The 568,772-nt window shown below is 38.2% G+C and overlaps 3 protein-coding genes, 1 non-coding gene and 2 pseudogenes across 4 annotated transcripts; 2 read left to right on the forward strand and 4 right to left on the reverse strand.

The window, feature by feature from the left end:
• The first annotated feature begins 129,960 nt into the window (after positions 1-129,960).
• On the forward strand, positions 129,961-145,475 carry HPGDS (hematopoietic prostaglandin D synthase). The gene is made up of 5 exons (XM_068975739.1): positions 129,961-130,093; positions 134,884-134,976; positions 136,378-136,487; positions 141,299-141,397; positions 145,311-145,475. Exons 1-5 carry the CDS (start codon positions 129,961-129,963, stop codon positions 145,473-145,475), a joined length of 600 nt encoding a protein of 199 aa, XP_068831840.1.
• A 5,771-nt stretch (positions 145,476-151,246) lies between these two features.
• Positions 151,247-240,714, reverse strand: SMARCAD1 (SNF2 related chromatin remodeling ATPase with DExD box 1). The gene is made up of 23 exons (XM_068975028.1): positions 240,525-240,714; positions 218,369-218,546; positions 203,799-203,970; positions 200,540-200,606; positions 193,288-193,388; positions 183,574-183,675; positions 182,505-182,586; positions 180,814-181,205; positions 172,010-172,209; positions 166,079-166,169; positions 163,064-163,163; positions 162,306-162,365; positions 162,121-162,196; positions 160,289-160,424; positions 159,665-159,802; positions 158,405-158,500; positions 158,192-158,309; positions 157,859-157,980; positions 156,990-157,178; positions 156,289-156,407; positions 155,077-155,259; positions 153,873-153,982; positions 151,247-152,509 (listed from the first exon to the last, which is right to left on the reverse strand). The coding sequence occupies exons 1-23, from the start codon at positions 240,712-240,714 to the stop codon at positions 152,448-152,450; spliced, it is 3,084 nt and encodes a 1,027-aa protein (XP_068831129.1). The 3' UTR covers positions 151,247-152,447.
• Positions 240,715-241,359: 645 nt separating this feature from the next.
• On the reverse strand, positions 241,360-415,004 carry LOC138081789 (small ribosomal subunit protein uS9m-like; annotated as a pseudogene).
• An 18,398-nt stretch (positions 415,005-433,402) lies between these two features.
• On the reverse strand, positions 433,403-441,692 carry LOC138082448 (protein MAK16 homolog; annotated as a pseudogene).
• Positions 441,693-535,228: 93,536 nt separating this feature from the next.
• TRNAW-CCA (transfer RNA tryptophan (anticodon CCA)) lies at positions 535,229-535,300 on the forward strand. Its single transcript has one exon. It is a non-coding gene; the product is annotated as a tRNA-Trp (tRNA).
• Positions 535,301-541,353: 6,053 nt separating this feature from the next.
• ATOH1 (atonal bHLH transcription factor 1) lies at positions 541,354-542,412 on the reverse strand. The gene has a single exon (XM_068974800.1). The coding sequence runs from the start codon at positions 542,410-542,412 to the stop codon at positions 541,354-541,356; it is 1,059 nt and encodes a 352-aa protein (XP_068830901.1).
• Between the last annotated feature and the right edge of the window lie 26,360 nt (positions 542,413-568,772).

The following is a 568,772-nucleotide window of genomic DNA, read 5'->3' on the forward strand; positions in this document are numbered from 1 at the left end:
CATTTCCTTCTCCAGGAGATCTTCCCGACCCAGGGATTGAACCCAGGTCTCCTGCATTGTAGGTAGACGCTTTACCGTCTGAGCCACCAAGGAAGTCCCTAATGTATGATGGGACCAGAGCAATGGATTAAATTGTTATTAATACATATTCTGGGGGAGCAAATTGGGGGTGCTTTGACTCTCATATCTTATTTGTTTAAACTGAGAGAATAGTGGTTCAAATTTGTCTTTCTTAGCTGTGTTTTGTATTCTTATAGATATAAATACATGAAAACCATATATTAACAAGATTATTCAAAGCTGGGGAAGATCATCACCTCCATCATAAAGAACATGTACTCTTAGAGAACACAGTTCTACTCTGAAATTTTTAAAAGGCCTTTGAAGGGACTTCCCTGGTGGTCCAGTTGGCTGAGACTCTGTGCTCCCAGGGCAGGGGGCCTAGGTTTGATCCCTGGTCAGGGAACTAGATCCTACATGCCAAAACTAAGAGTTTGCATGCCACTACTAAGAGATACTGCATGCCGCAACTAGTACCTGGTGCAGCCAAATAAATAATTAATTTAAAAGGCCTCTGAAGATATCCCTCATGTTGGCAGTATTCCAGAATCAGCTGGATCAGAGTGATACAGCTTAATATAGAACACTGCAACCCTGAAGACTTGTGAAAGCCAAAATATTGTCTACAGCAAATGAATGTATGATTAATGCTGATGGATCCAGTCTTTACTGGGTGACATCTGTTGAGATTTCCTGAGGAATGAGATGTAGTTCTACAAGAAAAGATCGAATAACTAGTCTCTGAAATACACAAATATTAACACTATTTCTGAATTTTTTCTTTACCTGGAAGCAAAGATTCTAAAGATGTAACTAATCTCCAGTCTAATGTGTTTGATTATTGATCATATATTAAAAAAAAAAAAAAAGCCAGCAAAGGACTTGATTCATTTTTTTTTTTTAGTTAGCGCTTTTTTTTTTTTTTTTTTTTTGCCTTTCAGATAGAAAAAAAAATACGACAGATACTTTGAATTGATCTGTGCTTGGTGATCACAGTAATGACTATAGATTAATGAAGCAGGAAGCACCTCATAAAACTATATACATAGCTAAAATGCTGAGGGTTCATTCATTCATTCAAAAAAATTTATTGTTTGTTCTATGACAGACACCATTCTCTGGAGGGATGTAACTATTATAAAAAATAAACTAAGGGGTGGTCCTAAGATGGCGGAGGAATAGGACAGGGAGACCACTTTCTCCCCCCACAAATTCATCAAAAGAACCTTTAAACGCTGAGTAAATTCTACAAAACAACTTCTGAATGCCGGCAGAGGACATCAGGCACCTAGAAAAGCAGCCCATTGTCTTCGAAAGGAGGTAGAAAAACAACAAAAGACAAAAAAAGAGACAAAAAAGGTAGGGACGGAGCTCCATCCTGGGAAGAGAGTCTTAAAAAGAGAGAAGTTTCCAAACACCAGAAAACACTCTCACTGCCGAGTCTGTGGCGAGCCTTGGAAGCACAGAGGGCAACATAACAGGGAGGAAAAATAAATAAATAATTAAACCCACAGATTACAGGCACAATGGTAACTCCCCCAGTGGAGAAGCAGCGCAGACGCCTGCGTCCGCCACTACCAAGCGGGGGCTGGGCAGGGAGGCACGGGCTGCATTGCTTTTTAAGGATGGGCCCAAATGCCCTGAGAAACCAGAGCAAACTAACTTGGGCTAGCAAACCAGACTGTTGGATAGCTACCACGGGAAAAGCTCTAACATAAGACACCACCAGGACCACGCACAGAACAAAGGACGGAACAGAATTAGCCGGCTGCAGACCATCCCCCTCTGGTGACAGGCAGCCAGAGCCGGAAGTGCTGGAAGGGAGCAATCACAGCCCCAGAGAGACATTATCTACCAAACTGCAAGCAGGCTTCTTTGCTAACTAAGACTTCTTGGGGTTCTGGAGAGTCATCATCCGCCTGAGAAGGTGTGCCAGTTGTATACCCAGAAAACTGAGCAGCAGGGACGGGAGAGGCGATAAGTCACAGTGACTGTGCTAACCAAACAATGAGCTACTCGAACCTGGGAAGGGCACAAAACACAGGCCCAGCCAAGTCTGCGCCTCTGAGGGCTACCTGAGTGCCTGAACCTGAGTGGGTTAGACCTGGGAGGTGCATGCAGCCCAGGGCCGGCCTTAGATGGTTCCCGGAGGAGCAACCTAGAGCCTGAGCGGTGTGCACCGTGAGCGGGGGCAGGCCCAGTGTGGCTGAGACACTGCGAGCACATGCCACTGTTATTTGTTTGCAGCATCCCTCCCTCCCCACAGCGCGACTGAACAAGTAAGCTTAAAAAAGTGCCCACCACCCCCCCTCCCTTGTTTCAGGGTGGAAATCAGACACTGAAGAGACCAGCAAACAGAAGAAGCTAAACAGAGGGAACTGCCTTGTAAGTGACAAGTGCAATAGATTAAAACCCTGTAGTTAGTACCGACTACATAGGAAGGGGCCTATAGATCTTGAGAAATATAAGCTGGACCAAGGAACTAGCCAAAAATGAACTGACCCTACACTGCCCACAACAACACCAGAGAAAGTCCTAGATATATCTTTACTATTTTACGATCATTCTTTTTTTTAACTTAAAAAAAATTTTAAGTCCTGTATTACTCCTTTAACTTTCATTTTTATAACCTACTATTACTTTTCAAAAAAAAAGACCCTATTTTTAAAGCAAACTTCATATATATATATTTTTAAATAATTTTTGTGACTTTGTTTTTTCTTCTTCTTCTTCTTTTCTTTAACATTGTATTTTTGAAAATCCAACCTCTACTCTAGATTTTTTATCTTTGCTTTTTGGTATTTGTTATCAATTTTGTACCTTTAAAAACCCAATCTTCAGTACCCATTTTTACTTGAGCAAGAATACTGGCTTGACTGCTCTCTCCTCCTTTGGACTCTCCTTTTTCTCCACTGGGTCGCCTCTATCTCCTCCCTCCTCCTTCTCTTCTCTACCCAACTCTGTGAATTTCTGCATGTTCCAGACGGTGGAGAACAGTTAGGGAACTGATTACTGGCTGGATCTGTCTCTCTCCTTTTCATTCCCCCCTTTTATCCTCCTGGCCACCTCTGTCTCCTTTCTCCGTCTTCTTTTCTCTGTATAACTCTGTGAACATCTCTGAGCGGTCCAGACTGTGGAGCTCACATAAGGAAGTGATTACTGGCTAGCTTGCTCCCTCCTCTTTTGATTCCACCTCATCTCATTCAGGTCACCTCTAACTCCCTCCTCCCTCTTCTCTTCTCCATGAAACTCTGGGAACCTCTCCGGGTGTCCCTCACTGTGGAGAAACTTTTCATCTTTATGTTTCATCAACGGTACTGTATAGAAGGAGAAGTCTTGAGACTACTGTAAAAATAAGACTGAAAACCAGAAGCAGGAGGCTTAAGTCCAAATCCTGAGAACATCAGAGAATGCCTGACTCCAGTGACCATTAATTGATAGGAGCTCATCAAAAGCCTCCATACCTACACTGAAACTAAGCACCACCAAGGGCCAACAAGTTTCAGAGCAAGACATACCATGCAAATTCTCCAGCAACACAGGAACACAGCCCTGAGCTTCAATATACAGGCTGCCCAAAGTTACTCCAAAACCACTGAAATCTCATAACTCATTACTGGACACTTCATTGCACTCCAGAGAGAAGAAATCCGGCTCCACCCACCAGAACACCGACACAAGCTTCCCTAACCAAGAAACCTTGACAAGGCACTGATACAACCTCATCCACAGCGAGGAAACTCCACAATAAAGAGAACTCCACAAACTGCCAGAATACAGAAAGACCACCCAAAGTGCAGCAATATAAACAAGATAAAGAGACAGAGGAATACTCAGCAGGTAAAGGAACAGGATAAATACCCACCAAACCAAAAAAAAAAAAAAAAAGAGGAAGAGATAGGGAATCTACCTGATAAAGAATTCCAAATAATGATAGTGAAAATGATTCAAAATCTTGAAATAAAAATGGAATCACAGATAAATAGCCTGGAGACAAGGATTGAGAAGATGCAAGAAAGGTTTAACAAGGACCTAGAAGAAATTAAAAAGGGTTAATGAATAATGAATAATCCAATAAATGAGATCAAAATCACTCTGGAGGCAATGAATAGTAGAATAACAGAGGCAGAAGATAGGATTAGTGAAGTAGAAGATAGAATGGTAGAAATAATTGAATCAGAGAGGAAAAATGAAAAATGAATTAAAAGAAATGAGGACAATCTCAGAGACCTCCAGGACAATATTAAACACTCCAACATTCGAATCATAGGAGTCCCAGAAGAAGAAGACAAAAAGAAAGACCATGAGAAAATACTTGAAGAGATAATAGTTGAAAACTTCCCTAAAATGGGGAAGGAAATAATCACCCAAGTCCAAGAAACCCAGAGAGTCCCAAACAGGATAAACCCAAGGCGAAACACTCCAAGACACATATTAATCAAATTAACAAAGATCAAACTCAAAGAACAAATATTAAAAGCAGCAAGGGAAAAACAACAAATAACACACGAGGGGTTTCCCATAAGGATAACAGCTGATTTTTCAATAGAAACTCTTTAGGCCAGGAGGGAATGGCAAGACATACTTAAAGTGATGAAAGAAAATAACCTACAGCCCAGATTACTGTACCCAGCAAGGATCCCATTCAAATATGAAAGAGAAATCAAAAGTTTTATAGACAAGCAAAAGCTGACAGAATTCAGCACCACCAAACCAGCTCTCCAACAAATGCTAAAGGATATTCTCTAGACAGGGAACATAAAAAGGGTGTATAAACCCAAACCCCAAACAGTAAAGTAAATGGCAACAGGATCATAATTATCAATAATTACCTTAAACATAAATGGGTTGAATGCCCCAACCAAAAGACAAAGACTGGCTGAATGAATACAAAAACAAGACCCCTATATATGTTGTCTACAAGAGACCCACCTCAAAACAAGGGACACATACAGACTGAAAGTGAAGGGCTGGAAAAAGATATTCCAAGCAAACAGAGATCAAAAGAAAGCTGGAGTAGCTATATTCATATCAGATAAAAAAGACTTTAAAACAAAGGCTGTGAAAAGAGACAAAGAAGGACACTACATAATGATCAAAGGATCAATCCAAGAAGAAGATATAACAATTATAAATATAGATGCACCAACATAGGAACACTGCAATATGTAAGGCAAATGCTAACAAGTATGAAAGGGGAAATCAACAATAACACAATAATAGTGGGAGACTTTAATACCCCATTCACACCTATGGATAAATCAACTAAACAGAAAATTAACAAAGAAACACAAACTTTAAATGATACAATAGACCAGTTAGATCTAATTGATATCTATAGGACATTTCACCCCAAAACAATTAATTTCACCTTTTTCTCAAGTGCACACAGAACCTTCTCCAGGATAGATCACATCCTGGGCCATAAATCTAGCCTTGGTAAATTCAAAAAAACTGAAATCATTCCAAGCATCTTTTCTGACCATAATGCAGTAAGATTAGATCTCAATCATAGGAGAAAAACTATTAAAAATTCCAACATATGGAGGCTGAACAACACGCTTCTGAATAACCAACAAATCACAGAAGAAATCAAAAAGGAAATCAAAATATGCATAGAAATGAATGAAAATGAAAACACAACAACCCAAAACCTGTGGGACACTGTAAAAGCAGTGCTAAGGGGAAAGTTCATAGCAATACAGGCATAGCTCAAGAAAAAAGAAAAATGTCAAATAAATAACCTAACTCTACACCTAAAGCAACTAGAAAAGGAAGAAATGGAGAACCCCATGGTTAGTAGAAGGAAAGAAATCTTAAAAATTAGGGCAGAAATAAATGCAAAAGAAACAAAAGAGACCATTGCAATAATCAACAAAGCCAAAAGCTGGTTCTTTGAAAGGATAAATAAAATTGACAAACCATTAACCAGACTCATCAAGAAACAAAAGGAGAAAAATCAAATCAATAAAATTAGAAATGAAAATGGAGAGATCACAACAGACAACACAGAAATACAAAGGATCATAAGAGACTACTATCAACAATTATATGCCAATTAAATGGACAACGTGGAAGAAATGGACAAATTCTTAGAAAAGTACAACGTCCCAAAACTGAACTAGGAAGAAATAGAAAATCTCAACAGATCCATCACAAGCACGGAAATTGAAACTGTAATCAGAAATCTTCCAGCAAACAAAAGCCCAGGTCCAGACGGCTTCACAGCTAAATTCTACCAAAAATTTAGAGAAGAGCTAACACCTATCCTACTCAAACTCTTCCAGAAAATTGCAGAGGAAGGTAAACTTCCAAACTCATTCTATGAGGCCAACATCACCCTAATACCAAAACCTGACAAAGATGCCACAAAAAAAAAAAAAAAAAAGAAAACTACAGGCCAATATCACTGATGAACATAGATGCAAAAATCCTTAACAAAATTCTAGCAATCAGAATCCAACAACACTTTAAAAAGATCATACACCATGACCAAGTGGGCTTTATCCCAGGGATGCAAGGATTCTTCAATATCTGCAAATCAATCAATGTAATTCACCTAATTAACAAATTGAAAAATAAAAGCCATATGATTATCTCAATAGATGCAGAGAAGGCCTTTGACAAAATTCAACATCCATTTATGATAAAAACTCTCCAGAAAGCAGGAATAGAAGGAACATACCTCAGCATAATAAAAGCTATATATGACAAACCCACAGCAAACATTATCCTCAATGGCGAAAAATTGAAAGCATTTCCCCTAACGTCAGGAACAAGACAAGGGTGCCCATTTTCACCACTACTATTCAACATAGTTCTGGAAGTTTGGCCACAGCAGTCAGAGCAGAAAAAGAAATAAAAGGAATCCAAATTGGAAAAGAAGAAGTAAAACTCTCACAGTTTGCAGATGACATGATCCTTTACATAGAAAACCCTTAAGACTCCACCAGAAAATTACTAGAGCTAATCAATGAATATAGTAAGTTTCCAGGATATAAAATCAACACACAGAAATCCGTTGCATTCCTATACACTAATAATGAGAAAATAGAGAAATTAAGGAAACAATTCCATTCACCATTGCAATGAAAAGAATAAAATACTTAGGGATATATATACCTAAAGAAACTAAAGACCTATATATAGAAAACTATAAAACACTGGTGAAAGAAATCAAAGAAGACCCAAATAGATGGAGAAATATACCATGTTCATGGATCAGCAGAATCAATATAGTGAAAATTAGTATACTACCCAAGGCAATCTACAGATTCAATGCAATCCCTATCAAGCTACCAGCGGTATTTTTCACAGAGCTAGAACAAATAATTTCACAATTTGTATGGAAATACAAAACACCTCGAATAGCCAAAGCAATCTTGAGAAAGAAGAATGGAACTGGAGGAATCAACCTGCCTGACTTCAGGCTCTACTACAAAGCCACAGTCATCAAGACAGTATGGTACTGGCACAAAGACAGACATATAAACCAATGGAACAGAATAGAAAGCCCAGAGATAAATCCATGCACCTATGGACACCTTATCTTTGACAAAGGAGGCAAGAATATACAATGGAGAAAAGACAATCTCTTTAACAAGTGGTGCTGGGAAAACTGGTCAACTACTTGTAAAAGAATGAAACTAGAACACTTTCTAACACCATACACAAAAATAAACTCAAAATGGATTGAGGATCTAAACGTAAGACCAGAAACTATAAAACTCTTAGAGGAGAACATAGGCAAAACACTCTCCGACATAAATCACAGCAGGATCCTCTGTGACCCACCTCCCAGAATTCTGGAAATAAAAGCAAAAATAAACAAATGGGACCTAATTAAAATTAAAAGCTTTTCCACAGCAAAGGAAACTATAAGCAAGGTGAAAAGACAGCCTTTGGAATGGGAGAAAATAATAGCAAATGAAGCAACTGACAAACAACTAATCTCAAAAATATACAAGCAACTCCTGCAGCTCAATTCCAGAAAAATAAACTACCCAGTCAAAAAATGGGCCAAAGAACCGAACAGACATTTCTCCAAAGAAGACATACAGATGGCTAACGAACATGAAAAGATGCTCAACATCACTCATTATCAGAGAAATGCAAATCAAGACCACAATGAGGCACCATCTCACACCAGTCAGAATTGCTGTGATCCAAAAGTCTACAAGCAATACATGCTGGAGAGGGTGTGGAGAAAAGGGAACCCTCTTACACTGTTGGTGGGAATGCAAACTAGTACATCCATGATGGAGACCAGTGTGGAGATTCCTTAAAAAACTGGAAATTGAACTGCCTTATGACCCAGCAATCCCACTGCTGGGCTTACACACCGAGGAAACCAGAACTGAAAGAGACACATGTACCCCAATGTTCATCGCAGCACTGTTTATAACAGCCAGACATGGAAGCAACCTACATGTCCATCAGCAGATGAATGGATAAGAAAGCTGTGGTACATATACACAATGGAGTATTACTCAGCCATTAAAAAGAATACATGTGAATCAGTTCTAATGAGGTGGATGAAACTGGAGCCTATTATACAGAGTGAAGTGAGCCAGAAAGTAAAACACCAATACAGTGTACTAATGCATATATATGGAATTTAGAAAGATGGTAATGATAACCCTGTATGAGAGACAGCAAAAGAGACACAGATGTATAGCACAGTCTTTTGGACTCTGTGGGAGAGGGAGAGGGTGGAATGATTTGGGAGAATGGCATTGAAACATGTATAATATCATATAAGAAATGAATCACCAGTCTAGGTTCGATGCCGGATACAGGATGCTTGGGGCTGGTGCACTGGGATGACCCAGAGAGATGGTATGGGGAGGGAAGTGGGAGCGGAGTTCAGGATTGGGAACACGTGTACACCTGTGGCAGATTCATGTTGTTGTATGGCAAAACCAATACCATATTGAAAAGTAAAAAAATAAAATAAAATCTGAAAAAAAAACTATGTCCGTTTCCCTCTAGAGTTAATATTTTAGTGTGTCTGAAAGGCAATAAAATAGTCACATATGATATTTCAAGGTGATAAAAGCCAGAAAGATTGATAAAGCAGGTGAGGATAATTGAGTAATGACATGATGGAATGGGATGTTGTTTCAGGATAAGAGCTTTTGAAGGAAGTGATATTTAAGCAGAATGTTGAATGAGCCACAAAAATATATGAGGAAGAGCATTTCAGGTAAAATTAAAGGCAGAAAACAAACAAAAAGATCTTGAGAACAAAATGCATTGAATTTGTTTTCAAATCAGTAAGGAAGCAGGTTTTACGGGAGTGAAGTGTACTAGAGGGAGACAGGTGAGATCAGGGAAGGAGCCAAAGGCAAGTTGGCAGGCTTTGTAGCCCACGAAGTCTAGATTTCATTCCAGTGTCCAGAATGTCATTGGAGGGTTTCTAATAGGGTAGGACATAATTCCATAAATCGCCCAGAATTTAAAAGGTAAAAGTAGACTCAGGGAAACTAGTTAGGAGAGGATGATGGCTTGAATCTAGATGTGGTAAGATGTAGTAAGAAGTTGTGAAAGACTGCAATAACTTAGAAGTGGATATGAAGATATTTGCTAGTGGCTTAAATATGTAATGTGATTTTTTATTTAGGCCATATTTTTCAGTATGCCGAATTTTAGTTCCCTGACAGGGATCAACCCACTCCATTACTCTTGCATAAAACCTATGCCCTCTGCATTGTTAAGCATGAAGTCTTAACCACTGAACCGCCAGGGAAGTACCTGGAGTGTAATGTTTAAGATAAAAAGGAATAAAGAGGAATCTTATATTTTTGCCTTGAATGAGGAGACTGTTAACTGAGGTGTAGAGTCAGATCAAGGTAAATGGAAGATCAAAGGTTTTCAAGGGAAAATCAGAGTTAGATTGATGATATAAATATGTATAAGTATTAGAAAAAAAGAAATCTCAAACTCTTAAGTGCCACAGCATAAAGATCAGATTTACACAAAAATTAGGAGATTTTAACATTACTTATGTTTCTAGAAGGGAATAGACTTGGGTATTGGGAAGAGATGCTTCCATTAAAAAAAAAAAATACATTTCTATGCTTGTTCAAGGCTTTAAAAAAAATCTTGTTCATGTATTACTTTTATTTTAAAAGTTTGACTATATCAGTAAGAATTAAGTAGTTAAAAGAGAGATTATATAGTAAACAGAATGAAAAATCAATAGCATTTAGCTGCTTAGAGAGATTTTAAAACTATCCAACCTCCAAAATCTTTAATGAGCCTTAGAAGCAGACAGGTGCATCTTTGGCCCTCTCCTCTAATGTGACATTTGGCATCAACATCAACTTGCTCTTAGTTTAAAGTTTGCTTTCTTTCCCCAGCTATGCCTTATGCTGCTCCACTTGTAGCATGATATGCCCTGCCTCCGGCTCTAAAATGGCTTATACGCATCTATCTCAAAAGCATTTGTCATCTGTCCTAATCCAGTGCCTGCTTAAGACCAAAACCAGTTGGCCTCGATTAGTCAAATGAAGCCTGTTTGTTTGTTCTTTGAAGCTAGGTAGCAAATACAAGAGTTTTCCAACTTGCCATATTACCTGATGCTTCTGACATGAAATCAGTTAGAATAGTAGCTGTCATGAAGTCATTCTTTCTGTTTAGATAAGAAAGTAGCCAAAGCTCTCAGGTTGATTTTAACAGACTCCTATAGAGAAAGGATTAGAGTCTCTATTAATACACTCAGTCCCAAGATTCCTGGAATATGGGCTATTCTACTGATCTTCACCCCTCACATTCTTCCAATGAATTATCCTTCTCTCCACAGTGGGGTCTTATTTCAAGGGCATTCACTAGCTCACTTATAATGTCAACTTGCTATTTTTAAAATGAGATCATCAAATCATTAATTCACTTTAATGTCAGCTTTATTGAGGGACAATTTTGAAAGTACAATTCAACAAGTCTTGACAAATGTACACAGTTGTGAAATCTTCATCACAGTCAAGCTGTAATCAACTCCAGCACTGTCCAAAAGGTTCACCCTTTTGCGGTCATTCCTCTTCCTGACCTTCCAGCTTCTGGCAACCACTAGTCTGCTTTCTGTTACTATATTTTTGCCTTTTCTAGAACTTCATATAAATGGAATCATACAGTGTATAGTGTTTTTGTGGATGACTTCTTTCTCTTAGCATAATATATTAAGATTCATCCATGTCTTTGCATGATTTAAATCATTTGCTCCTTTTTATTGCTGTATCTCGTTATATGGATATACTATGTTCTATTCATTCATTCACAAGTTCATGAGTATTTGAGTTGTTTAGCTTATATAAACTTATAAAAAGGTGCTTACAAATTTTTGTGTGCACATATCTTTTATTTCATTTGGGTAGATACCAAAATGTAGGGTTGCTCAGAGTTGGATTTAAATCTACTATTACTAATCTACACCTTACTATTTATTTTTTATTTTGCCCATGTGTTTCCAGCTATTTCACCCCATTCTCTGTCCTTATTCTGAATCCTTTTAGAGTAATTATTTTTAGCATTCGATTTTGTCCTGACTACTGGTTTGATAACTCCATGAACAGTATGAAAAGGCAAAAAGATAGAACACTGAAAGATGAACTTCCCAGGTCAGTGGGTGCCCAATATGCTACTGGAGATCAATGGAGAAATAACTCCAGAAAGAATGGAGAGATGGAACCAAAACAGAAACAACAACCAGTTGTGGATGTAACTGGTGATGGAAGCAAGGTCCGATGCTGTACGGAGCAATATTGCATAGGAACCTGGAATGTTAGGTCCATGAATCAAGGCAAACTGGGAGTGGTCAAACAGGAGATGGCAAGAGTTAACGTCAACATTTTAGGAATCAGTGAACTAAAATGGACTGGAATGGGTGAATTTAACTCACATGACCATTATATCTACTACTGTGGGCAAGAATCCCTTAGAAGAAATGGAGTAGCCATCATAGTCAACAAAAGAGTCTGAAATGCAGTACTTGGATGCAATCTCAAAAATGACAGAATGATCTCTGTTCATTTCCAAGGCAAAGCATTCAATGTCACAGTAATCCAAGTCTATGCCCAGACCAGCAATGCTGAAGAAGCTGAAGCTGAACAGTTCTATGAAGACCTACAAGGCCTTCTAGGACTAACACCCCAAAAAAGATGTCTTTTTTTATTATAGGGGACTAGAATGCAAAAGTAGGAAGTCAAGAAACATCTGGAGTAACAGGCAAATTTGGTCCTGGAGTACAGAATGAAGGAAAGCAAAGGCTAATAGAGTTTTGCCAAGAAAATACACTGCTCAGAGCAAACACCCTCTTCCAACAACACAAGAGAAAACTCGCACGTGGACATCACCAGATGGTCAACACCAGAATCAGATTGATTATATTCTTTGTAGCCAAAGATGGAGAAGCTCTATACAGTCAGCAAAAACAAGACCAGGAGCTGACTGTGGCTCAGATCATGAACTCCTTATTGCTAAATGTGGCCTTAAATTAAAGAAAGTAGGGAAAACCACTAGGCTGTTCAGGTATGACCTAAATCAAATCCCTTATGACTATACAGTGGAAGTGAGAAATAGATTTAAGGGACTATATATGATAAAGAGAGTGCCTGATGAACTATCAACAGAGGTTCATGACATTGTACAGGAGACAGGGAGCAAGACCATCCCCAAGAAAAAGAAATGCAAAAAAGCAAACTGGCTGTCTGGGAAGGCCTTATAAATAGCTGTGAAAAGAAGAGAAGCAAAAAGCAAAGGAGAAAAGGAAAGATATACCCATTTGAATGCAGAGTTCCAAAGAATAGCAAGGAAAGATAAGAAAGCCTTCCTCAGCAATCAGTGCAAAGAAATAAAGGGAAACAATAGAGTGGGAAAGACTAGAGATCTCTTCAAGAAAATTAGAGATTCCAAGGGAACATTTCATGCAAAGATGGGCACAATACAGGACAGAAATAATATGGACCTAACAGAAGCAGAAGATATTAAGAGGAGGTGGCAAAAATACACAGAAGAACTGTACAAAAAAGATCTTCACAACCAAGATAACCACGATGGTGTGATCACTAACCTAGAGCCAGACATCCTGGAATGTGATGCCTCAAGTGGGCCTTAGGAAGCATTATTACGAACAAAGCTAGTGGAGGTGATGGAATTCCAGTTATTTCAAATCCTAAAAGATGATGCTGTGAAAGTGCTGAACTCAATAAGCCAGCAAATTTGGAAAACTCAGCAGTGGCCACGGGACTGGAAAAAGTCAGTTTTCATTCCAATACCAAAGAATGCCAAAGAATGCTCAAACTACCACACAATTGCACTCATGTCACACGAAAGCAAAGTAATGCTCAAAATTCACCAAGCCAGGCTTCAACAATACGTGAACTATGAACTTCCAGATGTTTTAAGCTGGTTTTAGAAAAGGCAGAGGAACCAGAGATCAAATTGCCAACATCCTCTGGATCATTGAAAAAGCAAGAGAGTTCCAGAAAAGCATCTATTTCTGCTTTATTGACTATGCCAAAGCCTTTGACTGCGTGGATCACAATAACTGTGGAAAATTCTGAAAGAGTTGAGAATACCAGACCACCTGACCTGCCTCTTGAGAAACCTATATGCAGGTCAGGAAGCAACAGTCAGAACTGGACATGGAACAACAGACTGGTTTCAAATAGGAAAAGGAGCATGTCAAGGCTGTATATTGTCACCCTGCTTATTTAACTTATATGCAGAGAACATCATGAGAAGCAGTGGGCTGGATGAAGCATAAGCTGGAATCAAGTTTGCCGAGAGAAATATCAATAACCTCAGATAATGCAGATGACACCACCCTTATGGCAGAAAGGGAAGAAGAACTAAAGACCCTCTTGATGAAAGTGAAAGAGGAGAGTGAAAAACTTGGTTTAAAGCTCAACATTCAGAAAACAAAGATCATGGCACCCAGTCCCATCACTTCATGGCAAGTAGATGGAGAAACAGTGGAAACAGAGGCAGACTTTATTTGGTTTGGGGGGCTCCAAAATCACTGCAGATGGTGACTGCAGCCATGAAATTAAAAGACGCTTACTCCTTGGAAGGAAAGTTATGATCAACCTAGACAGCATATTAAAAAGCAGAGACATTACTTCGCCAACAAAGGTCCATCTAGTCAAGGGTATGGTTTTTCCAGTAGTCACATACGGATGTGAGAGTTGGACTGTGAAGAAAGCTGAGCACCGAAGAATTGATGCTTTTGAACTGTGGTGTTGGAGAAGACTCTTGAGAGTCCCCTGGACTGCAAGGAGATCCAACCAGTCCATCCTAAAGGCGATCAGTCCTGGGTGTTCACTGGAAGCACTGATGTTGAAGTTGAAACTCCAATACTTTGGTCACCTCTTGTGAAGAGCTGACTTATTTGAAAGGACCAGATGCTGGGAGGGATTGGGGGCAGGAGGAGAAGGGGACGACAGAGGATGAGATGGTTGGATGTTATCACCTACTCAATGGGCATGAGTATGAGTAAACTCTGGGAGTTGGTGAAGGACAGGGAGGCCTGGCGTGCCGCAGTCTATGAGGTCTCAAAGAGTCAGACACGACTGAGCAAATAACTGTACTGATCTACTGGTTTATTAGCCTAAGCTTTCTGCTTTATTTCCTCATGGCTTCTCAAAGTATCTATAATATGCATATTTTAAAACTTATCACAGTGCTCATTCCAATAATAATATATCCTTCACACATAAGTAATTAATAATATTCTTCCATTTCCCCTCCCCTTTTGTGCTATTTTTGTCATATACCTTACTTTTATATATATTATACACTCTAGAATGCACTATTATTATTTTTTGCTTTAAACAGTCAATAGTCTTCAAAAGGGATTTTAAAATATAAGAAAAATATTTTTTTTCATAATTTCACATTTTTTGCCCATGTCTGAGTATCTTTATTTTTTGTGTGGGTCCACATTTCCATCTGGTATTATTTTCCCTTTGTTCTGTAACATTTTTTTTTTGTAGAGTAGGTCTACTGATAATGAATTTTAAGTTTTTATTTGTCTGCATTTCACCTTTATTTTTGAAAGAGGCTTTCACTGAGTATCAATCCCAGGTTGGCAGGGTTTTGTTTTTTCCTTTTTCAGTATTTTAAAGATGTTGTTCCATGTCCTCTGGTTTGCATAGTTTCTGACAATAAGTTTCTGTAGTCCTTTTTTTGTCATCCTGAATTTTCTTTTTTTCCCTCCTGTCTCTCAGGCTGCCTTTAAGATTTTTATCTTCATCAGTCTTGTCATCTAGGCATTTATGATGTGTTTTGGAGTGGTTTTCTTCATGTTTATTTTACTTGGGCTTTGTTTATATCCTTCAATCCATGCGCTTATATTTTAATGAACTTTGGAAATTTCTCAGCCCTTGCTCCTTCAGTTTTTTGTGCTTCTCTACCCACTCTGGCACTCCACATACATGTATGTCAGAACACTTGATACTGTCCTTCCTGTCATGTTGCTCTGTTCATTATTTTCTGATCTTTTTTCCCTCTGTGTTTGTCATTTTGGGTAATTTCTATTGCTGCGTCTTCAAGTTCGCAAATTTTTCCCTGCAGGGTCTAATTTCCTTTTAATCACATCTAGTATAATTTCTACTCATATATTATATATTTCGCCTCTAAAAATTTTATGTGGATCTTTAAAAATTTCCCACACTTCTCTCTGCATCATGTTCATGTTTTCTTTTACCTCCTTGAACATATAGAAAATATATTTTAATTTTCTTATCTCCTAATTCCATCATCTCTCTTATTTCTGGCCTGTTTCTATTGACTGAATCTTCTCCTGGTTATAGGTCTGGTTATAGGTCCTTTTTCCTGCCTCTTTGCATGCCTAGTAATTTTTTATTGAATTCTGAACACTAAGAATTTTACATTGATGGGAGGTAAATGTAGTTGAATTCTTTTAAATAGTAATTTGCTCTGAGACTCGGTTAAATTACTGGAAATTAATTTAATCCCTTCTAGCTTGCTTTAAAACCTTGTTAGGGTGTGTCTAGAGCAGCTTTTAGTGTGTGTTCTAAGTTATCTCACGCCTAAGGTGATATGTTTCCAATCACTCTCTCCAGTGTCTATATATTAAAAGGTTTTTCTGCTCTGGCTGGTGGGAACACAAACTGTACCCAACTCTGTCTAAATCACAGGAATTATTTAGTTTGCTGCCTCCTGATGGTTCTGTCCCAAGCTATGAGTAAGTGGTATCTCTCACACATGTGCAGATCAGTACCCAGCCAAAAAGTTCAGGAAAGCTTTCTGCATATCTTTGGAGCTTTCTCTTCCTCTGTGCAGCTGACTTCTGTCTTGTAAATTTAACTGCCTTGACCTCCCAGAACTCTAATCCCTGTCTCTTCAATGAATTGAGAACTCTGAGCTCTCCTTGGGTTTCATTCCCTGTGCTATGGTTTGGAAAATTCTTTCAGACCTTAGTCTGAGGCAGTTATAGAGCTCTCTTTTTTTGTTTTCCACTGTCAAAGATGACAATGTTACTCTGCCAGTTGTCCAATGTTGAAAGACATTGTTTCATATAGAGTGTTCATTTCTTAGTTAAGATGGAAAGTAAATTTGGTCCCTGTTACTCCATCATATTAAGAAGCCTAAATCCCATGCATCCTTTTATGGCTATAAAATAAAACCTACACAGATAAAATACAAAACAGGTCTTTATACTCTTTGCGAAACTCTGAAAAGCTCAAATATATAAGCCTGCACACATATGCATGGTCCTTGTGCATTTCATTATTTTGAAATTAGTATGTGGTTCCCTCTTAGTGTTTAAAAAGCAAAAATTAAGTGCTGCAAAAGATAAGAGCATTAACAAGAATAAGTAAAGAGAATCAAAGATAATGGTGATTTATGGTTACAGGAGGGAAAGGGGAGAGAGGGATAAGCTGGGAGACTGGGATTGATATATACCTGCTGCTATATAACAGAAAACAGATAACTGATAAGGACCTACTGTACAGCACAGGGAACTCTTCTCAATACTCTGTAATGGTCTACATGGGAAAATAATCTGATTCACTTTTCTATACGGTAGAAACTAACAGAAGACTTTAAATCAACTATACTCCAATAAAAATTTTTAAGAAGAGGATAATGGTGACTTAACCGTGCAAGTGGTTAATAGTTTTTCACTACCGAATAGCTGTTTACATTTCTATAGTGCTCATCTCCAGAATACCAAGCCATAGCACCAAACCTGGTCTTTTCTCTTTTTTCTGATCACATGGTTAGACTATTTCTCAGCCTCCTTCAAGTTACATGTGACTGTTTACCAGTAGAAAATGAGAGGAAGAGGTAAGTACCACTACTAGGCCCAGGTCATGCAAAGCTCCCATACACAACCCGCTGTGTTTTTCCATCTATTGGGGTGTCCCTGAAAGTCACATATGGAAGATGGCAAAGCCACAGGAAGGAAGGAACCGAATTAGCACTTGCAGTAAAGTTATTCACCTCAGAAATTCCTGTTTTGACTTTATGTGAGCAAGAAAATAAAAACAAAACCCCTCATGTTAGATACTGGCTTTGGGGAGAATTTATCTTGCTTAAAAAGCGATCTATTATACCTCAGACATGCCATCACTTGAGTAATTGTGGGCTTCCCAGGTGGCGCTCATGGTAAAGAACCCACTTGCCAATGCAGGAGATGTAAGAGACACAAATTCGATCCCTGGGTGGGGAAGATCCGCTCCAGTATTCTTGCCTGGAGAATCCCATGGACAGAGGTGCCTGGTGGGCTACAGTCCATGGGGTCCCAAAGAGTCAGGCACATCTACAATGACTTAGCACATACAAAGAGCAATTGTAGTTTAAAATGTTTTTATTAATCATTACTTACTGAAGATATACAAGAATATTTTCTACACAAATTATAACAGGGTTAATTTTAGATGAATCATTAATAATGTAAAGAAATAAAATCCTCCTTTCCATAGAAACCCCTAGGTATTATCAATTTTAAAATAAACAGGGAAATTCATATATATTCATAATCCTGTGGTTTGCAATCTGACTTGTGGTTCAAGGCAGAGGATAATTTAAGTCCCCAAAGGCCCTCCTAATCTTGTCAGAGAAGAGATAACCAGAGAGAAAAGTGTTTTTTTCTGTGCCTCCCCCTTTAAGTTACATTACTACTAATGTGTCTTATCTTACAAATGGTATGCCAATGCACCTCGTGTTTAAGATTAAAATCCTATGGGATGTTTGAAAACTCCAAATTAGAGTTAAGCGGTCCTAATATTTTTCTAAACTCTCTCACCAATTGAGCTTTGTGTCTAGGCCTCTGGTCCCACATTTAAAAACTGCTTTTGTAATATCAAGCATCTGTGTGTTTCTCTTAATTACATAGTAAAAGGCTCATTTCATTTTCAATATTGGATCCATTCCTCAGTAACTAGAAGAGACATCAAGTTCTAAGCTAATGAACTAGAGTAATTATGTAAGCCACATTCTTACTCATACTGAACACCACAGAAGACAACTTAGAAGAAAAATTACAGCCTTATACTTGGCACACACATAATGCACATAAGTGCTTTTAAATGTTGTTATAAGTTTTTATCTAACTATTCCTTGGGACTTGCAAGTGAAAAACAACTTAGTTACATAGGTTATAAAGTAAACATATCACACCAGAAGGAAAACACAGTTTTGAAAAGATATGCTTTGTAGATAAGGTTAAGTTCAGGATGTGACTTTTTTCTTTTCAGGGGTTGGGAGGAAAGAGGTTGGAGGGAGAAAATGAGAGAATATGAATAAATTATAAAGGAATCACATGGATATATATTACAGAAATATATTTATTATATATATTACATATATAATATATACAAATATATACATTTTGTCATATATATATATGTTACAGAAGTATATTACAGAAAGAAAGAAAGAGCACACTGAAAATTATATCCTAGATATTGAACTCAAATTTTCTGCAACTCCCATATGGAGAGACTGAAATGCTAAATTAATCAACTAGTAACAATAGAAAATTATATAATTTGGATTCCTTTGTAGTACATGATAATTAGTAAGGCTGAATAAGATATCCCTTCCCCAAATAACTGTGAACTCATTCATATAAATTAGCAATTAAGTAGATTTTTAAAATTTTAATAATTATATTTTTATTGAAATAGAGCTTATCTATTTTCAACTATCAATTAAACAGTTGTATATGTTTATAATTTTATAAGGTAGTTCAGACAAGTGAGTATAAGATTAAAAAAACTCACCAGTCCAAGATGGGATCAACCATCCTGGATGTTACTATTTAGCAGCATAGAAACAAGATTTTATTTCTTTCTACATTTTTAGGCATTAAAGAAATTAAAATAATTCTATTGACTGAGTCTAATTGTTTTAACCTCTACTTTATACTGTCAAGAAATTCTTTCACTTTGAATACCTTCTGTTATGAGAGGAGGAGATCTAAACTTTTTAAAATCTATTTTATTTCATTTAAAAAACACAAAAATGAGAGTAAACAAAGCTAATGAGTTTCCCTATTTATGAGTATTATTGTTTTTAGTTCAGTTCAGTCTTTCAGTCATGTTCATGTCTTTGAGACCCCATGGATTGCAGGACACCAGGCTTCCCTGTCCATCACCAACTCTCGGAGCTTGCTCAAACTCATGTCTATTGAGTCAGTGGCGCCATCCAACCATCTCATCCTCTGTCACCCCCTTTTCCTCCTGCCTCAATCTTTCCCAGCATCAGGGTCTTTTCCAATGAGTCAGTTCTTCGCATCAGGTGGCCAAAGTATTTGAGTTTCAGCTTCAGCATCAGTCTTTCCAATGAATATTCAGGACTGGTTTCCTTTAGGATTGACTGGTTTGATATCCTTGCAGTCCAAGGGACTCTCCAGAGTCTTCTCCAGCACCACAGTTCAAAAGATCCATTCAATTGTTGTTTTAGAGATCGACCAAATCAACTATTATTTTAGAGAAATAAAAACTTTAGGAAACCATAAATATATTATCTTAAAATCTTGAAGAGTTCCATTTTTAAATTTTTTGGTTGGGGTTTATCTAGTCATTATGTTCCAAACAGCAATCTTTAATGGGCCATAATGTAAAGGAAATAACATGTCTTTTATTTAATTTGGACTTCAGAATGCTCACCATGGAAGAGCAAATTCCATGTCAAAGCTTCCTTATCAGTAGAAGCTGATTACCTTGAAATAACTACAAAAAGAAATGAATCGTAGGTTGTTGAAATTGGAGATGCTATTTCCACTTGTATTGTATTGATCAATTACCAGTACAATTGCATTTTTGAGATTGTATTTTTGATTAAGTATCTGCATGAATGCACAACTCCCAAGTAAAAGATATCTAATTTGAAAAATTAACTACAAATATCATGTGGCAATCAAGCCTGGAAATAAAAACTGCAAAGTGGGTGGGAATAGTTGAGACTTGCACAAGAAGGAAAAAACTGAGCACAATATTTCCATTTGGGACGAGGAGCAAACTCAAAATACAGACAAATAGATGAACCATTTTAGAGGAAGGACATAGTGAATGAAAAGAGAACTTTTCCTTTTAAAATGGACTGTGTATATTGGCAGCTAAAGACACTATATTATTTCTTTATTTTAGTAGATTTAGGTCACAACATATAAGTACTAAAATTGGGTTTCCAGAGTGTACATTATGTGACTAAATTGAAACATGAATATCCATTGCTCAACTGCTAAGTATTGAGGTTGACAACTTGAAAACTGAAGTTCAAAGACATTGTTTCTGTGAACATCTAAGACCTTTCATCTCAAGCATTAAGTTATATCATAAAGGTAATGTAAATAATGTCTTTACATTTTAAAGGAATAATTATGAAATAGTTTCCTCATGAGAAAACCCAAGGATCTCAAAAAAGAACCTCAGATCTTCACAGAAACACATAGATGCAGTATTGTGTTAATCAGGGTTCCTCAGACAAACAACTATTAAGGTGTGTGTGTGGGTGTGTTTATCAAAAAGGAATGGTTCACGTGATTATGGTCCCATGGAAAGTTATAACATGGTCTAAGTGTCAAAGTGCCTGTGTCAGAATCCTGTCTCCAAACTTATTCCCTGGGTGACCCTGGACAATCCAATGCTAAGTGCTTCTGATTTTTGATGAGCAAATTAGGGATAATAACTTAAGTCCTTACTTGTACTGTTTTTATTGTTGTAAAGATTAAATGAAATGAGATTTCACATGTAAAATACCTAGAAGAATAATTAGCACATAGTAGGAGCTCACCAATAATACACTATATTACACAAAATTCACTGAAACAAAATTCTTAAAAATCATTGCTTTGCATATTTTTCCTTTTCTACTTGATTTTTTTCAGTTTCATACACAAACCCATAGTTTTCACTTGCTTCACCCATTTTTCTAAGTGTTCAGTGGCACATATAATAAAACTTATGTTAAAAGGTTTTAACACAATCATAATATGAATATATCTTATACATATATTGATTAACCAGCATGGAGTAGTTATTAACTGCCATCAAGAGAACACAAAGAAAAGTAAGAAGAGTAAATTATGTTCATTTTTTCAAATAATATTATCCCAATTGAAATAAGTTAATAAATGTGACTTAATAAATTAATAAAGAGATAGAAAATAATCCTAGACATTATTATAGTACAGTGGGGACAAGAATTCCTCATGGTATTAGAGGGGAACAAGGATTCCCACCCTTCTCTCCTCCTCTCCATCTCAGAAGAGCTAACCTGTTGGCAAAACTGAATTTTGGGTTTGTTTATGTACGGTAAGGAGAATGAGTAAAGCCAACAGAAAGTTGAAAAAAAAAAAAAGGCAGACAAGTGGGTAGATCAGCATAATAAAGAGGAGGGAGGGGGGGAAAGAAAGAGGTGGGGAGAAGAACAAAATTCCTTGGGGTAAGTATCCTGGGTAAGTGGGCGGTAGTGACCCAAAGTCTAGCATTGCTATAAAGTGCAGGATATTAATATGGGTAGCTGGCTGTTCTTTTAAACTTCATCCCATCTTTTTCTGCTTTTGGTTCACCCCTTGTTTCATCCTACTGTTTGATTTCACTGGAGCCTGAGCTCAAGTTTTGAGACCTTACTCTGATTGCATCTGTCCCCTCGTTTCTTTGAGCAGGCTCCTGGTGATGCTCCCTCCTGTCCCAGCACTGTCACTGATCCGTGCTATTGATTCATGCTATTGAGTGAACCACCTCTGGCGTGACCCCAGAGACCATTTTCCTCCTATGGCTCCTTCTCTGGGATGAGCAGCCTGGGATGAAACAGAAGTGCTCAGACCTTACCAGCCAACCCCTGGCCCCTGGTGTTTGAGTGTCAGAGAGTAAGAACAAAGGGAACCAAGGTTAGCTGATGCTAATTACTTAATATATGAAATTGTTTTCTTACATATTACTATGAGACAAGTAGCATCCAGGGTAATTAAAGGGGAGAGAAGCCGAGGGTCAAGAGATTGTAATAGTTAAGTGGTGAATTACAAAGGCTTGTAAAAGTAACTGCTCCCAGTCAAAGAGATGCCTATAAAGAGAACCAACAGACTGTGGCAACCACAAAGGTAAGAGAGGCAAAATCCAATTGGGACAGTTACTTTGAGGTCTCGTTATGGAATAACATCAGGACAGTCATGGAACTATCAAATATGATGATGGAGTATTCGATTGGGTGGGTACTGACACTAACACAACCAAGTGTGTGTTTGCCAAGGTCAGCTTGCTTCAGAGATGGTAATATCTTGCTGTACTGGAGTTAAGCTGGATATGGAGAACAAGACAAGTTATTTGAGTCTCTCTAAATGTTTGCTGAAACCACAGGATGAAGACTGCTTCCTCCGTAGAGAGAAAATGAAAACAATCATATCAATGCCTCTAAAGAAACAGCCAAACCAGTCCTGATTTATGAAGACCTACATGATGGTTTTTAAACGGTATAATGGTTTCTAAAATTTCCACAAAGGGAAGAAAGTAAAATTAACTCTAAATTGACTCTTTTTCAGGTACTATCACATAAAGATATTTCTGGACTTCTTAGTTGAAGGCAGTTCTTTTTTTTTTTTTTTAATAAAGGAAATGATTGACAACTACTTTGTGAGTGAATAGTTACTTTTTATAAACTCCTGCTCATGCCTAATAATGTCTCCTAGGGAGTTCAGTAATCCAGACTGGGGGAGGATCAATTCCACAAACTAAGTCAAAGGTTCTGACGAATCAGGACCAATTTTTCTGAAGTGCTGGTAGTGCTTCAGTGTAACCTAGGATTCAGTAACCTGTGTGTTAGTTAAGGTAAAATCTTCAAGAGTTTAAATCTTACACTCGAGTTCCAGATCTCTGAGATTAGCAATTTCATCATGGAGAGTCAGTTGCTGGGTTTAGCTTTGAGTTATTTCTTTCCATGATCTATGACATTCATAAAAGAATATCCATTCCAAAAGATTTTCAAAATGACATTTATTATGTGTCCCTATGTGCAAAGCTCTGTTGGGTTGTTTTGCTAAGGCGTGTTTTTTTTAAAATACCATTCTTCCACAGTGTAAACAGGAAAGATTTGGAGTGGGTGGATTAGTCAGAGGATGGAACCAGGGAAAGCATTTGGGGATGGAGACTTATTATGGAAGCATAAAGTGAGAGAAGTGACATTTCTTGGCTCAGTTCCCAGTATTGTTTGCCAGGCGTGTTTTGCGTGTGAAACAAGCTGCATTCACAACCGACAGTACCATTTTCTAATCAACTGGTAGTACCTTTAAGGGCAATTAAAATTCCAAAGGATTAGTTAAAATTAACCTTTGATATACTTGCCAAAGGCAAACATAAAGAACAGAAGCAACACTGAGGAGCCTCACTAGTTTCACTTCTGTCATCTGTAATAAATGATTAAGCTTTGCCAAAAGCAAACCAGTTACTTGTCCTTACTGTGTTTTAAAGATTCACATAACTCACTCTAAGATAGCAACTGTGTCCCAAAACAACTGGCAGTGAGTCGTGAAATGGTCTTCTTCAACCGAGTTTCAGTCATTTGAGCAGTGCTGCCAAATCATAAGGCTCATTTTCCATGTCCCTAAACCTCAATCCTGTTAAGTTAGGCTACAGGGGAAAAAAAAAAAAAAAAGGAAAATAAATTAAATCCAGCTGTGATCATTCTGCATCCCTCTACATAAGCCTAGAGATGTTTATGCGACTCCAAGGTTTCAAGGAACATGTTATGAAAATCCCTGCAAACTCTTTGTTGTTTACACTGAAATTCCCAGGAAGAATTAGAAACATCGATAACTGTGAGGAAAACAGGAAAAGGGGCCTTTGGTCAACACTTAACCTCTATTGTAGCTTTCAGTGGTAGAGCATCAGAAGAAACGATACCAGTTATTTGTAGGAAGAATTTGGAGAAGGGTGTTTTTACATTAAAATTTAACGTATTCCCTAAAATTGTTAGCTAAGTAACTAGGAAAGAAATGTGAGGGTGGAGGCACACCTCCTCCCGGAGAAATGTAAGCGAGAAGCTGCAAGTTTAATATGTTAAAGATTGTGTTAGTGAGGACAAGAATGTACAGTTTTAGACATGGGGAAATACTGTCTGTGTCTAAAGAAAATCCATATGAAGTGGCTTTTAAAAATCAAAAAGCCTAGGAAGCTGGTTCAGGTGAAGCCTGATCCTGATTCTGAGCTTCCACTCCGTTCTTTTGTCTGTTGTTTCATTTGCAAGCCCAGGCATTAATGCAGGGTTAATAAAGTGATTCTTCTAAATTCATCACAGGAAGGAGCTGAAACACCTAAGATTTTGATTGAAGAAACTTTCTGATTTGTAAGTTTATAGCCAGGCAGGTAACTGTTCAATTAAATGGTTCTTTTGTGGATATAAATGTTTCTCATTTTTAGTAAGTTTAGAAGTCACCATGAATCAGACTGTCTTTCAGAAATGTTGTCAGAAATGTCTGAGATGTTTCCTTCTAGCTTTTTCTCAAACTGACGTGAGAGAAGGCTCTCAGAGAGAGGTTCCAAAGCCTCTCCCTCGCTCCCATGGTTGCTACTGAATTAGGAGGAGCTGCCGTAACCAAGGACCGCATTCCTTATATGGACTTAAGTAGCGTGCTCTTCAGTGATCTGTGCTTGCCTGTATTGTGCCAGCTCAACATTGGCTGTTCTCAAGGGAAAAAATTGTGAAACTTCACAAACCTGAGTTAGAATAGAGATCATAGCAGCCAAGTCATAGTTCATGGTCAAATGCCAAAAGTTTTGACACTCAGAGGAGTCAGGATGAAGGGTATCTTATTGATATGGATTGCCAGTGTCAGAAAGGTGAAGTTCTGCCTCCTAAACCACCACACCCCTTTAAGAGTTTTTCCTTAAAAAGAAATTGACTGCCAGTGAAGATTTGAAATGCAGAAGGGAAAGTTGGTGGCATAAGGTTAAAAAAAAAATCTATACTTTGGAACAGAAAAGAAATAAAGCAACTAATTCAGAACTGAATGAAAATAGAATTTGGGATGAAGAAAATCATATGATGTGAAAATGGGGGGAAAATGGAAAAATTAGAAAAATACAACGTAACAGACCAGGTAATGCCGCAAACTTAAAAACTACAATAATTCAGTTTCTTACTACGTTTGCCTTTTAAGTATTAACTAAATTTGAAATATTTCTAATGATGGTCAATTTAATACTTTCGTTGGCAACTTAAGTTCTTGGCTGAACTTCCTAGTGCTATTTATGGACATTTTCCCTTGCCTGCCTGTAAAAATACATCACTGAAATATTTTTAACAGCAAACTCTGTATGAGATAGTTTACTTTCATGACCTGTCAGATACTTGTGGTTGCTCCTAAGTAGCCTCATTTGTAAACACTTGTTTGTGGATTATTTCCCCTCAAATTGGTGTCATCTAAAAAAATAGTAGTAATAGCGTATTCATTAGGAATGCACTATATATGGCTAAAACTTCACTTTATATGATTTCACACCACTGCAAGCATTTTGGTTACCTCCAGGAATAATTTTTAGATCTCAGTGGCCCTGAAGAAGGATCTGCTTTCTCTTTAATATAAATCAAAGCTGCTGCCATGGTATTTTTCTTTAATCTTCAGCACTGTAAGTCACAAGAACTGGAGAGCATAAACAAAACAAACAAACAAAAGAATTTATTTTAAAATAAACTATAAGGGGAGAGGGGTTCAGAATTGGGAACTCATGTATACCCATGGCAGATTCATGTCAATGTATGGCAAAACCAATACAGTATTGTAAAGTAAAATAAAATAAAAAATACAATGAGCTATAGGGGTGGGGGTTTTAGACAAGTATAAAATACCATTCTCTACCAGGAATATACTCACATTATATAGCTCAGAAATGGCAACTAAGTTTCCTTGCCTGTGTTTATCATGGCCATTGATCACTTGCTATGGAGAATCACATTAAGAAGGGTTTAGAGGTCTAGTTCAGCCTCAACAAGAGAAAGTGTTCTGATTTGGAATTTTTCAAGAATTTTCTCAAAAATGTTAAGTTTAGAGGAATTATGGTTATATTTGGCAAGAAGAAATGTTCTAGCCAGTACACAGCACAGAGGTGTTTATCTCTACCCACTACTACTATTAGAATACTGGAAATGGCAACCCACTCCAGTGTTCTTGCCTAGAGAATCCCAGGGACGGGGGAGCCTGTTGGGCTGCCGTCTATGGGGTCTGAGTCGGACACGACTGAAGCGACTTAGCAGCAGCAGCAGCAGCAGCAGCAGCAAGACATTTAGAAGAGCTGTTATAGTAGTTGTTCATAGTTTGGTAGTAATTAATTAAATAATCTAACCCCTAGGTGAGATCAGTTGAGCCATGGGAGTGAAATGGGAATTGATTATGGGAGAAGAGAAGTAACAATTTGTGCGCAGGAGACACTAGAAGGCTTCCTAACATGTAAAATTCTTTTGAGAGATTTTGGCTGTCTGGATTGCCAATGTCTTATCTAGGTCACTGATGAAAATATCAAATGGAACAAGGCTTTGGTTTGACACCTGCTAAATATTATTTATGTCTTAAGGCCGACATCAAACCATTTGTAACCATTCTATTTATAAGTTTCCTGAGCACCCTTCTGAGTTTCCAGATATAAACTATAGTAGTGCTCTTGGCTGGTAGATTTGCCTGAAAATACAGATCTCTGAATTACCATAGGAATCTTCTTTCATAACTTTACTTTCCTCTGTAGCTCCAGGATGGTGGAAATTGCATGAGACAAAGATAGAAAGATTTGTATTTTAGCTCTATAGCTCTAGCTTTAGTTAATTGTGTCATTTTGTACAAATTGGTTAATCTCTGGACCTCAGAAATGAAGGTCATCCGGGATCAGTATTTCCCAACCTATCGGCCTCAAATTCCAGAATGTCTTATCTATTGCCAAGGGCCCACAAATGCATGTGCACCCCAGAATTGTCTGACTAAGTACACTACCACATGTGAAAGATTGTGGTTACTGTCTCCAAAGAGGACTTTTGAAAATGGAGGAAAACACTGTCATAGTTTTGAACAAGCTTCTTTCTCTCTTAGATTTTAACACATAGACCCCTTCCTCTATATTTGACAACAGTAAGAATATTTGACAAGAGTAAGAATAATCACTTCTGTTTTACAGAAAAATAACCTTGAGGCATAGAAAAGTATAATTAAGCTCTCCTATATTATACTCCGTGGTGGCTCAGATGGTAAAGCGTCTGCCTGCAATGCGGGAGACCCGAATTCGATTCCTGGGTCAGGAAGATCCCCTGGAGAAGGAAATGGCAATCCACTCCAGCACTCTTGCCTGGAAAATCCCATGGACAGAGGAGCCTGATAGGCTACAGTCCATGGGGTCGCAAAGAGTCAGACACGACTGAGCGACTTCACATATATTATATGATGGCTTCATCATTGTAGTAGGAATTGACTGCTACTGTTTGAGTAAGTTTGTTTTCTTTAATTGAGTACCATATATGATCTTTATTATACTTGGCTCCTTTCCCTGATGATAATTAAACAAACATAAATGTGTGATTACATAATTGATTTGATTAAAATGTCCTTTGAGTAAGAGATTTCAGTGAGAAACAGGAGCAGTGTTCAGTGAGCTACTTTTATAAAAGATGTAATTTGACTTTTGCCAGAAATGACTGGTGGAGTTTCACTGCCAGCTAACATGAGCTGGAGAACCTTGGCAGTCTGCAGGGCTAGCCACGTGGTGCCAGATACTCTTTTCACACTGCCAGGAGATACCTCATCTATGATGTCAAAACTCACAAGACAGTTGAGCTCAGAATGCAGGCTATGTACTCAGTAGGACACCAAAAAATGTTGCTTGGGTCATACAAACAAACTGTATTTGGAACTGACGTCTTTGAGAGATCAAAATGCCATTGATATTTTAAAAACTTTAATCCTAACAAGTCTTCACAGGGAGAACACATGTAGGGAGCTACAGACACACTTATGTCAGGTGTCTTAACTGATGAATGCCAGGAATTGTGGAATTTCTTAATTGTATAGAGGAAGATGCACATTGTCCATTTCCAAGAGTTGATAAGGTTAAAAAAATTCTAACCAGAAAATAGGATATTCCAGCTTAAAAGTGGAGGTTTGGCAGGATAACACATAAATTCAATGATTCTTTTCTTTCAGACCTACAGACTTTATGCTGTAGGTAAGGGATACACTGTGAATTTCCTTCGAGAGGTTCATGAACTTGTTTAGGCAAAGAGTCTTAGCCGTTGGCTGATTAAATAATATGTTTTATGTATTTGTACTGCTATCTGTTAAATGTACTATTAGCCACTATTGTGGCTAATATAATCTTAATTTGTCAAAAGGTATCAACAATATTAGTGGCTAAGAGGTAAAAAAACCACCTGCCAATGCAGGAGACATGGTTCGATGCTTGGGTCAGGAAGATCCCCTGGAGAAGGAAATGGCAGCCCACTCCAGTATTCATGCCTGGGAAATGCCTTGCACAGAGGAGCCCGGTGGGCTACCATCCAGGAGGTCACAACAGCAATGGACATGACTTAGCAACCAAACACCAACAACAACATATGTATATATTTGTTTAGTCTACTGATCTTAAGAGTTTAAGAAGTATCACATAGAGGTCAATGAAATTTTGCTTGTAAAGGACCTTCACTGTGAAAAGGTTAGGATCCAGTCTTAATGGATTTCAGGTAGACAGGCTGGTGGAGAGATATTTTTGGCAAAGGAGGTTTCTTGCTGCAGCTGCCTGTAAGATAAAAAAAAGAGCAAAGCATACCTTGAGAAAAAGCAACCTTAACCAGCATTCTACACGCCACAGACTAAATTATACTTGTAAGAATAAAGCTTAGTGTGAGAAGTGATTTCTCTCCCAAATCCAAGATGCCACCTTATTTCTAAGTTATTGGACCAAATAATAACAAAAACAACAGATTCCAGGTATTATATACCTCTAAATCACTGGTACTTTAAAGTTAGTGAAACTAGATAACACCTATTTGCTGTAAGAGGTAAAAAATGATAAAGTACTAGCTAGAAGCAATATTAAACTGCTATAGGTATAAGAGTTGGGGTTTTCTAGGTGGCACAATGGTAAAGCATCCGCCTGCCAAAGCAGGAGACGTAGGAGACGCAGGAGACGCAGGAGACGCAGGTTCAATCTCTGGGTCAGGAAGATCCCCTGGAGAAGGAAATGGCAACCCACTCCAGTATTCTTGCCTAAAAAATTCCATAGACAGAGGAGCCTAGGCTATAGTCCATAGGGTTGCAGAGAGTCAAACATAACTGAGCCACTGGGCACACACACCACACACAGCTTTAAGAGGCTCCAGTGAAGCTAGTTATGGCAAGCGAGATGGCTACCGCCCTCTAGTGGTTAGTGGTTCTCGCTCTCTCTCACCTCAAGTACCCTAGACACTTTGCTAAGAAGTTTCCAGTTTCCTCTTATTCAAAGCACCTCAAAAAAAAAAAAAAAAAACAAAAAAACCACGGAAAGATAGAAAACAGAAGTTCGCAATCTATTACCATTCTCATCTTCAAATCCTAAGAGATTTTATCTCCCCAGGTTAAAGGCACACGCATATATTCATATACATATAGTGGGGTTTTGCTGTTGCTGTCATAAATTTTTGCATTTAACAAAAAACATTTCTTGAATATCTACTACAAAACCATTTACACACAAAAAAATTATTCATAAAAAAGTATGAGGTAATCCTTACCCTGAAGAAACGTTTAATATAGAAGAGGATATAACAAACACATAGAAAGAAAGCTGAGTGCCATAAAGAAAGCTGAGCGCTGAAGAATAGATGCCTTTGAATTGTGGTGTTGGAGAAGACTCTTGAGAGTCCTTTGGACTGCAAGGAGATCCAACCAGTCAATCCTAAAGGAAATCATATCCTAAATATTCATTGGAAGGACTGATGCTGAAGCTGAAGCTCCAATACTTTGGCCACCTGATGCAAAGAACTGACACATTAGAAATGACCCTGATGCTGGGAAAGATTGAAGGCAGGAGGAGAAGGGGGCAAGAGAGGATGAGATGGTTGGATGGCATCACCAACTCGATGGATGTGAGTTTGAGCAACCTCCAGGAGTTGGTGATGGACAGGGAAGCCTGGGTTGCTGCAGTCCGTGGGGTCGCAAAGAGTCAAACACTGAGTGACTGAACTGATACTGATGTACAAACATGAATTTTTTTTTTTTTACAATAAAGCCAAAGAGTAATAATGTTTTATTTACTAGAAAAGCAATTCTGTGATCTTACATACTTGACTCACTGGTCACTGAGAAGATTTTCAACTTTTAGCAAAATTTTTTAAAAGAAAGTTATAATGGAGAGGATGCCAGTGTTACAAAAATTGACACAGGTTTATGTGTGATGGGGGAGAATGAGGACACAGTCCTAGCTGTGTCTCTATTTAAACATGTTCTTAAACCGTTATATTAAATTCTTGCTTTGCTTGTAAGAAGACAAAAGGCTGGTAAGCCATTGTCAATAGTTTTCACTCCTTTTCCAGGTCAATAAAAGGACATTATAGGACTAATTGTCACCCTAATGCCATACTTAGTAGTGAGCACATTGTCTTGTGCATGAGTATCCAGAAAACATACAACCTCCTAGTACATTTATACTTGATGATTTCAGATTCCTTGCTCTCTAGGGATAAAGTTGTTAAGAACAGAAATGGAGGTCTTATTGTTGTTGCTGTTCAGTCACTAAGTCATGCCCGACTGTTTGCGACCCCGTGGACTGCAGCAGGCCAGGATCTTCTGTCTTCCTCTATCTCCTGGGGCGAGCTCAAATTCATGCCCATTGAGTTGGTTATGCTGTCTAACCATCTCATCTTGTCATCCCCTTCTCCTTCTGCCTTCAATCTTTCCCAGCATCAGGGTCTTTTCCAGTGAGTCAGTTCTTCATGGCAGGTGGCCAAAGTATTGGAGCTTCAGCTTTAGCATCAGTCCTTCCAATGAATATTCAGGACTGATTTCCTTTCGGACTGGTTTGATCTCTTTGCTGTCCAAAAGACTCTCAAGGGTCCTCCCCAGCACCACAATTTTAAAGCATCAATTCTTCAGCCTTCTTTAAGATCCAACTCTCACATTCCATATATGACTACTGGAAAACCATAGCTTTGACTATACAGATCTTTGTCAGCAAGTGATGTGACTGCTTTTTAATATGTTGCCTAGGTTCGTCATAGCTTTTCTTCCAAGGAGCAAGCATCTTTTAACTTCATGAATGCAGTGATTTTGGAGCCCAGGAAAATAAAATCTGTCACTGCTTCCACATTTTCCCTTTCTATTTGCCATGAAGTGATGGGAATGGATGCCATGATCTTCGTTTTTTGAATGTTGAGTTTTAAGCCAGTTTTTATACTCTCCTCTTTCACCATCATCAAGAGGCTTTTTAGTTCCTCTTCACTTAACAAATGTTTCTATAACCATGTTCAGTAAATTCCTATCACATAAGTAAAAGGATATAATTTATACTCAGCATTGCATTTGATTGTGGACCTACATGTTACAGCACTATGTAAAGGCAGTCAGATAATACTGATGAAAGGTACTCTTATAGTTTAAAATTATTCCCAAGGATTTTTTAAAGTTTGTCAATGTGTAGAATGAGTCTCTTTTAAATTGTAATAGGCATAAAAATTTTTTTAATTAAGACTATTTTTTAGCATACATGTAAAAATATTGATTTAGAAGATAACATGACTTTGAATGTTCTCATATAAAATTTCTGAAGAACTTTGTTGATTTTATAAGTATGAACAGATCATATGATATCACAGGAAAAATAATCAATGAAGACATTAATTGCATTAATATAAAGTTTGATATTCATATCAATATTGTTCTCTGTCCTGGGCAGGTATATATGAGATATTGTGCTCTTTTCTGGATATCAAAGTTTAATGACGTCAACTTAATCACAGAGTTGTCAGCAGGAAACTTTGGAAGTTGTACTGAGAACAGCTGGACAAAGTGGCACAAAATATTAAAGATGATATTTTAGCTCATTTTTAAATATATGTAAGACTACAGTATAGAAGAAAGGGGAATGGGAAAGGAAAGAGATATTGAATCTAAACCTAAGCTTAAAAATCCCACTGTTTTCTATATGAAATATGTCTCAAATTCATACCTTTCTTTCTTCTCATTTAACAAGTCTCCGAGATTTGTCCCAGTCTTTTTATTCTCAATGTCATTACTTTAATTTGGATTATTTTTATAATTCATTTTCTTTGGGCATTGCTAGGTCCTTGTTGCCTGGTGGGCCTTTCTGAAGTTGCGGTGTGTAGGCCTCTCCTCGTGGGGGCCTCCCTTCTTGTGGTGCACAGGCTCTCGGGCATGTGGGCTCCAGTAGCTGTGGCACAGGCTCAGCAGTTGCAGCTTGCGGGCTCAAGGGCATAGGCTCAATAGCTGTGGTTCAGGGGCTTAGCTGCTCTGCAGTATGTGGGATCTTCCTGGATCAGGAATCCGATCTGTGTCTCCTACACTGGCAGGTGGAGTCTTTACCACTGAGCCACCAGGGAAGCCTCTAATTTGGATTATTATAATAAAAGTGTATCTCATTTTTATAGCACACCCTGACCTCACCCATCTTAATTTGTTACTAAACGTTTCTTCTTAAAATATTATTGATGTTATGGAACTACAACAATTCTAAATTATGGCTTTCAATGCTCCCATTCATAGTATATGCTGAATTCACCTAGGCTTTATTTTCTATTTTTTCTGATGGGCCATCTACTCAAGTTTGTTCCTTCACTATCTGACAAATATGTCATGTTCTTTGTAAGTTCTACAGCTTTGTTATATTTCTCATTTACCCACTCCAAACCCTTTGTCCATAAATTTCTCCCTATGTATCGAATTCTTATCCATTCTTTGAAAGACATTACAAGTCATTCTATCCTTGACATCTTCTTAAACTATTCTAACCATAATAATTTTGTATCATAATTCCTATGGTACATTTTGACTGACATTTAGTACATTTAAAATAATAAGGCAATTACAAAATAACACTTATTCCATAATATTGTTCATCAGTTCAGTTCAGTTCAGTTCAGTTCAGTCGCTCAGTTGTGTCCGACTCTTTGCGACCCCATGAATCGCAGCATGTCTGGCCTCCCAGTCCATCACCAACTTCCGGAGTTCACTCAGACTCACGTCCATCGAGTCAGTGATGCCATCCAGCCATCTCATCCTCTGGCATCCCCTTCTCCTCCTGCCCAAACGCTGGACTGGAAGAAACACAAGCTGGATTCAAGATTGCCAGGAGAAATATCAATAACCTCAGATATGCAGATGACACCACCCTTATGGCAGAAAATGAAAAGGAACTAAAAAGCCTCTTGATGAAAGTGAAAGTGGAGAGTGAAAAAGTTGGCTTAAAGCTCAACTTTCAGAAAACAAAGATCATGGCATCTGGTCCCATCACTTCATGGGAAGTAGATGGGGAAACAGTGGAAACAGTGTCAGACTTTATTTTTTGGGCTCCAAAATCACTGCAGATGGTGACTGCAGCCATGAAATTAAAAGACGCTTACTCCTTGGAAGAAAAGTGATGACCAACCTAGATAGCATATTCAAAAGCAGAGGCATTACTTTGCCGACTAAGGTCCGTCTAGTCAAGGCTATGGTTTTTCCAGTAGTCATGCATGGATGTGAGAGTTGGACTGTGAAGAAGGCTGAGTGCCGAAGAATTGATGCTTTTGAACTGTGGTGTTGGAGAAGACTCTTGTGAGTCCCTTGGACTGCAAGGAGATCCAACTATTGTTCACCAGTTTCACTCTAATCAAATTTTATACTTTTGGGATAGATTTTGCAGGGATGACCCTGATTTATCCATGCCTCTTTGTATCCATGGCCTTGGAGAGACTGTCATATAATAACCCTGGACTTAGTCATTTGACATAATTTGGCCAAAGAGGCAGTAAGCAAGGGCAATGAAAGAAAAGATTTGAAAAATGTTGTGCATTGGGGCTTGCCTTCTCTTGGTGCTCTTTGGAATCCCAAGACCAACCATGTGAGTGAGTTTAAGCTATCTTGGTGGAGACATGTGGCCCCAGTCATCCTTGCTCCCTGTTTCAGGGTCAATACCAACCAAAAGCCAGTATCAACTGCCAGACATATGAGTGTGACAGCCCTAGAGCCACCAGCCCCTAACCAACCCAACCAACCTGTTGCAGCTGCGTGATTGAACCCAAGCGAAACCAACAGAAGAACTGGCCAATAGGCACTGCCAACTCACGGAACTGCTAGTTAAAAAAAAAATGATTGTTGTCCTAAATCATTACTTTTAAGGGTAGCTTGTGTTGAAGCAAAAGCTGCTGGATACAATAGTTCTTTATCAGTCAATTTTTAATTGAGTATTAGATCTGTTTCAGCATCTATACTGTGAATGATTTGAGAGCAAGAACCATGAAGTCTTTTCTGAAATCTTCAGTATTTTAGCTAATTGATATTGCATAGAAAATTTGATTAAAATTTTCCCTTAATAATTTTAATATTGTTTTGTTGGTACCATAAGGATGAAATTACTAATCCTTACAAACAACATCACTTGCATTTTCTAATTTTAGGTAGGATAAATGTTTTAAAATACAAAATTCATGAGACGTGTAATCTTGGATTGGAACTTAGATTTTTAAAAAATTTCTATAAAGAATGTTACTTAGACAATTGGCAAAATCTCAATATGGATTACGTATTTGATGATAGCAGTTTATCAAGGCAAAATGTCCTCAATTTTATAATTACATTATGGTTATATAAGAGAATAATTCAGTAAAAATACTGGTACTAAATTTACCAGTACTAAACAAGTATATATGTAGAGAGGGGCAAGAAGGGGATGAGACAGAGAGACAGAGAAAACAGAGTATGGCAAATTGCCAAGAATCTACTGAGTCTTAGGTGAAGGGTAAAATCGGATTCATTATACTATTCTTATACCTTTTTATATGTTTGGAATTTTTATTCAAAATAAAAAGTAAGAAAAAAAGAGGTAAGAGCTACTGCTCACCAAGTAAACATCTTTACCTATAAAAGATGTAAGTCACTATTGTTTAAAATGGAAGGTCTGTTGGACACTAAGAATAAGCTGACAGTCACTCTATCAACTCTGCTGTCATCATTCATTATCCTAAGGAATTTGTTCTTTAGTATGTGATGAAGGATTGGAGAAGAAACAGCAGGCCATGCTCAGTGAATGCTGTAGACTGAGTGGCCAGAAATAAACTTGGGGATTTTAAGGCTTACCAGATCTTGTAACAAATACAAAATTTACCAGTAGATTCCAAAAACAAGTGCTTTCCAATATTATTCCTAGAAGTAGTGTAGAGATATTCCTACCATTCCACTCTAAGAGTATGTCTCACTGCAGTGAAGAGCTGTTTGCAATTACTAAATGATAAAAGAGGAGAGATTATACTAAATTTTTTTTTCCTTTGGGTAGGTGATCCGGAACTGAAACTCAAACCATTTACTGATTTCCTAAATGTTCAGAGTCTTTTTCTCTGCAGACTAAACTATGGAATCCCTAGGAATTTAACACAATGACCCCAGTTAAAATTTATCTGAAATTCTTTGACTTCTTTACTCTTGTGTACATGTACAAATAAGAAAAACCTTCATTTTCTGGAAAACTTCTGGAATGCTGCAGACTTATTTGATATATTTATTATTTAAGGGAAATTTTTAAAAGAGGAACTTTAATCTTTATTTACAAATTGTTAAAGATACTGTTTTATTGAAATATAAATGAAAACAAGCAAAACAATCTGAAATTAAACTCCAAATGCCTAGTTCCAAATGCTTTAAGAGGGTGAATATTTTCTTTAGGCATTTTAGGCAATGATTTAAATATTTTTTTTCAAATTATTGATTTTAGTAAGAAGTATAGCTTAAAAGTCAAACTCATTTTATGCTGCTTCTGGATTGGACTTAGTTAAAAATAGTGGCCTTTTCCCTAGATATTCTTAAATAGAAGCATTGAATTAAAACATAGGAATGTTGAGCTTTGCTGCAATTGACAGTTTTGGGAATAAGAGATAAACACATTGGCCATTAACCAAAGCATTGGTTAAGTAAGAATCAAAGAGGGAAAACTCTGGTTGAAATAGAATTTTTTTTGAAAGTATGCTCTAACTTTTCATTACTGATGGAAGATAAGTCCACAGCCAAGATAAAATCTCCTTGTTCATTCTCCATCTACACAGTATGCTTAAGTGCAAAGGTAAATGACCCTAAAAGTACTGGAATCATTACTGAGTATCTGTTAACAAAATCATGATCAAGACCTACTGACATGAGAATTTCTTTATCATAGACAAATCCAATGCATGTAAAGAATAAATCAGATCATTAAACAAAGAGTAAAGCTCTCTTAAGAAAAAAAAATAGTTTCTCATTTTTATTTTAAAAATATTTATCCTATAACTTGAATTGCAGTAGAGGAGAAAAACAACTTATCTTGAAATGCTCAAAAATCCAGCTTCTTATATGGTTTTGTGATTTGTTCCCCTTTTATAAATGAGATAATTGGGTCATAATGCTCATTATTTAAAAATACATTTTACCTTTTCTGACTGAGCCCAGATACCACATACTTAACTACCCCTGGTTTAGCTCCATTGCTTAGCACTCCATCCTGTCACTGGTTAGAAATGATGAGGTATGTCCTAGTTTCTTCCTATTTATAGAACAGAACAGAGACAACGACCAGAAATGACAGATGGGGCTTATGTTAGTTAGGGTTTAAGTGAAAGTCTTAAGTTCCAGGCTTGTATATAAACTTAATGAATGAGGAGTGGGCTCTTCACTAACTTCTCTTCTCCTTGCTTATCACTTTCAACTAACCAATCATATATATACTTAGAAACTGGCAAAGGCAAATTATCTTCTCTTACTTACTAAATAGAAACTTCTAAATAATTGCAAACCTCTAAATAAATGAAAATTGGGTCTTCCCTGTTGGCTCAGTGGTAAAGAATCCGCTTGCCAATGCAGGAGACGTGGATTGATCCCTGAGTCAGGAAGACCCCCTGGAGCGGGAAACAGCAACCCACTCCAGTACTCTTCCTGGGAAATCCCACGGACAGAGGAGACTGGCAGGTTACAGTCCATGAGGTTGCAAAAGAGTCAGACATGACTTAGCGACTAAACAACAACAAAAATGAAAATTAGCACATCCTTGTATCTGTTATTCAGGGAATTTTTTTCCCCCTTGCAGCCTGAATCATTAATTGTTCAGTTTTAATATTTTATATTACTTAAGAAGAAAAAGGTTATCTATTATCCTCTTTAAATCTGTTTACATTCTTCAGGGCTTAGAATGCCATCCTATAAATTAAAGAATATGTGTTCTATTCATCTCAATTATATAAATCTTTAAAAGGTCAAGTTGGTCTCTGGATTATGTTTTTCATTCATTCATATAACAAATATTTCTTGAATATGTCATAGACAAGCATGTACTGGCAAGTAAAGAATACATATTGCCCACTCCTATGGGTTTGATATCTTATGCAGGATAAAGCCAATTATATTCTAGTGATACATAATTTCCACTTTTTGAAATGTAAATATGTGGAAAATAATAAATTACTTTCCCTAAAGAGAAGCAAGAAATAAAATTTCCAATCACTTTAGCATAATGAAGCAAATGTGCAGCCTTTCTAGTTTCTTATTTATGCTCATCTAATTCTATACAAAGTACTCACTAAGTAGAGTCTGTATCATCTTATTGCTATTTTAATAAATCTTTTCAAAATTTTTACTGCCACTTCTTTTTGATTAGATTTTCTGCAAAAGCTTTATATTTTGAGGGACAAGCCAAGCCATTAATAGGGATAATTAGAAAAATATATTAGTTCAATTTACATGTAAAGTTTTATTTAATTCTATTTTATAGAAATGCAACACTTGTTTTGAAAGTATAAGGCATACTCATGATTTTATTTAGTAGAAAATGCCCAAAAGAGAAATATAATCAGTGTCTTGAAAAAATAACTCTTCTTAAAGGCATATTTAAAACAACTGTATCTTCTTTGGTTCCAAGAGAATGATAGATTAGATGCAGAATATCCTTATGAGAGCTTCCGTGGTGGCTCAGTGGTAAAGAATCTGCCTGCAATGCAGGAGACCTGGGTTCGATCCCTGGGTCAGGAAGATCCTCTGGAGGAGGGCATGGTGACCCACTCCAGTATTCTTGCCTAGAGAATCCCATGGAAAGAGGAGCCTGGCTGGCTGCAGTCCATAGGGTTGCACAGAGTTGGACATGACTGAAGTGTCTAAGCAGCAGCAGCAACGTTCCTTATAAAGGCTCTGATGTAATCAAAAGAATAATTGTGTCCATTGCCAACATTAAACTAGAAGACTGGGAAGGGTCACCAAAACTGTAAGACAAATAGCAAGATGTAGACCAGAGACAGCTAAGTCAGCACATCTCCTGATCAAGCGTGTCTTTTAGGAGCAAGAAAAGCGAAGTTGCTCAGTCATGTCTGACTCTTTGCGATCCCATGGACTGTAGCTCACCAGGCTCCTACATCCATGGAATTTTCCAGGCAAGAGTACTGGAGTGGGTGTTCATTAAAGGGAAAAGTTAGTGCCTGGAATATAAGAAAATGTTATTTTTATGTCTTCTATCTGAAATGTTACATGTAATATTGGGTATACCAGGTAAGGATCAGCAGATGCTAGCTCCATCTTTATGGTCATAGAAAACATAGCTGCTTGAATATTTTCATAACAGATTTTGTTTCAAATGACAGAGAAATACAAATTAAACTTTATATCTATTTTTATATTCAGTAGAAGTGTATTTAGTCAAAACCATTCAGCTATTTTGTTACTGTGGAATATGAAAATGTGAATGCCGTTGACTAGAACTCTATTACTTATATATATGTGTGTGTGTATGTATATAAATGATGGATCATTGAGATTATTTAAACAATAAAAATAATACTAGGTTTATGAAAATAGAGTATAATATGCCCAAAGTTAGACTTATATGTTTCATGTTTTTCCAGTAATATGATATAACTAAACCTCAATCCTGAATATTCATTGGATGGACTGATGGTGAAGTTGAAGCTCCAATATTTTGGCCACCCAATACAAAGAGCTTACTCATTGGAAAAGACCCTGATTATGGAAAAGATTGAGGGCAGGAGAAGGGGGTGACAATGGATAAGATGGTTGGATGGCATCACTGACTCAATGAATATGTTTGAGCAAACTCCAGGAGATAGTGAAGTACAGGGAAGCCTGACATGGTGCAGTTCATGGAGTCACAAAGAGTCAGATATGACTTAGCAACTGAATAACTATAGCAAAACCTCAATGATTTTCTATTTTATAGTTTCTTTTCTCCAAATGTAGCTTAAACCCAAAAGGGAAGCTGTAGGTTTTACATGGTAATGCCAATCTCCTTACTGTTTTTAATACCAAAAATCTTTCTTCGAAGCATGAACCTATATAACATTTTGGAAAAGAGAATAAATTTATTATCCATTGTTATTCAAAATAAAATCGCTGTTTTCCAGACTAAATCTTAGCTAACATACAGATAATACTTGGATATTCAGACATCAGAAAGGAATTTTTAAACTTAAGTTTAAGAATGGAAGACTTTCATAAACCTTTATAATAAATATAACTGGAACTCATAACACTGAAGAAATGCCAAGTGATGCTAACTATAAGGATCACAACATGATCCAAAAGCTGTAAATTCAGGAGTCTGATATTGATTCATACTTCTCTTGTTACTAACCACAAACTACAGGCGTGAAAAGCTAATGTAATGCATTGAAGAAAGGCATTTGTTGGTTTTATGAAGATTAAGCTTTGGACCTCATGCAGCCACATGGTTGTAATATGTTTCTTTAACTATGTCTCTGTAAAACTTTTGTTTGTAGGTATGAGGGGCAAACTTCAAACTACCAATCCCTGGAGTTTCAAATAGTAACTATTCCATAAATATTTGTTGAGTGAATGTAAGTCCTAAGTAGCTAGACAGATATTATAAATGGATAGAGAATTGAAACAATTTCTAGTATTTAAATCTGTTTATATTTTCTTGATTTCTTCGTTCTATTTTGTAACTAATTACAATGAATTTGTTTCATCTTTTTTCTACTAGTGAAGTAAATTTTAATGTCCTAAAGACAAGTGCTTTAGAAAATGCATTATTAGCACTGCTTTTCCTTATGCCTTTTATTTAGGCTTCATAACATAACTTGCAAATTATTTTTGTGTTTTGATTTTAACAACAATTCTATTGACAAAAGTAATCAGCATAAGTTCTATTTTATAGATAAGTAGACAGATTCAGAAATATTAAGATAAACTTTCATTAGAACCCAAATCTTCTGATTCTCAAATAAGTTTTTTTCCTAGTAACGATCTAAGGCAGCATTTCTATCAATCAATTGTAATATTTCTATATATGCCTCTAAGATTTTCTGGTTAGCCATAAGTGAGTACAGTTAGGTGAAGATTAGTAGATTTTCATACACAATAATTTTCTGTGTAATTAGAAAACAGCAAAGATATTTATGTAGGTGTTTTCCTAAACCAGGAATAAAATGTCTTCAACCACTTCCATTTCTTTAAAGATTAAAATTCAATTATTTACTATATTGAACTCCTCCTTCCTATGAGCTAGACAGCTACAGTGTAGACACATGCACACACAATACACAACACACACAGGAATGTACCATACAATTTCCCTGCTCTCTTACTTCAGAAGCTGGTCTTTTACTACATCAGGAAGAGGCAGATTAGTGTGTGCTGAACGGAGCATCAGAGGAACCTGATTAAGTAAATGGTACTGGGAAAAGAGATCTAATATTGTAAGCAAGCCAGTTCTGGGGTGTTAAAATTTCTGTTCAGGTTAACAGTCTGCAAAATGTGCAGGAAAGCAGAGACAGAGAATCAACAGCAGGTAATATTTGTGGGATCCCTATAGGCATTCACTAGTGGGGACTAAACAAGATTATATATGTAATGCAATTTCAGAAGGATACTTCCTAGTTTTAAATAATAATGAGTTTTTTGAAAAGTTTAAATCCCATATGAGAGATTGTTTAACTGTGTTGTAGCCTTCTCACTCCTTCAATCTACCTCCTCAATTCTTTTATACATATTTCTTTCCTTCTCAAAGTTAAAAATCTATTTTTATAAAAAAGCTAAAAATCACTTCCTCATAACTGAGAAAAGCTAATCTAAAGGCTTGAGTTCCATAACAAAGTATTTCTCTTTATATTGTGGGAGCAACTTAATTTCTAGTAATCAATTCTTATGTGACGGTAACATCATATACAAAGTTTTCCTGTCATGGCATCGATTGATAGGATATTGTTTAAAGTTCTAACTACATGAATATTCTGTTTAAGAAGATCTTGTGAGAGACAGTTTAATCCCCAGTGCTAGGAAAAGTTTTACTTGACCTAATCAACCAGAATATTCAAATTTCATGGACACTGAATTTTGAATTCATCATATTTACTTCTAGAAAATCAAGGAATTTTGTAGATGAACTCCAGCATTTGAGTAAGAACTTAAGATTTCCAGTAATTAGCTTCATCCTTGCCTTCATCTCACTATCCTACTTTTTCTTGCCTTGAGTTTTTTCATTTTATATTCTTTTTATGCATTATTTTTGCAAAATGTTAATTGATTTTGCAAAGTGAAAGAGGAGAGTGAAAAAGCTGGCTTTCAAAATTTAAAAAACTAAGATCATGGCATCCAGTCACCTCATTTCATGGCAAATAGAAGGGGAAAAGGTAGAAGCAGTGACAAGAGTTTCTTTTCTTGGGCTCCAAAATTAGTGCAAATGGTGACTGCAGTCATGAAATTAGAAGACGCTTCCTGGAAGGAAAGCTATGACAAACCCAGATAGCATACTGAAAAGCAAAGATATCACTTTGCCAACAGAGGTCTTTACAGTCAAAGATGTAGTTTTCCAGTGGTCATGTATGGATGGGAGAATTGGACCATGAAGAAGGCTGAGGGCCAACTAAATAGACATTTCCCCAAAGAAGACATACGGATGGCTAACAAACACATGAAAAGATGCTCAACATCACTCATTATCAGAGAAATGCAAATCAAGATCACAATGAGGTACCATTTCACACCAGTCAGAATGGCTGAGATCCAAAAGTCTACAAGCAATAAATGCTGGAGAGGGTGTGGAGAAAAGGGAACCCTCTTACACTGTTGGTGGGAATGCAAACTAGTACAGCCACGATGGAGACCAGTGTGGAGATTCCTTAAAAACTGGAAATAGAACTGTCTTATGACCCAGCAATCCCACTGCTGGGCATACACACCGAGGAAACCAGAATTGAAAGAGACACATGTACCCCAATGTTCATTGCAGCACTGTTTATAATAGCCAGGACATGGAAACAACCTAGATGTCCATCAGCAGATGAATGGATAAGAAAGCAGTGGTACATATACACAATGGAGTATTACTCAGCCATTAAAAAGAATACCTTTGAATCAGTTCTAATGAGGTGGATGAAACTGGAGCCGATTATACAGAGTGAAGTAAGCCAGAAAGAAAAACACCAATACAGTATACTAACACATATATATGGAATTTAGAAAGACGGTAATGATAACCCTGTATGCAAGACAGCAAAAGAGACACAGATATAAAGAACAGACTTTTGGACTCTGAGGGAGAGGGAGAGGGTGGGATGATTTGGGAGAATGGCATTGAAACATGTATACTATCATGTAAGAAACGAATCGCTAGTCTAGGTTCGATACAGGAGATACAGGATACAGGATGCTTGGGGCTGGTGCACTGGCATGACCCAGAGGGATGATATGGGGAGGAAGGTGGGAGGGGGGTTCAGGGTTGGGAACTCATGTACACCTGTGGTGGATTCATGTCAATGTATGGCAAAACCAATACAGTATGAAAATTTTAAAAAAAAAGAAGAAGAAGAAGGCTGAGGGCCAAAGAATTGAGGCTTTCGAACTGTGGTGCTGGAGAAGACTCTTGAGAGTCCCTTGAACTGCAAGGAGATCCAACCAGTCCATCCTAAAGGAAATCAATCCTGAATATTCATTGGAAGGACTGAGGCTGAGGCTGAATCCAATACTTTGGCCACCTGATGTGAAGAGCTGACTCACTGGAAAAGACCTTGATGCTGGGAAAGGTTGAAGGCAAAAGGAGAAGGGGACAGAGGATGAGATGGTTGACTAGCATCACCAAATCAGTGGACATGAGCTTGAGCTAACTCCAGAAGGTAGTGTAGTACAGGAAAGCCTGGCATGCTGCTGTCCATGGGGTCACAAAGAATCAGACACCACTTAGCAACTGAACAATTATTTTTAACGATGCTATATTTGTGGGTATGTATGGTGGTGGTGGTTGAGTTACTAAGTCATGTCTGATTCTTGTGACTCCATTGACTGTAGCCCAGGCTCTTCTGTCCATGGATTTCCTAGGAACAATACTGGAGCAGGTTGCCATTTCCTTCTCCAGGGGATCCTCCCAACCCAGGGATCAAACCTGCATCTCCTTCATTGCAAGTGGTCTCTTTACACACTGAGCCACCAAGGAAGGCATTATATTCTGTTATGTGATGACTAATCTGTAATCTCCATTTTACAAATAAGGAAACTGTAGTCTAAACTTGCTGGACTTCTGTGTTTCATATGAACTAACTAGTGTCTAGAGAGCAATACATTCTTATTTCAGTAACAGTAAATGTTTAATAGAAACAGTCTCAATTTAATTCTACAATCTGAGAAACTCCTTCAGGAAAGATGAGAACTCTAAGCAGACGATTGACAGTAAGTTATTTGCCCTTCATTCCATCGTCATCTCCTACCTCTGCTATTATGCAGCCCTGAAACTGCTGTTCTGTCATTAGCACAGATCCTTTTTCTCCAAGCATTGTCTCCACCTGACTTATTGCAACTCCAGTGTTCCCTAGCAGCCCAGTGGAGCAGCGGGTGTGATTCTTCCAGTCCTTATAAACTTTACTGAGGTAAGATTTGAGTCCTGTCTTCTCATTACATCTTCAAGATCATTATCCACCCTCTGTCTCACAGTAACCTTACTCCTTTGAGGCATACACACTTAGCCTTTATGACCTGATTGTTTTGTCACTGTTATCTGTCTCTTGACCATTCTCCATTGTTCATCAGACACTTTGGCATCAGACTCACATTCTTTTCTCGGTTCCAGTTCCTGCCATCATTGTAGGTGGCTTTAATATTCAGTGTTCTTTCAATACTCTGGCCTTTCATTTCCTTACCCTCCTCATCTCTATGGCCTTTTCTACTCCACCTCAAGTACCTCTTCCCACGGTCACACTGAATCTTTTAATCAACAAAATCATTGATATTCCAAATCAATGACTTAGATTTTGAGCAACCACAACCCCATCTCCCATATTTCTGACTTGCTTCTTAAATTACTTCCACCTTGGCAATTCCTTGATGTCTGAACTCTCCAATAAGAGACCAGTCCCTCTAGGCTTCATTTTCTTCCCATTCAGTTTACTTTCCATGGTTGATAATTTTAAGAATTATCAATTTTGCCAATGCCATAAACTGTCTTATCTCTTCTGCCTGGCAAAAAATCCTTCTGGTGTGATCCAACTTTTTACTTTTTCCATATATTTATCTGTAAAACAGAACAATTGTGTGTGTGTGTGGGGGGGGAATAGTACCACCAGAAATTTATGATCACCAACTTCAACTGGGCTCTCAGAATGGCCCAGAAATCCTAGCGTGTTTCTTTAAGCAACTTGCTTTCATGTTCGCTTAACTATTTCACATTTCTCAGTCTCCTAAATGCCTATTATCCCATCTTCCCTTTCACCTCCTGGTATGAAAACAGTCAACTCCCTGTTACTGCACAACTCTTGCCCCTCTCCCTGTCTGCATTTTTCCTGGTGCATCTGAGGAGACTTTTTTTCTCTCCTCTTGGTCATTTTCCCATCTGTGTCCAAGAATCTGTCTTTTCTTGCCTTTCAAACACCTTACAGGGACTCTCCTGGTTGTACAGTGGATAGGAATGCAGGTGACATGGGTTTGATCCCTGGTTTGGGAAGATTCCACATGGTGTTGAGAGAGACAATTCCTAGGCAGGTTGATAAGAAGTCCAGGGGTCCCCAAGGAGAGAGGGGTCTGGAATTCTCAAGGAGGAAGAAAGGACAAACATTTTTTCCCTCTACATTCCTTAGGGTTATATAACGATAATGTATCCTGCTTGAGGACAGTCTTTGGAAAAAACCTTCTGGCTAGTCCTGTTATCTTAAAATGTAAATTATGGGACTAGGTCTAGTGAGGTCTTTACAACCTCCAGACATCCTTTTGATTCACTGTAATAGGGTGGCTCAGAGGTTAAAGTGTCTGCCTGCAATGCGGGAGACCTGGGTTCGATCCCTGGGTCGGGAAGATCCCCTGGAGAAGGAAATGGCAACCCACTCCAGTATTCTTGCCTGGAGAATCCCATGGATTGAGGAGTCTGGTGGGCTACAGTCCACTGGGTCGCAAAGAGTTGGACATGACTGAGCGACTTCAAAGAAAAGAAAGAAGGATAACTAATCAGAGAGTATATAACTCCATGGCTAACACTAGCAGAGGGGCACTCTTTCTGCCCCCTTCTGATGCCTATGTCAGAAGCTTTCTCTGTCTCCTTTATACTTTAATAAAACTTTGTTACACAAAAGCTCTGAGCGATCAAGCCTCGTCTCTGGCCCCGAATTGAATTCTTCTCTCCTAGAGGCCAAGAATCCCAGCGTCTTTTTGTGGTTCAGCAACAACCTTTCACTGTGGTGCAACTAAACCCCTGTGCCACAACTACTGAATCCTATGCGCTTAGAGCCTGTGCTCCATAGCAAGGGAAGCCCCTGCAATGAGAAGCCTGAGCACCACAGCTAGAGTAGCCCCTGCTGTCCGCAACTAGAGAAAGGCTGCAGCCGCAAAGACCCAGTGCAGCCAAAATAAAAAATAATTTTTTAAATAAAAGAACCTTACAGAACGGATTCTCCCTCTTCACCTGTGTCTTCAACCACTACTCTTAATGAGGTTTTCTCATCAACATTTCAATTTGATCTCATCTTTCTCAGCTTAAAAAAATACCCTTTCCTCAAATACATGGCACGTTTTAATATTACCAATTTCAGTATCATTAATATTGGTACAATTTATAGAACTGTTTGAGGTAAAGCCTCACCAACTTTCCTTTTCCTGCACGCTGGAATCCAAGTGCATTATCTAGTTCAGGGTTAACTAGCACCCTACCGCCAGCAGGTGGCTCTGTGTCAAAAAAAGGAAAAAGGAAACAAAAATACGAACTGTGAGAGGACAATCTAGGATTTGGACCCAAGTTCCTGTCATCACTACTTATTCTATTTATATTTTAATGGTCACCCCAAGATAGCTTCCTGTCATTTCTACTTATTTTGTGTATACATTAATAGTTATCATCTGAAAGCTGTTTACTACCTGGTGAAGAAGTTACCCATGCAGGGACAAACAAGTGAAACACTGAAATAGATCAACAGTTCTTTCAAGGAGATAACAAATGTGCTCCAGATCTATATTGAGAAGTTGGCTTGGACTTGTTGCTTAAAAAAAAAAAAATTATGTATTTATTGGCTGCATTGGGTTTTTGTTGCCGCTAGTGGGCTTTTTCTAGTTGTGGAGAGTGGGGGCTGCTCTCTCCACAACTGGTGTGCAGGCTTATTGCGGTGGTTTCTCTTGTTATGGAGCACAGGCTCTAGGTGTGTGGACCTCAGTAGTTACAGCCTGGTGGGCTCAGTAGTGGCAGCCTGTGGGCTCCAGGGCTTGGTCTCAGTAGTTGTGGAACATGGGCTCAGCGGCTCTGTGGCAGGCAGGATCTTCCTGTACCAGGGATCAAACCAATGTTCCTTGCATTGAAAGGCAGATTCTTAACCACTGGGCCACCAGGGAAGCCCCTGTATTATTTTTAAGTTTAATTTTATGTATTTATTAATGTAGTCAAAGAGAGAAGAGGGGAAGAAAATGGCAAGAACATTAAAAGAAGCTATTGGTTTACCTTGATTTTCTGTAGCTAGGGGCAGAAAGAAAGGCTTTGAATATTACTCACGTGTCCAACAGATACATATACTATAAAATTAATATCTATGCATGCCACCTATCCCACCAAATAGAACATTATCTGGCTCGTGAAGCTTATGTGAAGGTTCCATTTTGCCAAATGTAATGACATTCTGATTTGCATGTTTATAATTTTTGTCATTTCCTTTCTTGTCACTAGAGTTTTGCTTCATATACACTACCCCTAAAATATTTTTTTAACCTTTTATTTTGTATTGGGGTATAGTCAATTAACAATGTTGTGACAGTTTCAGGTGAACAGCAAGGGGACTCAGCCATACCGTATACATGTATGTATTCTCCCCCAAACTCGCCTGCCATCCAGGCTACCACATAACGCTGAGCAGAGTTCTATGTGCTGTACAGTAGTAAAAATATAATGCTTAGTTTGGTATAAATGATACCATACTATATTCATTCTTCTGTGACTTCCTTTATTATTAACATTTATATCTGTGAGTTTCATGAATTTTGAGGCATGTATTCCATTGTATAAATAGACCACAATATATTATTGAGTCATCACATTTGATTAATAAAGAACTTAGACCAACTGAGTGCAACCAAGGGAAAGAAGAATGTAAAATGAATATTGGGAAAAAACTTATAAGTTTTGTCCATTGGTCAGTTGCAGAAATGAGAAGTTGTAGTAGTCATCCATATTTCGTCTTGTCTTATCATGTTTATATTGTGTGTATACATAACCAATTACATTTTTCCCTTTCTTCCTCCCCTCTGTTGTTTTGTGTGGCATGGTTGATAGTGGTTAACAACAAATCAGCTTATACAGGTGCAGAGGAGGTTAAAAAGCTGCAAAGGGTATGAGATTTTCCCTACTTTGCAAGTTAACCTAACAGTTTCATGCTGTTAGAAGACACAGATGCTGGATCAGAGATGAAGGACAGTTTATTGTTCACGTCTGTAACAGTAGCCAGAGAATTAGCAGGTTTTGTGCTGGTCCCCAAGCCTCAATTTTTCAGGACTAGTCAAAGAGGGTCAGATGACACCTGCGTATGCAATGGGTTGTGTTTCAGGAAAACAACCTGAATCTTTTTTAATGAGCAGAAAACATGCCTTCTTCTTTGCTCCAGAAGAAACCCTACTTCTATCTCCCAAGGCCATTAACTATATAAACTTTCATGAAAAGAATAGATATTATACACATTGTATTAAATTCTGACTCCCACTTGTGACATATAACAGAGGCATTTAGATATCTCTGAGGAAATATAATTGAGCACTAGTGGTATATCTATATTCACAAAGAACTTCTTTCCCCCTTCAGATATCTAAACACTTTAACTTAATAATGTCATTAATAGCAAAACATGCAGCCCAGAATCGTACATTATATTGGTTGTTGTATCTCTCTAGTTTCTTTCAATCTGGGGACTTCCCTGCTGGTCTAGTGGTTAAGAATCCACTTGCCAATGCAAGAGACATGGGTTCAATCCCTGGGTCTGGGAAGATTCCACTCACCTCAGGGCAACTAAACCTGTTAGGTACAGATAGTAAGCCTGTATTTTAGAGCCCACGAGCCGCAACTAGCAAAAACCTGTGCACAACAATGAAGACCCAGCACAGCCAAATAAATAATACAATTTAATCTGGAGCCACCCCTGATTTTTCCTCGACTTTCACGGCATGGGCACTTTTGAATATTAAGTTATGTTGTAAAAATCCTGTTATGTTGTAAACATATCCTGCATATAAAAAGTCTTTCCTAGCAATTAAACTCGGGTATCTTTGGCGGGATTATGACAGAATTGATACTATGGTTTTCTGATTGGAAAGAGAGGCAAGGAAAAGGAGGGAAGAGGAAGAAAGAAGTAGCGTAAGTTTTGTAAAATTTAATGGGTAGAGAATATATTCTCTGAGACAAGGAGTTCCAGGTAAATTCAGAGTTTCTGAGATGTAGTTCTGACTTCTCCAATTACCAACCATGTGACTTTGGGTGATTTATTTGACTTACTTGGAATACACTTAATAAAATAGGAACTTACTAGGTTCTCAAAGACATTAATAAGGTAATAGGTATGGAAAGTTCTAATAGCCAATATTAAACATGAGATTTTTACAGAGGCAAAAATTGTCTGTCATTAATGGCATGCTGCTGCTGCTGCTGCTAAGTCGCTTCAGTCGTGTCCGACTCTGTGCGACCCCATAGACGGCAGCCCACCAGGCTCCTCCGTCCCTGGGATTCTCCAGGCAAGAACACTGGAGTGGGTTGCCATTTCCTTCTCCAATGCATGAAAGTGAAAAGTGAAAGTGAAGTCGCTCAGTCGTGTCCAACTCTTCACGACCCCATGAATTTATTACAGCCTGCCAGGCATAAATTATATAAAAACTCATTTGTAAAAACAGTGACAACTATAGCCAATGTATATTGTCTCATTAGGAAATTTGGAATTGGACATTACATGTTTAATTTTCTCTGTGTACACATACATGAACAATAAGGCTCATGCTTACATTGTCTGATTTACTCATATAAGAGCAGATGGTCAGAGCTAAGTTCTTATGCCAGGGACATAAAACCGTTTTTATTTTTTCTTTTGAATGAAAAATAAAGGCTTAAACACATGCAAAATGAAGATAAAACACCATTGTTCTTAGAATACTGTGGTCACTTTCAATCCTGTTTGGTTGGCAGTTGAAATATTGGATTAGCCAAAAAGTTCATTTGGGATTTTCAACTTTTTTTGCCAAACCAATAGATTTACTATCTGAAAATAAACTGATTTAGGGTCTCCTTGAAATAGTGCTCTGGCTATAGGGTGATAAAAATATTGGGGTAAAAACTGTCAGATCTTATAATATCTCCTTTTGAGTGATGAATAAGGCAGTATTTAATTGTCTAGAAGGTCTTAAAAGGCTGAATTGTTTTTTGACATCAGTGAAAAGGAGCCGCATATATTTTAAATGAAGTAGAGGGAAACAAGAAAAATGTACTGGTGTGAGTAAAATTCTCAACTACTAAGACATTACTTCTCAAAAAGCAAAACAAAACAAAAATAAAAACTTCCCCCTGCAACAAAAACACATGGATATCTGCTTGGGTGGAAACGTACATCTAATTGTATTAACTCATAAAGGATTTTGAGTTCTCTAACATTCTCTGCAGACTCTCACTGCACTCACTGCAGGAAGATGGCAAAACACTTCACATTCTTAAGAGATATCCAAGGAAGGAGACTCTGTAATGCCTCTCAGGAATTTGTTCAGTACTTTACAGCCTTTGCAGTCAGGAAACTATTCTTCATGTTTAACCTAAATCCCACAAGCCAAAATTTAGACCCATTTCCTCTGATTCAGCCCTCAGTGAGATGGGTAACAGCTGCTCACCATCTGCATAATATTCCTTTATAAATTAGAGGGCTGAGGTCATTCCACAGTCTTCCCTTCTACTGCATAATGATTCCATTCATTTAATCTGTCCTCATATCACCTGTTGGCAGATCTTCAATCATTTTAATTCATGTCTGTGAATTCAAAGTTTTTCATGTGTACAAGACACTTTAATATATGTGCCAGAGGTTGGGAGCAATGTCTTTTCTCTGTTACAACTAAGCCCTTAAAATCCTGTATTGTATCCACTTAAAAATAATATGCAATTCTAATACATCATTAGTCACTGTGTTCTCTATGATTACTATCTTCTTTTTAGCTATGCCATACATTCTTAAATATAGTGTATTTTTTCTTCTTCTGTATTTGGGTCACTTTATGAATATGAATCTTTAAATGGAATTCCATTTTTTCTGGTTAGGACAAAATATCTTATTTTCATGGCAAATATCTTATTATTATTATTGAAATTATTAATGATTTTAAATATATGCTCTATATTTCATTAAAAAGGTGATCATCAAATAAAATATGAAAAAACAACAACTAGATTTGACATAAATACTATAAAATATCTAGCTTCTAGGTTAGTGGTACCTTTGAGAACTATTCTTATTTTCCCTAGGAAAATATTTCCATCAGACAAAAATAATAGTTAGGCAATCTTCGGGAGCAACACATGCACACATTCCGTTTAGGGGGTTATCTGCATCACAGCTGCACTGAGTTTGCTCCTCAAGCATGATTTTCTTTGCCTTCTGTAGACAGATCTGAAATGGCCCACTGTGAGCTTTAGCCATTTGGCTTTGGTGATGCTGGCCTGTCGTGCAGGGTTTTGTTGGAGCATCTCACTCCTGCTGTGTGCCACCAAACCGCGGCTACAAGCTGTTGTCAACAAAATTCTTACCATAACCACGAAAAGCAGTACGTGCAGAAAACACATTTATAATCTGACTAGAAAAATCACTGAAAGGAGTTGACATTCATGCCAGATTGTATTTTTCTGGGGTCATAATTTCCATTCCCTCAGTGATCCTATTCAAGTCAAGATAAATTATACCTGTTCTAACTAGTTCTGTCATCCTTGTCTGCAAAAGAGTTAGACTGGTCCCGCAGGCTATTTTTTTCACAAAATCATGCTGCTTATTATTCTTTTGTTCCTAAGGTGTTTGCCAATTGATTTTTTAATGATTAGATTTAGCTCGTTGGAGGGAAGGAATGTTGAACTTTTTAAACTTACAGTTTCTAAGAAGCATTTGGAAAGAAGAGGCAAAAATCTCTTAACTTTATAATTTCTAAAGAGCCTCTTTCTTTTTTAGAAAGACAGGCGCTGCATTGGCTCTTATTGACAGAATTTACAATTAATAAAAAAATACTACAGACAGGTATTTTAAAATCAAGGCAATAAATCAATTCTTGATTTTGTCTTTAAAAAACATGTTACCACAGAATATGAGACTTTCCATGGAAGTTCTCTGTTCTATTCCAAAGGCAGACTTACAGAGAATGTTCTGTTTTAAGGTGATCATGAATTAGGTAACAGTTTCTCATTGCTCTGAGTTGAAAAATGGTCTGTGTCTCTTAGTTCATTCAGACCTACATTTCACAAAATGACTTAAAACAGTTTTCAAACTTAACACTGTTGACTTATTAAAACATGAAATCATAATTTGAGGTTACAAGATTCTCATTCAGACATGTCTCATTTGAACTTATAGCTCTAGTATGAAATAGAAAATCATTCATAGCAATGGTTTTAAAAGTTGTTTGCTTGCACATCCCCTAAAGGATTTCTATTTATTTATTCAACAAATATTTTTTGAGTAGGTTCTATAGACAGGTGTTCTATGTTTTTACAATCCATCAGTAAACAAGAACCCAAGATCCTGCCTTCAAAGGAGCTGATAGTTTAGAAACAGACAGTAAACAAAACAACAAAATTAACTAGTGCATATGAAGGTGATGTGTGTTATGCAAAAAACAGAAAAATGGAGGCCAGGAACTCAAAAGTAAAGGAAAACATTAGGAAGCTGGTAATATTAATAAGATTTGAACAATGAACTAAAAGAGGGGAAAATCATTCTAGACAAAGGAAACAGCTTATGCATAGACCCTAATATAGGAGCTTGCTGGGCAGGTTCAAGGGTGCCAGTGTTTCTGGAATATGGTAAGGAGTGAGAGCAAAGATAGTAGTAGAGGAATTCAAGCAATTGGAGGCCAGATCCTGAAGAGACTTTGCAGCCTTTATAAGGACTTTGGTTTTAGCTCTGGGTTAAGATGAAGGGAGAGGGCAGTAGAGGATTTTAAGACAGGAATAACATGACCTAAACTACAGTGTTTCTTCCTATTTTACTGAGATACAATTGACATACAGCTCTGTATATATTTAAGGTGTACTACATAATAATTTGACTTACATACATCATGAAGTAGTTATCACAGTAAATTTAGAGAACACCCATCATCTCATTAAGATACAAAAATTTTTAAAGGATCACGTGTTGATGTGTGGCGGTGGCCACCACAGTGTCGTGAAGTGATTGTCCTCCAATTAAAGTAAATAAATAAATTTTAAAAAATTTTAAAGGATCATTCTGGTTACTTTGTTGAGAATAGACTAACAGCAAAGGTAGAAGTGGGGAGACTTCTAAGAAGGCTATTGAACAACTGAAGTGGCAAATGATGGTGTCTCAGAAAAGGCTACTGAGAAGTGATCTGATCATGCACTTGTTAGAAGGCAGTCACGAGATCGCTAGAGGCATTGAATGTGCAACAGGAGAGAAAGGAAGGAGTAGAGGATGGCTTAGAGTTCGATATAAATAAATATGTACAACATAAAATTTGTAGGCATGTCTGGAGTTCAGGAGAGAATGGCAATGGACAGTCAAGAGTCCTTGGTAATATGATGGACTATGTTATTTAAGGCCATGAAGTTGAATGAGATCACAAAGGGTGTGTATTGAGAACAGCTGAAGATCAGAGACTGGACCACATGACAGACCAGCATTTAGAGGTTGGAGTGAAGGAAGAAGAGAAAACAAAGGAGACTGGAAAAGAGAGAGCAGTGAGAGAGAGAACAACAAGACTGTATTTAGCCAAGATGAAAACTTATATTAAGGAAGAAAGATTAACCAACTACTATTTTAAATCCTGCTGATAGATCAAGGAAAATGAAGCAGAACTGATCACTAGATTTAGTAACTGTGAAAGCCATTAATGAGCTTTATAATAAGCTTTTGGTATAATGTTGAGTGACACCTAACTTTGTGGCACTTCATAGGTTAAGGAGAGAATTGGAGAAGAGGAATCAGGGGAAGCGAGTATAAGCAATTTTTGAGGAGTTTTATTAGAAACAAGAGCAAAAAAAAAAAAGAATAATGGTTTTCAGAGCAAGTGAAGTTATAAGTATATATTTTGAAGAAAGGAAAAAAGCCTTAATCTGTTTGGATAATGATTAGATTTTTTGTGGAGTGTGAAAAATTGATGATGTGGAAAGGGGTGGAATTGCTATTAACAGTTTCAGGTCTTGAGTAGGGAGACAGAAGATAGGAGCTATGTCCACGTGGAAGAATTGGTTTTCCACAATAGCATGATAGCCATCAGTACTATCAGATGAGAAAGCAGGGTATCTGTTTACATTTACTGGAGACTGTGGAGACACTGCAGTTACTGGAAATGACAAGGTCTAGTCTATGATCCTGAAAGTTAATGGCTAAAGTAGGCTGAAGCACAAGATCATTGGAGGAGAAAAGTTTTTTTTTTAAAAAAGAAAAAAAATGAATTCACTGGCTGGATGAAATAAGGTGCTGTCACCTTTGGTATGCATTACTGCTACTCTTTTTTTATTTTCTCACTGTACTGCTCCTCCAAGGAAATATACTTTTGTTGCCTATAACTAGGGGAGAGAAAAGGAATTATCATTAAACAAAAAAGTCACCTACTCCTACTCTACAATATATATAAATTCAGAACATTCCAACATGGGCCAAACCACGGGTTCTAACACCATGCATAGAAATATGTATAAAACCAGGATATATAAATTTCTACTATGGATTTATGGTGCTTTGCTCAAATGAGGCTTCATTGACAGCAATATTTTGGGCCTTTCCTGTATTTGGCACTGTCAGAGATTTTTACACCCTGGCACAATGTACATAGCAAAATTCAGTATGGCTGAACTGTTCACCTCACTTTTACACTGTGAAAGGGAAAGTGGGAGAGGAAAATTGGCATGGTTCCTTGAGGCAGATCACTTTTAAGGAAAAATACATATGAAAGTTGAGAATAAGGAAATTGATGCCCTTAAAACTTGCTTAGTTCAATTCAAGCAGAGGACAAATGAAACAGAAGACAAACTGGAGCTCTCCAGAAAGGAAAGGACCTTCTTTTTCTAAGTGGATAACTATATTACCCTTTAGATAACATTTTCATTGGATGTTTATTCTTGAACTTTTATGACACTGTATGGCACTTGCTTGGCTGGACATTAAATCAAGGATGGCAATAAACCCATCTGTCAGAGCAGGACAGATTCAAAGAAACTTGCCCCAGGAGTAATGGCTGACAACACAGATTTACTCTTCCAGGAAAGCCTGTAGGCTTCAATAGTCCTCAAATACAGTTCAAGTAAACATCAACATAGGCATTAGTACAAACTGAAGTGCTTGGGTATCCCAACAGGTTGTTAGAGCTTACGACACAGACTAAAGCAAGGCCATTTAGAATTTAAGTGATATAGATAATCACCATCAGGGAAGCTTATCCATGGGTAGAGCTGAACCACCAATCTATAACTTGACTGAGAACTCAACTTCTGCAGCTACTTCCAAGGTAATGTTGCTTGGTAGAAGGAAAGGATGACAACTGTCACTGATAAATGGAGAATATCTAGTAGAGACTATTTGCTTCAACTGAAACAGAGACTTCTGGGTGTGCCAGGACATCTCTATCCTCACCCAAAACAATTCCTCCTCTAGGAGGGTCTGGTAAGGGTCTAAATGCACATTTCACTTCAAAGTAACTGATGGGGGCAGATAATGGCAAGAATCACCATGAGTTCAGCAACACTAGGACATTTTACTACTTTTAAGAGCATCTACACAAATCTGAGAATTGTTAATATATATGTTTGCAAGACATTTTATTCTCAATAAAGTTTGAGTTTGATAGACTCCTTACTTAATTTCAAAACCTCCTATGGTCTGTCATGTGGGTTAGAAATTGAATGTCATTGTTCTAATCTAACTCTTGCCCACCTTCTATTACCTTGCTTCAAGGAAGCCTCATTCTCCAATGGGCAGTCTTGAAGTACATCATCTATATTCATAATTCTAAAACCAAGAATTCTGAAAGATTTATAAAGAAATCTCTCTATATCCTAAAATGTGGTGGTGAGCACATGGGCTCCTAGTAAACTTGATCTGAAGTTCTCAGTTCAGAAAAAGACAGTATGAAATTTGTGAAAACACAATTCTATGACATATTTAAAGATCTTTGTATTATAATGTGTTTTATTTTCAATCCCCAGCATCTCTTACCATTAAAAAAAAAAAAAGTGTTTTGTCAAGAGTCCCCAGGAAAATTATAAAGATTACTTTGATACTAAGAGCACCTAAGAGTATGAAATGGCAAAATGATAGGATACTGAAAGAGGAACTTCCCCAGGTCAGTAGGTACCTAACACACTACTGGAGATCAGTGGAGAAATAACTCCAGAAAGAATGAAGGGATGGAGCCAAAGCAAAAACAATACCCAGCTGTGGATGTGACTGGTGATAGAAGCAAGGTCCAACGCTGTAAAGAGCAATATTGCATGGGAACCTGGAATGTCAGTTCCAGGAATCAAGGCAAATTAGAAGTAGTCAAACAAAAGATGGCAAGAGTGAACGTCGACATTCTAGGAATCAGTGAACTAAAATGGACTGGATTGGGTGAATTTAACTCAGATGACCATTATATCTACTACTGCAGGCAGGAATCCCTCAGAAGAAATGGAGTAGCCATAATGGTCAGCAAAAGAGTCCGAAATGCAGTACTTGGATGCAATCTCAAAAACGACAGAATGATCTCCGTTCGTTTCCAAGGCACACCATTCAATATCACAGTAATCCAAGTCTATGCCCCAACCAGTAATGCTGAAGAAGCTGAAGTTGAACAGTTCTATGAAGACCTACAAGACCTTTTAGAACTAACACCCAAAAAAGATGTCCTTTTCATTGTAGGGAACTGGAATGCAAAAGTAGGAAGTCAAGAAACACCTGGAGTAACAGGCAAATTTGGCCTTGGAATGCGGAATGAAGCAGGGCAAAGACTAACAGAATTTTGCCAAGAAAATGCACTGGTCATAGCAAACACCCTCTTCCAACAAGACAAGAGAAGACTCTACACATGGACATCACCAGATGGTCAACACCGAAATCAGATTGATTATATTCTTTGCAGCCAAAGATGGAGAAGCTCTATACAGTCAGCAAAAACAAGACCAGGAGCTGACTGTGGCTCAGATCATGAGCTCCTTATTACCAAACTCAGACTTAAATTGAAGAAAGTAGGGAAAACCACTAGACCATTCAGGTATGACCTAAATCAAATCCCTTATGATTATACAGTGGAAGTGAGAAATAGATTTAAGGGCCTAGATCTGATAGATAGAGTGCCTGATGAACTATGGAATGAGGTTCATGACATTGTAAAGGAGACAGAGATCAAGACCATTCCCATGGAAAAGAAACGCAAAAAAAGCAAGATGGCTGTCTGGGGAGGCCTTACAAATAGCTGTGAAAAGAAGAGAGGTGGAAAACCAAGGAGAAAAGAAAAGATAAAAGCATCTGAATGCAGAGTTCCAAAGAATAGCAAGAAGAGATAAGAAAGCCTTTTTCAGAGATCAATGCAAACAAATAGAAGAAAAGAACAGAATGGGAAAGACTAGAGATCTCTTCAAGAAAATTAGAGATACCAAGGGAATATTTCAGGCAAAGATGGGCTTGATAAAGGACAAAAATGGTATGGACCTAACAGAAGCAGAAGATATTAAGAAGAGGTAGCAAGACTACACAGAAGAACTGTACAAAAAAGAGCTTCATGACCCAGATAATCACGATAGTGTGACTACTCATCTAGAGCCAGACATCCTGGAATGTGAAGTCAAGTGGGCCTTAGAGAGCATCACTATGAACAAAGCTAATGGAGGTGATGGAATTCGAGTTGAGCTATTTCAAATCCTGAAAGATGATGCTGCACTCAATATGCCAGCAAATTTGGAAAACTCAGCAGTGGCCACAGGACTGGAACAGGTCAGTTTTCATTCCAATCCCAAAGAAAGGCAATGCCAAAGAATGCTCAAACTACTGCACAGTTGCACTCATCTCACATGCTAGTAAAGTAATCCTCAAAATTTTCCAAGCCAGGCTTCAGCAATACATGAACCGTGAACTTCCTGATGTTCAAGCTGATTTTAGAAAAGGCAGAGGAACCAGAGATCAAATTGCCAACATCCGCTGGATCATGGAAAAAGCAAGAGAGTTCCAGAAAAACATCTATTTCTGCTTTGTTGACTATGCCAAAGCCTTTGACTGTGTGGATCACAATAAACTGTGGAAAATTCTGAGAGAGATGGGAATACCAGACCACATGACCTGCTTCTTGAGAAACCTGTATGCAGGTCAGGAAGCAACAGTTAGAACTGGACATGGATCAACAGACTGGTTCCAAATAGGAAAAGAGTATGTCAAGGCTGTATATTGTCATCCTGCTTATTTAACTTCTATGCAGAGTACATCATGAGAAGCGCTGGACTGGAAGAAACACAAGCTGGATTCAAGATTGCCAGGAGAAATATCAATAACCTCAGATATGCAGATGACACCACCCTTATGGCAGAAAGTGAAGAGAAACTAAAAAGCCTCTTGATGAAAGTGAAAGAGGAGAGTGAAAAAGTTGGCTTAAAGCTCTACATTCAGAAAATGGAGATCATGGCATCAGGTCCCATCACTTCATGGGAAATAGATGGGGAAACAGTGGAAACAATGTCAGACTTTATTTTTTGGGGCTCTAAAATCATTGCAGATGGTGATTGCAGCTGTGAAATTAAAAGACGCTTACTCCTTGGAAGAAAAGTGATGACCAACCTAAATAGCATATTCAAAAGCAGAGACATTACTTTGCTGACTAAGGTCCGTCTAGTCAAGGCTATGGTTTTTCCAGTGGTGATGTATGGATGTGAGAGTTGGACTGTGAAGAGGGCTGAGTGCCAAAGAATTGATGCTTTTGAACTGTGGTGAACTGTGGAGAAGACTCTTGAGAGTCCCTGGGACTGCAAGGAGATCCAACCAGTCCATTCTGAAGGAGATCAGCCCTGGGATTTCTTTGGAAGGAATGATGCTAAAGCTGAAACTCCAGTACTTTGGCCACCTCATGAGAAGAGTTGACTCATTGGAAAAGACTCTGATGCTGGGAGGGATTGGGGGCAGGAGGAGAAGGGGACAACAGAGGATGAGATGGCTGGATGGCATCACGGACTCGACGGGCGTGAGTCTGAGTGAACTCCAGGAGTTGGTGATGGACAGGGAGGCCTGGCGTGCTGCGATTCATGGGGTCACAAAGAGTCGGACACAACTGAGCGACTAAACTGAATTGAACTGAGCTGAAGAGCATTAAAAATCAGAACGTAGGTTTATTTGAATAGTGTGATATATAAGAAAAGATATTTCTTCAGTAAAAAGCTACCGTCTCATAAAAATGTTTTCCTTTATAGAAAAGAGTAAAGGTTATAAATAAAGTGCTGAGGAGAAAAATAATTTTAAGCATTTTCTTGTCTTAAAGCACCACCAGAGAGCTATAAAAATTTCTTTTGTATTTTCCCAAGCATTGGCAAAAATATTTGTGATTGGAAAAATACTCTTATGTATTTGTTTTGCCATATGTTTAAAACTAGGTTTCTAACTGTCTCCCTGGATAAACCCATGTGCTTACAACAGTGCTTATTTTCAAAGGAATCTTGGAGAAACTAAGAAAAATAACAATAAATGAATACATGGTTTTCTAATGTAAACAGATTTAATATAAATTGAAGGGCTTGGTTTATTTTCCCTTTCTTAAAACCTTCAAAAAATTTAACTGTAAAAATTAAATTTAAAACATCTAATCATATGTATTAGCATTAAAACATGTACAGCAGGTCCTCAAAGTATTTAAGCTTAACTTAAAAATAGTGGTTTGTATAGGACAACCTGCCTTAAAATGCTGAGAGATATTCTCGTTTCCTTCCAGCTGTTGATCTTTGGACCTTTTCCTGCTCTCTCTCGACCCTCCCACCTGCATTTCCTTGAGGCCAGGTTCTTCCTGCCTATTCTCCCAGCACCACTCCCCTACAAAGTCTATGGCAAGAGATCGGTGAGGGCTAAGCAAGAAAGGAAGCCACTCTCCCATAGTCTGACTTGTCCTTCTCCCTGTTCCACTATCAGGCTCATCTGGCTGCAGGGTGTCCATTGCCAAGTCTAAGATCTCTGGCATCATATAGGGCCTCCATCCTATTCTGCCAAATAGCTTTTATTCTAATTCCAATGGTGAAACGCCAAAAGGAGATGTCTGAGGAACACTTTCAAATGTTCCACTGAAATATACGCCATCTTACTTCACTCCATTTTGAACAGTCCCTGAATGGCCAACATATTATTACTAAGTGGTCTTGTATTTCCTTAGACTATGAGTAAAATAAATAAGAGGCAGAAAAAAGTCTCTTTAAGCCCAAAAAAGAGCATAACTAGTAAAATTAAGAGTTGTAGATGGATTAGAATAATCACTTCAGATAAAATAAGAAATGGTTAAGTTATCTTGTATATTATTTCTTTTCTTACTTCCTTCATTGTCTTAACAAATATTTATACAGACCTATATATACCAGGCACTGTTCTCTATTCTAAGCTTATTTCTCTCTGTCTCTCTTTAAAATTTTTTATTGGAGTATAGTTGCATCACAATGTTGTGTTAGTTTCTACTGTACAGCAAAGTGAATCAGCTACAAGTGTACATATATCCCCTCTCTTTTGAATTTCCTTCCCATTTGGGTTATCACAGAGCACTTACTAGAGTTCTCTGTGCTATAAAATAGGTTCTTTTAAAAAAGTTTTTAAAATAACACTTCTTCATGGCAAATAGATGGAGGAAAAGTGGAAACAGTGATAGATTTTATTTTGGGGGCTCCAAAAATCACTGTAGACAGTGACTACAGCCATGAAATTAAAAGACGCTTGCTCCTTGGAAGAAAAATCAATGACAAACCTAGACAGCATATTAAAAAGCAGAGACATCACTTTGACTACAAAGGTCTGTATAGGCAGCGCTATGGTTTTCCCAGTAGTCATGTACGGATGTGAGTGTTGGACCATAAAGAAGGCTGAGCACCAAAGAATTGATGCTTTCAAACTGTGGTGCTTGAAAGATTCTTGAGAGTCCCTTGGACAGCAAGGAGATCAAACCAGTCAATCCTAAAGGAAATCAACCCTGAATATTCATTGGAAGGACTGATGCTGAAGCTTCAATACTTTGGCCACCTGATGTGAAGAGCCAACTCATTGGAAAAGACCCTGATGCTGGGAAAGATTGAGGGCAAGAGAAGGGGGTGAAAGAGTATGAGATGGTTGATGGCATTGTTGACTCAATGGGCATTGAGTCAATGGGCAGTGACTCTCTGAGCTTGCTCAGAGAGACGGTGAAGGACAGGGAAGCCTGGCATGTGGCAGTTCATGGGATTGCAAGGAGTTGGACAGGACTTAGTGACTGAACAACAACAAAATATCATTTATTTCTTAATATGTGCACAATAGGAAACCAAAAAACAGAAGAAGTAAGAAACAAAGTCACCATAATCACAAGCAGGATACCATTTGTTGCGTCCTCCTAGCTCTCATGTGTATTTATACAGCTATACATCCATTTTTAAGTCATTAAGATCATACAGCTATGTATCATGCCTTTTCAACATCATGAATATTTACCATTTCAAAGTCCCAAAGCTCTGAGAAGCAAGAATTTTGAAAAGCTAGAATATACTATACCAACTCTATCTGGAAGGAAAAAAAATGTAATCCTGCCTTTCTTGGCAACAAAAGTTTCAGAAAAGACATAAATAGCAACAAGTCTCTAGATAAAGATATTGGCATCATTATGATTAAAATGTTATGTGTCCTTAATGTTCAATTAAAAAATGAGACATGAAGCAATAGAATACACAAAGTATAATGCTTCTCGGGGGATTCATTATCTGATCTAAACTATTAAAGTATTAGCAAGGAGGTATGGTTTCACGGAATTACTTAAAAATGTATTCCTATAGTATAGCTGAGAGATGCATACACGTCAATGGTTATCCTCAAAATATAAATATGAATATATCCACATATATCCCAACTTTCATACTTCCTTCTCCCTCTCTGCTGTCAACCTAATGAATAAGTTCTGACGTACATTTGTCAGACACAATTTGAAAATTCCAGGTCCAAGACGCTGCTTTTTCTTTTTTTTAGAAATTATAACAAAAATATTTACAAATTGGTTAATTCACTAGCTCTATTTTTTCTCACACAGTTTCACCTCAGGACATTTAGAAAGCTTAGATCCTGCAAAATAAAGAATGAACTTTGTCCACAAAAAATATAGGTACTTTACTAAAACACACATACAGAACTATGGTTATGGCCTAAAACTGTCTTCTAGATATGGAGATATTAGCTAAGAGCCCTCTTCTCCAGCATTTCAGCAACTAAGTTAATTTCTAGCTCCAAGATGTACAGATACTTCAAGACACAGCCTTTCCTAAAAACCAACAAAACGACACTAAGGGATTATTTTACTATCTCTACTCTAAATATACTTTGGGCATTAGGACTTGCTCATTCTTTACTACACAACAATTTTAACTAAAACACACCAGTAGAAAAATGGTTAGAAAATCTGAACTTGTCTAAAAACTGATGGACACAGAGCCCTTCTTTTTTCACTTTCTTTCCTGTTCCCTTCTCCTCCCCCACCACCAGGTGACCAGCCAACTTACTCTCCAAGACTCAAATTTAACAATTCAGTTTCTCAAATAAAATCATTCCTATGAATTATTAGAAAAAACACTTAGAAGTTGTTAGTTTAACTCTCTACTTTCAACATAGTTTGTGTACTTTTACATATCTAGAAAGGCTAGATGTTTCAAATAAGGATTTAAGTTTGTATACTATATATGCACCTAGTAACACTGAATAAACAGCACACAAGAGCTGTAAACTCAGAGTGTCTTCTAAACAGGAGCACTCTGGCGAGAACACTTTCCCTTCTCTGTCATCAACCCAGTGGACAAACGTAATATGCATCTATAACACTTGGAGGGGGACTTAATCAATTTCATTTCCTCCAGTTTTCATAAGTCTTTCCTATGAATTTTAATACAGAGTGTACACAATGTATTTGTTTGCTATTTTTGTCACACACTGGCACAATCTCTTTCACATCTAGAAAGACTAGATGCTGTAAATTTGTAAATTTGGATGGTTGTCCTTTTTGTACACTATGTACACAGCTAACGGAGAAGGCAATGGCAACCCACTCCAGTACTCTTGCCTGGAAAATCCCATGGACTGAGGAGCCTGGTAGGCTGCAAGTCCCTGAGGTCGCGAAGAATCGGACACAACTTCACTTTCACTTTTCACTTTCATGCACTGGAGAAGGAAATGGCAACCCACTCCAGTACTCTTGCCTGGAGAATCCCAGGGATGGGGGAGCCTGGTGGGCTGCCATTTATGGGGTCACACAGGACATGACTGAAGTAACTTCGCAGCAGCAGCACACACAGCTAAGTAAAACAAAATGCAGCGATATACGGGACAATGGTTAATTTTGCCAACTACAAACATACTGGAATAAAGCCCTTTGTACTTTCTCCTTTCTCCCTGAACCAGCACAAATAAAATAATGAGTACTGCTCAGAGATGTGGTTTGATCATTTTGATCATTCTATTTTTAAAAGACTATTTCCTGTCTTTTAGAATTTTAAAAGGATTTATCGAAGATGATGAAGGAGTAGGACAGGGAGACCACTTTCTCCCCCACAAATTCATCGAAAGATCATTTGAACACTGAGCAAATTCCACAAAACAACTTCTGAATGCTGGCAGAGGACACCAGGCACCCAGAAAGGCAGCCCATTCTCTTCGAAAGGAGGTAGGACAAAATATAAAAGATAAAAAGAAAGAGAAAAGAGTTAGGGACAGAGACCCATCCTGGGGAGGGAGTCGTGAAGGAGGAGAAGTTTCCAAACACCAGGAAACCCTCTCACTGGCAGGTCGGTGGGGAGTTTTGGAATCTCAGAGGGCAACATAACCGGGAGCGGAAAAAAACCCCAATAGATTACACATCTAATTGCAACTCCCAACGGAGAAGTAGCCCAGACGCTCGGGTCCACCAGCAGCAAGCGGGGGCTTGAACAGGGAGGCTCGAGCTGCGTGCTTAGGGTAGGGACCAGGCCTGAATGCCCTGAGGACAATCTGAGGGAGCTTAGAGGACAATCTGAGGACAGTGTGAGATTGCAACCCAAACTGGGATAGTCAGAGGAAAAAAAAAGAGAGAGAGAGAAATTTCCCTTGAAAAGCTCTAAGGGACAACCTGACCCACTCACAGAACAAAGGACTGAGCGAATACCAGAGGAGAGCTAGCCGGCTGTGGACTGGCCCCTCCCCCCACCGGAGGCAGAGAGGCAGGCGGATAACAGCCAGAGCCGGAAGGCAAGGGGCAATCTTGGCACCAGAGACTGCATCCTCCACCAAACTGCAAGCAGGCTCCCACTTGCTAACCAAGTATTTCTGGGATCCTGGACGGTTAACATCTGCCAGGAGGGTCACAGCCAGAGATCAGCTCCCCAGAGGAGACACGTGGCACACCTGAGATGGTGCTCTCGCAGCGCACCAAGGAAACCAAGCGGCTGGGACAGGGGAGGTGATAAGACGCCCTGCCTACCTGGGGAGAGTGTGCTCACCAAGCACCTGGTCGCCTGAACTGCTCGGACCTGGGAAGGGCACAAAACGAGGGCCAACCAAGTCTATGCCTTTATGGGGTACTCCAGAACCTGAACCTGAGTGGATTAGACCTGGGAAGTGCACACAACCCAGGGCCTGCTTTAGAAAGTTCCCCTGCAGAGAAACCTGGAGCCTGAGCAATGCAGACCGGGAAAGCACACACGCCATGAGCTGGGGCAAACCCAGTGTGGCCCAGACATTGCGAGCACTCCCCACACACGCCAATGATATTTGTTTGCAGTGTTCCTCCCTCGCACAGCACAATTGAACAAGTGAGCCTAAATAAGTGACCACCTTTCGCCCCCTTGTGTTAGGGCAGAAATTAGACACTGAAGAGACTTGCAAACAGAGGAAGCCAAGATAAACAAAGAAGAGGGAACCACTTTGGAAGTGACAGGGGCACCAGATTAAAACCCTGTAGTTAGCACTGACTATATTGGAAGGGGCCTATAGCCCTTGAGAAGGAGTATAAGCTGAAACAAGGAACTATCTGAAACTGAAATGACCCTACACTGCCTTCAACAGCTCCAGAGAAATTCCTAGATATATTTTACTACTATCATTTAAAAATTTTTTTAATATTTCTTTTTTTGCCTTTAATTTTCATTTTTAAGACCTACTATTACCTTGGAAAAAAAGACCCTATTTTAAAAGCAAATTTCATATATATATATTTTATAATTTTTTCAATTTTGTTTTATTTTTTTAATATTGTATTTTTGAGAGTCTAACCACTACTCTAGATTTTTAATCTTTGCTTTTTGGTATTTATTATCAATTTTGTACCTTAAGAATCCAATCATCAGTACCCATTTTTACCTAGGAGTGTGATTACTGGCTTGATTTTTCTCTCCCCTTTTGACTCTCCTTTTTCTCCCCCAGGTCACCTCTATCTCCTCTCACCTCCTTCTCTTCTCTACTTAACTCTGTGAATCTCTTTGGGTGTTCTGGGCTGTGGAGAACACTTAGGGAACTGATTACTGGCTAGATTGGTCTCTTTCCCATTGACTCCCCCTCCTCTCCTCCTGGTCACCTCTATCTCCTCTCTCTCTCTTCTCTATGTAACGCCATGAACCTCTCTGAGTGTTACAGACTGTGGAGAGCACATAGGAAATTGATTACTGGCTAGATTGCGCTCTCCCCTTTTGATTCCCCCACTTCTCCTTCTGGTCACCTCTATCTCCCTCTTCCCTCTTCTCTTCTCCATGTAACTCTGTGAACCTCTCTGAGTGTCCCTCACTGTGAAGAATCTTTTCACCATTAACCTAGATGTTTTATCATCAGTGCTGTATGGATGGAGAAGTCTTGAAGCTACTGTAAGAATAAGACTGAAAGCCAGAGGCAGGAGGCTTAAATCCAAAACTTGAAGGACACCAGAAAACTCCTGACTTCAAGGAACATTAATTGACAAGAGTTCATCCAAAAGCCTGCATATCTACACTGAAACCAAGCTCCACCCAAGAGCCAACAAGTTTCAGAGCAAGACATACCAAGCTAATTCTCCAACAACGCAGGAACATAACACTGAGCATTAAAACACAGGCAGCCAAAAGTCACACCAAACCCACGGACACCTCAAAACTCACTACTGGACACTTCATTGCACTCCAAAGAGAAGCAATCCAGCTCCACCCACCAGAACACTAACACAAGCTTCCCTAACCAGGAAACTTTGACAAGCCACTTGTCCAACCCCACCCACAGGGAGGAATCTCCACAATAAAGAGGAATCACAAACTGTCAGAATACAGAAAGGCCACTCCAAGCACAACAATATAAACAAGATGAAAAGGCAGAAAAATAGTCAGCAGGTAAAGGAACAGGATAAATGCCCACCAAACCAAACAAAAGAGGAGGAGATAGGGAGTCTACCTGAAAGAGAATTCAGAATAATGATAGTAAAAATGATCCAAAATCTTGAAAACAAACTGGAGTTACAGATAAATAGTCTGGAGACAAGGATTGAGAAGATGCAAGAAAAGTTTAACAAGGACCTAGAAGAAATTAAAAAGGGTTAATGAATAAAGCAATAACTGAGATCAAAAGCACTCTGGAGGGAACCAACAGTAGAATGACTGAGGCAGAAGATAGGATAAGTGAGGTAGAAGATAGAATGGTGGAAATAAATGCAGAGAGGAAAAAATAATTAAAAGAAATGAGGACAACCTCAGAGACCTCTGGGACAATGTCAAACACCCCAACATTCGAATCATAGGAGTCCCAGAAGAAGAAGACAAAAAGAAAGGCCATAAGAAAATACTTGAGGAGATAATAGTTGAAAACTTCCCTAAAACGGGGAAGGAAATAGCCACCCAAGTCCAAGAAACCTTGAGAGTCCCAAACAGGATAAATCCAAGGTGAAACACCCCAAGACACATATTAATCAAATTAACAAAGATCAAACACAAAGAACAAATATTAAAAGCAGCAAGGGAAAAACATCAAATAAGACACAGGGGGATTCCCATAAAGATAACAGCTGATCTTTCAATAGAAACTCCTGAGACCAGAAGGGAATGGCAGGACATACTTAAAGTGATGAAAGAGAAAAACCTACAACCCAGATTACTGTACCCAGCAAGGATTCATTCAAATATGAAGGAGAAATCAAAAGCTTTACGGACAAGCAAAAGCTGAGAGAATTCAGCACCACCAAACCAGATCTTCAACAAATGCTACAGGATCTTCTCTAGACAGGAAACACAGAAAACGTTTATAAACTCGAACCCAAAACATCAAAGTAAATGGCAATGGGACCATACTTATCAATAATTACCTTAAATGTAAATGGGTTGAATGGCCCAACCAAATGACAAAGACTGACTGAATGGATACAAAAACAAGACCCCTATATATGTTCTCTACAAGAGACCCATCTCAAAACAAGGGACACATACTGACTGAAAATGAAGGGCTGGAAAAGTATATTTCACACAAATGGAGACCAAAAGAAAGCAAGAGTAGCAATACTCATATCAGGTAAAATAGACTTTGAAATAAAGGCCAAGAAAAGAGACAAAGAAGGACACTACATAATAATCAAAGGATCAATCCAAGAAGAAGATATAACAATTATAGATATATATGCACCCAACGTAGGAGCACTGTAATATGTAAGGCAAATACTAACAAGTAAGAAAGGGGAAATTAACAACAACACAAGAATAGTGGGAGACTTTAATACCCCACTCACACCTATGGATAGATCAACTACACAGAAAATTAGCAAAGAAGCACAAGTTCTAAATGATACAATGAACCAGTTAGACCTAATTGATATCTATAAAACATTTCATTCCAAAACAATTAATTTCACCTTTTTCTCAAGTGCACACGGAACCTTCTCCAGGATAGATCACATCCTGGGCCATAATCTAGCCTGGTAAATTCAAAAAACTGAAATCATCTCAAGCATCTTTTCTGATCACAGTGTGGTAAGATTAGATGTCAACTACAGGAAAAAAATTATTAAAAATACAAACATATGGAGGCTAAACAACATACTTCTGAATAACCAAAAATCACAGAAGAAATTTAAAAATAAATCAAAATGTGCATAGAAATGAATGAAAGTGAAAACACAACAACCCAAAACCTATGGGGTTCAGTAAAAGCAGTTCTAAGGGGAAGGATCATAGCAATACAAGCTTACCTCAAAAAACAAGAGAAAAATCAAATAAATAACCTAACTCTACACCTAAAGCAACTAGAAAAAGAAGAAATGAAGAACCCCAGGGTTAGCAGAAGGAAAGAAATCACAAGAATTAGGGCAGAAATAAATGCAAAAGAAACACAGGAGACCATAGCCAAAATCAATAAAGCTAAAAGCTGGTTCTTTGAGAAGATAAATAAAATCATTAGCCAGATTCATCAACAAAATTAGAAATGAAAATGGAGAAATCACAACAGACAGCACAGAAATACAAAGGATCATAAGAGACTACTATCAGCAACGATATGCCAATAAAATGGACAACTTGGAAGAAATGGACAAATTCTTAGAAAAATATAACTTTCCAAAACTGAACCAGGATGAAATATAAAATCTTAACAGACCCATCACAAGCATGGAAATTTCTGTGATCAGAAATCTTCCAGCAAACAAAAGCCCAGGACAGAACTCACAGCTGAATTCTACCAAAAATTTCGAGAAGAGCTAACACCTATCCTACTCAAACTCTTCCAGAAAATTGCAGAGGAAGGTAAACTTCCAAACTCATTCTATGAGGCCAGCATCACCCTAATACCAAAACCTGGCAAAGATGCCACAAAAAAAGAAAACTACAGGCCAATATCACTGATGAACATAGATGCAAAATTCCTTAACCAAATTCTAGCAAACAGAATCCAAAAACATATTAAAAAGGTCATATACCATGACCAAGTGGGCTTTATCCCAGGGATGCAAGGATTCTTCAATATTCACAAATCAATCAATGTGATACACCACATTAACAAATTGAAAGATAAAAACCATATGATTATCTCAACAGATGCAAACGAAGCCTCTGGCAAAATTCAACATCCATTTACGATAAAGTGAAGTGAAAGTCACTCAGTCGTGTCTGACTCTTTGTGACCCCATGGACTATACAGTGCATGGAATTCTCCAGGCCAGAATACTGGAGTGGGTACCCTTTCCCTTCTCCAGGGGATCTTCCCAACTCAGGGATCGAACCCTGGTCTCCCACCTTGCAGGCGGCTACTTTACCAGCTGAGCTACAAGAGAAGCCCCATTTATGATAAAAACCCTCCAGAAAGCAGGCATAGAAGGGACATACCTCAACATAATAAAAGCCATATATGACAAACCCACAGCAAACATTATTGTCAATGGTGAAAAATTCCCCTTAAGTCAGGAACAAGACAAGGGTGCCCACTCTCACCACTACTATTCAACATAGTTCTGGAAGTTTTAGCCATAGCAATCAGAAAAGAAAAAGAAATAAAAGGAATCCAGATTGGAAAAGAAGAAGTAAAACACTCACTGTTTGCAGATGACATGATCCTCTACATAGAAAACCCTAAAGACTTCACCAGAAAATTAATAGAGCTAATCAATGAATATAGTAAAGTTGCAGGATATAAAATTAACACAGAAATCCCTTGCATTCCTATATACTAACAATGAGAAAACAGAAAGAGAAATTAAGGAAACAATTCCGTTCACCACTGCAACGAAAAGAATAAAATACTCAGGAGTAAATCTACCTAAAGAAACAAAACCTATATATAGGAAACTATAAAACACTGATGAAAGAAATCAAAGATGATACAAATAGATGGAGAAATATACCATGTTCATGGATCAGCAGAATCAATATAGTGAAAATTAGTATACTACCCAAAGCAATCTATAGATTCAATGCAATCCCTATCAAGCTACCAATGGTATTTTTCACAGAACTAGTACAAAGAATGTCACAATTTGTACAGAAATACAAAAAACCTCGAATAGCCAAAGCAATCTTGAGAAAGAAGAATGGAACTGGAGGAATCAACCTGCCTGACTTCAGACTATACTACAAAGCTACAGTCATCAAGACAGTGTGGTACTGGCACAAAACAGAAATATAGGTCAACGGAACAAAATAGAAAGCCCAGAGATAAATCCATGCACCTATGGACACCTTATCTTTGACAAAGGAGGCAAGAGTATACAATGGAGAAAAGACAATCTCTTTAACAAGTGGTGCTGGGAAAACTGGTCAACTACTTGTAAAAGAATGAAACTAGAACACTTTCTAACACCATACACAAAAATAAACTCAAAATGGATTAAAGATCTAAATGTAAGGACAGAAACTATAAAACTCCTAAAAGAAAACATAGGCAAAACGCTTCCCATCATAAATCACAGCAGAATCCTCTATGACCCACCTCCCAGAGTAAAGGAAATAAAAGCAAAAATAAACAAAAGGGACCTAATTAAACTTAAAAGCTTTTGTGCAATGAAGGAAACTATAAACAAGGTGAAAAGACAGCCTTCAGAATGGGAAAAAATAATAGCAAATGAAGCAACTGACAAAGAATTAATCTCTAAAATATACAAGCAGCTCCTGAAGCTCTATTCCAGAAAAATAAACACTACAATAAAAAAATGGCCAAAGAACTAAACAGACATTTCTCCAAAGAAGACATACGGATGGCTAACAAACACATGAAAAGATGCTCAACATCACTCATTATCAGAGAAATGCAAGTCAAAACCACAATGAGGTACCAACTCACGTCATTCAGAATGGCTGCTATGAAAAAGTCTACAAACAACAAATGCTGGAGAGGGTGTGGAGAAAAGGGAACCCTCTTACACTGTTGGTGGGAATGCAAACTAGTACAGCCACGATGGAGAACAGTGTGGAGATTCCTTAAAAAACTGGCAATAGAACTGTCTTATGACCCAGCAATCCCACTGCTGGGCATACACAGCGAGGAAACCAGAACTGAAAGAGACACGTGTACCCCAATGTTCATCACAGCACTGTTTACAATAGCCAGGACATGGAAGCAACCTAGATATCCATCGGCAGACAAGTGGATAAGAAAGCAGTGGTACATATACACAATGGAGTATTACTCAGCTATTAAAAAGAATGCATTTGAATCAGTTCTAATGAGGTAGATGAAACTGTAGCCTATTATGCAGAGTGAAGTAAGTCAGAAAGAAAAACACCAATACAGTATATTAACACATATATATGGAATTTAGAAAGATGGCAATGATGACCCTATGTGTGAGACAGCAAAAGAGATACAGATGTAAAGAACAGACTTTTGGACTCAGTGGGAGAAGGCTAGGGTGGGATGATTTGAGAGAATAGCATTGAAACATGTATATTATCATATGTGAAACAGATCGCCAGTCCAGGTTCAATAGATGAGACAGGGTTCTCAGGGCTGGTGCATTGAGATGACCCTGAGGGATGGGATGGGGAGGGAGGTGAGAGGGGGGTTCAGGATGGAGAACACATGTACACCCATGGCTGATTCATGTGCATGTATGGCAAAAACCACCACAATATTGTAAAGTAATTAGCCTCCAATTAAAATTAATTAATTTTTTTAAAAAGAAAAGGATTTATCTAGAAAACATGTTATTTCACCACCTCTACTTTTAACATATTTTGTGTATTTGTAAACATCTAGAAAGACTAGAAGTTTCAAATAAGGACTTGTTTGTCCACTATATATAGAGTAGTTGAATAAACTGCATACATGTAACAATGGTTATATCTGAAAGTGTCTTCTACAAAGGAATATTCTAGTTTATAACCCTTCATTTTTCCCAGTTCCTCCTCTTTGCTATCCATCCAACAGTGGGCAAGTACAGGTACATGTGTCACTTAGATATGATTTACAATTTCACTTCCAAATGTCCTTTTTAGGAGATGGCCTTTCATTGAATTTTAACACAAAGTATACAAAATGTGTTAGCTTGCCAATTACTTTTGTCATACACTGGCAACCTCTTTAATATCTAGAGACTAAATATTATGAAATCAGGACCTATTTGTCCAATATATACATAACATATACAGTAAAGTTAAAGGAAATATATGCAACATATAGACTAATGGATTAGCTGAAATGTTCTAGTTCACACTAGTAAAATCTCTTTTGCAATCTTCCCTCCCACCTCCCTCAGCCCAATGAACAAGTACAGAGTATATTGTTCAGAGAGGAGGTTTAATTATTCCATTTCCAAAGACAATATTTCTCAACTTGTTTTTTCTCTTTCTGGCCACACAGCATATGGGGTCTTGGTCCCCCAACCAGAAATCAAACCTGCAATCCCTGTACTGTAAGCACAGAGTCTTAACCACTGGACCACAAGGGATGTCCCTCTCATTCATTTTAAAAAGCTATTTACAAGAAGCATTATTTTGCTACTTCTACTTTTAAATACATCAAGCACTTTTAAATATCTAGAAAGGCTAGATATTTCACAAGAACTTACTTGTCCAATATGTACAAAACACTGTTAAATAAATTTGCACACATGTAACAATGTTATGGGTGTCCTTGGTGGCTCAGCATTAAAGAATCTGCCTGTGATGCAGGAGACACAGGTTTGATCTCTGGGTTGGGAAGATTCCCTGGAGAAGGAAATAGTAACTCACTCCAGTATTCTTTCCTGGAGAATCCTATGGACAGAGGACCCTGGTGGGCTACAGTTCCTGGACTTGCAAAGAATCAGACATGACGTAGTAAGGAAATAACAACAATGGTTGAAATCTGAGGTATCTACTAAATATGACCATTTTGGCCTGAACTACTTCCCTCACTTGTTTCTCTCTACAATAGACAGAATAGGCATGTGTAATGCTTAGAGGCCATTGAACAAATTCACATCCAAAAGTCATTTACAGAAGACAAACTTTCCTATGAATTTCAACACAATGTGTACAAAATGTGCTAATTTTACCACTTTTTCATACCCTAACAGTCTCTTTAACATCTAGAGACTAGATGTTGCAAAGTTTGGACTCATTTGTCCATTATGTACACTATGCTGCTGCTGCGAAGTCGCTTCAGTCATATCTGACTCTGTGTGACCCCATAGACGGCAGCCCACCAGGCTCCCCTGTCCCTGGGAGTCTCCAGGCAAGAACACTGGAGTGGGTTGCCATTTCCTTCTTCAATGCATGAAAGTGAAAAGTGAAAGTGAAGTCGCTCAGTCGTGTCCAACTCTTAGCGACCCCATGGACTGCAGCCTACCAGTCTCCTCCGTCAATGGGATTTTCCAGGCAAGAGTACTGGAGTGGAGTGCCAGTGCCTTCTCTGTATGTACACTATATACACAGCAAAATACAATGCACGTAACATACAAAAAATGGTTTTGTCTGAAAATGTCCAGGTACGAGCATGTTAGCATATTACCTTTTGTAATTCTTTCCCTCCCACCTCCTTCAAACCACTGAACAAGTACTTGACAATAGTACACTGTTCACAGAGGTGGTTTTGTTATTGAAACTCAAGTCCATGTGCCCAATGCACAGTGAGGCCAAAGAGTATCAAAATATCAGCTTGGAACCGAGAAAGGTTTATTACAGGGTCCTGCAAGGAGATGCCTTAAAAACCCCAAACTCTCCGAAAGCTTTCAGCAAAGCCCTTTGCTAGGAAAGGTGAGGGAGGGGTGTGCGGAGTTGTTGCACTTTCTGGTGTCAGATACTTTGTTTTCGAGGTCGGGTATAGGGTCGCACAGAGTCGGACACGACTGAAGCGACTTAGCAGCAGCAGCAGCAGCATGGTCAGATAACAATGCTCCTGTACCTCTCTACCAAATGAAGGTTACTCTCTGAAGGTTACTCTTCTGAAAAGAAATGGAAGGGTCCCAAGGCACAATCTTTCCCCTCAGAGGTCCCGGGTCAGGGGTAAGAGGAAGCAGATCTCAGCTAGTGGATCCCTCAGGGCCAGGTTCCCAGACCTGCCCAGCTGTCATCACTGAGGGAGCAAGAAGCCCAACCCAACTGGCCCTCAGGCTCCTCAAACCACCCAAACAATGGAGTGGTGGGTGGCTAGGTCCTGCAGACTGCTACCCAGGCGACTGACAGCTGCTATTAGGTCACAGAGACAAGGATGGGGGAGAGGTTCACTCCTGCCTCAAGGCAGGGGCCCAGCCAGTGGGTGGCTTCCATAAGGGTTCTGGAGCCCTGAGGGACACAGCCCCCAGCCTGTTCCCTGGGTCCTCCAGCTCACCTGCTGACACAAGGCCAGGTGAGCTGGAGGGCCTCAGGGGAGAAGGCCAAGATTCACCTCTTACCTGACTCTCCACTTGAGGACCACCATTCTGCACTCCACTGATACTTGACTGAAAATCAACCACTAATGGTCACTCATTGCCAGTGGGTCGCTTGGGGGAGGGGCCATGGTGGCATGGACCAATGGCTGAGCACTAATTGCCTTTTGGTAATTGCTGCCTGTTAAGGCTGTGGGGGATAACGGAACACAGCCACAGCCCGGTGATAAGGGCTGTGCTTGGCTGCACCCTGTTACATTTTAACACACAACATTCCCCAAGACAGTACTTCCTATGAATTTGAACAAAAAGATATTTACAAAGTGATATTTTACTACCTCTACATTTAACATATTTGTTGTTGTTTATTCACTGGCTCGATAAAGGACAGAAACGGTATGGACCTAACAGAAGCAGAAGATATTAAGAAGAGGTGGCAAGAATACACAGAAGAACTGTACAAAAATGATCTTCATGACCCTGATAATCACGATGGTGTGATCACTCACCTAGAGCCAGACATCCTGGAAAGTGAAGTCAAGTGGGCCTTAGAAAGCATCACTACAAACAAAGCTAGTGGAGGTGATGGCATTCCAGTTGAGCTATTTCAAATCCTGAAAGATGATGCTGTGAAAGTGCTGCACTCAATATGCCAGCAAATTTGGAAAACTCAGCAGTGGCCACAGGACTGGAAAAGGTCAGTTTTCATTCCAATCCCAAAGAAAGGCAATGCCAAAGAATGCTCAAACTACTGCACAATTGCACTCATCTCACATGCTAGTAAAGTAATGCTCAAAATTTTCCAAACCAGGCTTCAGCAATATGTGAACCATGAACTCCCTGATGTTCAAGCTAGTTTTAGAAAAGGCAGAGGAATAAGAGATCAAATTGCCAACATCCGCTGGATCATGGAAAAAGCAAGAGAGTTCCAGAAAAACATCTATTTCTGCTTTATTGATGATGCCAAAGCCTTTGACTGTGTGGATCACAATAAACTATGGAAAATTCTGAAAGAGATGGGAATGCCAGACCACCTGACCTGCCTCTTGAGAAACCTGTATGCAGGTCAGGAAGCCACAGTTAGAACTGGACATGGAACAACAGACTGGTTCCAAATAGGAAAAGGAGTACATCAAGGCTGTATCTTGTCACCCTGCTTATTTAACTTATATGCAGAGTACATCATGAGAAATGCTGGACTGGAAGAAACACAAGCTGGAATCAAGATTGCTGGGAGAAATATCAATAACCTCAGATATGCAGATGACACCACCCTTATGCAGAAAGTGAAGAGGAACTAAAAAGCCTCTTGATGAAAGTGAAAGAGGAGAGCGAAAATGTTGGCTTAAAGCTCAACATTTAGAAAACAAAGATCATGGCATCTGGTCCCATCACTTCATGGGAAATAGATGGGGAAACAATGGAAACAGTGTCAGACTTTATTTTTTGGGCTCCAAAATCACTGCAGATGGTGATTGCAGCCATGAAATTAAAAGACGCTTACTCCTTGGAAGAGAATTTATGACCAACCTAGATAGCATATTCAAAAGCAGAGACATTACTTTGCCGACTAAGGTCTGTTTGGTCAAGGCTATGGTTTTTCCAGTGGTCATGTATGGATGTGAGAGTTGGACTGTGAAGAAAGCTGAGTGCTGAAGAATTGATGCTTTTGAAGTGTGGTGTTGGAGAAGACTCTTGAGAGTCCCTTGGACTGCAAGGAGATCCAACCAGTCCATTCTGAAGGAGATCAACCCTGGGATTTCTTTGGAAGGAATGATATGATGCTAAAGCTGAAACTCCAGTACTTTGGCCACCTCATGTGAAGAGTTGACTCATTGGAAAAGACTCTGATGCTGGGAGGGATTGGGGGCAGAAGGAGAAGGGGATGACAGAGGATGAGATGGCTGGATGGCATCACGGACTTGATGGATGTGAATCTGAGTGAACTCCGGGAGTTGGTGATGGACAGGGAGGCCTGGCGTGCTGCAATTCTTGGGGTCACAAAGAGTCAGACACAACTGAGCAACTGAACTGAACTGAGTCACTAATTTGTGTCTGACTCTTTCAGACCCCTAGGCTCTAGCCTGACAGGTTCCTCTGTCCTTGGAGTTTTCTAGGCAAGAATACTGGAGCCGGTTACCATGTTCTTCTCCAGGGGATCTCCCCCAACCCAGGGATCTAACATGGGTCTCCTGCATTGGCAGGCAGACTCTTTACCACTAAGCCACAGGGAAGACTATTAGCAGAAACCGCCTGCCAATGCAGGAGACACAGGAGACTCCGGTTTGATCCCAGGGTGGGGAAGTTCCCCTGGAGAAGGAAATGTTAACCTAATTCTTTATTATTGCCTGGAGAATGCCATTGAGAGAGGAGACTGGTGGACTACTGTCTAGGGGGTTGCAAAGAGTTGGACACAACTGAAGCAACTTAGCAGTCAGTCCTTGCCACACAGGGAATTTGCAGTGATATGTAATGATGCATGCATGGGTGCTAAGTCACTTCAATCCACAACCAACTCTTTGCGACCCCATGGACTGTAGCCTGCCAGGCTCCTCTGTCCACGGGATTCTCCAGGCAAGAATGGAGTAGGTTACCATGCCCTCCTCCAGGGGCGTTCCCATCCAGGGATCAAACTCTTGTCACAGCATCTACCTCCATTGGCAGCGGGTTCTTTACCACTAGTGCCACCTGAGAAGCCCAATATATAATCATAAGACAATACATAGATTAGTTCTAGTCTCCTAAGTATTGCTTTCTGTAACTATTTGTTGGGTGAATAAGTGAATTCAAAGAGGAGCCAGAACATAGGATTTTGGAAGGTGAGATGAAGAAAATAATGGGGCTAGTGTTAAGAAGAAGTTGGATTGGTTTCCAGTGTTTTTCAATGGAGGACTTTCTTAGAAATTTGGGTCAGACAGTTCTTCATTGTCTTAATTCCCTTTTGCATTACAGGATATTAGCTCCAGGGTGCTACAATAGTTATACTTCCATTGCACTTACTATGTGCCAAGCTTTGTTATGAAGTGGTTTCTATACATTTAACACACACAATCGTCACAATAATCTGATGAGATAAATAGTCTCAATCCAAAATAACAAGAAAATTGAGGCACAAGACAAGTAACTTGCCAGTCACACTTCAGTGATTATGACAAATTTTCAAATGCTGCATAAGGACAGACTATTAACTTAGTTGAAAAGAGCCAAATATAACTTCACTGTCATCTGGCTTCCATTATTGTAGCTGAGGACTCAGAGGATCTGTATGTTAAGATATTCTGGTTATTTTTAAGAGCTTGCCTTTGGTATTCTGAAATTTCACTACCATGCTTTCAGGGAGTGTATTTCTTTTTATTAATATGTATTCTTCATTGGATTCATTGACCTTCTGAATCCTGAGGATTGATATCTTATATAATTTCTGGAAAATTTTTCAGCCATCATCTCTAAGATCCCTCTATTCTCTCTATATTTTTTGTGTGTGGAACCTTCATTAAATGTGTTTAGGGTTTTCTCTATCTTCCACATTCCTGATCTTTTTCCTTTATATTGATGTGTCTCTAGTTTACATTTTTGAAATTTTTTTAGCACTACCATCTCCCAGTTTACTCATTTTATTTCAGCCATTTCCAGTCTGCCATGTACCCAAAACATTGAGTTTCTAATGTCAATCATGTATTTTTCATTTTTTGAAATTTATTTTGATACTTTTCACAAATTTGCTTAGTCAACTTTGGTAATCATGTGTTCTTTCACCAAACTTGGATTATTTTATATCTTGAAACACACTTATTTTAATTCTCCTTTATTATCAATTCTAATATCTGTAGCTTTTAAGAAGTAAGTACAGTGGTTTGTTGTTTCTTTGACTCTCATTCATAGTACCTTGTTTTCATGTGTATTTACTATTTGTTTTATTGTGAGCCGATTTTCCTTGGAGTTTTACATGTGAGATTTCTTTGACAACTAAGTTTAATTTCCTTTCCTTCAGAGAGCACAACTATCTGGAATTGCTTTAAAGCAACATTTTTTGAGAGTGTGTTGGGGGTACAAAGATGAGTGTAGGCTAAAGATTAAGAATTGTTAGAACTGAATGTGCCAGGTACATCTCTCTGTGACTATGGCTAATTTTTCCTATGTCACCTAATTAGAATATTGTCTTTTAAGGGTCCAGATTTCATGCCAAGTTCTCAGATCTAAATATCTACCCTGTCAGGACCCCAGTTTTGTCTCTTTACCTCATGAGTCCATTAAAACCCAGGGCTCACTTTCCACCTTCTTGTTTTTGGCCTCTGAAGAGTACTTAATTCCTCTGACGGCATTAATCAGTAGTCCTTTTTGAAAAATATTTTATACAATATTGTGAGGTTTGTCCTACCAAGAAGGGTTTCTCTGAGCCTAACACTGCCATATTTCCAGAAATAAAAGTCAAGGTTGGCTATTTTACCTCAGAGACCAGATCTTAGAGTTTTTGCATGCTGTACATTGTATGCATGTTTATGTAAACTGATGGATTATATACTTTAGACTATTCTAAATTAAAAGATTCTCCTAAAAGGAACTATAAATTAAAAAAAAAATATTAAAATGCAAGAGCGGGCAGACAAAAAGGAAGTTACAAAGTTGGCTCTTCTCCTGCCCTTCTTTGACAACTATGTTAGGGAGTAAAAAGCAAACAATAATCTAACTGGATATGAGAGGAAGAGGTAGTCTAATAAAATTAGTCAAACAATCAGTAAGCATATTTGAGACATGAATTTAAGCTATTATGATTAGCCATAAACTGCATGCTAAGAGATAATTATATTTTAAGATATTAGATAATTATATTTAGGTAGTTTTATATGGAGGAAATACATATTTACATGCTTAATTCTCTTTAGGCCTGTGTGCGTGGGTGTTAAGTTGCTTCAGTCATGTCCAACTCTTTGCCACCCTATGGACTGTAGCCCACCAGGCTCCTCTGTCCCTGGGATTCTCCAGGCAAGACTACTGGAGTGGGTTGCCATGCCCTCCTCTAGGGGATCTCCCCAACCCAGGGATTGAACCCTCAGCCCTTACATCTATATTTTGCATAGAGAGGCAGGTTCTTTACCAGTAGCACCACCTGCGAAGCCCCTCTTTAGGCAATGTTAATTGTGAAAAAATCTTGGAGATCACTGCTATAGTAAATTGTTTTACCTTTTTGTAGACAATAAAGAACTCCTAAAGGTTTTGAGCCAAAGAGTAACGTGATTATATTACTATTTATAAAGATTAATTGTAAAATTTACAATGAATCTGAAGGAGCAATACTGGAGGCAGGAAGACTGGTTTCTAATGAGCTAACTTAATGCTCAGCACAGCTTTCTCTGTGTCTTCAAATGTAGCTTGATGGTAATTCTAACAAACCTAAAAAGTCTGATTGGCAGTTGGAATTATCACCAGTTCAGTCAGTTCAGTTCAGTTGCTCAGTTGTGTCTGACTCTTTGCAACCCCACGGACTGCGTGCCAGGATTCCCGGTCCATCACCAACTCCAGAGCTTACTCAAACTCATGTCCATCAAGTTGATGATGCCATCCAAACATCTCATCCTCTGTTGTCCCCTTCTCTTCCCACTGTTAGGACCAAACTGAAGCCAGGACAGGCTCTAAGGGGCAGGCTAGGCCTGAGGTTTAGTCTCTAGGAAACCTGAGGCACTGGGAACTCCCACAGACATTGTACCTTGACCAATCAGAAAAAAATCCCCGTAGCCCCCCACCCGCGCCAGACCTGAGCCAATCCGGATAGGGATGCGAGGTTTAAAAGTCCCACACGCGCGTACGGTTTAACCAATCAGCTATGCTGTCACAGGAACAAAGAACCGTCTGTATAAAAGTAGATGTGATTCAGAGCTCGGGGCTCTTGTCAAGACTCCACTGCGCTGGATGAGACTTGAGCCCTAGGTCGAGCTAGCAATAAACCCCTTTATGCTTTTGCATTGCTGTGGATGTCTTATTCTCTCAGTTTTGGGGACTCGGACACTGGGCATAACATTTGGGGGCTCGTCTGGGATCCCGTTAACTGGGAAGAATAACACTCTCCCAGCAGAAGGGGTTTTCTCACTAGGAGGAGAGATATCTAAACACCGGTGTTAGTTCTGGTTAAGACCAGCATAAGGCCAAGGCCTGGCATCATGCTGGGGAGGCGGCTGGCTCTGTTCTCTGGTTAAGACCAGCGTAAGGCCGAGGCCTGGCATCGTGCTGGGGAGGCGGCTGGCTCTGTGGATGCCTTGTTGGTAAGATTACCTTGAGGGAAAAAAGTTTCAGGGGGGCCCAGGTAGACCTAGTGCTGTGTTCTCGGCCGATGTGTATTTGTTATCTGTTTGTCATGTCTGTGTGAGTGCCGGCATTGTCTCTGCTCTTTGTGTGTTCATTTTGTCTCCTGTGTTCTTCTGTGTAATCATGGGGCAAGTGACTTCTACTCCTTTGTCCCTTATGACTGACCATTTTTCTGATTTCAAATCTAGGGTGCAAAATCTATCATTACTGGTGAAAAAGCTGAGACTGACATCCTGACCACTCGGGGTACTCAGGGGCCAGCTTGCCTGCCAATGGACCAGACCCAGTGGTCGCAACTGGGACCCTTTTGTCCCTGGTCTCCTCCTGACTCGGACAACTGGCCAGAGTGCCCTGACTGGTAAGGAACAAGAGACTTTATTGACCTCTCTCCCCTCCCGTCTCTCTTTCCTCTCCTTAACCCTTCCTATCCTTCCCTGTTTTTCTAGTCCCTCCCCTGGTCCTGGACGCAAGAATCTGGTCAAAGGGCCCTCAGCCTGAGCTGAGGATTGGAGACTGATCACCTCCTCTTGGCAAAAAACTTGAATTCTGGTTCTGATTTCTGGTAGGGCCGAGTTCCAGTCCTCCCTTCTCTGGAGGCCCAGGGAAAAGTCCCGTAAGGCCTGGGCATCTGTAGGTGGCAGGAGACGTCTGTAAGTCCACCCCTTTGGCCCCCCTCTCCCGCCTCCTCCCCCTTCTTCTTTCAACCTGGCTTCCTTTCCTCCCTTGAAATCTTTGATGTTAGTACTTAGATCTGAAGTTCTGTGTATCTAGAGGAGGGTTCCTGAGAGACTATATTTTTGCATTTAAGGGCTTACGTGGTGGAGCCAAGGTTAAAGCATCTACGTGCAATATGGGAGACCTGGGTTCGATCCCTGGGTCAAGAAGATCCCCTGGAGAAAGAAATTTTGCTTTGTCTGGCCACCATGTGGTTTAGACCTGCCGCCATTTTGTTAGAACTTGATTTTCTTTCCCTGTACCTTGAGACCAGGGCTCTCAGGAACACTTATCTAGACCATCTCTAACTCCTGACACTGAGGAAAAAGGAAAAAAAAAAAAAGACTTAAAGCTAGATCTTGTACTGTGTCTGTCTAAATATGTCTTGGTAATATTTTTGTGGTTAATATGTATATGAGCTCTATTTATTTGGCTTAAAAAAAGGGGATAAGCGCTTACAAATCAACTAATTCTAAATTAAACAATAAATTCCAGGTTCATGTGAACTGGGAAATATTCAATGTTAAATACCTGATATTAATGTTTGTTTGTTGACCTATCTAATATAGACATGTCTTAAAATAATTAACGTTAAGTAAAATATTTTCATTGTACCTAAGATTAATATAAGTTAAATATTATATCTGTTACAAGTTTGTCAACAAGGAAATTACCTCAAGTGAAGAAACTTCTAAAAATATAAATGAGATATGAGCTTTTATATCTCCAGCTAACTTTGGGGTGCTTCAGAGGGCCCCTGGAACATCCCAAGGAGAGATATTAAACTGTGTTTATTTGGTTGGTTAAATTACATGGGAAAGATTATCAAATGAGTAATAAATCTGCTCATGTTATAATGTATGGTAAATTAACTAATACAGATATCCTAAAAATTATATGGAGTTTTTAACATTCTGATATATCCTGGTACTTTAATGAAAAACCTGATGACTTCACAAAAGTTAGCAAAAGGACTAAATAAACCAGTAAATATGCTTATAACTTTTATGGTTTCTATCTGAAAAATTATGGGTTTAAATCTTATGTTTTCAGGGAGTAGAAAAAATCTTCCTCTCAAACTAATTATGACAATACTTTGGTAAAATTAAACATTATAAACAAAACAATTATATTTTCTGACTCCTCTAAAAATTAGAAGTTCTTAGGTTTCCAGTAAGTTCATCAAATGAGTTAGGAAGGTTATCTAACGGATACAAAAATCTCAAAAAATTTTTGAGACCTTAAAAAGGGAAAAATTCACCTAGATTTGTTAGGCAAAAATCTGTGATAAGCCTTTGGTGTGAGTTTCCCAGCCCTGTTTTATTGTAAAAGTTCAGTCTGAGACTCTATAAATATTTCAGCAAAATAAAAAGCCTATAATCAGTTATGGTTATAAAAATAATCAGACCAAAATCAGTAAAAACAGACCTATTTTGCAAATAAACTAGCCTTAATTTGGTTATATTTAATAAAAATAAGGGTAACTATAAGGAGAAAAAGATATTCCAAAATGTTAAATCCCAGTTTGTTAATGGAGGTCTGCATCTAGTAAGACTCATCTCTTAGATAGTTCTTTGCTGTTATGTGATATTGATGTAAAATTTAATTAAATTCTTGAAAAACACCCAAAGTTTGTTTCTAAAGCTTATCTCAGTAATCTATCTTTAGATAAAGATCAGATGCCTCATGACCTGCAACCAAGACTAGAAAAAGACATAATTTAAGAGACTGTCTCCAACATCGATAGAAAGACTTTTTTTATCAGAAAAAACTACATTACACCAGGATGAGAAGACGACGACATCAGAGGTAGACAGCTTCCCCGAGATGCTGGACCTGATTCGTATGATCATTTATGTTTTCTTGACTTCTTAGACCTTTGCATATAAGTCAAATGCTTTTCTATCATAGGCCTGATCCTATACTAGTTTTAAAAATCAATCCAATTGTTGGGTTTGTGGCCAATTACCTGTGTCTAGTTCTGGGTTATCTTGGTAAATTTCTCTACTACCAGACTCTAACTGGTTGGCCCTGAGAAAATTTGCTCAAAAATTATAGTCATATTCAGGTCACTATGGTATTACTAGATAAGATCCCCTCACCGGGCCAATTAATAATGCCTGCTCTGACTCAGGCTATAAATTTTAGCTTTTTTCTACTACCCAAGCTCAATCAGAACAAGAAAAGTTTCCACAAAGAAGGGGAAAATCTCCCACAATTATGGGATAGATTTATATAGATAATACCAGGCTACAATAATTTAGATTTAAAGTCTCCTCTGTAAAAAAAAAAAAATAAGTAAATTATACTAACGATAATCAGTCTAGTAACACTAGAAAACTGGGCTATGTGCCTTATAGATGGTGCCAATATATAATTTCCCTGGAAGATAAAGATTCTACAGGACAGACTAAGTCAGATGACCTGAAGATATACTGGGCTACATCTAATGGAAGTTCTTAACATAAGTCTTACTTGTGACTTTACTAATACTGCTGGCTATGTTATTTGTATTTTCCCTGTCTTACAAAATTGCTGTTTCTTACACTGTCATATGTGTGTATGAGGCCTCTAATAGAATAATATATAGTCCCATATAAGATCGATAATGGTAACAGTGTAACTCTAGATATGGCAAAAAACAACAAGAGGAAATATTTTCCTGGACCAAAAAGCTAATAAGACAAGTGGTCCAGAGAATTTTAGATACTGTTTTATGGCCTAATCCAGTAACAGCACATTGAGTAGCCTGTCAACAAAATCTTTGCCAAACCTGAGAATGGACATTCTCAGCACCATGGGATAAAATGGTCATGAAGTGCCCCCCCCCATAATCATGGTCAAGTTTCTGAGCAAAAAGGGGCTCTGCCAACTGAAGACTGACACTCGCTATCTGCATCTACAAAAATTAAATCATGGCTGCTGCAACTGCTGACTTTCAACCCCCCTGAAAAAAGTTCAGAGTAAAAATCAGGAATGAGACACTCTGTGCTCTGGGAAAAACTGGCAGAACAGGCCATCAGATAGTTAGATCTTTTCAGGAAAAGATTTTATGAGTCCCAATTCTTGCATCTTCTCATATCTAGAGAAACACTGATGTCATTAATGGTAAAATCTGCTTTGGCTATTAAAAAAATTTACAATTAAAAGTCAAAATAGAGTAGCAACGGATCAGATATCCTGAAAAATAACTAGGTGATGCTATGGGTGTACTTCCAGATTAGAGCTTGTATTGCTCCAAGCTGGGGCAGTCCTATGCCCCATTTTGACAGAAAGTTATCATAGTCATTGTTGCCTACTTCGCTAAAATTAAAACTGAGCAGGACTCTGTTGGGCTCTGGAGTACAGATCTGCTCTGTGTTCTCCATTTCTTATCTGTAGGATATAGACTTTGTTCAGCCTCCTTGGCCTTCCCTGAATTCCAAAGCATGGATTCAAACAATTGCTAATCAGGGAAGGGAGGGGATACAAAAACAGAAACTATCAAAGGTTGGTACAGCCTCCAGACAGAGTCCTGGTTCCTACTCAAAGAAATAGGCATAACAATGTCTTTGAGCCCCCACCCAGGTAGAAGATGGTAACTTCAGACTAAACACAAGATTCTTGGAGCACTGCTCTGTTGCCGCACCACCAACCAATCAAAAGGGGTCACAAACCCTGTAACCCTCACCCCAAATGTTGCCTTCTGTTTCCGGGGACCAGAGATGACCATCCTGTTAGGTCTCTTGTTTGGCCTTTGTCTATTTCATCTCTGAGAGGGGCCAACTAAATTGCTGCAACTACAAGGGTAAAAGCTGGTTTCAGATGTGAAAAACCCCAACTTAGATCAGGTAGAGAGATTTCTGCTCTGCTAGGCAGGCCTACGCCCATGCACAGCAGGAAGAAGTTACAGAAAAAAGAGACCTCCGCCCCAATTCCCAAAAAGTATCTTGAGTATGAAGTCTCTCAGGGGGCCTCTGTGCTGTGTTAGGAGAAGAACGTTGTTTTTATGTGAATCACTCAGGGGTAATCAGGGAGTCCCTGGCCAAGATAAGAGAAGGGCTAAATCAAAAAGAAAAAAATGTCTCAAAATTGATTTGAGTCCTGGTTCCAACAGTCCCTGTGGTTAACAATGCTAATTTCCACCCTGGTGGGCCCTCTAATAGTGCTACTATTAATACTTACTTTTGGTCCCTGCATAATAACTAAGCTTGTTGCCTTTGTAAAAGACCGCGTCAATACCGTCCAACTGATAGTACTGAGGCAACAGTATCAGGTCCTGCCCCAAAATTAAAAAAAGATTCCTCTATGTAGCTGAAGACAGGGGAAAATGTTAGGACCAAACTGAAGCCAGGACAAGTTCTAAGGGCAGGCTAGGCCTGAGGTTTAGTCTCTAGGAAAGCTGAGGCACTGGGAACTCCCACAGGCATTGTAGCTCGACCAATCAGAAAAAAATCCCTGTAGCCCCCCCCCGAGCCAGACCTGAGCCAATCCGGATAGGGATGCGAGGTTTAAAAGTCCCGCGCATGTGTACGGTTTAACCAATCAGCTATGCTGTTATAGGAACAAAAAACCGTCTATATAAAAGTAGATGTGATTCAGAGCTCGGGGCTCCGTCAAGACTCCACTGTGCTGGATGAGACTTGAGCCCTAGGTCGAGCTAGCAATAAACCCCTTTATGCTTTTGCATTGCTGTGGATGTCTTATTCTCTCAGTTTTGGGGACTCAGACACTGGGCATAACACCACCTTCAATCTTTCCTGGCATCAGGGTCTTTTCTATCAGTTATGTTAATGAAGTAACTTCTTTAACTGTGTTTGAAAAATCATGACCCCCAAATAATTTATGTTGAAAAATTAATTGCACTTCACAGTCATGGCCAAAAACAGTTGACCAGCTTGTTCAAACAGAACTTAAAGAAATTGATTGTCAGCAAGTCTGGAACAGAGTAAATTAATTGAATATTAATTTCACTTTCATATTATAATTGCTTTTGCCAGTGTACTGTGGTCCAGACTAAGAGAATGAAACTCCTTACAGAAAATTTAGTAATTTTTTTTTTGTTTCTATGTACTATGTTTCACATTCATTTATAAGATTTCCTATTACTGTTCCTTTTGAGGTAATTTAAGTCTGGAGATTCTCAATTTTTTCTCCTCTGAGGAAATGCAGAGATCTTAAACTGCCTGGCACTATTTAGTCAGACAGAAGCAGTAACCTGTCATTCATATAGTTCTTGCAAGCCAGAAAGTAAGGCCTTTGCAGCTAATAGTGGCCAGTGCTAATTTACAGAGTATTTACCTTATGCCAGGCACTGACTTATGTGCTTTTACTTGCATCATCTAATCCTCACAACTCTAGAAAGCAGGGTCTAGTTAGTGCCTTTCTCATCTCACAGGTACAGAAACTGAGGTCAAGAGGTTTAGCATCAAGAGATGATTTAAGTCTGAGGGCGTCTCTTGAGTCACACTTTTACAGTGGGACTTTGACTTCTGTCTTACTAGTTCTTAGAAGTCTAGACATGCCTTTCACAGGATCATACACAGTTCTGGTTTGTTGGTACCAGTTATTTATGAGCAGGGCATAGCTCTCACGTGTAGTAGAGCTGCATTGCCAGGACCAGGGGCTGTTATGGTTGTGCCATCTCACAGGTGGTGCTGGGAAGAGAAAACAAAGGGTAAATGCATTTGTCTTCCATGCCCTCCTCTTTTTAACTCACAGTTACCTCCACCTCTGAAAATATCAACACATAGGCGTTTTAAAGATGTTAACTTCAAGAAAGGTGAAGGTGGAATATTTTGTGAACCAGTTAGGACTTCCCTGGTGGCTCAGACGGTAAAAGCGTCTGTCTACAGTGTGGGAGACCCGGGTTCAATCCCTGGGTCGGGAAGATCCTCTGGAGAAGGAAATGGCAACCCACTCCAGTACTCTTGCCTGGAAAATCCCATGGACGGAGGAGCCTGGTGGGCTGCAGTCCATGGGGTCACAAAGAGTCGGACATGACTGAGTGACTTCACTTTCACTTTAGGATTTTATAGTTTTTATAAATTATTTTCTGTCTTTGGGGAGTTAAGTTATGTAAATATTATTCAGTTTATAGTTCCCAGAAGAAAGATATCAAAATACAATAAAACTGCCACACTAAGTGCTCATTGAGTCACACGGTCAATTATGAACCTAAGACATATAAAAAGATTACTGCAAGAACAAAATGATGTACTTTGTTTAACCTACAGGATGGTGAAGTTAGGTTTCCCTCATAGCTTAGCTGGTAAAGAATCTTCCTGCAAAGCAGGAGACCTGGGTTCGATTCTTGGGCCAGGAAGATCCTCTGGCAAAGGAAATGGCAACTGACTCCAGTATTCTTGCCTGGAGAATTCCGTGGACACAGGAGCTGGCAGGCTACAGTCCATGGGATCGCAGAGTCAGTCATGACTTAGTGATTAAACCACCACAAGTCAGGAGATCAAGGAGAAGTTTACCATATTTGTCCTCACAGAATCACAGTAAGGTAAATAAATACATGTTCAGCATCACAGTGTTGGTCCCCCTTCCACATTATGATGCTCCTTTCCCCAGGAGAGATGGAAGGTTGCTTTGCTTTTATTGCCATGGTGCTCAGAGATCATGTGTGTTGCTAAGGATCTCTGTCTTTTCTCTGGGTAGAAGAGTTCGAGGTGGAGAGATAAGAGAAAATAAAGATACTAAAAGGAAATGCCTCTAAAATTGATTTCTTTAAAAAAGATAAAAGAAAAAGGGGCCAGTGAAAGAGGTCTTGGCTTGAGTAAACATGTTTAATAGGGTAACGATGAGGGTGGTCACATTCTTGGTTAGTCATTAAGGATTTTGAAGGGCTAAGAGTGGACAAAAGCAAGCACAACCAAGGAAATTAAGAAGATAATTTACTTTCCAGAATGCACACACACACAATGGCAACGATTCTCAATCAATTAAGTACACTCAAACATGTAGGTGCAGGGTCTAAAAGCTAAGGGTGTTATACAAAAGACTGAAGCTATAAAGGTTTCTGAACTACCCAGAAAATCAATGATAAAGAATTTAAAAAGCTTTTAAGGATCTAATAATGGCCCTTATTTTGGAAATAAAATGAAGTGATCGTTGTATGTATTAGCTAAGTAATGTAAGTATGATTTTTTCCCCATATTTCACCATTTAAGGATTATGCTCTCTGTGTGTTCTGTGAGTGGGTTTTCTTTATTGGGATCCAGAGGTGAATGGTTTAATCATTATTTCCTTCTAGCATGTGGACAGATCATATTTTGTTTGTGTTCTTATCTCTCGAGCCTAGCACAGTACTTACCCAGGAGGAAGTGCTCAATGATATTTCTTTAATGAATGAGAACTTTTTCATTATATTTTTTCTCAGCCAGAATGTTCTAAGGAAGTGTATTTCTTTTTATATATTCTTCATTGGATTCACTGGTCTTCTGAATCCAGAGGTTGATATCTTTTAACCAATTCTTCATAAAAAGTTGATTATCTTTGTAAACGGTCTTTCTTGTTAGAGAGATCCTATAAGTTCTCCATGCAGACATGAGGACTTAAGGACTTTACCAAATTCTGGCAGTCCACATGAATAAAAGGAGGGGGTATGGTGTGCTTATCCAGCCAAAACCATAATAACCATCTGCAAAAAAAATTAATCCCATAATAATTTTTTAAAGAGGAAAGTAATAAAAGTGAACATTAAGACATAATGATAGAAAAGCATTTTGTTATCTATTCTAAAGCCACTTATTTTTTATTTTTTAAAAACCTTTTTATTTTGCATTGGGGTATAGCCAATTAACAAACAATGTTGTGATAGTTTCGGGCAAATAGTGAAGGGACTCAGTCATACATATATTTGTATCCATTCTCCCCCAAACCCTCCTCCCATCCAGGCTGCCACATAACATTGAGCAGTTTCATGTACTATTCAGGAGGTCCTTATTGGTTATCTATTTAGAATATAGCCGTGTGTACATGCTTATCCCAAACTCTCTAGCTATCCCTTCCCTCGTTCTCTCTCCCTTCCTTGCTGGCAACCATAAGCCTGTTCTCAAAGTCAGTGAGTCTGTTTTGCAAGTAAATTCATTTGTATCATTTCTTTTTAGATCCCACATATAAGGGATGCCATGTAATATTTCTCCTTCTTTGTCTGACTGACTTCACTCAGTATGACACTCCCTAGGTCCATCCATGTTGCTAAAGCCACTTATTTCTCCTATAAGCAGCCACAGAATCTGCATGCCTGAATTCTGGATCAGTCATTTTCTAATCGGTAACCTTGGGCAAGTGACTTTTTCTGTGCTTTGATTCTGTCATGTGTAAACTAACTTTCTGGGGTCATTGGGAGGATTAACTGAGAAAATACATTTGAAATACCGAGACAATTGGATTGTTTCACTTATGCAGTAGATAGTCAATACTGTTATTATTCCTGAAACAGTAGTTTGGATAAGTGAAGTCACTCAGTCGTGTCCGACTCTTTGCGACCCCATGAACGGAGGAGACTTCCAGGCTCCTCTGTCCGTGGGATTTTCCAGGCAAGAATACTGCAGTGGGTTGCCATTTCCTTCTCCAGTAGTTTGGATAAACTCACCATGAATTTATCCAAACCCAAAATGAGCATTACTCATTGCCAAAGAAAGCTTCTGAGCAAGTTAGTGCTTTGCCATCTATGCACATTCTTTTTTTAAGGACTGAGAAAGGCTTCACAGTTCAGTTCAGTCGCTCAGTCAAGTCTGACTCTCTGTGACCCCATGGAATGCAGCATGCCAGGCCTCCCTGTCCATCGCCAACTCCCAGAGTTTACTCAAACTTATGTCCATTGAGTCAGTGATGCCATCCAACTATTCCATCCTCTGTCGTACCCTTCTCCTCCTGCCTTCAATCTTTCCCAGCATCAGGGTCTTTTCAAATGAGTCAGTTCTTCGCATCAGGTGGCCAAAGCATTGGCGTTTCAGCTTCAGTATCAGTCCTTTCAATGAATATTCAGAATTGATTTCCTTTAGGATGGACTGGTTGGATCTCCTTGCTGTCCAAGAGACTCTCCAGCATCTTTTCCAACACCACAATTCAAAAGCATCAATTCTTCAGCGCTCAGCTTCCTTTACAGTCCAACTCTCACATCTATACATGACTACTGGAAAAACCATAGCTTTGACTAGATGGACCTTTGTTGGCAAAGTAATGTCTCAGCTTTTTAATATGCTGTCTAGGTTGGTTATAACTTTTCTTCCAAGGAGTAAGTGCCTTTTAATTTCATGGCTGCAGTCACCATCTGCAGTGATTTTGGAGCCCCCAAAATAAAGTCTGAAACTGTTTCCACTGTTACCCCATCTATTTGTCATAAAGCGATGGGATCAGATGCCATGATCTTAGTTTTCTGAATGTTTAAGCCAATCTTTTCACTCTTCTCATTCACTTTTATCGAGGCTCTTTAGTTCTTTGTTTTGTTGCCATAAGGATAGTGTCATCTGCATATCTGAGGTTATTGATATTTCTCCCAGCAATCTTGATTCCAGCTTGTGCTTCTTCCAGCCCAGTGTTTCTCATGATATACTCTGTATATAAGTTAAATAAGCAGAGTGACAATATACAGCTTTGACGTACTCCTTTCCCTGTTTGGGACCAGTCTGTTGTTCCATGTCCAGTTCTAACTGTTGCTTCCTGACCTGCATACAGATTTCTCAGGATGCAGATCAGGTGGTCTGGTATTCCCATCTCTCTCAGAATTTTCCAGAGCTTGTTGTGATCCACACAGTCAAAGGCTTTGGCTTTTTTTTTTTTTTCCTGGAACTCTAGCTTTTTCAATGATCCAGTGGATATTGGCAATTTGGTCTCTGGTTTCTCTGCCTTTTCTAAAACCAGTTTGAACATCTGGAAGTTCATGGTTCATGTATTGCTGAAGCCTGGTTTGGAGAATTTTGAGCATTACTTTACTAGTGTGTGGAATGAGTGCAACTGTGTGGTAGTTTGAGCATTCTTTGGCATTGCCTTTCTTTGGGATTGGAATGAAAACTGACCTTTTCCAGTCCTGTAGCCACTGCTGAGTTTTCCAAATTTGCTGGCATATTGAGTGCAGCATTATCTTTTAGGATTTGAAACAGCTCAACTGGAATTCCATCACCTCCACTAGTTTTGTTTGTAGTGGTGCTTCCTAAGGCCCACTTGACTTCACATTCCAGGATGTCTGGCTAGATGAGTGATCACACCATCATGACTATCTGGGTCATGAAGATCTTTTTTGTACAGTTCTTCTGTGTATTCTTGCCACCTCTTCTTAATATCTTCTGCTTCTGTTAGGTCCATACCATTTCCGTCCTTTATTGTGCCCATCTTTGCATGAAATGTTCCCTTGGTGTCTCTAATCTTCTTGAAGAGATCTCTAGTCTTTTCCATTCTATTATTTTCCTCTATTTCTTTGCATTGATCACTGAGGAAGGCTTTCTTATCTCTCCTTGCTATTCTTTGGAATTCTGCATTCAAATGGGTATATCTTTCCTTTTCTCCTTTGCCTTTTAGCTGAACTGCATGGGAGCGGGAGCAGGAGTGGCAGCGACTGTGAGGAAATATCCCACATCCAAGACCAAAGGAGAAACCCCAGCAAGATGGTAGGAGGGGCAAAATCGCATTTAGAATCAAACCCCATACCCGTCAGAAAGGTTCAGAGGGCTCAAACTAACCTTATGCACACCAGGACCCAGAGACCACACAGACACTGAGACAGAACTGTGTTTGAATGCCTCCTGTGGAGGTACGGGTCAGCAATGGACTGCCTCAGGGGCACGGGCTCTGGGTGCAGCAGACCTGGGTATGGCATAAGCCTTCTTGGAGGAGATCAGCATTAAGCCCACCATAGAGCCGCCAGAACTTACTCAGGACTGGGAAACAGACTATTGGCAGGCACAAACAGAATCTCGTGCACTCCAGGACCCAGGAGAAAGGAGCAGTGATCCCACGAGAGACTGCCCCAGATTTGCCTATTAGTGTCCAGGTGTCTCTGGTTGCAGGGCTGGGGGCACTGAGTGCAGCAGTGAGTGCATGGGACCTTTTGAAGGAAGTCACCATTATCTTCATTTCTTCCACCATAGTTGGCCCCAGGTAAATAACAGGGAGAGAATACAGCCCCCCCATCAACAGAAAATTGGGTTAAAGATTCACTGAACATGGCCCCATCCATCAGAATAAGACCCAATTTCCCCCTCAGTCAGTCTCTCCCATCAGGAAGCTTCCATAAGCCTCTTATCCTTCTCCATCAGAGGGCAGACAGAATGAGAACCACAATCACAGAAAACTAACTGATCTGATCACATGGACCACAGCCTTGTCTAACTCAATGAAACTGTGAGCCATGCCATGCAGGGCCACCCAAGACAGATGGGTCATGGTGGAGAGTTCTGACAAAACGTGGTCTCCTGAAGAAGGGAATGGCAAACGACTTCAGTATTCTTGCCTTGAGAACCCCATGAACAGTATGAAAAGGCAAAAAGATAGGGCACTGACAGATGAACTCCCCAGGTCGGTAGGTGCCCAAAAGGCTACTGGAGATCAGTGGATAAATAACTCCAGAAGGAATGGAGAGATGGAACCAAAGCAAAAACAACACCCAGTTGTGGGTGTAACTGGTGATGGAAGTAAAGTCCAATGCTGTAAAGTGCAATATTGCATAGGAACCTGGAATGTTAGGTCCATGAATCAAGGCAAATTGGAAGTGGTCAAACAGGAGATGGCAAGAGTGAACACTGACATTTTAGGAATCAGCAAATTAAAATGGACTGGAATAGGTGAATTTAACTCAGATGACCATTATATCTACTACTGTGGGCAAGAATCCCTTAGAAGAAATGGAGTAGCCATCATAGTCAACAAAAGAGTCCGAAATGCAGTACTTGGATGCAATCTCAAAAATGACAGGAATGATCTCTGTTTGTTTCCTAGGCAAAGCATTCAATATCACAGTAATCCAAGTGTATGCCCTGACCAGCAATGCTGAAGAAGCTGAAGTTGAACAGTTCTATGAAGACCTGAAAGACCTTCTAGAACTAACACCCAAAAAAGATGTCCTTTTCATTATAGGGGAATGGAATGCAAAAGTAGGAAGTCAAGAAATACCTGGAGTAACAGGCAAATTTGGCCTTGTAATACAGAAGGAAGCAGGGCAAAGGCTAATAGAGTTTTGCCAAGAAAATGCACTGGTCATAGCAAACACCCTCTTCTAACAACACAAGAGAAGACTCTACACATGAACATCACCAGATGGTCAATACCAGAATCAGATTGATTATATTCTTTGCAGCCAAAGATGGAGAAGTTCTATACAGTCAGCAAAAACAAGACTGGGAGCTGACTGTGGCTCTAATCATGAACTCCTTATTGCCAACTTCAGACTTAAATTGAAGGAAGTAGGGAAAACCACTAGACCATTCAGGTATGACCTACATTAAATCCCTTACGATTATATAATGGAAGTGACAAATAGATTCAAGGGAATACATCTGATAGATAGAGTGCCTGAAGAACTTGGATGGAAGTTCGTGACATTGTCCAGAAGGCAGGGATCAAGACCATCCCCAAGGAAAAGAAATGCAAAAAGGGAAAATGGCTGTCTGAGGAGGCCTTACAAATAGCTGTGAATAGAAGAGAAGTGAGAGGCAAAAGAGAAAAGGAAACATAGCTTCACAACACTACACCAAATCAACTTTTCCTAGAGAGAACTGACTACTATGCTCTGGACACAATGACATCATTCTTTCCTTCCCTGAACTCCTCTCAAGTCCCTCGTCTTCTCCATAAACAAAATACATGGGAGATGAAGATGGGCTTGATTTAAAACCCCTCTGAATTCCAGAGCCTATCACAGTATCTGGCATTTGTAAAGGCTCACTAGACATTTAATGAATGGATGATTGGACATCATCACAATTTAGCTCTCTTTTGACCTCTGAGCCCCAGGGACAAAGGGCCATATATCAACTACATGTCTCTACTCAGATGTTCCAGCCAAGTCACCTCTCCAAGGCAACCCTCCTAGGGTGTTCCTCATTCTGCATTTTTGACTTGGTGTCATACAACAGACACATATGGCATGCGTTTTTGAAAGTACCACTATTTTCTCACCATTGTCTCTGGAATTTGCTTTTCTCTCTCTATTGCATCACAAGGTTCCTCTTGTCTCTTTGCATACTGCCAATAGTCTTTAGAGTCTTTTCTCCCCACTCCCAAGTCAATTACATGTTCCTGCCAGGGTATTCTTTCTAAAATGCAAATCTAATCATAACACTTCTTTGTATAAAATCCTTCAATGCCATCCCCAAAAGTTTGGCTAGGAAGTTAATTCTTTAGTATGGCATCGTGGACACTTACCTTCTCTTCTTTCTTTAACTAGCCTCCTCTTTCCCCCACTTTAGCTTACCCAGACATCTCTGAACAAGTCCTCCACTTTCACAGACCTGAAAGTGAAAGTCGCTCAGTCATGTCTGACTCTTTGCAACCCCATGGACTATGCAGTCCATGGAATTCTTCAGGCCAGAATACTGGAGTGGGTGGCCTCTCCCTTCCCCAGGGGATCTTCCCAACCCAGGGATCAAACCCAGGTCTCCTGCATTGCAGGTGGATTCTTTACCAGCTGAGCCACAAAGGAAGCCCAAGAATACTGGAGTGGGTAGACTATCCCTTCTCCAGAAGATCTTCCTGACCCTGGAATTGAACCGGGGTCTCCTGCATTATAGGTGGATTCTTTACCAACTGAGCTATCAGGGAAGCCACACCTGATATTTTTATATATCACTGTTGTCACTGCAGAACATTCCCTCTTCCCTTTGCCAGGTCAACTCTAAAGTTCTATATCATTTCCTTTGGGAAACATTTTCGAGTCTCTCCATTTGGATTCCAGTTTCCATGTGCTCACCTCTAACACATTCCCCATCTTGTAACTTTCTTTTTACTTTCCTGTACCCACAGTTAGACTGAATTCTTGTGGTCAGAATGAAAAGAGCACTAAATGGGAAGTCAGAAGTAGTAGCCTCTACTCTCAGCCTTGCTATCAACTCTCACCTCACCATTGACAAATTATGAATGATGCTGGACGCCAGCTTTTATTGTCTTTATTAAGGTGTTCATCTAGGTTTTATTTACATGGGGTCACAATAATTCCACAGAGAATCCTTTAAAAATCCATTTGTGATATCTTTTATCTTATTCATTTCTGAAAAAGTCGATTTTCACATTACAAAGCCACTTGGGCAATCCTTATTGATTGCCAGTCACGATCGATAAGACCAAGACCCAGCAACTCAAAGCAAAACAGTGGAATCAAGGACACTCTTCTGCCCTTTGCAAACAATTTTCACTAACTAAAATAAGTATTGTAAAGGCCAAAATGAAACCAAAAAAAAACCAACCATGACTCTTATAATATATGAGCATAAGGTACAAAGAGGTAAAGTTAAGAAAGGAAGCTAGATGCAGGCAGGAAATTTAACAGGATGTGCTTATGTTATAATTTAGGGATTAAAAGCAATGCTTTTAAAGACAGGCTTCCTGGATTCAAATTCTGACTCTTTCAACTATTAGCTGTAAGAATATGGAGAAGTTCTGAGCTTCATTTTCTTTACTTATCAAATAGGTATAATAATAATAAAACATACTCATAGTGATATTGTGAGGATTAAATAAATTAATTCATACGAAGTGCTTATAAAATTCTTGGTGCCAATCATTTGTGTAACCTATAGTTATTTGTTGTTTCAGTCACTAAGTCATGTCCGATTCTTTTGAGACCCCATGGACAGTAGCCTGCCAGGATCCTCTGTCCATGGAATTCTCCAGGCAAGAATACTGGAGTGGGTTGCCATTTCCTGGTCCAGGGCATCTTCCTAAACCAGAGATCGAAACTGCGTGTCCTGCATCTTCTGCATTGGTGTGTGAATTCTTTATCACTGAGCCACCTGGGAAGCCCAAGCTATAGATGTTAAGAAGAAATAAAGGACAGTAACTTAAACCACAAAATACAGACTCTGCATTTCAAAACAAAAAGCCGAACTTGGTATTCTGAAGAATTAATCTATTTAATAGGAGATCATTAGGTAGTACTGGGATTTTCCTGGTGGCTCAGCAGTAAAGAATCCACCTGCCAGGGCAGGAGATGCAGGAGACACAGGTTCATTCTGATTGAAATATTGACCACAATCATCATTAGTAGTGGCATTCTGCATAGCATGCCACAAGTTGTATGTTTGCCATAAGCTACACTAGAGAAGAGTATAACTGGAAAAAAAGGGGACCCTTCCGATTAGTATTACTGACGGGGAATTGAAACATTACTTCTGCAACAAGCTTTCCAAATTTAGTTGGAAGTAATCAGTTTATTATAATAAGAATTAAACATACACTTACATTAATAAAAATATCTATAACCAACTAGAATTGTATTAAATTGTTCATAACATGTTCCCCATCCTGAACCCCTGTCCCTCTTCCCTCCCTGTACCATCCCTCTGGGTCATCCCAGTGCACCAGCCCCAAGCATCCTGTATCATGCATCAAATCTGGACTGGTGATTCATTTCATATATGATATTATACGTTTCAGCACCCATGGTGGATTCATATTGATATATGGCAAAACCAATACAATATTTTAATTAGCCTCCAATTAAAATAAATAAATTTATATGAAAAAAATTGTTCATAACAAAATTATTCAAATAAGAACAAAGTCAAACCAAAAACTTTCAGCAATATATTAACCTAGACTCTCTGTAGAATACCTTATGGCCTACCATGAAAAAATCTTAGAAAACAACATTCTGGAGACAGATAAAGATTGGAGTCAGTCAGTTTTATATTAAAAACATATAGCTAGTTGGTTTAAGAATTATGCACTATGTATTTGACAATAATCTCCTGGTTCATAGGACCATCAACTCTGTGTTGAGCATTGATCCCAATGAACTAGAACTGAAAATCATTTGAGCTATGTACATACCTTGGCCTGAATATGGATATTGAATCGTTAAACAGTTTTCCATACAAATATATTTATGTAAGATTTGGACACCAGATAAAGAGCTCCAACATGTTTCAATTAAAAGTAGTCACATGGTATCTCTGGAGAAATTGTTTGGCAAATATAAACGTAAGGATTGAATACATATGCTAGAAAGGCAATAGGCATTTTCTTGGAGCTAAGGCTATAACTTTAAACTCAAAACTGAGCTCAATTTGGACAATGTATTTATTCATTTATTTTAATTAATCAGTAAGGACATGAGTTATATTTTATGTAGCCAATAAATGTTATCCTTCAAAACCAAGCCAAAGACACACAGAAAGACTTTGGCAGGAACCTAAGAACTCCGGGTATAGTAGTCACTCAAGAGTCAAACCAAATAACATGTGATGAAAGTTCAGACTCAATTTGGAGAATATTTTCAACTTTGGTTTTATTCAGGAGAAATTTTTAAAGTATTTCTTATTACATTAAAGTATATATACATAAAATTTACCATTTTAGCAGTATTTAAGTGTACAGTTCTGTGGCTTAAGTACATTCACATTGTTGAGCAACCTCAACACCATCCATCTTCAGAAAGTTTTCATCATTTTAAAGGATGAGTAGCTTTAGAATACATACAGGTATGGCTTTTACAAATGGATTCCCTAAAATTTTTTTAAAAGAAACTTTTGATTACTTCATAGTTCCTTAAAAGAATGTGCATATGAGTTTACATACAAGTTCAATTTGTTCATTTGCTAATTCTGGTCTTTAGTTTTCTAATCCTTGAAACAGCCCTACTGGGGATAAATGTAAAGCTGTCCTGATGAGCAGAATGTTACCTTGGATTATATTTTCATCCAACATCAAGCAGTGTAAGAATTCCATTGTGTAAAAATAGTTATCTCAATTATGCACATGAGTGCTCACTACTCCACTTTATTGAATAATTTTTAGACCTGCTATCATAGTGGTCCTATTTTTTAAAGCTACATCTGAAAAAACTGAGAAAAAGAGAAACCAATGGCTTAATGTGAAGAATTCAGTCTCCATCTCTATTACCAAGCTAGATAATCACATCTTTCATTTCATGATGATAGCCAGTCACTATGTATTATGTATAGAGTTCAGTTCAGTTTAATTCAGTTGCTCAGTCATATCCAACTCTTTGCAACCCCATGAACTGCAGCACTCCAGGCCTCCCTGTCCATCACCAACTCCCGGAGTTCACCCAAACTCATGTCCATTGAGTCGGTAATACCATCCAATCGTCTCATCTTCTGTCGTCCCCTTCTCCTCCTCCCCTCAATGTTTCCCAGCATCAGGGTCTTTTCAAATGAGTCAGCTCTTTGCATCAGGTGGCCAAAGTATTGGAGTTTCAGCTATAACATCAGTTCTTCCAATGGACACCCAGGACTGATCTCCTTTAGAATGCACTGGTTGGATCTCCTTGCTGCCCAAGGGACTCTCAAGAGTCTTCTCCAACACCACAGTTCAAAAGCATCAAATCTTCAGTACTCAGCTTTTTTAGTAGTTCAACTCTCACATCCATACATACTGGAAAAACCATAGCCTTGATCGACCTTTGTTGACAAAGTAATGTCTCTGTTTTTTAATATGCTGTCTAGGTTGGTCATAACTTTTCCTTCCTTTCACTTGCTCCTTCCAAGGAGCAAGCGTCTTTTAATTTCATGGCTGCAATCACCATCTGCACTGATTTTGGAGCCCAGAAAATTAAAGTCAGCCACTGTTTCCACTGTTTCCCCATCTATTTGTCATGAAGTGATGGGACCAGACCCCATGATCTTCATTTTTTGAATGTTGAGCTTTAAGCCAACTTTTTCACTCTCCTCTTTCACTTTCATCAAGAGGCTCTTTAGTTCTTCTTTGCTTTCTGCCTTAAGAGTGGTATCATCTGCATATCTGAGGTTATTGATATTTCTCCTGGCAATCTTGATTCCAGCCTGTGCTTCCTCCAGCCCAGTGCTTCTCATGATGTATTCTGCATATAAGTTAAATAAGCAGGGTGTCAATATACAGCCTTGACGTACTCCTTTTCCTATTTGCAACCAGTCTGTTTTTCCATGTCCAGTTCCAACTGTTGCTTCCTAACCTGCATACAGTAGAGTTAATAAAGTTAATATAAGACTCCTTGAGTTGGAGAAAAGCTTTGTGCTTTGAGCTTAGCTTGGGACAAGCATTATAATATCACTGAATTGGTTGTAGATTTGGTGAGAGTATCTTGACTCTGAATCTAATTTGGGGACAAGTTCATAGAGATTGAAAATTCTTAGATAACATGAACTCTAACATCTACAGAGCTTAAGTGTATCAGGAAATTGACATTCCAGGCCACTGCTGTATGAGAGGGTCCCTTAGGTCTGTAATTCTTGAGGGATGGGGTCTTATTGATCTTGTTCATTCCTGTACCACTGATTTCTGGAAGAGTGCTGGTCACACAGAAGGCACTCAAGAAATATTTCTAGAATGGAAGAATAAATCCTCCCCCTGCCAACACACATCTCTTGATTCCACCAGCATAAGGGTACAAATGAGTCACATAAACATTAATTATGAAAATGTAAGATGCTCAGTGCATCGTCTGTCTGACCATTTTGTTAGTCTCCCTCTCCATGTATCTCCTGCAGTTTTTTGCAGATGTCCTTAAAATGTGTCTCATTTGTGTATAAGAAAAAATCCACTCCAGGTCTTCTGAGCTAGCTTTCGTGTTGCTGCTGTCTGTGGCATAAGCAACTTGAGATAGTGTCTCTTTATTCTCATTGCTGTGGTTAACAATGGGAGAATGCAGGCATGGTGGTGCCCTTGACAAAAGAGCTTGTCCTCATGCTTCTGTGTTTGAAAAATCTTGGGTCTGGCCAATGGCATAGTGTATATTTCAGTTTTCTGAGCACTAGAGCCATGTGACATCCCACAAACAAATAGGGAGGGTCCTTCTTTCATACAAGCTTAATGTTACTATTGGCACTAGGAATCCACAAAGCCTATTTCATTTTCTTTTAGAGTCCACTAGTACAAACATGTCTTACTTGTATAAAAAGATTCTTAGTTACTGCTATTAGGTCCTCTTCCTTGCCACTGCACAAGTAAGTATAAGTACACTGCATTTTAGCCAGACGAGTTTCCTTCCTGATGTTTTATTTAGGTTTTTCCCTCTTAGCTAAATTTTTTGTTTTCATCTTCCTCCATATTAATGTTCTCAAACATAACTTTCACTACCAATCTGCGGTTTACAATTAACAAAGCTTGTTTTTTCTTTCTTATTTTTTCAGAATAAAAAATACAAATAGATTTCTTTCCATTTCCTAATGGATTGTCTTATGCATCTTCCTGGATGCATCTACCCCACTTTGGAGGTCACAGCCATTAGGAACTCTGTGCCCTGTTATTAAGCTAATGTCTTCCAGCCACAAATCTACCCTTCTTTACTAGGCTGGAAGTGGACTGGTGTTGGTTGAATCACCTTTCTCCTTGGCTTGCTAGTGGTCTATTTGGCTCTGCCAAGAGAGGGTGCTAGAGGGAGACCTCAGCTGGAAAAGGAAGGAGAGACTTTTTCTTTCCTGTTTCTTCTTGTTGGCTGTATCTCTGAGTGTCCTGTAGCAACACTTCACCCTCAAAGTGGAAGTACATTCCAGTAGTAGCCCTTGATTCCAGGCCCCAGTTTTTTTTTTTAACACTCACAGCCCCAACCTCACTGTGCCCCCTCAAGAACACTAACCCTAGTGCTAACCCCTGGTATCCCCCTCCCCTATCCCCTCACTTAGAGATCTGGTATATTTCAGCTCTGTGAGTTTAAGGGTCTGAGTTTCAGCAACATGGGCATTTGCTTCAAGCTTCTATGTTTAAATAACCTCTTTCCCTTTATTCTTCCAGGCCAGAAGTGGTAACTACTTCCTGCATATGCTAACTCCATGGTATTTTAAGGTAATATTTTTGCCTTTTCAGTTCCTCAACCACTAACAAATATTTTTGTTAAGTTCTCTCTGTTAAAATAACTGGTGTGAGGCCTCCTGATTGGACTCTGACTGGCTCTGTCTCTTTTCTGGATGACTTCAGTGTACTTGTATCTGACTAGTCTTGCTGTTTACCCTGGTTACACTGGATTCATGTTGATCTCAAAATGCCAAGTTTAGCTGTATGGTCAATATTAATCTCAAAATGACTGTAATGGTTAATTTTATGTGTCAGTTTAACTGGGCCACAGGATGCCTAGATATTTGGATAAACATTATTCTGGGTTTCTGTGAAGCTGAGAGGTTTTGGATGAGATTAACATTTATGTTGGTAAACTTTAAGTAGTTTGCCTTACATAGTATGTTGGGTTCATTCAATCAGTGGAAAGTCTAATAAAAAAAAGACCAGCTTTCTTGAGCAAAAGAGAATTCTCCAGCAGGTGGCCTTTGGACTTCATGTGCAGCACTGGCTCTTCCTGGTTCTCCAACAGGTGGCCTCTGAACTGGAATTGCAGCATCAGCTCTCCTGGGTCTCTAGCCTGCCAGCCCACCCTGAAGATCTTGGACTTTGCAGACATGTATAATCGCATGAGCCAACTGCTTCTAATAAATCTCTTTAAATACATACATACATATATATATATGAATCCTATTGGTTCTGTTTCTTGATAGACCCTAATATAGTAACTATTAGATATTTCTTGAAGAAATATTAATTATTCTGACTTTACCTCTTGTGCACTCTGCTTCATTGGCTGGTTTATTGGAAGCTGTTATTTCTCTTGCCAACCTTGGCAACTATTTATGGGCAAAATGCTCCTGGAATACGTTTATTGAAAAAAAGCAGTCTATTTTCTACATGTTATTTTATTTTAAAATTTCTCCCCCTCTTGTAATTTGCAGACAGGATCACATTGATATTTAGAGAAAAACCTCACAGCACTGTATTAGTCAGCTAGTGCTGCCATAATGCTGCATAACAAATTCTCAGAGGCTTAAAACAGCATTTTAGGATCCTCATTCACAAGTGTACAGGGCAGCTGGAGTAGCTCTGCTTTAGGCTTTCTGTGTTTTCACTCTGGGACCACTGGCTATGCAGGGCATGATCTTATGGCAGAGCACAGGAGCACAAGTTTAGCAAATATCAAAAGCTTTATTTTCTTTTGTACTTAACAGCTACATTCATATGCGTTCATATGTGGAAGAGCACAGGAGCAGAGGAACACAAAAATCTTCTGCACATCAAAGAAAACCATCAACAAAACCAAAAGACAAATCACCAAAAAAGAGAAGATATTTGCAAGTTACATTTCCAATAAGGGGTTAATATCCGAAATATATAAAGAACTCATAAACTCAATAGCAACAGAAGAAACTTTAATTGGGCAGGAAGACATATAGGTGGCCAACAGGCACGTGAAAGATGTTCAATATTGCTAATCATTAGGGAAATGCAAACCAAAACCACAGTGAGATATCACCTCATGCCTATTGGCTATTATAAAAAAGCAAGGAATAACAAATTTGGAGAGGATGGAGAAAAAGTGAGACCCTGAAACACTGTTGGTGGGAGTATGAGCTGGTGTAGCCACAGTGGAAAACATTATGGAGATTCTTAAAAAATTAAAAATTCAAACTACTGTATGAACCATCTATTCTACTTCTGAGTGTTTATCTGAAGAAAATAAAAACATCAGTTTGAAAAGCTATAAGCACCTCTATGTTCATTATAGAATTCTTTACAATAGTCCAAGATATGGAAACAATCTAAGTGTCAATCAATTGATGAAAAGAGTGAAGAAAATGTGGTACATATATACAGTGGAATTCTACTCAGTCATAAAAAAGATGAAATTTTGCCATTTTTAGCAACATGAATGGATCTTGATTATTATGTCAAGTGAAGTAAATCAGATGAAGAAAGACAAATACCGTATGATGCCACTTATATGTGTAGTATAAATGAATAAGGCAAACAAAACACAAACATCTGGATACAGAGAATAGAGTAGTATTTACCAGTGGAAAAGGCGTTGAGAGGAGGGAAAAATAGGTAAATGGGATCAACTGTATGGTAATGGGTGGAAACTAAATTTTTGATGGTGAGCATGCTGCGGTGTATACAGGTAGAAATATAATATTGCCCGCATGAAACCTATATAATGTTATAAACCAACTATTTTAATAAAACATAAATAAAATAAAATTGAAACAAAAAAAGTCAATTTTTTAAAATGGGCAAGGCTACATGATAGTTCTTAGACATGCCTCATTGGATAATAAAGCCACAAACATAAGCAAAGATGGATTAGTTTAAAAAGTAAGGATAGTGGTTACTTTTGAAGGGAATGAGTACATTGAGGGGGAATTTCAGGAGATGACTGATAAAGTTCTATTACTTGATGTGTACTTAGTACTTAGGATCAGTTCAGTTCAGTCCAGTCACTCAGTGGTGTCCAACTGTTTGCAATCCCATGGACTGCAGCATGCCAGACTTCCCTTGTCCATCACCAACTCCCAGAGCTTATTAAACTCATGTCAATAGAGTTGGTGATGCCACCCAACCATCCCGTCCTCTGTCATCCCCTTCTCCTCCTGCCTTCAATCATGCTCAGCATCATGGTCTTTTCAAATGAGTCAGGGGAGTTGGCGTGGGGGCGCCAGATCTGACAAAAGCACCCTTGGATCATGTGTCTGGACATAGGAGACGGTGGAGTAGAAAGACATGCACTCATCTTCTCCTGCAAGAACTCCAAAATTACAATTCACTGCTGAACAACTGTCGACAGGAGAATTTTGGATACCACCAATAAAAGATACCCACATCCAAGGGCAAAGGAGAAGCCCCAGCAAGATGGTAGGAGGGGAGAAATTCTGTTTAGAATCAAACCCCATCCTCGCCAGAGACGCTCACAGGGCTCTAACAAACCTTGTGCCCCCCCCACCCCCCGCCCCCAGGGCTCAGAGACCCCATAGAGACTGAGACAGAACTGTGTGTGAGTGTCTCCTGTGGAGGTACAGGTCAGCGGTGGACTGTGCAGGGACAGGGGCTCTGGGTGCAGCAGACCTGGGTGTGGCATAAGCCCTCTTGGAGGAGGTCGCCTTAACCCCACCACAGAACTTACATAGGACTGGGGAAACAGACTCTTGGAGGGCACAAACAAAACCTTGTATGCACCAGGACCCAGGAGAAAGGAGCAGTGACCCCACAAGAGACTGACCCAGACTTGCCCGTGAGTGTCCAGTAGTCTCTGGCAGAGGTGTGGGTCGGCAGTAGCCTGTTGCAGGGTTGGGGGCACTGAGTGCAGCGGTGCCTGCATGGGACCTTTTTTTTTTTCTAATTTATTTTTTATTGAAGGATAATTGCTTTACAGAATTTTGCTGTTTCCTGTCAAACCTCAACATGAATCAGCCATAGGTATATATATATATTCCCTCCCTTTTGAAACTTCCTCCCATCTCCCTCCCCATCCCACCCCTCTAGGTTGATACAGAGCCCCTGTTTGAGTTTATACAGCAAATTCCCATTGGCTATCTATTTTACATATGGTAATGTAAGTTTCCATGTTACTCTTTCCATACATGTCACCCTCTCCTCCCCTTTCCCCATGTTCATAAGTCTATTCTCTACATCTGTTTCTCCCTTGTTGCCCTATAAGTAAATTCTTCAGTACCATTTTTCTAGACTCCATATATATGTGTTAGAATATAGTATTTATCTTTCTCTTTCTGACTCACTTCACTCTGTATAATAGGTTCTAGGTTCATCCACCTCATTAGAACTGACTCAAATGTGTTCCTTTTTATGGTTGAGTAGTATTCCATTGTGTATTTATACCACAACTTCTTTATCCATTCATCTGTCGATGGACATCTAGGTTGCTTCCATGGTCTAGCTATTGTAAATAGTGCTGCAATGAACAATGGGATACATGTTTCTCTTTCAATTTTTCTTTCCTCGGGGTATATGCCTAGGAGTGGGATTGCTGGGTCTTATGGTGGTTTTATTCCTAGTTTTTTAAGGAATCTCCAAACTATCTTCCACAATGGCTGTATCAATTTACATTCCCACCCACAGTGCAAGAGTGTTCCCTTTTCTCCACACCCTTTCCAGTATTTTTTTTTGTAGACTTTTTGATGAGGGCCATTCTGACTGGTGTGAGATGATATCTCATTGTAGTTTTGATTTGCGTTTCTCTAATAATGAGCAATGTCGAGCATCTTTTCATGTTTGTTAGCCATCTATTATGACTTCTTTGAAGAAATGTCTGTCTAGGTATTTTTTTGGCACTTTTTGATTGGGCTATTTGTTTTTCTGGTATTGAGTTGTACGAGCTGCTTGTATATTCGGGGAATTAATCCTTTGTCAGTTGTTTCATTTGCTATTATTTTCTCCCATTCTGAGGGTTTGTCTTTTCACCTTCCTTATAGTATCCGTTGCTTTTGCATGGGACTTATTGAAGTGCCCGCATGGGACCTTTTGAAAGAGGTCACCATTATCTTCATTATCTCCACCATAGTTTGGCCTCAAGTCAAACAACAGGGAGGGAATATAGCCCTGCCCCTAAATAGAAAGCTGGATTAAAGATTTACTGAACATGGCCCTACCCATCAGCATAAGACCCAGTTTCCCCCTCAGTCAGTCTCTCCCATCAGGGAGCTTCCATAAGCCTCTTACTCTTCTCTATCAGAGGGCAGACAGAATGAAAATGACAGCCACAGAAAACTAACCAATCTGATCACATGGCCTTGTGAGAAACTGTGAGCCATTTTGTGTAGGGCCACCCAAGATGGACGGGTCAGAGTGGAGAGTTATGACAAAATGTGGTCCACTGGAGAAGGGAATGGCAAACCACTTCAGTATTCTTGCCTTAAGAACCCCATGAACAGTAGGAAAAGGTTAGGATCACATTTACCTTATAAAAGGCCTCCTAGATGGCTCAGTGGTAAAGAATTCACCTGCCCATCCTGGAGAAGCAGGAGTCATGGCTTGATCCCTGGGTCAGGAAGATCTCCTAGAGGAGGAAATGGCAACACAGTCCAGTGTCCTTGCCTGGAAAATCCCACGGACAGAAGAGCCTTGCATGCTATGGGGTGTCCGTGGGGTTGCAAAGAGTTGAACATGACTGAGCAACTGAATGTGCACGCATTACCTTATAATAATGCACTCAGATGCCCATATTTTTCTGTGTGGTTTTCTGTACATGTGTTTCATTTTACAAAAAGAAAAAGATTTAAAAGCGAAAAACAAAACAATAATAGCTATGAGATGTTTTTACTCATAAGAGTGAAAAAGAATAAAATAATTAGCATTAAGTCCTATTAACTGGAGAATTAGTTTGTGCAACTTTTCTAGATATCAGTCTACAATTGGTATTATCACTTAAAATGCACATAACCAGTTACTCAACAATTTCTCTACTGAAAATTAACAAAGAGATGATGCAAAAAATTATGTACAAAATATTTACTACTGGGGCAAAGAAAAATAGCCAAACAAATTGAAGAAAAATTTTTGGTCTCTTCCTTTTGCCTGAAAATATTATCACTGATACATGGCAGAGTAGCTAAATTGATCATTTCATCCATGGCATAAAACCACAAATTTTGTACAGTGACAGAGTATATTAAATTTACCAATAAAGTAACAAATTTCCACCACCAACATGAATTTGTTTTACGCACCAAAATGTGCTTTTATTGTGAAACATTAAAAAAAAAACTCTACAGGAAGGAAAAAGTGAGATTAAAAATACAGTTAAAGCAGAAAAAAATGTAAAGAGAAAGGTTATCAGGCAATTCATTTTAACAAGCTTTTGGTGTTTCATTTGTAGGTCTTTGAAAAGGTTGACTTTTACAGCCTTTTACCCAGAGCTTGCAAACCTTAGTACTTAAAGATATACTTTATCAGAAGTCTGTTTAGCAGACATTATGAAACTGGAGTGGAAGGAAAAGATGTCTGGTGTAATTGATGGTTGAGCATTGTCCTGAAGTTTCCAGTACAAAATGACCTGAGGTAATCCAACCAGGCTCATAATTTTGAGGTCTTCCCAGTTGGGCAAGCATGCAGTGGGTTGGTGGAGGAACAGCTTCCCTGTTGCTGTGAACAAGCTAAGGAGGGTGGAACAAGGTCAAGGGCCTCAGCCCATCTGTAACCTCACCTGGCTTATGCCAGGTAGGCAGCACTGCACTGCACTGCCTCTCCTCCATTTGCATATGATCTTCACAAAGCATTTTGCCACGCAGATTTCCCCCATGTTTACTATTATTCTGGATAGACTTTTCATTTTATTCAGCCTGCCTAAAAATGCTGGATGAAGCAGATGGACAAAAGATATGCTGTAAAGATTTTCCTTCCAGATCAGCCCACAAATCCACGTTTTCACCTACTCTACTCAATTCTCCATACCCCACCTCAGCTCAGCTCTCCTGGAGGATGGTCTGCCCAGCTCTTCCTGTGCAGAATCAATATGTGAACATGCAAATTGATATGTGAGCAACCTGACAGAGGTTGGTAGAGAATGCAAAAAAAAAAAAATATTAAGCTAATATTTAAATGGGTATAAATCACATTAGGTACTTTGGTCTCAACTGTTCACCACAAGGAAAATTTCCATCAGAGGATGAGTTTAGAACTTACTAGGCAGAGAGGAAAACAAGCGTCAGAGGAAATGACTAACAGAAAAAAAGATAAGAAACTCTGGGTAGGATTGACTCAACGTTGTTCAGTTTAATTTTCATTTCTAAATTTCATTTTGTTTATTTGCTGCTTCAGAGAAAACATAATACTTAAAAGTATTTATACCAGTCTTAACCTGGTGGCGCAGAGGTTAAAGCGTCTGCCTCCAATGCGGGAGACCCGGGTTCAATCCATTGGTCGGGAAGATCCCCTGGAGAAGGAAATGGTAACCCACTCCAATATTCTTGCCTGGAGAATCCCATGGATGGAGAAGCTTGGAGAAGTCCATGGGGTCGCAAGAGTTGGACACGACTGAGTGACTTCACCACCTTCATCTAACATTTCAAGTTCATCAATCTAATTAAACAACAAAGCAATTAGAAGTTCTAAATTTACAGGAGGGCTTCCCTGGTGGCAAATTTGGAACTTCTAATTACTTAGTGACTAAACAGCATCAACAACAAAATTTATAGGGGACAATCCACTAAATTTATTTTCTTATCCCAAACAGTCTTCCCTTTGTTCAGAATGATTGTAAATCAAAATTTTTCAAAGAATTTAGGGATAGCAGTATGAGCATAAGGGTTATAATCAACAGCACTGAGTCTGAGTACTATGACCACTACCTAATAGCTGTTTGACCTTGGATAAATTGCTTACTTAATTCCTGTAAGGCTTAATTTTCTTATCTCCATAATAGGTCTAATAAGATCTCCATTACAGGTCTGCCATGTGCCTTAAACAGCCCTACAACTATTGCTATCATGAAAGAAACATACTAAATACTCCAGTTGATTGCAATATTCTCACTTTAATATTTTGGAAATTATTTTCCAAAGTTATATATAAGAAAATAATTCAATACTCAGAATACTTGATTTTATATCTCGTACCTTGCATAGTATCTGTTTCCCCACATTTTTTCCCCTCCTTTTTTTTTTTTTTTAAAGATAGAAGGGTTGGTGATGGGCACTGGTGGTTGAGAAAGAATAAGGCAACTAGCAATCTAATGCTTTCCCTGCTGACTTTTGACCAATCTCCTGTTTTTCTGCCCTGAATCTCAAGTACACTTCTGTGGGTTCTGTGTTCCTAGTGCCTTACGGGTTCTTCAGTTTTATTGGGATGATGTCTTTTCAGTATATGTCCTCCTCCCCACCCTTAGGAAACTTGGTTCGTAACTATGACTGGTGGTGGTGGTTTAGTCACTAAGTTGTGTCTGACTCTTGCAACCCCATAAAATGTAGCTCACCAAGCTCCTCTGTCCATGGGATTTTCCAGGCAAGAATACTGGAGTGGGTTGCCATTTTCTTCTCCAGGGGATCTTCCCGACCCAGCATTGAACCCATGTCTCCTGCATTGCAGGCTGATTCTTTACTGACTGAGCTATGAAATGGATTTAATCAAGTGCCACTCCTCCAACTTACTTTTTGTCTGCCAAAATCTTTTTTGAAATGTTTTCTGTATGCTTGACTCCCTTCATCTCTTTGTCCTTTCTGAATACACCTTTTGTATACTTACACCATCATTTAGTGTGGTATGGGGATACAAATATATGTTGCTATTATGTCATGCTTAACCAGCTGCTTGAAAGAACAAGTAAGGAAATTGAAACATAGGATTCAAACTAAAGATGTGAAACCAAGTAAACTCAAAAGATTATTTTAAGGAATAATAAATACTTTGAGGAAAATTAAAAAAAAAAAAAAACAAAACAAACTAAAGATGTGAATAATGAAAAAGAGAAAACAACTTTTAAAACTCCAAGTAAAGGATGTATAAGAATTGTGATTTTTCAGTTCCTGAAAAGATCAATCCATACATTTAACTTGAGCCTATCCATTATACAACTTTCAAGATAATGCACAAAAAAGCTTCAACACTTTTTAAAAAAGTATTTTCTTTCTTATACGATGGTAGTGGAACACTTATTGTGTTTTTTTTTTTTTAAAGCACATTTTTAGGAGTTTTTCTATCCTTATTCTTTGAATTTATAAATAGGGCTTAATGCATAGGATACAGAGTAAGAACTAAAATTTAACATTCAACTGGCTTTAAGTTCAAACTTCACTTTGAGAAATTCATAGGGTGTTAAAAGTTGCTGTTGACTTCAGTAAAAGATAAAAGATGACTTTGATTTTTCTTTTTTAAAAAAGACTATAATACTTGGTGTTTTCTAAAACTGAAAGAATGAACCATGAACAGCGACTTAATCTTGGTAGCTGATATTCATCTGAGCCCCATTTTGCTTGAGCTGTGTAACTAAAGAGACTTTGCTGTGGTCGGAGCACTTATTTCTTATCTGCTCTTTTAAATTGGAAAACAAGGAGAACGTTAAAATTGAGGTATAAGCACCACTACATTCAAAGAAATAAAAGACAAAGATTTGATTCTGAACACTTACGAAAACATAGCAGCCTACTGAAGTTTAAGTCAATATAACAAATAGTTTCATATGAATTTCTATTTATTTATAGAAAAGAAAGCTTCTCTATTCAAACTGAGCCTTACCAAACGCCTGCAATTAGCAAGTTTCCATTAACCTAAAATCTGCTCCTTAGTCCGGTCTTTTGGGAAATGGAATTAGGTCACTCAATATTTCATGAACCACTAAAAAACAAAATATAAATTTATTAGAGCATACTGAAAATACTACTTGCCAAACAAATCACAAAATTATTATCAGTTGTTTGGCAAATCCTCTTTCCAAGTGTTGCATCAGTTATAGAAAACTGGGTCCTTTTAACAAATAGCATAAGCAGTAGGGGGATAAATTTGCATGGCAAAGAGAATATTTGCACCTGTCTATCAAAGCATCTTTTTTATCTAAGATAGTGATGAAAAACTGAAAATTGTCTTACGAAGTTTTTTCTTTTACAATGTTTATGAGACACCCAAAAGCACATGTTATAAAAAATTATCTTTCTAAGAGAAATCTCATGGTGCTGGTACTAGTGTTCAATATATGTTGGTTGCACGCATGCATGCTCAGTCACTTCAGTCGTGTCCGACTCTCTGCGACCCCATGGACCATGGCCTGGCAGGCTCCTCTGTCCATGAGATTCTCCAGGCAAGAATACTGGAGTGGATTGCCATTTCCTTCTCCAGTGATAAAGTATGAAGTGAAGTGAGTGAAGTGAAGTCGCTCAGTTGTGTCTGACTCTTTGCAGCCCCATGGACTGTAGCCTACCAGGCTCCTGTCCACAGGATTTTCCAGGTAAGAGTACTGGAGTGGGTTGTCATTTCCTTCTCCAACATTTTGGTTGTGTAAATGTTAACTGGATGATAATCTCATGTTAATTACTCATTTCTTTATGCTTTTAATTTCTTGATTAAACAGAAGTGTTTGATTGAGGCCTGCCCTCTTTGAAAGGAATAGAAATTTGAGAGGAAAACAGATGGATTTTGAGGAAGGAAGTGAATAGCCAAATGGTCAAAACCAGTCCCACAAGCAATTAGACAAAAACATTGTGATCACAAGTATAGTGGTGTCTGACATTCTTACATGGGCCATAGGGACCGTTTAATATTTAGGAAGAATTCAATTCTTCTCAGAATTACACTTTTCTATCTTCTTTTGGTTGCGACACCAATCTACAGATGTTCTTTTTTTTTTTTTTTTTTTTTTTTTACCATTTATATTGTTATTTAGTCGCTAAGTTGTGTCTGACTCTTTGTGACTCCAAGGACAGCAGCCCAACAGGCTCCTCTGTCCTGTGATTTCCCAGACAAGAATACTGGAGTGGATTACCATGTCCTTCTCCAGGGGATCTTCCTGACCCAGGACTGAACCCACATCTTTTGCTTGGCAGGCGGATTCTTTACCACTGAGCTACCTGGGAAGCCCTTTATAAAAATTCTTACAAACCCCAGGCTTTAGAGACAATTCGGGATCTTTTCCTCTAGACTACAGTGGTTCATGCTAATTGAAGCCTGTAACTTGCTACGAGCTATTGAAACTGTTTATATTAACAAGACGTACATACTGCCAGGAAACATACCATTTCCAGCCTTCGTGGGCTGCTGCTGCTGCTGCTAAGTCACTTCAGTCGTGTCCAACTCTATGCAACCCCATAGACGGCAGCCCACCAGGATTCCCCGTCCCTGGGATTCTCCATGCAAGAACACTGGAGTGGGTTGTCATTTCCTTCTCCAATGCATGAAAGTGAAAAGTGAAAGTGAAGTCACTCAATCATGTCTGACTCTTGGCGACCCCATGGACTACAGCCTACAGGTTCCTCCATCCATGGGATTTTCCAGGCAAGAGTACTGGAGTGGGTTGCCATTGCCTTCTCTGCTTCATGGGCTAGGTCTCAGCATTTAGCAACTTGATGAAAACAATGATGTTTTCTCTCCATATGGCTCCAGCTCATGAAGGACTGAAGTACTTATGTGGCAAAACTATTTTGGAGGCCAGAAAAATAATTTTTAGCATAACTTTATTCATTGTTTTCTGGATCTGTTAATTTGCTGTAGATGAAAACCATTGTTCCTTTGCTTATAGCAATGGTGTTTATTTTCATATTCTTGTATAAGTCTGTGTTCCAAGAATTGAAGCTTCATCTAATTTCTGTAGTCATCACTTAGAATTCTCCTTTCACTGGAGAATTCTGTTTCCTTTGTAGACATAGGACAGCAGATGTTAGTTGTGTCAGCAAAACCAAGATTTCCTTTGTTCTAAGCAATTTCCTACTTGCAATGCAAGCCAATCTGAAAGATTCTGCTAGAAATCCTACACACTTGATACAAAGGCATGCAAAATCAGTTTCTAGAATGAAATGGTAAAAAAAAAATGCTTAGGAGAAAGAATTTAGATTAGAAATTTGTTTGATATGTATGGCCAGGTTAATGTATAGTTAAATAATCCTAAGAAACAGTGTCAGCAAATGACAGAAGCCTGGTAGAGTAAGAAATATAAATAACAAACAAACCATAAATAACAAACAAATGCATAAGTAAGATACACATAAATATTTATAGAATTTATTTAATTAATATAAATATAAATATATTAGAAACATAGATTTATATTTATATTAAATAATAATATAGAAATATATTTATCATATAGTTTTATTATTTAATTCAGCCTAGTGATATATTTATGAGGCCATCTATTGCAGTGATTAATAACAAAGACTCTGAAGGTACATTAACTAAAATGTGCTAAAATATTGGCTCTGTTGCTTTGAGAATTTGACAAATTAAAACATTAGTACTAGGTAACTGATTAGCACAAATACCAGCATTTGCTATTATTAGTCAGTTTGTTACAGAGTCCTGGAAATTTTTGGATACATTCTTTTCCAAAATTTCATTTTGCTAAATTTCATGGGAAAAACACACTTCTTTGCATTAATATGTTTTCAAAATGTATTTTAAAAATTCAAATATACAAATCATTTTAATAGATACAGCTTGGGTTGCTTGCTGCATACTAACTTCTAGAAAAGGGTTTACTCTCACCGAAACATTCTTTCTAAATTACACTCCTGTGAGTATTACTTCAGTGCCTCTAAAGAGGCAGTCCCTCCCATCCTGTGACCTGGGATTATCAGAGAGGGTGACCTTCCTTTGATCTGAGTATCTTGTCTGTGTTGCTAAATTTGAGGACAAATAGCTTGTGCCATTGTAATCTACAGTCCATGAACTTTGTCCCTTTGGACTTGCTGTTTATGCAAGACAGAGGAAATGTCTTCAGGGAAAATTGTGTCATTGAATAATAGAGCAGAAAGTGAATTTGGAGGTCACATGGCTAACTCTTCTTTTCCTAGGACTGACATTCTTAGAGGAGATGGTAACAGGACAGGGTGAAGGCAGAGGTGGGGTTTAATGCATGGCCCTTCCTCCTATAGTGTATGTTGTGATGATACAGAGGGGACAGTAATTGAATCTGGAAAATTCTTGAAAAACAAGTTAACTTACTCTGTTTTGATGCCTATTTTCCTCATTCTGGATAGAAAAGTAAACATGAAACCTCATGAATAAGATTCAAATATTTAAGGAATTTTACATCTAGAAATGCTTTCATGACAAGCCTTTGTCAGTAATGTAACCACACTCAAGTTATGTAATTATTTATGATGTCACTTTGTGGGCATTAAATGAGACAATACACGGCAAGCCCTTTGTTCAATGCCTGGCCCACAGGAAGGAATCAACAAATATTATCTATTTATATTATTTTCTTATATCTGGGAATCCTCTTTCAGCCAAAAGTCTAGGTAGAAAAACATTTACTCACATTCTTGGTGATAACTACTGTATTATTCTTCACAGTAACTGAAGCATCAGGTAAGAAAAATAGTGCTGTCCCTGTTGAAATCTGGGAAAACACAGACACTAAAAATTTGCAAGCACATTTCAATTACCCAAATAGGTTAGGAGCAGAAAAAGAAACATATTCTTCATTTCCTGCTTTCTTAATCCTAGGTTTAAATACTTCAGTTTTAGATGTTTTCAGATTCTCAAATAACTGACTATGAAAAGGAAATTGTTTGATTAAGTGAAATATACCAGAAAGCTTTAGAAGTAGAGAAGGAAGCTCTGTGGGTTCTCCTGGAGACTTCCTTCTTTTTCCATCAACAGTGCAGCTAGAGAAGTAGACATGGGTTTGATTGACCACTTCCCCTTTACCAAAATAAAAAAAATAAGAAGGAACTAACATGTGAGCTATTTTTATAATATTATATTTATTTTTCCATTATTGAAGAAATATGTAATAATCACTCAAACTTACCAACCAGTAACCACTCGCTAAGCAATGCAGAGTTACTTGAATATATTAACCTGTTTAATCTTTTCTACTCTTATAAGAATGATTTTTTATCATCACCATTTGTTTTACAGAAGAGGAAACACGTTGAGAGAGGGTGAGGATCCGCTTAAGATTCCAGAGCTGGAAAGCAGGTGAGCTGAAATTCCAACACCAGGGCTCCAGACCAGAAGTCTCCTCAGTGCCTTGAAAGACCACACTACTGTGCAGGCTGGGGGATGAGGAAAACAAGGAAAAATTGGACTCTGAGTTAATACTGGGTTTTGAACAGCAGTTAGGAACTTGATAATTTTGTCAGTTGGCTTCCAACTTGGGAGTAATAGAGGAAAGGAAGATACAGTCAAATTATAATAGTCCTTCCAATGACTGTGTGGACAAAGTGTAACAAATTGCCACAGTTATTCACAGTTACTCATGCAGTCCAATCTAGATGCTCAGGGTGTCCATAACGGGCACCTGGCATGAAGAAATAATCACCCCGCTGGGGGCAGGGAGCTGTGCGATCGTGATCCACACAGGGTTTTCATCTTGCGTTTCTCACATTTCCCTTCCCTCTATTCAGACAGAGAGTTGACTTTGTGTTCATTCTCCTCAGGAGAGGATGAAGCAACATGAAAAATAAAAGTTGCCCTGCAACTGCTTTTCTATCCTGGCTCTTAGTTCCAAAACCTAACTACAGAGAATGCAAGAATTCATCAGCATAGACTCTTGAAGGAAAGTGATCCCCTCTTCAGACTCTTGCTAATGATATTAACAACTGCTAATACTCACAGATCTCTAACTATACATCAGGCACTTTTGGAAGCACTATATACTCATTAAATGCTTTCAAAACCCTGTGAGGGAGTTACTACTACTATCATAAGAATGCTCTGCAAGGGTGATGATTTTTGTCTTCTTTTGTTTACCGCTTTATCTCTTATTACCCAGAGGAGCACTTGGCAGAGATTAAGTACTCAATAAATATTTGTTGGAGTGAATTTTCATCTAAAGACAAAGGGGTTGAGGCACGGACAGGTTAATAACTTGCCCAAATCCTACAGTTGGTAGTAGGAGATTTTGCAGTATTCACACTTGGGTTGGGGACAGAAGAGAGGGGGGGAAACCTGTGGTTCCTGAGCAGAAGGGCACTAGGGTCCTGTTGTGCTGCCCAGGAGGTGGTAAGACCACATTGAAGGGATAGTTGTGTTGGTTGGTGGGCAGCCTGAACCTCAGGCGGCATTGTAAGTGACTAAACTGTCACATTTGGGCAGAATGAGGATAAGGAGGCAGAGAAGCAGCAGGGAGCCGCTAGTATGAATGCTACACACACAAAGGCAGCGGGCCACCTCTAGGACAGCCTGTGTTGATCAGCGACCAAGGAGCAAACGGCTACCCCTCCCCTGACTGATGATTTGTTCTCTGCCAGCCAAGCCAGCCAAGCAGAATGGGTTGTAAAGCAAAAAAATCATTCCAGAAAATTAGCAAAGTGTTATCATTTTTGCATGTTTAATTTTTTTTTTCTACTGAAGCATTATGTAGGGAAAGAATATTAAATGTGTCATCAGAAGGCCTAGGCTTTCATTCTAGCTTGTCCCATTCCAAATTCCTGGCCAATTTATCTAATCCACCTGCATCTCTGTTTCTTCATCTCTGAAATGGGGATTAAAAATAATCAAGGTGAGGACAAAAAGATTTTTTAAAAATGTAAGCTAAAACTCAGTGAAAGGTAATTAATGCAATGTGTTGATTTTGGACTGCTTCCATTCCATTTGCACTTGATTTTGAGTGACATATATCATTTTGGCAGTAACGGGCTGTACTTGCGTGTGTGTGTGTTTTTTTTTTTGGTCGGGGGGGGGCTGCACTGGGTCTTTGCCTGCTATGCATGGGCTCTTCATTTGTGGCATGTGGCTTCTTCTCTAGGTATGGTGCACAGGCTTAGCTGCCCTGAAGCATGTGAGATCTTAGTTACCCAACAAGGGATCAAACTGGCAACCCCTGCATGGAAATGAGGATCCTTAACCCCTGGACCACCAGAGAAGTCCTGTACTTGTGTCTTCTTAATTAGACTTTTTGTAGGTTAATATATATTGGCAGGTCACAGTCCATGAGTTCACAAATTGTTGGACATGACTAAGCATGCATGCACATATATATATATATATATTTTTTTCATTTCTATGTTTATAATAAATGGATATTAAAACACTTTTCAAAGTTTAAAGCAGTTAGAAATAGGAAATGTTAAATGATTGATAGGTTGCTATTGTTGCCTTCTGGAAGTTAAAAACTAGACTGTCATTAATATGTTTCATGGATAATCTTCAGGTTCAATAATATCCTGACAGGTATTTATTTCACTGTACCTTTTCACTGAGCTGTTCTAATATTGTAGCTGGAATTAATTTCTGAGCTAAAGACTGAAAAAATAAATTTCTAAAACATTTAGGCATTTGTTACTAATCTGTTTAAGATTCATCAACAAGACATAGGTGGGGACTTAAAAAAAATGTATATGTGAGAGTTGTGAGTGAAGTTTTATTTGGGGCAAAATGAGGATTATAACCTGGGAGACACAGATAGCTCTAGGAAATTACTCCAAAGAGGTAGAGGGGGGAGGTCATCATATGTGTGATTTTGATGAAGGGAGAGTCCATGTGATCAAGCACATATTTTTTGCAGAAACTTTCTGCTAGTCTTGTGAATGTTACTGCTATTCACAAGGAGTAGTCACTGCCAAGAAGGATGTTACTGCTTTTCCAGATATGAGGAGATAAAAAGAATCTATCTGAAGACCTGTTTTTCCAGTATTCCCAGAGAAGAAAGTGCCTTGTTTCTGCTCTCCAGCTTGAGTTCCTTTCAGGGGAGAGTTGAAAGTCACCTCCAGCAGCAGCACATGACTTAATCCCTGTAGCTGTAGATGGCAATTGCCAATTTGTAGTTACCATAGGGAAATCTTTCCCTCCAGTTTTACTTTAAACAAAATGATCCTGAAACCAAGCGAAGGGCTCATGTACACACAGCATGGAAAGCCAAACTCTGACAGTGGGAGTTTGCAGGAAAGGAAGGCTTTATTGCAGGACATCAAGCAAGGGAGTGGGAGGCAAGCCTCAGATCTACTCCAGCTTGGTCTTTCGTTAGGCTTTTATTTTTTAGGGGAAAGAACCAAAAAGCTGGGATTAATTATTGGTTTGTGACACTCCTGTGATGTTTCTTAATTGAAGTTTTGGGAGTCACAGGATGTCTCTGGCCAAGTGGTCCATGCTTGGGTGTCTGTTAGCTTATCTTGCCCTTGAGAAACAACCTGGATTTGTGGATTAATTATGATAGCTTATTTAACTTATATTCAGAGTACATCATGAGAAATGATGGATTGGATGCAGCACAAGGTGGAATCAAGATTGCTGGGAGAAATATCAATAACCTCAGATACGAAGATGACACCACACTTATGGCAGAGCGCGAAGAACTAAAGAGTCTCTTGATGAAAGTGAAAGAGGAGAGTGAAAAAGTTGGCTTAAAAATCAACATTCAGAAAACTAAAATCATGGCATCCAGTCCCATCATTTCATGGCAAATAGATGGGGAAACAGTGCAAACAGTGACAGACTTTACTTTTGGGGGCTCCAAAATTGCTGCAGATGGTGACCGAAGCCATGAAATTAAAAGATGTTTGCTCCTTGGAAGAAAAGTTATGACCAACCTAGACAGCATATTAAAAAGCTGAGACATTACTTTGCCAACAAAGTTTTGTCTAGTCAAAGCTATGGTTTTTCCAGTGGTCATGTATGGATGTGAGAGTTGGACTATAAAGAAAGTTGAGCACTGAAGAATTGATGCTTTTGAACTGTGTTGTGGAGAAGACTCTTGAGAGTCCCCTGGAGAGGAAGGAGATCCAGTCAGTCCATCCTAATATTCAGGAAATCAGTCTTGGATATTCATTGGAAGGACTGGTGCTGAAGCTGAAACTCCAATACTTTGGCCACCTGATGCAAAGAACTGACTCATTTGAAAACACCCTGATGCTGGGAAAGATTGAAGGTGGGAGAAAAGGACGACAGAGGATGAGATGGCTGGATGGCATCACCGACTCAATGGACAAGAGTTTGAGTAAGCTCTGGGAGTTGGTGATGGACAGGGAGACCTGGCATGCTGCAGTCCATGGCGATGCAGAGTCAGACACGACTGAGCGACTGAACTGAACTGAACTATGATAGTGATAACAGCCATCTTGGTATATTAAAAATATTATCAACAACAGCAATCTTAGTCATCTGACTCTGGTTGGTGAGCGTTCTGTTAGGACAATATTGAGGTCAGAGGGGACAAGAAGGGGAATACAGTTTTAAACCAAGAGATTAATTACAAACTCAGTCAAGGACCTTGGTTAGGGGGATTTAGTTTCAGCCCTTATAACAGTGCAAGTGAAATATACTATGAGCAATGAGAATTTAGAGAGCCTCTTTAAACAAATGACTTGAAAAAAATAAAAAAAATAAAAAAATGACTTGTGGGGAAATATACACTGGGACATTCATCCATCAAATACACATCAGTGCTTACGGTGTGCACTCCTGTGGATACTGAGGACACAACAGTAAACTAAAACAATGACATGCTGCTCATGGAGCTTACGTAGCACTGGGGGAGGATGAATACAAACAGATTAAATACACTGTGTTGTCAGACACTGTGATGAGTAGGTAAAGGATGAGGTTGTTTGAGGAGGGTTCTGGGGAGGAGGTGGTCAGCCAAGGACTAGTGGAGGACTCACCAAGGAGAGCTAGTGAGGTAAGGAGCAAGTTGTGTATACATCTGTAAAGAGGGTTTACTCACTCTCAAATTTTCTTTTTCTCTTGGGACCTATGATTCTTTTTCTTTTGTTATTTAAAAAAAAAGACTTAAAAATAAATGAACATGTAGCAGTAGACACCTATAACTTTGACTTTACTAACTGTATGCAAATAACTCGGGCTATTTATACAAGAGATCCTATAAAATGCCAAGAATAACTGGAAGTCTTTATATTTTTAGGCGGGCACATTTCATCTAACAAATGAAGGAAGAGACTTAGACGGAAGTAAGTCACTTCTCTCATTGGCTTGTGACCGACGATCTTGATCACTGTGGCTTGATCTTACTCATCATATAAACCCAAATGCAATCATACAAGAGCACAGAAGATACTACAAACTCCACAGAGACACAGCCCAAGTAAGTGATATGACTGAACTGTACAGAGATTAGAAATGCTATAATCTTCACTCTCCATTTTAGGCTTATTTTAATTACTGTCATACTCTATATGTGTCTGTCTTATGCCCTGTTTTTGATTGAACTGTAAAACTGTTAATTCTTTATTTGTAAGTGACAATCCATCAAAATTACTCTCCAAATTCTATCCCATTTTCAAATAATCTGTATAAATCTTTAAAGTGCTTAACAGAATATTTGAATCTTAGCCTCCTTTGCCAGAGAGTTGAATTTGGATGTTGTCATTTTTCTAGCAGAGACATTAGAATTTTTGAGACTCTGTTTTACTGTACTCTTACAGCAATATACAGATTAGAATAAAGACTTAGTTAAAATTAAATGGGTTTATAAAGATAGTTTGTATTTTCAATGACTGCATGAAAATTGCTTCTGGGATTAAACATTTCTGTTATTTTGTTGTCATTCAGCTGAAATGTATCAGTGTTACATAAAGTAAAAAAGCTACAAACCTAGCAGAAAGAAAGGAAATACCCAGTGTAGAATTTTTCAAAAGCACTACTATTTTCTATGTAAAGTATTTAATTTCTAAACAAGTTTAGCAAATATCAAAAGCTGTATTTTCTTTGCACTTAATGGCTACATTCATATGAGTTTTTATGTGGGTAACTAATACCTATCCAGGGTATTAGTTAGTCATCCACCCCTGTGTTCTTTAAGAATCTTTATATCTTATTTTTAGAAAAGAAGCTGAAGTAAGCTTTTTGTCTATCTGCTGAATCAGGAACTTCTCATGACTTGGTGCAGAGTGGGAGAAAAGTAGCAGTTAGTTTCTAGGTGTACAGGAGACCCTTAAGGATGATCAAACGTTTTCCTTCTTGTTTCTAAATCATTTCAGGAAATAAATGCAGCTTCCCCTAACACAGAATGACTATGACAGGGCTCAGAGATGAAGCTAACAGGAAATAAGTGACCAGCATGACACTGGAATTTGCACAGGCCCATTAAATAATATTCACATCTATAATACACCTGGGTGTTATTTCTATGTATCATGTGAAGTCAGGGGCTAATTATGTGTACCTTTCCTCTTTTGTCTCCCAAACATTTTAGCCTACTCCTGTTATGAAGCCCACTGTAATATCTTGTCTGCCATATATCTGAGGTTCTGTCTCCAGACTCTATGCATCTCCCTATATCTAGTCCTGAACAAACATCACATTACCGTAATTACACGGCTTTTTATATGTCTTGCTATCTGGTAGCTCAAGTTCTCTCCTCTATTCTCTTAAATTTTGGGGGACTATTTTAGTCCTTTGCATTTCCATTTGAAGTTTAGGATCAGGTTTACCTCTAGAGTCTCTTGGATTTTGAATATGGGTAATCATTTGATTGCAAAGAAGGACAATTTTGTCTCTTTCTTTCCACTCCTTACCTATGTTTCAAGCAGGTTCCTCCAACCTCCCATCCTGTGTAGAGGATTTTATTCCCTTTTATTCTGAAAAATATCCTGGGGGCTTTCCCAGTGGTAAATGGTAAAGAATCTGCCTGCAATGCAGGAGACCTGGGTTCAATCCCTTGAGGGGAAGATCCCCTGGAGGAGGGCATGGCAATCCACTCCAGTATTCTTGCCTGGAGAATTCCATGGATAGAGGAGTCTGGCTGGCTACAGTCCATGGGGTCACAAAGACTTGGACACAACTGAATGACTAATCATTCACTTTTTCTTTCTGAAAAAAGCTAAGGTCTAGGCTGCCCAGTGCTGCCAGCAGAATTCCAGATCCTGCTCACTGCATTTCATTTCTGTTCATTTGGTCTAGGCAAAGTTTCTCTCACTCTTGATTCTAACTTTGTATCTTCTTTTTATATAACTTTCACTTTTTATGTCCCTGTAGCAGAATAGGTTTTACCAAAGAACACAATCTCGAGGATTTGAGGCCAGTTGAATCACACAAAGCCGGACTCTTCCCCACTGCTAGGGGGAACCATCCCTCTCTCTTAACTATTCTCACCCTCCTCCTTTTTCTTTTTTTTTTTTTCAGTAAATACCATGCACTGAGCACTGTATTGGTGGTACTTTTATTGTTCAGTAACCAAGTCACGTCCAACTCTTTGCAATCCCATGTAGCACACCTGGCACACCTGGCTTCCCTGTCCCTCACCATCTCCCAGAGTTTGCCCAAGTTCTTGTCCATGGAATCGGTGACACCATCCAACCATCTCATTCTCTGTCACCCTCTTCTTCTCCTGCCCTCAATCTTTCCCAGCATCAGGGTCTTTCTCAATAAGTTAGCTGTTCACAGCAGGTGGCCAAACAAAGTGTTGGAGTTCAACTTCAGCATCAATAATTCCAATGAGTATTCAGGGGTGATTTAAGATTAACTGGTTTGATCTCGTTGGTACTTTACACACAGTATTTTCATCACCATCTTACAGGTAAGGAAAGTAAAGCCAGAAACACTAACTTGCCTAAGGGCATTCAGATAGTAAGTGGTTGGCTCACTAAACAACCATTCACTCCCTTCCATCACCTTCTCTACCCTGAACTTGATCCTCACTGCATCCCTTGGTGGGGGTGGGGGGAGGGATGTGTTTTAAGTTCATCCTTTTAGTTCATTATCCTTATGAAATAAAGGCTTTAGCAAAGTGAGATTATTGTTACGGTTCAGTTCAGTTCAGTCGCTCAGTCATGTCCGACTCTTTGCGACCCCATAATCACAGCATGCCAGGCCTCCATGTCCATCACCAACACCCAGAGTTCACTCAGACTTACGACCATCGAGTCAGTGATGCCATCCAGCTATCTCATCCTTGGTCGTCCCCTTCTCCTCCTGCCCCCAATCCCTGTCAGCATCAGAGTCTTTCCCAATGAGTCAACTCTTCACATCAGGTGTCCAAAGTATTGGAGTTTCAGCTTTAGCATCATTCCTTCCAAAGAACACCCAGGGCTGATCTCCTTCAGAATGGACTGCTTGGATCTCCTTGAAGTCCAAGGGACTCTCAAGAGTCTTCTCCAACACCACAGTTCAAAAGCATCAATTCTTCAGTGCTCAGCTTTCTTCACAGTCCAACTCTCACATCCATACATGACCACTGGAAAAACCATAGCCTTGACTAGACAGACCTTTGTTGGCAAAGTAATGTCTCTGCTTCTCAATATGCTATCTAGGTTGGTCATAACTTTTCTTCCAAGGAGTAAGCGTCTTTTAATTTCATGGCTGCAATCACCATCTGCAGTGATTTTGGAGCCCAAAAAAATAAAGTTTGACACTGGTTCCACTGTTTCCCCATCTATTTCCCATGAAGTGATGGGACTGGATGCCATGATCTTGGTTTTCTGAATGTTGAGCTTTAAGCCAACTTTTTCACTCTCCTCTTTCACTTTCATCAAGAGGCTTTTTAGCTCCTATTCACTTTCTGCCATAAGGGTGGTGTCATCTGCATATCTGAGGTTATTGATATTTCTCCCAGCAATCTTGATTCCAGCTTGTGGTTCTTGCAGCCCAGCGTTTCTCATGATGTACTCTGCATAGAAGTTAAATAAGCAGGGTGACAATATACAGCCTTGATGTACTCCTTTTCCTATTTGGAACCAGTCTATTGTTCCATGTCCAGTTCGAACTGTTGCTTCCTGACCTGCATACAGGTTTCTCAAGAGGCAGGTCAGGTGGTCTGGTATTCCCATCTCTTTCAGAATCTTCCACGGTTTCTTGTGATCCACACAGTCAAAGGCTTTGGCATAGTCAATAAAGCAGAAATAGATGTTTTTCTGGAACTCTCTTGTTTTTGATGATCCAGTGGTTGTTGGCAATTTGATCTCTGGTTCCTCTGCCTTTTCTAAAACCAGCTTGAACATCTGGAAGTTCATGGTTCTTGTATTGCTGAAGCCTGGCTTGGAGAATTCTGAGCATTACTTTACTAGCATGTGAGATGAGTGCAACTGTGCAGTAGTTTGAGCATTCTTTGGCATTGCCTTTCTTTGGGATTGGAATGAAAACTGACCTTTTCCAGTCCTGTGCCACTGCTGAGTTTTCCAAATTGGCTGGCATATTGAGTGCAGCACTTTCACAGCATCATCTTTCAGGATTTGAAACAGCTCCACTGGAATTCCATCACCTCCACTAGCTTTGTTCGTAGTGATGCTTTCTAAGGCCCACTTGACTTCACATTCCAGGATGTCTGGCACTAGGTGAGTGATCATACCATCGTGATTATCTTGGTCGTGAAGATCTTTTTTGTACAGTTCTTCTGTGTATTCTTGCCACCTCTTCTTAATATCTTCGGCTTCTGTTAGGTCCAGACCATTTCTGTCGTTTATCGAGCCCATCTTTGCATGAAATGTTCCCTTGGTATCTCTAATTTTCTTGAAGGGATCTCTAGTCTTTCTCATTCTGTTCTTTTCCACTATTTCTTTGCATTGATCACTGAGGAAGGCTTTCTTATCTCTTCTTGCTATTCTTTGGAACTCTGCATTCAGATGCTTATATCTTTCCTTTTCTCCTTTGCTTTTCGCCTCTCTTCTTTTCACAGCTATTTGTAAGGCCTCTCCAGACAGCCATTTTGCTTTTTTGCATTTCTTTCCTTGGGGATGGTCTTGATCCCTGTCTCCTGTACAATGTCATGAACCTCATTCCATAGTTCATCAGGCACTCTATCTATCAGATCTAGGCCCTTAAATCTATTTCTCACTTTCACAATATAATTATAAGGGATTTGATTTAGGTCATATCTGAATGGTCTAGCAGTTTTTCCTACTTTCTTCAATTTCAGTCTGATTTTGGTAATAAGGAGTTCATGATCTGAGCCACAGTCAGCTCCTGGTCTTGTTTTTGCTGACTGTATAGAGCTTCTCCATCTTTGGCTGCAAAGAATATAATCAATCTGATTTCGGTGTTGACCATCTGGTGATGTCCATGTGTAGAGTCTTCTCTTGTGTTGTTGGAAGAGGGTGTTTGCTATGACCAGTGCATTTTCTTGGCAAAACTCTATTAGTCTTTGCCCTGCTTCATTCCGCATTCCAAGTGTTATTCCAGGTGTTTCTTGACTTCCTACTTTTGCATTCCATTCCCCTATAATGAAAAGGACATCTTTTTTGGGTGTTAGTTCTAAAAGGTCTTGTAGGTCTTCATAGAACTGTTCAACTTCAGCTTCTTCAGTGTTACTGGTTGGGGCATAGACTTGGATTACTGTGATATTGAATGGTGTGCCTTGGAAACGAACAGAGATCATTCTATCAGTTTTTAGATTGCATTCAAGTACTGCATTTCGGACTCTTTTGTTGACCATGATGGCTACTCCATTTCTTCTAAGGGATTCTTGCCCACAGTAGTAGATATAATAGTATCTGAGTTAAATTCACCCATTCCAGTCTATTTTAGTTCGCTGAATCCTCGAATGTCAACGTTCACTCTTGCCATCTCTTGTTTGACCACTTCCGATTTGCCTTGATTCATGGACCTGACATTCCAGGTTCCTATGTAATACTGCTCTTTACAGCATCGGATCTTGCTTCTATCACCAGTCATATCCACAACTGGGTATTGTTTTTGCTTTGGCTCCATCCCTTCATTCTTTCTGGAGTTATTTCTCCACTGATCTCCAGTAGTATATTGGGCACTTACTGACCTGGGGAGTTCCTCTTTCAGTATCCTACCATTTGCCTTTTCTTACTGTTCATGGGGTTCTCAAGGCAAGAATACTGAAGTGGTTTGCCATTCCCTTCTCCAGTGGACCACATTCTATCAGACCTCTCCACCATGACCCGCCTGTCTTAGGTGGCCCCACAGGCATGGCTTAGCTTCACTGAGTTAGACAAGGCTGTGGTCCTAGTGTGATTAATTTGACTAGTTTTCTCTGAGTATGGTTTCAGTGTGTCTGCCCTCTGATGCCCTCTTGCAACACCTACTGTCTCACTTGGGTTTCTCTTACCTTAGACGTGGGTTATCTCTTCACGGCTGCTCCAGCAAAGCACAGCCACTGCTCCTTACCTTGGGCGATGGGTATCTCCTCATTGCCACCCCTCCTGACCTTGAACGTGGAGTAGCTCCTTTAGGCCCTTCCATGCCCGCGCAGCCACCACTCCTTGGACGTGGGGTTGCTCCTCTCGGCCCCCGCCCCTGACCTCGGGCGTGGGGTAGCTCCTCCCGGCCGCCGCCCTGGCCTTGGACACGGGGTATCTCTTCTCGCATATCAACAGTATATTGTTACAGATATACTGCTAAATGCTATCAGGGAAAAAATATGTTCTTCTATTTTAGATTTTATTGTAAATTTCCTTATGTTTTCATTGGCCATGAAAACATTTACTTGGAATTCCTTTTGATAGTTTTTCTGCAAAAACTTATAAGATATAGAAAGGATTTTTAGAGTCAGTGTATGCTTCCAACAGTTTTTATCTTTAGTACTTACTGGTTTTCTGTTGTAAAATGTGCACATATATCTTAAAAAATAAAAGTCTTCAAGTTTGGAGTTTTATAACTGTAAAAATTAAGAAACCAGACTTTTGCTTGGTAGAAAATATAACTATGCAAGTAACTACAGAAATGTGATGTTAAAGTAAAGCTTCATTAATGAGTTATGACTGTTGAAAGCATGTTCTTGAAAGCAAGATAAGCATTTGTCAGATGTCCATGGGCCTGTGCCAAATTTTAGATGTAAAGATATATTTGCAGAGAAATATAGACAGCTACCAATTCATGCTAGGAATTTTTAAATGTCTTCTTTACTTGAATTAAATACAATGTAAAATAGTTTGATTTTGCAGAATTAACAACCTCCTCATTTTCATGTAGAATTATGTGGTATTTGACCAAATGAGTAAAGATTATATTTAATTTAAAATGTTGATCCTATGGACAAATATGAATCTATATACACAGATAATGTTTATAAGAAGTTCATAATTTCCTCAGGAGCACTGACCAATAGCATAAAAATCAATTAAACAGCAGGAAATCATCAGAGAATGTTTAATGTTTAGGATTCCTGTGTGCTGTTTCCTATCTCGCTTGAGCCCTCTGTTCCTTATCAGTTCCTGTCAGGAGGAGAGAAGTGGCAAGCCACTCCCAGGACTGAGATCATACTGGATGCTTGCATAGGATTTCCTAAATTAGCCTTTCCATATGGAGAAAGGGATTATTTATGAGCCTCTTTTGATATGGATTGCCTTTTGGCCTTATGGCCTCTATTGCTCCTTGTTTCCTTGGTAACTTGTAAAACCTGGTCTTTTGATCTTTATCTGAAGAAGCTACCTTGTAATACAGTATATATACTCACACAGAATTCAATAAAGCACCCTTGTTCCACCAGAGACTTGGGTCCCCATGTCCTTCTCTCTATTTCTGGCTGATTCCCTGGAGGGCAGAAGCTGGCTGCGTAACCCAGGGAATATTAGCCTCTTTCCTTCTTTCACTTTCTTATCGTTGACTCTGGATCACCAGCTTCTGGTCCAATTAAAGGACCCCAACAAGAAATGCTTTTCAAATAAAACCTCCAATTAAGAACAACACTTCCACTCTAAAAGCTATTTTTGTTTTTTTGAGATTTTAAACAAATAGACCGAGGAATCCTAACAATTACATTTTGTATCCTGCATAAAAGTGGACCCTTTATTTTAATTATGTAAAATTTTTTTCAGAAGGATATGTATTACTTCACATTTTTATCCACTATTTTTTTTTGTTCTCATATATTTTCCACTATTTCTGAGCTCAATATTTCCAAGAAACTTGGAAAACAACCTCACTGTTCTGATGGGCACTTCATTTAGTGCCCCAAATGTGGATATCCTATATGCATATTTCATCCCAAAGGAATCTGGGGCTGTAAACCTTGGAATTTTCATTAGTTTACTCTAGTGAATTCTTTAGGGAACATTCCCTCACATGCTGATGTGTGGTATGTGCCACATTTCACCTGGGTGGGGACTCGACTGGCTAATGGAGGCGGACAGGACACGGACTGTTAGGGTGACTCTGTCTCTTACAAGGAGTGCCACCTCCACAGCACCAAGGTATGAAAAAACCTGGGCCTAGAGAAATAGATATGCTAGGAACTGCCATCACTGTTTCCTGGATCCAGAGGGCGTCTAGATAAACAATCAGACAGTTGTTCCCCATCAGCATCCCCACAGACAGACACTTGAGATCACAAGTACTCAAGACATGAGCTAGACAATCTAGATTTTCATGATTTATGTTTTATCTTTTATGTGAAGTGATTTCAGATGGAACTTTGCATTCCAAATTCAGCCAACTTTTTATCTAATATTCCATTCATATCTCTGAAAGACTTCCTTAGTAGGGAATAAACTCTTTAAGCTCGGTACTTTAAATAAATAAATGCTATTTATTATTTTTACTTAATTAAATTTTTGTGTGCTGTAATCATGGTGTTTATTCTTGAGTGGAATGAATTCAAAGCTATTAACAGCTAAAACTTCAGTGTCTAGCTTTGTGCTAAACGCTTTACATGTGTTACTGCATTAAATCTCCAAATCTATATTAGTATCTCTATTTATAAAAAGTGGACTTTGAAATTTGGAGATACTACTATGTTAACTCACCCAAAGGCACACAGAAAATAAGTGGAAGAATGGAACTTCAAATGAAAATGTGTTTCAGTTACCTAATCATTATAAGATTGCAATACATTCTACTATTAGAGGTTAAAATTACTAAATGTTTATAGATAATAGAAATGAAATTGCACAAATCACAAAAAACTCACAAAATTACGACGACCTCCATCTAACCAATATAGCCTGTTTTAGCAAACTTCCTGAAATGCAAGAAACATTTGTGTCTTTCTTCTTAGCTCCCCTGCAGAGGGAATAAAGAAATATGCTCACCATCATCCCATCCCAACAGAGGCCCCCAACATGGGGTCTGTTTGTATGTCGAAGCAACACAATAGAACTCAGCAGCATGGATGCAGTAAGAGAAGTGAGCAGTGTTTCCCCTAGTCTTCCCTTCCTTCAGGAAAAAGCAACGGGCGGGGGTGGGGGTGGGGTGGAATCACAGCATGGCAAATTGACATGCTGGTTTACATGCCTCTTGCGCGTACCCTGCCCTTGCAATCCTTACCCAGCTGTCCCCACAAACTCAGCTGTGTCACCAAAGCAAACAACAAAGCAGATGTCAAACACCATTCATTACAAGTGTCTAAAGGCAGAAGAAAAAAAAAATCCTAAAATGCAGTTTTAAACTCCATTCTCCAAAGTTTGATGTATAGGTACTCTGATATCTTTTTATAAATAAAACCTGGATTTGGTTATTTCACTGAAATGTTCCAGCTAGTTCTTAAAGAGTCAGGATCTTATTTCTATCAAATCTTCCCCATATGTTATTAAGATAATGATTTATAATTCTGGTTTTGAAATATCCTCTAATGTCTCTGGTTATCTCAGACAATGCCATAAATTTTTCAAAAAGTCCTTAAAGAAAAATGTTGAAACATCTCTAGAGCTGTTAAAATAATTCCTCTATTTCACTCTTTCCAGAATCACACCATGCCAAACTACAAACTCATTTATTTTAATATGAGGGGGAGAGCAGAAATTATTCGTTATATATTTGCCTATTTGGACATAAAATATGAAGACCACAGAATAGACCAAGCTGATTGGCCTGAAATCAAGTCAAGTAAGTAGCATAAACATTGTTGATGGAAATGTATGAAGAGGAAATGTTTCTAGAACCTTTTGTCTCTTCTCGGGGAAAAAGAAAGTATAAAGGTTTTTAGAGCTTATGTAGCTTTACATTAAGAAACAGCAGTTCAGGCAAGTTAAATAAATGCTATGTGACCCAGAAATTTCCTACTTGCGGTAAAAAAACACACTTGACAGAGGGAGCAATTCAAAATAACTGAACATAAAGCTCTATCAGAAGAGCTGAAATGGAGGAATACAGAAGTTAAATTTTTGACCATTGGAATTGACTGGGCTTGCTCAGCTATCAATTGCATTTGGACAATGGATCAGATAAGCTGCTTTAACAGAAAACCAAATGGCTTAAATAACAACGACATAAATTGTATCATATAACTGAAAATCCAGAAGGCCAGGTTTCCAAGGATGGCTTTATTCAGTTTTCCCCCTCACTGTGTTGGCTGAATCAAGAAGCTGGTAGCAATGTATTTGCTGAAATTCCAGCCTGGCAGTGTTGAGCAGCAATTTTGAGAGGTTATAGGAGAAAACTTAACACTGCTCCCTTAAGTGTTCCCAGAAGGAAGAAAAGCTTTCCCAGGAGACCTCAGCAAACCTCTTATGTCTCACTGGCTCAGGCTGGACCATGTGCCTATTTCTGAACCAATCACTGGCAAAGGGGGTAGGAAGAACCTTAGAACTATCGAGTCCATCTCTGAAGTAGGGGATGGAAACCGTTTTCATCTCTGAAGATGTCAAGATAGTGTAGAAAGAAAACAACTTAAAAAAATATACCATCCTCAGAGAAAAGAGAAGATACTCTATACAATCTAAAAGGAGTGCTCAGAGACAAAATTTTCTTCAGCTAATGTCGATACAAACAGACAAATAAAATGATGAAAAATAAGTAAATCCTCCAGAAAACAAAATAGGGAAAAAATGAAAAATAAGAGAAAAAAGATAAGGACAGTCAAGAATCAGTCAGTTCAAGAGGTGCAACATTTCCATGAAATTCTGGGAAGGAAGAACAGAAAGTAGAGGGGAGGAAAACTTTTAAAATAAACTTCCTTATACAAAACTGAAATTATCTCCATATGGCTTTCACATATTGGTCTTGGAATTACCATTTTAATAAGGGAAGAACAAATTTTTTTTTTCTCTCACATCCAATTATCTGAAGAAATTTAGAATCTTTAAAATATCATAGAGAAAAAGCCATTGCTGTGTAGTCAATGAAAATGCTCTGAAGATAAAGACAGTCTTTGGCTGAATCCAGAACTGAGTCCCTAGGTAACTCATGCACGTGTATCTCTATTTAGATATCGACTTTTTGGAACTTCCTTGATTGTTTCTCTGATCATTGTGAAATTAAGTCTAACCTTCCCTGCCTTGACTTTAGACACTGATTCCTATAGACTGAGATATGCAATCACATGTAGGTTCAAGGGACAGTTGTCTCCTCTTCCTGAAGAGGAGATTTATTTATTTATTTCCCCTGGCTTAGGTTTCCTCAACACCCAAGTAGAACAGGCCTCTGCTAGACTCTGCTATTTTACGTGTGGCACCTATGGGGAAACACAATGTTCCAGGCATAAGAACAGCACACAGTAGACTGGGATCATCACTCCTGGCACAAGTTGAGACATTTTTCTAAGACATTTTACCAAGATCACAGTAGCTATTTTGGCAGCTATAGCATACTGAGGCTTTACGTTCAGCATCACTAAATCTCTTAAAGCTTTTTGACAGGTGTTCCTGTTAAGTTACAACTCCAACACTCTGAAATTATTTTTTTCTGGAACCAAATAAAGGACTTCGTATTTGTCTTCTTAAATTTCTTCTTGTTAGATGCAGCCCTGTATTCCAACTGTTGGCAATCATCCCAAGCTTGGCTCAAAGGCTTCCAGTAGCTGAATGCTTACCATCTCATAAGAAAACACATTCCACTGTTAACAGTTCCAACGGTAAAATAATTATGCTTGATCTTGAGTTAAAAATCTGCCCTTTAAAAATTTCTTTTTGGAAAAACAATTTTTTTTTTTGGTTCTGGTTTTGCATTTTAGAGATGGTTAGAATAAGTAAGATTTTTCTTTCCATTTGATAGTTGTGCCATATTGGAGATGGCTTTTATGTTCCACTTAGTTTGTTCTGCCTCCTTCAGTGAACAGTGTGAAGTTCTTCAGCCAATCTTCATATAATGTGATTTTCAGACTCCTTTCTAACTTGGATACTATCCTCTGGGTTTGCTCTGAGTTTTAATATCTTTCTCAAAACATGGCTCTTAGAACTAAAAACAGCTGAGCAAGAGTTCCAACTGACCTCAGTTTGGATCTCACCTTTACCAGGTGTGTGATCTGGGCTTTTTATATAACTTTTCCTCATTTATAAAATGAGATGGTAGTTAATACCGACTTCATAGAGCTGTTGTAAGTACCTGAAGACCTAATGGGCATGTTCAATATTTAGTACAATGACTAGCACAAGGGAAGCAACCCCCAAAATGCTAGGCATGTTATTTACTCTTCATCACACAGTATGCTTCACTAAGGCATCACAATTTGTGTCAGCTTTATTTGGGACTTTGTTTTGCTCACCGAGTCTCTCAAACACCTAGAACAGTAAGAGGCATGCTTAATTAGGTGAGTATTCAAAGAGGTTTTTATTCTTGGTGTGAACTATAGTTCATCTTGCACTATTCAGTGCATATGAAAGACACTTGAAGGCTGATGCTAGCAGTTGAATTAGGGTCATGGGATTATAAGTGGCACTTTATTCTTTTCCCTCATTCCAAAATAATTTTATGTCCAAACCTAAGGTGGCTCAGTGGTAAACAATCCAGCTGCAATACAGGAGATGATGGTTCAATCCCTGGGTCGAGAAGATCCCCTGCAGGAGGAAATGGCATCCCCCTGCCTGTATTCTTGCCATGGACAGAGGAACCTGGCAGGCTACAGTCCTTAGGGTTGTAGAATCAGACATGACTGAAGCAACTGAGCAAGCAAGGCACAGGTAGGGAAAATCGTGATTAATTCATATGGCAGAGTGCATGCTGTTCAAAAGATGGTGTTTTATTGATTTAGAAAGGCAGTCCAGTGGTTAAGACTTGGCGCTTCCGTGGCAGGGGATACAGGTGTGATCCCTGGTTGGTGAACTAAGATTCCCCCAGGCTGCACGGTGCAGACAAGCAGGGAAAAACAGAAGTAAAAACAAGAAAAAAGGAAAGGTATCATCAAATTTTAAAAAAAAGTGGTCTACAAACATTATATACATTATGATTCTATATTTATATGTATGCATGTGTGCTTAGCTGCTCAGTCATTTCTGACTCTGCAACACACTAACTGCAGCCTGCCAGTCTCCTCTGTCCATGGAATTTTCCAGGCAAGAATACTGGAGTGGGTTGCCATTTCCTACTCCAATTTACATGTATATGGGAAAGCAATTAAAATATCAAAATGGTTATAATTATGTGGTAGAATTTGTATTTATCTTCAACTTAGAATGTTTCTGTAATAAAGAATAAAAATTACTTTCTGACAAAAATATAATAGGTTTTGATAAGAAAACAAAGTAGGATTTACAGAGAAATATTAATACACCTTCTCTGAGTCTGTTGTATATTTGTACAAATATGCTTGTTGCCTTACTATATACTTCAAAGTCCCTCATCAGAATCAGCGTTTGGCTAAATTCCTTACCATAACTCAATTATCAAAACTCCATATTCCTCAGACTATGGTTTTAAAGAATAATTTAATCTCAGAAGACTGAAAAATTAATGAGACTTTAAAAGAGAAGTTTTTAAAACACAGTAAGTATGTGAGATAGTATATCTGAGCACTGATGTAAACCTGGATTTTAGACCCAGTTCTGTCACTAATTCTGTAGCAGTTCTTCTAACAACTCATTTTCCCCCTTCTAAAAAAAATTTGAAGTACAGCTGCCATACAATATAAGTTGCAGATGTACAATATAGTGATTCGCAATTTTTAAATGTTATAGTCCATTTACGGTTGTTATAAAATATTGGCTATATTCCCCACGTTGTACAATATTTCCTTGTAGCTCATCTCACACATAATACTTAGTCCTTGTTACTTCTCCACCCCTATATTGCCTGTCCCCTTTCCTTTCTCCACTGGTGACCACTTGTTTGTCCTCTGTATCTGTGAGCCAGCTTCTTTTTCTAACAAGTTTTTTTTTTTTTTTTTTTTAACTTGTGAAATGTAAAGATTCAACTAGAGCAGCAGCCCCCAACCAGGGACTAGATTTTGGCACCAGGGACTAGATTTGGAAAGATAATTTTTCTATAGACCAAGGTGGGGGTGGTGATGGTTTTGGGGTGCTTCGAGTGCATTACATTTATTGTGCACTTTACTTCTGTTATTATTACATCAGCTCAGGTCGCCAGGATTAGATCCCAGAGGCTGGGGACCTCTGCACTAGATAGGCTCCCTGGTAGCTCAGAGGGTAAGGAATTTGCCTGCAATGTAGGAGACCTGGGTTTGATCCCTGGGTTGGGACAATCCCGTGGAGAAGGAAATGCAACCCACTCTAGTATTCTTGCCTAGAGAATTCCATGGACAGAGGAGCCTGGCACCAGGCTCAGTCCATGGGGTCCCAAAGAGTAGGGCATGACTGAGTAACTGACAATATCCCTTACAGAATAAATATTCATGAATTCTGCAATGTTACTCTCATGCTTTGTTTCCACAATTATCAGTAAAACAAAAGTATTATGACTTGATTTTGTTCTGGAAGTTGATTATTTGCTTATTTTATTTTAAGCTCTTCCATTTGGCAAAATCCCCATTTTGGAAGTTGACGGACTTAACCTTCACCAGAGTCTAGCAATAGCAAGATACTTGACCAGAAACACAGGTAATATATTCTTTATGTTTAAGGTTCTTGATAACTGAAAAAATGCATGGCATATATTTACTATTCATTTAGCAGCTCTATTACTGAATGAGATTAAACTATACAGTGCAAGGGATAACGGGATTAAATGCCAAGTTAGTATAAATATATCATCTCTATCAGTTTAATTTTCCCTGAGTTCCCTAGACAATTAATTTTATCTTATATTGCCCAGTCTCTCCTGCCCCACACCTCTTTGTTCTCAATCCCTTCTTGGAATATAGCTGAAAAATTAGACAGATGTATCTGAACCCAAACTTTTGCTAGCGTGCATATCATAATGACCACACCTATTTCTACCAACAGTGTAGGAGGGTTCCCTTTTCTCCATATCCTTGCCAACATTTGTTATTTATGTTCTTTTTGATGACAGTCATCCTAACAGGAGTGACGTGATACCTCATCATGGTTTTGATTTGCATTTCCCTGATGCTTAGTGACGCTGAGCATCTTCTCATGTGCCTGTTGGTCATCTGCATTTCATCTTTGGAAAAATGTCTATTCAGTTCTTCTGCCCATTCTTTAATTGCATTGCCTTTTTGATGTTGAATTGTATGAACTGTTTATATATGTTGGGTACTTAACCCCTTATAGATCATATCATTTGAAAATATTTTCTCCCATTCAGTGGGTTCTTTTCATTTTGTTAATGTTTCCTTTGCAGAAATGCAACCAATTCAGCATGCTTCTACACAGAAGCATTTTAAATTGACACCAATGAGAATATATTTAGGAAAACCAATGATTCCTTAGCAAAATGTTGATCAAATGGCAGGAAAAAAAAAAAAACTATCTCTATTATTTTAAACTTGCAGTTTCTAGAAAGCAAACACATGCTCTTGACAAAAAACTATCTGTACAAGCAGCAGTAATTCTTTCTACAAGATAAATGATAATATATGTATAGGTTGTTTATTGCAGTATTGCTTGTACTAGCAAAAGACTGGAAACAAACCTAATCAGTTGAGCCTAGTTAAGTAAATAGTGGCACTTCCACGTAAAGGAATCCTCTGTGCCTGAAAAAAGGGCAAGGATGCCCTTAAAGAACTTGTAGGAAAAACTAGGATATATGGGGAGAGGTGCATGTTGAGTGGGATACGTATTCTTATTTTCATTAAGAAACAACAGAAAAATATAAGATAAATGAATGAAAATGGTTACCATTATGATAGGTAGGTAGGGAACAAAATGAAGTGAATGGGAGCAGAGGTGGAAGTTACTTTTCACTGGATACTGTTTTACTGTATATTGTTCAGTATTTTTGAACCATATGAATATGCTGCCTTTTACAAAAAAGCTTTACAATGGTAAATTAAATTGAGTATATTCTTGGGCATAAAATGTCCTCTCTCTATTCCATAGATTTGGCTGGAAAAACAGAACTTGAACAATGTCAAGTGGATGCAATTGTGGACACACTGGATGATTTCATGTCTCGTTTTCCTTGGGCAGAGAAGAGACAAGATATAAAAGTAATGTGATCAGTTTGCTATTAATCATATCCATCTGCCAAATGTTATTTTAGGTGCTTTTAAAAGTTCCTTTTTATCAAAGTAAAACATACCTCTAGTTTTAAAATATCAAGTTATAGTAAAAAGTTTAAAACAAAGTACTACAGTGATTCCCGCCCTACCTCTTTGTATTAACCCTTCCTCAGGTGCAGCCCTCGTTTTAACACTTTTAGCTCTTTCTTTAGGATTTAGACATCTCCATATAGGATATGTAAATATGGCTTTCTCTGAGTCACAAATTTTAGATAGTTTTGTTATACTTATGAGACTAATGACCATCTATCTCCTACACAGTCATTCTGATTCCCTTCTCCCAAACTCCTAATATTAAAATTTTGTGGTGAAATCGAGTCATTACATTAGAATGCCTATGAAATTAGTGTGCAGAACTGTGCACTGTGGTATACTTTGATTATATTTCCTTTCTCACTTTCCTCAAAGGAGTAATTGCCTTTTTTTCATTTGCTTCTTTTTCACTTTTATTGCTGAACTTTCCCACACTACCCAATAGCCTGCCAATAATGTATTCCACAAAGTCAATGATATCAGATAATCTGTTGTTTCCATTATTTCCTTGGAGATATCCAGCCAGAGATTGCCATTCTCCTTTGTAGAGCTGTCTAGGTTTTTGCACAGCTTTTACCATTGGACTTCCCTTCACTGCCATCCCAGGAATGTCTTTCTCTTGAGCTGGAGTTGTTTCCTGGATGCTTTCCTCTATTTTCACTTATTCCTTTGTTTACTTGAGGCACATCCCCAGTATTCATATCTTTTATCATTTTAAATATTGGAAACTGTTATCCTCATTTTCCAGATGAAGAAATGGAGGTTCAAGTAGAAGTGTAAATAACTTGCCTAAGGTTATTTAGCTGTTAAGTGGTACATGTAGAATTCAAATCCCAGACACTGTGGCTCAGACTCCACATTCTTAACCACTGAGTGTAATGTCACAGGGCCAGCAGTCATTCAAATCAGCTGTGCAGGAGTATTTATTATGTATATGTTATAGCTTAAGTGAAGTAAAAGGGTTAGCTGCTCAGCTGTGACCATTTGTGACCCCATGGACTGTAGCCCGCCAGGCTCCTCTGTCCATGGAATTCTCCAGGCAAGGATACTGGAGTGGGTAGCCATTCCCTTCTCCAGGGGATCTTCCCCACCCAGGGATAAAACCCATGTCTCCTGCAATGCAGGCAGATTCTTTACCATCTGAGCCACCAAAGAAAAGCTACAGCACAGAACAAATGGCAGTCATATCAGTTTACTTAAGCATATTTACTTGGAGAAGGAAATGGCAACCCACTCCAGTATTCTTGCCTGGACAATCCCATGGACAGAGGAGCCTGGTGGGCTACAATCCATGGGGTCACAACAGTCGGACACGACTTGGCAACTAAACCACCACCACCATCATTTATTCTAAATACCATTTGTTTGATTAGGACCCTCTGATTTAAACAGAGATATTTGGAACATAAAAGTATTCACATTTACTGGTTCCTCGATATAAATATAAGGCGTGTGGGGAGACACCCACACATGTATATATGTACACACATACTTGATTAACCAGAGCAAAGTCTTAAATAAAGGCTCAGCTTTGATGATAGAAACACATTTGGGCTCTGGAGTCAGACTGCCAGGCTTGAACCCTGATTCTCTTTTCACCAGCTGTCACTTAACTCCCTATAAATTTTCATAGTCAACGTCTATAAAGTAGGGATAGCATACAATCTACTTTAAAGTATTAGTTGCTCAGTCATGTCTGACTCTTTGCAACCCTGTGAACTGTAGCCCACCAGACTCCTCCATCCATGGGATTCTCCAGGCAAGAATACTGGAGTGGGTTGCCATTTCCTTCTCCAGGGGATCTTCCAAACCCAGAGACTGCCCACATTGCAGGCAGACGCTTTACCCTTTGAGACACCAGGGAAGCCCACTTGAAGTATGTTGGGAGGATTAAATAGTAGAATAAGTATCCATGGCTAGGTGGAAAGTGTTTACTAAATATTAGTTATTAATAGTAGTATTATACACTTCAGTGCTCATCATTTTTCCTTTTATTTGTCAGACATGACATCTACATTTCACATATCCTTATAAATGTAGAAACAAGCAGATATATAGTCCTCATTTCAGAAAAAAAAAGTATTTAAAGATTTTTGTCCCATGTTGGCTTGCTTTTCTCTATTTTTCTACTTTGTACCTTTCTGTGATTGAGGCTCCAAACAGAAGCAATCTCCCAAAGGAAAATGTCTTTGAACATTTATGATGAGAGTAACTTTACCTTTGTGTTAGAATAACAATGCTTTTACATACTACCTACCACAAAACAAAATAAAACCCAACATTCACAGGATATAATCCAAGTTTATGAATAAATCATATGAAGGGACATTTGTGTTGCAGAATTATTGCAAATAGCCAGGCTATCGGATTATCTGATTAGAAAGTAGGACCTACCAGAATACAATGAAAAACAACACAGTTCTTTCGTATCTTGTCACTTAGTCTCTCTGTAGTGGTTGCATTGCTGCCACCTTGTGGTCAGGTAAAATTTTCAAAGATGAAAAACAGTCAAGATAGTGAAAATAGTCCTCTTACTATATGTGCTTAAAACAAAATCTATCAAATTTATTTAATTATCAATGTATCAGTGATAAAAATTCCATTTCTAATTTAAGAAAGTTAAACTTACAGGCAAAATTTGTCTCTGAGCATTGGTCACATTGAAAATCCTTGAATATATCAACTAGAATTTCTGTGCTTATACAATGCATTTGTTTCAGTTTTCTCATCTGAAGAACAAGGCAGGGGTTTGTGGGTGGGGCATGAAGGGTAAGCAGGACTGAAGAAACATCAGTGGCCCATTTCCAATACTAAATGATTTTGGTTAAGTGTGGATTTTAAAATGGTTCTTTGGAGAAATATACAAACCTCCTTAAATCCTGTAAAGGTTGTTTGATAGAAAACTATTGCAATAACTTTTCAGTGTGCACAAATCTACTGCCTTATAACTCCGGAGAAGGAGGTAGGAAATTTCTGAATCCGTGAAGTATAAGAATGGCTATCGAGGGTTTATCAGAAAATGTATTTTAAAAAGGATGTATAATAATATTTTGGGGCTTCCCTGGTGGCTCAGATGGTAAAGAAGCTGCCTGCAATGTGGGAGACCTGGGTTTGATCCCTGGGTGGTGAAGATCCCCTGAAGGAGGGCATGGCAACCCACCCCAGGTATTCTTGCCTGGAGGATCCCCATGGACAGAGGTGCCTGGTGGGCTATAGTCCATGGGCTCACAAAGAGTTGGATACGACTGCATGACTAAGCACAGCACATAAAAACACTTTATCTTCTTTAGGTTATTCTGGTGAATATTTAAAATGACTCAAAACACAAATGGTTATGCTGTTTAGCAATCTACATTTCATTAGACTGAGATGATTCTCACCAGACAATAAGAGAACCTAGCCTAAAGGAGAAGTCAAGAGTGAAGAGATAAGATTTTCATCTGGCACTGCATATGCAAAGCACTGGTGCCTCTTACACTGTGGAAATGCACAGCAGGAAAAGTAGAATTACCCAAGTGAGCACACAGGTGTTTTTGGAAAGCTGTACAGCATCTACATCCTGTTCCATTGAACTCCCTCCTGTTTCCAGCTATTCTAGGACAGCCAAGCTGGCTATTGCCTCCCCAACTGATGCTGAGCTAAGTTGTGGGAAACGTCAAGTTTCTGGGCCTATTGCCTCTCAGCTCACAAATTTTGTATAAGGGGCTAAAGGACTCCCACTATTTTTAGAACCATGAATATATTTACCATAAAGAGAGAACCATATATACAAAGGTGGTACAGAGCCGCAGAAAGCATATAAAATCAAATAATAATGACAAGCTTCCCAACCTTCTGTTTGTGATATGTGACAAACATATGTAAAGGTGTAATGAAGCTTTTATAAACTGTATTCCTCAATATAAGGCATTATATTATAGTAATCTGTACTACCTAGCTAAGTCATAATAGTAACTCAGTGAATCGATGAAGGAGTTATCCACTATCTGACATTAATAAAGGCTGAATTTTATTATGGTCATTTATGAATATTGATGATATATGCATATTTTATAGTATTTTTGAGTTTAGTTTATATTTCATATCCACAATACAAACCAGCCCAGCTTTCATAAACAAACAATTCTTACCAAGAAAGACACCATGAATAAATTATTTGTTCTTCAGAGATTTAAGTAAAAACAAAGATAATTATTTAAATGGGTATATTTGTTCATTTTTTCCCCCAAGGATATTTGCTTTGTAATAATATCTTACATATTATATCAAAAGGGGACACATTAATGATGGATTTTATAGATAATATTCAAGGCAGAGGATCTCACTCTAAGGTACAATGTTAAGTCAAAGAGAGGAAATTCATAAAGGCCCCAAAGCATACTACTTCTGTTAAGTATAAGACTGCCAAACTGGAGGAATCTAGCCCAAGAAAATAAAGTTAATTTCTTTACCTTTAGTTACACTAGTTAACTTTAAAGGGAGTGAGCCCAAAAAGGTGGGGGGATTTTAGAAATGTAAAAACATAATGGAATAATTTTCACTAACAAAAATCAGGATTAAAAACTACGAAAAGATTTTACTGATGAATGATTTAGTCATGATAAATGAAAAAAACTATAAGAACTGATGACAAAAATGTGATCTATTTCCTCTTCAGCTCTTTTTCTTCCTATTATCCTTAGAGTGATCTTTCCTCTCTCCCCTAGAATCAGATATTTAAGGAGCTACTTACCTGTGATGCACCTCCTCTTCTGCAAAGTTTGGACACATACTTAGGAGAAAACGAGTGGTTTATTGGTGACTCTGTGAGTATGTTTTACATCTTAAAAAATGCATGTACCTATACATGGATAAATCAAAAACTATAAAAATGTATTGAAAAAAGTGTTACCCATAGGGAAGAAGTAGGTTAGAGAAGTAGGAAGTAGGTTAGAGGGACAAAAGCTAGACTTCTTTGAATAAACCTTTCTTGGTGATGTTAACTTTGGGAGAACATACTAAAGTATATAACAATTAAGAAAAACATTTTAAAAAGCTATCACTGACCAACTAGAGCAAAGTGAAACAAATGAACTTGTGTCAAATTGGTGAATAGAGTATGTGGAGAAATACCTCTGTACTCTTATCAGTAAAAAACTATTTCAAGAAACATCATTAGTGGTAAAGCACAGTGATTTGACTATACACATCTCATTAGGAATATTTTCTCAGGGCAAACAATATTAATCATACAACAGTTTCAGTTCACAATGTACTTTATTTCAGGGTAAAGAAAAAACCATGGTGTGTCTTTTTCTTGAAAAAATGACCAACTTACTTGTCCTGGGTAACCCTAGGACCCAGATCCTTGTCTCCAAATTCTAAAAGTAACTAGTTTCTTGGAGAAACAGCTCATTCTCAGTTTGGGACAGGAAATGTAAAACATGACCTGGGAATACTTTGTTATACCAGAACCAAATTAATTATTAAAAAAAAAAAAAAACCCAAATTGGAGTTGTGTCAAGGACCTAGCAGTCAACTTGTAGACACTCTCACTGGCCAAAGATGAGCAAAACTGTCAAACACAAAACCTTTATAATAAAGTGCTGAATGTCTCATGTAAGTATTGAACACTGTAGTAAAAGTGAAAAACAGAATGGTTGTTAAGTAAATCAGTTGTTTACCCTCCTGATCACATGGTTCACTGCCATGGCCCAGCATCACAGGAGAGTTCTAGGCAGCCTATCACTAGCCTGGGAAAAGATCAAAATTCAAAGTGTGGTTTCTAAAGAAACCATTTTTGCACCATGGTATAGTCAAAAAATTGTAAAGCTGAACCACTGTTAAGCCAGAGACAGACTGTCTATATTTAGAAAACTGAAAACCAAAAAGTGTGTGTGTGTGTTGGGGGGGGGTGTTGAATAAAGCATTTATCTGGCCATTCTTATGCCATTCTTATGCCAATTAAACCTCAAGATAAAAAAAAAAAGATAGGACGAAGTTTGTCTTCATAAATGCTTTTAGTTAATAAGTAAGGAGAGATTAAAATAAACCACCGCTATCTTCCAGCCCATGATGAATGAATGGATCTAAGCACTGATTATCAACAACTGTTAATATCACAAAAGGGAGAGAACCAGGTATTATGGGCCACCGTATAATAGAGGAGCACACCGTCACCTATGAAGTAGTCTTGCCAAGAAAAAGTCCAAATCTAAACCTGACTGAGAAGCTGTGTTAAATTGGGGCGGCTGCCTTCAATGAGACACCATTCTAGGAGAGAAGATACTGCTTTCTGCCACACTTTGGGACTTACTCTCATTACTACCTGCTGAGTCGAGGAGACAGAGAAGCAAACTTGCCATGTCTTTTGTTCCTTTCTCTGCCCTATTGACTGAACAATTTCGAATGGCTTAAAATATTTTTTCTTCTGCTTTTTATTAAAATTTCTTCGTAATCTATCTCCTGACCTCCTGACTCCATCTCTCAGCATTTTATCCCTTCCTCCCTTCCTCTGGTGTTTTGCTTTTCCCTTAGATACAAGTCATACTCCTGCCTGAAAGCCTTTATACTCACTCTTCCTTCTGCCTGAAATGTTTAATTCCCAAATCACTGCACGTCTGGGTCTTTTTATCATTCAAGCCTTAGCTTAAACATCGCCTCTTAAAGGACTTCTCTCTGTATCTGCCTGAGAACCTCTCTCATCACTCTGTCTTCATTACCCTTATCACTTCACGTGGATTTTGTTTTCTGTTTCTTAACTGAAGTACAGTTGATGTGCAACATTATATGTTACTGGTATATAACATAGTGATTCACAATTTAAAACTTACACTCTATTTATAATTATTACATAATATCGGTTATATTCCCTGTGTTGTACACTATTTCTTTATAGTTTATTTTATACATAATGGTCTGTATGTCTTAATACCCTCTCCAATATGTAGGAATAGGAGTAGGGAACACTTTCTACCAGTGTCCATGTGGTAGAAAGCTCCCATATATGGCTGCTGCCAGCTTCTCTGTTTCTAGCATGAACATAGAGAACAAGCATGAGCCACAACTTCCCTCTTGCCTCTCTGGAAGACTTTTCAAGACCGGTAGATAGATCTGGCCCAGGCGCCTATCAATGTGCTGATTTTGCCCTGGATCCTGGTGTGAGATCTTGTGTGCCCCCTTAAGAGTAAAGTTGCTATTTCCCCCAGTTGTTTGAAAACTTCCAAAATCAAACCCTGCTGGTCTTCAAAGCCAAATACTCTGGGGTCTTGTCTTCCTGCTGCAGGACCCCTGGGCTAGGGGCCCTGACTTGGGGCTCAGAAGTCACTCCAGCGGGAGAGCCTCTGCAGCATGTTTATTCTGTAATTTGTCAACTGTCCCCAGCAGGATAAGGGACTGGACTAATTATATTATGAATCTGCCCCTCTTACCTGTCCCACTGTAGTTCCTTCTCTATGTGTTTAGCTGTAGATCTTTTCTGGTAGATTCTGGTCTTTTTCGTCGATGGTTGTTCTGCAGACACTTGTGATTTTTGGTGTGCTTGTAAGGGAAGGTGAGATGAGGGAGGCGAGCTTTCTACTCCACAATCTTGGCCGATCCCCTGCACCACACTTTCCATGTTTGATTGTCTTCCTGCTTCTAAAGTGAGAACTTCATCAGAGAAGGGCCTTGCATCACATCTTGCTCTCTAATCAATCCCAGCACTTAACCTGTACAGGGCACATAGTAGGTACTTCATAAATATTTGCTGACTGAATTCTGAATCCTCTAAGCAACAAACTGTCCTATTAATGTTGACAGATGTTTATTGAGCAAGTTTATAAAACACTAGCAATCTGCATTATTAAATCCCACACAAAAGCAAAACTAAGAACAGTCTATATTTAAACTTCGCTCTTTGACTGGCATTTATATGGCGCCAAAGTAACATCATCCAGATTAGTTTCTAGTCATAAAGGAACAAAACAAGTGTACAAATTAAAAACAAAGCAAACAAACAAAAAAGGTATACAAGAGTAGGACTAGGCTGTCATTATCCTGTTGTACAGTGGCCAGGTATAGTAGTGGTCACACATATGTCTTCTGATGTGATCCAATATAATGTTATGTTAGCCATTTAAGGTATTTAATTTAAAGTGTTTAATTTAAAGCCATGTACTCTCTAAAGATAACTTGTACTCTATTCCTTTTTACTCTGCCATATAAAGGAACAAGGTAAAGATGAAATAATTACAAAAATCCTGAAGGCAGGACATTGCGCAGAACTAGTGTGGAATCTTCAATAATTCAATGATATGGAATAAAAAACGGGAGGTACTGCTCTGAATTGAGAGTTAAAGGATATTACCAAGTGAAACGCATGGTCCCAGAATGGATACTGGTTTGTCCTATAAAAGACATTTGAGAAACAAATGGAAAAACATTGATAGGGTATTAGATAACATAAAAATGTATTGTCACAGAAAGGTGGAGATTGAATCAAGTTACAAAAGAGTATGTACTGTAATATCTCATTTTAGTAAAAATACACACATATGCATAGAAAAACAACCTTATACCAAAGTATTAATATGAGTAACCTCTGGGCTTGGGAGTATGGTGTTATCTATAATTTTCTATCATATACACATTCTGCTTTTGTAATAACAGACTATTCTAAATTTAAAAAAACAATGTTTTTTTTACATTAAGAAATTAGGCCTTTTATATTCCAATGAAAATTTGTTTCCTTTGAACTAGGTAACTTGGGCAGACTTCTACTGGGAAATTTGCAGTACCACACTTTTGGTCTTTAAACCCGATTTGTTGGACATCCACCCCAGGCTGGTGACATTACGGAAGAAAGTCCAAAGCATTCCTGCCATCGCTGACTGGATACTGCGAAGGCCCCAGACCAAACTCTAGGTAATGCCGGCCGCCTCCAACCTTTACTCTTCTTCACAGCATCACTCTCACCAGATAAGAAGTTACATCGACACGCTGCATCATGTGCATACACCATCCCCTCAGCTCCGCCAACACTGTCACTTCTGCCATATCCTGCTTATTAAAAGAAACAAGAGGAGGAAAGGGGATTAAAAAAAAAAAAAGACTTTTTTCCAGTATCTTTTTTTCTCCAGAGGAGCTTCACATTACCTATATAACCAGGTAAAATAGTCTACAATGCAGGCAGGCCATGCTTTGCACTAGTTCTGACATGCATGAATTTCAGTCACAGTGGTTTAGTCACGTATTTTCCAAAAGAAGAAATGGTCTGGATTTCAGTTTCCATGCTGTATTCCTGAGTAACTGTATAAAGCACACATTTTGCTGCTCGCGCTTCAGTCCACAAGTCACTATGTAAATAACAGACGAGCAATCGTGCCACTTTTTTCACAGTCTGTTGGTGACTGGCCACTGCACACCTGTCATTTATGCACAGACAGCAAAGCGTGTAGTTGTGCTGCCTGCTTGTTTCTCAGTGATAAACCCACTTGACATTTTACAAAAATGGATAATTGAAAAAAGGAACTCACCCACAGCAAAGGAAACCATTAACAAAATGAAAAGACAACCCTCAGGAGAAAATACTTACAAATGAAGTGACAGATAAAGGATTAAATCTTCAAAATATACAAAAAGGTCATGCAACTCTGTCAAAAAAACTGACAACTTAATCAAAAAATGGGCAAAATATCTAAAGAAACATTTCTCCAAAGAAAACATGAAATGGCCAAAAAACACATGAAAAGATGCTCACTGTCACTAATTATCAGAGAAATGCAAATCAAAGCTGTTGCTTCAATGAGGTATCACCTGACAGTAGTCAAAATGGCCATCACCAAAAAGCAAGTCTATAAATAATAAATACTGGAAAGGGTATGGAGAAAAGAGAACCCTCTTACACTGTTGGTGGGGATGTAAACTGTTATAATCACTATGGAGGACAGTGTGCAAGTTCCTTAAAAAACTACAACTAGAACTATCATATGATCCAGCAATCATGTACCTGGGCATATTTCCAGAGGAAACAATAATCTGAAAAGACACATACACCCTGATGTTCATCACAGCACTATTTACAATAGCCAGGGCATTGAAGCAACCTAAATGCCCGTCAACAGAAGAGGGCTAAGAGGTGAAACATATACATAATAGAATACTATTCAGCCGTAACAGAATGAAATAATGCCATTTGCAGCAACATGGATGGACCTAGACATTATCACACTACGTTAAGTAAGCCAGAAAAATATCCTATCACTTGTATGTGGGATCTAAAAAAGATACAAATGGATTTATTTACAAAACAGAAACAGACTTAGAGAAATTGAAAACAAATTCATGGTTACCAAAGGTTAAAGTGTGTGTAGTGGGGAATAAACTAGGAGTTTGGGATGAACATACATATACTACTATATATGACAGATAACCAACAAGGACCCCCTATGGTATAGCACAGGGAACTCGATTCAGTACTGTAATTACTTATATGACCAAGGAATCTATGTATAACTGAATCACCTAGATGTACAGCTGAAACAACACTGTAAGTCAATTCTACTCCAATAAAATTAAAAGTATTAAAAAAAAAAAGAAAAAGAGAACTCACCAACAAAGATGAAAGTGCAGTAAAGAAAAGTGGTAATGCTGGAGTGAAACTCAAACTGAACATCAACAGAAAGACGGTCTTCACACGCAGTCTGAAGAACTTGGTGAAGGCAAACTTAATGACATAAATGAGGAAAGTGGCTGTGACAAAGATGAAGATGCCCTGGAGGAAGTGAGACTGGTGAAAAATCCTTCACATTAAAAGAACAGAGGATGAAAAGAATGAGAAGCCAAGCCACAGACAGGAACAAAATACCTGCAAAAGGACTTTATCCAAAATACATAAAGAACTCTTAAACGATAAAATAAGCAACCTGATTACAACATGGATGAAAACATCTGGATATACACCTCATCAAAGTCACACAGATGGCAAATAAGCATACGAAAAGATGCTCAACATTATATGTTACTAGGGAACTGTAAACAATAAGATTCTATTACATACCTATTATAAAGGTAAAAATTCAAAATACAACACCAATTGCTGGCAAGGATGTGGGGCCACAGGAACTTTTATTCATTTCTGATATAAATGCAAAATAGTACATATACCTTGGAAGAGAGTTTGGCAATTTGTTACAAAATTAAACATACTCTTACCATATAATTCAGCAATCACACTCTTTGGTATTTGCCCAAGGGAGTTGAAAACAGGTCCACAAGAAAACCAGCATACTGATGTTGTTGGTAGCTTCATCAATAATTGCCAAAACTTGGAAACAACCAAAATATCCATTAGTAGGTTAATGGATAAGAAAACTGTGGTATACCCAATAAGAGAACATTTTTCATTGCTAAAAAGAAATGAGCTATCAAGCCATGAAAAGACATGGAGGACTTAATGGATTTTTAAAGCAGTAAGACTCTTCTGCAAGATACTGTAATAGGTTCATTTGTCAAACCCATAGACTGTACAACATCAAGAGTGAACCTTAGTGGAATCCGTGGACTTTTGGTGATTATGATGTCTCAATGTAGGTTCACTGATTGTAACAAATGTATCATTTTGGTGAAAGATGTTCATAGGGAGGTAAGTTGTGTTGTGTGGGGACAAGGGTACATGGGAACCCTCTGTACTTCCTGCTTAATTTGCTATGAACCTAAATCTCCTCTACTAAAGTCTACTTAAAAAGAAAAAACAACGGGTGTGAGGGGCATTATTTCATAACACTGAAAAAGCAATGAAATGTTGGAAGCTGACTGAAATCTAGGATTATGACTACTTGCCAAGGTTAAAAAATAAAATTCTTGCCTCCAAGTTTTACAGGAAGGTAATGTTCAAATTACTTTGATAAATTTTTTACAAAAATTAAATTTTCTCAACATTTCTAATATTTTACAGTGCACTAAATATTAGTTTTCCTATTTCATTCATTTCCTTATACATTTATTTTATGCTGACAAAATTTTTAAAGGTCATGGAACAATCATTTTTCCTGAGGATTATTTTACACTTTCAACTTGAATCATTTTATAGTTCTATATGACTGTATAAGAACTACCCATATAAACAAGCCATTTACATAGAAATCTTTCAATTAACTGTATATTTGGATTATCACAATCTATTTTAAACCATAATTATATTGAAAAATAACATTTTAGTTCAATATACATGTTAATATTATTGAGTTGTCTAATCTTAGTATGTCATATCAGGAAACAGATTAACAAAACAGATAGCCTTATCCATGAAATGAATGGCAGAGCAAAGAAAATATAGTTGAGAAGCAAAAAGTGGGGACAGGGTGTGGGAAAAGAAGAAAGAAAAGGCAAGTTCATCTAATTGTGATCTTGTTTAAGGTGCTTCTTTCTTTGTAACAATGTTCTATGAAATCTGAGGAAAAAAATTACTGTACACATTATTAAGAATTACACTGAGTCAGAAAGATAAATATCCTATTCTAACACATATATACGGAATCTAGGAAAATGGGACTGAAGTATTTATTTATAGGGCAACAATCCAGAAGCAGACATAGACTTATAGACATGGGGAGAGGGGAGGAGAGGGTGAGATGTATGGAAAGAGTAACATGGAAACTTATTAAATAAAAAAATAAAATAGTAAATGGGAAAATAGATAGTAAAACAGATAGCCAACGGGAATTTGCTGTATGGCTCAGGAAACTCAAAACAGGGCTCTGTATCAGCCTAGAGGGATGGGATGGGAGGGAGATAGGAGGGAAGTTCAAAAGGGAGAGGATTATATGTATACCTATGGCTGATTACGTTGAAATTTGACAGAAAACAACAAAATTCTGTAAAGCTATTATCCTTCAATAAAAAATTAAAAACAAACAATTACACTGAAAAACAAAGTGTATTTCTCAAGTACCTTGCTTCTTCAGATTACTTTTCTTACTGTTAGTAGCTGTTAAGAAATGATAATAGGTTGTAAGCAACTTTTCATTGCAAAGTCCTCATATATGTCATCAGGGCAGTCTAGAGGGAAAAAAAATTGTCCTTCACAGAAGAAATTCAAATAATACTCTAGATAATAAAGGTAGAAACTTTTCTTCCCTCTTATGTATATTGATTTTCCTCCACATAATTACATTCTAACAAGCTTTAATGAAAATAGAACTTAGTGATAAATATATTTATATAAATTATGAAAACTCTATAATATAGAGTCCCACTGTTAACACATATCATGATTCAACATAAAATGCAACCACAGCAGATTTTATAAGCAAATATTTCAATCATAGCATCATCATAACCTTTAGGTAGTCTTCACTGAAAAGAACAACATATTCCATTATCCCATGCTGTATTTAAACATATCCTCACTGAGCAAGTAAGCAAGGGTTAAAGTACATGAATTAATCACAGCAGAAATGAATTGCATGTTGTATTTATAATTAGTAAGAAACCATACCTTTTGGGAAGTTAAAACAAACAATTCCTTATAGACCATTTAAATATCTTAAGGTCATACAAATGGAAACCAAATCTCCTGATAGTCTTATCTAATCATCATTATACAATAACACCAACAATGAGGAACAATATTAATATTTCAACATACATTATCTATTGGTATAAAGTTACAAGACTGTGGGGTCAGGACTAAGAGTTATGAAAACACATTATGTCTTTTAAGGCTTCCCTGGTGGCTCAGATGGTAAAGCGTCTGCCTGCAATGCAGGAGACCTGGGTTCAATTCCTGGGTCGGGAAGGTCCCCTGGAGAAGGAAATGGCAATCCACTCCAGCACTCTTGCCTGCAAAATCCCATGGACAGAGGAACCTGATAGACTACAGTCCATGGGGTCGCAAAGAGTCGGACATGACTGAGCGACTTCACTTTATGTCTTTTATCCCTGTGTGACCTGTATTAAAAACACATACGGTGCTTCAGTTGAATAAACATTACTCCAACAACTGCGGCTTCACATGCTCTTTACTGATGATGGATTTCGAATTTTATTGCTATTAGTTCAATAAAAGGACTAATGAGAATACATCCAAAGTAATGATTCCAGTTTACTGAGAAAGAGACAATATTAAGCACATAATACCATTTGTGCTCAATACAGAAACTACTACAAAATGTATGATAATACAACTTATGATCATAATTATTTTTATTAAGCCAAAAACATAACAGAGCTTTACAAGGAGAACCCAACTACATTTAATTAAACATAAAAATATGGATTAAACAACAACAAAAGAAACAGCCTATCACTGAAGACACATTAATACAAGAAAGTTACAAGGAACCCATTTAAGATTTTTAGAAGGTAACATTCTCAACAATATAAGTGATTTGGGTACCATGATGTAGAAGGAGGTAGTAATACTATTTGCAGAGTCCTTTCAATCTTTCACTTTCAAGACTGGATAAGTCTACTGAGTCATGAGTTTTCAGGGTCTATAATATCTGAAGAATCACTATAAGAGCTTCATTAGCCTTCAACTGAAGAGTTCTATTACTCTAGAAACTTAGAAAGTCAGGATGTCGTTAAAGTATAATCTTCAATAATGAACAAATCTTTGATTTATAAATAAGTTTATTTATAATGATATTTACATAATAAAACAAAACACATGAAACTCACAAGTTATACAAAGAAACTGATGCATAATAAAAACAGCAATATAGACCAACAGGCAAAAATTTAAAGAAAGATTTAATAAAGACTTAAATATCAAGTAGACAACTTTACTTCTAAATTTCACTTTGTCACCCACACTGAATTGGAATTGAAGAATGGCTCTCTCTTCAGGAGGTCCTGTACTGGAAATTCTGCAAAGTGGTAAATTATATTTTGATAAGAATTCAAACTTAATGACCTATTTCCATGCAGTACCTAATGCTGCCTTAAAATGAAGTCACATTCAGTCTGCTTTGAAGTGAATCAGATTAGTTCTGCCAGACTAGAAAAATGTCACCAACATTTTGCTGACATGTGGAGATGTGGCAGGAATAAACTACTACTTAGAGTAAAGAGAAGTGGAGCAGAAATGACTGGGCAACAGTTTCAATAGAAGCAAAAGCCAGGAGAGGGAAAATAATGAAAACATGCACAAGAAAAGGTAGAATAGTAAGCACAGTTAGTGCAGTTGGAAATTGAACAGGAGGATTTACTTCGTGGAGTAAGATAAAGGGTTCTTCAGTTACTATTCACTGGAAAACAACTTAGTGCCTAGCCAAACAAATTTGTGTTAACAGAAGTACTTGGGAGGACCTGGGCTGGGGGTTAGTATATGGAATGCCACCTTTAAATTCAGGTTGAGTTCTTGTTGACAGTGGTGAACATCTGTTTCAAATAGCAATAAAATGAAAGCTATATAATCTATACAGCTGCATTCTTTAACATAATAAAAAAAGAACCTTCAAATGAGACGAGCAAAAACAAGACATAAGCATTGTCAAATAAGGCACATGTAAAAATCTACACACATTATCCAGTGAAAGACAATATATATATATATTTGGAGGTAGAAATAATTACAAAAATACTGACATTTCTAAAGCATTAGCGTATTTGTTACAAACAATCACCAACTAATCCCCATTCAGAAAACTGCTTTGTAAAATGATTATTTAACATCTTCAAGACTACATATTCGTGGCTTTTTTTGAAATTTCACATGTGAGCATCTGGAGAATTCAGTTAGTGGCAAAAAAGTTGTCCATACTATGAGAAATGTAATATGGAAATTATAAAAAGTTATAAATGTTCATAAACCCCATGGTCATCATAATGTAAATGTCCTTGAGTGCACCAAGTTGATACTTCCTCATCAGTTAGGAATGAACAATTCTTATTTCACAGGCCCATTGATGTTTTTAGTAACGTGGCTATATCTGCTGGCATACTTCCTTCGTCACCTGCAGGTCAGAAACTGGTGTTACAAGTTTGATAAAAATATTTTATGAAGCATACTTCTTTCCAATTTTCTCTACTTTTGGTGAATTCTTAATCACCTTTCAAAGCCCAGTTTGATTCAGTGTTACTCCCTGTTAAAAATCTTCTCAAATTCCTACAAATAATATTAGGGCTACTTCCCCTGTGCTCATGTTCACATTGCCAGCAGAGCAGTCTACAGCTTCTCTTTCTGATTTGATAAAGATATAAAGAGACAGATATGATCCAGATAGCCTGGATCATATCCTATTTATAGACCACATAGTATTTACTCCTCAGGTTCACTAAATAAAAGCATCTATATAACAATCTGAATGTGAAAATAAAGACAAAACTCACAAATCCAAACAGAAATAATTTCCTCTAAACTTATTTTCCATCCAAAGATATCATCATTGACTTAAAGAAAATTTCAATTAAACAAGACCCCACTTATCCAGGTGTCTCTCTTTCTCTGTCACTCATACAGACCCCAGCTATAGTCTAAACAAAACTTTTACCTACTCTTCTCCTTTCAGTAAAAAAATGCATAAGATGACAAACCACTGTATAAACTCTCAGGAAATTCACTGACATGCTTGCCTCTGAACTTGTCGAAAGACTTGAAAACAGTCCATGAAATCCAAATTTAACATCACATAAAAAAGTAAGATGCAGAAATAACTGGTCATACAATAAAAAATAAACTTTATGAGGAAGCTGGGTGATAGGGTGGGAAGGAGGCTTTTATTTGCCTTTTTATATCTTAGGAATCTTGAACTATGTGGCCTTATTTACCTTTTTAATAAAAAATTAAAACTTTAAAAATCATTCTCTTCAAAAAGATGGAGGAAATGGAGACAGTTCTATTTGATGACTGTTTCTAATATCCAATTGCTCTTTAATTTAAAATTATTCAATTTTTTAATAAGTGCATTGTGTTGTACTCTAGAGTAATGAGTATTTTGCTAGTCAAAATGAAATTAATATAAATGTTAGAGTTCTTAAGAACTTAATATTGTGCCATGTGCTCTGGATTCATAAATATTTCTAATATAGTAAGTAAATTATAAAACTGCAGATAAAATTATGGACCCAATTTTATTTCTGGGATATTTTTGTGTCAGAGACTGAGAATGGAAGAGACAGGATTTTTCAAAATCAAAGTGGTTTTATCAGTTCTGGCAAAATGATCTTAGTTATTGCAGTACTTTTGACACAAGTATGCTTATCTTCTCCTGTGCTATCCATAATCTGCATACCAATCAAGGACTCAGACCATCTTTGTTACTCCCTGCTACTGCTAAATTGATGCCCTTCCATATTTTATGCTGACAAAAAACTTACCTTCATCTACTGTGGTCATATCTTGTTCTAGTTTCAATTTCTGTTGATTAATTTTTAGCATGGATTCTTCAATTGTCCCTTGGCCTATTAATTTTATAACTAGTACTTCTCTAAAGAAAACACAAGATATGTCCACTGGTTACTTAATATAAAATTATTTGATATATATAAACTATGAAATACATAAATCACTTAAGAATGCCTTAAGAATAATTAGAAAATTGTTTTAATGAATACATCCATAAATTTAAGTTCTTTTATTCACACTACTTAAGACTGACATTTTCTGAGCATGTCACTTATTGATTCAAGAGACAAGAAAAAGGTATCTATAAAAATTGCTGGTGTAACTGAATTACAACAAACAATTCTGGGTTCAGGTAGGTATTTCATTTTAACAAAGAACATGCTTTGCTTATCAGGTTCCAAGAGATATAATCTGGTACAAAAAGCATGGAAGTGTTGTAAAGTATGAAGATTACATAGGAGGTTTTAGTTCTACAATAAGTACTAATAAATATTTGGTTCATAAATGAACTTATCAATGTCTTTTGGAAATACAGTAAAATACCCCACAAAGACTGATTATTTGCTGTTTACATTGAGAACAGAGCTGAATTATAGGTATTTTCACCTCTTTATGTCCTGTGAGCAATGTCTAATTTAACTTTCACCTAAAATACCTACAGCTCACATAACCTACTTCCTATGAGGTAAGAAGGTAGCAACTGTATCTCATTATCAAATCTGTCTGGCTCTTACATGGCTTAACAAGAAGTTATTTCAATTACTAATCTTTTTCAAAGGGGCTGGGCCATTGGCAGGACTTCGTTTTCATTAGTTGCAGACTGATATGGACTGAGGGTGGGAGGTTATTCTGTTTTATTTTTAAGGCTACACCATGTAGCTTGCGGGATCCTAGTTTCCCAACCAGGGATTGAACCCGCTCTCCTGGCAGTGAAAGTGCTTAGTCCTAACCGCTGGACCTCCAGGGAATTCCCTGCTTTAATTACTAGAATATGAATAGGTTATATAGTGGAGTTCATATCCAACACTGTTGGTATAAAATACCACAGGAGCCTTGCTTTGCTGAAAATACAAAAACAAAAAGCTAAGAGAGGACATCTGACAGATCATATTCTAATATTCTATAGAAATTAAACTGCCATTTAATTAAAAATAAGTTTCAACTGCAAACACTCACTTTGTCTGGCCTACTCTATGACATCTATCTTCTGCTTGTTTGTCATTGTAAGGATTACAGTCAATATCATGAAGGATGACAACATTTGCTGAAGTCAGGTTTATTCCTAAGCCACCAGCTTTTGTTGACAGCAGAAAGACGAAGATATCCATATCGGTATTAAACTCATCAATTAGATGAATCCTAGAAGATAAATATATTAGGTTAAATCTCACAAAAAGGTTTATAGTGAAAACTGAAAGCAATCACATCACATGGAAAATAAACTTCAAGATGTAAATATATGCTCTTGGCACTCTAGTTATTTTCCTTTTCTATACCATTTATCTCCCTGCTGCTACTGCTAAGTCACTTCAGTCATGTCCGACTCTGTGCAACCCCAGACGGCAGCCCACCAGGCTACCTGTCCCTGGGAAGAACACTGGAGTGGGTTGCCATTTCCTTCTCCAATGCATGAAAGTGGAAAGTGAAAGTGAAGTCACTCAGTCGTGTCTGACTCTTCGCGACCCCATGGACTGCAGCCTACCAGGCTCCTCTGTCCATGGGATTTTCCAGGCAAGAGTACTGGAGTGGGGTGCCACAACTATGCAGATTTGATTAATTCCTAATTAATTTTGTCTTTTGTTAAAAGACTCTTGGCTTTTCTAAATTTTGATATGGCTTTGTGATCGTTAACCTTCTTAGAGTCAGTCAGCTATGACTCACAGACAATATCCCTGATGAACTATGCATTTCAAGATTAAACTATAATGTTCATTCTCTTTGGCATTACTTCTCTTCCTATTCAACGCAGGAAAAAAAAACTTACTCTAGCTGATAAAAAAATAAACCAAAGATATAACGCAGTTTAAACACACTAGAAAAAGCACTGCTTTTAAGACAACCAAAACCCCAAACTTACTCAACTACCCTCAAAATAAGAAAAGTCCAAGATTTTAAGGTAATCTTGGTTTAGGGATAATGTGCTTTAGGCTCGGAATGATTTTCAAAGAGAAAAGCACTGACATACATATAACTCTACTAGCTGTTTCAAAATATATCTGAATATGATTCAGAACAAAAATTAAATTTTCCTCGTCTTAGGGTAATGAACAAACATAAGATTCAAAGCAATATACAATTCCATGAAAAGCTCTAGACATTTAAAATTCTAACATTTACTCTTATTTGAGAGTAAGGTAGAGATATTTTCTGAAACCAAAGTATACCAACCTTTCAGAAATCTGAGTCTTCCCATCTAATCTGAGGTACCTATGCTGATGATGCTTTAAGAGAACCTCTAAAATATCCAGCATCATGGTAAATTGGCTAAATAATACAACTCTATCACCCTGTGGAAATACATATATTAGTTAGATACATAAAAAATAAAATGATAAGTATCTAATGAAAAACTGCCTCTTTAATAATAATAATCAAGTAATCATAGCGAAGATAAATTTCTTATTTTAGATTATATATAAATTATCTAAACTTTGGACCTAAAATTGATTTTTAAGACTAATAGGAATAGCTACAAAAAATACTAATTAGATTGTGATCTTACAAATCTATTTCACATGTAAACATTATGCATTAATTTATGTTAATGCTCACATATAAGGATTAATTTATGTTACCATTGTTATCTTCAAAATACTAATTTTGAAGTAATTATATAGAATGCCACCTATGAAATACTGACAATTAAGATTATTTTAAAAATATATATTCTATTAACTTCTATTAGATGGAGGAAAAGTAATCAGGAAAACATGCCCAAATATATCCAAAAAATGCTCAAAACATTAATTTCTAGAAGACTGTAGAACACAGGCTAAAACTTCAAGAAAGTCAAATCATGCCAGAACTACTTTTAAAGTAGCTGAACTAATTGGGAAAACATATAAGGGAGAAATATTATTCTTTAGTACCTTCTGCTTCAATTCAGACAAGATGCATCCTAAAACTCGAAATTTTCCAGAATCTAAAATCAAGTCCATGTCTAACTGGAAGTTATTAATATGTCGATACTGTTTACAAAGTACATGTAATTCAAAATCTGTCATAACTTCCATATCTTCAAAGATCAGGTCAGGGTTAGCCTCACAATGTGTAGGTTCCTCAAAATAAAACAAAACAATATACACCTCAAAATGAAGATAATTTATAATATGATTAGAACAATCTAATAAAATTGTTCAGATCTTTCAGTGCAACAGATTTGGCAAAGGAAATTAATAATTTTTTGGCTGTAATACAGATAAGAAGTTCTTACTGTTTTAGAGATAACATACTGATATATTTACAGTTGAAATAATGTCTAGAATTTGGTTCAAAATAATCCTGGGGAAGATTCTAGGTGAAACAAGAGATAGCAGTCTCATTCCAGATGATAACTGTAGAATATGGGCGAAGGTTACACAGGTAGAAGCTTTCATTGTACAATTCTCTCCACTTTTACATGTCTAAAATTTCCCATGAGTTTAATATAAAACAGTTACAGAAAACACGGAAACAAAAGCATATGGCTGTGTTAGAACAAAACTTTATTTGTAAACTTAGCTACTGTCATATTTGGCCTCACGGTCACAGTTGGCTGACTCTTGATGTAGACTGTCAGTCCTTCTTGGCTCTTATGTCTCCTAATTGTTTTCAACTTTGTCTTAAAAATGTTTTTCTTAAGTATTTGGTTAAACGGTTAATATCTTTATTAGGTTCAGTGGTCTGACTTTTAGACTAACAATGAATCTCAAGCTTAATAGTGCTAATAAAGCTTATTGTTAGCATAGAATATCCTTACCTTTAGCATAAGCTGAGACATTTCCTTGAGTTTTTCAGCTGTGTAATACTGGCGATGTAATAAAGGATGATTGGCCATTTTTCTCAATTGCATCATGACATTGCACATTTCTGTATTTTTCTCTGTGATCCAAAAAGTACACATTAAAAAAAAAAAAGTTGATGGCCACTTGCTGAAATACATCTCAATGCAAACAAATGGTTTTAAAACTACTTCTTCAAATTCCAACTTAAAAAAAAAAAAAAAGCAAATCCCACTATCATACGATTAAACAAAAAAGTAGTCCCAGTACAGGATTATTCTTTACATAAAATTGTGAAAATAAGGTTATACCCAGGTTATTGATAGACTTTTTCAATCTGTTGAAGAGATTCATATACAGTTGTTCCTGCTTCTCTGACATTGCACATAACTCAATTCGATCTTTTTTGGGGGGTAGCTGCTTGAGAACCTGTGAAAGGAAAACAGTTTAAGCAGATCATTCAAATAAAGAGTAAAAAAGATTTTAAAACCAATCATAATAAAAATACACAGTAAAAGAGTTACCTCTTCTTTTACTCTTCTGAGAATAAATGGTTTTATAATTTGTTTTGCATGTGCTATTCTCTCCTTTTCATATATACTTTGCTCATCTGCTGATTTCTAAGTAAAGTAAGAACATGACATTTTAATGTTATTACACAACATGAAACTCTTCCTCACTACATTTTGAGTTGTTTCCCATAGAAATGCAGTTCATTCTAGATAGAACTTGAATTCTGGGCTGACATATAGTTCTTAAGACTCCACATGTACTTTCAGGTTTTGTGACAAATCATGTACTCTCCGGAGGTAACGAAATTGAACTGCGCTAGGATACTGTTCAGAAGTAACTAACTGATGAGTCATTACTGATTACACAGATAACTCTCTTAAAAAGCTATGTGTGTATTTAAGGGAGTTTGGGTGGAGGTAAAGAGAGAGAGAAGTAGAAACTTGTATCTGTTTGTGGAAAATGGCCCCCAAAGAAAGCTAGTGCAGGTGATGCAAATCATTAGTCTACAGAAATAGGGTAGTTCCTAGCCAAAACCTGTTAATTTTGGAGAAGAGGAATTTTATTCTAAGATTTTAAAGGAATCCTCCATATCCTCTGATCTGCTAAGGCCACCAAGTGGGAGGGAATATATTAGTGAAATTAGAAAGGCAGCTGGCAGTAGAAGATTATCAGAAAATTCTCACAAAATACATGTGATTTGGGAGAGTGTCAAGAACCTATATAAACATTGTTGTGCTGGAAAATCAGAGTTCCTGAAAACTACACTCTCACTTTTTCTAAGTAACAGGGAAAAAATTAACCATATTTTCTTCTAAATAAGATTTCTTTATTGTGACTTTTAATTTATGGAGTGTTAATGCAAAACATATCTCCCAGTCTATGAATTTTTGGGATATTCTATCTTTGCCTGGCTTTATAGTTTACCTATTAAAAAAACGCTCATTTATCTAATTTTAAAAAAGAAAATGATATGATCAAACTTTCTCCACATATTAAATATCTGAGCTATCCATTGATTTGAAACGATGATTCAGAAAATCAGGATATTAAAAACCAAAACTTTCACACAATGATTATAAAAGCCTCCAGTTTATTTCCCGTTGTATTTTGGCTGACTTCCCAACTCATCCAAATACAGGGATATCAACCACTCAAATTTATTTCATAAGGACACAAGTCCGATGAAAACAAGAAAAAAGAGAAAATTAAAAAATGATCCAGGTAAAACACAAAGTAAGACATTTGAGAAAAAAATATGAATTTATGCTTACTGTCTTAGAAGAAAACATTCTTCGTATTTCACTGGTGCTACTACTGAACATATGCGGCATAACAAAATTCAACAGTGACATGAGTTCTAACAGGTTATTTTGCACAGGTGTGCCTGTGAGCAGCAGACGGTTATTTGCCTATGAACAAAGATAAAAGTTTAGCTTAGTGTTGCCTTAAAAGAAAAAAATATCTATATACTTTTTGGTTATCTCCCTCAGTGGAGGAGAAAAAAATTAAAATCATTATTAGTAATAAAATATTGAATGTATAAAATAGTCAGTTTATAAGTGGGTAACTCATGTTCCCACATTACTTTTCTCTGAAGCAATGAAAGAAGATAGATTACCTCTGATATCCATAAAGTTTATCCTATAGTACAAAGGTTGGCAAACTGAAGCTCATGAGCTAAGAATGGTTTCTACATTATTAAAGGGTTTAAAAAAAAGAAAAAGCAAAAAACAAGTGATAGTACCTATCTATGGCTCATGGAGCATGAAAAGTTACTTATCTGATCCTATACAGAAAAAGTTTACTGGTGCCTAATATAAGATACCATACACACACACACACACACAATCTGAAATTTTATCATACTTGGCAAAATTCAGAGAACATTCTCTTACATTAATTGTCATAAGGTGCTGGTAGCGGATGGAGCCCATATTCTTCAGCATATGGCCCTCATCAAAAATTGCATAATTCAGTTTCAGCCGACGAAACAAACTACGATCATCAGAACTGCTGATGGCACAGTTATACCTGTCACCAAAATAAAAAATCAGTCTCTAAGAATAAACCTTTAAAAGCGTGGACTCGTGAGATTAATGTTTTAAAACATTATTTTTATTTATATATTTTTAATAGCTAGTACCTAACACAGCTGGTACTCAAATAAGTACTGATGCAGTTATATCCAATAATTACTGATGTACATGTAAGTGTATATGTGTTAGTCACTCAGTTGTGTCTGACTCTTTGCAATCTAATGGACTATAGCCTGCCAGACTCCTCTGTCCATGGAATTCTCCAAGCAAGAATACTAGAGTGGGTAGCTATTCCCTTTTCCAGTGGATCTTCTTGATTTAGGGATCCAGTCCAGGTACCCTGCACTGCAGGTGGATACTTTACCATCTGAGCTACCAGGAGGAGGATGTGCATGTAACCAAGTTACAAAAGCTGCAATATAAAAGACAATTTATGTGCTGCAATTAGACAACCTCTACACATCTAGGAAGAGGCCAATTTGGGTACAATTTATGTGATCTGCAATTATCACATACTTTGCTTTATGAACTATTATATTTTAAGAAGCAGTAAGGAAAAAAAAAAACATGAAGCTAAGACATTTCTGTTAAGAATATAATGTGCTGTGCTTAGTTGTTCATTGTATTAAACTGGCAGAGTGAATCCAAGAAATAAAAGTTAACAGCAGCTAGCAGTACAAGACTATATATGAAAATGGAGTCTCTAATAAAATTTATTAAGAAAAGATGAATTCTGGATGAATTCTTTTAATCGTGGTCTCCTACAGAATTAATTAAAAAGCGTTATTATGGTTCAGTTCAGTTGCTCAGTTGTGTCCGACTCTTTGCGACCCCATGAATCGCAGCACGCCAGGCCTCCCTGTTCATCACCAACTCCCGGAGTTCACTCAGACTCATGTCCATCGAGTCAGTGATGCCATCCAGCCATCTCATCCTCTGTCATCCCCTTCTCCTCCTGCCCCCAATCCCTCCCAGCATCAGAGTCTTTTCCAGTGAGTCAACTCTTCGCATGAGGTGGCCAAAGTACTGGAGCTTCAGCTTTAGCATCATTCCTTCCAAAGAAATCCCAGGGTTGATCTCCTTCAGAATGGACTGGTTGGATCTCCTTGCAGTCCAAGGGACTCTCAAGAGTCTTCTTCAACACTACAGTTCAAAAGCATCAATTCTTCAGCACTCAGCCTTCTTCACAGTCCAACTCTCACATCCATACATGACCACAGGAAAAACCATAGCCTTGACTAGACGGACCTTAATTGGTAAAGTAATGTCTCTGCTTTTGAATATGCTGTCTAGGTTGGTCATAACTTTTCTTCCAAGGAGTTAAGCGTCTTTAACTTCATGGCTGCAGTCACCATCTGCAGTGATTTTGGAGCCCCCCAAAATAAAGTCTGACACTGTTTCCACTGTTTCCCCATCTATTTCCCATGAAGTGATGGGACCAGATGCCATGATCTTCGTTTTCTGAATGTTGAGCTTTAAGCCAACTTTCTCACTCTCTTTTATGGTACTATCCACCAAACTGAAAAATGCGCAAATCTTCAACATAACTCACTCTATTACTTTTGTTGCACAGTCCTTAGCATAAATTTTATTTCATTTTACTACTACTATTTTTAAAACATTTTTTAAAAAAGATTTGGTGGCTGTAAAACAATTTTTTCTCTTCCAATTTTTTTTCTCTCAATACTTACGTGGTCACGATTACATTGTATTCTTCATATCTACTATGAATGTTGTATCTAATCTGTTTACGTTCTTCTTGAGAACCTAGAATTTAAAGATGAAACATACAAATTGATTGTATTTATTGTACTTAACTGTATGTTAAGATTTTAAAGACGCTTCCAAAGCTAAGAGAATAATGACAAATTCTTACCATAGTAACAGAGCACCTTTAAAGTGGGGCACCATAAATTAACTTCTCTTAACCAGTTATCTATGGGACAAAAGAGATATTACTTGTAGCATCTGTTACAAAGGATATATGTGTGCAATGAAATGAACGCTAAAGTCTAACAAGTTCTACCAGGAAATTCTTCTTTTAAAAAGTTAACAGAAGATGATTTTGAAAAATCACAGACTTCACAATGCTATCCCTGAGATTTTCAGGTGGCACCAAAATAAAGAGCGGAAGGCCAATCATTATATTTACAGATGATTATTAATTTCTAATTTTGACGTTTCTTTTTTTTAGGGGTGGTGTTACGTTCATACATATATTCTGTGACTCCAGTCTACAATCAGTTGAAAAAGAATGAAACAGTAATTTGAATTGGGATGAACTGCATATTTCTCACTTAATAAATGTTTAGTTATAAGTTTAAATCACCTAGCTTCCCTTAAATTAGTTACTCATGAAACAATTTAAAAGTATTACAAAAACAAATAATCTTTTCAAATGATACTTGATCTGTAATAATTTATAAGATGAATAACTTACTTATACTGGAGTTATTTTCTTTAAAAAAGACTTCCAGTATAATAACACACATACGCAAGGGGAGAAAAGTTATGAGGAAATCACAAAAATGAACATCCACCTCCACAAACTAAGAAATCACACACACACACTTTTTCTTCCCTTCATATAAAACACTATTTAGTCGAGTAAAATTGTCCACAGTAATAACAAACCTATAGTTGATGCTGGAACAACAATCAAATGAGGACCTTTATTACCCTCCTGATAGAGGTACGCCAGAAATGCAATGGCTTGAATAGTTTTTCCCAGGCCCTAAAATAAGTTTAAAAGAAAACATATTAAATATAAAAACAAACCAAAGACCCAAATAAATATGGGAAAAGGAAAGAAAAAAGAATATTTCTGGTTTTATTTATTTATGATTCCCCACAATGCAACTCTACTAAATTCTTAGTTCTCAATAACCATAAAACAGATCATAATCTCCAAGTGATACTACAACGTAAAGAGTGGAATGTATTTTAACTGCTAGTTAGTATGTGATACACACTAAAATGAAAGACCTCTGCTTGCATATAAAGGATATAATTTTGGTAATTGTTAATATAAAGCAACCATTTAATACATTTTGGATTGATAGACAACAGCGTTCCATTGACTAACTGGAGTTGAATATATACCCATCCTATTACTCAGCAATTTTACTCCTAAGAATATATTCAAGAGATATGACAGCATATGTCCATGAAAAATCTTGGGTAAGAATATTGATGCACTTTTATTATAATAACCACACACTGGAAATAATCTAAACTGTCATCAATAATCTAAACTGCCAGGAAAGTGGATAAAAAGCAACCACCACCACCAACCACTGATACATGGAAGAGCATGGATTAATCTTAGTAATTTTATTATGTACCAAATGAACCAGAAACTATTTAAACAGTATATATTGTATGGATCTATTCATATCAAGTTCAGAAATCAGGAAAAAAAATTATTGTACTGTGATAGGTGTCAGAATAGTGGTGATGTTTATGACTGAAAAGGAGCATAAGGCAATTTTCTGGGATGATGGAAATGTTGACTGAGAGGCAGTCACATGGGTGTGCATACATGTAAAAAGTCACTAAGCTGGAAATTTGTATGCACATCAATAAAGTATTATATTAAAAAAAGGCTGCTGCTGCTGCTAAGTTGCTTTAGTTGTGTCTGACTCTGTGTGACCCCACAGATGGCAGCCCACCAGGCTCCCCTGTCCCTGGGATTCTCCAGGCAAGAACACTGGAGTGGGTTGCCATTTCCTTCTCTGATGCATGAAAGTGAAAAGTGAAGTGAAGTTGCTCAGTTGTGTCCAACTCTTCATGACCCCATGGACTGTAGCCTACCAGGCTCATCCGGTTGTGGGATTTTCCAGGCAAGAGTACTGGAGTCGGTTGCCATTTCCTTCTTCAAAAAAGGCTAGAGAGGAAGAATAGCTCCCCAGGAGAGCTAAACATTGCCAACTGTTAGGAACTGAATTGCTCTCAATCTCAAATTTACATGTTGAAGTCCTAACTCCAAATGTTAAGATTTTTTGGAGAAAAAGCTTTTAAAGAGATAAGTTAAATATAGAGTCGTAAGGGTAAGGGCCCAACCCTTATCTTTAAGAAGAAAGACTGAATGTGCCCACAGGAAAAGCCATGTGAGGACACAGCAATGTGTCTATCTACAAACCAGACAGGAGCCTCTGGTGAAACCAAACCTGCCAATACTTCGATTTTAGACTTCCAGTCTCCAGAACTAACAGAAATTTCTGTTGTTTAAGTCTCCCTGTCTTTAATATTTTGTTAGGGAAGCCCTAACAGACACTACCTTATCATAAATATTGTACTTTACAGGATACAAAAACAGTTCCACATAACATATCTCGTTGATACCAAATATGATACAGGAATTACCTATGCTTTATTAACTTTAGCCTTGAGAGATTAGGTCATTTGGTAAAGGTTAGGCGGCCCATGAAAGACAAATGTAGACCCAGAACCCAGATTTGATTTCCAAGTCCAGTTTCCACAATTATACTATTCTATATTCTATATATAACTTCTAATTATTTTTAAATCCCACATATATTATTCACTTTTCTAAATCACTTGTATGTTTTAACAAAAGTATGAGGTACATGTAGGAATTGTCTTAAAATACTGACGATTATTTTACTAGAAGTGAAACAGAGAACAAGGATTATTATGTTGACTTGTCAATTTTTACTTTGAAACTCTATACAGTGTAAAAGAGCTGACTCACAGGAAAAGACCCTGATGCTAGGAAAGACTGAAGACAGAGGATCAGATGGTTGGACGACAGCATCGTTGACTCAACAGACATGAGTTTGAGCAAATTCCAGGAAACAGTGAAGGACAGGGAAGCCTGCATGCTGCAGTCCATGGTGTCACAAACAGTCGGACATGATTTAAGAGAGTAAGCACCACCCCCACCACAACCTAATACATATATATTCAATAAACATTTTCTCCACTGAACATGATTCATTTTTAATAAACACTTTTTAAAAAGTATAGCTGGTGGAAGGAAGGTACAAGTTAGATTAAAGGTCAAGTTTCTACATGACAATACTTGGACTATTGGGTGTAATGAACTTCCTAAGGTTACTTTCAAGTAAAATGTGATTGGGAAAAGAACAGAAACTCAGAGATCTCTAATAAAAGCAAAATGGCTGAGATGACGGTGATGGTAAATGTGTAGATTTACTTACTGACAAGGACAAGTATCTATGATCAGTTTTAAAGGCAGCTATAGAAAAGCACATGCAGTAACACCTCTTTTAGTATAATATATATGTAAGTACATGTGTATATTATGTATGGTGCGTTCAAACACATCTGCAGAATAATCTGGAAAGATACAGCAAAATAAATACTTATTTTAAGGTGACAGGATTATGTGTGATATTGTTTTTTTCCCTACGTATTTTTATGTAACACCTAATTTTAAAAATATATATTTATTAATTTGATGAGAAAGACAAAAAAAACTATTTCCATTTCTGAGAGGAAGTAAGGAGGCTAAAACTCACATAAGCAATAGAAAACTGAGAAGGGTAAGAGGGCTTATACTTTGGTAAGAGCAGTAAACTCACAGGGTCAAGGGAAATTTTCACTTTTTAAATGACAGCAAGGATGCCTACCAATAATATATCCTAGAAATGGAGTACTACTTACCATTTCGTCTGCCAAAATGCCATTAAGTCCATGTTTATGTACCAATGCCAGCCAATTCAAACCAACCTTCTGATAGGGCTTGAGTGACAAACTGGTAAAGAGAAAGTTACCGAATGTTACAGATTTATAATTCTATTAACTTTCTCTACTAGTTTTCTGAGACGCAGTTTAGGTTTACAATGCACACAAAAAGGAAAGTATCTAGATGTGGTCTTACCTTTTAACTTATTGTTATTAATAAAAGCTATTTACACTTAAGAAAATGAACCCAAAACATAACACGTTTTAAAAAGTCTCTCAAATTGCATTCTGTATTTGTTGATTTACTTCTTCTGGCAATAAGAATTACAAAAGGTATTATCATATTCAGTTAAAATGTAATGCTATGAAATTAATTACATAAACAATTAGACTATTAACTATGGTAACATATTACAAAGCTAACATTTATATTAGAAAAATGCATTCATATGAATGAGTATTAGCATACTGAGGAACTTAAAAGTATCAGAACAAAAACATAAGCATAAGTTGCTACTTTGCCAGGCTGATTTAATAAACACTTTCTGAATGAATGCCAATCACCTTTAATGTCACTGGTATATATAATTACAGAGCAGGTATGCATTGTGTATTTATGTTTGAACTATGTATAAATGTAAACTTGCTAGGCGTCAATAAATACCAATGAATAGAAAACAGCAGGCAAGTGTTAGAATGTGATTTAATTTGTGAACACATAACAGATTAATCCCTGGGATTAACTTTCTTGAAAGGTAAAATGGAAGCGTTACAGTGGACGAAAACAATAGCTTTTTTCTGAAAGTTCAAGTTGTTAAAAACTAGTATTTAGTGAACATCTATTACATACACAGATACACAAAAATATCATTTTCAGGTATTACCTCATTCAGTCTTTTAGTATTCCATAGAGTTAGGCTATTATCATTTTAACAGATGAAAAAACCTGAGGCTCAGCAAATTGCCTGAGGCTGCATAACTACAAAGCAAAATCTTATGGATAAAATTTTAACTCAGAAAGTCTCTCTCACTCAAAAGCATATTCTTATACTCGCTGCTGCTGCTGCTAAGTAGCTTCAGTCGTGTCTGACTCTGTGCAACCCCATAGACGGCCGCCCACCAGGCTCCCCTGTCTCTGGGATTCTCCAGGTAAGAACACTGGAGTTGGGTGAGTGGGTTGCCATTTCCTTCTCCAATGCATGAAAGTGAGAAGTGAAAGTGAAGTCGCTCAGTTGTGTCCGACTCCTAGCGACCCCATGGACTGCAGCCCACCAGGCTCCTCTGTCCATGGGATTTGCCAGGCAAGAGTACTGGAGTGGGGTGCCATTGCCTTAAACCCCACATTAACATGAAAACTTAAGACAAGGCCATGCTCCTCATTCTACAGCTTTTATTCTGTTCCTTTACTTTCTGCTACACATATCCTATCTGCACATAGGGAATGTGTCTAGACACAGCCATGGGTATGATAAATGGTTAATGGGTCAAATTCTGAAGTCGAGACACTTTAACTAGAACAGTGGCCAAACAGGTAAGGTAGAAAGGTATCCATCTTAAATCAAAACCTATTCTTCAACTGTGGGGTGTGCAATCTGCAAAACATCTCTCATCTGAAAAAATTAGAAGTAGAGGTAGAAAAAAGACAGCAGTGTTGCTGAAGCCTTTACAGTTCATTTCTTAAAATGTCTTTGGTCTTCTTGGACAGTACTATTTTTATGCCATTAGAAAAGCAATAATAAGTAGAATATACTATCGAAGGTATTTCAATTTTTCAGATCCAAATAAATTCTACTATACTGGTAGTCAAAATAAATGCTGATAACTGGACTCAAGACACTCTACTATGGGCTTTACATGCATTATTACTTTATTTAACCTACATTATAAAGTAGGTACTATTACTATAATCATCTCCATTTATAGATGAGAAATCCTCCCTGGAATTCAAAGAAATTAAGTAACTTGCCTAAGGTCACAGTTATCCAAATCTGTGCCTACAGTGGTAGAGTAGAGCTGGCATTCAATCCAGGTCTGTTCCAGAGCTCTGCCTTCAATCACTAAACAGCAAACATGCAAGTTTTCTCTCTCTGACCCACCTACTCTACAGTCACGACTTTCTATTTTTAAATTGAACTTTCTATTATTTTTCTGAGTCATTCCTAACGTCTTAGTCATCCCCTACAGATCAAGGTTCACATTCCGTGAAAATGATGAAAAACTCGATAAGGTAGGCACATTACATCACTTATAAACATATGCCAAGAGCCAATATGCTATCTCAATGTAAACTAATCACAAATAAGCAAAAAATATTTTAACAAACAAAAATGACTGAATCTATGCATCACTAACACATGTTAAGAAATGAGTCTATTAAAATATTCTTAACTATACATAAAATTTTACAAAGTGATGAGATTTTGAGAACCACCTTCTACATTGAATTTTCTATTCAAATACAATTGTTTCATTCACATTCATAAAGCAGCTATAGTAGTTGTTCTGATCAGGACATTAAATACCTTTACTGAGTACATGTATGTGTTTATTTGCTCTTCTGCTTGATTTATCTAAATTACAAGTAACTAAATTATCTAAATTATAAGCAACTGTCTGTTGCAGCACTGGTGCCCATAACACAAATCTTTTCAGAAAGCAGAAGGATCACTGAAAATGCAGTTTTGGCAAACATTTTCCCAATTCACTTGTTAAGACAAGTTTTAAAACAGGGCAGCTATAGTCTTTGTCAGTCACTAGTATTTAGTTGCTATACAATTACACCTCCCATTAATTTTGACATTTCAACATTTTCTAAAAACTTTTGACTGCATATGAACCCCAACCGTAAGTTTACAGGTAAGAATATAAACTGCTCAGGGTTATCCGAATGGTATGAAGTATAGCCAGGACCTTGTGAGGTGGGTAAGTGATCTCTTCTCAGTAAGGGACCATAACTATCTGACATTGTAGATTTTCTTACCTCCCAATGAGGAAAAGAGTGATTTTAAGATTTTCTGAGGTCATGAAAGAAAATAAGGCAGCATGTTTAAAGTTACTTGTTTTGTAAGGGGGAAAAATCCTTTCAGATATAAGTTACTCTGATTTCTTTTCAGAGGGAAATTAAATTGGGCTTAAATTTCCTGTCAGAGAACACTAGCTTCAAAATTATTTTGAAAGGTGAGAAAGGCCTGAAATAGAAAACTGGAGTATATACAACGTGCTAAATTTAAGTGTAAAATGCAGAAGTAGAGGGCTAAACTTTTTGCAGTAGTTCATATGAAACAGATTAGGGATGCTAGTTGATCAAAAACTTATATCCCTTAAGTATAACATGAATGCTGAAAATACTACTACAATAATAGTTTCTACTAATAGCAGTATCCAAGCTACTAAAATATTTATATCATAGGACTCTGAGTTAGTTGGATTACGTCTGCTGTATAGCTCTGCATTTGATGTCACTGTCAAATGGTTTCACAGCAACTGTTTAGGAACAAGGATATGGAATCATCCTGTCAAGCTGAGGTTGAACAAGATCAGAAGAACCTTAGTAGATTTAGTGCAGAAAAAGACAGGACACACATAAATAGGTATTATTTTACACTGAACACGTGAGCTATCTTTTCAGTTAGAACAGTATAAACCTGATAAAATGCTGATTAAAGCTAAAGCTTGAGAGATGGCTACATTTATGATAGAAATAAAATAGGAGTAATGCTGAGGTTTGTTTTTTTAACTTTTCCCTCACTGTATTATTATATTTTAACTTAAGGCAATTTTAATTCTGATGTTTTAAAATAATGATTATGAATGTTAATGGTTTTGAGATACATATGAGAATTTTTTCTTTTGCCAGGACTTTAACAGGTTACACAGTTAAAAATATGTCATAGTTACACTATGTCTGTATTTTCTTTTATCTCTAAAAGGTTATTTTTCTGTTAGAATTCTTATAAATTCATAATAGGAAAATCGTTAACAAAATTTTGCTTCAAAATAAACTTTACTACAAAGAATTCATTCTGTTAAGTAAAAGCATAACAGGTTATTCATCAGGATTGCATAATATTTTCTTCAGTACTAACAAACCCTTTCCCAAGGCAAGGAAAGTACTTTAAATGTCTCTACTGGCCATTATGCTTGGCCAGTATACCAAGTGAAAATCTGCAAGTTGCTTGTGCAACTTACACTGGCTAAAACAAAAGCCAAGACAACAAATTTCACCCCCTAAAAGTATATCTAAATAAACTCTAGACTATCTGTATAGGGCTTCAGAAGCTGTACTTTGGACAAGATCCAATAAGCACCTAAAAAAAAAAAAAAACACCTATTTTTCTCATCTGTTCAATATTTCATAAAAAAGTCTTCAGTCTAATGGAAAGGATACCTTTATTACCTGATCATACTATTTACAAGTGACAGGACTTTGTGGATGTGGGTTTAAGAGAGAAATTTTTTAAGTGATGCAATAAAGCACTTGATTTTTTAAAATCCAAATCACGATAAAGTAGACTCAACTGGGTAAGCCTTGTAGAGTGAAGAACTCCCCATATCCAATGCTGTAGAACAAGAAGGAGCAGCTCCAACTACACTTTTAGGAGATGAATTTGCTGACATGGTCATAGTTCTTTCTATGCAACAGAGAAAAGAGCTTCTTTGTGGGAACTGCATCACGTTTCCCTACACCATCCCATAGCACCCTAGAAGGGCACAGAAAAGATTGTAGCTTACTATTAAAGGCCAGTAACCATATCCTGATTTTTTTTTTAAATCTTGATTTTTTAAATTAACCAATGATCAGCAAATATGCTTTGATCATTAACTTAGTAAAATATCAGAAGTATAAAAAAATCACCAATGAAGGTAATTAATTTTAATGAGGCCCTGGTGCTAATCTTATTATATACCTACCAGAAATATTCTGAACAGAAATAATTCATTTAAAAAATTACATAACACTGCAGAGTATGGATATACCGTAAGTAATTCTAATGAGGCTCTGATCTTAGAAACCTCAATTGTTTCCATGTTTCTGCCTGTATGTACTATCACAGTAAACAATTTTATACCTTTTTTAAAATGGAAGCATTCTGAACAGTTCTAGGTTTCCAGACAACTTAAAAAAAAACTTTTAAAAGAAGTTCAAAACAACCGTCTGCCCACCATATCCCAACATCATGCAAAGTAGGGATGTTCACAATCACAAAATGCTGTGTTAGTTATGTTCTGGTTGTTGGACAATTTTTTTTTTTTAGTGAAAATACGTTAGTGCTTATTTTTTGCAAGAATTCTGACAAGGTATTTTACTGACAGCAACAGGTGGGGGAATATACTTCATGTGTTTTTTTAAGAAAATCAATTTTCCTTACATCATCTATTTAATAGAAGTGTCCTTTTCACTTTTTATGTGTTTTTACCTCAAAAAGATTTAAAAATTTGGGCTTCTGAAAGCATTTAAAACATTTAATCACATATATAGGATATTCATGATTAAAAAGAAATTGAACTGAGACAAATTCTTACATTGATACAATTGAGCAGCTGACTCTTTGAAGCCCTAAATTAAGTAAAGAGGTAGCTAAAACCACCTTTTCAGGTTCTGTGACTGTATAAGAAATTATCTGTCATCACAAGGAAAACGTAGGTTATGTAAGACCATAATATTTTTTCCCTCTAACTTACAATGTGATAATGGAGGAAAATATCCTGACTGAGGAGAAGGGGAGAGGAGATCAATGGAAAAGAATTCACACACCACTTATGGACCACTTTAGGAAATCCTGGTTTTCCCTTTTGACATTAGTTTTCCTATCATTTCCATGGTTAAGTTTCCAAGGCACAATATAGAAATAAAAAAAAAAACCTTACACAACTGAGATAAAACAATAAATAGGTGCATACAAGTGTTACCTTTGGTTTAGAATGGAGGGTTGCTCTGTGTTCCATCCACCTCCATTTCCAGTGAGCATGGTAACTTGTTTTGTCAGTTTATTTGAAATGTCTTCACATTTGTTCATAAGCCTTATAACTACATCCCTTTCTTGAATCAGTGTTTTACAGTGCCATATCAAATCTTCTGATAAGCCATTCGTTTTGGACATCTTTGTGAACTATGGCATGAAAAGAAAAATAATTTAACAGTTCAGATCTAGAGTCAAACGGAGAGTCAATCTCAATTTCTTTCTTTGTGATGGAAAAAAGTTTCTTAAACTTTTATTAATGACCTTCCTTAATCAAGTGCAAAGACAACCGGCATTTTCATTATCATATTTCTTTTTGATAAATCTCACTGCCATCTTAAACTCATCATGTTGAAATAAAATACATCTTTCTCTTCAAAATACACAATCTCAAGCTTGTTACTTTGATTCTAGTAGCTGTTCTCTTATGGGAGAAACTCTAATGTAATTGTTAATGTCTCCTATCAGTCATTTTTTTGCCTTTAAAACTCAATTCATGTCTATCACCAAAGGTAACAATGCCAAATGTAATAACTGGAGACCATATCTCTTATTTTTGTCACATCCTATAAATATGACATACAGTCATATGACTATAAGATTAATTTTTCGGAAACATACTTTTCCCTATCTAGCATCAAAGTACAACCCCTCAAGCTTTCAAAACTCCAAGTATTGATATTGTCCCTTGATATTTTACCCTAACCTGAGACTAATACTTGGAAAGATACTGCCTGAATCAAAAGTTAACTGTGACCAATTTGATAGTTTGATTAAACTTAAAAATAATATCAATTTCAATACAAGACTTGGATAAATGGTTTTGTGTGAAAACTCAGAATTTCTTTCAAAATATATTCGTATTTATTTTTCTAAAGGAGATATTGACTACTTCACAATGTAGAAGTTTTAACAGAATTAGAATTTGTCCACAGAACTGAAAAATAATATACCCTGAAATACTGTACAAAAAATATTTTTTGTGTAAACGATTAGAAAGAATCCCAGTAGCTATCTGAAAGCTGTTTGTTGGACAAAAAGAAAAATAAACAAAATTCAGAACAGAATAAAGCTAACTAAACTAAAACCATCTTATCAAGATAAAAACCACACGATTTTGACTCATGACATCTTACTTGGCATATTTTTTCAAGTTGTAACAAGAATCTCATTAACAACTCTAAATAATCCCTGTTATCACAATATTTCTAAGTTCACAGAAAAGCTCAAGCACTAGAAATTTAGTAGCGGATATACTGAGAAAATTTCATTAAAAAAATAGTTTATATTAATACTTTTTTTATCTCTAACAGAGTAAGTTGGTAAGAAACGAAATTTTTAATCTGTCCCAAAGCCATATTATTACTGCACTGCAGGAATAAAAAACGTAACAAAACAAAGCTGCAGCATGCCAAAAAATGGCACTATGAAATACGAAGTTATTTGCACACTACTTTATATTTTCACAAGGACAACATACATTCATAATCACAATGTAACCTTCCATTTGGTACTTTCAGGGAAAAGATTTACAGATAAAGAAGGGGATATGTAGGAATCAGTGCCTTGAAGATTTTAAGGAGGTTCTACTAGAACTTTAATTACAATATTTTTATTTTTAAATGGAACCCCCCAAAATAATCTCATGTCTATTATGGGGTATGTGTTTGTGATATGTATGTGTGAGAGAGAACCAACAAGAATAGCCAGGAAAAAAAAAAGGAACATACAGTGTGCGCTTTGTCTGTGCCAGAGACTGCTAGGTAAGACTCATTAAGTCCCCACAACTGCAAGATCAGCCCACCAGTTCCGGAAGAATAATCAAGGCTCAACTCCCAAGGTTACAAAGCAGGATAAAAAGACTCCAGTCAATGCTCTTTTCACTAAAAACTAGTAACTCCCCAAATAAAACAAAATAAAACTGTGAAAGTTAAAAAGCAAAACCCCCTTTTTTCTGCAAATAACTGCCATTTATTGTGTGTTTTATTTTTAAATAAAATAACAATTTTATTTATCACTACCCTGGCTGGTAAACATACCTGGTATACAGACATATTCCCTGTTCTCATGTGGTTTACAGTCACTGGGAAAGACACACAACATACAATTTTAAGTGTTAACAACTGGTATTACAAGTTGTTGTTCAGTTGCTAAGTCATGTCTGACTCTCACAAGGAAAAAAAAAAACAGAAGTGCATGTGTATAATATAATCGAGGGAGTCCTTTCAGAGTAATAAGGCCAGAAATCGCAAAGAACAATTTTGACTCAAAAATGATCAATTTAAAATGTCAGAACTTAGAGAAGTAGGATATAAACATACATTAAACAAACAACTAACCAAACATTACCACTTCCTGATGAAAGAACACATCACCAACCATTTAACAGTACTGGTGGGAACATCTAATTCCAATTTTGTTACTTCTAATTCCACAGAAAATATAACCTGAAAAGCCCAAACTGGGAAGCTATAGAACAAACGATCAGTTTCTTCACTAAAGATTATAGGAAGGGTTGGGGCAGGAGGGAGGGAGAGAGGCAGAGAAAGGTGGGGGGAGACAGGGAATGGAGGAGTAGCGGGGAGGACAGATGAAACAAGATTCAAGCGGGTAACTGAAGCTGGTGATGAGTACACAAAGGTTTGCTGCTGCTGCTAGGTCGCTTCAGTTGTGTCCAACTTTGTGCAACCCCACAGAAGGCAGCCCACCAGGCTCCCCCATCTCTGGGATTCTCCAGGCAAGAATACTGGAGTGGGTTGCCATTTCCTTCTCCAGTGTATAAGGTGAAAAGTCAACGTGAAGTCGCTCAGTTGTGTCCGACTCTCAGCGACCTCATGGACTGCAGCCTACCAGGCTCGTCCATCCATGGGATTTTCCAGGCAAGAGTACTGGAGTGGGGTGCCATTGCTACATTATTCTAATTTTTCTGTCTAATATTCTTGTAGGGGCAACGATGGGGTGTGCAAAACACAACTCATTTCACAATGCTGTAACAGTCTGACTGAGACTTAGTGAACTTGACATTTTGGATATTTTTGAAGTCAAAGTTTCAAAACTTAACTCCCTGAGCGTCTCACACTCTTTACCCCTCTTTCCATACAAGACAGCCAACATTAGAGATGATCCAAATTATTGCTGTTAGTTTAGAATTTAGATCTAAGTAGTGATACACTGTCAATGAATGTACTAAGTAGTGATACATTGTCAATGAATGTAAGACATCAGTTTCATTTCTCATCAGAAAGAGAAAAAAGTTTCACTGTTTGATAAATTTGCTAATATTAGCTTTAGTAGTAAGTAATAGTAAATGCAAAACATCTCTCTCATGTAATGAAGACTCTAGGGAGCAGTTCAGAACTGGTAGAGTGGTTCCAAAAACCAAAACTTCTACTTTGTTGCTTCAATATCCTTGCATGTGGTTACCAACATCACACCTAACAGGAAGAAGAGATCCTTTAAGGACTCTTCCAAAAATCACAGTATACTTCTGTTATATCTCACTGGACAGGAATTTGTCAAATTACCAAAGGCAGGCTAAAAAAAGGGGTCTTAAACATACTGTGGGTAATGTCACCTGTCATAAACCTGTTTTAAAGCACTGAGTGGGTTAAACAGACAGAAAAACGATTTGATCCAAAAAAGTTTGACTCAGTATGTCTAGAAATGACACTGATGAATGAGTAGAAAACTACAATGGTTTCTTAACATTTCACTAATAATATATTGTGGGTATCTGCAGCTAACATTTTTCAAGAGACAGACAACTAACAGGCACTTACTTTCCAATCCTTAGACAGGTCAGTACCATAATTACAGCCCATTTACAGATGAAGAAATAGAGGAACAGAGAGAGAACTTGCTTAAGGTCATGTAAGTTGCTAGAAAATGTCAGAACTGGGATTTAAAACGAGGCCATTTTGCTCCACTCTATTATTCAATCACTTCCTAGTAGGTATTTATGAAACCAAGGGACTAAATAAAGAGGCACGAAACACAAAGAGAGAAAAACAAGGTTCCTCAGGATGTCAGGGAAATCAGACCCCAATGTCACAACTGATCATTTGACCTATGAACAACCAGTCCAAACCAGAGCAGGTCTTAAGACTCCAGAAGACTTTTTCAAGAAGATGAAACTGATAAAATATCTGAAGTGTTTAATAACTGAGGGGAAATTCAGACAACTAGGGAAGAGTCTAGAATTGAAGTAACAAGTATATATACAAAAACTAAGACAAGAGAAGAATCAAGACAGCTAGTAATTAGGGAAAACAAAATGCTGAGCAAGGGGAAAAAAGCAATCATGTTGCATATTACAAGGTTCAGTTATGAAAGGTATTTGCATAGTCTAACAAAGTAGATACTAAAAAATAGATTTTCAAAATTATCACATTATTAACATATTGCTAGGCCTGGGAAATGGGCACGTGAGACAGACAGTGAGAAGAGAGCTAATCCTACCCCAATGCTATAATGTCTTGTGTCATGTCAACAAATAAGCCCTGCAACTGATGGAAAAGCATTATGTTTATATTACCTAGAGATATAAAAGCAATAAGAATCAGACAAGATATGGAAGCAATTATTTGCAGTTCAAGAAATGGGCTAGGAAGCGGATGGATTCCTATGAATTTTCAGGGAGAACAAGACTGTAGAATTATTTAACCTTTTTATCTAAATATATGCATAAATAATAAACATTAAAAAATCCAACATTTAACTTCAAAATACTTTCATCAAGTGTGTGTGGAGGCAGGGGAAATGGGCATCTCCCCCTTAAGAAAAGGTGTAAGAAAACTACTGTTATGTCACTGCTCTGAAGACAAAAAGCATTTAACAATCCTGTAAGTTACTTAGCTTCACTAAAACAAGACTTAAGAAATACAAAGTACTCTGTAAAAGCGGAATCTACCAAGAAATCTAAAGTTATTGATGAGCATAAAAATATGACCCTAATTACATAATGTGAAATATACAAACATACACATAAACAGATGGATGCTCAATAAATCTTAAGTGGTAACTATCCTTGGTAGAATTTTGGCTAAACTTGACTTTCTTTTTCCTTCTTACATGTACTGTTTCAACTTTAGACAAAACAAATTCTTTAAAAAAATGATAAAGCTATTTCTTTCAGAGGGAAAGAAAAAGTAATTGGTAGTAACTGGATAATTTCATGAAAAAAAGAACATCAACATGGCCCTGATTACCATCTCTTTGATTAAAAAGTATTAATGTTTTTAAAACAGTCACAAACTGAAGTACCTATCTCCTGCCACCATGTGTCGCTCTTACAGCACAAGTAACTGAATTTCTACAGGAAGGGGAAAATTGTTTAAAAGCAGACTTAATTCCCCACCTAAATAAAAAGTGGCACAGCAGCTTACAAAGTACTCAAATGCATATGTGATTTCAAAATAAATATTTATCAAACTTACAAAAGTGAAAACAAAGCCTGAATACAGCAATCTTCTTCATTTTATTGAAGCCACCCTATCAGGAAGTAGTACACATCACAATGCATCAAGTAACAAATTCACAGACATTTTACAATAACCACCAGGAAAACAAAGCGAAAGAAAACTTGCAGTATAAGTTACTAGAGGATGGGAGCAGCACAACAAGGCGCTTAGTGTTTCCATGTGAGCTAAACCTTGTTTGCTTGGTTAATAGTCAAAGAAAACTGCATTTATACTGATCTAAATGTTATGGAAGTAAATGCATACATGAAAACATTTTAGGTTGAGTTATTTACAAAGAGTTAGCTACTCATGAATCTTCAATTGATCAGTATACACTACTGTTCTGATTTAAGTATAAAGGTGCAACATATAAGATCACAGACATAATAGTATCTCCACCTTACTTTGCACAAAGCTAAATAAAAATTCAGTAAGCGGTGGATGAACTGGTGCCATCAAATGTGTGAAATCTGGCAATAAAAACGTCAATACCACATTAACAGTACATGTTTTTAAACTAATAACATTTTGGCTGGCTATATTTCCAAAGTACATGATTTAACAATGTGGCTTCTCACCATAAGCACATACTTTACTGCTATTAAGCAGAAAAATAAGAGAAATGGAAAAATTATGAGGAAAATTGGACAATCTTTAGATTTTCATTTTTAAAAAAGATATAAAGCTGTAAAAAAATACCCTCACATAATGCACTTATTTTGTTAAAAAAAACATAATTTTCCTCATGTAAAATAAAGGTGACAAGAATATCTCAGAGTATTTTTTAAAAATGTACTTCTCTGACAAAGTCATAATAATATTGTTCAACTTAACTTTTGTTTAAAAGACACTAAGATAATTTTCACATTCAAATTAATTTATAATAAAATAAGACAATGAAATACTAATGATTACATTTAACCCATCAATGTCATGGAGACTGTCATCTGGGCAAAAATCATAATTAAAATAGATGTGTTTACTTGATTTATTGGCTCAGTTTGCACTGTAATGAAATATCTAATGAGTTTTTAAAGCTCTGCCAAATTTTCCAATCCTTAAGACTAAAATAAGCTTCAATAATAATATCTAGTTTACTAGACATTGGTACACTGCTCTTAATATGCCTTGTAATTTTCACTTGAGTATGACTGAGGGATGTAATTAAAATTTCAACTAATTCTCATAGGAATTTCTAAAAATAGTAGTTATGAAAACAAAGGTAAATGCTATTTGTTTCTGTTTGAAGTAGCTCACAGGTGTGTTAGCAAGCCTCTCTGATTAATAGGGAAGAAGTAAACTATAACATGCAAAATGTACATAATATTGACTTTCCTTTAGTAACTTTTAAGACGTTAAATTGCTCTTTAAACTAGTCTTATTCAAAATTCTAAAGTAACTGAAAGGAGAAGTTTAAAGTCCTAAACAAATTAAAAGGTAAAGCTCATACACACTGACCTGCTAATTTTAACTGTTCATTTTCCAAAAGTTACATTTACTAACTTTTACTAACATTTACTAATTTTCCCAAAAGTTACATTTACTTTTTTACTAAAGCACTGTATATGCTAAACTCAAGTGGCCAAGTTTGCTTTTTAACTGCTATATAAAATAATCAACATAATATGAATGGCTAGTGAAAACAGTCTCTGTATTCAACTTTAAGAAAGGGGGCAAGATGCTTTAGGAAGTTTAAGTAGATAATCTCTAAATTCATGTCAAGACTAATTTAAACTATGCCAATTAATTAGTAGGGGAAATATGCTTTCTACATGCTAAGTTGTTGAATATTTTTCAAAGCATCTGGGACATATCACTCTGGTATAATTTACTTTTACTGTAAGATATGTGGGCAAGTGGTTACAGTGACTAAACACACTGGCGCAGATAACTGCATTCCTTATTAAATAAATCAGAATCTCAACAAGCCTGAGCAACCCAACTCTGCAACAACATAGGAGACCATTCAAGATTAAAAGAAAGAAGAAAAGGAAGAAAATAAGAACAAGAAAGCCCTTCAGCAAATACTTTAACAAATAAATCACTTAGGCAAAGCCAAACAAGTTTTGAAAGGGCCTGCTTTGACAGATGTTCTCTGTAAAAGCAAAAGCTTTAGGCAAAATGAATGTCTTTATTTATTTATTTTCAAACCCACAGAATATCAGTAATGCTGTTTCTTTATTTTCCAAATATTTTAATTTTTAAAAAATTGCTATTTACAAGCCATTGTTCAGGGACCTTCCCCCACTGCCACTTCAAGATACTCATCAAGGGAACTTAGGTTCACACAGATTTGACAAAGTACAAAATTAATCACAAAGCAACTTTACTCCTTAAGTTAGAGAATAAAACTTAAAACTTTATAAAGCATCAAGAGTTACTTCATATTCTAAAGCTATAAAAAATCATCTATATTGCTTTCACAGCAGGGCTTGTTTAGAATTCATGCTCGAAAAGCCCACATTTTCATAAAAGATAAAGCAAAATTTAAAAGACAAGAGTTCTTATTTTTTTCTCTATGAATAAGATTTACTGACTGTTGACATTTATAAAACTCAAAATACAGGTATTTTAGATAAAACTTGTTCACAGGAAATGAAATTCCAGAGAATGATCATGCAAAGTGTACTTACCAATGCTTATGCCTTCCCTTCACCTAACGCTTGAATTCTAGGCTTCCACACACTTTTCTATCTTTCCACTTAAAAACGCTGCAGCCTGCTACACTCCATAAAATGGCCGCGTTGTTTAACCAAGAAAAGCATGTTAGAGATTGAGCTGTCACTTTCAAAAAGAAAAAGAAAATAAACAACTACTTCTTTTGTGGTGAAGCATAAAACACTTAGGCTGGCATTTTGAATCATGGAGCTCCCCTGGATGTTGCTATTGCTCTTCAAGTAGTTGTTGTAAAATTTCTGCCACATTCTTGCTTTCTGCATGGTGTCTCAGCAGTAACAGATCAGAACAGGCTAGCAAACAACTCCTTCCTTAATGGTAAGCTCTAATTTCTTCTTCTGCAGTGAAATGAACCAAGTTTCTATGCAAAAAAATGAGTGACAGTATGCCCAGCCAATCAGCTTAGGGTTTTTCAGGAAAATCACCCCCTAATTCATTCAAAATTAGGTCATATGACACTGTTTGAAATACTATTGGCTTAGAATGGTAAGTAATGTTTGACTCTACACAGGATAAGGCCACCCATCTATGCTTCCCTAGGCTGAAGACACCTTGACTATGAACGGTACAGTGAAAACACACACACACTCACAGAGGGGGAAAAAAAATGTAGCCTTACCAGAGCTTCCCAACTATTAAAGGGCCGGAGTTCTGTTATCTTCTGAGCCTTTTTCTGAGAACACTGAGGAATCAAAGTAAGTTCACCAATTGAAGCATCTTGAAGGAAGTGGAGGATTTTACCTTTATAGCCATCCTCCATCACTTCTTCACCACTACTATAGTCCTCGTCTAGCGAACTACCGACATCAGAACCTGAATCATATTCAGAGTCTTCAATAACTCTTTTAGGATTAAATACATTTTTTTTACGTTTCTTGTTAAAACCATTTTGTGGTTTCATGGAACATTTCTGTTTCAGTTTTGTTTTAGTTGCATTTTTAGGATAATTTTGACTTCTTGAAGAAACCTCTTTTCCATTTGGAAACTCACTCGGTGAAGCATATTGCATATCTGAGTACAAAGAAAGACAAAAATAACTATATTAGAAAGATATAAATTAAATATTAAGATATAAGACTTCATATAAGATATAAGATTTCATATAAGAAAAATATTTAAAACAGTACTCATGTGTTTTTCAATGCAGAATTCAATTACAATTTATTGTTACATCTTGATTTGCCTTAAAGAGAAATACTGAAGTAGAGTATGAAATTATACAATGAATTATTAGTTTCAAAAACAGGTGATAACTTCTTTCTTAAAATGAATTAAATATAAATCCTCATCTTCTATCAAAGATCCTGAGAATGTAAATGGCAGCTGCATATACATAAGACACCCACGATGGTATTTAGCAGCTCCATCCCCAGGCTAAAACTGATGGTTGTTAGAAAAACAATGCTCATCATAAATTAAAACTATCCATTTTATAATTAATTTTCCCATTACCTATCTCCACTATTCATCTTTACTAAAGATGGTTCTTTACTAAAGATAGGTTTAAAAGCACCACTACTTTATCACTGATTAATCTGTTATATTCCATGGATTTCTAAGATGTCTGTGATTGAAGGTACATTTATTTTACATACTAGTAAGAAATATGAACAATTAATCTATAATCATTATTTTATTATCTAGAATGCTTTACTTATTCAAAGAGCTTTGAGACTTGCACATTTTCATACATTCATTTTTGTACATGTATTAAAAAATAAGAAAAATAAATTGAATTTCTTTACATTCGTAATCCTTCTCTTCTGAATCTTATTTCAGACTCAGAACTGATGATATTGGTGGCTTTCTTTTCTCCACACAATACCATTCTCTGTGCCATCAAGAGCACTTGTTGTACAGCATTACCTAAAATAATTCATTAATAAAAACAACAAAAAACCTACAGCTATTGTGTTGGGATTTTAAAAAACTGGCTTTGTAATTAAGAAGAGCTAGTCTACTTGATTCCTACTTAAGAATGTTACTAAACATGTGTTGTTCAACTTCTCCCCACTATTTCTCTACCCTTATGTTCCTAAAGTTAAAAATATTCCACTATGGGATCAGTGAGTTTCTTCCATGCCAGCGACACTCACCTTATACTGATACTGATGCTTTTGATATGCATATAGTGTAGGTGAGGACATCTATCTTACAATGATTACAAGGAATACAGGGAACTGGTTTCTAATATCTCTTGCAATCCCATTCTCTGGTTATTAACTAATAGGTTTACTATTTTCTTACATACTACAATATAATATATTGGGAAGTATGAATTTTCTATAATAATATAGAACAGATAATTACCTTGGTCTTCTGCAAATACTTTTAAAGATTCTAAAGCCTCTGTGTACATCCATTCATGTTCCTTGAGTACTTCCCTTAATTCCTAGAAATAAGTCATTGATCTTTTTATTAAAAATCTAGAATTAATGACTTGTTGAAAAGAAAAGTTTTATACTTTAAAAAGTAAATTACTTAAAAACTTAAAAGAATTCATATCTGATGATTTCACACTTGCTTTTATGTTGCTCTTTACAAATGCTTTCTGTATATACAATTTCACTTCCATAAATATACAACAGTCTTTCTTCAAAGGGCAGGAAGCTTGACAGTTTTTGCATTTCTACTCTTGCTGTGGAGTACTCTGAACACCAGAATATCAAAAAATGTTTGCTCAGTTTAACTTCAACATGCAGTTAAGCTTTTTCATAAACTGATAACTTCAAAATGTAATTTGAACATATGTAAAGAACCAGTATAGCAACAAGACTTTGCCTTTAGCTCATCAGAATTCAGCAGATGTGTGTATACCTGAATAAATCAATACTGGTATAAATGTATTCCCAATGTGAAACAAATAATGTGTTTCCAAGCACAATATGATAAAACAGAGGCTCTTTTAGTAATGGCATACTCGCCATGGGTCTTTACTGACTCTGAAAGTATTTCTACTACCTAGCAAATAAACTAAAGATTATGGAATATCAAGGCACTAAAGTGGATATTACACTTTAAAATTCTTTACAAAAAAATCAAAGGTTGAGAATATGAAGAAAACTAAAAGAAGTTACTTGGGATTATAGATGACTTTGCATTTATATATGAGTTGACAACTATTACTACAACTATATTTATTAAGCTTACATGATGTTATCATTATAATGTTGATATTATAGTATCAACTAAGGCAAATAAACATGGGAAACAAGTTATACAAATATGTTTTATAATATTGATAAACAAGAGTTGAGTTAAATATAATTAGAAAAATACAAAAATCACTCTAAGCTTTTCATGCAGTTGACCTCAAAGACTATCTATTTTGTAATACAAACAGCACACACTGATTAAATACCTATATATGAGTACTCACCTCTTTATCAAAATTGGGAAATTCCTTTTGTAATTTCAATACAATACTTTCCTGCTTTTCCCAGTTAGTGCTAGACTCTGCAGATTCACTTGACTCTTCTCCCTAATGGGGACAAAAGAAAAGAGAACCAATTTAAGAGATCATCAGGAAAAACAGTCTTAAGACAGTCACATTTATATTTTGACTTGATTTGAAAGCTTTCACATTCCATTAAGAATTCAAAAATGCTTTTTTTTGGTTCATGTGAAAGTTGACAAATTTACATCTTAAGAATAAAAATATAACTGGTTTAAGATCACTCAAAGACCCTGACTACATATCCAGTAACTCATACTTCACTCATATTGATACAATGCTCAAAATGAGAGATATTTGGTAAAACAACTAGAATGATACTAAAACTAACTTGAAATAATTCAGGTATAAATATTAACTGCTGAGTCACAACATAAAAGCGACACAGTTAACAAAGAAACTTGTATGTAACTAAATAATATATAAATTAAACATTAATTTGGGAGTAACTGGCTACTCATACACTATCTCTTTCCTCTGTCACTTAACTTCATTTGAAGAAACTGGTTCCACATTTAAATGAAAAACAAACAAACACACACACAAGATCTCTTGGGTTCACATATAGGAGAAATCTTGTATTTTGGTCAATCTAAAAGCATCATTTACGTTGCTAAGAACTGTACCACATGCTCTACACACAAAAGAGAAAAAAGTAGTTTCACACTTTCTCTTCTACCTCCTTTCTTGTCCAACAACAGTGCTATTTTTTCTTTCATTACCTAACAGAGAAATATCTAAATTGTGAGCAATACCTCCCTCACAAACAGGAATAAGAGGAAGTTCCACTAGCTAGAGATATAAATTGCTAAGGAAGTTAGGAGTAGGAAGAAGAAAACTGGACATGTTTTTTGTAATAGTAATTGGCCTGTTTGGGCTGGAGCACAGAGACTACGGAAAGGCTATAAGGTTGAAAAATTAAACCAGAGCTCATACTGCTTAAGGCCTAGAATGCCAAACTGAGGTCAGTCTTCATTCAGAAAGCAATGAGATTTTTGAGAAGGGGAATAATGAGACACCAATATTTGGAGAAAGCACTGAAAAGCTATCAAAAATTCATTCTGCCATCCTTGCTTTACAGATGAAGACACTGAAACTCCAAGAACAATCCTTTTAAAGGTCACAGATGGACAATGACCAGCTGGGGTACAAACAGAAACTTAGGTATTTAGATCAGTGTTTTTCCATTACCTAAGTGTTTCCTAAACTTTAGTTATTCCCACAGAACATTCATGATTTTAAGTCAAATGTCATCAAAGGATGAAGGATAAACAAATCGTAATATGCATATAAAATAGAATATAACTCTGTCCTAAAAAAAGGGAGGGGGGAAATGAAGTACTTATACATGCTACAACATAGATGAACCTCAAAAATATTAACCTAAGTAAAAGAAGCCAGACACAAAAGGTCACATATGATTACATTTATATGAAATCCTAAGACAAAAAGCCAACTGGTGGTTGCCAGAGGCTAGGGGGAGAAGAGAATGGGGAGAAATTGCTTAAGATATATAGCATGATATTACTGGGTGATAAAATATTTTGGAACTAGATAGAACTTATATTTGCAAAACATGGGGAATGTACTAAATGCCACTGAACTCTTAAAGGTTAATTTTATGCTATGTGAATCTCATCTAAAGAAAAAAGTTATTTGGAAAATAGTAACCAGTCAATCCTAGAGGAAATCAGTCCTGAATATTCATTGGAAGGACTGATGCTGAAGCTGAAACTCCCAATACTTTGGCCACCTGATGCAAAGAACTGACTCATCTGAAAAGACCCTGATGCTGGGAATGATTGAAGGCGGGAGGAGAAGGGGACGACAGAGGATGAGATGGTGGATGGCATCACCGACTCAATGAACATGAGTTTCAAATAAGCTCCGGGACTTGGTGATGGACAGGGAAGCCTGGCATACAGCAGTCCATGGGGTGGCAAAGAGTCGGACACGACTGAGCGACTGAACTAAACTATCTTTTGGGAATTAAATATATTAAAGCACGTATTAAACATTCAGCAGGTTGTCTGTCTATCACTTGCTCTTTGATCTTGGACCCCACACTTCTGCCAGCTCTGCTAATCCCTGATGACTGAAAATACCTATGCAGTTCAGTGGTTATTCTGGAACTTCACAGAAGCCAGGTGATACATGAACTCTGGGCTCAAATCGTATCAGTGGGCCCAAGAGTTATGAACCAATCCTGCAGTTACACTTCTAGTTTCAGAATGCAGAGTCGGAACTGACATATTTGGCACTGGCAGAAATTCCACATCAGCTCCTTGACCCATGGAGTAAAGGCCATAGCTGTAGAAAATACCAAATCTAAGGCCCTAGAACTGTCCCTCTGACAAAGTAGCCACACCATATCACTGAAGGAATTGCAGAGATTGGCACCACCATCCCAGATCCCAATGTAATGTGCCTCCTTGGCCTATACCAAAGCAAAATGGGTCTTAGAGAATTATTTTAGATTATCATACGCAAACAACAGATGATGACCCCACATGCAGCTCCTATACCAGATGTATTTTTACTGGAGAAAATCAATGTTACTACACAATTATTAGTCTAGCAGTAATTAAGGAAGACAAGAAGAAGCTATTTTCACCTGGGCAGGGTTAAGTGATGAAGGTGCAGGGTAAGTGATGAATACACCTTCATGATTTCAGGGCTGTAAGTCTCAACTCTCTTTCAAAAACTATTACCTAAGGACTTTGATAGTTTTGCAGAGTCCACAGTGTATCACTTTGGTCCTCTACACTGGAGACATCACGTAAGCTGGACTTAACAAGGGGGAAGCAGTGGTGGCTTTTACATGGCCTTAGTAAGATATACGCATGCTAGAGCGGCAAATATGCTGAATGCTCCGTCTCTCAGTTATGTCTGACTCTTTGCAACTCCATAGACTACAGCCGGTCCAGGCTCCTCTGAATTTTTCAGGCAAGAATACTGAGCAGGTTGTCAAGTCCTACTCCAGGGGATCTTCCCAACCCAGGTACTGAACCCATGTCTCTTGCATCTCCCAGAACTGCTAGGTGGATTTGTTACCATTGCGCCACCTGGGAAGCCTACCACCCTCAAATTCTGGGGTCCACCACTTTCATGAATTATATGGAGGTCCAACGTGAAGCATGCTGCAAATTTTACTCTGAAAAGAAAAAACAAAAGACAAATGGCTGGACATTGCTGCCTCTGAGAGAGAGGTACAACACTTTAGTTGACCTCTTGGGATGCTGGAGGCAAGGTATACTTCAGTTCAGTGTATGCTACTCTTATCTGTTGATGAAGAATCCGTAAGACTGTTAGGAATGGGGCCTAGATCAAGAGAAGGCTTTGGAGTAGGTCCAGGATGCAATGCAAGTGCTCTGCCACTTAGGTTTTGTGACCAGCGAGTAGACGCAGTGCTTATCAAAGAATCTGTGGCTCATGAGGACGCGGCATAAAGTCTCTGGAAATCCCCAAAAGGGAAATCACAGCAGAGACCCATGTGGCTTCAAAGAAAGGTCATGTCCTCTTCTGCTGACAACTACAGTCTGTTCCACTATAACATGACACATCCATTTCCAAAAATTATTGCACCATGCAAAATCATGAAAATAAAAAGCCACTGGGCTGAGGAAAATTGTGTTAGAGGTATCACGTTCAAGAACTTCATTAGTTCAGTTCAGTTGCTCAGTCGTGTCCAACTCTTTGGGACCCCATGAATCGCAGCACGCCAGGCCTCCCTGTCCATCACCATCTCCCGGAGCTCACTCAGACTCACGTCCATCGAGTCAGTGATGCCATCCAGCCATCTCATCCTCTGTCGTCCCCTTCTCCTCCTGCCCCCAATCCCTCCCAGCATCAGAGTCTTTTCCAATGAGTCAACTCTTTGCATGAGGTGGCCAAAGTACTGGAGTTTCAGCTTCAGCATCATTCCTTCCAAAGAACACCCAGGGCTGATCTCCTTCAGAATGGACTGGTTGGATCTCCTTGCAGTCCAAGGGACTCTCAAGAGTCTTCTCCAACATTATAGTTCAAAAGCATAAATTCTTCAGCGCTCAGCCTTCTTCACAGTCCAACTCTCACATCCATACATGACCACTGGAAAAACCAAAGCCTTGACTAGACGGACCTTAGTCGGCAAAGTAATGTCTCTGCTTTTGCATATGCTATCTAGGTTGGTCTTAACTTTTCTTCCACGGAGTAAGCGTCTTTTAATCTCATGACTGCAGTCACCATCTGCAGTGATTTTGGAGCCCCAAAAAATAAAGTCTGACACTGTTTCCCCATCTATTTCCCATGAAGTGATGGGACCGGATGCCATGATCTTCATTTTCTGAATGTTGAGCTTTAAGCTAACTTCTTCACTCTCCACTTTCACTTTCATCATAAGGCTTTTCAGTTCCTCTTCACTTTCTGCCATAAGGGTGGTGTCATCTGGATATCTAAGGTTATTGATATTTCTCCCAGCAATCTTGATTCCAGCTTGTGTTTCTTCCAGTCCAGTGTTTCTCATGATGTACTCTGCATATAAGTTAAATAAGCAGGGTGACAATATACAGCCTTGACGTACTCCTTTTCCTATTTGAAACCAGTCTGTTGTTCCATGTCCAGTTCTAACTGTTGCTTCCTGATCTGCATACAGATTTCTCAAGAGGCAGGTCAGGTGGTCTGGTATTAGTGACCCATTAAAAAAACAGAAGGAAATCTTAAAAGAAGGATAGTGCATTTTTACACATTAAATGATTAAGAAATGCATAAATACTCCAATAAATATGAACTCAAGTCTGCTTGGAATGTGAGCATTGGAACGGCTATAGCTTATGAGTTACTATGAAATAGTAAATGAAGAGTTATATGAAAATGAGCAGCAATGGAAAGATATGCGTCACTGTCCTTGTGTCATCTCTAGTGTATGGCTGAAAATATAAACATTATGTTAAAAATAAGCAAATAAATAAAATCAATAAATGTCAGCTACTTTACTAGCCTCCTGTTCTCATATTAAAAGTGCCTGGAAGGTTGAAGATTCAATTGCATGCCATGTACAACTCTCCTATTATGTTCAGCATTAAAACCAAATTTGTATCTTCACATCAGTACAATTATTTTCAGTGACATTTAAAATGCCAGTTAACACTGCTAATCTGTCACGATATAGCTTGTTGAATTTCACTGTCACTGTCCTCAACATCATCTATATCCACATGGCATCAGCAGGTTTTTGGTGAGATAAAAAGGTTGGGACCCTAGCTCCTCAATATCCTCATTTTCTATCTCCTCAAATCCAATCTGTTTTCCTAAACTAACACTTGTGAATTTAAAACATTTCTCTGAGGGTTCAAGTTCTTCAAAATCACAAGTCACTGTGAAGAAAAATTTTCCACAATACATAATGCAAACACTCTTTTGTCATCAGTCTAGGCTTCTAAAAATGGTGGCAATGACTACTCCAAAGTTAAGCTTCTCAAACTTCTAAAACCATATTTGCATCCTCACCTTCAATTACAGTAATTAGAACCTTAAATGCTCACTTTAAATAGTAAGTCATAAATGCTGCTAACACATTTTTACTGAAAGACTGTATCAGAGAATGGTTTTTGGAGGCAAATGAAAAAAAACTGGGCTTGAGTTCAGCTTCTGTAGAGGGACAGGCTTGATGAATTATAAAAATTTTAAAAGCTAAGTGTTTTCATTTGGGTCCTATTTTTGCAATAATTCTCTATAGCAGAGAAGAATTAAGTAAATATATCAATGCAGATTTGGCTGGTCCATCCATTTTTGCTGCAGCTAGTCCATGGGCCTTTAAGAGTTGGATACAACTGAGCAACTTCATTTTCACTTTTCACTTCCATGCACTGGAGAAGGAAATGGCAATCCACTCCAGTGTTCTTGCCTGGAGAATCCCAGAGACAGGGGAGCCTGGTGGGCTGCCATCTATGGGGTCACACAGAGTCAGACACAACTGAAGTGACTTAGCAGCAGCATAGTGAACTCCAAGACTGACTTGAACAGTTCTCTTAAGAGGTTCTGTTTGTTAAGTGATAAACTACCCTGGCTTCCCTGGTGGCTCAGTGGTAAAGAATCTGCCTGCCAACGCAAGAGACCTGGGTTAGATCCCTCGGTTGGGACGATTCCCTGGAGAAGGACCTGGCAACCCAGTCTACTATTCTTGCCTGGGAAATCCTATGGACAGAAGAGCCTGGTGGGCTCCAGTCCACAGGGTTGCAAAAGAGTTGACAAAACTGGCAGCTAAACACCAATAACAAAACTGCCACTGTCTTCAGCTCAAAATCTCTACCTGGAGTTGGTGCTGAACATTACAATACTGGTACTTTCAAAGCTTTAAATTCTAGAGTACATTTTCTATCTTTCAGATTTGAGTCTTTTGATGCATGTGTTCATTAACAGATACCCGTTTCATCAAAATTAAGAATTTAATTCAATATACAGCTGCCTTGCCAGTTTACTGCTGCACCACTGTTATAAAATTATTTTGTAGTTTCCTCATCTGCATTCATCACTTGCTGTGACAGCTGATGGCCTCAGAATTTGTAACATCATTTAAAAATACTACAGCAACCACTACTGACACTAAGAGAAGGCAGCATATGGTGATTTCCTATTTAAGATCTTTATATGCACATATAAAGGTACACATGAAAATGGCTGTTTTGGATTTTTTCATCCCTTGGTTTTTAATCCAGATGTTGAATCATTTTCCCTTTCATTTCTTCATGCTTCTTTTTACTGACTTCATAGCATTTTAAGGTGGCCCAGCCACATAACTTTCATAATTTGTGGCACTCTGATGGTCCACAATGTGGATTCCTTTATGCCTGTATCTACCACATGTTCTCATTTCTTTCCAAACATTTGTTTCAAGCCTCTCCTCAATACCTTCCCTTTTCTTATACATTGCCTGGTATTTATTTCTCTTTTTTTGGGCCATATCCCACAGCATGTGGGATCTTAGTTTCCTGATCAGGGAATGGACCTGTGTCCCCTGACTTGGGGAGTGTGCAGTCTTAACCACTGGACAACCAGGGAAGTCCCTGCTTGGTATTTCAGAACCACAATGTTTAAATATGTTTGAGATGTTGAATGAGTGCTTTCTTCAAATAGAATACTTCACAAATGTGAAAGAAGAGAAAAACACAAACTTGTAAACTGATCTTTGTGAAACAATTCTTGGCTTGAAAGGGGGGGGTCTTGACAAGACCAAATTGCTGACATGGAGTATCAAGTGACCATGAGATGGGAGCTGTTATGTGACCTGTTGTGTGATCTACCAAGACTGTATCTGAGCATGAGCAGCAGCAGCCCACCCTCAAGCAGAAAAGGTGATGGTGTATTTGAGACTGTACTTAAGCAGGTTCAGGAAGCACAAATAAGCTGCATGTACAGGTGTCTTAGTCTCCCATGGGACTGAATTCTGCTTTACTGTTGCCCCTCCATCAACAACATCTATTGCACTATGGGAAATTCTTGATGTTCAGATAAAGTGGGAGAAAAATCTTGAAATTATTTTACAAAGAGTTTACATAACTCTTAGTTAGAACCAGCTGAAAGTGAACAATATAACAAAATTCTACTTACGACAGCAGTGCTGTACACAACTTTGGGTAGTAAAACTTACTGTCCACTTTATATAGAAAGAGATGGCCAGAGTACAGATAAATGGATATATCATGGACAGTAGCTCAGCAGAAGAACGAGAGTGGAAGATCAGTGACCAGAAGTCTGGGGAGGAGGTGCACTATAGAAGTTTTTCTGAGAACAAAATATAAGGATAAGAGCATCCCATATGAATGCTCAGCAAAGGATGTCTAATGCATAGGAAGGAGCTTTTAATAATCATGGGGACAAGATGCTTCATCCTGGGAACCAAAATAAGATCCCAGCCACTTGGACGCATGCTCAATGTGCCTATACACAAGCGACCACGGCAACATGGACTGAGTCTGCGCAGGCACATCAACAAGACTTTCTCAAACCAAGATTTACCCGGCTATGGCTACTGCTGAGTATTTGACCTGCCAAGAGCAGAGGCCATCAATGAATTCCCATGACAGTGAGACCCATTCCTTGAGAGATTCAGTCAACTGTCTGGTGGCAAGTTGATGACATTTAATCCCTTTCATCATGAAAGGGACACTAATAAGAAATTTACTGTGAGTATGGATTAGCCTTTCCTACCCACCTGGATTTGGCAATAGCAGTTATGGATTGAACTATGTCCCTCCAAAGTCTTCTGCTGAATAATCCCCAGTCCTTCAGAATATGACCTCAACTGAAGACTGGCTCTAAGTAATTATTACTGAGGTAATCAAGCTAAAATGAGGTCATTAGGGTGGGCCCTAATCCAATGAAGAAGAAGAAATGTGGAGACAGACAAGCACACGGGGAGCATACACTGTAAAGATAAGGCAGAGGTCTATAGGTCAAGGAACACCAAAGACTGCCAGCAAACCACCAGAAGCTAGTCACAGAGGGATGTAACTGCCTTTAGAAGGAAGCAACCCTTCTGATATCTTGATCTTGGACTTCTAATTTCCAGAACTGTGAGATAATATATTTCTGTTGTTTAAGCCACTCAGTTTGTGGTCCTTTGTTACAGTGCCCCTAGGAACCCAAAGGCATCACATACAGATATATAAAAAGCTTAATTGATTGCTGTGACACAGCAATCAACGTTTCTGACCAGGGGAGCCAATTTCACTGCAAGAAAAGTACATCAAGGGATTCATACCCAATGGAATTCACTGATCTTACCATGTGTCTCAATGCCTAGATGCAGCTGGCTTACAGAGCAGTGGTATCACTTAATGAAAATTTAGAATGTGCATTTGTTGATAACACCCCACAAAGCTAACATGCTATTCAACAGACGTAAAAGCAAAGTGAATGCTTTGAATCAGCCATCAGTAAATACTATGCTATTTCTTCCATGGCTATTATACACAGGTTTATAAACTAAAATGTGGGCCTACTCTCTTATACTAGTGGTTATTCAAACCTAAAACTCAGAATTTTTACTTCCTACCAAGGGAAGAATAATTCTACGGAGGGATACAACAGCTGTCCCATTAAACTAGGGTGGAGACTAAATCAGGCAAAGAAAGGGATTACTGTGCTAACTGGGGTGACTGACTTTGATCACCAAAAGAAACTGTGCTGTCATGAATGCAGACATGGAAGACTATGTCTAGACTCACTGGGATGGCTCTTAGTAGATCTATTTCAAAGTTAACAGAAAACCACAATAACCCAGTCAAAGCATAACTAATATTATTTTTAGAGAAGCAGTTAAATATCAAAGGTGTCATCTATAGGAATTATAAGTAGTTGTCACTGAGGAGTTTGAAATGGTGCTGATGGTAGTAACAGCTGTTTGATGTAAACGTTGTACAACTATATGTATATACATATACAGTTCACAAGATAAAATTTAAAGTATATTTTCCCCAAAAGTCACTTTACTACACCACTGGATTATTTTTTAAATCAGTTTTATAATTCAGAGATAAGCAGTTAATACTGCTGTGTGAGAGAAGACTGATTCATTGAGGTGTATTTTTATAAATTCCGATTCAACACAGTCTGTGCTTAAGTAGCTAATTTTGACGCTGCAATTCAAATGTAACTCACATGATCCAATCTCTTCTTTTTCATAGATTGATCATCATTAAATTCATCTTCCTCGAATGGCTCTGAAGAAGAAGATAATTTTCTTTTCCTGGGTCCACCACCTTCTAAAACAGACAAGGACATGCAAAGTTCACACTGATACAGTGTAAGAATCATTAATGTAAAAAAAAAAGGGCAAACTACACTTAACAGACAGTTCTCTTGATATCAGGACAATATTATTTCTTCTACATATGACTACATTCAATAAATGTTAACAGCATTGAAGGAAAAATAGAGAGAGATCCTTTTCAGACTTTCAAAAGTAGAAATCACTGTGACTATACATATTTATAAACTATCACATTATTTAATGCTAACAATGTATATCTTTGAATTGACAAGTAATTCTATAGTAGAAAGAAGAGGTTCTCCTCAATGACTGAATGTTCAGTAGTGAAAAAAATTGAGCCCATCAGCTTATCTGAATAGCATCAAATAACTGTCAATAATTAAGTACCTACTATGTACCAGGCAGTGCAGTGGGCTTTTATAAACTGCTGTTTCATTTACTTTCCACAACAAATCTACCAAGTAAATATATACTCATTTTACCAATTAGGAGGAACTGAGAAACAGAGAAATCAAGAGATGAATGCTTTTAACCTAAAAACAAGAGAGCACAACACAAGAGAGTGCTGTATGACAGTAATAGGAAATGTGCACATTCTGTCACATAGATAGAAAAACTCAATCTACATGACTTGGAAAAGCTATGTTACTTATGTTTTACTTTGTATACATTCATATACTTCTTCAGCACCTTCATTTTCAGAGAGCAAATTCCAGAGACATACTTCAGTGCTTGTAAGAAAGTATTTGCTGAAAGCTTACAAAGGTTTAAGTTTTCAGTATTAACTGTATCAGTACCCTAACTATGCAGTTAAAAATAAAAGTTGTAGGAATATTCAAAATATGTACAGACACAACAGCTTTTAAGCTGTAAGCATGAAAATGTCATAATACGGCTATAACCAAATTGAATGCAATCAACATTTCAATGTATAATAATTACATGCTTTAAGTATGCATGCTTAAAATTTCCCCCCTTTATTTCATAAAGTAAATGTGCATTCTGCATACACCAACTAATTGCTGGCATCCACTCTATCATCACCCACATATTTGCTGGGGTTAAGTGACTACCATTCAATTCAGTTTGGTAGCTCAGTCATGTCCAGTAATTAGGCATATTACTAATAACTACCATTAGTAATATTCTAATACTCAAAGTCTGAAAAGACTTTCAAACTAGGTGATTACACCATGTCACCTAGATATGTTTAATCCTTTCTTAAAATAAAGAAAAGCATATTTAAAACATAAAAAGTAAAACATGAAACTGCAAAAAAGAAAATATGCACAAAGAACAGTAAGGGAAAAAGAAAGAGAAAAGATGATCAACATCATTAATATCTAAAGACAGGGAAAACACAGTACCATTCTGTCCATCCTAAGATTAAAAGGAGTAGTAAAAGGAAGTCATGGCATACTGTGGGCAGTCACGTTAAAACATTATAAATTGTTATAGCCTATCTGGAAGGCAATCTAAATAATACACCTCACAATTTTAGATGTGTGTGTCTTTCAGTTCAACAATTCTTTTTCCAGGAATTTACTTAAAAAAAACTGAGGGAGAATGATTCCTTAGGCATACATAAAAATTTTACCTAAGCATTTAAGTGCCTGTCAATAAGCTATTAGACAAGTCAGAATACACCGTTATAAAGAACTGAGTAGACTTTTAGAAATAAACATGGTTACAAAACAGCAAAAAAAAAATAAAAACACAAAAACCAGAATCACAGTCACATAAAAATGTTTTTACCTACTCTTATACTGACACATATATAGAGAACTAGGGATTCCCTAGTAGCTCAGATGGTAAAGAATCTGGGGTTGGGAAAATACACTGGAGAAGGGAATGGCAACCTATTTCAGTGTTCTTGCCTGGGAAAATCCGATGGACAGAGGAGCCCAGGGAGCCCCAGTCCACGGGGTTGCAAAGAGTTGGACACGACTGAGCGACTAAGCACAAACATACAGAGGTGGAAGAACCAGCTAGATTCCGGACGACATCAGTAAATTCATATTTTTACCATTTAAAGTAGGGTAAAAACTTTGGATACCTATTTTTGTCTTTATAACTTAGTATTCATAAATGAAAACATTCAGAAGGCAATGTAAAAAACATACCTTTATTGTTTAAAATGCAGGATGATACTGCATATAAAAGACTGTCATTTGTGGTAAAACCAATGTCCAACATCAGAATTTGGAGACTCTTTGAGAACTGTCCAAGGCATTTGAAAAGACCCTCTGTTAGTGAGACAAAGCTGTCACTCTATACATTACCTCAAGTGTACTATACTGAAGATGATTGATATGACTATACTATCCATTCTAAGAAGAAGCATGGAAGTTTACTTAAAAAAACCTTAAGAAAACCTTAATTTCTCCTTTCCTTATAATTTGCCATTTGACAATATCGTCCAAAAAAGGAAATAAAATCAAAGTTTAGTACAACAATGACAAGTAAAAAACTCTGCTGAAGTTCAACTTTAGTAAGTACTGTAAACTACATGCGGGCAGAGGTTCTGTCCATTTTGTTCCAGCACGTACTCTCCGTGCCTAAAATAGCATCTGGCATCCAGCAGTAGATACATAGTAAGTATTTGTGTAATAAATAAAGCTGAATAATACAAATTGCTCAAGACAAAAAAGACGCATTGCTGTGGAATAGTTATTTAACAAAGTTTTCATTGGAAAGATTCTGAAATATGAGATATTATGAGGACAAGAAAGAATATATAAAATTTCCCCAACCCATTTAGCAACTCAACATGTTAACAGGGCCTACAATGTTTCAGAATTTTTACAGTAGGATACAGTAATGATGGCACAACACTCTCTTGTACCATTTTTAGTATCAGACGGCCCTTAAGCACAGAAATGTTAATATGGACTACGTACTTACTATCCACCGCTCACTATAATAAGAAATCTGCAGTAACTATCATCGTTTCAGAACAACCTAAGAATTTCCCACTATTATTATACTATTTTACTACAGAAAGAGAAAACTTAGGCAACACTGCCCAAGGTTACACAGCCAGTAAGCAAAAGAAAAGGAAGAATCTTAATATTCACTGTGGGTAGCAGCCACACACCACACAATATCCTTCCCTTGCTCAAACTGGTGAAAAAGAGAGATTTAAAATATTTCATGTGGAAAACAGAGTACTACTCTGCCATAAAGGAACGCCTTTGAGTTATTTCTAATGAGGTGGATGAACCTAGAACCGATTATACAGAATGAAGTAAGGCAGAAAGAGAAAGGTAAGTATCGTATTCTAACACATATATATATGCAATCTAGAAAAATGGTACTGAAGAATTTACTTATAGGGCAGGAATGGAGAAACAGACAGAGAACAGACTTATGGACATGGGGAAAGGGAAGGAGAGGGTGAGATGTATGGAAAGAGTAACATGGAAACTTACATTACCATATGTAAAACAGATAGCCAACGAGAATTTGCTGTATGGCTAAGAAACTCAAACAGGGGCTCTGTACCAATGGGGGTGGGATGGGAAGGAAGTTCAAAAGGGAGGGGATATACGTATACCTACGGCAGATTCATGTTGTGGTTTGGCAGAAAACAACAAAATTCTGTAAAGCAATCATCCTTCAATAAAAGAAAAAAAAATTTCATGTCGATAAAGTAATATCATCTATGGAATCCAAGCAGGGGGTTAAGCTGAGGTAGATAATTGCAGAAGAAAGATAACAGACCCATGAAAACACATTATGGTATTTTCTATTTTTGTATATAATTTTTAAAAAATCCACTTAGGAATATGGGTACATATTCACACTGCTAATGAAATCATAAATTGGCATAACCTTTAAAATTAACACTGAATTACATATTACATTTCAAAACGTGCATACCCTTTGACTCAGCATCCTGGTTTGAAGTTTAGGCTACAGAAATAAAACCATAAAGGTTTAATTGTAAAGCTACTTTCTTTTGTATTGTCGTAATGAAATAATGTAAACATCAATGCTAATTAATAGTCAGATCAGTCACTCAGTCATGTCCAACTCTTTGCAACCACATGGACTGCAGTACGCCAGGCCTCCCTGTCCATCATCAACTCACAGAGCTTGCTCAAACTCATGTACATCAAGTCAGTGATGCCACTCAACCATCTCATCCTCTGTCGTTCCCTTCTCCTTCTGCCTTCAATCTTTCCCAGCATCAGGGTCTTTCTAGTGAGTCACTTCTTTGCATCAGGTGGCCAAAGTATTGGAGCTTCAGCATCATTCTTAGCAATGAATATTCAGGACTGATTTCCTTTAGGATGGACTGGTTGGATCTCCTTGCAGTCCAAGGGACTCTCAAGAGTCTTCTCCAACACCACAGTTCAAAAGCATCAATTCTTTGGTGCTCAGCTTTATGATCTAACTCTCACATCTTTACATGACTAATGGAAAAATCATAGCTTTAATTAGATGGATCTTTGTTGACAAAAGTAACATCTCTGCTTTTTAATATGCTATCTAGGTTGGTTATAGCTTTTCTTCCAAGGAGCAAGCGTCTTTTAATTTCATGGCTGCAGTCACCATCTGCAGTGATTTTGGAGCCCAGGAAAATAAAAGTCTTACTGTTTCCACTGTTTCCCCATCTATTTGCCAAGAAGTGATGGGACGGAATGCCATGATTTTAGTTTTCTGAATGCTGAGTTTTAAGCCAGCATTTTCGCTCTACTCTTTCACTTTCATCAAGAGGCTCCTTAGTTCCTCTATACCTTCTGCCATAAGGGTGGTGTCATCTGCATATCTGAGGTTATTGATATTCCCCACAATCTTGATTTCAGCTTGTGCTTCATCCAGCCCAGCATTTTGCATGATACACTCTGCATATAAGCTAAATAAGCAGGATGACAATATACAGCCCTGACATACTCCTTCCCCAATGCAGAACCAGTCTGTTGTTCCATATCCGGTTTTAACTGTTGCTTCTTGACCTGCACACAGACTTCTCAGGAGGCAGGTAAGGGGGTTTGGGATTCCCATCTCTTTAAGAATTTTCCAGTTTGTTGTGATCTACACAGTCAAAGGCTTTAGCGTAGTCAATAAAACAGAAGTATATATTTACTGGAATTCTTTTGCTTTCTCTACGATCCAACAGATGTTGGCAATTTGGTCTCTGAATCCTCTGCCTTTTCTAAATCCAGCTTGAGCATCTGGAAGTTCTTGGCTCGTGTACTGTTGAAGCCTTGCTTGGAGAATTTTGAGCATTACCTTGCTATCATGTGAGGTGAATCCAACTGTGAAGCAGTTTGAACAATCTTTGGCATTGCCATTCTTTGGTATTGAAATGAAAACTGACCTTTTCCAGTTCTGTGGCCTCTGATAAGTTCTCCAATTTTGCTACCATATTGAGTGTGGCACTTTCACATCATCTTTTAGGATTTGAAATAGCTCAGCTGGAATTCCATCACTTCCACTAGCTACCTAAAGCTCACTTGACTTTGGACTCCAGGATATCTGGCTCTAGGTGAGTGATCACATCATCTTGATTATCTGGGTAGTGAAGATCTTTTTTGTACAGTTCTTCTGTGCATTCTTGCCACCTTTTCTTAATATCTTCTACTTCTGTTAGGTCCATATCGTTTCTATCCTTTATTGTGCCCATCTCTGCATAACATGCCCCCTTGGTAATCTCTATTTTCTTGAAGAGATCTCTAGTTTTTTCCATTCTATTCTTTTCCTCTATTTCTTTGCACTGATCAGTTAGGAAAGCTTTCTTATCTTTCCCTGCTATTCTTTGGAACTCCACATTCAGATGGGTTTAGCTTTCCTTTCCTCCTTTGCTTCTCTTCTTTTCTCAGCTATTTGTAAGTCCTCCTCAGACAACTATTCTGCCTTTCGCATTTCTTTTTCTTGGGGATGGTTTTGATCACTGCCTCCTGTACAATGTCACGAACCTCCAATCCATAGTTCTTTAGGCACTCTATCAGATCTAATCCCTTGAAACTATTTGTCACTTCCACTGTATAATTGTAAGGGATTTGATTTAGATCATACCTGAATGGGCCAGTGGTTTTCCCTAGTTTATTTAAGTCTGAATTTGGCATTAGGAAGTTCATGATCTGAGCCACAGTCAGCTCCCGGTCTTGTTTTTGCTGACTGTGTAGAGTTTCTCCACCTTTGGCTGAAAAGAATATAATCAATCTGACTTTGGTGTTGACCATCTGGTGACGTTTATGTGTAGAGAAACAATAAATTAATCCTATTGGTGTCACAGAGGAATATTATGGAGGTATTTTGTAATTAGATAAATTTTGATTGTAATGGCAAGTTATCCAAGATCAAATGATCAAATGACTTTTCTTATAAATGCAAACCAATACTATATGTTGTACTCAAATGATTATATATAATATTTAGGCTTGCTTTCATTTCTTAAGTAGTTTATTTAGTAGTGGGATTATAGGTTAGTTTTACTTGCTTGGTACATACAAAAAAAATTCTAGGCAGCATTTACTGAAAAAAATTGGAGGTGCTTATATAAAAGCATATATTTGGTACTCTAAAACTGGACTATAGCATAGTACACGAAGGAATGCTGATTACAAGCTAGGATTTCCTTAAGTTCCTAACTCTCATTTAGAGAAGTAAAACTACAATGAATTAGAAAGGACACTTATTAAAGAACATGTATCTCCCAAAACTTCACTGTTAAGATATTTGATCTGTAGAGGACGAGCAAAATTACCAATGAAACTGTCCCCTCCCCTTTTTTGGGAGAGGGTAAAGAAAATGGAACCTAGAAAGTTCAGTTTCCAGGTAAGTAAGACCTCAGGTAAATTAGTCAGTTAACTTTCTTATTTTTTTAAACCTTCTTAATCTTCACTGTTTTCATCTAAAACCCCTGAAGCTATTAATACTTCCTAAGGTTCCTGTAAGAACTCATGCAGGATACAGCATGCTTGGGGCTGGTGCATGGGGATGACCCACAGAGATGTTATGGGGAGGGAGGTGGGAGGGGGGTTCATGTTTGGGAACACATGTAAGAATTAAAGATTTTAAAATTAAATAAAAAAAAAAAAAAAGAACTCATGAAGAAGCTTGGTAAACTGATGAGCAATAAAAATGAGAAGATATTATCTTCAACATGGCTTGAAACTAAGTCAGGCATACCTGCATCACCGAACATCAGCAAGGCAGCAGCAATTGCTCCATCCATAGTGCTTGTTGAGTCAATCAACTAATAAAATGAGAAAAGATTGTTTTAAAAATAATACTTTAAGAATTATTTTACAAACTTACCAAATATTTAAATATATAAACCAATATATTAAATAGACAACAAGTGGAGAAATAGCTACATAATAGCTTAAGTTCAGTAAGTCAGATGATAAATTTTTGGAATATCTGGTTTGTCTAAAAAGTCTAAATTTGTCTATCTGAAAATGTATTTAATAGATTTACTTATCACCATTATAAAAGAAAAAATAGAACACTATACTCAAGGTTTGTGTTATTTTAATTGTAAGACTGGGCCCTAAAGTCTCAAAAACTTCCTATCTATGAGTGAGTCCAGGTATTGGGTGGGTGGGGGTGTGTGTGTGTGTGTGAGAGAGAGAGAGAGAAAGGGAGGGAAAGGAAGAGAGGGAGAGGGGAAGGAAAGACAGGCTCTGATAGGCATTTAAAATAAACTCTGGAATTATTTTTTAAATCTAGTACTTCTCGAGTGGGATAAAGGACTCTTGAAATATGCTCTATTTCTAAATTGCTAAAAATTAAATTGCTTGAATTTACTCAAGAACATATTAATATATGGCTTACATAATTCACACTTGCAGATTTCAGAACTCCCATACTTTTCTCTTGCCATAGTTTCCTGTACTTCCAATGGGTTATTTGTTTTGAAAAGATCTTAATTTTTAAAATAAGCTATTTTTGTATTAAATTAAAAGCCTCAAAACAAAAAAATAATGCTCTTTTCTATACTAGTTTTCTTCCTCTTGGAGCCTCTGGTATCTTGTAAGCCTTTCCTCATTTTCAAAATAGACAAAGCATATTCTTATCAAGTGTAGGACTAAGTTTATATTTCATAGCTCCTTGAATTATTTTATATGGGTCTAAAAGCCTCTGAAGAGTAATTTATAAATGTTATCTTTAAATCTTTTAAAATGATGGGAGATCACTTGAAATCCAGACTACTTCCAGGGAGTGCTTTGCTTTGGAGCAAGTGTTATGCTAAATTCCCCAAATTTCAAATACTAGTGAAACAGACACACAAAGTTCATGTAGCAATTCAACTTTACCACTGTAATTATAAAATTAGAGATAAATGCTTCTATAGGGAATAAACCCCCTTGAACTACATGAAAAATTGGCACTCAAGCTGAAGTATTTTTAAACTGCGATTTATGTTGACTCTTTTAATACTCCACCATGTTTATTCAGTTGAAAGTTCTTTCCAATACTTTCAGTGTTGCTACTAGTGGCTACATTCTTTCCTTCTTTTCCTATGGGGAAAAAAACCATCAGGAAGCAAGTAACACTACTTGCAGGGGAAAAGTAGACTCGATACCATTCAAGTTTCATTTAGCTAACAATAGGAAGGTTATCAGAATGATTTGGGAAAAAAGAAAGATTCATATTAAATATATCAGAGAACAAAGGAAATAATATAAACTTAAAAGAGTTCAAACTAGCAGGCCTAGATCACTTCTGTTTCAGACATGTTTCATTTGACTTGAATGGTATTTTTGGTTTTGTCTTTCTTTAAATTAGTTACTATAAAAAGGAATGAAATATGATACAACATGAATGAGCTTTAAAGCTGTATACTAAGTGCAGGAAGTCAGTTATAAAAGATCACATTGGGATTTTCCTGGTGGTCCAGGGGTTAAGACTGTGCTTCCATTGCAGGAGGCACTGGTTCAATCTCTCCTTGGGGAAACAAAGGTCCTAAATGCTGTACAATCAAATAAGAAAAAAACACATACGGGGTATGTTCCCACTGACATGAAATGTCCAGAATAGGCCAATCTATAGAGACAGAGATTAGTGGTTGGCTAGGGAACAGAGATGGGGAGTGACTGGTAATAGGTACAAGGTTTCTTTCTGGAATGATTAAAATGTTTTAAAATTAGATTATGGTGATGGTTGTACACGAAGAAGGCAATGGCACCCCACTCCAGTACTCTTGCCTGGAAAATCCCATGGACAGACGAGCCTGGTAGGCTGCAGTCCATGGGGTTGCAAAGAGTCAGACACGACTGAGGGACTTCACTTTCATGCATTGGAGAAGGAAATGGCAACCCACTCCAGTACTCTTGCCTGGAGAATCCCAGGGACGGGGGAGCCTGGTGGGCTGCCATCTATGGGGTTGCACAGAGTCGGACACGACTGAAGTGACTTAGCAAATGATTGTACAACTCTGTAAATATGCTAAAATCCAAAAAATCAGGTGATCTTTACAGATTTAAACTGTATCTCAATAAAGCTCTTAAGCTGATGATCAACACCAAATAAAAATTCAGCCTTTTATTTGAAAATCTGAATTATCTGATAAAAATAGGCTGTCACTGATTTCACATGGTCATATCTTATCAAAGAAGCAGCAGCTACCTCTCTTAAAAAGGGTATGTGCCAATATCCACCACTTCAAAGTTACCTGCCTAGACCACAGAGATATGGTGCCGTCCATGCCTTAGCTGGGGAGAGTGATGCTAGGGATGGTGATGATAAAAAACAAAGGTGAAAAACCTATGAACCTGTAATTAAATGATTCCCCGAGGCTCATTCAAATACTAAGTGGAAGAGCTAGGGATAAACTATTTACTAATCTTCAGAGGTTTATTCTCTACCTACAACTTAATTGAACAGTAAGTTTTTATTTCCTCTTATAAAAAGAGAGCTAGATAACTGTAACAGTAAAACTACAGCCACTTGTTTTGTTTCTATCGTTCAGTCAATATTTCTCAGCAAGGGTGCCACTGGCAGGACTCCTCTTCTGTTACACTAGAGTGTTCTCGGTATTGTAGTATGTTTAGCATCCCTGGCCACATGGCACTAAATGCGAAAAGCAACTCCTTGTCATTATGGGCAAACTAAGAAAAAAAACCTCTGGACATTTCTATGTTTCTAGTGAGAAGAGGGTTATCCCCATTTCAGAACCATTCAAACTCAAAAAACTTCACAACCCACATGAGATACAGAGAAGATACAGATACGCTCAAGTTATTATATTACTTATAGGTGAATAAACCTCACCTACTGTAAGATTCAACAAGTAAATCTCTGGCATCTGCCTTTATTATTAAATTAATTTTCTTCAAATATAAGATATTTTTAGAAAAATGACTACTGAATACAGCACTGGATACAGGAGACATTTTAAGCATCATTACAACTGTAATAACCAATTACTAGAAAGGGGTATAACCTTAAGTAAATCACTGTCACTTCTTTGTGGAAAAAGCTCCTTCAGGGTCTGAAGTTTAGCATCTTTAAGGTCCTCCAATTCCGAAAGGTCTTCCAGTTCTGAAATATCATTGTTGTTTCTAGTGGCCATGGTAGGAAGGCCTTGGGACTCTTCATCTTCAGATGGCTCAGAACTAAAAGTATTTTCAGAGGGAAAAAAACAGCATTTTAATGTATTACTAATGTTATCTCATTATAGTTGTACATAACTGTACATATATAATACATTTGCAGTTCTTTTCAATAATAAATGTAATCTGTATCTGTCAAAGATTAAAACAAGTTGTTTTTGTTTTTTTCTATTTCAGTACACTGTGCATATAAATCTACATTCTGAAAGTCAGCATACTTTGAACATATTTCAAATTCTCTGGGCTAGGATAGAAAAGAGCGGCAAAAACTTGAACCATTTCGTTAATATACTCATCCATTGCATACCTGCCTTCTCTTTCCTACTTTTTTCACCTGTGCCCTGAATAAAAGATGGGTGTTGTCATGTTGTTCCTGAGAAATTATCATGCATACACTAATAAAAATATCAAAGGATTTTCACAGTCTACCTAGGTGATCAGAATCAGAGTGTTAAAATCAAAATGGTCCATTCAATATTAGACTGTCTACCAAGAACAAAATGTTTCTTTAGCAGACAGGGAGCATTTGTTTTACACAAGGCTTCATCCAACAGCGACTAACTTTAATCTCATTACATTTCAGTTCATATGTTTATCTTAAATAAAAGACACTGTGAGCCAAATCTCATTCGTGTTTCTCCCAAACAATATAATTCATTTTGAAATTTTGATTTTCTACCACAGTAAGCATTCTGAAGATCAGAAAGCAGAAGTATAACAAATGGGTAGAAGTTACAGAGATCAGAGAAAGAAATATAGTCAAGTATATTCCTAGTGCCAGAGAATGCAGACTTTGCTATGCAACTAATTTTGTTTTTTGGACAGCTCTTTTAGACACATATCCAGGACCTGTATTTTAGTAACTTTCTCTTTACTTAGTTCAGCTGCACCTGGTGGGGTACCAGTTATGCCTAAGAATCTCCTGAAACATATAAACTGGACTGTGAAGGACCAGAAGTATATATTTTAACAAACTTCTGGGTTGACTTCTTGAATCTTGCTCTGAAAAACTGCTCTAAAGCAACAGGGTTAAATAAATCTCTTCCTTTAATGAAGACAATTACACAGATCTCCCTTTCCATTACACCCAGATTTCTCATTCCTTACACATTCAACTCTAAATTTTCACCCTGACTTACTACATTCACACTTCCTAACCTGGAAGTGTGGTTTTTGCCTCTGAGTTCACTGAGAAAATGAAGCTTTCACGTTGGAATCCTTTTACAATTTTCACACTGCATAACCACTTTAAATGTCCTTACTCTTCTGACCATCACACCCTTAAATTAGTGATCAGATTCATCACCATTCTGTGGGACAAACATGTATCTCTTGATGTAGGAAGTTTTCATGCTGACAGTGAATCTTACTAAGCCTTCGATTTAACGTCCAATTTATAGGAGATAGAAAAGATAGAGGAATAAATTCAATACAATCATGAAGAAGCAACCAGAAAAGTCTATTTTGTCTAGAAGACTTGATTTCTTCAGTAAGTTAAAATGCTTTAAAAAGACAGGAGGGGAGTGTACTATTTTAAGATCAAAGGATACTTAATTAAGAGTCATGACACTCAAATGTTTCTTATTTGGATTCTGGTTTGAAAGACTAGCTACAAAACACAAGAAACCTAAATATAAACTGGGAATTACACGATTTAGAGAACTGCTCACTGATAGTAGTATTTATGTAAGTGGGATATAGAACAAGTACTAAGGGGATGAGTGTTAGGTTATCTATTATTCACTGTAAAATACTTCAGCTAATAATAATAATAAAATAATGCAACAGGAAAATAGTAACAACTGTTAAATGTAGGTGGCATATATATGTTCATTATCTATTATTTTCCAATATGACTAAAGCTTTAAAAAAAAAGAAAAAATCTACAAGAACAAGAATGACCACTTTGTGTTCTTTTATCTGGTCTCAAATCAAGTTATTTATTCCCTTCCATTTCCACACACACTCAGGACTAAGGGATTCCAGGCCTAATGCCTACAGGAATTAACTGTCTACTATCTTCTCCCCTGAATCTCTCTCTTTAACTGCTTCCCTCCAAGTCTATGTGTTCAAGATTGCATTTTTATTTCTTCGTATCTTTCATGGTTCTCAACTTACTGTTATATATCTTCTGCCCCATCGCCTCAGGGTAATTGTTCTAAGGGCAATAATATCCTCTACAAAGTCAAATGTGATTTAAAACAACAACAAAACCCCCAAATCTTTCATTAGTTATCTGTTCTTCTGTGGTCTCAAACACTGTTGTTCTTTGAAAATGCAGCCCACCCCCAACCCTCACCCATGGGTTCTGCAGTATCATTACTTCTGATTTTCCCTTTACCTCTTAGCCTGTCCTTAATCTGGGCTTCCCTGGTGGCTCAGAGGTTAAAGCGTCTGCCTCCAATGCGGGAGACCCGGGTTCGATCCCGTCGGGAAGACCCCCTGGAGAAGGAAATGGCAATCCACTCCAGTATTCTTGCCTGGAGAATCCCATGGATGGAGAAGCCTAGTAGGTTACAGTCCACAGGGTCGCAAAGAGTCGGACACGACTGAGCGACTTCACCTTCACCTTCAATCTGTATAGAAGGCTTTCTTTTTTTACCTTTTTGAATTCCAGTATTATCTAGGATTCCAAGGTGGAATCAAGAGAGTAGGGAGAAATGTCAACAACCTCAGATATGCAGATGACACCACCCTTATGGCAGAAAGTGAATAAGAACTAAAGAGCCTCTTGAAGAAAGTGAATGAGGAGAGTGAAAAAGTTGGCTTAAAGCTCAACATTCAGAAAACTAAGATCATGACATCTAGTCTCATCACTTCATGGCAAATAAATGGGGAAACAGTGGAAACAGCATCTGAGTTTATTTTTTCAGGCTCCAAAGTCACTGCAGATGGTGACTGCAGCCATGAAATTAAAAGACGCTTACTCCTTGGAAAAGAAGTTATGACCAACCTAGACAGCATATTAAAAAGTAGAGACATTACTCTGTCAACAAAGGTGTGTCCAGTCAAAGCTATGGTTTTTCCAGTAGTCATGTATGATGTGAGAATTGGACTATGAAGAAAGTTGAGTGCCGAAGAATTGTTTCTTTTGAACTGTGGTGTTGGAGAAAACTCTTGAGAGTCCCTTGGACTGCAAGGAGATCCAACCAGTCCATCCTAAAGGAGATCAGTCCTGAGTGATCATTGGAAGGACTAATGTTGAAGCTGAAATTCCAACACTTTGGCCACCTGATGCAAAGAGCTAACTCATTAGAAAAGACCCTGATGCTGGGAAAGATTGAGGGCATTGAGAAGAAGGGGACAACAGAGGATGAGATGGTGGGATGGCACCACCAACTCAATGGACTTGGGTTTGGGTAGACTCCAGCAGTTGGTGATGGACAGGGAGGCCTGGCGTGCTGCACTTCATGGGGTCACAAAGATCCGACTGAGAGACGGAACTGACTGATTACCTAGGATTCTACCTTCAGCTCCTTATTATCTATTGATGTTTCCTGAGAGACTTCCACCAACTGTCAGAGTTTCTACTATCTCTATCAGTTCAGTTCAGTTTCTCAGTCGTATCCAGCTCTTTGCGGCCCCATGAACCACAGCACGCCTGGCATCCCTGTCCATCAACAACTCCCGGAGTTTACGCAAACATATGTCCATTGATTGGTGATCCCATCCAGTCATCTCATGCTCTGTCGTCCCCTTCTCCCTCCTTAAATCTTTCCCAGCGTCAGGCTCTTTTCAAATAGGTCAGCTCTTTGCATCAGGTGGCCAAAGTATTGAAGTTTCAGCTTCAACATCAGTCCTTCCAAAGAATATTCAGGACTGATTTCCTTTAGGACAGACTGGTTGGATCTCCTTGCATTGCAAGAAAATCTCAGAGAGTCTTCTTCAATATCATAATTCAAAAGCATCAATTCTTTGGAACTCAGCATTCTTTATATTCCAACTCTCACATCCATATATGACTACTGGAAAAACCACAGCCTTGACTAGATGGACTTTTGTTGGCAAAGTAATGTCTCAGCCTTTTAGTATGCTGTCTAGGTTGGTCTTAACTTTTCTTCCAAGGAGTAAGAGTCTTTTAATTTCATGGCTGCAGTCATCATCTGCAGTAATTTTGGAGCCCTCTATAATAAAGTCTGCCACTGTTTCCCCATCTAATTGCCATGAAGTTTTGGGACTGGATGCCATGATCTTAGTTTTTTGAATGTTGAGCTTTAAGCAAACGTTTTTACTCTCCTCTTTCACTTTTATCAAAAGGCTCTTTAGTTCTTTGCTTTCTGCCATAAGGGTGGTGTCATCTGCATACCTGAGGTTACTGATATTTCTCCTGGCAATCTTGATTCCAGCTTGTGCTTCATCCAGCCTAGTGTTTCTCATTACGTACTCTGAATATAATTTAAATAAGCAGGGTGACAATATACAGCCTTGACGTACTTTTTTCCCAATTTGGAACCAATCCATTGTTCCATATTCAGTTTTAACTGTTGCTTCTTGATCTGCATACAGATTTCTCAAGAGGCAGGTTAGGTGGTCTGGTATTCCCATCTCTTTCAGAATTTTCCAGTTTATTGTGATTCACACAGTCAAAGGCTTTGGCATAGTTATTAAAGCAGAAATAGATGTTTCTTGGAACTCTCTTGTGTTTTTGATGATCCAGCAGATGTTGGCAATTTGATCTCTGGTTCCTCTGTATTTTCTAAAACCAACTTGAACATCTGGAATTTCACAGTTCATGTATTTCTGAAGCCTGGCTTGGAGAATTTTGAGCATTACGTCACTAGCATGTGAGATGAGTACAACTGTGCAGTAGTTTGAGCATTCTTTGGCATTGCCTTTCTTTGGGATTGGAATGAAAACTGACCTTTTCCAGTCCTGTGGCCACTGCTGAGTTTTCCAAATTTGCTAGCATATTGAGTGCAGCACTCTCACAGCATCATCTTTTAGGATATGAAATAGCTCAACTGGAATTCCATCACTGCCACTAGTTTTGTTCATAGTGATGCTTCCTAAGGCCCACTTGACTTCAAATTCCAGGATGTCTGGCTCTAGGTGAGTGATCACACCATCGTCATTATCTGGGTTGTGAAGATCTTTTTTTGTACACGTCTTTTGTGTATTCTTGCCACCTCTTCTTAATATCTTCTGCTTCTGTTAGGTCCATACCATTTCTGTCCTTTATCGAGCCCATCTTTGCATGAAATTTTCCCTTGGTATCTCTAATTTTCTTGAAGAGATCTCTAGTCTTTCCCATTCTGTTGTTCCTTTATTTCTTTGCACTGATCACCAAGGAAGGCTTTCTTATCTCTCCTTGCTATTCTTTGGAACTCTGCATTCAAATGGGTATATCTTTCCTTTCCTCTTTGCTTTTCGCTTCTCTTCCTTTATAGCTCTTCTTTTACAGGCCTCCTCAGACAGCCATTTTACTTTTTTGCATTTGTTTTTCTTGGGGATGGTGTTGAACCCAGTCTCCTGTACGATGTAAGGAACCTCCGTCTGTAGTTCATCAGGCACTCTGTCTATCATATCTAGTCCCTTAAATCCCATAGGTCCACCCATGAACAGAAAATTGCATTAAAGATTTACAGAACATGGTCCCACCCATCAGAAAAAGACCCATTTTCCTCCTCAGTCAGTCTCCCCCATCAGGAAGCTTCCATAAGCCTCTTATCCTTCTCCAGAAGAAGGCAGAAAGACTGAAAACCACAATCACAGAAAACTAACCAATCTAATCACATCTAATCCTTGTCTAACTCAATGAAACTATGAGCCATGCCACCCAAGACGGACAGGTCATGGTGGAAAGTTCTAATAAAATGTGGTCCACAGGACAAGGGAATGGCAAACCACTTCAGTATTCTTGCCTTGAGAACCCCATGAACAGGGGGTTCTCAAAAAGGTAGGACACTGAAAGATGAACTTCCCAGGTCAGTAGGTGCCCAACATGCTGCTAGATATCAGTGAAGAAATAACTCCAGAACGAATGAAGAAACAGAGCCAAAGCAAAAACAATACCCAGTTGTGGATGTAACTGGTGATGGAAGCAAGGTCCCATGCTGTAAAGAGCAATACTGCATAGGAACCTAGAATGTTAGGTTCATGAATCACGGCAAATTGGAAGTGGTCAAACAGGAGATAACAAGAGTGAATACTGACATTTTAGGAATCAGCAAACTAAAATGGACTGGAATGGGTAAATTTAACTCATGACCATTATATCTACTACTGTGGGCAAGAATCCCTTAAAAGAAATGGTGTAGCCATCACAGTCAATGAATCTGAAACGCAGTACTTGGATGCAATCTCAAAAACAACAGAATGAGCTCTGTTCGTTTCCAAGGCAAACCATTCAGTATCACAGCAATCCAAGTCTATGCCCTGACCAGTAATGCTGAAGAAGCTAAAGTTGAATGGTTGTATGAAGACCTTCAAGACCTTCTAGAACTAACATCCCCAAAACATGTCCTTTTCATTATGCAAAAGTAGGAAGTCAAGAAATACCTGGAGTAACACCAGGCAAATTTGGCCTTGGAGTACAGACTGAAGCAGGTCAAAGGCTAATAGAGTTTTGCCGAGAATGCACTAGTCATAGCAAACACCCTCTTCCAACAACACAAGACAAGACTCTACACATGGACATCACCAGATGGTCAACACTGAAATCAGGTTGATTATACTCTTTGCAGCCAAAGATGGAGAAGCTCTACACAGTTAGCAAAGCAAGACCGGGAGCTGACTATTGCTCAGATCATGAACTCCTTATTGCCAAATGAGACTTAAATTGAATAAACTAGGGAAAACCACTAGACCATTCAGATATAACCTAAATCACATCCCTTATGATTACACAGAGGAAGTGAGAAATAGATTTAAGGGACTAGATCTGATAGAATGCCTGATGAACTATGGACAGAGGTTAGCAACACTGTACAGGAGACAGGGAGCAAGACCATTTCCAAGAAATAAAATTATCTCTATCTGAGGTTCTCAAAAGGGAGGCAATTTTGCCCTTAGAGGACATGTGGCAGTGGCTGGAGACATTTTTGACTGTCTGCCTAGGGAGGTGCTACTGGCATTTAACTGGTTCAGTTCAGTTCAGTTCAGTTCAGTCGCTCAGTCATGTCCGACTCTTTGCGACCCCATGAATCGCAGCACGCCAGGCCTCCCTGTCCATCACCATCTCCTGGAGTTCACTCAGACTCACATCCATCGAGTCCGTGATGCCATCTAGCCATCTCATCCTCTGTTGTCCCCTTCTCCTCCTGCCCCCAATCTCTCCCAGCATCACAGTCTTTTCCAATGAGTCAACTCTTCACATGAGGTGGCCAAAGTACTGGAATTTCAGCTTCAGCATCATTCCTTCCAAAGAAATCCCAGGGTTGATCTCCTTCAGAATGGACTGGTTGGATCTCCTTGCAGTCCAAGGGACCCTCAAGAGTCTTCTCCAACACCACAGTTCAAAAGCATCAATTCTTCGGCACTCAGCCTTCTTCACAGTCCAACTCTCACATCCATACATGACCACAGGAAAAACCATAGCCTTGAATAGACGGACCTTAGTCAGCAAAGTAATGTCTCTGCCTTTGAATATACTATCTAGGTTGGTCATAACTTTTCTTCCAAGGAGTAAGCGTCTTTTAATTTCATGGCTGCAATCACCATCTGCAGTGATTTTGGAGCCCCCCAAAATAAGGTCTGACACTGTTTCCACTGTTTCCCCATCTATTTCCCATGAAGTGATGGGACCGGATGCCATGATCTTCCATTTCTGAATGTTGAACTTTAAGCCAATTTTTTCGCTCTCCTCTTTCACTTTCATCAAGAGGCTTTTTAGCTCCTCTTCACTTTCTGCCATAAGGGTGGTGTCATCTGCATATCTGAGGTTATTGAGATTTCTCCCGGCAATCTTGATTCCAGCTTGTGTTTCTTCCAGTCCAGCATTTCTCATGATGTACTCTGCATAGAAGTTAAATAAGCAGCGTGACAATATACAGCCTTGACGTACTCCTTTTCTATTTGGAACCAGTCTGTTGTTCCATGTCCAGCTCTAACTGTTGCTTCTTGAAGTGCATACAGATTTCTCAGGAGGCGGGTCAGACGGTTTTGTATTCCCATCTCTTTCAGAATTTTCCAGTTTATTGTGATCCACACAGTCAAAGGCTTTGGCATAGTCAATAAAGCAGAAACAGATGTTTTTCTGGAACTCTCTTGCTTTTTTGATGATCCAGCGGATGTTGGCAATTTCTTCTCTGGTTCCTCTGCCTTTTCTAAAACCAGCTTGAACATCAGGAAGTTCACGGTTCACATATTGCTGAAGCCTGGCTTGGAGAATTTTGAGCATTACTTTTCTAGCATGTGAGATGAGTGCAATTGTGCAGTAGTTTGAGCATTCTTTGGCATTGCCTTTCTTTGGGATTGGAATGAAAACTGACCTTTTCCAGTCCTGTGGCCACTGCTGAGTTTTCCAAATACTGGTAGAGGTCAGGGATTCTGTTAAACATTATACAACATACAGAGAAGCTGCTCATAACAAAGAACTACCTGGCCCAAAATGTCAGCAGTGTCAAGGTTAAGAAACCCTAATAATTAAAAAGGCCCATGCGTTGATTGTAACTGATTGTAACTATGGAAAACAGTGTTGTGAAAACAATAGGGATTTTTATGAGCTGACATGATTTCCAGGATATATATACATACTGCTAAGTTAATAAATCTCATCTATAACAGAGGATGGGATGGTTGGATGGCATCACCGACTCAATGGACATGAGTTTGAGCAAGGTCCAGGAGTTGGTGGACAGAGAAGCCTGGCGTGCTGCAGTCCATGGGATCACAGTCAAACATGACTGAGAGACTGAACTGAAATTAATAAAACAAAGAATAAATGTACACATACATCTATGAAATGAAAGAAAGAAATGAAGTGGCTCAGTCGTGCCTGACTCTTTGCGACCCCATGGACAGTAGCCTGCACCAAGCTCCTCCATCCATGGGATTTTCTAGGCAAGAGTACTGGAGTGGGTTGCCGTTTCCTTCTCCAGGGAATCTTCCCGATCCAGGGATTGAACCCAGGTCTCCCGCATTGCAGACAGACGCTTTACCGTCTGAACCACCAGGGGAAGTCCCATACATACACATTATTTATTCATACACAGCACAAGATATAGAGTGCTAACTTCTGTGCAGCAAAGAAAAAAAAGACACATGAAAGAAAAACAAAGTATGACAAAAAACTACCTGGTTAGTTCTGAGGTGGGAGGAGGAAGAGGCTGGTAGGAGAAGGGACAGGAAGTTACTACTTCTCTGTGCTTAGACACTCAGTCAAGTCCAACTTTTTGCAAACCCACAGACTGCAGCCTGCCAGGCTCCTCTGTCCGTGGGATTTTCCAGGCAAGAATACTGGAGTGGGTTGCCATTTCCTACTTCAATTATTCTCTAAGCACATTCTATATAGAGTTTTGACCCATGTCAATATTTTAAATATTTGAAGGTAAAAATTTTTTTTAAAAGGGACAAGGGAAAAAAACCCTAAAAGGAATACAAACAAAAATTAACATAATGAACTACACTTGAAGAGAATAACAAAGAAAATTTTCAATAAATAATCCAAGTACTGTAACCATCCTTCACCTAAAGACAACATAAAACTTATGAACAAATCTTAAACTCTTAGTGGGCTTTACAGTCAAGCAGTATGACAACAGCAATTCTGAAACTATTATACGTACACTGGGTGACAACAAATTAGCAAATATAATGATACTGGTGGAAGCAGAGGTCTCACTATCAGAGAAGGAAATAACAGATGAGAGGCAAGGAAGAGTCTTACAGTATTAGGTCAGAATAAAATATATTATCACAAACTTACGATTTTAAAAGCAACAACAAAAACCCCACAACATTCTCTCTCATATCCTAGCCCATTCTTGCTCAAAGGGCAATGACAATCCCGTTTCACCCAACAGCAAAGAAAGAACACACCTCATTCCCAGATTTCCAAATGCCATTCCTTTAAAAAGGTGCTACTTGAAGAAATGGCGAATTCTAATTTCAGGCTTGAGAATTCAACTTTAGCCCATCCATTAGGAGAGATGAAAAGAACAAACAAAACTCTACAGAGAGAAGGGTAAACTCTCTTATGCATTGTTGAAAAACTGATAAACTGATCTATGGTATCAGTTCAGTTTAGTTGCTCAGTCGTTTCCAACTCTTTGTAACCGCATGGACTGCAGCACACCAGGCTTCCTTGTCCATCAACAACTCCCGGAGCTTGCTCAAAGTGATGTCCATCAAGTCAGTGATGCCATCCAACCATCTCATCCTCTGTCATGCCTTTCTCCTCCTGCCTTCGATCTTTCCCAGCATCAGAGTCTCTTCCAATGAATCAGTTCTTCACATCAGGCGGCCAAAGTACTGGAATTTCAGCATCAATCCTTCCAATGCATATTCAGGACTCATTACCTTTAGGATTGACTGGTTTGATCTTCTTGCAGTCCAAGGGACTCTTAAGAGTCTTCTTAACACCACACTTCAAAAGCATCAATTCTTGGGCGCATTAGGGGTGTAGAAATTGAAAAAATCAAAGTGTCAGTCGCTCAGTCATGTTTGACTCTTTGCAACCCCAGTGGACTGTAGTTTGCCAGGCTCCTCTGTCCATGGGATTCTCCAGACAAGAATATTGGAGTGGGGTGCCATTTCCTGCTTCAGGGGATCTTACAGACCCAGGAATCGAACCTGGGTCTCTCGCATTGCAGGCAGATTCTTTCCTGTCTGAGCCACAGGGAAGCCATATAGAAAGTGACAGACATCCTAAAAAACCTGGTTTATTACTGTCACAATTAATGAAAATTATGGGAATCAAAAAAAAAAGGCTGAGATAATTTCAGATTAAACCAGACTAAAGACACATGATGAACTAAACCCAGTGCATGATGCTAAAGAAAACCTTACTATACAGTAGCACTCAAAATATGACTCCTGGACTAACCACCTTCCTTGAAATCAAACTGTTTGTTATCTGTTGATCAAAAGATAAGGAACTAAAACCAGAGGGAGAAACAACTACATTACTAAGTACAAAGCTTTGTTCAGCTGATTATTTTTTTTCATTATAAGACATTCTTGGTGGAGGAATAAGTACATCAATTTACATTTAAGGGGAAACAGGTTTGATCCTTGGTGCAGGAAGAACCCACGTAACAGAGGACAGCTAAGCTCATGCACCGTAACTACTGAGCCTGTGCTCTATAGCCTGTGAGCTGCAACCACTGGAGCCTGAGTGCCCAGAGCCCATGTTTCGCAACAAGAGAAATCAATGCAATGAGAAGCCTGAGCACTACAACTGGAGTAGTCCCCACTCGCTGTAACTAGAGAAAGTCCAGTGCAGTCATAAAAAAATAAATAAAAATACAATAATTCTCATTGTTATTATATGAAAATGAAGTCGCTCAATCATGTCAGACTCTTTGCGATCCCGTGGACTGTAGCCCACCAGGCTCCTCTGTTTATGGAATTCTCCAGGCAAGAATACTGGAGTGGGGTGCCATTTCCTTCTCCAGGGGATCTTCCCGACCCAGGGATCGAACCCAGGTCTCCTGCATTGCAAGGCAGACGCTTTAACCTCTGAGCCACCAGGGAAGCCCTTATTATATGAAGGTGACAAGCAAACGTGGGAAAATGTTAACAAAGGATGAATCTTTTTAAAAGGATTGTGGAAACTGGTTTTTCTTGTAACTTTTCTGTAAATTTAAATTATTTTCAAAATAAAAAGTAAAATTTGGAGTGCTAATGTAGCAAATTTCCTCAGGATCTACCACATAGGATCAGCATTGTTTTTTATTTCAGAGTGAAATTCAGGACAAAGGCATGTTCACTTAAGCTTATGTATAAAAGGAAATTCATTTTAAGAGGAAATCCTCATCTTAGCAGAGGACAGTCTTGATCTCTTGCATCACACTTTCTTCACTTAGCCTCTCATCACACAACCTTTTGGGTTTTACCTCAATGACTGCTCCTTCTTAGAATCTTCTATAAGTTTCTTCTCATGTTGCTCCATTCCTAAAATCAAGAGTTCCCCTGGCCTAAGTCCTCCAACGAAGGCATTGTCTGTTTTCCAGCTATACTACAGTGTCTCTTAGTGATTTTATCTAATCATGTATCTTTTAATATCAAGGACCTGCAATGCAGGAGACCCAGGTTCTATCCCTGGGTCAGGCAGATCCCCTGGAGAAAGGAATGACAACTCACTCCGGTATTCTTGCCTGGAGAATTTCAAGGACACAGGAGCCTGGCGGGCTGTAGTTCATGGGGTCACAAAGAGTCAGATATAACTGAGCGACTAACACTGCAGTTTTCATCCTGACAACACCTAAATTTAGATGTAGAACCTAAACCTCTCTCCAGAACCTAATGATACAAATCTAAATTGCCTACGTGACACGTCCACTTAGATGTCCAAGACTTAATTGCCAATCTTTCCTTCTAACGCTGTTCTCTATCATACTCAAGACAGTACTCCTTATCCCAGTTACTGTTAACTCCATCCTTCCAGTTGCCCAGGTCAAATTATCTTAGGGTCATCCGTATTTCCTTCTCTCCCATTCCATTTGCAATCCATCAATAAAGCCTCTCTGCTCTACCTTAAGAGTATATCCAGAATCTAACTACTTCTTATTCACTCCCATAGGTACTAGAATGGTCTAAGCTTCCATCCTTTTTTTTTTTTTGCCTTGGTTATTACAAAAGTATTCATGATTCTACTACCACTTCCCTATACCCTTAAAGACTTTTAAACATATTAATCAGGTCATTTTACTCCTCTGCTCAGTATGATCCTTTTTAGCTCCTTTTATTCTCATTCAGAATAAAAGCCAAATAGCCTATGGGCTTATTAACTTGATAAAGTCCTTTCCCTATTCTACTCCTCACCTTGTGACCTTAGGTCCTTCACTTTCTAGCATTAGCCCCAGTCAGTCAGTTTAGTTCACTCAGTTGTGTCCAACTCTTTGCAACCCTATGGTCTGCAGCATGCCAGGCCTCCCTGTCCATCACCAACTCCTGGAGTCTACTCAAACTCATGTTCATTGAGTCAGTGATGTCATCCAACCATCCCATCCTCTGTCAACCCCTTCTCCTCCCGCCCTTAATCTTTCCCAGCATCAGGGTCTTTTCAAATGAGTCAGTTCTTCACATCATGCGGCCAAAGTATTAGAGTTTCAGCTTAAGCATCAGTCCTTCCAATGAATATCCAAGACTGATCTCCTTTAGGATGGACTAGTTGGATCTCCCTGCAGTCCAAGGGACTCTCAAGAGTCTTTTCCTAAACCACAGTTCAAAAGCATCAATTCTTCGGCCCTCAGCTTTCTTTATAGTCCAACTCTCACATCCATACATGACTACTGGAAAAACCATAGCTTTGACTAGATGGACCTTTGTTGGGAAAGCAATGTCTCTGTTTTTTAATATGCTGTCTAGGTTAGTCATAGCTTTTCTTCCAAGAAGCAAGCGTCTTTTAAATTTCATGGCTGCAGTCACCATCTGCAGTGATTTTGGAGCCCAAGAAAATAAAGTCTGTCACTGTTTCCCCATCTATCTGTCATGATGATGGAACCCACTACTTTCTCCCTAAACAGGCATAACACCACTAAAGGTCACTAAGCAGGATATTCCTAATGCCCCTCCCAGCATATTCACATCTCCGCTCAAGCAACATCTTCTTAATGAAGTCTTTTCCAACCATGTACTCTACCCTTGGCCCTTAACCCTGGCCCCAAATCCTGTATCCCCTCTCCCTCGCCTTTGCCCATCAGATTTATTATTTGGCATACTGCATTTTTTATTTACTTACTACATTTCTATCTATCATACAAGCACTGTACTAGCTCACTGAATGTGTCCCCAAAATGTCCAAAAATGTCAATCAGATTCAAGAACAAATCAGGAAGTAGTTACAAATGATCAAAGGTACTTGTTAAAAAAATTCCCTATCTATGGAGAATGAAAAGATTAAATATTTACTCTAAGTGAACTTTTTTCCTGAAAATCAGAACCGAGGGAATTCCCTGGTGGTCCATTAGTTAGGATTCAGTGCTTTTACTGTTGTGTCCTGGGCTCAGTCTCTGGTTCAGGAACTAAGAACCCACAAGCCAACTTGTGAGGTAAAAATAATAATAATAATAGAGAAAATCAGTCCAGAATCAATCTCTCTCACACACATACACATAAACATATACATACACACACACGTGTTTACGTCTCTACATTAGGAAAAAATGACTATGATGCAGTCAGGAAAAGGAAAAAAGTGGGGTGGAAATTATCAAAAATTTTCAACATAAGTCAACTTTTACAAAAAAAAAAGGGGGGGTTATACATGCAAATATAATGAACCTATTAAGTTGCTTACACTATAATCACTGTGTCTTTGTTGAATTTTTTCTCTTGAACTGTACTGGAGCAATTTGGGGAAACAACATCTTCACTATCAGAAGACAAATCAATGTATTGAATCCCTCTTTGATTCTTGAAATATGATATACTTGCTTTTCTGTCATTTTCTGGAGTTTCTGGAACACTAGAATCTTCTGCAAAAGACAAAAAGCAGAAAGGCATTTTGAGCAACCTGAAAATTAGACAAATTTTGTTTGTGCAAATCTGTTGTAACACAATCACGTGCCAAAAATCTTTAGCTTCATTCATGTTTCCATATTAAACCAAACCTCCTCCTAATTTTCAAAGAAAAAATTAATAGTTAACCAGGGCTGGTATTAAATGATTTTGCATTTCAGAGGTTACTTACTAGCAAGACCTTAGTGGACACTGCAAAACAGCGGTTTGTATATTTCAACCCTCTTTTCTCTGTGCTTTTGTTTCCTAGTACTCAATTCTTACCTAAGAGAACATGGACACTAGAGCCCAAAAGACTTGAATTTCAATCCCATCTCTCAGTCAAGTTACTTAATCTAAGTCTCAGTGTCCTCTATAAAAGAGAGATGCTAATAATCACAGGATTGATGTGCACATAAAATTAGAAGATATATATTAAGAATTTAATTTAGAAATTGGCACACTGTTAATATCCAACATACATTAGCTCTTATGCAAATATTGGTGTTATGGGCCAAATTATATCTGTGAAGTCACTCAGTTGTGTCTGACTCTTTGAGACCCCATGGACTGTAGCCTATCAGGCTCCTCTGTGCATGGGATTTTCCAGGCAAGAGTGCTGGAGTGGATTGCCATTTCCTTCTCCAGGGGATCTTCCTGACCCAGGAATCGAACCCGGGTCTCCCGCATTGTAGGCAGACGCTTTACCATCTGAGCCACCAGGGAATATTATGTCCAAAAATTATGTCCCCTCCAAAATTCCTATGCTCAAGTTCGAACCCCCATCACCTCAAAATGTAACATATTTAGAGACAGGTTCTTCATAGAAGTGACCAAGTTAAAATGAGTCAGTTAGGTTAGTAACCTAATCCAAAATGACTTGATGTTCTTAGAGAGAAACCAAGGATGTGTGTGCATGGGGGAAAGGCAACGTGGGCACACAGGGAGGAAGAGGCTGAGGAGAAAGGCCTTCACAAGAAACCAAACCCACCGAAACCTTGATCTTGGACTTCTAGCCTCTAGATATGGGAGAAAATAAGTCCGCTTTTTGTGTCACTCAGTCTGTGTTATTTTGTTATGGCAGCCCTCACTAATAAAGTCCGGAGAAGGCAATGGCAACCCACTCCAGTGTTCTTGCCTTGAGAATCCCAGGGACGGGGTGGGGTCTGAAGGTCTGCCATCTATGGGGTCATACAGAGTCGGACATGACTGAAGCGACTTAGCAGCAGCAGCAGCAGCACTAATAAAGTCAGCATCACTTGTTATCCAAAGCAGGTGAGTATAATATTCTATTGCAGTCTCCTCTCTCCAAGGGCTGAGTTTCAAAATTATTCTCCCTTATAAACAGGAGGAGGAATTCCTGATTTAAGGAATTCATATTAAAGTGTTCAGTGTCTTGGTTTAGTGAATACAGTTGTCCTGCATTATCTGTGAGGTTTAGGGAGACTGGTTCCAGGACTTCCCTGCCCACTCCCAAAATGGGGGAATGTTCAAGTCCCTTAAATAAAATGGTCCTGTATTTTCATATAACATATGCACACAGCTGTATTACTTATAATACCTGATTCATGTAAATTCTATGTAAAGAGTTGTAAATACACACGTGAAAGTTACATAAAAGGTTGCAGTGTGTATGTGGCAAATTTGTTTTGCTACTTAGAACTTCCTGGAATTTTTCTTTCTGAATATTTCCACTGTAGCTGATCTGTAGATGAGAACCCATAGATACGAGAGCCAATTAATGATACATTTGAAAAAGGAATGATCACATGAATTTTAATTAAAAAGTACCAATTTAAAAAACAAAAGCTACTATTAGCCACTATTCAGTATCAAGTCCAGAAGTGAAACACATTTTCAATACTTACAATAACCCCAAGGGGACATTATATCATCATTTTATAGACAAACTAAGATTCAGAGGAAGCAACTTGTCCAAAGTCATACAAGGGAAAGTATCAGACCTAAAATCCAAGACCCAGAGTCTAAATCCTGGTACGCTAAAACTCTTGACCTTCCCGCAATTAACTGTCATAAAATGATAGCAATCACTATCATAAGGCTCCTGAGTCATATTTGTAAATAACATTAACCAAGGCTTACATAACCAATCTCTCAGAGGACACACAAAAACATTTTTCTTCCTGCAATGAAGTCCTAGCAACATTACTGAAAAGCAAATCACAAAACTGTTCAAACAGAACAATTTTATAAATGTTTAATGTGCCTGGGGTGAAAAACCACTTTGGGGGAAAAAAAAAAAAAATCACAGCTATGTTAACTGCCATTTGTATGAAGATACTTACAAATTTTGATTTTTATGTAAAGTAATAAAATGATAGTCTAATTCTTATCAAATAAGTATTAAAGGTACTATGAACTCTGCTTTTACACAGTGGTCCTGATATATCACAAACCACAAATAAAACTAAAAATGAAGACCTTTATTGCATCATAAATTTAACCTAAACTTAATGCATATAATTCAGAAAACTAAGATCATGACATCTGGTCCTATCACTTCATGGCAAATGGATGGGGAAACAGTAGAAACAGTGGCTGACTTTGTATTTTAGGGCTCCAAAATCACTGCAGGTGGTGATTGCAGCCATGAAATTAAAAGACACTTACTCCTTGGAAGGAAACTTATGACCAACCTACACAGTATATTAAAAAGCAGAGACATTACTTTGTCAACAAAGGTCCGTCTAGTCAAGGCTATGGTTTTTCCAGTGGTCATGTATGGATATGAGGGTTGGACTATAAAGAAAGCTGAGCACTGAAGAATTGATGTTTTTGAACTGTGGTGTTGGAGAAGACTCTTGAGAGTCCCTTGGACTGCAAGGAGATCTAACCAGTCTATCCTAAAGGAGATCAGTCTTGGGTGTTCATTGGAAGGACTGATGTTGAAGCTGAAACTTTAATATTTTGGCCACCTGATGTGAAGAGCTGACTCATTTGAAAAGACCCTGATGCTGGGAAAGATTGAGGGTGGGAGGAGAAGGGGACAACAAAGGATTTGATGGTTAGATGGCATCACCAACTCAATGGACATGAATTTGAGCAAACTCTGGGAGTTGGTGATGGACAGAGAGGCCTGGCATGCTGCGGCTCATGGGGTCGCAGAGAGTCAGATACGACTGAGTGACTGAACTGAACTGAATGCATGTAATTTTAACAGTTCAACAGGTGTCCAGCTTTTTTAAAAGGCCTATGACAAAATGATTTGGACTGTCCACTTTTCTTTAAAAAGCTTTTTTAAAAGTGAAGAACAAGCTTTTCAAAGAAGTCTTATTGTTTGGGGGCAGGGGAGTGGCAGGTGGTAAAGATTCTTTTAGTGAGTAGTAGGAGCACTAGAGTTTCTTGAACTGATTATATATTCATCTTTTCTTTAATCTTCTCCTCTTATCTTCCCAATCCAGGGATCGAATCCAGGTCTCTCACATTGCAGGCAGATTCTTTCCCATCTGAGCCGCCAGGGAAGCCCAAGAATACTGGAGCGGGTAGCCTATCCCTTTTCCAGGGGAACTTCCCAACCCAGGAATCAAACTAGGGCCTCCTGCATTGCATGCAGATTCATTAGCAGCTGAGCTACCAGGGAAGCCCTACTTATTATATACAGATTATAATACAAAATATATGGGGAGGACATAATTTTAAAATTCACGTTTAATATGCTTCATTAATAAGATAGAAAAAAAAAAGTTGGGCTTTCTTACAGGCTTCACCTGTGGCTCAGCTGGTAAAGAATCCACCTGCAATGTGGGAGACCTGGGTTTGATCCCTGGGTTGGGAAGATCCCTTGGAGAGGGCAAAGGCTACCCACTCCAGTATTCTGGCCTGGAGAATTCCATGGACTATATACTCCAAGGGTTGCAAAGAGTCAGACATGACTAAGTGCCTTTCACTTCACTCTCTTATAGGTACTGAATTACTAAGAGCTTTTACTGGATATGCAATGTTCACCATCAAGAAATATACATTAGACTGGTTCAAGAGAGTAGAGTAAAAGGACACATGTTCATCTCCTCCTGCAAGAGCACCAAGACTGCAACTGGCTGTTAAACAGCCATTAACAGGAGGACACTGGAGCCCACCAAAAAAAAGACACCCCAGACCAAAGACAAAGAAGCTGCAAGGAGATGGTAGGAGGGGTGCAACCATAATAAAATCAAATCCCATATTCACCAGGTGAGTAACCCACAATCTGGAAAACAATAATACCAAAGAAGTTCTCCCACTATTGGGAAGGTTCTGAGCCCCATGTCAGGCTTCCCAACCTGGGGATCTGGTAAAGGGACTGGGAATCCCCAGGAATTCTGACTTTGAAGGCCAGCAGGATTTGATTATAGGACTTCCACAGGACTAGGGGTAACAGACTTCACTCTTGGAGGGCACAAACAAAATCTTAAGAGTATCAAGATCCAGGGGCAAGGAGCAGTGGTCCCACAGGAGACTGAACTAGACCTACCTGCTAGTGTTGGAGGGTCTCCTGTGGAAGCGTGGGTTGGCAATGGATGGCCACAGGGACAAAGGCACTGGCAGTAGCAGTCATGGAAGGTGCCCCTTAGGGTAAGCCCTCTTGGAGGTTCCCATTAACCCTACCATAAAGCCCACAGACCCCAAGGCTGAGTTGTCTCAGGCCAAATAACTAATAGGGAGGAAGCAAAACCCCACACATCAGCAGATAATTGGATTAAAGTTTTACTGCCCACCACAGTAAGTCCCAGTTTTTCCCATGCTCAGTCCCTCCCATCAGAAGCTTACACAAGCTTCAGCCTCATGCACCAGAAGGCAGACAGAAGCAGCAAAAAGAACCACAATCCTGCAGCACTAGAACAAAAACCACATCACAGAAAGTAAACCAGAAGGAAAAGCAGAGGGTTATGTCCCAGATGAAAGGACTAGATAAAACCCCCTGAAAAACAACTAAATGAAGCGGGGATAGGCAACCTTCCAGAAAAAGAATTCAGAATAATGATAGTGAAGATGATCCAGGATCTCAGAAAAAGAATGGAGAAGATGCAAGAAATATTTACCAAAGACCCAGAAGAACTAAAGAACAAAGATGAACAATACACTAGAAGTAAGCAAAAGCAAAATAACTGAGGCAGAAGAATGGGTAAGTGACCTGGAAGACAGAATGGTGAGAGTCACTGTTGCAGAACAGAATATAGAAAAAAGAATGAAAAAGAATGAAAACAGCCTAAAAGACTTCTGCTGCTGCTAAGTCACTTCAGTCGTGTCCGACTCTGTGAGACCCCCTAGACGGCAGCCCACCAGGCTCCCCCGTCCCCGGGATTCTCCAGGCAAGAACACTGGAGTGGGTTGCCATTTCCTTTTCCAATGCCTGAAAGTGAAAAGTGAAGGTGAAGTCGCTCAGTCGTGTCTGACCCTCAGCAACCCCATGAATTGCAGCCTTCCAGGGTCCTCCGTCCGTGGGATTTTCCAGGCAAGAGTACTGGAGTGGGGTGCCATTGCCTTCTCCAGGGTTCCCAAAAAGAGAAGAGAGGGAGAAAGGACCTGAGGAAATATTTGAAGAGATAATAGCTGAAAACTTCCCTAACATGGAAAAGAAAACAGTCAACCAAGTCTAGGAAGCACAGAGAATCCCAAGCAGAATAAACTCAAGGAGGAACACACTGAGGCACACAGTAATCAAATGACAAAAATTAAAGAGAAAGATAAAATATTAAAAGCAACAAGGGGAAAAGGGACAACATACAAGGGAACTCTCATTAGCCTATATTAGCTGGTTTCAACAGAAACTCTACAACCCAGAAGGGAATGGCACGACATATTTAAAGTGATGAAAGGGAAGAAACTACAACCAAGAATACTCTACCCAGCAGCACACTTGTTCAGATTCAGTGGAAAAATCAAAAGCATTTCAAACAAGCAAAAGTTAAGAGAATTCAGCACCACCAAACTAGCTTTACAACAAACGCTATAGGAATTTCTCTAAGCAGTATGCACGAGAAGGAAAAAAACCTACACAAAATAAACCCAAAACAATTAAGAAAATGGTAATAGGGTCATGTGCGTGCATGCACGCATGTGCTCAGTTGCTTCAGTCTTGTCCAACTCTTTGCGACCTTTTTGACTGGAGCTTACCAGGCTCCTCTGTCCACGGGATTCTCCAGGCAAGAATAATGGAGTGGGTTGCCATGCCCTCCTACAGGGGATCTTCCTAACCCAGGGACTGAACTTGACATACATACTGATAATTACCTTAAACGTAAATGCATTAAATGCACCAACCAAAAGACAGACCGGCTGAATGGATGAAAACGTGCATGTATGCACTTCCACTTATCACATCACTCTACTTAACCCCTCAAATTGTATGTAATTATTTTATATTGTTAGGTTAATCATGTTTCCATTATGGCTTGCAATTGTAATTCTTTTTTATCTGGCTATTGGTTGTGAAAAGTGAAAAACATCTTTTATTACTGTGGAAAAAAATATATATATGTACATATACACATTAAACATGTATAGTACCCTGAACCAAATGGCACCCTCACAGCCTGACTGGCAAGTAACTAACAGCAGAGGAAATGGTTTGATAATATGGAGGAATGAGGGAAGATTATAATACAAAAGCATTTCTCAAACTAAGGACCTCTTTTAAACTTCTCACTTTTAAAGAAAATGAGGGCTCCATAAGAGTCTTTGCTTATGCTGGTTATAATATTTACCTCATCAGAAAACAGTAACTAAGAAAATGTTTAAGAATTTACTTAGGACTTCCCTGGAGGTCCAGTGGTTAAAAAATCCTCCTGTCAATGCTGGGGACATCAGTTCAATCCCTGGTCCAGGTAGATTCCACATGCTGCACGGCAGCTAAGCCTGTGTGTCACAACAAGAGAAGCCACCGCAATGAGCAGCCGGCGCACCACAACTAGAGAAAGCGTGAGTGCAGCAACGAAGACCCAGCACAACCATAAAGAAAACAAGAACAAGAGGAAGGAAGGAATTCTTAAAAAAAAATAAGAAGAAAAAAACTATATTCCTTCCTCCCCTCATCCCTCAAATTCAGTGAGACAAGTAGCACTGTTTTAAATCTGTGAAGATTCCTGGTTTAATAGAAAGACAGCTAGAGTCTCATATCTGTTTGTGCAATTATCTGTTCAAGTGTATTGTTTATGTTTGGTTTACAAAGGAAATCATGCCTCACTACAGTTATATAGTTAAGGAAGGAATATTTTTCAAAAATAAAAAATAGCCTTTTTACTTTACTGTGGGTATTTTTTGACACTGAACCCAAATTTGATAGATGGTAGTTTTTCTAAAGGTTGTTGCAATGTGGAGTCTGAAATGATGAGAACGAACTTTTCATTCTGTTACATTAAAACCCTCCAGTCAATCTTGCACTTTAAGAGCCCCTTAACCCACACATTATTTTTTTAAAACATTGTGTGCATTATCTTTTGGAAAATATTGGTTCACTCACTGATTAATGCACATCTTCCAAATGTTGAGACACGTCATATTTTTTTTTTACAAAAATGACATTCATTAATCTCACCACTGGTCTCTAAATACCTGGAGATTGTCAAATCACATTTGTAGATATGTTTTTCAAAACTCAAAAGTTTCCTCTGAAACTAGAATTTTATCACTTGCATAAATACTGTCAGTTGTTTTCCTTGATATCAGTTCATTTTTTGAAAAAAAAAAAAAAAAAAAGTCTGTTAAATACCTGTCTACATAATGTGGTTTGTCAGTCATTCTTTTAAATAACAATGGTATTCTGTGAAAGAATGACAAGCTCAGCTCAAACTCAAAGCAACTGCTCAAATGCTTTCTCCTGAGACAACTACTGCACTCCAGCATGCAGCAAAGGGGAGTTTCACATTTTGTTTCAAAAAATATTAAAATGGTGCCTACTGATAAAGGTTGATTTATTAAAAACTATTTTTACTGCTTCATCAAGAACATTCTTAAGTGAAACTGACATTTAAAAATTTTAAGGATACAATGACAATTTAGAACAGCTTGGAATCTTGGCCTCAATTCACGCTAGGGCACTAGCAGTTTTACCTACCACTGCTTTTGCATCATGAGTGCAAATACCAATATAGTGAAAAAGGTGAGCAATGTTTTAATATTATTATGAAATAGTTTTAACCCTTTTGGGTCTGAGGGACCTCAAAAATTCACAGGTCATACTTTGAGGACTAAAGGGATACAGTAAGAGCTTTATATAAAATATCAACTTCCTAGTATCAATAATCTGGAATTAGAATAGTGCTCAAGTGATTAGATTTGTTTGTTTTGACTATTTTCAGAAGTAAACAACAGGAAAAATAGCTAACAGCCAATGGCCAAAGAGATATTCCTGATGTAATGACGTTTTATGACCCAAGCAAAGAAGCAATTTTAAGTAGCAGCACAAAGGAGACAGGAAGGAAGCAAAAAAGAAAACTATAGAAATGAGGGAAACAATGTGAAAACTAGAAACAATTATAAGACACTGGCTACTACTCAACTGACTTTATTGCATGCCTGCTGTATTTAAGGCACTGTACCAAGAGGTGGGGGATATAAAAGAAAAAAAAAAAAGGGCAAGTTACAGTTCCACTTGCCCTAAAGAAACTAATAATAGGAGCTAAAGAGCCATGTATATAAATAGCTATATTATGAATCATAATTTGTGCCATGTGAGAGGAATCAACAAAATGCTAAAGGAACATAAGGGAAAACAGCCTGTCCTTTCATGTAAAAATAACTTTAAAATCCTATTTTAGGAACAGAAGATGGTATTTTCCCATTATCAAAGGCAATGGGAACCTACATCATTAGCATATGCAAGAAGATTCCAAGATTCAAGGGAATAAGTCCAAATGAAATTCTCCATTAGTGGTGTGCAAACAGAAGACAAACTTATATCCTAAATTTTTCCAGTATACATTTGTTTATTTTGATACCTAAGTCTACCATAACACAAAAGGATTTAAACACCTGCCACTGATTCTACCTTTCCAAAGGATCCCAGATCAAAAACTATTCAAAAAAAAAAAAATCACTGCTGGGAGATTATGCATTCACACAGGAAAGTCTAAATCAATTTGTTAATCCACAAATAAAGGTGAGGCCAAAGTAGAATGAAAACACTTAAACCTTTGATTCTGTTCCGTAGACTTATGTAAGTGTGCCTTTTTGCCATAACTGTGTACTGTTCTACATGATTCAATTCTCTAATATGGCAACTGACTTTCAAGGCCATTCCTAGTGAAGCACATCACACAACTGCCCCTTTAAAAGGTTTATTACCAAAAACACAGATTATAAGTTCTGGACAGTCTTGGGCTTCCCTGGTGGCTCAGTGGAAAAGAATCTGTGTGCCAGTGGAGGAGACCTGGGTTCGATCTCACCTGCTGAGGAGCAACTAAGCCTGCATGCCCCAACTACTGAGCCCGTGCTCTAGAGCCTGCAGGCCTGCATGCTCTAGAGCCCGTACTCTGCAACAAGAGAAGCCACCACAATGAAAAGCCTGTGCTCCACAACTCACCACAAGAAAGCCTGCATGGCAATGGAAGACCCAGTGCAGCCAAAAATAAAGATTAAAAAATTAAGAAAATACAATCTGGACAGTCTTAATTTGAATGCCACAGTACACAGGGATCTTCAGCATCTTAGATAAATCAAACTATCTCTGATGAAAGCTATCAAAAAAAGAAAAAGAATACACTAAAAGACTGAATAGCAGTTTCTAATACACTAGCTTAAAATGAGAAACAAGAAACATTTCAGGCTTAAGCCAAAAGAAAAGGTAAAGATAAATAGAAAAAATGTAAAGGAAAGAGTAATCTGATTTATAATGGACAAGGTCAAAGTGTTGAACCTGAAAAGTACTTTTTAATAACAGAATTTATATCTACATTAAAAATAAAACTGACATGTACAAATGCATTCTAATAATGAAATGCACAAACATGGCAGGATACATAGAGCAAAAAGTCAACAGAGACAAATATGAGGCTTTAATTGCCTTGTCTAAACTCTTAATAGAAAAGACAGCACCAAAACAATTAAGATATAAAAAGATATTTTTTAAACTATTTTGATTGGTACCCACTGTAAGAGACAAATTATGGATTATGACCCTAAACATACAGATCACTAGATAGAGTTATCTAACAAAGGTCTCATAGGCTGTACTGTTACACTTTGATAATTTTCTATTTATTGCACTCTGAAAAATGAGTTATATGCATTCAGCCAGGATCCAAGAAACTGACTTTATGACACGTTTGTAATCCAGTTTGAAAAAAGATATAAATAATTCATTATTTTTGACATATAAATAAATCTGTGATTAGATTATGTGTTTTCAAGTACTCAGAGCTTTTATAGAAATTCCTTAGTAGGCCAAAAAGAATATCTCAGTAAATTCATCAAAGATGAAATATTACAGACTACATTCTCTGGTCACAAAACGTAAAATTGGAAGTAAATGTTAATAAGAATGTTGAAGCAAAATTTCAGTTACTTGGAAATTAAAAAAAAAAAAATAAGAAAAACAAAACAAACCACTCCTTTAAACTTTCAGGTCCAAGAAGAAGAAAAAGCAAAAACATATTAAAATCTATAGTACAGGAATACCTCTTTTCTTGAATTTCACAGTGTTTTTTTTTTTTTTACAAATTGAAGGTTGATGGTACCATATGTTGAGCAAGGTTACTGACATTTTTCCCAACAGCATTTGCTCACTTCATGTCTCTCTGCTATATTTTGGTAGTAATTCTTGTAACGTCTCAAATATTTTATGGTGACATTTCTTACGGTGATCAGATATCAGTGATCCTTGATATTATTGTTGTAATTGTTTTCAGTTCAGTTCAGTTCAGTTGCTCAGTCGTGTCCGACTCTTTGCGACCCCATGAATTGCAGCACACCAGGCCTCCCTGTCCATCACCATCTCCCGAGTTCACTCAAACTCTCGTCCATCGAGTCAGTGATGCCATCCAGCCATCTCATCCTCTGTCGTCCCCTTCTCCTCCTGCCCCCAATCCCTGCCAGCATCAGAGTCTTATTGGAAGACTCTTTGCATGAGGTGGCCAAAGTACTGGAGTTTCAGCTTCAGCAGCATTCTTTCCAAAGAAATCCCAGGGCTGATCTCCTTCAGAATGGACTGGTTGGATCTCCTTGCAGTCCCAGGGACTCTCAAGAGTATTCTCCAACACCACAGTTCAAAAGCATCAATTCTTCAGCACTCAGCTTTCTTCACAGTCCAACTCTCACATCCATACATGACCACAGGAAAAACCATGGCCTTGAAAGTAATGTCCCTGCTTTTGAATATACTATCTAGCTTGTTCATAACTTTCCTTCCAAGAAGTAAGTGTCTTTTAATTTCATGGCTGCAGTCACCATCTGCAGTGATTTTGGAGTCCCAAAAAATAAAGTCTGACACTGTTTCCACTGTTTCCCCATCTATTTCCCATGAAGTGATGGAACCAGATACCATGATCTTCGTTTTCTGAATGTTGAGCTTTAAGCCAACTTTTCCGCTCTCCTCTTTCATCAAGAGGCTTTTTAGTTCCTCTTCACTTTCTGCCATAAGGGTGGTGTCATCTGCATATCTGAGGTTATTGATATTTCTCCCGGCAATCTTGATTCCAGCTTGTGCTTCTTCCAGCCCAGCATTTCTCATGATGTACTTTGCATATAAGTTAAATAAGCAGGGTGACAATATACAGCCTTGATGTACTCCTTTTCCTATTTGGAACCAGTCTGTTGTTCCATGTCCAGCTCTAACTGTTGCTTCCTGACCTTCATGTAGGTTTCTCAAGAGGCAGGTCAGGTAGTCTGGTATTCCCATCTCTTTCAGTATTTTCCACAGTTTATTGTGATCCACACAGTCAAAGGCTTTTGCATAGTCAATAAAGCAGAAATAGATGTTTTTCTGGAACTCTCTTGCTGTGGCTCAGATCATGAACTCCTTATTGCCAAATGCAGACTTAAATTGAAAAAAGTAGGGAAAACCACTAGACCATTCCAGTATGACCTAAATCAAATCCCTTATGATTATACAGTGGAAATGAAAATAGATTTAAGGGACTAGATCTGATAGACAGAGTGCCTGATGAACTATGGACAGAGGTTTGTGACACTGTACAGGAGACAGGAATCAAGACCACCCCCAAGAAAAAGAAATGCAAAAAAGCAAAATGGCTGTCTGGGGAGGCCTTACAAATAGCTGTGAAAAGAAGAGAAGCAAAAAGCAAAGGAGAAAAGGAAAGATATAAGCATCTGAATGCAGAATTCCAAAGAATAGCAAGAAGAGATAAGAAAGCCTTCCTCAGGGATCAATGCAAAGAAATAGAGGAAAACAACAGAATGGGAAAGACTAGAGATCCCTTCAAGAAAATTAGAGATACCAAGGGAACATTTCATGCAAAGATGGGCTCGATAAAGGACAGAAATGGTAATTGTTTTAGGTGCCCCAAAAGCATCCATATAAAATGGCAAACTTAACTGATAAAACGTTTTATGTGTTTTGACTGCTCCATCCACCTGCCATTTCCTTCATCATTTTCCCCCTCTTCCAGCTTCCCTATTCCTTAAGACACAGCAATAAATTGGGTCAGGTACTAACCCTCCAATGGCCTCTAAGTATTCAAGAGAAAGGAATAGCTGCACATTCCTCTCTCTAAATAAAAAGACAGAAATGTTTAAGGTTAGTGAGAAGGCAGGTCAAAAGCAAAGACAGGCAGAAAGTTAGGCCTCTCGCAGCAGTTAGCCAAGACGTGAATGCAAAGGCAAAGTTCTGGGAGGAAATTAGAAATTCTACTCTAGTGAATCTACAAACTAGAAGCCAAACAGCTTTATTGCTGATATAGAGAAACTTTTAGTGGTCTGGATAAAAGGTTAAAAACCAGCCTCAGCATTCCCTTAAGCCAAAGCCTAATCCAGAGCAAGACCCTATCTCTTCCATTCTATGAAGGCTGAGAGAGGTAAGGAAGTTGCAAGGAAAAAAGTTTGAAGCTTGAAGCAGTTAGTTCATAAGGCTGAAGGAAAGTAGTTGTCTCCATAACATAAAAGTGCATGATGAAGCAGGAAGTGCTGATGTAGAAACTCCAGCAAGATATCCAGAAGATCTAGCTAAGATAATTAAGGAAAGTGGCTACACTAAACAAGAAAGTTTCAGTGTCAACCAAACAACCTTCTAATGGAAGAAGATTCCATCTAGGACCTCCAGAGCTAGAGAGGAGAAGTCAATGTCTGGCTTAAAAGGATAGGCTGAGTCTCCTGTTAAGGGCTAATATAGCTGGTGACTTTAGTTGAAACCACTGCTAATTTATGCTAAATCTACTCTGCCTATGGTCTATAAATAAATGGAACAAAGCCTGGATGACAAACAGTTGTTTATAACATTGTTTACTAAGTATTTTAAACCCACTGTTGTTACACCTACTGCTCAAAAAAAAAGACTGCTTTCAAAATATGACTGCTCAGGGAATTCCCCAGTGGTCCAGTGGTTAGAACTCTGGGTTTTCACTGGTGAGGGCCTGATTCAATCTCTGTATGGGGAGCTAAGATTCCACAGATGTGAAAGAAGAAAATACAGATGGATATATTTATAATGTGGTGGTAGGGAATGGCTTTCTTTTATCAGTTCTGATGGGGACCTAAAACCATAGGCCTTAAAGAAAAAGATGAACAAACTGACCATTTAAAAATGGAAAACTTCTCTGTTGTAAACAACAAACAGAATTAAAAGACTGGAATAAAAAAAACCTTAAAGCAATTTAATTGTTCATTAGCCTTTTAAAGATTAGAAAGGTTTGCAATATTCTGGCCTGGTATGAAAAAGCAGACATCTGAAAACCAGGCTGTAGTTTAGTGCAAACTGGTAAAACTATTATGATGGGTTATTTGGCAATTACTAAAATATTAATTCATATTCCTTCTAACGTGACAATTTCATTTCCCAGAATTTTTCCACAGACTGTACACAGGCAAAAACATCAATATCAAAGAATGGTCACTACAGCACTCTTTAAAACAAAAAAAAGAAATAATCCTAAACAACCAATGTCTATTAACAGGGAACTATATGAATTATAAAACATCAATGTATAAGACATACTGTAGTCACTAAAAGCTATTCAAGTATAGCATGTTCTATATGAACATGGAAAATATTTTTTAAAATCTACTTTTGAGGGGACTTCCCTGGCAGTCCAGTGGTTACGAGACTGCACTTCCACTGCAGTAGGCATGTGTTAATACCCAGCTGGGCAACTAAGCACATGCAGCATGGCATTCGGGGGACCTCCCCCCAAAAAGTCTGTAGTGGGCTGCATTACAATATACATAATACTATTTTATCTAAAAAAACAAAACCAACAACCTAGAATAAATATAGGTAGGGAAAAAAATGAAAAAATGAAAAGAATACCAACGCTAAATGAAAATACTACATGGTCTCTCCATTACACAATTGTCATAATCATTTTTATATAACACTTTATTTTGAAGAAAGCACAAAAACTAAAAAGGTAGAAAAGGAAAATAGACAAAAAAATGTACATTTAAAATGAATTTAAAACATTTAGACTCACAGTACTTTTAGAACAACTGAGCACTAATCTTTTTAACAAATACAACTCTTCAACTAATACTAGCAAACATTAGGAAACCAGAATTTCTATCCAAAGATAAAATAAGGATTCACATTTTGGCCACACACACTTAAGAGGACTCAATAGTTAAAGTATCACTCAATAGTTAAAGAATCAGAGGTTAAAATGATACATGCAGCTTCATCATTCAAATGATCTTATTCATTTTGATTTCAGAGAACAGACAAAGGAAGTGAAGTCCAAAAGTGATAACTTAAGATTGCACAATCAATAAGTGGCAGAGCATTGCTCCTTGGAAATCTTTTTTGAACTGGTATAATTAAAAAAATTTTTCCTCTTACTTATTAACAACAGTTACTTTCAACATGATGACCACACCAAAATGGCAACCACTGTAGAAGACTGACTATTTCATTAAGGAAAGAAATCCATCAAGCATACACTAAAGCGTTCCTCCATTCCAACCTCAGAACCACCTATGAATCATGTATTTTTCTCTTTCACTCCCATTCCCCTGGGTAAAATGTGTCTTTATTTTTTCCTCAAAGTTAAACAGTCCAGTTACGGTTGCGCTCCTACCTCCCTGATGCCTCTCATCAGATACCACCCCCCGTCGTTCATCCTTTCTCCCTCCACTAGCTTCTTTCCCTCAGCTAAAATATATGCTGTTTTCAATTTCCTCAGACATCTTTTCTTGACATTATTTCCTCATCAAGCTGTTTCTCTCTTTCCCTTATTGGAATAGGAGTCTTCACCTGCTTACTTTTCTATTGAAACTGCTATGGGCCAACAGGAACTTTAATTTCAAAGGAAAGTGGTCTCTGATCAGATCTCATTCAAACTGATTTCTCTGCAACATTTGATACTGGTCACTATACAACACCTACGTGGAAACTCTCCTTTCTTTTGCTTTCAGGGCATTACCATTTGCTTACTATTCTGTCATCCTTTATATCTTTCATTGGTTTCCCTTCCTTTATCCATTTTTAAATACTGATGCTTCTTACTATCTATTTTGTTTAGAACATTTTTTGGGGGGGGCAAATTTGGAAAACTCAGCAGTGGCCACAGGACTGGAAAAGGTCAGTTTTCATTCCAGTCCCAAAGAAAGGCAATGCCAAAGAATGCTCAAACTACTGCACAATTGCACTCATCTCACACGCTAGTAAAGTAATGCTCAAAATTCTCCAAGCCAGGCTTCAGCAATACGTGAATCGTGAACTTCCTGATGTTCAAGCTGGTTTTAGAAAAGGCAGAGGAACCAGAGATCAAATTGCCAACATCTGCTGGATCATCAAAAAAGCAAGAGAGTTCCAGAAAAACATCTATTTCTGCTTTGTTGACTATGCCAAAGCCTTTGACTGTGTGGGTCACAATAAACTGTGGAAAATTCTGAAAGAGGTGGGAATACCAGACCACCTGACCTGCCTCTTGAGAAACCTACATGAAGGTCAGGAAGCAGCAGTTAGAGCTGGACATGGAACAACAGACTGGTTCCAAATAGGAAAAGGAGTGCGTCAAGGCTGTATATTGTCACCCTGCTTATTTAACTTATATGCAAAGTACATCATGAGAAATGCTGGGCTGGAAGAAGCACAAGCTGGAATCAAGATCGCCAGGAGAAATATCAATAACCTCAGATATGCAGATGACACCACCCTTATGGCAGAAAGTGAAGAGGAGCTAAAAAGCCTTTCGATGAGTGAAAGAGGAGAGCGAAAAAGTTGGCTTAAAGCTCAACATTCAGAAATCGAAGATCATGGCATCCGGTCCCATCACTTCATGGGAAATAGATGGGGAAACAGTGTCAGACTTTGTTTTTTTGGGAAAAAATCACTGCAGATGGTGACTGCAGCCATGAAATTAAAAGATGCTTATTCCCTGGAAGAAAAGTTATGACCAACCTAGATAGCATATTCAAAAGCAGAGACATTACTTTGCTGACTAAGGTTCGTCTAGTCAAGGCTATGGTTTTTCCAGTGGTCATGTATGGATGTGAGAATAGGACTATAAAGAAAGCTGAGCACCCAAGAATTGATGCTTTTGAACTGTGGTGTTGGAGAAGACTCTTGAGAGTCCCTGGGACTGCAAGGAGATCCAACCAGTCCATTCTGAAGGAGATCAGCCCTGGGGTTTCTTTGGAAGGAATGATGCTAAAGCTGAAACTCCAGTACTTTGGCCACCTCATGCGAAGAGTTGACTCACTGGAAGACTCTGATGCTGGGAGGGATTGGGGACAGGAGGAGAAGGGGACAACCGAGGATGAAATGGCTGGATGGCATCACTGACTTGATGGAGGTGAGTCTGAGTGAACTCTGGGAGTTGGTGATGGACAGGGAGGCCTGGTGTGCTATGATTCATGGGGTCGCAAAGAGTCAGACACGACTGAGCGACTGAAGTGAACTGAACTACCACAAGGATGACTCCAAAGTTGATTTCTCATATTCCAACCATTCTAAGCCCTAAACTCCAATGTTCAACCCTCTACTAGACCTTGCTACTAAAACATAAGTGTAACTCAAATTCAACATGTTTTGGTATCTACCTCTTAATCCTGCTGCCTAATTCAGTTGATAGTGCTACTCACTCAGCTGTCCAAGCAAGGAATATCTGCATTACCTTTAAATCTTCCACATTTAACTGATCATCAAATATCATCATATTCATATCATATAAAATGTCTCTAAACTGCCGCCTCTGTCATTTCCCTATATTTAGGCTTCAATTATTGCAACAGTTTCATTACTGTTTCTCCCATGTTCTACAATGTATACCAAATAAAGTCCATTCTCCCTGGGAGAGCATATAAACAGGCCTCATAAAACCCACCAGTTTTTGTTTTTAAATCTTTTCTGCTTCATGCATACTGCCCTACACCTCCTTTTCCATAGATAACTTCACCTATTCCATTTGCATACCACATTCCAAGGCAACATGCTTTTATCCCTTGTTCACTGAATAAGCAATGAGTCATTGTTTAGTGTTCACTCAGTCATTTCTTTATGATTTTTCTTGATTCTCTGCAGAAAGAGGAATAATTTTATCACTGTGAATTAGACTGTGGTCCTACACTGCTTAATATCTTCCCTTATTACAAGTTACCACATTGTGTTATTTTAACCATATATATTTATGTGTTCTTTCCTCTTGGTGCTCCTTGAGGATCATGCTTAGCTCAATGTTTTATTCTTTATGCATTAAACAGTAGATTCTCTCCTCTCACACTCATTTGTCACTGCTTTATTCTCTCCAAACCTGCTACGCTCCCAGAAAAGTAAAATAAAAAAGAAAATGTAAGTAGTAACGATTGATAACTCCAGGTGTTAATGAGAGTAAAATAAACCGAGGTCGGGGGAGGCGACCCATAGGTTAAGTGTATGCCCTCATAGCCAAATGCTGGATTAAGGGAGCCTGTCCTCTATCAAAGGTAGTTTCAAGTATCCAAGGCTAAAGATGACTGATGGCTATGGCACTGTTTCAAGATCATAAAGAGAAAGAGGGACATTTAAAAATATGTACAGAGCACTATTATCACCTATTCATCATTCAATACTCCTTTTTTCAATGCATACTTTGAAGGCCTGCTATACACCAATCACTGTTCTGAGCAATGGGGATGGATAGATAGGTAAACCAGGTCTTCGCGCTCAGATCTTACATTCTAATAAGTGGAACATAAATACATAATGCAAAGTTAGTGATGGATACTATACAGAAAAATACAGTAAAGGGGGTGAGGGTTGATACTTTAGAGAGTAATCAAGACCTTCTTTAAAAAAGGTAACATTTCACTAAGTCCTAATGCACCAGCAGAGTCACATGCAGTAACAACAGAAAGTGTCTCGGAGGCAGATGGAAAAGCATATAGGAAAAAGGAAAGACTGAACAGGGTTTGGCATATTCAAGGAACAGTGTCCCTGTGGCACAGTAACTGAAGGAGAGTGGTATCAAATAAAATCTTAACTCTTAGGTAAAATAACTGGATTATCTGAGAAAGAGTGATAACAAGTAATTTTAACCACATACAATTTCTATCCTGTAAGTGGACTCAGACCCTAACACTGATGTAGATACACAAATGTAGCATAATTCTATATAATAAGAGTAAATTACTGGTTGATGATAAAGAAAGGTCAATATTCATATCCCACTGATGATACGTCCACTGATTTCCCAATGTCCATATTCAGTCTTAAATCCAATTTTAGTGTGTTGACCCCTCCACCGAACCGTGTGTACGCACGCTCGATTGTATCTGATTCTTTAGGACCCCATGGACCAGGTTCCTCTGTCCTTGGGATTCTCCAGGCAAGAATACTGGCGTGGGCTGCCACTCCCTTCTCCAGGATATCTTCCCAACTCAGGGATAGAACCAGGGTCTCTTATGTCTCCTGCACTGGCAGGCAGGGTTCTTTACCACTACCGCCACCTGGGAAGCCATGGGCCCAAGGCCTGATGTTTAATTCAGCACCCCTCTCCCGCCATGCTAAGTTAAGCTGCTTTTGGGCTACTGCTAAACTGGCAGGCTCCCCTTGTGGCTAAGCTAGTTAAGAATCTGCCTGCCATGTGGGAGACCTGGGTTCAATCCCTGGGTTGGGAAGATCCCCTGGAGAAGAGAAAGGCTACCTACTCCAGTATTTTGGCCTGGAGAATTCCAGGGACTGTATAGTCCACGAGGTCAGAGAACTGGACAGGAGCGATTTTCACTTTCAAACTCAGGGCAGGACCTCTGATTCTCATTTGAATTTTTAAAGGCATACCCAAGGTCTTACAGTGGGTATTTCATACCTATTCTAATGTATAGAACTACCTTTATTCTCCTCAATTACTTAAACTAAAATTCTTAACATTCATTTTATCTCAATCCTACACAAGGACCCAGATGTAAAATCTTGCACTTTCTTACTCTGAAACGCTTAAGCCTTGTTCTTCTGTTTGTACTGCCATCATTGTTAGGATTAAAAGAACTTCCAAAATGATTTCTCTCCCTTTAAACACTATACTCAGCAATACACAGGTTTCATGACTGTCAGTCTGATTTTCTTTTCTTTTTTTTACAAAACAAGTTTCTTTCATTATTTTACCCTAGGGCTTCCCTGGTGACTCAGCGGTAGAGAATCTGGAAGCCAATGCAGGAGACTTGGGGTCGATCCCTGGGTCAGGAAGATCCCCTAGAAAATGAAATGACAACCCACTCCAGCACTCCTGCCTGGGAAATCTCACAGACAGGGGAGCCTGGTGGGCTACAGTCCCTGAGGCTGCAAATATTCAAATACGACTTACCAACTAAACAAGTACCTCTGGAGTACCTATAATATTAAATCTAAACTTTGCCTTACTTTTCAAGATTCTCAAAAATCTACAGGATCAATTACAATAATCTTTTCTGTAAGCAAAGCTCTCTCTTCCGAGTAGGATGAGCCCTCACCATTCCTGGAACAAACTTGATTTTTGGGTAATTCCCAAGTGTCATTAAGACTTACCCCACAATTTCTAAAGGCAGTCTCAGTTTTAAAAGTAATTTACATATGGAAAGCCCAAATAAAGAGAAAAGAAGTGAAGTCTCCTTAGGGAAAAAAAGGAAAGCAGAAAAAACACCTTCTGATTAGAAAAAGCAACTAAAAATTTTACATTACTAATATTGATAAATAACTGAAACATTTCCTTAAATTCCAATTTACAAAGTGTTTTTATTTTAGAGATGAAATAAAACTGTGGATCTCAGATAATCTGAGTGACTTGTCCAATGTCCCATTTAACTAAAATGAAGAAGCAGAGGCTTCCAAGGACTCAAAATCCCATGCCTAAACCCTGGCCTTTCCTTCCCTACAGAATAAACAGATTAAAATATTTACTGTTAAAATATTAAAGTACCTGGATGTTTAGACCTTAACAACAGCATGTTATGCAAACAAAATTATCTGCTGAAAGAATACACACAGGGATGTTTTTAAATCTTCCAGTGGTCTAAATTTAGGTAAGTTCAAAATTCTTCAGATAAACAAAGCCTTTCAAAATTTGACTCCTAATTACCAGTTAGTCAAATCTACCAAATTGTTCCATCAAGTTCCAATTACACCTAAGTATTTAAATTGTTATTCTAATGATAACTTGTAGGGACTGTCTTCAATGTTATATTTAAGTAGAACAGCAAACAAAATGGGATTATCAAGGGTAAAGACATATATTACCAATTCTGTAATTTAAAAGCTGCTTATGAAATACTGAGCTTTACACTAAAAAGGGTATTACTGAAATAAACATTAAAATATAACTTCTAATATTCCTTTCATCCTTCATAAGAAACTGAGTGACATAAATGATTAAAAGTTTAAGTTCAGGAATTAGATTGCTTGGATTTGAGCTCTGGTTCTATCAACTTCCCAACTTTACCCACCAGGTCTCATTTCTGCAAAATGTGGATAATATCTTGCAGGCTTGTTTTAAATAAGAGAATGTGAAGTACTCACCATTTATGACTAAAACACAGCAGCAGTTCAAATGAATACTAATGGTTAACTGTCAGAAGAACACAGATTAAGATGGGAATGCTAATTTTGGGCTCCTTCTCAAACCCTACTGTTGGTAACAATTTGCTGAAGAGATTAAAAAAAATGAAGAACCACCATGAAGAACACCACTTATTGGGACTTCCCTGTTGTCCAATGGTTAAGATTTCAAATGCCAATGCAGAGGTGTGGGTTCAGATCCCTGGTCAGGGAGCTAAGATCCCAGATCCCTTAAGGTCAAAAAACCAAAACACAGAAGCAATATGGTAACAAATTCAATAGACTTAAAAAAAAAAAAAAAGGTCCATATTAAAAAAAAAAAAACGTCAAAGGAAAAAAATTATTCATATGCACTTTGGAAGTCAGGTGGTTGGCAAAACCTGAATGTGACCTGCTCTTCATTTGTTCATAGACGTTTTCTTCAGGCACCTTGAATCAAGTCTTAGCTCATAGCAAGTTATCAATTAGTTTTGGAGAAATACTGGAATGAATTTAAACGTTTGCCAATAACAGCCTCAAAATCTATCAAAGGACTGAATCACCTAGTTCTTTTTCCCATAGCTGCCATTCTGACCTAAATTCTGATTTTAGCTGCCATCACTGGGCCGTATTTAAGAACTTACCCAAAAGTGAAACAACTGTGGATGGATAATAAGTTGGAGGTACATGGTGCCTATGGCAGTCCCAAAGCTGTATGTAAAAGGGCATGGTGAAGGACAATGCATCAGTATGTGTAACATCAAGAACAAAAATCAGAATCTCTTCTGCTTTTCTTCTTAAAAAACAAAACAAAACAAAAACAGGAAACTGTCTTGATGTTGTATCAATTTCCAACATTGTAACTCACCTGTTTTTTCAGTTACATCTGAATCAGGGGTGCCTGCCCTGCTAACTTCCCCTTCAGCATTCTCCTCTTCAGCACTAAGAGAAATTGGTGAAGAAGGGCCAGGCTGGGAGGGTTGAGGGGTTGCTTCGGGCGCTTCCTCAATCTTATTTCTTTTCTCAAAGCGAAAACGGTCCAGGTTGAAAAGATTCATATTGATATAAACTACCACTTCGTGGGGTTTGGAGCTTTAAATGAACTATCTGCAGGGAGAAATTAAAAGGAGAAAAAGAGGCCATGAAAACAATATAAAATACAAAGCCACAGCAGCTCATTCCCAAGGCAATTAAGTGCCCGCAAACATGCCAGTGGCTCAGCATGACTGTTATGGCTGCGCTTCATTGTTAGGCCATAACAATCAGGTGGACAGGGGTATCCTTTTAAATTTTTCCATTGCTTTTTTTCACTCCCTCTCTCCCCCACCCCCGCCCTTCCTTCCTAGAACCACACGCTGACCCTCGCGCAACCTCCTCTTACCCCAGCACGCGCGGGCACGTTTCCCACGCTAACTCCCCTGCGGGCCGCGCGCCCGCCCACAGTGAGAGACTCCCTGTACTAAGATGCTCCCTGCCTCCAGAAAGGACGTGCCAGGGCCCGTGCCTCGACACTGCAGGGACACAAAGGGGCCAAAGCAGGGGAGCGGCGGAGGCCGTGGTGGCGGGCACCCGCCCGGAAGTTGACGCGGCGCGAGCCCAGCTGAGAGGAAGCTGATAGGATCAAAAAAACACAGGGAAGATTCAGAAGTGCAGACTGCTGCGGCATCTCTTTCAACGATTGCTTGCTCTCTATCACTCTCCCCCTAGTACTTACAGTCTTGCAACTTCGGTGCGCTTAACAAAGACTGAAAAGCAAAAATAATTCTTGGCGTGCAGCGACGGTAGCCGGGCCGGGACCTTCTAAAACAGCACGGAGAAGCCCAATGAGCGCGTAATGATGACGCAACACGCAACCTAGGCTTTTCTCTTCCCCAGCGACGCGCGAGGGGAAAAATGTCTAGGCGCGCGCCGTTGTCATGGTAACCCGTATCCGCCTCTTTCCCTTGGAAGCGCGCTTGTGGCCTGTTTCTCCAGGTTAGCCGGAAAGTTGTTAAGTAGAACAATAATAACACAATGACAATAAATAGCCTAATAAGAATATTTCATATAATATCTGACATAATCTATACATTTATATAATCTATAAACAGTATAACACCGTTGTTCTAAAGGGATTACGTATAATCGCAACCCTTTTAAGAAGCCTGTTTTTATAAAGGAAACTGAGGCCTGCAGATGTTAAGTAGTGAAGAGGGAAAATCGAGGTATGTTGAATTTAAAAGCGTATTAACTGCCTCTGCACTGTTGTTGGGATTATTCCTAGAGTGGAATATGACAATTCACGTATCTTGATAGAAGTATTACCTTAAGAATATTTCCTCTCTTTACTCCAACATTAGAATAAACAGACAGTTTTTGAATTGTAATTTGATCCCCTGTAAATTTCTGTAAATCATTCTTCTGCCAAATACATTGGTCGTTGTAAACAAATTAACACTTTTTAAATCAGTGTTTTGAATTGTGTAACGTAAACCCATAATTACAAAAATTAATTTTGTAATTAATTATCTGGGTCCATAAGATTCAGGATCAATGACTGAACAATTGGGATTTCCATTGTACCTATCCTTGATATCCCATGAAATGCCCTAGATTTATGCATTAACTTATAAATAGTAAATTCTTTTTGTTAATGAAAAATATTTGCTTTAAGATCTACTCTTAGCAATTTTCAAATATGCAATACAGTAGTATTAACTATAGTCACTGTGCTGTATGTGTAATAGAAAAAATGAATCTTTGCTTTACATTCAGAAAGATCTAGCGTTGAAAATGGATTGATTAACTTGATGACTTTGGTCATATTGTAAATAACATCTCAGTTTCCTCATCTTTTAATTGTGGTTGATGATACTATTGACATCTTTGCTACCATTAGCGGCTTGTGTTCATGCATATGGACACCCACCTCAAATGTCCAAGTCTGACACTATTTAGGAGTTGGCATAATTTTTAAAAAAGTATGCTCTGTTAAGTTTGAGTTTTAGATAAGCAATGAGTATTTTTTAGCATAATTATGTCCTATGCAATATTTGGAACTTGTCCATACTAAACAGTTATATGTTGTTCGTCTGAAATTTAAATTTAACATGGTGTCTTGTATTGTATTTGGCGAAGTTACTTTCACCCTACCACTTTATCACCTCTTTGACCTAGGGACTTTTTGGCTGCACATTGGGTCTAAGGGTATAGATACTAGAAACACAATTGGCCCTCAACAGAAAAGACCTGGGGAAAAGTCACTGTTAGCCATTTTGGAGCCATGTGAGCAGAGTATTTTGAGAACCAAGTCCTCAAAAGCATTCCACCTTATTCCAAGAACTCACCTGATGATTTGAACAAACCTATTTGGTTATTTTAAGGAATAAAATATTCATTAGATTTGTAAATTTTGCTAAAACTTTTGGCTCATTCTCACTATGGTACCAACTAACTTTTTTTTTTATTGTTTTCTACTTTTAAGTTTTTTTAAAGAAATAATTGAAGTATAGTTGATTTATAGTGTGGAGACTATCCCCTAAAAGTATCCTAAAGAATTTTTTTTAATTTCAAGAATTTACAAAAAAAAAGTCTTGCAAGCCTTCCCCCCCCACCCCCACCAAAAAACCGCTTTATAGAGCCTATAAAGGGACAAAAAAAAAAGTAAAAAACTTGTTCATTAAATTAATGCCTGAAGGTACTTCTGCAGTATCTAGAGAAATGCGGAGGAAAGGATTGGGACTCAGCAGTTTTCTAGATTGTGTGTGTGTGTGTGTGTGTGTGTGTGTGTGTGTGTGTGTGTGTGTGTGTGTCTGGCCAAAAAGTTAAGATATTAATTTATTACAGAAAAACCCAAATGAGTATTTTGGACAGCCCAATATTATTTATTTGTGCAAAAAAAAATTTTAATTTTATATCTTGGAAATACATCTTTTTTAAAATGTTCCCAGAGACATAAATCCAGCTTACAGGAGTAAAGAAATGAAGGTTTCAAGAATGACCAGTTCATGGTGTAAAAGTATTTTCTTGAGACTAAACACAGTTAGATCTTAATAATTATAAATATGGCATACTAGTCAACTTTTTGTTGCATTATCAATATATAATTTTAGTTGAATTAAACAATAAGCTTGCTTGTCTTGTGTAGGTCAACTTCAGATTACAATGACTGTCTGTACAACGTACATACTCATCAATATTTGTTGAGTGAATGAATGGTAGTAATAACAAGACAAAATTTCAGAGTAGATAGATAAACAGAAATAAGTTTTAGAATAAGCTGAGAATCTTCAAAATGATGCATGCTATGGAAGAACAACATAAACCAGAGCTTACAAATTTCAGGAAAGAGTTGACACACCTCAAGAAAGAGAAGTAAAAGGAAAAAGAAATCTTGGATTAAACTGGACGTAAAACATAGGTAAACAAACATAATAGATAATGCCTTAAGAGAAATAGAGGAGGAAAAGAATGTTAAAACTTGAAAACTAAAAATATAAAGCTAAATATATTTCAAGACAAAATAATAAATATTAAAGATAAGCAAAGAAGGTCCAACATAATTATAATTGAAGTCACTTAATTGCACTCATCTCACACACTAGTAAGGTAATGCGCAAAATTCTCCAAGCCAGGCTTCAGCAATATGTGAACCGTGAACTTCCTGATGTTCAAGCTGGTTTTAGAAAAGGCAGAGGAACCAGAGATCAAATTGCCAACATCCGCTGGATCATCAAAAAAGCAAGAGAGTTCCAGAAAAACATCTATTTCTGCTTTATTGACTATGCCAAAGCCTTTGACTGTGTGGATCACAATAAACTGGAAAATTCTGAAAGAGATGGGAATACAAAACCGTCTGACCCGCCTCCTGAGAAATCTGTATGCACTTCAAGAAGCAACAGTTAGAACTGGACATGGAACAAGAGACTGGTTCCAAATAGGAAAAGGAGTGCGTCAAGGCTGTATATTGTCACCCTGCTTATTTAACTTATATGCAGAGTACATCATGAGAAACGCTGGGCTGGAAGAAGCACAAGCTGGAATCAAGATTGCCGGGAGAAATATCAATAACCTCAGATATGCAGATGACACCACCCTTATGGCAGAAAGTGAAGAAGAACTAAAGAGCCTCTTGATGAAAGTGAAAGAGGAGAGCGAAAAGTTGGCTTAAGCTCAACATTCAGAAAATGAAGATCATGGCATCTGGTTCCATCACTTCAGGGGAAATAGATGGGGAAACAGTGGCAGACTTTATTTTTTGGGACTCCAAAATCACTGCAGATGGTGATTGCAGCCATGAAATTAAAAGACGCTTACTCCTTGGAAGAAAAGTTATGACCAACCTAGATAGTATATTGAAAAGCAGAGACGTTATTTTGCTAACAAAGGTCCATTTAGTCAAGGCTATGGTTTCTCCAGTGGTCATGTATGGATGTGAGAGTTGGACTGTGCAGAAAGCTGAGTGCCAAAGAATTGATGCTTTTGAACCGTGGTGTTGGAGAAGACTCTTTGAGAGTCCTTTGGACTGCAAGGAGATCCAACCAGTCCATTCTGAAGGAGATCAGCCCTGGGATTTTTTCGGCAGGAATGATGCTGAAGCTGAAACTCCAGTACTTTGGCCACCTCATGCGAAGAGTTGACTCATTGGAAAAGACTCTGATGCTGGGAGGGATTGGGGGCAGGAGGAGAAGGGGATGACAGAGGATGAAATGGCTGGATGCATCACTGACTTAATGGACGTGAGTCTGAGTGGACTCCAGGAGTTGGTGATGGACAGGGAGGCCTGGCGTGCTGCGATTCATGGGGTCGCAAAAAGTCGGACACGACTGAGCAACTGAACTGAACTGAACTGAACAGAAGGGAACCAAAGCAAAGGTGTGGAACAAGTAAGTATAGCTATAATTCAAAAAGCATTTCCTAAAAATCATAAGGATTTGAAATTATTTATTGAAAGAATATATCATTTACCTGAGAATATCAACCCAGATGGCCAACACCAAGACATATTCTAGTAAAATTTAGACTTTAAAGGAAGGAGAAGTAGACATGTTAGAAGGAGTTTAGAGTGCAAATCCTAGAGTGCAGATATGGTCCTTTATTTGAATTGAAAATATTTGCAGGAACTTATGAGGTTCGATATACATAATATATAATATCTGTGTCCCCTGGAATGGCATAAAAAAGCTTAAATTATTCCCTACCTCCAAGATTGTGGTCTTGAAATACATTTACCACTAAAGAAAACCAGGACTTTTTTCCAGTCAACGTAGGAAATGTACAGAATGAACCTGGAATGATTTCATAAAGCAAAAGCAAAGAAATTATGAAAGACCACTAACATCATGTCAAAAAGTTTCACGAGTCAACTTGAAGAGGCTCTTACCAAGGGTCAAAGATGGTACAATTTGAACTTCAATATGGTTAAAAATTGCAGTTATTTGAAAGCTATTAAATATGTTTAAATATATGAGTTTTTTTCTGATGTTTAAAACAACTGTTCAGAGAGTGAAAGGAAACAATTACCATGAAAATTATGGGGAGAGAATCACGCTTTTATCTTGCCCTTTGTCTATAAAGGGCTCTACTGAGTAATCAAATAATGGATGAAGGGAAGTGGCTACTTATAAAAGTGTTTCAACTAGTAAGTGCAAAAGAAGTTATAAAATTTGAATTGCTGAGTATACCTGGCCCAAATTTCTGACCTACAAAATTGTAATCTGTAATAAAATGGCTAACCAATAATTTGGGGGTGGGTTTGTTATGGAGAAATAGATAATTGGAACATATCCAACTTTTTCCAACATTTTTGTTCCAAATGTACTGATTCTCTCAGTTGTAACTAAAATGGTCCTTATTTTCCCTTCTTAAAATACTGAGAGGGCTTTCCAGGTGGCATTAATGGTAAAGAACCCACCTGCCAATGCAGGAGACCTAAGAGACATGGCTTCCATCCCTGGGCCAGTAAGAGCCTCTGGAGGAGGGCATGGCAACCCACTCCAGTATTCTTGCCTGGAGAACCCCATGGACAGGAGCCTGGCAGGCTACAGTCCATAGGGTTGCAAAGAATTGGACACGACTGAAGCAATTTAGCATGCAAAATACTGAGATTCAGAAACTCTAGAACTCTTAGGCTTATTTCCTGTTCACCTGAAGTTTGGAGTAACTGAGTCCAAAAGTCAACATTTGATAGCTTTTGTTTATGTGTTGTCACATTTTCTCTCTGCCTTCTTTGCCAGAAGAATTATTTTCCACAATAGTGTATATGATTCTTTCTAAGTAGTGTAAAGGAGGTTTAAGGCACCTCTTCTTTAGAAATAAACAGTTAGTCACAGAAAGACATTATCATTTCTAATTTGTATTAAAGTGTTATTTATGATTCAACATGGTAGTTAAGATAAAGTGTCTAAAATGTAGGCCATAAAATAAAATTTCGTCAGTAGGATTGCTTAAATGTAGTGACTAAGATGTCAGAAATAAATTACTATCAAGGGTACCTATGGAGATAGAATTCACCTTTTACACTAAAATAAATATGTAGGGGTGCTGTTGTGATGGTTAATTTTATGCATCAGTTTCACTGGGCTAAGGATGCTGAGATAGCTGGTAAAACATTATTTCTGGGTGTGTCTGTGAAGGTCTTTCTGGAAGAACTTATCATTTGAATTGGTAGACTGACTAATGAAGATTGCCTGGACCAATATGGGTGGGTATCACCCAGTCCATTGAGGATCTGCATAGAACAAAGTGGTGGAAGAAAGTCCCACTCGCTGAATCTGCTTGGACTAGTACATCCATCGTTTCTTTCCTTCAAACCTGTTCTCAGGCCTTCAAATTTGAGTCTTGGACTGGAAAAACACCACTGACTCTCCTGGACCTCCAGCTTGCAGAGGGACCACTCAACCTCAAAAATCGGATGAGTCAATCCCTCATAGTAAATCTCTTCCTGTACACATATATATCCTATGGTTTCTGTTTCACCATAGAACCCATAGCTGCCAAAATCCTGTTAATTACTTGTTAGTTTTGAAATGGTCTCAGTGAAAATGTTTGCTAGAATCTTCAAATTTCTTCATCAAATAGGAGGAAAGGCTTTGTGGGAAGTTAATTTTTATTTATTTTTGCCTTATATTCACCAAAAAAAAACCATGAAGCAATTTGGGGAAGGAGAAACCCTTCCAAATTTGAATTGAATACGAAACCAAGTAATATAAGAAAGAGCAACAGAGATTAAAAATGGGATTTGCAAACTTGGATCCCTTAACTTGATATCTTAAAAATGTAAACCACACCTGGTTAGTAATGGAAATTTAAACTTGTGTAATCTTACCTCCCACACACAATATGAAATGGAAAACACAAGATGCCAAATCATAAAACTGAATAGATTTTTCTTCCTTGGTAACAGGAAACAGACAAATATTATCAATTTGTAAGCAAATGCTTATTTTCCCAGATTAATCATTCTTTATTTGGAGAAGTGCAAGGGATGGTAATGAACCTCTTTTGAGAACCTGATTTTTAAAAAGCTGTGGAATGCCTTTCAGAAAACTGTATATGCACATGATGGATTGTACATAATTTCAGGTTCATGGACCTCCAAGTATTCTGTGGATATTACATTAGGAAATTCTGACAAAGAGATCCTCAATCCAAATAATTTTGGATAAATCCAGGGGAAACTATCCTTGAATGTGACTTCTAGAACTTGAAACCTCTATTAACTACTGTTAACAATTTAAGGGATTAAAAATAATGAATATTTTTCACCTTTTTGTTGATTACTTGCCATATTTTATTAACTGTTATAATTACTTTTCTGGAAAAAAGTAGGATTTAAACTCTAAATAATGCACGTTTTTAGTAACTTCTTGTTAAAGAGCAAATCTTAGGTTGTATCTTTTCCTTGCTTGTTTATTTCCAACCTAATTTTTTCCCCTGGTTTTTTTTTTTTCTATTTATTCATGTCTTACAATTGTCGGTATACTTTCAGCCGGAAATGAGTTCACTCATATATACACATAAGACCTTGCTATTTCTGCCACTGTCCCGGTGCAATTCAGTTTCTTCACAACACTTTGTTACCACTGTTTGTTGTTGTCTACAGTGCAAAGTATCAAGCACAATGGTGCTTGATACTTTGAATCATTCAAATCATACATCGGAGTGCACATTTTCCTGTATTTGTACTTGCAGTATCTCATTTTGTTGTAGTGATTCTTACCTTGAAGTTGTACTTTTTATCTGACACTCTGCAGATGTTATGCTTCAGAATAGATTTAAGTCAGGCTGGATCACTGTAATCAATCCTGTACATATATTTTTTTCTTCTTAAATTGGCCTTTACGAAGAGATATCAAAAGAAAATAAATTATTTCTTTCCTTTGCTGCTGCTGCTGCTGCTAAGTCGCTTCAGTCGTGTCCGACTCTGTGTGACCCCATAGAGGGCAGCCCACCAGGCTCCCCCGTCCCTGGGATTCTCAAGGCAAGAACACTGGAGTGGGTTGCCATTTCCTTCTCCAATGCATGAAAGTGAAAAGTCAAAGTGAAGTCACTCAGTCATGTCCGACTCTTAGCGACCCCATGGACTGTAGCCCACCAGGCTCCTCCATCCATGGGATTTTCCAGGCAAGAGTACGGGAGTGGGGTGCCGTTGGCTTCTTTCCCTTAGCCCTTTCAAATTAAATAAACATTAAACATAATTCAGGAGACTTCTTACTGCCAGATCTTAGTCAAAACATCGTTCTAGGAATAGATTACATGTTAATATTTTACATTTTTATGCACTGTATATTGTCTGTGGACTGTTCCTACTTAGGTATTTGATAATATTACAAATGCCTTTTGTTACACATGTCTGTATTCTTGAAAGTAGAAGTGTTATTGAACTAAAAACATGACTTCAAAAAATAGTCATGGATTATACACTTATAATCAGCTATATTGAGAAAGGTGAACTCTTCATAAGAAAGTAATAAAAATTAACAAAGTCGTTGTGAAACTAAAGACACTTGTGTTCAAATATATGTTGTATAAGTACCCATACTAGAAAATAGTACTCATGCTAGAGGGTTTCTATGGATTAAATTTAAAATAATTCATGCTTATGATAGGATTTGGCCATTGTTAATATCAAGTAAATATTATTTTTAGAGTGGAATTCATCTTACACAATGGCTTAGGATTTCAATAATTGAATTATGTGAAAGACCATTTTAAATTAAAATTATCCTTATAAATTCTATACGCACACTAAGTCACTTCAGTTGGGTCCATCTCTGTTCGACCCTATGGACAGCAGCCCACCAGGCTCAGCCATCCACAGGATTCTCTAGGCAAGAGTAGTGGAGTGGGTTGCCAGTTCCTTCACACTGATACAGTTCAGTTCAGTTCAGTCGCACAGTCGTGTCCGACTCTTTGCGACCCCATGAATTGCAGCACGCCAGGCCTCCCTGTCCATCACCATCTCCCGAGTTCACTCAGACTCATGTCCATCGAGTCCGTGATGCCATCCAGCCATCTCATCCTCAGTCGTCCCCTTCTCCTCCTGCCCCCAATCCCTGCCAGCATCAGAGTCTTTTCCAATGAGTCGACTCTTTGCATGAGGTGGCCAAAGTACTGGAGCTTCAGCTTTAGCATCATTCCTTCCAAAGAAATCCCAGGGCTGATCTCCTTCAGAATGGACTGGTCGGATCTCCTTGCAGTCCAAGGGACTCTACTATTCAGTAAAAGTAAAAAGTTGCTCAGTCATGCCCAACTCTTTGTGACCCCACTGTGGCTCCTCAGTCCATGGAATTTTCCAGGCAAGAGCACTGGAGTGAGTTGCCATTTCCTGCTCCATATAAATTATATAAGTCAGTCATAAATTATAATGTATATAGATTTGTATATATTACCTAACTTCCATTACTTTATTTAATTAGTCATTATTAACCACTACCCTGTACCAAAGAACTATAAGAGGTGCTGGGAAATATAAGAATGAACAAGACTGATGTGATTCTTGTATTTCTTCAGATAGCTTAAATTCTGTCAGTGAGGGAATTAACCATAAATTGCAAAATAGTACCGAATATGCTATAATAGTGAAAGTAAAGTATACGGTACTAGAGGGGCTCTTATGATTTGTTGGAGATAACTAGGGGAGAAGTGATGGCAGATTCCTGAAGGATGGCTACAAATAAGTGAGTAAAAATATACCAGTGAAGAAGATAAAGTGGTGACAAGGAGGGAAAAGGCTGAAGTCCTTTAGAGGTCGTTGTACTTAATCCTCAGGGCAGAGGAAAAGATCGGAAGTTTTAAACAGTTATAGTTAAGAAAATTGACTCTGGTGTTTATAAACATTGAATTGGAGTGCAGCAAAAATGAAGGCCTAGTTCTGTAAAAATAATGACAGCAAATAAATATAGAGAAATGATAAAACTGTTAAACCACTACTTTGGTGGTGGTGGTATAATCGCTCAAACCCCATGGACTGTAGCCTGCCAGGCTCCTCTGTCCATGGGATTCTCCAGGCAAGAGTGCTGGAGTGGGGTGCCATTGCCTTCTCCAATGTGCCTCTTGACGTAATGCAAAAGGAAGTTGTCATGGGCTGAATTGAGTCTCTCTGAAATTCATAGGTTGACATCTTAAATCCAGGTATTTGTGTATTTGGAGATAGGGGCTTATAAAGTAGTTAAAATGAAGTCATATGGGTGGATCCCTAGACCAGGCAGCAATAGTAGAGATGGAGAAAACAGGATGAATTTTGAAACAAAATTATAAAATAGAATTGACTGGCACCCCACTCCAGTACTCTTGCCTGGAAAATCCCGTGGACAGAGGAGCCTGGTAGGCTGCAGTCCATGGGGTCGCTAAGAGTAGAAAACGACTGAGTGACTTCACTTTGACTTTTCACTTTCATGCATTGGAGAAGGAAATGGCAACCCACTCCAGTGTTCTTGCCTTGAGAATCTCAGGGACGGGGCAGCCTGGTGGGCTGCCCTCTATGGGGTCGCACAGTTGGACACGACTGAAGTGACTTAGCAGCAACTGGTAGTTTGAGATGTGGTAGGGGTTGTTGGCAGGGTGGAGGAGGGTGGAGAGGAGAATTCTGGAATAAACAATGATGTAGAAGTTGGTCCCCCTAAAGAGGAGGAAGAACTCACTTGGGGGAAATGATGACATCAACTTTGGATAGTGACAACCATCAATCAGGTAGAATTGATTGAAAGGCCGCTCGTTTTTCCCTAGAGGACATTTTGATGTAGTTCACTAAATAATTCCTGATTCCAAATCAAGAACTGGGCAAGGCACTCACATATCATTACACGTAGCAATTGTCACATAGACCAATTAAATAATTATTTGGCATATTTTTTCTCTGAGCCTTAGTTCCTCACTGTAAAAAAGGGATAATATTTAGTCATGTTATAATAAACTTGAGGAAAACAGAAATTGTGCTGTATCCTAGGTGCATACTATAATAGCCATGTATATAATAAATATTTAATAAATATATGTTGAATACATCTCTGAAATTTTCCACTCTTCATTCCACCAGTAGACAAGCCTGTGCTATGACCAGTTACAATAACGTTATTGATTTTCTTCATGCTGTAAAGCAAGAATTGTGGATAAAGATTGTAGACTATACTATGTCTATAAATAAATCAATTCATTTATCAACTATATTCATGAAGATGTTATTTTTACATGTTGTAAATGAAGAAATTGACTCTGGGAAAGATTAAGTGTCAGTGACTTAGACCGTCTTTGCTGGTAGGAGGCAGAACTAAAACTGAAAAACAAACGGGCTATTTCCTACTACCCCACAGGTGCTGTAGAAAATGCTGTTAAAAATCTGAGCAAAAATAAATGAAACTGTGAATCTTACATGATCTTAGACATTGCTCCAGGTGATGTAGAGTAACACTCTACACAGGTTTAATGCTCCGCTTTTAATTTTAGGCTTGTGCCTCTTCTGAGCAGAGACTGAAATTCATGAAAGGTGAGACAAGTGCTGTGTATATACCCTTGCACAGACACACACCCTTGTTCAGTGGTGATTGGAAGTAATAAGCATTCAAATTTATGTTCTAGGACACATTTAAACTGAAGTCTTTGGAGAGGGAAAGATAGGTTAGTAATCCATCACAGCTGTAACTTAAAATCAGTTTAATTTGTTGCCAGATTACCACCATTTTACGGTATTTAATGATAACTCTTTACCTAGATATTACAATTAATCTTAAAACACATATAAAAAGATCAGAAATCTAATGTGGTAAAATACAGTATAGACCAAATACTTCATGTTTTACAAGTTCAGAGTTTGACTCCGTTTGAAATTTGTATAGCACACCTAATCTCTCCTCTTAATATAAGTTATCTCTGAGACTGATTGGAAAAGCACTTTTCAGTTAGTATACTGGAAAGCATTACTTCATTTTTATGAGTTATAGATGACTTGCACTATATTTGAATCCATGTCAAAGTTGTTTCTGAATGACAGAATCGACCAGTCACTTTTCTATTTAGGCAAATTAGATTAAAAAACTTAAGGAATTCCCAGAAGTACCTTTGTTCATTGACTTACCTGAAATGCCCACCGTTCAAGTTTTATTTGTGCTAATCATTGCTGTGGTTTAAGATGATTCTTTAAAAAAGTAAGCACTCCATGAAAAGAAATTAAGTCTCAGGTAAATGTGTCCTGTTTGTCATTCATTTATTTTCACTCCCTTATTCCTGTGTGTGTGTGTGTTTTTAAGTGCATGTTTATTGAGGTATAAATTGCATCTGGTAAAATTCACTGCTTTTAGGTGTGTTGTTTGATGAGTTTTGACAAATATATGTGGTCCTATAGCCAGCACCAAAACTTAGATATACATTTTCATCACCCCATAAAAGTTCCTTCTTGTCTTTCTGTCATCAGTCTTCATCCTCCTTCTCCAGTCCTTGCCAGCCACTGACTTGATTTCTGCCTCAATAGTTTTAGGTTTTATGGGCTAGATGATTGGGTCCTAAAAGGATGAGTTTGAATAGGGCAAACAAAGAAGATGGAATGAGGCTTTGTGACTGAAAACAATATTTGCAGATATATACTAAATTATGAATGTTTCTGTGTCTTCTGCAAAGGGATGAAGATAAGTGTGGCTGAAAAAGATCTGGTCAAGGTATGTGTAAGGGTCAGCATTCTAATTGTCATGCATTTGTACCCCAACTTTACATATCCATTTCTTGGATCCCTCAATTAATGAAATAATCTATCACAAACACTTTGTCAGTGGTTATTTCTGCCATATATTGTTGCAGTTTAAATTTGACTTTACATTGTCTAGTGAAAGACTTGAGGTTGAATCATCAGCAAACCAGTTAGGAGGTTAATTGAATTTGAAATATTTGAATGTGAGACAAGTTTTTTTGTTGGAGAACCTTTCTTGCTTCTATAAAAATCATGCCTAAAGACCACTTTTGTGTAACAACCAATTTATTCTGTCCTGTTCCCCTCCCCACCACACACTTAATTCCTGTTTCAAAAGTTAGGCTTTTGTTGTAAGAAGCAGAAAAACTAACATGGCTTCAATCGTGAGCCCTTTTATTATTTTCCTTACAAGAAGCTACTGGCTGTTGATCTCAGAAGTGGTCAAAATTTCATCAAGGACCCAGATTTCCTTTTTCTCCAACATTCCTAGCATTTCATCCACATATTATCATCTTATGGTTGTTTGTCAGAGGGCTGCACAATTCTAAACACAAGAAGAGAAGTGCAATAAGCTCATTTTTTCATTTATCTCCTTATTAGAAAGCCAGTCAGAAGACTGCCCCTATCAGTTCATTGAACAGAACTGGGTCATATATCTACCTTTAGATTAAAGGGAAGCCTGGAAAACGAGAACTTGGCTGTCCTATCTTTGTAGTAGAAACTGACAAAGAAAGGGGGGAAGGGCAGATAGGAATGTTTTACACACTTATGTGGCTCTCCATTGCTCCAGGAAAAAGGTACACATCTTTAACAATGACTCCAAGGTTCTGTGTCCTGCCCCTTGACCTTTGAGTTCCTCTCTAGTTATCTTTAGCCATGACCCTCCTATCCTCATTGTAGTCATCCTGGACTTTCAGTTCCTCATGTGTACCATTCTCCCTCCAGTTTTTACACAAATTGTTCTCTTACCCTAAAAGACTGTTCCTTGCATTCTGGTGATGTCTTGACCTACTTTATTTAGCTAACTGACTTTGATGCCCTCCTGCAGTCATTGTCAGATCTTAAATTATACAGTGTTTCCCTATCAGATGTCGTTATCACACTGTAGTATAATTGCTTGTATAATTTTCTGTCCCTGTTCATAGATTATAAGCTGCATGTCAGAGCCTATTGAAGCATTCTTCAAAATGGATGCTCTATAAACATTTTGGGAACAAAGGAATGAAGGACTTGAGGTCAGGCTGAAACTCACCAAGTTTAACTGGGTTAAATGAGAAATAATTTAAAAATATGTAAATGTACTCAACAATTTGATATACAAACGTCTTTATTATTTAATGGTTGAGTTTGGTGATTAAATTATAGGGGGAAAGTAGGTATCAAAATGTAATTGGTTAAATGTGAATTCTTAGTAAAAATTCTGGGAAAGGTATATTAAACAGCATAATCCCAAATCTATTTTTGCCATACTCAACCTACCTAAGTGAAACTATTTAAGTGTACTTATTTATTTGATGAAGGATTTAAAAAGTGAATGGAAAAATCATTATTCCAGCAATGATTTGTCATTACAGGTCTGAACTGCCAGAGGCACCAAGCCACCCCAAATCTATATAGCGTGAGTCACAAATTAAACAGTTCTTTACTGTATGTGAATTCCAGTTCCTAATCATGAAGTTAACTGTGAACGTGACAACATTTTGAGATAAAAGAACTGATTCTGCAAGGGACATTTTGTTTCATCCGTTTCCATAAATTAGGAAAGTCACAGCTTATAAAAGATATGTTAAAATAACAGATTAATTCACAATATGTATTCATATCTAAAGAAGCTCTAAGTAATATTAAAAAATTTAGAATCATTTTTAAAACATTTTATATTTCCTGTAAGATAAGGAACAATGAATAAAGTTGGGAAAAACCACTAGACCATTCAGGTATGACCTAAATCAAATCCCTTATGACTATACAGTGGAAGCCAAATAGATTTAAGAGACTAGATCTGATAGACAGAATGACTGATGAACTATGGACGGAGGTTCATGACATTGTACAGGAGACAAGAATGAAGACCATCCCCAAGAAAAAGAAATGCAAAAAAGCAAAAAGGCTGTCTGAGGAGACCTTACAAATATATGAAAAGAAGAGAAGCAAAAAGCAAAGGAGAAAAGGAAAAATATAAGCACCTGAATGCAGAGTTCCAAAGAATAGCAAGGAGAGATAAGAAAGCCTTCCTCAGCGATCACTGCAAAGAAATAGAGGAAAACAACAGAATGGGAAAGACTAGAGATCTCTTCAAGAAAATTAGAGATACCAAGGGGACATTTCATGCAAAGATGGGCTTGATAAAGGACAGAAATGGTATGGACATAACAGAAGCAGAAGATATTAAGAAGAGGTGGCAAAAGTGCACAGAAGAGCTGTACAAAAAAGATAATCACAACCCAGATAATTACAATGGTGTGATCACTCACACTCGCCTAGAGCCAGACATCCTGGAATGTGAAGTCAAGTGGGCCTTAGGAAGCATCACTATGAACAAAGCTAGTGGAGGTGATGAAATTCCAGTTGAGCTATTTCAAATCCTGAAAGATGATGCTGTGAAAGTGCTGCACTCAGTATGCCAGCAAATTTGCACTCAGCAGTGGCCACAGGACTGGAAAAGGTCAGTTTTCATTCCAATCCCAAAGAAAGGCAATGCCAAAGTATGTTCAAGCTACCACACAATTGCACTCATCTCACATGCTAGTAAAGTAATGCTCAAAATTCTCCAAGCCAGGCTTCAGCAATACAAGAACCGTGAACTTCCAGATGTTCAAGCTGGTTTTAGAAAAGGCAGAGGAACCAGAAATTAAATTGCCAACATCTGCTGGATCATCAAAAAAGCAAGAGGGTTCCAGAAAAACATCTATTTCTACTTTATTGAATTCCAAGGCTACAGTCCGTGGGGTCACAAAGAGTTGGACACGATTAAGCGACTAACGCTTTCACTAACTGTGCTTGGCATATATGAAAGTGAAAGTGAAAGGCCAGAATACTGGAGTGGGTAGCCTTTCCCTTCTCCAGGGGATCTTTCCAACCCAGGGATTGAACCCAGGTCTCCCGCATTGCAGGTGGATTCTTTACCAGCTGAGCCACAAGGGAAGCCCTGGCATGTATGAGCCTTCAGTAAATCCTGTCAGCTATTAATATGACTTTGGTTCTTATCTGAAAATGAAAACATTAGGTCTAATGATTCCTAGTGCTTGAAAAATATTTGTGTTCCATTTTAGGATTTTGTGAACTTCTGAGGTTTTGTAAAGTTATTATTTATCTGTTTGTTGCTTAAGAGTTTTTTGTGTTTGTCTTCTTTGAGGTTTCTATAAAACAATATGACCTTAAAAATGTAGGGATTATCAAATTCATTTTTAAAATACACTGGTTTGTTTAAAACAAACTCAAAATAAAAATTTTAGTGACTTTATTAAGAAAAAAAATGTATGAAATACTAGTTTTTTGTCAGGCCAGTTTTCCTTAAATCTTATATTTTTGGTCATTGATTCATGATTGTTTTAAGTTTTTCAACAAATACTGGCACAAAGCCTCCTTCTAACACATTCCTGTTTGAAATTGACATAGTTATCTTTATTGTCCTGGAAACGTTTGTAGCACATATGTTAGGACCTGTCCCCAAAGATTGTTGAACATCATTAAAAGTAAGTATTCTGCATTTCTGTAAATTGTAAGCCAGACCCAAGTCAGTCCCAGATGAGTTTCTACATGAATAATAATTTTTTAAAAAAATGAAAGAAGGAATAAAAAAAAAAGAAGCCCTCAGATGTTTAAACCCGCTTAACCATCTATAGTAGAGGGCTTGAGAGAGGGTGATATATGTTATTTCTATAGCAATCTTACTGTTCCTTTGCTTGCACAAGTATCTAGATTCCAGCAAAGGAAAATGTACGATAGTTCTAAATATTCTAATGTTCTAATAATCTTCCACTTTTCATCCTCTTCTATTTATTCTACCTGGTACAAATTATACTTTTATGCATTCCAAAAGCCTTGGTAGAAAAACTTCAATAATTTAAATATCTGTACTATTATCCACATAGCACCTATTATCCTCCAAACATAGTAGGTTAAAACAACAAATATCTATCCTTTCACATTGTTTCTCAGGATCAGGAATCTGGAAGTGACTTTAGCCAGATGATTCTGGCTCAGTGTTTGTTATGAGATAGCAGTCAGGTTTCTATCTGGGGCTGCAGTCATTGAATGACTCAGGTAAGACTAGAGGATCCACTTCCAAACTCACTAATGTGGTTATTTGGGGACTTCAAGAACTTACTAATGACCCTGACCATGGGAGTTAACATCCGCCAGAGCAAGTAATCTAAAAAGAGGATGATGGACGTGTCTTTTATAACCTTATACCATTCCTGACATTCCATCACTTCTACTGTATTCTGTTTCTCCCACAGACTAACCTTTTACACTGAGGGTATGAAAACCAGGAGGCAGGGGTGATTGGAGGAGGGTCTTCTTTTTTTTTAATTAACTATTTTAATTAGAGGCTATTACTTTACAGTATTGTAGTGGTTTTTTGCCATACATTGACATGAATCAGCCATGGGTATACATGTGTTCCCCATCCTGAACCTCCCTCCCACCTCCCTCCCCATCCCATCCCTCAGGGTCATCCCAATATACCAGCCCTGAGTGCCCTGTCTCATGCATCGAATCTGGACTGGTGATCTATTTCACATATGATAACATACATGTTTCAATGCCATTCTCTCAAATCATCCCACCCTTGCCTTCTCCCACCAAGTCCAAAAGTCTGTTCTTTACATCTGTGTCTCTTTTGCTGTCTCACATATAGGGTCATTGTGACCATCTTTCTAAATTCCATATATATGCTTTAATATACTGTATTAGTGTTTTTCTTTCTGACTTACTTCAGTCTGTATAATAGGCTCCAGTTTCATCCACCTCATTAGAACTGATTCAAAAGCATTCTTTTTAATAACTGAGTAATATTCCACTGTATATATGTACCACTGGTTTCTTATCCATTCATCTACCAATGGACATCTAGGTTGCTTCCATGTCCTGGCTATTGTAAACAATGCTGTGATGAACATTGGGGTACACATGTCTCTTTCAATTCTGGTTTCCTCGGTGTGTATGCCCAGTATACATACTGATTTGTATGGCTGTTTTATTTCCAGTTTTTTAAGGAATCTCCACACTGTTCTCCATAGCGGCTGTACTAGTTTGCATTCCCACCAACAGTGTAAGAGGGTTCCCTTTTCTCCACACCCTCTCCAGCATTTATTATTTGTAGACTTTTTGATAGCAGCCATTCTGACCGGCATGAGAAAGTACCTCATTGTGGTTTTGATTTGCATTTCTCTGATAATGAGTGACGTTAGGCATCTTTTCATGTGTTTGTTAGCCATCTGTATGTCTTCTTTGGAGAAATGTCTACTTAGTTCTTTGGCCCATTTTTTGATTGGGTCATTTATTTTTCTGGAATTGAGCTTCAGGAGCTGCTTGTATATTTTTGAGACTAATTCTTTATCAGTTGCTTTGTTTGCTATTATTTTCTCCCATTCTGAAGGCTGTCTTTTCACCTTGCTTATAGTTTCCTTTGTTGTGCAAAAGCTTTTAAGTTTAATTAGGTCCCATTTGTTTATTTTTGCTTTTATTTCCATCACTCTGGGAGGTAGGTCATAGAGGATCCTGCTGTGATTTATGTCAGAGTGTTTTGCCTATGTTTTCCTCTAGGAGTTTTATAGTTTCTGGTCTTACATTTAGATCTCTAATCCATTTTTAGTTTATTTCTTGTGTATGGTGCTAGAAAGTGTTCTAGTTTCATTCTTTACAAGTGGTTGACTAGTTTTCCCAGCACCACTTGTTAAAGAGATTGTCTTTTCTCCATTGTATATTCTTGCCTCCTTTGTTGTCCATAGGTGCGTGGATTTATCTCTGGGCTTTCTGTTTTCTTCCATTGATCTATATTTCTGTCTTTGTGCCAGTACTGTACTGTCTTGCTGACTGTAGCTTTGTAGTATAGCCTGAAGTCAGGCAGGCTGATTCTTCCAGTTCCATTCTTCTTTCGCAAAATTGCTTTGGCTATTCGAGGTTTTTTGTATTTCCATACAAATTGTGAAATTATTTGTACTAGTTCTGTGAAAAATACCATTGGTAGCTTGATAGGGATTGCATTGAATCTATAGATTGCTTTGGGTAGTATACTCATTTTCACTATATTGATTCTTCTGATCCATGAACATGGTATATTTCTCCATCTATTTGTATCATCTTTGATTTCTTTCATCAGTGTTTTACAGTTTTCTATATATAGGTCTTTTGTTTCTTTAGGTAGATTTATTCCTAAGTATTTTATTCTTTTCATTGCAATGGTGAATGGAACTGTTTCCTTAATTTCTCTTACTATTTTCTCATTGTTAGTGTATAGGAATGCAAGGGATTTCTGTGTATTAATTTTATATGCTGCAACTTTACTATATTCATTGATTAGCTCTAGTAATTTTCTGGTGGAGTCTTTAGGGTTTTCTATGTAGAGTATCATGTCAAGTGCAAACAGTGAGAGTTTTACTTCTTTTCCAATCTGGATTCCTTTTATTTATTTTTCTTCTCTAATTGCTGTGGCCAAAACTTCCAAAACTATGTTGAATAGTAGTGGTGAGAGTGGGCACCCTTGTCTTGTTCCTGACTTTAGGGGAAATGCTTTCAATTTTTCACCATTGAGGAGAATGTTTGCTGTGGGTTTATCATATATGGCTTTTATTATGTTGAGATATGTTCCTTCTGTGCCTGCTTTCTGGAGGGTTTTTATCACAAATGGATGCTGAATTTTGTCAAAGGCTTTCTCTGCATCTATTGAGATAATCATATGGTTTTTATTTTTCAATTTGTTAATGTGGTGTATCACATTGATTGTTTTGTGAATATTGAAGAATCCTTGCATCCCTGGGATAAAGCCCCCTTGGTCATGATGTATGGTCTTTTAAATATGTTGTTAGATTCTGATTGATAGAATTTTGTTAAGGATTTTTGCATCTATGTTCATCAGTGATAGTGGCCTGTAGTTTTCTTTTTTTGTGGCATCTTTGTCTGGTTTTGGTATTAGGGTGATGGTGGTCTCATAGAATCAATTTGAAAGTTTACCTTCCTCTGCAATTTTCTGGAAGAGTTTGAGTAGGATAGGGGTTAGCTCTTCTCTAAATTTTTGGTAGAATTCAGCTGTGAATTCTGTCCTGGGCTTTTGTTTGTTGGAAGATTTCTGATTATAGTTTCAATTTCTGTGCTTGTGATGGGTCTATTAAGATTTTCTATTTCATCCTGGTTCAGTTTTGTAAAGTTGTACTTTTCTAAGAATTTGTCCATTTCTTCCAAGTTGTCAATTTTATTGACATATCATTGCTGATAGTAGTTTCTTATGATCCTTTGTATTTCTGTGCTGTCTGTTGTGATTTCTCCATTTTCATTTCTAATTTTATTGATTTGATTCTTCTCCCTTTTTTTCCTTATGAGTCTGGCTAATAGTTTGTCTATTTTATTTATCTTCTCAAAGAACCAGCTTTTAGCTTTGTTAATTTTTGCTATGGTCTCCTTTGTTTCTTTTGCATTTATTTCTGCTCTAATTTTTGTGATTTCTTTCCTCCTAGTAACCCTGGGGTTCTTCTTCTTTTTCTAGCTGTCTTAGGTGTAGAGTTAGGTTATTTATTTCATATTTCTCTTGTTTCTTGAGGTAAGCTTGTATTGCTATGAATCTTGCCCTTAGCACTGCTTTTACTAAATCTCATAGGTTTTGGGTTATCGTGTTTTCTTTGTCATTTGTTTCTATGCATATTTTGATTTTTAAAATTTCTTCTGTGATTTGCTGGTTATTCAGAAGTGTGTTGTTTAGCCTCCATATGTTTGTATTTTTAATAGTTTTTTTTTCCTGTAGTTGACATCTAATCTTACTACATTGTGATCAGAAAAAATGCTTGAAATGATTTCAGGTTTTTTTTTGAATTTACCAAGGCTAGATTTATGGCCCAGGATGTGATCTATCCTGGAGAAGGTTCCATGTGCACATGAGAAAAAGATGAAATTCATTGATTTGGGGTGAAATGTCCTATAGATATCAATTATGTCTAACTGGTCCATTGTATCATTTAAAGTTTGTGTTTCCTTGCTAATTTTCTGTTTAGTTGATCTATCCATAGGAGTGAGTGGGTCACTCAGTTGTGTCCAACTCTTTGTGGCCCCATGTACCACAACATGCCTGACTTTCCTGTCCTTCATCCTCTCCCGAAGGTTGCTTGAACTCTTGTCCATTGAGTCAGTGATGCCATCTAACCATATTGTCCTCTGTCGTCCCCTTCTTCTCCTGCCTTCAATCTTTCCCATCAGCAAGGTCTTTTCCAATGGGTTGACTCTTTGCATCAAGTGGCCAAAGAATTGGAGTTTCAGCTTCAGCATCAGTCCTTCCAATGAATATTCAGGACTGATTTCCTTTAGGATTGACTTGTTTGATCTCCTTGCAGTTCAAGGGACTCTCAAGAGTCTTCTCCAGTACCATGTTCTTCAGTGCTCAGCCATTTTTTTGTCCAGCTCTCACACCTGTACATGACTACTGGAAAAACCATAGCTTTGACTAGACAGACCTTTGCAGGCAAAGTAATGTTAATGTCTCAGGTTTTTAATACACTGTCTAGGTTTGTCATAACTTTTCTTCCAGGAAGCAAGTGTTTTAATTTCATAGCTGCAGTCACCATCCACAGTAATTTTGGAGCCCAAAAAATCAAGTCTGCCACTGTTTCCCTTGTTTGCCCATCTATTTGCTGTGAAGTGATGGGACTGGATGTCATGATCTTCCTTTACTGAATGTTGAGTTTTAAGCCAGCTTTTTCATTCTCCTCTTTTACCCTCATCAAAAGGCTCTTTAGTTCCTCACCCCTTTCTGCCATTAGAGTGGTATCATGTGCATATTTGAGGTTATTGATGTTTTTCCTGGCAATCTTGATTCCAGCTTGTGCTTTATCCAGTCTGACATTTTGCATGAGTTACTCTGCATATAAGTTATATAAGCAAGGTGACAATATACAGCCTTGATGTACTCCTCCAATTTTGGACCAGTCCATTGTTCCATGTCTGGTTCGAATTGTTACATCTTGACCTGCATACATCTTTCACTTTGGCAGGTAAGTTGGTCTGGTATTGCCTTCTCTATAAGAATTTTCTCTTCTTAAAATTTTGGTTGTGGTCTACACAAAGTCAAGTCATTTAGCATAATGAGTCAGCTCTCTCTCTCACACGCACTCTCTCTCTCTCTCTCTCTCTCTCTCTCTCTATATATATATATATATATATATATATATATATATTTAATAGTTTAATCTACTCAGCTGACTGCCACATTTGAATCTAGTGACTTTATACCAAAAATTTTTTTTGGTGGACTATTTAAGCAATTACTTCTAGCCATTTTTTACCAAGGGACCAGGTTAGAATTGGCTTTTCCCTTGCAGAAAGTTTGTAATACAACTTTGACACACTCATCATTAACTTATTAGAAAAAACTTTATAAAGAAATTAAATAAAAAGCTGATATTAAATAGTAATAAAACATATTTGATAGGAAAATACCCCACAAACTTTTATTTGATGAGCCATGAAAACAAATCTTGGCCATGGCAAAAGAAAAAAAGCAAAGATATACAATTAGACATGAAAAGGAGATATTGCTGTAGATCAGGAGGTAGAAAAGGAAAAATTAGACCGTTACATGAAACTTTATCACTATAAATTTGAAAAGTTAAAAAAATGGATTATTTATGGAGATCAGTGGTTCTAAAATATAACTCTTCATTCAGCAGCATTAGTATCACTAAGACACTTGTTAGAAGTAAAATTCTTAGATGCCCTAAATCAGAAACCCTGGGAGTAGCATATTAAAAAGCAGAGACATTATTTTGCCTAGTCAAAGGTCCGCCTAGTCAAAGCTATGTTTTTTCCAGTAGGCATGTATGGATGTGAGAGTTGGACTGTGAAGAAAGCTGAGCACTGAAGAACTGATGCTTTTGAACCATGGTGTTGGAGAAGACTCTTGAGAGTCCCTTGGACTGCAAGGAGATCCAACCAGTCCATCCTAAAGGAAGTCAGCCCTGAATATTCATTGGAAGGACTGATGTTGAAGCTGAAACTCCAATACTTTGGCCACCTGATACAAAGAACTGACTCATTTGAAAAGACCCTGATGCTGGGGAAGATTGAAGGCAGGAGGAGAAGGGGACAACAGAGGATGAGATGGATGGATGGCATCACCAACTCTACAGACATGAGTTTGAGTAAACTCTGGGAATTGGCAATGGACGGGGAGGCCTGGCATGCTGCAGTCCATGGGGTTGCAGAGAGTCAGCACGACTGAGTGACTGAACTGAACGGAAAATAGGACTTCATAATCTGTGTGTGTGTGTGTTTAGGATTTATTTATTTTTGGCTGCACTAGGTCTTCATTGCTGTGTGCAGGCTTTCTCTAGTTGCAGACAGTGGGTGCTAGCCTTCATTCCAGAGCAAAGATTCAAGACCATGGGCTTCAGTAGTTGTCGTGCATGCGCTTAGTTGCCACAGCATGTGGGATCTTCCTGGACCAGGGATTGAACCTGTGTCCCCTGCATTGGCAGGCAGATTCTTAACCCCTGGAGCACTAGGGAAGCCTCATAATCTGTGTTTTAACAGCATGCTGAAATACAGGAATCACTTAAAAGAACAATAAAAGTGATTGGAAAGGTGATTTAAACTCTAACATTAAAAAAGGCACCTGGACCAAGTGAATTCTCAGCTATGATTTATCTAAGCTTTAAAGATTATAGATACATCAATATTTTATTAAGAGATCCTAAGCATTAAAATTATATTGTGGGAAAAAAGAGTGATGTCAGGGAAGGACATGTTTGGGCGGCCACATAAGGATTTTCAGGAGTGCAAATAATGCTCTGTTTCTTGACCTGAGTGGTTAGTAGTTATTTGCTTTTTTTTACTATTTTTAAGCTGGACATATATATGTATGGATGGATAGGTTGGTAGGTATATTTATTTAATGCCTCTCATGTGGAAGACACTGTTCCAGGCACTTGAGATGCTTCAATAAACAAAACAGTGATCTCTGTCCTCATGGGGCTTCTAGTGGGAATATATAAAAAATAATAAACACAAAAATAAATTGTTTCATATTAGAAGACAATAAGTTTATGGAAAATAAGATGGAAGAGTTAAGGGGGACACGGAGTGCTAGGATAAAGGTCTGATTGTTAAAATGAGATTTTATCAAAGAAATGAAGGTAAAGTGGTAAATCATGAGAGTATCAGGGAAAGGTAGAGGGAACAACTAGTGAAAAGCCTTAAACATGACTGATATTTTTAAGGAAGAGTAAGGAGGCCAGTGTAATGGGAGCAGAATGGTTGGCAAGAGAAAAGTTGGAAAAGTTAAAAGAGCTAACCAGATCAAGTCATGTATGTCCTTGTAGGCCACTGTAAAGTTTTGGCTTTTAAACAGAGTCTGATAGGGAGAAATTGTAGGGACAAGTATAGGAGAAATTGGTTAGAAAAGTTATATGATCTGACTTATGTGTTTATATGTGTCACTCTGCAGTATTGAGAATAAACAGAAGGGTAGAATCGTGAAGACCATTTAGGAGGCCTACAGTGCATTACTGACATTGCAGTAATTTAGGAAACATGTTAGATTGGACGAGGGTGGAGTTGCATGAGCTGTTTGTACATTTTGTAGTTGAATCCCTTGTCAGTTGTTTTATTTGCAGATATTTTCTCCGATTCTTGTTTTCTCTTTTGTCTTTTCATCTTGTTTATGGTTCTCTTTGCTATGCAAAAGCTTTGAAGCTTAATTAAGTCAATTTATATATTTTGGTATTTATTTTCATCACTCTGGGAGCTGGGTCAAAAAAGATCTTGCTGTGATTTATGTCACAGAGTGTTCTGCCGACGTTTTTCTCTAAGAGTTGTATAGTGTCTGGACTTACATTTAGGTGTTTAATCCATTTTGAGTTTATTTTTGTGTATGGTGTGAGGGAGAGTTCTAATTTTATTCTTTTGCATGTAGCTGTCCAGTTTTTCCGGAGAAGGCAATGGGACCCCACTCCAGTACTCTTGCCTGGAAAATCCCTTGGGCAGAGGAGCCTGGTAGGCTGCAGTCCATGGGGTCGCTAAGAGTCAGACATGACTGAGCAACTTCACTTTCACTTTTCACTTTCATGTATTGGAGAAGGAAATGGCAACCCACTACAGTGTTCTTGCCTGGAGAATCCCAGGGACAGGGGAGCCTGATGGGCTGCCATCTATGGGGTCGCACAGAGTTGGACACGACTGAAGTGACTTAGCAGCAGCAGCAGTCCAGTTTTGCAAGCACTACTTATTGAAGAGACTGTCTTTTCTCCCCTATGTATTTTTGCCTCCTTTGTCATAGATTAGGTGTCCAGGGATGCATAGGTTTATCTCTGGATTTTCTGTCCTGTTTCATTGATCTGTATTTCTGTTTTTGCACCAGGACCATATTGTCTTGATTACTGTAGCTTTATAATGTAGTCTGAAGTCAGAGAGCTTGATCCTTCCAGCTCCATTTTTCATTCCCAAGATTGTTGAGGCTCTTTGTGGTCTTTTGTGTTTCCATGCAAACTGTAAAATTTTTTGTTATAATTCTGTGAAAAAAAGTAGGTTCCCTCAATGTCTATTTTCTAGAGTTTTTAATCATAAATGGGTGTTGAATTTTATCAAAAGCTTTTTCTGCATGTATTGACATGATCGCATTTTTTTTTCCTTCAATTTTTTAATATGGTGTATTGCATTGATTGATTTGTAAATATTGAAGAGTATTTGCATCCCTGGGATATATTTCACTTGATCTTGGTGTATGATCCTTTTAATGTGTTGTTGGATTTTGTTTGCTAGTATTTTGTTGAGGATTTTTGTGTGTATGTCCATCAATGATATTGGTCTGTAATTTTCTTTTTGTGTGTGTGATATCTTTATCTGGTTTTGATGTCAGGGTGATGGTGGCCTTGTAGAATGGACTTGGGTTTGTTCCTTCCTCTGCAAATTTTTGGAAGAGTTTGAGAAGATTTAGTGTTAGCTCTTCTCTAAATGTTTGATAGAATTTACCTGTGAAGACATCTGGTTCTGAATTTGTTTGTTGAAAAATTTTTTATCACAATTTCAATTTTATTACTTGTCACTGGTCTGCTCATATTTTCTATTTCTTCTTGGTTCAGTCGTGGAAGGTTGTACCTTTCTAAGAATGTGTCCATTTCTTCCAAATTGTCCGTTTAATTGGCATGTACTTGCTTGTAGTAGTCTCTTATGATTCTCTATATTTCTGAAGTGTCAGTTGTAAATTCTCTTTTTTCATTTCTAATTTTATTGGTTTGAATCTTCTCCCTTTTTTCTTCATGAATCTTGCTCTAAAGTTTTATCAATTTTTCTTATCTTCTGAAAGAATTAGCTTGTAGTTTCATTGACCTTAGCTATTGTGTCTTCATTTCTATTTCATTTATTTCTGCTCTGATTTTTCTGATTTATTTCCTTCTGCCAACTTTAGGTTTTGTTCTTCTTTCTCCAGTTGATTTAGGTGTAAGGTTAGGTTGCTTATTTGAGATTTTTCTTGTCTCTTGAGGTAGGATTGTATTGCTATAACTTTCCCTTTAGAAATGCTTTTGCTGTACATAGATTTGGGTCATCATATTTTCATTGTCATTTATTTCTATGTATTCTTGATTTCTTCAGTGATTTAGTAACATTGTTTAGTTTCCATGTGTTTGTGTTTTTTACAGATTTTTTTTGTTTTTTTTTGTATGTGATTGATTTCTAAGCTCATAGTGCTATGGTTGGAAAAGGAGCTTGATAAGATTTCAGTCTTCTTAAATTTATTGAGGCTTGGTTGGTGACCTAAGATGTGATCTATCCTGGAGAATGTTCCATGTACAATTGAGAAGAAAATGTATTATGCTACTTTTGGATGGAATGTCCTATAAACATCAGTTAAGTCTATCTAGTCAAATGTGTCATTTAATTCTTGTTTCCTTATTAATTTTCTGTCTGAATGATCTGTCTATTAGTGTGAGTGGGATGTTAAAGTCTCCCACTATTATTGTATTACTGTTGATTTCCCCTTTTATGGCTGTTAGCATTTGTCTTATGTACATTATGTCTTATGTACTCCTATATTTATGTATAGGAGGTGCTCCTATGTTGGGTGCATAGTATTTATAATGTCATATCTTCTTGGATTGATTTCTTGATCATTATGTAGTGTACTTCCTTGTCTCTTGTAACAATCTTTATTTTTAAGTTTATTTTATCTGATATGAGTATTGCTACTCTAGCTTTCTTTTGATTTCCATTTACATGAATATCTTTTTCCACCCCATCATTTTTAATATTCATGTGTTCCTCTGTCTGACGTGGGTCTCTTAAATAACAGCATACATATGGATCTTACTTTTGTGTCTGTTTAACTAGTCTATGTCTTTTGGTTAGAGCATTTAACTTACATTCAAGGTAATTATTGACGTATATGTTCCTATTAGCATTTTCTTAATTGATATGGATTTGTTTTTGTAGGTCTTTTTCTTCTTTTTGTCCCCAAAAGTCCCTTTAGCGTTTGTTAAAAAGCTGCTTTGGTGCTGTTGAATTGTCTTAGCATTTGTTTAAATGTGTAAATCTTTTGATTTCTCTATTGAATCTGAATGATATCCATGCTGGGTAGATTAATCTTTGTTTTAGGTTTTTCTCTTTCATCACTTTAAATATACCCTAGCACTCCCTTCTGGCCTCTGTACTTTCTGCTTAAAAATCACTTAATAACCTTATGGGGATTCCCGAGCTTTTTAGTGCTTTTCCCTTGCTGCTTTTAACATTTTTTCCTTGAATTTAGTTATTGTTAGTTTGATGAATATGTATTTCTCAGTGTGTTTATCTTTGGATTTATCCTGTATGGGACACTCTATACTTCCTGGGCTTGGGTGGCTATTTCGTTTCCCATGTTAGGGAAATTTGCGACTGTAATCTCTTCAAATGTTTTCTCAAGACCCTTTCTCTTTCTATTCTTCTAGGACCCCTATAATTCAAACGTTGGTGCATTTAATGTTGTCCTTGGGGCGTCCCTTGTGGCTCAGCTGGTAAAGAAACTGTCTGCAATGCAAGAGACCTGAGTTTGATTCCTGGGTTGGGAAGATCCCCTGAAGAAGGGAAAGGCTACCAACTCCAGTATTCTGGTTTGGAGAATTACCTGGACTGTATTGCGACCATGGGGTCACAAAGAGTCAGACACGACTGAGTGACTTCCACTTTCACTTTCAGACGTCTCTGAAGCTGTCCTCATTTCTTTTAATTCTTTTTTCTTTATTCTGCTCCTTGGCAGTTATTTCCACCATTCTATCTTCCAACTCACTTATTCATTCTTCTGCCTTGATTTTCTGCTATTAATTCCTCCTTATAAATTTTTCTTTTCAGTTATTGTGGTGTTATCACTGCTTGTTCTTTAGTTCTCCTACATCCTTTTAAAACATTTCTTGCATTTTCTCAATCCGTTCTAGTTTCAAGATTTTGGATCATCTTTACTATAATTTCTCTGAATTCTTTTTTAGGTACATTGCCTACTTCCTCTCCATTTATTTGATCTTATAGGTTTTTACCTTGCTCCTTTAACATATTTACCTTGCTCCTGCAACATATTTCTGTCATCTCATTTTTGTTGTTCCTGGCTTACTGGTTGTTTGGCCAGAGGTGTCCAGCACTGGAGCTTGCAGGCAGTTGAGTGGAGCTGGGTTTTGGTACTGAGATGAGAACCTCAGGCAGAACTCACACTGATTGATATTCCTTGGGGCCTTACGTTCTCTGGCGTCTTGGACTTGGCACTCCCACCACCGGCTCAGGCCAGGCCATTGGCCTGGGAACCAAGACTTTGCAAGCTGCCTAGTGTGGCAAAAACAAAAGTCAGTTCATTTCAGTCACTCAGTCATGTCCAGCTCTTTGTGATCCCATGGACTACAGCACACCAGGCTTCCCTGTCCATCACCAACTCCTGAAGCTTGCTGAAACTCATGTCCATCGAGTTGGTGATGTCATCCAACCATATCATCTTCTGTCATCCCCTTCTCCTGCCTTCAGTCTTTCTCAGGATCAGGTCTTTTCAAATGAGTCAGTTCTTCACTTCAGATGGCCAAAGTATTGCAGTTTCAGCTTCAGCATCAGTCCTTCCTGTGAACACCCAGGACTGATCACCTTTAGGATGGACTGGTTGGATCTCCTTGCAGTCCAAGGGATTCTCAGGAGTATTCTCCAACACCACAGTTCAAAAGCATCAATTCTTCGGCACTCAGCTTTCTTCACAGTCCAACTGTCAAATCCATACATGACCACTGGAAAAATCATAGCCTTGACTAGACGGAGCTTTGTTGGCAAAGTAATGTCTCTGCTTTTTAATATGCTGTCTAGGTTAGTCATGACTTTCCCAAGTGTCTTTTTATTTCATGGCTGCAATCACCATCTGCAGTGATTTTATTGTAGTATATCAGTACTTCATTCTTTTTAATTATCAAACAGCATTCTATTGCTTGGTTATACCACATTGTTTATTTATCCATTCATCAGTTGTTGGACTGAATAAACTTTAAAAAGCATGTTTGAGTAAATTATCCCAATCATTAGCTGCAAAAAAGTTTACTCTGAGAGCAGATCCATCCATACTATGGAATTACAATAAAATCAGTTAATTACCAAAATATCCTTTAATCTATGTTGGTTCAAGAGTTTGTTTGATAAAAAATTTTAGGAAGAATATTTTTCTCTACAAAATCTAGGATTCTGCAGTTTCTGAAATATGCCACTTTACCTCACAGTGTTGATGTGAGGATGAGGTTGTGTAATACAGTGACTTGTTTGTAATGTTTTAGGTTAAGATTAAGAGCTGAAGTGGTCCTCTCCTTTCATTATCTCAGGGTATCCCACCACTCTACTGTTAACTGCACCAAATCCTCCCCTCCTTTGATTCCTCCTTAGTTTGGTGATCCTTGAGTCCACTCCAGATCTTAGGTCTTTCCGTACTCAATCACAGTCTGCCTCTCCACCCCAGCACCAGGGCTCTTTGACCCTGCTAGAAAAGGGTTCATATTGTACTGATTGGTGCCTCCAGAAATATTTTATCTTCAGTATTACTCAGGGAATGAGTGCCAATGGAAAGATCTTTTTATAATATTTGGACCGTTTTCTTTTTCTTTCCTGTTTTCTTTGGCAACTATTTCAAATATAGGCATCTTCAAACACTAATTCCTATATGAATCACAATGATTCATACTCAGCAGCAGATCTCACTATTGAGAAAATTCTGTTTTGTCTAGTTTAAATTCCCTCTTGTGTTTCAGTGTTCTTGATCTGTTCTCTTGATTTCTATCTCTTCTTTTGTCAATAGCTTCATTACCTTCCTATCTATTTACTCTATTAGCTCTTGTAAAAGTCTCACAGATTCTTTATCTCCTGTTCATTCTTCAAACTACTGAGTTTGGGGATTATTTCTCCAAGAGCCACGTGTAACCCTTCATCTGCCTCCCTTTTCTCACTCTCCTCATTCTTCCCCAGCTTGGGCACAGAAAAGCTACTCTGTGCTTTCATGACTCTGTATTTTCTACGCTAAACTGTAATGCCAGGATTTCTGGAGACAGAGATTGTGTCTTGTTTATTTTGAATCCCCAGAGACTTCATTTGTTTTTGATGTAGAGTTGCTGAATGAAACTTACCAACTCAGAAGAGCTCCTTAGCTTTCCTTAAATTAGATTTGTATGGTAAAATGTTATTAATACAGATGTTTTAGAAACTGTATGCTGTGTGAGAAGTTCAAAGAGAATTGGCAATGCCCTCCCTGTCTATGATGTTTCTGTTTATCAGAGTTCTGATATTACATGTTTTCCTTGATATTAGTTAGACAACAGCAATATACTATTATTAGTCCTAATTTCAGTTATTAAAAAATATTGGCCACAACTTTTATTTGAATCTGGTATCTTCTAGGTAAGTGGTTTTTCTCTCATACTTCCCTGAAAACTCTTAATATCAGCTATAGGCCTGAATACGGCATCAAAGGACTGTCTCAGTGCTTTGTGGAAAAAGATGATGCCAGGTATTATTGGGTACAGGCTTCTGGTAACATTGCTTAAACAACTTTGACACCATACCAGTAGACCGAGTTGGGATTTCTAGAACTCCAGTCAAGAAGCTGAGGGCATATAAGACTGGTAACCCTAGATCAAGTAGTGTAAGTGTTAATTACATAGGATTAAAGGAACTAAGATGAGAGGTGATTGTAATGTTTATTTGGAGTATTGTTAATGTTTTAATGTCATATTTTATTATATATAAGGAATACCTTCTGTTTTCTCCTAAGTTATCTGTAGCTTATGACAATTTAGTAGACTCTGATTTTTGAAACGAAGCATTTGTAAATGGTCTCTTTCTTCCTGTTTGACTGTCTAGAACTTGAAAACTGTTATTGAGCATTCTTATTTTAACAGCAGTATAGTTATTTTCATAGGTTCAGAAATAATCTGTCTTGTTACAAGAACATAATTGAAAGAATTGGTTATACAACTGAGACCTTGCCTGAGAATGATGATCATTTAGTCGGTATGACCAGGAACTTGTAAGGAACTAAGATTGACTTTATAGAGCAATGCTTATAAAGCCCTCTTGAGAAAAATAGCCTGTTACCTGGCTACAGTGTTTTCTGCCTAACAAGTGACCAAGGAAGTTACTTCCTGGCAAGCTCAGGAGACTTAAGATATTTCAAAGATTTTTTTTAAAATTGCTAAGTTAAAAAACATTTTTTATTGGAGTATAATTAATTTACAGTGTTGTATTAGTGTTAGGTGTACAGCAAAGTGAATCAGTTATTTATATTTATGTGTATATTCATTCTTTTTCAAATTCTTTCCCCGTATAGGTTATTACAGAATATTGAGTAGAGTTCCCTGTGCTATATACATTAGGTTATTTCTGGGATATTGAGAAGAGAGGATTTACCTCAGATGCATAGATTCTGCTTACAAAACCTCATAGCAAGTTCTTGGCTTGGCTTCTTAGCCTCAGGAGGCTTTTAAATCTTTAATCTGAGATTTCATATGACATTTTCTAGCAAAGCAAACTTAACAAAGCCTAGATGGTAAATTCCATTTTAGTTCACTGATTCCTAAAATGTCAATGTTCACTCTTGCCATCTCCTGTTTGACCTTTTCCTATTTACCTTGATTCATGGACCTAACATTCCAGGTTCCTATGCAATATTGCTGTTTACAGCATCAGACTTTACTTCCATCACCTATCACATCCACAGCTGGGCATTGTTTTTGATTTGGCTCCATCTCTGCATTCTTTCTGGAGTTATTTCTCCACTCTTCTCCAGTAGCATATTAGGCATCTACCAACCTGGAGAGTTCATCTTTCAGTGTCCTATCTTTTTGCCTTTTCATACTGTTCATGGCATTCTCAAGGCAAGAATACTGAAGTGGTTTGCCATTCCCTTCTCCAGTGGACCACGTTTTGTCAGAACTCTCCACCATGACCTGTCCCTCTTGGGTGGCCCTCCTTGGCATGGCTCATAATTTCATTGAGTTAGACAAGGCTGTGGTCCATGTGATTAGTTTGGTTAGTTTTCTGTGTGGTTTTCATTCTGTCTGCCCTCTGAGAATAAAGATAAGAGGCTTATGGAAGCTTCAGGATGCCAGAAAACTGACTTGGGGAAACTGGGTCTTATTCTGATGGCTGAGGTCATGCTTAGTAAATCTTTAATCCAATTTCTGTTGATGGATGGGTCTGTGTTCCCTCCCTGTTTATTGGCCTGAGGCCAAACCCATGCCTCCACTAGAGACTCCTGGACACTCACAGATAAGTTTAACTCAGTCTCTTGTGAGGACACTGCTCCTTTCTCCTGGTATGCACAAGGTTTTATTTGTGCCCTCCATGGGCCTGTTTCCTCAGTCCTGTGGAAGTTCTGTAATCAAATCTCACTGGCCTCCAAAGTCAAATTCGCTGGGGGCTCTCAGTCCCTTTGCGGGATCCCCAGGTTGGGAAATCAGCTGTGGGTCCTAGAACTTTCTTAACAGAGTGAGAATTTCTTTGGTATAATTATTTTTCAGTTTGTGGGTTGTCTGCTCGGTAGCTCTATGGCGGGTAGCTGCATGACCCAGATCTGCTGCAGCCAGAGCCCCTGCCCTGTGGCAGGCCACTGCTGACCCATTCAAACACTCAAAGGCCAATCTGGCTCAGTCTCCATGGAGCCTCTGGGTCCTGGTGTGCACAAGGTTTCGTTTGAGCCCTCTGAGTGTCTCTGGCAGGTCTGGGATTTGATTCTAAATGTGATTTTGCCCCTCCTACCATCTTGTTGGGGCTTCTTCTTTGTCCTTGAACGTGGGGTATCTTTTTTGGTGGGATCCAACATTCTCCTGCTGATGGTTGTTCAGCAGTGAGTTGCAATTTTGGAGTTTGCTTGAGAAGATGAGTGCACATCCTTCTACTCCACCAAATCCCAGTAGCATTCCTGATAACAAAAGATGGCAAGAATGAACATCAACAGTTTAGAAATCAGTGAACTAAAATGGACTGCAATAGGCAAATTTCATTCAGATGACCATTATATCTACTACTGTGGCCAAGAATCCCTTAGAAGAAATGGAGTAGCCCTCATAGTCAACAACAAAATCCGAAATGCAGTATTTGGGTGCAATCTCAACAATGACAGAATGATCTCTGTTTGTTTCCAAGGCAAACTATTCAATATCACAGCAATCCAAGTCTATGCCCCAACCACTAATGCTGAAGAAGCTGAAGTTGAACTGTTCTATGGTGATCTACAAGACCTTCTAAAACTTAACACCCCCCCCCACCCCCAAAGATGTCCTTTTCCTCATAGGGGACTGGAATGCAAAAGTAGGAAGTCAAGAAACACCTGGAGTAACAGCCAAGTTTGGCCTTGGAGTACAAAATGACACAGGGCAAAGGCTAACAGAATTTTGCCAAGAGAATGCACTGGTCATAGCAAACACCCTCTTCCAACAACACAAGAGAAGACTCTACACATGGACATCACCAGATGGTCAACACCTAAATCAGATTGATTATATTATTTGCAGCCAAAGATGGAGAAGCTCTATACAGTCAGCAAAAACAAAACTGGGAGCTGACTGTGGCTCAGATCATTAACTCCTTGTTGCCAAATTCCAACTTGAATTGAAGAAAGTAGGGGAAACCACTAGACCATTCAGGTATGACCTAAATCAAATATCTTACAATTATACAGTGGAAGTGACAAATAGATTCAAGGGATTAATTCTGAAGAATGCCTGAAGAACTATGGATGGAGGCTCATGACATTGTTTAGGAGGCAGTGATTGAGACCATCCCCAAGAAAAAGAAATGCAAAAAGTCAAAATTGTTGTCTGAGGAGGTCTTACAAATTGTTGAGAAAAGAAGAGAAGCTAAAGGCAAAGGGGAAAAGGAAAGATATACCCATTTGAATGCAGAGTTCCAAAGAATAGCAAGGAGAGATAAGAAAGTCTTCCTCAGTGATCGGTGCAAAGAAATAGAGGAAAACAATTGAACAGGAAAGACTAGAGATCTCTTCAAGAAAATTAGAGATACTAAGGGAACATTTCATGCAAAGATGGGTACAATAAAAGACAGAAATGGTATGGACCTAACAAAAAACAGAAGATGTTAAGATGAGGTGGCAAGAATATACAAAACTATACAAAAAGATCTTCATGACCTAGATAACCATGATGATGTGATCACTCACCTAGAGCCAGACATTCTGGAATGTGAAGTCAAGTGGGCCTTAGGAAGCATCACTACGAACAAAGCTAGTGGAGATGATGGAATTCCAGTCGAGCTGTTTCAAATCCTAAAAGATGATGCTGTGAAAGTGGTGCACTCAGTATGCCAGCAAATTTGGAAAATTCAGCAGTGGCCACAGAACTGGAAAAGGTCAGTTTTCATTTCAATTCCAAAGAAAGGCAATGCCAAAGAATGCTCAGTCTACCGCACAGTTGCACTCATCTCACATACTAGCAAGCATAGCAAGGTAATGCTCAAAATTCTCAAAATAGGCTTCAACAATATGTGAACTGGGAACTTCCATATGTTCAAGCTGGATTTAGAAACGGAGAGGAACCAGAGATCAAATTGGCAACATCCGTTGTATCATAGAAAAAATGAGAGTTCCAGAAAAACATCTACTTCTGCTTTATTGACTATGCTAAAGCCTTTGACTGTGTGGATCACAACAGACTTTGAAAGATTCTTAAAAGAGATGGGAATACCAGACCACCTTACCTGCCTCCTGAGAAATCTGTATGCAGGTCAAGAAGCAACAATTAGAACTGGGCATGGAACAATGGACTGGTTCTAAATTGGGAAAGGAGTATGTCAAGGCTGTATATTGTCACCCTGCTTATTTAACTTACATGCAGAATACATCATGAGAAATGCCTGGCTCGATGAACACAAGCTGGAATCAAGATTGCTGGGTGAAATATCAATAACCTCAGATATGCAGATTACATCACCTTTCTGGCAGAAAGCTAAGAGGAACTGAAGAGCCTCCTGATGAAACTGAAAGAGGAGAATAAAAAAGCTGGCTTAAAACTCAAAATTCAGAAAACTAAGATCATGGCATCCGGTCCCACCACTTCATGGCAAATAGATGGGGAAACAAGGGAAACAGTGACAGACTTTATTTTCTTGGGTTCCAAAGTCCAAGATGCAGATGGTGACTGCTGCCATTAATTTAAAAGACACTTGCTCCTTGGAAGAAAAGCTATGACCAGCCTAGACAGCATATTAAAAAGTAGAGTCATTACTTTGCTGACAAAGGTGTGTCTAGTCAAAGCTATGGTTTTTCCAGTAGTCATGTATGGATGTGATCGTTGAACCATAAAGAAGGCTGAACACCGAAGAATTGATACTTTTGAACTGTGGTGTTGGAGAAGACTCTTGAGAGTCCCTTGGACTTCAAGGAGATCCAACCAGTCCATCCTAAAGGAAATCAGTCCTGAATATTCACTGGAAGGACTGATGCTGAAGATGGAGCTCCAGTCCTTTGGCCACCTGATGCAAAGAGCTAACTCACTGGATAAGACCCTGATGCTGGGAAGGATTGAAGGCTGGAGGAGAAGGGGACGACAGAGGGTGAGATGGTTGGATGACATCACCTACTTGATGGACATGAGTTTGAGCAAACTGTGATGGACAGGGAAGCCTTGAGTTCTGCAGTCCGTGGAATTCCAAAGAGTCGCACACTGAACTGAGATAGGAAATTGCTGATATCACTATACCTATGCAAATAATCAAGCTAAATATAGTTTATAGCAGTTTTATTTTTTGAGCAAGAATAATTTTTTTATGATTAGTTTCAATCAAAACGTAGTTAAGGGTAGAAAGAAATTTTTTGTTTCAGTGGAAAATTGCCCCAGTTATAGCACATGCTTCCCAGATATCAGATGGAAGCCTCATTCCTGGCTTTGAGTTCTTTGCATACCTCTTTGTAAATTACAGATAAGCTATACATATGCAAATTATGTCCTGTCTGGCAGAGATTTCAGTCACTTCTACCCCTTCGCTGTGGAAAAAACAAATTTGGGTACCTACCTGTAAGTTGGATTCAGTTCTATTACATTGCTGAAATTGTCAGTTCTTACCAAATTTTAAATTCTAGAAGTATCCTTTAATATCTGGCTATAGTCATCCAAACTGTTTCCAGTTTATCTCCCTTCTGCCTGACTCTACATCATGAAGAATTGAAAATTGACTGCTCAAATCCCCAGGACTCTAGGTTTCCTTGCAACTCACCCTTTCTAGAGGACTAGAAGATGCCCTGCAAGATGAATGACCTGATATAAACCTTGAAGGACTCACTCTAATAGCCCATGTGTAGGTCAGATTTCTTCCTGAACAAGTTGTTGTCTGGATCACTAAGAAAGTCCATTGAGATGCTTGGGCTAAGCATGCCCTTATTATGTAAGGTGTAAGCAGGTGAACAACATCACCAAGAACATTGGCGTCCTAGCTTGAGAGCGTGAAACTGAACAAGTAGTGCTGAATAACCAAAAAATACTCCTTAACAGCCTCTTGAAATTCCCTGAACTGGTTACTCTTGTTAGGGAGGGGGAAATTTCCCCCTCTACCCCTCTGAGTTCTTGTGGCTGGACTAATAATAAAATTGACACAAGACAGATTAACAGGAGAAAAAGAAACAAATTCTAATTCCTGTGTATGTAGGTCTCAGAGAATGGCACCTAAGAAGTGGTCAAAGTAGGCACCTCTTGTATGTTTTAGACAAAGAAACAATAAATTTGTAAGAAATTGACAAGACAAAGAAACTTGGGCTTTGGGTGCTTGATTAAGAATCTAAACAGAGCTTGGGCTTAGGGATAGTAAATAAAAGAAGTAACAAGGCTTGTTTACACAGTCATCTCTACAGAATTCCCTAATCCTGGTGATAAGAGTGTCCTTCTACCTCTACATGCAGAGAGTGCACCTTCATAACAGAGTTTTATTTCCTGCTTTCAAGGAGCCAGAGAGGAGGGTCAAAGTGTCCCTCTGGCATCAGGTTGTTCTTAAGTAACTATAATTCAAATTAATGTCATTGAGGCACATTTTTGGGTAGCCTGTCCTGGGCCCTGTCACCCTCATGTTTCAACTGTTGACTCTTTATTAATATAAAGTTTTATGCTAGTATTTCTCTTTTTCCTTTCAGACATCCCTCTTTTAAAATGTCTAAGTCTTTAGGGCCTTTAGGACCCTATAACAATTGACGTTTGATACCACCTCTCAACAAATGGTTCAACTAATTTTACAGGAATAATGAATGCCAGCAACTATCCTTGAGAGATTGTTTCTCGTACATTGCTTCCTGCCACTCCAGAAGTTTATAATCAGCTCTGAGTTGTTCAGGGTGAATGACATTCATTTGTCTTGAACAATTGTCATTGTCTTAACAGTGTTGAACTTCATCTGAGTGTTGAGTTACTGGAACTTTCCTTTCCACTTTTTTGTGTTCCAAGCAATGGCTAGAATAAGACTTCCCTGCTGTCAGAGGCTCCGAGATAATACCCATCCCCCTTCCTCCCTCACTGAATTCTTTTTTTAAAGTCTGTTTTATCTCTGTAAAACTCTAGTCCCATTTACTTTTCCTTGAGATGTTCCTTATTAACAAATGATCTCCCTATTACAGTAGCCTCAATAAAGTCATCTCTTTGATTGTCAAGTATTTTATTTTAGCTTTCACACTATTTTAGCTTTCACACTAGAGTTGATTTATATGAGTTAGAGATAAAAATTGTGATAAAGCTGAAATGTGGCTTTAAAGAGCAGGACAATTATAGCTGCCTAACCAGAAAGACAGCCCACTAGCTTAAAGAAGGCAAATTCACCTTTATTAAATTACTATTATTAAACACTTTTTGGATTATAAGATCTATTAAACAAAGAGGGGTAGCAGTAAAAATATAATTCCTAAAATAGAATAGACCTTGAACATCCAAAATGTTGCATATCTGCCCTGAAATTTTAAGAAAAAAAATCAAGCACAAAACTGATTAAGGAATATTAATAAACTGGGTGTCAGTATGTCCTAACTGATTCTGTACCAACTTGGTGATGCCTGCTGTAGGTTTTGTATGAGAAATTGTAATTGAAGCTGATTAACTGATTTTGAGACATTTAAATTAAATTCCATTTAAAATCCTATCTGAAATGGAACATTATGAAGAACTACCAATAGATGGAAAACGCATATAACTAGAACCTCTTGAAATACATGATCATCCCTGAAAATTGCCACATAGGCTCTTCTTGCTTCATCTTTGTTATCAATAAAATAATTCATACTGTCTGCTTTTACTTGGACTCCAGATCAGGAAACCTTGAATAGAAAAAATCTGTATGTTTTTGGACTGGATAGGAGCCAACAGATGTGAATCAGAGCCAGAGGGAGGGGCTAAGGGGGAGGTTCTGTGGACTGGCACTGTTTCCTGCAAGATTGATAACCCTATTTAAGCTCTTTTAGACTTTTCTCCAAGGACAAAGTAAGAACTTGAAGAGCAAAGATAGCAGTAGGAAACCCAGAATAGTGTGAGCCTAGTGTTACTCATGCATGTGTCCCAGGGGTGGGACATGAAATACTGAGATCTGGAAGACAGCATGTGTTTGCTGATAGTCACTGCTGCCATTGTCTTCTCAAATGAGATTGAGGAATGATTTGAAAAGTGGGAGGGAGCCTGGAGGTTTTAGAGCCAGTGAGGAGGCAGCCAGTATTTCAGCTTGACAGTAAACAAACTAAATCTGTGAATTTGAGTGAAAACAGGATTATTTGAGAGACATCTAAAGATAAGCTAAAAATTTTAGTGTACCTGTTCTTGAAAAAAGATTTGGGTTAGAGTTTATGGGAAAATCATGTCTATAGCATTAACAGGGTGAAAGGAGATGAATGGTACAGCATGAGGGAAAAAAACAAACTGTGATGTCAAAAGGTGTAAATGAATCAATACAAATTCAGTGTGGTAGGTGGTATTTAAAGAATAGCTAGGTCCAGTGTTGTTGAAGGATTGAAGCAGAAGAAGGAATCAGACAGAAATGAAGAAATAAGAGTGGGTCTAATACTCTCAGTGACTGCAATCTGGTCTAGTAATATCTTTCTTTTACACTTAAGATAGTAGAATTAGCCTTTTATGTTCATCCATTAAATTTTGTGTATTTGGAATGCTTCTGACCGTCTTTTGCAGGGAAGACTTAAAACTCAGTTATACTTTTCACTGAATTATACCCTTCAGCTTGTGAAAATGGGTGAAGTTCTTAGAAAAGAACAAGTATACAAAATCATTTTAAAATTGAAATGTATTCTCTGTTCTCAAAAGTCAGGAGAATTCACACTGAGATTTTTTTTGTATGCATTTAATGGTTTCCCTTAGAATCTTAAAAACTGTAGGATAAGCTTTTTATATTATATAGGAGATTTTCTTAAGAAATTTGGATTTTAGATATTTCTGTCTGTATCTGTTATATGTGATAATCTTTATAGAAGGCATTTCAAAATTGCATTTTATAGACTATTATAATAATTTCTGACCATGGTTTAGAAGAATTTTTGTTTTTGATTTTGCCTAAGAAGAAGTAGCAAGAATACATAGAAAAACTGTACAAAAAAGATCTTCACGACCCAGAGAATCATGATGGTGTGATCACTCACCTAGAGCCAGATATCCTGGAATGTGAAGTCAAGTGAGCCTTAAAAAGCATCACTATGAACAAAGCTAGTGGAGGTGATGGAATTCCAGTTGAGCTATTTCAAATCCTGAAAGATGATGCTGTGAAAGTGCTGCACTCAGTATGACAGCAAATCTCAGCAGTGGCCACAAGACAGGAAAAGGTCAGTTTCATTCCAATCCCAAAGAAAGGCAATGCCAAAGAATGCTCAAACTACCACACAATTGTACTCATCTCAAATGCTAGTAAAGTAATGCTCAAAATTCTCCAAGCCAGGCTTCAGCAATACGTGAACCGTGAACTTCCTGATGTTCAAGCTGGTGTTAGAAAAGGCAGAGGAACCAGAGATCAAATTGCCAACATCCGCTGGATCATGGAAAAAGCAAGAGCGTTCCAAAAACATCTCTTTCTGCTTTGTTGACTATGCCAAAGCCTTTGACTGTGTGGATCACAAGAAACTGGAAAATTCTGAAAGAGATGGGAATACCAGACCACCTGACCAGCCTCTTGAGAAATCTGTATGCAGGTCAGGAAGCAACAGTTAGAACTGGACAGGGAACAACAGACTGGTTCCAAATAAGAAAAGGAGTACGTCAAGGCTGTATATTGTCACCCTGCTTATTTAACTTCTACGCAGAGTACATCATGAGAAACGCTGGGCTGGAAGAAACACAAGCTGGAATCAAGATTGCCGGGAGAAATACCAATAACCTCAGATATGCAGATGACACCACCCTTATGGCAGAAAGTGAAGAGGAACTAAAAAGCCTCTTGATGAAAATGAAAGAGCCTCCTGATGAAAGTGAAAGAGGAGAGTTTTGAAAAAGTTGGCTTAAAGCTCAACATTCAAAAAACTAAGATCATGGCATCTGGTCCCATCACTTCATGGGAAATAGATGGGGAAACAGTGGAAACAGTGTCAGACTTTATATTTTTAGGCTCCAAAATCACTGCAGATGGTGATTGCAGCCATGAAATTAAAAGACGCCTACTCCTTGGAAGGAAAGTTATGACCCTCTTAGATAGCATATTAAAAAACAGAGACATTACTTTGCCAATAAAGGTCCATCTAGTCAAGGCTATGGTTTTTCTAGTGGTCATGTATGGATGTGAGAGTTGGACTGTGAAGCTGAGCACCGAAGAACTGATGCTTTTGAATTGTGGTGTTGGAGAAGACTCTTGAGAATCCCCTGGACTTCAAGGAGATCCAACCAGACCATCCTAAAGGAGATCAACCCTGGGAATTCTTTGGAAGGAATGATGCTAAAGCTGAAACTCTAGTACTTTGGCCACCTGATGCAAAGAGTTGACTCACTGGAAAAGACCCTGATGCTGGGAGGGATTGGGGGCAGGAGAAGGGGACGACAGAGGATGAGATGGCTGGATGGCATCACTGACTCGATGGACATGAGTTTGAGTGGACTCCGGAAGTTGGTGATGGACACGGAGACATGGCATGCTGTGATTCATGCGGTCGCAAAGAGTCGGACACGACTGAGCAACTGAACTGAACTGAACTTTATAAAGCAGTTCTTAAACTAAAATAATTGTGACTGTTTAAAACCACTTCCCCAAACAGCATAGTCTGTTATATTTATTCCTGTGTTCAATAATAGTAACTAGTTTGCACTAGTCTGTGAGATTGAAACATGGAAATATTTATTTTAAATCCAGTTAACAGTCATTTACTGTAATAGAACTTTGTGGGTTTTTTTTTTCACATTTATGTTTTAATTCAGTAGATGTATTAGGATAAAGTTAAATTTGATAAAGTACATAATTGAAACATACTTTGTTGTTTAGACTCTCAGTGCCTGACTCTTTTGTGACCCCATTGACTGTAGCCCTCCCCCAGGTTCCTCTGTTCATGGAATTTCCCAGGAAAAAATACTGGAGTGGGTTGCCATTTCTTTCTCCAGGGGATGTTCCCAACCCAGGGATCAAACCTGCATCTCCTGTGTTGCAGGCAGATTCTTTAACACTCAGCTGCTGGGGAAGCCCCAAAACATACTTTAGAGGTATTTAAAATTAATTAGAAAAGTTAATATCTATTTGTCTTTTGTACCTTGTTAGTCATCAATTCTATTTTAACTTGGGTTTCCCAGGTGGCTCAGTGGTAAAGAATCCAGAACAAATTGGTAGACACACTTCTACAACTAATGCTTAGTTATTTACTCTATTTTTGTCTTACCCCTACCTCTGACATATTCCTACTCTCTAGTTAGTTGAGTTTTTTAATACTCACACATAGTTATATTTAAAAGAACACCCAATCTACTGAAGTCATAAATTTCAAGTATAATCATGAATTTCACATTTTTATTTTCCCAAGTACTTTAAACTAATCAAGGAAGGCTTTTCAAACCCAACAAATCTTTGTGAGCATTTAAATGCTCCTTAAAAACCTGATAAGTTTAAACTTAGAGGTTTGTTATTGCATCTTCTTCATATTTGAAAAATATTTATAAACAAGCTAAAGTATTTTATAATTTTCAAACCAAAATCACAAGTCTAATATCAGTCAAATTTATTTACATATGTAAAATTAAATTAATAAATTTAACACAAACATTTCATATTAAATCACGTTTTTTAATTTGTTAGATTATTAGGCATGTGATATTGCATGCCTACGGTTAGGATTTGGGAACTTTACATAGTTACAGATTTCTAAGAGACCTGAACAATAAGGATGATTTCCTCTCAAACTCTGGGTTAAAATCATTTTTTACTGTAATGTGACTTGCACATCCATGCCATTTTTTTGCTGACTGGTGCATTGTATTAGTAGTCACATTTTAATTGGCATGTCTGTGTTGCTGAGATTCTGCATCCCTATTACAGCAAACTCTTTACCACCTGATTTGACACCAAACATACCATGTATATTTATTTTTTAATGTCTTATTAACTACTTCTGTAGTCATTTATTGACAGAGATCACTCATTACTTCAGATGCTTTTTAATTTCTCAGTACCACCTCTAGACTGTCCTGCTGGACCATCCAGAAGCAAAGATCTGGAAGGAGGTGCTCCAGGAAATGAGTAGGATTGCATGATATGGTGTTAGATTTTTAACAGCGTCTTTTCTCAACATTTTGAGACTCTTCCTTCTTGCAAGGTACAGGTTTAGAACTCTTGTTAAATGTTGGTTTTTATTTTCCATAAAGATATTCCTTATAACAGAAGTGTTGTTTGCCTAATGAGCACTCTTTAAAAAAAAAAAAAAAGATGTTCCTAATGCCAGATTCCTAAAAACTATAGAAAGAGGCTAGAGGTCTGAATACTGGAAGTCAAGAGTCATGGTAGACAACTTGTTATTGGAAGAACAGATGGATATTTTTCAGACTATGGAAGACCTTATTTTTAAGAGGTTTCCACCTCTCTAATTCATTCCATTTGAAGAAGACAGCATTTAAGTGATTACAATCCACTGAATAATGTGGGGCAATAGAGAATTATGTTGATCCTTTTATTGTTCTGAAGATCAAATGGGATAATTCTTGTGTGAGTGCTTTGTAAATTTTAAGGCAGTATGACAAAGCAAGAGAGTTCCAGAAAAGCATCGACTTCTGGTTTATTGGCTATGCCAAAGCATTTGACTGTGTGGATCATAACAAAGTGTGGAAAATTCTTCAAAAGATGGGAATACCAGACCACCTGACCTGCCTCCTGAGAAACCTGTATGCAGGTCAGGAAGCAACAGTTAGAACTGGACATTGAACAACAGACTGGTTCCAAATAGGAAAAGGAGTACGTCAAGGCTGTATATTGTCACCCTGCTTATTTAACTTCTACGCAGAGTACATCATGCGAAATGCTGGGCTGGAAGAAGCACAAGCTGGAATCAAGATTGCCGGGAGAAATCTCAATAACTTCAGATATGCAGATAACACCACACTTATGGCAGAAAGCGAAGAAGAACTAAAGACCCTCTTGATGAAAGTGAAAGAGGAGAGTGAAAAGTCTGGCTTAAAACTCAGCATTCAGAAAACTAAGATCATGGCATCTGGTCCCATCACTTCATGGCAAATAGATGAGGAAACAATGGAAACAGTGACAGACTTTATTTTGTTGGGCTCCAAAATCACTGCAGATGGTGACTGCAGCCATGAAATTAAAAGACACTTACTCCTTGGAAGGAAAGTTATGACCAACCTAGACAGCATATTAAAAGTCAGAGACATGATTTTGCCAACAAAAATTCATCTAGTCAAAGCTATGGTTTTTCCAGTAGTCCTGTATGGATGTGAGAGTTGGACTATAAAGAAAGCTGAGCACTGAAGAACTGATGCTTTTGAACTGTGGTGCTGGAGAAGACTCTTGAGAGTCCCTTGGACAGCAAGGAGCTCCAACCAGTCAATCCCAAAGGAAATCAGTCCTAAATATTCATTGGAAGGATTGGTGCTGAAGTTGAAACTCCAGTACTTTGGTCACCTGATGCAAAGAACTGACTCATTTGAAAAGACCCTGATCCTGGGAATCATTGAAGGTGGGAGGAAAAGGGGACAACAGAGGAAGAGATGATTGGATGGCATCACCAACTCAATGGACATGAGTTTAAGTAAACTCCAGGAGTTGGTTGATAGATAGGGAGGCCGGGCTGCAGTTCATGGGGTCACAAAGAGTTGGATATAACTGAGTGACTGAACTGAACTGAACTGAAGTGATGGCATTTGTAAAGTATAATCATTTAAATTCTAACATTTATTAAGCATTTCCCATAGGCTAGCCATTGTCATCAGGGTTATATAGTTTAGAACATTTAATCTGTTGTTTGAAAATCTAGTTGCACTGGGGATCTGGACACATACAAGTTCATGAGCTACCCATTCACAGATTATGAGTCAGAAGTTGTGACATCAAATCCGATTATTTGTATCTTCTGATTCCCCCAAGGAATTCTATTATACAGCCAGATTTTAGAATAGATTTTGTTTTCAGGATAGCCTGACAGGTAATTACTAGTTACTATTTTCATTTTTTTCCTTCACTAACCAGTCCATTCTGAAGGAAATCAGCCCTGGGGTTTCTTTGGAAGGAATGATGCTAAAGCTGAAACTCCAGTACTTTGGCCACCTCATGCGAAGGGTTGACTCATTGGAAAAGACTCTGATGCTGGGAGGGATTGGAGGGAGGAGGAGAAGGGGACAACAGAGGATGAGATGGCTGGATGGCATCACTGACTCGATGGATGTGAGTCTGAGTGAACTCTGGGAGTTAGTGATGGATAGGGAGGCCTGGTGTGCTGCGATTCATGGGGTCGCAAAGAGTCAGACACGACTGAGTGACTGAACTGAACTGAACTGAACTGAACTGATGGAGCACCAATAGACTATAAAAAAAATAAAGTGTTTTCTCTGCAAATTCCTATTATTTGTAAGTCATAATAACAATTTTTTACTAGGAAATGGAATGGAATTATGTGTCCTCAAAGAGCTTATAGTCTAGTCAATTACTAATGTAAATACTTATAGTCCACTGAATTACTAATAGAATACTAATAATGTTATTAATAAGGGCAACAAAAGAGGCAAGCTTCAGCTAAAGCAGTGATGGAAAGAGTGAATGATCATCTCTGGAGAGAGGGAAAATGAGGGAAATTTTCCTGGTAAGATGTGAGCAGTCCAAGCATGATTTTGCCAACAAAAATTCATCTAGTCAAAGCTATGGTTTTTCCAGTAGTCCTGTATGGATGCACAGGCTAGGAAGTATGAACCAGCATGGCATATTGAAAAGCTGCTGCTGCTGCTGCTGCATCGCTTCAGTCGTGTCCAGCTCTGTGTGACCCCATAGACGGCAGCCCATCAGACTCTCCTGTCCCTGGGATTCTCCAGGCAAGAATTCCGGAGTGGGTTGCCATTTCCTTCTCTAGTACATGAAAGTGAAAAGTCAAAGTGAAGTTGCTCAGTCGTGTCTGACCCTCAGCAATCCCATGGACTGTAGCCCACCAGGCTCCTCCGTCCATGGGATTCTCCAGGAAAGAGTACTGAAAAGCTAGCCATAGTTTAATTTGGCTGTAGTGTAGGGCACTTAGTGCAAAGCATGAACTTTGGAATCTGACAAAGCTAAGTTCAGATTCTGGTTCTGTTACTTAACTAGCTAAGTGATCTTGGGTAAATTCAGTTAGTGCTATGTTCTGAATGTTTGTGTCCCTCCTCCCAAATTCAAAGGTTGAAATCCTTACCACCAAATATGATGGTTATTAGTAGGTATGTCTGTTGGAAATGATTAGATCATGGAGTCGAGCCCTCATGAATGGGATTAGTGCTTTTATAAAAGAGATCCCATGGAGTTTGCTAGCTTCTTCTACCGTGTAAGGATACAACAAGAACCTTCAGTCCAGAAGAGAACCCTCACCTGCCCATTCTGGCACCCTGATCTCATACTTGCAGCCTCCAGACTGTGAGAAATGTTTCTGTTTCTTATAAGCTACCCAGTCCGTGGTATTTTATTGTGGCAGCTCAAATGGACTAAAGAAATTCATTTCTTGAATCTCAAATTTCTTAGCTAGGATAAGAAATCTTGTCTACCTTTCAGAGTATCTGTTAATGGAAACTTATTATAAATTAACATATAGTCATTTATTTTAGCTTGAATATTGTACTACTACTTCTGTTATGGGGAACAGCTGCCACGGCAGGCAGTTTCATTATTTAATATGAATATCAGAAAAAGTTTGTTTATTCATTTCACTATGAGAGAAAAGTCCCCCAAAAGTTTTAGTAGATGAAAGAATCCAGTAAGCATTATTGGGCATCAGAGTATCACTGTATGTGCTAACTCAGGGCATACTTTTTTAGGGACTTTTTATTAAAGATAGTTACATTTCATCTGCATATAGGTGCACATGGGATTTGTATGTTACTGCTGAGTTAATTCTTCAGATCACAAGTAAGGCCAGTATCGATCTGTTGGGTCATTTCTTCTCCCTTGGTTCTTGTCATAGCAAAGAATTGAAATGACAGACCAGGACAGCTCAAGCTGTTATGCCCAGTGTCTGAGTCCCCAAAACTGAGAGAATAAGACATCCACAGCAATGCATAGGCATAAAGGGGTTTATTGCTAGCTCCACCTAGGGCTCAAGTCTCATCCAGCGTAGTGGAGTCTTGACGAGAGCCCCGAGCTCTGAATCACATCTACTTTTATACAGACGGTTCTTTGTTCCTGTAACAGCATAGCTGATTGGTTAAACCGTGCGCGCGCTCGGGACTTTTAAACCTTGCATCCCTATCCGGATTGGCTCAGGTCTGGCACGGGCGGGGGGCTATGGGGATTTTTTTTCTGATTGGTCGAGCTACACTGCCTGTGGGAGTTCCCAGTGCCTCAGCTTTCCTAGAGACTAAACCTCAGGCCTAGCCTACCCCTTAGAGCCTGTCCTGGCTTCAGGTTGGTCCTAACAAAGCAGGCAAGATTTATTAAATAAGCAGCAAACAATACAGTCTTGGGAGTGGACGAACCCCTGCAGGAGTGTTTTCCATCATCCCTGTTTCCCTTTTTATGTCCTTTGTTCCCTCCCCTAAGCAGTCCCTAGAGCCTGATTGGTTCTGCTCCATGCAAAATAGGGCTTACACTGAGACTAATCAGGGAAGGGTGCATGTTGGGTGTGTTTTCCCATAGGAAGTCTTCACTCCAACTTGTAGTTTCCCTATTTTACAGGCTTTCTCTTTTCTATGTTTGCCTTCTGTGTGGCTCTTTTAGTCACTGCTTCCTCTGACCACCATCTTGGACCCTGTTTTCGATTCTAACTAACCCAGGTCTCCTGCATTTAGACGCTTTAACGTCTGAGCCACCAGGGAAGCCTGGTATTGTAACTAACTAACAAATCTTAGTAATTCACCATATATGTTGTGGAATATGTTGTGGAGTTTTATTCAGAGCTCCAAGAGCAAAAATATTTTCAAATTCAACTTGGTAAACACACGTGGTGCACTAGTTTCTGGACTAAAGGGTTTTAAAAAAGAAATGGAAATGGTCAGGATAATTTAAAAATACGCTTTGGGGAAAAAAAAAGGGACCTCTTTAATCTTACATGTACTTTAAATTCCTTTCATGTACTTTGCCTAGGTAAAGCAAAATTTTCCATAAAAAAAAATCTTGGCCAGAAAATATGCTGGGTGAATCATAGTCTTTTCAAAGATTCTGGAGATAGGGAAAAAATTAGCAATGTAACTGCCCATCTAATTAATTCTGGACTCTATTAACAACAATTTTTTGCTTTCTTTGGCAGAAGATATTCTTTTTCACTAATCCTATCTCAACTCATTTCAGGAGGACTCTTTTAGTTGGGCAGGCAAAAAAAACGTTCTTTGTCTCCTTTATGTAACTGAGTGTCTTCACTTAAATAAAGTGCCGTAGGAAGAAGAAATTCCAGAGGAGATAGAATGAGAGAGACAAGAGCTGGGCAAAGGGACTTGTTTATAACAGGCATATACACGAGAACCTTTTAGTCTAAGCACTTCTGGAGGGTGGGGTGGGGTCATCCTGGGATTAATGATGAAGGGATCCTGTCACCTAGCATGAGGATTTGCTTTTTTTTTTTTAACCTGTGACTCTGTAACAAAGAGGCTATTATGCTTATTCTTTCCCCCCCTCTCTCCACCTCCCCTCTTCTGGCCCCCAACAGAAGCATCAAACAATGGCAGGGAAGCCGAGCAAAGGAGGCCAGAGGAGTGGCTGCTACTGAACACTTTAGTAGCATTTTCAAGATAATTGGCTTAATTACACACCCAAACTAAGTTGTTGTAATTTTGAGGGCACCGCAATTAACAATGATTTATTTTAAAAACACTGTAAGTAGTTCTTTGTTCTTTCTTTTCTGTAAAGTAGACCTCTGAGGAAATAACTAGGGCCTGAAATGTTACGGGTCAGGACTATGTGAAACAAAAGCCGCTCTTGATTCAAGGATGGTAAGAGATATTTGGAATCAAGAATGTAGAGTCACTGGTGGGTATGATAGGGAAGAACTAAAATATTTCTGAGATTATTAATTTTTATTTTATATGCTGCTCCACATAAAGACAATTTAGTGAGTAGTTTAAAGTGATACCTCTGGGGCCAGACTACTGGGATATATTGCTCAACTTTGCCATGAAGTGTGATCTTAAGTAGAACAAATAAAAATCACCTATAATCCCACTACTTAAGAAAATACCAAGTATTTACAGTAACGAATGAAAGCAGACCTTTGCTGCATTAACCTCTACAGTTCAGTTCAGTTCAGTTCAGTTGCTCAGTCATGTCCAATTCTTTGTAACCCCATGGCCTGCAGCACACCAGGCTTCCTTGTCCATCACCAACTCCTGGAGGTTGCTTGAACTCATCCATAGAGTCAGTGATGCCATCCAACCGTCTCATTCTCTGTTGTCCCCTTCTCCTCCTGCCTTCAGTCTTTCCCAGCATCAGGGTCTTTTCTATTGAGTCAATTCTTCGCATCAGGTGCACCTCTAACATTTATATTCATTTCAGCTTTTCCCCCCCGAAGTTATATACATGAGATATAATAGACACATGCATGATACCAATAATATTGGTTTTCAATTTTAAAAAGTATTTAACACTCTTTAACACTGACCATTTCTAGCTTAGGACACACTTGTTTATCTCATGAAAAAGACAGCTACAGTATTTCCTCATCTTATTAGCTGTTGATCTATTAAAAATATTTTATTGAAGTATAATGACATATAACATTATATTGGTTTTAGGTGTACAACATAATGATTTGATATTTGTATACACTGCAGACCTCATAATAAATCTAGTGACTATCTCTCACCATACAAAGTTAACTCTTAGAAGTTTTCAAATATGTCCTACAATATTATTGACCATAGTCACCATGCTGTATATTACATTCCCAGAACTTATAACTCAAAGTGTGTATCTACTGACTCACTATACGTATTTTACCCACTCCCCCCTCCTTTCTGGCAACCACTGCTCTGTTCTCTTTATCTATGACTTTTGTTTTATTTTTTAGATTCCACATATAAGTGAAATTTTATGGTATTTGTCTTTGTCTGTCTGACTTAACTTAGCATAATGCCTTCACAATCCATCCATGTTGTTACAGATGGCAAGATTTCCCTTTACTGTGGTTGAGTAGTATTCCATTAATCCATCAATAGACACTTAGATTGTTTCCATATTTTGACTATCATAAATAATACTGCAGCGAACACAGGGGTATCTTTTCAAATTAGTGTTTTTATTTTGTCTAGATAAGTACCCCAAAGTGGAATTTCTGGATTATATGGTTCAGTTCAGTTCAGTTCAGTTCAGTTGCTCAGACGTGTCCGACTCTTTGTGACCCCAAGGACTGCAGCACACCAGGCCTCCCTGTCCATCACCAGTTCCTGGAGTTTACCCAAACTCTTGTCCATTGAGTCAGCGATCCCATCCAACCATCTCATCCACTGTCATCCCCTTCTCCTCCCACCTTCAATCTTTCCCAGCATCAGGGTCTTTTCCAATGTGTCAGTTCTTCCCATGAGGTGGCCAAACTATTGGAGTTTCAGCTTCAGCATTAGTCCTTCCAATGAATATTCAGGACTGATTTCCTTTTGGATGGACTGGTTGGATCTCCTTGCAGTCCAAGGGACTCTCAAGAGTCTTCAGCACCACAGCTCAGAAGCATCAGTTCTTCAGCACTTGGCTTTCTTTATAATCCAACTCTCACATCCATATATGACAACTGGAAAAACCATAGCCTTGACTAGATGGACCTTTGTTGGCAAAGTAAGTCTCTGCTTTTGAATCTGCTATCTAGGTTGGTCATAACTTTCCTTCCAAAGAGCAAGTGGATTATATGGTAGTTCTGTTTTAAAGTTTTTGAGGAACCACCATTCTGTTTTCCATGGTGGCTACACAAATTTACATTTCCAACAACAGTACATGAAGGTTCCCTTTTCTCCACATCCTCTCCAACACTTGTTTTTTCTTATTTTTTTGATAATAACCATTCTAACAGGTATGAGGTGATATCTCATCATGGTTTTGATTTGCGTTTCCCCACTAATTTGTGATGCTGAGCATCTTCTCACGTGTCTATTTGTCATCTGTATATCTTTGGAAAAATGTCTATCCAGATATCCTGCCCATTTAAAAATTGGATTGTTTTTGCTATTGGATTTTGAGTTCTTTATATTTTTTCTATATTTTTTTGTAAATGTTTTAAACCATTTGGGAGGTAGCTTTTTCATTTTGTTAGTGGCTTCCTTTGCTTTGCATAAAATTTTTATTTTTGAAAGTTATTTATACATTAATTTTTAAAAGGTTATGAAAATTTATGCTCTTATTTAATTTTGTGTGAGAGAATGTCCACTTTCGCAATCCACATGGATTTTTAAAAGCTTTTTCTTATAAAAAATTTCAAATATATGCTCAATAGAAAATAGTGTAATGAGTCCCATGGACACAATATCCAGTTTCAGCAATTATCAACTTCATCTTTGTCTCCTCCTGTTAAACTATTCTGAAGCAATTACAAGCCTGACGTTCTCTCGTGTAAAATATATTTAAAATCTTCAATTATCTCTATTCTGCTTTATGATAACAATGTATAAACATAATGCAAATTACTCTTCCTTTTAGTCTGATCTCTTGAAGTGAGATAATAAAAATTAGAAGGACCTGTAAGACTTCAGGATGCAAATGAAAGGTTAAACATGATTTGCTTTTTTGGCTTCCATGCTATTTTTTCATTGATTATTAATTACAGGTCCTCATAACATGTGGGGCTTCTCTGGTGGCTCAGTGGTAAAGAATCTGCTTGCCAATGCAGGAGACACAGATCTGATCCCTGGGTCAGGAAGAAAATGGAGAGCAGAAGGAAATGGCAATGCACTCCTGTATTCTTGCCTGGAGAATCCCATGGACAGAGGAGCCTGGCTGGCTACAGTCCATGGGGTTGCAGAAGAGTCAGACACAAGGACACAACTTAGCAACTAAACAATAGTAACATGCTGGTTTCTTTTTCCCCCAATTTTGAGTTAGAGTTGATTTATAGTATTATATAAGTTTCAGCATGCAGGATCTTAGTTCCCACACCAGGGATTAAAACTCTCGACACTTGAAGTGAAAGTGAGGAGTCTGAACCACTGGACTTCCAGGGAAGATGTCCAAACATGCCAGTTTTTGAATGGCTCTTTGATGTTGCTGATCTTGGAAACAGAGATACTTTAATGAATGAGAAATAAACTTTCCCTTGAGGATGAGATACATCAATGAAGAGCCAACCCCTGGTTTTGGTATTAGATGTCAGATGAGCTCCTACTAGAAGACAGTGTTCTGGTGATACTGTTGAGGTGTGCATCCTGCTTACTTATCAGTGCTTTCCAGCACTCTTAAGAATATAACCAGGGAGGGGTTCAGTTCAGTTCATTTCAGTTCAGTTCAGTCACTCAGTCGTGTCCGACTCTTTGCAACCCCATGAATCGCAGTACGCCAGGCCTCCCTGTCCATCAGCAACTCCCGGAGTTCACTCAAACTCATGTCCATCCAGTCAGTGATGCCATCCAGCCATCTCATCCTCTGTTGTTCCCTTCTCCTCCTGCCCCCAATCCTTCCCAGCATCAGAGTCTTTTCCAATGAGTCAACTCTTCTCATGAGGTGGCCAAAGTACTGGAGTTTCAGCTTCAGCATCATTCCTGCAGAAAAAATCCCAGGGCTGATCTCCTTCAGAATGGACTGGTTGGATCTCCTTGAAGTCCAAGGGACTCTCAAGAGTCTTCTCCAACACCACAGTTCAAAAGCATCAATTCTTCGGTGCTCAGCCTTCTTCACAGTCCAACTCTCACATCCATACATGACCACAGGAAAAACCATAGCCTTGACTAGACGAACCTTAGTCGGCAAAGTAATGTCTCTGCTTTTGAATATGCTATCTAGGTTGGTCATAACTTTTCTTCCAAGGAGTAAGCGTCTTTTAATTTCATGGCTGCAGTCACCATCTGCAGTGATTTTGGAGCCCCCCCCAAAAAAGTCTGACACTGTTTCCACTGTTTCCTCATCTATTTCCCATGAAGTGATGGGACCAGATGCCATGATCTTTGTTTTCTGAATGTTGAGCTTTAGGGCAACTTTTTCACTCTCCACTTTCACTTTCATCAAGAGGCTCTTTAGTTCCTCTTCACTTTCTGCCATAAGGGTGGTGTCATTTACATATCTGAGGTTATTGATATTTCCCCTGGTAATCTTGATTTCAGCTTGTGCTTCCTCCAGCCCAGCTGTTTCTCTTGATGTACTCTGCATATAAGTTAAATAAGCAGGGTGACAATATACAGCCTTGACGTACTCCTTTTCCTATTTGGAACCAGTCTGTTGCTGCATGTCCAGTTCTAACTGTTGCTTCCTGACCTGCATACAGGTTTCTCAAGAGGCAGGTCAGGTGGTCTGGTATTCCCATCTCTTTCAGAATTTTCCACAGTTTATTGTGATCCACACAGTCATTCATGGTTGTCTTTGTGTGAATGTATGTTTCCATTTCTCAGGGGCAGAGATTTGAGACTAGAAATACTTGTCGTAGGGTACATTTATGTTTAATTTTTAAAGAAAGTGCCAAGATATTTTTTGAAGTGGCTTAGTTTGAAGGTTCTTGTTTCTCTGTATCCTCTCCAGCACTTCTTATTTTGTCTTTTTTATAGCCATCCTTGTAGGTATGAAGTGATTTTTAATTCACATTTTTCTAGTAACTGGTTGACTCTTTTTATATGTTTATTGGTCATTCATGTACATTCTTTGTTGAAATGACTGTTCAAGTTTTTGCCTATTTTTAAAGTGATTTATTTCTCTTCTTATCATTGAGTTCTTGTAGTTTTGTTGTGGATTCTTTGGAATTTTCTACATATTAGTTCATGTTGCCTGCTAATAATTTATTTATTCATTTCTTATATAAATACCCTTCTTTTCTTCCTTCCTCCCTTCCTCCTTTTTTTTTTTTTTCTCTCTCTCTCCTTTATTTCTTTTCCTTGCCTGATGTTTTAATCTGTTTGGGCTGCTATAATAAAAATACCACACACTGGGTGGCTTACACAGCAATTTATTTCTCATAGTTCTAGAGGTTGAAGCCAAGATTAAGGCACTGTCTGGTGAGGATGAGTTTCCTGGTTCACAGATAGCCCTCTTCTCTCTGGGTCTTCACAGGGTCGAAGGGCAACTCTCTGGGATCTCTTTTATTAGGACAGTAATCCCCCTAAAAAAACCACTTCCCCAGAAAAACCCATCTCCAATTGCTATCACATTGGGGATTAGATTTTAACATATGAATTTTGGGGCAACACAGTCTATAGCACCTGATTACTCTGGTTAGAATCTCCAATACGATGTTGGAAAGAAGTGATGAGAGCAGATATCCTTGCCTTGTACTTAGGGGGAAAGCATTCAGTCTTTTAGCTATTGAGTATACTGCTAGCTGTAGGTTTTTCATTAATTCCTGTTATCAGATCAAGAAAATTCCCTTCTATTCCTAGCTTGTGGAGAGATTCTTTGTTTTTTTTTGTTTCTATCATGAGTGAATTTTTTTCAGGTACCTTACATCTTTTAAGAGCATCGTGTGTATTTTGTTCTTTTTTTTCTATTAAGATATTAATTTCTACTTGGATATTAAACCAACTTTGCATTCTGGGTTTAAATCCTGCTTGGTCATAGTACATTGTCCCTCTGATATCTTCCTGGGTTTGGTTTGCTAACATTTTGTTGAGGGCTTTTGAGTGTATATTCATGAGGGATATTAGTTTGTAGTGGAGATATCTTTGTCTGGCTTTGGTATCAGGATAATCTTTGTTTCATAGAATGAGTTGGAAAGTATTTCCTTCTCCTCTGTCTTTGGGAAGAGTTTGGGAAAGATTAATGTTCTTTCTTCTTTAAATGTTTGGTAGAATTGATCACTAAAGCCATCTAGGCTTGAGCTTCACTTTTATAGGAAGATTGCCGATTGCTACTTCAGGTTCATTTGTTGTGGGTATATTAAGTTTTTCTATTTTTCTTAAGTCAGTTTCAGTAACAACCTTTTTGTTTTTTTTTTAATGTGTCCATTTCATCTTCATTGTCCAGTTTGTTGACATAGAGTTGTTGACAGTTTTCCCTTATGATAATGTAAATTTCTATAAAATCATTAGGGATGTCTTTCATTTCTGATTTTGGTAATTTGTATTTTCTCTCTTTCTCGATCAGCTTTTCTTTTTTCTGACATAAAGATAATACTCACTTTTTTAGAATGAGCTATGTTACTTCCTCTTCTGTTTTCTGGAAGAATTTGTGAAGGGTTGGTATTATTCTTTATATGTTTGGAAGAACTTACCACTGAAGCCATCTGGACATGGGATTTTTATTTTGTATGAAGATTTTAATTACTAGTTACATTTCTTTACTTACCAGATCTACTTAGTTTTTCTGTTTCCTTTCTAATACACACATTTACAACTATGCATTTCTCTCTAAATACTGATTTAGCAACATTTCACAAATATTTTCTTGTTTTTTTTTTCCTCTTTGATGCATGAGTTATTTAGAGGTACAGTTTAAATTTTCTAAATACTTGTAGCTTTCTTATATTTTCTTCTGTTTCGATATCTAATGTAATCCCCTTATAGTCAGAGAGCATACTTTGCATGATGTTAATCTTTTTAAATTTGTTGAGACTTGCTTTATGGTCTAACTTATGGTATATCCTGGATGCTGTTCCATATGCACTAAAGAATTATTCTGCTGTTGTTGTCTGGAGTGTGCTACAGATGTCAGTTCAGTCAAGTTGTTTGATAGTAATCTCCAGAACTTCTGTATTCATGTTGATTTCTGTCTAGTTCCTCTACCCCTTATTATGAGTGGAGTATTGGAGCCACCATTATTATTCTTGAATTATGTATCTCTTCCTTCTATTCTGTTATTTTTGTCTTGTGTATTTCGAGGGTCAGTTGTTGAATGTGTCAGTTCAGTTCAGTTCAGTCGCTCAGTTGTGTCTGACTCTTTGCGACCCCATGGACTGCAGCACTCCAGGCCTCCCTGCCCATCACCAACTCCCAGAGTTTACTCAAACTCATCCCCATTGAGTGGGTGATGCCATCCAACCATCTCTTCCTCTATTGTCCACTTCTCCTCTCGCCTTCAGTCTTTTCCAGCATCAGAGTCTTTTCCAATGAGTCAGCTCTTCACATCAAGTGGTCAAAGTATTGGAGTTTCAGCTTCAACATCAATCCTTCCAATGAACACCCAGGACTGATTTCCATTGGGATGGACTGGTTGAATCTTCTTGCAGTCCAAGGGATTCTCAAGAGTCTTCTCCAACACCACAGTTCAAAAGCATCAGTTCTTTGGCACTCAGCTTTCTTTATAGTCCAACTCTCACATCCATACATGACTACTGGAAAAATGTGTTGATGTTTATAACTGTTATATCAGTTATAAATTGTTGAATGTGTAGATGTTTATAATTGTTATATCATCTTAATGAGTTGACCCTTTTATCTTAACATGATATTCTTTGTTTCTGGAAATACTTTTTGTCTTAAAATCTATTCTGTCGGATATTAGTGTACCCTCCGCGTCTTTGAGTCTAAAATGTTTCCATTGTAGACAACATGCAATTGAATCTTTCTGTCTTTTCTTTTATGGTACCATTAGGATGTTGTTTGGGCTTCCCTAATAGCTCAGCTGGTAAAGAATCTGCCTGCAATGTAGGAGACCCCAGTTCAATTCCTGGGTTGGGAAAATCTGCTGGAGAAGGGATAGGCTACTCACTCCAGTATTCTTGGGCTTCCCTGGTGGGTCACCTGGTAAAGAAGCTGCCTGCAATAGGGGAGACTGGGCTCAGTCCCTGGGTTGGGAAGATCCCCTGGAGAAGGGAAAGTCTACCCACTCCAGTATTCTGACCTGGAGAGTTGTTTAACCTTTGTTTGTAAAATATAGAAATTATTAATTTTATAGGATCATTGTGAGGATTAAATTGGATAGTTGGAAGGCTTACAAATACACTGATCGCTGGCCCCCACCTTCAGTGTTTCAGACTGGGCAGTTCTGATGTGGGTCTGATAATTTGCATTTCTAACAGGTATGCAGGTGATGATTGTGCTGCTGGGCTGGTAGCCAAGGTTTGAGAATCACCCAAATAAAATAACGGCTTCCCTGATAATTCAGTTGGTAATGAATCCGCCTGCAATGCAGGAGACCCCGGTTCAATTCCTAGGTCGGGAAGAGCCACTGGAGAAGGGATAGGCTACCCACTCCAATATTCTTGGGCTTCCCTTGTGGTTCAGCTGGTAAAAAATCTACCTGCAATGTGGGAGACCTGGGTTTGATCCCTGGGTTGGGAAGATCCCTTGGAGAAGGGAAAGGCTACCTACACCAGTATTCTGGCCTAAAGAATTCCATGGACTATATAGTCCTTGGTGTCACAAAGAGTTGGACATGACTGAGCAACTTTCACTTTCATAAAATAACTTAAACACCTAAAGCAGTTCTGGGTGCCTAATTTTTGTGGCTTCTGTTTACTTCCTTTATTACCCATATGTCATTTACTCTTTGAGTAACCTACTCTGTTACTTTTGGTTTGGGCTCTAATATATTGATATTTATGTTTGGGGGATCTATTAAAAATAAAAAACCCCACTTGTAAAGCAATCAGAAAAATATCAATTGCAAAAGGGAAAATTTATGAAAGATCAATTTTTATCTTTCCTGGTGATAAGAGGTTCATATAATTACAGCTCTGTAATTCTTATCAGATCATATCACTGAAACTAACATTATTAGAGAGCTTAATTAATCATGAAATAAGAAGATATTATTTTTATTGTGGGGAAATGATGGTAAATATTACAAGGATTGGTAGTAAAATGTATCAGTGGTACTATTTGGCAGATTTGATATTTTGACCTTTTATAGCTTCATGAAATACTTATTTAATATTTTATAAAACTAACCCACTTCTAAATATCCCCCAAAGAATAATACTTTTGTATAAACCTGCACCTTTTATCATGAAAGTGGTGAACTTCAAAACCTTTATGTAAGCAGTTTTTAAAGAAAAAGGTAAATCTCCTTTTAATCCAGTGGCTTTGAAAGGTTATGAGTAGTTCATTGCTTTAAAATGTTTTTTAAAGAGTAATTCTATGACTATCTTGGATTAAATACATTTTTTCATGTTACAAGTTGGTACAACAGCTTGTCATTTTTCTGTTTTTATTTAAAAGATTAATCTTCAGCAACAGCCTGATGCTACAAGAGGGCATTTTTGCTGCTTGTTTTCTCAAATGTAAAAATAAACCTGAAGGATAGTATCAATACCTATAATGTATGGTAGCTCTGTTTGTTATTTTGAAGTAGAATTTACCCCAAATTGAGGTCTAATTTAGTTCTAATGTGTGTACTTGATGTATTTGCAGATTCTTATTGACATTACTGTTGTTAGCATTACCAATGTAATATTCCAGAGATTCAAAGGTTAAACACAGATTTAGAATCCAGGATTGCTGTCTGACTCCTTCTTTTACTGTCTTCTAATTGTGTAGCTTTGGGGAATTAACCTCTCTGTGCCTTGTTTTCCTCCTATGCAAAATCAGGATAAAATAAAACCTACCTTTTGGGTTGTTGCAAAGCTCAGATGAAGTGATCTATATATATCAGTTAATACTATGTTTACCAGTTTGTAAGTAAGATTCTATAAGTCTTAGGTATTATATCTGCTACCAAAGACAGCAGTGCTTATGTTTCTGTAGTGCTTTAGACATTGTGGAAAACTTACGTATTTAATATCTGTAGAAACTGTTATAATTGCTACTGATATTGTTTGCAGTTATGTGGAATGCAGTTTTGTTAAGTTACTATATTTTGCCATGGCTATTTGTACAGTACAGTGCTGAAATGTCAATACCAGGGCAATACTTTTTCCCTGAGATTGCAGAGCAACTCCACTCACTTTTCTCCTCCCCTTTCCATCTTTCTCCTCTCTTTCTCTCTCTACTTTTTTTTCAAAGTTTTATTAAATTTCTGTTAAACACAAATATTACACTAAAAATTCATTGATTCTTTATCTCATTTTCTCTTTCTTTCATGTATTCTAGAATGGTGTGGAAGGAATATTATATGCTAAGGAGTACAATATATGGAAAAGAAGGGCTTTCCCTTTAAGAAATACTGTTGCACAGTTTATAAGTCACTGCAGAATGATATAAGAAGTGGAAGAAGGGGTTTTCCTAAATTTACAAAATTCTTATGGAATAAAGTATGGATTATTGGTGGCTCAGATGGTAAAAAATCTGCCTGCAATGCGGGAGACCCAGGTTCGATCCCTGGATCGGGAAGAGCCCCTGGAGAAGGGAATAGCAACCCACTCCAGCATTCTTGACTGGAGAATTCCATGGGGAGAGGAGCCTGTTGGGCTACAGTCCTTGGGGTCACAGAGTTGGACAGGATTGAGCCACTAACACTTTCACTTTCACCATGAAAATAAGTAAAAAAGTTTCCATATGTTTCAATATTTTTCAAATCATCAAAATATTAACTTTACAAGTATATAATTTTCCTCATGGATTTACAGATTCTATAAAGGTCATTCTCCGCATTTTGAACAATGGATGGTTAGATACCGAGTTAAATATGAACTGTAAGATTCAAACTTTAGTTCTCTTTGCTGTACCTACACTTGTTCCTATTACTTTAACCATTGGAATATTATGTGAGAATTTTAATTTACAGTATTACTTGATGTCCACTAGGGGGGAACCAAACCATAAACAGAAGTATATGCTCTGTTCCCCCAAGTGGTGAAAATCCCAAACCATTGCAGACTGCCTACCTGATATTCACAAATTATTCTTCAAAGTTTCCTGTTGCTAAAAGGCCAACTCCATATAAGCAAATCTATGGCAACATTAAGATAGCAACAGTAGACACAAAACATTTTAGTGTAGAGTAAAATATTGTTTAGGGTTTTTGATAACTTGAGAGTTTAGTCAATTTATAGAACAACACTAAACTATTTTGCAGTTGTTTAACTTTTACCAAGTTGTACTCTTGTAAGTTTTTTAAAACACTTGACTGATTTAATAAGAAGGCAAAAGTGAATTTTGAAATAATGTAGTATGTTAATGTATTTTGGGTCATGAGGAATATTTAGAAGTAAATTTTTAATGGAACCATGTCTACCTTTTACCAGGGAATAACTCAAATCAACAGAACTTGAAATTTGTTTCTAACTTATCATTTAAAATACCTTATTTTGAAAATATTGGTTTCCAAAATAAACTCAACATGTACTTTGGAATTCTATGAATTTTAATGCAGTATTTTTGTTATGCTTGAAATCTCTGACTTGTAAAAGATGTTTATGATATGAAGCAGTATGTTCATATACTAATATATTTGTTCCAGCTTTCTTAAAGCAGTTCACATTTGGGAAGCTTAATATCCAAGAAAAATAAAAAAGGATTTTATTTCATGTAAATATAATTCAATAATCTCACATTGCAATATTTTTTCAAAGTAAAATGTATACATACTCAGATAAGAATCACTTTATAGAACTATAGATTCTAAACAATTTGTTTTTTCATATGGGCAGCTTGATTTTATTGCCAAGTTAGCACACACGAGAAACAATCACACTTTGTGAAAGATGAAAAATGGCTTATTTAAAACTAATAGCAGAAACAACAAGACAGTTAAGCCACAAAGATCTACCCTCTATCGCATCTATTTCTCTGTAAAATACAGAGAGGTATTGCAGAAATGAAATGTCCACTAGATGCCACACTTCCTTTGCAGAGTAAAGCAGTTCTCCGGCTTCTGGCAAGTTTTGTGCAGGTGCTGTTGTATCTTGTAACAGTACTCTAACTCAGTTATCTTTTCCCATACATTTGCTCTCTGATATCCCTACCCTACTCATATGCCTAAGTCATCCAAATTTTGCATAGTAGTGGTGGCTTGTAATGTTCTGTTGATATCCTTCTGTAAGTTACAGAGAGCTCATATTTACTGACCTTCAAGTCATTCTGGAGCTTTTTTTTTTTTTTGGTTTGGCAGCTGAATGTGGTTACATTTGGACCTTTCATTATTTAATTTTTAAAATTACGTCTTCTTTTTTGTGTATATTTATTCTGCTCTCTTTTTTCTTATATGTTTATTCTATTTTCCCTCTCAAGAAGGAACAGAAAAAAAGCTAATTTTTAAAAAATATAATAAAGGGTTATAATTGAACTTTTTAGAAAACTATACTGAATGAAACTATAACTGATTATCTTTAGGGGAATTGGCATTTTCATTTGTTTTCAGATATTATTAAAACTGAGAAAAATAAAAATCTTTCAGTTTCCTTTGACATTTTTCATAGTCTGGATTCAATTATGAAATGAATAGACTCTAGTAAGTAAACAAGTGTAAAGCATTATTTTACAAGTTCCTATTCTACGAGACAAACCTCACAGGGCTACTGAGTATTGAGCATACTTCTACACAGCGTGAGTCACAATATTTGATGTACCTGTGAATTGTCAATTATGCCATCTTTATAGGTGTGTAATCAGAGGTTATCATTTGGTGATATGAAATATATGATGTACTTAACCATGGGATGGTCTGTCTTCCTCCAGATTACTAGTCACCTAAGCATTCTTCCTTAGGACAATTGTAATTTTATAGCATTGTATTTCCTTAATTCTCAAAATATTTTGAGGATATGATCACTATATTTGATCACTAAGGAATCTGCAGTGAATTTTTAAAATCACACTTAATCTAATTTTAGTTGTTGGAGTAACTAGTAAATTTATTAGTTGGTCTACAATTTTTTGTTTTCTCAATATGTTTTGAGAATTAATTTTTATATAATTCACTTTCCAGATAACCTATTCAAAAGATTCTTTCTCTTTTTTGATTACTGACATAAGATTGACCAAGTTTATTGGCCAGAAAATAATGAATTCTGTAGGGAAGGGAAAACCCCAATCAAACAGATCACTACAATAAGAGGCTAGCAAAATAAATCACTATTGTTGCACATTTTTCTCTAGTAGTTTATTTTCATGTGCCTTAAAATAACATCCTTTATTAAAGATTTCATTCACTAGGAAATGTACACTATTGATGACTTTCCAAAGGAAATGAGGAGAAACAGATCAACAAGAAAGTGACTTTGTAAAGGGGGCTCAAATAAACAAAGCGAGATAATGTATGACACCTCCTAGCTTCCCTGGTGGCTCAGAGGTTAAAGCGTCTGCCTGCAATGCGGAAGACCTGGGTTCAGTCCCTGCTGAAGACCTGGGTTCAGTCCCTGGGTTGGGAAGATCCCCTGGAGAAGGAAATGGCAACCCACTCCAGTATTCTTGCCTAGAGAATTCCATGGATGGAGGAGTCTGGTGGGCTACAGTCTGCGTGGTCGCAAAGTCCACGACTGAGCGACTTCACTCACTCAAAAACTGCTCAAAGAACAGATTGCCGTTAATTTTAGCTGCTTTATGATTACCTTTAAGAATATGCACTGAAAACTCAAGAGAACTACTTATAAATGAAGGAAACCCAGAGGCTAAGTCCTCAAAACAAAATTTTCTCCTCATGTGAATAATGTTGCTATGGTAAAGATACTGTAATTTATTTCCATGGAATTCTAAGAGTAAATAAACTCTGCCTTAATGACAAACTTTACCTTTGGCCCTTCCATTTTCAAGGAAATTGTACCTGTATCAGGCAGGTTTGTTTACGTTGTCTCCTGGAACTAGAACTTGTTTATCTCAAACAATACATTGTCATGAGGCAGCATTCTCACCAAATTCTCTAAGAAATATGTAGGTGAACCTAGCTACCTTATGAAATACTTTCCTCACTGGATCATCCTTATTTCTTTGAAGTTCTTTCTCTCTCTCTCCATCCCAGGTCTAACGCTCAAGTTTTTCTGATTCTTTGCCTACGTTCTGATCCATCCTGGAGGTATTAGCATTGAGCAGACTTGTTTAGATCTAACTTCGAAAAGAAGATTTCTTTGTCCTGGCCATAACAACAGGAGCCACTAAGTATAGAGCGGGGCCCTGATATGAAGATCCTTGAAGTACTTGCATTAAAGTACTGGCAACCCCTTTAAGTCGCCTTATTTCTTGTATTATTGTTCTTCTTTATATTTCATTAGTGATGAAAATTAAATTGAAAAAAATTTTCATTTGACAGCATTATCTTTTATGCATATTACAGATACTATCTTTCTATATATAGTTGTAAGGATTAATAATGAAAGTAAATTTTATTTTAGGAATTTATTATACATTATAAAAGTAATACATACATATGAACAATTTAAACAAGAGATATATGTCACACAGAAACTGAAATTATTTCTTAAGAGTCTACCTGACAATGTAGGAAACACGGGTTCAATCCCTAGTCTGGGAAGATTCCACATGCAACTAAGCCCATGAGCTGCAACTATTGAGTCCATGTGCCTAAAGCCTGTGCTCTGCAACAGGAGAAGCCACTGCAATGAGAAACCTGTGTGCTGCAACTAGAGAGTAGCTCCTTGCTGAAACTAGCAAGAAAGCTCATGGGCAGCAATGAAGGCCAGCTCAGCCAAAAATAATGAAAAAAATAAAATGAAGCACACATTTAAAAGATTTTCAGTGAGAAAAGGCCCAAGTTCCCAGATCTGTCAGGTTGACTGTTTGATAGAAATGTGTATATAGTTATACTTATATGTGGGTGTTTGTAACTGCATATATATATGTATAATGGTTTATTATGAATACATTAAATACTCATGTTATATTCTTTTATCATTTATCAAATTATAATTATGTAGTAATTTGTGTGGTTATGTTCTTCTGCTAGAGCACATGCTCCAAGAGAAGGTAGATGTCTTTCTGTTTTCTTTACTGCTGGGTCCCTGGGTCCGGGGCAGTGTTTGTCACACAGAATAAATGCCAGTTAATAGGATAGATACTTTACATATTTACCTCATTTTGGCCCTCAAAATAATTCTGAAGTAGAATATCCATTTTCTTTATAGATGAGAAAGCCAAGGACCCAGTACGTGTATAACTTACATGAGATTGTTCAGATAACAAGTAGCAGAGCCTGTTTCAAACCTAGGCTTGGCTGGCTCCAAAGCTCATACTCTCTCCCTTCACTGTGTTGCCTAGACTTTGAATTAAGCACGATATTGTGAATCTTAACTAAAATTTTAAGTAATACAAGTGCATTTTTTATGCCAAATTTTTTGATATATTTTTAGACCATATTTTGACTGCAAGAACATATGTTGTTCTTGTAATCCTGAATCTTTAAACAAATTAATAAAACTCCATTGTGAATATCAGCTGCTCAAGAAAACTCCAAAATAATTAATGTTATAACATTATAATATTTAATTACAACCCAACTAGAAAAATATGACTTCAAATTTAAGAATGGAGAGGACTCTCCATCCACTGTATACAAAGAACAAAGACTCATTTAAATCTGGCTATAAGTTCATGGCAGTCAAAAGACAAGGCAGATAAAATCAATTATATGTTTCTAGAATAAGAGATAATTTTTTTTTACTTCTTCAAGGAAATCAAAATATCTCCTAGCAAGCTTTAAAATAAATTTCTCATGTGGAGCTTCTTAAAGGGACTATAGAGTTTAGTTTGGAAAATAATTTCATTATTCCTACGAAACACAAAAAGGTAATTTTTTATTTAAAGCAAATGACACAAAAAAGAATAGAAATGGTACAACCTGGTAAAGATAATTCTTTGGGAGTTTAAGCACAAGACATGTGCAATATTAATATAGAGGTTTATACTTCTCCAAGCTAGTCTTTCCTGTATTTGGTAGGCAGAGATCTAGATCTTAAGAGATCTCTTAAGATCTAGATCTCTCACATATTCTGAGTAATCCCTTCCCCTTGTATGTGAGCAGAATTTGGGACTCTGATAGGATGGTACTCCTGTGACCATGTTCATTTTGCAGATATAATTAAGATTTGCAGATATAATTAAGGTTCCTAGTCAATTGAGTTTGAGTTCATCAAAAGATTACTTGAGGTGAGTCTGACTTAATCAGGTGAGCTCCTAAAAGAGGTGGAAAGATTTTCCTTCTGGCCTTAAAGAAGCACAGGGCCACATTGTGGAGAGGAGCATATGTCAGGCAATTGTGGAATGCTTCTAGGAGCTCAGACTGATGCCAGATGACAGCCAGCAAGAAAGCAGGACTTTAATTCCACACTCGCAAGGAACTGCATTCTGCTAATAACCAGTAAGCTTGGAACAGTACTCTGAACCTTGAGTCTGAGCCATATGACTTGCCTTGAACCATGGGAGAGTAGCAAATGTAATACAAATAGGGACTTTTCTCATAGGGACTTACTTCTCCTGCTGCTCATGAGAATACTATACCCACCATGATGTGAATGAACCTGGCAGGATGATCAGATCTGTGGCTCACTTACCTTGTGGCATCTGTTGATAACCAGCCAGTCTCCACACATGTGAGTCAAACCTTGAATGCCAGCTGACCACAGATACATATAGGATGCAACGTGGTTTGCCTGGAACTTTCTGAATTTTAGCACTGGAAATCCCATGGTCTAGGAACCTCCTCATTCCCAGGAAAACTGAGATTGTTGCTTAGCCTGGATACATGACTGAACCCAGCCCAGTCCAGCAGAAGAACCACCATCGGAGCCCAACTGAGATTTCTCACTCACAAAATCATGTGCTAAGACATGGTTAGTTTTTGTTTAAGCATTAAGTTTTGACATATATTTGTTATGACAAAGTCATAATGATACTGACTTTTAGAGACCTGTCTAATTCACTTGGGCTTCCCAGGTGGTGCTACTCGTAAAGAACCTGCCTGCCAATGCAGGAACCATAAGAGATGGGTTCAATCTCTGGATTGGCAAGATCCCGTGGTGGAGGGCATGGCAGCCCACTCCAGAACTTTTGCCCGGAGAATCCCATGGACAGAGGAGCCTGGCAGGCTATAGTCCATGGAGTTGATGAAGAGTTGGACATTACTGAAGTGACTTAGCACACACATTAGATGACTTATCTCATTTTTGAGGTGAGAGAGTTGAGACTCATAGAGACAAAATGACATATGGTAAAGCATCTGTCTGCAATTCTGGAGACACGGGTTCAATCCCTGGGTCGGGAAGGTCCCCTGGAGAAGGAAATGGCAACCCACTCCAGGACTCTTGCCTGGAAAATCCCGTGGACAGAGGAGCCTGGTAGGCTACAGTCCATGGGGTTGCAAAGAGTCGAACACGACTGAGCAACTTTACAAGGTCACATATCTGCTAAGTACAGTTTGTCAAGAAAAACAGATCAAAACCAATATTAAGGAATTCCAGGGGATACATCTCCCAAAGGATAATATTTGAATCAGTTCAGTTCAGTTGCTCAGTCGTGTCCGACTCTTTGCGACCCCATGAATCGCAGCACGCCAGGCCTCCCTGTCCATCAGCAACTCCCGGAGTTCACTCAAACTCACGTCCACCCATCGAGTCAGTGATGCCATCCAGCCATCTCATCCTCTGTTGTCCCCTTCTCCTCCTGCCCCCAGCATCAGAGTCTTTTCCAGTGAGTCAACTCGTTGCATGAGGTAGCCAAAGTACTGGAGTTTCAGCTTCAGCATCAGTCCTTCCAAAGAACACCCAGGACTGATCTCCTTTAGAATGGACTGGTTGGATCTCCTTGCAGTCCAAGGGGCTCTCAAGAGTCTTCTCCAACACCGCAGTTCAAAAGCATCAATTCTTCAGTGCTCAGCTTTCTTCACAGTCCAACTTTCACATCCCTACATGACCACTGGAAAAACCAGAGCCTTGACTAGATGGACCTTTGTTGGCAAAGTAATGTCTCTGCTTTTCAATATGCTATCTAGGTTGGTCATAACTTTCCTTGCAAGGAGTAAGCGTCTTTTAATTTCATGGCTGCAATCACCATCTGCAGTGATTTTGGAGCCCCCCCAAAATAAAATCTGACACTGTTTCCACCGTTTCCCCATCTATTTCCCATGAAGTGATGGGACCGGATGCCACGATCTTCGTTTTCTGAATGTTGAGCTTTAAGCCAACTTTTCACTCTCCACTTTCACTTTCATCAAGAGGCTTTTTAGTTCCTCTTCACTTTCTGCCATTAAGGGTGGTGTCATCTGCATATCTGAGGTTATTGAGATTTCTCCTGACAATCTTGATTCCAGCTTGTGTTTCTTCCAGTCCAGCGTTTCTCATGATGTACTCTGCATATAAGTTAAATAAGCAGGGTGACAATACACAGGCTTGACATACTCCTTTTCCTATTTGGAACCAGTCTGTTGTTCCATGTCCAATTCTAATTGTTGCTTCCTGACCTGTAGTATATAAAAAAATCCACAGCTGATGAATATCCAATTGTGACATGAATGTGGTGAGACTGTTAATGCAGCATTTAAGAAAGAGTTTTAAACTCAAGCTGTGTGAGTTCAAATAGGTTTAGATCACTGCGCACCTTAGGCAATTTACTTAGCCACTTTAATCACCAGTTTCCTTGTTTATGTAATGGGCACACTTGTTCTTACCTCATAGATTTGATAAGGTGATAATTAATTTAATATGATAATGTAAAGTAGTATGTATGGTGCCTCGTACATAGAACATCATCAATATTTGCTGCTGTTGTTGCAAGCATGCAGATCACAGTGTCATTAAAAGCACTCAAGTTTGTGGTGTTTTAATATCTGGTTTTGGGCAGTGCTTGTAGTAACCTTGTATTGAGTCTTTTCAGGCATTAGTCCTAGAGAAAATATTAGATTAAGAAGCAGTGAACCTACTTTTAATTATTTTGTGCCTCATTTTTCTTACATTTACAGATGTAATATCAAGAAGCTGTAATTCAACAGCAACTGAAATTTCATTTATAATAACCTCTTTTCTGTTGATAGCCTTTTAAAAAGAAAATTCCCCTACATCCAGATTTCAGTTAAAAATTTTCCCTCATTTTTATTTGCAGCTATTAGTCATTTTATGAGAGAGTTTCAGATAATTATAAAAGAATAGAACTGATGGGATTAAATAATAAAATGTTCAACATTAGCAAAACTTGTTTTAAAACTGTTTAATGAATGAGAGGTAACTCAGAAACCAAAGGACACTAAAATATTCTGGTTGAACCTATCATCATAATAAATGGCAAGCTGGTACAGTTAAGAAGCGGAAATCCATTCAGGTAACCAAAAAAAAAAAAAAAAAAAAAAAAACACGAGACACCAGCTGTAACCCCCCAGCTGCAGATAGAAGAAAGAAACATTACAGAAGAAGCATCTTAAACTTCTCCGTACTGTAGTTTTTGTGAATGACCATTGTAGTGTCTCTGGTATGGGAGCACATTAAGAAGAAAAGACGAGATCAACACCGTGACCACACCACAAGCCTCAGGAAAGGCATTGTCAGTTTATTGTTCAAAGCACATTGTTTAACATTACACCGAGGAAAATATCCCTTGGTATTTCAGGGGGAAAGTTGCATCTCCAAAGCTTCCTCTGCTTACAGTTGTTGTCTCACAAATTCCATGGTAATCAACCCAATTCTCAATAAAGTGGTATCTCTGTGAGCATCTAATTTAAATAATCAATACGTAGAATCTACATAGAATTTTTTTTAGATAGAAAAAAATTATGGTCTCTGAATTTGACGTTAGTATGCTTTCATGCTGTGGAATAATATTGTATTTAAGAAAACTCTAGATATAATTTCATTTCAGTAAATGAAATTTTACTAGAAGATAATATAATTTTTTAGGTTGTACTTAAGAGTACAAATTGTTTTTTGCAATACAGTTAATATTCTCTCACAATATTGTTACCAAGTAGACTGAAACAAAGAAGCTTATTTACATTTTTATTTTGAAAGTAATCGTAAAAGACCATCTCTTTAACCCCGTGTAGGCAGAATGAATTACTTGGTGTTTTAAAGGTCCTTAAGTGTGTCCTTGTACAGAGGAAAGCTCTCTATTTATCTATAGAACAGGTCTAGGACACAATAGCATCATTACTAGCTTCGCCAAGTAGCCCCATCAGGGAGCCTTCATCCTTCCCTGGTGAGACCAGAATGAGTTGGTAGTTCAAATTCCATTGCCCATTCAGTCTCCTGAGACTTCAAACGAGGGAGCCAGTTATGATGGTGGGTGCTGGGTTGTAGACTTGTGTCCACCATTAATCAGACTGGAGTCTGCCTCCAGTTCATATTATAAACTCCAGTGACTGACACTCAGGTGGCATGGCTTTCAGTCAGGGCTGTATGGACTGAGTTTGAACTGATGAACTGACACTCTGCAATGGAAAGCTTATTACTAGTCCCCTGAGTTTATCAAAAGCCACCAATTACTTCCTTGGTGGACTACCTTAATGCAGCAGCTTTCGTTTACTTTTATATAGCCTTTTAAAGAGCAGGGCCTGATATTAGTAAAAAAAAAATCAGAAATTTAACATACATGGCTAAATAATAGCATGTTTTCTTCTGTGAGAGGTATTATTTGATTAGACGAGTAAGTGAAAACTATCTGAAATTTAAATTTTCAACTATCTTATTTTTTAAAATATATTTATTTGACTTTAGGTGAAATATGTGTATAGAAATTACTCTAGAAATTTGAAAATATTTACCTGGGACAAGGAAAATTATAAATAGGACAGTGTGTGTGATAAACATTGTTATTTTATTATAATGCTTATTTGCTGATGCTGAAAATTTTTTGTGAATTAGCAGTTTTTACTCAGAGATGTACATACCGTAGACTAGCATAATTAAATATTGATTCAATAGCTTCCCTTTAAAAAGGAATAGGAATAAGAAGAGGTCTTGTTCTAAACTCTTTCAACAGTTTATATGAAAACTTTTAAACTTCAAAGTGATTTTTAAATTAAAGAGATAGAGAGAGACCTGGATTCACAGTCCAAACTATACTAAAAATATGTAATTTTTAACAGATTATTCTTATAAAACCTAATCAGTGATCAAAAGGTTGCAGTGGTTTTAGTTTCACCCTTAGAATATGTATGTGAATTTTATATACTGATGACTCTTTTAATCTTGTAAGAACCACATCCAGCAATGAATCACATTCTTTGAGTGAATAATTCAGTCCTTGACGCCAACCTCTGAGGGGAATATTGTGGTCATGCTGTCTGAACAGTGTGGTAGCTATGGCTACCTATATAATTCTTCGCAATGAAAAAAAAGTGACAATGACATTAAATTTAATCAGGTTCCCCTTTTCTTCGGTTCCCACTGGGATGAGCCACTAGTGTCTTGCCTTAAATATTCAAAGGCCTTCCTGAGTAGTTTGCATGTGTTCATATACTGGGACAGTGTCCTGCTAATACAGAACAATAGATCTGTCATGTATATCTCCTGCAAGTAGATGTGAGGCTAAAGTTACTAAGTATAGGGTTTATGGGCTGTCTTCCCCTTAGTGACCATCTTTACTTAAGTCTTAGGAAATGGCAGTAAGGAAATGCACATAGACCAAAATATGATGGACTTGATGATCAGAGTTGGAAACTCGAAAGAATTGTGTTTGCTAAATATTTATAAAGCTACCCATCATTGTTTTCATCATATTTCATCTGATATGAAAGACACAGTACAGAATATCATATGACTGAAAACATTTGAAACCCACAGCTTAACTCGTATTTAGGGACAGCAGCCTATATTTATGCCCTTGTATTTCTGCAGAACACTCAAGTGGTTATCACTTTCTTTAAAATCATAGTTAAGAAGTTATGAGATATATTTTATTTCCATTAAGCATTTCTGGAAAGGTGGTAATAAGCTAACTTTTAATATTCAAAGAATGAAAAAAAAAAGTATGTTTGTCATAATCATCTGTGATTATGTCTGCAACAGATCTGTGCAATTCAGATTGCTCATAAACTCTGGTTGCTCATAATTTTGATATTTGGAGAAACTGAAGAGAGATGCAAATTAACTTCTTTCTTCTCTTTGTATTTTTCAGGTAGTCAAAACCAGCCAAAGAAATAAAGACTAACCCACAAAACATTATTTCTAGGAAAGAACCACATTTTGCAAGTAATTAAGAAATGTACATGACACTTTCTATTATTTAAATGGAGTAACCCTGTCTTGGGTTATATTTAATCCCTTAGTATTTCATATTAAAAACTGACTCTGACAATCTTCTATAGCATTAATTAATATATTTGTGTGGCATATAAGAAATCTAAGAGCAATATTTAAATTTTTTTCTCTAGCCATAATATAATGAAATTGAATTTCATAAGTCTTTCAGACCTTTGAATATACTTACATAATCTACCTGCTAGCTTTCTCCTATCATATATAATTAAAATAGAAGTGGAAATGGACTGTGTGGTAAATACTGAACATTTCTTTGTTTTATTTTTCTTCCACCTTGTCCCTTTTTATTGAGTCTTAGATTTTGTTGAAATCTTAGGATTCTTTGTCTCATAGATATGCATGTATTAACTCCTATTAACATCTATTTCATAGCATGAAAATAGTTCATTGCACAATTGAAAGCATGATCAATCCCTTTATAGCTTTATGCTTTCATTCACTAGGTGTTTGAAGATGGACAACTTAAAATGGTTTCTAATGTCAAGATCATAGTCAAAGAAGTGAGCTTATCATAAATCTATAAGAAATTCCTCTTCTAATGACATGCCATTGACCTCAGAGTCATGAAAGAGTTCAAGGTCAACCAGTGAGACACTCACAGTGATCAACTATTTTTGACTGACTGACACTTGTTTTTTAACCTTTGAAAATGTGATTTCATGTTTATCAAAGTTTGACATAAAGCATTGTGTGCAATATAGAAATAGGGACCTTAGGCTCTGGCTTTCTAATATAAATTTGACAGACGATATATTGGCATCCCCTTTAGGACAGATCAGTGTCAAGGGGGCAGGAGGTCAGGAATGAACAGGCTTACTGAATAGGTTTCAGTCAGAGAAGACAGGTTCCACAGGAAAACTGCCTTTCCAAGTGGTCCCATTGGTAGACGGTAGACCTAAGACATTGCAATTCTAGTCTCTCTGCTCTTCCTGTTGTTTGGCAAGAGGGAGATAGAACAAATCAGTAACCTATGCTTATATGCCAGAGATAAGATTATTGCTCAGGGTACAATGGAAAGGAATCTAGAGAGAAAGTTTTATGTGGGTGCCAGGACTGATCCTAGAAAAAGAGTAGTAGGAAAAGTTTGTCTTTATGACATTTTATGCTTCAGCGCTTTGTTTTTCCTTCCTCATGATTACTCTTCTTGAATATTTCTTGCATTTTGCTAATAAGGTGTTACCTGATAATGCTTATTGTCTAACCTATTCCAGAATATATGAAAGTGTTTTAAAAATCTACTTTTTCAGCCTTCTTAAACTACGTAGTACATACCTGACTGGCCGCTGTCTCCATTTTCTTTCCTACCCTGTCCTTGTTTTGACAACAGGGAACAAAGTTTGAAACTATAATGTGTATCTTTATCACATTTTTGCCAGTGGGTTTGTTTGCATGGAATCCTTCAATATGAAGGAATTGATCAGTGAGAAACTGGAATGCTACTTCAGAAACTTACTCAGTTCAGTTCAGTTGCTCAGTTGTGTCCCACTCTTCGTGACCCCATGGACTGCAGCATGCCAGGCTTCCCTCTCCATCACTAACTCCTGGAGCTTGCTCAAACTCATGTCCATTGAGTCAGTGATGCCATCCAACCATCTCACTAGTTTAAAAAAAAAATCCTTACTAGTCTTTGCATTAAATTTGGTGATCCTTTGGTACTCCTTATATTTCAAAGAAGTCACATTAAAAATTATGTCATTTGAAAAAAATCAGCCTTTCAGAAAAGCATCCCTTAAATAATATATAGTCCATGAGGAAAAACTAGTTAAAAACATATTTTAAAATATACGACCTCATTATATAGACATTTAAACTGTGAATATTTAGACTATAATCATTATTATTATGGATGATATTGTGATTAATGCCTAGTATTGAATTTTCTTTGTTGTTTTTGTTGCTGAACCCTTTGAAAGTCTCAGACATCATATCTTCTTCTTCAGTGTCTTACTGTGTATTTCCCAAAAGCAAGGATGCTCTCCTACAAAATCTCAATACTATTTTCTCAAGAATTTAACAGTATAATAATAGATTCTAAAATGCAGTCCATGTCCAGATGTCCTCAGCTGTTTCCCAAATGCCTTTTATATAGCTCTATAGCTTTCCTTTGTCCTTTCCTGCCTCCTCTTTACTTACCACCTCCCTCCCCTTCCTTCTTTCCTCCCTTTCAATCCAGGGGCCAGTCAAGGGTTACACACTGCGTATAGTTATCATTAGATTAAAGAAGACTGTTTAGTCTCCTATTTAAATAGTCTCCTTCAATCTAGAATATTCCTACTCCCACTATTTTTTTTTTCCTTTATAATGACCTTTGTGGGAGCTTCTCAGGTTGCTCAGTGGTAAAGGAACTGCCTACAATGCAGGAAATATGGATTCAGTGCCTGGGTGGGGAACACCCCCTGGAGAAGGAAATGACAACCCACTCAGGTATTCTAGCCTGGGAAATCCCATGGACAGAGGAGCCTGGCAGGCTACAGTCCACAGGATTGCAAAAGAGTCGGACAAGACTTAACAACTAAAAAACAACATTGACCTTTGTATTTTTGAACAGTTCAAGCCAATTGTCTTGTAGACTTTTCCATAAAATGGACTTAAAAAATGTTTCTCATGGCTATATTCAGGTTAATAATTTTTTTTAAAAGCCAGGACATGGAAGCAACCTAGATGTCCATCAGCAGAAGAATGGATAAGAAAGCTGTGGTACATATACACAATGGAGTATTACTCAGCCATTTAAAAGAATACATTTGAATCAATTCTAATGAGGTGGATGAAACTGGAGCCGATTATACAGAGTGAAGAAAGCCAGAAAGAAAAACACCGATACAGTATGCTAATACACATATATGGAATTTAGAAAGATGGTAATGATAACCCTGTATGCAAGACAGCAAAAGAGACACAGATGTATCAAACAGTCTTCTGTACTCTGTGGGAGAGGGCAAGGGTGAGATGATTTTGGAGAATGGCATTGAAACATGTATATTATCATATGTGAAACAAATCACCAGTCCAGGTTCGATGTATGATACAGGATGCTCGGGGCTGGTGCACTGGGATGACCCAGAGGGATGGTATGGGGAGGGAGGGGGGAGGGGGGTTCAGGATGGGGACCATGTGTATACCTGTGGTGGATTCATGTCAATGTATGGCAAAACCAATACCATATTGTAAAGTAATTAGCCTCCAATTAAAATAAATTTATATTAAAAAATATTTATCATGGCTATATTCAGGTTAATAATTTTTGACAAGAATGCTATGTAGGTTATATTGAAGATATTCACACTGAAATTATACTTTTTTAGTTGTATACAAAAGACACATATTCACCTATTTTGAATGACTTGTTCAAAATTTTTTTAAAAATTCTATGCCAATTAGAAGGAAAAAATAGTTTATATTTTGTTGATTATGGAAGAAGTAAAACATCAAGTAAAAAGTTTTTTATTAATACTTTCCTTTTGTGAATTCTTTGGTTATTTCTTTTATTCATCAAACAAATTAACTCATTAATATATCAGTTTTATCAAATTTAATGTAAATATTTTTGAAGGCACCCTCTTGTCATTTTTAAGTATGGAACTGAAAGTAAACAACAAAATAAATGCTATGTAGTTAATAGATGGCATCTATTAGGTAGTTCCTTCGAGTTACTATGCAGTGTCACACCTGTATGTTTCTTACATGACTTTAGCTAGCATTCTCTAGTTTATGAGAGGCCTTATTTTAGTTTTAATCATTGGGCATCTACAGAATATGCATGTGTGCTCAGTTGCTTAGTCGTGTCTGACTCTTTGTGACCCTGTGGACTGCAGCCCACCAGACGCCTCTGTTCATAGGATTTCCCAGGCAAGTAGACTGGAGTGGGTTGTCATTTCCTCCTTCAGGGGATCTTCCTGACCCAGGAATTGAATCCTCATCTCCTGAATTGCATGTGGATTCTTTACCACTGAGCCATCTGGGAGGCCCTACAAAATGTGTTCACTGATTCACAGACTTCAAATATCCTAACAGCCAAGTATCTTTATGGTGAAGTTTTTCTATATCAATGAGTTAAAAATAGAAAAATTCTAGAATTTTGCCATACCAACATGATAATAGGCTTAAGCAGGTACATTCTCAAAATTTAAAACTATCAAAAAATTTCAAGCACTAATAGCAGGTAGGCAAGTTTTCTGGGCAAGAGAGGAAGAGAGGCTGCAATCCTCTACACAGTAGGTTGATCCCCAGTATATCTAGATTGTTTGCTTTAGGTTTACTGTAGGATGCAGAGTAACAGAAAGAGTAGTCTATCGTCTCCACCCTGAAAAGGACTCCCCTTCTTCTCTGAAGATGCAGAGTGGCATAGCTGGTCTAGTGTTGGCTTCAGGGGACCTCCAATGTTTAACTGTAAACTAATGCCACTTATTTCATTATAGATGTTAACAGAGCATTAACAGTTAATATTAGATACTAGAAAGATGTTCAACTGCAGGTTGAAAGAGAGCAGAGTGTAACTACTGGAGCATCTAAGATGTCCCCCAAAGTGGCAAATATTTTGAGGGTCTTGTCCTTAACTTTTCAAGCTCAAACATGTAATTTTGACAACTCTTAACGAGTAAGAACATATTTCTGGGAGATTGTTTCCCAACATTTCGTTGCCCCTTCCTGAATAAGGTTAATGTATCGCCACCCTGTTGAACTCAGGTAAGGTGAGGTGACTTGCCTTGCTGATACCACCTCTGGACAGAGATTTATTTTCTCATGCTCTCTTTCTTTGACACTACAAAGAAAACCAATGATATTCCCAATAGGAACAATTCTGTAAGGCTGGGAGTCCAGATGAAGTCCAGTGAAGACTGCATGGACTGGATCTGTAGATGCCTGTGTTGTAATCACTGAGGTTTTCAAGGGTCATTTATCTCACAATAACTCAGTGCATTCTGAGGGGGAGAATCTTTTAAGGGTGTGCTGCAGTCCATGGAGTCGCTAGGAGTCAGACACGACTGAGCAACTTCATTTTCACTTTTCACTTTTCATGCGTTGGAGAAGGAAATGGCAACCCACTCCAGTGTTCTTGCCTGGAGAATCCCAGGGACAGGGGAGCCTGGTGGGCTGCCATCTATGGGGTCACACAGAGTCGGTCGGACACGACTGAAGCGAATTAGCAGCAGCAGCAGTGTTATCAAAGAGTAATGTTTATACCAAGAGATATTATAAATTTAACATATAAGTTAAGAATAGAATCCATGTATAGCAGAATACTTCCATGAGCATAAACATTACAGTCATACACTGAGGTACAGTTTCAGGGAAAGGTTGAATTATAGACCCAATATCCTCTTGGTCATGAATTTTTGTTCTTTGAGAATGGATTTTGTTTCAGGGAATACCCATAACCAAATGCAATTTGGAACCAAGTGAAATGCATAAGGTGGTTACAATTTATGATCTAAGAAAAATGGCTGGAATTGGGAGAGCAGTTGTCTACTTTCCACCTTCCTGCCTGAAAATAACAAGACTTCTCACCCCTTCATTTGCCAAAAGCTCAGATTTAAAAAGTAGTTTTTGTGATATTTGACATTATTTTAATTAGCCCAAGGACATCTTCACTATATAATATCTTCCACTTTTTTCCCTGATGATTTAAACTGTTCACCTCAGATGTAATTTCCATTTTGGCTAACTATAATAAGTTTTGATAAGGGTTAGGCTGATTACTTTAGGATAAGGAGTAAAATGAATCTTAGACATTTTCTCTACCATCTTTGAAACAGTGTTTGTGAAGTTTAAATCATTGGCTGAAAAGTAAATAATTCTGGCAAACTACTTAGGTATTTTATAGTATCTCAAAAAGGCTAAAAAATCTACAAAATTGTCATATCATCTTTTAAATTTACTTTTTAATTGGAGGAAAATTGCTTTACAATGTTGTGTTGGTTTCTGCCATGTATGTGTTAGTCGCTCAGTCCTGTCTGACTCTTTGTGACCCCGTAGACTGTAGCCTGCCAGGCTCCTCTGTCCATGAGATTCTCCAGGCAGGAATACTGGAGTGGATTGCCATTCCCTTCTCCAGGGGATCTCCCAGATCCTGGATCAAACCTGAGTTTCTAGCATTGCAGGCAGATTGTTTACTATCTGAGCCCAGGTTTCTGCCATTCAACAACACAAATCAGCCATGAATATACGTATATCCCCTCCCTGGTGAGCCACCCTCTCCTTCCCTCATCCTGTCCGTCTAGGTTATCTCAGAGTACCAAGCTGGGCTCCCTCTGTCATATAGCAAGTTCTTACAAGGTATCTATTTTCCATATGATAGTGTATATATTTTGATGCTACTTTCTCCATTCATCTCAGTCTCTCCTCCCCCCGCACTGTGTCCACAAGTCTGTTCTCTCTATCTTCATCCCCATTCCTTCCCTGAAAATAGGTTCATCAATTCAATTTTTCTAGATTCCATGTATATGCATTCAGTTCAGTTCAGTTCAGTTCAGTTCAGTCGCTCAGTCGTGTGTGACTCTTTGTGACCCTATGAATCGCAGCACACCAGGCCTCCCTGTCCAGCACCAACTCCCGAAGTTCACTCAAACTCATGTCCATCGTGTCGGTGATGCCATCCAGCCATCTCATCCTCCGTCGTCCCCTTCTCCTCCTGCCCCCAATCCCTCCCAGCATCAGAGTCTTTTCCAATGAGTCAACTCTTTGCATGAGGTGGCCAAAGTACTGGAGTTTCAGCTTCAGCATCAGTCCTTCCAATGAGCACCCAGGACTGATCTCCTTCAGAATGGACTGGTTGGATCTCCTTGCAGTCCAAGGGACTCTCAACTTCTCCAACAGCACAGTTCAAAAGCATCAATTCTTCGGCGCTCTGCTTTCTTCACAGTCCAACTCTCACATCCATACACATCCACTGGAAAAACCATAGCCTTGACTAGACGGACCTTTGTTGGCAAAGTAATATCTCTGCTTTTGAATATGCTATGCAATGGCACCCCACTCCGTACTCTTGCCTGAAAAACCCCATGGACAGAGGAGTCTGGTAGTCTGCAGTCTACGGGGTCGCCAAGAGTCAGACACGACTGAGTGACTTCACTTTCACTTTTCACTTTCATGCATTGGAGAAGGAAATGGCAACCCACTCCGGTGTTCTTGCCTGGAGAATCCCAGGGACGGGGGAGCCTGGTGGGCTGCCATCTATGGGGTTGCACAGAGTCGGACACGACTGAAGCGACTTAGCAGCAGCAGCAGCGGCAGGTTGGTCATAACTTTCCTTCCAAGGAGTAAGCATCTTGTATTTCATGCCTGCAATCACCATCTGCAGTGTTTCTGGAGCCCAACAAAATAAAGTCTGACACTGTTTCCACTGTTTCCCCATCTATTTCCCATGAAGTGATGGGACCAGATGCCATGATCTTAGTTTTCTGAATGTTGAGCTTTAAGCCAACTTTTCACTCTCCACTTCACTTTCATCAAGAGGCTCTTTAGTTCTTCTTCACTTTCTGCCATAAGGGTGGTGCCATCTGCATATCTGAGGTTATTGAGATTTCTCCCGGCAATCTTGATTCCAGCTTGTGCTTCTTCCAGCCCAGCATTTCTCATGATGTACTCTGTATATAAGTTAAATAAGCATGGTGACAATATACAGCCTTGACGTACTCCTTTTCCTACTTGGAAGCAGTCTGTGGTTCCATGTCCAGTTCTAACTGTTGCTTCCTGACCTGCTTACAGATTTCTCAAGAGGCAGGCCAGGTGGTCTGGTATTCCCATCTCTTTCAGAATTTTCCACAGTTGATTGTGATCCACACAGTCAAAGGCTTTGGCATAGTCAATAAAGCAGAAGTAGATGTTTTTCTAGAACTCTCTTGCTTTTTTGATGATCCAGCAGATGTTGGCAATTTGATCTCTGGTTCCTCTGCCTTTTCTAAAACCAGCTTGAACATTTGGAATTTCATAGTTCATGTATTGCTGAAGCCTGGCTTGGAGAATTTTGAGCATTACTTTACTAACGTGTGAGATGAGTGCAATTGTGCAGTAGTTTGAGCATTCTTTGGCATTGCCTTTCTTTGGGATTACGATATTTGTTTTCCTGACTTACTTCATTCTGCATAATGGTACAGATATACAATGGAATATTACTCAGCCATAAAAAAGCATATCATTTTTTTAAAACATAAAGATTTATAGGTTTGTCTTTTTTGACCAGCTAACTTTGTAATGTCATAAAGAATTTTTTTGCTTTGTTAACTGAATCTCAAACATATGCTTGTAGAATTCATTTCAGGAGAGGAGTTTCTTTGCTCAGGAGTATTATTAAGATGGATCATTGTAATATTTTTGAGGTTCTTGGATTCATAGGGGACTTTACATTTCAATACTTAATTGAAATTAACATGTTAGAAATATGAATTCATGTGTGTGTGCATACTAGCTTTTGCTGAAGATGAAAAATGTCCAAAATATTTAGTTAAAGAAATTTATAAGCACAGATTAAGGATACCAATAATGTCAATCTGAAGGTATGCTCACCTAGTATTCTTTAACTAATTATCAATTATAGATACAGAAAAAATTTATTAGGTGTTAAGCTTGAGCATTTTTTTGCCCCCATTTAGTTGATATTTGTCAATCTGCAGGCAGCTCATCATCTCAGTCTGTCTTTAATAGCATTCCCATCTTTCTACCAGAGAATCTCCATTATTTGTTTACTTGATGAGAGACAGAAATAACTTCCCCCTGTGGAAAATGAAGGACTCAGTTTTCTTTCTCCCTAGTGCAGCCAAAGAGCAGGAATGTGATTTATACCTAGCCAATTAGACACTTCTTTTTCAGGACTTTGGAATATTGAATAAAAGATATAAAGAATAGCTGAAAGTTATCCATTGCATGTGTGGCAATATGCTGATTAAATCCTCCAATTTTAGGGACCATACCTATGGTTCTTTTGGCCTTAACCTCAGAAGCTCCCACCTCCTATTTATAAAACCTGATCCTTCAACTACCGTCAGTTCACTGATTTGGTTCTAGTATGTTGCTGCTGCTGCTGCTAAGTCGCTTCAGTCGTGTCCGACTCTGTGCGACCCCATAGACAGCAGCCCACCAGGCTCCCCCATCCCTGGGATTCTCCAGGGAAGAACACTGGACTGGGTTGCCATTTCCTTCTCCAGAGGATCTTCCTGACCCAGGGATCGAACCCAGGTCTCCCGCACTGTAGGCAGACGCTTTATCGTCTGAGCCACCAGGGAAGTCCAAAAGTTAGTTATAGTAAGTTTCTATGGCTTGACATCTAGAAACATTTTTACTGAAGACAATTGGAAAAAAAGTTTTTGTAATTTTTTTTGAAATAATAATCTGAGGATGTAACACTTGATTTTAAGGTTTACGTGATTACAAATGAATGCAGTTAAGCAACAAGGAGAAATCAAATTTAGCCCATCAGTTAGGAGAGATGAAAAGAATAAACAAAACTCTAAGGAGACAAGGGTAAACTCTCTTATGCATTGTGGAAACATTGATAATACTAATCTATGGTATCAGTTTGGTTCAGTTGTTCAGTCATGTCCAGCTCTTTGCGGTGCCGTGGACGGGGCAGCATGCCAGGCTTCCATGTTCATCACCAACTCCCGAAGCTTGCTCAAACTCTTGTCCATTGAGTTGCTGATGCCATCCAACCATCCCATCCTCTGTCGTCCCCTTCTCCTCCTGCCTTCAATCTTTCCCAGCATCAGGGTCTTTTCCAATGAGTCAGCTGGTCAAAGTATTGGAGCTTCAGCAGCAGCATCAGTCTTTCCAATGAATATTCAGGACTCATTTCCTATAGGATTGACTGGTTTGATCTCCTTGCAGTTCAAGGAACTCTCAAGAATCTTCTCCAACAACATAACTCAAAAGCATCAATTCTTCAGCACTCAGCTTTCTTTATGGTCCAACACTCACATCCGTACATGACTAATGGAAAAGCCATAGCTTTGACTAGATCTTTGTTAGCAAAATAATGTCTCTGCTTTTGAATATGCTTTCTAGGTTTGTCAAAGCTTTTCTTCCAAGGAGTAAGTGTCTTTTAATTTCATGGCTGCAGTCACAATCTACAGTGATTTTGGAGTCTAAGAAAATAAAGTCTGTCACTGTTTCCATTGTTTCCCCATCTGTTTGCCATGAAGTGATGGGACTGGATGCCATGATCTTCATTCTTGAATGTTGAGTTTTAAACCAGATTTTTCATTCTCTTTCACTTTCATCAAGAGGCTTTTGAATTCCTCTTCACTTACTACCATAAGGGTGGTGTCATCTGCATATCTGAGGTTATTGATATTTCTCCTGGCAATCTTGATTCCAGCTTGCACTTCATCTGCCCCAGCACTTTGCATAGTGTACTCTGCATATAAGTTAAATAAGCAGGGTGACAGTATGCAGCCTTGATGTACTCATTTCCCAATTTGGAACCAGTCTATCATTCCATGTCCGGTTCTAACTGTTGTTTCTTGACTTGCATACAGATTTCTCAGGAGACAAGTAAGGTGGTCTGGTATTCCCATCTCTTAAGAATTTTCCACAGTTTATTGTGATCCACACAGACAAAGGCTTTAGCATAATCAATAAAGCAGAATTAGGTATTTTTCTGGAATTCTCTTGCTTTTTCTATGATCCAACTGATGTTGGCAATTTGATCTCTGGTTCCTCTGCCTTTTCTAAATCCAACTTGAACATCTGGAATTTCTTGGTTCACATACTGTTGAAGCCTTGCTTGTAGAATTTTGAGTATTACCTTGCTAGTGTGTAGATGAGTGCAATTGTGTGGTAGTTTGAACATTCTTTGGTATTGCCTTTCTTTGGGTTTGAAATGAAAACTGACCTTTTCCAGTTCTGCAGCCACTGCTGAGTTTTCCAAATTTGCTGGCATACTGAGTGCAACACTTTCACAGCACCATCTTTTAGAATTTGAAATAGCTCAGTTGGAATTCCATCACCTCCACTAGGTTTGTTCATAATGATGCTTCCTAAGGCCTACTTGACTTCAGACTCCAAGATGTCTGGCTTTAGGTGAGTGATCACACCAACATGGGTATCTGGATTATTAAGATCTTTTTTGTATCATTCTTCTGTGTGTTCTTGCCACCTTTTTTTTCTTAATATCTTCTGCTTCTGTTGGATCCATACCATTTATGTCCTTTATTGTGCTCATCTTTGCATGAAATATTCCCTTGGTAGCTCTAATTTTCTTGAGGAGATCTCTAGTCTTTCCCATTCTATTGTTTTCCTCTATTTCTTTGCATTGATCACTGAGGAAGGCTTTCTTATTTCTCCTTGCTATTCTTTGGAACTCTGCATTCAAATGGGTTTATCTTTCCTTTTCTCCTTTGCCTTTAGCTTCTCTTCTTTTCTCAGCTATTTGTAAGCCCTCCTCAGACAACAGTCTTGACTTTTTGCATTTCTTTTTCTTGGGAATGGTCTCGATCACTATCTGCTATACAATGTCATGAACCTCCATCCATAGTTCTTCAGGCACTCTATCAGATCTAATCCCTTGAATCTGTTTGTCACTTCCACTGTATAATCGTAAGATATTTGATTTAGTTCGTACCTGAATGGCCTAGTGTTTTTCCCTACTTTCTCAATTTAAGTCTGAATTTGGCAATAAGGCATTCATGTTCTTAGTCACAGTTAGCTCCTGGTTTGGTTTTTGCTGACTGTAGAGAGCTTCTCCATCTTCGACTGCAAAGAATATAACCAATCTGATTTTGGTATTGACTGTCTGGTGATGTCCATGTGTAGAGTCTTCTCTTGTGTTGTTGGAAGAGGGTGTTTGCTATGACCAGTGCATTCTCTTGGCAAAACTCTGTTAGCCTTTGCCCTGCATCATTTTGTAGTCCAATGCCAAACTTGCCTGTTACTCCTATAGTGTAGTTTGGCATAAATCAACATTTAAAATGAACATATCTTTGATTTAGCAATTGCTCCAAGTGCTGACATCTGAAATGATAATTGCCCTTGTTAGAAAAGATATATGCACAATAATGTTCACTGAATTAGTTTGTAGAGCATAACCTTGGCAAAATCCTAATTGTCCATCAATAAGAAATTGTATCAGTTTAATGGTTACATACAATGTTATATTTCATTGTCATTAAAATACATAGGAATATCTATATTTGTTGATAGGTAAAAATATCTGTGAAAATTTGGATAAATTTTTAATTTTAGAATAATTTTAGATTTATGTAAAATGTACTAAAATTTGTATGTCATTTCAAGAAGCTGAATAACCAAAAATTCTTCAAAAAGATCAACAAAGTTAGAGGTCTTAAAATTCCTGTTTTCAAAACTTAAATGCAGCTATAATGATCAAAACATTGTGGTACTAGCATAAAGTCAAGCATGTAAACCAATTAAATACATTAGATAGTACAAAACTAAACTAACATATATGGTCAAATGATTTTAAACAAGGATGCCAATATGATTCGATGGGAAAAGGATGGTCTCTTTAACAAATGGTTTTAGGAAAACTGGATATCCACTATCAAGATAATTAAGTTGTACCTTATCTAATATCATATACAAAAATTAATTGAAATGAATCAAAGACTTAACCCTGAAACTTAAATTAGAAATAAAATTACTGTACAATTTAGCAATTCCATTTCTGGATATATACCCCAACAAATATTTGCACACCTGTGTTTATAGCATCAGTATTCACAACAGCCAAGCAGTAGAAACAACCTCTGTGTCAGTGGATGGAAATATGTGGCAATGTGGCATATATATCTATATCTATATGTATATATATATTCCCTTAAAAAGAAGGGAAACTTTGACTATTATGGACTGAATAGGGAAATCTTACTTTTCATTGTAATGGTGTTAGAAGGTGAAGCCTTGTGGCAAGAAATTAGGTTTAGATAAGTTGGACTGTGAAGAAAGCTGAGCGCCGAAGAATTGATGCTTTTGAACTGTGCTGTTGGAGAAGACTCTTGAGAGTCCCTTGGACTGCAAGGAGATCCAACCAGTCCATTCTGAAGGAGATCAGTCCTGGGATTTCTTTGGAAGGAATGATGCTTAAGCTGAAACTCCAGTACTTTGGCCACCTCATGAGAAGAGTTGACTCATTGGGAAAGACTCTGATGCTGGGAGGAATTGGAGCAAGAGGAGAAGGGGATGACAGAGGATGAGATGGCTGGATGGCATCACTGACTCGATGGATGTGAGTGTGAGTGAACTCCGGGAGTTGGTGCTGGACAGGGAGGCCTGGCCTGCTGCGAGTAATGGGGTCGCAAAGAGTTGGTCATGACTAAGCGACTGAACTGAACTGAACTGAACTGAAGATCATGAAAATGGAGCCTCCATGATGGAGCTAGTGTCCTTTAAGAGAAGGAGGAGACTAGAGCTCACTCTCCACGGTGTGAAGAAATGGAAAGAAATCTGCAATCCTCAGACTTCCTAGGCTCCAGATCCATGAGAAATAAATGCCTGCTGAGTAAGCCACAGTCTGTGGTATTCTGTTACAGCAGCCCACTGACACTACAACATAAATGAACTTTGAGGACATTGTGCTAAGTGAAATAAGCCAGTAACAAAAAGACAAATAGTTTATGATTTCACTTAGATGAGGATTTAGAGTAGTGAGAATCATAGAAACAGAAAGCAGAATGGTGGTTGCCAGGGACTGGGGGGAGGGGGGACATGAGTAGTTGTTTAATGGGTGTGGAGTTTTAGCACTGCAGAATGAAAAAATTTTAGAGATTTGGCAAATAACAGTGATAATATACCTAACACTACTGAACTTTCTCCTTAGAAATGGTTAAGATGGAAAATTTTACGTTAAATAAAAAAAACCTATTTTAATGTGTTAAACAATTTTGAATTTAAATAGAAAAAATTGTATCATAGTACAAACTTCTTGTACATCCTTCACCCAGTTTTCCTTATTAACATCTTACATTAGTTCACATTTGTCAAGCCAGTGAACCAAATATTGATACATTATTAATAATTAAGAAGGAAAAAAGATGGTGCTAAGTCGTGTCCCACTCTTGAGATCCTATGAACTGTAGCCTGCCAGGCTCCTCTGTCCATGGGATTCTCCAGCAAGAAGACTGGAGTGGGTTGCCATTTCCTTCTCCAGGAGAACTTCTCGACTCAGGGATTGAACCCAGGTCTCAATGCATTGCAGGCAGATAGATGCTTTACTGACTGAGCTACATGGGAAGCCCAATTAATAATTAAACTCCACAGTTTATTCAGATTTCACTGATTTTTCCGTAGTGTCATTTTTCTGTTCCAAGATTCTGTGTAGCAAACCACATTACCCTTAGTTGTCATGTCTCCTTAGCATCTCTGGTCTGTGGCATTTTCTCAGACTTGCCTTATTTTTAAGGAGTGCCAGTCAGACATTTTGTAGAACATCCCTTAATTTGGCATTGTCCAATATTTTTCTCATGTTTAGACTAGTGTTATGGGTGTTTGGGGGAGCTTCTCTAGTGGCTCAGATGGTAAAGAATCTGTTTGGGAGGATGATCAGGGGGACAAAGGATGATTCCTGCCACAGTATATTAAGTATACTTGTTGTGAGTTTGACTTATCACCAGTGATGTTAACCTTGTTCACCTGGCCTATGTAATGTTTGTCAGGTTTTCTTAACCATAAAGTTACATTTGTTTTTCCTTTTAAAAAAATTTCCATACTCCACTCTTTTGAACAAGTCACTAAGTATAACCCATAATCAAGGGGTCACAGGAGTTAGGCTTTACCTCCTTGAGGTAGTGAGTACCCATACAAACTCTTTGGAACTCTTGCATATGGGAGATTTTTCTTTTCTCCTCTATTTAACTTATTTATTTAATCGTGTATTTATATCCATTTGAGCTCAGATGTTTATTTTATACTCTGAGTTACAGTTCAATACCACTTTATGTGTTTTGTTGCTTAAATTGTTCTTTTGTGTCATGTTGACTTCTGTGTCCCCACCTGTGCCCCCCTTTAGGGGGTCATTTTCCTACTTTCTGGCCCTGCAAGATGCTCCAAGATCAGCTTACATTTTCCCTAATCTGGTGCTAGAATTGGCCACTGTGCCAAGGATCCCTGGTTCCTTATATTGGAGAATGGTATTAGAAACCAAGTTCTAGGTTCGTGATTTGTTCACTGCTACTGTGATATTATTATTTCCAGGCACTCTAAGTGGTCAGAGCTAGAAAATATATGGATGATATGTATACTAACCTGTGTATATACACATATGGATAGTTATTGCTTAGTCCATCTATATCTATATTAACTTAAAATGATTCATATTGATGATTTCAAACCTAATATAGTATCACATGGTTCATTCTTACCTTCCCCTCTTCCCCGCTATATTTTTTTGCCCCACATGGTTCATTCTTACCTTTCCTTCTTCCCCACTAAATTTTTTTGCTCCCACTATCAGTGATAATTTACTCATGTGTTCAATTCTAGTATAAATGTATAGCAACTTCAGAATTATTAATCTGTATGCCTGTGAGTAATGACTCTGCTGACTAGGTGCAGTGTTTTTGTACAGTTCCCTTTCACTTAGTCTTACAGTATTTAGTCAAAATATAAAATTATTAAAGAATAATTTTCCAAACAATGCCTAAACTTTATTTTTTAAAATATTTTTTAAATTGTACAAAATATATATAGCTATATTACTATTACCAAAAATTGAAGCAATATGGAAGAACATAGCATAAAGCATGGTTAAGAATTTGGCTTATGTCCTTCCAGTCCTCTTACAGGGATGTGTGTGCACACGTGTGTGTGTGTGTGTGTGTGTATATCAAAAACTAAAATTTATTTTTTTGAGTGTGAAATTTTAGGTGTTTTTAAAAAAATTTTATTTATTTGTTTTAATTGGAGGACAATCACTTCACAACACTATGGTGTCCCCTGCCACACATCGACATGGATCAGCTATGGGCACACAGGTGCCCTCCCATCCTGAACCCCCCTGCCACCTCCCTCCCCACCTCATCCCTCTGGGTTGTTCCAGAGCACTAGCTTTGAATGCCCTGCTTCATGCATCGAACTTGCAATGGTCGTCTATTTTACATATGGTAATATACATGATTCAATGCTGTTCTCTCATATCATCCCACGCTTGCCTTCTCCCACAGAGTCCAGTATTCTGTTCTTTATATCTGTGTCTCTCTTTTGCTGCCTTGCATATAAGATCATCATTATCATCTTTCTAAATTCCATATATATGCTTTAATATACTGTATTGGTGTTTCTCTTTCTGACTTATGTCACTCTGTATAATAGGCTCCAGTTTCATCCACTTCATTAGAACTGACTTAAATGCATTCTTTTTTTATAGCTGAGTAATATTCCGTTGTGTATATGTACCACAACTTCCTTATCCATTCATCTGCTGATGGACATCTAGATTGCTTCCGTGTCCTAGCTATTGTAAACAGTGCTGCAGTGAACACTGGGGTACATATGGCTGTTTCAATTCTGATTTCCTCAGTGTGTATGCCCAGCAGTCGGATTGGTGGGTCATATGACAGTTCTATTTCCAGTTAACAAAAAGTAAAATATTAATAGATGTATACACATATAAAAGAAAACACACACAGACATATAAAAGACATATAAAAGATGGAAGTACATAAAATCCATAAAAAACACAAATACACACAAAGACACATTAAAGAGTATATACCCAAGAGTTGGACAGAACTGAGCAACTAACACTTTCCCTTTCATACACATGTAGAAGGGGAAAAAGTGGAAGCGGTGACAGATTTCATTTTCTTGTGATCCAAAATCAGTATGGAAGGTGCTTGCAGCTATGAAATTAAAAGACTCTTGCTCCTGAGGGAAAGCTATGACAAAACTTGTGTGTGCTAAGTCATTTCAGTCGTGTCCAACTCTTTGCGACCCCATGGACTGTAGCTCTCTGGGCTTCTCTGTCCATGGGTTTCTCCAGGCAAGAATATTGGGATGGGTCACCTTTCCCTTCTCCAGGTGATCCTCTCAACTCAGGGATCGAACCTGGGTCTCCTGCACTGCAGGCAGATTCTTTACCATCTGAGCCACCAGTGATGATTTGGCATCATGGGTTAACTAATTATACCATAATTTCTCAGGCTCTTTACTTCTTTGTTGCCTACAAACTCCCAGACATCGTACCTTAAATTTTTTACTAGTAAATGTAATATCTATATTATGTTGAGGTAATAAGTTACGTGCCCAGTACGTGGCCTTTGGCTTCTCATTTAATGCACAGTAGGTGTAAATTAATATATCACAGCACAGCTTTTCTGAAGGCTATTAACTAGACTGCCTACAGCTGGTCTGCAGTGGAGAAAATGCTCTTCTAAAAGAGCCACTGCCTTGTGTTTGTGTCCAAATTTTAAAGCTTTCTTTCTTGGATGCACCGTATGTTTCACAGCTTCTACTTTGTAGAGTTTTTAAGAGAAATATTGGAGAAGTTTAAGAGTTTAAGGTAAGAAATTGTTCATTTTTACACTGCTAATAAGTTAATTTTTCATTATATTGCTAAGGTTGAAATGTATCTGTTTTGGGGAGATGTTAGGATAATATCTGATAAGCATTGTAAAGTTATTTTGGAGGGCATGAAGAGTGCTAAAACTTTTTAAATATTATATTTTGAAAAAAGTATATGTGGAAATCAAAGAACATCATTCAGAAATTAATAACTACTCTCTTATTGTTGAAAAACATTTCTTTGATGACAACATTTGGGTGTACCATTCACGTTAGTTTTAACACATTTGAGTTTCTAGAAATTAGATTACACAATTATTCCCTCCATTGTAAAAGGGTGTCAAAATCCAGTACAACTAGATTCCATAGTTAGAACCCTAATCAGAAACTCAACAACTATACAACTAAGGTAAACACTTCCAGTGGTAAGAATAACATGGAGGAATACATGATCAAAATCTGATGGCTAACTGTGGATGAAATTGTATTTGTTTATAGTATATATGCTTTACAATCATAGAATAATGCTACAAGATAAGGTTTAAGGAAAAGAATTACTACTATATGCAGTTAGTGTAAACTTATATGTATACGGTAATTTGTTAATATCTCTCAACAATTAAAATGCACATGCCTTTGGTCCAGCAATTTTATTGCTAAGAACTCATCCTTAAGTACCGGAGAAAGCAATGGCACCCTACTCCAGTACTCTTGCCTGGAAAATCCCATGGACAGAGGAGCCTTGTAGGCTGCAGTCCATGGGGTCGCTAAGAGTCGGACACGACTGAGCGACTTCACTTTCACTTTTCACTTTCATGCATTGGAGAAGGAAATGGCAACCTACTCTAGTGTTCTTGCCTGGAGAACCCCAGGGATGGGGGAACCTGGTGGGCTGCCGTCTAAGGGGTCACACAGAGTCGTACATGACTGAAGCAACTTAGCAGCAGCAGCAGCATCCTTAAGTACAAGCATGTTCATTTCAGTAGATTATAATGTCAGAACTGGAAGGAATTTCAATGTGCATCAATATGAAATTGTTAAGTAAATAATAGTACAATTGTGCATGAAATATCATTTAACTATTACAAAGAATGAAGTTTACTTTTATGTGCTAACTTGGAAGATTTACCAGCATATATCTTTAAGGACGAAAAGATGATACAGTAGGTATATTATGCCTCTCACATGCATAAAATTAATGTGTATTTGTTTTCTTGAGTATTTCCCCAAAATTTCTATGATGAGGCCCAAAAAATTATTAATTTTATATCCAGAGAGTAGGGCTTTGGGTTGGAGTAGAGGGAGATATTTACTTGTTTCTACTTTGCTGCCTTAAATCTATTTGAATTTATTTAAAAAGTCATGTGCCTATTTTTTTACAACAAATAATTAGAATCAAAAGTAAAATTGGACTATTTTATAGACCCTCAACTTAATGATGATGAAACTATGGAGAAACATCACGTAGGTTCATTGTATATTAATACTACTATTTTTCAAATACACTGCCTTCAAAGAATGACTTTGGGTAAATTGATACTTGATCACGTTTTGTTCTCTCTGGTTTTGCTTCTTTTCGTTTGGTTTGATTTGATTATTTGCTGAGTTTAGTATTTTAAGAGAGTAATCATTGTCCTTATCCTTTCCTTATAAAATAATAGTATTTCTAAAGATGTCTTATTTATACAGGGCTTCCCAGGTGACTCAGTACTAAAGAATTTGCCTGTAATGCAGGAGACTTGGGAGATGCAGGTTCAATCTCTGGGTTGGGAAGATCCCTTGGAGGAGGAAATGGCAACCCACTCCTGTAGTCTTGCCTGGAAAATCCCATGGACAGAGGAGCCTGGTGGGCTACAGTCCATAGGGTCACAAATAGTCAGACATGACTTGAGCAACTGAGCAGGCACATACTCCTTATTTATATAAGCTGTAACCAAATTTCTCAGGAATGATTTAATATTTTTCCACCACATTAAGTTGTTAAAAGCATTAAATGACACAAAAGCTGCAGGTAGATTCCATTCTAGGAAATTCTGTATTATGAATACAAGAAGATTGGGATGGGAATGTAGTCGGGGAAGAGTTTACTCTTCTGCAGGATTTACTGGCCACTGCCTTGGTGTGGGAATCATGGTTTTCTGTCTTTCCTTACTGTACTTTAACTCTGAGGATGGGGACTAAATATAATATAGATAAGATTCCTCAGAAAGTTTCTCACCAAAAGAGTTCCCTGCTTTGTTACCCAAGCTGCAAGGGTGTTTTGAGAACCACCTCTAGGTCAGAAAGGGGAGCTTATTTGTTCTATGCAATTTTGATTAGAGAAGTATTTAAAAATATGTTTATTGTAAAAAAATATATTTATTTACTTTGCAAAGTGTTGGAAACTCTAAAGATGCAGATATCAGTCCTTCTTCTCATTAATCAGTCAAACATTCACAATTCTACATTCCAGGGACCTTGGTCTTTAGAGTTTATCTGCATCTTTAGAGTTTCCAACACTTTCCAAAGTAAAAATTACAATAAATATATTTTTAAATACTTCTCTAATAAAAATTGCATAGAACAAATAAGCTCCCCTTTCTGACCTAGAGGCAGTTCTCAAAACACCCTTGTTACTTGGGTAACAAAGCAGGGAACTCTTTTGGTGAGAAATTTTCTGAGGAATCTTATCAATATTCATATTTAGTCCCCATCCTCAGAGTTAAAGTGCAGTAAGGAAAGACAGAAAACCATGATCCCCACACCAAAGCAGTGGCCAGTAAATCCTGTAGCAACTCTTCCCCTACACTCCTACCCCCATCTTCTTATACTCCTATCCCCATCTCCTTGTACTTATACTTGAGATTTTGCTAGAATGGAATCTGCCTGCAGCTTTTGTGTCATTTAATGCTTATGCTGCATCCCATGTATATCATCTTACAGTCTATTTAAATTATTATTATATGCATTTCCTCTCATTGTTCATAACTTTTCACAAACATAATTTTTCATGGATGCTTAATGTTTCTGAACTTACCATATTTTGCATAGTAATTCATCTAAATTGGGATATTTAAGTCAAATCCATTAAAAGTTTTTAGTTATTATAAAGAATGCCACTACAAACCTCTTTCTTTAATAAGTCTCATTATAGTTCTGATAATTTTTTTGTGTTCTTTCCTTTTTTTAAATTCTTGCACATATTTTGGAATAAAGTGGCCACCTATGGGTTTTTTTTTTAAGTTTCATATGTACTCATCTATACAAACTAACCATCTCTGATTGATTGAAGACTATTCAGGGATTTCGGGGGTAACTTGAATTGGTAGTGCTTGCCACTATTTATCTATTTATACCTCTGAATAATGAACAAAAAAATTAAGAGAAATATGGTGCCTGGGTCAAAATGACTAAAGTTTTCATGTAGTCATTAATTCATCATAATTATCATTAATCAGCTTTATAAACAAAATAAATTTAACTAAAATCTTGATTTGTTGTTTAGTAAGCTGTTTCACATCAGATTTCATTTGAAGCAAGAGTTCTGTTTCTTAAAAATATGTGAAGAACCATTAAAAAGGGGATTTGACTGTCAAATGACAGCATACAGGGTCAGCAGGAGGATCATAAGTAACTCTTATTTGTGTTATTTACCTCATAAGTCATATAGAAAGTAAAAGGGATTGGAGTCATTACTCAGTTTACGCACAAGTACATCACTCCCTTTCCATATAGGCAGATTACTTTGCACAGTAGTGTGAGGCAGTAAAAATAACTGTGCTACCAGTCTTAAACTCAGTGGGAAGAAATTATGATTGTCCTATGATCTTTAAACATTTGTCTCACAACATCAAAGACTCTTCTGCTGTTAATATATATTAATATGCAATAATTAATATGTATTAATACATGCACAGCAACATATGAAACATATTAAAACTAATATTTAGTATGCTATAATATAAAACATTAGAAATATTGAGAATTAATATGTTTTATTTATAAAAACTTATTTATAATAGTTTGAACAATGCTTGTCTTCTTGAGTAAAACTCGCCATAAAGAGTAAGCATCTTTTCTATGTGTTAGTCAACTGCCATACTTTTAAAGTTTGGAATAACTTCTAATGTTTTATCCTATGTATTTCAACATGGGGAAATATCTCTGAGAATTCCTTTTATGTGAAACTTTCTGCTGGAGTCACTTTCTCAGGGACATGTTGAGCCTTTCATTATAGCCATTTTCCGCTTATGTTTGCCTTCACTAAGCTGCTTTTGCTAGAGTCTCTGATGGTAACAGTGTCTAAATTCACATAATCAATTATTCTTTCTATAACTGTACTTATATTTGATTCTCTTCTTCAGCATTTCCACATTTCTTTGCTGCACTTCCATCTTTATTGGCCAAAATCCTCTTTATCTATTTTTGTAAAATGTCATGAGTTTGTCCCTGTGAGCCAAGGATACAACACAACTATACACTTTAGTGTCTACATGTGAACTGAATAACAGATGCTTAGTGATTGATCACCAACCAACAGACTTCGAAAAGAAGTGATGTGATTGCTTACTGATCATGATGTACATCTTTGATTTATGAAGTGATCTGTGGCTTGAAGAGTGAGCAGAGAGGTTTGTAATCTGTGCAGTCACTCACATTGAAAATACGGTGGTAACTGAAATTTGAATGTTTTTGGGAGACAGATTATTGAACCAATCCATGGTGAACTGAAATTCATTTGTAGGGGAAGCATGCAAAATCAGGACTTCTGTTGTCTTAGGAATTATCAAAAATTGCTCTTTAAATATCTTGTATATGTGCTTCTGAAGCGAGCACATCTTTAAATATCTTGTTTGGTTTGTCTGTGTGGGTTATTTTCTGATACCATAACAGGATCAAACATTTTTATTACAATTCTTATCTTCGGGGTCACTGCTATTATTATTTTATAGATATCAAGTATCAAGCATGTAACAAAACAAATCAAGATATTTTTATACTTTCACTATATACATATTTAGTTAAAAACAGCAATAGTATTTAAAAAACATCTTTATTTTTTAAAATAATTATTGACTCATTAGAAATTGTAAAGGCTAGAACAGGGAAGTCATATGTACCCTTTACTGAATTTCTCTCAATACTTACCTCTTATGTAACTATAATACAATATTAAAACCAGGAATACAACATTGGTACAGCATTTGTATAAAGTTCTATCATTTTCATCACAGTGTAGATTGGTATAGCCACCTCTACACTGTACAGAATGATTCCATCCTCACAATGATGTCTCTCATATTGTTGTTACCATTGTTGTTTAGTTACTAAGTCATGTCTGACTTTTTTGCAACCCCATAGACAGTAGTCCAACAGACAGCTATCTCTCTGTCCATGAGATTTTCCAGGCAAGAATACTGGAGTTGATTGCTATTTCCTTCTCCAGGGAATGTTCCCCACCCAGGAATCAAACTTGTGTCTCCTGTGTCTCCTGCATTGGCAAGCAGATTCTTTACCACTGAGGCACCTGGGAATCCTGTCTCTCACATTACCCCCTTTATAATCACATCCAACTTCTCTCCCTACCCTCTTTATAATTTTGTCTTTTCAAAAATGACCCATTTTTTTTATTGCTGAGTAGTATTTTGTGTATTATAGTTTTAGGGTTTTTGTGTGTATTAAACATTCATGTAAGTTGTATCATAGTATTTTATCCTTTTGCGACTTTCAGAAAACTCAGCATGTTTTTGCGTTTCATCCATGTTGATTGTTGGTGGTAGATTTAATAAGTACCCTACAGATACAATTTTAAACATTCAATCTGAGAATCTTTTAACTTGTGATTGAAATCCACTTATGCTTATTGCTTATTGCTACAATGAGCATTTTTATTTATTTATACTATGTTATATTTAATTTTCTACTTACTTTTCTCTTATTTCTCTTATTTTGCTTACTACTAGAATGACATGTATAATTTGTTTTTCATTCTTTTGAAGTAATAGTTTTATTTTTGTTCTTCCAATGAATGCCTCACCTTTTAAAATATGCATACTTGTTTTAAAAATCTTTTCATTAATATACATCTTTATATTTATTATAAACTTTAAGATGCACCTCTTGAGTGACCTCTCAAATTTTCATGAGTGTTTCATATTTTCATATTTCCGTCATTGGTTTTGCCTGCTTCCTGCTAGTAGTCATTATTTTCATCATTTATATTGATTACTTTCCACCTTTTTTGTTCACCATTGTTTCCTGAGTTCAATTTCCTTCTTACCAAAATGTATTACTACATCTTTTGGATGAATATATATCATCCTTTCTCTCTTATTTTTAATTATGATAATTTCAAACAGATAGAAAAATAGAACCATATACACCCATATGCCTATCATCTAGACTAAAAAATTTTATTAACTTTTTTTTTTGCCATGTTTGCACCTGCTATCTATGTGCACACATATTTTAGCTCAACAACTTACAAATAAATTTACAGATATGTGCTACATGGTCCCTAACTGCAAAGAGTTCAGCATGCTTCTCTAAGCTTCTATCTAAACTAAAAATAGCTCTAATATATATAAAATTTCATTACCATTTACTGACAATTCTATAATATCAATTGATACTCAGATTATATATCCAGATTTTGTCCATGTTTTCAATTTTAAAAAATCTTTTTTCAAACCAAGAATCAACCCAAAGCTACACACCACATTTATTTGTTGTATATCTTAAATTTTCTTAATCTAGTGTAGAGTCTATGCCTCTCTTATTTTCATGACATTGATTTTTAAAACTTATTTATTTATTTATGGGCTTCTCTGGTAGCTCAGCTGCTAAAGAATCCACCTACAACACAGGAGACCTGGGTTCAATCCCTGGGTTGGGAAGATCCCCTGGAGAAGGGAATGGCTACCCACTCCAGTATTCTGGCCTGGAGAATTCCATGGACTGTATAGTCAGTCCCATGGGGTCTCAAAGAGTCGGACACGACTGAGTGACTTTCATTTCATTCGCCATTTATTTATGGCTGTGGTGGGTCTTTGTTGCTTTGTGCGGGCCGTCTGCAGTTGCAGCAAGTGGGGACTACTCTTCGTTGCTGTGCGTGGCTTCTCATTGAGTGGCTTTTCTTGTTGCAGGGGACAGGCTCTAGGTATGTAGGTTTCAGTATTTGCAGCATGCAGGCTCTATAGTTGCAGCGCATGGACTCAGTAGTTGTGGCACGTGGGCTTAGTTGCTCCATGGCATGTGAAATCTTTTCATACTGGGGATTGAACCCATGTCCCCTGCATTGGCAGGTAGGTTCTTATGCACTGTGCCACCAGAGAAGTCTCATGATGTTGATATTTTTAAGATACCAGACCAGATCATTTTTTTGAGAATGTTCCACTTACTGAATCTTTTTATTCTTCATATTGTCATTTAGTTTATTCCCCTTTCTTTGTATTTCCTGAAACCTGTTCATTCTTGCCTTTGAGTGCTATTTGACCTAGTTATAGAATTCTAGATTGACAGTTATTTTTCTGGCCCCTGTTTTATCTTCTTATAAGTCTATTGCCAGTCTGATTTTTATTCCTTTGCAGACAAACTCTCTTTTCTTTATGTTTGCTTTTAATATTTTCTTTCTGCTTTTATATTCTGTAGTTTCAGCAAGAAGTGTTTTGAAGTAGACTTATGTTTATTATTGAGCTTTGGGCTCTTCACGATTTTTAAATCAAATGATTCATGCCATTCATTAATTTAGCAAATGACCAAGCATCATCTTACTGAACATATTTCTCTCCTCCTAGAACTCCTATATCCTATGTGTTCAACATTTTTATTTCCCATGTTACTTCTATTCTCTTTCATATTTCTTACTTCTTCACTTCTCTTCTTACTATATTACTCCTGGATAGTTTCCTCAGAACTATCTTTCAGTTCTCTAGACTTGCAGGTCCATATATTCTGCTGTGTATGTAATTCACCCTTTATATTTTTAATTACTATATTTAATTCCAAAATTTCCTTTTACTTTTTTCCTGAAGTTATACACATTTTTTCAATATCTTAATTTTTAAGATAATATTCTATTCTGTTTTAATAGTTTTTTTCTTTTTATTATCACCTTGATAGTTTAAAACACACCTAGTTTATAGTTGCCTTCGTATTACCTTATTACTCTAAGATCACGGGTTCTACACCCCCCATTTCTTATATTGCTTATTGTATTCATGTTGGAGCATTTCCTCTTAGGATTTGTACTTTGGAGTTTAGATCAGCTTTATTGATGATTGTCTGTGTTTTTGTCCAGGGCCAGAGAATCATGTTGAATGAAAACAACTGTCATCTTAGAATTCTATAGTGCTAATGCAGAGTAGCTTTGCATTTTCCTTTCCTATTTGTTTAAAATTAGCGAGTTGGATTTAATTTTATTCAGTTTAATCCTTTTAGGAGAGGAGTTTAAAGATTCCTATGCCACAAGATAACACATGCTGAATGTTCACTTTTGAAAATAAATGTTTATTTTTCTAAACCTTGAAGAGCCCTTGGAAGTGACAGTGTCCTTTTTTGTCTTGAACTTTGGATGGAGTCCTTTTCTTACATGGAAGAGACATTTCTTTTGAGGCCTCAATTTCATGCAAAGTCTGGTTTCTGTCTCTTTACAGAGCCTAGGTTGAAGGCAAAATCTCTTGTTCCTGCATAGAAAATGAAACTTTAGCAGCTGGTCATGTAACTTGCCCATATCTTTGATTCCATGTGTCTTGTAAGCTTCCTGTTCTGGCTCCTTTCTGGCACCTGGTCGTTTCTCTTTCTTTCTCTTGACATCAGCTATATATTTAAGTTTTTCTATATATTTGCATTTTAATATTTTAAAATACTTTAAAATTGTTTTAATTTTTTAAAAAAGTGTTGGTATGGACCACCATATTCAAAGTTAGCCAAATATTAATTCTAATTATATGGAAATATTGAAATTATAAAAAACTTATTTTTCATTGATATGCTTGTCATTTCTGAATAAAAGGTTCAAAGGATGATGCTAAACTTTGTTTCATAAATACTATAAAATAGGAAAATATGGGAATATAAATTAAGAAAGCAAGGGCCATGAATGTTAAAACTGAGATGCTGAATTCACAAAAATATACATCATGCTTTTCAAATTCCAATAAATTAAAAAGTGATTAAATTATATATTCCAAATGTATGCCATTTCTCCTAACCAAGGGTTAGGCTGGGAGTTGGGAAGCAGTGATGGGAAGTAAAATGGTTCCAGATAGTTTATCATAGCTTTGAGTTTCAGTTTTCTCTTCCATTGACAATTAAAGCAATGCTTTGCTTTCAGTGTCAGAGGTACATATCCAGTGGAAAGAAAATTTTCCACTTTTGTCTTCCTATGGAGACATAGGTTTATGAAGAATGGACACAATCACAATGCATGTGAGCAACTAAGTTCAGTCTATATAATAAAGTGACTTCCCCATGTATAACAATATTTTGGCCTCTGTCACTACTTGATAGGATGGATTTAGAGAGATAAGAGTTGACTCAATCTCTCAGGAATCTTGTTGAAAAAAATCAGGTATTTTTCAAGTAGACTACAGTATGGAAATATTTACTAGTGAGAAAAGCTCTCTAAAACTTTAATTTTGTGAGATAATGTAGCTAAGAATTTAACTCATCTCTTTTAAAGTTAGAGAGACTCAGTTTGAATCCAAGCTCTGCTCCCTATTAGCTCTGTTGCTTTTGGGTAAATAACATGTTTTCTGATTCTCAGTTTGCTGATCAACAAAATGATGATAGTAATACCAAACTCCTGTGCTTCTAGTGAGAATTAAAATGAAGCACTTATAAAATATACTGTATAAAGCACTTAGCACAGTGCCTGCAAGTAACTAACTTGCAGGTCAAGATCACTAACACACAATAGCTGCTATTTTGAAATCAACACAGAGATTTCAGGATCACCTGAGGTGATCAAGAATCCAGAAGACTAGAAATATGAGGAGTTTATCTCTTAACTAACTGGCTCAAATTCTGGAATTTCTGAGGCACAACAAATAAAGGATATAATACTATCCCCATAGCTTGAAAATGTTATGGTCATAATGGTCATAATTCAAATAATGAATTTTTTTATGGTGTGAACTCCAATTTATAGAAAAAACTAATCTTAGATGTCTATACCTTGTTTGAGAAGGAAAGAGAAATATTTTTGTGAATAAGCTTCTGAATGCTCTATGCCAATGTGTTTACTCTGGTAGAAATACTTTTATTCACTGATACCTATTTAGGACAAAGTTTTCAGGCAACCATAATTCTTTCTTCCCTTTGGTCAAAAAGTTCCAAGTCCAGATAATTTTTGTAATGATTAGAAAGCATATTCCCTATGAATGAAGAATTCTATTCCTTGCTTTTAATTTGCCTATTATTTTTCTAAGTAAATCTGCATCTTGTGTCTTAGACTTACAAAAAAACTTGTAATTATCTCATTCTTCTGAAAAGGCAGTGGTGACATTGAGTCACCTGGGTTTCATCTCTGGGCAACAGTGACAAATGGTCACTTGCAGTGCAAAGATCAAGTGCTAAGAGTGTGAGGTCAGCTGCTTTATACGACACCTGATGGGGCTGTCATTTCTCAGGGTCCCCAGCCAGAGGCAGGGTGGCGACATGGTGTACCCATCACTAAGGTGCCATGTCTGGCATCTAAATAGAGCTCAGTAATTCCAGCGGAGCCAGGTTATTAGAGATCTAATTGCCATTGTCTGATACATTCTTTTGAGGTCTTTGTGTGTTTACTCACTTAAGTATTCAATGCATCTAGCTAGAAGCAGTTGTTTAAAATGTAATTGTTCTGTAAATTTTTATTTTTCAATTCCAAACACCGTTATGAATTAATAAACAGTGTTCAGATAAAATAAGCATATTCATCAATAATGTAAGATTTCCTTTGTCATGGGGGTGGGGTGTAACCTTACTACACTGTTGATCAGAAACTCTGGGGAAATAACCTGTCTTCTGTAACACCCTCCCATCTTGGATATTCTAGATCATGTTTAGCTGGAGAGTTTTTACTTTGAATGAAAATGTTTTTATTCATATGTATTTCTAATAGAGTTTATTTGAACTAATCATCATCCTAAGTTTATTTTCAGTTATTACTTTCTCACTTGCTTTTCCAAAGCTAGCTATGAATACACAGTGGACTTTAAAAATACACAGCTATTTTTCTTTCAAGTGATCAGTGCATCTTGCTGCAACCAGTGCAATAGAATATAACCTTCCCAGGGCATTTAGATGTTTTCCAAAAGACTGCTGCATGGTCAACAAATGGGGAAATATAAACACTTCTCCAAAGGGGGTGAGTGCTTCCTTCAGTGACCTGATTGACAGCTCTAGTCTTGCCTGGTGACACTGTCATTCGAGGGACACTACATTTTTTTTCCCCAGGTTTTCTGAAGTGTCTCTGGTATCATAAGGGGACAAACCCCTGTGGTACTGCCAGGCCCCTCTCTGTCAGAGGGCTAAGACCTGGACTAATTCATTGCAGTGGAGTTTAATTAAACTGCTCCAGAGTTGTTTCCCTGGTAAAATAAGTGTGGGAAGAGAATGTGTGTCAAAAGGGACATGCCCCTTACTGTGTGTGCTTTATTGTTACACCACAGCTAATATATTGTGGGAATTCCCATGGAGTCAATGATAAACTGTATTATCAAGCTCCATAAAATAGGCATTCTACTAGTGCAGGTTACTGTAGCTCACAATTCTATTAATCCTTCTAATTTATTATATTATAGCTGTATGTGAGGTCTCATAAATTTATTATACCTCTTTCATCTAAAGAAAAAAAAAACAAACCCATGCTTGTTTCTCCTCTTAAATAAAACTTCTTATTATTTGTTGTGTCTGTCTCTAAAAATGTAATAATCACTTGTAAGAAAATATAATTTCTCTGACTGAGAAATTTAAACTGCATTTGACATGTCTTCTACTATAAAATTTAAAAATTGTATTAAATCTTGTATGAGTACAAATATTGGCGCATAAAGACCCATTGGATTTTTACTTCCAGTTTTCTGGTTTACATAAGCGACGTCTTCAAAATTTTCACTCTTCTCATCATTTTATTTGTGATAAAGGAATTTACTTATAGTACGCTTTCTTCTTTATCATTTACATTGGAGTCCAGCGTGAGTTCAGATATAACATCTGCTTTGCTGATTTCTGTATCTTCAGTGCCAAGTACAATGCCTGACTCGTATTAGAGGCTCAATAAATACATGTTAAATATGAGAAGGTGAATACAGATTATAGAAAAAAATCCCCTGTTATTTCCTTATGCAGATCTTCAGATAATTTTTACCTATATATTAATATGCTTATTAATAACCATTTATTTTTAATCAGCTGCAATTGCATAAATATTTGGTTTATTGCTTAAAGGATAGCATCTAAAATATGAAAGAATAAGTTAAGTTATAAAATTTCAGTTGCTGACTTTAGGTTACATTTCCATTTACCTTTAGAAAATCTTGATGCCTCAAAACTGGCTATGCTTTGAGCATTGAGAATGAGCTAAAGATTTTGTGGGCTGGTCCACGTGATAATAAGAAACATAAACTATGCCACACTTCATTTCCACTGATGATCAGGATCATCCCTGCACTGTTTGTGAATGAGCTGAGATGAACTTAGAAATATGTGAATTATAGTTATAATTTTGTTATCCTGAAGTAAAAAGGCAATTACTGATTGACACAGAAAGACTGGACATAGGATAACATTGTGTCTACTTTAAGTTACTATCTCAGATCCCAGATGATGATGAAAATGACCAAAAAGAAATTGTTTTTTTAAGCAACTCTAACTTTAAAGTATTCTGTATGAAAGTGAAAGTGAAGTCGCTCAATTGAGTCTGACTCTTTGCAACCCCATGGAATGTAGCCTCCCAGGCTCCTCCGTCCATGGGATTTTCCAGGCAAGAATACTGGAATGGGTTGCCATTTCCTTCTCCAAGGGAAATGATTAGTTTCAGTGCAGGTGATCAAAATTACAAAAAGAATGAAGACAGTGGGTACTTGAGCATGTTATTGGAGACTCGAGAGACTAAATCAATCTTGGAAATAGATTTGCTGTTTTATTAAAAATCACTTCTGTATGACACAGTTAGGTAAAATTAATGATGTTAGCTAATATTCTGGTCTTGGCTAAATTTCCCATAGTCTTGTTTTGCAAATAAAGACAAATCTTCCCTTTGATATCATTCTTCTATCAGTCATAAGAAAAAATATATCTTAAAGCAGGTGCAATAGATGTACCTAAAACTGACAAATTAGGTGGTTCCAGTGATGCAGCTTGTCTCACCTTGGTGAGACAAGTGCTAAGAACTATAACAAGTGTGTCTCACCAAAGTGAGACAAGTGCTAAGAACTATAACAAGTGTGCTACCTGGATGGTCTCATTGAGTCGTCACAATAAACCTAAAAGAAAGGTGCAAATATTACCTCTGAACTATGGATTAGGACACTGAAGTTTAGAAAGCTTACATAATTTGCTCCAGATCATACATGTAGCAGAAGGTAGAGGGGGATTGAAGGGGTACTCATCGCTCCTGGTCTGTGCTTCTGCTTCACAATATCTGCATTCCCCAACACACCCCCATGCATGCCCTGTCTGTTTTTTCTGGGCAGTGTCTAGTCAGTACTAGCCTTTGGTCAACTCAGGTCAGATGTTAAGCTTAGGGGAGGCAGGTTGCCCTAGAGTATAGTAGCAGGGGAGTTCAACTTCTTCCAGAAACACTGTCCTAATGGTTACTTGATGATGAAATTCTTCACTGTTGGAGACACATATACGTTTACATTCTTTTTTCCATTATTGTTGTTCAGTTGCCCAGTCGTGTATGACTCTTTGCAATCCCATGGCCTGCAGCAGGCCCGAGTTCATGTCCATTACATCAGGAACGCCATCCAGACATCTCATCTTCTGACGCCCTCTTCTCCTTCTGCCCCCAATCTTTCCCAGCATCAGGGACTTTTCCAATGAGTCGCTGTTCACATCAGGTGACCAAAATACTGAAACTTCAGCTTCAGCATCAGTCCTTCCAATGAGTATTCAGGGTTGATTTCCTTTAAGACTGACTGGTTTGATCTCCTTTCTGTCCAATTATCTTATTTCTGTATAAATTACTGTAAAATATATAACATGAGTGATTTCTTACACATTTTGAAGCACTGCCTTAACTTTTTTTTTTTTAAAGAACAAAATAGAATCTAATAATACCTAAATAAGATAAAGTAGGACTTTGGTAACTTTATAGATTCATTTTTGACATTTAATCTCTTTATAATTTGAAAGCACTAAGATTGTTTCTATACTGGCAAAACTAATATAATCTTTATAAAATAGGTAGTCTTCATAAAATGTTTTCAATTCTGGCAGGAAAAATATGACAAAAATAAAGAACTTTAAATTAAAATATTTTCTAATGCTGTGCTTTATTTCTATGATAGGAAAATAAAATAGTATATAACTATGTATTTAAGGATTTTAACTCATTCTTATTATTGTAATAAAAATAAACACTAGTTGTTTAGGAATATAGGTGAAAAAAACTTATTTTGTCTTGTATTGAGATAAAAGAGCAACTTTGACACCATGATTGATACAGCAATTTACATACTATGTTGCTGAGAAGTAGAGAAAGCATTTTTCCTATTTCAGTAAGAATTATGTGAGATTTGTCAGATATATATGTGGTATACTTCAAGTGGTATATGTCAAGGATTTTAAAATTTTATTATATGCAACTGAAGTAGCAACTATGAGAACTATATTAAAAATAATTTGCCAGAATAGTTTCAAAATGACATTTTTATAACGTTGAAGTGAAATGATTAATAAATGTCAAATTAATACTTTTACTTTAATTTCAAAATTTATTGCTACATAGCATTAAGGAACAAAATTTAACATGGAAGAGCTGTAAATCATATGAAATTGTTAGGAGGGAGAGATCATGTATGTCACAGTGAAACAGCACACCATAGAAAATAATTCTTTGAAATGAAAGAAACATTGTTTTAGCACTGTTTTCTCATTTGCCAAAATAACTGTTTTGCTTTCTGTAGCTAACGAACCAATCTGAAGCCACTCTGAACTTTGCCAAATCAAGGAGACCCACCTTACTTAATATTTGACATTCTATTATTTTATATCTTACCCTGCCTTAGACTTGATGTATATTAGGCAGTGTTTTTCAGTTGCAGTTTAGATGCCTGCTTTCTTAGGTCTTCTCATATGACTTATTTTTAAAGCTCTGCAAACCCTCCTGCCTTTTCCTAGTACAGAACTCAGAGTGGGAGTGAGCATCTCAAGATAGAGGGCCCAGCAGAAGAGTTACATGATCTTTGACCTGCTTGTGACATACTGTATAAAGATTTTGGGAAATGCTGTCTAGGATAATCCATCATCGAGCAGTTTGGTATAACCTTGATGACCTTGCTCTCTCAGTGCAAGTGAATCCTGGTGCAGCTACTGTCTTGAAAAGTTTATATTATTGTATAGAAGCACATGCCTTAAAGAGCAATAATAACACAAAATGTTGGTTTGTCAAGTAAATTGAGGAGTAGAGAATGTGAAAACATTGCTTTGTGTAACAGTTGCTCGGTAGCTGTTGAAGTCTGCAGACACTGGGAAAATCTTTCCCAAGCCAATCAACTAGACTTTGTAAGTGAGAGCAAATATTGTACTTCTCTTGGTTTTCAGTACAAGTGTGACACTCATACACATCTCTAAATATGCTTCATAGCTACAAAATATTCATATAATTTTCTACTTTGATATGAGAGATATTAAAAACAAATTTTAAAAATGAACCTATGTTAGAGTGAGTAAAAGCAGGAAATGAAAAACAGGCCAAGTAATAAAAACCTTTGTGAAGTGACAAGTCAGTAGTGAGAAGAGGTAGCTGTATTTAAAACCCCAAAGAAAAAGGCAAAAGACTAGTGTGACTAAAGAGAAAACAGAGTATTCCATTTCTACTACCTTAGCTTAACCCATCTTCATGTCTCACCTCATGGACTGAGACTGCTCTCTCTGATATGTTAGAGTTCAGCTTGACCCTCCTCCAGTTAACTCCCCAGCTTTTCAGCATAATCCATGTTAGATTCTAAGGTGCTAATCCGATCCAGTTACTTCTTTGCTTTAAAATCAAAGCAAAACAAAAACAAGCAAAACGTAAACACACACAAATCTTTAGTGCTTTACCACCAGCCCATCCACTAAAGTCCCAACTCGTTGTTTTCTAACCACTGCAACCTCAGTTTTCACTATTGTTCCTTTATGTTTCAGCCATGTTAAACTTTTAATTTCTCAAAAGCACCATGTTTTCTCTTTCACTTCCAAACCTTGCCTTATCTCAGTCTGGACATTCTACTCCACCTCATCTTTCAGATCTCAGCCTCACATTTCCTTAAAAGACACCACTTCCTATCTTTTAGTAATCTATAATGGATTATAATCTGCAACAAAACAAAACTGAATCCCTATGCTGTGTACCTATAACAAGTGTGATGTTGTAAGGCAACTGTATTTCAATTAAAAAGAAAAGGCACCACTCCCCAGGATTGGCTTGGGAACCTATTTTAGATTGGGTACTTCTACACTTGTTTGCAGGCATTATTGTCTCAGCTTTACAAAAGAGGAAACAAATTCTGAGCACCTGACTTGCCCCGTGTTAGACACCTACAGAGTATCAGAGCCAGACCTTAAATTAAACACTTCTGGCTTTCATCTTCTCATATGCTTAATTTTACCTGAACAAATAGATACTTAGGCAGCTCTATGTGGCTTCATTCCTCTATTCCTTTACGTAGTCCCCACTCTTCAACTCGGCTTCTCTAGTGGCTCAGATGGTACAGAATCTGCCTGAAGTGTGGGAGACCCAGGTTCGATCCTTTGGTTGGGAAGATCCCCTGGACAAGGGAATGGTTACCCTCTCCAGTATTTTTGCCTAGAGAATTCCATAGAGGAGCCTGGGGGGCTACAGTCCATAGGGTCAGAAAGAGTCAGACACAACTGAGCAACTATTTTGGAGAAGGAAATGGCCACCCACCCCAGTATTCTTGCCTGGAGAATCCCATGGACAGGGAGAGGTCTTGTTCTTTCCACATTCACCACTGAGTGAAGAATAACAAAACAAATCTTTGATCATTCCTTGGAGTTAGTGGAAATAATATGAAGAGAATCTTGGATTAGAAATCCTCCTCTACCATTTATTGGTGATGTAAATGCAGAAAAACTGTACAATCATTCTGAAGCAGTTATCTCACCCATAAAGCCGATATAATACCATACATCTCACAGTGGTTGAAAGGACTAAAGAAAACACAGAAAATGACAGTGCTGATTCCTGGTAGATCTAGCTCAGCAGGTGTTAGTTTCCTTCTCTTTCTCCCACTTACAAGTCCTCCTCTTTCTTCCCAGCTTCTTGATTCAGTTGTTAAGGGGTTATGAAATTCCCAGAATATAGGGAATAAAGGAGAGGAGAAATATACTCGCTTGGAGTGGGAAGCATATACTTAGACTGGTGGGGAATATGTTTTAACACTCTATAAATGTCATCATTAAATCTTAAAACAGTATTTTTGTTTGTTTTTTATAGTTTGTGAAGCTTCATTGTTAATAGTTTATTCTGTCCTTCGGTAACTACCAACCCAGAGGAAGGCATCTAAGTTCCTCTTTAGGCCCTTGTCAGTGATTCTCAACCTTGTAATGATAATGTAATACATAGCTTGTTTGTTGTTTAGTTGCTAAGTCGTATCTGACTCTTTTACAACTTTATGGGCTGTAGCCCACCAGGCCCCCCGTCCATGGAATTTCCCAGGAAAGAATACTGGAATGGGTTGCTATTTCCTTCCCCAGAGGATCTTCCCGACCCAGGGATTGAACTTGCATCTCCTGCATTGCAGGCAGATTCTTTACCACTACCCAGAGCACTTAACAGTTATTTCTAAGAAACATACAGATGCTGGAGCCCCAACTTACACTTATTAAACTAGGATTTCTGGGGATGAGGCCCTGGCATCAGTACTGGAACAAAATTCTCCAAGTTATTTTAGTGATTGCAAAGTGGTTGCAAACCTTGGCTTAAATCATAATGTCGCTATGATGTTCACACCATATTTGACTGGGGTCATAATATATAATGGGGCTTCCCTGGTGGCTCAGAGGTTAAAGCATCTGCCTGCAATGCAGGAGACCTGGGTTCAATCCCTGGGTAAGCAATATCCCCTATCGAAGGAAATAGCAACCCACTCCGGTATTCTTGCCTGGAGAAGCCCAGGGACAGAGGAGCCTGGTAGGCTACAGTCCATAGGGTCGCAAAGAGTCAGACATGACTGAGCGACTTCAATTCACTTCACTTCACTTCATAATATATAATAGGAATTGTGTAAAGTGGCTTTTGAAAAAGAATATAAACAAGAGGAAATTGACAAAATGTAGAAAAGACAAATATTATTTAAAAACATTAGCTATGACTATGACAAAATAGGATTCCCATGGCTCCCCAAATCCTATAACTGTGATAAACTGCAAAGGGAAAAAGTGAACCACTCTTTTCTTATAAACTCAGATGGAGCAACATTGGGTAGTTGCTAATTGGATTCAATGAAGGGTGAAAAATCTGGATTTTCTTTTTTAGAGAGATCAATGATAGAATCCACATTTCTGAAAATAAGAAACTAAAAATAATAAAAATATTACATGCTCAATTCAAGAAAGCAGCTACAGGAGTATATTTATTGGTCTAAATTGAAATATTAACCCGTTGGAAACTCTTGACATCTATTTAGTCAGAAATGGAAAAGAGCTATCAGATAACAGAGCCTATCCTCCTGGGAACCTCCTGGATTGTGTCTAGTGCCCAGAGAGAGGATAACACACTCCTCTCAGCCCAAAGGCCATCCTCCTAAGTACTCATTTGGCAGACATCCTGGAAAATGGTAGTGGTGTAAGGGCTAGGTTACTCTTCTCAGAGATCTCTATTGGACATGATAAAGAAAAGAAAAAAAAAAAAACTCAAAGCACAAACTGTATACAATCCAATGTACATTTTAAAGGATGTACTAGTGAGTATTTATATAGTGGGTCAGATTTTCATTCTGTGAGAGTGAAAAGAAAAGGACTCTGAGTTGAGAAGCTAGCTTATCGTTTTTAGTGATGGGGTTTAGACAAGTGATCCATAGCCACGGCTTTTGAAGATCGTGATTTTATAAGTGATGGAAGTTTCAGGTGTCAGTAGCCCATGTTGCACTGGTTTAAGGTGATTGTTGGTAGTCATTTCAAAGTTCTTTAACACTGTTATTTGTAGCAAATAAATTTGACATAAACCTTTCCCGAAATCAGAGATCTCTTTTCTTAAATGCAGCAAGCATCTGTTGTCAATGCATTGACAATAAAAGGCAAGATGTAAAGAGAACTCAGCCTTTTCTGGGACTCATCTGACTGATTTATATCTTTAGAGTAAGGTTTGCCAAGTAAATATAATGATTAATTTCACAGGTAATTGCAAAATAATAGGTTACTATTTTCTCAAAGAATTCCAAATTGTCTCAACAATAAAAGCCTCAGTAGATCACAGACCTTAATTTATTTTGGATTATTTTTTCTCTTTTTTTTTGCATAGAAACCTTATCATGAATACCAATTAGAAAAAAAGGCATATTTTTCACAGGCTTATTATTTGCCAAACTGGTATTGTCAGGATATTTCAACAATCTTCAGGTAGTATACAAAATAAATTACATGCTTTCCAAGACTAGTTGTTTTTGAAACAAGGATTATACATTTTTGTTTTAGAAAGATGCTGAAGCTCAGTTACAATATTACTGAAGATTGCATTTAAAAATCTCCCTATGAGATGGTTTATGTGCTCAAAAGTTTTGATAACTTTTAAATATTCTCTTTCCTTCACTTTTGTTCAGCACATACCTTGAATTTGATGGGAGATGAGAGGGTCAGCTCAGCAGGGCTTGACTGCTGGTTGTTCTTGGAGGAATCTCTCCGTCTCTCTATCTATGATTCAGCACGAAAGGTCATTTGGTGGAGACTCTGCTGTTTTGGAGGGGAGAAGCATCTGCCTTGAAGAGTGGGTTCTCTGCCAGCCTGCTATAACACAGAATTCAGAAATGGGGTGGCTGTAACATACAATCTGGCTGAGGATGTCTGGAACTTCACATACAATTAGCATTGGGCCAAATTTCCTTGTCACAGCTCTGGGTTTTAGTCTGGGTGAAGGCTGTCACTGTGTAGCCACAGTGTGGACAATTTAGAACCCTCTGAAGGAAAATATAACAACTTTGTATGTGATAAGTCACTTCAGTGGTGTCTGACTCTTTGTGACCTCATGGACCATAGCCCATCAGGCTCCTCTGTCCATGGGATTCTCGAGGCAAAAATACTGGAGTGGATTGCCATGCCTTCCTCCAAGGGATCTTCCCAACCCAGGGATCAAACCCACATCTCTTAATGTCTCCTACATTGGCAGGTGAATTCTTTACTACGAGGGCCACCTGGGACATAAATTCCTACTAGAAAGGTGATTACTTTTATAAGGTATGTTATTCTATAGTTCCTAAATTTATTACAAAATTAGTCTACTTTAGTGTTTATGGCTTTTTCATTTAAAAGTGATTATTTCTAAATGTATTTTGATTAATTTATTTTAATTTATCCCTCATTTCAGAAAGCATTCCAAGAGCCTTAAAGAAGTGCAGCAATAAAAGAAATAAAATGTAAACATGAGTGGAAAAGGAAAAGAAAATATAGTGCACATAAGATAATAATCTACATATAAATTCAAAGTAACACTTTAGTCAAATCTGAATAAAATTAGAAAATCATATTACATTTTGGTTTTGAAGCAAAAATTAGAACTAGTTTAATTACAATATCCTACCTTTTAAATTAGATGATGTCATTTTGTAATTTAGTAATAGTATATAAAATTAGAGTGATCTTAGTTTGTCTAGTTTTCCAGGACATAAGAAAGTCACAGCACAGAGAAGGTATCACACTGACTTAAATTTACTGGAATTTTCTAAATGAGTATGTTAACTATAGTCATGGTAAAAAGTATTTGAGAACATGGGACCATCTTGCAATATAAGTACTTTCAATATTCCTGTACATTTTTCACATTGAAATGAAAATACATAGTTATAGTTATATATTTCATTTTAATTGTTGTACACCTTTAACATATTTTAAGTAACAAAATTCTGTTGGCAGCAAAGGAGAAAATGTTATGGCAAGTGTCTTTGGATGCACTTTACAAATCTGAATGTTGCTCACAGTTAAACATATATATATGTTTATATAAACACCAAAAATTAACACCAAACAGCATAAATACTGTACCTGTGTATGTACACATTGCTTTCAAGTTTTACATTTTATTTTATAGAAAATAAACTGTTCTATTCCCCACTAATGCCAAGAAATAAGAATTAAAACAGTCCCCCAATGGAAACTTTTAACAGAAGGAGAGGCAAGGAAATGAGGATTTAATTCCTTTCTTTTTTTTTTGCCAGATAATCTGCTTTTCTCTCAGTTTTTAATTTGTGTCATCACACATTTTCTTCTTTTAAATAAAACATAACTTAAGGTTGGTCTAGTCACAACGAATGAGAGAAATACATATCTATAAAATTCTGTGAGTTAGTTATTTTGTTGTTGCTGAGTACAAGAAGTAACAAAAAATTCTTACACAATAAACTCTGTGCCTGTATATGGGGTCTGTGAACTACAAAGCATTTAAGTATTGCAGTGGATGACCATCTTAAGAAATTAAAAAGAGCATATAGGTTAAAGAAATGCTAATAAAAAGCCACAATCATGGTATATGTATTTCTATAAGAATAGTCCTTTGGGGAGAAATGTTGTTTAAGTTCTCAAAGGAAGCCAGGAAAAAAATGTGTGCACAATTGTGGGGGAAAGCAAGCATGGACTGACTCTATAAAATAAGCATTTAAGTGAGAATATAAAGCATAATTCTAGGCAGATCTAGCTACCGTAGGGACCTCTAAGATCAGCTTTGGGCCTGACGCCCCATGGCATGCTGGGCTAGAAAAAAGGGCTTGCTTTATTTTTGTTTTCTAAAAATTATTTGTTTATGTATGTATTTTTGGCTGTGCCGGGTCTGTGTTGCTGCAGGAGCTTGTCACTAGTTGCGGCAAGCAAGGGCCGCTGGCTGGTTGTGGTGCACGAGCTTCTCACTGCAGTGGCTTCTCTTGTTGCAGAGCCAGGGCTCTAGGGCCTGCGGGCTTTAATAGTTGCAGCATGTCGCTGCAGCTTCAGTAGCTGTGGCTCCAGAGCACAGGCTCAGTAGTTGAGGCACATGGGCTTAGTTTCTCCACAGGCCTATGGGGTCTTCCTGAACCAGGGATCGAACCTGTGTGCCCTGCAATGGCAAGCAGATTCTTTACCACTAAGCCACCAGGGAAGCGAAAGGTCTTGTTTTAAATGATCACCTTCAGTTTCAGTTATCCAATTTCTATAGTTTATACATCAAAATAAACAAGTTCCTTGTAGGGACATGGGAATCACTATGAGATAAATAACCTTGAAGTTAGCAACTGAACAGCTTTGAATTCTGTTTCCCATAAAATTCTCATTAGGAGGTCTGTGGTTTTGTTTTTTAAACCAGCCATCAATAGGCACAGACATTAAAATATCAAAGTCAATTCTTTCTGAAATGTTGAATAAAGAACAGGAATAGTTAGAGTGAAAAAGTGCAAGATTCTCAGGAAGATTTGACTTATGATTGAGAGGAAAATGAATTCATTTTTGTGAGCAAATATCTTTCAAATGTCTAATGAGGGTTGTATTCAGGAGGCAAAATGAGAAAATGTTGATTTCACCAGTATAAAAAAAGAATAATGATACCACTAGCTACTCATTTCATGAAGAAGACTAAACCTAACTTGTAAGTATTTGAAAAGATGGGTTCTGAACATTACATTGTACTATACAAATATTGTTTGGCAGAGGAAGAACCTGATTTCACTAGACTTATTAATTTTAAGCAGAGATGACAACACCAAGATCAACTCAGTATAAGCACATGAAAAATGCCTATAATTAATTTTATATTATAGAATATTATCTTGACAATCTAAATGTTAGGACAAACAAAACATTTACTTTCTTTGTAATGCATTGGAGTGCTTTCCAATTCTACTTTTTAAGCAAAAACAAGAGCAAGAAATTATAGATCTATTAAGAGATAATAAAAACGTGAAAACAACCAGTATACTGACAAATGTTCAGACAGTTTTCCAGTGTGACATGTGCTTTCATCTTTATCAGGTGAGCAGAAATAAGCCATCAGGCCATTCTCTGAAACAGTAAATAAAGACAAAAGTGGTGGTAGGGAAGGAAGAACTTAGAAGGAGAAATTCTTTTAAAAATTGTATTGCCTGCCTTTTCAAAACAGTGTGTTCATCCCATGGGAGATAGTACTGAGGAACACAAAGTAATAGCATTAGTAGTTAATGTAGAGGCCTCTATTGGCTTCAGTTCAGTTCAGTACAGTCACTCAGTAGTGTCTGACTGTTTGTGACCCCATGAATCGCAGCATGCCAGGCCTCCCTGTCCATCACCAACTCCCGGAGTTCACTCAAACTCATGTCGATCGAGTCAGTGATGCCATCCAGCCATCTCATCCTCGGTCGTCCCCTTCTCCTCCTCCTCCAATCCCTCCCAGCATCAGAGTCTTTTCCAATGAGTCAACTCTTCGTATGAGGTGGCCAAAGTACTGGAGCTTCAGCTTCAGCATCAACCTTCCAAAGAAACCCCAGGGCTGAGCTCCTTCAGGATGGACCGGTAATGTCCCTGCATCACAGTAAATACTATGACTCTAGAACAAGCTTGTCTTTAACTTAAGCGTCATTCTTTCATAACAGCAACATGATAGCAAAGCAAGTTCTGAGGAATAAGATCTAAGAGACAGAAGGAAAGAAAATTAAAATGATTCAAGAACTTACCTGAAAGAAATCTGTAACCAAAAAATATTTTTTGAAAATTATTATCCAGGAACCCATATTGTGCCTTCATAGTGTCTACAAACTAAACAATATGTTGAAATATTTTTCATTTAATAATATTCTTATCAATTATAAGGAGTAACACTTGTGGAGGTCTAATTCCAAGAAAGATACTGTTTTAAGTACTTTACTTGCTCAGTTACTTCTCATAATAGCAGTAGGAAGTAGGTACTATTGTTATTGTCATGTTACTGGATGAGGAACTCGGCACAGGTAGTTTGAGTACTTTACTGAAGGTCATAAAGCCAGTTGTTAGAGGGTAGGCATGTTTTGAACTTAAGAGCCCATGCTTCTGCTCTGTCACAATTAAATGCATAGTTTATTTAAGCTATAGAAAAACCATTGAGTCATGATTTATCATTTAACTACATCTTCAAAGGTGTCAGTTTCAGCAGACTTCCCACTGAAAGCTGAAGGAAAGAATTTGTGATGTTCAATAATATTATTTTCGTGTTAATATACTTGGGAACTCATTAAGAAAAAAAGAACAGCCAGTTTCAATGTTTTGGGCCTCTGCAATTTCAATTGAAAGATATAACATGGTCTATTCAACTCTCATAAGCCCATAGGAAGACAAGTAAACACAACCAGAAAAACAACTACTAGATATAAATATTCTTATGGTGTCCCTACCGTGCAGGGGGCTGGCAAGAACCTTCTGGGAGGGTGGAAGTGGTGTTGGTAATAGCTCTCAAGAAAAAACTACCTTTGAAAGGAATATAGGACAGGAATTTGTGTCTGGCACAGTCCTTAACAGCATGGGATGGTTTAAGGAAATGGTTGAGGCAGTGAACACATCTAAGCAAGTGTACTGGAACAGGGCACATTAACACTCACGAGCAGACAGGCTTCCATTGAGAGTCTGAATTAAAATGAAGTATCAGGTATAAATTTAATTATCAGGATGTGAGAGGAGTCCAGGGGCAAAGGCACATAGTAGTAATTCAGTTAAAGTGAGGTTGCCTGTGAAGTAGAGGGAAAATGAATATTTCACTTGAGTCTAACGTTTAATTTGTCTTTCAACTACTACACAAAGACAATCATTTCAGACAATAGAACATTCTGTTTCAGTCTCGGATTAGATCTTGCCATTGGATTTTTTTTCCCCCTAGGGTTAACAAGAATCAGTCATAGCAGTAATTTCCTCTGAAAAAGAAATCCTATCAGGCCCATATCTGGGTCTATGGAGCTGACGGATTGCTTCTTTTTTTATAGAGCCAAATCATTTTTGTAGGAATCAGCTTTCAAGTGTATAAATTTCATTTTGGAAATTATTTCTTGCAATATTTGCTTTCAGTAATTCTTTTCTTAACATTAATTAGCTGAATAAATCCACCAAGGGACACAAAGTGTTTCTGCAAAATAATACGATGATTTGTATTGAAAATGTGATTGAATACTGGGAAGAAATAAAAGAAACAAAGGATCACAAAGGGAATAACTCTGTTATAGCAATTCAAAATATGGGATAAAATATACTTTCTTCTGTTTGATCTAATATATCTAATTTTTCAGCCCATTTTTCCTTTTCTATCCCTCTATCCTGTCTCAATTTAGACAGTGTCTCCTCTGTTTACTTGCTACAAAGATTTCAGTTGTAATTCACAGTTCAGAATAAATGCTGACAGCTTACAGAAAAAAACTCAATTACTGAGATAAGTTTCAACAGTAACAAAAAATAAGCCTGTATGTTTTTGAATAAGATTATGGATGCAGTCAAGCCTCTTTCTTATTGACCAACAGATTTTTATTATTGTGGCATTTATGTTTTAATCATTTGTATTTTTATCATGCATCTGTAAGTACAAAAGTTCAACCAGACAGATACAGGGGTCATGTTAAGATAAATGTAAATATCTTTAAGTAGGCTATGAAAAATGGTCTTTGCCTTGTTGAAGAGACATTTAGTAATATTATATATAAAGAATTAAATTATGACAGAAAGCAAAGAAGAACTAAAGAGCCTCTTGATGAAGGTGAAAGAAGAGAGTGAAAGAGTTGGCTTAAAACTCAACATTCAAAAAACTAAGATCATGGCATCTGGTCCCATCACTTTATGGCGAATAGATGGGGAAACAGTGGAAACAGTGACATACTTTATTTTCTTGGGCTCCAAAATTACTGCAGATGGTGACTGCAGCCATGAAATTAAAAGATGCTTGCTCCTTGGAAGAACAACTATGACCAACCTAGATAGCATATTAAAAAGCAGAGAGATCACTTTGCCAACAAAGATCCATATAGGCAAAGCTATGGTTTTTCCAGTAGTCATGTATGGATGTGAGAGTTGGACCATAAAGAAGCCTGAGCATCAAAAAAGTGATGCTTTTGAACTGTGGTGTTGGAGAAGACTGTTGAGAGTCCCTTGAACAGCAAGGAGATCAAACTAGTCAATCCTAGAGGAAATCAGTCCTTCTGAATATTCATTGGAAGGACTGATGCTGAAGCTGAAATCTCCAATACTTGGGCCACCTTATGCAAAGAGCTGACTCATTCAAAAAGATGCTGATGCTGGGAAGGATTGAAGGCAGGAAGAGAAGGGGATGACAGAGGATGAGATGGTTGAATGGCATCACTGACTCGATGGACATGAGTTTGAGCAAGCTCCAGGAGATGGTGAAGGACAGGGAAGCCTGGCATGCTGCAGTCCATAGGGCTGCAAAAAGTTGGACACGAGTGAGTGACCGAACAACATCTACAAAGAATGAAATTTAGGTCCCAATTAGCAACCAGGGTGCTCTTTTAATTGTTTAGTTTGTTGTGGCAGTGAATTTATAATAGTGAAAATTCATTGGCTATCACATTCACTGATAAGATGCATTGATAATGCATACAACAAGATGTAGAGAAAACACTGGAGTTGGATTTCCATGATCTAGGTTTGGATTCTGGTTTGTTACTCACTACTGGTAAACCCGTTTGTCTGTCTTGACTCCATTTTTCTTATATGTTTAGTAGGGATAGTAATTTATACCTCATAGGGGTTTGGGGGTGTATTAAATATTGTAGTGCACATTGAAGTATCATTATGAATTTTGCCAGGGGGGAATTGAATCTATACCTTGGCACCCATATACCCCAAAGAACACTTCCCAAATTGAATAAGAACACACTGGGATTGTGAGCGAACTCTGGTCTTGAAAGTGAATTATCAAAATGGGAATGCAAAGCTTAAAAATACAACTTTTGGAGATTTACCTCTAAGCTTAGCTGCAATGAGGTATGTAATACTAGTGCAGACTGAAAAATTGCCAAGAACTAATAATATCCATGTTTAAAATAAATTGTTGCCTTTGCTTATGAGAAGGAAGATAGAGAAAGAAAGAAGAGGCCAACTTTGTTCTTTTTTTTTAGCTTTTTGACTGGTGCACTGGGATGACCCAGAGGGATGGTACGGGGAGGCAGGTGGGAGGGGGATTCAGGATGGAGAACACGTGTACACCCATGGCGAATTCATGTTGATGTATGGCAAAACCAATACAATATTGTAAAGTAATTGGCTTCCAATTAAAATAAATAAATTTAAATTTTAAAAATTCCAACTTTGTTCTTTATGTCTGTAAACAAAAACTGAGGAATATCTCTTCTGAACTGAATGCTTATTACTTTCTACTTATAGGAAATTATGTTTAAAATCCTTTATAGAGGAAAAGCTCAATTCTAACTTTTGCATAGAAAATATGTCAAAAATTCTGTAAAACTGTCACTTCATCTTCTTTTAGCACTGATTACATTGTTTTATAATTGTTTCCCCATGCCTGACACTTCTATCAGGCTATGAATTGTATTCTCCAGAGATACGATTAAAGAATGAGAGAAAAAGTAAGAAAGAAATAAAAGGAGAGAAAGAAGAAGATGCCTCTGTCTCACTAATGTATTAAATACTTTTTAGTACCTTTTAGGTGTCAGATTTTGGATGTGTAAAGTACCACCAACAACAAAATGATCCTGATTTCAGAGAATCTATGTTGGCAGGACATACTGGCAAAAATAATAAGCAGCTAGTTCAAGTGATGGCAGATGAATCCTGGGACATTTGGGGAGTGGACCTTAAGGAAGATATCCTTGGGAGGTAAAATTTCAGATAACTATTAAGTGAGCTAAAATGGTGAAGTTGGGAAATTATAGTCCAGATAAGGCAAAAAGCAGTCTAAAGGCAAGGAACAAGATTATAAGGTCAATTTAGGTCAAGCTCTGTAGTCTGAATTTTATTTTTAAAATTTCAAAGAAATTACTAAAGGAATCTGAGTTGAAGAGTAACATAATTGAAACTGAATTATAGAATAATTAATCTACCATCAGAGTGAAGAATAGATTGATGGAGATGGGAATTTGATGAGAGGAAGGGCAAAGAGGTTAGTGAGGGATATGCAATGATTAGAATAAGAAGAGATGGAATAGAGAGAGAGTAAAATCAAAATAGTATACAAATTTGAGACTGATTAAGGTGGTAGAAAGTATGGGGCCTGATGACTAATGAGCTGTTGAGTATAATCAGAGTCTAGAATGACTACTAAGATTTTTGCTTAAACTTAATGTGTCATGCTGTGAGTAGCCAAGAAGAAACAGAAAGATTTTAGGGAAAATATAGTGAGTTGATGTCAGGTCCATGAATCAGGGCAAACTGGAAGTGGTCAAACAAGAGATGGCAAGAGTGAATGTCGACATTCTAGGAATCAGCGAACTAAAATGGACTGGAATGGGTGAATTTAACTCAGATAACCATTATGTCTACTACTGCGGGCAGGAATCCCTCAGAAGAAATGGAGTAGCCATCACGGTCACCAAAAGAGTCTAAAATGCAGTACTTGGATGCAATCTCAAAAACAACAGAATGATCTCTGTTCATTTCCAAGGCAAACCATTCAATATCATGGTAATCCAAGACTATGCCCCAACCAGTAATGCTGAAGAAGCTGAAGTTGAATGGTTCTATGAAGACCTATAAGGCCTTTTAGAACTAACACCCAAAAAAGATGTCCTTTTCATCATAGGGGACTGAAATGCAAAAGTAGGAAGTCAAGAAACACCTGGAGTAACAGGCAAATTTGGCCTTGGAATGCAGAATGAAGCAGGGCAAAGACTAATAGAGTTTTGCCAAGAAAATGCACTGGTCATAGCAAACACCCTCTTCCAACAACACAAGAGAAGACTCTACACAGGGACAGCACCAGATGGTCAACACCAAAATCAGATTGATTATATTCTTCTCCAAAGATGGAGAAGCTCTATACAGTCAAGAAAAACAAGACCAGGAGCTGACTGTGGCTCAGATCATGAACTCCTTATTACCAAATTCAGACTTAAATTGAAGAAAGTAGGGAAAACCACTAGACCATTCAGATATGACCTAAATCAAATCCCTTATGATTATACAGTGGAAGTGAGAAATAGATTTAAGGGCCTAGATCTGATAGATAGAGTGCCTGATGAACAATGGAATGAGGTTCGTGACATTGTACAGGAGACAGGGATGAAGACCATCCCCATGGAAAAGAAATGCAAAAAAGCAAAATGGCTGTCTGGGGAGGGCTTACAAATAGCTGTGAAAATAAGAGAGGTGAAAAGCAAAGGAGAAAAGGAAAGATATAAGCATCTGAAGGCAGAGTTCCAAAGAATAGCAAGAAGAGATAAGAAAGCCTTCTTCAGCGATCAATGCAAAGAAATAGAGGAAAACAACAGAATGGGAAAGACTAGAGATCTCTTCAAGAAAATTAGAGCTACCAAGGGAACATTTCATGCAAAGATGGGCTCGATAAAGGACAGAAATGGTATGGACCTAACAGAAGCAGAAGATATTAAGAAAAGGTGGCAGGAATACACAGAAAAACTGTACAAAAAAGATCTACATCACCCGGATAATCACAATGGTGTGATCACTCATCTAGAGCCAGACATCCTGGAATGTAAAGCCAAGTGGGCCTTAGAAAGCATCACTAAGAACAAAGCTAGTGGAGGTGATGGAATTCCAGTTGAGCTATTTCAAATCCTGAAAGATGATGCTATGAAAGTGCTGCACTCAATATGCCAGCAAATCTCAGCAGTGGCCACAGGACTGGAAAAGGTCAGTTTTCATTCCAATCCCAAAGAAAAGCAATGCCAAAGAATGCTCAAACTACCACACAATTGCACTCATCTCACATGCTAGTAAAGTAATGCTCAAAATTTTCCAAGCCAGGCTTCAGCAATATGTGAACTGTGAACTTCCTGATGTTCAAGCTGATTTTAGAAAAGGCAGAGGAACCAGAGATCAAATTGCCAACATCTGCTGGATCATGGAAAAAGCAAGAGAGTTCCAGAAAAACATCTGTTTCTGCTTTCTTGACTATGCCAAAGCCTTTGACTGTGTGGATCACAATAAACTGTGGAAAATTCTGAAAGAGATGGGAATACCAGACCACCTGACCTGCCTCGAGAAATCTGTATGCAGGTCAGCAAGCAACAGTTAGAACTGGACATGCAATGATAGACTGGTTCCAAATAGGAAAAGGAGTACATCAAGGCTGTATATTGTCACCCTGCTTATTTAACTTCTATGCAGAGTACATCATGAGAAACGCTGGACTGGAAGAAACACAAGCTGGAATCAAGATTGCCGGGAGAAATATCAATAACCTCAGATATGCAGATGACACCACCCTTATGGCAGAAAGTGAAGAGGAACTAAAAAGCCTCTTGATGAAAGTGAAAGAGGAGAGTGAAAAAGTTGGCTTAAAGCTCAACATTCAGAGAACAAAGATTATGGCGTCTGGTCCCATCACTTTATGGGAAATAGATGGGGAAACAGTGGAAACAGTGTCAGACTTTATTTTTTTCGGCTCCAAAATCAGTCCAGATGGTGACTGCAGCCATGAAATTAAAAGACGCTTACTCCTTGGAAGAAAAGTTATGACCAACCTAGATAGCATATTCAAAAGCAGAGATATTACTTGGCCGACTAAGGTCCGTCTAGTCAAGGCTATGGTTTTTGCAATAGTAATGTATGGATGTGAGAGTTGGACTGTGAAGAAGGCTGAGCACCAAAGAATCGATGTGTTTGAACTGTGGTGTTTGAGAAGACTCTTGAGAGTCCCTTGGACTGCAAGGAAATCCAACCAGTCCATTCTGAAGGAGATCAACCCTGGGATTTCTTTGGAAGGAATGATGCTAAAGCTGAAACTCCAGTACTTTGGCCACCTCATGCAAAGAGTTGACTCATTGGAAAAGACTCTGATCTAGGAGGGATTGAGGGCAGGAGGAGAAGGGGACGACCGAGGATGAGATGGCTGGATGGCATCACCGACTCGATGGACATGAGTTTGAGTGAACTCCGGGAGTTGGTGATGGACAGGGAGGCCTGGTGTGCTGCGATTCATGGGGTCACAAACAGTCAGACACTACTGAGCGACTGAACTGAACTGAACTGAATACATTCATAAAGTTGTGAACCATCACAAGTGATATTAGTTGTAATAATTTTAATGAACTTTATTCAATAACTCTAGTAAGTTTAATTTTAAAGCAAGATCTAAAGGTCAAATTTTTATTGTACACAGTCATTATTAGTCTAATTTTGTGTTTAATATCATTATTCTCTGGAGTATAGTATTTGAAATGTAAGGGTAGCTTGTAGTTATTTCTTAGCAATTGTCTTTGGACTTTCCTGGTTTTTTTCTATTTTCAGTGTTTGGAGTATTATAATGTTATACTAATTCTTTACTGTACTTCTTACTATTCAATGCAGAGAATATTAAAATGGTCATTCTGTGAGTGGAGCATATAGCAAATATTGAGGCAAAAACATAAGACTAAAATATTTTTGAAGTCAACCTGACATTGACTAAAATGCTACGGCAAAATGATAGCATTAACTTTGGTTTCAGTACTGTGTTGGCAGCAGTACTCTCACTCTGGGGGTTTATTTTTTTGTGAGGAGTAAGAGTGGGATGGGCTGAGGTTGGAATTATACTCCTGCATAGATCATAAAAGGCCATATCGGCAAAACAAAAATGTGTTTACAATTGATTCTAAGTGGAAAGGGAAGCCATTGGTGAATATTAAGGGACTTAATGTTATATTATTTACATTGTAGAAAGTTCACTTGGATCGCTGTATGAAGAAAAGATTTTGAAAGCTCTAAAAGAGAAGCAAGTGGTTAGAAGCCACTGCAGTCTACAGCAAATGATGGCCAAACTTGATGCTTGTTTAGGAAGTATGTGTGTAGGTGAGGTAGGAGGTGTATGGGATAAAGAAGAGTCAAGGATGTCTCCTAGGAATTTTGCTTGAACAAATGGTTGGAAGGTGACACTCTTTATTAGCTGGAGAAGCAAAGGAGAGAAACAAGTTTAGAGACTCAGAGGGAGAGTTCAGAGCTGGAGACTTCAAAATGGAGAGTCAGGAGCACACAGATAATAGAGTCATGGGACTGGATGAGATCTCAGCAGATCACAGTTTTACACCACGAACATTATTTTGACCTTGACAAGCACGGTCTCAGTGGTTAGAGGGGAGATAGACTTGACTGGGGTAGGTTGAGGATATAACGTGAGATAATGAAAAGAAGTCAGTAGGCATCTCAATATGTTTTGCTCTGAAAGAGTGAGAAAAATGAGGTAATAAAGGTAATTTGAGATCAAAAGAGTATTTTTTTCCTAATGGATAATTTGTATGTTTATGTTTCTTGGAATAATCCAGTAAACAGAGAGTGTCTAATGATACATGAAGAGTCATAGGATAATTGCAGACTTGAATTTCTTGAACATGGGAAGAGGAGATGAAATCCAGAAAGTAAGGGGAAGGGCTGACATCTTTAGGCACTGGGAAATTTCTTTTTTGCATTGTAATTAGAGGACGGCAGAGAATGTGAATGTAGATGCAGATAAGTTAATAAAGTTGGTGGTGGGAAGTTGAAGGAGTTCCCATCTGATTGCAACCCTTTTCTCAGAGAATAATGAGGTGAGTTCATGAGCTCTGGAGGGGAGTGGCTTTTGAAGGTTTAAAGAGAAAGAAGATCTGAAACTTGTTTCAGATAATGGGAAATGCAGAAGGCTTCCTGGGCACTCGTGAGTGCTCTTCTACAATTATTACTCATGAATTTAGAGAAAGATCGATCTATGGTGCTTGATTTTCTCAAGGAACATTCAGCCTGTACAGCAAAGAGGCAGAGAAAGTGGGCAGTTGAGTTTAATCATAGCTGAGGTATAAGTAAATGGGAAAGAGGGACAAAAGAGTTACAGGCAAATTGACTGTAATACTTATCCATGGAATCTAGACTGGGAGAAGTAAGAAATGGGGATGTGAGATGATGGGACTGGAAAACACTTCACTTCCCTCCACTCAATTGAATAATTGCTGGCACTGAAAATGAGGAAAGGGGGAGAGCAGGGAAGAGATACATGTGAAAAAGGTGAGAGCTTGACATTGAGACATTTTTGCTGTGGTATATTTATTAGTGATATCAAGGTCCAGAGTTATGGCACTGAACATGGATGAATGAGGTTGGCAAAGATGGGAGAAGAGATCTAAGAACAGAGAAGGCATGGGATTAAGAAAGCCAATGATTTCCATAAAACACCCCCTGCAGAAGTAACACCTTGGGCAACTCTGTCCGAAACTGAAACAGTCACTGTGGCCACACAACAGAGTCATCTCTTCCTCATTGTTTTCATGGTTGAACCAGTGCTCAGGCTTTAGCCATGTAAGTGAAAGTCGCTCAGTCGTGTCCGACTCTTTGCAACCCCATGCACTGTAGCCCGCCAGGTTCCTCTGTCCATGGAATTGTCCAGGCAAGACTAGTAGAGTGGGTAGCCATTCCCTTCTCCAGAGGATCTTCCCAACCCAGGGATCGAACCCAGGTCTCCCACATTGCAGGTGGATTCTTTACCGTTTGAGTCACCAGGGAAGCCCAGGAATACTGGAGTGATAGCTGTTCCCTTCGCCAGAGGATCTTCCCAACCCAGGAATTGAGCCCAGGTTTCCTGCATGCAGGCAGATTCTTTACCAGCTGAGCCACCAGGAAGCCCTTAGCCATGTAAGGGAGCGGTGCTATTTGAAGCATGATACACACAGTAGATTCAGGGCATGCTGGTTCCTCACTCCCTCTCCTCCAAGACAGCATTCCCAGGGGAAAGTGTACTAGTTGTAGCCCTCAAGACCTAACCACAAAAGAGAGAATTTAAAAATGTACCCTGAAAGTCATAAGATGTGCTGTATAAAAATATATTCGGTGCCAATATTTAGCTGTTCTTGGGAGTAATTATTTAAGTATTTAGCTTAATAGATCCTCGTTTTGAATAAGTGCCAGACTCTGTTGCAGCAAGGTGTATTTATTACAGCAGGTCTTGAATTAGTATTAGAGAAATGTTCTGTCAGAGTTCTAGTATGTGAAGGTCAGTAAAGTTATCTGACATTTTTGAAAGCTCTTGAGATTCCTTTTTCTGTTCCCCAATAAAATGTAGAGAAATCAAGCAATATAGAAGTCAGGGGAATTAGAGTGTTGTGGATTCAATTGCTGTTGTTGGAAATATGTAAATTAGGGTTAGAATGTTCCCTTGTTTACCAGTAAGCGTTAATACATTCTTTTATAGCATTTTTCCCTGTAGGAAGCATCTCAGGCACAGATAAAACAGCACCATGTATTCATTCACTTAATAAATGCTTGTCACAGGCCTACTGTGGGCCAGGAATGAACAAAGTTAAACCCCTGCTCCTGGGGCCACGTGCTCTGGTGAGAGGAGGCAGACCATACATGTACAAATAAATATGTAACCTATTAGAGCTGAGAATTGCTGTGGAGAAAAGGAAGGAGGGTAAAGAGAAAAGGGTATGAGGTAGTGTGCTTTTTTCTCTAGAGTGTTCTGGGCAGGATGCTCAGAGGATAAGGTGACATCTGAGAAGAGACACAAAGGAGCTGAGAGAGGATACAGGCCTGGATGGGACCTGAGCGGTTAGTTTGCTCATGTCCATTCTACTAGCCCCTGGCTGGGCTTCTGGCCACTCTCAGCAGAAAATATCCTGCTGCCCCACCTAAAACTTCCCACCTCAGGCTTCTGCTGCTCTGCCCTGGCTCTCGCAGATCCCTCAGTTCAAACAGGAGTACTGTAGGGAGCCATTTCTGACTATGCATGCGTGCGTATGTGCTAAGTTGCTTCAGTTGTGTCCAACTCTTGGTGACCCCATGGACCATAGCCCTTCAGGCTCCTCTGTCCATGGCATTCTCCAGGCAAAAATACTGGAGTGGGTTGCCATACCCTCCTCCAGGGGATTTTCCCCACCCAGGGATCAAGCCCGAGTCTCCTGCATTGGCAGGCGGGTTCTTTACCACTAGCCCCACCTGGGAAGCCCACTCCTGACTATACCAGGAGTAAATTTGAATTCTACCCATTTTGCCCTTCTTTTGTACCTACAGAGTTCTATTATAATACCTACAGAATGTTATAATTTTTTGTGTTTAAGTCCCTTTCTCCCAATGCTAGACAGTAAGATCCTTGACAGCAGGGTTATGCTCTGTGCATCTCTGTATTCTCAGTATTCATCATGGGGCCATATTGTAGGTGCTACAATTTTGTGTTGAAACAAATGATATTTAGAGCAATAAAAAATGAGCTATCAGGTCCTGAGAAGACTTTTCGTAAGGATTCTAAGGCAAAACCTTAATTGCTTGTTGCTTAGTGGAAGAAACGAGTCTGAAAAGGGTAGATATGGTATGATTCCAGCTATATGACATTTTGGAAAACACAAAATTATAGAGACAGTAAAAAGATCTGTGATTGCCAGGGGCTCACGGGGATGAAGGGGAGGAAGGGCTGGAAGGGCTGAGTATGTGAAGCACAGGGAATTTTAGGATACTGAAACTGTTCTATATGTTAATGCAATATAATGATGAATACATGTTAAAACCCATCAAACTGTACAACACCAAGAGTGAACATTAAACTATGGACTGTAATTAATAATAAAGTATCAATATTGCTTCATCAATTTTAACAAATCAACTACAGTAAAGCAAGATGTTAATAATAAAGGAAATTGTGTGTAGGGGTAGGAGGTAGGGAGTTGCTATATGAAATGTTAGATATTATCTGCTCAATTATTCTCTAAACCTAAAACTGTACATTAAAATGCCTATAAATTATTTGAAAATAAAATTTAATAGTGAAAGCAAGGAGTGATGTAGGATAATTGACTGACACTTTTTCAGGACTGATTTTTTTAAAAAGGGACTTCTGAACATAGGTCAATAATAAAAGTGTGAAATATCTGGTGTAATTAATTCATAAGCACCTACCATCTTTCTGACTCCTTTCCTGTGCTTTGTACAATGGAAGCAGCTGATATAGTATCAGTGTCATGCATAGAGAACATCCTATTCAGGCGGACATATGTTTGAATCCCATCTATCTGTGAGGTCTTGCTGAGCCTCAGTGTCCCTGTCTGTATGAAGATCACAGAGGGGTGTGCTGAGGACTGAATGAGACACACTATCTAAAGTGCTAGCACAGGGCTTGGCATATAGAGCGTGGCTAAAATTCGCTCATTTTCTTTATTTTCCCTTTCAAGAGACTATAAAAATGAAATAAAAGTTGGACTAAGTCATGGGAGAAATTAGGAGGAAGACCAGAGAATGATCACATGTTGGTATAGCTCTGAATTCGAGTTTTAACTTTAAATCTGAGGACTAGCTCTGGTTTCCATCAAGGTCTATTAGGTTCATTTGACTGAAAAGGCAGTGGCAACCCACTCCAGCCTTCTTGCCTGGAGAATCCCAGGGACAGGGGGAGCCTGGTGGGCTTCTGTCTATGGGGTCGCACAGAGTCGGACATGACTGAAGCGACTTAGCAGCAGCAGCAGGTTCCATTTGAACAGACACCCTTGGAAGAATTGTCCAAGAACAAACAACAAAGAAACTGAGAAACATGGAAAAGTATGTTCCCAGATTAAAGGTTTTATTTTTTTCTTTTACATACATGGTGTGTGCCCTGTGTGTGTTAAATATATCATATTGCCTAGTCTTTGATGCATATGTAATAACCAAATAAAATAAGCTTCATTTTTTCTTACAAAAAAGAATGCTTTTTCATCAAAAACTATGTATAAACTCACTTCAATAAATATTTTGGAGAAGGAAATGGCAAACCACTCCAGTATTCTTGCCTGGCGAATCCCATGGACAGAGGAGCCTGGTGGGCTATAGTCCATAGGGTCGCAAAGAGTCAGACACGACTGAGCGTTTACATATACATATACTGCTTCTCTGACACATTATCTTTAAAACAAAAAAAAACTTCTATATGATGACAGGTGAAGTGACTTTTCTCAAACTGGGTGTTTCTCAGTTAATAGATGATGTCATATGTCAGAAGTGAGGAGGTGAGAAGGTAAAACTGTTGAGTTAATGAATATGGGAAAAGCTTGGAAGTGCCTTGATAGGGAATGGGGCACTGATAACAGTATATCATACTTTGTAATCATTTGGCTGTGTGTCTCAATTTCCATGTATTGGTTACCTTGCATCTGTCTCTCCCATCAAGATATAATGTAATACTGAGTGCGTATGTGTGCTAAGTCGCTCCGTCAGACTCCTTGCAGCCCTATGAACTGTAGTCCACCAGGCTCCTCTGCCCATGGATTTTCCAGGCAAGGATACTGGAGTGGGTTGCCATTTCCTACTCAAGGGGATCTTCCTGACCCAGGGATTGAACACTCTTCTCTTGTGTCTCCTGCTCTGGCAGGCAGATTTTTTACCACTAGTGCCAGCTGGGAAGCCCAATATTGAATAGTAGCTGCTCAACAAATATTTATTGACGTGAGCTTATATATAGATCTTAATGAAAAAGCAGTCTTTTTGGTAAGAAAAAAAGGAAGCTTATTTTATTCGGTTATTATATATACAATCAAAGACTAGGCAGTATGATATATTTAATACACACAAGGCTACACACCATGTATGTAAAAGTAAAAATAAAACCTTAATCTGGGAACACACTTTCCCATGTTTCTCTTTCTCACTTTCTTTGCTTGGACCTTTCTGCCAAGCATCTGTAAGTTTAAAAGCAGTTCAAAGCAGGGTACAAAGAAAAGAAATCCATTAAAAATATCCCAGCTTGACTGTCATCATTTTGTACCAGGTTCAGATGTGGTTTGGATGCCAACACACCAAGGTAAGCTTTGTGTGAGGCAGTAAATGTTAGACTGAAATGGGAGACCGAAATAGGTCATTCTCCTTTTGTTGAGCTTCTCCTTCTTGTCAGAACCACTGGGCTGCATGTTGTCGTTCTTGTTTGTCACTGATAGCCTATCACAAAGCCCCTTCTGTTAGAATACTGTACCTGAAACTCCCACTAGCCAGCAGAGCATAAACACCAGGCAAAACCTTATGGAGCCACCTTCCCCAGTCCTCTCCCGCACAATAGCTACTGCTGTCACAGCGGGACAATTGAGTGGGTCTTACGGTGGTATATTTTTCCCCATCATATGCATGACAGAAGGTCTAATGGGCCTTGTTCACTTCTTGAGTCACTTTTAAGGCCCTATAAAACGGCCTGTTATCAGTCCCATCAGTGTTTCCAAGATGTCTACCTGGATGTCAGAGAGCCCAGGTAGTAGCTATATTTTAGTCCTCCAGTCAGCAAGAAGATAGCAATTAGCTGAAAAATTAGAAGGGAAAGCTATTTGAATTCCAGAAGGGAAAGCTAAATGCCGGTGGCATTTTGTGATGAACAAAATTCACAGCCCTTAAAAATAGAAGGATTAAATGGACTACATTCATTTATATAAGATTTAACTATGTGCCTTAACAAAGAGTATGGATTACTGCCCTTAATAATGAAAATGTTTAAAACTTGATATGATTTTATACCCAGTTTTCAGATATGTTATTCTCTAAGTACAGTGCTAATTATATACTTTATGTATTCTGTTATTATCCTGGAATGGGGTATAAGAAAATGGAGAATCATAAAATAACAACACCACAGAGACACTTAAAAAAAATAACCCCTCAGAATTTTAGATATGTTTCTGTTATTTTCTAAGACTTAAATGTTGACATATATGAAAATGACTTTTTGACAAGCAGAGGAAAACTATATCTAATACTACAGATAATACAATCCATCTAGTAGGGGTTTCTATAAAAATCTGAGCTATTTTGGGTTCCCTGTAGTATTTTGGCTTCTAAAAATATTTCCTGAAATTCCTAAAACCGTTTTACCCCCGTGAGATGATAAATGATATTTATTGTTGTTTACTAAGTATAAATGCTTAGGACTTTCCTGTCTAGGTTTTTATTGAACGTAATTCTCAGGTCACAAATTCACTTGTACAAACTAATTTCTAGGGCTGTGAGCAATTAATCTTGGTCAGTCTGTGGTTCCCTGTCATCTTGTGGGGAATGTGTTTAAGATGGGGTCACAGAGTCCAAAGTGTTGAGGTGGGGTATATCTGACCAAGAAATCATTTGTGGAGTTGATGGTATCTTCTCATTTCCTATACAGGTTGCTGACCATCTCAAACAGGACTTTGTCAGTGTGGATAACACCCCCCACCGCTTTCCGCTGTGCTTTGCCGTGTACACATCTTTCTGGTTCTTTTAAAATGTGTGAGCATGTGGAAATCTATGAATGTGTCTGTGGCCCATGTTAAATGCTCTGTGCAGCATTTCCTCACTGGCTCCACAGGACAGGGCACAGGGCACTTCTCTGCACTCCCAAAAGCCTCTGCTCTCATATCCTTCTCTTGATGGTTCATTCTCCCACAATGGAAGCTATTTTTTAAGCCTTGGGAGAAAGACCTCCCTAATTTCCATCATGATTTTACCTTGGAGGCATGTTGCCTTGTCTCAAGGGGTTGTATGGTTTAGTTGCTAAGTTGTATCTGACCCATTATTATTTATTTATTATTATAATATAATAATAATAGACAAACAAAACAAAGATAGATACAAAGAGCATATTAATGATTACCAGAGGGGTGGGGGGGGGAAACGGAAAAATGAGTAAAGGGGGCCTACTGTATGGTGTCACATGGAAACTAAATTTTTGTTTGTTCATTTATTATTATTACTGGAAACAGTGACAGACTTTATTTTCCTGGGGTCCAAAATCGCTGCAGATGTGACTGCAGCCATGAAATTAAAAGATGCTTGCTTCTTGGAAGAAGAGCTATGACCAAACTAGACAGCATATTAAAAAGCAGACATTACTTTGCTGACAAAGGTCTGTCTGGTCAAAGCTTTGGTTTCTCCAATAGTCATGTATGGATGTGAGAGTTGGATTATAAAGAAAGCTGAATGCTGAAGAATTGATGCTTTTGAACTGTGGTGTTGGAGAAGACTCTTGAGAGCCCCTTGGACTGCAAGGAGATCAAGCTAGTCAACCTAGAGGAAATCAGTCCTGAATATTCATTGGAAGGACTAATGCTGAAGTTGAAACTCCAGCACTTTGGCCACCTGATGCGAAGAACTGACTCATTTGAAAAGACCCTGATGCTGGGAAAGATTGAAGGCAGGAGGAGAAGTGGATGACAGAGGATGAGATGCTTGGATGGCATCACTGACTTGATGGACTGAGTTTCAGCAAGTTTCTGAAGCTGGTGATGGACAGGGAAGCCTGGCATGCTGCAGTCCATGGGGTTGCAAAGAGTCAGACATGACTGAGCGACTGAACTGATTTTATATTTCACATGGGCTTCCCAGGTGGCACTAATGGTAAAGAACCCACCTACCAATGCAGGAGATGGAAGAGGTGTGGGTTTGATCCCTGGGCTGGGACAATCCCCTGGAAGAGGGCATGGCAACCCACTCCAGTATTCTTGCCTGGGGAATCCCATGGACAGAGGAACCTGGTGGGCTCCAGTCCACGAGGCTGCAAAGAATCAGAAACGATGGAAGTGACAGCACAGCACAAGCACAGCCCACAGAGGTGTTCATAGTATTCTCTTGTAATCTTTTGCATTTCTATGTTTTCTGTTATAACTTCTCTTTCAGTTCAGTTCAGTCGCTCAGTTGTGTCCAGCTCTTTGCGACCCCATGAATCACAGCACGCCAGGCCTCCCTGTCCACCACCAACTCCCAGAGTTCACTCAGACTCACGTCCATCGAGTCAGTGATGCCATCCAGCCATCTCATCCTTTGTTGTCCCCTTCTCCTCCTGCCCCCAGTCCCTCTGGTCATCAGAGTCTTTTCCAATGAGTCAACTCTTTGCATGAGGTGGCCAAAGTACTGGAGTTTCAGCTTCAGCATCATTCCTTCCAAAGACATCCCAGGAATGATCTCCTTCAGAATGGACTGGTTGGATCTCCTTGCAGTCCAAGGGACTCTCAAGAGTCTTCTCCAACACCACAGTTCAAAAGCATCAATTCTTCAGCTCTCAGCCTTCTTCACAGTCCAGCTCTCACATCCATACATGACCACTGGAAAAACCATAGCCTTGACTAGACGGACCTTAGTCGGCAAAGTAATGTCTCTGCTTTTCAATATACTATCTAGGTTAGTTTCTCATTTTATTTATCTGAGCCTTTTTTCTTTTTTTTTCTTAGTCTAGTTAAAGCTTTGTCAGTTGTGTTTGTCATTTCAAAGAACCAGCTCCTACATCCACTAATCTTTTCTGTTGTTTTTTAGTCTTTTTTATTTCCCCTTTGATTTTTACTATTTCTGTTTTTCTACTGACTTTGAGCTTTATTTTTTCTTCTCTTTCTGGTTCCTTTCTATTTAAGGTTAGATTGTTACTTGAGATTTTTGTTTGTTTCTAGTGTAGAAGAGACAGTGTTAGTCTTTCAGTCGTGTCCGACTCTCTGTGACCCCATGGACTGTAGCCCGCCAGGCTCCTCTGTCCATGGGATTCTCCAGGCAAGAATACTGGGGTGGGTTGCCGTTTCCTTCTCAGGGGATCTTCCTGACCCAGGGAGCGAACCTGCGTCTCTTATGTCTCCTGCACTGGTGGGTGGGTTCTCCACCACGAGCGCCCCCTGGGCTAGCTGTGTGCTCTAAATTCCCCTCTTAGGGCCACTAACGCTGCATCCCATAGATCTGGGTATGTTGTGTTTTCATTTTTATTTGTATTCAGGAGTTTTCTGATTTCTCATTTTTCTTTGTTTATCCAGTAGTGGTTTAGGAGCGTTTTGTTTAGTCTCTATGTATTTGTGATTTTTCAACTTTCTTCTTCTTGGTTTCTAATTTTATACCATGTAATTGGAAAAGATGTGTGATATGATTTCTAAGTTTATTGGGACTTGTTTTATGTGCCAATGTATGGTCTGTGGTTAAGAATGCTCCATGTGTGCTTGAAAAGAATGTGTTTTCTATTGATTTGGACAGAATGTTCTGTATATATCTATTAAGTTTATATGGTATAATGTTTCATTTAAGGCCCCCGTTTCCTTGTTGTCTTTTGGTCTGAATGATCTGTTCATTGTTATAAATGAGGTGTTAAAGTTCCCTGCTATTATTGTCTTGCTGTTAGTTTCTCCATTTATATCTGTTAATAATTGCCTTATATATTTTGGGGCTGTTATGTTAGGTGGTATATATAGTAATAAATGTTCTATCTTCTTGGTGAATGATCCTTTTTTCATTGTATAATGTCCTTCTTTGTCTCTTGTTGCTGTTTTTGGCTTGAAGCCTATTTTGTTGATGACTATGGCCTCACCCACTTTCTTTTGGCTGCCATTTGTTTGTTCATCTTCCATCCTATCTCTTTGAACCTTTGTTTGTCTTTAATGTTGCGATGAGTCTCCTGGAGGCAGCATATAGTTGAGTCTTCTTTCCATCTAGCTACTCTGTGTCTTTTGATTGGTGGATTCAATTCATTTACATTTAGAGTGATTATGAATAAATGAGGACTTACTTTTGTCTTCTATCTTTTGTTTTCTGGTTGCTCTATATTGACTTTTTTTTTTTCCCTAAATTTCCCCCCTTCTGTTTCTGTCTGCCATTTTAGTTTGGTGGTTTTGCAAGATGTTTTTCTCAATTTCCTCTTATTTTATGTTTCATGTCTCTGCTCTAATTTATGTTTTGTGGTTACTGTGAGGTTTTTATAAAGGGTCTTGTAGAGAAAATAGCCTTTTTTTTTTTTGCTGATAGAATCTTTTCTCCATTTGCCTGTATGGGTTCTCTACTTTTCCTTTTCCCCTTTTATGCTTTTGTTGTCCCAAGTTATCACTTTTTTATGGTGTAAGTTTGTTACCCAATTGAAGTAACTATTGTTATTTTTTGCTTTTTTCTCTTTAAACTTTATGCTATAATTAAATGTTTAACAACCTGATATAAAGTACTATTTACTCTGATATAGAGTAGCAGTTTTCTGATTCTATCACCTTCCTCAAAATTTTGTGTATTTTTGCCTTTTCATTTCAGGTAGAGGATCTCCTTTCAACATTTCTTGTAAAGTGAGTTTAGTGGTGATGAACTCCCTCAGTTTTTGTTTCTCTAGAAAGGCCTTTATTTCTTCCTCCTTTCTGAAGGATAACTCTGCTGGATAGAGTATTCTTGGCTGACAATTTTTAAAATTTTTCAACATATTGAATTTGTTATTCCAATCTCTCCTGGGCTGTAGTTTCTGCTGAGAAATCTGCTTATAGCTGAATGCAGGTTACTTTGTAAGCTGCTGACTTTTTCTCTGTGCATGCATGATCAGTTGCTCAGTTATATTTGATTCTTGTGACCCTTTGGACTGAAGCCCACCAGGCTCCTCTATCCATGGGATTTTTCAGGCTAGAAATCTGGAGTGGGTTGTCATTTCCTACTCTAGAGGATCTGCCCGACCCAAGGATCAAACCCATGTCTCCTGTGTCTCCTGCCTTGCAAGCATATTTTTTACTGCTGAGTCACTGGGAAATCCCTTTTCCTCTGGCTGCCTTTAAAATTCTTTATCATTGACTTTTGACAGCTTTAATATAATGTATCATAGAGAAGGTCTTTTTGTGTTGAGATAATTAGGTGTTCTTTTAGCTGTGAATTTGCGTATCCAGTTTCTTCTCCAGATTTGGAAACTTTTCAAGTATTATTTCTTCAAATAAACTTTCTCCTCTCCTCTTCTAGGATAAATATCCTTGTGTTGCCTTTCTGAATTCAGTCAGATAGTTCTTGTAGAAATTTTTCATTTTTAAAATACTTAGTTTTCTTTCCTATTCTACCTGAGTGATTCCTAGATTTCTCTTGTAGCATGCTAATTCTCTCTCCCATGTGGTATTCTCTATTTTCAATGTCTTTTTAAATGGGTTCTTCACCTCATTTATTGACTTCTTCAGTTTCAGAATTTCCATTTGGTTCTTTTTTAGTTTTAATTTCTTTGGCAAAGTACTTATTCTGTTCAGTAATTTTATTCCTTCTGTTTTTTTTTTTTTTTTTTGTAGTTCATTGAGTTTCTCTATGAGAGCTATTTTGAATTCTTTATCAGTTAGAACATAATGTTCTGCAAATTTAACTTTGGCTTCTGGAAAATTGTCATTTTATTTTCATGATACCATGTTACCATGGGTTTTCATGGTGCTTGATGGGTTTTTTTCTCTGCTGGCACATTGGAAGTTGTGAACACCTTTTTTTTAGGTAGAGCTTTAAAAATTATGATTCTAGCAATTCAGCAAGTTGGTAGGTAGAGGCCTTTCTTTTTTCCAGTAGGTGGCGCTGTATCTCAAGTTTGCACCCCACCCCCACCCTAACCTGAACTGCCTCTGGCAATATTTGAAAATTGGCACTTCCCACCCACCACCACCTCTGCTGGAAGTTGCAGGTCCCCTTGTTGCTGCTGGTGCCTCCAGGTTTGCATATGCCTTGCTGCTGCTACTGTTGCCACCTGTCACACTGGGATGGTGGGTGCCTCTGTGACATCTGCGGCTGCCTGGGTCCTAGGCACTGCCTCTGAGGTGGAGGGTGGTAGAGGGTAGTGTGGGGAACCAGGGTTGTGGGGACCTCTGCCATGTCTGGAGTTGTCACCTTCACGGACTACAGATTAGGGGCAGGGGCTGGAGTGTGGGCGCTGCTGTGACTGGAGGGATGAACCCTGCCACCACTGCAGCCCGGTTCCCTGTGGCCGTAGGTGATGCTGTGACAGGGAGACTGGAGTCACATGTTCCCTTTTCTGCAGCTACTGGGTTCTCTGGGGCTGCAGGCTCATCCGTCACAGAAAGGGGATGGGATCACAGGCACCACCTATCCTGTTCCCCCATTTCCACTTCTATGTGTTCCAGCACCACCCGCACCCCCATTTATGATGTACAGGTGTGTGGATCTCTCTGGTGTTCTGGTGTGTTGGGCAGAGAAACCTATATTGAGTTTTGGAATTTTTACTAGTAGTAGATTGAATGGGCGAGACAGAGGAGCGTCTAATTCCACTATGATGCTGACATCACTCCCTGAAATGCCATTTCCAGAATTTTTAAATGGAAATCATGGTCAGGTATCTGTGATGTTAGGCTGCATGATTGTGTATAACAATTTTTTAAAATAAATGTTATGAGACTTCGAGTAAAGAATTAAGGAATTGTGAAGGTACATTACATAGAACTGTAAGTTGAATTCTGTTCTAGGACAGTGCTTTTCAGTGTGATTTCCAGGTCAGCATTATAAGAAACCTACTAGAAATTCAATTATCCCAGATATACTGAATAAGGAACTCTGGGCATATGCTCTCCATATCTCTTTTTTAACAAGTCTTTTGTGTAATTCTGATGCTTGTTAAAATTTGAGAATCCCCGGACTGAGGATGGTTAGCTCAAATCAAGTGAGAGATTCAATTTTATAAAATCTTGGGATTTGATTTTCTCATTTAGCATTAAGAAATATACTCTACTTAATCTAGTGGGAAGAGCAACCTTTTGTCTTATTCTACTTAGAACAAAGTACAGACATGCCCCAGCTATTTTCACATGGTTAGTAGGTCACACCATTTGGCTAAGATCTTATAATTTGCTTAAGAAGAGTAGAGGTATGTCCAAGTGTTTATACATATTGCACATTCCCCATGAGGCAGTATGTAAGATGGATAACCATACAGGCTCTCTGGAAAGATAGCTGGTGTCAAAGCACCAGATTCATCTTTTACTGTGTGACCTTCATCAAATTTTCAGCTTCTCAGTACCTCAGTCTCCTCATCTATAAATTAAGATCATACTGTAATACTCTCTACCTCCTAGAGGTAGAATGAGATAATACTAAAATTTGAGATAACAGGTTAGATGCTTACAGCAGGGCCTAGCACTGATTCAGTTCAGTTCTGTTCAGTTCAGTCGCTCAGTCATGTCCGACTCTTTGTGACCCCATGGAATGCAGCACGCCAGGCTTCCCTGTCCATCACCAACTCCCGGAGCCTACTCAAATTCATGTCCATCATGTCGGTGATGCCATCCAACCATCTCATTCTCTGTCATCCCCTTCTCCTGCCACCTTCAATCTTTCCCAGCATCGGGATCTTTTCCAATGAGTTGGTTATTCACATCAGGTGGACAAAATATTGGAGTTTCAGCTTTAGAATCATTCCTTCCAATGAATATTCACGACTGATTTCCCCTAGGATTGATAGGTTGGATCTCCTTGCAGTCTAAGGGACCCTCAAGAGTCTTCTCCAACACCATAGTTCAAAAGCATCAATTCTTTGACACTCAGCTTTCTTTATAGTCCAACTCTCAGATCCATACATGACTACTGGAAAAACCATAGCTTTGGCTAGATGAACCTTTGTTGGTAAAGTAATGTCTCTGCTTTTTAATATGCTGTCTAGGTTGGTCATAGCTTTTCTTCCAAGTAGCAAGGGTCTTTTAATTTCATGGCTGCAGTCACCATTTGCTGTGATTTTGGAGCCAAAAGAAAATAAAGTCTCTCACTGTTTCCACTTTTCCCCCATCTATTTGCCATGAAGTGATGGGACCAGATGTCATGATCTTAGTTTTTTAAATGTTGAGTTTTAAACCTTCTTTTTCACTCTCCTCTTTCACTTTCATCTGCCATAAGGGTGGTGTCATCTGCATATCTGAGGTTATTGATATTTTTCCCAGAAATCTTCATTCCAGCTTGTGCATCATCCAGCCCGGCATTTTGCATGGTGAGAGCTGAGAAAAGAAGAGAAGCTAAAGGCAAAGGAGAAAAGGAAAGATACACCCATTTGAATGCAGCGTTCCAAAGAATAGCAAGGAGTGATCAATGCAAAGAAATAGAGGAAAACAATAGAATGGGAAAGACTAGAGATCTCTTCAAGAAAATTAGAGCTACCAAGGGAACATTTCATGCAAAGATGGGCTCAATAAAGGACAGAAATGGTATGGACCCAACAGAAACAGAAGATATTAAAAAGAGGTGACAAGAATACACAGAACTATTAAAAAAAAAAAAAAAAGCACTGGTTAGTGCCTAATAAATGTTAACATGTTCTGAGTTGAGTGCAGGCTGGGCTTTGTTCTAAGGTCCAGAGTCAAGACAAATATCTTGTCTCTGCACTTAAAGAGTTTGTTATCCCAGTAGAAAGAACCAGACATGTAAATTTATAATCCTCAAAGGTATTAGTGACTCTAGAATTGTACCTTGGAAAAATAAGGACATAGTGATTGGACAAGAGGTCTTGAAAAGACAGTTCAAGTGTTGTGAGCAGATCCAATGCCATGACTTTTGTAGGGTCAACAAAATGCTCTTGATATAATTGTAGTGAAAACACCAACAACTAGTATCTGTTTTCACTTACTATTTATCAGGCCCTGTTAATTATCTCAGTTAGTCTTCTGAGAAGCTTATGAGACAAGTACTTGTTTTATTGCCACTTTATAAACTAAGAAACTGGGACTTAATGGAAAGTAACTCAGGGAAATAAAGGTGGGAGTTCTGGCTCGGAATCCATCTTATTCCTTAGGACTTGCTTATTATTTAAATGAAACTCATGTAAATAGTTTTAATCTCTTTCACCAATTTAATTCCTTTTGTTTCACAAATTTTGAATAAGAATGAACAAATCTAAAGAAATGTAATGACTTGCCCCAGGGTAAAATCCCCCCACCTATTTTTAATAGTTTTTAGTTGCTCTTTTAGTCTTTGGTGAAAGTCGCTCAGTCGTGCCCAGCTCTTTGCAACCCCATGGACTGTACAGTCCATGAAATTCTCCAGGCCAGAATACTGGAGTGGGGATTGCCTTTCCCTTCCTTCTCTAGGAGATCTTCTCACCTCAGGGGTCGAAGCCAGGTCTCCAGCATTGCAGGTAGATTCTTTACCAGCTGAGTCACAGGGAAGCGTTAGTTGTTCAGTTGTGTCCAACTCTTTGCGACCCTATGGACAGTAGCCCGCCAGGCTCCTCTGTCCATGGGATTTTCCAGGCAAGAATACTGGAGTGGGTTGCACTCCTTCTCCGAAGGATCTTCCTAACCCAAGCGTTGAACCTGGGTCTTCTGCATTGGAGGCAGATTCTTTACCATCTGAGCCACCAGGGAAGCCCATTTTTAACACAGAGGATTATAATTTAAGACCCTAACTTTTCTTCCCATTTCTATTTGCTTCTTGAATTAACCAAAGTGCCATCTTCTCGCTCATTAATAAAGAACAGAAGATGACAAACAGAAAGAAGCCTTCTGTGTTGAACAAAGAGCTTTATAAAGTGAGAAATACTTCAAAACGGATACAGAATTGGTGCAGAGGGGTACCTAAGATTGGGCGGCAGTGCTGAGTCACCGAACCCAAGCCAGTCAGAGAACTCCCTCCTTGCAGTGTCGGTATCCCTCATCCCCCTTTCTGACAATTTCAGCTCTCAGTTATTTAAGACTTCTCCGTGTTAAATTCCACCTGAGTTTGAACAGCTTATCAATCTCAACCGAAGAATCTCAATTTATTGAGAAAAGGACTAAAAATCAACTATTCGTCACTGATAATAAATAATTTATTTTACAAGTAATTTCAGCTAAATAATTCCATTTGTATAGGAAATATACTTTAAGAAGATGAAATGAAAAGAAAAATAAAAAATTATCTCTGAGCAAGCGAAAACAAGAGAAGGCTTTATTTAGCGAATGTGTTTTTGAAAGGAATAAATCTTTCACTAGCCTTTCATAAGAAGAGCCTGTAGTGGAGAGCAAACAAGGCAAAGAATCCGTCATGATTTACATCTTAACGATGTTCCGAAATTTATTAATATTTGAAAGTAGATGCCACCTTTAAAAGTGAAGACTAATGCCGTTTGGCTTCCCTGTGGTGCCCTCAGATGAGAAATATGTAAATATTTTGTATGTTTTCCCTTGGTTTTGAGACTGACACAAAACATAGGTCAGTAAAGTTGACAACATCTAAATTGTTAAAAGGGTTTTTTTCTGTGTCTTCTGGGAACAGTACAACAGGATACAGTCTTTTATTCCCATTTCCCTTCGTGAAATGTACTCTCTTCTTTTTGGAACACATGATCGTTTCTGTGCATACAGATAGGTCCTAACAAGGCTTCTCTGACATCTAAGCATCTAACCTGCCTTGCAGTACAGACTGTTTGTCCTTTTAAACTTGGCTGCTGGGGCAAATGCAAAGGAGCCACTGTGTGACTTTTTGCTTATCTTCTGTGCCCAAGCCTACAGAGTTAGTGCCTGACTGTGTCAGGTATCACCCAGGGACTTCAGAACAAGGCTTTTTACAGTTAACCCAATCCTGTGACCTGCACTACACTGCCTTTGATTTGAAGGCAGTTTAGTTAACTATCAAGACTGCCTACTACATTAATCGGAGTCAAGTTTACCTGTGATGTGGGCACACAGTAATTCCTAGTTTTCACATAATAGCTTTAAGCATACTTCATTACATGCTGGAATAAATTTGCCAGTGGGAAATAGCAGTGTTTTTCTTGTTGTATATGCTGCTTCAGCAGAGCTGGTTTCTTATTTTTAACTTTCTATCTGGAAATAATTTCAATCTTTCAAAAGGTTCAAGAAAAAGTATAGTTCAAATAACATCCTGATACTTTGTTAAAAAAATACATTTATTACAGTTATTTGACCTCATTTGATTAATCACTAGGTCAAGTTCTCTCTCACCCTGTTTCTGCATGTTCAGTTCAGTCACTCAGTCATGTCCTACTCTTTGTGACCCCATGATCTGCAGCACGCCAGGCTTCTCTGTCCATCACCAACTCCTGAAGCTTGCTCAAACTCACGTCCATTGAGTCAGTGATGCCATACAACCATATCATCCTCTGTCATTCCCTTCTCCTCCTGCCTTCAGTCTTTCCCAGCATCAAGGTCTTTTCCAATGAGGCAGTTCTTTGCGTCAGGTGGCCAAAGTATTGGATTTTCAGCTTTAACATCAGTCCTTCCAATGAATATTCAGGACTGATTTCCTTTAGGATGGACTAGTTGGATCTCCTTGCAGTCCAAGGCACTTTCAACAGTCTTCTCCAACATCACAGTTCAAAAGCATCAATTCTTCGGTGCTCAGCTTTCTTTATGGTCCAACTCTCACATCCATACATGACTACTGGAAAAACCATAGCTTTGACTAGATGGACTTTTGTCAATAAAGTAATGTCTCTGCTTTCTAATATGCTGTCTAGGTTGGCTATAGCTTTTCTTCCAAGGAGGAAGTGTCTTTTAATTTCATGGCTGCAGTCACCATCTGCAGTGATTTTGGAGCCCAAGAAAATAAAGTATCTCACTATTTCCATTGTTTCCCCATCTATTTGCCATGAAGTGATGGGACCAAGTGCCATGATCTTAGTTTTTTGAATGTTGAGTTTTAAACCTTCTTTTTCACTCTTCTCTTTCACTTTCATCAAGAGGCTCTTTAATTCCTCTTCACTTTCTGCCGTAAGAGTGGTATCATCTGCCTATCTGAGGTTATTGATATTTCTCCCGGCAATCTTGATTTCAGCTTGTGCTTCCTCCAGCCTAGCATTTTGTCTGATATACTCTGCATATAAGTTAAATAAGCAGCGTGACAATATGCAGCCTTGATGTACTCCTTTCCTAATTTGGAACCAGTCTGTTGTTCCATGTCTGGTTCTAGCTGCTGCTCCTTGACCTGCATACAGATTTCTCAGGAGGCAGATAAGATGGTCTAGTATTCCCATGTCTTTAAGAATTTTCCAGTTTGTTATGATCTGTACAATCAAGGGCTTTGGCATAGTCAATAAAGCAATAAATGTTTTTTTGGATGTTTTTTGAAAGTGAAAGAGGAGAGTGAAAAAGTTGGCTTAAAGCTCAACATTCAGAAAACGAAGATCATGGCATCTGGTCCCATCACTTCATGGGAAATAGATGGGGAAACAGTAGAAACAGTGTCAGACTTTATTTTCTGGGGCTCCAAAATCACTGCAGATGGTGACTGCAGCCAGGAAATTAAAAGACGCTTTCTCCTTGGAAGAAAAGTTATGACCAACCTAGACAGCATATTGAAAAGCAGAGACATTACTTGCCGACTAAGGTCCGTTTAGTCAAGGCTATGGTTTTTCCTGTGGTCATGTATGGATGTGAGAGTTGGACTGTGAAGAAGGCTGAGCGCTGAAGAATTGATGCGTTTGAACTGTGGTGTTGGAGAAGACTCTTGAGGGTCCCTTGGACTGCAAGGAGATCCAACCAGTCCATTCTGAAGGAGATCAACCCTGGGATTTCTTTGGAAGGAATGATGCTAAAGCTGAAGCTCCAGTACTTTGGCCACCTCATGAGAAGAGTTGACTCATTGGAAAAGACTCTGATGCTGGGAGGGATTGGGGGCAGGAGAAGGGGATGACAGAGGATCAGATGGCTGGATGGCATCACAGACTCGATGGACATGAGTCTGAGTGAACTCCAGGAGATAGTGATGGACAGGGAGGCCTGGCGTGCTGCAATTCATGGGGTCACAAAGAGTCCGACACGACTGAGCGACTGAACTGAACTGAACTTGTTTTCTTGCTTTTTCTGTGATCCAATGGATGTTGGCAATTTGATCTCTGGTTCCTCTGCCTCTTCTAAATCCAGCTTGCATACACATAAATTTTGAACCACTTCAGAGTGAGTTTTATATTCCCTGGTGGCTCAAAGGTTAAAGTGTCTGCCTGGAATGCAGGAGACCCTGGTTCGATACCTGGGTCAGGAAGATCCCCTGGAGAAGGAAATGGCAACCCACTCCAGTACTCTTGCCAGGAGAATCCCGTGGAGGAAGGAGCCTGGTAGGCTACAGTCCATGGGGTTGCAAAGAGTCGGACACGACTGAGCGACTGCACTCACTCACTCATATATAAGTAATATACTTCTAATAAAGTATAGAATATATATATAATATATATATCATGGTCCTTTATTACTTATACTTCTGTGGATATTTCTTAAGAATAGACATATTCTCTTCCATAACCACAGTTCAGTTAACAACTTCAGTAAATTTAAGACTGATAGAATGCCTTTATCATATATACCATCTTTCAGTTTCAGTCCTTGGAACTGGAATTAGAATACAATACCTTTTCCCTCTACAGTTGAGGATCCACTCTAGGCTGTAGTATCGTGTTTAGTTCTCGTATCTTTGTAGTCTTTTAAAATCCAGAACATTTCTATAATCTTTTTTTTTAATTTATGTTAGAACATAGTTAATTTACAATGTTGTGCCAGTGTCTGATGTATAGCAAAGTGATTCAGTTATGCAGATATATGTATCTATTCTTTTTCAAATTCTTTTGAATTGCAAAGGATATTGTGTAAAACCAATTAGGTTATTGCAAAATATTGAGCAGCATTCCCTGTGCTATACAATAGGTTTTTGTTGGTTATCTGTTTAAAATACGGCAGCATGTATATGTCAGTCCCAAACTCCCAATCTATCCACCCCTGCCCTGACCCTTCCTCCCTGGTAACCATGTTTGTTCTCTGGGTCCGTTTCTGTTTTATAAATAAATTTATTTGTGTCATTTTTTTTTAGATTCCACATATAAGCAGTATAATATGCTATTTGTCTTTCTCTGACTTACTTCACTTTTTATGATAATCTCCAGGTCCATCCATGTTGTTAAACAAAGGGCATTATTTCATTCTTCTTAATGGCCGGGTAATATTCCATTGTGTATACGTACCACATCTGGATCCATTCATCTGTCAGTGAACATTTAGTTTGCTTCCACATCTTGGCTATTGTAAACAACACTGCAGTGAACATTGGGCTGCATGTATCCTTTTGAACCATGTTTTTCTTTGTATATATGCCCAGAAACGGGACTACTGGATCAGATGGTAGCTCTGTTTTTAGTTTTTTTAAGAAACTCTATATTCTTTTCCATAGTGGGTATACCAATTTACCTTCCCACCAACAGTGTAAGAGGGTCCCCTTTACTCCACATCCTTTCCAGCATTTACTATTTGTAAAAATTTTTTTTTGATAATGGCCATTCTGACTGGTATGAGGTGGTATCTCACTGTAGTTTTGATTTGCAGTCTCTGTAGTCTTTTAAAATCCAGGACATTTCCATTACCTTACTCTGTGATTTTATGCTATTGACATTTTGAAGACTACAATCTACCATTTAAAAAAAAAAAAAGCTTTTATTTTTAAAGAATGTTCCTAATTTGGAATTTATACAATATCAACTTATGCTGCTTATATTTTCTAAGTCTCTTTGCCAGAATGATACCTAGGTGACTTTATGGCCTTCTCAGGGTACCTCATCTGAAGGCATGTGATGCCTATATACTCCTCATTGGTGATGTTAATTTTCATAACCCAATCAATGTATTGTCTAATTTATCCACTGTATAACTGTCATTTTCCCACTGGAACTAATAAGTGATCCATGCTAAGACCCTTTGTGCATGCATGCTAAGTCGCTTTAGTTGTGTCAGATGCTTTGCGACCTCATGGACTGCAGCCCACGAGGCTCCTCTGTCCAAAGGAATCTCTAGGCAAGAACACTGGAGTGGGTTGCCCTGTAATTCTCCAAAGACCTTTTAAGACAGTGTAAATAATATTCTGTTCATCAGAATTTCTCCCCATATATATTGTTCATTGATCATTCTTGCCTGATCTAGTCTTTATTATGATGATGACATAATGCTGATTTTCTATCTCTTGCATTCCCTTCTTATCTGCCAGTTGGCATTCAACATTTTAATGTAATCTAGCATACTCCTTTCTCTACTCTTTGCTTATTTATCTATTTATAATTGATATGAATCAATTATAATTGATATGAATTCCTATAGGGTGAGGGTGTAGTGAGTTACAATCAAGAAAGGAATTTACTTAACCTAAGGTTTAACATGATTAATCTTAAAGGTTAATACTTATTTCTCCTATATGCTAGTTATATTCATTATAAGGACAGGAATATGGAGATTTAGCAGCAAATATTGGCTCAACAAATGTAAACCCTTCACCAATGTTCCCCTTAAGATCTATTTTGTTTTAAGATAGTGATAAAGTTACATTTTTGCATAGCAAGGACACAGTGATTTATAGTGATTTATAACAAAGTACAGTGATCTATAACAAAAGAGAAGATTCATTAACTCAAAAAGTCTAGTATTGCTAACATCAAAAACTACTATATTTCCTTTTCTATATTCCAAATACATTGATTAATATATTCCCAGGTGCCTAAGGATATGGAGGCCTGATGGCAATCATTGACTCATCAATGAAAAAAGCCCTCTGCTAATACTCCAAACTCTCTGTGCTGTTTATGGTTGAGAGGTTGTCACACACACGAGCTAGTCTGTCAGCAGAGAGGTTTGACCTGAGACATCCTTGTCACACCCAGGTCAGGGAATTAGTAGTAGTTATTGGCAGGGCAAATGAAAAAACCCTTCACCAATATAATTCCTAATCATCCTACTAATACTATACTAATAATCTTCTAACTTCTCAAAAGAGTCTGTATTTAGAAAGTTTTAAAACATCCCGTGCCTCTCAGAGTTGGGAGGCTGTAAACAATCACATGCGGCTGGACCAGCCTGATCAGGCAGGCCAGAGAACCTTCAGAGTTCATAAGTTGAAACACTCTTATCACGCCCAGCAATTTTTATTAACTGGAGCTGCAAGTTAACTCCTTCTCTGAGAGAAATGGTTATGGGGGAGAGATCCCCGTAAAGTACTCTGGTTTTGGGGTAGATGCTCGGGAACAGAGGGTTTCCTGAGGCTTGATCACGCCTTTGCGTATGCCAAGCTTCCTTCCTCATGACCTTTGCCATGGGCGGAGTTCCTCACGCTGGCTCCCAACAGAACTCAGCCATTTCTCTAAGAAGTCTTGATTCCTTTTAGTGTAAAATGGTATTAGAGACCAAGATCTAGGTACTGGGTGTACCAAGAGGGATATTTTAAGTATAGTTGACTTATAACATTGTATTAGTTTCTGGTGTACAGCAAAGTGACTGATATATATATATATATATGTATACACATGCATGTATATATATACAAATAATTTTCATATCCTTTTCCATATTACAGGATAGAGGGCAATTTCTAATAGACTCATAAGATGAAAGATATCTTGAGATTTTACTTAGTTGAGCTGTGATATCATTAATCATTTCAAGTTGAATTCTGCATGTTAAGAAAAGACATAAAGCTTAAATTTTAAAATATTGAAACAAATAAATGTACACCAAATCTAGAATGCTTTTTGCTTATTTTGTTTAAAACTTCATAAAGCAATATAAGAAGAAGTGTTCAGCTCTGTGCTCTGTGTGCTGTGCTTAGTTGCTCAGTTGTGTCTGACTCTTTGCAACCACATGGACTGTAGTCTGCCAGGCTCCTCTGTCCGTGGAGATTCTGCAGGCAAGAATACTGGAGTAGGTTGCCATGCCCTCCTCTAAGGGATCTTCTGACCCAGGGATCAAGTGCAGGTCTCTCATGTTGCAGGCAGATTCTTTACCATCTGAGCCACCAGGAAAGCCCAAGAATACTGGAGCGGGTACCGTATCCCTTCTCCAGGGGATCTTCCGACCCCAGGAATTGAACTGGGGTCTCCTGCATTGCAGGTGGATTCTTTACCAGCTGAGCTACTGGGGAAGCCCATTCAGCTCTAACATCCTAGGTTTATTTTATTGCTATGGTATAACCACTACCAGGAAGCTTGGTTTTCAAATAATATGGGGAACTTATTGATTTGGTTTATGGTAATACCCATTAATGGCTAGCATACAGAAACATGACCACATTTAGAAGTGATGACACCCTCATCACAGGCCTCTCTGCCTTGTAGGGGTCACAGGAGAGGTATATCAGCAAGACAGGACTCCTGGAGCCCATCCTATAGTGTTGCAAATGCACAGAGGCTAAACAGGGTTCTTTCAGCATAATTTCACCAACTCCTTAGGTCCAATTTGACTGTCAAATACACAGTGCCTTTTTTTCTGGCCAAATTTCTTAATTTGATTCTCAAAAGGGCTGCTTCAGTAGTCGATTTTCTTTGAAAAGGTATTTAAGTAGCTTCCTCGGAGTAATTGCCTTACATTCAACTTGAAGGTTTTATTAAGGTGAATTTTAAATAAAGGGCCTTTCAACCTTGAGTAATAAACCAGAGTTTCTATACCTGAGTTATGGCAATGCCTTGAATTGTGTTAATACTACTGACTGTTTAAATAAGCTCATACTAATTCATATTGCAACAAAATTATAAATGCCACCTTGAATTACTAAAAGCACATAGACATTGATTTTATTTGTAGCATGGATGGAGTACAAAGAACAATGGAAAACTTGCTCTACAATCATAATGCAAAGTTGATGATTTAAATCAAAACACCACAGACATACATTCACAAAACCATTCACAAACTGAATATTCATATGCATAATCACCCTCCCATACAATTATTTAGCCTTCTAGGAACAGGCTTTCTGTTTCCATAATCAGTAGTTGAGTTATCCAATGGACTATACACCACTGGAGAGAAAAAATCAGGGCACATAATATACTATATCATATAGTATCAAAAGGGTCTAGAAGATGAGGTGACATGTGCTTGGCCTTTTATTCCTATTAGGATTTATTTGGCAAACCTTCTCAAATTAGCCTATGAATCAAGGAAAATCTTAACTAAAAACTCTATAGTTGCATTAACTGTTAATGAGAAATATATATCTAAGAAATAACTCAAAATTGCATAAGTTTTAGAAGAAATATGATTAAGGTATCAAAGGTTTTTAATTTGAAAAACAGTAAATCCCCTTTAATAACTAGACTAGGTATACATGGGAACCTCACCTTGCCTATCAGTTACCATTGAGATATAAAGTAATATAATACTTACATTTTGTTTTGTATTTGAAAAGGCCACAAAGAACATTTCTAATAACTAGAAATTCTTAGTTTGCATTAATTGGCTGTGATTTATGTAAAGACCCTGGAACTCTCCTATCTGTCCTCATGCATTCAGTCATTGATTTACTTATTCATATTTGCTGTGCAATCTCTGAAAATATGCCAGTTATATCTGTTCTTTAAAGATTTTGATCCCTATTCAAATTTTAAAAAATAATAAAATATAAGACTTTGAACCATTCAGATCGTTAAAGACATATTGATCTTTGAATGGATCCTAAACAAATCTATCCTTTGTTATGTTCTTGTGTATATACTATATGCCATAGTTAAGTGCTTTTGAAGTGCACTGTACCAAGTACAGAGGAAACTGGAGAAAAAAAAGTAGAAAATATAAACTCTGCCTAGAGGGAATTCAAAGGAAAATAGTAGACACAGAGTAAGCTCAAATAAATACATATAATCACAATGAAAAGAAATGAATATATATTAAATGAACTATGAATGTACCTACCAAAATAGTGTTAACTATTTCAGTGCCGCTCACAGAATTGTCTTAGGAAGGAAAGAAGAATGTTTTCTAACATAGTTACGGCAGTCAAGCAAGGAATAGTGAAAGGATGAGCTACTTTTGCTACTTTGTAGAAAATCAGTTCAGTTCAGTCGCTCAGTCGTGTCCGACTCTTTGCCACCCCATGAATCTCAGCACGCCAGGCCTCTCTGTCCATCACCAATTCCTGGAGTTCACTCAGACTCACATCCATCGAGTCAGTGATGCCATCCAGCCATCTCATCCTGTGTCGTCCCCTTCTCCTCCTGCCCCCAATCCCTCCCAGCATCAGAGTCTTTTCCAATGAGTCAACTCTTCTCATGAGGTGGCCAAAGTACTGGAGCTTCAGCTTCAGCATCATTCCTTCCAAAGAAATCCCAGGGTTGATTTCCTTCAGAATGGACTGGTTGGATCTCCTTGCAGTCCAAGGGACTCTCAAGAGTCTTCTCCAACACCACAGTTCAAAAGCATTAATTCTTCAGCGCTCAGCCTTCTTCGCAGTCCAACTCTCACATCCATACATGACCACAGGAAAAACCATAGCCTTGACTAGACGGACTTTAGTCGGCAAAGTAATATCTTTGCTTTTCAATATGCTATCTAGGTTGGTCATAACTTTTCTTCCAAGGAGTAAGCATCTTTTAATTTAATGGCTGCAATCACCATCTGCAGTGATTTTGGAGCCCCCAAAAATAAAGTCTGACACTGTTTCCACTGTTTCCCCATCTATTTCCCATGACGTGATGAGACCGCATGCCATGATCTTCGTTTTCTGAATGTTGAGCTTTAAGCCAACTTTTTCACTCTCCTCTTTCACTTTCATTAAGAGGCTTTTGAGTTCCTCTTCACTTTCTGCCATAAGGGTGGTGTCATCTGCATATCTGAGGTTATTGATATTTCTGCCGGGAATCTTGATTCCAGCTTGTGTTTTGTAGAAAATAGTCAAGGACAAAAAGGGACAACTAATCCAGCAAAAGAAATATTCCCAGATAAAATCCAAGCATAAAGTTGGTCAATTAATAACCAATGTTAGAAGAAAATTAATAAACTTTAATAAAACATTTGTTGTAAGCTTTTATTTCAAGCTTCACTGGTCAAAAATATGGTCTATTTTTAGAAAATTTATATTAAGACAACAGCTATGAATTGTCTGTTTCTGACAATAGTCATATTCTCCTCTCTACCTTAATTAAAAATGCTGATGAGTTAGATGTCATTGAATTGCAGTTTTTTTATAGGCCATGATTTAGAAAAAATGGATGGTGCTTCATTCCTATTACTGAAACGCTCACAAGTATCAATTCTAAAGTGTCCTTTAAGCAAGACTTGGAAGGCAATATATACATGATGTTATATCATAAGAGATAATCACTAACATTAAGTTTTATATCACTTCTCTGAATGGCTGTTATAGTCAGCAGGTGACTTGGTTCAGTTCTTAAACAGGTCTAGACTATAGAACCAACTGCCTTATGACTGTGATAGCTGTTTAGGGTGGTTACTCATTCATTGATATTTGGTATGAGTCCCACTACTGTTAGGCAACAGGTGTTGGTTCTATAATCTCTGCACAAGAGTCAACATTCTTATTTTGTTTTATCACAGCCAGTAGGCTCCATGGTTGGATAAACTTTATGAGAGTCGTAACATGAATTGAAAGGTGTCAGAGCTTTTGTGAACATACTTTTTCAATAAGAATAGCTAACATCTCATGAGGGCATGCTATTAATATATGCCATAATGCTAGGCATTTTATAAACAAAAGCTGACTTAATCATTATAAAAACCTATAAATATTATTGTTATCTCTGATTATAGAAGAGAAACAAGGCACAGTCACATAGCTATTAAGTAGTTGAGCAGAATTTCAAAGTCAGGTTTGACTCCAGAGTATGTATTCTTTTAACCACTGGGCTTATGTCAGACTGGAGAAATATCAGTGTGGTTGCCTTTACAACATAGAAACTGCATATGACATGAAGCTTCTTGTTAGACATCGGATCTTAGTGAGAAAATTGGTTGAATGGATGGGAGAAAATGTGAATTCCTAGTTATGAGTTGAATGGAGCAGGTCTGATAATAGTAAACAAGCTAACAAGCTGAACTTACCAACACATGTTGGGAACACTTATCCCAATCACATCAATATAAAATATGAAAATTCTATTACAGTCACAGCAATTGCTTCAAATAATGGAACTCAAAAAAAAAAAAAAAAAAAAAACCCTCACCAAAAAAGACTCACCAAGGGTATGTAATAACTGATGAAGTTATTTGCTACTGCCCAGGCAAGAATGTGACAAGTATGGCTCAGAATTTTGCATCTGAATTCACAATATTAGTATGAAAATGTTGAATGGACTTTAAAAAAGAGCATGCTTCAAAAAAGAAAAACAGCAATACAACTCAAATACCTGAAAAAGATTATCTGGTAATAGCCAATTTCAGATGAAATGGTTTTGACATAAAGCTCAATTGAAAAATTTAGGAAGCTGGTTATAAAATTAAAAGCACTATAAACATGAATTATATATTTTCAAACACCAGACACTTTAGTATAAATCCATATACTATCTGATTTATTATAAACTCTTACAGCATGATGCCAATAAAACCATTCTATATCAAAAGGGACAAACCCTTGTACGTTCCCATATGCCATGTGTTACAGGCAGTTTCGTGCACCTGCTGTGGGTGTGTTTTTAGTACTAAAAATTCATTTACTGAAAAGCCATGATAGATACAAATTATCTAGAATTTAAAGCCTTTTCACATATATGTCTCTGGTATGAATCAGGATAATTTAGGCCAAAACAAAAATATTAAACAAAAGGCAAAAACCATTTGAAAGAATTGGAGAAACAGTCCTATTAACATCATATAGAAATATATGACTTTATATATGCAAATATCAGATATTAAGAGATGATGAGAAGTTTTGGTAATACTCAAGCATTCCCTTTATCTTTATGGGAAACACACATATATGGAATAAGGCTAAAGTTCATAACAACAAAACCTGTGCTATGCTTGTAGAAAAGTAAAATCTTTTTATACATAGAAAAGTAATATTTCATATCAATACTTTTTAATATTACATGAAAAACACTGTTATATAAATTAAGAAATACATTGGAAATAGCAAAATGCTGAGGAAATACCTAAGAACTGACAATGAACAGTACTACTTTACAATAAATTCTACTACCATTTTTGACATGACTTGGATAAGAAACACAGCCTCTCTAATATTCATCTCAGTCATAAGAAGGCAAAATACAGTTGCTTACTTCTTTATTGGTGGTGTTAAAGAGAATGTCTTATTATTTTTGAAAATATTATGATTGTTGCTATTTTAACAGAACTTGAATATTAATTTTATAAATATAAATTGTAAAAGTTTACTATTATTCCTCCAGATCCATTGTTAAAGAATCTTACTGAAATTGAGAAAGAAAAGATCCAATACAACCTTTTCAGCTGTAGAAAAATTATTTGAAATGCTAAACCTCAAAGAATAAAATTATTATCATTTTTTTCCTCCAAGTCTCTTGCTCTTTGGGGACTGTTTCTTTTTTAATTTATTGCTCTGTGCTCTAAAAAGTGGAGAAAGATTACAAACCACATTTTAAAAGTGTATTAAATGTAACTTATAGTAAATTAGTAATACCTCTTGAAAAACCATGCTATGCACTCTCCCTTGGTACTTCCTTTGGGGGAAGATAACTCAATTGTGTTGATTTAAAGGTTCTGTCTGGTTCTTTTAAACATTCCTTTGATGTTGTATTGCTTTGCTTGTAATAGACTGTTATTGCCTATATTGAGTTTGCAGAGTGAAGGTAAATCTTTTGTGATGTGATTGTGCCATCACAAACTCAATATTGTTCATAGGACCTTTATAACTCTCAGCCACATTGCAGCAGAACAGCACACATTTTCATTTTTACCTTTTTAGATTTTTATTCTTTGCTCTGAAGCTGGAAGTATGTATGCTTACCTACACTCTATAGTGCTTGTTCTGTGAAGCGGTAACTCATAAGAAAAGAGAACATTGTCAGGTGGTTGTTTTCTTTTTCTGAAATTGGTGATTTTATTGTTGATCTTTTTCATTATGTTCCATTAGGTACTCTACTGTGTTATTGAAAAAGCACCACTGTTGGAAAAAGCTCAATTCAAATATCTATCCAAGTTTCTAGTTTGAAATGTTTTCTGAATGCATAACGACAATATTAAAAGAGGTTCTCCTGAGGAGTTCCATCCCACCTTGAAACTCAGATAAATGCAATTTCCCTCGTGTGTGGCAGATCACACAAAGAAGACAAGTGAATCAGAAGTAGTAACATGGATATTTCAATATTAACATTGGCCTGTTTGATTGAAAATAGAAACTTTATGTAATGGCTTATGATATTATTTGCTGCTTTTATTTAATTTCTTGCCAATTTTTTTCTCTTTTCACTGATACAGCATTCAACTCAGTTTAAAACTGCTTGCAAAGCAAGACAGCACCAAGGCTACTTTTTAGGCATTTATTTTACTTCCTTTATTTGTTTTTGGTTCTGGCTGTGCTGAGTCTTCATTGCTTTGCACCAGCTTTCTTTAGCTGCTGCACACAGGGGCTACTCCTCTTTGTGGTGTGCATTCTGGTCGCTTCGCTTGTGGAGCGCAGGCTCTGTATGTGTGGGCTTCAGCAATTCTACCACACGGGCTCAATAGTTGTGACTTGTAGGCTCTAGAGCGCAGTCTCAGTAGTTGTGGCGCATGGGCGTAGTTGCTTCGCAGCATGTGAAATGCTCCAGACCACGGATTGAACCCATTTCCCCTGCACTGGTAGGTGGATTTTACCCACTGTGCCATGGAGGACATCCCTATTTTACTTCTGACATGTGCCTTGTTCCTACTATCATTTTTCCTGTTATGTATGATGGTATGAACACACAGTTTGGGGGGAAAGTTAGTTGATAATCAATTTTGAGAAAAATAAAGACTATCCACAAATATACAAGGATATTTTATATACTACAGCAGGCTGGATTTTAAACAACTGTATTCATTGGGTATATTAGCAGATTATACCTCTGCTAAGGGGCTTCCCAGGTGGCATGAGTGGTAAAGAGTCCATCTGCCAATGAAGGAGACATAAGAGACGTGGGTTTGATCTGTGGTCAGGAAGATCCCCTGGAGGAGGGCATGGCAACCCACTCCAGTATTCTTGCCTGAATGCCATGGACAGAGGAACCTGGCCAGCTACAGTACATGGGGGTCTCAAAGAGTGAGTCAGTTAGTTAGTTAGCTAGCTAGTGAAAATAAAATCATAAATCTTTTATCCTGAGAGATTGATAAATATTAGTTACAGTGGTAAATGTCTATAGTATCTGCATTTCTAATTATCTTCTTTCTGTTTTCCCTTTCTTGTCACTTCTACACGTTACTCTAGGACCCTTGCAAATGAAAGTCTTAAGAGTTCTACAATGATTTGTGAAGAAAATTAAAGACACACAATTTATAGGAAGAAAAATTTCAGAGGTAATGCTTAATGTGTGTAATTTTCAAAGATGAACATATGTTTTTCTTTCTTTTTTTTTATTTTTTATTTTTTTAAATTTAATTTTATTTATTTATTTTTTTTAAATTTTAAAATCTTTAATTCTTACATGTGTTCATGTTTGGGAACATATATTTTTCAATGAGAATGAAGTTCATGATTGAAACAAGAATTCGTTTGATGGGGTTGCAGAGAGCATCTGACCCAGAAGTTGCAAATGGATACCCATAGGGCCATAGATAGGCTGTAAGATGTGTTATATTTGACTTGCACAAGGCTTTAGATTTTTTTATTTTTGTTTTAATTAGGTGTTAACATTTTAAAATTGGAGTTTTACTTTAGAATATGAATTTTCACTTCAGTTGTACAATTGAAAACTCTGATAACGCTGGGCCAACATTCTCACCAGGGGCTCCTCCTCTAGGTTTCTCGTGCATGCATTTTCTGGCCACAGCCTCCATGTGGGCTACTTCATTTCCGTTACTGCTGGCTCCTCTGGGCATCTGAGTTTGTGGTATCTGTTGCTAGTTTAATGTTAGCAAGTTCTTCAGCCTCTTCACTTTGCTCACTCTGGCTTCTTGTTTTGGCTTGGGTTTCTCTCCAATTCCATCTGTCAGAGTACTTATACCTCAAAAGCATTTGTTCCCCATGGCTTTCTTCAGTTCCTCATTATTACTTCATAAGAATCTCTCCTGCTCTAATTCTTCCTCTGCCCCTTGTTGCACACAATCTTCCTTGAGTTATGTTGATGGCGTTTTTCTTTTGCTTCCCACTAACTGTGAACACTTGAAAGGCAGGGGCCATCTTTGCATCTGAAAGAGTGACTTCTAGCCATGCCTTGCACCTTGTACATTCTCAATAGATGTGTAGTAATGCAGATGCAGGTATATGGGAATGGATGGTTTTTATCTGTTAGATCATTGAAATTAATATTTAGAAAGTATTTAGGAGATTTAAATTTCCTATCCAAGTGGCCAAGGAAATAAAAATTAGAGGGTCAAAGAGCAGAATTCCCTAAATGGATAATTGAGGGCAGATTCTAACTATTATTCACCTCAGTAATTGTAGAATGAGTTGTTAAATCACAGCTTAAATCTCTTTGGATGTTAACACTGGGAGAGAAGTTGCCTCAATCCTGTCTCCTGCCTACATATTACGGGCTGGCAATTTAGCATCTCTTCCCCCCCTGCTTGTTCTCCTTCTCCTTTGTATGGAGATAGCAGGGCACTTAGCAATTACATTCCCAGAATCGCTGACAGCCATGTTTTGAGTTTTTGCGAAGCGATGCATTTGTATCAGGTCTGCAAGGTGAAAGAAAAGTCGGTGCCATATTGCCCTTCCTCTGGCAGCAGCAGGAAGCGGACTTCTCTGGACATGAGTTTACAGTTATCTCTGAGCCATTTTTCTAAGAATTACCTGTTTCCTGACTGAAGTATCTAGAGCAGTTTCTGCTTTCCTAGCTGTTTTCTTGATGGAACTCTTGCTGACTCACTTTAAAAAGAAACAGACAGCAAAATGCCATTTAGTAAATTTGTTTCTGACTTTGACATAGTCAAATATTTAAAATCAGAGTTTTACCAACTAGAAAATAGTGTGAATGAATATCTCCAGAATAGGAGGAGTATATCTTCCTCATAAAAGGAAAATAAATTGGCATTTCCCCCCCTCCTATCTTTACCCTAGGAGAAAGGTAAAGATATCATAGGTTTTCTCTGGAACATTCATAAGAAAAGCATATATTTTTTATACAAGACTGTTTGCAAGGAGAGTAATGTTTTGGAAAAAAGCAATCTAGGTTATGTATAGCTGATAAAAATACTTATAATAAAAATATTTTAAAAGTACAATGGAAAAGAATAAATACTTCCTATCCTTAGCTTAAATTGAATGGTTAGCAGGGTGTTCTGTATATCATATATATTTAGTAAATACTTACTGATTTAAATATGAAGAAAAAGGGAAAATTACCTTGCTCTTTTTCAGTGAAATCTGGTGTGTGTCAATGATATTACTTGTGTGAAATAATTTTAAAGATGTCTTTTTATTTGGCTTTGTGAAGCATAATCAAATCAGAGTGTACTGAGCACTCCGACAAATCTAGAACTGGCATTGGTTCCTACTCAGTAGATAAGGAAAATTGCAAATTACGCTTTCCTTTTGCTTTCAGTTAGCTAGAATTTCAGTAAAATTGCAATCACAGATTTATTTTGATTAGCCAAAGCACAACAAGTAAATTTACCATGTCTGAGTCAGAGCCGTATAGTATGGAAGGCTAGACCACTGAGGTTTGCTATTGTGAGTTAGAGGATCAGTAATATTCCCATGAGCCCATACCTCAAAGTCACCCCCAGTCTACAAGACAGAGCTGTCTTGGTTGGAATTCAAGGAAGTTCTTCCCTGAAAAAGTGGTTAGTTTCAGCCAATTGCATGCTTTTTTCTCTGCTATATTTCTAATTGTGCTGGGTTCTTGTTGCCTGCTAGATTTCTTGCATCAGGCATTTGGACTCTTCTCACAAGAGAAGGGATGCAAATTGATGTTTTGCAGGTTAACATTTTTCTGTGAGATGCTGCTTTGTCTTGGCGAACATGATCTGCTAGCCATTTCACTTTGCTTTTTACACAATTTTTTCAAGGTAAACCAAAGAAGTTGAGAAAATAGTCTCTTATCAGTTCAGTTCAGCCACTCAGTCATGTCTGACTCTTTGCAACCCCATGGACTGCAGCATGCCAGGCCTCCCTGTCCATCTTATATAAGATAGTAAAGATGAGAGTTATATTATTGCTGATAATATGTAATAAATGTATTTGGCTGTTTGGTGAGTCATTGGTAATTTGAGGTACTTTGTGTATATTTGTGAAAACTGGGCTCATTTTTAGAACAAATTGGCACTAGACATAAAGTCTCTTTCTTTCTTCTTTATCCATATGGCAGCGTATTAGAAAATAGGCACATAAAACTAAAGCCAGCAGAATGAAATCTTGGTTTACCTCAATCCAATAAGATATCTAGGAAATGCAATTGACTAAAAAAACTTATAAAACTTAAATAATGGCAACTAGATTTTTTCAATTTTCGGAGAATCACAAAGTATTATTTCATAATAGGATTTTATATTAAGAGAAATATGCAGGCTGTCTCTAGCAGTCATTCTTGATTTGCTGTCTTGTAGATTTTATACCTATGCAACTGTGATTATTTAAAAATCTAGATAATGGAAGTCCTAAAATTCTTATTCTAATTTGTTAAAAAACCCTCTTGTTACTAAAACAGGAATATTTATTAATATATATTTTAATATATAGAAAGTATATATAATCTAATTTATAGACATCTATATATACTAATACAAATATTTTGCCACTGTGAAAGAAGAAACTTTGTTTCTGACAATCTAATATATTTTAAACAGATAGAAGATAGTATTTATTAGTGGCAAATCCCAAACAATATGAAAGTATATAAAACACAATCCTTTCTTTCAACCCCTTACTAGGACGATAAATAATGTCAGTAATTTGACATATATTTTCCCTGTTTCTTCCCATATATTTGAAAACATAATGTAATTTATGTAGATTTCTAAAATCCTGAATGAAATAATACTAATCACAATATTATATAAACTACTTTTTTTTTTTGCTCAGCTGGGTCAGGAAGTTCCCCTGGAGAAAGGATATGCTACCCGCTCCAGTATTCATGGGATTCCCTGGTGGCTCAGCTGGTAAAGAATCCTTCTGCAATTCCAGAGACCTGGGTTTGATGCCTGGATTGGGAAGATCCCCTGGAGGAGGACATGGTAAGCCACTCTAGTATTCTTGCCTGGAGAATCCCCTTGGACAGAGGAGCCTGGCAGGCTACAGTTCATGGGATCACAAAGAGTCAGACACAACTGAGCGACTAAGCACACACACATACATTTTGTGGACATCTTTCTAGGTAAATATATAGGGAGTATAAATAATTTTATAAATAAAATAATCAAGAAATAATAGAGTAATGTAAAATAACTATATAGAAACATATTTTATATTTTATGACCTTGATTTGCTTTAGATTATTTCAGTGTATTGGTAAATTAATAAAGTAAATAAGGTAAATTCACCTTATTGGTGAATTATTGAAAAAGTTTCCTTGATAGTGTATCCATGATAATGAAAGTTGCTTTAAAATTTCTCTTATTTTTATTTATTTTTAAAAAATGTATCAGTTCAGTACTTAAAAAATTATTTATAGAGATATTCTGCACTTCAACAAATGTGTTTAATGTAATCTCTAATTCTATTTTATGATTAACTGTAAAAAATTCTTTAATAAGTTCAAATAACCTGAAAGTCATAAATCAAAAGTCCATTCATCTTCATACCTTAAAGGAAAATAAGGTTGCACTATTATTTACTTGTAGGAGAAAAGGAAACAAGATTATAGGAATAAACTCACTAGGAGAGTTGCAAAAGAATAGGAATAACATTATTAAAAAGATAGGACCATCTGGATATTTGGTAATCATATTTTAATTTTCTGACTTAGTGTTTTTATGTGAAATAAGAGATAAGTAAGGACAGACCACTTAGAGTGCATGATACCACTCTAATGGCAGAAAGCAAAGAGGAATTAAAAAGCCTCTTGATGACAGTGAAGGAGGAGAGTGAAAGAGCCAGCTTAAGACTAAATGTTAAAAAAACTAAGATCATGGCATCCTGCCCCATTGCTGCATGGCAAATAGAAGGGGAAAAGGGGGAAGTGTGACACATTTCCTCTTCTTGGGCTCTACAATCACTGTGGATGGTGACTGCAGCCATGAAATCAGAAGACAGTTGCTTCTTGGCAGGAAAGCTATGACAAACCTAGACTGTGTATTGAAAAGCAGAGGCATTACTCTGCCAACAAAGGTCCGTATAAGTCAAGGCTTTGGTCTTCCCAGTGGTCCTGGTACGGTTGTGAGAGCTGGACCATAAAGAAGGCAGAATGCCAAAGAATTGATGCCTTCAAACTGTGGTGCTGGAAAAGACTCTTGAAAGTCTGTTGGACAGCAAGATCAAACCAGTCAATCTTAAGGGAGATAAACCCCTGAATACTCACTGGAAGTACTGATGCTGAAGCTGAAGCTCCAGTATTTTGGTCATCTGATGTGAACAGATGACTCTTTGGAAAAGTCCCTGATGCTGGGAAAGAGTGAGGGCAGAAGGAGAAGAGGGCATCAGAGGATGAGATGGCTGGGCAGCATCACCAGTGCAATGAACATGAACTTGGGCAAACTCCTAGAGATTGTGAGGGGCAGGGAAGCCTGGCATGCTGCAGCCCATGGAGCCACAAAGAGCTGGACATGACCGAGTGACTGAAAAATAGCAGCAGCAAGGGCAGACCACCATTAAGATTAACATGGTGTGTGGATTATGTGAGAATAGAAGCTCTCTTGTATTTTTGAGATGTCTAACTAAAAATTTAGTTTCTCAGATAAGTGAAACAGTGAGGAGTCACCAGTGTGATCCAGGATCACATTGCTAAGTTCAGTGATCAGTGCTTACTCCTAATTTTACTTGACCTTTCAGCATGACTTGAAAGAGCTGTTCTCGTTTTATATTTATACATTACTTACTTAAAAATTTTAAAAATTTCCAGCTTTTTTGAGATGATGTGGATATATAACATTGGGTATAGCATGCTGATTTGGTACACTTATATATTGCAAAATGATTATTAGCATAAGATTAGCTAACACCTACGTCATGTCACATAGTTACCATTTTATTTTTGTGGTGAGAATATTTAAGATCTACTCTCTTAGCAACTTTCAAGTATGTAATTCAGTGTTAACTATGAGCACTATGCTGTATATTAGATCCCCAGAACTTTCTGATCTTATAAGTTCAAACAGTACAAACTCCTGAATTAATGTCTCCAGTACACTCCCACCCTCTCACTCCTGTTAACCAACCACCAGGCTAGTTTCTTGAAACAAGTCTTTTCTATTAAGAGATTTGCAAATATGTAAAACAATGTTACTCTTATCACTATTTTTTTCTGTTTTAGAAAATATGACTTGTTTAATTAAATTGATTGTTAGCATATGAAGAGTTTATTGTTACTTTAAGTGACTGAATAAATATTTTAGTATTTCTGTTTTAATTTCTAATATTATAAATATGGATAGATATAACCCACACAAACAAAAGATCTTTGGGATCATCAATACTTTTTAAGACCGTAAAGAGGTCCTGAGAACAAAAATATTGACAAATGCTGGGCTAAATTAAAGGAGAAAATAAGTTAAAAGAAAATAGTAAGATAGAACAATAATTTTAGCATTAAACTTGAGAGAAAACCCAAGAATAATAAAGATCAGAACACTTTCATTTCAAAGGCAAAATTTCTAAGATGCCAATTATATTTATAATTACATATTTTGATTTAACATGTAAACTATTTTTAAAAAGCCAAGTTCAAACAGAAATGTAAATTAAATATGGAAAGCTGATCAAAACAATATACTTTCCTTTAAATAGTGCCCCACTCCACCATGTTTAAAAAACTTCCTGGGACACTCATAGAAAATATACACTTAAGTCCTTAAGCTTGATTATAATTAAGTCCTGAAAAAATAAACACAAAAAAGAAATCAAGGCATAATAACTAAGAAAATAATAACTAAGAAAAACCAAGCAAAAAGAAAAGATCAGAAATGAATATATTCTTTATAAAGGTTTTATGATGAAAATAAATCCCAAAATAAAAGTAAAAGTCAAGATAGCTATATTAAATCATTCAGTGAAAATAAATCAGACAAATGCTTAAGTTTCATTAGGCAGAACAAAACACCAGACTTTGGAAAAGCAAGTTAATGCTGTATATAGTAAATTCTATTATGTGTAAGACCCTGGCCTATGAACTTCAAGGAAGCCTTAGATGAATTGTAAAGAACCTTGTGGTTAAGATGGTTATAGTTTAAAATAAAAAGCAAATGTAAAGTGATTTAGATGATAAAGTAAAGCATAATTTTTAAATGATAAAAAATATAATAGGCTATAAAATAATGAAAAAAGTTTTTTAATTCTTCAAAAATTTTAAATTACATTAATAACTATATATACTTCAAATTTAGACAGATATAAGCCTTAGCAACAATATTCATTCACATATTTTATTCAGTTCAACTCAATTCTAATCTACTCATTCATTTATTTAGTCATTAGTCATTTAATTACATACACAAAAAATCTACTGAATAGAATATGCCAGGTACCTTGTAGATGCTAAGAATAAAGAAAAAAGCAGAACAGACTTATTTGTCCCTAGAAGATAATAGTCAAATAACATGGTCAAACATATACTTTCAAAACTGGCACTGAGCTCTGAATGGGCAGCAAGATGCTATGAGGTACAGGACAGGAGAGTGATCTAGTTGGGATTCTGAAAAGGCTTCCTTGAGAATGTACTATTTGAGCAGGTCTTTGAGGGCCTGTAGAAGACTAGGTAAAGGAAAAGGTCATGACAATGAAGAAGATGAGAAACTGTACTCAATGTACTGTTGAAGCTTAGCATGGAGAATTTTGAGCATTACTTTGCTAGCATATGATATTAGTACAATTATGAAGTAGTTTGAACATTCTTTGGAACTCCTATGCCAAAGCCTTTGACTGTGTGGATCACAATGAACTGTGGAAAATTCTGAAAGAGATGGAAATACCAGAGCACCTAACCTGCCTCTTGAGAAATCTGTATGCAGGTCAGGAAGCAACAGTTAGAACTGGACATGGAACAACAGACTGATTCCAAATAGGAAAAGGAGTACGTCAAGGCTGTATATTGTCACCCTGCTTATTTAACTTGTATGCAGAGTATATCATGAGAAACGCTGGACTGGAAGAAACACAAGCTGGAATCAAGATTGCCAGGAGAAATATCAATCACCTCAGATATGCAGATGACACCACCCTTATGGCAGAAAGTGAAGAGGAACACAAAAGCCTCTTGATGAAAGTGAAAGAGGAGAGTGAAAAAGTTGGCTTAAAGCTCAACATTCAGAAAACGAAGATCATGGCATCCGGTCCCATCTCTTCATGGCAAATAGATGGGGAAACAGTGGAAACAGTGTCAGACTTTATTTTTCTGCACTCCAAAATCACTGCAGATGGTGACTGCAGCCATGAAATTAAAAGACGCTTACTCCTTGGAAGAAAAGTTATGACCAACCTAGATAGTATATTCAAAAGCAGAGACATTACTTTGCCGACTAAGGTCCATCTAGTCAAGGCTATAGTTTTTCCAGTAGTCATGTATGGATGTGAGAGTTGGACTGTGAAGAAGGCTGAGCGCCAAAGAATTTATGTGTTTGAACTGTGGTGTTGGAGAAGACTCTTGAGAGTCCCTTGGACTGCAAGGAGATCCAACCAGTCCATTCTGAAGGAGATCAACCCTGGGATTTCTTTGGAAGGAATGATGCTAAAGCTGAAGCTCCAGTACTTTGGCCACCTCATGCGAAGAGTTGACTCATTGGAAAAGACTCTGATGCTGGGAGGGATTGGGGGCAGGAGGAGAAGGGGACGACAGAGGATGAGATGGCTGGATGGCATCACGGACTCGATGGATGTGAGTCTGAGTGAACTCCGGGAGATGGTGATGGACAGGGAGGCCTGGTGTGCTGCGATTCATGGGGTCGCAAAGAGTTGGACACGACTGAGCGACAGAACTGAACTGAACCGAACTGAACCTTTCTTTGACTGGAATGAAAGCTGACCTTTTTCCAGTCCTGTGGCTACTGCAGAGTTTTCCAAATTTGCTGGTATATTGAGCACAGCACTTTTAACAGCATCATCTTTTAGGATTTGAAATAGCTCAGCTGGAGTTCTATCACCTCCACTAGCTTTGTTCATAGTGATGCTTCCTAAGGCCCACTGGACTTCTCACTCCAAGATGTCTGGCTCTAGGTGAGTGATCACACCATTGTGGTTATCTCCATTGTTAAGATCTTTTCTGTTTAGTTCTTCAGTGTATTGTTGCCACTTCTTCTTAATATCTTCTGTTTCTGTTAGGTCCATACCATTTCTGTCCTTTATTGTGCCCATCTTTTCATGAAATGTTCCCTTGGTATCTCTAATTTTCTTTAAGAGATCTCTAGTCTTTCCCATTCTATTGTTTTCCTCTATTTCTTTGCACTGATTACTAAGGAAGGCTTTCTTATCTCTCCTTACTATTCTTTGGAACTCTGCATTCAGATGAGTATATCTTTCCTTTTCTCCTTTACCTTTCACATCTCTTCTTTTCTCAGCTATTTGTAAGGCCTCCTCAGACAACCATTTCACCTTTTTGCATTTCTTTTTCTTCAGTTCAGTTCAGTCGCTCAGTCGGGTCCAACTCATAGACTGCAGCACACCAGGCCTCCCTGTCCATGGCCAACTCCTGGAGTTTACTCAAATTCATGTCCATTGAGCCAGTGATGCCATCCAACCATCTCATTCTCTGTCGTCCCCTTCTCCTCCTGCCTTCAATCTTTCCCAGCATCAGGGTTGTTTGAAATGAGTCAGTTCTTCACATCAGGTGGCCAAAGTATTGGAGTTTCAGCTTTAGCATCAGTCCTTGCAATGAATATTCAAAACTGATTTCCTTTAGGATGGACTGGTTGGATCTCCTTGTAGTCCAAGGGACTCTCAAAAGTCTTCTCCAGTACCACAGTTCAAAACATCAATTTTGTGGGGAGGTAGTTTTGATCACCCCCTTCTGTACAATGTTATGAAACTCCACCCATAGCTCTTCAGGCACTCTATCAGATCTAGTTCCTTGAATCTATTTCTCACTTCCACTGTATAATCGTAAGGGATTTGATTTAGGTCATACCTGAATGATCTAGTGGTTTTTCTTACTTTTCTTCAGTTTAAGTCTGAATTTGGCAATAAGAAGTTCATTTTTTTTCCCCTAATAAAAAGGCCACTTTCTTATGTCATAGCACCTGCTTCTTTGAATTGTTATTGTTGACTTTTCACTGGTGCTTTCAATTTTCCAGTGCAGGAGGTTTGAAGACAATTTTTCAGTTTTTAAGGATTGGCCTGTTGGGTAATATAGATATAAGCAACATGTAGTGATATGGAGTCATCCAGAAAATTCCAGGGTCAATTCAATAGAAAAGACAGCTGAGTGGGCATGTTGAAGTATAAGGAGAAAGTTGATAGAGGTAGTGAGAACAATGAGGAAAATCCAACTAGGTGCGGGTATTTTTTAACAAGATTAAAATTTGCAGTTCACCTTCAGTTGGTAGGGATTGATACCTTCTCACTGTCTGCAGCATTTGGAATTGATAACAACAGTTACTATAGTTCATAAATAGAATAGTTCAGCTACATTTGATTGTCCAGCTCTTCAGCAGAATCAGGTTTGGCATCATAGGGTTTATAAGAACCTTCCTAGACATGTACATCTCACAGATCAGTAACAATTTTAAATTAAGAAAAAAGTGAAGAATATTGACATGGGCTTGCCAAATACTTTCTGTTAAGTAAGGACATTAAAAAAAATTGCCATCATTTATCATCATATTATTAACTCTCCAAGAAAAGAATGGCAATATCCTAGAGGAAACTAGGGTCTTCCCTCAGGAAATAAAACTTGGCACCTTAGAATTCTCTCTTTCTCTTTCCTTTGCCCTTAATATTATTTTTCTCTTTTTAGTATAGACTGGTTAAATCTTTGCCACAGACTGGCCTTAGTCCAAAAACAAACATCTGAGAACAACAGATTTTCCAACCTACTTTATAAAAAAGCAAGAGTTTTAAGATATTCTAGAAAGATGTAAGTCTATTTCACTCCTTAAAATCTTTATGATGGGTATTTTTAGTGTAAAACTATTCTGATTGTGGAAACTTTTTGGAAAACAGATTCTTAATACCACCTGCTTTAATACAAATTAATTTGTTTTACTTTTATAATCTCATAGTAAAAGACTAAAATTTTTTAAAGCTTTTATTCCCAGAGGCCAAATAAACAACTTATATTCCTATGTTCCTTGAATAATTATTTTATTGCTGAAATTTGCAAATCTTTATTTTTAAGAGGAATGGAGGCAAAACACTTGATGATTTTCTTGTCCTAAGAACATCGATGCCCCATACTAGTAGAACATGAGACAGAAGAGCTTACCATGATCATTTCTGTAGAGTTCAGATGTCAATAACCTGACCCATTAGGTGAACTCAAGAATAAAGCATAGACAAACAGCAACAGCCATCATTCAAACTGAGGCATTTACAGCTCTCTTCTACAACACAGCTGCTACTCCAGATGAAGTTTTGCTTCCCTGTGAAATGCTCTAATTTGCATGGACTTTCAGTGACCTATCTATCAGCACACAGCAAGAACACACCTGCCTAAAAGGCTGGGTCCTCTTTTTATATATCATTGCTCACTGCAGGGAAGTATAATAAAGCAAGACAACATAGTTAAAAACTGCAGACATTAAAGAGGAAACGGGAATAGTAAATGATCAGATTAAGCAATATGAGTGTGAAAGTGAAAAGATAAGACAGAACCAAAAGTCAAATGAATTGATTTTTATCTAGGAGACTCCTTTTGAGCCCTGCTAATTTTTTTTTTCATGGAGTTAAAACACACAAGATAAAATTCTTTCATTTGTCGGTCTTGCAAAATAATGAACCGGGTTTGTTGGAGAAAATGTGAGGCCGAGGGAGCTTGAACCTTTGCGTACACAATTGGCCAGTGGGATTATGATAGATCTGAGGTCCTCTGGGAGATAAGGAGCCCAGGCAGTTCTCAGAGCTTCTGGCAATCCACAAGGACATTATTTCTCCTCTGCATGGACTCTTCATATCTTGGTTGAGAAATATTAACGTGATAGGCACATCTTCTTGGTGCACTTTTGTACAGCCAATTTCAGGAAGGAATGTATTGTTTCCTTGAAATAAAATTGACCCTACTATATAATAAGAATTTAAATGAGAGCTGTACCATGGGAGGGGCTTCCCAGGTGGCGCTAGTGGTAAAGAACCGACCTGCCAATGCAGGAGACATGAGATGCAGGTTTGATCCCTGGGTCTAGAAGATCCCCTGGAGGAGGGAATGGCAACCACTCCAGGATTCTTACCTGGAGAATCCTTTGGACAGAGGAGCCTGGAGGGCTACAGTCCATAGGGTTGCAAAGAGTCAGATATGACTGAAGCGACACAGCACATATGTGTACCATGAGAAGATGGGAAAACCAGATAAGGAGTCAGGAAATCTGGGTTCTGATCCTAATTGCTAAAACCCATTACTGTATTATAATAGCAAAACTACAATTACCTCTAGACTTTTGTCATCACTTTTAAAATAAAAGGTTTATACCTAATTTTTAAAGTCCCTTTCAACTCTGAAGTGTTATGATACATGATATATTTTTGATCTCCTAAGGAAGCACTTCATCTAAACACTGGTTTTGTTGCAGTTTTCTTCCCTTTTAGAGAAAATTTGTTGACCAAAGTCAATATACTATGCTATCCAGTGTTAAAACATTCTAAGGGCTAGATGAAAGTGATTTTGAAGAAAATATGTCATGCTATCTTATACAGCTACAAAAAAATAAAGACTTTATAACTCATATAGTTATACAAAAATAAAAATAAGAATTAGTATGGTTAACCAGAATAAAACAGATTACACTTGTCATTTTTATGGATAAAGTTGTCCATAAAGAAAATCTCATGTACCTTTTCCTTTTCCTTTTTACCTTATCTTTTAAAAAAATTTTCTTTTTTTCTGAAAGAAGATTGCATTAAACCTGTGATCTATCACAGTTAAGAGATCATTACTGAGGCTATAGTCGGAAATACAGTCTTAGTCACAGGAAATTGACTCCTCATGCTTTAAGGACTATGATTCAGGCTCTCCTGGCTCTCGATAACAAGTGATTTTTCTCTTTCAGTATCTCCATTGGTCATGCCTCTGTAAACCCCACTGTCAAGTTTTCTTCCTCTCTCTGCTCTGAGCTGTGCCCTGGGCTAGTGAAAGAGGTCTGATCCTGAAGACAGCAGCACTTAGTTCATTCGGGCTTCTGGAAGCACAGCAGGAGATAAGTGGACAGGAGGAGAAAGGTCAAGGTATTTCTTCCCTCTCTCTGGCCTTGGCCCAGTGGCTGTGTCCCTCTCACGTGGCTGAGCTCTCAGTTGGTCCGGAAATGCTGCTTCTTCCACTTGCTCAGTACCCTTCCACTGGTGATGGGTTCCTGGGACTTGTCCCTGCCTGATTCACCGTCTCTTACTGGTTCCCGTACTCCTACACAGAGCTCTGAAATCATACCTTCTTTCATTCAGTTTTCTTCATTATCCCTATGAAGGTGTCTCCTGCTGACAGTACACTCTCCTTCAAGGGTTTTAAAAGTCTTCCTATTATAGATTTAGCAAAAGTACATTTGTCCCCCAAAAGGTGTACTTTGATTTTAAAGCTCAGTTTATTTTTTAAGAGTTTCTCTGAATTTTAAAAATAAAAAAATTACATGAAAGGAAAAAGATTTCTTTGTTATGACAGTCAGCTTTTTTATTCAGTTTTGTCATTAACTGGGACAGCATGCTCACAGCCAGTTCTAAAAGAGTTGATAATGAAAGAGTTTCCATTATGCCTTTTCATTCTCTTAGACATTCCTTCTCACCCTACTGAAAAATAAGTCAGTCCCTCTTCACACACACCCATCCTCCCCCCATAAAAGGAAAAAGAAACCTACCCAAATCTTTTTGGATACATTAATTCTTATCAGTGCCACTTTATACCTGAGAGCTCAACAATTTCTATTTTGTGATTTTTTTTTTCAGACTCCTTAACATTTATGTGGCAATCACTGGTATAAGATTGACTTTCCAGTGTTACCGCACAACACATCATAAGGCATCCACAAAAGACCAAAGATACTAGAATAAGCCAACTGATAACTGAGCTTTGATATGCTGAGCTGCCATCATCTCTCTTTTCACTTAACAAATTGTTTGAAAGGAAGTTGGAATAAAAGGCAAGCAGCAAAATGCCCCGTTGCCCAACAGAGATTTCTTTAGACTGAAGATCATCTAACACGTTTGTTTCTCCTTCCTTTTTTCTCGTTAACTATGTCCGATCCTGCTGTACAGGTGTGGTTGATACATTTCACCTGTGTCACTCCTCCTCTTTCTTCCACCATTAACTCTTTTCAGATTCAGAATACTTTTGAAAAGATTTTATTGAAGGACTGCACTTTTAGGTTGTCTTAGAATTTCCAAACGTAGAACAAAAGCTAAAGGCAATTAAATTTTATAAACTATTAAAGTCTTAGTATTGCTGCCTTTGGCATGGACTATTAAATGGAGCAAGAAAACTGGTTTACTTTTGATGGACAAAGTTTGGTCATGTGTACATAATCCAAACTGTGGAAATTGCTACAGGAATAACAGCATGCCTCAGAAATCAATGAAATCAATGCCTGTGGTATACTATTTGAGTTTTTTCCCCTCCCCCCATCTCACTCCTCTTTCTTTCTCCTTTTTTGAAGGGTTAAACTGGGTGGTTTTCAGAGTTTTACAAGAGAACTATTAGTGAAAAACAATCTGATACATTCAACTTACTAAGGCCCTACTCTTTCCCTCTAATCTTTCAGCAGGACCCAAGGGAGGCTAAAGTTTAGATCAGTCTATTCTCCACAAGAACTTTGATTCACTATTAAATTCCGTCTAATGAAGATGACTTTGCCATCCCACGGCCATCAGCAGGCTATGTGTGGGACAATGCAAAACCCACCTTGTATAGAGGAACATTGTTCTTTCTTCTTAGTCACACCAGTTGAATAGACTCTCATGGAAATTCACATGCACAAGAGACCTGTGAAATCAGTAACAGTATTAATCTCTAGGGTACCTTGCTGAGTCATGTTAAGGAAATAACTATTTTGCTTAAGTACACACTTGTTCATGTCTTAACAGCTTATCATGTTTATGATAAGAGCAAATAGATGAGACAGAGAAAAAGAGGGAGGGAGGGAGGCAGAGAGAGAGGAGAGAGGAAAAAGGAGATTTTTATTAATGACAAAAGTTAACAGTATAATATAAAATATAATTCAACTACTTGCAAATTATGCACTAATTAGGTGAATCTAATTTTCCTATAGTTTTTACTTTGTAGATAAATTTTAAAAATGTGTAAGTTTGAGAATTCTGAAGCTTGCTTTAGTACTTAAAGAATTTCTGATATATCACTCATACAAACTAGAAAAATTAAAAATAATGAAATAAACTGATGCTGATATTAAACTATTCCATTTAATAAAATCGTGTATCGACAATGTTTATTTACTCTTTACTTCCTATTTACTTCATACATTAGAAATTAGGCAAAATTAGACAAATGAAGCCTTATAAATAATGAAGTTTTGGGGTTAATAATGATCCAAACTAGTGCCAGAGATAACAATTTGTGCTTTTAGGAGGCAGTACTGCATAATGGTTATAGGCATGAACTCTTACAATTCATCATATACTACCCGTGGAACAGGTACAGATTAACCTCTGGGACCTCAGTTTCCTTGTTTGTAAAATGAGAATTATTCTTCTGTAAAACTACTGTCTAAGTTGTATGTTGATGTGAAGATTTACTGAGACAACATATATATAAGGCATTTAGAAGAGTAATTGAAACATTAAGTAGTAAATGCTGTTATTATTAATGTTTTATTCATTGGACACTGTGCATGCTTTCTGATGGAGAAAAACAGCATCACAATGATAAAATAGAAATATTTAAGATATTAAATAGCAGTAAAAACTATAATATAATTCATATACATTATTTAACATGAAACTAAATGTTAATTCTTAATTTTTTTCTATTAGACATGTTAGAAAAACAGGTGAGTCTACTCTAGTTCTGACTGAGCAGTTCCTATAGATTTACCTTCCTATTGAGAGTAACTATAAACCACAGAAAAAATTTAAAAAGGCAATTACCAGAGGTACATACATGTGTGCTTGGTCAAGTCTGACTCTTTTAGACCCCATGGACTGTAGCCTGCCATGCTCCTCTGTCCATGGGATTTCCCAGGCATGGAGACTGTGGGTTGCCGGTTGCTCGTTTAGTGGATTTTCCCTAATCCAGGGATCGAATCCACATCTCACATCTCCTGCACTGGCAGGCAGATTCTTTACCATTGTGCCACATAAGAAGCCCCAATTACCAAAGGTACTATAGAGTAATAAAAGCAGGCAAAATCTGGAAGGGACATGATATTTGGAAGACGAGAATATGCCTTATGAGTTTCTTTTTTTGGTGGCTTTTTACCTGAGTCCAGGCCCACTCAGTGACATAGAAAGTGAAAGTGTTAGTCTCCCAGTCAAGTCCAACTCTTTGCAACCGCATGGACTATATATAGCCCGCCAGGCTCCTCTGTCCATGGGATTCTCCAGGCAAGAATACTGGAGTGGCTTGCCATTCCCTTCTCCAGGGGATCTTCCCAACCCAAGGACCAAACCCAGGTCTCTTGCATTGCAGGAAGATTCTTTACCACGTGAGCCACCACTGATAATTGTCTAGAAATCTGTAGTCTTAATGGCTTGAAGAATTAGGCAACAGAGTTTGAGGGCACCAGAGCAGGGCACTGGGAAGTAAGGGAAAGTACTAGGTTGAATAATGTTCCCTTAAAATTCATGTCCATCCAGAATCTGTGACTATGACCTTATTTGGAAATAGAAACTTTGCAGATCTAATGAAGGCAAGATCATATTGAATTAGTGTGGGTGCTAATCCAATGACAGTATCTTTATATAAGAAGAGGGAAATTTTGACATAGACACACACAAGAGGGGACATTACCTTATGAAGATGGAGGCAAAGATGGGAATGTTGTTGCTGTTCAGTTCCCTAGTTGTGTCCGACTCTTTGGCAATCCCATGGACTGTAGCATGCCAGGCCTCCCTGTCCTTCACTATCTCCCAAAGTTTGCCCAAGTTCATGCCCATTGCATACTCTGATGCATCCAGCCATCCTCTGATGCCCTCTTCTCCTGCCCTCCTCAGTCTTTCCCAGAATCAGGGTCTTTTCCAATGAGTTAGTCATTTGCATCAGGTACCAAAATACTGGAGCTTCAGCTTTAGCATTAGTCCTTCCAATGAGTATTCAGGTTTGATTTCCCTTTGATCTCTTTGCTGTCCAAGGGACTTTAAGGAGTCTTCTCCAGCATCACAGTTCAAAGGCATCAATTCTTTAGCACTCTGCCTTCTTCACAATCCAGCTCTCACAACCATACATGACCACTGGGAAGACAATAGCCTTGACTATACGGACCTTTTGTCGGCAGAGTAATGTCTTTGTTTTTCAACACACTGTCTAGGTTTGTCATAGCTTTCCTGCCAAGAAGCAATTGTCTTCTGACTTCATGGCTACAGCAACTGTCTGCAGTGATTTTAGAGCCCAAGAGGAGGAAATCTGTCACTACTCCCCTCCCACCTTTTCCCCCTCCATTTGCCTTGAAGTAATGGGGCCAGATGCCATGATCTTAGTTTTTTTTTTTAAATATTTAGTTTTAAGCTGGTTTTTTCATTCTCTTCCTTCACCCTCACCAAGAGTTTCTTTAATTCCTCTTGATTTTCTGCCTTTAGAGTGGCAGAAGTTTATCTGAGGTTATTGATGTTTCTCCCACCTATCTTGATTCCAGCTTGTAACTCATGCAGCCTGACATTTCTCATGATATACTCAGCATATAGATTAAATAAACAGGGTGACAACAGCCCTGTCGTAGTCCTTTCTCAATCCTGAACCAATCGGTTGTTCCATACAGGGTTCTAACTGTTGCTTCTTGACCTGCATACAGGTTTCTCAGGAGACAGGTAAGATGGTCTGGTATTCCCATCTCTTTAAGATCCACATGTATCAAAGGCTTTAGCATAGTCAATGAAACAAAGGTAGATGTTTTCCTGGAATTCCCTTGCTTTTTCTATGATCCAGGAAATGTTGGCAATTTGATCTCTTGTTCCTCTTCCTTTTCTAAATCCAGCTTGGACCTCTGGAAGTTCTTGCTTTGCATAATGCTGAAGCCTGGCATACAAGATGTTAAGCATTACCTTACTAGCATGGGAGATGAGTAAAATTGTCCAATACTTTGAAGATTCTTTAGTGGTACCCTTCTTGGGAATTGGAATGAGGACTGACCTTTTCTGGTCCTGTGGCCCCTGCTGGGTCTTCCAGTTTGCTGACATATTGAGTGCAACACTTTGATAGCATCATCTTTTAGGGTTTTGAATAGTCGTATTGGAATTACATCGCACCCACTAGCTCTACTGACAGCAGTGCTTCCTAAGACCCACTTGACTTCACACTCCAGAATGTCTGGCTCTGGGTTACTGACCACATCATAGTTATCCAGTTCATTAAGATCCTCTTTTGTACAGCTCTTTCATGTATTCTTTCCATCTCTCCTTGATTTCTTCTTCATCTGCTAGGTCTCTACCATTTCTGTTCTTTATTAAGCCCATCTTTGGGGAAAAAAGTCCCCTTGATATTTCCAATTTTCCTGAAGAGATCTCTAGTCTTTCCCCTTCGGTTGTTGTCTTCTAGTCTTTTACACTGTTCATTGAAGAATGCCTTCTTGTCTCTCTGTGCTGTTCTTTGGAACTCTGCATTTAGTTGGATGTACCTTTCCCTTTATTCCTTGTTGTTGTTGTTGTTTTTTCCTCCCTTGCTCTTCTTTCTTCAGCTATTTGTAAAGCCTCCTCAAATAACCACTTTACCTTCTTGCCTTTCTTTTTTTCTTTGGGATGGTTTTGTTCACTGCCTTCTGTACAATAGTACAGACCTCTGTCCATAGTTATTCAGGCACACTCTTTACTAGATCTAATCACTTGAATCCATTCATCACCTCCACTGCATATTCATCAGTTCAGTTCAGTTGCTCAGTCATGTCTGACTCTTTGTAACCCCATGGACGGTAGCACACCAGGCTTCCCTGTCCATCACCAATTCCCAATGCTTGCTCAAACTCATGTTTGGTGAGTGAAACTCATGCATCAAGTCGGTGATGCATCCAACCATCGCATCCTCTGTCATCCCCTTCTCTTCCTGCCTTCAATCTTTCCCAGCATCAGAGTCTTTTCCCTTGAGTCAGTTCTTCAAATCAGGTGGCAAAGTATTGGAGTTTCAGCTTCAGCATCAGTCCTTCCCATGAATATTCAGGACTCATTTCCTTTAGGATGGACTGTTTGGACCTCCTTGCAGTCCAAGGGACTCTCAACAGTCTTTTCCAACACCACAGTTCAAAAGCATCAATTCGTCAGCGCTCAGCTTTCTTCACAGTCCAACTCTCACATCCATATATGACTACTGGAAAAACCATAGCTTTGGCTGGATGGACCTTTGTCAGCAAAGTGATGTCTCTGCTTTTTAATATGCTGTCTAGGTTGATCTTAGCTTTTATTTTCATGGAGCAAGTGTCTTTGAATTTCATGGCTGCAGTCACCATCTTCAGTGATTTTGGAGCCCAAGAAAATAAACTTTGTCACTGTTTCATTGTTTCCCCATCTGTTTGCCATGAAGTGATGGGACCAGATGCCATGATCTTAGTTTTCTGAATGTTGAGTTTTAAAGCAGCTTTTTCACTCTCCTCTTTCACTTTCATCAAGAGGCTCTTTAGTTCTTCTTCATTTTCTGCCATAAGGGTGGTGTCATCTGTGTATCTGAGGTTATTGATATTTCTCTTGGCAATCTTGATTCCAGCTTGTGCTTCATCCAGCCCAGCATTTCACATGATATACTCTGTATATAAGTTAAATAAGTGTATTCATAGGGGATTTGATTTAAGTCTAGGTGGATGGCCTAGTGTTTTCTCTGATTTCTTTAGTTTAAACTTGAATTTTGCTATTAGAAGCTAATGATCTAAGCTACAGTTAGCTCCAGATCTTGTTTTTGCTGACTATATATAGCTTCTTCATCTTCGACTAAAAAGAATGTAGTCAATTTGATTTGGGTATTGACCATTTGGTGATATCCATGTGTAGTCATCTCTTGTTTTGTTGAAAATGATGTTTGCTATGACCAATGCATTCTCTTGGCATAATTCAGTTAGCCTTTGCCCTGCTTCATTTTGTACTCCAAGACTGAACTTGCCTATTACTCCAGGTATCTCTTGACTTCCTACTCTTGCGTTCCAATCCCCAATGTTGAGTAGAAATCTTTTTTGATGTTAGTTCTAAGAGTTTTTCTAGGTCTTCATAGGACTGATCAACTTCAGCTTCTTTAGCGTTGTGGTAGGAGCACAGACTTAAATTACTGTGATGTTGAATGGCTTACCTCGGAAACAAACTGAGATCGTTCTGTCATTTTTGAGGTTGCACCCAAGTACTACATTTTGAACTCTTTTGTCAATTAACAGGGCTACTCCGTTTCTTCTATGGGATTCTTGCCCACAGTAGTGGATATAATGGTGACCTGAATTAAATTCCCATTCCCATCCATTTTAGTTCACTGATTTCTAAGAGGTCGATGTTCATCCTTACCATTTCCTGCTTGGCCGCATCCAGTTTACCTGGTTCGGGCCCTAACATTCCCGGTCCCCATGCAACACTGTTGTTTGCACTGGCTCTCACTTTCACCACTAGGCCTATCCACAGTGAGCATCATTTCTGCTTTGTCCCAGCCACTTGGTTCTTTCTGGGCTATTAGTAGTTGTCCTCCTCTCTTCCCCAGGAGCATATGAGATACCTTCCGACCGGGGGGACTCATCTTTTGGTTTCATATCCTTTTGTCTTTTTGTACAATTCCTGATTTTCCCACGGCAAGTATATTGGGGTGGTTTGCCATTCCCTCTTCCAGCGGATCACGTTTTGTCAGAACTGTCTACTATGAGAATATGCAGCTGCAAACCAATCAATACCAACTATTATTGGCAACCACCAACACTGAGAGAGAGGCATAGAACAGATCCTTCCTCAGAGCCTCCAGGAGAAGCAAGCTAATATTGCCAATACCTTGATTTTGGACTGCTCGCCTTCAGAACTGTAAGAGAACAAATTCTTGTTTTAAGCCCCTTGTTTGTGATACTCTCTTATAACATCTCTAGGAAACTAATACAGAGAGAAAACATAGGGAAAGAGAAAATCAATACCAGATAATACCACATTGATAATCTTTTCAGCAGCCAAATGGGCTGAGCTTATTCTTGATCTGACAGTTTTTCCACTAACATTTTTTCAGTTCCTCCTTAATCAGTCATCTGCTGCCAATTGGGTCTTTGGTTTTTAGTTTTTTCTGAAAACAGAACTTGAGCTCACAACTGGTTTTGGTTTTTTTTTTTTTTCCTCTTCACATGTAGTAGCTTTCTGTGTGCCTCATGCATTCTTGAATAATATGCTTGTTTGCCAGTATAAAAAGAACATGAAATGGGTGGCCATCTTCTCCCCACTGGATGCTCTTTGTTTTGGAAAAATCTCTTCAGGATTCTTCATTATTGGCTGGGCTCACTTCTCAAACCCCTGGGGAAAAGGTAAGTAATCACTCTGTCAATATTCTCTTGCGTAAAACTTTCTGAATCTTTTCCCATCATGTTAGTTAAATGTCTCTTTCCTATGTTGAGTTCTAAAATCTGCTGTGTAAATTTCACGTCTTAAAGCTGCAATATTTTTCTTGTTATAACTGCAGTGTGTCTTAGCCTTTGCTGTGCTTAGTCACTCAGTCGTGTCCGACTCTTTGTGACCCCATGGACTGTAACCTGCCAGGCTTCTCTGTCTATGCAAATCCTCCAGGCAAGAATACTGGAGTGTGTTGCCATGCCCTCCTCCAGGAGATCTTCCCAACACAGGGATTGAACCCGGGTCTCCCAAATTTCAGGCAGATCCTTTACCATCTGAGCCACCAGGGAAGCCCTTCTTAGCCTTGATAACTGGCATCTGGTATTTGTCTGTAGCTCAGCAGTGGTGGCTTTCCAGTGGCCTTGTCTAGGGGCAAAGCTAATTCTAACCCTAAGAAAGAGACAGAAGGAGGCAGCTAGGAGCCAGGACACACAGGGAACAACCATGTTGGCAAAAGGAGATAGAGAGAGGACAGAGGGCCAGGCCTGCAAACTGCAGCACACATCTTTTAAAATACTAATTTTAAATTTCATGGCTGCAGTCACCATCTTCAGTGATTTTGGAGCCCCCCAAAATAAAATCTGCCACGGTTTCCAGTTTTTCCCCATCTATTTGCCATGAATTGATGGGGCTGGTTGCCATGACCTTCATTTTATGAATGTTGAATTTTAAGCCAACATTTTCACTCTCTTCTCTCACTCGCATCAAGAGGCTCTTTAGTTCCTCTTCACTTTTTGCCATTAAAGTGGTATCATCTGCATATCTGAGGTTATTGATATTTCTCCCAGCAGTCTCTTGATTTCTGGCTCATGATTCATCCAGCTCAGCATGTCATATAATGTACTCTTCATATACATTAAATAAGCAGGGTGACAATATACAGCCTTGACATATTTCTTTCCCAGTTTTGAATCAGTCTGTTGTTCCATGTCCAATTCAAATTGTTGCTTCTTGACTTACATATAGGTTTCTCAGAAAGCAGGTAAAGTGGTCTGTTATTTATTCTCATTTCTTTAAGAATTTTCCTCAGTTTATTGTGATCCACACAAAGGCTTTAGCATAATCAGTGAAGTGGAAGTAGATGTTTTTCTAGAATTTCCTTGCTTTTTCTATGATCCAGTGTATGTTGGCAATTTGATCATTGGTTCCTCTGTCTTTTCTAAATCCAACTTGTACGTCTGGAAGTTCTTGGTTCATGTATTGTTGAAGCCTAGCTTAAAGGATTTTGAGCATTACCTTGTGCATCTCAATGAAGCTATGAACCAGGCAGTTCAGGGATAAGGCAATGGGAAACCACCGCAGTATTCTTGCCTCAAGAACCCCATGAACAGTATGAAAAGGCAAAAAGATATGACACTGGAAGGTGAGCCCTCCCAGGTTGGTAGATGTCCAATATGCTACTTGGGAGGAGCAGAGAAATAACTCTAGAAAGAATGAAAATTCTGGACCAAACAGAAATGACACTCAGCTGTAGATGTGTCTGGTGGTGAAAATAAAATCTGATGCTCTAAAGAATAGAGAGGGACTATCACTATAGATATTAGAGACATAATAAGAATAATAAGAGAGTGTGAGTGAGTGAGTGAAAGTTGCTCAGTTGCGTCTGACTCTTTGTGACCACATGGACCATACAGTCCATGGAATTATCCCAGCCAGAATACTGGAGTGGGTAGCCTTTCCCTTCTTCAGGGGATCTATGCAGCCCAGGGATCAAACCCAGGTCTCCCACATTGCAGATGGCTTCTTTACTAGCTGAGCCACAAGGGAAGCCCAGTAAGAGAATATATTGACAACTTTATGCTCATATGTTTAACAACTTAGGTGAAATCGATGAATTCTTTGAAAAATACAACCTACCAAAACGGACACAATATAAAACAGAAATTTGGAAGAGTCATATATTGTAATAGATTTGTTGAGTGATTAGAAAAGTAGTGTTTTTCCTTCTTTTTATTTCATGCCTGATTTTTTAATAGAGTGTCTTAATGTATTTTGTGTGTGTCATAGATCTCTTTATTTTAATCTGGTAACAAAATACTGTTCTCCAGCAGCTGTTTTTACCTTTGTCATGTGATCAAAGTTAATACTACCTATGATGGGACAAACTGATATCATGCACCTCCTGATATGATGCACTGAGAAGGACACAGTGTCACTACTGTGGTATTCTCACCAACAATGAATAATCTGAATTTAATCATGAGGAAACATCAGATAAATTCCAATTGAGCAGCATTCTACAAAATAACTGGCTAGCATTCTTTAAAGTGTCAAGGTCATCAAAGACAAAGAAAGGCTGAGTAACTACTTCAGCTTACAGGAGAGTAAAGTGACATGACAACTACAGGCATCGTAGGTTAGATCTTGAAGCAGATAAAGAATATTAGTGGGTAAATTGGTAAATTTGAAGAAAGTCTGTAAATTAGATAATAGTGTTACTTAATGTTAAGATTGATTCTAATACTATTTTCTTGATTTTAATGATAGTACTGTGGTTATTGAGAGGGAATGCCAGGAGTTGGTGATGGACAGGGAGATCTGGCATGCTGCAATTCATGGGGTTGAAAATAGTCGGACACAACTGAGCGACTGAACTGAACTGAACTGTGGTTATATGGAACTTCCTTGGTGACTCAGACAGTAAAGACTCTGTCTGCAATTTAGAAGACCTGGGTTTGATTCCTGGGTTGGGAAGATCCCCTGGAGAAGGGAATGGATACCCACTCCAGTATTCTTGCCTGGGAAATCCCATGGACAGAAGAAGCGTGGTGGGCTACAATCCATGGGTTGCAAAGAGTTGGACACAACTGAGTGACTAGAACTCTGGCACTCACTGTGGTTATATAGAAGGTGAAAGTGTTAATCACTTAGTCATGTCTGACTCTTTGACCCCATGGACTGTAGCCCTCCAGGTTATTCTGTGCATGGGAGTCTCCAGGCAAGAATACTAGAGTGGGTTGCCATTCCCTTCTCCAGTAATCTTCCCAACCCAGGGACTGAACCTGGGTCTCCCACATTGCAGGCAGATTCCTTACCGTCTGAACCATGTAAGATGATATTTATAGAATATGAGTGGAAGGTGTATAAGGATCTTTTATACTATTTCTGCAACTTTTTGTAAGTATAGAGTTATCTCAAAATTAAATTTTTGTAAACTTCTAAGCTTAAAAATTAAAAGAAATTTAACAAAAAGTAGCTTTTGAACTTAACTTGCTCTCTTCAACTAGTCTACAATTGGTTAACTGCCAGCTGGTGATTATGCTGAGTTCAATGTAGACAGTCTCTGGGCTCTTGGAGTTTGTATTCTGGTGGGGAAAGATATTTATTTTAAAAATACTTTTGTTGTTATTTTTCAGTCACTAAGCTGTGTCCAACTCTTGCGACTCCATGGACTATAGCATGCTAGGCCTTACCAAGAATGCAAATAGATATTTTTTGGCAGACTCTTTTCCATGAACTAGGCTGGGGCAGAATTTAAAAGCACCAAAACTTTGATTCAAGTCCCTAATATTCTAACTTTAAATCCTGAATTTAAAATTTGCAAATTGACAAATTTGTATATGTGTATGTATATTGCTATGGACACCAGACAATATTAGATGTTGATTACATATATATTCATGTTACATTTATCTAAGTTATAAGTAGATTTTTAAATTGTAGATCCAGTGAAAAGACTGTCTATTGTTCTTTACAGAAATTACTCTGTCCTTATCTCTGAAGGGGCTGAATTGACCAAATAATCCAACCTGAGCTAAATCTCCTAATAAAACTAAATACAAATGCGTAATATGTACTTGATTATATTTAATCATTATAATAACTTCAGTAAACAGTTTTGGATATGAAGTTTTTAGTTGCTGGCTGGTCCAGCTTTTCTTATGATTTCTGGAAATTTTGGTGCTGTCTGTGACCATAAAACTTAATATATTCAGGAATTAATTCTATGACCGAGACCTCATGAGAAGACTCCATGACCTATTGAGTTCAACAAAATTGATGCAGAGTGTTTTAGAGCACAGTGATTTGGAAAGCCGGTGAACCAAGAACAAAAATGTTGGGCTGACAATTCTGTGTCATTCTAGGGCCCCTCTTAGGGCTTTCCAGGTCGTACAGCGGTAAAGAATCTGCCTGCCAATCCAGGAGATGCAAGAGATGTAAGTTCGATCCCTAGGTCGGGACTATCCACTGGAGTAGGAAGAGGCAACCCACTCCAGTGTTCTGTCCTGGAAAATCCCATGAACAGAGGAGCTTGGAGGGCTACAGTCCACGGGTTGGACATGGCTGAGCATACGCACACACACACACACATAGGGCCCCTCTGCCTTTGTTGTACAATGGGTTTGGAAAAAGTCCTCTGACATTCAAAGGACATAATGATACATTTGCACTCATGTTTAATTTTCTGATCCAAGTAATAACTGACACTATAAATTGAGGATTTCTTCAACCTTAATGGATAAAAAATTTTTTGTTCTTCATGAGCGTCTAAGTATAAATTTTAAGGAGAAAAATTTTAGTCTCCCAGTGATGATCTAAAGCTTCACATTTTAAACTTTGGATCAATTGTTCACTATGCAGAAAATGTTAAAGACTGCAGTCCTACCACGTTTTCTCTACCTTTCATTAAGCTTTCAAAATCCCTGTTATGGATAGTCTTTTTCTCTCTCTCAGGGTCTTTTAATTTTTAATCACAGTTGTCTCAAATGCTGATCATATTTCTGAGAAATTACTTTATGTAAAAGATGGAGCAAGATAGAGTTGCCACATACCTTTTTATCTTTTCTGTGAAATTATTTGAACCTAAAGTTGTGGTGACAAGGTTGCTTCTAATAGATTCTGTTGCCATGGAAGCAGGCTGTTGAAAAGAGCAAGACTCAAAACCTCCAACTCTTTGCATGTTTATACCTATGCTCACAAATATATAAATTTTAGATTGAATGGAAACCTGTTGACCATGCAGTATTTTTCAAAAACAAAAGTTATAGATGCTAATACAGCAGAGTTGAGCTAATTGTATATAATCAAGATTCTTTTATACAATAAATTGGTGAACTGAAATAGATTTTTAAAAATATTTTTAGGAGCCAGAGAGAAGTTATAATTCAAGACCTGAAATGAAAGAGAAGGAAAAAAAAAATGAAGAAGAAGAAGAAAGTGGAAGGAAAGAAGGAAGAAAACAGCCAATTATTCATTCATTAAGTACATACACCAAGTATATGCCTGGTTCCATAAAGATAAGATTAATATCTAACGTTTTCTTTCTATAGTCTCATTGCTTTGTTGTTTTTGTTGTTCAGTAGCTAATTTGTGTCTGTTCTTTGTGACCCCATGGATTCCAGCATGCCAAGCTCCTCTGTCCTCCACTGTCTCCCAGAGTTTGCTCAGATTTATGTCCATTGAGTCAGTGATGCTATCTAACAATCTCATCCTCTGCTGCCCCTTCTCCTTTTGCCTTCAATCTTACCCAGCATCAGGGCCTTTTCCAAAGAGTCAGCTTTCATGGCTTAGCCCAGTCCATTACATATAACAGATGCTCAATAAATATTTATTGAGTGAATTAAGCCATAAGGGTAGTAAATATCAATATTGATGAAAAAGAGATTTAACTCATAATGGTGTAGAGAATCTAAGGGAGAAAGTAGTGTCCCCTTAGGGGTTTCCCTGGTGGCTCAGACTGTAAAGAATCTGCCTGCAGGATTGTGGGAGACCTGGACTTGATCACTGGGTTGGAAACATCTCCTGGAAGAGGGCATGACAGCCCACTCCAGTATTCTTGCCTGAAAAACCCCCACAGATAGAGGAGCCTGGTGGGCCACAGTCCATGGGGTCGCAAAGATTCAGACATGACTGAGCAACTAAGCACAGCACAGTGGCCCTTAGAGTATCATACATATGAAACTGGCCAGACTCAGTTAGATCCTCCTGTTAGGGTAAGAGAAGTGCTTGGGCAACTGACCCACTGCACGTGTTACAGCAGAACGCACAACACATAATGTTCAAGAATACTGGCCATCTTTGGACCTCGTTCAGGCAAAGCTGATAGTAAGAGACTAAAATAGAGCAATATAACCAGGGAGATAGCCAGACCATGGATAGTCCAACAGCTGTTAACATAGTGTGTGCCATGGGAATGTATATACATCACACAAGGATTTCTATACAAATGTACAGATATCTTTTTTCTAAATATTTCAGTACTGTTTAGAGATTAGTATTGGACATATTCACTCTTTTTTACATCACAGATATATGTTTTACCAGATGCATTTAAAGAAAAATGTTTGTGTGCTTGTGGGCTAAGTTGCTTCAGTCATGTCTGATCTTTGCAGCCCTATGGACCAAAGCCCGACAGGCTCCTCTGTCCATGGGATTCTCCAGGCAAGAATACTGGAGTGGATTGCCATGCCCTCCTCCAGGGGATCTTCCCAACCTAGGGATTTGAACCCACATCTCTTTATGTCTCCTGCATTAGCAGGCAGGTTCTTTACCACTAGTGCCACCTGGGAAGCCCATAAAGAAAGATATAAAATTTATTTTAAATTGTGAAAACATTTGTTTTGAGATAATTTTAGACAAAGTTGCAAAAATAGTACAGAGTTCCTATAGAATCTTTGCCCAGTTTCCCCTCATGGTATCTTCTTATATAAATACAGTACAATGATACAGACCAGGAAAGTAACATTACTACAACAATGTTAACTAAACTAAAAGTCTTACTCAAATTTCCTTTTTTTCATTAATATCCTTTCTCTGTCCCGCTATCTATTCCAGGATCTCATTGTGTTTATTTCTCATGTCTCCTTAGCCTCCAGTGTGAAGCCAAAACCTCTTCAAAAAAAAAGGAAATTTTACTTTCATCAGAAAAATATGTCAAAAGTTAAATTTTCAATTATTAATAGTAGTATTGCTATTTCTGGGTCCTTCCCCATTTTCAGAGCACAGCCAAGAAAAGAAAGTAAGAGTCTGCATTTAACTGGGGAGAAGACCTACCACTATCTTTCCTACAACCTGGGCTTCTCTGATAACTGCTTTGTGTTGTTTGGATTTAATTCTTGCAGAATTTTGAGGGGAACATTCAAAATCTGTGGACAACTTTATAGTTGACAAGTTGCAACAATTGTCAACAAGGGTAGAAGAAGAGTAGAGGAGTAGAGAAAAAATGAGGTGGACTTTATTCAGGACATTCTGCTGATGCGGACTAGAAATATACTGAGGAATTGAGATTACAAATACCATCCAAAAGACAGAGTTTAGGACAGAATTTTTGAACTCCAGTGCCAGATAAGTTTTGTGAATAACTGGAATTGGTACTAAATCTGGGACTTGTGTCATGATAAAGACACAATGAGTGAAAAAAACGGCAAGTATCATCTGGCTCAGTCAGTAATGAAATGGGGTGTGGTGAACTGGAGGACACATATCACATCTAAAGCCAGTAGTTGGTATTTAGCTCTATTTGGAATTTACAATCAGAATTTGGGTCCAGTGTTGCAAGATTCTCAGATGGTTTTTCACAAGAGAACTTTTTTCCCCAAAAGAATTTTATGTGAAAATTCTTATTTTCATTTTAGTTTTTAAGATTTTTATGAGATCTACAGTCACAAAAGTTATAACATTAAATTTTCTCCATAAAATATGCACATGAGTCTCAGTTAAATACATCTAGATGCTGGATGGTCTGCTGGAGTGAAGTGAAGTGAAAGTTGCTCAATCGTGTCCAGCTGTTTTCAACCCCATGGACTATGCAGTCCTGGAATTCTCCAGACCAGAATACTGGAGTAGGTAGCCTTTCTCTTCTCCAGGGGATCTTCCCTACCCAGAGATTGAAACCAGGTCTCCTGCACTGCAGGTGTATTCTTTACCAACTGAGCTATTAGGGAAGCCCCTTAAGTGTACTCAAAATCTAAGTGACTCATTTCTACTCACTGGTCCTGTAATAGGTACAAGTCAAATGCCATAGAAAAAGTTCAGACTACTTCATGTAACAAACATTTAATTTACTGCCGGGGTCCGCCCTGGTGGATCCAGGGTGATTCAAAGGGGAGACGGATGAGGCGAGAAAAACTTATTTATTTAGAAATATAAGATTAGATTAGGAAGAAATAGTATAGTAGGAAATTTAGGTAGAGAAAAAGAGGCTGAATAACTTGGTTTACAGGGAAAACCAATAAAACCTCGAGACAAGAGGTTTGCACCATCTACGTTAGGCCACCGGCGCCCACTTGAATATCGAAGGGTGCCCCACCTTAGGCTCCCTTTCACGTGGGTCTTAGAAGCCAGGGCAAGTAAGTATACGTGGTGAGCCTCCCTGCTCCAGATGGGAATTCAGCCGAAAAAGGGGAGAAAAGAATGACGTGGGGAGCCCAGCATCGGTGTAAGACTCAAGACTTTATTTTCAAAATCAGCTTATATACCCCAAGTTGTACATAAAGAAATAATGGAATATACAGAGTTATGCAGGGGCAGCAGTCCTGACCCTCATTGAGACCAGGCTTTCTTTTTGCATATCTTCCCGTATACAAAAGATCTCAGGTGGTTTACATTATCTTCTGGCCAAGAGGCCTGTTAACATTTTTATGGCTATTTTCCTGGATAATTGTCTGTCAACCAGAAAACTCCTTTTCCCTAGAAGTGTTTTTTCTTTACTCTGCAATTTACTATTAGTAAGTTCAAATAAATCAGAAAAAGCCAAAAATCTATTCTACTAAAACTTTATAGGAAGATGATATAGACAACACTGCTGATAGAAAATTCTTATTTTTAAATGTTAGTAACTAATTTGCCTGTGAGTTTCTCTTGAAACTCCCTCTACTCTTGAATTGCCTAAGAACTCCAAGGCCTTTCTCAGTCAATCAGAGTCACTTTTCATCCAAACACTGTGAAAAGAAAAAAACAGGACTAATCAGTCTTCTTTTGCTTTTACAAGCATGCTGTGGGAAAAACTATAGGCAAGTCCAGCAAACAAAGGAAAGTAACTGTTGCTTTATATAGAGAAGAGGGAAAGGCTGGGAGGAAGTGTTTTGAATGAAAGTCCATTGGAGGAAAGTGAGAATTTAGGTTAGTGATGGCTTCCCATTGGCTGAATTGCAATGTTTTCATTGGTGGCACTTGTCACTGGGCAAGGACAAAATCTTCCTCCTGCTGGGGTAGTAAAGTAGTAACCTTCCTCCTGTTAGAGACACAAGGTATGTCTCTTCCTTTGGGGGTCCTCAGATGGCAATGAGTGGTAGTGTGTGAGAGCTTCCCCTTCTGGATTCCCAACTTCAATTTAAATGAGGTTTCCTGTATTCAGTGTTACACTCCCAATCGAAGAAATTCCGTATGAGAGAACTTTTGAAACAGACTCTCACAAACTCAGCTTATATGTACCCTTGCCATAAACAGCACCCAGGCTCAGTTCAGTCACTCAGTCGTGTCCAACTCTTTGTGACCCCATGAATTGGGAATTTTCAAATGATTTTTTTAAAATCTCATTTATTTCTCTGGACAGAGGAGCATGGTGGGCTACAATTCATGGGGTCACTACCTGCTCTCATACAATGAAAGACCTTTATAATGAAAATTCGTTGTTCTTACTACTTATTCTAGCCCTTCAGTCTCTTTCTAGCCTCTTATCCATCCCTGCATGGTTCAAAACTTCTGTTTAATTGTGAAAAATACTGTTCCACTACCAAAAGTGATGTCTGGGGAATTTTTAAGAAGATAGAGTGTCAACCAGAATGTTAATCTTATTTTATTTTCAGGTATCTATTTTGTCCCCAAACTTGTACTTAATATAAACTTAAGTCTGTGTGTGTGTGTGTGTTAGTCACTAGTCATGTCTGACTCTTTGTGACCCCATGAATTGTAGCCCACCATGCTCCTCTGTCCAGAGAAATAAATGAGATTTTAAAAAATATCATTTGAAAATTCCCAAAGCACAAATGTAAAATACTAGTCTAGAGTAGAAAACTTTGGAAGTTTCAACGTGAAAAAGTTAGTGCTAATGTAATTGAAAAGTCAGTATGTGATAACTTTTATCACTATGCTTATACTTTATAAATAACAGGAAAAAATTTTGTGTGATATGGTTAAATTGTTCATATTGATCACCCAGCAATTTTATGCATGATCTAAGAAAACCATAGAATACTACTCTTTAAAAAAAATTAATTTATTTATTTTAATTGGAGGCTAATTACTTTACAATATTGTAGTGGGTTTTGCCATACACTGACATGAATCAGCCATGGGTGTACATGTGTTCCCCATCCTGAACGCCCCCTCCTACCTCCCCTACCCTTTAACACAGTAAACATGGGTCAAAATGTTAATACTAAACAACTTAATTATTTCTTTCCTCAGAATAAGAGCTTCCTGGCAAAATGATTGCAGCATCAAGGAATGCTCTGGATTAAATAGGTCCTGGACACTAATTCCAACTTGCCGCCTACATTCCCTCAGTCTTGGGCCTCATCTTGGGCATGAAATTCTGTAGTAGTTGTGTTTTTCCTTTGAGAGTCCACATTTGCATGTGGATGTGGATGTTTTGAGAACCTGTTTTTGAAAAGTTAACTGGTGGATTGGATTTGAAAAGACCATGAAGGATCAGTGATCCATTAAGCAAAAACAGATTTAACCACCTACGTGGTGTTGTCCCAATCTTGTTCATGAAAAAGAAATAAATGTTGGGGGCAAATTAACTCAGAACCTCTCCAGGATTTCTTAATGGATCTAAACTCCCTTAAGAAATGCTTGGAGTTTTTGTTTTACAATTAAAACAAGAAATTCTTTATTTCACATTAAGAAGGTGACATCCTTTAACACCTGAAATCAGAGCCTTTTAACTAAGCTCAGTCACCCATGAGAATTAATCTTCAATATTTAAATAAAGGATATTATGAAGGATGGGCCAAGATGATTCCCATGAAGAAAACCAGTGTAATGATACTAAGAGCAAACTGTGCAAGGCCAACTTGGGTTCAACTACTTCAGGGGATTTCCCAATCAATGTTACGATTTCCTAAAAGGGGTTATTGCCAAAGTTTTACTGATGATGAATAATTGATTCAACTGGCTTCTCAAATACATAGTTTACTGATTGAAATAATTGGATAAAAATGTAGAGTACACAAAATGGCTCATTTTAAAATGGATTCAGGCATTCTATAGGTCAAACCAATCAAGTCTCTCCTTCAAACATAAATATGTACATATCTCTGAAGTGAGACTTAATTGTGTCCCCCCAAACAATATTATAAAAAAAAGGTCATATCACACACATAGCATGGCCTTATGTATCCACAGAAAGACACGCAAAGACAAGCACTTTCACTTGCCATGTGATGCTGTTCCTAGAACGGTGTGTTCAGACTGCCTTTCAAGACTTTTAAAAAGACATATTTGGTGAATCATCCAAAGTGAAATATATTTGAAAGTATTTTTCTTATTTTATACTAGATTAGGTTAGACATTTATTGATATAGCAAGTACTTTTGGGTTATATTTTATAATACTATGTTATGTGTTAGAATATTTTTGTGGGTTTAAAGTGTTTTGCTTTATTTTTACTATTTTAATTGTATGTTTTGAAGGTTTTTTTTATGTTCTATTTATTACATTTATAGCTGTTACTTTACATAATAATACTCTTAATCCTCTATTAGTTTAAATAGTTTTCTGTTAATTTCCTTCTATGGATAATAAGCAAAATTAGGTATTTCTTTTTCCTTCCAATTCTTCAAGTCATTTTTGTTTTGCATTCATTTTGCTTAATTATATTTCTTAGTGTTTAACTTTTACTATATAAACCCAGAGGCAAATATACTTGAAAGTATTTTTTTAATATATACTATTTTCTGTGTTTAAGTGATATACCTTAAACCCTAGTTGCATATCAGTGTACTTTATAATTTTTATGAGAGATCTTCATTTCTATATTGTCAAAGTTTATACCATTCTCACTTGACAATATAACCATAATCCAACATTTGTGTTACTCTTGGTCCTATGGTTATATAGGATTAATATTCACTGTCAGTTTTCCTTCATCTCTTGTGTGTGTGTTAGTCACTCAGTTGTGTCTGACTCTCTGTGACCCCATTGGACTGCAGCCCACCAGGCTCTTCTGTCCATGGAATTCTCCAGGCAAGAACATTGGAGTGGGTTGCAATTTCCTTCTCCAATGTGAATTTTAGTAGTAGTAGTTTAGTCGCTAACTTGTGTCCAACTCTTGTGATCCCACAGACTGCCATGTTCCTCTGTCCATGGGATTCTCCAGGCAAGGACACTCGAGTGGGTTGCCATTTCCTTCTCCCCCTTCATCTTGTACTTGAATGAAATTCTTAAATCTATTCTTTTTCCTTTTCAAATTGATTTTACTTTTATACTTGGATGATACAAAGGTCAGGTATAATTTTTTATTAAGTGGCATTGTCTTTTTTTCAGTGATCTGTAGGCAGTGCTCAATGACTCTTTCATGGACAGTGTTGACTTGGAGACCTGTCTGATTTGTTCTCCTTTACTGACTTTTATGGGTTATTCCCAATTCATGCCTATTGTCCATGCATTCTTTTAAACAATATTGTATAAGTTGATGTTGTAGCTAGGATGTTAATATAAGTATTTCATTATATTCCAAGTCTAATAATAGCTTATTTAACTTATACACAGAGTACATCATGAGAAATGCTGGGCTGGAAGAAGCACAAGCTGGAATCAAGATTGCTGGAGAAATATCAATAACCTCAGATATGCAGATGACACCACCCTTATGGCAGAAAGTGAAGAGGAACTAAAAAGCCTCTTGATGAAAGTGAAAGAGGAAAAAAAAAAAAAAGAAAGTGAAAGAGGAGAGTGAAAAGGTTGGCTTAAAGCTCAACATTCAAAAAACTAAGATCATGGCATCTGGTCCCATTGCTTCATGGGAAATAGATGGGGAAACAGTGGAAACAATTTCAGACTTTATTTTTTGGGCTCCATAATCACTGCAGGTGGTGACTGCAGCCATGAAATTAAAAGACGCTTACTCCGTGTAAGGAAAGTTATGAACAAGCTAGATAGCATATTAAAAAGCGGAGACATTACTTTGCCAACTAAGGTCTGTCTAGTCAAGGCTATGGTTTTTCCAGTGGATGTGTATGGATGTGAGAGTTGGACTGTGAAGAAGGCTGAGCACCGAAGAATTGATGCTTTTGAACTGTGGTGTTGGAGAAGACTCTTGAGAGTCCCTTGGACTTCAAGGAGGTCCAACCAGTCCATCCTAAAGGAGATCATTCCTGGGTGTTCATTGGAAGGACTGATGCTAAAGCTGAAACTCCAATTCTTTGGCCACCTCATGCGAAGAGTTGACTCATTGGAAAAGACCCTGATGCTGGGAGGGATTGGGGGTAGGAGGAGAAAGGGACAACAGAGGATGAGATGGCTGGATGGCATCACTGACTCAATGGACATGAGTTTGGGTGAACTCTGGGGGTTGGTGATGGACAGGAAGGCCTGGTGTGCTGTGATTCATGAGGTCGCAAAGAGTCGGACACGACTGAGCCACTGAACTGAACTGAACTGAACTGAACTGAATTATACTATAACTCAGTTTGACTGGTTTATATACTTTTCCTCCTCAGGTGTGATAGGCTTTTTCAATCAGTAGATAAAGTCCTATTCTCCTCCATCTTATTGTCTGCCTCTCCCTTTCTCTCTTCCTCCTGCCCTCTCTTCCCCCCCGTGTTCCTCCCCTCCTCCTCCTCTCCTCCTTCTCCTTCCCCTTCTTCTCCTCCTGTATTTCTTCTCTGCCTCTTCCTCTTCCTCCTCCTCCTTTTCCTTCCTACCCTTCTCTCTCTTCTTTCTCCTTTTTCTTCTTTGTAATCCTTTTTACTTTTTACATATTTAACTTTCTCACTTAGGTCCACTATATCCCTTACTGACATTTTAGCAGTACCTATTCTCTTACGTGATGCTTCCAGTTTTTACTTTATTTCTGTGGCATTCTTCCATTTTATTCCTGGACTCAGTCAACTTTTCTCTGCTCGTTCCTAAGCTCTTGTACCCATGCTCTCTGCTTTGTTTTATAAAGATACTTTATTATTATTACTATTATAATTCATGGCAAAATGATGGGTCACACTAATATTTGATCTGTGACTTAAATTTTTTTTTGGTTGGCTTCATAAGCCTTGTTTTTAATTTATTTTTTTTATTGAAGGATAATTGCTTTACAGAATTTTGTTTTTTGTCAAACCTCAACATGAATCAGCCATAGGTATACATATATCCCTCCCTTTTTGAACTTCCCTCCCACCTCCCACCCCATCCCACCCCTCTAGATTGATACAGAGCCCCTGTTTGAGCTGCCTGAGCCCATACAACAAATTCCAGTTGGCTATCTGTTTTAAATATATTAATGTAAGTTTCCATGTTACTCTTTCCATACATCTCACCTGCTCCTCCCCTCTCCCCATGTCCATAAATCTATTCTATATGTTTGTTTCTCCATTGCTGCCCTGTAAATACCCCTTTATAGATTCTGTAAATAAATGTTAGAATACAATATTTGTCTTTCTCTTTCTGACTCACTTCACTCTGTATAATAATTTCTAGGGTCATCCACTTCATCAGAACTGACTCAAATGTGCTCCTTTTTCTGGCTGAGTAGTATTCCATTGTGTATATGTACCACAACTTCTTTATCCATTCATCTGTCAATGGACATCTAGGTTGCTTTCATGTTCTAGCTATTGTAAATAGTGCTGCAATGAACAAGGGATACATGTGTCATTTTCAATTTTGCTTTCCTCAGGGTATATGTCTAGGAGTGGGATTGCTGGGTCACATGGTGGTTTTATTCCTAGTTTTTAAAGGAATCTCCATACCGTCTACCAGAGTGGCTGTATCAGTTTACATTCCCACCAACAGTGTAAGAGCATTCCCTTTTCTGCACACTCTTTCCGGCATTTATTGTTTGTAGACTTTTTGATGATGGCCATTCTGACCAGTGTGAGGTCAATCTCATTGTAATTTTGGTTTGCATTTCTCCAATAATGAGTGATGTTGAGCATCTTTTCATGTATTTGTTAACCATCAGTATGTCTTCTTTGGAGAAACGTCTGTTTAGGTCTTTCTCCCACTTTTTGATTCGGTTGTTTGTTTTTTTCTGGTATTGAGTTGTATGAGCTGCTTGTATATTTTGGAAATTAATCCTTTTTCAGTTGTTTCATTTGGTTATTTTCTCTCATTCTGAGGGTTGTCTTTTCAACTTGCTTATAGTTTCCTTTGCTGTGAAAAAGCTTTTAAGTTTAATCAGGTCCCCCTTGTTTATTTTATTTCCGTTACTCTAGGAGGTGGGTCATAGAGGATCTTGCTTTGATTTATGCCGAGTGTTCTGCCTATGTTTTCCTCTAAGAGTTTCATAGTTTCTGGTCTTACATTTGGGTCTTTAATCCATTTTGAGTTTATCTTTATGTTGGTGTTAGGAAGTGTTCTAATTTCATTCTTTTACATGTAGCTGTCCAGTTTTCTCAGCACCATTTATTGAAGAGGCTATCTTTGCCCCATTGTATATTCTTGCCTCCTTTGCCAAAAATAAGGTGCCCATAGGTGTATGGGTTTATTTCTGGGCTTTCTTTCTTGTTCCATTGGCCTATATTTCTGATTTTGTGCCAGTACCATACTGTCTTGATGCCTGTAGCTTTGTGGTATAATCTGAAGTCAGGAAAGTTGATTCCTCCAGCCACATTCTTCTTTCTTAAGACTGCTTTGGCTATTTGGGGTCTTTTGTGTTTCCATATGAATTGTGAAATCTTTTGTTCTAGTTCTGTGAAAAATGACATTGGTAATTTGATAGAGATCACGTTGAATCTGTAAATTGCATTTGATAGTATAGTCATTTCCACAATATTGATTCTTCCTACCTATCTCTCCATTTGTTTATGTAGTCTTTGATTTCTTTCATTATTGTCTTATAATTTTCTGGGTACAGTTCTTTTGTCTTCTTGAGGTGAAGTGAAGTGAAGTGAAGTGAAGTCGCTCAGTCGTGTCCAACTCTGTGACCCTGTGGGCTGTAGCCCACCAGGCTTCTCCATCCATGGGGATTCTCCAGGCAAGAAAACTGGAGTCGGTTGCCATTTCCTTCTCCAGGGGATCTTCCCGACCCAGGGATCGAACCCAGGTCTCCCGCATTGCAGGCAGATGCTGTAACTTGTCTCCTTAGGTAAGTTTATTCCTAAATATGTAATTCTTTGTGTTGTAATGGTGAATGGGATTGAATCTTTAATTTCTCTTTTGGATTTTTCATTGTTAGAATATTAAAATGAAAGTGATTTCTGTGTATTGATTTTGAATCCTGCAACTTCGCTAAATTCCCTGATTAGCTCTAGTGACTTTCTGATACTATCTTTAGGGTTTTCTATGTACAGTATCATGTCACCTGAAAACAGGAAGAGAATTACTTCTTCTTTTCTAATGTGGATTCCTTTTATTTCTTTTGCTTCTTTGATTGCTGTAGCTAAGACTTCCAGAACTATGTTGAATAATAGTGTGGAAAGTGGACACCCTTGTCTTGCTCCTGATCTTAGGGGGAATGCTTTCAGTCTTTCACCATTGAGAATAATGTTTGCTGTAAGCTTATCATAAATAGCCTTTATTAAGTTGAGGTGGGTTCCTTCTATGCCCATTTTTTGAGACGTTTTCGTCCTAAATGGGTGTTGAACTTGGTCAAAGGCTTTTTCTGCATCTATTGAGATGATCATATGGTTTTTATCTTTCAGTTTGTTAATATGGTGTATCACATTGATTGATTTGTGTACATTGAAGAATCCTTGCATTTCTAGAATAAACCCAACTTGACCATGGAGTATGAGGTTTTTGATGTGTTGCTGAATTCTGTTTGCTAAAATTTTGTTGAGGATTTTTTTCATCAGTGATATTGGCCTGTAGTTTTCTTTTTTGTGTTGTCTTTCTCTGGTTTTGGTATCAGAGTGATGGTGGCCTTGTAGAATGAGTTTGGAAGTGTTCCTTCCTTGGCAATTTTATGGAAGAGCTTTAGAAGGATAGGCATTAGCTCTTCTCTAAATGTTTGATAGAATTCTTCTGTGAAGCCATCTTGTCCTGGGCTTTTGTTTTTGGGGAGATTTTTGATCACACATTCAATTTCAGTGCTTATAATTGGGTTATTCATAATTTCTATTTCTTCCTGGTTCAGTCTTGGAAGACTGAAATTTTCTAAGAATCTGTCTATTTCTCCATTTTATTGCCATATAGTTGTTCATAATACTCTCTTATAATTCTTTGCATTTCTGCATTGTCTGTTGTAACCTCTCCTTTTTCATTTCTAATTTTGTTGATTTGATCCTTCTCTCTATTTTTCTTGATGAATCTAGCTAAAGGTTTGTCAATTTTGTTTATCTTTTCAAAGAACCAACTTTTAGTTTCATTAATCTTTACTATTGTTTCTTTCTTTTTCATTTACTTCTGCTTGGATCTTTATGATTTCTTTCCTTCTATTAATCTTTTTTTTTGTTGTTTATCTTTTTCCAGTTGCTTTAGATGTAAAGTTAAGTTGTCTATTCGATGTTTTTCTTGTTTCTTGAGGTAGGATTGTATTGCTATAAACCTCCCTCTTAGAACTGCTTTTGCTGCATCCATAGGTTTTGAGTTGTCATGCTTTCATTGTCAGTTGTTTCTAGAAATTTTTTTGATTCTAATCAAATTCAAAATCAAATTCTTTTGATTTCTTCAGTAACCTGTTGGTTATTTATTTATTTATTTATTTATTCAGAGGCAACAATGTTTTCCACATACTCTATTTATCCATGTGGGAATTCTTCCTTTGGTCTCATATTCCACAGAAGTTTACTTTTCCAAGCCATCACATATAACAGCTGTGTGTCCATGTATACAAAATTTATAAATCATTGTCTCAAAATCTTCAATTTAAAGTTATAGGCAGCATGAAAAGAAATTAACATCCTAAATATATTGAGGGATACTATATTCATCTTGGCTTTTTAACCTCAAGCAGTTTTCGAGCCCTATATCTAATCTGCTTCATGTTGGCTGGTAGAAAGCTGCTGCTTCGTGAGCCAGTAGGACATTTCCAATTCCCAGCATTACACCAGTACCATGAGCTGCCCTAGTGTCATCAGTTCTTTCCTTCTTTGAGTCTGATACCAAGAAAGAACCACCAAGGTGAAGTAACAATAAAAAAAACAAGCCTGTTTGGTTTCACGTTTCAGGGTCTCCTGGCTAAAATCCCCCACAGCTGTGAAGACAATCAGGTGGGGAACTGCATCCGAAGAGTGCAACAGCTTTCTGAAGGTGCTCCCTGTGATGCAACTTAAGACTTGTATTACTTTCCTGAAGAGGAAAGGATTGTCTTTCTCGTCCAGTTGTTTTCAATGGAATTATTTCAGGCAAAAGGTATATTTATACTAAACATTATAACTTAGACCTTCTCTTTCCTTCTTTTTAACTCCCACAGAAGTAGGGAAAAGAGAATATGAACAAATGGAATCTGGACATTTCTAAATAAAGGGGTGGGGGAGGCATGCAAGGGGGAGGATGCCAAGGAAACAGGGGTGAGTGGGTAACACTTAAATTTAGAAATATTTATACCCACAGACTCACCCCTTATGCTTCTTGGGCTCAAGCTGTTACTTCAGCACATGTCATGTAACAATGCTATAAGAATATTCACAATTTAGGCTTTTCTCCACTCCCTCCTTGCCCCCCAGAACTAGCATAAATATTAAAAACACAAATATTGTGTTAAAAAAAAAAAAAACAAGAAGAGCAAAACCCAGAAGTGTTATGTGTTTAAGATGTAAAAAAGGAAGATGTTCAGTCCTATTTACAAATGTCTGAAGGGAAGTCACGTGGTTCTGGCCTTGGCCACGGGCTCTGTCTCTTGCTGGTACTCTGTCTCTACGTAGGCTCTTTGCCTCCTCAAAGGCCATTTCAGAGGCATTTTGCCTTTGTGTTTGGCATCAAGGGCTTTTTCTTCTTCTTCACTGGAGGATTTATCATCCTGACCTTCATCACTGATGGCGTCCAGTTTATCCATATCCTCAAAATCACTTATGTCACTCTCATCCACTTCATCATCTTCCACAAACTCTCTTTTGCCCACATCTTCTTCATCATCTTTTTCCTCAGCATCTGAAGAGTCACTCTCTGCCTCCTGCTCTTCCAGGGCCTTGTCGAAAGTGTGGATGGGGAAGTTGTAGATGTCACCATATGTATCCTGTTTCAGTCTCTCCAGCAACTCTTTTTCGATGGCATTGTCAAGCTGAGCAGCTATTAATGCCTTTTCCTCTCTTCGTTTTTCCCTCCACTTCACCTTCTTACTCAAAGGAACAAGTTTCCTCTGTCGCTTAAGTGTAAGTTTTCAAATTCGAATCAGGTACTAGGTGATCTTGGTGAATCTCTGCCTACATTTGTGTCAAATGAAACGGGGCCAGTAAACTAGGTTTTCATCTGTTTGCTCCAGTGCTTTCTTACAATTGGTATGAAGCCGGACCCGTTCCCAGAGACACCTGGGGAAAGCTGTTCATTCTATAACCTTTATATACAAGTAGCACTGTCCTTTCTCTTCTTTGATAGTGGCATACTGACTGTTTGTCAGGGGACAGGATGACTGATTATACAGTCCAGTCAGGCTATATTCATTTCTGCAGAAACTCTGAGTCATGGTTCTTATTTTGAAGGAACAAAATTGCTTGTTTCCTAGTATATCCCTAGTATATCCCTAGTATATACCTAGTATATACCCAGTTCACCAGGTAGAGCCGGGTCAATCGAGGGGAGCAGCCATGCTACTTCCGGAGAATCCCCTGTTGGTTATTTAGAAATGTGTTGTTTAATCTCCATGTGTTTGTGTTTCTTACAGTATTTTTCTTGTAACTGATATCTTGTCTCATAGCATTGTGGTAGGAGAAGATGCTTGATATGATTTCAATTTTCTTAAATTTAATGAGGTTTGATTTGTGACCCAGGATATGATCTATCCTGGAGAATGTTCCATGTGCACTTGAGAAGGTGTATTCTTCTGTATTTGGATGGAATGTCCTAAAGATATCAATGAGATCTCATCTAATGTATTATTTAAGACTTGTGTTTCCTTATTAATTTTCTGTTTTGATGATCTGCCCATTGGTGTGATTGGGGTGTTAAAGTCTCCTACTATTACTCTGTTACTGTCAATTTCTCCTTTTATGTCTGTTAGTGTTTGTCTTATGAATTGAAGTGCTCTTATATTGGGTACCTAGATATTTACAATTGTTATGGCTTCCTCTTGGGTTGATCTCTTGATCATTATGTAGTGTCCTTATCTCTCATAATATTCTTTATTTTAAGGTCTGTTTTGTCTGATGTGAGGATTGCTACTCCAGCTTTCTTTTGCTTCCAATTTGCATGAAATATATTTTTCCATCCTCTCACTTTCAATCTATATGTGTCTTTAGGTCTGAAGTGAGTTTCTTGTAGACAGCATATATAGGCCTTGTTTTTGTATCCATTCAATCAGTCTGTGTCTTTTGGTTGGAGCATTTATTCCATTTACATTTAAAATAATTACTGATATATATGTCCCTATTGCCATTTTCTTAATTGTTTGGGGTTGATTTTGTAGATCCTTTTTCTTCTCTTGTATTTCTTAACTATATAAGTCCCTTTAACATTTATTGTAAGGCTGGTTTGGTGGTACTGAATTCTCTTAACTTTTGCTTGTCTGAAAAGCTTTTTGTTTATCCATCAATTTTGAATGAGATCCTTGCTGGGTACAGTAATCTTGTAGATGTTTCCCTTTCAATACTTTAAATATATCCTGTCATTCCCTTCTGGCCTGCAGAGTTCTGCTAAAAGATCAGCTGTTAAGCATATGGTGTTTCCCTTGTATGTTACTTGGTGCTTCTCCCTTGCTGCTTTTAATATTCTTTCTCTGTGTTTTGTCTTTGTTAGTTTGATTAGTATGTGTCTTGGCATGTTTCTCCTTGGGTTCATTCTGTATGGGACTGTTTGTGCCTCTTGGACTTGATTGATTATTTCCTTTACCATGTTGGGGAAATTTTCAACTGTAATCTCTTCAAAAATTTTTTCACACCCTTTCTTTCTCTCTTCTTCTTCTGGGACCCCTGTAATTTGAATGTTGGTGTGTTTGATATTGTCCCAGAGGTCTCTGAGACTGTCCTCGGTTCTTTTCATTCTTTTTACTTTATTTTGCTCTTCAGAAGTTATTTCCACAGTTCTATCTTCCAGCTCACTGATGTGTTCTTCTGTTTCAGATATTCTGCTATTGATTCCTTCTAGAGTATTTTTAATTTCAGTTATTGTGTTGTTTGTCTCTGTATGTTTATTCTTTAATTCTTCTAGGTCTTTGTTAATTCTTGCATTTTCTCCATTTTCTTTTCAAGATTTTTGATCATCTTTACGGTCGTTATTCTGAATTCTTTTTCAAGTAGTTTGCCTATTTCCTCTTCATTTATTTGAACTTCTGTTTCTAACTTGTTCCTTCATTTGTGTAGTATTTCTCGGCCTTTTCATTATTTTTTTTTACTTGCTGTGTTTGAGGTTGCCTTTTCCCAGGCTTCAAGGCTGAATTCTTTCTTCCTTTTCATTTCTTCCCTCCTAAGCTTGGTCCAGGGGTTTGTGTAAGGTTCGTATAGAGTTAGATTTGTGCTGAGTTTTTGTTTGTTTATTTGCTTACTTCCCTGGTGGCTCAGATGGTAAAGCATCTGTCTACAATGCGGGATACCTGGATTCAATCCCTGGGTCAGGAAGATCCGCTGGAGAAGGAAATAGCCACTCCAGTACTATTGCCTGGAAAATTCCATGGACAGAGGAGCTTGGTAGGCTACCGTCCATGGGGTCACAAAGAGTTAGACACGACTGAGCGAGTTCACTTTCTGATGGGCAAGACTGAGTGAGGTGGTAATCCTTTCATCAGGCATTTTATCTCCCTTATTTTTTTTTGGTTCCATCCTCACACTTTATTATCTTAACAAATGCAGTGGTTTCTCTTGAATTATTATTATAGAAAATTTGTGTATGGAGAATATAGGGTTGTGTTTACAGAATAGAAGAAATTTTCATTATTAACAAAGTTTGTGAATTTGCATTCTGACAGCCATTTCCTTTCTAGCGAGCCTCTAAGAAGACAGGGAATGTAAGTTTATGAACACTTCATTCTGTAAAGGTGCCCTGTCTAGTTGACCCCTCATTCATTCATATATCTCTGCTTCTGGGATTTTATCAGGCTCAGGGAAGCTCTTTGTCACTAGCCTATACTTTTTTCCCTATTGTTACTAAAAAGGGATCTGATTTCGGATCTTGGAGTAAGCATTCCAGCTTGGAAAATGTTCTTTGGGAATCAGCCCTGCGCGGGGCACAGCACAGGCTCCCCTCATCCAATGTTCTTGCCTGCCTTGATTGTCACTGCTTGTCTATCAGTTTTATGATTTGCAGATTCATATAAGGCTTTCTCTTCCACATCCCCTTTGTTATTTTTAAATGATATATAGGAAAGAAGAAAGTGACAAAACTATGCTACTCTCCTCAACTAGGAAGTTTCTACCAATAGATTTGATGTGAAGTACCATGACACTAGGGGCTTCCCTGGTAGTTCAGCTGGTAAAGAATTGCCTGCAATGCATGATGCCCCAGTTTGTTTCCTGGGCCGGGAAAATCCCCTGGTGAAGGGATAGGCTACCCACTCCACTATTTTTGGGTTTCCCTGGTGACTCAGATGGTAAAGAATCCACCTGTAATGTGGGAGACCTGGGTTCAGTCCCTGGGTTAGGAAGATCCCCTGGAGGAGGGCATGGCAACCCACTCCAGTGTTCTGGCCTGGAGAATCCCCATGGACAGAGAAGCCTGGTGGGCTACAGTCCATGGGGTCACAAAAAGTTGGACATAATTGAGCGACTAAGCACAGCAGAGCAGCACCATAATACTAATTTGGCCATAACTATATTATAAATTTTATTTTGATTTAATTCATCGACTTAATGGACATGAATTTGAGCAAACTCTGGGAGATAGAGAAGGACGGGGAAGGCTGGTGTGTTGCAGTCCCTGGGATCACAAAGAATTGGACATGACTTAGTGACTGAACAACATATGAACTTTTAGAAGTGAGTTTTTAAATTTCCAGATATAAATGGTTCTTTATTGGCTAGTGGAAGACAGGGGATTATCTTTTGTTTTTATTTCTAATTGTACTGGATTTGGCTTTGCTGAGGCTTCCTCTCTTTCTTTTGACTATGTTTGTGGTTTATTTATAAACTACAGCAATTAGAAATATTTTAATGTCTTCAAAAAAGAATGAGTAGTATCTGCTACTATGTATACAACTATATAATGGACTATTATGCCAACATATTTATTAAAAAATCACAGTTTCAAAGAATATTTAATGACAGGAAACATGTTGTTACTTAAAGAACTGTCAACTTACACTAGTTTTTTAATTTAGAGAAGTGAATTCATTAATATGGATGTGTACATTTTAGAAAGTTGGAATGATTTACAATTCATCTTCTTTGTATTTTATTTGTATTTTCCAAATTATCAACATTGAGTATAGTATAATTACTTAATCAAAAGTAAATAAGTATTAAGCTCAATTTTCTAAGAGTAATGAAGCATGATTTAGTTGGTTTAAATTTTCTAGTCTAGCATATGGAAAATCTTGGCAGATGTTCCATAAAGTGTTTGAAAAAATATTTTATGTATGTTAGATTAAGCTTAATAATTATCTTATTAAAATCATCAATATTTTAAGCTAGGTTGATATCTGAAGGAGAGCCATTTAAATTTCCTATAATTTTGGACTCAGCAATTTCTCCTTGAAGTTCTATGCTTTTTTGTTTTATCTACTTTGAAATTATATTATTAAGTAAATAAATCTCAATGATTGACATTTAGATTTGAATTTACACTGCAAGTTTTCTTCAAAGCGGAAGGGTATTTGCGTTAACAGGTAGAAATCATAAAGCATCTGCTCTAGTATGACCAGAAATATTTATGTGATGAAGCATAAGTTAGTGACCTTAGATGAAGGTAACTAGTGAAATTCTTCATATTTTCCCAGCTTTTTCACTGTTATAAATAATTCTTAAATATGCTTAACATAAGAATATTTGAGGCCTTTTGTGATTTTTTTTTTCCATTGCTCTAAATTCCTGGAATTAGTATTAGTGGTTCAAATGGTATAATTATTTTCAAGGTTTTTGATAAGCATCACCAAGTTGCTTTTCAAGAAGATTATACCAGATAATCTTCCATCATGAACATATGAATGTGCTCATTTCAGCTATTTGCTAACACTGTATACTATCATTTTGAGGTATTTGTTTATAGGAACCATGGAAGGTAGTATCTCCTTGTGTCAGAGGCAGCCATTTGCCACCAAAATCCTTTCTTCCATTCTTCCGCAGCATGAGGCCATAGATTCCGGTGACTCAGCAGCAGCAGCAGCTCAGTTACAGGCCTCATTCCCCAGCCCTCTTTGCAGCTAGATTTCGCTTTGTGGCCAGATTATGGTAGTATAAGCAGAAGGGCATGTGCCACTTGTGGAACTCGGCCTTAAAACACTGAATGCCTATTTCCCCATGTTTCATTTTCCCCTGGCTTTCCCCTGAAACATGGGTGAGCCTATGACCATGTGTTTGGGAACTGCAGAACTCTAAGATGGGAGAAAATGGTATTCCTGAACAATAGTGTGAAACGAAACCACTAGCTGACTTGGACTTTGTCACCCATGACTGTTATAAGAGAGAGAAATAAACTTCTATGTTCCTTAGCTACTTTATTTTGGGCCTGTTTATTACATCAGCCTAGTTTTTACCCTGATTTATGTACTCATTTTATTTTATTTTGAATTATTTGCTGGATTTATATTATAAATTTCTTTAATGGGTTTGGATTAACTCTTTGTACATTAACATAAATAGTTCTTTGCTGTATATAATTTCATTTGCCTTCAGATTCTTCTTAGGCAATTAAATTTCTCAATTATATTGGTATCATGACCAACACATTTCTTCATTTTACTTAGTGAAATAGTCTCTGCTAATATACATAATGATATTAATGACAGTCCTAAAACTAATATTTACTTTCTGCTTCTGCCATTAAATCATCTGTAATATTAATTTCCAAGACTTTTTAGAGTCGTATATTTCCGTGATTTAAAATAGCTTTCATACTCGGGAACTAATAAGGACATATAACTCTAAGAGCTACAACTTTAAACCACAAGAAGAATGAGAAAAGTATTATAGATTATCTAGCTGTTTTTGCCATTTCCTTCTTTTTGCTGTATTGCTAAAAGAATTGGAGATGGAACAGTAACATAAGCAAGATTTCAATAAATTTTTGGAAGCTGGAAATTAAAGGAACGAAAACTGAATTAGTTGGGTTATCATCTAAGTCAGTGGTCCCCAGCCTTTTTGACTCCAGGGACCAGTTTTGTGGAAGACAATTTTTCCACAGACCAAAGGGGAGGAGAGAAGGATGGTTTCACATTGATTCAAATATAGTAGGGTTCACACTCCTTTGAGAATCTAATGTTGCCGCTGATCTAAAGTGGAGCTCAGGTGGTAATGCGACCAACGGGGAGTGGCTATAAATACAGACGAATCTTTGCTTGCTTTCCTCCACTTATGTCCTGCTGTGCAGCTCAGTTCCCAACAGGCCATGGACTAGTATTGGCCTAGCATTTGTGCAGCTCAGTTCCTAACAGGCCATGGACCAGCATTGCCTAGCATTTGGAGTGGTTGTTCAGTTGCCAATTCGTGTTGGACTTCTTGCAACCCCATGCCAAGGACTGCAGCATGCCAAGCTTCCCTGTCCTTTATTATCTCCTGGAGTTTGCTCAAACTCCTGTCCATTGAGTTGGTGGTGCCATCCAACCATTTCATCCTCTTTCATGCCGCTTCTCCAGGAGACTGGGGACCCATGATCCAAGTGATTATAGTGGGGGCCTACTGATGTAAGTTAATCACCATGCAGAACCTGTAAGAGATACATCAATTGACAGTATCAAGTATTATGAAGGATGAACATAGATCCTTTCTCATGTCTCAGGAGAGGAGAGTTTTAATCAGAACCGTGGGGTACTTGGCATTTAAGAGTACAAGGGTGAGATGGGCTGAAAATACGGTATTTAGTGAAAATAGGAACTGTGGGATCCTCAGTCACTTCCTTTATTCCTAGCATTTCTGAAGCAATGTGTATAAAAAACTGAATGACCCTAGAGAAAATATCTTAAAATACTGAAATTTGAATTTCTTGCCATGAAAATTACCTAATGTAATGAAAGCCCATATAATGGGATATCATCATAAACTTTCAGAATAGGAATAAAGAAAAAAAAAAAACCTAAAGTCTTCCTTGAGGTAAAACAGGTCATGAATAAAAAATCAGAAATAAGAATGACATTTGACACCTGAAGAACGAAACTGAAGTGTAAAGAAAATAGAGCCATGGCCTTAAAATTGAAAGAAAAATTTCCCACTCAGGTAATGAGGATAAAGATATTTTCAAACTCTCCGGGTCTCAAAAATTGACCTCTCATTGGCCCTTTTCCCCTGTAGGAATTGATAGGCAGATACGTTCAGCTAAAATGAAGGAGTACGTCAACAAAAAGGAAAATGTGGAATCCTGGAAAGAGGGGAAGACATTGTGAAGGGAATTATTAGGATGATGACTGTGTACCACATGGAGAGAGAAGACAGTCTGCAGTGAAGCAGGAGGAGCTGAACTGACATCTCCAGCATAGATGATCTGAAGTAGTTGAAAATTTGGAAAACAACTTGCTAGGTCTGTTTGAATCTTTGAGGAAAATTAGAGATAAGCACATCACAGACCAATTTTTTGAAAAGTAATGTATTAACTAGGAAAATGATCTTATGAAACAAAAACATAATCATAAGATACTTGGCAGCATACAATATTTACAGTCACAATGCTATAAACTCTGATGACTGATTTCACCTAACAGTTACAAATATATTAGAAAGAAGGGTGGAGGTGAGGTATGTGTCTATGAGATTACAAAATCTTCACTGACCTTCAGTGCTAATTTTATTCTTAAACTACGAATGAATTTGTATAATAAAATAAAAATTTATTATGGACATTAATATATCCATATTTTGCATTGTTGTTCAGTCAATCAGTCGTGTCCGACTCTTTGTGACCCTGTAGACTACAGCACTCCAGGCTTCCCTGCCCTTCACCATTTTCCAGAGATTGCTCAAGCTCATGTCCCTTGAGTCAGTGATGCCATCCAATCATCTCGTCCTCTGTCATCACTTCTCCTCCTGCCTTCAATCTTTCCCAGTATCAGGTTCTTTTCCATTGAGTTGGCTCTTTGCATCAGGTAGCCAAAGTGTGTTGGAACTTGAGCTTCCTATCAGTCCTTCTAATGAATATTCAGGGTTGATATCCTTTAGGATTGACTGGTTTGATCTCCTGACAGTCCAAGGAACTCTCAAGAGTCTTCTCCATCACCACAGTTCAGAAGCATCAATTCTTTGGAGCTCAGCCTTTTTTATTGTCCAGCTCTCACATCTGAACATGACTACTGGAAAAACCATAGCTTTGACTATACAGACCTTTGTAGGCAAAGTAATGTCTCTGCTTTTTAATACTCTGTCTAGGTTTGTCACTGCTTTTCTTCCAAGGAGCAAGCGTCTTTTAATTTCATGGCTGTAGTCACTGTCCACAGTGATTTTGGAGCCCAAGAAAATAGTTTGTCACTGCTTCCATTGTTTCCCCATCTATTTGTCATGAAGTGATGGGTCTGCATGCCATAATCCTTGTTTTCTGAATGCTGAGTTTTAAGCCAGATTTTTCACTCTCCTCTTTCACTTTCATCAAGAGGCTCTTTAATTCCTCTTCATTTTCTGCCATTAGGGTGGTATCATCTGCATATCTGAGATTATTGCTATTTCTCCCGGCCATCTTGATTCCAGTTTGTACTTCATCCAGCCTGGTATTTTGCATGATGTACTCTGCATATAAGTTAAATAAGCATGGTGACAATATACAGCCGTGACATACTTCTTTCCCAATTTTGAAACAGTCCATTTTTCCATGTCCAGTTCTGTTACTTCTTGACCTGCATACAGATTTCTCAGGAGACAGGTAAGCTGGTCTGGTATCCCCATCTCTTTCAGAATTTTCCATAGTTTGTTATGATCTACACAGTCAAAGGCTTCAGCATAGTCAATGAAACAAAGGTGGATGTTTTTTGGAATTCTCTAAATTTTTCTGTGATCCAACAAACGTTGAATATTTGATCTCTGTTTCCTCTGCCTTTTCTAAATCCAGCTTGTCCATCTGGAAATTCTTGGTTCACATATTGTTGAAGCCTGACTTGAAGGATTTTAAACATTAATTTGCTAGTATGTGAGATGAGGGCAATTTTGTGTTAGTTTGAACATTTCTTGGCATTGCCCTTCTTTGGGATTGGATTGAAAACTGACCTTTTTCAGTCATCCTGTGGCCACTGGTGAGTTTTCCAAATTTCCTGGTATATTGAGTATAGCACTTTAACAGCAAAATCTTTTAGGATTTGAAATAGCTCAGCTGGAATTCCATCACCTCCGCTAGCTGTGTTCGTAGTAAGACTTCCTAAGGCCCACTTGACTTCACATTCCAGGATGCCTGGCTTTAGGTGAGTGATCACACAATCGTGGCTATCAGGGTCATTAAGATCTTATTTTGTATAGTTCTGTGTATTCTTGCCACCTCTTCTTAACATCTTCTGCTTCTATTAGGTCCATACCATTTCCATCCCTTATTGTGCTCATCTTAGCATGAAATGTTCCCTTGGTATCTCTAATTTTCTTGAAGAGATCTCTAGTCTATCCCATTCAATTGTTTTCCTCTATTTCTTTGCATTTTTCATTTTAAAAAGCTTTCTTATCTCTTGTTGCTATTCTTTGGAACTCTACGTTCAGATGAGCATAGCTTTTTCTCCTTTGCCTTTTGCTTCTCTTCTTTTCTCAGTATTTGTACAGCCTCCTCAGACAACCATTTTGCCTTTTTACATTTCTTTTTCTTGGGGGTAGTTTTGATTACCCCTTCCTGTACAATGTTACGAACCTCCATCCATAGTTCATTAGACATTCTATCAGTTCTAATCCCTTGAATCTATTTGTCACTTCACTGTATAATCATGAGGGATTTGATTTAGGTCATACCTGAATGGCCTAGTGGTTTTCCCTATGTTCTTCAACTTAAGTCTGAATTTGCAATAAGGAGTTCATGGTCTAAGCCACAGTCAACTCCCAGTCTTGTTTTTGCTGACTGTACAGAGCTTTTCCATCTTCAGCTACAAAGAATATAATCAGTCTGATTTCAGTATTGGCCATCTGGTGATGCCCATGTGTAGAGTCATCTCTTGTATTGGAAGAGGGTGTTTGCCATGATCAGTGCATTCTTTTGGCAAAATTCTGTTAGCCTTTGCCCTGCTTCATTTTGTACTCAAGGCCAAACTTGCCTGTTACTCCAGGTATCTCTGACTTCCTACTTTTGCATTCCAGTCCCCTATGATGAAAAGGACATCTTTTTTTGGTGTTAGTTCTAGAAGGTCTTATAGGTCTTCACAGAACTGTTCAGCTTCATCTTCTTCAGTATTAGTGGTTAGGGCATAGACTTGGATTACCGTAATGTTGACTAGTTTGCCTTGGAAATGAACCGAGATAATTTTGTCGTTTTGAAACTACACCCAAGTACTCCATTTTGGACTCTTTTGTTGACTATGATGGCTACTCCATTTCTTGTAAGTGATTCTTGCCCACAGTAGTAGATATAATGGTCATCTGAATTAGATTCACCCATTCCTGTCCATTTTACTTGGAATGTTAGGTCCATGAGTCAAGGTAAATTGGAAGTGGTCAACCAGGAGATACTTTGCATTAGATTTCCAGAAATTTTCTTAGGATAATCTTTTAAACTTAAAACTTCTGTCTGTGCTTTTAGAACTGATCATTGCAATGTTGATCCAACTGTAAGACTCTTGCATAACAGCAGGAGTCATGCAATTGTATTTTTAAGGTGTAGGTAAACTTTTAAAAATGTTCACCTTAGGTCAAACCCCATCACTTGTTTTTTAAAATAACTTTACCAATATTTCAGTATTCTTTAGCCACTGGTTTTCAGTGAATGTTGAAACTCTAAAGTTCCACAGAATCCTTGATAATAGGTCTCCCTATCCCCCATGAATTGGAAAATACATGATTTTATCAAGAAGGTTTCACTCTAAATAGAATCAACGGAGAATATTTATATTTGGGCACAAGTTTTTATATCTTTTAGCAACTGTATCTTTCTTCTAACCCTTTTACCCCCAGAGGTCTTGCCATGATTTCTGAATAGAATATCCTTTCCATTATTTGTTTCTTGATCCATATTTGTGCCTCTATCAAATATCCATTTAAAGTAAGTTTTCTTCATCAAGGCCACTTGAATAGTTCTGCTCCACACTGATCATTTCATTATTCCATTTCTCTTAGTGCTTGTGTTTTGCGTTACATTAATTTGTACCTGTTTTCATGTCATCTTTGCCTGTGTTGTTATATCTTTTCATCTGCATTTTGTTCCCCTATTATATTGTAAATTCTCTGAGAATGAGGACAATGTCTTTAACTTCATTTGCATATCTCCATGACATCAAGTAGAGAATTCCATTTGAAGGCGGCACTCAATTAAATGATATTTTCACTGACAGAATCATGTCTAGCTTTGGAAAATATGGTTTATGATGCACTCAGTATCATTGTTATGTATATTTTTTTTCTTAAAAATTCTTTAGGAAGCATACATATATAGCATTATGTAGAAGATACATGTGGAGTGGTTTCAACAAGACATACTACACAATGTATTGACATATAATTTAAAAAATTCAGATGGCAGATAACAAAACATCATTGGTACATATATATATACACATATAGATGTATATATATATAATTAATTAATTAATATTATTTGTCCAACCTGCATTTTTATAGATGTTTGTGGATATAAAAAAAAAAAAATATATATATATATATACACATCTATATATGTATATATACATCTATATATATATATATATAAATGCAGGTTGGACAAATAATATTAATTAATTAATTTCAGTAATATCCAAAATAAACAAAAACATACCTTTAGAGTACATTCTGCCTCTCCATATCTTAAAAAGTAGTTCACTTGGATTTATATATTTATATTAAAAATGTATGTTAAGAACAATAAAATTTCTAAGAGACTTTGGCTTTCTGTAGTACCCAGAATGTATATAACCTCTTTAGCTTGTTTTTTTATAAACTTGCCTCAACGTTCTTTTTTAATCTCATCAAAATTATATCAAATGCTCAGTTCCAGAATTCTTTTAGCTTCTATTTTAAGATTTAACACAGAATCTTAAAATATTAAAGCTGGAAGAGTTCATTAAGTTCCAACAGTTTCCAAATATGCTAGAACTACAGAATCAGGAAATTTATAAAATTGAAGATCCCAAGCCCTATTCCCTGCAGTTATCACTTACAAGTTAGGGTCTAGAAATCCATCATTTTAACAGGCACCCTACTTACTCCTAATATATTGGCAAATCAATAGTTTACTCTGGTTTCTTCATCATAGATATAAATAAATGAAGACATTATACACACATAAATGTGTGTGTGTGTGTGTGTGTATGCATGTGTATAGATGTATTGTAAGTGACATGCTGCTCCTCAGATGTGAATTCTAATTCTTAATCCTTCCCTGCCCCCATCCTCATCTAGTGGCACACTTCTGCTTATATCCCCTGGGCAGTTCCAACTTCAAGTCTTTGCCCACAATCTTTTGCAGTGGCCTCTCTTTTCCTTTGGACCAAATCAAACTATATGGTACATATTTATCATGATGCCTTCCCCATCTCAGAATCATACAGTTATCTTTCTTCACTGAATTCTTGTGGAACCATTTATCTGACACTGAATCATGACACTGCTGGCATGAAGATTATCTATGGATAATACTGAGTTCTACTCTGACTTGTGTTCCCATCAAACCTATTAGAAATTCTACCTCGGGAAAATTTTTACCAAGGTAGAGGGGGAACATTTTTAATGGCAATAAATCCTTACTCATTTTGAGAAAGTGTTTTAACTATCAGCAAACTACATCAATGATCTGCTAGAGTCTAAAAGTATCATGCATGATATCTTGGTTTCTCAGAGATTCTCAAACTTTAATACACAGAAGAACCACTTGCCATTGTATCTCTTAGTCTGGTCCAGGGGTATTTTAATCTATATATACTATACTATTACTTAGCTTTTGATTAGATTTTATCTCTCATTAAATTTGAAATCTCACAAAGTATTCTGTCTTCTCCATATCCCCCATCATAGCACCTGTCCATCATTAATTATATTATTAGTAAATGCTTAAATTGAATAATTAAATCTGTCAAGACTGTTACTAAACTTTCTGATTTTTAAAATCTCTTGTTAAGAATACTTAAAGCAGGAGTCTCATTGGAAGAAGTCTGAAAGGCACGATACAAAATCTTTTCTCCTTTATGTAAGCCAAGAATAAAAGTTAAGAAAAAGGTAGAAAATGTCATTCTCAAAAAAGAAACCCTAGGGACTTCCCCAGTGGTCCAGTGATTAAGACTCTGCCCTCTAATGCAGGGGGCATGAGTTCCATCCCTGACTGAGGAATTAAGATCCAACATGCCTTGCAGTGTGGCCAAAATAAATAAATAAAGAGAACTCTGTAAATTTAAAAAAAAAATAATATATAAAAAATGGGTTTTCTTTTGCTCCCATCAAATTCAGTTCACACAACTATTTGTATGAAACTTGCAAATTAAAAGGCTAATAGAGTTTTGCCAAGAGAACACACTAGTCATAGCAAACACCCTCTTCCAACAACACAAGAGAAGACTCTACACGTGGACATCATCAGAAGGTCAACACCGAAATCAGATTGATTATATTCTTTGCAGCCAAAGAAGGACAAGCTCTCTACAGTCAGCAAAAACAAGACCGGGAGCTGACTGTCCGCTCAGATCATGAACTCTTTATTTCCAAATTCAGACTTAAATTGAAGAAAGTGGGGAAAAACACTAGATCTGATTTAGGTATGACCTATATCAAATCCCTTATGATTATACAGTGGAAGTGAGAAATAGATTTAAGGGACTAGATCTGGTAGACAGAGTGCCTGATGAACTATGGACTGAGGTTTGTGACATTGTACAGGAGACAGGGATCAAGACCATCCCCATGGGAAAGAAATGCAAAAAGGCAAAATGGCTGTCTGAGGAGGCCTTACAAATAGCTGTGAAAAGAAGAGAAGCAAAAAGCAAAGGAGAAAAGGAAAGATATACCCATTTGAATGTAGAGTTCCAAAGAATAGCAAGGAGAGATAAGAAAGACTTCCTTAGCAATCAGTGCAAAGAAATACAGGAAAACAATAGAATGGGAAAGACTAGAGATCTCTTCAAGAAAATTAGAGATACCAAGGGAACATTTCATGCAAAGATGGGCTCCATAAAGGACAGAAATGGTATGGACTTAACAGAAGCAGAAGATATTAAGAAGAGGTGGCAAGAATACACAGAAGAACTGTACAAAAAAGATCTTCATGACCCAGATAATCACCGCAGTGTGATCACTCACCTAGAGCCAGACATCCTGGAATGTGAAGTCAAGTGGGCCTTTGGAAACATCACTACGAACAAAGCTAGTGGAGGTGATGGAATTCCAGTGGAGCTGTTTCAAATCCTAAAAGATGATGCTGTGAAAGTGCTGCACTCAATATGCCAGCAAATTTGGAAAACTCAGCAGTGGCTACAGGACTGGAAAAAGTCAGTTTTCATTCCAATCCCAAAGAAAGCAATGCCAAAGAATGCTCAAACTACTGCACAATTGCTCAAAATTCTCCAAGCCAGGCTTCAGCAATACATGAATCGTGAACTTCCAGATGTTCAAGCTGGTTTTAGAAAAGGCAGAGGAACCAGAAATCAAATTGCCAACATCCGCTGGATCATCGAAAAAGCAGGAGAGTTCCAGAACAACATCTACTCTGCTTTATTGACTATGCCAAAACCTTTGATTATGTGGATCATAGTGAACTGTGGAAAATTCTGGAAGAGATGGAAATACCAGACTACCTGACCTGCCTCTTGAGAAATTTGTATAAAGTCAGGAAGCAACAGTCAGAAATGGACATGGAACAACAGACTGGTTCCAAATTGGAAAAAGAGTACGTAAAAGCTGTATATTGTCACCCTGCTTATTTAACTTATATGCAGAATACATAATGAGAAACTCTGGGCTGGAAGAAGCACAAGCTGAAATAAAGATTGCTGGGAGAAATATCAATAACCTCAGATATGCAGATGACACTACCCTTATAGCAGAAAGTGAAGAAGAACTAAAGAGCCTCTTGATGAAAGTGAAAGAGGAGAGTGAAAAAGTTGGCTTAAAGTTCAACATTCAGAAAACTAAGATTATGGCATCTGGTCCCATCACTTCATGGCAAATAGATGGGAAAACAGTGGAAACAGTGACACACTTTATTTTGGGGGGCTCCAAAATCATTGCAGATTTTGACTGCAGCCATGAAATTAAAAGACACTTGCTCCTTGGAAGGAAAGTTATGACCAACCTAGACAGCATATTAAAAAGCAGAGTCATTACTTTGCCAACAAAGGTCCCTCTAGTCAAGGCTATGGTTTTTCCAGTAGTCATGTATGGATTTGTGTGTTAGACTGTAAAGAAAGTGGAGGGCCGAAGAATTGATGCTTTTGAACTGTGGCATTGGAGAAGACTCTTGAGAGTCCCTTGGACTGCAAGGAGATCCAACCAGTCCATTCTAAAGGAAATGAGTCCTGAATATTCATTGGAAGGACTGATGTTCAAGCTGAAACTCTAATACTTTGGCCACCTGATGCAAAGAGCTGACTCATTTGAAAAGACCCTGATGCTGGGAAAGATTGAAGGTGGGAGGAGAAGGGGACAACAGAGGATGAGATAGTTGGATGGCATCAATGACTCAATGGATATGAGTTTGAGTATACTCTGGGAGTTGGTGATGGACAGGGAGGCCTGGTGTGCTGCAGTCCACAGGGTCGCAAAGAGTTGAACACAACTGAGTGACTGAACTGAGCTGCAAATTAAATTATTTATTTACAAAATCAGCTGTACTAGATTTTGGAATTTAGAAATAATTCTGACCCATGAAGGAGTAATAACTGTTAGAATAAATGCTTATGACCTAGTTGGCTTTAGAATTTAAGTAAAAATTTAGAGAGGCCTCTCTCTCAAGGAAGAGCTTCCATGGGGTCAGTTGCAAAGGACACTTTCCCTATTGTCTTGTTCCTTATCAATTGGGATGTTTTATACAAACATCCAAATGCCGTGTGTGGCTCTCTAAGGTTTAATGGATCTCCGTAGTAGTAAATTGTGGGTTCTCTCTGACAAGGAGGAAGGGTTTTAAATCTATTGTAGTAGGTAGTAGAAGACACTCGGTGGACTTCAGACCATCATTTACACCTCTTTTTGCAGTAAATATTTCTGGAGATGCACAGACTTTTTCAGGTCTCTAGGACCCACTTAGACCAGTAACTATCATAAGTTTTACCAAGAATTCCTTATTTTGGATTAAGGCTCAAAGATTAATTTGCTTTAATCACAAACTTTATTCCTCCCAGTTCATGAATAGATGGCTGTATTGGTATAACTATAGTCCATTTATAAATATTCTTCATATCATTTGAAATGCATATAGAGAAAAAGCCAATAAATTGACAGCTGTATATAAAAAAAATTTTCGTTTTGGCTCCTTCTTAAATGGGAAGGCATTAATTTTGTTTTTTATTATTATCAGGAGACATCTATTTTTCAATTTAATAGAATGTTTTTCCCTTGGATATAGTCATTTTATTGGTTACTATGACAATATCTTTCAGATATAGGTTGGTATTGTTATCTTAATTTTATGGTTACTACATTTAATCTATTTTATGCTTATCTCTGGTCTCCAGTTTATGGCAATGTGTGTCCTGGTAAAAGAGTCTGCAACTTTCCCGCATTCCTATGATATAACACAAGCACTTTGTCCGATATTTGACAATAGTACCATCCCATGAGCCACACTTATCTTTGTAGGTATGCTGATTTTCTCACTTCTTCTATGTGTAAAGTTATATCACATATTTATTACCCCCAGTAAACTTTAGCATTAGGCTGTGATTGAAAGTACCTCAAGTGAGATTTCATTTTTAGTATTCAATGATAAGGAAAATCCTTGCATGAGTGCTTCATTCTATCAGGCTTTCACTCTTGTGCCCTACCCTTCCCCATTTTCTGTCATTGTCTGTCAAAGAAATTCTCACTTGTTCATAAATGAATTTGGTGTTCTCAAGTGCAGGGAGGAACGGAAGAGGGAAGGAAGAGAACCTGAGCAGTCACATGGAGGGTTCAGAGCAGAATCTGAAGCCAGATGACCTGAGTAGCATCAGGGTCTGCCATTAATCTAGATATCTTGAGAAAGTTACTTTACCTTGTTGTGCCTCAGTTTCTCCATCTGTAGTATTAGTTGGTCAGTTGTGTCCTACTCTTTGCAACCCATGGACTTTAGCCTGCCAAAGCCCCTCTGTCCATGGGATTCTCTAGGCAAGAATACTAGAGTGGGTTGCCATGCTCTCTTTCATCTCCATCTGTAAAATGGGGATAAAAGCAGAATTTACCTTAGAGTTTTTCTAAGGATTAATAGGATTAGTATTTGTAAAGCATTTAGAAGGATACCTAGAGTGGAGGGTAATACATAAATAGATAAATAACGGATGTTCTGACCCCAATAAAAGATTTTTTAAATTAAATAAGAAATAAAAGCCTTCAGACTGGTGGAAATTGGCATGGAGAAGTAACTGGTCGCAGTTTAGGACTTTGCAATAACATAAGAATATGAATCATTTTAATATAACCTTCTTAGGTGAACAATGCAAAGAAATAGAGGAAAACAATATAATGGGAAAAAACTAAAGATCTAGTATGTGAACCGAGAACTTCCAGATATACACGCTGGATTTAGAAAAGGCAGAGGGACAAATGATCAAATTGCCGACATATATTGGATCATAGGAAAAAAGCAAGGGAATTCCAGACAAACATCTGCTTCATTGACTATGCTAAAGTGTTTGACTGTGTAGATCACAACAAACTGTGGAAAGTTCTTCAAGAGATGAGAATACCAGACTACCTTATATGTCTCCTGATAAACCTGTATGTAGGTCAAGAGGCAACAGTTAGATCTGGACATGGAAGAGGGGACTGGTTCAAAATTGGAAAAGGAATATGACAAGGCTGTATACTGTCACCCTGCTTATTTAACTTCTGTGCATTGTGGGAAATGCGGGACTGAATGAAGCACAATTTAGAGGAGAAATATCAATAACCTCAGTTATGCTGATGATACCACCCTAATGGCAGAAAGCAAAGAGAAACTAAAGAGCCTCTTGATGAAGGTGAAAAAGCATAGAGAAAAAGCAGGCTTAAAACTCAACATTCAAAAAGCTGAGATCATGGCATCTGGTCCCATCACTTCATGGCAAATAGATGGGGAGAAAATGAAACAGTGACAGATTTTATCTTCTTGGGCTCCCAAATCACTGTGGACAGTGACTGCAGCCATTAAATTAAAAGATGCTTGTTCCTTGGAAGAAAAGCAATGACAAACCTGGACAGCATATTAAAAAACAGAGACATCACTTTGCTGACAAAGCTCCATCTAGTCTGTGGTTTTTCCATTAGTCATGTATGGATGCGAGAGTTGGACCATAAAGAAGGCTGAGTGCTGAAGAATTGATGCTTTCCAGCTGTGGTGCCAGAGATGACTTGAGAGTTCCTTGGACTGCAAGGAGATCAAATCAGTCACTCTTAAAGCAAATCAACCCTGAATATCCATTGGAAGGACTGATACTGAAGCTGAAGCTACAATATTTGGACACTTGATGTGAAGAGTCAACTCATTGTAAAAGACCCTGATGCTGGGGAAGATTAAGGGCAGGAGGAGAAGGGAGCAACAGAGGATGGGATGGTTGGAAGGCATCATTGACTCAATGGACATGAGTTTAAGCAAACTCTGGGAGATAGTGAAGGACAGTAAAGCCTGGCATGCTGCAGTCCATGGGGTTGCAAAGAGTCAGACATGACTGAGTGACTGAACAACAATATACAAACTTGCATAGAAAAATCAGTCTCTATATGTTATATACTTCTTTTCTTTGTTGCTTTAGGCCATTAAATTACACAGTGGAAAAGAGGTCAGAACAGTAAATTTTTATATTGGAATGGGTACTACAAAAGACAAATACTCTTCTTAACTGGAGTTCACTATGTCCACCTTTTTTTTTTTTTTTTTTTTTTACTTTATTTTACTTTACAATACTGTACTGGTTTTGCCATACATTGACATGAATCCACCACAGGTGTACATGAGTTCCCAATCCTTAACCCCCCTCCCACCTCCCACCCCATATCTTCTCTCTGGATCATCCCCGTGCACCAGCCCCAAGCATCCTGTATCCTGTATCAAACATAGACTGGCAATTCGTTTCTTACATGATAGTAAGTCCATCTTTTAAATAAATATGGAAATAATGCTTATTATTTCCTCTAGAAATCTCCTGGGCAATTCTACATGATTCTTGGCCTGGAAATTCCTGTGAATAAATTGCTAACAGTTTCCTAATGAGTGAGTCATAATGTATATTAGTGGTTTTTTTCCTACACAAGGCAAACACCCTTTCCCCAAAACTCTCCTTCTTCCTTAAGATGTGACAGGGCCCGAAACATTCACACAAACATTGGTATAGCACTCTTTGTCTTCCAGACATTTTGCAACTATTTGAAATAAGTTTCCAAACCAGTAAATTTCTAGAAATTTATTTTATGGATATAAATACTATGTCCAATATTATATCACAGAGCATACACTACTTATTTCATCTTCTGATTATAAATAATCCTGCATAGTCTTTGCCCTAAAATGTGTGTTTGTGTGGGGAAAAAAACTATGGTTAAATTTAAATCTCCAATAATAAAAGCAAGTTAGTGAAGCAATGTTAGGAAAAAAAATTTTTAGTAGTCAAAAACTAATATATTGTATCCTGATTCATGAAAAAAATGTATTTTGGAAATGTAGATTTCAATTCCTCTCTTGGCAAAGTCTATTTTATGGCTACTACTTCATTTTCCATATGCATAGTCCTTAAATAACTAGAAATGGTAAGGACATCTGACTAGGTGCTATTTTTACACTTTTAAAAGAGGCATTTAAATATTTTTCTATTTTAAAAAACATTTTTTGCTGTGGACCTTTTTTACTCTTTATTGAATTTCTTACAGTATTGCTTCTGTTTTATGTTTGAGTTTTGGGGCCTGAGGTATGTGGGATCTTAGCTCCCCTACCAGGGATGGAACCCACACCCACTGCATGGCATTGGATGGCAAAATCTTAACCACTGGATCACCAGGGGAGTCCCGAAATATTTTTCTGTATTGTGAATTTGTGGAGCTATTGTAATAAAATCCTTTTCAATTATAGGTTTGCACACATGCTCAATGAAGAGAAAGACAAATAATGTTATCAAATTTTTGTTTTAATTTGTGGTGCTTTGAAAGACAGAATATATATCTACTTGAATGTATGATACATGAATATCCTCACTGATTTAGTATAGATTTTGTGAGCTGTGGCATAGTATCACTCAGCCAGTCCACTAAAGATATCAGTGCACTATAGCAGTGAACAGTCTTGAGTCTCTATGCCTCAGTTTCAGTTCAGTTCAGTCGCTCAGTCGTGTCCGACTCTTTGTGACCCCATGAATCGCAGCACACCAGGCCTCCATGTCCATCACCATCTCCCGGAGTTCACTCAGAATCACATCCATCGAGTCCGTGATGCCATCCAGCCATCTCATCCTCTGTCGTCCCCTTCTCCTCCTGCCCCCAATCCCTCCCAGCATCAGGGTCTTTTCCAATGAGTCAGCTCTTCGCATGAGGCGGCCAAAGTACTGGAGTTTCAACTTTAGCATCATTCCCTCCAAAGAAATCCCAGGGTTGATTTCCTTCAGAATGGACTGGTTGGATCTCCTTGCAGTCCAAGGGACTCTGAAGAGTCTTCTCCAACACCACAGTTCAAAAGCATCAATACTTTGGCGCTCAGCCTTCTTCACAGTCCAACTCTCACGTTCATACGTGACCACAGGAAAAACCATAGCGTTGACTAGACGGACCTTAGTCGGCAAAGTAATGTCTCTGCTTTTGAATATTCTATCTAGGTTGGTCAGCATACACAGTAAGGAAAATTACATGAAGGACTGGACTATTGTCATGAAGGAGGTCAGAATGATTGCATAATGGCAGATCGTTACACTGAACTACCAAGGTTATAACCCCCTAAGGTTTTTGACAGTCATTCGTGAGCAACTAAACCAATATTAGGTATCCCAAGACTATCAGGTAAAGACCTAGAAACTTATTGGGAACAAGTCCAATTTTAGATAGCTGGAAAATCAACATACTCTCGGAGGAGCCCAACAAGACCTATTTTTGTGAAAGAATATAGAAGCCTAATTTCCTAGTGGCTTTTAAAAAAAATGCCTACATATACTCCAAGTTTGTATTTAAGAGGCTCTAACCTGCATTCAAGTAGCTTATGTAGAGAACCTGAAGTAAAAACTCATAAATTATAAGCAACTCATATTTTATGAAAACATAACCTTTTATTTGGGTGATAGAAAATATAGGTAATGCAAAATGTAAATAAGGGTCTTCATAAACCTCAGTTATTAGTTGCCTGCCGGAATATACTATGCAAAGGTAATTTATACACAACAGTAAGAGTGTTCAATGTAAACCTTTGTCAAATTTTATGACATATGGGACAATTTTGACAATTTTTCTATGATGACCACAAAATTTACTGGAAAAAAAGATGGCCTATGGAAGTTTGAAGTGCTCATTTTTTCATCCAAATAAGCAATTTAAGTCCATTAAAACGTGAGCTTATATTTTAAGAAATATTTTGTGAGCTATCAGTATATTTCTTTAATCAAAATGGTATAATCTTACCCTATTGAGAGTGGTTTTCCCCAAATTGAAGATACATTAATTACAACTGTGAAGTTAACTTGCTGTTCTATTTAACTATCCATGTCACAAAGCTAAATATTAGCGTATGGAACTTTTTTCAGAAGAAAATTGTTTTTGTCATGAGATTTAATTGCTGAAATTTAAGGACTCAAATCACTAGGTATGTCTCTTTCCACCAAACTACAGATGTTCTCCGTGTTGTCCCCTGCAGCAATGTTCTAGGCATTCCATATGGCTAATTCAGCTACTGACAAGTACATGCAAAAAACTGTGAGACGAAGTAAAACTGAATAATTGGGACAATCGATTCAAGTATGATAACTCACCAAAGAATTTTATTATATTATTTCAATTAAATAATTATATCATAGGTTTTAGTTCCAGCTGTATAAATTATTGAACAGTTGTAATTTTGAAATTAGATCAAGAAACATGAAAATTAACAGTCTTATAGAGTTTTTTTTGTTTTTAGATCTTAGGCTAGTAAATAAGCTCTAATTTTCATAGTTATATAGGTGCATGGATACTCTTGTGTGCTCAGTCAGTTGTGTCCAACCTTTTGTGACCCCATGGACTAGCTTGTGAGGCTCCTCTATCCATTGAATTTCCTAGGCAAGAATACTGGAGTGAGAGGCCATTTCTTCCTCCAGGGAATCTTCCAAATTCAGAGATGGAACCTGCATCTCCTGTGTTTCCTGCATTGGCAGGCAGATTCTTTACCACTCAGCCATCTGGGAAGCTCCTAGTTATACAGGTATATATTGGTTAATATAAATAGTAAGTGAGATTAAGCATACAACTCTATGTAATGAAGAATTATATATGTTCAAATACTTTGTGCCAGTTTTATTGACTACAAACTTTAAGACATCAAAATAAATTGATATACATATAATCAGAAATCCTTGGAATTTGGAAAAGAGCACAGGACTTAGAGGGCTTCCTTAGTGGTTCAGTGGTAAAGAATCTACCTGCTAAACAGGAGATGTGGGTCCGATCCCTTGGTCAGGAAGATCCCCTGGAGAAGGAAATGGCAACCCACTACAGTATTCTTGCCTGGGAAAAACCATGGAGAGAGGAACTTGGTGGGCTAGGGTCCATGAGGTCACAAAGAGCTGGACACAACTAAGCCAGAAAGAGAAACACCAATACAGTATACTAATGCATATATATGGAATTTAGAAAGGTGGTAATGATAACCCTGTATGCGAGACAGCAAAAGAGACACAGATGTATAGAACAATCTTTTGGACTCTGCGGGAGAGGGCAAGGGTGGGATGATATGGGGGAATGGCATTGAAACCTGTATAATATCATATGTGAAACGAATCGCCAGTCTAGTTTCGATGCATGGCGCAGGGTGCTTGGGGCTGTTGCACTGGGATGACCCAGAGGGATGGGATGGGGAGGGAGGTGGGAGGGGGGTTCAGGATGGGGAACACATATACACCCATGGTGGATTCATGTCAATGTACAGCAAAACAAATACAATATTGTAAAGTAAAATAAATAAACAGAAGGAAAAAAACCACAACTTTGCGACTAAGCATGAATGCATGTACAGGACTTAGCAGAGGAATTGAGGGTTCAGATATGCTCATTTGCTGCTGCTGCTGCTGCTAAGTCGCTGCTGCTGCTGCTAAGTCGCGTCATTCGTGTCCAACTCTGTGCGACCCCATAGACGGCAGCCCACCAGGCTCCCCCGTCCCTGGGATTCTCAAGGCAAGAACACTGGAGTGGGTTGCCATTTTGAAATGAAAACTTGAGTCAGTTATTTGCCCTCTTTAAGCTTAACTTTATCATGAAAATATGATCTTTAAATTCCATCCAGCTCTACAATTTTGTAATTCTATTTACCTATTCTATATTTGTATCTGCCTACATGATCTTTAAAACTCCCTCCAACTTTTATAATTCTCTTTACTTTCTACTTTGTATTTGTATCTTGTTAAGAGATGGGGTGGGGGTAGGAGAAATAAAGCTGTGTAAGATGAAGAGTCTGCCATAAAGAAACATTATAATCTAAATACACCTAATTATGCTGGCCTCAGCAGGTATCTTCCCAGATTGCAGGACTACTTTTATAATAGTTCGCTATTTGATCATCCTTACTCAATGATCTTTGAGTAAGAGAAGAAAATATACATGATACCAGGCAATTAGTATTACTTTTTTTTCCCCCCAGGTGAAAGAAGGTGGGTATCAAATACAGATGGAGATGCTTGTTCAAGATCCAGGAGACCAAAATGCCTTTCCTGCCTTCAGGGCCCATGAGTCCTTTCTATAACTCTCCCATACTTAATCTGGGACTCAGGAGGATTTTTGTTCCTTGTAGCTAAAAATATTTGGACAAAGAATTCTAACAGCAAAGTGGATGAACAACATGAATAGCTCTTCTACAACTAAGAAAATAGGCACAGGGAAATATATACTACCTCACTAAAGAATAAAAACATGCAGTGGAAACAATATGAATTCTGTCTCTGCCCTTTGTCCACCAGGCTGGCAAAAATTTAAAGATTATATCTAGATTTTGCAAGAGAGAGGGAAATAGGAGGGTGGTTGGGTATGTAAATTACCAGGACATAATGTGAAGGGAAACTAGGTAACATTTATCAAAACATAAATTGTTCAGTCATATCTAAGAATTCTTTGCCAAATTCCAGGTCGTGAAGTTTTACCCCTGTGCTTTCTTCTAAGAGTTTTAGTTCCTACATTTGGGTCTTTGACTCATTTTAGTTAATTTCTGAATATGAGGTAAAGCTATAATTTTGTTTTTGGTTTTTTTTTGCATGTAGCTACCGAGTTGTTTCAGCTACACATGTCAAAATGACCTTGCTGAACTCATCCAATGATTCAAAGAGTTTTGTTGGTTTATTTTTAATGGCCTTTTTAGAATTTTCTATATACAGAAGGATGTCATTTGCAAGCAGATGTAGTTTTACTTCTTCCTTTTCAATTTTTGTTGTTGTTCAGTCACTCAGTCATGTCCAACTCTTTGCAATCGCATGGATTGCAGCATGCCAGACTTCCCTGTCCTTCACTAACTCCTAGAGTTTGCTCAAACTCATGTCCATTGAGTCGATGATGCCATCCAACCATTATCTCCACTGTTGCCCCTACTCCTCCTGCCCTCAATCTTTCCCAGCACCAAGGTCTTTTCCAGTGAGTCACCTTTTTGCATCAGGTGGCCAAATATTGGAGCTTCAGCTTCAGCAACAGTCCTTCCAATGAATATTCAGGGTTGATTTGCTTTAAGAGTGACTGGTTTGATCTCCTTGCAGTCCAAGGGACTCTCAAGAGTTTTCTCTAGCACCACAGTTTGAAAGCACCAGTTCTTCGGCACTCAGCCTTCTTTATGGTCCAGCTCTCATAATCTGTACATGACTACTTGAAAACTATAGCTTTTACTATATGGAACTTTGTCAGCAAAGTGATGTCTCTGTTTTTTAATATGCTGTCTAGGTTTGTTACAGCTTTTCTTTCAAGGAGCAAATGTATTTTAATTTCATGGCTGAAGTCACGATCCACAGTGATTTTGCAGCCTAAGAAAATAGTCTGTCACTGTTTCCATTTCCACCCCCTTTCTTTGCCATGAAGTAATGGAACTGGATACCATGATCATAGTTTTTTGAATGTTGAGTTTTAAGCGAGAATTTCACTCCCTTTTTCAATCTGTATGACTTGTATTTGTTTTTCTTGCCTAATTGCTTTGTATAGAACCTCCAGTAAAAAGTTGAATAGGAGTGATGAGAGCAAACATCCTTATCGTTCCCTGATCTTAGGGGAAAGTATTCTAGTCTTTCACCAATAAGTGTGATGTTAGTTCTGGGTTTTCCATAGATGCCCTTTATTAGGTTGAGAAGTTTGCTTTCTGTTCTTAGTTTTCTGAGAGTTTTTATCATGAATGGGTCTAGCATTTTGTCAAGCATATTGCTCCACCTATGAAGGTGATCATGTAATTATTATTCTTTATTCTAGTATTGCAGTATACTACCTTGACTGATTTTTGTAAGTTAAGCAAACTTTGCATTGCTAAAGTAATCCACTTGGTCAAGGTGTGTAATACTTATATATTGCTGGATTCAGTTTTCTAGTTTTTTTATTAAGGATTTTTACAGCTGTATTCATAACAGATATCGGTCTGTAGTTTTTCTTTTCTTGTGATATCTTGGTCTGGTTTGGTATAGTGTAATACTAATATCATAGAATGAGTTAGGAAGTATTCACTCCTCTTCTGTATTTTGTAATATTTATGAAGGATTGATATTAGTTCTTCTTTAACTGTTGGTAGAATACACTAGTAAAGCTATCTGATTCCAGCCTTGTCCTTATAGCAAGTTTTAAAATTACTTATTCAATCTCTGAATATAGGTATATTCAGATTTCATACTTCTTTTTGAGCCAATTTTGATAGTTTTTGTCTTTCTAAGAATTTTTCTTAGGAGAGGTAAGAATTTGTCTTAGGAGAAATAAGAAGGCCTTCTTAAATTAACAATACAAAGAAATAGAGGAAAAAAATAGAGTGGGAGAAAACTAGAGATCTCCCCGGGAAAACTGGAAATATAAAGGGAACATTTCATGCAAGGATGGGCATAAAAAAGGTCAAAAACAGTAAGGACCTAAGAGAAGCAGAAGAAATTAATTAAGAATAGGTGGCAAGAATATACAGAGGAACTGTACAAAAAAAAGGCCTTAATGTCCCAGATAACCATTATGCTCTGATCACTCACCTAGAGCCAGACATCCTGGAGTATGAAGTCAAGTGGGCCTTAGACAAATTACTACAAACGAAGCTTAATGGAGGTGACAGAATTCTAGTTGAGCTATTTCAAATCCTAAAAGATGATGCTGTTGAAGTGCTGCACTCAATATGCCAGCAAATTTGGAAAATTCAGCAGTAGCCATAGGACTGGAAAAGGTCAGTTTTCATTCCAACCCCAAAGAAAAGCAACACCAAAGAATGTTCAATCTATTATACTGTTGTGGTCATTTCACATACTAGCAAGGTTATGCTCAGAATCCTTCAAGAACTTCCAGATGTACACACTGGGTTTAGAAGAGGTAGAGGAAGCAGAGACCAAATTGCCAACATTTATTGGATCATGGAGAAAGCAAGAGAGTTCCAGAAAACACCTACTTCTGCTTCATTGACTACTGAAGCCTTTGACTGTGTGGATCACAGCAAACTGTAGAAAATTCCTTAAGAGATGGGAATACCAAACCACCTTATCTGTTTCTTGAGAAACCAGTATGCTGGTCAAGAAGCAACAATTAGAACTGGACATGGAACAATGGACTGGTTCAAAACTGGGAGAGAAGTATGACCAAGGCTATATATTGTCACCCTGCTTATTTAACTTATATGCAGAGTACATCATGGGAAATGCTGGGCTGGATGAAACACAAGCTGGAATCAAGACTGCTGGGAAAATATCAATAACCTCAGATATGCAGATGATACCATGCTAATGGCAGAAAGTGAAGAGGAACTAAAAAGTCTTTTGATGAGGGTTAAAGAGGAGAGTGAAAAAGATGGCTTGAAACTCAACATGAAAAAGCTAAGATTATAGTATCCAGTCCCACCACTTCATGGCAAATAGGTGGGGAAAAAGTAGAAACAGTGACAGTTTATTTTCTTGGGCTTGAAAATCACTGCAGGTGGTGACTGCAGCCATGAAATTAAAAGATGCTTACTCCTTGGAAGGGAGGCTATGACAAACCTAGACAGCATATTAAAAAGCAGAGACATCACTTTGCTGGCAAATGTCTGTCTAGTCAGAGCTATGGTTTTTCCATTAGTCATGTATTGATGTGAGTGTTGGACCATAAAGAAGACTGCACACGAAGGAATAGATTCTTTCAAATTTTGGTGTTGGAGAAGACTCTTGAGAGTCCCTTGGACTGCAAGGAGATCAAACCAGTCACTCTGAAAGCAAATCAACCTTGAATATTCATTGGAAGGACTGATGCTGAAGCTGAAGCTCCAGTCAGGCCAAACTAATGTGAAGACCCAGCTCACTGGAAAACACCCTGATTCTGGGAAAGATAGAGGGCAGGAGGAGAAAACGGGTGGCAGAGAATGAGATGGTTAGATAGCATCACCAACTTGATGGACATGAATTTGAGCAAATTCCAGAAGATAGTGGAGCTCAGGGGAGTCTGTTGTGCTACAGGCCACAGGGTTGCAAAGAGTCTGACACAACTTAGCAACTGAACAACAACAATGGCAATAATTTGTCTACTTTATCTAAGTTAATTCATAGTACTCCCTTATAATCTTTTTTATTTCTATAAGATTGAGAGTTATGTTCCTTCTTTCATTCCTGACTTTAGCAATTTGCATCTTCTCTCAGGAGATTCTCTGAGGTGGTTTTCCATAGATTCTCAGGGATTCGTCTCCTGCCCTCTGGGGTGCATGTGTGTTACTAAGTGTTCCAGCTCTGTGTTACAGCATCCAAAGCCCTAAATGTTCTGGCTTTGAGTCCTCAACAAGTCATTTCAGTGGGAGAGAGCAGGAGTGGTTAGTGAGAATTCTGATGGGAAAGCCATACTCTCAAATTTTGAGAAGTCCCTTGGATCTCCCTTTCCTCAGCCCCCCAATGTCATCCTTTCCAAGTCCCCTATCGTCTGATGCAACCATCTACCACTGTCTATGAACCAATGTGCATAACTCTAGCCAACTCTCCTAGGTAGAGTGATAGCCAAATGTAACCCGGAAAATTTCTTCTCACCAGAAATATTTCTTTCCTTATGTACTTTATGGCCTCCCTGCTTCTACTTTAGGGCTCCCTTCTTCAAATCATATAAAACTATTCACAACCCATATTTAGCTCATTTCTTCCTAATCAGCTGGTCATGATGAAATCATCATATGACCATACTAAGTTGTTTCAGTTGTGTCCAGCTCTTCTCACCCCCATGGACTGTAGCCCTCCAGGCTCCTCAGTCAATGGGATTCTCCAGGCAAGAGTAGTGGAGTAGGTTGCCATTTCCTCCTCCAGGGACCATTGGTGTGGATTAAAAGGGAAATAACAGTGTACCTGGAATGGAAGCTCTGGTAAGTGGGAACCATCTGCTTATGAAGCCTCCAGCATCTGCGTAAGTGCCTTCTTTCATGTATCACTACCACTCAAAAGGAAATATTGCTGTGTGTGCCTACCTTTATGGCTTTGTGGATTAGATATCCCCACATTTATGATGGGTATATTTGATTGCAAGGTGACTTTGTTGCCTCATGGGCAGTTCACCAGATATAAGATATTTCTGTGACTTTCTATTTAGCACTAGTGGTGAAGAACCCACCTGCTTAGTGCAGGAGATATAAGAGACACGAGTTTCAGTCCCTCAGCTGGGAAGATCCCCTGGAGAAGTGAATGGCTACTCACTCCAGCATCCTTGCCTGGAGAATCGCATGGACAGAGGAGCCTGGCAGGTGACAGCCCATGGGCTCGCAAAGAGTCAGACATGACCGAAGCAACTTAGCATGCACACACACATTATTTCGGTACAAATATGTAGATATAAAGGCTTTCTACTAATTACTAGTTACTTTCTACTAATATTGTAACACTTCACATTCCATAGGTCTGGGAATCAGTGTAGGTTCTGTGAATTACCCACTAAGTTATTAAGGGTTCTCTAGACTACGGAGCATGAAGAAAGCAGGAGGAAGGGGAAAGGGGGTGAGTCAGGGAGGAAGAGAGAAGAGCAAATGCGAAGGAGTTTTAGCCCAGCCACTGCTTCTGCTGCTTCTGCTGTTGCTGCTATTCTGCCTCTTCTTAATTTGGAATCAATTCAATGTAACAAAAATTGCAAGACTGGAATAAAGGATTTGCTTCCCTCCCCAACCCCACCCCTGAATTGTTTTTGTTTAGTCACTAAATCATGTCTGACTCTGTTCTCCGCTATCTCCCAGAGTTTGCTCAAACTCACGTCCATTGAGTCAGTGATGCTATCTAACTATCTCATCCTCTGTTATCTCCTTCTCCTCCTGGCCTCAGTCTTTCCCAACATCAGGGTCTTTTCCAGAGAGTTGTCTCTTCACATCAGGTGGTCAAAGCATTGCAGCTTCAGCTTTAGCATCAGTCTGTCCAATGAATATTTAGGGCTGATTTCCTTTAGGATTGACCCCTCATCCCCAAATTATTTGAGAGTAAATTGCCAACATAATGGCCACTACCCTTAGATGCTTTAGTGTATATTTCCGACAAAGACAGTCTCTTTCATAACCATAGCTTAAATGTCAAAACCAAGAAAATCCATTCCGATGCATGATACTCATCTAATCCCAAGACTCTGCTCAGTTGTGCCAGTTGTGCCAATGGTATAACCTTTATAGCAAAAGGGTCCAGTCTAGCACCTCACTTTGCTGCGGTTAGTTACCATGTCTCTTTCTTTTCAGTTGGAGTCATCCGCCAGTCTTTCCTTGATTTTCATGACCATAACATTTTTGAAGATTACAAGTCAGTTATCTTGTAGAAGTTTCCTTAATCCATGTCTGATGTTTCCTCATGATTATATTCAGGTTCTAGCCTTTGGCAGGAATATTCAGTTCAGTTCATTTCAGTCGCTAAGTCGTGTCCGACTCAGTGACCCCATGAACCGCAGCACGCCAGGCCTTCCTGTCCATCACCAGCTCCGGGAGTTCACCCAAACTCATGTCCATTGAGTCGGTGATGCCATCCAGCCATCTCATCCTCTGTCATCCCCTTCTCCTCCTGCCCTCAATCTTTCCCAGGATCAGGGTCTTTTCAAATGAGTCAGCTCTTCATATCAGGTGGCCAAAGTATTGGAGTTTCAGCTGCAACATCAGTCCTTCCAATGAACACCCAGGACTGATCTCCTTTAGGATGGACTGGTTGGATCTCCTTGCAGTCCAAGGGACTCTCAAGAGTCTTCTCCAACACCACAGTTCAAAAGCATCAATTCTTCAATGCTCAGATTCCCTTATAGTCCAACTCTCACATCCATACATGACTACTGGAAAAACCATAGCTTTGACTATATGGATCTTTGTTGGCAAAGTGATGTCTCTGCTTTTTAATATGCTGTCTAGGTTAGTCATAAATTTCCGTCCAAGGAGTAAGCATCTTTTAAATTTCATGGCTGCAGTAACCATCTGCAGTGATTCTGAGCCCCCCAAAATAAAGTCAGCCACTGTTTCCACTGTTTCCCCATCTATTTGCCATGAAGTGATGGGACCGGATGCCATGATCTTCATTTTCTGAATGTTGAGCTTTAAGCCAACTTTTTCACTCTCCTCTTTCAGTTCCATCAAGAGGCTTTTTAGTTCCTCTTCACTTTATACCATAAGGGTGATGTCATCTACATATCTGAGATTATCGATATTTCTCCCGGCAGTCCTGATTCCAGCTTGTGCTTCTTCCAGCCCAGCGTTTCTCATGATGTACTCTGCATATAAGTTAAATAAGCAGGGTGACAATATACAGCCTTGACGTACTCCTTTTCCTATTTGGAACCCGTCTGTTGTTCCATGTCCAGCTCTTACTGTTGCTTCTTGACCTGCATACAGATTTCTCAAGAGGCAGGTCAGGTGGTCTGGTATTCCCATTTCTTTCAGAATTTTCCACAGTTTATTGTTATCCACACAAAGGCTTTGGCATAGTGAATAAAGCAGAAGAAGATATTTTTCTGGAGCTCTCTTGCTTTTTGATGATCCAGCGGATGTTGGCAATTTGATGTCTGGTTCCTCTGCCTTTTCTAAAACCAGCTTGAACATCTGGAAGTTCACGATTCACGTATTGCTGAAGCCTAGCTTGGAGAATTTTGAGCATTACTTTACTAGCATGTGAGATGAGTGCAATGGTGCAGTAGTTTGAGCATCCTTTGGCATTGCCGTTCTTTGGGACTGGAATGAAAACTGACCGTTTCCAGTCCTGTGGCCACTGCTGAGTTTTTCAAATTTGCTGACATATTGAGTGCAGCACTTTCACAGCATCATCTTTTAGGATTTGAAAAAACTCAACTGGAATTCCATCACCTCCACTAGCTTTGTTCCTAGTGATGCTTGCTAGGGCCCACTTGACTTCACATTCCAGGATATCTGGCTCTAAATGAGTGATCACACCATGGTGATTATCTGGGTCGTGAAGATCTTTTTTGTACAGTTCTTCTGTGTATTCTTGCCACCTCTTCTTAATAGCTTCTGCTTCTGTTAGGTCCATACCATCTGTCCTTTATTGAGCCCATCTTTGCATGAAATGTTCCCTTGGTATCTCTAATTTTCTTGAAGAGATCTCTAGTCTTTCCCATTCTATTGTTTCCCTCTATTTCTTTGCATTGATCCCTAAGAACGTCTTTCTTATCCCTCCCTGCTGTTCTTCGGAACTTTGCATTCAGATGCTTATATCTTTCCTTTTCTCCTTTGCTTTTCACTTCTCTTCTTTTCACAGCTATTGTAGGCCTCCTCAAACAGCCATTTTGCCTTTTTGCATTTATTTTTCTTGCGGATGGTCTTGATCCCTGTCTCCTGTACAATGTCACGAACCTATCAGGCACTCTGTCTATCAGATCTAGTCCCTTAAATTTATTTCTCACTTCCACTGTATAATCATAAGGGATTTTTTTCAGGTCATACCTGAATGGTCTAGTGGTTTTCCCCACTTTCTTCAATTTAAGTCTGAATTTGGCAATAAGGAGTTCATGATCTGAGCCACAGTCAGCTCCTGGTCTTGTTTTTGCTGACTGTATAGAGCTTCTTCATCTTTGGCTGCAAAGAATATAATCAATCTGATTTTGGTGTTGGCCATCTGGTGTTGTCCATGTGTAGAGTCTTCTCTTGTGTTGTTGGAAGAAGGTGTTTGCTATGACCAGTGCGTTCTCTTGCAGAAACTCTATTGGCCTTTGCCCTGCTTCTTTCTGTACTCCAAAGCCAAATTTGCCTGTTACTCCAGGTGTTTCTTGACTTCCTACATTTGCATTCCAGTCCCCTATAATGAAAAGCACATCTTTTTTGGGTGTTAGTTCTAAAAGGTCTTGTAGGTCTTAGAACCGTTCAGCTTCAGCTTCTTCAGCGTTACTGGTCGGGGCATAGACTTAGATTACCGTGATATTGAATGGTTTGCCTTGGAAATGAACAGATAATTCCGTTGTTTCAGAGATTGCATCCAAGTGCTCCATTTTGGACTCTTTTGTTGACTATGATGGCTACTCCATTTCTCCTAAGGGATTCCTGCCCACAGTAGTAGATATAATGGTCATCTGAGTTAAATCCACCCATTCCAGTCCATTTTAGTTTGCTGGTTTCTAGAATGTCAATGTTCACTCTTGCCATCTCCTTTTTGACCACTTCCAATTTGCCTTGATTCATGGACCTAACATTTCAAGTTCCTATGCAATATTGCTCTTTATAGCTTTGGACCTTGCTTCTATCACCAGTCACATCCACAGCTGGGTGTTGTTTTTGCTTTGGCTCCATCCTTTCATTCTTTCTGGAGTTATTTCTCCACTGATCTCCAGTAGCATACTGGGCACCTACCGACCTGGAGAGTTCATCTTTCAGTTTCATATCTTTTTGCCTTTTCATACTGTTCATGGGGTTCTCAAGGCAAGAATACTGAAGTGATTTGCCATTCCCTTTTCCAGTGGACCACATTCTCCACTTTTTACTCTGTAATTAATAAATATTTTCTTGTGAGTTATTTTAGGATAATGTTTCTCATCAAGTTGAAAATGTTTCATTGATATATTATGTCATTATGGACTCATGAATGTGTTGGGTTATAATTCATCACTGTTATTTATTTTATTGCTAAAACTGTGCCAGATTTGGCCTGTGCTGTGTGCCTTCACCCTGGCTCCTGTGACTTGGTGAAACATCACCACTTTAAAGAACTTTCTCACTTTTTGACAGAATAGGATGTTCTAGGTTCATCTCACTTCTTTTCAGCCTCAGTCTTAAAACCAGGCATTCTTCTAAAGAGGGCTGCTTCCTTACAGTGAAGAATGATATTTAAAAAGCAGTGGTTTTTTAAAATTTATTTAGTTTTAATTGGAGGATAATTGCTTTACAATATTGCATTGATTTCACCATACATCAACATGAATCAGCCATAGATATACATATGTCCCTCCCCCTTTAACCTCCCTCCCACCTACCCTATCCCATCCTCTAGGTCATCACAGAGTCCCAGTTTGAGTTCCCTGAGTCATACAGCAAATTCCCACTGGCTATTTGATTCACATATGGTGATATATATGTTTCCATGCTACTCTCTCAGTTCACCCCACCCTCTCCTTCCTGAACTGTGTCCACAAATCTGTTCTCTATGTCTATGTCTCCATTGCTTCCCTGCAAATAGGTTTGTCAGTACCATCTTTCTAGATTCCATATTTTGCATTAATATATGATATTTGTGTTTTTCTGATTTACTTCCATCTGTATAGTAGACTCTAGGTTCATCCACCTTATCAGAACTGACTCAAATGGTTCCTTTTTGTGGTTGAGTAATATTCCATTGTGTATATGTACCACAGCTTCTTTATCCATTCATCTGTCAATGGACACCTAGGTTGCTTCCATGTCCTAGCTATTGTAAATAATGCTACAGTGAACATTGGGATACACGTGTCTTTTCCAATTATAGTGTTCTCAGGTTTTATGCCCAGTATTGGGATTGTTGGGTCATATGGTAATTTTATTCCTAGTTTTTTAAGAAATCTCCATACTGTTCTCCATACTGGCTATATCAATTTACATTTCCACCAACAGTGCCAGAGGGTTCCCTTTCCTTCCCATCCTCTCTAGCATTTATTATTTATAGATTTTTTGATGATGGCCATTCTGACCAATGTGAGGTGATACCTCATTGTAGTTTTGATTTGCATTTCTCTAATAATGAGCAATGTTGAGCATCTTTTCCTGTATTTATTAGCCATCTATATGTCTTTGGAGAAATGTCTATTTATGTCATCTGCCCATTTTTTTTCTTTTCTTTTTTTTTAATTTTTATTTTTACTTTATTTTACTTTACAATACTGTATTGGTTTTGCCATACATTGACATGAATCTGCCACGGGTGTACATGAGTTCCCAAACATGAACCCCCCTCCCACCTCCCACCCCATATCATCATTTTTTAATTTTTTTTCATTTTTGTTGAGCTTCCTGATCTACTTGTATATTTTGGAGATTAATCCTTTGTCAATTATTTCATTTGCTATTATTTTCTCCCATTCTGAGGATTGTCTTTTTACCTTGTTTAGAGTTTCCTCTGCTGCGCAAAAGCTTTTAAGTTTAATTAGGTCCCATTTGTTTATTTTTATTTCCATTACTTTAGAAGGTGGGTTATAGAGGATTTTGCTGTGATTTATATCAAAGAGTGACCTGCCTTTTCTCCTCTAAGAGTTTTATAGTTTCTGGCCTTACATTTAGGTCTTTAGTCTGCTAAATGTCTATATTTTTATTTGAGTGTTTCAACTCCTAGACTCTGTCAATGGCCAGAGCTAGAGAACACACACACACACTCACACACACACACACACACACACTCACACAGATACTTGTTCACATCTATATTTCTATAGCTATCTACCTATACAGCTTCAAAGCCATGATTTCATCCCTATATTTCCAATTTCAGTCCAACACCACAGGGTTTAACCTAGTCTTCTCCTTTTCTATATTTGTGACCCCCTCCTCTGACAGTGAGAAACCTGGACCCCACACTTTAATATAGTTAGGTGGGCAATTTCCCTGTGGAGACAATCCTAACTTTGCTACTGCCCTCTGCTGCCTCCTCTCCGGTGGTGTTTTCAGTTTCCTTGGTGCCTGGGCTCCAGTCCTGGGTACCATACTCCACTCTGGGCCATTGTGGATTTGCTTCCTTCTCTTTATTCTACCCCCCAACCCCCCCCGCCCCCCCCCCACCATCTCGTAGTGTGGACACATATCTTGCTCAGCCCCAAATAGTGGATTTTGGATCGAATTGTTTAGGAAGGGAAGAAAAAGAGAGGAAAAGGGAGGGGATGGGAGAGGAAGAAATGAGAAAGAAAGGGAGAAGACTGAGAGTTGGAAAAGGACAAGAGAAACAGGAAGAGAATATAGACTAGGAAGCTGAATGTCACAACTTCTTTGTATGCTAAGTGACCTCAGTCATGTCCAATGCTGTGTGACCCTATGGCCTGTAGCCAACCAGGCTCCTCTGTCCATGTGATTCTCCAAGCAAGAACACTGGAGCGGGTGCCATTCTCTTCTCCAGGGCATCTTCCCTACCAGGAGGTTGAACCCACGTCTCTTACTTTTCCTGCATTGGCCGTGGGTTCTTTACCACTAGCACCACCTGGGAAGCCCCAGTGATGGTCTGTCCCACTGGACAGTATCAGAGTGGCCATGCACACTAATGCTAGGCTGAGCACTGTTCTGGGAGAGAGAGAACTCCTTCCTGCCCACTGTCCCCCATGGGGCAAAGCGTCCCCATGGGGTACTGACTACCATGTGCGTCTGGTTGCATCACTGACTTTTGCAGATGCCCCCCAGGGGAACCAGAGGCACAGCAGTTCGGGGGAGACCCAGTGCGTGGTTATGGTGATCTCTCTCCATGAGGTGGTCCTGCATCTCGGTGTGAAGTTGTAGAAAGAGCAGTAGCAGCAAATGGGCTCAATGACACCCAAGCTGCTTCTACAGCCATTCTGACAGGAAGACAACATGTATATATGAATCCAGAGTAGTCATTAAACAGAACTAGGTCAGTCCATCCCTTCCCTCAGAGGAATAACATGCAAGTCCAATTTTTCAAGCTAGTGGCCAGATGCAGTTTCCCAGAATATTAACAAATGAAATTATGGTTCATCTCCTGTAGTTTGTCCCAGATGTAATGATTACCCAATATCTTCTTCCTGCACCACCTATCTAGATTCTTCTCTTTTCAGATAACTCTTCAGCTTGCCATGGAGTGACCTCCAGCTTCAAGTGGAGGCTTAAAGCTTATTTTTTCTTAAGGGCTGGGTTTCTGCTGCTGTCCACTCCCAGCTATCTGGTCATGGAAGGATGAAGAGATCCCATGGTGCCTCCTCTGGGTTCCTCATCGCAACTGAGTTTGGTTACTCCAGTGTCTGCTTGCTGGTCTTCTGGAATAAGGAGTCTACTGTTGCCCACTTGCAGCAGTCAATGGCTATGGATATGTCAAGAAAAACCCTGGAAAGTCTTAAATTCTACATCTTAGTTTTCCAGAATTGTATATTCCAGCTCTTGGGGACACAGCATCATTTATCCACCCTTGATTCAATGCATACATGCATCCTGGAGGGCAGAGTCCAAGTCCTACAACATATGTTCCTTAAGCTGCCACCTTATCTGAGTCTTCAACTGCCATTCCTTCATTTTATACAGCTGGCCCATATAAACTGACTTGTGTGACTTCCTATGTTCTTTCCTCTTCTGCTTGCTTCATTTAAAACGGCATAGTGACTTTAGAAGGTGTATGTTAAATATCTCAAAGTCACATGGTATAAGGATTGGAAACATCACATGAAGGAGATCATTGACCGGTTAGTAATATCTGGTTTGGATTTTATATGAACAATAAACCAACTTTTATTGTGTTTTAGTCCTTAAATATTCAGGGCATTATTTGTTAAATTAGCTAGTGTTACTAGTAACGCAGTGCTTCTCCGAAACCAAAGCTCTGAGCTAAAGTCACCTTTGCAGAAGCTCAAAATAACAATTACATGAAAATTAAGCCACAGTGCGACTCAACTGATATTTGCCTAGTCTCAGTCTATGCACAACTGATTTTGAAGTTGTAATATCAAAATATAAAATGAAAGGCCCAGTAATGGGCATAGTAATATTTATAGCTATAATTATGTAGTCTGTTCTATCCTGAATTTACTAAAATTATCATAACCATCATTATCAACAGTGGCCATCATCGTCAGGTGAGCCATCTCAGACTGATTTTCTGGGACCTGTGCAAAGTGAAATCATAAGTGCTTCCTGTCTTTGGGGAGGGGAGGGGTGTTGTTCAAGCAGTCAATGCTGACATAGAAAATGTCAGTTTCATTCATAATGCTGATGTAATTCATGCAAAATAAAATAATCTAGATATTGTACATACTGAATTACTTGCCTAAGTAGTTTTCAATAACAACTTTGATTTTGAAGTAATATGGAGGGAAAGTGATCATTGTCTTCTTTATGACTTAAATCAGTGGTTCTCAAAAGGTGCAGTTTTGCCCCCAGGGGACTTTTTGGCAATTCAGTCCAAAATGTCACTAGTATTGAGGAACTCTAATTTAGATTATGATATTTCAAATTTCCTTTTTTAATGTGACTTAAGTGAAGTCACTCAGTCGTGTCCAACTCTTTGCGACCCCATGGACTATAGCCTATCAGGCTCCTCTGTCCATGGGATTTTCCAGGCAAGAGTGCTGGAGTGGATTGCCATTTCCTTCTCCAGGGGATCTTCCCGACCCAGGAATCGAACCCGGGTCTCCCTCATTGCAGGCAGACGCCTTACCGTCTGAGCCACCAGGGAAGCCCAATGTGACTTAATTTGAGGTTAAAATCCAAATCAAAACAATGCCAAAGTAAAATAACTGAAACCACTACAAAGTAGGGGAAATAAAATAAACCTAATTGTCAATTTGCAGTTATACTGCTCCTACTGTCAGTGTGCCCCTAAAGAAATGTATCGCTCTTCTGCGTCTATTACATTATCTCTTAAAGCAGTAAAACCAACATCATTTTTACAGTTATTCTGCCCTCCTAGTTTATTCCCAGTCTTGGTTTGCAGAATGGAGCATCATTTGCCAGATATTCTCTAAGGTTCTTTACATCTTTATCAGCTCTGTCATCAAAAGTGAGGTGAATGAAGAAGTCTGCTTCTAGCAAAGGAAAATCCCCAAACATGTGTGTGAATAGAGGCAGTGATCTAAAGGATAGTGATCTAGGTGATCACAACCGCACACAACCATACGGGCTGGTGGGAAGAAACTCAGAGTCTCTTAGTGTCCCACAGTCTTGCCAAGCGCTCCCAGACGTTTCAGAGGTGTTAGATAACACCTCGAGGTCCCACATGTCTACAGTTTTGCTTAGAGCTACTCTGGGATTAGAGAAGAGAATTGTGTGAGTGGAAACTCACAATAGAAGGAAGCACAACGTGTACCTTCTTGCTGCCTTAATATAGACTCTATTGACTTTAGAGGACCTCACCCTATCCTCACAAACCTGGCAAACATAAAATAAAACAGAACAACCTGGCTCACCTGGTGGTTCCCCCTCCCTTTTTTTTCTCCCTCTCCAAGTATATTCAAGTTTGGGGAGGTGATTTAGACTTGTCAGTCAGAGAAAAAAATTAGCTGTAACCCTCCTCTTTAGGGCAGTAGTTGATACGAAATTTCACACATATTTGGAGATCCTCTGAAGGATGTCTATCTTTTACCATGTAGGTTAGAGAAGAAATATAAAATAAATTTATTCCTGCTTGGAATAATTCTTTAAATACCAAGTGGTTCTGTTTAAAAGCTTAACATTTGTGAATGCAGGTAAACGTCATTGACATGGACTAGTTATCAGCAAGGCTGGTAATAAAGAAATACTTAGAAGAAAAGTAGTGCCCTGACTTTCAAGGACTTACCACCACTTGTAATAATGCTAATGAAACCTTCTAAAGAAAGATCCTTCCAGAAAATTGTTTGGGTGTTCTGAGGCATTGTCAGCAGCCCTCATCTTAATATAGAAGTAGTGTGTTAAAGTCGTAAAAATAGTTGTGGTAATTTGTGGTGGCTTATTCGCTAAGTTGTATCTGACTGTTGCGACCCCGTAGACTGTAGCGACCCCATAGACTGTAGCCCTCTAGGCTCCTCTGTTCATAGGATTTTCCAGGCAAGAATACTGGATTAGGTTGCCATTTCCTTCTCCAGGGGATCTTCCCAACCCAGGGATCAAACCCGGGGTCTCCTGCACAGCAGGCAGATTCTTTTACCTGCTGAGCTACCAAGAAAGCCCCTCTGTGCTAATTAAGTAGGTTTAAAATGTCCTTTCATGTGATATTTTTACTGCTAATCAAACCCTTTCTTTGTAGATTGGGGTCAAGGAAATTTTAGCTCAGATCAAGACAATTGATAAAAACTAGAAATTAGAAGAGCTGGATAATTAATAAGACATATTACACTATGCAAAAGAGAGGTACCACTGAAAATAGGATGTTGAACTTGGCAAGTCAGAAGTTATGGATGATTTTAAGAAAAAGGAAAATGAGCCTTGCATGGACTGAATGGAATTTAAGGGGGAGGAGACCTGGGAAGTGAGTAAAAGTGAAATTTTGAGATGGAGGATGCTGAAAATGGAGGCCAGTGAGGGCCATTGTTTTATCTGGGGAGCTGAAGCTAACATAGTCAGTGTAAAGTTGATGAGAATTATAAATTTGGAATATTCACTGTTGGAGAACACAGAAGAATGCTGTCTGGAGAAATTTAAGTACTGCCAGTTGAGGTTCAAAACCATAAAACCACAATAATAAAAAAGAACTGTTGACAGGACATCAAAAACAAAAAATAAAATCATGTTAACACATCTGAGACCTGTATCCACTGAGGCAAACAAAATCTTGTTCCGATCTGTGCCATTTTAGCCATGTTCCCCATGCGTCTGTGGCTTCCTTCCACTTCAGCGCTAGGTGAGGTGACCTCTGTTCCCATCACACTGCAGCAGCACACCCTGGTCATGTCTTTTCAGAATTAGTTTGTTATATGCACATCAAACTCGGCAGCTGCAGCACTTTTTCAATAAGGCAGTTCATTGCTCAAACTCTAAACCTCAGTTTGTAATATTAATTTTTCACTTGTAGACAATCACAAGATTTAGGGGAGAAAGGATTGGAATACAAGGAAGGAAATATGGATATAGAATTTAACCAGGCAACATGTTTTGTGTCGAGCTAAAAATTATTTATCTTAATCTTAGTCAAAGGGCCACTGTTTTCTTTCTACAATTTAACTGCCCATTTTAAACAAGATCTTGTTGATTCAAAATCCACTAATTGGTAACATTCAGATGTGTCCTGGCTTTAAATATCTTTAAGGCTCTCAATGAAGAAAGGTTGTTAGGTGATAACAGTATAAATAACGTTAAAGAAGGAATATTAAGCTACTTGTGAAAATATTTTAACACCTCTTCAAGAAGTTAATTGGTCTTTACAGACACAAAACTAATGCTAATGTAAAATAATCCAACAGTCCTGCCACTCAAAAGATCTGTATTCAACTGGAGGTAATAACACTCTATCTTGTCAGTTTCATCTACTCCAATGTGTTTCACATTAAATATATTTGATTCAATAGTGCAGAAATTCTGAACCATGGCAGCTTCTTGGTATCACCTGTATAGCTTTTAAGAAGCTTTCTGCAGAGATTCTAAATTAACTGATTGGAGTGGGCCTCACACATTCCTTAGTTTTAAAATCTCTGCAGACAATTTTAATGAATAACTTGGTATGAGAACCACTATGTTAGCACATTGTGAAAACAAATTACTTGATCATAAGCAACATTTTAAAAACTAAATACAGTATGTATGCAGTAAGGGTAATCTTAACTGGTAAAACTTTTGCATTGGTTATGTTTGTGTTGGTATGTGGATGTGAATATTTACTTGGTTGCTATGCAAGATATATTTTTGACTCTGGATTATGCTAATCCAAGTGTTAGAAATTATCTTCTTATGTGCTGAATTAATGAGGTCTATATGAAGTTATTTTTCTATTCATAAGGACCTTCCTGGGAAACGAAATTGGCTTTTAGTGTGTAGATGTTGATTCTGGAGCTAAACTATCTGAGTCTGAATCCCTGATCTGCCAGTAACTGGCGTTAGTGACTGTGGGCAAATCACTCCATATTTCTTTGCTTCAGTTTTTTCAGTTGTAACATAAGGAAACTAATGGTTGCTATCTGATAGGACTGTTATTAAGATTCAATGAGTTAACATTCATATTAACATTACAGCTGTATACTATAGTAATATATAAATATAAATACATTTTATTAAATAAATAAGATTAAAAAAAACAACAAAACCTTATTCTAGATCACAGCATATTTCACAATCAAAAGAATATAGCCAAAGCATGGGATTTATAACCAATAATTCGCTGGAGAAAGAAGTGCAAAAATCAAGCCTAATTTTATAGTAAACTGGCTGGGAGAATAAACCCTAGAAATGTTGACTGAATATGTTTAGTTGATACCTATTTGCAGAAATCTTTAAATTTGCTTTTTATTTTAGCACATTGAATGTTTTAATATTTAATAATGACATGATTTCTGTCTTTATCTCAATCAAAATGTGATAAGATATGCTGCCTTTTGAATGTTATGTAAACATTTTTAAATCTTGCACCGCATGGGGTCTCCCTCGAAAATGTTTTGTTTAGCACTTTTGAGATTGCAAGTTAAGCATAGAGGTAGGAGTGAGTAACATTTCAGTCCCTGTAGTTGCTTGGGTAGATGTCAGTTTTGGATTTGGGAAATTATAGGCTCCGTGATAAATATTTCAGGCTGCTGACTACAATGAAAAGTAATTAAAGCAGCTATGACAACAGGTGCTGTATGGGGGAAACAGGGCCTTTCATCATGAGGTTGTGGGTGCATGTGCTAAACGTGCTCATCATTTTCTCTTCTCTATTATCCACTGAATACCCTGGGGAGATTATTCTATTGCCAGCATTTATAGGATATAATGAAACCACATTAAATATGTATCTGATTGCTACCAACTGTGTAGAAAGCGTATGTTAACTATGGTTATGTACGGCGAGTTAGACTCAGACCAGTGAAGTTCAACTTCACTGGGACTTCTTTGTGCTTGACCCACGGGCCTTCACTGTCTCATTGACCTTTAATTCAAGCATCAGATATCATTTTATGTGTTTGCTTGTTAAATGGAAACTTTAAGAGGGTTGTAATAAGATACAAACTTCTTTTAGACTATGTGTTCCACTATAGGGAACTCCTTAACATATGGCATATGAGCAACTACAATGGAAAATGATTTTAATCTTATCAGCTTTAATTATGTATTTCTTTGGAATACTGAGCACCATATTTCACAACTTGTCTCATTTTAACTCTGTCCAACTCACAGACTTCTTAAAAACAAAAAACAAAGATGTTTTAAATAATACAGTGGTTCAATTTTAGTTAATAAGGAATCATGTCCATATTAAATGTCTAAAATAATGTAATGAATGAGCGTTTGTAAAATAAAACATTCAACAAATGAGTTATGATAATGCTTTTTAAAAAACTTTCTTAAAACTTAACTAAAAGTTTCTAATCTTTTACTTTCTACTTGTATGGAAAGATGATTTAATGGCATCAAACTGCTGCTTTAAGTGTAGAAGTAACTTTTATCTATCTGTTACTCCCTTTTTATTAAAACATTTCTTTATTCAAGGATACACATTCTTCCAAGGTAATATGGATTCAGGAGTTATTTCTATACAGAGAGAGATCAGTACTTATTCATTGATGACAGCTTTATGGTTTAGATTTAGGTTTACTGACCTCACAAGAAAAAAAAACAATTAAATCTGATAATGCATAGTAATATTCAGTTACTTAACTACAAATTTAATGCAATAAAGATTAAGTATCTTAAATTTGCATACACAATTGACATCCTTGAAGTGAAATGAAGTCGCTCAGTTGTGTCCTACTCTTTGCGACCCCATGGACTGTAGCCCACCAGGTTCCTCTGTCCATAGAATTCTCCAGGCAAGAGTACTGGAGTGGGTTGCCATTTCTTCCTCCAGGGGATATTCCCGACCCAGGGATTGAACCCAGGTCTCCCACATTGCAGTCAGAGACTTTACCGTCTGAGCCACCAGGGAAGCCCACTGACATCCTTACAATAATTCCGATAAATTTTCTATCAAAGTACCTGGGAGCTTTGGAAATGTCACATTAAATTTGATAAGAAGCTATGTCTTCTGTGCACTTTAGCTTAAGAATATAGGAAAACAAGAAATATCTCTAAAACTCTATGAAAAAAGTGTTTGAGTATATTCTGACTTTTCAATAACAAATGTTACTGAATGCTATTAAAACAAATGTTTATGGTATCTACTACATGTCTGGCATGGTGTCAAGCATTTAAGACAATCAGGCTGAATAAAGGCACTACTATAGATCCAAACATATAGGACCATGTGCTTTTCTTTGAGAAGAGAATTGAGGCTCCATCTCTCCAACTCTCTCTAGTGTTTAGAATTATTGATCTGAAAAGCAGAGAGTCTCTATGGGTACAGCTCTGTTTCCTAGAGAAATCCCTGGGCATATGCATTCAACTCAGTGGGCTCCACAATTAAGGTGGAATGGAGTCATTGATTAATTAATTGAGATCGACTTAGAACTTTCTGACGCTTGTAGGCATTATAAAAGAATTCTGAAATATATATAATCAATAGCACTCCTGACTTCTGGTTGCCAGAGGTTATTTAACTAGGTTTATTCATTTATTTATCAGAAACATTTTTGTTTATTTATGTGCTGGGCAGTGAGGTTGCAAGTAAATGAGAAAGTCACCATTCCCTCACTTATGGAGCTTATGCGAGTCTAGTTGGGAAATCGGATAAGGGAGCAGTAACTAGAGTGCCGTTGCATGGCAACTGCAATAGTAAGTACTGCTGAGAGGCCAGATAAGATGAATGTGGATATTCATACATGTTCAGTAGATTGAGACACAGGCTATTTGGTTGATTTGCCAAGGGAATATATAATTTCTGTATTATATGTTAGGTGCAGCAACTTTCTTGCCATTCTAGCACCATGATGTTCTAAGTCCTGTGGAAGGCATTTTAGCTATATTACCTTACGGGATCTTCACAATATCCCTCAGATTTGAAACTGTTATGTTAATTTTACACAAAAGGCCGTCAAGCTTACAAAACTTGTTTTGAACCATGGAGACTTATAGTTGGATGTCGGTGTCCTTTTTCCCTCTATACTACACTGCCTCATAGAAGTTGTAGCCTAAAATCTGGGGTTGTTATATCAGGTCATAACTCTCTCGAGACTGGTGCTGACCTCCTTTTAGTCAAGTTCCCTGCAACACCTCGTTCCCAACTTATAACCCAGTTTGGACTTCAGTGTTATCATTCTCCGTCCAAGTTTTGTCTGGGAGGTCTGTCTAGGGTAGTAGACGGCACTAGTGCTAGCTGACATTTTGGGCCAGATGGCCGTTTGCGGTGGGGGCTGTCCAGGGCATTTAGGCCTCCACCCCCTAGATGCCAGTTTTACCCATCTCCCAGCCCCAAGTATGACAATGAAAGTGTCTCCACACATTGCCAAATGTCCCGGGGGCAAGTCACTCCCAGCTGAGAACCTCTAGACTAGAGAAACAACCATTTAGGATGGATCCTCTTCCTTACTCCTACCAGCCTTACTCTCTTCCTCTTACACTCTGGAGAACCTGGCATCAGTCCCTGACCACCAGGCACATTGTCATGATGCTCCCATCTAACCACCGCTGCCTCCTGACTTGGATTCTAGTAGCCTTCTCCTGGATATTCTGCCCCTGGACTCTACCTCCGGCAGGGAAAAGTGTGTTACACCACTTAAAACATCCCACCTGGTGGCCTTTGCAGCATCCATGTCAACCCCAATCTGTTGTTGAACTGCATTTCTTCCTGCAGCCAAGTGGCTAACTCTCTAAAAAGTCTACTTTAAGTTCTGAATACTGCTTTCTGTCCCTTCTGTTATGGTTAACTAGGAAGTTTCTATCCATACTCCAAGACAGGAGCCTTTGTAACACTAATTATGACACAAAAGCATATTTTAAGGAAGAGGGTGTAGCAGCCTTCTAGACGTGGCTCAGATGGTAAAGAATCTGCCTGCAGTGCAGGAGACCCAGGTTTGATCCCTGGGTCAGAAAGATCCCCTGGAGAAGCAAATAGCTCCAGTATTCTTGCCTGGAAAATCTCATGGACAGAGGAGCCTGGCAGCCCATGGGGTCGCAGAGTCGGACACTACCGAGTGACTAACACTTTTTTTACTTTCATAGCGACCTTCTAGACAATTTCCAAAGTATCTCTACTTTGCTTTTAAAAATCCTACTTAAGCATCCAACAATTTGTTTAAACTCCTTTCCAAACTTTATTTTCTGTACTATATCCTCGGACCCATGTAACCAATAAAGTGAGCGAAAGTTGCTCAGTCGTGTCCGACTCTTTGCAACCCCATGGCCTAGAGTCCATGGAATTCTCTGGGCCAGAATACTGGAATGGGTAACCTTTCCATTCTCCAGGGGATCTTCCCAACCCAGGGTTTGAATCCAGGTCTCCCACAGTGCAGGCAGATTCTTCACCAGCTGAATCACAAGGGAAGCCCAAGAATACTGGACTGGGTAACCTACCCCTTCTCCAGCAGATCTTCCCAACCCAGGAATCGAACCAGGGTCTCCTGCATTGCAGGTAGATTCTTTACCAACTGAGCTATGAGGAAAGATTATCCAATAACGTAGTACCTCATTTGGGCTTCCCTGGTAGAAATACCAACCAATATTGGAGCAGAAAACCTGTGAAGGTGGTAATTAAATATCGGAGATACAGGCTTGAGTATGACCTAGAACATCACTTTGCTTACTAAAATCCTAAATTCTAAAACTAGTACACAACTCTAGAATTTGAAAAAGGTGCTTTATTGCATAATTTAATATAATTTAATGTGCATAATTTAATATAATTTAATGTGCATAATTTAATATAATTTAATATGCATAATTTAATATAATTTAATATGCAATAAAGCACCTTTTTCAAATTCTAGAGTTGTGTACTAGTTTTAGAATTTAGGATTTTAGTAAGCAAAGTGATGTTCTAGGTCATACTCAAGCCTGTATCTCCGATATTTAATTACCACCTTGACAGGTTTTCTGCTCCAATGCCGGTTGGTATTCCTATAGTTATTCAGAAGCACTTCTCTTTTCTTCATCATTTCGGTTGCCACGAGCTTAATACTCACTTATGCTTGCTTCAGGCTCGGCAACCAACATCGCATGCACTGTTCCAGATGCAGGTCTGCCATCGTTCGCTTTGCTTTGCTTCTATAGGGTAAAATAATATTTCCTGTCATATGCATTCTTTCTGTTGATTCTGATTTTGAATACTGGTCTATTTCATAAATTCCATTAAAAAACAAAAACAAGACCATTTTTTAATGAAATATTTAGTCTCTTTAGTTGATGTTTTGTCAAATTCCCTCTTCAATATAAGATGATTTTTATATGTATAACTGATTCTCTTTGCTATACACCTGAAACTAACACAACGTAAATCAACTATAATCCAATAAAAATTAATTTTAAAAAAGAGTATAAATAACACTAGTCATAACTAAGTGACTTTTTGTGTGAGGCAAATAAATTTAGTTTCATGTAATCTTCGCAGTAACCATATAATGCAGGTGGATTCTATATTATTATCCTTATTTTGTAGCTGAGGCAATTGAGACAGAGGCTCTAAGTAATATGTCCAAAGACACTCAGGTATTAAGTGCAGAGTGTGTGTGTATGCTCAGCTGTGCTGTAGCCTGCTAGGCTCCTGTGTCCATGGGATTCTCCAGGCAAGAATACTGGAGTAGAGAGCCCTTTTCTTCTTCAGGGAAACTTCCCGACCCAAGAATTGAACCCACATTTCTTGCATCTCCTGTATTGGCAGGAGGATTCTTCACCATGAGTACCACCTGGGAAGCCCAGTAGCAGAGAACTGGGATATAAACTCAGGTCTATGTACATTCAAAATTCCCAGCCTAAGCCAATATATTCCTAAAAGTTTCTGCAAATGTGGCAGGTTGGGAGAGAGACAAAAGCATTGCTAGAACATTTCTTTAAAGCACTGTCCAAAAGAAATGTACTATAAACCGTATATGCAAAATTCTCTAGTAATCACTTTTTACAGTAAAAAAATGATATTTTTAGTGATTAAATGTTAGAAAAGTATTTATCTTCTTAAATAAACAAAACTGAGTACATTTTCTTTACAGTAAAAGAAACAGATGAAAATGATTTTAACTATATTTTATTTAACTTACTTAATGTGTCCAAAGTATTATTTTAACATGTAATCCATATAAAAATTATTTATTTTACTTTTTTTTGTATTAAGTCTTTGAAATCCAGTGTGTACATTTTATACTTTCAGCCATGTCAGATAGGACTGCGTTTATTTCAAGTGCTTAATTGTAGGAGATCAGTTCTGGGTGTTCATTGGAAGGACTGATGTTGAAGCTGAAACTCCAATATTTTGGCCACTTGATGTGAACAGCTGACTCATTTGAAAAGACCCTGATGGTGGGAAAGATTGAAGGCAGGAGGAGAAGGGGATGACAGAGGATGAGATGGTTGGATGACATCACTGACTCAATGGACATGAGTTTGGGTAAACTCCGGGAGTTGGTGATGGACAGGGAGGCCTGGTGTGCTGCGGTCCATGGGGTCACGAAGAGTCAGACATGACTGAGCGACTGAACTGAACTGAATTGTCACTTGTGGCTAACAGCTACTGTATTACACAGCACAACTGAATAAAAACCTCAAACCTACATTTAAGTAACATGTTTTAAAGACTACCTTGGATTGTGCCATTTTATCCCACTTTTAAGATTCTTCTAGCCTTGAATAATTATATACTAGAATGATCCATCTTGGCCTCAGATGTGTTGTGAGGAATTCAAAGGTTGGTGGGGATCAGTACCCTTCCCCGTCTCTGCTAGTGGCCATCATAATGGCGGCAGATGAAATTAGTTAGGATTCCCAACGGAAAGGTGAAAGCAAGGGACAAAAGTTGAGATTTTAGATCTAGCTGATCCTGCTTCATCACAAATCCTAGGGTTTTCTCTTCTAGGGGGGTTAGTGATTGCCTTAAATCTGTTAGAGCAGTTTGGAATTTGGGCACTAGTGATTTTCAGTGTTAGTTTCTGACCTTTCTTTTCTTACCTAACACCCTTTCATTTGGTGAACATACAAACAGGTTGCTTACTGGAAAGTGTAGACACAGCCTTCTTTTTTCTAAGATTAATCTAGTGAGTGATCTGGGAGGGGCCAATTAGTCTTTCCCCACCAGTAATCTCCATCAGCTCCCCTCCGCAAACTGATGCCAGAAAAAAACAGCATAGGTAGCAGGAGACTCCTAACCCCATTGCTGTGCAGTATCTATCTATTCAGTCTCTACCATCCCTGCAGTTTAAATTAATCCTAGAAGCAAAATGAAGACGTTAGTAACCGACAACTGGGCAAAAAAACAAAAACAAAGAAACAGCCTCCCATAGCAGCTACAGAGATTTATGAACAAGAACTGGTTCACAAAGTGGGCAACAGACTGTGTTTCTAAAACACAAAAAACTAGATATTTACAATGAGTCTAGACGAGGAATGCTGCTGCTACTGCTGCTGCTAAGCCGCTTCAGTTGTGTCCGACTCTGTGCAACCCCATAGACGGCCATCCACCAGGCTCCCCCATCCCTGGGATTCTCCAGGCAAGAACACTGGAGTGGGCTGCCATTTCCTTCTCCAATGCATGAAAGTGAAAAGTGAAAGTGAAGTTGCTCAGTCGTGTCCGACTCCTAGCGACCCCATGGACTGCAGCCTACCAGCCTCCTCTGTCCATGGGATTTTCCAAGCAAGAGTACTGGAGTGGATTGCCATTGCCTTCTCCGAATACTTTTACCAATAAGATATTTTGGGATAGTTTTGTTGTAATCAAGAGTTCTGGGAAAATAAACAAGAGGATGATAATTAATTATATATTTAATAAAATACTTTAATCTTGTACTTGCTGAAATTCCATTACAAATGGAATCATGTGGAAAATTTTAAATTTGAGCTACTAATTTAACTGAGACAGTTTGCAGGAATCTAATATATGCAGATATGTGCACAGCAGAATATCCTCAGTGTCCATTCTTACCTGTGGATGAAATCTTTTAAAGGTTTTCCCTTTTCTTTATTCTGTCTTGATAATCTGCATTTATAACTCAAAGGTAGATGTGCGTTTCAAGGAAATGAGCAGAGTGTGGAACTAGGTTTTCAGTTTAGTTGCTGAGTCGTGTCCGACTCTTGAAACTCCGTGGACTATAGCCTGCCAGGATCCTCTGCTTATGGGATTTTCCAGGCAAGAATTTCCTTCTTCAGGGGATCTTCCCAACTCAGGGGTTGAACCTGGGTCTCCTGTACGGCACACAGATTCTTTACCAACTGAGCTACCAAGGAAGCCCTTATTATGATTTGGAGACCAATGGAAAAGCACAGCAAAGACAGCTGAGAAGACATAATTAGATAAAACAAGTACAATTTAATGACTAGGCACACAGTTGATTTTGTGTTTTGTACCAAGCAAGATGGGGCTTCTTAGTTCAGTGGTAATGAATCTGACTGTCAATTCAGGAGACATGGGTTCGATATTGGGTTGGGAAGATCTGCTGGAGAAGAAATGATAACCCACTCTAGTATTCTTGCCTGGACAGAGGAGCCTGGTGGGCTATAGTCCATGGGGTTGCAAAGAGTCGGACATGACTGAGCATGCACCCGCCAAGGAATAAATAGACATAAAAATGGAAAGGAGTTGGCTGTAAAGTGACTAATTTTCTTCAAGGAAATTTATCTCCTAAGAGCAAAGCAGATATTAATCTGGGAACCATTTCAGCTTAATTTCCAGGCTTGTAAATTTTTCCTAATTTGTCACAATTAGTATCATGGAGACTAGGTCTGAACAAAACAACAGCTATAACCAAAAAGACATTGGGAAATGCAAGTGAGATCAGAAACATTTGTCCCTTTTTAGATTGAACAGTACTGCTCTCCTTGCTTCCTCTCTCCCCCAGTGAAAAGATGGAAACCCAAAGAAATAGAAGTAGGTCAGTAATTTTATATCTAGCCCAGTTCCTGATTACTGAATTTTGAAAATAATTATTCGGGGAATTTAAGCATAGCTGGCTTAGAGTTAGTAGACTTTAAAGAAAAGCAAAGGAAAGGGTAAACTCTGGTGGATCCTTCCTTCTCTTTACTGCCTTTATTTCTTGAAATAAAGAAGACTAGAGTGGGAGATTTTTTACTAGCATTCCTCATGATAATGTTTCTAAGAAAAATCATAAGCCCACCTACCCTGTTTCCTTTTAAACTGCTATTAAAACTTATTTTAAAAATCATATATAACAACATCAGGCCAGTTTCTTTGCACAACAGCTTTTTACCTGAACTACTAGACATCTCATGGGGAAAATATTTTGCTACTGAAGAAGGAACTTGCTTTTACCTGGATAATTCATCCCTTGCCCTGGGCTGACAGCGAGAGGGCCAAGCTCTCCATATGTTGAACAACATTCCACAATGGCATAAGCACACAGACAGGTTTGTGGCTGCTGCTACTTGTTTCTATGTCAGAGAGGGGCATTTTCACTTCTCAAAACTTTCCTGGACTTTTTCTTTCTTGTCTGTATAGATTTTGCTGATCTATGGCAGCATAGCAACATAAGTTTTGTGAGATTTAACGAGTACTTATAAAGACATGAAATCTTTTCCCATATATTGTGCATGATCCTTTCTCTAAAAAGCTGGGGGGGGGGGAGTTCCTTAAAATGGTCCTACATCTGAGGTCCTGTGAGATCTTAATCAGTCAACCTGGGTTTAGAACCCATCACAATCATGTCATTAAATAAGCCTCTATTTATAAATAGTATAAATTCTCCTCCACAGGATGTGAATTGCCAGATGTCCCAAACTCTAGTGTACTCCAAAATCTCTCATTAATATTCTTCCTAGACTGAAGTTCTCATTATTAAATCCTTTATTTGACTCAGACTAAATAGGTAGGAATGTTGTCCACCTAGGGCTACTGTGTAAAGGGAAACATAGCCTATATATAAGATACATAGAATAGGTAAAATTTTGTTCAAATCGTAATCCATTTGTCTTTTATCCAGCCTGTGTAACAATGAGTGTTCTGGAGTGTGGAAGCCTGTACCAAGTTATGTGGAAAACTAGTCATCTTCTTCACCACACACTGTAAGGAAAAGTTAGTTTACTAAATTGAGGCCAACAGCAGGAAGAGCTCCAAGCCCAGCTCTCTACTGAATATTTGATGTTACTGAAATCAAAGAATCAGAGAACTGTGAAATAATTGGTCCACCTTCAAACCAATCCATTTTCCAAGTTTTTTGAGGAGGTAAGAAGTTGTCCTGTTTAAATGTAAAGTCTTTCAAAAGAAAACCTCCAACAGCAGCTCCTGTATAATAAATCTTCCTGGTGGGAGAATCTTTCCTATTCCCTAATGGAGTCTGGAGCCACTATAAACCTAACCAAAAAGAATTATCGAGAAGTTAAGACCCATGGGAAAAATTCCCTACAAGAAAGCCCAAGTGCAATATTTCTTTGATGGCAAAATTATAACCCAGAATTTCTTCAAACTGAGTAATGTAATTTAACAAATTTTCTGATTAGCATATGACTGAATATAATCTGTAATAGTGACATCTGGTGGCTTTTATTATAATGGTGTTGGCATCTTTTGTACAAAGCCATGCCATAATTAAATAGAATTATAACATGGCTTTGTGCGTGACAAAATAAAAATACATATTTGCCTTTTACCATAGTATTCCTAACCTCAGATATGCAGATGACACCACCCTTATGGCAGAAAGTGAAGAGGAAGTAAAAAGCCTCTTGATGAAAGTGAAAGTGGAGAGTGAAGAAGCTGGCTTAAAGCTCAACATTCAGAAAACAAAGATCATGGCATCTGGTCCCATCACTTCATGGGGAATAGATGGGGAAACAGCGGAAACGATGTCAGACTTTACTTTGGGGGGCTTCAAAATCACTGCAGATGGTGACTGCAGCCATGAAATTAAAAGATGCTTACTCCTTGGAAGGAAAGTTATGACCAACCTAGATAGCATATTCAAAAGCAGACATTACTTTGCCGACTAAGGTCCGTCTAGTCAAGGCTATGGTTTTTCCAGTAGTCATGTATGGATGTGAGAGTTGGACTGTGAAGAAGGCTGAGCGCCGAAGAATTGATGCTTTTGAACTGTGGTGTTGGAGAAGACTCTTGAGAGTCCCTTGGACTTCAAGGAGATCCAACCAGTCCATTCTGAGGGAGATCAACCCTGGGATTTCTTTGGAAGAAATGATGCTAAAGCTGAAGCTCCAGTACTTTGTCCAACTCATGCAGAGTTGACTCATTGGAAAAGACTCTGATGCTGGGAGGGATTGGGGGCAGGAGGAGAAGGGGATGACAGAGAATGAGATGGCTGGATGGCATCACTGACTCTATGGACGTGAGTTTGACTGAGCTCCGGGAGTTGGTGATGGACAGGGAGGCCTGGCGTGCTGCAATTCATGGGGTCGCAAAGAGTTGGACACGACTGAGCAACTGAACTGAACTGAACCGATAGTATTCCTTCTAAACTGGGTACATATTTTTGCCTGTTCACAAGTTTGAAACTTTCAGATAAGAGTTTCCAATTTTGTATTTTAAACTTAAGCTTTCTGTCCCTCTACCATGAATTTGCTGGCTTTAAACGTGTGTGTATTTAGCTTTCACTCATTTTCCTCGTGTTGATGAAGTATGGGCTCAGACTGGCACACTCTTTCAGAGCTGCTTCTGTCACTCACAGTAGCTGAAACCCCAGGCCACCTGGAATAAATTTAATTCCTTGCCCTCTTGAGTTCCACCAGGGCTAAATGGAGAGAGAAAGGTGACGAGGTGAACCTCGGTTTTGCGCTCAGGGTGTTTAATAATGACCTTGATTTGTCCATGTGCACTTCACCCCCCACCCTCCCCATCATGAGGGCTAGCAACCCTGAAAAACTTTCCAAACACAAAGAGACAACTATGAGAACAGATGTATAACCGACAAAGATTCTTTGAGAAATTATGTTCTAGCTCCATAGAGTTTTTAAATACTATCCTTCAACTTGCACTTTTTCCCACTGATTGGAAAGCAGTCAGGAGACTGATCTCTTTGGCAGTTTCCATTTCTTAAACTTCTCTGACAGTTGCTCTCTTTGTAAATGCTGGCTGATAGAGAACTCCTGTGATAACGGTCTATCATAAAGGGACTTTTAACCTTGTGTTTTCTATCCTTTGGGCACTCAGATAACTTATATTAGATCGTCTAGTTTAATTTGCACTGTTGAGTCTAGAAAAGGAATGTGGTTCAAGTAGCAACAATTGCACTTGTGTGTGCAAGTTGAAGATGATCTAAGCATCAGGCCAAACTGGTGATGTTTCTGATTGTAATGTGTTATATTTAACTATATTCCAATAAGCACATTCACTGGCTTACTTCAGGAAGCTGCAATTTCTGCTTTCTTTCTTGCTGTCTGTCAGGGCATGTTACTTGTGGTAGACGCACTTACCATGAGAAACACTATATTTGAGAGTTAGAGAAACAAACTGTATATTCCAGCAACTGAATTGCATGTTAACAGTGAGGTCCTGTTTCCACAGCACTACATTGTGACTGTTTTCAGGCAAAGAGAACACTAGATACAGACGCCATTTTGTAAATAGGCCATGCTGTGGAGTTCAAAGACTAAATCAATACTAATAAGTCATTTTATTATCTCTTAATCCTTCTTAAAGATAAGGAATTCTTTTTCTAGGTTTATCTAATCTGTGAAATACTGGATCAGGATTAGTATCCATCGCCTGTTTACATCAGTTCCCATAAAAAGCAGAAGACTCCTTGACGGAATTTTCCAGCCTGATGAACCACCTAAAATTCCCCAATTGACAATTCCATGTTTCTACTAACCTCCAGACTGTAATCAACTATCCTTTGACTGGATGCCTGGTGGACATCTCAAACTTAACATGTCCAAAGAGTTTCTGATCTGCCCACCAAAGCATCTTCTCTCATGGAGCCCACCATCAGAGGAAATGGCCTCTTCATTCTTCTAGCTGCTCGCAGTAAAGTGTTATCCCTGACTTCTTTTCTTCTCTCATATCCATATCCAATCCAGTCCATCAGTGAATCTGTTGGTCTTTCTCCATCAAAATAGACCCTGATTTAATCACCCTTTACCACTCCATCATTATTATCTCTGCCCAAGCCACTATTTTCATTTGTCTGATTATTCCTCTCATTGTATGTAATCTCATATGTAATCTCATTACTAGGTAATCTCGTTTAAAAGGAGAAGACTCCTTTTAAGATTAATTTCTCATGCCGAGTCAATTCTGACAATTTCCTAGGAGGCTCTAGATGGTCTGATTCCTTCTCTCCTTCCTTTATCTCCCACTATGTTCTTCTCTGGGCTTCCCAGGTGGCACTAGCAGTAAAGAACCTGCCCTTCAGTGCAGGAGACATAAAAGGCGTGGGTTCAGTCCCTCAGTCGGGAAGATCCCCTGGAGGAGGGCATGGCAACCCACTCTAGTATCCTTGCCTGGAGAATCCCACGGACAGAGGAGCCTGGCCGACTATAGTCCATAGGGTCACAAAGAGCTGGACACAACTGAAGCGACTTAGCACACATGCGTGTGATCTTCTTTGCTTAGGCTCTAGCAAGCTGGCCTTCTCGCTTCTCCCAGACTCCACCACCCTGCTGTTACTTTGGGGCCTCTGACCTTTCTCTTCCCTCTGCCTGGAACATCTTTTCCCCAGAAATCATTTTTGCTACCTCTCTCATTTCTTTCTGGTTTTTGTTGAAATCTCATCATGTCAGTGAGGCTCTCCCTATCCATTCCTACATATGATTCTTTCTCTATCCATCCTTGGGCTTGCCATCTTCTTGCTCTGAATTTTCCTCCATTTATCCCCAACTGACATATATATGTGTATATATATAAAACTTATGTCTTTGTTCATTATTTGTTTATCTCCCCTCATTTCCTATAATATAAATCCCATGAGAGACTGACAACTGTTTTGTTTACTGCTGTATTCCCAGCACATAAAACAGTGCCTCAAGCATAGTAAAAACTCAATGAAAACTCAATAAATGATTATCTGTAGCTGCATCACACAACACAATTCCTCAAAAGAAAGAACTTTTTCTCTGATTAGCTGAGTGTGTAGCGTCATGTTTCTGATTAAAAACAAAACAAAACTATTGTTGGTGTCATAGAGCTTGAAAACTACTAAATTCACCACATTACATTTCTTTAGTAAATGAGGACCAGCCTAGGGACTTATGAATTGATAACTATTCCATTCTGTCTTTATTTCTATTGACTTCAAGAAATACTTAATGAAATGAATTTTCTGCCTTATTGTTGAGAGCAAGCAAAGATTGATTTGCAAACTGGATATTACTTTTATTGTTTCAATGCAGTACTGCCTCACAGAGTAGAAGTCAGTCATTCCAGTTATCTATTGCTGTATAACAAATCACTATAAAACATTAATTTGCTCGTAAATCTCAATTGGGGAAAGACTTGGCAGAAGTAGCTTATCTCTGTTACACTTAGCATCATCTAGACTGGCTGAAAGACTGGGGCTGGACTCATCTAAACGCTCACAGTTGACTTCAAGACCTCAGCTGAGGCTCTCATCTGGAACACGCTGACATGCCTCCACAGCTGTTTTGGGCTTCCTCACCACAGGGTGGCTGGGTTCCCAGGGTAAGCATTCCCAAGAGAAAAACGCAGGCAGAAGTCGAATCACCTTTTGTGAATCAGCCTTAGAATATCATGGAATGTCACTTTTGCTGCATCTCTTTGTCAAAGCTATCGTGAAGTCCTGTCTGATTTCAACGTAGAAAGAGATTCTCCCTCCTGATGGGGAGCTGGTAGGATTCTGAAAGAACAGTTGGGAGTAGGAATATAGCTATGGTCATTTTTGGAACATGCAAACTGTCACAGGTGTTACAAGGCATTTGAGGTGATTTTGGCTCTTCATTGATTAAAATGAGATTCCTTTGGCAGAGCTCATAGAGAACATGTAGGATTTCCATGTTGTCTTTCAAATGATCTGTAGTATAAAGAGAGTAGGGTGGTAGTTTTATTTATTTGTTTATTTTGGAATAAGTTTTGTTTAATGAAACTTTTGTTTTAGTTAAACATGTGTAAGTATATAAACACACAGGTATACTGTATTACAATGTAAAAACATATTTCTTTTTTTATTTTTTAGAATATAAATTTATTTATTTTAACTGGAGGTTAATTACTTTACAATATTGTATTGGTTTTGCCATACATCAACATGAATCCACCACAGGTATACACGTGTTCCCCATCCTGAACCCCCCTTCCTCCTACCTCCCTGTACCATTCCTCTGGGTCGTCTCAGTGCACCAGCCCCAAGCATCCAGTATCATGCATCAAACCTGGACTGGTGATTCGTTTCGTATATGATATTATACGTGTTTCAATGCCATTCTCCCAAATCATCCCACCCTCGCCCTCTCCCACAGAGTCCAAAAGACTGTTCTACACATCTGTGTTTCTTTGCTGTCTTGCATACAGGGTTATCATTACCATCTTTCTAAATTCCATATATATGTGTTAGTATACTGTATTGGTGTTTTTCTTTCTGGCTTACTTCACTCTGTATAATAGGCTCCAGTTTCATCCACCTCATCAGAACTTACTCAAATGTATTCTTTTTAATGGCTGAGTAATACTCCATTGTGTATATGTACCACTGCTTTCTTATCCATTCGTCTGCTGATGGACATCTAGGTTGCTTCCACATCCTGGCTATTACAAACAGTGCTGCGATGAACATTGGGGTACATATGTCTCTTTCAATTCTGGTTTCCTCGGTGTGTATGCACTGTAGTGGGATTGCTGGGTCATAGGCAGTTCTATTTCCAGTTTTTTAAGGAATCTCCACACTAGTCTCCATAGTGGCTGTACTAGTTTGCATTCCCACCAACAGTGTAAGAGAGTTCCCTTTTCTCCACACCCTCTCCAGCATTTATTGCTTGTAGACTTTTGGATCGCAGCCATCCTGACTGGCCTGAAACGGTACCTCATTGTGGTTTTGATTTGCATTTTTCTGAAAATGAGTGATGTTGAGCATCTTTTCATGTGTTTGTTAGGCATCTGTATGTCTTCTTTGGAGAAATGTCTGTTTAATTCTTTGGCCCATTTTTTGATTGGGTTGTTTATTCTTCTGGAATTGAGCTGCAGGTGTTGCTTGTATATTTTTGAGATTAGTTGTCAGTTGCTTCATTTGCTATTATTTTCTCTCATTCTGAAGGCTATCTTTTCACCTTGCTTATAGTTTCCTTTGTTGTGCAGAAGCTTTTAAGTTTAATTAGCTCCCATTTGTTTATTTTTGCTTTATTTCCAATATTCTGGGAGGTGGGTCATAGAGGATCCTGCTGTGATGTGATGTCAGAGGGTGGTAGTTTTAAAATATATCCACAAATCTTTTACAATCTTCCTACTCTGTTCCCTCCTCTTAAGGGGATAGTGTGGCTTTAGAGACTCGCTCATAATCAGTACCATTCAGCAGAAGTGCTGTTTTGTGAATTCCAAGGCAGCTCTTACCTTTGTCACTGGAACACTTGTGTTTGGAACTGTGAGCTGCCATGTAAGAAACTCAACTATCCTTAGCCCTCTATGCTGTGCAGAAGCCAAGGCCATGCTCAGGAGACCTTGCATAGGTGTTGCATAGGTTGGCAGGGCAGCTGAGATCCCAGCTGACAGCCAGTATCAAATGCCAGTCCCAAGAGTGAGCCATCTTGGATGTCCAGCCCAGGGGGGCCTTGATAGCTTTGGCCCCACCTACCTCTGATCCAACCACATGGGAGACCCTAAATGAGAACTGACCAGCCAAACTCTTCCAAAATTTTTGATCCACAAAATCATGAGCAAAATAAAATGACTGTTTTATACCACCAAGTTTGGTGTAATTAGTTATTTAGCAAAAATAACCAAACAGGTAGGGACAATGGCCAAGAGAATCCAACTTTTATTCAAGAGCTAAAAGTATATTCTTCAGTTCTCCATTTGCTATATAAAACATAGGTTGGTTTCAGTGGTTAAACTTTTTATTATTATTTTGTAGAAAAATAATTTTAAAAAGAGAGGGAAAAGATCTTCAAATTATTGAATCATCAATCCTAATCCTTTACAAAATTGTGAACATGCTGGACTCTGCGCATAAACATAAGGACTCTTTTGCAAGAAAGTCACACTCTATAGTTGGAGAACATCTTCAAAGTGTATTGAGTTCATAATTGTAATTAAAGTGAACTGCTTAATATTTTAAGGGCTTTGTTGTAATAAATCTGTACAACTTTTTTGATTATCAATACTTATCTATAAATGTATCTTATTATACTCTCTTAATGTTAATATTGAAAGTCACCCTTCTGTTAGATCCTTGAAAAGGTTAGAACACTAGTAAATGTTAATAAACTTTTAAAAATGACACCCTTTCACATACAACGAAGCAACAATGAAATGCATGTACAAGTTAGAGAAATATTGGAGCGGCAGACTGGAAAAATGAAACATAATTTAAGAAGAAAATAAAAGTAAAAATTAGCTCGAAAAGTTGACCTGTTTCTGCTGATGAAAAATTACCAAAAAAATCATGGTAGCAACATACATATTTTCTCTTCTTCATTGTTTCTCATTCAAGGCTGGAGTATTATTAGCTCGACAAAAATTTTTTCTGTGTACAAACTTGGCATTTATTTATTTAACTTCTTTCTTGATAGAGCAGAGACAAGGGTGTCACCAGAAAATACTGCAATTAAGAGAACGCCTTCCTCCCGGTGTGCTTGTAAATACTCCTGCCTTCTAAGAATTGTGGATTGGGTGTGTTCAGAGCAAATCTCAATTGTTATAGCTATTAAAAATAAAATCAAGTACATAGGGACCCAACTTCTTAAAAATTAGAGGGCAACTATATATTTCAGTAAATATGATAGAAACACCACAAGACTCAAGAAAAATAAATGTTCAAATTTCATCTTTAAAAACTTTTTTTACTATGATTAACTTTTCACATATGACTCTATTTGAGCCTCCCGTCCCTTTAAAAACACTTTCTGTGTTTGACCTTCAGACATAAAATCCAGCTTCTGTGAGAACTTTGAGGTCATTGTGTTACTTTGGGGATGGAGCTGAAATGGTTTACAATTTCAGCTCCGAATCGTGATCGTGATGGTCTGTGTGTGTGCCTGCACGTGTACGCCTGCCTGTGTGGGTAAATAAGAACCATGCCAGACAACATAAAACCTTCACTGGAGAGAGGTCCTGAATCTGGTTTGGCAAATCAGGATGCCACTGCGTATGAGGGTATTACTTACACGGGCGGCAGCTGTTCTGGTGACTCTACCGTTAGACACATTGGCTAAGTAGATTCTGAAGCCAGTGGTAAACAAGTGTCTCAGAGATACATCCTTACAACGGCACATGTTTAGCCTTTGACGCACTACAATGGGTGTCCCACATCGGCTTTCTTCTTCTTCAGGTTTCCTGCAGCCCCCCTGACTGTCCCTGTCACCCAGAGCCAGATGGGAAGTGAGAGCTCAGCTGATCCACCTCTTTGTGGTGGAAACCCCCAGAGCTTCAGCTCCAGGCTACAGGTTACCGAAGCCGTCATGAAAAATTCAGAGCTGATATTAACAAGTCTGCTGAAAGTAAAGCGTGCGTCACATTATCTACCCTGCCTTTCAGTTAATAGTAAAGCTACTGTCGCCAAAAGAAGAAATGTAGACTTGCTGTGCTTGTGCTCAGAGCTGCTTGTGTTGTGCTGTGCAGACACAGAAAGAAGAAGAAAGATGCTGTGCAAAGTAAAGACGGGAAGATCAGACAGTTGAATTACTGAGAATCCTAGAGCATAAGAATAGAAGAGCAAACTGGGAGGAAGTGGCCTCTTAATACTCGAAGTGAAATATGGGAACATTGCCGAAGTCCCCGTTCTGTAGCTTCATTAAATAATTAGGCATGTCTGTAATTGTTTTATATGCACATTATTTCTATATTTATCCAGTAATATATATACCTCATGAAAGTTCTTTTAATTAAAAATGATAAGCCTATAGAAAAATTCAATATATTCAAAATTAATTGCTAATTAATTTATTAAACGCTTACTATGCTCTAAGAACCACTCTGAATACTTTCCCTGTATTCTCATTTACTTCTCACAACAAGCCAGTAAGGTAGGTACTATTTATTGTTAAACACCATTTTATTGATTAGAAAACTGAGGCACTAGAAGGTTCATTGACCTTTCCCTGGTCGTGTAATAAGTGGCAGATTTAAATGCAGGCAGTCTCTCTCCAGACCCTGTATACCTAACCAGTACTCTATCACTAACTGTTTATTCATTATATTTAACCATGCAGTTTAAATTCAAAGGATACTATACTACCTCACTCCCTTCCCAAAAGAAAACAACATGCCTTAGAAAAGACAGAAACAACATTTTACAGTGAAAGTGAAGTGCTCTTTGACAATCAATTTCCATCCTATTATTCTTGAATCTTCCCAGAGTCAACTCTCATCATGAATTTGGTGTGTATTTTAAAATATAATTTTATATTTTAAAAAATGTATATAGTATGATATCACAATGTAAATATATTTCTACAACTTTCTTTTCTTCTCAACATTTGTGATTTGAGATCTAACCATAGTAAATATAAAACTTTAAAAGGAAAGCCTAGAGGACTGAGTTTGTGAGAATTTAACAGGGGAGGGGAAAAAAAAAACAAACAGCAAAAACCCAGACATAGGCTACAGTACATATATTACCTCACGAGCTGAATGGGATTTAATGGGGGCACATAGGAGGTCTTAGCATGAATGCAGTGATTTAGTAGCTAGGCGCACACATCAACCAACTGTCAAGCCCCTTTGATTCCCATTCCCGTCTAATGAAACCAAGAAGCCAGACCTCATCAGAATCTTTAAAGAAAATATATGGAATCTCTTTACAATTAAGAGATCTTTTTCTTTATTTTCAAAATATATTCATTCCTATTACTGTTAGATCATAAAGTCATCTCTGAAATTTTATCAGGGTTAAAAATGCTCTCCTATATACAATTTACAGAATGAAAACTAGATTATTGTGAAACTTTCACAGGAAGGTTTAAAAACAGCTGAGAATATAAGCAAGTTTTTACTTTGCTTCCAACAGAGAGAAGCTAACATATCAAGGAAGAAAAATATTAGATCATCTGACTATCATGATTTGACCACAACCCAGCCCTCTTGATAATATATGCAAGAGTTATTTGGTTGTAAAAGACCAGAACATTATCTGGGACTCATCATTCTTAGTCTAACCCTTTCACTGCTCTAAAACATAGTCTTTAGAGATAGGGAGAAGTGGGGGTGGGAAAGATAAGCAGAGTGATTAAAATATCAATAGGTGATATTATTGTTATTCTCTAGCATATGTGATATTCATTAGGTAAACAAGCAGGGTAGCACAAATGAACTATACTATGTAATGAAATATTTCACCAGAAAACCATTTTTAAGATTTGGTTTGTGCTAGTTATTGCCATTTACTCAAAATACACAATTTGAAAGCCAAGACTAGGATTTATTTGTATCAACACTTGAGTTTCACATACATTTACCTACTGCCCAACTTTGATCTAAAATCAAAATAGTTGTAATATGTTTGATTTTGAGAGTAATTAAAATAGACAATATTGCAGAATTTCCGGTTAATTGCAAAAGCCATGTAGATTGTTTGGTATTCATAAATCTTGCCATAGTTTTCGAAGAATCAAATAAGCAAAGATGCCCAAATTACAAACGAATGAAAAAGGAAATTCTAACGTTTTTTTTTTCTGATATTGTTTTACTGTCATTGTGCATGTTTTTATCCTCATTTACTTGTCAAAATTTGTACTTCATGACAGTGTTCCAGTGTGTGATGGCTTTTCCAGCCTTAAAATCTAATAAGTAAATAGAAAACTTACTTCTTTCTTTCTTCATATATGAACGGTTTTCAGTTACCTTAATATTCAGCAAAATGGCAGGGTGGTCATTTCAAATATCACTTGAAAATATGCTAAGTGCAATGTAATCTCATATCTGAATCTATCAATTGAATGCTTCTGCACTGTATTTAACTTCTGGGAGATAAACGTAAAAAAAAAAATGCCTTCTGCTTCCAAGATATAATACTTGAAGATAATTCTAACCAGTATCAGTTGTGATAGGCATTGCTTTGTCTTTTTTCTCACGATAGCTGAACTAACATTTTTTGTTTTATTTATGAATTTAATTCAGGTGACTTCCATTCCCCAGCATTCAGTATTCTCATTTATCCTAGTAGACTATAAGTTACCTGAGGACAGCTAAGAACCGTACTTCTTGTGCCCATATTTTGTGCTTGGTAAATTTTTAGATCTCAGGAAATTTTATTTGATCCAGAATTTATATTTATAGTTTAAATCAAACAATTAAATTTATAGTTTATATTATTTTTATATTCTAAATCAGCACTAATACCTATGTGATTTTCAAATCACTACAGTTGGTTTGAGAACTTTGGAGTTTTTCTAGATTTCAATTTTTTAAATTTCTAGATAACCAACTTAGAATAATGGACGATTTTACATGATATTACAAACCCTGAATTTGTGATTTTTTTTCTCAGAACTTGCATTTGCAAATATTAGTTCTTTTTACTCAAATTGCACCTCTGTGAAGGCACAAATTTCTGCTTTTTAGATGAAAAAGCCAGTCACAGAGAACTTCAACAGCTTATTTCATATCAATGTTCACCCTCCCACCCTGGGACCTATATCTTCTGTTTCTTATATAGATTTAATTTTTAAATGTTTTGGCCCATGTTTATATACCAGAGCTGGATTACATCCATACTACATATAAAAATGGGAATTTAAGAGAAAATGATACAATTAGGGTATAGTTTTATTATCTATACAATAGCCAGGTTTCTACTAATTATTGAAAGATTTATCTGTTTAATCAATATATTTATGAACTTTTTTTTTCAATGAAGGCAGGTGTTTACTGTAATTCATAAGCTTTGGAGTGACCTTTAGCAAAAAGGATCCCAGTCTGGTTGTGCCAACATATTTGCAACAAGAAGTGCAATTTGGTAGAAGAAAAAGTAAATTAGGACCTGTACTTTGAAGCAGAGTTAAATGAAACAGTCTGACACTGGTAAACCAGGTTCAAACCAGGTTTTCTGACGTCATTTCATTGCAATAGAGGCTGGAAACAAACAGGTTGCTTTACAGATCTAGTCCCATATTCTAAAACATGTCATCAGTCAAAAATTGCTTGTAAACAAGATTGTTTCATTCTATAGTTGGTTGTCAGAACCCTGGTAGAAGAAAACCATAGCTACTGAGAATTCATAGACACTCTAGTGTCCAATTTTGTGAAAAATGAACTAGTTGGTTACCACAAAAAGAATCTACTTATGTTTGTATTACATAAAATCTGACATAGAAGTCACCATGAAAGTGAAGTCACTCAGTCGTGTCCGACTCTTTGTAATCCCATGGACTGTAACCTATCAGGCTCCTCCGTCCATGGGATTTTCCAAGCAAGAGTTCTGGAGTGGATTGCCATTTCCTTCTCCAGGGGATCTTCCCAACCCAGGAATCGAACCCGGGTCTCCCGCATTGCAGGCAGATGCTTTACTGTCTGAGCCACCACAGCTTAGGCTAAAATGAAGAACTTTCCAAAAAATGTTGATGCTGTCTCCACTATTTTTATAGAACTACACTCACAGATTTCTAAATGCATTTTAGTGACATGGCAATTATGGAAGAAATCATGGTCTGCTTGTTTTTTAGATTTATGTTTACTTTGTTTTGGTTTGTTTTTTGATTTATGATAACTTTTGTTTTGTTTTTGTATGGCCATTTCTTTTTTTCTTTTCTCTTTTTAGTGAAAACCACCTTTTCTAAAAGAAAAAAGAAAAGTGACATCACAGTGCATTTAAGTCTCCAGTGGACTCACCACTGGCGTTTAAAACAAAGCAAAGAAATTTTCAGAACAGTTTTAGACTCACAGTAATACTCAGCAGAAGACACAAAACTTTTCATAAAACTCTGCCTCACACATGCATAGCCTCCCTGTTATGAATATCCCCCCACCAGAGTGGTGCATTTGCTATAATTGGTGAACATATATTTTCACAGCATCATCACCCAAAGACCATTGGTCAGTCTTGGTATTGTCCATTCTGTGGGCTTGGACTTATAGTGACTTATACCCATCATTATAGTATCATCCGAAGAATTTTCACTGCCCTAACAATTCTCTCTGCCCCATCTATTCATGTCAGAGACCATCATTTGTATCCTAATGAAAATATGAACTTGAAGAAAAGCTTCTTATTGAAGGTTTTCACTGTTAACTAAAATAGTCACACCTCTTCTTTTTATTTTAAACTACGTGTCTAGTTTTTTAAAGATCACTTGAAATATTACTTTGGTATAATGTCTTTGAAAGACTATTGAGTTCAAATGCAATGGATGAGTCACAAAAGGTTATTAAACTTCTGTTTTTCCAAAAACGATCCATCTCACATTCTGCTGTCAAATGCTGGCACAATTAACTTAATGATGCCAATTAATAATTCACTGACTTTTAAGTATAACCTGTGACAATTATGAATGACACATAATTTTTCTTTAATTTTCCAAGTCTTTATTTCCTTACTACCTAATCTCTTACTAACATGGTCCTAGGAGCTTTAATATTTTTTATTGAATAAATAATTAATTGGTGAGCTATAGAACTTCCTTTCATAGATTTACTGCCTTTCCACTAGAAATGTCATTTCTAACTCTTTTAACTGCCTTGATTATATCATTTCTATTTATATTAAGTACACACAACAGAATTGGAAAAGTTCAGTTTTCATTCCAATCCCAAAGAAAGGCAATGCCAAAGAATGCTCAAACTACCACACAATTGCACTCATCTCACACACTGGTAAAGTAATACTCAAAATTCTTCAAGCCAGGCTTCAACAGTACATGAACCATGAACTTCCAGATGTTCAAGCTGGTTTTAGAAAAGGCAGAGGAACCAGACATCAAATTGCCAACAGAGATCAAATTGGATCATCAGAAAAAGCAAGAAAGTTCCAGAAAAACATCTACTTCTGCTTTATTGACTATGCCAAAGCCTTTGATTGTGTGGACCACAGCAAACTCTGGAAAATTCTGAAAGAGATGGGAATACCAGACCACCTGACATGACTCTTGAGAAATCTGTATGCAGGTCAGGAAGCAACAGTTAGAACTGGACATGGAACAACAGACTGGTTCCAAATAGGAAAAGGAGTACGTCAAGGCTGTATATTGTCACCCTGCTTATTTAACTTATATGCAGAGTACATGATGAGAAATGCTGGGCTGAATGAAGCACAAGCTAGAATCAAGATTGCCAGGAGAAATTTCAATAACCTCAGATATGCAGATAACATCACCCTTATGGCAGAAAGTGAAGAACTAAAGAGCCTCTTGATGAGAGTGAAAGAGGAGAGTGAAAAAGTTGGCTTAAAGCTCAACATTCAGAAAACGAAGATCATGGCATCTGGTCCCATCACTTCATGGGAAATAGATGGGGAAACAGTGGAAACAGTGGCTGACTATTTTCTTGGGCTCCAAAATCACTGCAGATGGTGACTGCAGCCATGAAATTAAAAGACGCTTTCTCCTTGGAAGAAAAGTTATGACCAACCTAGACAGTATATTAAAAAGAAGAGACATTACTTTGCCAACAAAAGTCTGTCTAGTCAAAGCTATGGTTTTTCCAGTAGTCATGTGTGGATGTGAGAGTTGGACTATAAAGAAAGCTGAGTGCAGAAGAATTGATGCTTTTGAACTGTGGTGTTGAAGAAGACTCTTGTGAGTCCCTTGGACTGCAAGGAGATCAAACCAGTCCATCCTAAAGGAGATCAGTCCTGAATATTCATTGGAAGGACTGATGTTGAAGCTGAAACTCCAATATTTTGGCCACTTGATGCGAAGAACTAACTCATTTGAAAAAACCCTGATGCTGGGAAAGATTGAAGGCAGGATGAGAAGGGAACAGAGTCTGAGATGGTTGACCAACTCAATGGACATAGTTTGAGTAAACTCTGGGAGTTGATGATAGACAGGGAGGCCTGGCGTGCTACAGTCCATGGAGTCACAAAGAATTGGACATGACTGAGCGACTGAACTGAACTGAACTGAGACAATAAAGAATCTGCCCACAATGCAGAAGACCTGGGTTCAATCCCTGGGTTGGAAAGATTCCCTGGAAGAGGAAATGGCAAACCACTCCAGTATTATTCCCTGGAGATTTCCATGGACAGAGAAAGAAGCCTGACAGGCTACAGTGCTTGGGGTCACAAAGAGTCAGACATGACTAGTGACTAACACACACACACACACATACACACACACACACACACACACACTTAAGTTTATATTAAGTACAAGTTTGGGGACAAAATAGATACATGAAAATAAAATAGGATTAACATTCTGGTTGACACACTTCTTAAAAATTCCCCAGACATCACTTTTGGTAGTGGATCAGTTTCTTCCACCATCAAACAGAAGTTTCCAACCATGCAGGGATGGATAAGAGGCTAGAAAGAGACTGAAAGGCTAGAAGAAGTAGTAAGAACAAAGAACTTTCATTGTAAAGGTCTCTCATTGTATGAGAGCAGGTAGTGAGTATAAAGAAGTAAAAAGTTGGGTATTTGAAATTTCAAATTTTTGAGGAGGATGAGAGCTGACAAGATTCAGGGTAAGTACTGGGAATAAATAGAAATAAAGGTCATTGAAATCACAGAGATCCAGGTCTAGTCTGGGTGTTTAGATGAGTCATTAACACAGATGTATAAATTTTGATTATTGCTTGCTTGAAGTTAGACAGCTGTAAACTGCCAGAGTTAGGATTACAACTAAGGGAGACTGGCTCTAAAGCCTTAAATTTTAACCCCTATGTACCTTTTTATGAGGATGATACGATAATGCCGCTATGATGACAATAGGGAATCTGGAGAAGGATAAACACCTCTTGTCCTGTTTCTCATGAAAGATGAGAAAACAAGCTTCCCCCAGTGGAGAAAGGTGTACTGTGACAGATGTCTCTGATGCTGAGTTTTATCCCAGATAAGTCATCCTGCAAAAATATTGAAAAAATAGAGGACTTTATATACAATGGAGGAGGACTCAGTCTGTTTTAAAATGAGTTGGAAAGGAGGATGTAACAGTTATAATAAAATCAAGGGTAGACTATATATTTTTGCTTTCCTGTGAAACAGAAAAAGGGGGAAAGAAGAAGAAGAAGAAAAAAGGAGTGAAACAGAAAGACAAATGCGAGGGAAATAGGAACAAATCACGTGAGTTGTGTGCTGTTCACAGGAAAACCGATTTTAAACAAAGCCAAATACAAATTTATTTTATTTATCTGAATATCATGAACATCTATTTTGTCACCTCAGAGCTGCCAAAGTACATCTCAGAACACTCTCTCTCTCTCTTTTCTTCCCCCTAGGCCTCTGATAAGCTGGTACATCACCTGGACAGCAATAGTAATACACAATTTCTATTTCTGAGACTCTGCATGTAGTACATGCTAGGTCCTCAATAACATTTGTTGAATCTGAATCTAAATACCACTTGATTGAACTCTTCGCCAACTTGTTTGTTTAGGGAATTAGAATAAGGAGGTGATAGTAAGAAGGAGGGTAGAAAGTTGGGAAAGGGTAGGGAAAGCAAAAGGGAAGACCAGAGGTAACTGTGACTGAATTCCTACCTGACTCAGGAGCTTGCTCCATTTTCACGGAAATGTGGAACAATTAGACTGAAAGGAAACATAAAGGCAGAAATTATGCAATATAGTCCCCTTCACCACAGTCTGCCTCAGCTGGAAATGTTGATTTTCAAGAAGAAAATGATTAATGCTGGAGTTCACTTCCTATACCTGGCTGAAGGCCTATTTACTTGGGTTGAAGAGGGAAATGGAGGTGCCTCGCTAAGAGGTCATCCCATGCTTCCAAAAAGTACATAATGTGGCCTCCCCAACCTCTTCCTTTTGTTTTATAGCAGTTCCTTTGTAGTCATTTTCTTCCCATGATCTGGAAACAGGGCTTCTCATAATGAGGGTACATGACATTGAGGTGGAGCAGACCTCTCCCCACAAAGGTGGACATACAAGCCAACCTGACTCATCAGAACTCTGAATTCCCGGGGCCACAGGGAATGCTTCATCAGTCAAGTGACCCAAAGAGCCACTCAGAACTTATCCAAGACCTGACTGAGAAAATATGAAAGGAGAATTTCTTCACTCTGAGACTGCAAGCTTAAGGACAGTATAAATCTAGAGCTGCCAATGGTAGTTTAGAGAACCAAGAATATTTTAGGAAGGTAAAAGAATAGGATGAAAGTACAGAGAGATGGAAAATGAGGCTGGAAGAGTAGGTGAATTTCTGATGAATTGTAAAGCATTTATGTGATAAACAGAAATACTGGCTATCCCCCTGCAGGCAAAAGAATGCCAAAGTGGTATAAAGAGGTTTGGTAGCAAGGGAGCCTGGAACTGTGGTGTGCTTATATTTTGTTTTTCTAGAAAAATAACAGTGTCATTAATGTGGAGGTAGATTGGAATATGAGGAAATGAAGAAAACTGATCAGTTCAGTGGCTGTGGCAATTTTCTTTACAATAAACAGCAATGGTATGTTCCGTGGTATGGACCTACACAAAGTCAAGACTACATTTGTGATATTTAGTAAGATTTTAGTGATCTAATAAGTAATAATTTGAGAGAGAGAAGAGTCAAGGGTCACCCACAATTTTCTGGCTTAGAACATTGCAAAGATGAGAACTGTTGACCGAGATTAAGGATTGAAGTTAAAAGGGCTTTGAAGGGAGCTGAGGACAAACAATAAATTTGGGCGAGTTCAGCTCGATAAGGTTACATCATCCTAAGTAAGATGAGGGTGGAATTATGAAAGTGGGATTCAACAGCATATGCATAATAAATAAAATTGCCAATATAAATGAAATTGCCCAAGGAGAATAGATTGTGTAAGAAGAGAAAATTGACAAGGAATGAAAAGTCCTCTGCAGATGAAGAAAATAATGGAGTGAGTGTCAGTGACATGAAAACCTAGATAGAGTTTCAATAGCTGTCTGGAGGTCAAGAAATTTAAGGTTGAATAGCATTCACTAACTTTGTCTCTTTGGAGGATTACCTTGACCTTACAGCGAACTTTCACCACAGTGATGTATGAAGTCAGGTAGCACTGGGTTGAGAAGTGAAGTACAAGTGGAGGAAAGTTAAAGGGTATAGATTATTAAGACTTAGATATGAGAATACCTACCAGGCAGGGGAGACACCATGATCACAGGACTTCCATTATGAGGGAAAACCAGGATAGTACATAGAAAAGAATAAGAATGTGCAATGCTGCCTTTTATCTATTTGTTTAGTTATTTAGATGTGAAATTTGTGGAAGGAGATGATAACTGATGGATCAGGATCTCTGAAAAAATGAGATGGGATCTAGAATATAGGTAGAAAGATTCTTAAGTTAATTTATTTTTTAATTATTTCCCAAACCCATTTAATTTTCATCTCTTGATGCTTCTGGTAATGTGACCAGGCTATCTGATTTTTAATGTCTAAAAATAGATAATTTTGGAAAGGTCTTTTTATAAGAATCCAATTTTCTGGTGACACTTTTGTAGCTTTCAAACATGACTGTAGTAGATAAAAAAGTTATATGCATTTCCAAGTACACTATTTCAGATTCACATACACATGATATAATTTCAGTAAAATCATAAGCAACTAAGGCAGCAAATAATTTCAAACACTAAGTTATAAGTTCTTTATGACATTTAAACATTTTCATTGATGTTTCACTTTACATTTTATATATATTTTAAAAATCAGATCTTCTGCCTAGGAATATTAGTAGCTTCCACCTTTAATCTTTTGAGTATTATTTTACATTTATTGCATTCTGGTTCATTTTTGTCTTTGTAATTGAACCTAGAAGTGACCAAAATGCTTCAGTCCTTAAATCTATAATTGACATTTAGTTCTACTAATAGATAATATTTTTGTTATTAATAGGTAATAATTTGGGGCTTCACTGACTGGCTGAGATCTCAAGCAAAACCTTGAAAATTATAATTTTTTGCTTTAAAAATTTTCTTTTAGTTTAATTTTTATAAATATGTATTTGAATGGCATGTATACTTCCTACTTCAGGTATAAAATATATGATGGATAATATATGTGATGAGATGAATAGTATATAAAGTAATCTTGGTCTACATAAAAATATATTTTTGAGATTTCCTTTAAAATGAAATAGAATTTATCTTTGTGCAACTTAAACATTAAGTCAGTATATTGACACCAAATGATAGTCTAGTATATTGTTTAAAATTGACATATAAGTTTGAGCAAAGTAGAAATGAAATGAACACATATGTATGTCTTTAAAGATACTTTGTACACATCACATGTGTTCAGTAGGGATTTTATTAACTAACCCAAAGAATATTGCTGCACTTAGTTTGTTGATATTCAAAAGAGTCAACAGACACACCTTTAAATTTCACCTATTGATATAAACACAAATAATGTTTTGCTCCTGGCATAAACCCACAAGAGACAATTCAGATATGGTAAATTTATGTCAAATGCCAGTCACACAGGTCATTGCCTGAAAAGAATGCCAAGAAAGAAAGAAAATCCAATACTGAAACTGACGTCTATTTGAAATAATCTTATCTAAATTGTAGAAATAAAGCTTAGTTTACAGTGTGCACTTTACATAAGAAGTTGAAGTCGTTCCTAATCTAGCCAACAGTGAAAGAGCTCTTCACCAGGGGTTTGCTTTGTTCCTACTGTCCCTTCCTCCTCAGCTGCCTGGTGCCTGAACACATAAGAAATCATTAGCAGAAAGAAAGATAAAGATTAGAACGTCTCATGTCTAGGAGATTGAAATGATGTGAAGCACTGGAGGGCTACCCTTAAGTTTTCCTGATACTGGTTGTTGTTTAATCTCAGAATAGTTCCTCTGGGGATAGGACTAAATGGAATCACACAGGGGAAGAAAATATAAGGAAAAAACTAACTGCTTCTATAACTGCGCTCTTAAAAGCACAAGAAGCACCACATAAATACAGTTTTTAGGAATAAAGAAGAAATATAAGGAGGCTGAATTGGAAATACACACGAGAATTCTGGAACAACTTGGATTGGTGATCTTAAAACTCAAGAGTTGTCTTTGTTCTTTAATTGACTCCTTCACGGATGAGGGAGAACTCAGCCTCTCATCCCTGCTGTTTGACACCTCCGTGAGCTTTTGTGCCTTTTAGCAATGTTCTAACAACGCTGGCAGAAAAACTGAGCAACACTCAGTTAAAGACGAAGAAAGTGAATTCTGTGCCCCTCGCTCCCACGGATCAGCAATAGATGCATACACAATGAGTGTGGCTTGGGGTCTAAATCAATGATGCTGTTGCCAATTACTATCCCTCACTCTCAATATTGATCTTTACCAAACAACAGAGGAAGCTTCCTTTTAAAATTTCATCCCTTACATTTTAGGGTAGGCTCAGGGCAGAGATATTGAAAAACAGTAGGAAAAAAGACAGTGAATTGTCAAGTCACTGCTATAGTTTTGCCTTCCAGTAAAGACCGGGCAGCCTAGCATTCCAGATTTTCATTTGCATAATGTCTTGTCCTTTTTCAGCCTTGCTTGCCTTTTCCTCTCCATAATCTTCTCTTTGCAGCCAGTATAAAATGGAACTACAACTCATGGTTCTGATAAGGATGTAATTTAAGCTCTTTAAAGATGGGTAGGATTGTGGTATTTTTAAGCAGCATAAATGTCTGGTGAAAAATAAAAGGATTTCTTCCTCAAAGAAATCATCTTGTGTGTAAGAGAAAATTCCAGTTTGATTGTGAGACAATATAACTAAAGTCTATGTAGTGCTTTACAGTTTACAAAGTACTTTTAACCACATAACTCCATCTAATTTTTACAATAATCTTACAACCTAGTTAAGGCTAGTATTAAGAGGCTTATTTTACTGAAGAGAAAACTTCTGTCCAGAGAGACTAAATAATCTGCTAGAGACCATTCAGCTGGTAAATGTGGAGCATGAATTTAGGGACTCAAACCCAGGTCTCTGTCTCCAACTTCAAATCAATGTTCTTTCACTATATTACAAAAGTTTCCTAAAATAACCTACTTCATCCCATTTTGGTTGATATGATCTCTTTTAATTCATGGCCCTCTTTTTTCATAAGATGAAAGCATAGCAGTTCCTTTAAGAGAAGCAAAGCACTAGTATACATTTCAGAAAAAAATTCTCACGTAGGGCTTTGTATGGGGACGACTAGGGATACACAATATCCTCAACAACATCAGTGTCGTAAATGATTTATTTGTAAGTTGCTTTAAACACTTGATTAAATCTAAGGACTTACCACTGGAGTGCAACTCAGTAAAAATGAATTTGAAAAGGAGCCAAGACACTGTTATTCAAGTAGGCAGCTTTCTACTGCTACTTTCTACTTAGCCCAAGGATACGACCCTAGATAAGCCTGAGAATAATGCTATTTTAGCAAGTGATATTTGTAGTAAGACTCATTTGATTGTTTAAGAGACAGAAATTAAACTCAAACTGTTTAAGCAGAAAGTAAATTTATTGGTTTACCTAGGCAAATTGTGTAAAGGTCAAGAACATGTAGAACTGAGGATCTGAATATCATCATAACTGCTTTTTTCTCTCTCTGTCCCACCATATCCCAGAGTTTACCCAAATTCATGTCCCTTGAGTCCTTGGTGCTATCTAACCATCTCCTCCTCTGCTGCTTTCTTCTCCTTTTGCTTTCTCCTTTTGCCTTCAGTCTTTCTCAGCATCAGGATTTCAGCTTTGTTGGCAAAGTGATGTCTCTGCTTTTTAATATGCTCTCTAGGTTTGTCATAGCTTTCCTTCCAAGGAGCAAGTGTCTTTTAAATTCATGGCTGCAGTCACTGTCCATAGTGATTTCTGAGCCCAAGAAAATAAAATCAGTCACTGCTTCCACTTTTTCTCCATCTATTTGCCATGAAGTGGTGGTACTGGATGCCTTGATCTTAGTTTTTTGAATGCTGAGTTTTGAGGCACCTTTTTCACTCTCCTCTTTCATCCTCATCAAGCGACCCTTTAGTTTCTCTCCACTTTCTGCCATTAGAGTGGTATCATCTGCATATTTGAGGCCCTTGATCTTTCTCCTGGCAATCTTGATTCCAGCTTGTGAGTCATTCAGCCCTGCATTTTGCATGATGTACTCTGCACAAAAGTTAAATAAGCAGGGTGACAATATACAGCCTTGACCTACTCCTTTTCCTGTTTGGAACCAGTCTGTTGTTTCATGTCCAGTTCTAACTGTTGCTTCTTGACCTGCATACAGGTTTCTCAGGAGACAGGTTTTATGGTCTCGTATTCCCATCTCTTTAAAAAATTTCCAGTTGTGATCCACACAGTCAAAGGCTTTAGTGTAGTCAATGAAGCAGTAGATGTTTTTACTGGAATTCCCTTGCTTTTTTCATGATCCAATGAATGTTAGCAATTTGATCTCTGGTTCCTCTGCCCTTTTTTTTAAATCTAACTTGTACATCTATCTGGAAGTTCTTGGTTCATGTACCACTGATGCCTACTTTGAAGGATTCTGAGCATTACCTTGCTCACATGTGCATAATCTCATGTGAAATGAGCTCATTTATGTAGTTTGATCATTGTTTCATATTGTTCTTTTTTGGGATTGGAATGAAAACTGACCTTTTCCAGTCCTGTGGTCACTGCTGAGTTTTCCAATTTGCTGACATATTAAATGCAGCACTTTAATAGCATCATCTTTTAGGATTTGAACCAATTCAGCTGGAATACTGTCACCTCTGCTAGCTTTATTCATACTAACGCTTCCTAAGGCCCACTTGACTTCATACTCCAGGATGTTCAGCTCTAGGTGAGTGACCACACCATTTTAGTTATCTGGGTCATTAAGACCTTTTTTGTATAGTTCTTTTGTGTATTCCTTCCACCTCTTCTTAATCTCTTCTGCTTACTTATCATTTCACTCTGGTGACTATGATAGTAGAGTAGAGTGAAAGAATTAAAGTCCAAATTCTCCACTGAAGCAGAACTAGGCATTGATGAATGTTTTGTCTTCTTGGCCATGCCAGGCTCTCTGGGTCATGCTATCTAAGGCCCAAGGCCATTCTGAGATGACGCAAATACAAACAAGGAAAATCAGACTGTGTGCTCAGATCTCCACTCCATACTCAATATTGGGAAGTAGTTAAAGTTTATCAATGTTAAAGGAGACAGAAGAGAATCAATTCTGACCTTAGCCTCTCTGATATCAAATGAAGATTTTGCTGTGTATATATGGATTGATTTGTGTTCATATATGGATTGATATTTGTGTATGGATTAGTTATATGCATATTCATCTTTGGCCATTTTTTAATTTCTGAAAAAAATAACTTTTCCATTCCTTCTGCTTCCCTGCCTGGCTACACACACATTGAGGTGTGCTCAGTGTGGCTACCAGCCTGTATGAACTCCAACCTCATTTCGTCTCGATAAATTATATATGTGTATGCACACTAAGCTGCTTCAGTCATGCCCAACTCTCTGAGACCCTATGGACTGTAGCTCTCCAGGTTCTTCTGTCCATAGGGATTCTCCAGGCAAGAATATTGGAATGGGTTGCTGTGCCCTCCTCCAGAGCATATTCCCAACCCAGGGACCAAACCCACATCTCTTAGGTCTCCTGCCTTGACAGGTGGGTTCTTTACTATTAGCACCACCCACCTAGGAAGTCCTAAGTTACATATACACTACCAGTAATCAACTTCAAATATGGTTTTCATTCTGTTATTAAACTCAAAACCCAGTAGTTAGTTTTAATGACTCATTTTGTAAAAATAAAATGGATGCCCATGAATTTTAACATGTATCAATGTTTAATCAATACTAGTCATAACTCTTGCTTTCATTTTCAAGTGTTTCTGAATTCTCCTATTTTTTTGAAATAAACACATTTGCTTCTTATACTATTACTATTATATTCTTGCTTCAACATACATTCCACTCCTACAGGATATAATGATATTTAAAATAGATAAATTAGGTTCCACAAACTGTCCTAAGTACTTTACATACAATATCTCATCTAAATTTCACTGTGATTCCATAGAGTAAACATCAGTTTTTCCTGTTTTATGGAGTCTCAGACAAATTGTTTCTAACATTCATGCTCCATGTATGTATATATCTGATTACATAAGAAATAATCCTATTATGTTTGCAAGTGAATAAATCTAGGTGGTCTGGCTAATTTATCAATGATTAAATAAAAATTTATTGGCTGGGATGGAGGAATGAAAAAAACTGAATACAAGCCTAAATATAAAATCCTATACCAAAGTTAAAGAAATCAGTTGCACATGAATAAGGTATAGATGACCTAATGTTACCACACAAAATGTTTCTTTAAAAATGCCCTGATGGAAGTTGCTGTATAACACAGGGAGCTCAAAGAGGTACTCCGTGGCAACCTAGAAGTGTGGGATAAAGTAGGGAGTGAGCGGGGGGCGGGGGAGGAGGTTCAAGGTGGGGGGACATTTATACTTATGCTGATTCACGTTGTATGGCAGAAGCCAACACAATATTGTAAAGCAATTATCCTCCAATTAAAAATAAACTTTAAAAAAGGCCCTGATCATTTTATATGACTGAAAACTCAATTTAATCCAACAACATAAATAAGATCTTAGAAAGCCAATGTAGATGCTGGCTACTTTAAAATCCTATTACAGAGGTTGATAATGTCAACAGAAGTAAAAGTCCATTGTGCCAAGCAGAATTATGGCTAATTCTGGGTGTCCACCTTAGAGACACTATAAACTTAAGATGTGTACAAAGAGTACAGTAGAGGTCACACAACAATATCAAATGAGAAATTATTCAGCAGATGGACTTGTTGGTCTGGGGGGCAAAATGAGTGAGGGAGAAATTATGCAGAGTTGTTTGAAAGGTATAAATCCCTTGAAAGGGCAGACTTTGTATTATTTTATAGAAGAGGGAAAAAAAAATCTGGTAGGTCCAAATTCTAGTAGAGTAAATTTAAGCCCATTGTGAATACCAACCTAGTTAGTTGCTCGACAGAGGAAGGGGATGTTACACAAAATAATTAGGTTTGTTTGTTTTTTTTCTACAGTAGATGTTCAACAGTCAGATGACTGTTTTAAAGGAGTCTATCCAAAAAAAAAAAAAATTGTTGAAAACTACTCAGCTGATTGTCTTGTATAAGAAAATTTAACAAATGATTTTTAGTAGCCTTCCAAATTTTAACACAGTATAAATTTTTTCTCTCTCACCCAATTATAATTTTTCCTGATAAATTCTATTAAGAATGTTATAATCATTTCTTACCTGATATGACACTCTTTTAAGTTCTACACAGCAGTAGTATTTCTATAAAATTTTCTAAGCTCTCTACACCTTGATTTATCCACAAAAATCACTCTTCCATTCTTATCAATATCATCAAGTCCTTCTTTAATAATTTCAACCCTGGGATTTACCTCTTATTCAAAATGTAACTTATTTTTGTGTGTAGCGTTGGTGAGTGTTCTAATTTCATTCTTTTACACGTAGCTGTCCAGTTTTCCCAACACCACTTATTGAAGAGACTGTCTTTTCTCCATTGTATATTCTTGCCTCCTTTGTCATGCTTTAGGTGACTGTAGGTGCATGGGTTTGTCTCTGGGCTTTCAATCTTGTTCCATTTGATCTATATTTCTGTTTTTGTGCCAGTACCATACTGTCTTGATTATGGTAGCTTTGTTGCTTAGTCTGAAGTCAGGAACTCTGATTCCTCTAGTTATATTTTTCTTTCTCAAGATTGCTTCAGCTATTTGGAGTCTTTTGTGTTCCCATAAAAATTATAAAAACCTTTATTCTAATTCTGTGAAAACTGCCTTGGTAATATGATAGGGATTGCATTGAATCTGTAGATTGCTTTGGGTAGTATAGTCATTTTCACAATGTTCATTCTTCTGATCCAAGAACACAGTGTATTTCTCCATCTGTTTCTGTCATCTTTGATTTCTTTTATCGGTGTCTTATAGTTTTCTGAATAGAGGTCTTTTGCCTCCGGCAATGGCAGCTCACTCCAGTGTTCTTGCCTGGAGAATCCCAGGGATGGGGGAGCCTGGTGGGCTGCCATCTATGGGGTTGCACAGAGTTGGACACGACTGAAGCGACTTAGCAGCAGCAGCAGCAGCCTCCTTAAGTAGGCTAGTTGGAATGGCCATCATCAAAAAACCTTTGAACAATAAATGTGTGTGGAGAAAAGAGAACCCTCTTACACTGTTGTTAGGAATGTAAATTGATACAACCATTGTGGAGAGCAGTATGGAGATTCCTTAAAGAACTAAAAATACAATTATCTTATGATCCAGCAACCCCACTACTGGGCACATACCCTGAGAAAACCATAACTCAAAGAGACACATGTATCCGCAATGGTCATTGCAACACTGTTTACAATAGCCAGTGAAAGTGAAAGTGAAGTTGCTCAGTCGTTTCCGACCCTTAGCAACCCCATGACTGCAGCCTACCAGGCTCCTCCACCCATGGGATTTTCCAGGCAAGAGTACTGGAGTGGGTTGCCATTGCCTTCTCCTACGATAGCCAGTGCATAGAAGCAACCGAGATGTCCATCAACAGAGGAATGGACAAAGAAGATGTGGTGCATAGATGCAGTGGACTACTACTCAGCCATGAAAGGGACAAAACTATGTCATTTGCAGAGACGTGGACCTAGAGAGTTAAATAAATCAGAAAGAGAAAAAATAAGTATCGTATATTGATGCATATATACAGAATCTAGAAAAATGCTACAGATTAACCTGTTTGCAAAGCAGAAATAGAGACACGGATGTAGAGAACAAGCATACGGACACCAAGGGAGGAAGTGGAGGAGCAGGATGAATTGGGAGATTGGGGTTGACATATATACTCTACTGGGTATAAAATGGATAACTAATGAGACCCTACAGTGTAGCATCAGGGAACTCAGGTGACCTCAATGGAAAGGAAATCCAAAAAGAGGGACTATATATATATATGCATAGCTGATTCACTTTGCTGTAAAGCAGAAACTAACAGAGCATTGTGAAGCAACTATACTCTAATAAAATTTAATTTTAAAAATGTAATTTGTTGTATGTCTCTCTAGCTTGTTCTGAAAAATATTTGAGAATATGTATTAACTTGAAGAATATGTATAAACTTCAAAGTCCTAGAAAGCATGGCTGGCATTAATGTTTTTGTGTATTTGTCTTGATCCCTCAACTGTCAGATGTTAAGTTTGTGGGAAGGTGTGATTTCCTTTTAAAATTATTTCATTTCTAACAATTTAGAAAATGTATTCATCTTAAAAAGTTTTATGAATAAAAGCTATTAATGTATGACATGGAAGCACCCCAAGAAAAGCCTAAGTTTTTAGAAAATATTTACTCTTGGAAATACTCCTATAAGATTTATTTTGCCAGTTTAACAGAAAATATATACTCTTTAAAATTTCTTCCACAAATTTTTCTTACAAAACCTTGTATATTTTGAAGTTGAAATTTGTCATGGATGAAAATGTTTGCATGGTGAGGAAGCATTAGCTGCTAATGAACCACATCTTGTTTGTGGAAAATATAGAGTTGAACCATTTTGAGTACTTCTGAGAACTGGAAGGTTAATGTTTAAAATCACTGAAGGGAAGGTGGAGCCTTTTTTCAAAGCCATAAAAAGGAATAATTGCGATGACACACCACAGTGTGCATTTTATACTGTTGAATGATGGCAGCTTCACTTTTGGCTCAATGCCCCAGAGGCCTAGCACACCCAGGGAGCATTGTAAAAGCTGCCTAACGCACACCCTGGCGTGTGTGTGCCCACTTTTACAGCCGGCAATAATTTTAAAGGAACATACAGTACCTACTGGGAAGCTTTTTCAGAAGACAAAATGTAAAGCAATAAGGATATAACCTTTTTTTATAATATTACTACTAATAGGTGAATCAATAATAATCTTGTTCTGAAATACTTAACCAAATAGCAATTGCAAACCATTCAAATCATTTATTGAACTATTTAGGCTCTAAATATTTTCTCATGATGGGTTGACTATAAAGATTTGGGGATATGATGAATAGTCATATAATCTTCTTGAAAATAGTTTTATACTATTGTTTAGGTTGGAGCCATTCAGTTGCCTCATGTACTACCACATTTTTCAAATAATAATAACAAGGTTGCTCTCTTTTGGAGGTAGACTGTTATGCTAACTGCAGTAGAAATGCTAATATTTTTATAGCTAATATATTAATATTTTTCCCATTCAGGGTGCTAAAAGACATGTTAAAATCCTCAAATTATGCCAAAATAAATAATCATTTAAATACATGGGGTAATTTTAGCATTTGATTTGACTTCGTAAATAAAAGACAAGAAATCTGATTATCTCAGGCAATTTTTTATTATTTAGCAACTGAGTGAACTATCTCCAACATTCATAAGATATAGCCATTCACTGGGGTGAAAAGTGAAAGTAGCTCAGTAGTGTCTGACTCTTTGCGATACCATGGACTGTGGCCTCAGGCTTCTCTGTCCATGGAATTCTCCAGGTCAAAACACTGGAGTGGGTAGCCTATCCCTTCTTCAGGGGATCTTTCTGACCCGGGAATCAAACTAGGGTCTCTTGCATTGCAGGTAGATTCTTTACCAACTGAGCTACTAGGGCTTCCCATTCACTGTGGTAGAAGCGGGCTTTATAAAGTACTGAATTTGCAGTTTGGTACGGTTGGGAGTTTCCTCTTTAAAAACATAAATACAAAATCAGATTTAAAAAGTGAATGATTAGGCCACTTGGTGAGAGTGAAAAAGGAGAGTGAAAAAGTTGGCTTAAAATTCAACATTCAAAAAACTAAGATCATGGCATCTGGCATCATGGCATCCATCACTTCATGGTAAATAGATGGAGAGAAAGTGGAAACAGTGACAAGTTTTATTTTCTTGCACTCCAAAATCACAGACAGTGACTGCAGCCATGAAATTAAAAGATGCTTACTCAATGGGAGAAAAGCTATGACAAACCTAGATAGCATATTCAAAAGCAGACACATCACTTTACTGACAAAGGTCTATATAGTCAAAGCTATGGTTTTTCCAGTAGTCGTGTATGGATGTGAAATTTGGACCATAAAGAAGGCTGAGTGCCGAAGAATTGACGCTTTCAAACTGTGGAGAAGACTCTTGAGTTCCTTGGACTGCAAGGAAATCAAACCAGTCAATCCTAAAGGAAATTGACTTTGTATTGCAAGGACTGATGTTGAAGTTGAAGCTCCAATACTTTAGCCACCTGATGGGAACAGCCAACTCATTGGAAAAGACCCTGATTCTGGGAAAGATTGAGCGCAGGAGAAGGGGATGACAGAAGATGAGATGGTTGGATGACATCATCCACTCAATGGATGCGAGTTTGAGCAAACTCTGGGAGATAGTGAAAGACAGGGAAGCCTGGTGTGCTGTAGTTCATGAGGTCGCAAAGAGTCTGACACCACTAAGCAACTGAACAACAACAAGAATCAATTACTTAGACTTGGAGATTTAGCCTATTGACTTCTAAGATGTCCTTAGGCAATTTTTCAGAAACATTTACAGAGAAATGCTTACTGACTGTGAATTGGCTTTCCTTCTCCATCTGGAACTCTCCATTACTCCCAGCAACTCCAAGTGCTCACAGGGCCCATGTCCATGAGGGGCCCTGACACTTAAGCCTTATAAGTTGCACAGTAACCCTGCCCCTGCTACCCATATCTAACATTGGTAGAAACTTCTTCCCTGGTGGCTCAGGGAAGAAAAGAATCTGCCTGCAATGCAAGAGACCTGGGTTCAATCCCCAGGAAGATCTCCTGGAAAAAAGAATGGCAACTCACTCCAGTGTTCTTGCCTGGAGAATTCCATGGACAGAGGAACCTGGTGGGCTGTAGTCCATGGGGTCACAAAGAGTCAGACGTGACTGAGCGACATCCACTTCACTTCATTTTGACCCTACCCCTCCTAGCCAAATCTAATATTGGTAGAAACTAGTGGTAAGAAGTGCTGTTTCTGACCCTGTCCCTTCAGAGTTAATACTTTTTTAAATTCAACTTAAGATTGTAAGCAAGGGTTGAATCAAGGTTAAGAGTCCACATTTATAGAGAAATTATTGAAAATGTTTTTATTTTCCATTCCTATCTTTAACTCCCTTGTTGCTGCTGCTGCTGCTAAGTCACTTCAGTCGTGTCTGACTCTGTGCGACCTTATAGACAACAGCCCACCAGGCTCCCCCGTCCCTGTGATTCTCCAGGCAAAAACACTGGAGTGGGTTGCCATTTCCTTCTCCAGTGCATGAAAGTGAAAAGTGAAAGTGAAGCTGTTCAGTTGTGCCAACCCATAGCGACCCCATGGACTGCAGGCTACCAGGCTCCTCTGTCCATGGGATTTTGCAGGCAAGAGTACTGGAGCGGGGTGCCATTGCCTTCTCCTTTACATGCTATCAACTAGGAGAAATTAATGTTCAGAAGTTTGAGCAGTCCATCTTTTCATGGGCTCTGACTCTGAATCAAACTATAAATTAGGAATCTTGGAAGCATTTGTATTCTCAGCCATCCACAGTGAACCCATTCTGATATAATTCCATAATTATAATAACAGCACTATAACACATAATAATAAGTGGTTAATAATTCTTGTCAATAAATTCTGTAAGAGATCAGATGTCATTTTCATGCTACAGATATATTAAGAAGGTATGAAATCTCTATGGGGATTTTGATAAGGCAGACCACAGGACAAAGCCCACCCTCAGGGCTCTTCACTACTGGGCAGGGTGAGAGGGGTCCAAGACTAGATAAGAGCAGTAACTGGAAGTTAGAATGCGTAGGGCCTGGTTCCTTTCTAGTAATTTTATGTCTACTCTGAGTGAAAAATAAAACCAAAACCAAGAAACCCTTAGAGGGTTTTGCTCAAAGAGGCAGCATGATATGACTTGTGTTTCAAAAAAGGCTCACTCTGCTGCTATGTTGACAATAGATGATATGAGGCAGGGGTGAAAAATAGGGACAGGTTATCACTTTAATTCAGACACAGATGATGGCAGTGGTTGTATTCCAGGTATATTATGAAAGGAGAGCAAACAGGATTTGTTTGATGATTGTGTGTGAAGTGTGAAAGAAAGAGAGTCACATAGGATTGCAAGATTTTTAATCTGAACAACTGGAAAGGTTACCTAAAAGAGGGAAGACTACATGTATAGCATGTTTAGGCAGAGACAATCAGGAGGTCGGTCTTTGACATGTTACCTTGAGATGGCCATCAGTTGTCCAAATGGAAATGTCAGGCCCTATACATTCTAACTTCCAGATGAGGCTGGGGATTGAGGAGGTCTATACTGAGGTTACCAATTACGAACAGTATTGAACGTCCTGTGGTTGGAGGGGCTCATTAAGTGAGTGAACACTGATAGAGAAGTCCGAAGATTAAGAAGGTTGCGTCCTGGGATGTTGTGATATTTAGAAATCAGGTAGGTAATGAGGAACAAGCAAAGAAGGTTGAAAGTGTGTTGCCAGTAAAGTAGGAGGAAAAGCAGAAGAGTGAGCGCTGAGCAAGTGAAGGTGGAATGATTCACTGCCACACGCACACATTAACCTGCAAAAGCATTTGTTGAGGGGAATCTACAGGGATATGCAGTAGCTGATCCCTATCACCCTCTGCGGAAGTGCAACCCTAGGACCCTAGGAGGGCTGAGGAGTGTATTCGAGGTGAGGAATCCCAGCCCTCAGGCTGTGGGGCTGAAGAGCCGTAGGACCAAAGTCCCACCTGCTCCCCTGATATGATCAGGGGCTGTGATCCTTGCCTGTGGTTCTGTCTTAAAAGGTGAAAAAGGCCCCTGAATCTTCTCTGTTGTGATCAACAGGAAAGAATTCTCAGGGAGAAAAGGAATGCATTTGTGCATGCTAAGTCACTTCAGTCATGTTGGACTCTTAGCAACCCTATGGATTGTAGCCCACCAAACTCCTCTTATCCGTGGGATTCTCCAGGCAAGAACATAGGTTGGCCTGCCCTCCTCCAGAGGATCTTCCCAATCCAGGAACTGAACCCATATTTCTTACATCTCTTGCATTGGCAGCCATGTTCTTTACCACAAGCACTACCTGGGAAAGATGCGTGTGTGTGTTAAAACAAGAGCAAAGAGGTACAAGAGGAGAATTATAAGCTGATAAAAAGAGTAATGTAATGAAAGTATGAACATATGTACTCTGTTTCCTCTGAAGATCCTGTTCCCTTCCATGGCTTTTACTCTGAAACATGTTCAGATGACTTCCTCAGCCTTCATACATCACTATTTGAAATTCCATTGGCAACTCATATTCAATATGCTCAGAACTGAGCTCACTCCCATCCATATCATTCTCTATCCACCACCCGCACCCCACCAAATATGTGTTTTTCCTGCTGTTATTCCCTATCTTAGTGTATCTTTCTGTTTTCGCTTTTTCTGTGTAAAAAAATAATCACAAACTCTCAGTGGCATACAATATACATTTACTTCTCACTTATGGGTTTATCTGTTAGTAGGCAGTTTCTGCTTCAGGCTGTGAATAAAGTTCAAGTCTGTTCCATGAGTTTCTGGGGCCCAAACTGAAGCAGTAGCAGCAACCTGGGGCATGTTTTTCTCTTGGAGGTAAGAAGCCTGGATTTAATTAGTTGACTATACCATTGCAAAGAGTCAGATGCAACTGAGTGTGCTTGCACACACACACACACACACACACACAGTCTAAATTTACCGAATGGCTACACAAACTTCTATTTGCTTTAATATGGTTTAGAAACTGCTAGTGTAATTATGCTTTTCTTTATGACAGTTTAGATCACACTTTATGTTCATATTAAATAGTCCATATTAAAACTTTTCTGTTCACAAATGTTTTCTGTAAATCAAATTTAGCTGAGGATGATCAATACTTCTTTCAAAGCAAATGACAATATCATTTGTATACATACATATATACACACATACATTAAACTTTTTAATCTTTTATAGAAAAGTAGAAAAGAATGTATAGGAATTAGATTAATATTGGATATTTTCAGTTATTTATCACCAAAATTTTGTTTGAGTGCTTTATTTCTCCAATAAAAGAAAGCCAGGAAAGTATCAATCAGTAAGTTTCAAAATAGATTTTTTAAAAAGACAGAAAACCTTATTCTAGTTCACCTTGTATTTTAAATGAATACCAAGTAGCTCTAAAAGAAGAATAACTATTTTATGAATTTTTTCCTAAGAAAACATGGAACATTATTAAAAACTTTTCTATTTACCTCTCAGACAAAGAATGCCAATTAAACTAGAGATTTTGATAGTTCAAAAACATAATTTTAGCTCTGTAACTCTCCATTCAATTTTGTTTTGAACTGAAAACAGCTCTAAAAAATATATTAATTTGTTAAAACTACATAATTTTAGAATATTTTTAGAATAATTTTTAACTTGTAGTTCAGGTGATTACTAGGTTGTCTCAGTGGTTAAAATTTTGTTTTAACTCAGTAGTTTTCAACTCTTATCTATCTAAGTATTAGAAAGCTTCAGTTTAGCTCAGTTCAGTCGCTCATTCGTGTCTGACTCTCTGAGACCCCATGAATCACAGCATGCCAGGCCTCCCTGTCCATCACCGTCTCCCGACGTTCACTCAAACTCACGTGCATCGAGTCGGTGATGCCATCCAGCCATTTCATCCTCTGTCATCCCCTTCTCCTCCTGTCCCCAATCCCTCCCAGAACTCTTGGGGGGCATTTAAATGTAGATACCTCCACTGTGTGGGGGCTTCCCAGGTGGCAGTAATGGTAAAGAACCGGCCTGCCAGTATAGGAGACATAAGAGATATGGGTCTATCCCTGGGTTGATTAGATCCCCTGGAGGAGGTTCTGGCAACCTACTCCAATATTCTTGCCTGGAGAATCCTATGGACAGAGGAGCCTGGCAGACTATGGTTCATAGGGTCACAAAAAAATCAGATACAACTGAAACCACTTAGTACTCATGCACGCATGCAACTCTGTGGATGTAATAAATATTACTTGAAATGGATGAATTTTATAATAAATGAATTATATCTCAAAAGGTGTATTTTAGAAAATGTTGGTGCCCAGTTATCATTCTGGACTAATTAAATCTAAGACATCTGAGGAAAGATCAAGGCACACACCCAGGTGATTCTCACAGCCTGAGGATAAAACCACTGTCGAGCTTGTTCTATTCAGTGAAAAAAAAGTACTAGCATTCATTATTTGGGGGATTTATTCTGGCAAATGAAGTGTTTAAAAGCAAAACAGTTTTGATTTCTAACTTTGTTTAGCTTGATTATAAATCTTAATGATGATGTAAGGGTAAAATTCTTTAGAAGTAAGAGAAAGCCACTTAGTTACCTTTAACTAACATCCATGTGATAAGGAAATATGCTAATTTCAGACAAGAAGGAAAGGCAGAATTCCTGTAGAACCAAAGAGATCTCTTCTGGAAAAGGGTTGTATGTAGCTGGTGGTGGTGACGGTGGGGGTGGTGATTTCCACCACTGTGCAGAGAGGATCAGCAAAATCTATCAGAAGGATCTGGACTGAACTGGCAAGTAAAACTTCTCTGCAGATGTCGATGAGCAGATTTTCAGTGACCCAGAACAGTCACCCTGTTCATTATGCTGACAGTGTAGCAGGTTGCATCCATGACGTGAATTCAGTACTGAAAAAGGACGAGTCCCATAGTGGAATATGCCATTTACAGATCTCTTCTCCTCTCCTTTCATGGTATCACCTCCACTGCTAGATGCCTGCTGTCCTCAGGAGATACCCTGTAAAAGAGGACTTAGCTCTAAAAGAACTTACTCAAGCCTGCCCTTAGTGAATGTCCAAGCTTTGGACCTCACTCTCCATCTATTAAAGTCTACCATGAGCTCAGCATAGTGAACACTGTGCTTGTCTCCCCTGTAGTTGAGTTCTTCTCACTGTAGCACAGATAGACTCTAAGTCTTTAAAGGTAATATCATTTCTCTTGAGAAAATGATTGGTCCAAGAGTAAGTGTATGTCCTAATTCAGTCCAATCAATGTGGAGCTCAAGACTTCTATTTTATTATTGGGGAAAACACACTTTCTCCTGCTGGATGTGAATAAGGAAGCAGGAAGTGCCGTGAATTGCTGAGAACTATATAGTTTGCAGGGATTGGGGGCAGGAGAAGAAGAGGACGATAGAGGATGAGATGGCTGGATGGCATCACTGACTCGATGGACGTGAGTCTGAGTGAACTCCGGGAGTTGGTGATGGACAGGGAGGCCTGGTGTGCTGCGATTCATGGGGTCACAAAGAGTTGGACACGACTGAGCGACTGAACTGAACTGAACTGAACTGAACTGATATAGTTTGCATTAGGGACACCAAGCTGAGAACAAAGTCAATCCATGTTTGTGGACAGAGCTGAGAAAATCGCAGAGGATGAGATGAAGATTCCTAACAAAATTATGAAAACTGTTATCAAATGCTCATGCCCAAACCCTCACTGACTGCAGAGATTCTCTGTTAGGTGAGCCCACATTTACTTTTGGGTGGGTTAATCATTTTGAAGGACACTTCCTGTTCCTTGCATGCAAAAGCATCTTAATTAATTTGTCTATCATATATGGAATTTCTTTTAATTGGTTAATTTTAAAAAGTGAAATTAAGGATCAATATAATATTTTGGCATAATAAACAATATCTTCAGGATGTCTAACTTTAAATAGGGAATTGCCTGCAATCAAAGAAGTTCACTTAAAAATAATAACAGAGTGAATGGTCCTACGAGTATTAGGGTTGAGATTTTGAATAGAGGGGCTTTCTCAAATGAAAACACTCCTAAGATCCATCTGGCCTCTATTTTGTGTCCAGTAGAATCTGCCTTCCTTTTGACAATTATTTCTATTAATGATGCGCCTCTTCCAACTATCACCATTACTCTGTGCTGTGCTGTGCTTGGTGGGTCAGTCATGTCTGACTCTTTGGGGCCCCATGGACTGTAGCCCTCCAGTCTCCTCTGTCCATGGGGATACTCCAGGATTCATGTCAATGTATGGCAAAACCAATACAGTATTGTAAAGTAAAATAAAGTAAAAATAAAAAATTAAAAAAAAAAAAAAGAATACTGAAGTGGGTTGCCATGGCCTCCTCCAGGGGATCTTCCCAACCCAGGGATCAAACCCAGGTATCAAACCCAGGTCTCCTGCACTGAAGACAGATTCTTTACTATCTGAGCCACCAGGAAGCCCAAGAATACTGGAGTGAGTAGCTATTCCTTCTCTAGGGCATCTTCCTGACCCAGAAATCAAACCAGGGTCTCCTGCATTGCAGGCGGATTCTTTACCAGCTGAGCTACCAGGGAAGCCCCACATTATCCTAACCATCAGCAACTAAGACTCTCTCTCTCCCCTTATTCTGCTTCTCCTTTTAATCCTGAGCCTCACTGTTGATCTGAGAATCATGTTAGCTTAAGCCTCTCCTTTTAGCATCTGTATGTCATGCCTTCAGGATATTAAATAGCTAATAAATTAATCCAAGTCAATACTCTAATGGATAGACAGGCTCTCCCAGATTACACATTAATTCCTAACCATCCTAGAATCTTCCTTGTTTAATCTAAAGATTGTTCATAATGGTGGTAATTTGGTGGGAGGAAAGGCTGAGAGAAGAATGGGGGCAACTTTTGAGGACAGCTTCAGATCATACTGAAGAAGCTGATGTGACCAGGAGACTGGACTGAGAAATTGTGGAAGATGGAAGTGGATCACAGTTTGGAGGAATTTGGCACCCAAGTGTGTGAAATGAAACAATGAAAGGAGAGAGAATATACTTCTAACATGAGTAGGGAAGCAGAAATAATTTTGCTCATTGGTGAGAGGGTAGGAAAATGGATTAGTGTCATGATCTCAGAATATCAGCAATTAAACTCTGCAGAAAATCAACCAAAATTTAATTATAACTTTTAACATCTAAACATAACTTGAAAACATAGAACAATCGCCATGTAAAAATTAGGCTGCTAGCGACTACTTAGGGTGGCAAATTAGGGTGGCCACCATTAGGTGTGATTGATCAAACCTCAAGAAGAAGGGCAGCAAATAAATTTAGAACAGGTAAGTTACTACTAATTTTTACTGTTCAATTTCTCCATCCTTGACTCTTTCTTTGCATAAGTAGATCTTTTCCCCTGCCAGACACTGGAATGAGAGTTTTATCTTTATGCTTTTTATAATGATTTTTCAAAAAAACTGTTTAGTACCACTCTCTGGAAGGGCCACATCCTTGAGAACACCTGCACTTGCTGTTAACCGATTATTATTAAGCAAGAGCAAATGACATGAAGTCAGTTACAATAAAGTGTAAATAAAAAAGTTTATGGCAGGGTGTGTAGAGCAAAAAAAATTGAAATTAATCATCCAGGCAAAGCAAGGACAGATCCAAAGGTCATTTTTTCCTTCACTTACATACTTCAGTAAATGCCTTGATTAAAAATTGTGCTCATGTTTCAAAAATTTTAACTTGGGATTATAATTGATTAACTTTTTGTGACTTCTAGTGTAACAATCACATTCACCTTCAAAATAAAATGTCTTTGTTAATATAATAAGCTTTTTTTCTCTGAAGAGTCTGACCAGTAAATATCAGCCTAGAACATTTTAAGATGCTGTGCTTTTCGTGCAGTTGAAATTTCTTCTAAGGGTGTGGAAAATTCAGTTTTCTGCACTCACCTCAAACAGTATCTTTATTTAATCGAGAACCAGAGTTACTTAAACACTTGGCACAAGGGATAGAATTATTCTGTGATTGACCCTTTCCTTAACATCTTTTTGCACCCTATCTCAAAGGACCTGATTTTCTTGGACAATTTAGGTAACAGCTGAGAATTGGAGGAAGGATTCTACTCAATTTCAAATGAACAATTTTAATTAAGCATTTATTGAATACCAGTCAGTATGATCGGTGTTGCAAGGGGTACAAACATGAACAGAATATTTCTCATAATTGACAGTGTCAGTAGGTGGTTAGACTGTGGTTAGATCTACCAAATATCTCCCATCCCAAATAAGCGTACAAGCTTAAGGAAAGCACTATATCTAGCATTTAAAAGTACCTTCTACACACACATCCTATTAGGAGCTTTCCACCTCCACCTCATACTCCTAACAAGATTGCCACCTCTAAGGCTCATCTATCTTGGCTCCTGCACTCAAGAAATTTAGAGTTTGGTAAGAGAGAAAAAGCAAGTGGATACACACACACAGACACGCACCTTTTGATATAAAAGAATACAATACAGAATGTGTTTTTCTACTTTTCTTGTTTCCTAACTGCCATTTGGATGTGTTTCTTCTGAACCTCTTCTTTGTTCTCTATGTCCTTTTTTAATAATGGGATTTTGGTAAAATCGATTTTCTTAGAACTTACGTGTTAAATTACAATGATGTACGTTTTGGCCAATCTATTATTAAAACCTGGATTCTTCCAAGCAGTGTCACCCTCAAGATGAATAAGCATTATGTTCTAGACTTTGGCTCCAATCTTTGTTCTCTCTCACTGGGTCTGAGTTATGACAATAAAGGCATGATATATGACATAATTTCTCTTTAGTACTCATAGTGCATACACTTTGAATCATCAAGCTGAGTTGACCATCTCTCTCCATTTACTTTCTCTCGTAGCAATTTTACTCTTCTAGAATCACAGTTACTATCTTAAGCACTCCCTTTCTTATTTTATTTTTTAAATGAACAGTGGTTGACTTTCTGATGTGCATTTCTGTGAGTTTTTAACACATGTATGAATTCATATAGCCATTCCCACAATCAGCATGCAGAATGATTTCATCACACTCATTATTTTAAATTGTTTCTTTTCTTATTGTTGGGTTTTGAGAGTTTCTTATATATTCTGCACAAATATACTTTATTTGATGTATGATTTGCAAGTATTTTCTTCCAGCTTTTACTTTGTCTTTTCATTATCTTAATAGTATCTTTTGCAAGGCAAAACTTTTAATTTTGATGAACTCCAATTTATTAGTTTTTTTCCTTTTATAGATCATGTTTTTAGTGTTAACTCTAAAAATTCTTTGTTCAACTTTAGGTCACAATGATTTTCTCCTAAAAATTTTATAGTTTTACATGTTACACATATCTTCAATTCGAGTTAATTTGGACATACTATTACTGTACATGTCAAATATATTTATCTATGATCATCATTCCTCACTTTGTATATTTGTTCTTATTTGTTAATCTTTTTTTTTTTTTTTTAATTTTGGCCATACTGCTCAGCATGAGGGATCTTAGTTCCCTGACCAAGGACTGAACCTCTGCTTCTGTAGTGGAAGCATGAAGTCTTAAGTCCCGCTCAAGTACTGCTAATCCACAATTTATTGCTCAAATTTGGGATTTCCATTGTGCATTAATAGGTCTTTGCAGTTTACAAATAGGTTTATAAATGTATTAGTAAATTTCACATGAACAATTTCATCTGATCCTCACAACAAGCCGGTAAGTTTGAGTAGATGTAAGAATTAAGGCTCAAGGAAAGGAAAGGAAAGTGAAGTCTCTCAGTCGTGTCCGACTCTTTGTGACCCCATGGACTGTAGCCTATCAGGCTCCTCCATCCATGGGATTTTCCAGGCAAGGGTACCGGAGTGTGTTGTCATTTCCTCCTCCAGGGGATCTTCCCGACCCAGGGATCAAACCCAGGTCTCCCACATTGCAGGCAGACACTTCACTGTCTGAGCCACTGGGAAGCAAGGTTCAAGGAGTCCATGCTTATCACAGAAATGAGGAGAGCTCTGATCTCCCAGTTCCAAGGTGAGTTCTTTATACCATGAGGTGGCATCCTTTTAGCTTACTCTGATTCATTTTCTTTTATATTTCCATCTTGGTGGTACCAGTCTTGTGTGAAAATATGCAGGAGTAATATATGTAGGCCGTAACAGATTTAATTAACTCCTGAGGAATCTGAGCTAAGAGAATATCCTACATCTTTCTATCTCTCTGCTTTTGGACATCTCTTCCTTTTAACTGACATAACTTTCCTTACCACTCTGTAGTCAAAGATCTATTCAATCCCTATCACCTGTATAAAACTGTTCCCATCATTACTACCAGGATTTAGTGAGAACAATGACTAATGGCCAGTGTTAGGGAATGGATTCATGTTCCAGCCTTTCTTAGCTCCACTCAACTGCAGGTTCTCATTAATTTAACAGTTACTCGATTTCAAATGTTTTGCTAGAGCTAGCAAATAAAGTGAGAACGAGATATCTCTGTATCTCTCAAGTCTAGCAAAAGAGACAAGCCATGTTATTGCTTTGGAGAATATTTGCAAATATTTACTGTCTGCTCATCATGTGCAATGCATTGTGTTAAACCCACAGTATGGATAAATCTATAAAGTAGTAAAATGATTATACTTGCTTGACGAATGAAGAAACAAAACTCTCTAGAGAGGTTAAATAACTTATTCAAGGTCACACCATATGGTAAGTAGAGATGCCAGGATTTGAACCCAGATGCCTAAATATTAAGTGATTAGAATTCAGATTTCCTAATGATACATTGGGCTTCCCTGGTGGCTCAGAAGTAAATAATCCACCTGCTAATGCAGGAGACACAGATTTGATCCCTGGATCAGGAAGATCCCCTAGAGAAGGAAATGGCAACCCACTCCAGGATCCTTGCCTGAGAAATCAAATGGACAGAGGAGCCTGGTAGGCTACAGTCCACAGGGTTGCAATGAGTTGGACATGACTTAGTGACAAAACAACAAATGATACACTGGCTTCTCTCCACTACTGCTTCTTTAGAGCTAATTAACCGTCATTCTATTTTTGTTTTAACAGATTCATCCTTCTTGATACTCTACAGTTAAGTCACTAAGAGCTCCTTGAAGAAGATTTAACGTGTCCAAACTGATCCTCCTGCCCATCACGATCAAGCTGTTTCTTTTGCTCTTTCTCATCTCAGATAATGGCAACACCATTCCTCCAATTGCTCATACCTTTTTTCCCCTCATATCTCACTTTCATATGTCAGCCAATTCTGTTGTCTATACATTAATACTAGGTCCAAAATTTGACAGGTCCTCATCATTCACACTCAGAGAAGGCAATGGCACCCCACTCCAGTACTCTTGCCTGGAAAATCCCATGGATGGAGGAGCCTGGTGGGCTGTAGTCCATGGGGTTGCTAAGAGTCAGACACGACTGAGCAACTTCACTTTCACTTTCCACTTTCATGCACTGGAGAAGGAAATGGCAACCCACTCCAGTGTTCTTGCCTGGAGAATCCCAGGGACAGGGGAGCCTGGTGGGCTGCTGTCTATGGAGTCGCACAGAGTTGGATATGACTGAAGCGACTTAGCAGCAGTAGCAGCGCCATTCACACTACTTACCTGATCCAGGTCATCGTCATGCATGTTAAGTTGCTCCAGGTGTGTCCAACTCTTTGCGAACCCATGGACTTTAGTCCGCTAGGCTGCTCTGTCCCTGGGATTCTCCAGGCAAGAATACTGGAGTGGGTTGCCATGCCCTTCTCCAGGGATCTTCCCCACCCAGAATGGAACTCAGGTCTCCTGCAGTTCCTGCAATGCAGGCAGATTCTCTACCACTGAACTAACAGGGAAGCCCCATGTCATCGTCATCTCTCACCAATTTGCAATCCCAGCTCTAAAATCTTAAGCAAAATGAGTCCACCTGAATTGAGACATAATTTCACAGCAAAAAATATTCTCAAAAGAGAGGTTATTGGCGCTTTAATATATTCATTCCACTTTGCAATATTAGGTAAAATTGGCTCTTTCTTACTCTCTTATATCTGACTGCTACTTAATCTTGGAAATGACTGGTTTATCCACAAATGATACATACAGCAATTATTTATGACTATTTTTGTTCCTTCAAGAGCACAGAAACAGATTCTATTGTTGCATCACACCTGTATATATTTTTTAATTAGACATTTCAGTGAATGTCTAAAGACCTATATGTTAGGAAACTGTGATCTAACTTGGGGTGAAGTAAAATGTCAAGCTTCATCTTTGGAAGCTCTGAGCCAATGTTTTCTGTAACCCCAAAGAAATATATCCATACCATTTAATTTAGTGACCTCCAAGTAAGTTCACGTTAGAGGGTTAAATCACAAACCAGTGCTGATTTTAAGTAAATTCATGTTGACTCTGATTATTAGAAATCCTCAGTCTACTTCTACACTTCTCAGCTGTAAAGCACCTTGCCATTTATGATTTTCCCCCCACAAAGTGTGGTGGTAGTTAATGCTGTCCTCTGTAGAGTCCCAGGTCTCCTCCGCGGTAGGCTTTCACTGTGGTTGGATGGGGCCTTGTGAATAGCTCAGGTCAGTGAATTAGGAACTGAAGTGATACGTGTCAGTTCCAAGCAGATGATATAATTGCTTCTAGATCCTTCTTTCCATCTGTATCTGGTAATAACAGTGTTTGAGATGATGGCTATTGTGTCATTCTGGGTTCCTAAGAGATACCAAGCTAAGCCCTAACTGACTTGTTATAGTTTTTTATTTTGAACAAGAAATAAAATTGTGTTGCTTAGATCACTGAGATTTTTGTCTTGTTTCCACAGCATAACATGGCCCAACCTGACTGACACATATGATATCTTATATGATTCCTATGTGTTATCATATACATATATAAAATATACATATATACATATATTAAATATACTTGTATACATACATATATAAACATATATGATCCCATATGATTTTCATAACAACCTATAAGGTAGGAAGCTTGGGTGAAACTGTTTTTCCTCCTCTATAGATAAGGACACTGAGGCTCACAGAGGTAAATACTTTGCCCTAGGTGCACAGAACGAATGAGAAAACTAGGAGTGAAAATGGGATTGACTGACTTCACATCTCTGCTCTTTTAAAAAGATATAATTCTAAACACAGTCTTCTAATTCTTGACAGAAACATTTTCAACTTGAAAATTTTCAGAATGGAACATTATGTGTCAATTTATATTAAAAATATCATGATTCACCACAACATTTCTTGTTTTCCCTTAGCTGTGATCATTTACCTCAGTCTTTTAGTTGATCAGAGTAGTCATGAGATGAATACAGGAAGGTTATAAATGTCACTTCTTAAAGTATACTTTGAGCTAAAGACATGTTTGCATAAACTCTTTAAAAAGTGTTTATTTATACAAAGTAGAGCCTTGACAATGCTAAGCTTGTATTCATAGTATATCCCTGTGACAGTCTTACATTTTGAAGCTGCATTCTCTTGAATGGGGAAACCATACACCAGCTCATTCCTTTCAGGAAAATGTACCTTAAGAGATTTCTCAAAGCAAGGAAAGCAAACGGTTTATACTGAGGTAAGTTAGTTAAAACAACATCAACAATTACAAAAACCTTACCTACTGTCTAGGATTTGGTGTATGAACAGAACTGAAAAAATTTTTTCAGGCCTGGATCTTTCAGTAACCCTTGTTTCTGAAAGCCTACACCCTGTAAAACTATTCTGGAGCAATTATTAACCACACAATGAGCCCGCGAGACAGCAGATGCTAGGCTCTCCTTTCCCTCCCTTTTTACCTCCTCAGTCAAACATATTTGTAGAGTACATATTTATCTACTTAAAAAAAGAAGAAAAAACCCTGTTCCCTCCCTTCTAACAGGAAGTAAGCAGGACTTCTCCTCATAGGCTATAAAAATATTGACAGTAGATAATGGGCCTGTATAAGATACTGGTGGGAAGTGAGTTAATAATCACAGGATCGAACTGCAGGGAGCTTCAGATGCTGCCTAAAACCAGGATGGCAATGAATACTGTTTTTGTTAATAACTAGCTGGTGACAGAACACGCTTTCAACCTGGTTTTACTGGAATTGGAAAACACAATGCCAGAGAGATATATAGTAATAAGATATACCTATCTTATTTATATCCATGAATTATTTTTCACAAATATGAGAAAGAAGCATCATCTCTATGGGAAAAAAAGCATTTGATAAATTTATCTAAATTAGAATGTGATTAACAGTAATTAGGACTATTGGAGGATAAAACACTCTTTTTAAGCACTGCAAGAAAGGAAACTAATATAGCCAAGCAATGTTACCTAATTTATTGAACTATCTGGAGAATTTTCTCTTTTAAAAATATTGTTGTTTAGTCGCTAAGTTGCGTCCAGCTCTTTTGTGACTCTATGGACTGTAGCCCGCCAGGGTCCTCTGTCCATGGGATTTCCCAGGCAAGAAAACTGGAGTGGGTAGCTATTTCCTTTTCCAGGGGATCTTCCTGACCTAGGGATCAAACCCACTTCTCTCGCATTGGCAGGCAGGTTCTTTACCCCTGAGCTGTGGTTCAATATTCTTACAAGCATTAGATGTTAGAACTTTTCAGAAATGTAAGAAGTTTTCACATAGCCTAGGAATATCAAGGTAATCTTTTACAAAATCATAGTTCTTTTAGGGAGACCAAGGGATGTTCCATAACATAGATGATCTACATTTCCTTAGAAATTAAACTTTCAAAGGAGGCAGCCACACTCTGAAAATATCAGTTTTATCCTTCTCTTGAAGCATAAATCTTTAGTGCCCTTCTGTATAAAGCAAACTGGAAAGATATGATGCATCATTTTCTGTAATGATTAACCCCCTACTTGCCAGCTGTCCTGGTGAATGCCTCTAGACTTGGGCAGACATTAAGCAACCTCAAGTCCTACAGGTGCAAATCCCTTCTGCAAGTTCTGCAGTGGTGTGTGTGCTCTATCTCACTCCCTCTCTCTTCTGATTTCTATGATTATTTTAACCAAATGTCTTAAGTATTCATTCTTATCTTTCTTATGGTGTAAATTTAGAAATTACGTAAATCTTCCACTATCTGTTAAACATCTAATGGTGAAACCATCTGTTAGAGATGAAACTAGTTTACCGTTGAAAAATTCAGGAGGACCCAGTGAAAGGATCAATTACCTTGGTAAACTTCAGGACACAGTTCTGAATAGCTCATTTCCTCTACTGTTCTTTATAAATGTCCTGCAAACCTGTTAACAAGCATGACAGACCAAAAACTCTCATTGATTGAAGAGAGTCTTTGGGAGAATTTCATTTATTGCGTAGGCGAAAATAAATCGAAAAGAGTACACAAAGGTTGGGGGGGGGGTGGGACAGAAAGAACTGAGGATTGTTTTTAGAGAGAAATCATCCTGAAAACTGCAGTATTGCTTAGTGGCTATTTGGTATTAAAAGTACCTGCAAGGTCTCTAGATTGCTGTCAAGGTGAATTTGAAAAAGGTGTTCCTTGAACCGGAGTGAAGTCCCAAAGGCTGGCGGAGGGATCGTTCCCAAAGACATGTTGATGAGCTCAGATGCTAATGATAATGCAAGTATTAAATGAAGGTTACTATAGCAAGGTGCCTGCCCCGGGGAAGAATTCTGACCTCAAAAGAAATAGAGATCTCTGACTCTTGATCAAACAGATGGGCTGATGCTGACCTGCATCAGTGATCCCGAGTTGATTTAACCGAGATTAGGAGAAGTCGACATAGCAGCCAACGAAACACTGCTGGGTATTTTTGTCTGGAGAGAGGGGGGAGGGGGAAAGAACAGGGGAAAGAAAACCCTGGGAGAGAAAACCTTCAGGGCAGGTCACACTGACGGGAGATCCGGTTTCCCCAGCTCTGCCCACCCACACCTCCCACCTCTGCTCCCTTCCCGGGCCAGGGTTAAGGGCCGATGCCGGAAGCTGCTCCTACAGGAGGCGCTGCAGATTTTTCCATCTTTGCAAGATGTTAACTTGCTCTTGCCCCGCCGCTGTGAGGTGGCGGAGCGGTCTTGCTAGCCAGGCAGCGAAGTGTCTGCTCAGGTCTGGCCCTGACCGTGGGAAGCGAGAGACCAAGAGGGAAAACCCGAGGCATGCAGAGCCGTGAGGTTAGGGCGCCTTTGGTTAAGGAGCAGAGACGCGAAATACAATCACTAGCTAAGAAGGATCAGTATTGGCGACCAAAGATCGAGGGAGTGGGGGATGGAAGAAAAAAGTGAAAACGGAACTTAACGGATGACTTAAGGATTGAGGGAGCGCGGGTTGAAAGAGACATGGCTACTGAAAATAGAAAATGAATGTGGAGCCCGCGAGAGCTCATAGAAAGGAAGGGAAGACTGAGAGTGGAAGGGAAAGAGGCTCTAGGAAACTCAAGTAGCGAGGGAAGGTCGGGGAAAAGGCTGGTTGGGCGCGCCGGCCTTCCAGGGATCGCGCGGTGTGGCCCGGGAGGCAGCAGCGCATCTTCAGGGCCCCACCGCACCGGGTCAGCGCGGGAAGCCGCTTTCCAAAACCGACCTCGGGTATCGATCGTTCCAGATAAAGCACAGGAAGGCATATTGGGGATCTCTGAGCTCGGCTGCACAGGTGCCTAAGACCTTGCCCTCACTCGAGGGGCTCACGGAAGAGCGCTTCCAAAATAGTTAACGACACCACTTAAGAGGATCATGGAACACACGTGGGAGCACTTACCCCAGCCTGGGGAGTTCAAGGGTTAGGACAAAAGTCAAAAAAAGGAGGGAAGAACCTGTTAGGCCTTGTAGGAGTTTTCAAGGCAGAAAGAAGTTCTGGTGTCCGCTGCAATCAATTTAATGAGTCCATCTAATTTAAAGAGAAAGGAGACAAGGGATGGATTCTACCGCCGGCAGAGCACTCAGGGGCTTGCGTAACCTTGACCCGCACTTGTTTCCTCCATGGGCACTATATGTCCACCACTGGGACGGTGGCAAAGTCATGGTAGACATGGCTGTCTACGCTCAAGGGGCTGGCCCTTTTAAAATAGCAGTTTCAGTGGAGTATCTAGAGCTTCCCTTGAGGTCCCAGGAAAAAAGAAAGCAAGATGAATCTTCACTAGACCTTGGAGGATTGGTGAGACACCCAGAAGAGATAAGCTCAGAGGTGAAAGCAGGATTTGGAGGACAAGTCCTAGTTAACAAGATGGATTATTTTCTTCTTTATTTGCTAAGAGACTGAGGGTGGAGAGGGGCCCACCAAAACGGACCTACATATAAAATGCCTGGCACCTGGGAAGGTGCTCCAGAGACTCTCCCAAATGGACCAACTAGATTACCTCCCCTTCTGCAGCCCTGAAGGAGGCCTGGACTCCCTCATTAATATAGTCTTCGGCTGAGCAACCACGCCTCCTTGCCCCTTACCCTCCAGTCCTTGCACATATGAGAAAACACTGAAATAGAGCCAGTGGCCTTGGTTTGAGTAAGCCAGACCTCTCTTTGTTGACAGCAAAATGGATGCACTGGAGGGACAAGGACAGACACATACAACAAAATGTTGGGAAAGTAGCCTCCTGGCCTACAGTGAATTCCTTAGGGTCATTTTGAGAGCAACGCTAAGTAGGAAAGATGCTTTGTCACAGGTTTGAACTCCCTTTCTGGAAACAGGAGGTATAGAGACATTCCAAAATAGTAGGGGAAGTTTGGCCAGATGAGAGCATAAATGAATTTCTATACAGAATAAGAGCACTTGTGTCCAGTATCAGCTGAATCAGAGGAGCAAAGCTGGCATTCTAAATGAAAAATTATTCTAAACAGTTATTTCTTAAATCTGTCACCTCATATTGGAGCCTGATCCATGATCATCTCCTGAAAATTATCTCTCTGGAGCAAATGTAAAGTGGATGAGTTTATGAATCTCTATTATCATCACCAGCAACTTTGACCAAGAATAGGAGGAACAAGTATAAGGTGACTGGCTGAAAATATGCACCTGAGGCAGGTGAAATGTGGCAGGAAGAACTCTGATCCTAGACTCAGAGACTCCTGTGATCATGGTCTCTGCAGTGCTGAGGCCAAGTTACCTTCAGCGGGCCATTTAATCTCACTCAGAGCCTCAGTTTCTTCTGGTGTGAATTTATGACTACACTCTCACTAGCCACTTCATAAGAAACAAAATAAAGGTATCCTCAGTTCAAAAGGAAGAGACTAGAATTGTGGTTGATTTGAAGATTGGCACTGAGGGTTTCAAACCACTCAGAATCTCTACTGTTTTTGAAAGAAAACAATGAAGGCTATGAGCAGGGTACCCTTGTAACTGTGGATGAAGTAGTTTGATGGCTAACGTAAGACTCCAAAGGTGGGTGACCCATTTGAAGCAAGAATGCTACTCTCACCTGCAGTACCACAGAGCTTCTTTTCCATGTTTTACTCTGAGGTCCCACCAAGTTCTAAGTTCTGTAAAGGGCAGAGGCTCAATTTTTTGCATGTGTTTCTCTCAGGGTGGGGAACCCCAGTGCTACTCTACCATCAGCACCCAGGAAGTACTCATTCATTGAGAAAAAGGAGGAGAGGATGAGGGAATATGAATAAGAGAGAGCTGGACAAGAGTTTGAAAAGAATAAGAGAGGTAGTCACCAAAGGAAGTCTCGCTCTTCATGAGGTCATTGCCTTCTAAATAATAAAATTGCTTTTCTCTTTATTCTTGGAATATCAACACAAGAGAACAACTACTTTTTCATTCGGGTTATAGGTGGGTGTCCCTTCCATCCAAGTCAGTGGTCCTCTAAACGCATACTGAATTGTTACAGAGTGATGCAACTTCCTGGACCGACCTTAGAGGCATCATGACAACCTGACTCTATCTCCCGACTTCTCTTAGAGTTTGTGTAGCTTAAGAAGATTCTTGCTGCCTGCTTTTCACAAGCATTCACAGGTTATGATTTTGGCTTCTCTAATGGAGACAGAGGGCAAAGTTCTTGCACCTCCTGGACTGATGCCCTTACGCCACCAAAGACAGCTGGTATTGCTTTAGAGTTGAAGTACCTAAGGCCTGGAGCATATTGTCGCAGCCTCAGAGACTAAAAGCAACAACGAAGTCAGGTTCATGGGCTTTAAGAATCTAAGCTGTCTTTTCCTCTCTTCTTGGAAAAATGAGTGTTATAAAAAAGAAGGCAAAAGGGGGTTACTATAGACAGTGTCCTTTTCTGTCCATTTCCATAGACAGTGTCAGTAAGAAGTCTACCATAGACTCCTGTAGGTTGGTGCTTTTCATGGTGCGGTCCTTGCCTCCATTTGGATCAGATTCAGCTGGGAATGCTGTAGGAAGCTTTCTGGAGTTATTCTTTGACCTACCTAATCAATGTCTTTTGGGTTATAAGAAATTTTAAGAAAAGAAATCCTGTATATTTTTGTCAGGTTGTTGTTACCAGAAGTGAAAAGAACTGAACTTCTACCTTCCTGGTCAACAGGTAGCCCTATGTTTTCAGATCTCTCTTAGTTTTGTGGCATTTAACCTCACCCCCAGGTTAAGGACCCCTCCCAATCCTAGTCCTTCCCCCACCAACATTCCAAGGCCAAGTGTTTGTAGGGGCAGGAAGGCAACAAGGATTGTGAGGAAAGGCCTCTGAAAGAGACAAGGGCTTCCCTGGTGGCTCAGTGGGTAGAGCAACTGCTTCCAATGCAGGAGACCCGGGTTCGATCCCTGGGTTGGGAAGATCCCCTGGAGAAAGAAATGGCAACCCACTGCAGTACTCTTGCCTGGAAAATCCCATGGACTGAGAAGCCTGGTAGGCTACAGTCCACGGGGTCGCAAAGAGTTGGACACGACTGAGTGACTTCACTTCTTCACTTCAGTGGCTCTGAAGAACGACTACATCTGCTGTCTTGGGAAATCCCAAGACAGCCACCTAAGACCTAGCTCACACCTTCCAGCCTCATCCTGACAGTAGCTGGGCCTGGTGAACCCAGCATCAGAAGAGTATTTCCTTTATTGGATCACTTAACTCTTCAGTGGGGCTTCCCTGGTGGCTCAGATGGTAAGGAACCTGCCTGCAATGTGGGAGACCCAGGTTCGATCCCAGGATCAGAACCATACCCTGGAGGAGGGCACGGCAACCCACTCTAGGGTTCTTGCCTGGTGAATTCCATGCATAGAGGAGCCGGGTGGACTACAGTTCGTGGGGTCGCAAGGAGTTGGACAGGACTGAACGACTAACAGTTTTAACAGAATTGTTAAAGCTAAAAACAAAACCAAAAGCTTGTATTGGAGAGCGCTTGTTTGTCATGTCTTTGGAGGAATTTTCTGGTTTTCCTGGAGAGCAGCATGAACTTGCCTCATGGGCCTGACTTCCTGCAGACTAGACAGCCAAATACTCTTCTATTTCTCTCTTGGTTTTGGAAGCGGGACTGAAACAGGAAATGCGAGAGGCCTCAAATCTTGGTATCACCGTGCTTAGTTCTGTCTTTCTGAAGGCGCTGAAAGAAAGGGAATCATAGATTTGCGTCTGGGCCTTGGGTTGTGAGAGACAGTGGCCGCGCTCTTTCCAATCAGAGCTTGAACTCTAAGAACTGTAACAGCATCCGTATATCCACTGAATAGAGGATGTTTTAAGCATAAGGGAGCGCCTGAAGAACTGTATTTTTGATTAGAAAAGGGAAACGCATCTTCCCCTGCAAGCCCGGGCCGGGCAGTCTCGGAGCGCGTCTGCGAGGCCCTCGGCGCGGCGCCGCTTCACCGCTTCGGGTGCCCCAGTCCCCGGCCCGGCTCTTCGCGGACGACCCCGCAGCTCGCCCGCCGCCGCCGCCCCCCGGCTTCCCCTCCCCTTGGCATTGCTTGGCTTTCCCTTCCCGCGGCCTCTTTTCTCGCCCGGCCGGTTGCCGGGAGGTGCAGTGGGCAGTGGCGGCTCCCGCTGCGAAGCTGGGGGAGGAGAGGGGCCCGGGCCTGGCTCGGGAGGCGGCGAGAGACGCTCGCTTCTGTGAGTTCTGCCGGCGGGGGGCCGAGGAAGGCTGTGGACGCGGAGGAGGCCGGGGTGGAGGAGGCCGGGGAGGGGTGATGATGGTGTTAAATGTGGCCGCGCTGCTCCCCGGGGAGCTGCCTGAAAGGAGAGTGCGCTCACCAGCTGACAGCGCGTGCTCCGCTCCAGACGCTCGGCACCGCAGCCAGGAGCCTCTGCCAGCCCCTCCATTGTCAGCCGTTCTCTAATTAAGAAACACTCACATTACGGCAAACCACCCCCACGCTTCTTGGTTCCTGTCCTTTTCTTTATCTCCCCCCAGACTTCTCTCCTCCCCTGACTCTCCCCTGAGTCCCAGGATTTAACCCATTCTCCGCTCCGTTGGCCTGTTCTGGTTCGTGGCCTAGCAGAAGAGGAGGGACCTCCGTGGTCTGCGATTCTCTCGGGGATTCTGCTCCGCCTGGGGTGAGGGTGGCTGGTGAGAGCAATGTCAAAAAAAAAAAAAAAAAAGAGGAAAAACTTTACCTTTATTATAGCTACCCTACCTCCCCATCTCTCACCCCTTCACCCAACACCAACTGCAATCGGTTCAACTATGAGAGGTCGTGTTTAACTCTCACCAGGACTTGCTGGTTTTTCCAGATTGCAGTTGACAAATCTAGATTGCCATTGCCAAATGGGTTTGCTGCTTTTCGTTTCCATCTCCAAGTGGGCTCTGGAACTGCCAAGAGGAAGTTGATCATGTCTTTCTTGAACTTTCAAATGAACAGAGGAGAGAAGTAATTATAAGATATCCTTTTAATGAAAGATCGCTTATTTGGTTCCGGTTTAAATCTCTAAAATCAATAGAAAGGCCTAAGGAAAGCATTGCTGCTGCTTTAGTTAAGATTAAGGAAATTAACTACCCCACATTTTTTCTGGTCAGGCTGGACCCCTAGTTAGCAAAGTACCGTGGAGTCGTGTTTAAACTTGCCGGTTGCCAAAAAGAAACTTCTTCAGCTTTCTGTGAAATCAAATAAGTTTCACAAAGTGTGGTGAGCCAAAGTACTCCACAAATAAAAGTGGTGGTGGTGGGGTGGAAGACAGAACGTAAGATAAAATACAAAGTAAGCTGTTTAAAGCATATAAAACTCTAGAAAGCACGGGCAGCGTCGCAAAAGACTAACCCGATTTATCTATCTTCATTTCTTTAAGAAATGCTGCCTCTTTGTTTGTTTGGGTGATATTAAGCATGTCTAACTTGCACACATAGTTGATTCCTTTGCTAGTATCTTGGATACTTGGATCTGACTTTGGAAGGTAGAAGCTAATTGCTAATAATGGAGAGAAAGGAACCAGTCAGCATGGCAGGAGTGGTCTGGCATATGGGGAATGAGCACTCAGAAATACTCAATATTCAAGTTTCCAAAATATTAATGAGATTATAGCAACCTGCAGCTATATGTTACAGCTTGTTAATGGAGTGTAAGAGAGCGAGCTGCCAAACGTTTGTTATGCAAACTCCATAGCAGAACCTTAAAATGGAAATGTGATTGGACATCTCTTTCAGCGAAATGCCAGCGTTAAAAGAAAGAAATAGAATGAAGGAAAGAAAAGAGGTTGAAGTCCTCGTTTTAACTTTGAGCACTTAATTTATTGCAAAGTAATTTGGCTTTTTTATGCATCTCTTGATGGGTCAAAGGAATTCATCCTCACTTTTCAATCAGTGTGATATAGAGTTTCCAATCTGATATTCTGTATGGCTATTCTTGAGAGAAGAGATGGAAAGTGACTCCACTGAATGAAGCTGGCATTTTCTCCACTTCATATATAATGCCACTAACATTTAAAAAGTATAAATATCTGACTATCATTGTGGTACAAGGGGCAGTAGGTGGGGATCCCTGAACATTTACATAGCTGTAGTGCCTATCCATCTATTTTCTCAGAGAAAGTCTGTGGGCACATTGACATAGTGGATGGGAGTAGAAAGCTCCAGTTCTGAATATTGACATTATCTATCTATGTAATTTTGGGACAAGTCAGGGACAGTAGTTTCCACATTTGTAAACGATGTGGAGGAAGATGTTCCTGGCGTCATTTCCATTGAAATTTCTAGGAGTCTATAAGAAGAAAAGAAATAACTTTTAAGAGTCTTTTAACTCTGGTTAACACAAAAGAAGCATAAATAGCTGTGGAAAATGAAATACAGACTGTTTTCTTTGAGAAAAAACCCCGCAGCTTTATTTTTTCTTGGTCTTGTCCTTCCCCTACTGATTCATAACGGATAAAACAATTCTAGGTCCTCTTCTCTCTCCATCCACACCTGCGTGCAAACAAACCAAGCCAAATAACTATAAAAACAGGTGTATATTCATCCTGCAAGTTTGCCGGCTGTGTATGCCTGTTGAGTCTGCTGATTGAGAACGAAATGGAAATGTGTTAGAAGCAATCGCTTGATTTATTCAACAGTCCGGAGATTCGTGATGTTTATCAGGGAGTACAGCAAACTCATTGGGTGCAAAAGGTTATCAAAGGGTCAGGTGCATTGTTTCTGCCTCTGGAAACTGTCACGAGCCACCACTTTCTCTGAGAGCTGGCGAGTCTTTGGCTTCCCTTGGTTGTCAGCTTCAGGTGAAAGCCGTGGATCCCTAGGTGGTCAGTTAATGGTTTGTTCCTCGATTCCCTACTCAAGACCAGAACTTCGTTCCCTTGCCCGCATTCCTTTTTCTGCAAACCCAGTTTGTGGTGCTCTCCTTTTTTCAAGGTGCTGGCGGGAGGAATTCAGGAGCAATTAAACTAACCTTCTCTCACTTTTCCCCTTCCTCCAGCCCGCTTCCCTGTTGTCACAATTTATCTCAATGTAGACACAAAATACAAAGGATTTGGCTTAAAATCAACCTCTCCAATCCAGCGGAGTTTAGCCAGTGGAAATTCACCCAGTCTTTAATAAATAGTTTTACTCTCGACATTTGCCAAGAACATTTTAAAAAGTCTGCTTTCTACACACATACTTCCTATTAGCTTTTTCTAAATCTATGATCCTGAGACCCAGGATATATTTTTTCCTGAGAATGGTGAGATGAGAGTGAGTGCACTGTTTCTGCCACTGACTAAAAAATGTAGTTAAACATTTTCAACATAGGCATTAATTTAGAAGAAGATTAAAGTAAATATCATCTTCACTGGAAGAAGTAGAATAGTTTGGTAACAAAAAAGTGTAGCACAACCATTTCCTAGGATGACTGCAGGTTTCTATTTTTTGAATCAATGGGCCCCAATACCCCTTTCCCACCAAGTTCTTTGCCATTGTTCTCTTTTTCTCTCAGTGGCTTCCCCACTCCCCCCCAGCCTGCCCCCGCCCCCCACAAAGAAGAGAGAATGAGAGAGCAGGAGGGAGGAAGGAGAGAAAGCTTGTGTTGTGTATTTGAACTTCGGGGCAGAGGGGAAAGCTTTCAACTTGGCTAAAGTTTTTAAGAAGTGAAATAGCTGATGCTGGTAAAGTTCACTACTGGCTAGATCCTAGGAGACCTCAGACTCCTTGCAGAGGTTTTTGGGATGGGAATAAGGAGCACGGAAATATCCTGGGAAGATTCTAGAGGCAAAATTGTATTGAAAATTTGGGAAAGGTTTTATCTCACCATTTAATTATTGACCCAATCACTTTTCTGTATTGGATTTTTGGTACTACTTGATGCTACAAGGTTTATAACGGAATTTTTCTTCAAAACTCGTGGTTCACATAAACGTGCATTTAATAGAAGACAGTTCAAACATTCAAGGTCATTTTAAACTGTTTTTATGCTTATATTAGAATGAAATAAGTAACTGACAAGTAAAAGTTATTTTCACATTTATTTTTATCATTTTGCAAAAGGAATACATAAAACAATGGCAGTTGGCTTTGCTAAATTAAAATAAAATGATCTCCAGTAGAAAAACGTAAAAAAATGAATCAAGATAAGTAGAAATGGTAGCAAACACTCAATAATAAATACGTCTTCTGATATTAAAGCAAAATAAAATTGACCAAATGCTTTTGACACTACTGGATGTAGGTTATTTATTTTTTAAAAACAAACATTTGTAAAGAGCATAAGGATCATAAGTGGCCGTATTTAAAAAAACAAAAACAAAAACAAAACTGGTCTGCAATTGGCAGTTGAGTTTGTCCCAGAGCCGCAGTAGTGGCGGCTGATAAAGTGCGTGCGCCAAGTTTCCGAAAAGACGCCAAGGTTCTCGAGGTCCGATATATATACTGGGTATGCTTATGCAATATATAAACCTCAAAGTTCATTGTTTTCCAACAATTCCATAGTCAAAACTTATTCACCTTGGAAGCATTAACTTTGCGTTTCACAATGAATTTGGGGAGACAACTTCGGAATACTCACTCTGCCACACGCGAGTGCGCGCAACACACAAGGATGGATGCCCAGGGCATAAAATAAATTAAACACAAATCAGCGACAGAGAAGTAGATTCGATGTTTTAGCAGCGTATTGGCAGCAGAGAACTAGAATAATGTTGCTATGTATGAGTACATATAATTAAACCTTATCTATCTACAGGAGGAGCAGAATGTGGGAGAACAGAACACAACTTTTAACAGCAAGCATTCACCGAACAATATGGACGATAGGAAGTTTGGGACAGCGGCGGCTTTTGCAAACCATCAAATGTAGCTGCCATCTGAAGCCAAGTCGTTGCTAAACAACGACCATCACTTAGCAAACATTAAAAGGGTGCGGGGATCTTTTACCGCGGGGCTCTTCGCGCACTGGAAAAGGGTGATTTTGTTTCTGTCTCAGTTTTCCAGGTTTTGGACACCTTCCTAACTTGCCTCATCCGAGTCACTGTAATGGGAATGGGGGGAAAACTCCCCGTCGCTTCTGTGGGATCGGGGGGAAGTTTTGCTACTTTCCTCCTGCACTGGCTGCAGGATGCCCCCAGGCAGCGAAGGCGACAAGTTCTTTTGCGCCATCATCGCCGTCAGGGCGCTGTCCTCGAAAGTCGAGAAGTGCAGAGCTTCCAGCTGCACCGAGTAACCGCCAGCGGAGGCCGGGGCCGAAAAGCGAGTCCGGCAGCTGCCGGGAGGGGTCGGTCGCTGAGCCCCTCCCGAGGCTTGCGGCGTCCCCGCTGCAGTCGCGGTGCCCGCGCCTGCTTCGTAGGGGGCGGCGGCGCGAAGGTGGTGGTGGTCGCTCTTGCAAGATGCTGATGGCGGCGGCGGCTGGTCTCCGCTGCTGGGGGTTTGAAGCAGCTCGGACAAGGCGTTGATGTAGATCTGGGCCATCTGCAGGGTCTCGTACTTGGACAGCTTCTTGTCGTTATTGAAGGACGGGATAACATTGCGAAGCTGGTCGAAGGCGTGATTCAGCCCGTGCATCCTGCGTCGCTCCCTGGCGTTGGCCGCCAGCCGCCTTTGCTTCTGCACCCCGTTCACCTGTTTGCTGGAAGGGGCGCGCTGGCGGCTGCAGCCCAGCTCGTCTACCACCACCCCGCCTTTCAGCTTGCACAGCTGTTCCCGCACTTTTACCGGTCCCGGGCTCTTGCTGCTGCCACTGCCGCCGCTCCTTCTCACCAGCTCCCCTCGGGCGTCCGCCTCGTCCCGGGGCGCGGCGGCCTCGGAGGCACCCAGCTCTGGGGAATGGAGCAAGTACTGGGCGGCGCGTGCCGTGCAGATGCCCTGCAAAGTGGGAGCCAGCCAGGCGCGTGGGTCGGTGCTGTCCAGGAGGGACAGCTCCGCCGGGTAGACCGGATGCTCTCTCGCCTGCAGGGTCGCAGGAGGCTGGGGTGGCGGCGGCTGTGGGAGGTGGTGCGGCTGGGGATGACGATGGTGGTCCCCCAACTCCTTCCCCTCAGCCCACTCTTCTGCATGCAGCAGGCGGGACATTGCACTGTAGAGGCTCGGAGGCTCAGGGCGGAGGAGGCACTGGCAAACAAGCTCAACCAAAAATCCCTTCCCGGGTCTCTACTCTAATGTCTTAGTTTTTTTGTTTTTTTCCTCCTCGACCCTCCCCCACCCACTCGGAGATCACACACCAGGTCGCGTGCAACCAAGCTTCTCTGGTTGCTGAAGGCGCTGCGCCCCTTTAAAAAGCGGCACGCGCCAGTGTGTCTCCCCCCGCTCCTCTCCCAGCCCCCTCCTCGCGCCTGTCGCGTGTCTGCTCAGCCAATGGAGGGCGCGGGCAGGCGCGTGCGAGCAGCCAATCAAAGAGTTTTTACATCGGGAGAAAAGTTCCTGCTAGTGAAGCGCTTGGGCGGCGGCTCCAGGTTTTTGTTTTTTTTCCCCCTTCTCTGTTAAGTTCGTAGATTCATATGTTAATTGCGGGTTGTAATTTGACTCCAGTGTTGTGTCACCCCGCCAGGGGCTGGGGTGCGTGAGCGTTTGCGGAGCGGACTCTCGGCTGGAGCCCGAGCAGACTCGGGTCAGAAGTGCGCAGCCACCGGGCGGCTGAGCGTCCCCGGACGAAGCTAGACGCGCCTGGGGCCAAGGAGGGCTCTCGCGGAGAGAAGAGAAGTTCGTTTGCCCTTTGCTTCTTCACACTGGGATCGCAGTTCGCACAGTTTGTGCCCACACGTTTAAAATCTCTCATATAGAATATGGCACGTGTATACATGCATATCTATGCATGTAATACATACATGTATCTATGTATAAATATTGCACTATGTAATTGCTAAATGACGTCCACCATTTGAAATCAATGTTGGAATTTTTTTAGTATTGGCTCCGAATATGTTTTTCATTTTTCACCTCTCGCTCCAGATCGACATTATGTAGTCTCTTTCTTAATGGAAAGTAAAGCTCTGGTACAGTTATAGAATGTGCCAAACTCCAAATCCCCACCCCCACCCCAAATCCTCTCCGTTCTCCTTTCCCAGCACCCTGAGGCCAGATAGGATGGTAATCTGCAGAAAACTCTCCTCAGAGTAGTTTTAAGAAAGGGATATTGTGTTGTTTCCACACCCACAGTAGGACTTCATACTAAATGCGGAACAAGGGGAGGGGGGTGGCGAAAGAACCCAGTCTTGCGTTCCGGGCAATTCGGAACACCCTCACGGTAAAGAAGCCCGGAGTGATCTGACCTGACTAGGAGCCCCAAGTTTAATACGGCGCGAGGCTTCTCTGGCAAACACCCAGAAACCACAGCCTAAGTCACTGCACCCCAGATCACTTAGGGTGTGCTCTCTCCAACGCCCAACCCCAGCCGCGGCCGCCGCCTGGCGGAACGCTGAAACCCGGGAGGTCCTGGGCGAAGCTCGGAGGCTGTCTCCCAGGTGAATATCACCCTCCCTCCGCGCCTGCAGCTGGGGGGTAATCATGCCAAAAAGCCAATCAGAAACGCCCTGGCCCCGGGCATGCCCATGCTGGCGCCCAACCCTGCTCCACTCTCTTCTGCACCTTACCTTCCTCAAGCGAGTGGGACGCAGCCAGCTCGTGCTAGTGCTGTTTTCCACTTTAGCGGTGGCTGGTCTCTGTAAAGGAGTTTCGTGCTCTGGAAAAGATGCTAAGGAGAAATGCCGGCAGACAACGGTCCTTGGAACATGGTTTTGCAGTGCCGAGAAATGACTGAAAGTTGTTCTTGCTAGTATTCACGGGGACTAGATCTAACCTGCCTATAGAACTCCCTGGACAGAAGAATCTCCGGGACTAGACTAGATTTAGAATGATGGATGGATAGATAGAGCGATTGATCTGTCATCTATCATCTATCTTCTGTAGCTTCATGGAGATAGAGAAAGAGAGAGAGAGAGACAGAGTGTAGTTTATGGTGAAATACATTTCTTTTGCTCTGAGAATGAAGAGGAAGCTCTTTTTCTTCACTTCTCTCCCTCACCTCCCACACTTGCTTTCCTTCTTTTCCATCAGGTAGGCAGAGGAGGCTAGACATCTGAGTTGGAGGTGGGAGCATGAGGCCCAGAGCATGGGATTGGAGCCTGAGTTTCATGAACTGGATACCTCTGCAGAGGCTTTCAGTCTTGGGATGTCAAACACTACCTAATCTAAGTGTCTGTTCAGTTCAGTTCAGTTCAGTTCAGTTCAGTCGCTCAGTCGTGTCCAACTCTTTGCGATCCCATGAATCGCAGCACGCCAGGCCTCCCTGTCCATCACCATCACCAGGAGTTCACTCAGACTCACGTCCATCGAGTCAGTGATGCCATCCAGCCATCTCATCCTTGGTCGTCCCCTTCTCCTCCTGCCCCCAATCCCTCCCAGCATCAGAGTCTTTTCCAATGAATCAACTCTTCGCATGAGGTGACCAAAGTACTGGAGCTTCAGCTTCAGCATCATTCCTTCCGAAGAAATCCCAGGGTTGATTTCCTTCAGAATGGACTGGTTGGATCTCCTTGCAGTCCAAGGGACTCTCAAGAGTCTTCTCCAACACCACAGTTCAAAAGCATCAATTCTTCGGTGCTCAGCCTTCTTCACAGTCCAACTCTCACATCCATACATGACCACAGGAAAAACCATAGCCTTGACTAAACGGACCTTAGTCGGCAAAGTAATGTCTCTGCTTTTGAATATATTTCTTTTTAGAAAAGGCAGAGGAACCAGAGATCAAATTGCCAACATCTGCCAGATCATGGAAAAAGCAAGAGAGTTCCAGAAAAACATCTATTTCTGCTTTATTGACTATGCCAAAGCCTTTGACTGTGTGGATCACAATAAACTGTGGAAAATTCTGAAAGAGATGGGAATACCAGACCACCTAACCTGCCTCTTGAGAAATCTGTATGCAGGTCAGGAAGCAACAGTTAGAACTGGACATGGAACAACAGACTGGTTCCAAATAGGAAAAGGAGTACTTCAAGGCTGTATATTGTCACCCTGCTTATTTAACTTCTATGCAGAGTACATCATGAGAAATGCTGGACTGGAAGAAACACAGGCTGGAATCAAGATTGCTGGGAGACATATCAATAACCTCAGATATGCAGATGACACCACCCTTATGGCAGAAAGTAAAGAGGAGCTAAAAAGCCTCTCGATGAAAGTGAAAGAGGAGAGTGAAAAGGTTGGCTTAAAACTCAACATTCAGAAAACGAAGATCATGGCATCTGGTCCCATCACTTCATGGGAATAGATGGGGAAACAGTGGAAATAGTGTCAGACTTAATGTTTTTGGGCTCCAAAATCACTGCAGATGGTGATTGCAGCCATGAAATTAAAAGACGCTTACTCCTTGGAAGAAAAGTTATGACCAACCTAGATAGTATATTCAAAAGCGGAGACATTACTTTGCCGACTAAGGTCCGTCTAGTCAAGGCTATGGTTTTTCCTGTGGTCATGTAAGTGTGTGTAGGGGCTGGATAGTGAGTGGCAGAAGCAGCTGAGTATTGCCTATGGCAGTTTAAGCAGAAAGAGGAGGGCTTTTCTGCCCTGGACAACTGGATTAGTTACATATGTGTGCCTGCTCAGTCATATCCAACTCTTTGCAACCCCATGGACTGTAGCCCACGAGGCTCCTCTGTGCATTGGATTCTCCAGGCAAGAATACTGAAGTGGGTTGTCATTTCCTCCGCCAGGGGATCTTCCCCACCTAGGGATCAAACCCAAGTCTCCTTCAGCTCCTGCATTGGCAAGTGGGTTCCTTGCCACGGAGCCACCTGGGAAGCCTGATTAGCTAAATACAGAAGGACTAATTAAAAAAAAGTAAGCATTTGAGTAAAATAGGAGTAAGGTTTCTCACTGTCAGAGAAGGGAATTACAAATATGGAAATGGACAAAGCTGTAGTGTTGAATTTGAATTGGAGATTTTGCTTTGAATTTATGGTTTTCAGTATGTATAAATAGATGATACAGGAATAGAATAGATATAAGTGTGGAGTGTATGTGCATTCATTTATATATATATATATATACACCCTAGTTCTTTTCATTCTCAGGGCTCGGGATCAGGAATGAGCATATCTAGCTATCAAATTTTACTTTCCAAATAAATTGCCCACTAAACAGACCAGGGTTCTTGGAAAAATGAACTAATTTCAGGGATGGTAGCAATGTTAATTTCCTGATTTTGATGGCTTTATTGTAGTTATATAAGAGAAGAGAACATTCTCCTTTTCAGGGACTACTCACTAAAATATTCAGCTTATTCTCAAATAGTTTAGTTAAAAAGGTTCCTTGCATTATGCTTTCAACTTTTCTATAAGTTTGACATTCTCTTGAATAAAAAGTAAACACAACAAATAGGCATATTTAATTTGTTCTTTGCATGTCTAGAGTTACCAATTCATGTCTAGCCAAGCATTATACAAGTGCCGGGGCCTGTAGTTATTGCTGAAACTTTAAGTGAAATGTTGTTCTGCCCAGCTACAGTAGAGTATGTATTCAATGGGCTTATGAATTCTCAAGTTTTAATGACTATTCAATTCATAAAAAGTCAAAAAACATATCTCAAGATGTGCCCCAAATTGAATATTAACTTGAAATGTATTCTTCTACAGGTTATTTAAAGTAAAAATTTTAAATCTTTACAAATTCTCCTAGGCAGTGTTGTGATCAGGTTACAAACATTAAAAAAACAAAAAAAAGAAAAATCAAGCAAGCAACCAAAGGAATTCCCATAGCCCCAAAAAGTATTGTTTTCACCATTGTTTATAGCAATTATGAGGAAGAATTAAGTATATCCTATCATTCCTATGTGAATGGCATTTCAGAGTATTCAGATAGTATTGCCTTAGTTCATGAGGAAAATTTTTTTTCAAACTAATTCCATCTAATAAGGATAGAAGAAATAAAAGACTTAGAAAATTCATCATTTCACAACCCCTAATGAAAATTTTTATTTAAGTAATCGATAGCAATGAATGAAACAATTAGACCAAGGTTTGTTGGGGGAATTTGACAATGGATGTATCAGTCTGTCACCACTGGAACCTGTTCATCAATCATAGCATCTTTCAGAGTAGCGCATGATATTATGTGCTTCCTGATTTTTCATGTATTATGAAGTACTCATATAATTAATATAATTGATTATATTCTTTGCAGCTAAAGGTAGACAAGCTCTATACAGTCAGCAAAGACAAGACGGGGAGCTGACTGTGCCTCAGATCGTGAACTCCTTATTGCCAAATTCAGACTTAAATTGAAGAAATAGGGAAAACCACCAGACCATTCAGGTATGACCTAAATCAAATCCCTTATGATTATACAGTGGAAGTGACAAATAGATTCAAGGGATTAGATCTGATAGACAGAGTGCCTGAACTCTGGAAGGAGGTTCTTGACATTGGATAGGCAGCAGGGATCAAGACCATTCCCAAGGAAAAGTAATGCAAAAAGGCAAAATGGCTGTCTGAGGAGGCCTTACAAATAGCTGTGAAAAGAAGAGAAGTGAAATACAAAGGAGAAAAGGAAAGATATACCCATTTGAATGCAGAATTCCAAAGAATAGAAAGGAGAGATAAGAAAGCCTTCCTCAGTGATCAGTGCAAAGAAATAGAGGAAAACAATAGAATGGGAAAGACTAGAGATCTCTTCAAAAAAATTAGAGATACCAAGGGAACATTTCATGCAAAGATGGGCACAATAAAGGACATAAATGGTATGGATCTAACAGAAGAAGAAGATATTAAGAAGAGGTGGCAAGAATACACAGAAGAACTATACAAAAAAGATCTTCATGACCCAGATAATCACAATGGTGTGATCACTCACCTAGAGCCAGATATGCCAGAATGCAAAGTCAAGTGCGCCTTAGGAAACATCATTACAAACAAAGCTACTGGAGGTGAAGGAATTCCAATTGAGCTATTTCAAATCCTAAAAGATGATGCTGTGAAAGTGCTGCACTCAATATGTCAGCAAATTTGGAAAACTCAGCAGTGGCCACAGGATTGGAAAAGGTCAGTTTTCATTCCAATCCCAAAGAAAGGCAATGCCAAAGAATGTTCTTGAAATACCGCATAATTGCATTCATCTCACATGCTAGCAAAGTAATGCTCAAAATTCTCCAAGCCAGGCTTCAACAGTACATGAACTGTGAACTTCCAGATGTTCAGGCTGGTTTTAGAAAGGCAGAGGAACCAGAGACCAAATTGCTAACATCCATTGGATCATCAAAAAAGCAAGAGAATTTCAGAAAAACATCTACTTCTGCTTTACTGACTATGCTAAAGCCTTTGACTGTGTGGATCACAACAAACTGGAAAATTCTGAAAGAGATGGGAATACCAGACCACCTGATCTGCCTCCAAAGAAATCTGTATGCAGGTCAGGAAGCAACAGTTAGAACTGGACATGGAACAACAGACTGGTTCCAAATCAGGAACGGAGTACGTCAAGGCTGTATTTTGTCACCTTGGTTATTTAACTTATATGCAGAATACATCATGAGAAGCTCTGGGCTGGATGAAGCACAAGCTGAAATCAAGATTGCTGGGAGAAATATCAATAACCTCAGATATGCAGATGACAAAGAAGAACTAAAGAGCCTCTTGATGAAAGTGAAAGAGAAGGGTGAAAAAGATGGCTTAAAACTCAACATTCAGAAAACGTAGATCATGGCATCTGGTCCCATCACTTCATGGGAAATAGATGGGGAAACAATGGAAGCAGTGACAGACTTTATTTTGGGGGGCTTCAAAATTACTGCAGATGGTGACTGCAGCCCTGAAATTAAAAGACGCTTACTCCTTGGAAGAAAAGTTATGACCAATCTAGATAGCATATTAGAAAGCAGTGATGTTACTTTGCCAACAAAGGTCCATCTAGTCAAAGCTATGGTTTTTCCAGTAGTCATGTATGGATGTGAGAGTTGGACTATAAAGAAAGCTGAGTGCAGAAGAATTGATGCTTTTGAACTGTGGTGTTGGAAAAGACTTTTGAGAGTCCCTTGGACAGCAAGGAGATCCAACCAGTCCATCCTAAAGGAAATCAGTCCTGAATATTATTTGCAAGGACTTATGCTGAAGCTGAAATTCCAATAATTTGGCAACCTGATGGGAAGAACTGACTCACTGGAAAAGACCCTGATCCTGGGAAAGATTTCAGGCAGGAGGAGAAGGGGATAGCAGAGGATGAGATGGTTGGATGACATCATCGACTCAATGGACATGAGTTTTAGCAGGCTCTGGGAGTTGGTGATGGACAGGGAGGCCTGGTGTGCTACAGTCCATGGGGTCACAAACAGTTGGACATGACTGAGCGACTAACTAAACTGAACTGATGAAGTGCTCAGACTTCTATGAAGTATCCTTAAAAAAAAAATGGAAGTGAATCTGAGTTTATAATATGGGGGATATCATATTGGGCTTCCACGGTGGCTCAGTGGTAAAGAGTCCACTTGCAATGCAGGATCCACAGGATACACTGGTTCAATCCCTGGGTCAGGAAGATCCCCTGGAGAAGGGCCTGTCAACTCACTCCAGTGTTCTTGCCTGGAGAATCCCATGGATAAGAGGAGTCTGGGGGCTACAGTCCATAGGGTCGGAAAGAGTTAGACATAATTGAAGTGACTTAGCACAGCATAGCACACCATATTAAGTTTAAAGGACACCACAAAAAATGCAAAGAGACAACAAACCCACTTAGTGTGACATTCTATAGAAGAAATGTTCAGTTTCCCCAAGTCTGTGACATGAAGAAAGAAGGAGAGGGGTGAGGACTGTTCTTGATTAGGACAGTCTCAAGATATAGCACCAAAAGCAATGTGTGGACCTTGTGTGGATTCAGATTCAATAGTAAAAGGATCACTTTAAAGACACTTGATGAAATATGAATATAAATGCAGTATTATGTGATACCAGTGAGTTATTGTTAGTTTTTTCTATGTATGATAAAGGCAATGTATAAAGGCAATGTGGTATCTAAAAAGCTGTCCATACCTTCAGAGTCACACTTACATATATATATATATATATATATATGTAAAATAACATGCCTATGATTTGCTTTTAAGTACTTTATGAACAAGATCAACAGTATAAAAAAGGAATAATGAAGCACATGTACAAAAATCTTGATAATCACTAATATGGGTGATATAATAATTCAGTAGACCATTACTTGAACATGAAAATTTTCATAATAAAGTTCTATTAGTTCAGTGACATCTCACTGTCTATAATATATCAATCATAGAGTCCAGCTTTTAATTCTCAGTTATCTGGTCCTAACCTATGTTTCTAGACTGAGATTTCATTATTCCTTTTGCACAGCTTCTTGTGTTTATTTCAAGGGTCCTCTATGTACATAAAAATCACTTGGGATATTCATTAATAAGGTAGATTCCTGGACCCGTACTAAATCTACCAAATCAACGTTTTGAAAGGAACCGAGGACTTGTATTTAAAATAAGCACCCCAAGTTTTGTCCCACTTTGCGAATTATTTTTCTAGAAGATTTCCTGTACTCTATTCAGCTAGTTTATAGTTCTCAGAACTTGTAATTCCTGTCACCACAAACATGCTAATCCAGACACCTATTATCTAGTCCTACTTTCTAGAAGGCAAGCTAAGTTTCAAAGCCTAGCCTAAATGCTTCCTCTCTAAGAATTCTTCTCTTCTCACCTCTGGAATTGCCATTCATCTTTCAGCAAGGAGATGAAAGCAAGGTGACTTAGGGTCTACTATTACACTAAAGTCTTGTTAGAGCTGTTCGCAGTTACATTTGTTACAGTTCCTAGGTTTGCTTAAGTTTCATTGACCACCAGGAACTGTAAACTCCTTCACAATTTTATAGTATCTGTATCAGTTATCTATCGCTCCATATCCACCCCCAACCTCACCTTAGTGGTTTAAACAACAAACACTTACTACATCACAGTTTCTGTGGGTAAGAGATTCTGGAACTGCTGAGTTGGGTGGTTCTGGCTCAAGATTTCTCAAGAGGTTTTACTGAAAATGTCAGCTCAAGTTTTAGTATCTGAAGGCTTGACTGGGACTGGAAGGGCCACTTGCTAGATGGTCCCTTCACAAGGCTGCAGAGTTAGTTCTGGCTGTTGGCAGTAGGCCCAAGTTTCTTGCCATGTGGATCTTCTCATATGGCTGTTTGAGTGTCCTATGGCATATGAACACCTTGCTTATTCAGAGGAAATGATTCAAGGGAGAAAAATGCAAGCTTCAGTATCTTTTAAGAGGGCTTCTCAGGTGGCTTGGTGGAGAAGAATCCTCCTGCCACGTGGGAGATGCGTGTTGGATCCCTGGGTTGGGAAGATCCCCTGAAGAAGGAAATGGCAACCCACTTCAATATTCTTGCCTGAGAAATCCCAAGGGCAGAGGAGCCTGGAGGACTACAGTCAATGGTGTTGCAAAGAACTGGACTCAACTGAGGATGCACACATCTTAAGCCATTTTTTTTCTTCACTGAAAGTGAAATGCACAGGACTTCCTCTCAACACTGTCTTATTGCAACAGCAGCCTATTTTTGGCTTGCAGACATAATGAATCACCCTATCCACGAACCAGGGCTCAGTTCTTCCTTCTTTGTTAGCTGTTCCTTTTCTGTTACCTCATTAGAGGTGAGACATTGATGAAATGGAGTAATAAAAGAGTCTGGGACACCTGTTCATGTAACTTACTTATGCTCTCTTGAACTTACTGGGTCTGATCCAGAATTGCTATTTCCATGATATGATGGATGGATATTTTCCCCTCCCCTCTCCCCCTGTTGAACTTGTAATTAATGAGATATCCAGATCAAAGTGAACAGCCTCAGTTGCACAGCACTTAATATTCCTTCATTAAGAGTTTAGTCTCTGCTAGAGGCCAGTATCATCCAAGATCTGTTTGGAATGGTGGCCAGTTCTGTGCTTCAGATGGCATAATCTTGTTCCAAGCCCTTAGAAGTCTGTCTGTGACTCTTCTATTGGGGCTTACAAAAGACCCTACATGCAAACTTATGTTCCACAAATAGCTCCAGCACCATAGGATCTGCTGGATCACATGATGTCATGGACAAGGTTTGTTCCACAACTTAGATCTGCTGTAAGCTCTGCTCAGAACTACTTGCTTCTGAGTCAGTTGTCAACTGATAAATAAGTCAGAGCTGTATGATGTGTGCTCAATTGGAGAATCAAAAATCAAAAAAGGACTGCCAGGCATTATGCCTGTTCCTTTGGGCGTGTCTTATTAATAGTAGGTCGCATAGTTCTGAAATTCTAAAACTTCACCACTCTGGCAGGATCTTGGATCTTTGTAATGTACCTCACAAGGGTATTTCTATAAAGCTACTTCCTGCTCCCCAGGTCCAGTTAAAGTGATGTCATCAGTAGAACAGACCACCATGAGTTTCTGCAGAAGTTCCAGGTAAACCAAGTCCTTTTATCATGAGAATGTTAACATGACCCTACAGTGTGGAGATTCCTTAAAAAACTGGAAATAGAACTGCCTATGACCCAGCAATCCCACTACGGGGCATACACACAGAGGAAACCAGAATTGAAAGAGACACGTGTACCCCAATGTTCATCTCAGCACTGTTTATAATAGCCAGGACATGGAGGCAACCTAGATGTCCATCAGCAGATGAATGGATAAGAAAGCTGTGATACATATACACAATGGAGTATTACTCAGTCATTAAAAAGAATACATGTGAATCAGTTCTAATGAGGTGGATGAAACTGGAACCTATTATACAGAGTGAAGTAAGCCAGAAAGAAAAACACCAATACATTATACTATCACATATATATGGAATTTAGAAAGATGGTAATGATAACCTTGTATGCGAGACAGCAAAAGAGACACAGATGTATAGAACAAACAGTCGTTTGGACTCTGTGGGAGAGGGCGAGGGTGGGATGATTTGGGAGAATGGCATTGAAACATGTATAATATAATATAAGAAACGAATTGCCAGTCCAGGTTCGATGCATGATACAGGATGCTTGGGGCTGGTGCACTGGGATGACCCAGAGGGATGGTACGGGGAGGGAGGTGGGAGTGGGGTTCAGGAGGGGGAACACATGTATACCCGTGGCAGATTCATGTTGATGTATGGCAAAACCAATACAATATTGTAACGTAATTGGCCTCCAATTATAATAAATAAATTTGTATTTAAAAAAATAAAGCCACTTACTTAGGTAAAAAAAAAAAAAACACAAATGTACTATTATTCATTCCAGGTGAGTGTGAACTGCTGCTTATCACCCTTCCTGCTAAACCCTCCCGATCAGTAGCTGCATGATAAGTGCAACAGTTGCCAGGCGGCTGAGATGGGGCTCCCCCTCAGTTAGGTTCACAGTAGTCTATTATCATCTACTGTGATTCATCTGATTTTTGTAGGTGTCAGAGTGACCGATGAAAAAGGGACATGGTGGAGACTGCTGCTCTTCCAGCTGGTGGTGCACACCTCTGAGAGTGATACTCAAACTCCATGATTCCATCCCATGTGTGGCATTTTTCTGATTCAGGATGTTGGAGGGAGTGCACTTTCAGAGCCTTTCACTTGGCCTTCAGAGCTGGCATTATAGCATCTTTAAACCTCTTCCTCTCTGACCTCTGCTCCTGTTGCCACATCCCCTTATTTGAGTCTGACTCCTGCCTCCTTCACCTCAAAGAACATTGTTATTAATCTGGGCACACCCAGATACTCCAGCATAATCTCCCCATCCTGAGATTCTTAGTTCAATCACCTTGCAAGTCCCTTTTGCCATGTGAGATAATATATTCACAGGTTCCTGGAAATTAGGATGTGGACACCTTGGGAGGGACCACTGTTCATCCAAGCGCACTATGCATCTATTGTGTCCCTGGAAACATTGTGGTCTGTCAGCTATTACCACAGATCCCTGGGGGTCAGGGTCCCCGATTTTCATTCTGGCTTAACTTCCTGGTGTAGGAATTACACCCACCTTGACACTGATGGTTAAATGGCACCATCTGGCCTCTGCTCTTCTGGAACCCTCTCATTTTGTCAACCCCGATGAGCTTATTCCATGGCAGATTTCCTGAGTGTTTATCCCAGCTAGAAAAAGACAGATTCACTGCATTTTCTTAACAATGATACTGTCCCCACATTAGCACTTCCTTTTTGTTTAAAACAAACAAATTGACTTTATTGCTTATTCCAGGAGCTTCCTGCAGGACCCACCAGCTTCATAGCCTCATAGCTTCAATAGGAAGCATCAACTGACAGTGTGCACCCTAAGACTGAGCTCCTCACCTCGAAACTCTCATTTTTCTTTATTCACTCTAAATTATTACATCATGACCCTTCATTAACCCTAGTCAACCTCCACCCTTGTCCCAGCATGGAAAGACACGCCTTAAACCAGATTTCACAGTCTCAATAAATATTGTAGTCTTACTTATCTCCCTGTGAACTGTGTTGTCAACACATTCATTTTTGATTTAGTGAAGAGAGTTTCTTCTTTGGCTTTCCTGAGAAACATAGTAGCCAATGAATTCTCTGGTCTTAAGCATTAAATCCATTCAAGTGTATCCCTCTTTTATAAGACTTTCCCCCCTTTCCTAAAACTGTGATGAAGCTGTTCTGGCATTTCCACCTTATTTACTGTAGGTCAATGTTTCTTCCAAGTTTAAGAAATCCATATCAGCATAATATTTGGACCTCTAGGATGTAAAATCCTGAGTTATGGGAATTCCCCTCAGTATTGCAGAACTTCTGGTATAGTTCCTTTGCTTCCAAAATAAGAACAGTACTTCCCCAAGTGGGCCATGCTGAGACTTGACCCTAGCTTTATACCTACAAACTATAAGGAAGGTGGAGCCAATTTTGATGAAGGCAAGTATTATCTGGTGAGTCATCTTACTCATGTGAGGTCTCTGAATGGTCCTCAGGCAAGGGGAGTTGACTATTCTTGAGTAAAATAAAGTGGATCACTTGAGGAGACCTAGATGGTTCAGTAGAACATAAAGGGTTCCATATATCTGCTTTGCATCCTCAGTTTCTTACTTCTCTCTCGGGGTCTCAAGTTTAGCATAGCCAACTTGCCAGGGCTGTGTAGTAACAATACTCTGCAATTTGGCTACTCTTATAATAGGGTCTAATTCTCAGCCTGTACTGGCATTATGTGTGGCTATCAGAGTCTTCTGGATTTTGCATTTGTCCTGGGGTGATGACTGACCGACTTGAGCCCACCATTTTCTTTCAGTGGTGTACCTGTGGTACTTCACTGACATATCTGCAGTCTTTTACCGCAATCACTGTTACCATCTCTCTCACATGGCAGAGATATTGCACAAGCTCAGTGTCTCCTCTTCTTCCTGCATCTGGCTCCAGTTCATCACAGATGAGACTGTTAGCAATAGTGACCCTACAGCATGCCAGGGGGCACCGCAACCCACCCATTGCTAACAATACACCCTTGGCTGCTATCTGGCCATGGAGTGATCCACTTCCAGAAACCCATCTGAGGTTATGCTTCCTAGACCATTTCCAGTATGAATTATTTTAGTTTTGATTCTCCGCTAAGTTAGATCTTTAGACAAGAATTCACATTGTGGTAGGATGAGTGTTTGTTTTTAAATGATTTGTTAAGTTATTCATAATCTATGTGTATGTTTTATGTATATGTGCTCTATTTCTCAATTAATTCCTTAAATCTCCCCTTGTCCTATGTGACAGGATAAATTGCAGATGAATTAAAAGTTAAATATAAAAATTGGAAATTATAAACATATCTAGAAAGTGATGTAAGTAAGTGTTTTACTGACATCAGGCTAAGTAAGCATTCTATGCATCAAATCACTGGAAGATGAAATAATTAATGAAATAATTTAAAATGTTAAATCAACAGTAATTTTAATAATAAAAGAGTTCCACAAACAATAGTACATAAAAACTGAAGGAACATTTTTCACATACAAAAAATCATAGAAGTTAAAATAAATGATAAATTGGAAAAAGTATTTGCAACAAGTTTTACACACAGTGAGTTAATAGACATAATATAAAAAAGAATTACTAAACTTGATAAGAAAATGTCTAGTTCCTGATAGAAAAACAGCCAAAAGATAAGAGCAGGTAGTTCATGAAGGAGTAGTAAAAATGATCCGTAAAGATGAAAAGCATATTCAACCAGGAAATGCAAATTAGAACAATAAAAAAGTTCCAGTTAACTGTTTCAGATTGAACACACAGATACCTCCCTCAAACATCATTAATATAACAGAAAAAGGACACAAAATATATAAACCCACGGGACAAAGAAAATGGCCAGGAGACAATAACAAATGAAAGATGTCAACTGATTTTACAAAATGAAAATAGATGGACAAGTGATCATTGATTTAGCAGAACTGAGGAAGCCTATAACTTAGGCTGCAGGGAAAGCCAAGGAGAAGATTGATTCCTGCCCTAGTTCCCAGATGTGAAGTTGTTAGAGGCACCAGGTATCTGTAAAGGCAGGGTTGAAGGAGGAGACACGGCAACCTACTATGCTATTGGTGTGCAGGGAAGTCAGGGCATCTCGATGTTTCTAAGGCTCTTGTATCACCTCTTTTCATTCTAAATTGAGCTTCCCCCCCAATAGAGAAGTAAACAGTAATGAACATTTCATTTACTTTCATGGATTCTTCCAAAATATTTTCATCAGTATGACTGTTATTGAGACAATTTTTGTATCTGTTTTAAAGACAGTATCCCTGGATGCATTTTGCACATAAGGTGGTAATAATGACACTCTTGGGACCATTTGAGTATAAATTTCAGAAAGCCTCTTTACAGGGAAGTTTCTGAGTCACGATTCTGATAAGCAGTTTAATTTAGGAAAACATAGTAACAGTTCTCTGGGATACTTTGTGGGGAAGACAACTTTCTGGAATTTATTCAATGAGTATATACTGAGCACTCTCTATGTGTGCAACAAAGCAACAGCAAGGCACACAAATGTATTACTTGACTCTTGCTAAAACCTGCAGCGGCTTCTGGATTCTCTTAGGTTGAAGGTCAAGTTCCTTAGTGTGGCATTTAAGACTCTGCATAGGTGGTTTGTATCCACCTCTAGGACTCTCCTTCCACCTTCCTTACCTTTGTTTTCAGAGCTGCAGTTCCTTGGACCTGTCTTCATTACACCAGTCACATTGGCTTTTAGTTCTCAGATGAACTTTGCTTTCTATGAAGCAGTGAAGGATGCTAGTTGGTCTCTCTGCCTGATGTGTTCTATCTTCCCCACCTCTATCCCCCAAACTTCTTCTCATTGTTCTTACTTTAGCAAAAGCTTTTTACTTCTTCCTGTAAACCTTCTCAACTAGGTCAGGTTTCTTTGTTATACGTGCTCATTTTATCCTTTTCTTCAGGGAATTAATCGTTGGTAAGATTATTGGTTTGATATCTTTTTCTCATCCTGGAGTGTGAACTCCATGCTTTCGCTATGTGATGTCTATCACTTATCATAGTATCTAGAAGATGGATGGCTTTCAGTGTACATACACCGAAGGAAAGAATGTCTTCAAGGAGTTTAACTTTACTAGTTCCTTCAAAATATTGTTTAGTTGCAGCCAAATTTTGATCTAGTAAAAAAAAAAATAGCATTCTCTATGCGGATTTTCAGCTTACAGAAATTTAGCTTTGTTGTGGTGAAGATGGGAAATTTGAGATTATAATTCCATTAGGGACTGCTGTGACAAAGATGGTACTACATCTTCCTGGTGTAATTTGTATATATTTTGTTTGAAATATATTTTGTTTAAGTAAAGATCTACTTGCTTATTTGGTTTGGTCATTCTAGAATATTGATAGTAATCATCAGCATCTGGTTCAGATACTAACAGGTAACTGTTAGCTTTGAAGAGTTCTTTATAAATTCAGGACTTTATAAAGACCATGAAAAGATTCCATAGAGAAGAACTGAACTGACACAAAAGACAAGAGCCAACTGCAATTGCCTAGGCAGTCAATTTCAGTGTAATTACCTATATATCATCTTGGAAAGGACACCCAGTGATGCTCCTCTGTAGTCACTTCCAGGCTCTCATGCTAGGGAGCTTGTGATCTCTCTAAGTACCATTCAGACTATCTTCTTCACTGTTAACCTGACGGCTGCAATCCACTGACTTCCTTTATTTCCCACACATATTCGTGTCTTACTAGGTCCAGTTAAAAAAAATCAGCCCTTGTTGACAACAGCGGAGGGTTCTTAGTCCGCTTGCAAGTATTCAGAGTTCAGTCTTTAATTACAAAGCTTCCCCCAGCTCCCCACCATTGTGTGTACTGGCCGGGTTCCATCTACTGCTGGAACTTCTAATGTGATTTTCTGAAAAGCCTGGCATTCCTGCCAGCAGTGGGGAGTGGCCGATCTCTGCATTCAGATTCCTCTTTCTGCAAAACGCTGCCTACACTTTTCTTTTCTGCCCTGTGCATTGTACCTCACTCGGCAGTGTGTCTGCATCCTGATGCGGGGCAGTGAGAGAACTGAGTGCCTCTGACAGAGACACAGTTTGCAGATGAAGGTTAAACTGCGATGCTCCTTGTGTGTCACGAGTAAACATCCCCTTGGCTGTCCTCGCCTGGTGTTTGGCTTTAACTGTTTCCAGCTCACTAACATGTAACCTATGAGGGGATATCCTTTCCCTCTCACATAGCCTTGGACAGGCAAGGACAGACAAACTATTAAAGTCATTCATTTTTATTACCAATTTTAATCACCAAAGAAGGAATTAGAATTCAACCAGGGAAATTATTTAATGAGAAATTTTTATTGATAAAATAATTTATCAAAGATTTATGAAAAAACTAAAACTCTCTGAGAAAGCAAATTATGTCAACCAAGATCATAAAAAGTATGTCTGTGGGTGAGGAAGGGTTTTCTATTTTGGGTTGGTTATGATAAGAGAGATCAGTGATACTCAGGATTTTACTTCTGAAAAAAACCAACAAAACAAAACTAAGATGTAATATTGCAACTCATAAAAAAGGCTACTGTAAGATAAGCATGGCGCGGCTGTAGGTGACTCCATTTCCTGCCCAGTCGTATTTGTCCTGATACCAATTCCAACATCTTAATCTGCTTCTCAATTTGGATCAGTCTATTCTTCTTTCTCAGTTACCATGACCTGAAGATCATCTTGTTTCATATGCTTGGTCTGTCATTTCAGCAACAGCTTTTCTTCCTGGCATGGGCCTGCTCTCCTCTGGGTCCTCTGGCTCAGTGCCTCTGACCTTGGGTGGCTGGGACTCTGAGTCTCCCTGGCTCTCTTCCCATAGCAAGTGGTGACTGCAAACTATAAAACACTGTTTTAATTATCTTTGATTTTTTTTAAGTCTTAAAATGAAATTTTAATGTTACCGCCTAAAGAAAGGATTTGTGAATTTCTCAGTTCACTGAATTGGCATATTAGATTCAGCTATTCTGACATATAGCTAGGAGAAGACTGTGAATTATTTTTCATCACATTTAAAAATATTGTGGAAATTGACACAATCAATGTTTTTCCTAAAATTCCTCTTTCCTTTTCTTGAGAACCTGAGGAATGAGTTATAGTTGAAATTTCCTATTTCAGACTTAAGATCTTACTTCAGAGATTCTAGGATGCTAATCCTGTCTCATCTTTTGGTATATAATCATCATTCCCTTCACTCAAGAGATCTTTTATAGAAACTTTATGCTGTCCCTGGAGGTACATGCTAATATGTTCTTAGCTTAGGAGAAGTATATTTTATGTAGAAAGATGAAATCAATTTTTTTCCCTTAGAGCATGGCTGGGTATCAATGGCTCCAGAGATACTTTATTTAGACTTCTACTCAGGACCAAAATAGAGTCAGTGTTTCAAACTGGGATAGACTGCTTCACTGAGATTAGACTCTGATTCGATTAGTCAATCCAAAATCCATTTTGAATCACCAGAAACAGAAGGCCAGGCTAGGGCTTGGCCATGTGGGTAGGATAAGAAACAGGGGTGAGATTCCTCATTGGTGTGTGTGTGTGTGTGTGTGTGTGTGTGTACATGTGTATAAGGGGGATATATGAGACTTGTAAGCCAGTTGGCCTTAGGGATAAAGTGTGCTTAAAGAAGGGATGTGTCACCAAATCTTTTCTATAAATGAACGTCTAGAATTTTCCCTTGCCAGCTCAACTATACTAGGTTGAGTAGTCAGGGGTCGCTTGTGTTTTGTTTAAGTGGGTCAGTGTCTCCTTGTAACAAAGTTGTCTCATTCTGTCTTAGGAGATAAGCTCTCCACTGGCCTGGCTGGTGATTTCTTTAGTAGCCAAAGCCCAGGGGACTCCCTGAATCATGGCTATCTGTTTAGTTCTCTGGGGTCAAGAGAGACTTCTCTACTACGGCCTTGGGGAAAGCCTTCCATCAAGAGGGCTGACTGGTGTCTAAGTCCAGTGGTGTGTTAATGATGGGATGGCTATATGGCAATAGGGCCCTGGCTTTGCTCCTCTGAATTATATCCTCGTCATTATGTGAGGCATCAAATTCCTTAGACTGAAGCCAAATATCCAGGAGGGGACACACTTCATCATCTTTGTACCATTCACTTGCATGAAGGTGGTAAGAAACCTTTTTCTGGTAAATTATAATATTGTATTTGGTAGGGAGGAGGAAGAACCCACGGAAAATGAGGGTGATTAAAAATAACAAAGTTACATACATTTTCACATACATTTTCACTTGATTCTCACAACAACCCTGTGAGGTAGGTATAGTACATGTTTCCAATTTTACTTTGCAAAGAAAGACACCAAAGACTAGAGAGTTTAAGTGATTTGCCCATAGTCATGGTAAGTGCCAGGACCCAGACTCCAAGCCATGTCTTCCAACTTCATAGCTTGATTCCAACTATGAGCAGCTACAACCTGAGGGCTACCAGTTTGATGACAGAATGGGGAAGGCGCTTAGTAAGAGAGTACCTAACTTACTGGAAAGTCAGGTGGCTTAGAAACAATACGTTAGTAACCAAAATCCATATGATCACCCCTTGCAGGGGTTCCCCCGGGGACTGCTGCTCGTTGGCTTGAATTTTTTGGGTTGCTTTGGCATATCAGGAGATCATCTGAGGCAACCTGGGCGACTAGGAGCTTCCTGGGTGGTCCAAGATGAGAGATGAGGGAGTTCTCGTGGTCACCATCATACTGGTCTAGCACTCACCATGCTGTTTAACTGCCTGACTTCCCCGTTAGAATGTAAAGTTCTGAGGGGCAAGCACTGTAACACAGTCACCACTGAATACTCAGAGGTCAATGTTCTGGGCACATAACATATCATCAATAAGAACTGTTTGAATTCACAGGGAATTAAGATGCTTCATGAGATGTTTCCATACTTTACTTGTAAGAGATTGGTTTGCCCAGAAGAGGTATTATAGATGAATGTGGTGCTGTGTATGGGGAAAAACTCAGTTATTCTGATGGTGGGTAGTATGCACAGGCACTGCTATTCCAAGGTGTCATCTCATGATCCAAATGATCTTTGTCTACAATGACAAATTTACCAGATGTGGATTCAGACTGGTAGCTCTACGTTAGTCAGAAATCCATGCAGATGTAGGTTTTTGATGGGCAGTTGGGGGTAAAGGCAATGTCTGTTGTCATGGAGAAAGATGGTTCATTTTGGTAAATACGAAGATACTATTGTTTTAGTAATATGGAGAGAGCTCTGTGATAAAATTCTCCAAAGATATTTAATCACAATCACCAGTGGCTCGATAAAGTCTGGGAGAGGCCTCTGTCTTCTTTTTTTTTTCTGGTTCAGTTCTGCCAAGGCACATTCTCCTCAGTCCTCCATGTTGGTCTTCTTGACACTTGGCCATCAGAAGTCCCAGGACCCACAGTTTATACCATTTAACCTTGAACTGGTAGAAGCTGGAGGACAAAGCTGCTGCGGTCCAGACTTGGACCCCAGTGTGAGTGCTCCTGACAAGGACACATAGGCAAGAAGTCCACTGCACAGAAGCACCCCTCCAAGATGAACGGGTCGGCTCCGGTAAGACCCCACAACCTGTGGCTAAAAGCAGTAGTCACATTGTTGCTCTTCTATGAGTGGATTACAGCAAAAATTTGTGGATGTCACAAGCTGGTGAGTTCAACTTCCTTGAACTGAGAAGGAATTTTTAACTTAGGATATAACACATCAGCTCACCAGTTTAGGGCACTCAGGATCGAGTGGGTCCTGAAAACAATAGTTGGTAAAAGGTCAGCAGCCCTGGTGCTGCTAGAGGTTATGGGTCATCTAGAGGTCCTCCCAGTTGTGATGACTGGTGCAGGCCATGACTGGATGCCTGGCTTCTCCAGGTGCTGGTGCCAAGCTTCAAACATGGTCGTAATGGCCAAGCATTCCTTCTTTCAGATGTTGTAGTTTCATTCTGCAGGGATGAAGCCTGTGGGAAATAAAGCATAAGGGCACATCAAGGTAGAGTTCGGATAAGGTCTGGCTTTCCATGGTCTTACCTCTAGGAATACTGCATTAGCTCCACTTTAAAGGTCCATTGTAAGCAAAGTGGAGCTTAATGACAGGCATTGCAAAACTCATAGGACTCGTAAGCACCCAGAGAGAGCAGAGCATATTGCCTGCTGGTTCCATAGAATCTGTTTCAGGAAGGGGCCTGGGGTTCACCCAGGATACATTGGGTGAACTAGATGAGGCCTTGGATATCTTCACCAGAAAATAAAGTCAGCATCACCCTCAAAGGAGAGTCAGTAGAGATTTCTACCAAGTTGGTCTTGGTAGACCTTCACACGCAATACCCTGGGAAACTATCTCCTTAAATCTTGAATCTCTGGTCTTGACTTTTAATTATAGTTATAATTTTATAGCATAAGCTTTAAAACACTAATAATTAGTGATTAGTATGGGGACTTCCAGGTGGCACAGTGGTAAAGAGTCCTCCTGCCAATGCAGGAGATGCAAGAGACCTGGGTCTGATCCCTGAGTCAGGAAGATGCCCTGGAGTAGGAAATGGCAACCTGCTCCAGTATTCTTGCCTGAAAAAGCCCATGGACAGAGGAACCTGGTGGGCTATAGTCCATGGAGTTGCAAAGAGTAGGACATGACTAAGCGCAATTAATGATAAATATATAAATCTTACTAAAGTTGGAATCTCTAATCAAATTTGATGTTGTTAAATGCATTTTAAACAACCCACTTAAATAGATGCTTTAAAGAAAAGAACTTCCCTCTTTCTTAAAATCCAAGGGGGTAGACTTCATAATTCAGCCTTTGAATAGAAGAATCATATAAATTTAGATCAACAGAAAGATCCTTGAATTAAGGCACAAACCAGGAAGCTTAACTTTGGACAGCTTCAAGGGATCAATGTGATCTTTCCTGTATGTTCTTGTTAGAATTTGTGCCCCAATTTTTTGTTTATCAAAATCTTTGCTAATGTTATAGAATTTAGAGAAGAGTAAATGTTTCTAAAAATTATTAGTGGATTGTTAGCACTTACCAGTTAATTGAGTTAAATAACCAGTTATTTCAGCAATGCACATGGTTTGACTAAGCTGAAAATAGAAATTGGCTCCAAAGACTTCTGAAGATATTTCCCAAAGTAAGCTCCGTGAACACTAATTCCAAGAAATGGGTTTTGTCATTAAGTAGATTTGGGGTACACTGAATAATTTCTACTTCTTTTGAAGACTTAAGTAGACTCATTTTACATACTCTAGGAAGTCTTGTAGTAAATAATCTTATTCAATGATGTTTAATTCAGTATATCACCAACACTTCTAAGTTTTGAGCAATTTTTATTAGCATTTTGCAGAACTTGTAGAACAAAGCAATTGTTCCATTTGCTAAGTGGAACAAATTTTAGTGAATTCTGGACTAGATAGTAATGTGAAAAATAATTATTTTTAAATCCACACTTTCCCCATTAAAAATTAATTAATTACTAATTATCTGTTACTACAATTGTTTTAGAATCAAGTTGGCTTCTTTGGAAAACAGGAAATAAACTTGCTTAAAACATGAATTCTGCCCTTAACAGGCTCAGAATCTGGTTAGAGAGATCAGTCTATGATACACAAAACAATATCAAACAGCAGAAAAATCCACAGAAGCAAGCACTAAGTTAAGTAATGCAGATGAATAGGTATAGTAGTTCTAGGGACAAAGATGAATGTTGGAGTTATGAAGGAAAAAACCATGGAGGACATGAGACTGGTTTTGTGGCGATAGCTAGAATTTTTACAGGTCAACAGCAATTTTACTTAAGGGCAAAAATACACGAACTTTGAAAGACCTATGGCTCCTGGAAGCAGGAAATAATGTGACAGATAATACTTGTTACATTGTAGTCATCTAATTTTAATGTATCTTGAGGCCTTCCTGCTCAAAGACAGAATGTTAGACAGCAGTGTAAGTTTTTTAAAAAAATGACTCCTATACTCTTTCAGAGTTCTTACCTGGTATATTTTAATAAGCTGCTTAATTATCTATTGTCTGTGATAAATCTAATTGATGACAGGGAGAATATTTTATTTATTTGCATATCTTTGGAAACCGGTTATCCTTGCATCCCTGACATCTGGTCCATGGTAGGCCCTTAGTGAATATTTTTTGACTATGTGAGGAAATCAATGAAAAAATTAGACAACAGAAAATAGGGAGGGGTTGTATGTATACATAAAGACTGTTTCACTATGTAGTACGGCAGAAACTAACACAATATTGCAAAGCAATTGTACTCCAACTAAAAAAATTTTTTAAAAGAATATAAAAAACCCCTCTAGATAGTATATCAGGAAATAATGAGTAGTATTAGAATGTGTAGGCTATTGCAAACCAGGCAGAGGAATGGGGAAGAAGGAATCAATAAAGATTTTTAACAGTGGTGGACAGAAAGCATTGTTTGTGCAAAATCAAACTATTAGTGATATACAGGGTGGACTGAAGTAAAACTAGGTCAGGGGATCAACTGAAATTATTGTTAAAGCAATCTAGTTACAAAGAAGAAAGGTTCTGAGACCAAGGCTCTAAGAATGGAAGAGAAAAAGGCACAATGTTGAGTGGATGGATCTCTGACTGACTGATAAGAAAGATCAAGAAGCATGAGTGAAAGATGATTTTTTAGAGTATAATAATAGCTAAAGCTTATTTATTATAGGTTATGCCAGGCCCTTTGGCTTAGTCTCTGATTCAATCCCATTTGTTCCCTACAGCAATCTTGGGATAAGAACTATTATCGTCTCTGTTTTCCTGATAAGAAAATAGGTTAGACAAGTTCAGAAATTTGTTCAAAGTTACACTGTTAGTTAAGTAGCAGAGTAAGGACTGGACGAGGTCCATCCCACCTCTGAGCCTGTGATCTCAGCCCTGGTCATCTCTGGAGAAGGGATGGATGTTTATTCTTTTCACAGAAACATTCGAAGAAGAGATGGGTTTTAGATATTTGACTTTTGAGATGATTGTGAGATATATTATTGGAAAAGACAACATTCTATTTCCTGCAGCTTGCGCCTTGATTTAGTAAATGGTCGGCTTTTCAAATGGTTTATTAATGCATTGTTTGAACTGTACCCTTGTCAGTCCTGTGGAGAAGGCCGTCCCCCTGTGAGGACAGAAGGCCTTAGGAAGCCAGGAGGTGCCTAGAGAGGGCCCACCTAAGACACTGGCCTGGACTTGTGACCTGAAGGCAAGTCACTGTCTGCTAAGAGGGCCTTCACATCCAGGGATGGCACGGGGGACCAGCCTGAGCTTCAACTTGTAAAGCCTGCAGTTAAAGGTCAATTGTTTGAACTGCAGGATTCTGAGGGCCACGCTGAGGCTGTGCGGTGCTTTTCTTCCTTTTCACTTTGACCAACTCACTGAAGCTCTAATGACTGTTTGCCTTGGAGATATCACACGCAATCCCTGGTGTAGAGTTTTATGTTGTTTTGGTTTTTAATCTTCAGGAAAGTGTCCATTCCACTGTTGTATTTACACTTTGCTGTCGTTTAAATGCTAACCACAAACAAGGTATGCAAAACCAAAATTCAATCACATAAAATCAGATGGTAAATTTCAGTGGTGTATTTGAGATAAGGCTGATTTTTAAAGATAGAAAAAAAGTTGGATCAAGACTATCAACTTTCAGAATTGTAACTCCTGTTTGATTTTTCGTTGTAACTTCTGTTTTCCTCTCTCTTGCTCGAGCTCTATCTCAAGACGGTCTTTCTGGGTAATTCATTGTTGACAGGAGAGTGGAATCATATAACTTTATTTTGATATTACTGGTGTATTGGAGAAGCACACAATTGCCTCAAACTCCAAGCTGTTTGAAATTTTGAATGATTTTATTTTCTTAAGAAAATGGAAGAAAACTGAAACAGAGAAGGCATCCATGAATGAGCTGAAAAAACCACTGAAGTTCTGGCTGCACACTCCGCTACATGTAAACAGGGCTCGGGGACTCTACCTTTTCATTCCAGACTGCTGGCTGACTGAAACTCTTTGTTCAAGTAAGGCCATGTGGGAGCCATGCTTGGCATTGCCCACTAAGAAAACCTGAGACCTACATGTGCTTATGACCCTTTGAAACATCTTTTAAAAAAAGTTTAGCTTTTATATTGAATATCAATTAACTAAAGCAACACCTAATAATTATTATACTATAATGATAGTATACAAGTCATTTAGATCCACTCAAGTACAGGAGAAATTAGAAAGTCTCAGGTAAGCACAAAATAAAAGATCATAATATTAAGAGACACACACTACTATTCAATTGATTTGTATTAGGAAACTAACATCAGCATGTTAGATTATAACTTCTTATGCATCAGAAACAGTCTTGAGCCTACTGTTTATAATAGTCATTCTTGATAAAAAAAAAACTCATGCTGAAGTTCTAAATGTGCCCTTGATGTAATATTTCTAAATCTTGCTAATAAGTCTTTTTGATAGTACTTTCTCTCACTCTCTCTCTCTATTTAAAGTTTATCTCTTCCCATTCACTGTTAATTTACTTACCTCCGAACCAGCAAAATTTAAATGACGTTCCGTTGCAGGACTAAATGTTGTCAGACCTGACATTACACTTTCTATCCATAGAAAATTTGTGCAAACATTTAAGATCACGATTCCAGAGGGATAGTAAAATTTGTCGGAATGATTTATTAATTGGAAATACTTTTGAAGAACACTGAGAGTCAGAATTTAGGGACATTAATTTCAAAGATGGAATTAGCATAGGCTCAGAAAATGTTTCTTTTACTTCCTTCTTTTTTCAGATCATTTACATTTTAATTGTTTTTTTATCATATAGAATCTGTCTTGTTGCAGAGATTTAACCAAGAGTTTTGACCCTGAAATAGTAAACATGTACAAAATATTCCAAGTAGGAATGGAAAATCTCACATGCTTTATGATAACAAGTACAGAAGGTGTACAGCATAAATACTGCGGCAAAGATGTTAAAGCAAAATGCACAGTTAGAGGGTTTTGATAAAAACATTATAGATTAGTTAAGTGAAAGCCATGCTAAATTTATTTCTTCAGGACTGTAGTAATTTGTGTTTTTAAGTGTTTTTTAAAAAATTCTTGTGGGGTAACAGTGATACTTCATGAAATCTGTTCCTTTTTATGTATAATACACAGCGTGCGCGCGCGCACACACACACACACACACACACACACACACACAGAGTCAAAGTCAATGGCAGTGGGTGGTTTATGTCAGGGCTGGTTTTGACGCCCCTCTCCCGGAATAAGATAAATGTAAGTGATGAAGAGCTCCTGGGGCTGGTTGAACTCATTTTGTATTCAACACTCTGCCTGGCCCCTTTCTCATCTCTTTCTTGCTCTCTTTTGTATGTTCAAGCCTACTTGAGTTTCTTTTTTCTTTTGTAGAACTTTGTTCTTTTGATGTGTTTCAGGGCACGCCCTGTGGCAAAGAGAACTTCCCAGGAATCGGAAACATCAGCACAGAGGTCTGAAACAGTCACTGTATAATAGAAAGATGCGGGCCCAGAAGCTAGGTTTTCTCTCTCCAAAACAGCATCAGAATACATCAGAAGAACACGAACATCCAATACAGCCTACACAGGCGATTGTATTAAAGGAACACATACAATGAAATTTAAATGCCAAGTAGGCATTTGGTGAGGTTTTTAACCTGGATTGAGCCCATGAGAGTAATTTAACTTGAAATGTGTCTATATGCATTTGCACATTTGCTCATTTAACCAAATTCCCCCTATGATTATAAATTATCTTGTTTCACTGCTGTTATGGCATCAGTGTGTCTGTGATTTTTTCCATGGCACATGGTCCTATTATAAAATGATGTGAGAAAGTGCAGTGCTTTAACTTCCTATTTATTTACGAAGTTGAGAGAAATGCTGCTGTAAGTATTGTAAAACTGGTTAGAAGGCACCATCTCTATTAGTAACAGAAAGTGTAGATAGAAG

The sequence above is a fragment of the Capricornis sumatraensis genome, chromosome 7, assembly GCF_032405125.1.
Source record: "Capricornis sumatraensis isolate serow.1 chromosome 7, serow.2, whole genome shotgun sequence".
In the NCBI taxonomy this organism is placed as follows: Eukaryota; Metazoa; Chordata; class Mammalia; order Artiodactyla; family Bovidae; genus Capricornis; species Capricornis sumatraensis.

What these genes read in the sequence shown, in the direction of transcription:
- HPGDS (XM_068975739.1), top strand. Translation starts at nt 129,961, where the DNA reads ATGCCAAACTACAAACTCATTTATTTTAATATGAGGGGGAGAGCAGAA. An exon ending in ATACTTGACCAGAAACACAG is followed by an intron (nt 134,977 to 136,377) that starts GTAATATATTCT and finishes TCTATTCCATAG; the next exon opens with ATTTGGCTGGAAAAACAGAA. An exon ending in AGTGGTTTATTGGTGACTCT is followed by an intron (nt 141,398 to 145,310) that starts GTGAGTATGTTT and finishes CCTTTGAACTAG; the next exon opens with GTAACTTGGGCAGACTTCTA.
- SMARCAD1 (XM_068975028.1), bottom strand. Translation starts at nt 240,714, where the DNA reads ATGAATCTTTTCAACCTGGACCGTTTTCGCTTTGAGAAAAGAAATAAG. An exon ending in GCTGATGTTCGGTGATGCAG is followed by an intron (nt 193,389 to 200,539) that starts GTATGCCTGACT and finishes CTGTTTTAGAAG; the next exon opens with GTGGTGGACCCAGGAAAAGA. An exon ending in CCCTCCATTCTAAACCAAAG is followed by an intron (nt 166,170 to 172,009) that starts GTAACACTTGTA and finishes TCTCTTTACCAG; the next exon opens with TTTGTCACTCAAGCCCTATC.
- ATOH1 (XM_068974800.1), bottom strand. Translation starts at nt 542,412, where the DNA reads ATGTCCCGCCTGCTGCATGCAGAAGAGTGGGCTGAGGGGAAGGAGTTG.